Source organism: Sylvia atricapilla, chromosome 7, assembly GCF_009819655.1.
Source record: "Sylvia atricapilla isolate bSylAtr1 chromosome 7, bSylAtr1.pri, whole genome shotgun sequence".
In the NCBI taxonomy this organism is placed as follows: Eukaryota; Metazoa; Chordata; class Aves; order Passeriformes; family Sylviidae; genus Sylvia; species Sylvia atricapilla.
Window position 1 is genome coordinate 21185259 of NC_089146.1, and position 576716 is coordinate 21761974.

At 36.8% G+C, this 576716-nt stretch overlaps 6 protein-coding genes across 9 annotated transcripts; 5 read left to right on the forward strand and 1 right to left on the reverse strand.

Annotated features, from left to right (window-relative positions):
* The first annotated feature begins 60952 nt into the window (after nt 1-60952).
* KCNH7 (potassium voltage-gated channel subfamily H member 7) lies at nt 60953-272161 on the forward strand. The gene is given in 18 exon segments (XM_066322881.1): nt 60953-61773; nt 63676-63707; nt 63709-63802; nt 63805-63906; nt 185084-185239; nt 200244-200672; nt 205158-205181; nt 208271-208485; nt 227221-227646; nt 231934-232333; nt 232829-233028; nt 242913-243165; nt 246550-246755; nt 249259-249358; nt 261238-261501; nt 266236-266401; nt 269668-269860; nt 270513-272161. Coding segments are annotated over 18 exon segments (3603 nt in total). The 5' UTR covers nt 60953-61697; the 3' UTR covers nt 270780-272161.
* Nucleotides 272162-277463: 5302 nt separating this feature from the next.
* On the forward strand, nt 277464-303347 carry IFIH1 (interferon induced with helicase C domain 1). Of its 2 annotated transcripts, XM_066322882.1 has the most exons (16): nt 277464-278007; nt 279755-279911; nt 281689-281859; nt 285753-285833; nt 289188-289405; nt 290144-290354; nt 293347-293564; nt 295144-295260; nt 295741-295864; nt 295953-296195; nt 298230-298486; nt 299942-300091; nt 300806-300967; nt 301300-301490; nt 302279-302372; nt 302476-303347. In XM_066322882.1, exons 1-16 carry the CDS (start codon nt 277558-277560, stop codon nt 302656-302658), a joined length of 3027 nt encoding a protein of 1008 aa, XP_066178979.1. In that variant the 5' UTR covers nt 277464-277557; the 3' UTR covers nt 302659-303347. The 2 variants fall into 2 exon arrangements, with proteins under 2 accessions (XP_066178979.1, XP_066178980.1); XM_066322883.1 differs by lacking the exons at nt 301300-301490; nt 302279-302372.
* Nucleotides 303348-307103: 3756 nt separating this feature from the next.
* On the forward strand, nt 307104-344467 carry FAP (fibroblast activation protein alpha). The gene is made up of 26 exons (XM_066322886.1): nt 307104-307569; nt 307834-307918; nt 313567-313662; nt 315530-315624; nt 315729-315803; nt 315994-316046; nt 317060-317132; nt 317714-317834; nt 318321-318475; nt 319549-319652; nt 319995-320130; nt 322975-323019; nt 324723-324827; nt 324913-324983; nt 325583-325636; nt 325965-326089; nt 327311-327358; nt 330224-330322; nt 331046-331115; nt 332306-332500; nt 334833-334887; nt 337284-337383; nt 340352-340416; nt 342411-342483; nt 342737-342810; nt 344146-344467. Exons 1-26 carry the CDS (start codon nt 307564-307566, stop codon nt 344245-344247), a joined length of 2280 nt encoding a protein of 759 aa, XP_066178983.1. The 5' UTR covers nt 307104-307563; the 3' UTR covers nt 344248-344467.
* Nucleotides 344468-351225: 6758 nt separating this feature from the next.
* GCG (glucagon) lies at nt 351226-362358 on the forward strand. Its single transcript, XM_066323324.1, has 7 exons — nt 351226-351312; nt 355152-355252; nt 355636-355797; nt 356669-356722; nt 358198-358335; nt 360472-360615; nt 361608-362358. The coding sequence occupies exons 2-7, from the start codon at nt 355155-355157 to the stop codon at nt 361630-361632; spliced, it is 621 nt and encodes a 206-aa protein (XP_066179421.1). The 5' UTR covers nt 351226-351312; nt 355152-355154; the 3' UTR covers nt 361633-362358.
* A 4485-nt stretch (nt 362359-366843) lies between these two features.
* DPP4 (dipeptidyl peptidase 4) lies at nt 366844-407070 on the forward strand. Its single transcript, XM_066322884.1, has 26 exons — nt 366844-366930; nt 366996-367080; nt 375142-375234; nt 375809-375903; nt 376031-376105; nt 378037-378089; nt 378192-378264; nt 379411-379531; nt 379945-380105; nt 381919-382022; nt 385399-385528; nt 385674-385718; nt 388673-388777; nt 388879-388946; nt 389138-389191; nt 389649-389773; nt 390728-390775; nt 391252-391350; nt 393356-393425; nt 395025-395219; nt 396133-396187; nt 398028-398127; nt 399592-399656; nt 404767-404839; nt 405083-405156; nt 406018-407070. Exons 1-26 carry the CDS (start codon nt 366925-366927, stop codon nt 406114-406116), a joined length of 2271 nt encoding a protein of 756 aa, XP_066178981.1. The 5' UTR covers nt 366844-366924; the 3' UTR covers nt 406117-407070.
* A 1446-nt stretch (nt 407071-408516) lies between these two features.
* On the reverse strand, nt 408517-570782 carry SLC4A10 (solute carrier family 4 member 10). Of its 3 annotated transcripts, none has more exons than XM_066322888.1 (26): nt 570682-570782; nt 505140-505329; nt 502355-502436; nt 491087-491233; nt 480809-480947; nt 473754-473914; nt 463048-463236; nt 452564-452655; nt 447987-448144; nt 446093-446180; nt 445457-445603; nt 444797-444897; nt 443221-443395; nt 442902-443035; nt 441560-441805; nt 431314-431419; nt 428537-428698; nt 428173-428286; nt 427508-427669; nt 424538-424789; nt 423253-423321; nt 421173-421346; nt 420430-420552; nt 417658-417725; nt 415893-416009; nt 408517-411443 (listed from the first exon to the last, which is right to left on the reverse strand). In XM_066322888.1, exons 2-26 carry the CDS (start codon nt 505164-505166, stop codon nt 411377-411379), a joined length of 3300 nt encoding a protein of 1099 aa, XP_066178985.1. In that variant the 5' UTR covers nt 505167-505329; nt 570682-570782; the 3' UTR covers nt 408517-411376. The 3 variants fall into 3 exon arrangements, with proteins under 3 accessions (XP_066178985.1, XP_066178986.1, XP_066178984.1); XM_066322889.1 differs by lacking the exons at nt 505140-505329; nt 570682-570782 and adding exons at nt 412377-412402; nt 524556-524740; XM_066322887.1 differs by lacking the exons at nt 505140-505329; nt 570682-570782 and adding an exon at nt 524556-524740.
* Nucleotides 570783-576716: the final 5934 nt, after the last annotated feature.

A 576716-nucleotide genomic window follows, 5' to 3' on the forward strand; every position in this document is an offset into this window, starting at 1 on the left:
GCTGCACCACGTAACTTAGGTGTTTAAATCTTTCCTTACATCTCTGCCTACAAGCCTAACAAAGTTTTCCACAAATGTGTCCTAGCACTTTGTTATAGAAATGCCCACACCAGTGGCTTTCAGAAGTATTTAGCTAAGTCACTAGGTTCAAATTCAGTGTCTAATTTGGCACAGATTACTTTGTCCATCTGGGCAAAATGTACAAGCGAAGAGAGGAAGATCATACATTAAATAAATTAATTCCAACTGGAGAATGCTGCTAGACGAGCAAAAAAGCCCAACATACCAGTAACATCCACAGTAATACCATGTCTTTAGTGCTGAAAGTTTTTCCAGAAATCCCAAATAATAGAATATAAAGCTTGAAAATATTTTTCCAGAAAAGCACTCCTTAGTGCAAAAATACTTCCATCACGTTGTCAATGGCTAGGTGCAGTTTCAAATACCTGTTACATAGTGGGTGGTTTTGGGGGCAAGTACTCAGTTTATCATTACAGCACATGAACACAAAAAAATAAGTATGTAGTTCTCCTCACTGCATATGTAAATGAGACTACAGAGCTAGTAGAGTGCTACTGCAAAAAGGCTTCCTGAGGATTCTTAGCTGTCAAAAAAAGAGAGCAATTGCACCTAAAAGAGTGAATGCTTCCCATGAAGACACAGTACTTTATAAGAATAAATTTTCAAAATGCAGGATAATGTGTATCTGCATTTGTTAGAATAAAAAACTGATCAAACAGACCAACTGCAGCAGAAACATCAAAATATGTTCATTTCTCACTCTGTCATTATAGTCAGTAATTATTTATTAGCTAATGATTTGCATAATGTTTTATCTCTCCAATTATCAAAGGACAGTGAATTAAAGTGATGCACAAAGTCTTTACAAACTATCTTCATCAAAGAGCTCTGTCCCTCAAGATTTGCCATCCCCAGAGGAAGACCATAAGCTTCATGACCATGATCAAGCTATGTCAAAGTCCATCTAGCTCAGAATTTAATTGCTCCTACTGGCTAGGAGCAGATGCTCAAGGAGTGTAAAAACAATGTTAGTGCTTCAGAACATGGAATGCAAGGATCACATCTAAACCATAATTTTAGCAGCCACTAATACAGGTATCCTTTATGAATTCATCCAAGTTCTTTTTCAACCCACTAACGTTCTTGACTATCACAGCTTCCCAGAAAAGGTTATTCCAATTTCATTTTATGTTGTAAGACAACTACTTAAATTAGTTTTAAAGTGGTTGCTGGATACTTTTTTTTCTGTTTCTGTCAAAAAAAGTGAACATTTCCTTTCTCATCCCCAGTGCCTCATCTTCTCTAGGACATTCACAATTTTGTACACCACTCTCCTCCTTTGATCATCTCTTTTCAAAGGTGAAATGCTTATTTCCTTACACAGGCTTCATTCCACATCTCTTTTCAACATTGTTTGGGGTTTTCTTAAATTCAGCTCTGTTTAGCTTTTTCACATAAGGAGATCAGAATTGTTTGTAGTTATCAAAATGTGGGAGCACCACAGATTTATTCTGTTGCATAATGGTCCTTCTGTATTTTGTTATGAATCTCTTTTCTAATAATTCTTAACATTCAATTTGTTTGGGGTTTGTTTTTCTGCTGAACAATGTGAACATCTGTGAACAATGACCTAATTTTTATTGAGAAGTAGCCACATTAACTCTAAAATATTTCCTGCAATGTCAGGTTAGAGGACATCATTTATTTACATTCATAAATGTTATTTTCCAATTGTCTTACTTTGCATTTACCAAAACTGATCTCCAGTCCCAGCTTATCATCAATTATGAGAGTTCTCTGCAATACTTTAGACTCTGCTATTAGACTTCTGCTTGGGTTTTTTATATTATAAATGGACTGTATGAAAACACTGAACACACAATACGATTTTCAGTGGGATCATGTATCTAATCTCTCTTTTAGAAAAAAAACTAACCATTTATTCCCACCCTCTGTTTTCTAGTTTTTAACTGGGAATAGATCCACAAAAGGATCTTTCCTCTTATCCCACGACTCTAATTGCCTGAAAAACCTGTTTCTGTTCAATCTGCATGTACCATTTTGAGCAGATGATCCACAAGACAACTGATTAGGATGCTAACAGGAGCTGATTTCACACAATAATCCCGTAATTAAACAGCAAGGAATTATATAGATTTTGTTCTGAAACTCACATTCTTCATTAATGTTGTGCTATCAGGAACACCAAGGAAAGTTTATTGGAGTCAACAGGAGCGACACCGATAACTGGAGTGGAGGAAAAGGCAGCAGTACTTTGTTGCTAATCACTGTCATTAATACTCTCATTATAGGCTTGTTATGCATGGGCTAGGAGTCTAACTCCCATGGGCAGTATCTGAAAAACTTCTTGGCATGTTTCTTCTGTGAACGGAAAAGGACATAGCTCAGGTCTGTGCCTGGTAGCTCAATCGCCACTGTCAATGACTGATGCAAGTGTAAATGGAGCTTCACTGTCTTCAGCACCTAATTAAATTAGGTGTGCCCTGCACTCTTCAACACACTTATATTTCTTAGGCTTTCCTATAGCTTACGAATCCCCAAACCACATTTTTCACTGCAGGAGAAGGAAAGCAAGTACAAGCATACACCTAAGTATTAATGGCATAAGTGTTGCATAACATACTAAGATTTTTAGTGGGCTTCCCAATATCTCCATGTAAATTTTGTCCCATATCAAGATTTCTCATCACTCAAATTCTCTTTTTACATAGTCTAAACTGCTATTTAGATAACAAAGCTTAGAGAATACACATCATTCAAAATACAAAGGAAAGCAAAAATGCAACTACAATGAAATGAGCTATTCGGTGAACATACAAAACCCTCTGTGACTCTCTACAAAACAAAAGCAACAAACAATCAGCACCAAGGGTTGAACTCCAGCTAAACGGTGACCCAATATTTTTTTCAACATTTGTATAATAGTAGCAGCTAAAAATCTCCTGTGTAAAATCGAGGAGGGGAATAAAGATGAACCCAGAGAGGCAGTATGGAAATACAACTTTCTCAAGGTTATTAATTTTATTACAAAGAAATCAATCGATACCAGAAGATTAACAGAACGGGTTGATCAAACTCTCACAAATATGTTTCTCTTGTAGCCTTATGTCTGAGTGTTTTAGTGCTGTGATCTGACTCTTGTTGCTAACCAAATGTTAGAAAAAGAAAATGACTAAGGATAGCAAGTTATTAAAATTAGAAAATGTTCAAATGCCTGCTTGTACCCCTTAAAAAATAAAACAAAGTCTTATTTCTTAGCCTGCTTATCCTGCACCATAGGCTAACCTGAATACGTTCAAAACTCACTGTGGATCAGTCAGTAAGCTACTTTATTCATGTTTCTGGGCCAAAAAATTGATTTCTTCTTTAAGGGACACCATCTAAAACCAGAACAAAATCCTATCCAAACCCACAAATTTTCTTTAATTCTATGAAATAAATAGAATTTTTAGGGGCTTGTTCTGTCCTTGGCATGCTGAACAGAGTTCTAGCTATATTTACCACATTAGTATATAAAACTATTCTGTCATCACTCTCCTTTTATGCTTTTAAATAAAGCTTACATAAAGTACTGCCACTTTATAATTTTGGCAGATCAATAAAGTCAAGGAAACAGCCACATCTTTCTGGTAGCAATTACTAAGATTATTTTAGTGGTATTTAGTGCATTTTGGCTATTAGAACAGCAATACTTATATTTTATATAGGTGGGGCTGGTAATACCAGCTATTAGTAAGATTGCTTAACAGTTCCTATTTTAAGATCCTGTCTTTAATGTTTCAGTTGCTCATAACTCTGGAAGCTTTTCTGTAGACTGAACTGGAATTTTCCATCCTAAGTACTCTGCATAAATATTGTAGCGATTTCCCTGCCTCAAAAAGCAAGGTAAACTTTTCTGTCCATATTTAAAAAATTAACTCACCATACCCCTACTTGATGTACTTGTCTAAGAAATATTCTGGTGTCTCCAAGATTTTGGAGAGGGACTTGAAATTTCCTAAGAAAAGGCTTGATAAATTCTGCTCATGCTCATTAGAGACTTCTTCAGACTTGGTAGAAGCTGCCCATGGAGGATGTCTCCTGCAACACTACAGGCCAGATGTAGGAATTTAAGAACATGGGTCCTGTGTCTCCATGGATCTCAGTGAGCCATTGCTATAATCAGATACAGAAAACATGAGAAAGAGGAAAGAAGATAAGACTACAGAGAAATGGGATTAGAATCCATTAAAAAGAAAATTGAGATTGATGTGCAGCACAAAGACTGGGGCTAGCCCTGGGAAAAGAGGAGGAAAAGATCAAGAATGCAAAAAGCAGGAGCCATGAGAAGAGATATATCAGATAAGACACTCATCTGCAAAAGAACTGAAAGTTACTGGGGCAAAAAAAATGGTACCAGAGAAAGGATCAGAGTTCTGGGGGCTGCAGGAGGTTCCTCAGGCAAATTTAAGTTTAACTGAGGAATCAGCTCTGATTTGGAGCTAGTATTTAAAATGGACTGAATAACCCAAGTCATCAGAGGAGGGTTTGAGTTCACAAAGAATGCCGACACAGGGTGGACACTGTGGGAGGAAACAAAATACCATTTAGCAGCTGCCTTCACAAGTACCATCCTGCTGTGGCCTGGCTGATGTCAGATACCCACACAATTAGAGGCCAGATCAAAACAGCACAGGATACTTCCAGAGATCAGTTTTGCATTCTTATGATTGTTCTTTTATTAAAACTTAAGTGAGTGCACATGTATGTATGCTGTTAAATGCACCCACTTAAGAATATTTCTTTTCTCTCTTATGAAGGAAGTAAGAGAAACTCCATAATTTTCGTCTTTCTGCTATATTTTCCTTCAAAACATCCTTGAGACCTCAGTTGAAACAACAGAAACAAATAAAAAAATATCAATCTGACAAAATTTATGTTTCTGATTTAAGAACCCTTCTTGTGGTTGGATAGGGACAGGCGGCGCGGAAGATCTCGGACTGTAACGGTGAGGAAGAGAGCAAGCCCCATCCCCCTCTCGAGATAAGCTACCCCTGAAAGGAATGTAGACCCTCTACTAACATGTGCCAGTACTTTTCCACTCCAACTACTAACCCAGGAGGTGTGGCAATATCCTGTTTGACGTAGTAGTAGATAAGAGGTATAAAACCTGAACCTTTTACTTAATAAACGTCTTTTGTAACCGTCTGCCATATTGGTACAATGCGTCTGTTACAAGACCCGACCCACTCATGAAAGTAAAGTGGAAGTCGTGCTGTATGCCTGAATACCAGAGCCTCCACTGTGGCAGAAACAGCGGACTGCTACAAGTGGTGCCGTAAACCCGGGAACGATTACCTCGGAGGACGGGAGCTACGCTTTGGAAAGGCACAGCGGGTAGGAGTCGGCCGGTCCGAACTCCTGAGGAGGAGAAGGAAAAGGGGGACGCCCCAAAGGACCCCGCGGGAAAACATGGACCCCGTGAAGCTGGTCGTGAGTAAATTAGCAACCCACTCGCGAATTGCGTGGGACAAAAAAGATTTATTTCTTGCTATTGCAAGGTTAACGGATCTAGGCGCGATTTCACGCCCTATAGACATATTAAATTCAGAGGGGTGGGAGAAATATACAGTTGCCCTGGCGGAAGATACAAAAGCCACCGGCAGCGGAAAAGTTTTAAAAGCATGGGGAAAAGTTGAAAAAGTGTTGCGAAAAGCAATGGAAGAACAGGAGGCTTGGAACGCTGCAAAAACGTGTTTATTCACGGCTAAGCAGCCGGGGAAAGGGGACCGAGGGGGCGCAGGACCCTCCGGAGAAGCCCCGGAAGAGACGGGGGGGGGGCGCAGTGCAGCAGAGACCCCAGGGGAAAAGCGGGAGTCAGACGCCTCATCCCCCTCCACAAATACATGCATAAAAGCCGCGGAGCACGCGGAAAACCCCCGGGTCCCCCCGCGAGAGACCCCAGATCCGAACACCCCCGAAAAAACCGCGGTTTCCCCGATAGTCCCTCCTTGCCGCGATCAGGGTCCGAGCGGCGGCATGGCGCTAGGACCGGCGGCGGCGCCGCCCGCGCGGAGCGGCGGCTCCCCGGCACGGTCCGAAACGGCGGTCTCCCCGGGCGCGGAGACGCGGCGCGGCCGCGCGGAGGAATGTACGCGGCTCGTCTGGGAAGAACTCGCGCGGCAGGCAAGAGACGCAGAGAGATTGGCTATCGCCGCGGAGGGCATACACCCCCCGCCATATGGCCAATATGGCGCCGACGGTCCGGCGCGGGGGCGGGGCGACCAATCGCCGCTACCCCCCCCGCCATGTGGCCAAGATGGCGCCGGCCACGTGGAGCGCGAGCGGGGAAGGGCGCCACGTGGCGATGCGAACCCGGAAGTGCAAAACCCCGCGACCGAGCATGCGTGGGGGGTCGGAGGAATTCCGGAACCACCGACCTACATGGCGCATGCGCGGGAGAGCGGGGGGGGGCGAACACGCGGACAAGGTCCCTTACCGGTGTCATCTACCAAGGGCAGGGGCGAGCAAAAAGGGGAAACGTGGGACTGCCCCCGCGCAAGGCGCCGGCGTCACCCCCGGTCGGAAGGGGGGGGCCGGGCGCGGGAGGCGGAATGGAGTCAAAGCAGAGGGAACATCCGAGCCCACCCGCGGAAGGCGGAACGGGGGCGGAGTCCGGGGAAAAAGCATAGCAAACCGGAAGCTTACCACCAGTTCACTTCCGATACGGAAGGAAGTTACAACTCCACGGCGAGCTCTACAGAGGGCTCCGAGTCCGATTCGGAAACGGAGATAACAGATTTTATAAAGTTTTCAGCGAAACCGAGCAAAGCTTTTAACAATGTAAGGGAACAAATTCAGGGCAAATTAACCGATTGGGGGAAGATAAAATTAGCCTGTGCAGAGTGGGAACCTGCGGCTGCAATACATGCGTTCCCGGTACGGGTTTCTGGCAACCGGCAGAACCAGAGACGGACTTATACCCCACTCAGTACGAAAGAAGTGCAGATTGTGGTGAAAGCGGTGCAGGAAAAAGGAATTAATTCACCCCTGGTGTCCACACTGATCGATGGTCTTTTTAGCAATGATGATATGCTGCCTTTTGATATCTCACAAATAACCCGTATGTTTTTTGATGGAGCAGGATTGATTGTATTTCAGCAGGAGTGGTCCAATTCATGCGCAGCTGCCCTAGCTCAAGCCTCAGGGCAGGGACAGCCTCTGCATGGCTCTACTCTGTCCAGGCTGCTTGGCAAACATGACGATGTGGCCACGCCCCAAAACCAAGCTGCACACCTCACAGCAGAGGAGGTGAAAGCAACAACCAGGGCAGCTAGGGAGGCAATAAGGGCAGCTTCCCGGGTTGTGGACAAGTCCACGCCATGGTCAACGATCAAACAGGGGGAAAGTGAGAGTTTTACACATTTTGTGGACCGATTACAGGCTGCAATTGATTCATCCACCCTGCCTGCAGCTGCAAGGGGACCGGTGGTGACAGATTGTTTAAAACAGCAGTGTAATACTGTAACCAAGGAAATTTTACGGTCTCTCCCAGCAGGAGCCAGCTTAGCTGACATGATCAAACATGTGGTAAAGGAAGAACACCTAATACCCATGCAGGCAGCGGTTCATACCCTAACAAATGCAATGGCTTGCCTGAAATGTGGCCAAACAGGTCATGTAGCAGCAAGCTGTCCCCAGCCAGCACAGCAGTCAGTGGCAGCACCCCCGACCCAGCAGCGCCAGAGACCCACCTGCTGGAATTGTGGAAAAAGGGGACACCTGGCCAAGGAGTGCAGATCCAGGCCTCAGGGAAACGGAAGGGGGAGGGGGCGTGCGGGCCATACTCAGCCTCCTCCCACTGCGAGATGGCCCAGCCTTCCCAATACCCAGTGGGGCAGGGGACCTTCATACCCCATATATATACAGGAACCAGTCACTATCTCATCCCCACCAGTCATTCAGTGGCAGAACAATGCACCATCACCAGCAGCCAACATGCACCTCTCACCACCACAAACTGCTCCAGTGTCACAGGGTCAACAGGGGACAAACCAGAGCGGAACCCCTGGGTGGCCTTGGTCATGAAAGTGGGGAGGGAGCCCTTGAGGGTGTGGGGGACGTGTCAGCTCTATGGCAGCCAGGACCCTCACGTTTTAGGGCTTCAGTTTTTGGCAGACACTGGATCAGACTGCACCATTTTTCCTCAATCACACTGGCCCAGACATTGGCAAATTAAAGAAGTCCCTCCTGTAAACGGGGTGGGGGGACAATCCAGGGCATGGAAAAGCACCCAATTGGTGGCGATAACACTCCACACAAAAAAGGGGCCAGAACAAACAGTTGCCATTTACCCTTACATTTTACAGGATTCTCCACCCTTAATAGGAAGGGATGTCCTGGCTATGCTCGGAGTCAGGATTACAAATTTATAATGAGGGCCACTGCCTTACACCCTTTGCTGCCGATCAAATTGACTTGGAAATCATCAGACCCTGTATGGGTTGAGCAGTGGCCCCTATGCGAGCCTCGCTTGGCAGCTTTAATAGAACTGGTTGAGAGGGAACTGCAAAAGGATCATATAGAAACCACTGTGAGTCCTTGGAACACGCCCGTTTTTCCTGTTCCCAAAAGGTCAGGAGAGGGCTATCGCTTAGTCCATGACCTGAGAGAAGTGAATAAAACAATCCGACCCATAGGCCCAGTTCAGACACTGTTGCCCATGAACTCAGCTGTTCCTGAAGGACAGCCATGTGCAGTATTGGACATTAAAGACTGTTTCTTTTCAATACCTTTGCATCTTGAGGACAGGGAACGATTTGCCTTCTCTGTGGTTTTCCCGAATGGCAACCGGCCCAGCCTGCGTTTCCAGTGGAAAGTGCTACCTCAAGGTATGGTCGACAGCCCAACCATCTGCCAGATCACCGTGGACAAAGCACTGATGCCAATCCGACACTCCTATCCTGCTGCCACCATCATCCAGTACATGGACGACATTCTGGTCTCAGCACCCTCAGCGAGCCAAGTGGATCATCTGGTATCCAGGATCACAGAGACCCTCCAGGCCAACGGCTTCGAGATTGCGAGCGCGAAGATCAAGAAAGGACCCTGTGTCACCTTCCTAGGAGTGGGAATCACAAGCTCCTACGTGACACCTCCTAAGGTGAAAGTCCACCGAGATGTTAAGACGCTCCACGACGTGCAACGCCTGGTAGGATCACTGCAGTGGCTTCGCAACATCGTCCTGGTTCCTCCTGAGATCATGGACCCTCTGTACGACCTCCTGAAAGGAAAGCACCCCTGGGAACCCAAGGAGCTGACACCACAAGCGGCGAGCTCCCTCGACTTCATCGAACAGCAGATGTCCACTGGCACACTTGCCAGATGGAACCCAGCGATGCCCCTGGACTTATATGTGCATTTTACACAAAAGGGGGGAGTGGGAGCATTGGCCCAAGGACCTTCTGAAAAGGCCCGACCGATTCAATGGGTGGTCCTTGGAAGGCCTGCTCGTGCATTTTCCCCAGCAGTAGAATGCATCGCTAACCTCATCATGAAAGGCAGGAAACTCGCCTTGAAACACCTAGGGACTGAGCCAGCGAGAATCCACCTTCCTTTTCGCAAGCAACCGACCATAGAATCAACCACAATCTCGGAGCATCTAGCCCTTGCTCTCGTCGGATTTGGAGGAGAAATCTCCTACTCCACCAGACCACCCTGGACTCAGCTGCTGACCATAGTCGACATAGACCTGCCACCAAAGGTTATGGACAGACCACAGCCAGGACCAACAGCTTTCACAGACGCTTCCTCCACTACTTCTACGGCGACAGCAGTGTGGCAGGTAGGAGAGCAGTGGCATTGCATCAAAGCATGTGACCCCACACGGTCAGTGCAGCAGCTGGAAGCTACAGCAGTAGCCCTGGCCTGTGGACTTTTCCAAGAGGAGCACCTTAACATTGTAACAGACTCTATATTCGTGGCAAGGCTCTGCCTAGCCATGGCAGGACCAGGTGTGTCAACATCAGCAGCAGCCCTAATGCTAGAAGAGGCACTCTCTTCACGAAAGGGCACTGTATCAATCATTCACATCAATAGCCACAACCCAATCAAAGGGTACTTTCAGATTGGCAACGACAAAGCAGATGCTGCAGCGAAAGGGGTCTGGACACTGCAGGAGGCCCGTCAACTGCACGAATCCCTCCACATTGGACCCAAAGCACTAGCGAAGAGATGTGGAATCACAACAGCGGATGCCAAACATGTAGTGGCTACCTGCCCTCACTGCCAGAAGTCACCCCTGTGGACTAGTGGAGTCAACCCAAGAGGTCTTAAGCCCTCAGAAATCTGGCAGTCGGACTTCACCTTGTGTCAGCTGCTGAAGCCTCGAGCATGGCTTGCAGTAACAGTGGACACATTCAGTGGAACGATTGTAGCCACCCAGCATCCCAAGACTAACTCCAAAGCCACAATCCAGCACTGGCTGACAGCCATGGCGTGGCTTGGTATCCCCAAGCAGATCAAAACAGATAATGGTTCCAATTTTATTTCTAAACCAGTGCAGGAATTCGCCTCCAAATGGAGGATCACATTAGTGCAAGGTATCCCATATAACAGTACTGGGCAGGCTATAGTCGAGCGGGCAAATCAAACCCTGAAAACTAAGATAGAGGTGTTGGCAAAAGCAGAAGGCTTTACCAATTCCATTCCCTCAGGAGAACAGGCACGCATACTGGCAACCGCACTGATAGCATTAAATCAATTCCCCAGAGGAAGTGAAGCAAATAATCCCATTCAAAAACACTGGGCCTCCAGAGCACTAGAGGAGGGCCCGCAGGTTGTAATTAAAAATGAGCTGGGTGAATGGGAACGGGGCTGGAGATTAATGCTTACAGGGCGAGGGTATGCAGCTGTCAAAAGGGAGGGGAAAATCAGGTGGTGTCCTATTAAATCAATTAAACCTGATCTCCACAGTGAGCAGGATGAGACTAATGAGAATTGTGAGTTTCTGTTTACAGGACATGCTGGTGGGGCGACCACGTAACGCGTACACGCCTCTCCCAGAGGAACGAGACACACCACCAAGCCGTCAGAAAGCACCAGAGAAACCCACGCGGGCGAGATCCAAGCACCAACGATATGCCTGTGTGATTTTGTTGCTGGGGTTTGTCGCCAGAGGACAAGCCAGCTCAGATTTCTACCCACACCAGCCATTCAGGTGGGTCATGAGACATCTTACCAGTGGTAAGGTGCTCAGAGACATCACCACACCAAACAGTCCATCCTTCGTGCTTCGTATTATCGATTTGTTTCCAGGACAACCAAAGGTAGACCCTCATTCTCCATTTTCATCACACACATACCTATCCTATTGGTGCCCAGCTTCAAACGCAGGAAAAAGCTATTGTAATAACCCCGGCTGGGGATATTGCGGACATTGGGGATGTGAGACCATTGTAACAGACGCCAGGCCGTCAGGGCCTGGGTGGGACCCACAAAAACCTGACAAATTCCTGCAATTCACCTGGGCACCCGCAGGTTGTAAAACACCTCTCTCTGTACACGGGAATTCCTATCGATATAGCTACAAGATCCCAAAAATCCGAAAATGCATATACTATAACATGACAGTTTTGCAACCCACTCATCCTAGCTGGACGGTGGGCAAGACCTGGACAGTGGTCCTTCAAGGGTCAAAAAAGTGGGTGAACGTGCAAATTACCAAGTCTCAACCCTCAGAACCCAGAGCTGTGGGGCCCAACAAGATAATTAAAAGCACACAGACAAAGAGAAATATGACCTACCCTAGGGCTGCACCTACGGGTGTCAGCAGAACCCCAACTAGTGATGCAGAAGCCTTTCAGATGGACAAATTAGCTAGGTCAGATCCCGATCCAATCTTTCGTATGTTAGAAGCTACCTTTCTATCCCTGAATGAATCTAACCCTAACCTAACCAATTCCTGTTGGCTTTGTTATGATGTCCAACCACCTTTTTATGAAGGAGTTGCTTTAAACACCCCATTCAGTTACTCCGCCGCTGATGCACCCCAGCAGTGCCGATGGGATACACCTCGCAGAGGCATCACCCTAAGCCAGGTCTCAGGCCGAGGCAAATGCTTTGGTAATGCAACCCTGGCTGAGCGAAAAGGGAATGTCTGCACCAGAGTTGTAAAGCCTAACAGAAAGAATAACAAGTGGGTAATACCTGCTACATCGGCAATGTGGGTTTGTCAGAGGTCTGGAGTAAGTCCGTGTGTATTTCTTCCCAAGTTTGATGATTCTAACGATTTCTGTGTCCAAGTTCTGATTGTTCCTAGAGTCCTGTACCACTCAGAGGAAGAAATGTACAGCCTTCTCGAAGAATCCAACAGGCTCCACAAAAGAGAGATATTGACAGGTGTTACCATCGCAATGCTACTCGGCTTAGGAGCAGCCGGCACAGCAACAGGTGTCTCAGCCCTGGCAACACAACACCAGGGTCTGTCTCAGCTGCAAATAACTATAGATGAGGACCTGCAGAGGATCGAGAAGTCCATTTCCTACTTGGAGAAGTCAGTCTCTTCACTCTCAGAAGTGGTTCTACAAAACAGGCGTGGACTGGATCTTTTGTTTATGCAGCAGGGAGGTCTGTGTGCAGCCTTGAAAGAGGAATGCTGCTTCTATGCAGACCACACCGGAGTCGTCAGGGACTCCATGGCCGAACTCCGAAACAGACTGGCTCAGAGACAGAAAGATAGGGAAGCTCAGCAAGGCTGGTTCGAATCCTGGTTTAACCAATCCCCATGGTTAACCACTTTAATTTCCACCTTGGTAGGCCCATTGGCAATGCTACTTCTAACTGTTACCTTCGGACCATGCCTGCTGAACAAGATAGTTTCATTTGTCAAAGCTCGCCTAGATCAGACTAACATTCTGTTCATAGGCCAACATGAGATGCTGTGAATTTAAAATTGCCAGTCACAAGATTTCCAAACTTGCCTGGCAGAAATTTACTCAAGTTTCCAAACTCCTTTTTCCCTTATTAAGTCCTAACCTTCTACCTCATTTAGTGCCTATATCTATATATATATATATGCGTATAACTACCTCGTTCTTTTGTGAGAGAGGGGGGGGAGATGTGGTTGGATAGGGACAGGCGGCGCGGAAGATCTCGGACTGTAACGGTGAGGAAGAGAGCAAGCCCCATCCCCCTCTCGAGATAAGCTACCCCTGAAAGGAATGTAGACCCTCTACTAACATGTGCCAGTACTTTTCCACTCCAACTACTAACCCAGGAGGTGTGGCAATATCCTGTTTGACGTAGTAGTAGATAAGAGGTATAAAACCTGAACCTTTTACTTAATAAACGTCTTTTGTAACCGTCTGCCATATTGGTACAATGCGTCTGTTACAAGACCCGACCCACTCATGAAAGTAAAGTGGAAGTCGTGCTGTATGCCTGAATACCAGAGCCTCCACTGTGGCAGAAACAGCGGACTGCTACACCTTCTCAACCCATAATATTAATGCCATTCACTTTTCAGAACAAAAAGATGGAACACATTGAGATTACTTTCCTGTGCAACCTCTTTTGAGGTTAGTTCAAGAACATGGAGACTGAAAGAGATCAATTCATGTCCCAGGCTATATGGACCCTAGTTATACAGCAGCTGAGTAAATACCACTGATAAATAATGTCAATATTTGCTTTGACAATGAGTTAAAAGCATGCCCACTTTCAAAGCTGCTCCATTACTAAGATATGGCAATAGAAAAGAGAAATTTTGAATTTGTATTTTATTGTTTTTCTTTATCTATTCTCTGATACAAATGAGAAAACACACTCTATTTTCCTTAGGAGTATTAGTGTTATCCATAGCCCATCATACATTAAACTCTCAGACTGCTGTGGCAAAGTGAATGAACAAGACTGACATATTTAAACAAATCAGAGATTACTCTTAGAGGCTTTGTACAGATCATCCATACTGCATCAATTCAGCAAGTCAGTATGCATAGGCAGGGATTTATATTCTACTAGCTTCTGTATAACCAAAAGTGAATAAAGAGAAAATCCTTAGTTTTTGCCAGAATTTTGCTTCTCATTTCTTAGCTGAGTTCACATTCCACATTTGGTATTTTATCTTTGACTTTTTCCTTTGACTTTCTGTCCCAGGGGCAGGAGAGTAAGGGTGAGACTCAATAAATGTGTTCTGGAGCTTATGAGGTTTGACCACTACAATTCCATTTAGGAAAAGTACACTTACATAAAATAGGATCAGCATTTGCCTTAAATAATACAGCACCAAGGTTTAGTTTTCTTATATGAAATATCAGCACTGCTGTTAATTTATATTGCAGAAAATTGGTGTCTATCAGATTTCAAGCATTACGTCATTTATCAATAACTAAAGGGGATACATGGAATTAATTTCCAAAGGAATCCATAATCTATGGGGTTTTAGAATCAAATAATGGATATATGTTGAAATTAGCAAGGAATTTTTAGGTCATAGACAAATTAAAGATTCATAAGAGATATCAACCCTTATTTTTTGAAGGTAGAGACTGGTTCCTAATGTCACAAGAAAAACCAAAGCTTCTTTGAGCTGACTCCGTGAGAGCTACTGACACAAATCTACATTATAAAACCAGTGAAATGTTGTCAGAAGGAAGTGATCAGATAACTGCCAGTCCAGTTTCGGAGAGGTAGTGTTCTATTTAATTTTTTTCTTTCCTTAAAGATCTGTAAAAAGACAAGACACATATAAGAGAAGAATATCAGCTTATCTGGACTACAAATCTCCACTTTGAAAAATCCAATGTCTTTCAGAACTTAAATGAATATTCTTGTCTGCACCTTTGAGATTTTAAGGACAATGTGTTTGAGGACTTTACTTGGAAAGGTATCTAATTCTCCATGATTTTCTCTAAAATCTTGAAGCGTTTGAATGCCATGTAATAAAGTGAAGGAAAAAAAATCTTGAAGCGTTTGAATGCCATGTAATAAAGTGAAGGAAAAAAAAAGTTAACCAACCAACCAAACATGCTCATCAGGTATCGAAATACTTGTTTTCAACTTCTTGCCTTCTAGAGTTAATGGAGAGAATAATGTATTTACGTTCAATTTCTGAGACAACCACCTGCATTAGAAGGGCAACTCAGAACACTGTATTACACAAGGACAGTGAATCCACATCATGCAGCACAAACCACTCACGTGTAAAAACAGTCATTTGCCCTTGTGCTTCAAATTCCTGGAGGTACCAAATAAGTGGACCAAGACTTCAATTTTCTGTTTGGAGAAAGCTTCTGGTGGAAAGAGGAGTCAATTAGATTGAAAACCCACCAGGAATACAATCCACCAAAATGTCTTCACTCAAGAGGAGACTTGTAGAACTGTCCATATAAGACTATTTGCTAAGAAAATCCATCCCTTATTTCTCCCATCGTGATTTTTCGCTGGGTTGCCTGGGTTTGGGGTTTTCTGTGGGTTATTTGTTTCCTCTCCTCTCGTTTGAGGCAAAAAGGACTAGAGTTGAGACAGGGTTGAATTTTTCCATCAGTAGGCCCAGTTGTCTGAAGGCATCCTCTTTACTAGTAGTGTTATGGGAATATTAGCATTTGTCTAGCAGAGAGGCACCCAGTCCCTTTCCAGGCAACATTTCTAGATTTTGAGTTATGTGAGGGTGGGATGGGAATTGAAAATCATTAATTTAGAGAGATTCCAGCATGCAGAAGACAATATGAGTCAAGAGTTCTCATAATTTTTAATTAGGCACCTAAACTCCATTTGTATCTTGTTTTAAAGGCCTATGTCCTTTTTCAGACTATGAAGTCATTAAAAAGTACTTACGTTTTCAGCATTAACAAATATGATTTCAAACCCTGACCCTGAAATTATCTTAATGGATCTCTTAAACTTTATCTAGATTTGGAAATTCCTCCTTGACTTATGCCTTCTTCACTCTTCTCTAATTAGCAGTGCAGTCATGCTATTGATGAAAAGCAGGTTGTTTCTTCATGTGAAGACCATCTGCCACCACATCAGTGCTTCTACCCCAGATGGCAACTTCTTGGTAAAGCTAAGAGGTGCAATTATTCAATTGTTCTGTAATCAGACACACACTTCAATTAGCTACTGATTATTACAGCAGTATTTCTGCTACTTACTGTTCCATTTGTCAAGATATTCTGTGTGATCTTTGCAGTCTTAAGATTAAACAAGTTCACCATGCTGTTTAAGTATTTAAAAAGAAAAAGTGTTTAAAGGCTTTATCAAGTCAGAAAGCAAAAGTAGTTTAATTTTTGCCTAAACAATAAATAGTTCCAGTATAATGGCAAGTACTTGGTTGTCTGTAACTAATATTAGGGCCAGGATTCTCTGTTTGAAAGGGTGTGTGTCCTGAGAAAAGAGAGATAATGAAGCTTAGCAAACATTTTTGCAAGTCATACATTTCAGAAAATGAAGCATACTGAAGTAGATCTAGAAGTAGTAAAATGATTTCTAATTCAAATTTAATCAACTCAAGCATCATTGTGAGCCAGTCCCAGCATTTAGCCTGTTATATTTGTGAGAGGGGGAAAAATAGCCTTTTATATTAGTAACTGGAACACTCTCCTCTATGTCCTCCCTTTGCAGTCAGCCTCAGCTGCCATTTGGACTTTTCTGTGAGGGTGGAAGAGACAGCCACATCCCTGCTGCTGGCTGTGCAAAGGGCCACATGTGCACAAGGGCTGAGTTTAAACACATTTAAACTCTTATGAGGAAAAGAGAGAAAACCCCCCAAAACCAGAAAGTTAGTACACTGCAACAAGTTTGCAGGAGGTTTATGATTGAGCAGAGGTTGTTGTTTGCCACCTCACAACACAGTAAGACAGAGGCATTTGAGAGAGGTTTTAAAGTTCTGGTGAAGACAGATCATTCTTATCTCCTGGATAAGAACTGCCACAAAAACACAGATGCAGCTCTGAGGAATTTCTCCTGCTGTGGTAGGTTAGGGTATTTTCTGCAACTTATTGTAACATATATTTTTCCCCTCTTTTAGAATTACCATTATTTTATTCTAAAAATCTGATCTTATTCCTATTTTGAGGCTAAATATGTTTCCCATCAGAATAATTTTTGTGGAGTAACAAAGAGAATGCAACCTTAGGTGTCTAATTAGGTCTCTCAGCCCATAGAGTCTGTGCTCAGACAGATCTGCAGCGCTATAATGGATTTTAGCAAGGGCCATTGGGTGTAGCTGAAGATAAAAGCAGGTCACATGAACAACACAAAAGGCCTAAGATTGCCTTGTGCAGATTTGCTGATACTTGAGAGTAGAGCTGAGATCTCTGCCAGTCCTCTCACACCTACCCAGCGTGTGTGGCCACATTGCATGACACAGTAGTATAGCTCATTTGTTCACACTGGAGCTGAACTTTCCCTGGCAGCTATGGGAACTTTAACTACTTCATTTTTCAAGTGACAGCCTTTTACATACCCAAAAAAACCCCAACAATTTCACTGTAATAATAATTACACACTATATTAACCTTGCTGTAGATTTCCATATAAACTATAGGTGAATTTATAGCTACACATGCATTTATTTCAAACAGAATAAAGAATAATGAGGCTGAGGTATACTGAGACACAGTGCCCCAAAGGAGATACTGGCAAACCTGAAGTTACCAACATAATCTTAATTCTTGTGCTTCTCTTTATGATACAAGTGTGAGTGAGTGTTGGCTTTACAACAGGTTTACAGTACAAAGTACTTTATTCAAGTCAGCATTCACCATTTCTTTCAGTTCCAATGTGGGCTGAATGTTACTCACATACTATCCAAATGCCAGTTATAAAATTTGGGAGTTTCTCCTGGATTTCTACAAGGAGCATAGTCCCTAAGAGAAGAGACTAGATCATACAAAAAATAATTTTTCCAGGTTTATTCTCAAAATCCAAACAAAAAAGCCCCACAAAGCCCAAGACTACAGTTTTGTGTTGTTAAACATTGTGTTACAAAGATAACCTTAAATTTTAAGCCTGGAATTCATTCATTATTTTTTTTTTAAAGTAGGTGGTGGGTTATAGACAAACTTGAAAGAAAATAAAAATTAACAGTAGTTTTGTCCCACAAAAGAATACACAGAACCTAAAAAATCCTAAGTACAGGTATTAAAATCTACCACAAGGACATACATACAAATAATGCCTCTAGATTTACAGCAGTGACTTTGTGGTTTAAAACTATATATAGACAGCCATATAATTTACATTATGAAAGCTTCAGATTATTCCTCAGCAGAATCTCAAAGTCTTAAATCAATAAACATTATAGCCATTTTTAGGAGCTACTAAATACTTATTCCAATACTACTTCCAATACTTATTAAACCTCCCAGTGGGAGAGAATATTTGTGATGGCTCCTATCAGTCTGTGCACTATTTATACTGCTAATGGACACTGAAGACTGGCAGAAATTTCAGTCAGCTGAAACAAGTTTTCTTTTTACTATTTGTTGACTACCCTTAACCAAATCTGAGATTTTTTTAGCTACTAGTCCCAGATGGACAGCCTCTGGGTCTTGTGGCACTTTTGCTTACTTCTTCTAAATCATCCCTTACTGCCTGTGTGGGCTGCCAGTTACAATAGGGTTTGTCCCCGTCTTGTCTAAAAGCGTTTGAGGACTGTCATGAGACAAGCTCTCTTACATCCTGATACATAATTTTAGGCCTAGGGGCCACATAACACAAGTGCTTTGGGAGAAATCACCAGAGAAACCTCAAGGACAGATCACTGGATCCAAATTCCTTCTATAGTTGTTCAGACTTCTCAAGGGAGTAAATGTGATCTAACTGATCCCTGAGTTCTTTTCCAGATGCTCTCCTGGAGAGATATTTTTATCTGTACAAACATGGGCTTTCTGTAGAGATATTCACTTGCCGGATGCCCTTGATACATTTTGGTGTCCACATATACTCAAGTTTATATCATGGGGACTTAAAATGCTCAGTCCTTTGACCTTGGTATTATGAAGATACAACTGACCTATGTGGACAAGTTTGCTGATCTCTTAGAAGAATGAAGTCTGATGTATACTTGTGATAACTTTTAACTGTTATTTCCTGTATAGATTTGCCTTTCAAATCCACCAGGCAATGTTAGAAATTGCTTCATACTTTTGCAGGATGAAATTTCAGTGGCAGCTAAGAAGATGCTCAGCAATGCTTTAGGAATTGGACTCCACAGTGCTGTTCAATTACAGGTAATGAATAGCCTGAATCTACTGCAAAGTCAAATTCTTAATGTTCGAAGGCCTGTGAGAGTAATAATGATAATAATAGTAATAATAATAATAAATCCCCAGGGAATGGCTGAGCACCCTTTCCTTCCAGAAGCAGAGTTCAAGACAAGAGAGCTTTGCACACACAGCTCATGGACTCTTTTTCCCCAAACCCAGTAACTACAGTCATGAAATAGCTAGGCCTGACTGCAAACTAGAGATAACAGGACAAAAAACCCAAAACACTGTTCATTGCCAGAACTCCACTAAATCATGATGGCAGATGAAATAGAAAGAAGACAATCACTGGTATTCCCATCCGTAAGTGTAAACATAGGATAAAATATATGTTTAAAATTAATCACTTGGTCATCTCTTAAAAATGCGGCTCAGAAAATTGCAGGGACTATCTGTGTCCTACTGCAGTGTGTTGATGGGAAAGAAGGGGAAAACAGTCTCCCTGCTCTGTGAATTTGGACTTGGAGATAAAAAGCAGCTTCCATCCTGCTGAGCTCAGCTGTTGCAACAGCAGAAACTTGTTCTAGACAGAGTGTGCACTCATAATTTATTGTTTCTGTCTCCTAAATGCATTACTTGTTGCTCTTTCAGTTTTTCCTTTTATAATCCTTTCAGATATTGACCTTCCCTCCAGTAACCATGATCTTGCGTGATCATTCTCACTTGTGCAGACTGAGTATAAAACACTGTTCCATGAAACCAGCAGCATTTATCAGCCCTTATTGCAGGGTACCAGAGTAAAGAGAGAGACAAATGAAGATTTTTGTCATGTTTTTATAGCAGGAACACGGCAAGATGAAAAACTGAAAAGACATTAAAACTCCTGTTACCCCAGCATGTCATGACTTTATGAGGCAAGCCAGAGCTTTTGGGCTGTCAGGTGGGAGAGGTATTGTATGAGACACTTTATTCTTGCCTCTACAATGCAACCCTGAAAGCCTGAAGCATCAGGATAATTCCTATTGCCAAAATCCATAACAAGGTCAGTAAAACAGATTTTCAGCCTCTCCTTTCCTACACCAAAGCCAGAGACCTACAATCTAAGGTTGAGATCAGGCCAGGTTTAGACAAGTGTAAACAACAGTTCACATTCCAGGGGAAATTGCCTCCATCAAAAAGTCCAAGCAGAAATAAGGGTCTTAATTTAAATAAATTCAACTGCTGTTTTTCCACATAATGTTATTCTGTAATTCTTCCTTATTTTAAGATGCTTGGTAGCTTGTAGCACGTAGCTGAGTCTGAACATGTTTTTTTTTTTTTTGAAGTGCGTTTACTGCAAGGAAGCTGAATAACCAGGAAAAGCTGTACCTTGCCCACCTACACCAGTTCTGTAACTGTCCCAGCATACTTACACCTTTTATCCCCCACCCCCGGCAATCACTGCCAAGTGCTTATCTCTGAAAAGCCATCCTTATTCTATATTTGTCTGCATTGAAGTGTCATTGTCCTCTATTGATTTTAACTAAGTCTGTAAATAGCTAGCAATTGTGTTCTTCATTACTTACAGTTTCATCCATTTATAGTATCATCCATCTGTGATTTTTGTTTTTCCCCTTACTTTCTTTCCTATTTTTTACTTCCCTGAGCCAATTTTCTTCTTATTCTAAAACAACGATCTGAAGTTAAAATAGCATCAACAAATTTGCACTCAGTGTTTGAAGTATTCCTTATGCACTCTCTACAGTTGCAGAAACTGCAAAAAACCTGGAAAAACTTTCTACATATCATATAGAGTATTTATTATTAATTTGATTACAGTAACAAGACACACACACTGTTTTTCTCTTGCTCAAGCCACAAAGTTATCATGATGTGAGACAGAAATCAAAATAGTTTGCCTCAAGCATGGATTTAATCCTTGACTCTTACCTCATGTAGGTCTGTCAGGCAGTGTTCTGTGGTATTCATCAGATTTTTTTCACCTGCAAAATATCCCCAGTAAGACAGGATTTTGGAATTTTCCCTGTTTTTAAAATGAAAGATGTATTTACATCTAAAAAGATATAAAACCCCAAACTTATTCCTGTACAGTTTTTACAGACAGATGAGAGGATTACAAGTTTATCAGTGGTATTGCAAAGTCTCTGTATTGACCTACTTTATTAGGGGCTCCCCAGTAATACCAAGAAGGTTAAAACCAATAAAAGAAACCAAAAAATCAGGTTCTTCAGAGTAAGAGCTCTAATAATTACTTCATCGTTAGAAAAAGGAACTATTGAGCAATGACTAACATGATGTCCTGGCCTCTCAACTGTGTTTTGCCCAACTCCAGTGACTGTTGGGATCTGAGCAAACCTTCCCATGGCTCCAAGTGGCTTCCTCTCCACCACACCCGCACTTTGGCTTCATCTTGCTCATGTACTGCCTGCAAAGGGAGCCCTCAGCCCCAGGCTGCCCTTAGCCATATAGCAGATGCTCTCCCGTACCACTTCAGCCTTTCCTTAGAAAGCAACAACAAAATTGCAACCACAGAAGGAAAAATAAAAATTCCATATCTCCAAAAGGAGAGAGATGGCTTAATTGTTTTGAAAATAAAACATTTATTTCCTTTTTATTTCAAAAGATTTCTTTACTTTCTTTTACAGAAACTTTGAGTATATTAGAAAGTCTTGAAAGGAAATACAGTTTGGCCACTTGTAGAAATATTAAAGCATTTCAATCCAACCAAGGTACAAAATCATATACAAATCTTCTGTGATCTGCAGCTTAAATACAGAACAGGAAGCAAAAATGAGAAAAGAAATTTTAACTTCTCAAGGTATTCAATAGAAACTTCATTAAGAAATCAGTTGCCAAAGCCTCAAATTTTAAATCATTAAAGACTCACAGGAAAAGGTTTATAGATACCAGGAGGTCTAGCCATGCAGGACAGCTGGCCCATTTACTGATTACTTACACAACAAAATAAAAATATTTGCCTGTTCTTTCTCTGGAGGTTGCCTTGCCTCTGCCCAAGACACACACAGAAATATTTTGACACTGGGGTTACAGATAATAAGGCTCCATGTTCCTCACCTCCTGTTTAAAGCAGGCTAGCACTGCAGATCAGCTTTTCTTCACCCTGCAAAGACAAACACCTGAGCAGAGGCACAGCACTGAGCACAGCCTTGACCTATTTTCCAGGGCAGCTAAGCTTGTTTGAAAATCATGTGAAGAATAGGGGGGAAAGGCATAGTTGATGTGGGCTTTACAACAAGGAGTTTCATGTACAGGAACGGAAAATGCCAGAATTTATTTATATGATCTTACTAATAAGATTCAGGTTTGGAGGTTGAATGAAGTTATTTTCTTTGGTGCATTAAACTCCTTATGATTATAGAAAGTAGAGAACAAGTTAATAAACCAATATCACTGAGTGGGTGACCAAAAACACACCAAAGTAATGCCTAGGAAATTACTTTGTTCTCATCATGTGCAAAGCAGGTTAACCTGGTTAATCTCTCCCACATATTTTATAAAAGCAGTAAGTTTTTCCCAACTTTCACAAGTGCTATGGAATAACTTTCTGGAAACCAAATCAATCAGCCCAATCAGCACCAAATAAGTTCCTCAGTTCTCCATGATATAGGATGAGGAGAGGAGGATGACTTGAATGCTGGAAAAGCTAACAGTGAATGCAGAGACGGGCAGGCCTGGCAGCGTGGGCTTCCCAGGGCTTGGAGTCTGGCAAGTAACCTTGGTCCTCCCAAGCCAGGTCTTTGCTTTGCCCCACTGCTGGTAGGTCTCCCTGTGCTGGGATAAGTAGGGGAATGTGGCTCAGAGATTGCTCTGCAGGAGCTGCTCCCAGTCTGGAAGTGGCAGTCTTATCTATTATTCAGATAATGGGCAGCTTGCTAAAGCATAGAGCAACCAGAAGACGATTGGTCCGTCAGCACTTTGTATTGGTTTTCCACTGTTGAGCTGTAACAAAAAGTTATTTTTGGAAGCCAGAATTTTACTCCTTACCTTTACTTGAAATGAATTTTCACTGCTGTGCTATAACAAAAAGTTATTTTTGGAAGCAAGAACTTTAGTGCTTACCTTTACCTGTTGGTTTAAAGGAATCTGCAGCACAGTTTTATTTTGTTTGTACTGACCCCAAACTGTCTTCTATTTAAAAAGAATGATATTTGAATAGATATTTATATAATAGTTATATAAAAACAAAATGGCAGTAAACAGATAAATTATAAATGAATTTTAATCATTAATATTCACTCAACTAAATGGATCAGTATCCTGCGAACATCGTTATTTTGTGTTCAGCATTTGTATATGACAGGTTTTATTTACTTGTGTACTTGTGTCTGCAAACCCCAGCTGAGTCAAGGGGTTTTTATTACCCTGGGGAATGAATAAACTTAGAAAAAGATGGTCTCTCAGGAGCACTTGAGTCTGAGAAAACACATCAAGTGCAGAGCAGAGGTGCCTAGTGCACTCTCATGCCTTTCCAGCATATGAAGAGTAGCTAGAAATTCAGCTATAATGTAGGATGAACCTTCAAAACACACCCAGTATACCATGGGGTACAGTTCTGCAAGACTCCTGCCCAACAAAAACTTGTAGCAACCAGTCAACCAACAATTATAAATGCAATGTCTGCAGATCTGTCCCATGATCCTGGTTCGGGACCAGTTGCTGGGACCCAGCTGGATCTATGGCCAGATCAAAGAGTGGAGGATGCTGTAATAGTTCAATAGAGATGGAATTTCTCATGGAAGTCATGGTTACTGATGTAATTTATAATACATCAATAGTTATCCTGCAGGCATTTTGAGAAAGTAAGCGACTCAGATGACATTATGTTCCTGAAATGATCTTTCTCATCTCAAAAATATACATATTCTTTTATATACCTAACACGTATTTTAATTACATTTGTTACATGTCATTCCATTCAAGGCTTTACCTTTTGAATGAAATACATATTTTCCTTTCTAAACCATAGTTCACACTTTTATGTTTAGTCCTAGTTATGTTTGTCCTGGAATTCTATTAAATGCAACATGAAACTAACATTATTAAGAATCAACATCTAGGTGTTTTCTTGATCATTTAAAGAATATTCAAAGGTTTCTTTGCCAATATTGTTAGCAATTTCCTATTCAGTAACCTCTAAATTGCAAAAGGATCATAAAGGTAGTATTAACAGAGACATAAATGGTCTCAAAAAGGGCACTGTACAGAAAAACCTCTATCTGCATCTCCAAATCTCTTGAGGCTTGTCCATTCAAACTCCAAAAGTCCAAACAATCAAAAGCTGATGCTAGTATCTATATTCAGAATGCTAACTAGGAGAATACTGTTCTCCTATGCTTTTACTTGCATAGACATTTTGTGAATATAAACCAGTTTTGCAATTTTTCCACCCATGTGTTTTTAGCATTACTTTTTAAAAACAAAATGGAAAGTAAAAATAACCTTGGCTACAATATGTAGCAAATGTAGATAGACATCTAGCTCCAGCATGACTCCATAACAGAAGCTGTCCACTGGTGTCCCTACAAAGACCATTTTGCACAATCAGCTTAAATTAATAAAGACATATGATGCATTAAGTAATGCATGTTACACTGAACAGTGGTTCAGGCTTGAAAGTGCCTAATGCTGAATAAAGTGTTCCACCAGCTGTTTTTGTGTTGTTTTGTGCTCTCATTTGAGCTCTATTCCATAATGTGTTGAGAAAAAAAATTAGCATATAGAGGTATAACGGTTTGTTTTCTAAAAAAAGCAGTTTATAATTTTAGTTCATAACTCACAGAATAAAGAAGATCTTTAGATCAAATCAAAAAACAAAGGATGGTATGGCGCATGGCATCACAGACCATCACTTTCCGGAAGTAGTCTTAAAATATGAAGACATATCTTCATCATGTCAGTCATAATTTATGACAAATTAAAATCAACATTCTTGTGCTTGAATTATCAATCTAAAGTCTTTATGTACACTGACTTACTGCAACACACAAAAAGCAGAGAAGGAAAAATGATACCTGATAAGTTGCACACAATTTTTTACAATTATCCAGTGAATGATACAAAGTGTGCACAATATTGAATCAGATAAAATAAATTAGTGTGAATGCACACACACACAAAATTTATTGCAACAGCACTAACATTTTGTCCATTATCTACACATGCACACAGAAATGCAATCTACTCTGAAGTGGAAAAAGGAAACACAGCAATTAGCAGGCATGGCAAGTGCCCCAGTGAATGGAATCTCAGTGAGTTCCTAAGAAATGGGCTGAGGTACCACCAATAGGTTTTGAAAAGCTTTGCTGCTTCTTAGGAAAAAGGCTGTATGTCTCCTTCCAGGAGAAAACCTGAGGATAAGATAGTATCAGTAATCCCATTAATCTTCCGGAAAGACTTAAGTCTTACCTCTCCTTTCCATGAACTACCTCAAGTGTCCTCCTTGCTATGCAAGATTCTGTGGAACCCACTTCTTTCTCCACAGTGGACAGGGAGGATGAATATATAACCTTGATGGTTAAACTTAATGATTTTAAAGAACTTTACCAACCTTAATGATTTTAAAGGACTTTTCCAACCTTAATGACTCCATGATCTAACTTCAGTTTTGCAAAACTCACTAGTGGCCCAACTTTGTGAGGTCTGTTATGGTTTAACTCTGGCTGGTAATTAAGCCGCACACAGGAACTCACTCATTTCCACTGCACCAGGAGTGGGGGGACAATCAGAAGGGTAAAAGGGAGAAAACTCTTGGGTTTTGAGGTAAAGGCAGTTCAGTAGGTAAAGGAAAAGCTGTGCACACAAACAAAGCCAAACAAGGCCTTCATCCATCAGCTCCCAGGGGCAGGCCATGGGAAGGTGTTCAGCCATCTCCAGGACAGCCAGGCCTCCACCACATGTAACAGTGACTCGGGAAGATGAACACTGTCACTCCAAACATCCCCCCTTCCCCCTTCTTCCCCAGGTTTGTATGGTGTGGGATGTCCCTGTGGTCAGCTGGGGACAGCTGTCCTGGCTGTGTCCTCTCCCAGCTCCTTTGCACCCCCATTCTCCTCTGTCAGCCCGTGGGGGGTGCAGGATCCTTGACTGTGTGTGAGCAGCGCTCAGCAGTGCCAGAAACATCCTGGAGTTACCGACACTGTCCAGCACAAATCCAAAACACAGCACCATGTGTCTGCTACATACTGTGAAGAAAATTGCTTTATCCCAGGCAGATACAATCAGTGCATAGTAGCAGGTTTTCATATCAGAAAGTTTTGGCTACACAACTCACTCACAACATAAAGTGCTCAACTTCCAGTGGTAAAATCATAAAAGATGAAAACAAAATCTTCAGTGGGTATTACTTGAGCCCCTCATCAGGAAGACACAAAAAACGTCAGTCTTTGGTCATTGCAATGGGACTTCACCACCATATACTTCCATTACTGTAATGTGGGAAACTCTCAAAGCAGTGCAGATGTAGGCCTAGAGCCAACAAGATACAAAAAGGAGGACATGGAACAACAAGAGTGTGTTTTCATGCTGTGTAGAGTTAGGCCTTAGCAAGTAGAAAAATATGTTAAGCAAGGTAATAGAAGAGTTTAATAATGTGGCTCTGTGGTTTGTTTATAGAAGAGTATAAAGAGTTTCCGAGTAGCAAGAAATATGAAACAAGCACCTGTTGCTGGAGATAAGGTGCATGTGTGGTTTTAATGATTGGTTTATGCAGATGCCTGTAAGCTCTTAACAATCTTCTATTGGTTAGAAAACTTTTAAAAGGCCTTGTAACACAGAGAATTCTGGCTGCTGTTGGCAAGACGTGAGCTGTTGCCATCTTTTGTATCTCACCCTGTCATCACCTGGCTGATGTTGCAATAAAGCTCTAGGAACATCTGGCAGTTCCATCCCTTTATTTGGAAATAAGAGCCAACAATTCAGAATGTGGGTTCTCATTCAGAATGAAAATCGAATCTATTTTTGATCAGAGGTAAGTCTAAGAGCTAGAACCATTAGCAAGTAGGAAGGCCAAAGAGGATGAAACTGCCATGATAAATTAACCTTACCAAGAGGCAGGTGAAACTTATTCTTCATGCTGCCACATATATTAGCATATATCTGTTTTGCCTAGGATAATTTTGGCTTCAGTCTCAGAGTTTGTTAGTGCACATGCACAACACAGGCTTTTGAAACAGGGAGATGCAGAGAGATTGTCCAGAACTTACAGTGGGGTTTAAATTAAGCACAAAGCAATTTTAATGGGACCCTTGGAACTGGTTATCCCTCCGGCAAAGTACAGGCAACAGGAAAGATGAATATGCTTCTCATTTGCACTCACCTAGGCATAGATTTTAAGTTGAAACAAAACCAGTGATTCAATTTCTCTTCTTCACAGGTAAGAAGTCCAAATTACCTGCATGGTCTGTATGTTTGTGCATAAGTGGTACCAATTTTCAGTATAGCTAAAAGTTACATCCAGAATCAATAGAGACACACTATCCAAGTAGAGATTATCTGTAACCTCATTTCCAGGGAGTTATAATTTGTTTCAGATCTTTGAGTACTGATAGAGGTGAGAACACCCAGAGTCAGGCAGAGTGAGATGACACTTTTTCAAAATAAAGAGGTCAGAAATTCTTCAACATCAATTTCTATGTACTCAACACCCTCTTTTCTATTTTTAAGCACCAAGCAGGCAGGCACTTTTATTGGCAACACATCCACACAGGTTTCCTTGGCATCCCTCAAATCCTTGCAGCACTATTATATGTGAATGCTGCAATTTTCCATCAATGGAGAAACTACTCTGTTTCCACTCTCTGTAATTTTACACCCTCAGAAGACACCTTTGTTGATTGATGGACATTTTCTTCTTCCTTTTGCTGCACTGGGATTGAAAGCCTGTGCCTCACGACAGTTAATATACCTGACTTTCCTTCTTACACAATTAAAAAGCAGTGACATGGAAGAACAACTTTGTGCAAGGCAGGTCTGGTTTTAAAACACAAAATCCCAGGAAAAAGGAATACAGAGAAGTACTTCAGCATCTTAGTTTAAATTCAGCCCTGTAAAAGCTCACATGAAATATTCATACTTTAATGTCCACAAAGTAGTTTAATCTGATCTGCAGAATCACAACACTGAGAGTATAATATGTCCCATGGCCGTACAAAATGCTGAAGTGAGCAGAGTACGCCCATTTTCCTCTGCCAGAAAAATTCTGACCTGCAGGGTCTAGTAGAAAGCACTCACTAAACACCCTGTGTAACTATTTTATATATGTGCCCTCTGGAAATGCTGAAGGCCTTTTTCCTAAGGTGTCTGTCTCTGATCCTAGCAACGGACACTGTTTCTTTGTTCAGTGACATTATGAATAGAAGTACTAAGAGCCAGATAAACTGCTAGTAGCATCAGAGTCATTAGTGAAGGCAAGTGATTCTCCAAATTTCATCCTAAACATAATTATGTGGAGAAATCTATCTACAGAACTTATGGGTTCCTCAAAACACTTCATCTGTCATCACCCTATTGAACAAACACTATTTATTTGCTTTCTAAAGGAACTCTAATTGATTTATCTGTTACTTGGAATAACACCATGATAAATAAATTATCACTTAAACACAATGGATTACTAACATTTCCTTTTCTAATTATATTTATGACACATTACCACATCTTGCTTTGTTTAAAAGCTTGCATATGTTTTCCTTATCCCTATAATCTAATCTAAGGTGCAAAACCTGGACTTGTGCCAGTGAACCCCTTTGTTAATATACTGCTGCACTACCAGAGTCCATCTGGAGTTACTGTTCTGCTTGATGTCACAAGCAGATCCTACCTGCATGGAAGATGAAAGGACATTCAAAGCACGTATCAAGGGATGACAGTTTTCTTTGTGATGAACCACAGAGTCACAGCTTGTTAAGTAAGACTGTGACAGTGATAAAAGACAAAGCCATCATTTTATAGCAGAATATGGCCTATCGGTACATGACAAGCCATACTATCTCTGCTCACACATGCTGACATCTCATAATGCATTCTCCCAAGTGCCGGACAGAAATAGTCCCTGAAGACAGCACCACTAGAGAGTAATAGCATACTGCTTATCTGGGAGAAAATGAATGGAAAAAAACTGAAGTGTACAATGTGTCCCTACTAAAATCACAGATAAAGTGAGCTTTCAGCTGAAAGTATTTTCTAATTTCATTAGAAGTGCAATTGCTTTCTAATCAAATAATAAGGACAGGTATATTATCTTCATTGTCAACTATTTAGACCCTTTCCACTATGATTTTTTTTTTTTTAATGTTGAAGATAACCTTACAAAAATCTCTTGGGAGACTTCTTTTTTGAGGGCTGTGCATCCATACTGTGCATACAGTCTTGCACTGTACTTAACATTCTTCACACTCGACATCTTCTCAGCCTGTCCAAATATCACTAGCTGGTGCTCACAGGCTCCCAAGCTGCCCTCCAGGGTGAAAACCCATGGGAATGTAGGTTATGGTGAGTGGCCAACAGCCAGATACCTCCCATAGCATGTGGCATAGAGGGACAGGGAGGGACACTGTCAGCAGAGGTGGCAGTAAGGAACTTGAGGTTGCTACCTTGCTGGAGGGAATGGGAAGATTTAGTGGCTTCCTGGGGAGACAAAATTCTGGGAAGTACATCAAGAAGGAAAATATTTAGCTTGAAAGAATAAGGAAATATGCAAAAGAGCTACAAACCAGCAGGGAAATGTAAGGAAAGAAAAAACACCTTTTACATCTAAGGACACTTCTCAGTTAAGTCAGCCTCTTCTTTTGGTTTTAGCCCAAATGTTTAGATAGTCCCCACACAAAAGTTTTCATGATATATATATATGTTGCTACTGGAAGCAATTGCAATCCACCTGAATGGAAGCAATTAATCTATCTACTCCAGTGATTCTTATGAAACCTCTGGTTCCCTACACTCCCACAAGGACACAGCAATGCTCCTGCAAGTGCAGCTCATGGGGAGGGGCAGGGAACAGCAGTGAAAAAAATAAAGTGATGTTCACAGAGATAACCCTCTGTGACTGCAAAATTACTGGTGATGTGATGATATAAGTGCTGTTTATTAGCAGAGAGCTGTCAATGTGTTTAACAGGGATGTTTAGGCTGAGCATTAATCACATGGGCTAATCTGAGAAGTTCTCCTGCTGCTATTGTACATTTGAGATGTGTTGGCTGCATTGGTTGGGGGTTGTGAGTCTTCAAAAGTGCCAGTGAAAACCTGACTACCATTCTCCTCTCGAACTGCAGTGCATAGGTCTCCCCTTCCTACTGTACATGCATTTATCCCCTCATGGAATCTGTCCACCTAGCACAGCCAAGAATCCTGTTCTCACTTGCCCTGTAACTCATCCATAAATACCTGCAAAATTCACTGATTAATCGCCTGCAAAATTTTCTTCCTTGACACCTATAAAGTATTAGTCACAAAGGTGAAGTAGTCCATGTCTTGAGTAGTGCCTGGCATACTGATCAGCATTTATTTGTGCCCTTCCCATCTGTTGACTGAATGTCTCTTATCTTCACACATAAATATTAAATTCTTTGGTATAGTTGTAATATAGTAAGCACAATAAATATCAGCAATGTTAACTATTATATTTAATAGTAAGACTCTTGATGACCCTATATATTGCTGTTATAGTTAGTTCAGCATTTCTGATTTGTGTCACAGCTTTTGTTATATAGATTAATTGATTTTTGTTTTCAGTAGCTGTTGGCATAATCAAACACATACTTTTTAAATTTCCCCTCTTCTCGGTTCCGGACTTTTAAATCTATATTGGCACTCAGGTCTCAGTGCCTTTATCTCCATTCCTATATTTAGAGTACCTTCCTCACTTATCCCCCTTCCATTCTCATTTTCATGTCTTCCTTTTATGGTGATTCTCAGACCTGAAACTGCTCTCTCCCTCTGCTGATGCTGTTTTGCAGGAAGCCCTCTCTGCTACATGAAACAAAAAACTATATTCAAAGACAAAATATTTCAGAATTAAACCCTGAAAACATTTCAGGCACTTCATCTGATATTTGACTGTCACAGACTCATTAAGTACCAGGTTGGAAAGGATCTTAAGGATAAACTGGTCCAATCTTTCTTGGCAATAGCTTAGTCAAGACAAGATGGTTCTGCACTCTGTTCAGCTGAATCTTAAAAGTGTCTGGTGTTGGGAAAGGTGTCCAGGATTGGGGAAGAATCAATAGTTGAGTAATACAGAACATGTATACATGACCACAATGTGGTACATAGAGCTGTCTTGATAACAGATTAGAAAGACCTCATAATAAATAAAATAATAATAAAAGTGCTTTTGCAGATGGAGCCCCATCATCTACTACAACTCAGCTAATAAATCCTGTGACTCAGCTTCATATGAGCTTGGACAGATTGTGTCCCTTTCCAGACCAGCCACCACTCACAACTTGTCTCCAATCCTTCACTGGTGCAGTAGAGACAACCAGAATTAGTCTGAGGTGGGTCTCCATCCAGTAAAGTCTTAATTATGCATTTACCTGGCTAAAAAGGATATGCAATGTCTTCTCTCCTCTAATTTTACTTTGGTGATGTTTTTGAAATCCTGATGTTTCTTAATCCTGAGGTGGTGTGATTATGTGAGAGTTCTAGTTTTCATTTGAAGAAAAACTCTTCAAAAGTTAAAGAAGAATGTTCAAAAATCTGAATTCATAGACGGAATCACCTTTTCTTGTTCTTAAATTTTTTCCTGATATTTCAGCCATTCTAACCATTTAGGCATATTCTGTTCTAGATGATTTACAATTGGAATTAGCTCTTCTAAAACACTTCATTGACTTGAACCAGACTGAATTTTTAGTTTGTAAGCTCATGACAAAGATCACAGTTTTTCACACATTCTGACATATGCATAAATTTAAAATGTGTATCAACATTAAATTCTCAAGAAACTTATTACTTATTTGTTTTCTTCTAGCCAAGCCAACACACAATTTTGAAATTGGAAAGGACAAGTTGTTTTTTGAAGACAATCATCATTTCACCTGAAAAAAGACTTTATTTTTAGAAATTCATAAAGCATAGCTAGCTTTTTGCTAGAGGTTTTTAAGCTTTGTGCACACTGTGGTTCCAACAGGGACTAAGTGCCAAAATGCCACAAAAAAAGACTATTTCCTCAATACTTTCAACTTAGTGAAAGACAGAAAGTGCTGGAAATGGTGTAAGAAGAGAAGCCATAGTGAGAATTACCACTCAGCTTTTACATCAGAAAGGCTGATTAAGCACTGGAGGTTTTGGGAAGATTTTCAAACAGAATTGATGCCATATATAATCAGAATTTTTCTGATCAACTTGGTAAACTAATTGAATACTGTCTCACGTGATCACTTTTAATATTCAGGTGGACTACATACCTATTTGGAGATAGCCTAAAGCCTAACCTGCCCCTGGTGACCATTACTCTTGGGTAAATTACAGAAAATCTGTATATTGATGACTGAACCCTGCCATTGTTCAGACTAGCTCTTCATTGTTTGTCTTATTCAGAAGCTCATACAATTACATAGGAAGGTGCCTATGAGAATTTAAGATATTTTCCACACAGGGCAGGAGCTCTAGGCTCTATCATCTGTAGCTCTTGAAGGTGCAGAGGCTGCCAGAGTGGTCAGGCTTCACTCTGCATGATGTAGCATAGGACCTAGGGGTCTGCATTTATGACACATTTTAGGGCAGGTTACAAAAAAGCAACCTGTAATACCAGAACACTTCCCTTAACAGAGTCATGGGATGGAAGAAAAGCATGTACTAGAAGCAGTGAAGAACTAGGGTTAGAGGTCAAATGACTAAAATTTCCCAATTTTCTGTTGTTTCTCTTTAGCTTCACTGATGTCTTGAAGCAGGAGCAATATTGAATGTCAGGAAGACTTTCTTCATGACTCAGGAACAACCACTGGAATATATTTGAGACATTTGGTCATTCTTTTACCTTGGTCCTGATCATATGCAAAAATGCACAAGAGGGGTTTTTCATGCATCAACTCCGATCAGAGTTTTGGATTTTCAATGCACAAGTTACTCTTGTGAGGAAGGCAATGCACAGTGAATATGAGATAACCTCCTCCTTGTCAAAGATAAGGTGTGAACTTACTGATGCTTTTCGGAAGTGGAGTAAATTGCTTCACACATTGCTAGCTAAGAGAATTTGCACAAGGAGTTAGTGTGGAGTAGTTTGGGAGCTTGAATTCACACTTCAATTTTTTTTTATGGTAACTTTTAATGTGCAGAAGCATTCAGTCATCTTAATTCTGAGAGTCTTAGTTCAAAAAGTGACTAGAGTTTTAAAAAATGCAGTGTAATATTCTTGTGTTCTCTTCTGCAATGCCTCTCCTCCATTAGCTGAATTACACACTTTTCAGTTAGTTTTGATTTCAAGGGTGACGGAATGAGATAATAAAATAAATAGATTTGAAAAAATAAATATAGTGTTAACGTGGGCTATTGACATATGTTACAGACAGCTGAAATAAGAAGAAATTCTAGGAAATTACTATACTAATAATTATACTAATAGTACTGAAGGTCTTATGTAACTTCTTATAGTTTAGGTCTTGCATCTTCCCCGGCATCTTGTTTTGCTTAATAGGTCCAAAATCAAGGGAATCCTGTCTCTTGTAAAGCTGGAACTTCTGAATTCAGGCCTCTTTGGCACCTGAGGAAGAACTCAGCAAGAGATGCACTTCCCACCAAATCCTGCTGTCATTCCAGATGAACAAGGGTTTTCAAAAGAAAGAATCTTGCTCAGGGCTTTATGACACTCTCCAAGGAAGGCAACTGCACAAAATCATCTGCAAAGAAGTAGGCTTTTAGCCATATTTTTAATGTTTTGTTAAAATTCAGACTTTATTTAAAATGATCGTGGAGCTGGAGTGCCAGTGAATTTGTCAACCTTTTTGAAATGTGCTGAATCACAGGAAAAGTGAGGATGCTTACTTACAGAAGGTGTCCTGGCTAGAAAGCTTGAGTAATATTAAATTAAGTAAAACAAGATTCTTTCAGAGTCCTCACAGGATCAAAATCATCACTTTCCACAAAGTCCTAATACAAAGCATTTTATCCTAAATTCTAGGCTTTTCAACCTAGTAATAACCTACCTATAAAAACTAATTTCTATGACCCCAAACCCTGGTTAAAGATAAAAGGTCAGTCAGTTGGATAGAGTTCAGTGACTCTAAGCAGAAAATGAGAACTAAAAAACAGTAAAAAATAATACCTTGAGATTATTTCTTTCAATTCCAGTGCTCTATTAGACTGCTTTGAGTATGACTTCATTTAAATATCCTATACAGCACAATTTTAGGTGTTTAACTGAATATTGATCAACTGGTATTCTTTTTAAAAAACATTCTTTGCAAGTTCAGCTTTGTTACTTGATACCTGATTTTCCAAAATGCTGAGCACCTGCAGCTCCCAGTGGCTTCTTTTTCACAGTAACCACAGTTACCCAGGAAATCAGGTCAGAGCACACTTGTACTCACGTGGCAAGGCCCCAGTTTTCAGTGGAAAACTATACATTTTGAAGACTAGGGCATTTTTTATTTTGCTACACCTTCTACTAAGAAGTGTCTATTTTTCCGCAGCAGATGCTGGAGCCCTGTCCTTTTAAGCTGCCAACATCCCAGATTCTGTTTCGAAACTCATCTATTTAAAGAGTGAGGATTGTCATGCTGAAAAGTACCTTAAAAATAGGGGTCTGGTGTGGGGCCTAGACCCAGCTCCCTATTTATTCCATTCTGTATGCCAATAGAGAGGAAAAATAAATTATGAACAGATGCTTGCTTCTACCCTGCTCTGGATTCTGGCCAGACAGAGTATCTGAAAAGGTGTAATACAAGCAGCAGCTGCTTTATAAGGTACAGATATTTATTCACAGGAACAAGACAAACTGAGATGAAAAAGGTAAAAGAATTAGGACTCTGAAAAGTATAACTTCTTAAAGCTGCCTACAAGGTGACACAGCTTGCCACCTCTCCATATGCAGAGGCACCTTCTACAAATCCATACTTGTGCTACATAATCTGAGACACTTGGACAAATCAGGCTAATGCAGAGTTCCTTGTTTCAGTGACTCTGCAGAGCACAACTGGAGATTAGGAAAATAATTATTCTCAGCAAAAAAGAGTGTACATGACATTAGTCGAGATTATAAAAAGCTAACTACTTCTGGGGCTAAAAAATTGTGCTATCCCAAATTCTCATTAATAGCATCCAATTACTGTCTGTGGTTATGTAACTGTTCATCTCACTATGTGGCCACTTACTGCTGGAGTCTGTTGCTGCTCAGCATAAATTGCACAGAGCACAGTGTGTAAAGGCACTAATGGCATTTACTTTGCATTTTGCAGTATAAGGATAAACAAAAATATATTGAAACAAAATTGCAAGTTGGGGGAAGAAGTCATTCCAAGCAATTTTTTTTAATTTTTTTAAAATTAGTTCAGAAAGTGGGGGGTTGGGAATTTTGCTTAGTTGGTTTGGGGATTTTTGTAACAAAGGCATATAATCATTATATGGGGTATAAAAGAAAGTAAAGGTTATCTGCTCCAAATATGTAGTAAAAACTAGTACACTATCATGTAAAACAAACCTTTAATATTGGAGGGTTTATTCCCCTTCGGATACTTCAGATTTTAAAGTGTACATCATTAGAATATGGGAACTTTTACTGAGCAGTCTGTGTGTGGCACTGACAAAATAAAATGTCAATGAGCCTCTACTGATAAGAACAAGCAGAGATAAAGTGGAGGGAAAGATCTGAGTCAGTAAATACTGCAAACAACAATCATAGCAGGTCAGGCAATTATCACAAGACAAAAACACTGATAAGTCCAGCAAATAAAATGTGATCCTTTCATAAGCCACAAACATCAGAGAGAATGACAGCAGACTAAAGCTGGGGTCCACAGGACATTAACCTTTCTGAATGGAGAACTGACTATTGCTGTGGCACCAAATCCAACAACAAATCTCTTCATACAGCAAATTACCTATTTCCTTTGTAGAAGGGAAAACAGAGTGTTTGAGTAGTAAAGCTACTGTGAGAACCAAGGAAACAAAATCAATGAGCCAAAACATGAGGGAACAGTTGCAAACTGTAACAATGAAAAATAGAGTTATGAAAGATAAAAACCAAAGACTGAAGCAGCAGGAGAAAAAAAGAATAGGCTGTAATGATTTCTGAGGGGATGGGTTTTCATTTTCCTCATGGTTAATGGCAAGATTTCATTGACCCCTGCTGAAGCAGGATCAGGATTCTTAAGATGGGAACAAAAATGGCTGAAAAAGGACAAAAAGCAGAACATGTAGTGAAAGGATTCAGTGTGGAAAAAAAAATCCAATAAATACTAATTCTTCCTCCATTATAAGCATAATTTCTGCCTGTGTTGGAATGGAGATTTCAATTTGCTGCTACCTACTAAAAAATAATAATTTAACAAGCAGTCACAACAGGGGGTTTTTGCCATATAGAACAAAACCTTCAACAACTCATTCTCACAAATAATAACATTTCTTAATCTTCAACATATTATCTGGGGCCTGAAAGCACACAGCTGATCCTCAACTCCTTTGGAAGTGCTTGTATTGGGGGTTAGGTTTTATTCCTTTTCACTCTAAAGAATTTTTCCCCATAAGTTACCAAGGAGACTAAGTTTCATACATAAGACTATTTAATAAAACAAAGGAGTGGTCAAAGCTCAGAGGGGGGTGCGAGGGGGATAATGCGAGTTTTGGGGTAGGTAAGGGGCAGAGCTCGGGGCAGCCTGGCACTCTGGTTTTCGGCATTCAGGGACGAAGTACAGCTGGGTTGGTGTTCCTGCTAGAAGAGTTCACTGTCTCTGGAGGAGTCCTGGGAAATCTGCCATCATCTGCTCGCCCTGGAATTCTGAGCTTCTCTGCCACCCTGAGAGAGCTGGGCCAGCCCTGCTCTGCTGTTGTGGCTCCATCAGGGCTGCTCATCTTGCTACAGAGTGACCCTGCATTCCCCTGCCCTGCTGGGACACCCTGCCCCTGCCTGCCAAGGCATCCTGCCATCCCAGCCACCAGCCCGGGACTTTTCCACTGTTTCTGGCTTGGTGCTCTGAGCATCCTGCAAAGGCACCAAGACCAAACTGCCCTGGGTTTTTGTGAAGCAAAGCCCTCAAAGCTCTTGGTACTGTTTTTGTTATCAGTGCTATAGTTGTTTTTGTTTTAGTTTTGTTTTTGTTTTTATTTCCTTTGTTATACATACTAGTAAAGAACTGTTATTTCTATTTCCAGAATCTTTTGCCTAAAAGCTTTTAACTGAAAGATTCTAACTGGAAAAAAGCGGCAGGTGATGGTCGTTTACATTCTCCATTCCAAGGGAAACTCCAGTTTTCCCCGGCAGATACCTGTCTTCCCAAACCAAGACAGCTTGCAATATTCCCTTCCTAGAATGTAGTTCATAAGATAATCCTAAGTAAATAGACATTATACTACAATGATGGTATCTGCTGTTATTGAGCTTAACTTCTGAAATTTTCTACGTAAGGAAAAAATACTTCATGTTTAATATGAATGGCCATATATCATGAGTTACAATATGAGTTGACAGATATAATTATGAGTTTACAGTCAAACATTTCTGGAAATAACCCAGACACCCATTTTATTCAATTTTTTTTTTTAACTAGCTATTAAAATTTTCCAGGATAAAAGCAGGATTGTAAAATCAGAATTCAGCCTCGTAAGTTAGCTAATATTCTGCTCTATCCAGCAGATCCCCAACGCATAAGTCTAACATATATTCAATACATTTCTTTCAAAACACATATTAGCTTAACAAGGATCTGCGTTATAAGCCATATTAATCATGGGTTTGCAAACAACAGCTTTTATAAACATTCTTTTCTTGACAGAATTACAAAATTAATGGGCGAAAATTAGACAGTAGATGCAATATATGTAAATTTATATTGTATTTAAATTTTAAATTAAACTTTATAGAGTGGCTTGCATGAAAGGATTTTGACAGTTTAAAATCATAACTGAGTAGTATCAATATGTATAAATGCATCAGAATAGTGTAACAGGTTATCTAGAAAGAAGAATCATTAGTAATATAACAATTATGGGTGAAATTAAAAAAATTAAAGATCATAGCTTCAAGAACAACAGTTTCATATATACATATAAGTAAGAGTAGGGAGAATCTTTGAGGACAGACATTTTTGACTGAACAGAATAAAAATTCAAACATAAATATTTAGTGTAATATACAGACAAATTGAACAGGTGCATGTCGCTCAATTTCTCAAGCAAAGTTAAAATTCAATACCAGATAGATGCACAAAACAAGAAATGTTTTAGAAAAAGATCTATACCATGATCAAAGTCTCAAAAGGAAAGAACCAATGTGTAACTCAAGTGTTCAGGGAAAGAAATAAATGCAGAGAAGAATTTAAAAAGAAAAGATCAAGACTGTTTCTCATATGAATTTCCTCCCAGTCTTACAGATAACTTCTTAAAATCTGAGACATTTCCAGAGGAAAAGTAAAATAAGTGTGGCTAAGGAGATAGACTAATGTGAGTGCAGAGACTAACCACATGGGTATCACATACACATTTTGAGTACCTGAAACTAATAATGGACCCCCAAATCCAACGTGACATCTTCTGACTTCTGCACTTCTCGGGTCAGGATGATTTGTAGGTGTTTCATCTGTAACACTGCAGGCTACAGCATGGCAGGGCATCTGTGGCCAGAGACCTTGTCACTCCCTGCCATGGGGCCAGCACAGGTCCCACCAAAGGTACAAGAGTTTTCTCCTCTCTTTCTCAAAATTGCACTTGAAGGAATGAATAGTGTTGAAAGCACTTTCCTCTGAGACATTGTCTCTGTGTTCAATGCTTTCTGATGAAGAAACTGACCTCAGATCCTCATTTGTAGGTCAGTGAACTCTGGAATATGACAGAAAAGGTGAAGAATATTGTCATTTGCACCATTAACTTAAAGAAAGGGAGACTGCAGAAAAATGCAGCCTGTTTCTACAGATATGCTTTTGGCACCTGCAAAGAAACTTCTTAGGTTAAGTCTCAGAGTCAATTAAAGTGAAGGAATGAGGTTCTAGCCATATTTAGAAGGAATATAAGTAATAAGATGGCCACATAGACACCATCTGCTCTGAGCATCTATGCGCTATGGGATTTTAAGATGGAACAGGGACCTCCTTATCGAATTTAGGCTCCACAAACGTTAAATAGTGGCTGAATTGATTTAGATAATTTGTATCTACTCAGCTGTTGTCTTAGGTGCCTAAATCCTTTCCTGGAACTGGACCAGGAGAGAGCAGAGCATTGTGCTGTTAAGTGCTCTGCTTTTACAGAAAATCAATGCCAAACTACCATATTTTCATTTAGAAGATCCTCCCCCAGCATTTGTACAGTTTGCCATTATACAACTAATTGGACACATTATAAATGCTTAAAGATATTGAAGTGCCTTAACAAGGAGGAAAATGCAATTATTTAGTTTAGTAGGAGAGTATGAAAATCAGAAGAAAATTAATCTACATAGGAACTATTGAGAATTAATTGTATTCAGATGAGGAACTACTATGGACTTACAAAAATGGCAGAAACTACATCATTTCTATTATTTAAAAAGAGAATAAACATATCACTGATAAGTAGAAGGAACATGATATTGCTAGGCAGCTGATGTTGTGTGTCATCTCTTTCTTTTAATGATATGACCTGATGGAATCATCTCTTTTCCATCTTGAATATGTGATTTTGAAACAATTAGTGATTATCAGAGAAACCGTGGGAACATGACCTGTCATGGGGTTGTTATTTTCTTGCCAAAAACTTTGGAATTATTAGGTTTTACTCATTTGATCCCAGGATGCCTGGGATGTTCTGAAGATAATATTTTTCTCAGAAGTAAATAAAGTAATGAATATAGAACTAGTTGAGGTAACACTTCTTGTAAAAGTGATGAAGTCTATTACACAATAACATAAATTCTTTAAAAGGGAAAATCCACTATCCTCTCTTGAGATCCAAGGGAGAGGAAATGTTGAACTCCATTGTTCTTCAGATGTGTGTGGCCCCAAAAGCCAACCATGTCCTGGGCTACATCAAAAGCAACATGGGCAGTAGGTCAAGGGAAGTGATTCTGCTCCCCTAATCTGCTCTGGTGAGACCCCATCTGGGGTCCGCAACATAAAGACACAGAACTGTTGGAGCAAGTCCAGAGGAAGCCATGATGATAAGCAGGGCTCTAGAACACCTCTCCTGTGGAGGCTGAGAGAGCTGGGATTTTTTGGCCTGCACAAGAAAAGGCTCTGGGCAGATGTTATTGCACCTTCCAATAACTGAAGAGAGCCTACAAGGAAAATGGAGAGGGATTTTTGACAAGGACACATGATAATGGGACAAGGGAGAATGAGTTTAAGCTGAAGGAGAGTAAGATTCAGGTGGATATTGGGAAGGAATTCTTCATTCATAGGATGATGAGTCCCTCTGAGTCCAGAGAAGTTGTGGATGCCCCACCCCTGAAAATGTTCACGGCCAAGTTGGATGGGGCTCTGAGTAACCTGGCCTGGTGGAAGATGTCCCTGTCCATGGGAGAGGGCTTGAAACTAGGTAATTGTAAGGTTCTTTCCAACCCAAAACAATCTATGCTTCTGGGTTTTATGAAAAAAAGGACAAAAAAACCTTATCATGGAAATAGAGAAAGTGACTTACCTTTTTCTTCAGGGTAACTTCTTTGGTTAAGGGACTTACCCACAGACCAGTTTGTCCAGTAAAGCACACAAGTATTCAAAAAATACATAGTACATTTCAGTACAAATAGTAAAAAGAATTTTAGAAAACACATAATTGGAAGGCACTATACACAAACTTGGTTAGTCTATTTTAAAGAAAATATATTCCTTAACGAATAAATTTTATTTAAAATAAAGAATTTTAGGAGTTATTCCTGTTACTTTTCCAATTCACATTTTTTTCCCTACATTTTCTTCAACACACTTTATTTATAAAATTTATATTTATTAAAGTCTTATCTTTTTACTGAAATACATGGATTGTTTTTAAATGAAAAATGTGAAATACATATTGATAAAATATAAAATTAAAAGAAAAATGGGAAACGGGTCAATCTTGCACAATATTAAATGGAAAGACCTTAAAATGTCAGAACATCCGATGCATTTTAACAGGTAAATGTATTTAAATTTATCAATAGTGAAAAGTTCATTGTATAGACTTGCAAAAAGATTAGCGAACAAAAGAAAAAACAACCCTTTTTTCCTCCTTATTTCTTTTTCTTTAAGCCAAACTTACCTTTTCTTGCATCCCAAGTTAGTAATTTTGAATGCTTGGAAATGGGCACGCTGTAGTCAGTTCGCATTTAAGATGTAGAGTGCATTGTGAGTCTGATAATAAATTATTTAAATGAAAATTGCTTCCATTACCAGATCTTAGGAATCTGGTGAATATAAACCTATGCAGAAGCATTTTAAAGTCTCTATTTATTCACGGCAAAGGCTTTAAAACACATTGAATATTAAGAGTCAAATATGTTGATTCTCTGTCCTTCTGTATTTATTATATTAATGGTTACTAAGCAGTGTAAAGGAAGGTATTTTCTTTGTAGAGCCCACTCAAAGACATTAGAATAACTCCCTGAAGGCAATACACATTCACTTTCAAACAGGGATATTTCCCTTAGAATATACTTTATTAATTTTCCAAGTAATTGTTGAGCTCTTAGGAAAAAATATTCAAATAATCTCCAGGGTTCGCATAGCCTTTTTAACAAGGATAACTGGATGCCTCCTTATTTTAAATACTTTTATTTTACTAATAGGAAATAGAGCCTCACAGAAACATAAGTGGATTTTGCCCTCACTCGCTGCAGACTGCCAAGTGCACTTCTGTCAAATCTAGGCCGACATCTTAAAAGGCCAGAACAAAGCTGCAAAGCAAGTGCGAGGACCCCCAACAACACAGCTGCTCTCTCCACATTCTACCCTATGTGCTCTGTTGGCAAACTCTAGGTATGAGGGGCTGCATTTTTTTCACCTGTGCCACACCATCCTTCTCCTTCTCAAGGCAGTGGTTATCCTATGCAATCCCCTGCTCTGTAGAGGTGGAATAGCTTTTGACACAAATGTGACAGGCAGTCCTCACAGTAAATACATGAGTTGCATATAAAGGAATCAACTCAGCTGGTTTCCTGTCTTTGAAACATTTCTTTTTCAATAATAAAAGGAAGAGGACTGAGATCTGTGCCTACAGTGTTGTTTTCTGTTCTGCATGCTATTAAGACATAAAAATTTCCCAACAAAATACTAGATGGCAAAATTCTCATATGCCTAACTTTATATTATTCCTCTCTTGTTCTTAAAACACTGTTACAAACTATCAGAGCATGCATAGCTGCAAAAACTCTGCTCAGGTGCTTCTATGCTCAGAGGCCCAGGGCAGGGGGAGTTAGAATAGTGCCAGGCAATCAAAATATAAACTTCCACCAGGAGAACTTATGTCTTCCAGAGGACTGCTGTCATCAAAAGCACATGACATGTTCATGCTTCATTGCTGAATAAATGTAATTTATAATCAGTTTTGAATATATTACATAAATTCACGTGAATTCTGGCAAATCTTACAGCTTTCTGTTCACTGTATTATCACACATCTCATGACAGATATGATATTCTGCCTAAAGCATACATTATTTGAACAAGTATGGAAAAAGAGTCAGTCACAGGCTTCTTTAGATTAAACCCAAACATTTGAGGGTTATACCTATAAACATGTTTTTATATTTGTTTTCAAGGCTACAAGTGGTTAGTGACAACCAAGAGCACTGAATGATTATTCATTATCTGTCAGAACTATTCAAATAAAAATGTGCATTAATATAATCAGTAATTATATTCCACATCAATCACCAAGCAAACTATTCAACATTTGTCCCTGTTCCATAAACTTTCTGTACATAATAGTCACCAAATATAAAAAGAATTAAGATCTGTTTCTGAAAATCTCAGATAAATGATCCATAAATATTTATTTAATTAACTAACTCTGTTACCTGTCATGCCTCCAAACAGATGCTAAGTATTCCCCTGACTCCTTTCTTAAGCAAATTTATATCTGGTTACATATTTTTTTAGTGTGTGCCACAGTAACACAGTGATTTTAACCTCACTTTCCTACCTGTTGTCAGGTACCGGTTCAGAGCATATGACATCTAGTCACAAGTCTTTATTATCATCCAAATAAAGTTTCCCCAACCATGACCAAAGAAAATTTTTTCTTTCCCTAGTTTCTTAGTTCTATCCTAACTTCATTCAGATTAAAAATTAATTGTATATATACCTCGTAAGGTAAAAAAAAAAAAAAAAAAAAAAAAAAAAAAAGAAGCAAAACCTGTAATCTGTTAAATTAGTTTCTGTCTGATGAGTTATTCACTTTCTCACCTTGAAAGTGTTTAAAAGTGTTTTCTTACCAGTAGTACAGGTATCTTATATGCTGATCTTTAAAGATAATATCCTAAAATCTGTTTTCAAGTCCAATACAATCAGGGCTGGGTCGACTTAGCTCAGGATATTTCCAACTTCTAACCTTGGCAGCATCTCATTTCTCTGTTGGAGTGATAAAGGCAGAAAAGACTTCGTTTCCCAAAAATACATAGGTATTTTTATTCCTCCTAAACGAATATGAGACCTTCTTTTTTAAGTAATTGGGAGAAGAGACAAGTGTTTCTAGTTTCAACACTTACCCTAAGCAGCTACAGCAACTCAGGGACTCAGAGAAACTGGAAGACAGGTGATGAGACATTTCCTGTTCTTGAAATACAGCAGAGAGGACCCTCTGTTGGGCTGGTAATAGCAGGGTTCCCCCAGTGCTTTACTCAGATTTCTTAAGTTGCATCATTGTTTTAAACATATAATTTGGGGTTCCTGCTAAAACAGAAAGTTTTGTCCTCCATCAATTCTTTTTCTAGGTTGATTTCAACCTGAACTGTGAGTACATGAACACTTGTTCTGGCATACGGGAGTAGGCGGCACAGGAGCAAAACAAGAAGACAGAGATGGGAAAGGATGGATTTTTTGGAAACATATATAATTAGTGCCAGCTTCTGAAGCTGTGATGTTTAAGTCAGCACCTCAAGACAGTGGTGCTCTGGAATCATCTTTCTTAGAGCTACTAGGGTAGATGTCAACAAACTCAGTCACTGAGATTTGTTTAGCTATTGCAACAAAGAAATACTTCTGCTGATTTAATCCTGTTGGATAGTTCCAAAACCTGATGGCCATGCAAAAATTCTAAAATGGTTTTACCTTAATCAAAACCTGGATATTATGATGGGACTGTTCTAATGATCTGAGTGGAACTACTTATAGAATCATTTAATCATTAAGGTTGAAAAAAACCTCTAAGATCATTGAGTCCAATCAACACTGAAACTGCTGTTGGCCATAGAAGAGAAAAAAGCATGAATAATGCTTATAATCCCTTCATATCCCTAATTGGTCACAGTTTTCATTTAATGTTTTTATTCTTGGATGTTTCAGTGGTATCTAACACCACTGAATAACACTGAATTGCTCAGAACTTATGCCAAGCTGATACCAACAGTCATTAATTTGCTTACCTGCCCATGTACATGAGGTTCCTTCTGGCAATCTTTATTCTTTTTTTCTTATATTTGTGTGTATCCAGGGAATTACTGTTTTGTCTATTGTTATCCATTGTTTCTATGCTTCCTCTGTGTGAAAGAGTCTAATTGCACAGTTTAGATTTCACTTATTTAAGTGCCCCATTTTGTGATCAAGGTTGAAGTCTATTTATTTTGCCTATATTTTTAATCTTAAGCTAGCTAATATTTAACTCTACAGGTCCAGTAAAACTTTCCTGTTTAATGTTGTCTCACTATGACAAAGGTCATATGATAACTAGGGAATAGGTATTTATAAGGAGTATTATATTTATATTCCACTTTACAATTTACCATAGTATTTTCTTAGTGGTTGGCATGATTTAACTGGCAGCTCTATGTGAACTCATAGTTATCGAAAGTGAGCATTCGATCCATTCTTTAAAAATAAAGCATGATTAATGTCACAGAATATTTTCATAGATGTAATGCTATTCTTTATCTAAAAATGTGTAACAACTTCACAAATAATTTCCAAACTCTTGCCTGTTTAAATACTAAATTATTTCTTCATTCAGAAATAGATTTTTAAAAATAACTATTTTCTAATTTGCTCTATGATAATATGAATAAAGAACCAAAGCAGTACTAACATAAAGAGAAGAAATTTGCGTCATACATACACAGCAAAAGTACCTGAAAAATTTAATTTATGTTCATGCAAGTAGAAATAAATAGTAGAAATAACCTGGCAATCCCTATCAGTTTGCTGCATTATTTTTTTCCATTGGTAGTTTACATAATGAAAATAATGACATGAAATAAAAAATGTACACATCCTACAGAGCCACACCCTTTTTCTTGCTGCCATTTCACAGAATCACAGAATCTTCTGATTTGGAAGGGACCCACAAAGATCATCAACTCCCTGCCCTGCACAGCACCATTCCCAAGAGTCACACCACGTGCCCAAGAGCATTGTCCAAATGTTTCATGAACTCTGTCAGGCTGGAGTTGTGACCACTTCCCTGGGGACCCTGTTTCAATGCCTAACAGACCACTGGGTGAAGAACCTGAGTCTATTCCAAGAAAGATATCAGAAATAGTGTAGCCATCAGGACTATGGGGCAGTGACTATCCCTCTGTACTTAGAACCAGTGAGGCCACACCTCAAATCCTGTGCCAGTTTTAGGCCCTTCTCTCCCAGAAAGGCACTGAGATACTGGAGTTTGTCCAGAAAAAGGCAACAAAACTGCTGAAGGGTCTGGAACACAAGTCTCATGAGGTACAGCTGAGGAAGCTAGAATTGTTTAGGCTGGGAAAAAATAGAGGTTTGAGGGGCCTCATTGTTCTCTGCAACTCCCTGAAGGGAGGTTGTAGCAAGGTGGGGTCAGCCTCTTCTCCTGGGTGATCAACAATAGGACAAGAGGAAATGGACACAAGTGCTCCAGAAGAGGTTAAGGTTAGATACTGGGAAGAATTTCTTCACTGAAGGGTTCTCAGGCATTGGAATGGGCAGACACCATCCCTGGGGGCATTTAAAGGACATGTAGTTGTAACACTTAGCGACATGATTGAGTGGTGAACCTGGCAGGTTAACAGCTGGACTCTGTGATCATAAAGAGGTTTTTCTCCAAACCAAATCATTCGGTGATTTTAGGATTAATTTAAAATCAAAGTCTTCATATATGCTATTTATTCATTCCTGTTTATTTCTAATGCTGGTTGGTGACTGGCTGAATTGCCAATAGCCTTACTCTAAAGTGCAGATCTTCTGTACTTCATTTCAAAGTGCTAAATTATCACTGCTTGGTTTCTTTTCAGATTGCTGGGTACTTGCCATTTAAAAATGTAAACACCCATCAGACATGATGTAAACATGCAAAGATTTTAGCCAACACGCTGTTCGGGATTCCTCTCACATTAGCAAGGACAGCAGACAACTCCAGGAGTTTAGTCCTTTAAAATCTGTAACACATATGCAGGAAAACTATGTTTCTCTTTAAATAAGCAATTTTCTATTACAGATTTCTTACCCAGACTTGCATAACACATTTATTTCCCTGGGTCATTTTCCATTTTACAGCAAATAGATATAGACAGAACATAGCAATCTGACAGCAGCTTTTCCCTCCATCAATAGCATTTCTATTTAAAGATGGGGATTCAAAATCAGTATTGAAGGTACATGCTCTCTTTTCTAGAGAGTCAGTATACCTGTACATAATTCATCACTTCTGTTAGTTTAGTAAGGCCAAGTTTAAAAATCAAGGAAAACCTGGCACTAAGTCTTTTCATTTAAATGTCTATTGCAGGTGTGAGTCCGTATCTGCACTTAAAGCCAGCTCTATTCTCTGATCATATTATTCCTCTACAGGAATGCTGTTGGCACCAGCACACTTGGTTTAACTGGTATCCAAGGAGAGAGTTGTCTGCACCATACCTTGAGAATACAAGGATCTTCCATTACTTTCTTGAGCTTGAATCATCAAAAATCTAACAAAAAGTAGACTAAAAAAGGACTCACATCTAGTTGCTCCATTGAGCTTGCTTGAGCCCTAGATATTCCTGGAAGACAAAGCTGATATTGTTGCTATAAAACTTCTTTTCCCTCTCTTCTCTTTTCCACTTTCTTATTCTCCCACTTTGTCCTTGTGCTCTCTGTTAAAAAAAAAAAAAAGAGCTCAGTTAAACTGATCAACAGGTATGGCCACATAGATAACAGTCTGACAGCAAATTAGTCAAGCATGAGTCAGTATCAAATCCAGAAAATGAAGGAAACTTTTATGAGAAAGTAAATTTTCATCCAATGAAATTAAAGAAAGAGTATATGAAAAGCTACCATCACACCTGACTAATGCTATTATGCAGTCTGCTGCTGCTTCTCAGTGTGAGAATACAGAAACCTCTTACAGTTACTTGTGAAATGGAGACTTACCATAAAATACATATAAAAGTCCATTACCTACCATCAAATATGCTGGAGTGCAACTTAATTTTCCTAAAATTTCATATTCTGCTTCCTGACATTCTTGACTGATTGATTCAAACAATGCAGACTCCACACGATTTTAAGAGTTAAGTTTAAATGAATAGCCTGGCAGAGCCAGGATCCATGACCTTCAGTACCTGCCACAGGCCTTCACGGATGATTTCTGGTGAACACAGCCCAGAGAAAATACACTCTTGTGGATTGCTTGTGATCATAATTACAGGCACCTCGTCTTTTTTTTTTTTTTTTTTTTTTTTTTTTTTTACCTCTGTGTAACTTGCTGGGGTTTTCCTTTTATAATATAGTTAGCTTAGAAGCAAATACAAATATGAAAGTGACATTGTGACCACAGGCCCACTGAAGAGCCATGACTCTAAGTCCAAAAGTTGGCAGAATTTTCACAAAAATACTGTCCTTGAGGCAGACATGTCTATCTAATTATAAGGCTAATGGCTTGGGCTATGAAGGTAGGAGACCACTCCTCCTCCAAATAACCTACTTATTTAAGTATTTGTAAAAGAAAATATCCCAATAGCAGCAAGCAGAACTCATACCTAATTTATAAGAAAAAAATTAAAACAGAATTTTCAAATCCTATTAGGTATTTTAAGGAGCCTCACTGTATTCTTTTTATAACTTTTTCCTCCATCTCATTTTAAATATAGAACTAGAATTCCCTTGTGCTCTCTGTTAAAAAAAAATTTAAAAATTTGGAAATTTTAAGTTTAAAGCTAGAAATAGAATTCAAATGAATTTTGCTTCATTTGCTCAACACCTAACAAACAGGTATCTAAACCTGACTACAAAGACCCCAGATAAAACTGTCTGGTGATTTACCTTTAAAATGCAAAGTTTTTAGAAACTGGACTGGATATCAGAAATCTTACTTTGTGTAAACTTAGCTGCCTAATTAGAACTGTAGACTAAAAAAAATATTTTTCTTATCCCTTTATTAACTTGGGTATATGTATGTATAAACCAGTTAATTTCTAATTCCATGGCAAATTTTTTTTTTCCTTTTTCTTTTTTTCTCCCCACCAGAGAATCAGGAAACAACTGTTCCCCTTTATGACTATAATTCTGTACTATATGGCGGTACTGACTTCAGTGGAATAACCCTTAATTCAGAGAATTCTCTGGAGAGAAAGAGTATAATTAGATCCCTTAAAATTATTAGAAGTGGGAGACTAATACAAGCCTTAAAGTAGATGTTTTTCTATATTGAAATGCTTTAGTAGCAGTAGGTTGTAGGGAAGTCTATTGTCATTCACTGCCTATGTTTTAGACATTATTCTGCTTAAAATGCATATTTGCTAGGGATGCTGTTACTAGGGAAGTATAAGTTACTAATATATATACAAATATATATATATATACATACAAAACAAGATAGTGTTTAATAAAAAAGAATGAGAAAAACTGGTATCGAGAAAATAATGTAAATACCTCCTATCTAAAAATAAACAGTCTGCAAAATGTTGGAATGGTGCCCATTAGAATCTGACTGATGCCAGCCAGTGGGCAGAGGAGGAGAGGAGGGACACTTCCTTGTGGAAAGTCCTAGTAGATTAAGGCCCCCTAAAAAAAAGTACATCTTTCCCCTTATTTTATAAAAACTCCAAGCCCTATAATTTTCTTCTGTTTCACTGAATTGCTCTTACGGTAACTTGCCTAATAGAAACAAAGGAAAAAAATCATCCTTAAAGCCTGAATCCCTTGCTACCTTTCAAAAATTTCCAACTATTGAAGAATATCCAAAATATACAGATCTGAATCCCAGCTATCCAACCAAATTGGAAACATAGTAACTATACGGAGACATTATATAGCATAAAGAGCAAATCAAAAGTAAAATAAATTGGCTAGTAGTTGCTAAAATAGCAGAAGTCTTTTATTCACTAAACACAGAAATTATTGACAATTTATTATTTAACCATAAATGTAAAAATTTTAAGACTAAATAAGGTATAAAATACAATACAATTATTGACATAATTGATTATATATAATGCTAGACGTTTTTAATTCTACATATATTTTAGGCAAAAATAATTATTATTTTCCCCCCAGTCTAGCTTCCTCTCATATTTTCAATCAAGATAATTTGGCTTGAACTAGATGTGCTGTCAGCTAGCGATTGTCGCATATCACTAAAATGCTCCCATCCTTCCTGAGGTGTTTTCACATAGGAAAAATAGATAGAAATATAGCCAAGGCTCCACTACCAGATTATCATATGCCATGATCTGTCTCAAGTATAAACTATTTTGGAAGGATTTCAACACTCTATAATTTCTCAGATTCATAAATTAATGAAGTGTTCCAAGACATACAGCTGTCCATGTTCTTGTGGGTTAAAAATACATGCAATATTTTTGGCTTATCAGGTACCCACCAATACCTACTGGCTTGCCTGAAATTCACCCATGAATGTGTGTGTGTTCAAGCAGCAGCAGATGTAGTTCTATTTATATAAAACAGAATATTGATAATTCCTGTTTTTCTCTTCCTTTTTCACTTTCAGGAATTTTTTCTGGCAGTAAAATATTCACTTAGAAGATTTACAGGAGAGAATAAAACATATTCCTGAGGTTATTCATATCTAAAGTAAATAACACAAACGGGACACTGATCTTACAATCTTCTGGATGACAAAACATGGATCACAAGTTAGTTTATGAGAACTGAGATAAATAAATCATTCTCTTGTAACTGTTTATTCTTTTGAACATGACTATTCCAATCCAAGTTATTCTGACATGCACACTTTGGCTATTGCTTATCCACACACTCATCTGCTTTGAACATTGGCTGGTGCACCTGCCTTCACTACTTGTCATGGAAACTGAACTAGAACTAATTTCATTTATCGTTCTTTTTTAGAATTCATCAGGAGCAGCACATAATTTTTTAACTCTTAGATGAGGAGGACCAAATAAAACTACAGAAAGCAGACAGGTTTCCATTATTCCAGGTAATAAGATCTGCCTAACACTTGTCATCTGCACGGTGATTCTACTACTCCCTATCAGATTACATTTCATCTACTAACATTTAAACAAAATTAAATCAAACCCTTGAGTCTTTACTTCTACAGCAGTTATTCAAATTACCTTTCTCACCTGACTACTGAAAAGGCAAACATGTCAGTGCTGAGGTTAGAGAGACACAATAAAGAGGAACAAGGAAATCTGGTAACCACGCAATGTAGTCATGAGCTTCCATCTGTGAGAAGGATAGCAAAGTTCCTATGGTATGCCAGCACAAGGGAGCAGTGGAAGAAATACAAGCCTTATCCCTAAACTTAAAGAAGGAATTATAGAACTGGAAGTACTTTATGGCAGATTAACAAATACTACTAGAAGACATCGAACTCTCATGACAGAAAAGCATTGCTGATGCAAAGGAGCTCTGAGAGTCGAGGGAAATGCTGCTTCTGTCTAGATAATTAAGAAAAAAAGAACAAAGAGTACAAGCAAATACCCTGGATTTGTATTTGTATTGGATTATGTTTAGACTGAAAGGTTTCAGGTATCACAGACAAGTATCCTGCTAGCATACATGTGTATGTGTGATGTCTTTTAAAATGTAAATCAATAATGTATCGTTTATGGAACATCTCAAGCTTAGGGAATGCTATTCATACCGTTGATGATTTCAGCTAATGGTGGAAATGGAACCACATGCTTCAGGGAGCCCTATGAGACCAGCACATAGATACTACAGAGAGAAAGAAGAAGTAGCATAATTAAAACCTCATCTGCACATTCTGGGTAATCAGAAACCAAGTCTCAGTATATCTGAAAATATCAAACATACCATCATGGAATCATATGATATGATTGTGAGCAACCTCAGAAGGTGAAATTTCGTGCCTAAAACAGTGTCAAGGAAACTATGAGACCAGATGGTTGAGGGCTTTATGTAGCTAAGTCTTGAGAATGTCCAAGGAAGGGGAATGCATGGCTTCTTTGGGCAATCATCATGGCTGTGTGAGCTTAGTGCAGAAAGAACTATTTAAGCACTAAAGGGGATTATATTTTTGTCTTAAACTAAAGATCTATCTGGCACCCCTTAGCCTCAATGAATGTATATCCCTAGACTGGGTTACTTGACAAGGTCTGAAAATTTATATTCTCTGTCAGGTTAATCATAGCAGTCTTGAGTTTTCAGGTGGTAGTAGGATCAAATCTCGATTTGAGATTATCACAAATTCTCTCTCAGAACAGTCCTCTGATTTGGAATGTCTGCTTCCCAAAATGCCAGCATTTCCTGAGGAAAAATTATCTTAAGAAAAACTAAAATATCTTTAGAAAATATTTTCTCTCAATATTCAATATTACTGTATCAATTTGTTTTTTTCACGATGAATTGGAATAAGAAACAAGGTCTATGTTTTCAGCAGTACAGTTCTGTGTCTGAATCTGCCCACGGATCTGTCAGGATGTGGAAGTCTGGAGGCAAGATTGGATAGGCAGTCACCTGAGCTGTGCATTATTGTCCTGACCTGACACAAAAACATGGTGGTTTTTTTAATATCCTAGATGTGCTTTCTTGCAAGCTATTGACACAGCATATGAGGAAAATGAGTAAATATGATATAAAATGAATATTTATCTAGCTCAAACAGCATAAAAAATTAATATATCTCTATATTGATTTTTTTTCCAAGAGTTGTGAAACCAAACTTTGAAAATCACCTGTGAATAGCCTGAATACTGAGCTAAAGCATAGTTGCTGAGTGATTGCTTTGGGTGCTACAGAACGTATGGAGGAAGTCCTCTTTCAGAAAGCATATCTGGATGGTTTGGCTATTATAAAGTGAAAAGAAGTATAAAGTATTAAAATAGTTTAAATTATAATCATCAACCAAATTAATATCTCTACTGTGATCTAACATGCACCTATCTTAAATAACTGAACAAAGAATGATCAAAAGAAAAACGAAAAATAAATGGATGCATTAAGATGAGATAATCTTGCTATTTCTGAATATATATTTCAGCATAGCAGCGCTTTTATTACTCTTTGCCAGCATAAAAGTATACTTTCATCTGAAATTATTATTCATCCTGCCGAATAAATGGAACTGCATGGAAGACAAGTGCTAGAAAAAGTAGACTGAAATATATATCTTATTTGTATTGCAATCAAATAGACCTAATGGCAGAGGTCGGAATACAGGAGAGATTATTTAAATAAATTCTATCTTAAGCAGCAGAAGACTTTCACAAAACAACATATGTCACTTGATTATCTCTCTCTGTCATCATAGATCATGAGCAAAACTCTCACTTGCCAAATACCTGCTGTTCATATTGGCTTCAGTAGGGTTATTAAATACAGTATTTAGTACTGATGAAAAATCTCCCATTCATTTGCAGCTGTATCAATATAGCTCTGGAGATGTTAGCTCCAGACAGGCGCCTGGGTTTGTAAATTTAGTCTGTAACACATGTATTTTATCTGCACAGACAACAGATTAGCTCATACACTACCTTTGAGGAGGAAAATGCTGTTTCAGGATATGGTTATCTCTTTAAATGAATTAGAAAAATGTCCATTTTTGTCATATAATTAGACATGATCTCATGCTATGATATTATGAAAGAAGAGTGGAAATATTGAAATAGAAATATGCTAACAAGATATTTGCAGATTATTTTGACAGCAATGTGAACAAAAGCGCTGATAAGTACAGTGTCAGGAAGAATTAGTCTATGCAATTCTGGACTCTACACAGTTACAGAGAAATATTATTACTGTGGGAATAATACTGAAAAAATAAATGTGGAAAAATACAGTTGTAGGGAGAAAATATACATGGCAGAGGGAGAAAGCTTCGCCTACAGAACTGAGTGTTAGAATATGCTAATAATAAAATCGTTAATGACTAAGTGTGCACAGTGTAGAAACTGCAGTTACCTTATTTAGATGAAGTGACTGTGTAAAATATGTTCACAGAATGCAGAAAGAGCAAAGAAGGTATGAAACACTAAAAATTAACATAAAAACACAATGCACTACTACTGAGATATTTAGGAAAAATAAATTCACCTTCATCAAGACCATATGGAACCACTGACACTAAAACCTCAGACTATTTTGGTGGGGTTTATTTTTTTTGAGTGAAATAGGAATTTATTTGCTATACTGTGTCCTGGGACATATATCCAAATTTCTCAAGCTAACTGCACACTGATGGAGCTCTACAAGGTCTTTGGGGATATATAACAGACATCCTTAGGAGACGCAAAAACAGTCTCAAGCTTGAACAGACATCTGAAATTGTATTTAAAGTTGATGGAAGTTATTTTTTCCCCCTAAACCGTTTCAATTTATATTTAATTTTGGCTCTTAAGTTCAGTGCATGTTATAATCTCTGGCCAGTTTCAAGTCAGTTTCTGATTAGTTTCTGGTTCACTTGTACATCCCTCTCCCTGTTTTCTCTATCCCTTTGCCTTTGAGGCTGAAAACAAAAATAACTGACTACAACTAGTAGATATAGTAGTAGTATCGACGGTAGTCAAGCCAGTGAAGACAGAAATTTGAAATCAATGAGAAACACGACACAAAGGGCAAAAGGGACAAAATTTATCCAAAATCACAACATATCAGATCAGCCCAAGGAAAGGGAAAAAAAACAACCCCCATATTTATCTAGTAATTTATTTTTTTTTTAATCTTCTTAGATACCAGGACACCAGAGTCCAAAAGGAACCATTCATATGCTCAAGAACTGTATTTTATTGATCTGAATATTTATCTGTGCTGGAAAGATCTGATGCTGTCCAAAGGAGATAAAAGCCTCACTGCCTATTGGTCACTCTCTAAGAAAAAAATTACCATGAACCAAGTTCAGAGCAGCTGCTGTCCTTTTCCTCCCCTACAGCTGCTCTGCTGCAGGGCAGAGGAAAGGAAAGAGGAGTTCTGGCCTATCTACTTCTTGCTAAACTAGCAGCATATGGAAATATCATCCAAGCAGGAATTCAGTTCCTATACCTTGATCTGAGGAAAAAGGCTGAAGAATAGAAATAACCTTCATCTTGTGACCTCTCTGAAGTTAACTTAACCAGTAGAGTGGGGCATCTACAAAACTAGTTGGAACAGTAATTCCATTTTGTGAAAGATTTTGATATGGCCCATTATTATTATATTGCTTAGAAACTAAACCATTTGAAATTATGAAAGTAACAGTGCAAGCGCACAATGTGCTGGGGCTACTCACCCTGAAGGTCCTAGTTTGGGCTACCTCCCCCTGGGGACACATGCCCCAGAACCCTGGTGCAGTATGAACTAGGATGAACTTCAGACAAAACCAGAAACATCTAGGCCATTGCTGTACTTTTCATTGGCATTAGGATGAGAGCCGGAAATCACACAATCTGTTCCACATGCAAGGTGAACTCTTTCATTATTATTGATACAATACATTCAGAACACGCAGATGCAGAAGGAATTCTTACCACAGTTTATTCAAGTGAGAAGCTAAGAAAAGGAATGAGCCTCACCTGACAGATGGCGTCACTAACACTTAATATTTGAATACATAGTGGAAAAAAGCAACTGAATTTGGTACAAAAATAATAATTTTAGAAATGCATGGATCCAGTTCAATTAGTAACTTACAGATAATAACTTAATTTTTTCTTGCTTTAGCAACAGATTCTTTCCCTTTCCCAGCTCATTTGGCACACACTTTTAAAGAGATTAAAACTTAAGGGTTTTTTATATAATAAGCATAATAGTTCTTACATGAATTTGCATAAAACTATTATTATAAAATATCATACTGAATTATCCTATGATGGAAGACATTATGGAGAATGAATATATTCGCATCTTAATTACATTTCCTTCTGGTACAGAATTACTCACAAATATATGGAGCAAGCTACTGGATTTGTACACCATTAAAATTCTTCTATATGGTAGGAGGAACAAATAAATTAATAGAAGTATGTTTCATGTCTTGCCTAATAACAATCAACATTCTTTCTGGACTGACAGCTGTCAGAATCATGGAGTCATAGCCTGTAATCCAGCTAGAAAATCTTCAAGAGGAACAGCACATGCTGGGATCATTCCTGATGCTCTAAATTGGCCAGAGAAGGTCAGCACAGAATAGCCTGAAGCACCCGATCCAGGCCAAGAACCTGGGGAAACACAGTGTGCATCTAAATGCTGTAAACACCCAGGGCAAGAGCCCACACCAAAACTGTGGCTTAAGACAAGGAATGAAGCCCTGTGGTGAGACAGAGATACTGAGTCTCTCAGAGGAAGAAGTGCAAGCCTCATGGCTTGAATAATTTAAATCCTAAATGAATACAAATGCAAATATACTAAAGGCAACGATCCACTGGCAGGGCATTGAGTAAATGGATATTGATAGTTTTTGTAATTCTCTTTTCATACCTGTACCTGCTAATTCCAAAATGATCCTAAGTCATGAGGTTCTGAATCCCTGAGCATTCTAATATAGCACATAATAATGGCAATGGATACTGTAGAAGAGCTAATAACTTTTTGTGAATCCTTAAAGAGTAAAGTTGCTTATTGTTTTCCCATGTGATGCTACCTTTAACAGACTAGAAATTTAGCTCTTAAAAAAGACTAGAAATTTAGCTCACAGAAGTTCTGTCTTATGGATTTTGAATCTATAATTCATATTCTTATCATAAAATTACTGTCTCAGAGTGATTACATGTAAAATATACATCAAATGAAATCCAAAATATAACATGAGGGGTTTTTTATTACTGATTAAACTAGCTGTAACATTAAATATAAGTTTTAATCACTTTTTAGACTGTAATTTCATGCAGACACCTCTTTTGTTATCCTAAGAACCTCACAGTCTTTCTCCTACGTAGATATCTGAAGTCCTGAATACCACTAACACCCATAGGCAGACACAATGATGACATATGCCTTAAGGCCAAAATTGGCTCTACGCAATCTCATTGACATTAGTGGTCCTTCCAGGAATAAGAGCCCCTTTTTTAGATGGAAAACATGAAACAGAAAATAACCATAATCAGACTTACTTCAAGGTGAATTTTGTGACATCAGTCATGAAGCATTCCAATTTCTCTATGTAGGTAGCAGCGTAGACCATGTGGCTTTAGGATTTAGAACGACTTCGTGTCTGAGGCATTAGCACAGTGCAAACAAAGACAAAGTACTGCTTGAAGGAACCAGCTCTGACAGCAGCAGTTGCCACCCACACCAGTGCCCTTCAGTAGCATCAGCAAAAATTTGCTATTTGGATGTTCATGATGTTCAAGCAGCTGATTTCTATCTTCTCCAACAGAAGTAATTTGGCAGTGTTGTCCCCGGCAACTGCATACTTTGCCTGAGCCTGAAGTGCAGACAGTCATAATCTAAATGATGATCATTATTATTGTGAAGGGTTAAACACAATCTAGAGTTATAACTTGACGTTCTGAAAGACATAAAAGGGTAAAGAGAGGAGAATCAAGACTGATAAAAACTAAAGGTGATGTAAGAGACATCAACTTGTCAGGAAATCACCAAGGCCATCTTAGGCCAGAAGGGATTCTGAATAAAGTTTCGTATTGCTCTTAAAAGCCCTGAAGACAATTCCAGCTTATTTAAATTGTAAACATATGTAACATAGATGGATGAATAAATTTCAGCAGCATGCAGGATATACGTGGTAAAAGCCAACACAAATATCCTATGCTAGCTGGAAAAAGGCAGGGCAGAGAGAGAGAGAGGAGGGAGGGGGAAGGAAGGAAGGAAGGAAGGAAGGAAGGAAGGAAGGAAGGAAGGAAGGAAGGAAGGAGGAAGAAGGAAGGAAGGAAGGAAGGAAGGAAGGAAGGAAGAAGAAAGGAAAGGAAGAAGAAAAAAAAGAAAGGAAAGAAAGAAAGAAGAAAGAAAAAGAAAGAAAGAAAGAAAAGAAAGAAAGAAGAAAGAAAAAGAAAGAAAGAAAGAAAGAAAGAAAGAAAAGAAAGAAAGAAAGAAGAAAGAAAGAACTATAAAGAATTAGCTGCATTTTGCTACAGTACAAAAAGTGTATATTTAAACAGAATGCGCTTATAAACTTCCGTGTACAGAAGGGCAAATGTAGGACTTAGAAAAGTCAGATATGATAAGAATGCTGGACTAAATTTGAGTATTTTTTCTGTCTTCCCACCAAAACTATGATGGAAATATGATTAGAGCCATTTCCCCAGAGCTATCTTTTCCTGACAATACCAGGTTTAATTGCTAATGCCAAGATGTTGAAACAGATCAGTAACACACTTTTGGGCACATAGTCTTCTAAATTCTTAAGGAACTTGAGAAGGAAGTAGTTAAAATGCTAGTGAAAACCTTGTAGCCACTGTTTCAAAGTCAGAGGCTGTCCTTGAGGCCAGGAAATGCCATCTGTAGCTGTGCTGAGGAGCAGCCGCGCTCACTGGAAAGCTCTCCTTGGGCTGTGGCGAGGCAAGGGCCAGTGCCACAAGGGGGCAGAGGACACGGGATCGGCCACGCCGGACGGGCTGGAGCTCCAGAGACACCCTCCCTCGGTATTCTGGTCTCTTGCAAAGTAGCAACTGCAAACTTTATAATCAAAACATATATTTCTACGGCATTCTCCATTTCTTTAATCACACTAGAGACGTATTTATAATGAATTCAACTTTCCCACTTGCATGCATATTTTCCCAATCAAATGCAAATTCTTCCACATTACTTTCTCTGTGCTTGTTGTTAGCTGTCCAACTTAAATATATTTTCCTCTCGCACTTCTCTATTGGCCTGCTACAGAAAATTATCAAGCAATAAGCAAAACGAGCATTAAGCACTCCAGGAGCAATAGATCATCTACAAGACTGCAGGAGTGCAAATCACCACAATGAAAGATTTTTCTGATGTCCATTGCTCCGGTAGTTATTACAACCCATCATTCTTGTGAATTCATTCCCTGCTAAAACTACATCTCAGATCTTGTCTTTCAGCAGCAGTTATCTTGCTTTGACTGGGGGTTATCTTGATCAGTTCTAAACCAACCAACCAAGGATAAAAAGGGGGAAAAAAGAGGACTATAACATACATTCACATAATCAACATCAAAGTCAAGCTACCATCGGGAGTCAGAACAAAAAAGGTTTTCCAGAGTCACAGAGTTCTGGTGCCTTTAGTTTTCAGCCAAGCATAGGATGACTGTCAAATTTAACATGAAAAAGATGGGGCTTCAGTGATATTTGAATTCTTAAATGTATGTTTGGTTTATTTTCTTTTGTTTTGGTTTGGTTTGGTTTCTTTCCAGACAGGCATCACTGGACTGGACTGGACTCTACTTGGCCTGTAGATCTAGTTTGCTACTAATTGCTGAATACTAGAATCAAACACTGATTGTTCAGTAAGGTCACAGTTTTATTGTGATTGCTTTCTATTGTTACAGATATATCAAAGTGCTTTTTAATGTAACAATGAGAATGATGTCACTGCTGGCCATTATGGCTTGACTAGATGTTAGGTACTATAGAAAGTGTTGAAATAAATATGTTCCTCTTCACTCTTTCTACTATTCTCTTTGGGAACTTGAATACATTTTCAGACAAATATATTTTTCATTAGGACAATGAGCCATAAGAGGAAAATTCAACTTGAAGACTCATTCACTGTCCAAAGGAAAAGCATTCAAAAATATTTTAAGAGGGTTTTTTTTTTCTATAGTGTTATCAGAGTCAAAAAAATTACTTCTCCAAATATTATCACAAAATATGGATTTTTTCCTTTTATTCATGCTTCTGAATATAGAGATTTTAACATTTTTCTGCAAATAAGCAACGATCACTTCCTACGATTGATTACATGTCTGATTATATATCCCTTAATGTAAGCTTTGTAATTATACACAGTCAATTACTATGAAGCCATCTTAATACAGTTTATGTATATAAATTTTTTTTCAGACACCATTCACAGTTATGTAAATCCGGGATGATTCCACAGAGATTAAATTAAATTAGTCCAGAAATGCACCTTCATATTCAACAGACTGTGCCCCACCTCTGACAAATATAGAGGATGACACACGGTAACAGTGACACAAAGGCCACACCTCTGAAAAGCTCCCGGAATAAGGAAACACCTGTTTGTGCTGTGGAAGAACAGGTGGGAAGCGGTGGTTCACCGGCTCAATATCCTGTGCTTGCGATTACAAAGAACGGGCTCAGGTGCCTCTCTTTTTTGCCCTATGAGTTTATTAAGAAGCCGCCGGTGCTTTTCACTACCCTAGAGATGCCTTTCCAGCATCGCATGGCTGCCCCCGTCTCCCTTCCCGCGTCACCTCGCCGAGCCGTGCTGAACGCACACCGTTCTGCCTGGGTACTGCAGGAAGCCTTAATTACAGCCTGAAAATAATACCCGCTTCCCCCGGGTGCCTCCCGAGCTATTCCTGTGGGACGGGAGAAGCCGAGAGGAGCCAGGTGCGGCGAGGCTGGCGCTCCCCGGGCCGAGCGCGGGCAGTGGCGCCTCCGTGCGCGCCGGCGAGGCGGCCCCAGCACCACGGCCAGCTCCGAGCGGTGGTCGCGCCCCGAGGCGGCCCCGGCCCGGCCCCGGCCCCGGCCCTGGCCCCGGGGCGGAGCGCGGGCCCGGGCAGCGGCTCAGCGACGGGGCGGCCTCGGCAGCCGCTCGGTGCCGCCGCAGGCCGGGCGAGGGCTCCCTGCCGAGCACAGCCCCGGCACCCGCGGGACCGGACGCGCCTCCGCGCCGCTCGCTCGGCCCCGAGCGGAGGCTGGCACCTGCTCGGCAGCCCGGGGGCAGCGTTCGGCGCCGGGGGAATCCCCTTCCTCCCACGAGGGGGTCGTGTGGCGAGGGGAAGCCCTCGCCTGGGTCACGCTGCGTAGGAGGGGCAATCCCTTCCAGCCGGGAGAGGAAGGATGCCGAGGGCTCCGGTGGTCCCTTCCCCCGCTCCCCCATCGCTCAGCGTCGACCCCAACTCGCGCCGCCCCCGGCCCAGACGGGGCGTGTTCCAAGCTCCCGCCCTCCCCGGCCCTGCCAGCGCCTGGGGCTCCCCGGCGGGCCGGCTCAGGGGCCGCTCGGGGCCGGCGGTGCCGGGAGGGCGGGGACGCCGGGGCTACCGGAGGTGGCGGGGCCCCCGCCGCCATCGCCCTCGGTCCCCGCTGACCCTGCAGCCGCCGCGCTGGGGGATGTGGCACGTCGCGGTGCTGCTGGGGTGCAGCTTATTCCTGATGCCGCTGTTTGTCGCCGAGTTTTGAAGAGATTTATTGGCTGGCTCTTGCTAAACCACGCTTGAGTAATCCGAGCTGCTGCGCGCGTGGTGAAGCCCGGGGGGGGGAACGTCACCCTCGGCAGCGGGAAACATTAGTCTTCCAGCCCTCAAACCACCACTACAGCGTCGGAAACTGCGGTCACAGCCATTTGCTTTGGAAAATTGGCGATGTTTGGTGCTAGAGATCGATTACCCTTGTCTTTCCCCACCCGCCACCTCCTCCTGCTTACCCCACCCCTACCCGCCCCAGACAATAGCGTCCGAGATCCTCCAGGAAAAAAAAAAAAAAAATAGAAAAGACAGCAAGGAGAGAAAGAAAGAAAAAGAAAGAAACTGGGGGATGAATCTGACTCCAATAGGAAAAGCGTGTCTCTAGAAGTGGTGCTAATGGGAAGAGATTTCCGAGCTCCAGAGGACGATGATTTGTCACAAAGGGTAGCCGGCTCGGTGCTTTGGGCTGGAGCCGTGTAGGAGATCCTTGGAGAAGTCATTGTGCACAGAAAACCGAAGACCTGTACAAACATGCCTGTTCGCAGAGGTCATGTGGCACCACAAAATACATTTTTGGGTACAATCATACGAAAATTTGAAGGGCAAAGTAAGTTCTCGCTTTCTATTTGCTATGGTAGTTTATTCTGCTTGTGACTAAATGGACAGCAGCTCCAGACTATTTTTAAGTTTGTAGCTTGCAAAGAAAATCCCGGAGGTAAGGAGGGGGAACCCCGGCAGAAGAAGTGCAATGTTTTTGATCTAGAATACAGATTACCAACTTGAAATTTTGGCTGGTGGGCTTGTTTAAGTTTGAGTTTGGGGGTTTTCTTGGGAGGGGGGTTGGGGCTATTTTCCTACACTATTGCAAGGAATAGTTTTTATCACTGACTGTATCCATATTGTACAGCTATAGAAGTACATCTCTTACCTTCTTCTGAACCAGTGAGATAGCTCTAAAAGCAGAATGTTGATCTTGCTGTCTTTGCAATGTCTAAAATATAGGCTAGATTTATTATTATATGATTGTTAATGCTGTTGATAATAATAATTGCCTTTTCAAAATAAAGCAGAACTTCAGACTTTGATTTAGAGGAAACAGAAATATGCAGAAGAGTTATTAAACAGGAATTCTCTCTTACCTTGTTGTCATGACTGCATTTTGATATAGCTGTCAAATTTCTCGCTTGTTGTATGTAAGCCAAAAATATCTATCAAACCAGTGCAATGCATCCTCAGGGATAGTCTGTGAGATCTTTTCCCACGCAGTTTACTACCTGTCGGAGGCTGAAGCCGAAGTGTTTTTTTTCCTGGCCAGAATTTTGGTTTTCTATTAGCTGTAACAAAGAACACTTGATGCTTAAAATGAATTTCCTTAGAACAGTCGTTTGATGTATGTACATTGATTAAATTTTAGCATAATTTTAGTATCAGTCTGGTGTCAACCCTTACAGGTAATTCCGCTGATATACTTCCATATACTTAAACCCATTTAGCATGTGAATATTTATATTTTTTGAGAAAAAACAGTGCTAGTCCTAACTTATCTATATACTTAGTCAGTGTTGCTACTCCAGTTTTTATGTAGCAAAGTGTTTTTTTTTTACGGTAATAATGCACTAGCTGCTAAATAGGCAAGTGATAATGAAAGCTCAGGGTGATTGAAACGACCGCAGCAAAAAGTAAGAATGAAATTCCAAATATGTCACTGTGTCAAAGACGGACATATTTAAAATTTTGGAGACTAGCACTGTTTACTTGTGTCATGTAAGAATCTTTTATAAAACAAGCAATTGCCTTGTGAATTTAAGTAACTAAAAGTAATGTTATTAGTAGTAAGTGTATCCAAGTTGCATACTTATAATTACCATGGTACTAATGTGCTAGAAAGGTAAAGAAGAACAGTTGCAAACTTTTTAACCTGTCTTTGAGGTGAGAGTTTGGGAAAGGGGGTATGGATGGAAGCACAGAACTTAAGTGAATTGCTAAATGTTCCAATAATCATTCATTTCATGTACCCCCTTATTTTGTTTTTAGGAAGTTTTTTTCTTCTGTGCTTTCTAGATAGATTTGTTGAATACTGACTATAAATTTACTGTGATTCTCTCAGTGAAAATCCCTACAGAGTAGACTGAGATGGACCATACATCAGGAATCCCCTGATTCACATCAGAATCCCCTTCCCGAGGCTCACTTTTCCCCAAAAGGAGCTACTAACTTTTCAAGGACTTTCCTGGAGTTGCAACTGATGAGACAGCACTCCTTCCTTGGGCTTCAGTGAAGCCTGAAACAGACAAATTTTGAAGTCAAAAGGAGATTACAGAGACGTGATAGTGTGGTTTTACTTCCTTAAAAAAAAACCCCAAAAAAAACAAACTTCATTAAATGACTGCAGATCTCTGTATTTCAGGCATTCCCCGTGAAAGAAGGGCTGTCAGCATTCATCCCTGCAATCAACCCTATAAAAATGTTGAAAGAGTACTAAAAGATGCATCACTTTCTTTTATTGCAGATAAAAAATTCATCATTGCTAATGCTAGAGTGCCAGAATTGTGCTATCATCTACTGCAATGATGGGTTCTGTGAGATGACCGGGTTCTCCAGGCCAGATGTCATGCAGAAACCTTGCACCTGTGATTTCTTCATGGGCCAGAGACCAAAAGACATCATATTGCCCAAATTGCTCAAGCCCTGCTGGGGTCAGAGGAGAGGAAAGTAGAAGTCACCTACTATCACAAAGATGGTAAAGTCTGGTTTTATTTTCAAAGCTTTTGCATGTTTGGTTAGCAGTTGATTGGTAGAAGTGTGTTCGGCCAGCCCTTTGCTGGAGGGGTTGTAATTTCTCTGAAGTCCAGTGAAATACATTTGTGTGTATCAGTAAGGGAATCTGCCCTCAGAGTAGTGGGTGTATGGAGTATCACTGTACGCTCACCGCCAGCTGAATGAAGCAGCCCAGGTGTTTGCAACTCTGGAACAGAAGTACGCTCTTGGTTAGTTAGAATAAGATGTAAATCACACGTGAAGTAATCAGCAAAGAGGAACGTACCTTGATTAAATGCAGTATTTTACCACAAAGTTAAAAGTAGAATAAAGCAGTTCATCGGAAAGCATTAGCTTGTAAGAAAGGACAAGTCTTTTCAGGGCTGAGATATTGTAGACTACCTGCAGTTGAACTACTGATATTGTCCTAGTAATTCCAGAGCCAGAATTTGGGTTTGCCTAGACATATATTCTCCATTATTCAGTATAGGCTCAATACATGCAGAATGGCTGAATCTGCTGATACCTTTTGCTCCTGTTAAGAGCAAAAAAAATAATATATTTACACATTTAAAAGTATATACACGTGAAGTAATTATGATACATAATAGTTACATGTAGAGTTTTGTTGTTGGTTGATTTTTTTAATTACCCAGAGTTATTTACAGAAACACCCATCTTTCAAATGAATTCAAGTAATTGATAATTGTGGTGTACCTTATTTGGTCTCTTGCTGTGTACACTCTTGGGAGAAGGAAAAGGAAATTAATATTCAATGCTGAGCTTAATTAGTTCTGGGAGAAGTGCCAGTGTTGTTTACATCAATTTTAGAATCACATGCAATGGCTCTCTCATTTTAAAGTCCCAGAGTTAAATCCTGTTCACAATAATTCTGTTGTTATCTTGGAGACACTTAACTAATATTATTTTTAGTTTAGGCTGGTATAACTCACATAGGACTCAGTCCAACCATTCTACCCACGCTACCAAGTATTTAAGCATACTCTTCGTAGCAGATTCTCAGCAGAGCCCTTTATTCTTAGATCTGGGTTGGTGATCTGGAACAGATTTTGGTCAAGATTTGTTGTTGTAGTTGTGCCTTGGACATAGATTTCTCAGGAGACCTGACACTGTGTGTCTTTTACACATCTACCTAGTGCTTGTGTTAAGTTGGCATGTGTTAAAAATAATATCGCAAAAGGAGAATGTCATTGCTAACTTTCACAGCCATCAGCCTGGAGCACTGTTTGGAGATGTGGTAGTTTAAAACTCCTGAAGTCTCCCAAAACATTAGGAGGGAGGGAAAGGCATTTGAAAGTACTGCTTATCTGTCAATTACCATAGATAGATAGATAGATCCTTTTCTAAAATGTTGAATTCTGAATCTGATCATAATCTGTTTGAGACAAACCAAAGAAACACTGTCCATAAAAATTGCCATATCTTTCGTGAATAGTTTTGAACACTGAGTTCAATCTTATGCGTAAGTGTTTTCAGTAACTTTACTTCTCTGAGTAGTTATTTCAATTGCCTCATATTTACTTGTCTAAATATGAGCAGGAACTGTATGATCTGCTAAATTTAAACAAACAACACGGTGAATCAGGCAAAAATTGTCAAAATATAGGAGAGGTCTGATACTCAAATGCATGGCTATCTGTCAGCTTGATTGCCTGCATATACAGATTTTTTGTGCTGTTCCACATGATGTTCAGTTTCTTTTCAAAATGTGATAGAAAATCTTAAGTCTATGTGGTGTCATGAAATTGAAACTACCTGTATGATGAATGTAATGAATGTTAGTAGACATATTCTATAATTATTCTAAATAACTCAAAAAGATATACCTCACTTTTCTTCACTTTTTCAAATTTTCGAATTTGATTTTTCAGTATATAGCATATTTAACATATCCTGTATATTGTAACAGTATACAGAGTAATGATACCTAACAAGGACATCCTCCAGGTTGTGAAAAAGTAAATTTCAAGAGTCCTTTTGAAAATACAGGAGTTTAGTTTCTGGTTAGTGGCGTATTTTGCATGTGTGCTCTGAATATGAGACTTGAGGTCAATTTCAGCAATTTTCAATTTTCAGATGTCAATTCTAGCACAGGTCAAAAATGTAACTTTCTACATTGAGTAACTGAAGTTACTTCAATGAAATTTAAAAAAAAAGTTTAATTTGACACTTTATTTCATGGCAAGCCATTGTATAATATTTAACATAGTACTAATCATACAGAGGAGGAACACATCTCAAGAAATTGTGAATTGCTTGAGGTTCCAACGACGGGAGGTTTCTGAAGACCAGATTACAGACTCCTGACTAAATGTCCAGTGAACTGCAAATAAAACCATGTTCCACATCACACTGTCATGTACTCTACGTAAGCCACTGATTGTATTAAATTATTTTAATATTTGAAGTAAAGCAAATGTCAGTGGGATCACTTATAAAGCTAATCTATCATCAGAATTCCGGCAATGCAGATATCAGAAAGGGAATCACTCTATAAATAATGGTTTTTTTCTTTTTGATTCTAAATACCACCTCATATAATTTTAAAATGTCACAGCTTTGAAGCTCAGTTTAAAAGAAAATGCTTGCTATAGAAAAATAGTATTGAACACGTACATGGGAATGAGGATTCTGCTGTTCTCTACTGGTATATAGTCTTTTTCTAGATGAAAGTACAGGATCTTGAGTTTTAAAACATCTTGATGATGCAAGACTGAAAGCTGCTGTTTGTTCACTGCTTTAATCTTTTGGCCAATTACGCACTCAAAGAAGATGGGACAAAGGAGGGGAAAAAGATTTTGTAGCAAGTTGATATTCAGAAAAGGCAATTGCTTGAATCTACACTGCCTTAAACATGAGAGACAGAAGATAGAGTGGGCAAAGGAGAAAAATATTCTATGTATGACAGTTTTCTAAATGAGTAACCTGTTCCCCTTTTCACCGTGCAAGCTAGGGAGGGTGCAGAGAAAACATCGAATGCTTGTGCTGGCTTTGTGGTAATTGTTCAGCTGGCCTGGGCTTGGGCACCCAGCATGACCTGACACCCAGTAAGCCCTGTCCCACTCACACCAGTGCTGTCTTCACCAGCAGTTTTTAACACTTATATCTAAAAGCCTTACTAGCTCCTCTCAGAGTACTTCTGTCAGAATATAGCTTAATTTTGGTTTAATTTTCTCTGCACTCTTTTTCCTTTTAGAGGGTATTTACACAATCCAAGCGAAGTTCTAGTCCTCTGTCCTCTTCAAGAAGTACCACAGTAGACAATTACATAGCTACCAAAAGAGTTAATTACTGAGAAAAATGGTTAATGGGAACAGATGGTACAAAACTAAAGGTCCAAATTTACAGGTTCTCATAGCACAGGTAGCTCCACAATTGTCATTGGATGTACCCATGGGATTAAAGACACAGTAATTTTTTTTTAAATGTAAATATCTCTTTTAAAAAAGAGCAATAGATAAATACAAGTCACAAGAACTATTATTTGAAACATTTTTTCCCCAAGGATTTCCCATTAGGTATTAGCATCTGCTTAATTAAAAAATTATATTCTGATATCAAAAACAACAATATCATAAATTCCCTACTATCTCACAGTTTTTTTCACTAATCTTGTAGCTATATGATCTGAATTATACTTGAAGGCAAGATATTGTTTATACAGGATATCAGTTCTTATTTAATAAAGTTATTTATGGTGAAAATATTGACAGTTCTTCCTTTGAGGACTCTATTTTGCAGTTTAAGTCATTATTGCATAAATCATTCTTGACAGATGTAAAATATTGCTTGAGGTGGTAAAGCTGTAAAACTTTGGAGATAAAAAGTATAATTATTTTGGGATTGAGAATGGATATATAATAATCAGAAAGTATTGTACCACACAGAATACATTTTTACTTCTTTCAGTATGCTTTGTGGGTGGTAATGGGATATGTCTAAGCTTGCAGATGATATCTGTTAAAGGAAGGTAGGGTCATTTAAGCTTAGCCTATATACATCAGATACTCTGTGGTTGAGAAGAACTAAGGTAGAGTATAGGTTTGAGCAAAGATAAGATCAAGCAATGTGCAAGTGTAACAAACCTCACAAACTACTTGCCATTTACTCAGTTTAAAAAAAATAATTTGCCCCAACTGACTGCAAATTAAACATACTTGCATTTTCAAAGCACATTTCCAAACTACTATCTTAAGGCCTTTTCAGCTCTTTTTGAGGCTAGGAAAATAAAACTATGCAAACATACTGACAGAATAAAGTGAAAATGGTATTAAGAGTTCTTAAATAGAAAGATCAGGACTTCATTTAGAAGCTCAGCATCTAGACTTCAGTCAGCATAGGTATTTTGCCACCTGTTTGTGGGAACCTACCAATCAATAAAAAATACAATTGAAAGAAAGCTGCTTACATGCGTGTCAAGTCCTCTTAGATTATGAGGGTCAGCAACTGCAGTCTTGACCATAATTTCGAGTGCCTTATCCAGAACTGTTGAGATAGGTCAATGAATCCAGTCTCTCTGATACCCTACTGGTGTAGGACTCCCTGATACAAGAATAACTATCTGACTGCATTTGATAAAGAAAGTGTTGCCCCCACAAAAACCTGTCAAAAACCCCTTTCTTAATGCAGGGCTTTTTTCCAGACATTCTTAAAATACCCCTTGGATGAAATCCAGAATATTACTGAAGGCATTGAACTACTGGAAATTAATGAGGACATCCATTCTTATATCTGGTAGTGCAGTGCTTCTACCTTAGGCTTTAAGAAAAAAAACGAAAAAAGCATCCCTTTCCCCATTCAGTACTGCTGATTTACAGCAAGGAGAACCATCAGCAGTGAGACAATACCTCAGGGATCCAACATATCTCATTTACCCATTCCCATTCAGATACTGCTCCTATGTCCTGTTTGGAACTGTGGGTCACTTCTTGTTCACATTCATATAGGATACCTAATGATTATGATAAAGCACCTCTTAGATTTTGTAAGAAAGCTTATTTATAGGTCAATTTCAATCATATTTTTCAACTCCTTGATTTTCCAATATATTCTTTTTCTTTACAGGTAAGATGAATTGATTTTAAATGAGGGGACTTTTAATAAAAACAAATAGTATCTGAATAAATAGAATAACAATTAAATTGACTTCTAAATTATTCTTTTTTCTCAGTGTTCAGGTACAGTAGATATGTATAATTTTAATAAGTAATGAAGAATACAATTGCTGTTATAGGTACTAGCATCTTTAACAGAAAAAAAACAAATCTTAATCTGGAAAAATCCATTCTGACAGTTTTGAGTTCCTCCATGGCACAAATAAAAAACCTGCAGGCTAGTGGTTCAAGAGTCTTTTCATTTCAGTACAGTGTTAAGATGAACTCTTACACTGGACTTCCGTAGGATAATTTACATCAGATTCCGAATGTCACAGGGCAATTTACTCCTATCAAGGGCCCCAAATTTCCCTAGTCTAGGCCAAAAGGAAAAAGGATTATTACTGGCTTTCAAAAAGGTAAGAAAGGTGACACATTCTGAGGTAAAATGTTGCTATAAGGTTGTGATGTGATACACATCCTCAAAAGAGTTTCATTTTTTAATTAGGCATTGCTGACAGATTTTTTATCTGCTTTGAATATGCCCACTTTAGTTGAGTGAAAGCTATTTGGTTTTGGGTTATGAGACAAAAAGAACAGATGCTGTCAGTCTATTTTGGTGTGGTTTCACATACTTTATTGTGTCCTCTTTCCATCTTTATCATGCTCCTTTCTAATGTTACATTATGGTAGAGAGTTATTGCATACTTCTTATTCATAGATTTATTCGTTCTTTTCCTTCTCCACCACATTGGCCCATATATAAAAAAGATGCAGAGGAGCGAATCAGACATCATACCTTACAATAGACACTGGGGAAGAGCCACTGCTTGTCTAATTGCAGCCTTTTGCATATTTGATAGGAAACAAATTTCAAACATGGCACTTTGAGTAACCACCAGTGTTGACATTTCTGCTCCCTCTGGTTCCAAGCAATGAGAGAGGACAGGTGGTGTGGGTTAGATTTATGTTAGTGGCTTCAAGTCCAGTTTTAAAGTGTTTCCCTGCATGCCTGACTAGTAGTGTATGACTCAGTCTATGTGCTAGGTAGTCCATGCGCTTCCCAGCTAAGTATGGAAAAGCTTAATCAGGCAGGATAGGATTCAGAGCAGCAAGATAAAGCTGACTGTGGAAATTGCTAATTGACTCTGGAACCTGCATATCTCAAAAGCAATCAGAACTGTAGCTGTGAACCTCAGTCCAGGCAGATAAATGACAATGACAGTGGGGTATTGTGGCTCTATAGTTACTCGCTTATTTCACATTGTCTGCAACTCTAAAAGTTCAAATCTCTGAGGTGGGAACTATTTGTTGTATGACTTTGTACAGTTGAACTTTTTAGTCTAGTATACTGGATCTTTTTAAAAGGAAATCGCATAAATATTTGAATAATTTCTTGGAAATTAAAGTAAAATTTCATTTGTGAAAGAGAATTATAGCCATAGCTAGTAAAAAATGCTTCTTGCCCTCCAAAATTTCCACAGAGATGCAATTTTTAGCTTCTTCACCAACTTTCTCAATAAGCCTTTTCATTTCTCATTTTGTTGATTCATTAATACTGAACTCCCAGTGAAATCTCACCAGGAAAGATCACCAGCAAAATTCAATCTGAAAAAAGTCGAAGTCTTGCTTTTCTGTTTCATTAACTGGATTTCAACTACAGATCTTATTATACCTAGTTTTGATACTGCCTTCAATAATAACATTGAAATGTTATCCACACAAAGAATATGTTCTGGCTTTTTGTTAGCAAAGAGCCATCATATCATCAAACCTAAGGTGGTATTTGAGTTTCAGCATTATTAACTATTTCATTACTGATAGTGAGTGGAAATGACCAGAGGAAAGCTTAGGCCAGAAATCACAGTTGCATTCAGTACTTGACTACATGGTGAAATGTCTTGCTTTCCTGTCTTGTTCCTCCATAATAACACAATCAATATAAGCACTTTCTTTTATTTTGCCATTATCTCATTTAAACCTCTGATTTGCCAGATTAGGCTGCAGTGGAAACCAGAAGGTCTTGCCTAAATGGTCAGTTCAGAGAAACACAACAGAATTTACTTCAAATTCGGATTTTGGAAAATTAGGATTTATCACACATCTGAATGCTGATCCTTGACAGTACCAGCTTATGAAATCTTGGCCTTTTTTTTGAGCCAATGCACAGGACTGTTTGGCAGTGGGTTATTTCTGTGGCCAGAAACACTCCTAAAGGCCTGAGAGTAAGATATCATCCCTACTGACACAGGAATTAGCTCGCATACCAACAACTTTCATAGAATTAAATTGGAAAGTTTAATTTTTGTAACACTAAGGAATCCTTATCTTTAGGCATTGGAGCAGTGCTCATACAGACAGTATACCTTTGCTATCTAGTATTATCTGAATCTCTATTGCTGAATAACAAGACTGCAAAAAAACCATGTTAAACAAAGACAAAACTTTCCTCCATTTCTAGCCACACATTAGTCAGGCAGAGACAACTTCAGAATAATGACATGTTGGAGGGTTTTGTCTTTGTCTTATACCCAGGCTACTTGAAAACCTGTTAATCATCATGTAAATGTGTTTCATCACTAACATGCATGTGCTAAAGCACTTATTCCCAGCTGTTGTCAGACTTTGGAATCTGTGCCCTTTGAGATTATTTTTTAGAGCATTCTTTGCTGATTTTCATTCAAATCAATGCAAGTGGATCTCTGAAAATAGCTTGCAAATTTCGTCCTTTCAAAACTCATTTATGTCAATCTGCTTTACTCCTTCCTCTCTGGAAAAAAAAAACAAAAAGCCAGATAATCTCATTAGTATTTTGCATGTTTATGGCATTTCCTTTTATACTTTCAGAAGAACATGTAACTCAATAGTCTGTAAATCCTATTGTCATGGCAGTTAAGGTACAACATTGTTGCAATTCTGTCTATTTGCTAAAAAATGTCAAGAAAGAAAGAAAGTAAGAGAGAACCTGAAGTCCATGCCGTTATAAAGAAAAACGATAAAAGAAAGGAAAATATGTTCATTTTTTCCATTTTAAGTGCCCAGTGTTATTTTTGCTTGATAAAATACACCAGGAATCAATTTAAACACCAAAGTCTATCCAACAGAAAGAACAACTCTTCCCAGAAAGACTATTTCTGGAGTCATGGACAATATGACCATAATCATGTGAGAGAGTAGTAACAACCTTGAAGTACAAAACCAGATATCTATAAATCAGCCTCTGAGCCTTCTCTATGGATTAATGGAGCAGCTCAGAAGCTGGTATGAAAGCCTGTTTGTAATGTCAGTCCTGAGCCAGTCCATGCTGGGTCACTGTTCAGAGCATCCCTTGCAGAGCATCCTTAGTCTTTCTGTAAGTTACACTGATTGTTTATGGCAACAAACACGTGGGCACATAATGCACAGAAGCATATTTAGTGTTTTACCCACAGAGTTTTAAAGAAAAGTTCTGTAGTTTTTGAGATAAAAAGAGTTTCAGTACTGTTCGTGGATGACCATAAAACTGTAATGAAACCTTGTTCCTCTTTATCCTGAAACTTGCAAATACCTTCTCCTGTCAGGATTAGAAGTAGGATCTAAGGACCTGCTCCCAAAAGCCTAAAAAGTTAATTAAAAACTACTCACTGCTGCTGCATCTACAAGCAGAATTAGTGTCTGATTTGTGTGATGTTTGTAGATCAAGATCTGTGTGCGGATGGCTTCCCTCTCCTGTGCTCACAGTTATTTAAAGAGGAGAAAAGAAGGAATGCATGGTTCACAGACCACTCCTCTTCCTAGCTGATGGGTAGGCAAGGCTGTTTTGCAGAAAGATCCAGACAAACTAAGAATGTTACAGGCTAAGGGCCCTATTCCATAGACCACGCACATCTATTTACATTCATTTTTGGTTGTCTTTTGACCTCATTTATAAAAAAACACAGATCCTGCAGTAGCAGAATTACCAGAGGCATCACTGTCTCTGCAGAACTCAGCATATGCAAAACATAATTATTAGCCAGACAAATACATAGTGTGTGGCTGCTTGAATTTAAAACATAATCTCTTTAACATTTGAATGTGCAAGAGCATTTGTTCCTGCTTCAAGGGAATGGATTGAATTGTTTGCCTTTTCAATAATATTTATTCTTAATCTCTTTTTACCTTGGGGTATTTTTTTCTGTAAATAAAAACAATAAAGGACTTTATTTTCACTTCTGAGGAATATCTGAAGAAAAGATGTCAAGGTGTGTTTTTGTTGTTGTCTTTGGGGGGGGTTTGCTTGTTTGTTTTGTTTTTTTGTGGTTTGTGTTTTTTTTTTAATGATGGAGAAGCGATTCTATACATTTAATCTTGATTATTACCTGGAAAATAGATTATCCAAATGTTGGGGGGAGGTTCTGCTTAGATTCAACAGGCACTAAAATACCAGATATAACTAAGTTATCATAGCTGTGGAGAGCACACTGAGGTTGAGTAACCGCAGGAGAAATGACTGACCTGAAGTTTTACAAGTAAAATTAAGGAGTAGATTTTCAATTATATGTATATATTATAATATATACTATAAAAGAGCATTTCTCCTTCTCAAAAGGTTTAAGAACCACTTTGAGGAGCTGCCAAAATTACTTCCTAACCCATCATAGAATACAAACTGATATACTGTAGTTCGCAACAGTTTTGCTAATAAAGCACTTTTCTTATTAAATACATTCAGTCACAGGAAAGTTGAACTGAACAGCAAATTAGAAGGGCTCCTAATGAGGTGATTGACTAATGCAGCAAGTTTTTTTATCTCAAAAGATATATTATTCTGGAAAAGCTCACAGTTCCAAAACATCCTTCTCTACTGCATTTTCGCACTATCCTCTTTTCAAATACAGTACACTAAAGTTGCATTGTAAATTTGTCAGTGTACATATGTATAAAAATGTCACAAAACATGCCCAACACGATCAAGTCTAAAAAAATGGATAACCGAGTGAGAATATAAAATTATATTACAGGGTATAGTTGTGCAAAACTATCTTTAACAGGAATTGTACTTAATAGGGATTATTCTTTTATGAGCATCTCAGACCACAGGTCAGGTCCAAGATGACACCCTAGGTAATGCAGTTGTGTATAATAAACAATTATTTCCAGAGAAACAACTTCTTGTCTTAGAGAGGTCACAGATGACCCTAAAGTGCCAGACTGGGGTTACAGACAGCTGGGGTTGCACTGAATGGCAAAAGTGTCCAAACTGTTTCCTTCTCTTGATGTAAGGTTAAAAGAATCCAAAGGTGGAATCAACTCCTGTTTAAACTCCAGCCTTCAGCTTTTCCAATTTGATGTAGAAAATAGAACTGCCAAATAAATGACAAAGAAAAAAATACAGGCGGCAGGGTTAAGAAACTTCAGTGGCTGCTAAACTAACACTTTCTTCAAACAGAAAAAATTATAATTTACCAGTCTCAAACTGAACTCTGTTTTGATAATTGTAACACTTATTCAGGTGCTACCACAAATCAGTCATACAGAGCCTGTGCATCATTATTTCAAAAAAAAACAAATCTTGTCTGAGTATTATTTGCATTTAACTGGTGCTGCATGTATTATGCAATAAATAGGGCTTTATTGTCTCCTCAAAACAAAAAAAACTTCCACTTCTCGAACTTTTAAATAACCAAAATTTCATCAGACTCTAGCTCAATTCAGCTTTTAGGTGTTCATAAAGGATTCTGATCTTCATGATCTTGAGTACTTGTGAGGTCTACATGAAGTTACCAGTTGGAAAAAATGACATTTCTGAAGGATAATATATCTGATTAGATTCAACTAACATATCTCTAAAATTTATTATTAACCAGGGGTATCCTCATAACCTCATTTAGATTTTAACTTATTCCTCTCTTGGACCTCACCCTTTGTTTATATCTTGTTTTTTAGAAACTGGCACAATCCGTATAACAAGTAATGCTTTGTATCACATGGGAATCATTAAATAGCAATCACTCACATGTATTTGCTTTGGGAAAGCATTCTGTTAGCATGGCACATACTCTACTATATAGCATTTTACCATTCCAGTATAGCAAAGAATCCTTTCCTTAGATTGATCTTTTATAACCATCAGATTTTCATAGAATTCAGAAGCATTTAGGTCAGGAGGAGAATTGGGAGGTCATCTAGTCCAGTCTTCTGCCAAAAGCAGGAGCAACACAGAATTCAAAGTTGCTTAGCACTTGTCCAGTTGGATGCCAGGATGGAGCCTCTCTGGGCAACCCATTCCAGTACCCTCATATTGAAACTGTTTTTTCTTTATACCAATAGAAAGCATTGTCTCTCATTCTTTTGTCATGCACCTCAGTATAAAGCCTGCCTCCATCTCCTGGTAATGTTCTCACACCTATTGCAAGACTGTTATTATGTCATGTGAGGCTGTCTCTACTCTAGGCTCACTGCCAAGGCCAGTTTCCTCAACCACTCCTCAAAGGACATGTCACCAAGTCCACATTCATCTTGGTGGCCTCTGCCACTTATTGATGTTTATCAGCATTTCTCTTGTTTCCAAAGGTTTCCACTAGGTTTCCAAAGTTGGATTCACTATTCTATGTGTGGTCAACTGAGTACTGAGTAAAGGGGAAGTATCACTTTTCTCAATCTACTGGTAAAGCTCCTGATAATACAACCCAGTATGTTTTATCCTGGACACAGTTGGACTCAAATTTCTCAGTAGATCACTGTCTCAGTCCTCTTCCACTCCCTCAAGATTGAAACCTTTCCCTGACTGAGGTGGTAAATGTTTAAAGTACCTCAACTTTTTCTGCATCCACTGTCAGTAAATCACTCTCCCTACTCATTAGCAGACTCAAGTTATACTTGTTCATTCTTTTACTGCTGACATACCAGCAACACAAGCTCTTCTTGTTGGCCTTTGATATTCCAAGAGTTTCAAACTGGTCAGCTTTTCCTTTTCCAAAATCATCCCAGAATGCCTGGGCAGTGTTTTAGTATTCCCCTCTTGTAGCTTGCCCTCGCTCTCACCTCTTTTTTTTTTCTTTTTTTTTTTTTTTTTTGAGAGTGTTTTGCAGTTTGTGGGGTTTTTTTTGGTTTGGTTTGGTTTGGTTTTGGTTTGGTTTTTGTGGTTTTTGTTTGTTGTTGTTGGTTTGTTTGTTTTTTCCACTGGAGCTCAGTCATGAGTTCTCTGCAGAGCCACTTGGTATTTTAATTACTTTGTTCATTTTTTAAAGTATTTGAATGGACTGATAGGGTGCTTGAAAAAACATTTGAGCAATACCCTCTGCAATGTTTGAAGAACTAATGAGTTAGATACCATACTTCTTTTATTTTTCTTCTCAATTCAGTAACCCATATGTGGGTATTTTTCATATCTTTTATTAGACTAAGTGGCATCTATGCTATTTTTATGTATTATTCTTATTCTTTCTTCAATGGTACAGTATTATGTCAAGTTTTAGACATTAGATTTTAAATAACTAAGACACACTTACTAGTGCATTAGGAAATCATTTTACATTATACATGCAAGATGGTTGAAACTGCAACCTAGATATTTTTTGATGGAAGACCTTTTCCAAATATCATTACTGGTGTGCTGCATGGTATAAATTCCACATTGCTCCACATTTTATTATGAAGAAATCAGTGTTTTCCTGTAATAGAGGTCAATTCACCTAACTCTTAGGCAGCTGCCTGGTTTTCTTTGGTAGATTTTTTTATAATAAAGTGTTTGAATTTAGAAGAAAAACACATCCTAATGTTAATTTTGCTGTGGATTACAGTCATCCAAACCAATGTAATGCTAAAAAAAGTTGTGATGGGGTACTGAGTTTTAGAACAGCTAATCAATTGTCTTGCACTGGAAGATAAATGCAACTGCACTTGCAACTAACTATAGCGTCCATGGTACACATTATTGAGCACTTCATTCTCATCACTAAAGATATGAAAAGAATCAGATCTTCTAAGAGGGAAATATTTTTCATGCTTTGTTGAATTCTTTCAGTGACTTTCACTACTTTAACATTATTGAAAAGGTAACATTATTGAAAAACTGTCTCATCTCAGAAGAAAAAGTTTATTGCTAACATTTCCTTAGCTAGGTTGTGCAAAATACAGCATTTTCTTCTCCATTTCTCTTCTAACATTTTAAATTTCATATTTCCTTCTAAAAATTATGGATTTGTCCTCTACACTTTCTTGCTTGTTAGTGACTAGGGGAGATAGAAGTCTGCTGTTTTCTTCAAGGGTTAATAGCAGCTTCTTCCTTTAGGACAATGCCAACTCCCCTTCCCCTACCCTGTAGGACATCACCATAAATATGGAAGTGTGCTACCTCCCAACAGGAGCTCAGCACCTCTGCCTGCTGGCATAGATGGCACTCAGCATCCTGCTGGAGCTGGCCCCTAACACAGAGCACAGCGGCAGACCATCGGGAACCCTGCACCTGGTGTGCCACTGCAGTGATGTCAGACCCATGGGTTTGAGCAGTACCTCTTCAAATACCCATCTTTCAGGGATGTGGTTCCATCTGAGGATATTAAAAAACCATAACTGAGACATAATCCTGCTGATTTAGGACACCCCAGCTGGGGGGACTGACAGTCTATTCCAGCTTGCAACACATTTCATATTTTCTCTCAGTTCTTTGTCTTTAGACAAGAACTGCTAAACAAGTACAATGTGACAAACCATATTTAATGAATATTATTAATCATGAGTTCAACTGCTTCTTGAAGGTGTTGATAAGCTTCATCAAATACACTTCCACTGACTAAACCAGTACTGAAAATATTTTTAATTTTATTATTAAAATATTTTTTCTCCATATTGCATGCATATTTAACACTTTCATATATCTCTGTTTCATGCTGGATTTTATTTTTAGTCATCCTGATGTGATGTTTGAAAGTTCATCAATAAAACCTGCTTTATTGATGCCCTAAAAGGAACTTTCTTTTACTCTCTGCCTGTCTGACAGATAAAAGTATCTTGAGGGTGTTCAACAGCAGTTCCTGGCATAGCATTAGAAATACTGGCTGCCCCTACATAGGTTAATTTGATGATACTGGAGAGAACACATCTAGCATATGCATTAAAATATAGTATTATGCAAGGATTTTTCAATTTGTAACTTTTTATTTAAGTGTGTTTTTATTTCAGCTCGGATGCAAAGCCATTCCTGCGTCTAGAGTCATCAGTGAGAGATTCACACACTGAGGTTTTAATTGTACCCATTTCTGCATGCCACAGATATAGTACAGTGTTTAGGGTAGCTACTTGTATGTGCTTTATCTCTGCATAGGATTAATTTAGTGTGCATAGTACTGGGACATGTCTTATTTTTAATTTAAAGGAATGGGATTATACAAATCATTCCTTATTCTTGGACCGGACCAAATATTCCTTGTCAGATTGCCCGTGACAAGCTGATGGCAAATGTGACTTGTTTTTGTCAAGAACGGTTAAAGATACTTGGCCCTACAAGGCTCGAGTACAGTCAGAATGTGAGCAAGAGCCAAAAGGATGGCTTTTCTAGCCTTGATTCTGATACTTCGCTTTGCAGGGAAACACAGTTATCTTTACACACAGATATTGCACAACAACCTTCCCTTGACTAACATAACTTTCAGAATTGTGTTTACCTCCCATTTATTTATGCTCTTTATCTAAAACTAAAGAATTGTAAAGCAAACCTTCCAAAGAAGTTAAGTTTCATTTCTAAGGTTTTTGAATAACCAAAAAGCTTTTATGGTTTCATCTGGATTTGAAATGCTTGAAAAGATTTAATAGTTATGTATTTGATAAAGGCTTTACAAATATTTTTTTTTTGTGACTTAGTTGAGCATGTCACCCTTTTAATGATCAGCAAGTCGGTTTTTAGATATATAGAATATTATAATGTACAGTTTGCAAGCAATTATGAGAGCAAAATAGCATGAAGGTATTTTAAAATGGGAGTATTTTCATACTAACTTCAGCCCTAATCTTTGGGGTTATGGCATATTTATTCTTTGAAATTACATTTTTTATCCTGATACCCAGGATGATCATAAGAAATTTTAGAGATCAGGACAATGGGTTGAACCACTCAGCTCAGGTCTATTTGCTGGGAAAAAATAGGGTCTTATTTTAAAGTGTTAATGCTAAATAGAATGAGTACCAGATTGACAGTTCAATTTAGTTTACCTAACCAGCCTTTCTGAAGTGCAACAAAAAGGGTAAGCAGAACCTCTGGCTAAAGAGGTACCTTGCATCATCTTAAAATGCTTTTTCTAAACCTGCAATGATAAATTCAGCTTTCCTTTTGGTATTTTAGGGGGTATAGAGCCTTCATGCATATCTTTGTTGGAGTTTGATAGTGTTTTACATTTTGTGGGAATAAAACATCAGAACTGTGATGCTGAACTGAGATCAGCAATCAAAGTTAACATTCTGTTTCTGAGATATCATCTGTAAAGGAAACTTCCAAAGGGAAAGTTTAATAATATATAATATCTTCATAAGAATTGTAAATAAAGTTCACTTTTACCTGTCATGAACATATCATCTATATATTGCAGAAGAAAAAAAAATTACTAAAGAAGAAAACAAAGCAAAAAAAACCCCGAAAACAAAATGAAAGGGTTTTGAGTCTGTTTGTCCTGTGCTACCAATACTTTCAGCAATAATGATAATGTTCTTATGTAACAGCAGTGTACAAAGGAAAATTTTGATAGGATTGAATCAAGTTAAAATCTGGTTTAGTTTTGCCAAGTATATCGGCCTTCAATACCTCATCCAATATCACTGGATGGTCAAATTAAAACTATTTTGATAAATTTTAGACTCTCCGGGCTGCGGTCCTAGAGTCATTGAGAAGTTCGAGTTTCAGCAAGTGAGAGAAAAGAATGCAAAAACCAGTTAGTTCCATGCATAAAGCTCATTGCACCTTTTAACATTTCTATAACTTTCAGTGGGGAATTCTCAAAAGTACATAGAATTACGTATTTTCTTCTATTGAAATGATTATTCAACTGAAGTAAAACATCTGGTATAGTCATACTGAACATGACCTGAATGAGCACACCCAGCAAGTAGCTGTTTACTCAGTTCTGTGGTAATCTTTGCCAGTTAGCAAGCATCACACTCTTTCTTTACAAAGGTGTCCACAGTTTTAACCCTGTAATTTTTTTTCCAATTATAAGGTATCTCCATCTTTCCTTCAGATATTCAAGAAAAGTTTACTGATTGAGCTCTTTGTGAGGATTTTGATTATTTATAGGGTATGAAAATAATGACCTGCATTCTGTTCCTATTTAAAAACTTTTCTGAAAATCTAATCTGAGCTATGATTTTAGGAATGTGAGAACTCTAATTTGTTGAATAACTCATTGATGCTTTTCTTATTATATCATAAAGGATCTATCTTCTGCAGTTGTAAAATTCAGCAATAATACACTGCCTCCAGTAATATCTTCAAACAATAATATAGAATAATAATATTAAAAAATCAGAATAATAATGCAAAAGTATTGATATCTTTTTCATTCTTTCTATTCATGCTTATTTGCACTTATTTTTCCTGTTACCTCTAAAATAAATATCAGAGTATGGTGAAACACAGAGGGCACAAATTACAAATTCACTGCTATTCCTCAACTTTCTTCTTCAGAGCAACTAGCAAAATTCAGCAGTAAAAATTCATTGGTTTTGGTAGCAACGCTGATTTTTATCTTTAATGCAGTTTATGGGAAATACAGTAAATAACTTCAGATATATTTACTATGGTGGTTGTAATCACTCATAATTATATAATTGGATGTCTAATACTGTTTATCAAAAATATAGTCATTATTACACATGAAATTGGCTTGGTTTTGTATTAAAGGGAAAAAGTCATACAGAAAGCTTGATGTACTCCTTGAATTGGAGCCCTGGTCAGACTTCAGGAGTGAGGATTCTCTGGAGAAGCTGTATATTACAGGCCACTCCAAAAGGAAAGAAAGCAAATCTAGGTTGTCTAAGAAATATATAAGCACAATAAAAAAAACTTGTGCATAAATGACTGTATAAGACTGCATGAAGTAATTTGGTTCTTGGCCAAACTAGGGAATAAACACAACACAATTAATTTTTTCAAGCTCCACCCTAGTAACTTCTCAGGTCATGATTCAACTCATTAATTTTTGGAAGTGCTGAATTTCTCTGTAAAAGCTTGGGAAAAAGTGAGCATTATTTCAGCACACAGAGAAGATTGTGACACCTACTAAGCCCAAAAGCTTGACTTCAAACTTCAAACAAGAATTGAATATGACTAAGATTTTAAAAATTTAGTATGAAAGCTTTTACTTAAACTTTGATCTTCTGGGTAGGAAAAAACAATCAAACAATTGAGAAAGACATATATATATTATTAAAGTATCACTTTAATTTCATTAATAATTAATGGAAAAATGTGACTAGTCCCATTATATAAGTCTCATTAATATCAACAATTAATAAGGCTTTATTAATGTGCAAAGAGTAGTATAAATAACTCAAACACTGATCCCAAACATCCTATAATCGAAAACCATGGTCATAGAGTTTCTTTAACGAAACAGTCTTAAAAACTCTCAAGATGCAAATTTATAATGGTTTCGAAATCTGAAATGTTGTTGAAAGTAAGTTCTCTTTAAGATCTACATTATATTCTTAAAATTCCATACTTTAAATTTCTGCTTATCTAAGTGAAGGTACTGCTGCCTGATATTCCTAAAGGTATTGTTCATCCTGCAAACAGCCGACCAATTTCCAACTACTTTTCTAGTTCCCTCTCTCTGTTTATTGCTCTCCTCTCCAACCTGTCTCTTATTCTTGTCATTTGCTTTGTTGCATTTCATTTTAATACAGCCAGAAAAAACCAAGATTTTCCTAATTTTAGAGCCACGAATTTCCTAAATGTAGGCTAGCACTGGGCAAATAGATATTTGATAGTTTAATGGAAAACTGGATTACAATTTCTATTATAAAACTAGTTTTTGTTGCTTAAAGCACTATTTCTGCCACTGCCCCTGAACTTTATGCTTCCAGGCACAATACACATTAGTCTACAAGGGTAACATAATCTCAGGACAAATCTCTGACCTTTTAATAAATACTGAACACATCAATTGCTTGTTACAGAACTTTATGAATGAGCTGCAAAAACAGAACAGGACAAGCCCAACAAAATTTAGTCATGATCAGCTGTAGTACTTATTTCAAAGTTATGTACAAAAACCAAAGATTAAGTACAACAGAGAAGCTTTTCATCAGAACTTACAAGAACAGTCATTTTTTTGGAAAACATAAAATAGCCAATATTGGTACATGTCCTTCCTAATACAAAATTTCAGACACAGTTTTTCACTAACAGCTAAAACAAGGTAAATTGTACTTCCAGGTATAAATTTCCTTAGAAATAGTCTATCCATTATGCCTTAAATTATTTCATTGCATTAAAGCATTCCATGCCATACTTAGGCAAATAAGCAAGTGGTGGAAGTTTCTGTATGAAACATACAGATACTTTAGGGACAAGGGCAAAATCTAACTAGTTACCCATATATATGTTAATTGATTTTCCAGTCTTCCACTCCTGTAAAATGAGCAAATGGAAAGTTCAAGAATCTTTATCCTTTGCATCCTTATGCAAGAGTTGGTTAATGGTAATACAAACTTTCCTCTTTATCAACACAATGCTACATGTTTTACCAATTTCAAAGATGGCAGGACTTTTACTGCCGTGCCCCAGATCACCAGAACTCTTTGAACAGTCACTTCAGTGCACATTTTTTCTTAAAACCTCAACAGCCCAGAGTGAGTGTTGGAAGTGAAAAACCAGAATGTGACCTGATACATTTATCCTCATCTCTGAGTACTTCCCAAAATAGGGACATACCTATCGGATGTGTAAAAGAACGACTACTGTGTGCTCACAAACAGCTTGTAAGAGAATTTTGGAATACTGAGTAGGAGGAGAAAGGACAGCTGACCAGGAAATAGGGTTATTATATGTTATTTTTTAAAAGCATCATTTTGAACCATTTCCACAAGACCACTACTCAAGGTTAATGAAGCAAACACAAACTTATCATTTCATCCTAAGGAACGAATATCAAATGCAGAATTATCTCCAATACTGCATTGCAGTATCACTTTTGGGTTTCTGTCCAAGTCTTGGTGTGGGACTTGAACTCATGGTTTTCTGGCCAGCTTAAAAACCTACTGTGAAATCAGTCATAAAGGTGTTCACCCTACTTTGAATTATGCAGCAAAATAGTTACTGTTATAGCACAAATAGTAGGAGTGTGATACAAATAATTGAAACTTTATCAAAAAATCATAAAACAGAAAAATAAACAAGGCTCTAAATATTAAAGAAAGACAATTTAAATATTTAAATTTATAAAGATATACTGCATTAAGTAATTTTATTTCTCTTAAAAATATTTGTTGTATTGCTACAGCAAGATAAATAGACACTAAATTACAGTGCACAGTGTTGTTACATCACTTGAGCAATTTCTTCCAGCCTGTTGCAGAAATAGGACTAGACCCATTAAGCTAATCATCCTATTGAAATTGCATTACTAATATTTAATTTAATGCTTCTTTTAAAATGTAGCAGCCCTCCTTCAAGAGCTAAATATTCATGTGGATGCCACAATATGTTATCTTAGGACTTCACTTGTAGCATGTGGCTAAATTGTGGTGCTCAATTTGTAGTAAAGGTGACTGGTTTGAATTCTACAGAGATTGTTATGACTGCTAACAGCTACTTAAATCCAGAGGTACAATTTAGCTCTGCATCCCAGTATCCAAATGAAAATAAGAGAAGACAACTGAGGAATGAAATTTTGACCAAGGATGCACATACCATAATGGCTTATTTCTAACACCATAGTGTTAGAACATAGAGGGACTGGCCAACATTAGTGCAGTTTCTACCAAAAGTTATCACTGGCAACTCTCGTCATCATCCTTTTTTGAAAGCTTCCCCAGAAGCAGAAGCCACAGTCAAAAGCTCTGTGAAAAAGAGCTGATATAAACAGCATTATAAGAGCAGATATAAACAGCATTATTAGCGAGAAACCCCATAGCACCTCTGGATCCCAGTTCAGAGTTAACCACTTAGGTTGGGAATGAATGAGTGTGAATCACTGATATCATGAACGAGTGTGAGAGTGATGTGAACCACGATTTGGTGGTTTTTCTGTTTGGTGAACTGAACTGGAGTGAAAGAAAAGCTGCCCTGAGTCAAAAAAAAAAAAAAAAAAAAAAAAGAGCAGAGTTGGGCTTGGGAAAAGAGAGAGTGAGTGTTAAAGAAAGATAAAGTCAAGGAGAAAAAAAATCCAGAACTACTGCTACACAGTGGGAAAATTGTCAAAAGTAATCTTTCTAGCCAGAAAATGCTTCATCAAGGGTGCACTTTACAGTTTCATACCGTGAAGCTGTCTCAAGGAAATGTACTAACTTTTTAAAATTTACATCCACTTTCTTTGACTGAAAGTTTCACCAAATAAATGCAAAATCATAAATAGTTTCTGGGTTCATTCTGCATTTACTATTAATTTTTCTTTAAAGCAATAAATGTCATAAATTTAATCAAAAACTTCTTGCATTGAACTTTAGAAACAATTTATGCTTAAGCAATATATTTAATCACTTTTTGTAATTATATTTATATATATATATGTAGTAATACCAAAAAAACAGCTTGATAGTATTCCTGCTTTTGAAGGCCTGTGTGCAACAAAGATGAAAGCAGTAGCCTTCTCCTCCAATATATTTGGTACAAAATAAAAGTGTAAAGCAATTTATAATGTTATAATTGATGGGATCCTTTAGCACCACACAACCAGCTAGATTCTCTATAAACACCTTGTATCATGTATGCTGGCCAAAAGGGGAGGTGTAAAAAGGTTTTTACGTCTGGATGCCAGGCTTCTGGCAGCTCTGAGTGTCACAGCAGTCTCTGATATAGCCCTGATATAAGATTAAAGCCATGCTTCAAAGGTCTGTGAGTATAATACACTTGTACACATGCACAAAAGCACGTAGTTCAATTCCTGACTTAACTGTCTTTGTTTTCTTGCTAATCCATATTGATACTTTTTAAGTAGGTCTTTAGATATGAGGATTGTAAATGCAAAGTGTTCAGGATGTTATACCAGCAGGCAGTCAGGAAGATCAGAGGAATTACAAAGAGCAAAACCCACATTGATAGAGAAGTTTGGCTCCTTACTAATTAACTACAACTGTGATTGAAATTACTTGTTTTCAACAAATCTATTCACATTTCTTCTTTCAAATTTCCTAGAAAAACTGTTTCATAACAGACTTTGTTAGGTGCAGAAACATGCAGCTGAGACCTAATCAAAGGATTAGTCTCATACAACACAGATTGAAGTCACTTAGGTCATTTACTGTGACAGGATAAACTGAGAATAAAACTTAATGCTTTCCAAGCTGTTAGGCAAGAGCTCAAATGCACTTTCTAGCAGTTCCAATCAAAGCCTTCAAACTTCTGATCCCTTTATTGCAAGTAGTAGAAAGTACTTTAAAGTATTATTCTGCTATCTAAACTCCAAAACTAAAGATACCCAAATGTATTCTGGCCTTTTTCAGTCAGCATTTCTCTGATTTGAATGTATCTTTGCAGCAACTCCACTTCGCTAAAATTGTCACAGATGTGTGCATCAGTTTAACTGAAATTAGAACTGGGGTTAAATCTGCATGCAAGTACTTGTTGGTATTTAAAAACCAAAAAGACAGGCCAGGAGTGGGTTTGTCAGAACCCTTGCCTGATGCGTTTCTTCCTTGCTTTTAACCTTAGGATTAGAAAAACGGAGGAGGTGATTTGCTTTGGAGTTCCTCTGTTTGCTTTTGCTTATTAGTGAAGATCAAATTGTACCTGACCCTCTTACAGTACCTATGCTGCTTTACTTTGCTGATGTTGTTGGATGATCCTGAACTAGAGTAGTCATTATTTGTATCCTTGTATAAGTTTCCAGTGTACTGCACTGTTGAAATCTTTTTCCCATATTCTATTTTTTAAAGAATTCTGCTTTACTTTGCAGTGAGGGATTTGTGGGGCAATGAAAATAATTTGCTATAGCAATCTTTTAGCCTCTGAAGATATGGAAGAAAATAAACGTGTTGATGAAGATACTCAAATATTCAAGATAGCTTCAATTCAACGAAATTGTAGCGAGAAAGCCCTGATGCACCTTCACTTTTAATGGCTTAAGTTCCTAGTTGTATCATCTGTAATAATTTCTTTAGCTACTGAATAAAGCATAGCTGTGTATTTTCCTTTATGTTGCTTGGTTACAGAAAACTATTTTTTTTTAAACTGCAGCATAATTGTGTTGCCTAATGAATAAATTATATAACACATTTAATCCTGATTGATATTGCAGTAAAGCTCAAATTATTCCTGCTACTAATTAATGAGCACTTCTGTATCTGTAAAAGATGATTTAACTAATCCAATGTATAGATTTTCTTGAGGCTAATTGTTGAATTTAATGAACCAAATATTTCCCACTGAAGCAAGTGTCGTTTGTCCTTACACCAAGCAGCTAAAAGTTATAAATCCCCTTGCACAATAGCTGTAGTTAGGGATCAAAGCCTGTTCTGAACTGTCTTCTGCTTGTGCAGCGTCCTTGACTTTAATGGGAATGTGCAAGTAGAATACAGTTTTCTACTGTTTTTGACTTCAAAAGTGATTTTGTTTTCTTAATTTGTGTTCGGCTTAACTTAAGATGATTTTAACTACCAAAAATAAATTAAGTACAAAGAGGAAGCTCAGATATGAAATTGAGTCTATCTGAAAAACAGCCAGAGAGGAAGGCACTGGTGAGGATCTGTTGCAGGGAATGCATGGATTACTAACTAGCAAGCACAAACCACAATAAAAGCCTTTTCAATACACAGTTTCTCTGGAACATTTAAAGCCACAGACATATTTAGCAGGAAGGAAATCCATTAGTAAAACAAAATGCAGCAAAGCAATTGAACACAACTGGAGTCCCAGACGGAGCTGCTATCAGCTGCCATTACTGGTGTGCAGCACAGGATAAGTTAAGGACAGCTGATGGTGAATTATAATGATGTGGGGAAATGGGGTAGAGCCACTCAGCTGTAAACAGCAGAGCACACACAAGATTAAAAGAGCAGTTATTTGCTTAGTCACTTTTTTGCTTCTCCTTGCTGAGTGGAGTGCCAGATAATCCCCATCCAGATGTTATTTATGACACTGACTTTTTTTTAGAACTTAGTCAAAATGTCAGATATCTGGAAAGGAAAAAACCCTAACCAAACAAAAAAACAGCAAACCAACAAAACCCAACATCAAAACCAAAAACTAAAACAAATAAGCAGACTGATTTGAAATAAAACATCATGTCTGGAAGAGTGGCAGATTAGAAATTTGATGTTTCTGAGTTCGTGATGTGTCATGACAGGCATGTTTGGAGGGTTCTCTGTCATCTCATAGGGATATTGCCACATAACTTCTTTGTGACACCATCATCAGCAACAGCACTGACAGAAAGGGAATATAATGAACAGTGTTTTTTTAAGTCATTAACTAAAAATCATGTTGATATATGTGGATTCTATTCATATGTTTTAAACTGTAACTTGCTTTTGGATACTATTTTTAGTTTTTTAGTTTCAGTGCTCCTAAATTTTCTTTTTAAAATCCCAAGGTACATTAGGAAGACATTTCCATAGCTCTGAAATTTACCTTTGGCTAAAATCTTACCATTCACGGCAGTATCAAACTTTCTATCAAAACCTGTCCCTCTAATTTGTATAATTTTTTTATTGTTTACCATGCACGCACTTGAAATGGACTGAATAAAGGGGGTAAACCTTCCCCGTCAGCCTTTAATGGCAATTTCTATTTCTCCTTGGCAGTCTTCATTAATCCGCTTGGAAAGAACTGAAAACACTTGAGTCAGGGAATAAGAAGAATATTCTTTCAATAATTTTTTAAAAATAATTCCTCTAACTCTCAAGCAGTATTTAATTCAGTCAACTTATACATAAGACTTTCTTTTAACCAGGTTTTCCTCATTTGCCTGGTTATTTTCATTCTTTTTGAGGTCTAGACTCTGAAACATTATTCTTACATACCTAAATCTTGGCCATACTCTGATCTTTTATATTTTTCCTTCCACATTATGCAACATCAAGCATAACAGCAAATACTCTATTACAGCCAGAGGATTACTGTTTCTGTGCCACATAAAAATATCATATGAAAAGCAGATTACTACCTAACTGTATGTTTCATAATACAGCAATGTTGCCAGTGTTTCTGTGCCTGGCTATTTAAGAGGTATCTAAATGATTCTTACAAGTCATTTCTGTCTGTGTTAAGGAACATGGTTTCTGTAGTACAGGAATGCTTTTCTCAGTTTTTGCTTCAGGATATGGTTGGGCATAGCCCAGCATAAGCATTAGCTGAGAAGAAATTAGAAATAAAGCACATTTCTGTTTTCCTGATACTTTGGACAGTTGTCTCTTAAAATCAAAGAACAATCCAAAAATTTTAGGGCTATATAACAGTAGTACATGGTTCAGCTCATCAGCGCTCTGTGTGATGGTGAAGTTGTGTGTACAAAATAAGAAGGAAAAGTCAGACATCTTTTAGCACGTTTGAACTCATTTGGAAAGGGCCTCAGGACGAACTTTGTAAAAGCATCCAGAAGCATAAAGAGTAGTAACTGTAGCACCTACATTAAACTGCTTGATAATTGCTATCCAAGAATCCTAGCTAAATTTTTGTATTTCCCTGACTTTTTAATATTATCTGACTCCTCTTAACCAGATGGGAAAATATAGCCAAAGTATACTCTAAAAAATTCTTCTCCCTTATCCCTAAAAAATACTCCCTAACCAAGTATTAATGATATTTCCTGATTATCCAGTGGTAGGTTTGCATGCACAAAACTTCTTTTTCTAGCAATGTGAAGTCAAGATCTTTCCTTCAATCTATGTGCTTTCATAAATTTACCATCTCTTTTTTCCTTTCTTTTCTCTTGATTATAGCACTTTAATAATTGACTGAAAAATGGATGAATAATTTTACATTTAGCAACTGGCATAACAGCCTGTGGTCTTTGCTAGAGTCACTGAGAACATTTTAATGAACGGGCATGACAATTTTATTTTTCAACACCAATGTCAATAATAATCAGCTCAAGACAAAGACCCTGGGAGGTAAGCCACAATTTGTGGTTGTATAAACACAGTGAAACTCAGGAATGCAAAATCTAACTTTATTTCCAAAAGTTAGTGGACAGTAAGTTAACCAAATGCATTTTCTCAGTAACAGCTGATGAATTTCGGTAATCATGTACTGTATCTGCAGTGTTTTCCCCTCTCATCTGTGTATTGTTCATGAAACAGTTTGCCTTTTCCCATAATATATAGTTTAATACTGATGAATTCAGCCCATGTACCACCTTTATCCTGAGTAACAGCTGTCTTGTGTCACAGTCCAGCTTCCCAAGAACTTGGTCTATGATATAGTCAACTGAGATACCAGAAGTGTTAATGAATGATTTGAGCTGTGCCAGCACCAATGGTTGCTACGACTGCTTGGAACAATGTTGGGCCAGCTGGCTGGATTGTTCTCAGAGTTTAGATTATTTTCACTCAGTTCAGAGGGCTGCTCTGACCTGCCTTCTGTACTATTAACAGATTTTTAATGGGACCTGGCAAAGTTGCTTTTCTCTAGCAAAATACACATTTCCTATGTCCTCTGTTGCATTCAAATAACCATATTGCAGTGGGTGAATTGCTTGTAAATAGCACTTTAGGGTGGGCGTGAGAAGATTGGTTCCAGGCTGTTGTGCCATACTGTTTCCTTGCAAACAGCTTTTTGGTATCTACATGTAGCAAACTTCACCTTTCAGATCCCAACTTCTTTACAGCAAGTGGCTTTCCATAAATGAAGTGGAAGAAGAGCTATTCCTCTGCTTGTCATTGCTTTCCTGTCAAAGGCGCATACATTGCACTTTGAAACTGTGTTGCTCTTCCTAAAATTTCCTCTATATGTTTGTTGCTCCATCATTACTCTTCCTTTGTCCCTATCACCACCCATTTTTCTCTAGCAGGATTATAGGTACTCCTCCCATGGTCATATTATCTTGCCTTAATGGCAAAACTGAAATTCTTTACTGATCCTATTACTGGTTAAACTACCTAGTAAGGGTCACTTGGGTGACATTTAGAAAAATATTGAATACTTACTTATCCCCAACTTCAGCACTGGTGGATGTTATGTTTTCTCTTTCCCACACCCATGTGAACCTGCATCTATGAACCTGCAGTAACACTGTCAACCGTTTCCCTGGTTTAGCTGAATTTTGTAAATTTGTTTTGAGTCAAGTTAGGAGAGTAGGAGGAGTACTGTTTAAAACATGCAAGTTATGATCTTTTCAATGGGCCACTAGTTTATTTTACAAATACTGCAGTGAAATATACTTCCTTGTGTAAAAATAAATTTAATTCAGACAATTGCTGCAGCACTTGTTTAATAAAACTCTTGAAAGCTCTTTCTCATTTATTTGAGTTTATGCTTGATAGATTACAAAAAAGAATTCTTTCAGTGATCTTGTCACACTCTACAACTGGGATCGGGTATAAACCCCAAGCAAATTGTCATGTAAAATCTCCAAACACTACTATGTGTGTTATATGGCAAGGGGAGAAAAACAATGTTTCAATTTGGTTTTCAAGTGTTTTCTTCTCTACAACTTCAGTGCCTTAAAACATAGTGACACAAAAGATAAGATCAGACTTGGTAACTCCCCCAGATTTTTTTCATGCATTTCCTTATTTACCCTGGGAACAGCTTTTCAGACAGAGGTTGCTCTGCAGGCAGAATCAGGGGAAAAAAATTATAGAAGGGTGATATATTTGGCATTCTTATCTGAAATCTTCACTTTGAGGAGAGGCAATGTGGGCAGGTGGTTTCCCCACATTTCTTCAAACGCAGGTGAAACAAATTAAAATATGTCTAAATACTTAACACTATTCACATCTGCCTATACTAGAAGCTTGTTTTTTCCAGACAAACGCCTAGTCTTCATCCCCTACTGTCCTTTTATAAGGATTGCTAGAACCACAGCCTAGTTACAGCCGGCTGTGTAAAACAAACTCCTCTGTCTATGCTAAGTGTTATTTAAGATATTGTCCATTGTGGATGGAGATAACACCCTTATCTTCTGGGAACTTATAGGAAATTATCCGAAATTGCTTGGGTTCCCAGTTCACTGTAACCAGTCCCAAATCAATTAGTGAGTGTGGCGTGCACATACTTAGGGTCAAAATGGGCAGAAAAGTGAGAAATTACCAATGCAAGTTTTCTTTTCTCTGTGGTGATACACTATCTGATTTTTCCATCCAGGCATTAATTAGCATTACCTTTGCACATACAGTAAGGAGATAAAGGGAAGAGAAATAACTAAGTCCTGATGTTCCTTCAGGATAAGAAATTCAACCTTTTAACCAATGAAATATGTATAAAAGAGTCTTTGAACATTGTAACCTTTCCCTTGCGACATGATCACAATGGCATCTGATCAGTTGCTACTTTTTCCAGTGATCAAACCATTCAGAAAATTAGTCAGAGCTAACCTTGCTTAGAAGTGGGGATGCGAAGTGAATTTCCAGAGTCACAATAGACAGCATTGCCCCCTCCTCATCCTAAACCAGAGTTACAAATCTCAAAACCTCTTTACAACAGAGGCATTAGCATCACTATTTCAAGCATGTGCGCATGGGCTGCAGGGCACCAGGGAAATTGTGTGCGTTACATGTCTTCGTTATCTATTTTTGGATATTTGTATGGTTACTGCAAAGACCTTACTGTTTTTCCTTGTTAAATATTTGTTTATGCAACCTTCCCCCTGCAGGCAACTGTGTTCATGGGATCCTTACTTTATAAGGAATTTCAGTCCCATATGTTGCTCCTGGCACTTTTTGCTGCTCTACTGGCACCTCTGCTGCTTGCCCTTTAACTGAAGTGACAATTAAATCATAGAAAAACAAATCTTAAGCTGTAACAGAAATCTCTCCAAGCCTGAGGGCTAAAGCAACCAAGATCCCTTTTAGATTCTATTTATAAGTTATGGACTGCATCTGGCCACATGACAGCAATGACATAAATCCATACGTTCCATGAGAATTTCAAGACTGACTTTCTTCAGTTCAAGGAAAGCAAGATTTGCCTGATGTATAGAACTGCTTTGATGTTAGCAGGAGTACAAAACATTCAAGATTAATTAGAGCTCAAAGCATAAATGCAACAAAGGGAATTCCCTTCCCTTCTGTTCTTTCCCAATGGAGAGAAGGAATTCCCTTCCCCTTCTGTCTCCTCTCTGAGCAGAGAGGGAATCCCTTTGCTATTCTTACTCATGATGACGATTATTTTCTCTTCCTAAGAGCAATGGGTAGTTCGGGTTTGTTTTCCTTGTTTCCCCTCTCCCCATTAGAGGATTGAGAACTCCCTGTTTTCCCATCATTTCTGTCTCAGGGTGAAGAGGGATTGAGACACTCACTGTACCTGTTTTCTTCTTTAATATTTCAGTATAAGAATTAATTTTATGTGGAGTGGGGATTCTTAACTTTTTTTTTTTTACCCCTGTGCGTGCAGCATTTTGTCCTACAAAAATACAAAACCAGAAAACCACTTGAAATTTGGTTACTGGCAGCTATGATCTAAATATAACTGCATCCACTTCAGTATGGCTAATTAATAATTAATACAAGGAATGGGGTTTAAAAACAAAGCTGAACACCAGAATCCATATTTCATTAAAGGGGCTTCTCCTCCAGTCTAAAGCACACACCAACTACAGCATCTAATGCAAGAATTTAGTTATTCTCACTGGAACTAACTAAAATAATCTGGCGCCTTACCCCCCAGGAATTACAGAATACCATGAACTAGCAAATTATTTCTAGTTCACTTTGATGGAGGATGGTGGTCCAAAGAAACCACTACTAATGTACAGATTAAGTTCCATTTCAGTTGTACACCACTGAAGCGAGCTTTGTGTTTTGCTTCACAGGGTGATGAGTTTCATCTGTGTGATTAAAATCAAAGAATAATGGAGGATGATGTGAACTTTGTTCATTTACTATAGTACTTGTTGTTGGGTTTTAATAATTTATAATATTGCAGATCATAGATGGAGCTGTACTATGATACCTTTGCTAAAAAATAATGAGATAATATTAATGTGAAGCCTCATTGTAATTTATGTCCTGGGGGTGAACTTCTAATGAAGAATACATTTTCTGTGGTTTTAAATGAAATGCTCTTTTTTTTTTTTTTTTTTTCCTTAACTGGTTTTCAACATCCAGGGCACAGTTAACAAATTTAAATGTAAATTTCTAAAACATGAAGCCAAGTATAGTAATAATTAAAATAAAAAAAGAAATACCATAAAATAATTTAAACCCCATAGAATATCTGCATGAAAAGACAACCTTTACTCCTCAAACCTATCTTCTCCTGATTGATTGTTCACTGTTGCTTTCTTCAGACATGGCCATGATATTACTAAAAATATCATTAATATTTCACTCTAAATGTTTATAGGAAAAGATTGTCTCTTAGGAGCAAATTCTTGTACAAGTAAAATTACAAGGCTGTTGATTCTATCTACTTTCTGCCCAGATTAGTTGTCCAGGTTTTCTATTCTCATAGATAAAGCACCACTATTGACACAAAATCCGTGCTATATAATCCTTATACTTGAAGGACTTTTAACAAAAACAAAAATTTGGGACAATTTCACCTTTAGATATGTTGTCAACTATTCACTTGTATCTTTAGAAAATCACTGCAGGAGGGATGTCACAAATATGGTAAGAGCAGGTTGATAAAACAAGTGAAGTGAATATAATCAGACCATTTTCAACACTTTCATTTAAAAAATATACAATATTTTACTTGCTTCTTGTGAGGGCAAATAGATATAAATCTTGCATTATTGGAGTCCAGTGACCTCTGTGCAAAAAAAAAGATCAGTCAGTCAGATTCAGGGAAACCAGTAATCTCAAAGGCAACAAGCACCATCAAAGAGCTGAGAATAAGACAGGAGCCAGATACGTCTGAGTGGTAGCTTACTAGTTTTGACTTTCACAGACTCAGTTCTTCCTCTTGAGACAGAGTTCACTATGACATCCTCAATATATTTTAAGCATCTTTCTCAGCCAGTCTCAGGTGGCTAGAATTTAAGGCTCAAATTATCTCATTTGTGAGTAGACTAGGTATCTGAGCCAGTGTGCTACTCATAAAACTTGGGATTTTCAAGTGAAACCTTAGCTAAATTATCATCTTTTGCTGTGCTGTTACCTTCACATTTGTGAGATCTCAAGCATTTTTATAGCTGGAACAGTATCACTTCAGTAGAGAAGTAAACTATCCTTCTCTCCAAACATAATTGTAATGAAAACATAATTTTAATGAAACCATAATCAGGAAAATTCAATGGTTTAGTTTTTGTTTGGTTTAGTTTTGTTTTGGAAAATTATAAGAATCTCAAGAATTATCAGTTAAGCTTTTTATTTGCTGCTAAATTACCATTGCTTTGAAAGCCTTTTATTTACAGAAAAATACATAATCTGTATTTCTTTTGGTGTCACATCTTCAGAATTTCCCACTGCTGTCCCCAGATCTTAAAACTGAAAAAAGAATGAACGAACTTTCTCCTTTTGTTGGTGCTTCATACAGTAAAGAAAGGGCAAAAATATGTGAAGGTCACATGGAGGTTATGTCTCTAGGTCAACTCTTGTGAAGTTGTGCAAATTCTGTACATGCAAATGTTGTGCATGCAAATAATCAACAAATTTTCAATCTGGTTATTCAATTACTGTCAGCCCTCTGAGGGCTGCTGAACTAACCCTACTGGCTTTGACATACAGCAATTGTTACGTGAAAAAGATAGTGTTGTCAGAGAACTAATTTGCTGTGAGTTTCTATGCTCCTTCTAACCTGTGTTTATCTAGTCACGTTTTCTGAAAAGAATGTTATGGCCACTGATGCAGGTTTGCATGCCATGGAAGGGTACTCAACTTTGTGATGACCATGTTCAAATCTGCTTTGAAGAACAGCTCTCCAAGGCCTACACTAATACAAATGTGCTGAATATTCATCTTTCATGAACAAATATTAGTGGGCTTTGCTTCCTATTTATCTGTTCTTAAATTATGTCAATAGTAGGGCAAAAAGGACTGAATTAAAGACACTCTCTGCAAAGATGTTTACAGAATGAGGAAAGTTCCTATGATTCTCTACTGTTAACCGCTAATACTACTGGTCCTCAGGCATAAGCTCTAGTTACATTCTTCTGCCTTGAAATCAGAGGGCCACTAACCCAAACCTTCCTGTACACAAGGACCCAAACAAATTACAGATAGAAAAGACGGATAGCACACTATCAGAGAAAGTGCTACTGTTTCAGATGGCAGGGCAGCCTTTTTCTTTCAGTAGCACTTGATCTCTCCGAGCACCAGACACGTCCTCCCGGTCTAATCTCCCACGCCCAGGGACGCGGCGCGGGGAGCGGCCGTGCCGCAGCCGGGCGGGCGGCGGGCAGCTGCTGCCGCTATGTACAAACAAAGCCGCGGTTGCTGTAGCAACGCGGCAGCCCTGAGCGAGCTCCCCGGCACGGCACGGCCCAGCATCCTCCCCCACGCCGCCCGCGGGGTTCCTCGCACGCTTCATCCCCTTTTGGACATCACGCTTCGGGATGTGCGCCGATCCAGCCCGCTGAGGTGAACGGCGCCGGACGCGCTTCAGCTCTGGCAGATGACAAATGTGTGCGGCTCTGCGGGCTTGTCACGGGCCCGGCTCTGCAAGGCCCAGCTCTGCAGTACCTACCAACAGGACGTGCTTAAATATGTCTATTGTGCGTGTACATTGGTAAAGTAAATGGTAATCTATTTGGTGAAACTGAGTTTTAAAAAACACATAGCCTTTGAAAAGGGAGATGGACTGCATACAACAGAATGCTGTGAATTTTAATGCTTTCTTTTTAAAATTCAGTGTCTATAAATTAGGTTCTGTCACCAAGCTTGTTTCATTCCTCAGTTATCAAGACAGCATCCATAGTCCCACAGTACCTAATATTTGTGTCAGCTTTTGCAAGAAGCAAGAATCCAGAATAAAGAAATACACTTTTTGTGTTTTTTTCTCCTTGACAAATACATAGGACCTAAATAACAGATCAAATTAAAAAATCATTAGACTTATAATGACATTCTTTAGGTTGTTATTAAAATTAACGTTAGGCATTTCAAACATAAAATATTTGTTTGCATAGATCATGTTAAAATGTCCCTCATTTTGATGAGCTTGGAACATAATGCTTTGAGCAAGGTGATAGAGAAAGATTTCATGTGCTCAATTGGATACTTGCAGCTAGGTGGAAATCCCATATTATACTTTTAGTTCACTGTGAACAGATAATCTTTTAGTATCTATGACAAGGTGTTTTTTAATTCATTGTCTCCTTTCAGTTGATGATTTCTATTAGTGACAAACTCATGTAAAAATGTTCAGAATCCAAGTTCACCATATGTTACTTCATTATAATAGTGTTAGCACATGGGAGGAATTGTAGCTTTTACTGATCTATTTTTTCAAGACATATCAAGATGGAAACACTGCATTGGCTACAAAAAAAAAAAAAAAAAAAAAAAAAAAAAAAAAAAAAAAAAAAAAAAAGTAGTAGTAACACTTCCACTGATATTTTAAGGTTTGTCCAGCCTGTAAGAACGCTCATACTCTAGGTAATGTACAACTTTAATGCTTATTTGGACTGTGACTGATAGCTGACTGCTTATCAGGAAGGACCAAAATACAGATTGGTATTTTCAACTAAATAGTGGTGAGACCTTCTCTGGACCAACCTTGTTCAAAATGTTTTCCTATATACAATAATGATTTTTTTAGACGTTCATTGTCTCTGATATCTTGAGCTAGAAATTAGATGCCTGACCTCTAATGAAAGGCAACAGTAGATTTTTACAGTAAAAAACAGTACTTTTAAGTACCAGCCTTTGCTGGGACTTATAAAATACATCCTGATATGTAATTAGTTCCAATTTATTTAAATAGTACTCAGTTCAACACCAAGTGCTTCCACAGTTAAATTTTTAATGTGAACTGCTCATCAAAACTTCCTTCAACCCTTTGACATTTCTTCTCAACAAACAGTAAGATAAAATTTAGATAATTGGGTATCCTTACCATCAGGATCAGTTTCAGCAATTTGAGCTCCTGTAACCAAAATGTTCTCAATTGTGTAACAAACAATATCCTAGCCTGTCTCTCTGCATCACTAGAAAGCATTCAGCTCTACTATTCCTTACATCGAAGAGTTCGTTCTTAAAATCAAGATATATAACACACAGCCTGGCTGCCCCCAAAAAATTAAACACCATAAAAGATTCATTATTATTAGATCAGTATTAGTTCTAGTATTAATATGCACCAGTACATTTCATCTAAGGGGTCATTGACCTATTTCTTTTAAAAACATTTTACAGTGCTTATGGAAAATGATACTATTTTCAGTGCATTTGAAGACCTGGATGAACAGATCTTCAGTAACCAAGAAATCTTTAACACGAATTATCAAATAATCACCAAATCATATGGAAAAAGTGCTATTAGCATCCTGACCAGATGTAAACCAATGAAGTAGAAGTGAATGCACCAATTCTCCATTACTATTCTGTGGACTTAAGTGACCACATTATTAATGTATAAAACTGCAAGGGACCTGATGAAAATAATTTCGTGCTGAGGCTTTCCAATAGTTGCTTTTCAGACAAATCTTTGTAAGCTTAAAAACTCTTCTAAAATTTCAGTTAGAGTAGGATTCAATGGCAAAGTGAAATCAGAGCTAGTGTTTGCATTCAGGTCAAATACTATCAAACAGTAGCTTCACATAGAAAAAGTGATAAACATTGACTTTGCACTAGACTATGGTATGTAAACAACGTATGTATCTACATTAAAAAAAAAAGTAGACTGCGATTTTAATGACCCTATTAACTACAGAGTATTACCTTCTCTGTCACCATCTTGAATTTAGAACAGATCTGAATCTGTTCTAAATTATGGAAATGTAATTTTAGAGAACACTAACCTTATGAAGCCTCCTGGGCGCCACACCTCAAAAACACTTCCAAGATTCAATGTGTGGCCTCAGCTTTGGGATCTGTGAATACACAACCACCAGTCACCTCTTTTGAGCGTGACATCAGCGATGGCATCTCTAGCTAGGTATCAAAGTTTGCTTTTCAGTGAGATACATTTCTAACTTTAGACTCTTTATCAGCAAGTTCTCTAAAAATATGACATATTTCCAACGCACAGAGTATGAATAAAGAAGTGTAAAGTGCGTATAGGAAAGTAACATAATCATAAAGGAAAAATCTTAAGCCTTGCATCAGTACTTTTGGTGCTGTTAAGTGTACCAAATTTAGGTGTCTTATGGCCCCAAAACTGTACTTTCCCCCCAAAAGACCATTATGTCATTTACTTTTATTCATTATTCTATTACTTTCTTGTCCAAACTGACAAAATACACAACAGCTTCCTACAGAAAAACTTACAGTGCTTAGACCAGAGTCACCCTCCCATTCACACCCTGTAACTGGCAAACCAAACAGGTCACAAATGCTTTTACAGTGCTTTAGCTGGATTGGAAAGTTCGACTGTGGCCAAGTATGCACTTGAAGTCAAGTATGAAACAGACCCAACCCACTGAGATATTACTATTATTCTAAACTAAAGGTAGTAAGGAGTCTTAGATGGATTAACTGAGCTTCTAAAGAGCTTCCTAACACTTGCCCTGTTACTCTATAGCAGACTGCACTACCAAGGAAAGATTTATTTTTAAAAATCAAGAGACCTAGTACTTTTTGCAGTTTACTTTCACATATTTTACTTCTATGATAAGTATCACAAAGGATCACTTCACGGGATGTCCCCTTGTTATACCAAGAGACAGAACGGCTTGTCTGTGCACCCACTCCCCGGGCTCATGGAAGCATTGCCTACAAGTATGCCTCACTACTTTAAGGAGAATCTCTTGCATTTCTAGTTTTAAGGCACTATTCAAAAAAATCTTTTCACTATATGAAAAGATCAGGAACCACATTCTGCTCTTATTTACATTCCTTTTGGTGCTAGGTTTATATCAAAGTCGTGGTGAGCTCCATCTCTCATGCTAAGGTAAATCAAACATTTTTATTGAGTCTTGTATTGCTACATTCTAATCCCTCTATAGAAGCTTCTGTCTCTGGAGACATTTCAAATGTGTTTATTAGGAAGACCATATTTATATCTTCAGGGAAGCCTGTATACAAAATGGAAAAACCTTGTAGGGCAGATGTTGCAATTGGCTAAAAGATTGAAACCAAGCTTTGTTTTATGCAAACTAGAGCGTGAACATTTATCATGTAACTAGGATTTAAAGGAACAGAATGAAAGAATAAAAGGATAAAAATATGCATGCCTCTTTACACCCCTGTGCTACATTATGAAAGCATTAGGAATGTAGCAATTGACATTTTCTTCTTGCTGGTCAATGACAGCTTTTAAAAGCTACTTCAAATGCTGGTTCAGCAAACTATATTTAAACTTATTATTCAATGGCACACACCAACATTCCACCTATGTTAAATGTCATGGAACTGTACTTTGTCCCATATAACTAGAATAATCAATCACATTCATTCAGCTAGCATGGCCTGCAGGGCAGTAGGGATGCTGCTGTTGGAACTTAAGGTACACATGAATTAAATGTAAAATGCTAACATGTCACTAATGTGCTCAGGTAATCTAATGTATATCCCATATTGCATGACAGACTTTTGGAACCTTCACTCTTGGAAATAGCAATGGCCCAATAGACTCCAAAGCCTGGAAAGAAATTTAATTCCTTGTTAAAGTTTAATATAAAAGGGTAAATTTCTGAATTTCATCAATCAATCCTTTTCCAGATATTCCGGACATGCCTATTAGTAATGGCTATAGTAAAACAAACAAACAACAATTCAACAAGCAGAAAAGCAAGCAAACAAACAAACAAAAATACCCCACTACCAACCAAAAAACCCCAGCTTTCCTACATTTGTGATCAAGAGCATCCAGATGGCCAATGGTCACAGCATGTTTATACCCAGGTTCCAAGATCTTCCATGATCTTGTTGAGACTATTTTGGGATAAGGGAAGAATGGAGAAAAAACAAGGCAAAAAGAATGGACAATATCAGCAAGATTTTGCAGAGTTGCAGCCACACAGGTTTCACTTCAGTGAAAGGAAAAGTGAAAATAATATATAGGGTTCACTGAATCAAGAAGACCTGAGACAGAATCCGCACAACCACGACTCAGAGTAAGTCTCACGTTTACCCAATGGAGAAAAACTGTTAAACATTAACACCAGTCAACATACTACATTGATCACTGTAAACCATAATGAACCATGTAGCTCATATTTAGGGCAGAGCGCCTGCTTTTAACTTCCTATCCCCGTTCCTGGACTTTTGAGAGGCCTCTTCTTTATCAATGAGATAGAGGGAAAAGAGACTATTTTTATTATTCTATCATCATTTGTCACACCCTAGCTGTGTAGACAGTTGATGCTTTATTTTTTTAGTAATCTAAACAAAGAGAAAAATCTGGTGTTTCTGCTTTTGATTTGCCCACAGGTAAAGTACAAAGGGCCAGACTGACACTTAGCATTTAAGTCATAGTTATATTGCAAGAGTGTATACAGTGGCAAGGATGGCAAGGACTGCCAAGCACTCAAAAATCACCAAACTGATGATAACCGAGTAAACAGCTTTGAGGACACTGGGTCATCCAAAAGTCATTATTTGGCATATCAATACATCTCATTACTTCTCATGTACTACTTCAACTAGACATGAAGACAACTTTGGAATACAAAGTTCTAATACATGAACAATGCATTTAGTTTTGATCATGGGCCCTCTATCCATTTTTTAAGAAATTCCCAACTTCTCTACGAAAATACCTCACTGGTTTTTCTGAATGGAACTCACTTGTGATATTGCTATAGTGCATCATAAAACATGAAATTAATTTTCTCTCTTTAAATGTCAGTGTTGTGTAAGTAAATTAAGTTTACATGCTATGTGATGGTTTGATTTTGTTGAGTAGCATATAGCTAACATTTTTCACAGGACTATTTGTCCAGAAGAAGCAGTGACAAAAGCTGAGATGATCATGTTAAATTTGACAGTGAGGAAAATTAAAAAAAAAATGTAGAAAAAATATATATAGAAAATAGGTGTACTGTGTTTTAAACTGTACTAAACAGAAAGAATAATGGCTGGCAGTAGACATTCTCAGTATTTATATTCCAACAAAAGGGTCGTATTAAAATCATTTTGGTTTCTAACAAAAAGTCATAAATATTACAGTAGCAACATAGATGACATCAAAATTACTTTTATTGGCACATGAAAAGATTGTGATGGTGTGTATTTAAGTCAGCAATGCACAGACCAGAACATCTTCACTGGAAATACCTTTTAGGACAATTGTTGACTCTTTTTAATTACATACCAAACCATGAAATGGGTACCGTGGATGAATACTGAAGGACAAGGACTAAGCTACATGACATTAACATATAAGTTTGTACTTCAGTTATTTCCATTGAAACTCCTCAACAGAGAGTCAAAGCTGCCAAGCTCTATCAGTTCAGCAGGTAGTACTCAGAAGTAAATAAGAAAATAAAGTAAACAAGATGTAATCAGAAGAAACAGGACAAATAAAGCACTATGTGTGCCAAATTTCTTGGTTTTTTTAACTGTGAAATGGATCAAAGAAACTTGCACTTCATTCTTATTTCTGTGATGCTCACCATTAACCCTATTGTTATGAGTATCTTGCAGAAAAAAATGAGAATATCCATAAAAATCACAGAAATTAAATTATTCTACCAGTGTACATTACAAACAGGTCTAAAAGCAGGCAAAACCTTTGGTGAGAAAAGGGAAGATTCACTACTGAGCATAAACTTATTTGGCTTTTGACATATTTTCATGCACTGAGTCAGACAGATGAGGGAGCTATATTCCATAATTTAAAGCTGAACAGTGCGTTTAACATATAGTTTATATATAGAAAAAGTGTGAAGCACCATTACTCCATGGGAAAAATATATGGCTGTTTTAAAGATAAATAAATTGTTCTTTCCATTTTCATCAAAATACGTTTCTCACACGACCCTTCAGTTCTGCGAGCCTGCACAGGAATATGAAAGAGTAGACATTAGCCAAACGGCCACCATTCCTCAAATTGTTCCTGAAAAAATACAGTAACATGACAGTCTTGGAACAAAATTCACAGAAGAGCAGGGAGAAGACATGCTCATACACTACAGTACACTAATTTAAGTCTTAAATCCAAGCTCTAGTTTTCTATGTAATGACTCCTATAAAGAGGGTTGTAAGCTCATCTTTACTTGAGGTAGTGGATGCCCCCTTCTTAGAAGTCTATATGCTTGTATCTTTGTCCTCCACTACAACTCTATATCTATTAACACCTCAAGTTATTAATTTGTAGAGTTTATTATAAAAAATAAAGCTGTCTCTAACTAAACAAAATATTTCTGGCCAGTTCAAATGCTAACACTACATTACCTTTGTAAACAATGAAACAAAGGTGTTTGCTAGATTGCCAGTCCTTTAATACTTATCTAATACTGTCTCTATGGAAAGGGGCCTGGTTCATTATAGGTTCACACCGACACATTCAATTTTTAACAGATAATTAGATGCTATATCCTTTAATATCAGATGCTGTTTTCAGTCCAGTATGGTATGCTTTTACTTTTCTTTTCTTCCAAGGGAGCAGAGGATAAGCCATTTTGGCATTAAAGGAACCAGATTCTTAGTTGAAATATTCTGTAGAGGTCTTGTGCTACCCATGGCAGAAATATGTATCAGTCCATATTGCAGAGACTAACTTTATTCTTTTCCCTGAAACTGTTTCTCTGCAATTGTGTAGATCCTACACAGCTAAAGACTTAGTTCCTCTTTTACTTACACTCAGTTAACTCACCAGTTTGGAATTTTTGTTTCCTTTAAGGCATGGGAAGAGAAAGAATATCCTCTTGTTGTCAGTAGTTTTGCTGGGTGATAAATGCACTTTTTAACTATCTTTTTCCTCGTTTCATTTGTGTTTATTATCTGAGTACTCATGTCATATTGCAGTTACTGTTACTTTGGGAAAATCTTCAAAGTAAAAGGAAAGCCTTATTATGAGTCATGATCTATACAAGTTTTAATCTCAAATAGTTGCTTTTACATGACTGATCTTTTTTTCCCCCATTGTATTGAAAAAGAGCATCATCTTTTAAAATGCTGTCACAAGGGAATCCTATTGCTTGACTATCTCATGTCTTAGCCTAGCAAGAGACCCTTTAGTATACCCAACTTAAACTCGCAATGTACATAGGGGGGATTTTAAATAATTAATACAGAATATTTTATATAATACAAAAGTCCTCATAGTATATAAGTCAAGTAGCACCCAACTAACTCTCAGAAAATAGAATCTTCTCTTAATGCTGACACTCAAACCTGTGTAGGAATATCTATTATTACTGAAGCATTGTCAAAGCATCCAAATAAGAATTTCCTTCAAATATTGCATTTTTTGGCCATTGACAGGTTTCTGTTTGTTCTGCTTCTCAATCCACAAGTATCACCGACTTCAGTTTAAATCTTACCATTTACAGCAGATGCTTTTTGAACTGCCTTCCAGTCAATAGCCTTCATTTTAAGGTTCAGTTTTGTATGCACAGAGTATAGACAATCCTGAGAAGTTAGAGTACCCTCAGGCTGAACTTCCAAAGATGTGGCTGACTTTTCTCGGAATAATCATATTTGCTTTTCTTTGAATCATTTCAGAAGACCAATATTTTGATTCCAAATAGATGCTAGTTTTCTACATTTGTTTTATTTTCATTATTATCTCCACTTGCCATTTAAGTGAACAAATGCAGCAGAATGTGATTCAAGTGAAAAATAGTGATTACATGTGTTCCCTTGGAGATCTTCCCCTATATAATTATCCTCATCTCCAAAAACTTTTCCTAGCACAGCTAAGCTAAGTCTTTCAAGCTGCAGATCTTGTCTTTTTGGACATAGAGATGGGTTTATTAATTTCCTTTGCTCCATCGCTTGTCACATGTGTAAGCAATTTGCTTTCCTTTTACTGCTCTAGATTAACGAACTCAGTTTGCTATATCTTCAGAAGTCATGCTTCTCTACCTCTAATTATCTTTAACCTGTCCCATCTCAACTATTTTCAGCTCATCCACATCTGATATTCTGCAGCCCTTACCAGCCTGCTGTTATCTGCAAATTCAAGTGGACTTTTCAAACCATCAAAGAACTAAGTTAGATAGATTATTCATATATTATTAATAATCAGACATGTTAATTTCTCATCTGACTAGATAAGAGGTCATGCATAGAAACAAAATTTTCCTCTGTAATTAATTTGAATTTTTTTTTCATTTTCAATGGTCTTTAGATTGTGCAAATTCTAATACTCTGTTGCAGTTTAAAAAGCTTCATGTGAAACACGTCTACCATAATGAGATTTCCCCCCCTTTTTCAGCCCTTAAATGGCGGTATAAGTTTAGGATCAAATGACAGCTTAGCTGAGTTTCAAAGTTTGTAGGATTTGGTAATTTCCCTCCGTATTTAAACAGTTACACATTCACTTTTGAGTTCCAATATGAAATACGTATATGCTTACCTCTCTAAGGCAATAAAGTGTTATTAATTAAATGACAATTCTCCCAATGACAGCTAAAGAATTTGACACATTAAAAGTAGTCTTCTACATGCATTCTATTTTCTGTAAACATTTCTTCACTACTTGTGTATTTTAGTTAATTTTACTTGTTTATTTGTTATTTAGTCTTGATGCAAGTAATTGGTCCCATCAGCCACGTGACATCAACTTTGAAAAAAGTTGAATAACCAGTAGGGAATGCTGATGAATGAGAACCTGCTGAATTATTGCATAAATATGCTGCATTTGAAACAAATATAGGAATTCCTAAGGGCTAGCTATTTTTGAAGTATTGCTACAAATGTCTTTTGGTGAGTATGTGAAAATATACAAACCCAGTAAAATACCATGACTGAGCCTTCCAGCTAGCTGGGTTTTGAATTTCTACTTGCAAGTAATAACCTTCAACCAGTTTTCCCTAGCTCTAAGACCTAACAGCTGAGCTATGAATATTAAAAAATTTAAGGTCCTAGAAAGTATTGTAGCTGCTTTAGTAAGTGAACAATTAATTAAAAAAAAAAAAATTAGAAAAATTCATCATGAAAGCATCATTCATCTGAAACATACTACCCTCAGCCTTGAGTTTCTGATGAAAGTTCAAATACCACTCTAGCTATGACAATCAAAATCTGGTTCTTTAAGTTACAACAACTCAAAGATTACCATGAACATTTACTAGATAGCTATGCAAATCATACTTTATTGGGAATAAGTAGCCAATGTGAACAAACCATAAAGGTAGTGTTCCAGTAAGAAGACCTAAATTCTAAGTATACTTTTCCCATTACTCATAGGAAATAAAGTTAAAATGAATATTCTAACATTCCAGACAAGTATAATAATGAATTACACTTTCTTTTTTTCTCCTACACCTTAGCTTGCATCTACTCACTTCAGTGAGGGTGACAAAACTCTTGTTAAGTTTTACAGGTACAGAAACAGACCCACTTTTTGCAAATGTCACTCAGACCAACTAGAGGAAAGAGAAAAAAAAAACAACACTACAAATCTTACAAAACCCACCACTCTCAGTGTACTCTGAGGCATACATTAAATAAGTATCAGAACAAGTGATTGATGGCTGGGGATTGAGTTGTAATTTTTGTCTCATGATAAGCTTCTTTATTTCATACCCTGTGCAATACAGGGGAGGTAAACATTTTTTGTATTTTAATCTTTGCTGGCAGACAGACAATATGTCACATCTAAGGACAGAAGTGTACTGAACAAAACCTCAAAGCTATTTTGAAAAATAGTTAGGCTTGCCTTCTAGATTTATAACCAGAAAACACTTAAGCAAACAATAAAAATATAACAAGAAAGTTAAATCTTCCTCTCTTTGCTATAACCCTGCTCCAGGGTCATAAAAAATTACCCAAATGAGGCGACGGTTCAAAAAGGTTTTGAAAGTCGTCAGGTCCAGACCTTGCTTGTACAGGTGTTGCTGCATACACACAGTTTTTTTGCTTTGAATTGTTTCAGATTTCTCAAGTAATGGGGATTCCAGGTTGCCTAAAACTGCTATTCTATGGTCTAACAGATGTCAAAGAACATTTTAGATGTATCTACTAAAGTGGTGGGAAAAGAACATTCCAGAGCATGAGAGTTGAGAAAAGCAGACTTGAGTGAAAAAGATAAGTGATAAAATATACTTGATGTTAGAAATAGAAACACATACCAGGCCGAATGACAATTAATGAAATATTCCCATAAACAAACAGTCTGCATAAACTTTTAAATCCCATAAGGGAGAGGCTGCACATGGGAAACAAGAAAGCTGCTCTTATCTTATGAAATCTTTGTTAAAGATGAAATTTAATAGAGGATTCCAGGCATTCATTAATACCAAAGCATATCATTTTTTGCAACATTGCCTGTCTATTTAGGCAGAGAATTTATAACAAGCTCCTGGCAGCACAGTCAGAGTGGGGTGAAAAAGTAAATTCAGAGTTGCTCTGATTTCTCTTTGCTCCAGGTATGAACAGCTGTATTTGTCCTTTCTGTTGTATAATTTCAGTCCTTTAAAAATTCCGAAGAGATGATCCAATGCAAAGCAGAAAGTAATTGCTATTTGCCAGCAAATAGTACTTTGGGATTCCTTATCATGAGGCTGATTATCTGAGAAGCGGAGTCTTTAAAACTTCTGCTAAACAAAAAAAAGATCTCTCCACAGTTGGGTACTTCTTGATATACAGTGCAAACAGATACAATTTTTTTAAATTTAAAGTTTTAGTAATGTGTGAAATAATGTTTTAAATACAAAACAGACTTCATGGCTACATTTTCTCAGCAAACGTAGCAAGAATTCATCTCTATGCCTGCACATTTTTTTAATAGTATGTTTGTTCTTTTGGAAACAAATCTAAAAATATAGTGTCTGTAAAAGGCTGCAGAGCAAGATGCAACTATGTTAATTGAAACACAAAAAGAATGCATGGGTTTGGTTTAAGTAAAACACTTTCATGGATAATATATTTCTCAGCTTAAGGAATACATTTTTAGGGATAATATATTTAATTATTGTAGTAATATATGCCAAAACAGTACTTTCACTGCACAGTGTTTAGATATTACAGAGCCATAAAGGCATCCTTAATCCATTTTAACAGGGCTCTGTTGGAAAAATGGATTTGTAAAAGAAAGCCAAGGTATTTAGATCAAGGTACATGACATTCTGAATGGAATAATAACAAAAACCCCAACAAAACAAAACAAAACAAAAAAAAAAAAAAAAAAAAAAAAAAAAACCACCACCCAAAAACCTAGAAGACAGCTGTGGCAGTGTAATTTTAGCTACTTTTGGGAATGGACCAGAAGTGAATTTCAAGTGGGATTATCAGAGTGTCATGGGGCAGTGGGAAGGTTGGCTCAAAGATCACGCATTAGTTCAAATGGCTTTTAGTAGCTGGTGATGAAAAAGCTGTGCTTGTCTAACAGTCTGGATTATTCAGCCTGTTAATGTGACATAATTATCAACTGGACTGCAATCGCCAAGAAAAAAAGATATATTATTCTATATTAAGAATTTGTAGCTTGTTCCTGAACAAGGAAAAAAGATCAGTGAGGGTTATGAACTTCTGCATGCCCTTAAAATTATATGACTAAATTAAAGAGGTGATTTGATACTCTTAGGTATGTAACACTCATGCATCACTTAATTTTTTTTTTTTTTTTTTTAACATAGAATAACTGTGTCTGTCCCTGAACAGGTCTAATTCCGAATCTCCATCAGTCATTGGTGGAGGATCATTGTTTTCCTCAGAGAAAGAAATGCAAAAACCGAGAATATCACAAAATAATACTGGACTTTTTTCAAAATAAGAGGTAGTTTTCTTCTATTATGTTCCCTTGCCTTTTCTCCAACTATCAACACAAACTTAGCATATTTTTTAAAGGAAAATTCTATCCATATATTGAAACTGAGAGAATATTTTCATTTTCATGTTTTCACAGAATTAGCTATGATGATTTATTATATCCTTAACACAGTTCCCACTGATCTCAAAACTGTGTCTGTTAGTGAGACACAGAAGGCACTGAAAACTACTGCTAGCTAAATAATGTACTGCAATTCCACGTACAAGTTTATAGCACATGGTCAAACTCCTATTTAACTAACTGGCACTGTAAAGGCCTGCATGAACATTTTTATTCAATAAAAGCACAGCATTTTGTGGTTAAAACATGATACTATTTATCCAAACTGAGCACTTTTTATGTTAAAACTGACTAACATAAATGTGTTTCCTAAGTAGAAAAGTAACTACTTGTAATACAGCTTAAAACAATGAAATGGTGTTCAGATGCTCACATAAATGAGTACACAGCCAGCCTAGAAAGGTCAGATGTAGTTAGAGGACAATCCACAAAGCATAGTTTGTTTCAGCAAGATTTGGTGTGTTTGACTCAAATATTTGACTGGTTCATTAGCACTAGTGCAAATGCAAGGACAAGCCTTTGTATTTAAATAACCAAGGAAGATGCACAGCCTAGTTCCTTATATATATTTCCTGATCTATACAATTACCCCAGACTTTCTGGTGCATTTTCTTAAGTAATAGGGTGACTTGTTCAGATCTCAAATTTAAGCACATACTCTTAAACACTTGAGCACATAATGCATTTCTTTACATGATAATAAGGCAAATATATTGTTCTAGTGAAACCATATGTTCTAGAATCCTTGCATGCTTAAAGAATGGAGTGATTTTCTACCCTACTCAACTTACAGTTTTTAAACTACAGCCCATATAGCAATATGAAATGGCAAAAATTTTAAATCAAGCAGAAAATAGAAAAAAACAAAACATTCAAAAAAACTAAACCAAAACAAAACAAAAAAACCCCACCAAACTAGAAAAGAAATGTAAAAGGCAAATCTATTGACAGCTATATTACAGAAGGCTGAAGTATTTCACTGAGGCCTTCAAGTACAAACACTAGTGACATAAATGCAGTTTTTTCTTCTATTTTTGACAATCATTTTTTCCATCAGAAAAAGAAATATTTTGATCATTCTTGGCAGTAATGTATAAAATCATCTGGAACTTGGTCTGTCGTATGATACACTTCAGTTCCCTAAATCAGGATAGATTCTCTTTAGAGAATCACATTGATGCTGTGCACGTTTGTAAAACTACAATCCACTGTTTATTGTAAAAAAAACTTAAGAACAATGACTTCCAAGTACTATCCTCACTTTATAATTCCTGTAAAGATCAGGAGATGTATGGCTTTGTTTAACCAAACTGGAAGTTATTTGTGGTAACTTTGACCAAAATGCAAAAGAGAGTTTATCTTTAGTAATGTATATTACATTTAAAACCAGAAAACTCATTCACAAAGAAGAGTTTTATATGGAAATTCTCAAATCTTCTGCTTGTAAAGTTACTAAAATGGAAACAGATTCAGTAACCATTCATACCTTCTAGCTTCTTCCTCTCTCTACAGTCTCCATGAAACAACAAAATACTCTGACACTTCTTTTCTTCTTGACTTGCATAATCCCACCAATTCCTCCAGGATGAATTCCTGGTTGACGTGAGTAAAATAAACAAACACACAAAATATCATCAGAAATATCAACATGTTCACTGAAATATTTGAGAATCATCTGACCAGGACCATTTTTGATCATTAGATCATTTAAGGATCTAACAGGTGTAATTTACCCAAGTTTTCCACAGTCCCAGTTCTCTCTTTCCCCATTAGCAAAAATTCTCACCTTATAGCTGGGTACAGAAGGTTCCTAATTTCTACCATAACTAGCCCAGAAGAAAATCTTAAATATGGTATTCTATGGTACTGAATCTCTTAACTACTGTTATTAGTTGTTATGTGGTGAATTTCCCATGCTCTAATCCTTCCCTCATATTTTCTCTCAGAAGTATCAACTGCATTCAAGTTCCTACTCTATAGAAAAGCCCCTCCACAGGGAGCTTTTTGAAGTGAGAACATTGCAGGACAAATACATTGTTTTCTAAGTTAACAGATCTATATTTTTCCCAGAAATACTCTCATTTGTTTTTTTGCTTTTCTCCTGATATTGCCTTCTTATATTGTAGCAGCATTTCTGAGTCTAGATTTTTGTCAGCTTGACCTTTCCAGCTTACTGGGTCCAACTGTTTTTGTAATAAATCACTTGGCTTTTCAACAGCTTCCTTACTTACAAGGCTTTTCACTGGCTTTATTAAAAGTTACAGAAGGTCAGTCTGATCCATTGGTTCTTCATACTAAATCACAAAATATAAAACAGACAGGCTTTACATTCAGTTTTGCAATCGGCATTTGTAAGAGAAGAAGGCTTACTAGAAAGTTTGCTTTCAAATTTCCACGTAATTCTAAAATGTGTCAGTGTTGGAAAACATATAATCAAACTGTAAGGTTGCTCAAAACAGGGAAACCAAAATTTAAGAAGTTATAGCAGTTAGTAATAGCATTGGTAAAAGTCAAATTTTGCCTACCTGAATTACACAGAGCCTACAAGTCCTTTGGGTTCTTATCATTATATATATTCTGACATATCAGCAATAGAGCTAGTGATAAATGAATTATCTGAATCTGCAGCTCTTAGCAAGTCACTGTGGATTTACTCAAGTGAACTCATGTTTTATGTACTCACGCTAATTACAGAGGTATTCAAGCTTTTGATGCACCTGCTTGTGCAGCATATCTCTTCTACTCCAGGTACTGTACTAGACAATCCTGCTACACAGTAGAAGATACCTACAGCTGTAGCTTTATATCCTGAAGTGTAGATATGCTTTCTCCTGGCAAAGACTGTTTCCCACAAAGTAGTTTCAGCCAGTGTCACAAATAAACAAAAGTTAACACAGCAGAATTCTTTGGAGCCCTGTAGGTACAGGGCTGTAGGTACAGCAAAGCTCTCTGGGGGTCTTCTGCCAGTACAGAATTATGCAGTCAAAACCCTACCCTAAAATTCTCATAGCAAAATAATCTAACACAGGTTTGACCTAAGAAGAAGGTCATCAAGTTCCTGTTCTCAAGAACAGGAGGGCAAAATGCTTTAAATTTTCTATAAAAATTGGAAGATTCCAATCAAGGAAGTTCCAGGATCTCAGTCAGGAGAAGTGGTACACAAAAACCAGTAAAGAAAAACATTCTTCCCCAAAACCCTTCTATTTATGTATCATATCATTAGAAGGGCACATTACAGTATATTCCTTCAAACATGCATGAGATGAATAAGCTGATCAGCACAATCTTGGACTACTGAGCTGGGGTCAGAATGGGGAAAAGCATGCAGGAGACCTAAGCTGTCATTCACTGTTTCCACCACCCATGCCAAAGAGGAGTGGGCAGATGACACCTATTTCTAGTTGAGTCCTTAGGTATTCAGTTACTGAGGAAATTACGCAACAATCCAGACAGTACAGATTTAACCCTTAGTCCTTCCATCCAGTCTCGGAAACACAAGGCTAAGAATTGTCACTTGGCTGGGAACTTGACTGTGATGCTGGGTTAGCTAAGGCTGCTTTATCAGCTTCTCTCTGCTAGTCTATGAATGACAGTTTGAAAAGTCTACATTGCCAACATAAGATTAGCATTCACAAGTCTCAGATTTGTTTCAAGTTATTTAGATTAACATTCATGTATCCTACATGTAAGATTTTAGAATGGCAAGTTGATCTAAACCATTTTTCTCCCTGCCCCCAAATGTAAAATGTAGATCTGTCAAGAAATTAAGATAAAAATGCAGGTCAGTATTGGTATATTAGGAAATTTGAAGAAATGCAAAATGCATACATTTGCCTTAAGGAACTGCAAAATAAGGAAATGTAGAAAAATGTATGTTAAGAGCCAGCAAAAGTCATTGAGACTAAGAATAAATCTTATATGTGCTGAAGTTATATTGAACGCACCTAAAAATAAATCAGAGTTGATTCAAAAGAAAGTCGTAAGACTTATGTTCACAGTGCTTACAACATAATGTGTAAATATTAAAATCATAGTGGGAGTTGGAAAGGAGTGAAAACTCTTAAAACTCAAATGCATTTTAGATGTACAAGAAAGAGTTTCCAAAAGAAAAAAGATAATTAACATGTGAAATTCAGAATAAGTGACTCACAAGGGAGCACTGCTGACCTAGGAAGAGCTTAACTTTAGCTACAAAGTATGAGAAAATTGGCACAAGAAACTTTCCCTATGAAATTACTGGAGAAAGCAGCTGTTTGTAACTGTAATGCTACCACTGTTCTCTGTGGGATTTTTTCTTCTAACCTGTTCTAAAGGTACACTAATAATTTTCTTGGACTCCAAAGTTTCTTGTCCACAAACAAGAGCAACAGAAATCCCAAGCAGTTGCTGCCTTGAGATGATGCTTTATATACTAGAATGGAACCCAACAGTAAAATTAACAGCAGTGTTAACTCTCAATTCATGGGTGTTGGAATTGATTTTGATGACTTGCAAAGCAGAGCTCTATGGGGGTCCTAGCTGATTTTATTCCGTTGCCAGTGATGCAGGTATTTAAAATGTTTGTTTGCCTCTTTTAAAGAAATGAAAGCATTGAAACAGGCCTTGTGATATTCTGTAACTGTCAGAAATGTGGCAGGCCACAAGGAATTTAGATTTATACACAAAGATAACTAGTGTAATATTTAAGGTAATCGTGATATAACAGAGTCCAAATATTTATCAGATTTTCATTAACTTTCCAATAAAAAATCTGTCTTTAAATCTGGTCAAAATACTTGCATAAAACATAAGCTGCATATAGTATTTGTGAATCATAAAGTTCACCTTGAACATAAGGCTTTATGTTCATCATTCTTCCTCCTCATTTTAAGATTTCAGTTATACAGTCATAGAATTTTCCAGGTTGGAAGAGACCTTCAAGATCATTAAGTCCAACCACCAATCCCCAGCACTTCCACTTTGATAGAAAGCGCATACATATCATCACCAAAAGAGATTAAACAGAACATAGACTAAGAGGTTGACATGCAAGATCCATCACCAACATTAGAGTTTAACAGAGAAACCAGTATTCAGTAATCAGGCAGACAGTTCCATGAGGACAACCACTCTGCAGATGGCAGACCAGCTGCAGGTCTGATTAATTCAGGGCATACAGATGTTTGATTATGTTTGTTATGTAGGAGACTGTCAGGCAGCGAGGTGTTCACAGGGTCAGGTAATGAAACATTTTTTGATTATGAAGAATTCATAAAGTATTATTATCACATTACTAAGGAAACTAGCATTATTCTTTATTCCTACTTGTATTACTAATTTGAGCTCATTTTCCCTGACTTGTCACCATCACAATAATCAAAATTCTCTTTAAATATTGCAACACAAGCATAGTTCACACATTGAACCTACTTCTTCTAAGAATGCATTCTTATTACATAGTGTTTGTCATCGCTGTGGAGAAAACAGAGAAAGAATTAGAGTTTAGTGACACTAAGCAAAAGCTTTTGATTCTGTTCAGCTCAGAATGGCAGGTCACCTTGGTGAAGGCTTTTCTGTAAGCTGCTTAATTCTTCAGGGACAAATAATGTAATAGCATCACACTTCACATCTCAGACTTTCCATATGAAAATCAATTGATGAGTCAGGGAACTAAGGCCCTCACAGTATTTATGGTTTCAGCTTTCCCTTTTTTTTAACATTTAATCTTTCAATCGTGATTGAAAGAGACAAGTATGAGCCAAGAGCATTAAGAAAGACATTTCCTGGAGATTTACAAAAGCATATGAAAAACTGCCAGTCTAAGACTTCATTAGTGGGCTACAGACACAACACAGAAATGAGATTCACATTCCAATTGATTTTTTGACTATAAATTGAACAACTGCAGTAAAGCATGGTTAGCAATAAGTAGCTCTAGAAATTTAATGCAGTGGATATAATGCTGACCTATGAGTAGGCATTGTGCAGCATTCAGAATTTTCTGTCCACGAAAACTGAAAACCAAGTAAATATTATAAACACTGTTGAGCCCTAATATTAAATACAGACTTTCCCCTCCTCTTCTAGGTTCCTTTTTCCTTGAAATCTCCCATTATCTGCTGGACCCTCTCCCTGAAAGCTCTTGCTAATGAAGCTAATAAAGCTCTTCCAACACTACACATCCAAAGAAATTTCTGTGTACTCAATAAATTTTAACCCCTTGCCAATATTAATTTTATCTTCATCCTGAGTATTTCCCTAACTTGCCAACACTCTGCAAGAGCAACAAAGCTCACTCCTTTACGTGCTGTCTGCTCCATGAACATCCCACTAAACTTACTCTTCCGCTGAAATCAAAAGTTTTACTGCCTGCTCAAAAGTCAAATAGGACCCTTCTGTGGTCTTTTAAACAAAAGTCCAAGTCTTTTCTAGGTCATACCAATAATCAAATTTACTGGCGGAGATCCAGGTTCACTTGTCAAGACTTACTAAGTCTTTTGGTGCCTTCTACTCTCTTGTTTTAAGTGGAGATTTATTCATAGTACTACTGAATTTGCTATATAGAAACACTATTGGCTCCCTAAAAATGAGAGATGGGAAAGAATTAGAAAAGGAGTCAAGTAGTAAATAAAGTAGAAAAAATTAGTGAACTATCTCAGCTTGTTGGTTTACATGCAGTGAATGGCATAACTTTTTTTAATTGGGCCATTATATCATTAGAATTATTATATCTTCATAAAGCATGTGTTAATGTGTACTAATGTGTATACATATCAATGTGTACCTGATAGGCGGAGTAAAGGTCGTCAAGCACAGCAACCCAGAGAGGCTATGGAGTTTCCTTCCTCTTTGGAGAGCCAGGCAATGGCCTGAGTAACCTGCTCTTAGTGACCTCAAACGGATGAGTTGATCTAGATGATCTCATGTGCTCCCTTCCAACCTTAACTATTCTGTGATTCTGTGGCTTTGTCAGTCTCTGATCATGTACTACTGAACACTGAGAGGCTGCGGATGGTTTTCCCCAGAATCATCACCTATTTAAGTAGATATAGCCTTTCCAAGTTTTTTTCTAAATATAATCATTTTTCACACAGTGACTAAGCACGTACACACTATCTAGTTCTTCACAGTGCTGGCACTATTACTGCTGGCATTTCAAGTCATGCTACAGACTTACTGGAGCACCAGAGGCTCTCGTGTGAGATAAGGTCGTGGACTGCTGTGATTATAGCAACGAGGGAAGCAGTGAGGTTTTGGAAATTCATGTTAATGCATTTCTTCGATTGTCTTCTCTTTTCTTGTCATACTTACGCACTTACGTGAAATTTAAGTAAAAGCACTGCGTCTATCCAAACCAACATTAATGTCCATAGGATAATATGTAATAAATATAAGCATCTGATATGCAACTCAAATATAGCTTCAAGAACAAAAGCACCTGTTGTCCTAAGGATTCAAAGGCACTTAGGCAATCCATTTTGAACCAAACTTTTAATTTCCCTATTCTTACTGACAAAAAGTCACTCATACATACTCCACTGAAAAAATTTTCTTTTTATTTGATTCCAGCAAGTTTTTTAAGGAATGAGAAAGAACTTTTAAAAGCATGTAGATGACTACTACCTGTGGCCAAAGAAAGAGTTAAGAGAAGGAAAAATTCTCCAAACTCTCTTCAAAGCAGCCTTTGTAATCATTGCACTACTTCTGTTTCAGGGCTCACTTTGTCATATACTAAGACATGATTATGAAATTAATAAAAATGCTTTCATATAAGTACATTGGTAGAGTAAGGTACATGAGGTAGAAGAAAAAAATTAAATAAAACCATTAAAACGATCAATATAATATCTTCCATTGACCTAAAACACTAAAAGTATTTGGGTATCATTTCTTATGACACACGAATAGTTTAATCATACATTAACCTACTGATCTCATAACCGGTTGATTTTCACTACCTCTAGAATCATGAAGATGGGAGATAACAGCTAAATATAGGTTGCCAAAAAGAAAGGCATAAATACATATTAGTACATACAAATACAATACATATTACTAGTTCTCTAATGTAAGGACGCTTGATTTAGATAATAAATTTTTTATGTAACCTAAAACTCACTGCAACTGTCAAAATCTATTAAGTATTTCAGGTGAGATTAAGGGTCTCATAAAATGGTGTATTGTGAGTGATGAGATGTGTGGAAGATGGTGAGAAAATCATGATACTCCTGATTTCAATAACAAAGTGAACTATAAAGACTTTGTTTCTTGACAGAATTGCTTTGCATTTTCCTGTCAATGTATTGGCCAAAATTAGAAGTGAAAATTAATTTACAGATACGTGGAACATTGAAGGACTTGATGTTTAGATATTTTAAGAAATACGAAAAAAAAAGGTGGTTCCTGGGACCCTGGAAGGGCAGTACTTTATAATATTCTGTTTTCCATGTCTTTAGTTCTATTTTAGTCCTAGAACCACATTTTTTGCTATTAAGATCAGAAGGCATTGGCTTTCAGATCTCTCTAACTTTACAGAATATAATCATGCTTGGTGAATGAGAATTAACTAGCTAACTGATTTGAAATCAGCTAGTTGAAGCCAGACATTTTATGCATCTGGTATGGTATGGAAGCCAACTGCTTTCATATGGTTTCCATAGATTCTCAATGTGGAATAAAGGCTTGTCAGAATATATCTGCTTTAATGAGAAAAGCTTTTATCAATATGTCAAGGGTAGTGAAATACTAGTATGGTTTAAATGATTCAAAATTTTGATTAAATTACTTTGTTATTTCTTTCTAAAGTCTGTCTTGGATCTATTGGTCTACCAAAGTAAAATTGACACAACTTTGCTGGGTTTTGATTAATTCACAGTTTATCATTCCAACACAGCAATTCTGTGCATTACAGAGAATTACCTGTTTGAAGCTCACCTTTCTAATTTCATTTTATCAACTAGAACAAGAAACAAATCTTACCATTTCATGGTGGTTTATGAGCATGAAATTTAAGCTCCAGGTCTATTTCTTTATGTTCTATTTGCTGGGATAAAATATGCCTCCTGTTACAAAAAGCTGTACTAACAGCCTTCAAATCAGGCAAATCACCTGCATACCATTCTTTTCGAATTATTTTCTTCCATGGAGACTAGGAAAACTTTCTTGTTGTACAGAAACTGTTAGACTGAACTGGGCTCCATGGGGGAATCACTGGATACATTATGGGATATGCTGTTCTGTCACTCCAAAAATGAGCAGCACATGCCTCTGGCAAGCTTGTGCTGCTTGCACAAGTTGTGGGACTGGATAGATCTCATGGCTAAGAAAGCTGCTGAGTGTTAGGTTTTATTTTTGAACACAAAGAGTGTCTCCCCTACAAGACAAAGGGAAATATTCTATACAGGCAGAACTCTTGAGTAAGCAATAGCTTCAATTGCTCTAGGCTAGATATGATTTTAATTTGGAAACTGGGATAAGCATAAAATTGGGCAGGATAATCTTTTCAATTATTTGGTCCATTGCCTATGATCATGCTCTTATTACTACCATTTATTGATCCCCTTTCCTAAAAATAGTAGTACTGTTTCTAGAGTAGTTACTTGTTCACTGCTCTGTAGTTTGCTGTACTCTGGATGTGTTTGGACAAGCACAGAAAAGATTTCTTATCTTACATATCAGTTTTTCTGGAAAGCCCAGGGATTATGATTACTGTGAAAGTGCTGTGAATAATGAGTCTCCATTCTTTTTTTCCACATTCTTATGCAAGTAATTTAAACTACATGACAACCTTCCTGATAGTTGTCAAGAGCAGCAGAGAGGCCCTGTCAATCAGTGCATGACTTGTGACTGTTTCCTAAGCAGCAACAGACAAAGCAAACCCTACAGTGACAGTATTCTCTGCTTACTTATCTTGGCAGTAGCCAACAGCTCTTAGTATTTTAAACATGACTAAAAATATCCACCAATTCAGAGAATGATATAAATGGCCTTGCAATAGACCACATAAGGCAACATTATTTATCACCAGCAGGTATAGAGGGGAAGCACTGAAATCAAATTTGGGAAAGATGTATCTGCAAGCTCAGTTATCAATAAGCAAATAAATAAAAATAGCAGACTGCCTTAATGTTTTGTTATTAAGTAAAAACCCCACGCTTTCTTATTTAAAAATAAACCCTGCAAACATTTGATTAATGGCTGTCCTCTGAACAATTCTGCTTGTCTCTTTAAGGGGTATGCTTAGCTATAATTGTCAGGAAAGATTTATTTTAAAAACCTTTGCTGCAATTCTATATTGTCTAAATTAGGGAGAGTTTATTCTTTCATATAAATCAGAAAAAAGGCATACTGATATTCACCTCATTTGAAGATTTTACAAGGGAACAGGAAAAGGTTCCACAGTATCCACAATGAGTTTCATACCTTGGTTAACATTTTGCCTTCTGAATCTAGTCTTAGACTACAACATCGCATATACAAAGGTATCCCAGGAGTTTGCAATTAGGACAAGAAAGATACACATCTAATTTATATTCCTGAAGCTTGGGGAGACTAAAATAGCAATATTGCAGAATATAATGCAATCAAGAGTAAATGATGTAGAATTCATCCCTGGTATTGACATAGTACAAAATGTGAGAATGTGGGGGCAAAACGCAGTCAAAAACTGTTTCTGCTGCAGTCTCCCAGAAAAGACAAACAGTACAGGCTGTCAACAATGAAAATTTCCTGTAAAAAGAAGTAAGGAATAAGGAGATACTTGGACTTGGAAATTTATTTCTCTTTTCTTTCTTTTTCAATTTATTCTCCACATAATAGTTTTTTGCCAGCATAAAACTTAAGAACAACATTAAAGTCAAATCACTTCATCCTCGTTCCTTTCATCCTCTGTGCAGACACATTCAATATTGTCCCCATTTGAAAGGCGGAGAAATAAGACTAAAGGGTGAATATGCACACAGTTAAAGACATGATGTATTAAAAGGACTAGCACTGTATTTCATCCCCAGAATTTTTATGTTCCTTCATAAAAGTCTATGTCTCTGGCTTTTGAACTGCGCTGAAGATCTAGCTCTTGTCAGGTGATAAAATGAGCTAAGAGTTTTTTAAGAAGCCTGACTTTACTCTGGACACTGTTCAGGACACTGTGGGAGACTTGATTCCAAGCAATTGATCCAATCTCGTGAAAGGAACCTACTGCAGTGATAAGAAGCTCCCATCACTGATTACAGAATTTTAACCACAAGATAATCTGCCTAATTTTCTATAATAACTTACCAGCCAGAGGAAAAACCACTATCTGCTGTCAATATGACTTATACAATAAAATACTGGCCATTCTCATCACCACCTGAAGAACTTGCTAGAATGAAAACAGAGTAATAACACACATAGATTTTTAATGCTATAAAATATTAATTTTGCAAAGCAGAATGAAGTACAGTAGAAAATTTTGTTATTGATCATCATGCACATTCTTAATATTATTGTTGGCAGGGCCAGTGTACACTGATTGTACATTGTAAGAGAGAGCTCTGTTCTGCATAATTTTACAATAAGAATTCTATTTGTCAAGCTACTGTTTGAATTGAATTAGATCTTGCATCTGTCTAAGCTGTTACATGACCAGTTATTGATGAAATTATGTGTCTTGTATCAAGAAAGATTAAAATTACAGGAGCAATGTAAGCAAATATTTTAATGATAATATACCTAAATACAGGTTTACAGCCTAAGTTGTAACTTGTCATTAAGGACCATTTTATGCATTTGGGTTTTTTTAAGGTAATACCAGTGTAAAGTTTGAGAGAGGAAGGTTGGAAACTTGCTTTATTGTTGCTTTGAAAATGAAAGATATAGGAGGAACACAGCATTCTTTTTAAACTGGTGACATCACTGCTTTGTTCAGTCAAGGCACAATCAAAATGTTTGTTTTATTTTTAGAATAGACTTTAGGGAAAGAGAAGTATTTCAAATATACACCACCCTTTGGGCTTCAAAACTTCTGTATTGAAGCAGCAGAAATTACTATTTTTCATTACATACTTATGTAAATATTTTGCATAAATGCCTATAAATTGTCAGCTTTTTCTCTAGTAAGCATCTTTCTTATTCGTGGTCACTCAGTATAGTACTTGTTAAAGATGCACACATTATCACTGAATGAGGCACTTCTGTAATTAGGAGCAGGGTCACATTTTTAGTGCAGTTCTCTGCCCATACTTATTTACCTTGCTGAATAAGTAAATGAGTGCATACCCCTGATATAATCACAGTTGTATATATGTTTACCCTGATTACAAGTCCTCTTTCCATACTTCTGCAATTTTTTTCTAGTTACAATATTCATTAATTTCCTTTTTATGCATAAATTTATTCTGACAATATCTTTCACATTCTAAAGACATCAGTAGCTATTGCTATTTTCAGTATCTTTTTAATATTACTAACATTTTACTACCTTATTTCAAACTAAAAATTCAAAATTGTTGTTTTATTATAAAGGGTCAAGTCAGAATCTTACAGTAATGTGCCAGTTTCTCACTCCAGTCCCAGCCCCAGACTGAAGTCTTACCAGACTTCCTTAGATTTTTCATTAGAGTGTTTGTATAAACTCATTTTCACTCTGTAAGCCCAGGAAATTAGGATAATGAGTTAAGTGTCTCTTGTGTATTGTGATTTTATGCAGACTGTGTTTTTATAACAATATAAGTTTACAGTCATCTTCCTTGCCAAGGCTAACTGAAAAACATGAAACTCATTAAACTCTATTACAAACTAGACTACCTTCAGTTTTTCTGATACACTCTGTCAGCAAATAGAGAATGACAGTGCTGTCTGAATCTCTTTACATTGGTTTCCCATATCCAGAGTTCAAATATGATCTCCTACTTTTATAGTTTCTTGGGAGTTTTTTATCTCTTCCATTCTTTCTCTCAGGTTATTTTCTTCAGCCCGGATTTATTTCTGGCAATATGTGCTATTCAATTATAATTGCACCAAAGAGAACAAAAGGCTGAAGCAGCTCTAATTGCTTCACCTTTCTGTGGTCTCTGCAGTGCTCTTTCTGAGTCTGCCTGGATGTTAAATCACCTGCAGCTGAATCACTCTCACCATGACATGTAGAAGATGTTTGTTTGCCTGTGTTCCTGTACTATCTACTTTGGTGATGCCAAGATCACTAGAAAAGTTAAATTCATGGAGCTGCACTGCATAACTTGAACAAGACACAGAAGAGGTTCACGGGACATGTTGTCTGTGTTTCCTTTGTCAGGGTGTTTGTAAAAAAAAGGGGAAGTTCTCAGATGCAGTATAAAGCAAAGATGCTCAGTCAGCAAAAATAGATTTTGGCAACAGCTACTTTTAAATAATTAGAATTCTTAAAAGAATCCTACAAAATTTCCTACAGGGAGTCATATCCTAGAGAGTCAGTGGACTATTAGACACAACTCATTATAAGAGCTGAGCACATCTTAAAGATTGAGGAACAGTTAAAAAAGAACAAAAAACCCTTATTTTTCATTTGAACACTCTCTTTTCCAGGGCGTGAAGTAAATCACGTACCAAACCTGTCTACCTATCACCAGCTAACAAATAGGTCATCACAGATTTGAGTTTGTTCAGTATGTTCTTCCTGTTCTCAAATATAAGAAACTAAGTCAATAATTACTCTGCCTCTGTGTATTTTTTTCTTTCACAGCAGACTGAATCCATGTGGCTGCATCGCTATCAGTCCTATCACTAAACCCTTAATCTCTGTATACTCACGTTGTTTCATGCTGTGCCAAAGAGATCAGCCCTGCAATCAGTCCTCTGGTGTGTAGGTACAGACTTCTTGTTGGGGCCCAGGCCCTGGCTCTTGCCTTTGCCTCTTTTTTCTGGCTGAGCTGTACTCATTTGGCAGCTGTGAAAGTCCTCAGCAGTCGCAGCCAAGAAAAGTTGGATTGACGCATTTCAAGATCCTCATGGCATCTCTAAGGAATATTTTGCAGAGTACGAATCTGCAAAAGAGTAGGATTTGATTTTTTCCAGGCATGACTGTCTTACAAGTGGTAGATACCATCATCATCTCAAAATCTCTGGTTTTTCATTTCTAAAGGCAGCTGTGTAGTAAGTCAAGACTGGTCTTCATTCAGCAGAAACCTGGACTCTAAGTTTTGGAGACTCTGAGGAAATTTACAAGGGGAGAACACAGTGGCAAAAGAATAATCCTCCTTCCCTTTCATCTAGTTTTTCAAAAGTTTGAACATGTACCAAAGTCAATAAAAAACCCATGATGCTTGGATAATGTTTCTTCTGATCTGTGGGAAGGTTATATTGAAAAACATTTTGTCTTTGTCAATATTCTGTAAGTGTTAGAAAAGTGTTGGTCAAAACGTCTGTCCAATTCTATTAGGAATATGTGATCTGTTCCTGCCCTTGTACTCAAAATAGCGAGCACACCGTGAAGAACTCCAGGAGGACTAATCTCAGGCACCAGTACATGCTGGGGACTGACCAGCTTGAAAGTGGCTCTGTAGAGAAGGACCCTGAGGTCTTGGTGAAGCTGAACATGAATCAGTAATCCATCCTCACAGCAAAAAAGTCCGACTGCATTAGGAAAAGCATTTGCTGGCAGGTCAAGGTGGGTGAACCTTTCCCTCCACTCAGCATTGGTGAGTGTGTGGAGTGCTGTCTTAAGTTCTGGGCTCCCCAGTAAAAGGAAGATGGGGGTTACTGGAGCCAGTTTCAGCAATGGGTCAGAGCTAATAAATGAACTGCAGTAACTAACCTACAAGGAGAGTCTGAGAAAGTTGACTGTTTAGCCATCAAGAGAGGAGGCTTGGGTGTGTCTTACAGAGGTGGTAAAGAACAGTTACCCAAGACACTCAGATCCATGGAGATACTGAAAATGTACCTGGACACAGTCGTTGGAAACCTGCGTTAGCTGACCCAGTTTTAGCAGAGAACTTGAGGTAAATGCCCCCATGAGGTCCCTTCCAACCTCAACAACTCTGTGACTCAGTAAAGCACATGAGGCTCTATTTCAAGGCACTTGCCACTGGATACTTCCACTTGTGCCAGAATCCAAAAGGCAGTGCAAGCTTCGGGGAGCTCTCATGAGAAATCTTTGTTCCTGTATTCTTTTGCCTAACACCACCTTGACTCCAGACTTGATAAGAAGGCTTAACATCATCCATAGGTGATGGATGAAGACCTCTTGAGAAATGTAATTGTCACTGTTGCTTTGGCAAGTGTTCGACTCATCACTAAGACTTTATCAAAAATACCTAAATTGTGGCTTATGGATCCAGTTGTCAGACTAGAAACACCTGCTTTACTGAAGTGTCACTGAAAAGATGATTTTATTATCTTTTTAGTATTTTGAATTTTAGAAATTTTAATTTTAATTTTAGTTTTATACAAATTATGTGCTAGTGAATAACAAAAATAATTTCTTCAAAAACCAAAAAGTGAACTTTACTAGAACATGGAAATTGTTTTCTTTTCATCCCTATGTAGCTGTTAAAATTATTCCATTTTCTAATAGAGATTTAAAGAAATAATTCTTATGTCCAAGCAGATAATATGCATTCTGAAGTAGATAAAGATGCAATTAATGAAAGGTCTGGGAAACTAGAGGCATATAGATGGAGAATAAATTAAGAGGAAGATGAAGAATAAGATGAAGAATAGATGAAGATTTTTCTTATAGATGAAGAATAAATTAATAAATTTCTTTATTTAACAAATAAATAATTTTTTTTAATAAGTAATAAATTTCAGAGACTAAATCAGAACTAATTCTCCATTTATTTGCAGTGTCTACGCCAGGATATTTTAACTGATTACAGCAGTAATCAGTGTTTTATTTTCACTTTTACAAGTCAAGAATCAACACAGTGGCCTGAAGAGTAAGATACCATAGATGAAAATATCTTTGCTCTATACACCACTATAAATGGAAACACAGTCATCAGTTCTAGTCAAACAGAGAACAGAGTGACTGACCTCTTTTAACTAGTCCTAGGCAAATGATATGCAAATGATTCATTATTGCATCAATCTCTTTCCAAAACAGCTGTTTGGTGTTTTGAGAGATTCTAAGACAAACTTCAGTATCTTCTTTTGGTCTAAAGATTTCTTACCAATGACAATTGTCTCTACTCAGAACCACAGACCCATACAGAGATGTATCAGTCTGTCTTTCCAAAGCTTGACATTTGCATGACTGCTGGAGGTAAAAAAAATTAAAAATCATAATTTAAAAGTATTTTAATACAACTTGGATTTTTATTTTAAAATTGCAGAGTAGATCACGCAGCGTAGATGAACACTGCAGCAAATGTTTGTAACTGTAGAGCATTTCTACTAAACACCACAATAAAATCTCAAGATTCAGAATTATTTAAGCCTCAAAACTCTCCATGCATGTTATCCTTAAATTTTTTGTGAGACCTTTGGCTGAGCAGGTCTACAATTACGCTGGTCTGAGTTTAAAACTGAAATAAGATTTCCTCAAATCAACTGTCAAACATTGCTTCCAGCTGGAGCATTCATGATGTGATAAAATTAGAATACTAAGATAACATGCTCAACGCAAATAGGATTGATTTAAAAGTCAGACGACACACTTCAGCCTCTCTGATGATATCACTGTGTTCTGTTTGGTGGTATCTGCATCCAGCAAAGCCTGCTTGGTATTGGGAAACTGCACCAAGCAGAAAACCTTTGTGAGCAGCAGGATGGGCCCAACGATATATGCCTAAAGATGGGTGAGCCTGGTGTTTCCTCAAGCTTTTTCAGCATTTCCTAGGTTCATGCTAAGCTACAGGACCTTGGGCAAATGTCAGTGGTGAAACTTCAGTGAATGTAAAAATGTAATCAGGAAGAAAAACAAACACAGAAATTAAGCCATTAAATTATAACTAATTGACACCTTCCATGTGAAAGAGAAGGAGAGCTGATTATTCTCCCTTACTCAAAATCTATTATCTCTTCAAATATGTGAAAGGTTGTTACAAGGAGAAATATAGACAGGGAACAGTTTAATATGTAATAGCAGAAGATACAATAGTAGTAAGGATGAATTAGGCCAGACATAAACAAAACCAAAAAAAATTCCAAAATCCAACAAAACAGAAAAAAAACAAATCCAAACCTCTAACAATACAGTTAGTGATATATTATGTTGTGAAAGAAACTGCTTGTGAGACTGTAAATCTCTCATCACTGGTGCATCTCACAAACAGGTATATACAAACAATTGTCAAGAATGATTTGATACATCTGATTCTGCCCTCAGCAGGGAGCTTGACCAGACAAGCTCATGCATACCCTTAGACTGCACTTTTATGAGTAACACATGAAAACAGGGACAAGCAAAAATATTTAGGTAACTAAACTGTTGGTTTAGTATGCAAGCCCACATACAAATAAGGCAAGTTTTTAAAAATATTTTTTCTCCTACTAGAAACATATAAACAACTGAAATTTGGTAGAATATGGCATGAGCAATGAACCTTCTGAAAATCCAAAGCTAATTCATTGGACATGACACCTTGAAAAATATGATTACTAGAAACTAACTCCATTTCAATGGAGGGAGGGCAGTTAAATTTCCAGCATTAATCCTTACCAACATGAAGCTTAAGCCTAACAGGATCTTAGCACTGCTTATAAGGGTAGCATAAGTGATTTTTAATTTCATAGTTTATGATTCTAAGCAATGTACCTTAAATAATTACAGGGAAATCTTTGGACTTTCATGGTTTGAGGTAAGTCACTGTCATGTCAGTGGATGAACAAATCAGAAATTATCAGCTTCCAAAACCAAATTAAATTAATTTTGAAAATACACTGAATTCCAAAATAAGCTAAATTCTTACTCAGTAATTAGCAGACTGTGACACATCAAGGGGGAAAAGGGGACTGAGTATAAAAGTTCACTTTAAAATTTTAAAAGAATGAGGTGTATTTCCCATAGTGGGCCAGTAATCTAGGATACTGGAGATTTAGTTCACAGGGAGGTTTTAAGAAGCGCTTGTCTGAGTCTAGATGTATTTGAAGTTCCTCTGGCAGGGGCTTTTGCCACAATGACTTGCTCAATAATAGATAAAACTTCTAAGTAAGACTAAAGAATCATTCATTAGAGTGTTTCTAAAAAATTTTGACAACTACCTAGTGCAACACTAGGAATGAAATCCAGTCTTTTGTATAGTTCTAGAGTATAGTAGTGTCAAAACTCTCAAAGTCTTCAGCATAACTGACATTGGAATGCTGCTCCCTAAATCCTTCTTCTTGAGTCCACTCTTCACTTGATATCAGTGTTTCTTATAACAAAAAAACTGTTCCAGGTAACAGATGTGGCAGGCAGTGAGAAGGAACTTGCTGGTACACTACAGCCTGTGCTCCTCCTGGAGCCCGTATTTCATTATATCTCAGTAAAAAATGGGAGACAGACTCATCCAGTTTCCTGCCTGGGAGTCAAAGAATCTTGTATAGCTTGTTCTGCCAATGCCAATGACCAGCTTTAGCTATGTGAGACAAGCCTGACCAAGCATATGCTGAAAGAACAGTTTTTTAGTTATCTGACCTAGGTTTCCCTGATGTATCACAGTTTTTTACATATGTAAGAAAGTCAGCACATGTTAAAATAGAAATTAGAAACAAATATAGGAAAAAGAAAATGCTGTCATATGAAATGCATGTATTTAGTATCCAGCCTTGCACATGTTTTTTATGGGTGTATATGGAGTTTTTATTCACTGACTATCTATCTTCAAGGTTTTTCCTCCAGTACAAGTTTTTAGATAAATTCAACTGATAATTTTGAACACTTTATTCTTAACAAAGAGAGGCATGTTGAGCCTCGAAACAATATTTCCATGTGCACTAGCTAGTAAGTTGAGTATTTTTATGGACGGCTTTAATGTATTTATGAAATATGTGGGATTTCTGCTGACTAAACAAAAACCCAAAATTCTGTTAAAAATCACTGCATGATACTTAAAAGCAAATTCTGTATAAAAGCCACTGCATTGGATTATTATCACAGAAATGCACTAAGTGATTTGTACTTCAAAAGTTAACTTAGTTAAAACTCTGAATGAGCTATGATCAGATACGCATATATTTTGATGACATTTTCTTTCAGTGGTTTTTTCCAATGAGAGAAGTTATAATGCCTCAGAAAATTAAGGATGGGGTTCATGTATATTAAAATAAAAGTAATAATAGACAATCACACAAAGTTTTAAATCTTCTAAGCAGTTTTCTCAGTGAGCTTAAAGAGAGCAACAGATCTTTGAGAATTTTGACAAGGAAATCCACCATCCTGAAAGAGAGGAACAGATTTGTTTGAATTTATACAACACATTAAAAAATGAAACCTGCTTAGATGAGCAGAAGCTTAATTTATTTTCTTCCCCAAAGTCTTTGACAGAGTAAAAAAAGAAGCAGACTTTCAAATGTTAGGAAAAAAATTGACAGCAACAGTTATCTTTTTTAATGCTTAAATATTTCAGATACAACCAGGAAACAGATTTCTCTAGCTTAAAAAGAGAAGCTGGAAAGATTTGCTTTCTCTGTCACTCAGATACACAAAGACACACCAACAATCAAAAAGAGCCAGAGTTTGTGTTTAGTATTTTACATTCGCTAACCAATTTTTTTATTTCTTAATTCTGCCACAAGTAAATACTTCCTGACTTTCTGAAGCAGAAAGTGACACTGAATCTGACTGATGGAGGTACAGGAATATTGGCTATTTCATACATGCTCTTTTTTAACCTCTCAGTACCCACAACTACAGCCACAAACCCCAAAGAACTACTGTAATATAAGACCCCTATAGTGTCTCAACCCTACAACCCTGACTGAAGATACTGAGCAACTTCTTCAATTCACCAGTGCAGTGATTCTGTACCTTTTTGCCACTGTATGAAGGCAGTTCCAGAAGCTTCAGAGAGGTGCTAGCTAGGGGTCTGCTTTATTTAACAATTATTTTAGAAAACACCCACTCAATCCAAGGGATAAAGGAAACTATAGTCCTCACTGGCCAGTGGTGTTCACTGGCTGTGAGTTTATTCTTATTCGTGCAGTTTTCTGGTGCATTTATAAAAGAGACAGGCATTTTAGGAACTTAAGGTTGGTTACCCTGATTTTACTGTTGGCAAAGCACTCAGACACTGTAGGTTTGAAAGCACAACCTACTCAAACATGCTATTCTTAGAACCAGGTGAGAAATAATTTTCCCAATCTGGGAAGACATTTGAATTTAAGACAAGAAAAACTTCTTCCACTGTTAAGTGGGACTAAAATCCAAAATGTCTACAAAATCTGCAAATTGAAATTTAGTGGGAATCAGTAGAAACAATTTGGCAAACTAGAAACCATTAAAAGTTTGGGATGAAAAGTGATCAAATTTGGCAAAAAGTATTCAGAAGATACAGATTGTTAGCAAGCACACTGTAGGAGAAAGGAATTGGTGAAAAACATTGTCTGTCCTTCACATTATACTCATAAATAATTACTGTGAAAGATAATTAAATATATTAGAGGAGATCATCTAAATTTCTGGAAAACATCAAATGCATGGAGTTCTCTTTTCCTTTTCTATTTAAATTAGTATGCTTGCTCACAGAAATCAGTCATGAAATTATTGGCTCCCAACATCATGTAGATTTGGGTTTAGTAATAGCAACAGCAGAATCTTCAGTATTTTGAATTCAACTTCCCTCATAAAGCCTCTGAACTAAAAGGTTGAGGCTGTATAGGTTTGTATGCCTGCATTTCAGTTTCAAAGAGGAGTACAATATACCACAAAGCCTATGAGAGACCGCAAAGAAATGTCACCTTCAAAATATGTCTGTAAATTCAGGAATGTGAAAAACTTCACAGAATCAGATGTCATGTTAATCTCATAGTACAGGTCAATATTTTCCCATAAGCATCACTTTTTATGTTAGGCAGCTTTGAAAATTTGAGTAAAAAAACATACAAAATGAAACAACTTCCATTAAAAAAAACAGCTTCTGAAAGCTGTCTAACAAAAACTCAGCATGGCTGTCTAGATGCATTTTGTGATTATTTGTTTGGCTATGCAATGTCCCACACTGAATGCAAGGTCAGATCCACCTGTGACATTAGAAGAAAAACTTAACTGAGATCAGTAGATTATGATCACCTATAGTAGTGGTAAAACTCAACTGTCACTTCATGCACTTCCACATAATAGAAAAGACACAGATACTGTAAAACTCAGGGTTTGTAGTTTCTGCAGTTTTTAAGATGTTCTTCCAATACCTCACAGATATTTATGAGAGGTATGTTTAACAACAGTGTATTTAACTAGGCAACAGAGTTCCATTGTCAAAGCAGGGTGGCCTTATGGCAGAAATTGTAACGTGCTTTCAAGTCTGGTGATATGTTTTCCAGTTCCATGATGAATCTTGTTTACATTTCTCTAGTTCTTTGTAATGCCACTGCAAGAGCAGCAGAGCAGGATACCCTAACTCAGCTTTCAGTGGTACCAAGATTGACAAGGTGTGTGCTTCAGTTTTAAATTGATTTTTTGTCCCAGAAATATGGTTGTGATGCCAAGAATAGACTTAGAGCAAATAAGTTGGAATCAAGAGCAAAATTACCCCCATAAATTCAAAGATAGGTATTACCTAAACCAGCTAAATTTAAACATGCTGCCTCATTTTTAGTAATATTTCTCTGCTTTTGTGTTCAGGAAAGGAAAACAGAAAGGTATTGTATAATATCAGGGTAAGAAATCTTCTTTTTAAAAATCATTTTGCCATTACACATTTCTAAGATGACAAGAATTTTCACAACAGCAGATGATAAGCAACAGATATTTTTCAGCATAATTATTTTAAAAGCTGATGGCTGTAAATATGTCTAAGAAAAGAAAAGTGAACCCAATATATCATAAGAAATACCAGCATTTCTGTCCTTACAACTTAAAATATTTTCTAGGCAGCTACCTCCTTGTTTTGGAAAGTATATGCTGTTTTAAGTAGCTAAATATTCTGGTTTTATATGCAGCAACTCTAACATGGTTCTTTACTGTATTTTGCTAACATCCTGGTTTTTATATGCTGCAATAATCAATCATCCCCTGCTAGAGAGAAACGTGCTATTTCTAACGTTTTATTTTTAACAGCATGTTTCATAATAGATCACATTCAATTCCATTTGTGAGCTCCCCAAAGCCCAAAATAGCAGTAAAAGATGGGCAGTTTCTGGGTAAGAAAAATATTTTGGCTGAGGATATTTACAACTTGGAAATATTTAATCCTTAATAAAATAAAGGTTAGCTGCTGTGAAGCTGATAATTAAGACTCTGAGGCTTAGAACACTGAGGCTGCCTGATAACTTCTGGTATGTAGGTACAGAAGTTCCATCTATGTTTTTATAAATCTTATTCTGTTCTCCAAATGATGTCTTGAACCGGGAGGCTAGGGCTGAGAGCATGAACAGTTATTTTTAGCTCTCATTCCACGTGTGAGGATCTAAATGGACTACACAGACCCCAGTGAATGGTGCTTATAAAACATTTGCATGGGGACAATCGTGGAAGCCAGAAGTACGTATCTAGCACAGAAACCTCTGCCTAGTAAACATATGGTTCTTGAATTGGCATAAGTAGCTTAGATGGCTATTGCCATGACCCTAAATTACACTAAATGTATTGTGAGGATAAGCAAAGAGGAAATTTGAAATTGCTGGAAGTTCAGCAACAGGACAGGCCATATTCACATTTTCTCTATGTGTTTAATAGTACCAGAGAAATGATTCAATATACCTTGGCTGTCTAGGATTCAATGACCCTTTGATCTATGTGTTCATGCTGTATTTTAGCATATTTCGTTGCAAAATAAAGAATCAAACAAATAACTGCTCAAATTTTAGTGTCAGTTTCAAGTCTTCATACTTGGGCACATAAATCTGGTTCAGGTTTTCAAAAAGGCTCACTCTGTCTCGGAGCTGAATCTTTTTGAAGTCTGATCACTTATTCTGGCAATAAAATTGAGTTGAACAGAGTTTTATTGATAAATTAGGACCTAATTATTACGGATAGAATCAGAAAAAGAAAAATGAGAACAATATGTGGAAAATTATATCTAAAGAACTAGTCTAGAGGTATAATAAATATAAGAGGTATCAGGTTGAAAGTAATGTGTCCTTCCACCAGAACATATTACAATTATAGAAAAGGTGGTTAATTACATATAAATGATGAAATTAATCGATAAATTAATCTATTGATTCAGAATAATGGTAACTTGGAATAATAAGAAAAGAGGATGACAACATTAATCCTCTCTTAGAATTGAAGAACACACCTTGTACGAACTTCTAAAAGACTAAAATAAGCATGTGTCTGCTGGAAACAGGTAAAATTTTGAGGATATGTACTGCAGCCCCATCAGATAATAGAAGAAATTTACACTGTGTCTAGAATTAGAGAAAAAATTGTCATTTTAAATATACTTGTAATGCATAATTAGATACTGTTTGGTTTTTTTTTTTTTTTAACTTTCTCTAATGCTCTCTTAAGGATGCTTGATAGGATTTGTCTCGATTTTCATTGGCTAGCCCACAGGGATCTTTTGGAGACTTGTGTAACAGAGTCTATGAAGAATATTTTAAAATCTCATGTCCCAAATTTATGGTCAAGAACATGAATTTTCTGTTACTCTTATTTGCAGCTCCTTCAAATGTCTATTTGAGCACGTATTTTTCTACTGCTTAACACCTCTGAAATGCTTTGTTTGGCAGGGTGATCAGATATTTTACACAAGTACTTTAGCAGAGTAAAGCAAACTGTTTTCCCTACAGCTGTCTGATTTGCCAATGGCAAAGTGTCATGTTATTAGCAATTATTTCCAAGTTATCATAATATCTCTAAAGCATTTAGCAAGCCACTGTCTTCATTTGCATTTTTAAATGAAGCATCTAATGGAGCATTTTAGATGCATGAGTGTGTTTGATAAAGGTTTTAGACATTCACTGCAGTCTTTAAAGTGCTTCTGTGTTGGTTTGTTCAGATTTTTTAAGACTATAGATTCAGAGAATACTTTTGAGAAAGTCAAAGATTTGAGCATTTTAATAAAACAGAAAAGCTAGACTTCGTATTTCCCTCTAACAAAAGAAAAAGGATTCCACGCCTCCCTGTTTTATACATGATGACATAACAAATTTTATGTATCAAACCAGGAAAGGCTGTCAGAGCAAAGAGTGGGTTTATTTATGCTATATGTGAGCTGTGGCATATGATGATCAGCCAAAAGCTCAGTGGATGATAAAAACTAGAATATTTCAATTGAAGGGTATTAAAATGACTCAGTACAGACCCTCTCGTCCTTTCTGCTGTGATAACAATGGAATTTAAGGCTCTTCTAGAAAGGAAGTAGGACATACCTGCTCCTTTTTACCCTTCTGAACATTATGGCAGACAGGTTAGAAGGAAATCATCACTTGGATCATTTCATCAGTGATGCAAGTGAAATTACACAGCAAGTTTACCATCTGGTGGGAAGCCTCTGCATTGTGTTTCACTGGTTTCAAATACATTGCAGCTCTGCAGGAACACGCACCGTGTCCATTTGAAAGTTAAGTTGATGTACATTTGGTTGAGTATGAATATGTGTTTATGGCAAGATTTCCTTGCGGGAAAACACATTGGCCTGACCTGACTCACAGCTTCTAAGTACCAGTATTTTGGTAATTGTGGCCATACAGAATACGTGACCTTTTCATACCAAATGTGTAAGTTTTTCTTACATTTTCATGAATCCATGTCTGTTTCAGGATTTCTCTTAGGTTTGTTTCAGACAATGTGATGATCTTCTATTTTGATTTTTTGAAATTTTCTTTCCAATGACCATAGTTAAATGTCTTCTAATTTCACAACATGATATAAAAGACAAAGAAACTTCTCCATAATGAAAAAAAAAAATTGTATTGACATGAGCGTAGTGTAAATGTATCTGTAAATAATATGAATATAATATAAATTTAGCACATGACATTCACAGTTTACATAAACAGTCTTTATATTGTAGCATTTCTGGAAGGAGGTGAATTGTGTGAATATGGTGAATTGATCTCTTTTATTTTTAATTGATAATCTTGGCCATAGGAAATCAATTTAATGGAGCTACTTCTCGTATAAATCCAGAACTCCACTTAGCTCCAAGATTGCAGACCTCTATTCCAGTGAGTTCTCTCTAGCTTCCTGGTGTTACCCTGTGTGGTATGTGTTAACATATCAATAGTTTTAAGATCTAAAAAAATCTTTGTACTGACTTCCCCATTCTGGACCATCTGTTGTCCTCAAATCACATATGCAGTTTACTTTCCCTTCCAGCTCTACGTTTGTTTCTACAGTCAGGTTGGGCAACAAATTCAGAAGCGAGGTACAGGGTGTATATACCTAAGTATCTAATTTTTGTTGAATTAATTATAGGATTGTATTTTGCCAATGATGCAAACAGAATTCTCAGTCAGAATGAAAATCATACTTTAATTCCTTTGTCCAGTGCATCAGTTTAGTTTCAAATACAACATAGTGTTTATTATGCTGTATTTGAAACTAAATTGATGCACTGACTGAGTCACAATATGACTCCTCCTCTTTTTTTCCTTTTTTCTTTTTATTTCTTAATGCCAATTAATGCTATTAACACAGACTTAAATAAAATACTTTTAAGCTCTTTAAAGATTAATTTTGAAATCATGCATCAGAATGGTGCTTACACTCCCACAGCACTGCAATGTACACAATGGCAGTGCGTAGGTAAAAAACACAGTCATTATACACTTTGTAACCTTTTCTCAGTTTAGAGAAATACAGATTAACAAGTAAGGAAAAGAGGAAAAGAGCTGGCACAGCAGTTTCCCCTTTTGTTCATTCACTGCCATTACTGTGTCAGATTCTTTGTTTTTTAAGACTGCTCTTTTCCAGCAAAATGAAGTGTTAAATTACTCAGACCATGAGAAATAATCAGAAGGAACTACATTCATCTTAGAGCACTGAGTCAATTTGTAGTAGAAAGTGAGAAAAAGGGACAACGTATTCCCTCTCCAATGTAAATAATATGCCCGATTTTTATCTCAATTATATTGCTAAGAGAAAGGGCAAACTCTACTGGAGACTTCCACACCGTCAGTTATGTGTCACTTTACTGGGATCAAAAAGACAAAATGCAGTATTATTCAAAGAGTAAAGTTGTCTTCACAGTTTTATATATAACAATAATCCCAAACTGAAGTGTATCTTTAGTGCTACCTAAGTTTCTGTGAGAGAAATGTATTAATGTTCTTTTATATGGCAAGTAGTTATATACTTGTAGTGTTACTGGTAAGAAGCTTGGTTATTTCTAAATATCCACTTTGAAAATGACAAAAGACAAGTTCGACAATCCACTTGCCAATCAAGCAATATTTTTTTCCAGTTTAGTTCACCCGAACTGTGAAAATAAATTTGCTAGGAAAAAAGAGTTTGTATGGGGAAATTAGGTTTATTATCTTCAAAGTGAAGAGCAAAAGCAATTACATCACTTGGAGAAGAAATTCTGTTTCATAATGTAAACAACAAGAGTGACCGCACAGATATCATGTGCCACCTACAGCATATGAAACCAGTTGTTACCAAGATTTTCTGATAAAAGCTTTTTCCATTGGTTGACCTATCTCCAGAAAAAATAATTAAAATTACCCAATATAAACAGCTCAGGTCTCTAATTTTTAATTTAAGACTCCTGTAGGAGAAGAACAGCGCTGGTTTAAAAGGGAAGAAAGAGAAATTCTCTCTCTGAGAAAACCATATCAAAGCAAAAAACTACAAAGCCACCTCCCATGCTTTCTCAAATTTCTTTTCGTAACAACCTTGCTGTTTTTGCTGCTAGGATGCCTTTGAAGGCAAGGAACGTTCTTTTTCTTTCCCCATTTTAAAAGGCAAATCTGTTTTGGGACTCCTGCTCTGCCTCTATCTCAGAACTCAAGACTTTACAGCAGGGAAACTAAGTTTCTGCAAAGTAGAAATTGAACACAAGTCTGTAAAGTGGCAGGGCAAAACACTCAAAACCAAAGCCTTTTTTTCCTCACTCTAGCAAATTTCCATTTGTTTACAACCTAGTTTGAATCAATCTGATTAAATGAGAACACACTGATGACTCAGATGTACATAACCTACATAACCTTGTCTGGAACACTAATATTGTTATTTTTGCAGCTGAAGTATCAGCTGCAACAATTTGACAAATTTAAACCTTAGCTAAGTCTAGGATGGCTTTTAGTGTGAATGAAGACTTTACCACTCTTATTTCTTCTTACTAAAGTGCATATATTATCTCATGAATATGCATCAATTAACCATAAGGATGTAATTCAGAATAAAATCTTCTTGACAGTGAGTGTAATCCTGCCTAATATCAATTCTGCTCTTAGCTAAAGCTATTTCTTTTCCTAGACTTGCCATTGTGCAAACAATCCTAATCAATACCACAAGAAATCTTAGCCAGAGAGGTCAACCTGCCACATAAAAAACACAGCACTAATTATTACTGAGAATTAGTTTCATTTATATGCTTTATTTCCCGTCAACCTTGAAAAGAATCTGATGCAAAATTAATTTAGAAAAACAGTTGTTTACATCACAAAAATATTATTATTTAATTGGAAATTATATCAGCAGAAAGAAATTATAAACAAAATCTTTTAATGCTGATGGGAGGAGTGGGATTTCCTCCCCTTTGGATCAAGATAAATTTCAATAAGATCTGTAGGTGAAATACTGTATCACTACACTGTGGTTTGCCTTATCTCCTCACATTCAAGCTGCTGATTTCACCACACATCATAAAACGTATATTCTTCAAATGCTAATTTTTAAACTAGAATCTAAAATTTTAAAATGTAGTCATGGCCCAATATTTGTACTGTGCAGGTAGGACCTCAGACTGATATTATTTATGAGGGTTTAAAAAAGAGATTTTTTTTGCTTCTCTGTCCACAGTTGCAAGGTACAGCCTGGATGCTGAACAGAGCTAATCTTTAAATCCAAAATACAAATTAATACATCCAAATACATCCAAAATACAGATGAACTGTGTAGCTTCAATTGGTATATCTACAGGGAAAGAAGGGTAGGTAAACTAGAAATATTCCTTTCAACCTGCATAACCATAAGGATCATTCCAATATAGTGCCACTATCCATCTTGATTTCATTCATTTAGGTAAAATTGATATGAAGAGTAAGAGCTCTTGTTCATTTCAGTGTTAATTTCATAATTACTATTTGGTGAAATTCTTGTCCAGCCTCTGGAAAGCATACTGTCATTACGTGTCACTGCTGGCTGTATCTTCACTGTTTCTTACAGTGGATTATGTTGATGTCACATTTTCCCAAGCAGCTCTACTCATTTGGTTTCCTCAGGAAGCCTTTTTTCTCTCTAAGAGAGGAGAACATCAGTTTCAAGATATTGCAGATCACCTGCTGGACATATTCCATGCGCACTGGTATAGCTGGTGAAACCAGGGAGCAAGTAGGTACCTCCCTGAGTAGACAAGTTCAGTAATGGTGTCCTGTCTGTATTGGATCCAAAGAAGGATTGACACAAAGGAGCAGATGAACTTAATAAAAAAAAAATAAAAATCTAACGATATAACCATTACTTCCACTAATCAATTCTTGAACTGCCCATAAATCTCCAGAGAATAATATGCAAGTTTCACAGCTGTATTCTGCCCTCAGAGTATGTGGGCAGCTCTGTTCAATTACAAAGGATGCGGATGAAGGGTATGATATGTCCTGAAGTGATGACAATTTGATGATTATTGTGTTTGATTTGAAACTCTACCCTTACCATTGAACTTATATTTCTTTTATAAGGCCTATTTTAATGTGTTTATAGAAACCTTTGTCTCATTTCACCCAAGGCAGAAAATAGCATATAAGCCTAAAAGCAGTATTTTCTTTTTTCCATCAAAATTAAAGACAGAACATAAGAAAATAAAAGACATGTCTATTCTGTCCTCCATTTTCTATTAAGGCCTTGTTTTCTGATATATTGAGCCTTCAGTTCAATAAATCAGAAAATGGCCTGATGTGATCCTTTTCAGCCTTAAAAGATGCTTCATGAAGGTAGCTAATTTTTCACAAAAAATATTTTCTCAGCAGTATATTTGAAATCAGCTATGAAGGATTGACATATTAATTAATTTGCAGAAACTCTCTTCATTTGAGGAAGGAGAGAAACATCCTTCCATAATCCTCCAAATCTGAAAGTTTTAGTTGCATCTTTGAAGTCAAATATTTGATTCCTCCACTTTGCAACAGCATTTTGTTTTGAATTTCATATTATTTTAACTTTAACACATGACATAACCACAAAAATTTTTTTCTTAGATTCAATAACAAACATTTTGTTAGATTCAATAACAATTTATTGAATTCTTAGATTCATAACAATTTATGCTTTGGCATTAAGAAGGAATATTTCTTTTTCTTTCTGACTCTTTGATATTTGTTTGTATTGGATTCCCATTTTTCAGAGATTCAGAATTTAGTCATAAAATCCTAAAAGGGAAAAGTTCTAAAAAGCTATTTGTCTTGCTGCTTGCACACCTACCTTTTGGGTTTAGTTTTAAAAACATGTATGTTTTTAAATACTTCCTAACTCTAATTACCATATTAAATGCTTCCTAACCCTAATATTCTCTTTTGGGTTGAAAATAATTTTACATTTGGCCAAGATGTTAACTGTTGTCACCATACATTCAGCCGGAGAACCCCATATCAAAAAACCAAGATGCACCCTGTCAGTGAAATATGGCTGTCTTTGGTTGGTGATGCTAACTTTCATTTTAATATGTACTTTCCAGCCATAATTGAAGACCTTAATTGTTCTCACCATGCATGGAAAACATTTACTGCATATTATGTCTAATCAGTGTTTTAAAGAAGCAAATGCACATAGGGGATCTGTCTGCTATATGAGACAGTGATTCCTGTCTTGAATAATTTAATAGAGTATAGCAAAATTGAGACATCACACAAAACAATAAATTGCTAATTCCCATCAAAATGAAATGTAATTTAAACTAAACCAGAAGCTAGAGCTGATTTCCTGGCATGAATAGACTGGTATCAAAATCTTCTTTAAAAATAAAGCAAAACAAAACAGAACAAATTAACTGTAATTTTCAATCTTATCAGCACAGAGTTATCTAATTAATTTCTTTCTTTAAATTATGAGGTAAATTTTGGGTAACTGGACTTTGATAGTTTTGTAAAAAAAAAAAAAAGATTGTACTAAAAATAAAAAAAGCTATATATTGCATTTCATTGGGACACTTCAAAAAATATACATGACTGAGAAGTATCATTAAGCTGTGTACTAAAAGAGTTCTGGACCTGTTTATTTCTTTCCACAACCCTTACATGTACCTTCTTGCTTTACAGTAACCTTCTGATCTAATTACAAACTCTTTATCTTTTTATTTATGTTAATAAATAAAACTAACGTGATGTTTAGTCACGTTACATCCAACAGACACGATATTTTTGGATGTATACAAACAAAAAAGAGCAGACAGTGCAATTCAAGCATAGTTTGCCAAACTTCATTATAAATAGACTGGGTTTATTTTTTTCAGCAAAATTTCACATAGATTTTAAATCTAAATACTTCCACCTTCTCTTTGGGTAAGAAGTAGCTTTCATGGGTAATCTGTGCTTTTTGAGAGAATTCACCATTCAATCAGGGGTTTACCAGGAAAATTGCATAAAATAGTAAATTTCTATGGGCTTATGTAGGAAGTGTTGAAAGGAGAACCCTCTTCTTCACATATTTACAAACTCAAGGCCAAGAACTTGCTAGTTCAGAATGCTTTCTAAAGGAAGTAGCAGCTTGGGCTCTTCCATTTTTTCAATGTTCAATTTTAGAAACTTATGGGCTCATTAAATCCCACAGTAGTAAGTACTTATCTCATGAAAATCCTTCACTGAGATACTCATAATTGCATGTGCTTATAAGAATTAGTTGTCTATAAATGTTAAGTGATAAATTATAGAACATTCCCCAGTTAAGATCAGATGTTTGGATATGAATGCTCATTCTTTTTCTCTCAAATCATAGTTCTTTTCTTGTGTGCATATACAAATCACTATCCAGTGGTTATTAAATATCATTAACAATATAGAGAAACAGGAATTCTAAATCTCAAATGACACAGCAAAGTATTTGGATGACTGAGGATTTTTATAATTTAACTTGGCTTTAGCAGCTGGAGAACTCTCAGAGATTTTTTTCAGGTCTTTCAGTTTCTCTGGTCTTTTCTTGCTACATATGTTTGTATAACTCTATGGAAATTGTCAGTTGTTTCATATGCTTAACTACAGAACAGAAAATTACTTGGGTTTTTTCATTTTTTAATTTGCTTGAGCATTCATTTGACATTATTTTCTGGTCCATATCATCTATTTAGATTTTCTTTAACAGAAAATATTTCTGGTTTTAGATGTTTTCCTTTGTTTAGTGGGTTCTCGGACAGATATATATCATAATGTTCTTTTCATTTTCTTCAAATTTATATTCTGGAAATTGGTCTTTTAATAGCCTTCAAGATTTTTCAAGCTGTGCCAATAATTTGCCACTTAGCAGTGTAAGAGCAGCAGCAGATCTTTCATCTGTAAAGGAAACACTTTTGATAGTCAAAGCTGCCTCTCAGTTCTTAGAAACGAAGATTGTGATATGCATTCAGAGACATGAGGATAAAGAATTGCAGAATAAAATGAGAGTTAAATTCCAGCTTAATGAATCATTTAGAAACAATACGTCTTTCCCAAATAATCAGCAATCCTCCCTGTCAAAACATAACTTTGCCAGACTTTTCATTTGACATGCTGTTTAAAAAGAGATAAGAATCTTACAGTCTCATTTTCTAGTTCTTTTGAAAACGTCTCATTTTACAAAGGGAAAATAAGTCATTCACAATTTCCTAATCCATGAGTGCTTGGAGAAGTAAAAATGAAAGTAGAAACTGAGTGTTTTGCTTGATTACTGCAAACAGCAACTACTTTGGTAAGTGGCTAAGTGGACACTCTCCTGTTTTCACTTGGTACATACATGGTTTGATGTAACAGAGCAGACCATTCCTGCAGTCACCTTCTTTATAAGCTGAAGCCAATTGCATTAAAAGTACAGTTAACACAATTTTGGTTTGTATCACCTTATTTTCTTGAATGGCTGACATAGCCTGTTAAGACAAGTTCAGAATTCAGCTTTTCTGTAAATAAGTTAGAGGTTAACCAAGGGATTAAAAATAACAATAATTATTTTTAAACAAAAATAGTAATTGCCACAAAGAGTATACAGACTAGTCCAATTGTAAGTAATTTTCCTTGAGCAGTTCCTATGTTTTCCTTAATGTGAGTGCTCTGTTTACTTGGCAGGGATAGTATCTTTCTCCTAGAGTGGCTTGAGAACACAATTCTTCTCACTTTCCTTCTGTAAAACCACAGAAAAGAACCAATGGATGTTTCTTCCAAGACAGATACTTTATTCAGAGAAGCATGGTTGGAGGATAAATCCAGAAGAGAACAGATTTGATGGATGACCGTCTTGCTCTACTATGCCACATAAATACACTAACAGTGTGTAACATACATATAACGATGAAATGGGAGAAGAAGCCAAATTCACACCCAGCCAAATCAACTAAAATGTTCCCATTGACTTCAGATGTGACTATGGTCATGAAATGTCTAATGCTTACCATTTTCTAGCCAGTAGAAGAGATGTGAGGTACAGACAAGCTTCTAGCACCCCAAAATAATCTTGCAATGGGTAGTGTTATTGAGAAAATTGAACAGTGGATGTAAACTGATGAATGGTAGGTGGAATTTTATTACGAAATACAGGCCTTTATCCACGTGGAAAATAGGGATTTGAATTTTGCAGTTAAAGATATAAGACCAGAGATCTCTGACACATTTATTAATTGCAACTTAAAGATCATCTTAGCAATTCATCATTGTACCCGTATGTCAGAAAACTTCAATATGGTCCCTGCTCATTTTGTAATAAAATTTAAAAGTATCTGAAGATTACACTGGAATTCTTCAAAAAGACAAAGTGTTATGGTTTAACCCCAGCTGGTAACTATGCACCATACATCTGCTCACTCTCTTTCTTTAGCAACAGCATAGGGGGAAGAGAATTGGAAGGGTAAAAGGGAGAAAACTATTGGGTTAAGATATGAATAGTTATAAAACTGAAATAAAATAATTAATAGTAAAAACAATAATAAATTGATGTGAGAAGGAAAATCACAAAGAGAGAGAGTAATAAAAATGAGGAAAGACAAGTCATGACAATAAAAACAATTTTTTCTCACCATCCAGTTGGTGCTCAGCCTGGCCCTGAGCAGTTGCCCCCTGACAAAATTGCCCCCTTTATTGCTGAGCCTGCTGCCACATGGTTTTGAATACCCCTTTTGTCAGTTGGGATCAGCTGTACCAGGTATGTCTCCTGCCAACTCCTTGAGCACCCCCAGCCTCCTCACTGGTGGAGCCACCTGAGGTGCAGAAAAGTCTTGGATGCTCTGTAAACCCTGCTCAGCAATAACAAAAATATCCGAGCATTGTTAACAGTTTCCAGCACAAATCCAAAACATAGTTCGGCGCTAACTGGAGAAAAGCTGAGACACTTCAGACTGAAATATTTGATTAATGTTACAATAGAGGGAAATCCTAAAATGGAAGTCGCATCCCTGTTACTTCCAGCTGAAAAGATCCTCAATGTGACTGGTGAGGTTTTGTAAATGTAGCTCTCCATCTGTCACCACTCACATTCTTTTGCAACTGTACAAATATCTCAAAAAGTTTTACAAGTATGGGATTTCACACTCTGTTATATGAACTTTTAACCCTTTAGTCCAGAAAGTCACAATAAAGTGGAATCCTACAGGACAAGAGTGAATGCATGAGCAGAACTCTGTTCAGTTCTTCATCCCAAATCAATCTATGCCTCGTTCTAGTTGATGTCACCAGTTCCACTGGTTTCTGCTAGTTTCAGTCAATTGTTTTTTTAAGGAGAGAGGGAGAGGAAAGAAAGGTCACAAAGGAAAGTTATCTATTGACATAAGGATATGATCAGTATGTCAGAGAAGGAACAACAAACTGGACAATTCTTTTCCCATCTATGGCTTTTTTTCTAGATTGTCTGTTAAGATCCTATTCCCAAATAGCAACAGTCTCGGTGGTATTAGTGACCTTTGGCAACAGCCTTTCTGTCTTTTGGGACTACATTGATTTTTTTTCCCCCTCTGGCTTCCATATAGCAATTTGGCATTTTATTGACCCAGATTACAAAGTGGGCAGTATCACTAGCAGCAAGGGAGTTTGAGAGATTTTTTTAGTACTGTAAATAATATGATCTGGCACAGGCTGCAGTGAAAAAAGCATTGATAGTACTCTAGATTCAGGCAGCTCTGGTGGACTGACAGCCATGTTTGGTGGATGTGGCATTGGCTAATTTTTCTCAGGATTAGTTTTTTAGCCACACAGAGTACTTGGTAGCCACACACAGTACTTGGCTTGCTGGTCTTCCAGAATGTGCCTAGGCCCCAAAGGCTTTAGCTGCAGTTTTCAAAATTCCAAGTGAATAAAGGCTTATGTGCTTGTAAAGTGTATTAACATATCAACACATAAGAACAGAGAAATTATGAGAACCCCCTCAACTTCTCTTATTTTCTTGTAATTATTGAAACATCCCTAGGGATTTCAGATATGGACAATACATCCTTTACAATAAATCCTTTGTACATCCTTTATAATTTTCAGGGGGTTTTAGTAAAGGTTAATGCATATTCCATTTCCCTGTAGAATACAATAATCTTGTCAGCAGTAAATGTTTGGAATCCTTGTATGGATTATTCTCGTAGTGAAATTACCCTGTATTCCTATTTAAAACTCTGTGCAATATACTAGCTTACTAAAGGATTGAAATGGATTGCTTTGAACTACATCCTGTGGAGGATAGTCTGCATCTATCCAGCCTAGTTCATTTTAATCCTACTCAATACTATTACTCAGTAATTGCAAATTAAATTGGTTTAAAACTGAACTTTGGTTCTATCGCCTTCCAAAGACCCACACTGATGCTTCCCAAGAGAACACTATTCCCCAAGTACTGTTTGAAAGCTCTCTTATTATTCTGTTAGGGAAAATAAAGCTCTTTTGTAGACTATTTATGAGAAAACTTTTTAGCTGTTTAACTTTACAGGGTTGTAAAGAACAGCATGGGTCATACGCAAATCACAGCCTTGAGATTAGACTCTTACCATCACAGCAAGCAATGGGTTCAATCCTAGAGCAAACTTTCTTTCTTTCATAGCTGTTTTTTTTCTACAGTTATATCAGCTATACAGTTATCTCTCTCTATATTCAAACAAGTGTACTGCAACAAAAACCCACAAAGAGAACCAAAACCTGAAAATTGAGAAACAGAATGACCAGCCTCAATGAGAAAATAACAAGGAACAATGTGAGCTGTCTTTGAAAATAGTGAGTTTTTCCAACTAAAAATGTGTATGTTCATTTACTTTGGTTGAGGATACATTTTTGTGCAGAACAAGTCATTGTGTATGGATCCATCTAAAAGAGAATAGAAAGTAAAGGACATAGGTTCTGAGTATTACACAGAAAACATCTGAAAGTTTTGTGTTTGTGATAATATTCTCCTTTCAGTTGAGCAGATAAATTGCTGCAACACCCACTACCAGAGACTAATACATTTTTAAAATCCCCAGTTTTACACTCTTTACTCAGTTGCAGTTTTTCCAGATGTCTGCCTGGGGGTTTAAGAATTCACTACTCCCTGCTATCCATTTTGCAACTCTTCTTTATATGTTTTATATGGCTTTGTACTACTTTGACATCCGTTCATTCCTGAAAAGCATAAGCATCTGACAAAGAATTTTAGTGAAGTACTCCAGGAAATCCCCTCGGCACAAAAGGGATATAATACCTCTTATTTCCAAATCTGCTCATGCATAACCAGGGTCAGCATACACTTCCTCAGAGTATATTTGTCTTCAGTAAGACAAGAAAGGAAAAGACTCCAGTGAATTTATTTAATAATTGATAGTGGAAATAGACTCTAATGAAATTTCCATCATCCAGAAACATGAACTCTACTTCATATATACTGTCATTCATTTGTTGGCTAATAGCTGACTTGGCAGCTTCCGTGAATTCCCTACCTGGATACAAACAGCCAGCCCACTCCTCCTAGAATAAAGATCTTCAAATCTCAAGGGAACAAGAGAACTGTTAGGGCAGTATCTTGAGAGGCTGTGCACCTCCACAGCAGCACAAAGCTGAAAGGGAAGCCACAATATAGAGATGAATCTGAATGTCTCAAAGTGTGTTTATCTATTTCTTTGTAAATCACTTATGGATTGGAGCTAACAGAGGACCCTCCAGAGAAACGCTGAACTCAGTCCTTTTTTCAGTCCAGATTCCAAGTCTTTTTAGCCCCTGTTATTTACACATGGAAGATTTGTGGGCTGGAAAGTGGATATATTGAGACAGAAACTCCTAACATACGATGGCAAAATAATTTCTCCATAGTATCCAACATTTAGTCTTTTTGTATGAGGTGCAAAATCTGTAGCTGCTGTGACTTCTTAAGACACCAACAGGCATTGTGTAGGTATTAAGTGCTGTATTTTCATAAAGGTTTAATGTTTATATAACTTCCTGTGAATAAAAGTGCATGTATTGTATGTACGCCGTGAGAGAGATGAAAAATATATGCTTCCAACTGTAAAGAGTCAAAATATTTGGAGACGATACTATCTGATACTTAAATGGCTGCCTAATGAAATATATTTTTCAGGAAACACTGGTCTTAAATTTCCTATTTGACTATGTCTAAAGTTCTGAATTCCACTCTTTCCGTGATTGGAAGAGATGAAAATTATATAAAAGACAATACTTTGCTAAAATAAAAAAAAATAATCTTACCAATATTTTTAATTTTAATCAAATATTTCTTATCTCAGCATTCCATTACTGTCCTGCCTTGCTATAAATAGTTTTACTAAAATGCACAAAGTAGAAAAAAATCTGTTGTTTTCTAATAAAATATTTTTCATCTAGTTTCAGGTCTCAAACATGTAATTTTCTTACTACTTATACAGATTTCCTCTTTGATTTCAGTAGGACTAAACTTCTGCAGGTGTCTACAGAACCAGGTCTTTCAAAGCAGTCATATCAAATGGCTTCAAAAGACTGTCTAACAATAAATTTGTATCAGCTTTGTCATACAATAAGTAATTTTATGAGGCTTAAAACATGCATCGGTGACTACAAATACCCAATTTATGGTGAATATTTTATTCTCTGCCAGCAGGTGTTCAATCCAAGCTTTATTCATCTCCTTAGTCAGAGAGATTTCAGGGCTTAGTTTAATTTTCCGTGACAGCTAAGCTCTTCCATGGCTGACTACACAAGGTTGCTATTAAAGTACTTCTTCACCTGTTACACTCAGTAATCAATAGTCTGCTCTAGTATTTATACTATCAAATACTTCAGCTCATTATTGTGGCTTTTATATTACCTGTATGTCAACAGCATGCACATGTGCACCTACAAACTCATAAAATGATACTTTCTGTAACCTCTACTCATTTGGTCTATTTAAATAATGCTTTGGAAGCCCTTTTAAGAGCTCCAAAGATCAGTAGGCCCTGGGGAATATACAACATTCTTAAACTATAATTAGGAATCTTAGAGGAGCATTGCATGCAAAAAAATACACTTTGCATTTAGTGCAATAGATCAGGTTCATAGCAAGCACCTTGAGGTCAGAAGTGAAGTGGGATAATTGAAAACTGAGTATTATGAACGCAAAAGAAAAGTAAAAACCCTAGTAATGCATTAAAGAAATAGAACTACAGCCAAAACAAAAATTTAATGGCCTCCATGTATTCAAAAAAAGAGCTGTTGATCTGGTTTTCTTCCTTAAAGCCTTTAAGGAAAGCTTTAATTATTAAAAAATGTTACAAACTGAAAAAAAGAAATACCTCATTTTTTCTCATACATACCAATTTTAAATAATTTCAAATAAAATGTGGTCAGAACAATAGTTCTGATCTACAAGGAATAAAATTATTAAATTTATTGGCACTGACTGCATGGAGTAAAAGTGGGAGAAGGCATGGAAAAGTGAGCACTCATCTAACTGTATTATGCTTTTTCTCCAAAGTAAAGAGAAACTCTGCCCTATAGAAATTGTTCTCTACTTCTCTTCATCATTGTAGTATCCTAGATATCAAGATTATTACAAACTTTTGTCATGCAACAGCTCTGATACACTTCAATAGTCTTTAAAAGATGTATAATTTAGATATGATACTGAAAGGTAAAGATGCACACAAAGGAAACACAGATGAGCTAGACATTATGAGGATGGAATGCAAGACTCAGAGAACCATAGTATCGTGAAGATCAGGAAAATTACCTGAAGGTTGAGCAAACAGTGTTTAAGTGACAGAGGAGACAGCAGCCTTCAATATACAAGTAGATTTGCAAGTGACAGACACCTAGCAGCAGATGCAACAGATATTCTATGAGCTGACAGTATGATCCAAGTGAAATTTTCCACACTTCAATGGAGCATTTCATTCAGGCAATGCTCTCAGCAACACAGTAGAAGAAAATCAGAAGGGAACTGAAATACAGGAAACTTAAGCACAAACAGGAGTGTTAACAAACTTATTTTCGATGAATATTTTAGAATTATTCTGTAGCCAATGGCAAATCAAGTCCAGAATGTGAAGCATAAACATTTTATTTTGACACTAGACAAATACAATTTGGAATCACTGAATCTTCACTAAGTAAGAGTAAGACGACTTCAGGCACAGACCAGATTCTATCCCTTATCATCACTACTAAGTGGAAATCTTTAATTAATCAGGAGCTCTGCTAGTATAAGCCAAATTACTTCCACTGATAATAATGGAATTATGATGATTTACTCATCAAGAGATTGATGTATTGAATATTTGAAAGTTCTAGAAAAATAATCTGTTTCCTTAGAAATAAGCATGACTGAATGCTTCCAGCACTTCCAGCTCCCACATGTGAAACTATCTGTATGTTTGCAGATGCTCTGAGATTCCCTGTGCAGTGTAACAGGAGTGAGGAATTAAACAGTGAAGAACACAGAGGATGTAGTTACATACCGCTGGTTGGTGTATATCCACTTCTAGGACTATATTTCTTTCTGTCTTCAAATCCTAACCAAATCAGCTGACAAGCCAGCTATCTGTCAAGAATACATACAGAGAGTGGTGAACACTGTGACATGCTCTTATGGAAATAGGATTAAGTTTCTGAACAGTCAGTAAGGCACACTCATTGTGGATTTTGCCAACCAGGGCTTTCCACTTGGCATTGACTGTCTCTGTGTAGCTGGATTTTGTCTCATAGCATGACAGCCAAGCTCGGAGTGTTACTGAGCATAAGGGAGCCATTGCAAATACTTTCACTTTGTTGGTAAAGTCACAGAAGTCTGTACACTTCTGGAATACTTAGGCATAGGACAGGATCTGCAGGCTCAGAAATAAGCCAGAACCTTTAATAAAACTGGAATGGACCAAATGTTCATCAGCTGATAAAGTCAGACAATCTTTTGGCCAAATGTGTAGCCAAGTAGAATGTGTTTGTCAATATATAGTAGTAGCTAAAAGGCCAGAGGGGATTAAGAGGAAACAATTCTTTCTTCAATAGGAAGGAAAAGAAAGTAGATACATTTTTATCAAATAAAAACAAACCTAGGCTTAGGTCACAGTTCCCACAGATGATATAATGACAAAGAAAAAGGCAGAGCCAGGAACCCATTCAGAAGCTATTTAGTTGCATTAGATCAGAAGAGGTGATGCTAAAAATAAAGTATCAGATCAATATAGATGTATCTTAATATCCAAGAAAGTGTGAATCATATTCAGATGCTTGAATGGGCTAGTAGGAAGTTGCCAAATTAAGTGTTTGAGGTTAAATGAAAGTCTAAAAATAACAATAGAATCTAAAGAGATTTGGAGTTATCCAGGGCAGAAATTTCAGCTAAGAATGCTATTTAAAACAGCATGAAGATTAAAAAGTTTATGCTTGCACTTAAAAAAAAGAAGAAACTTAATCTTTATTATGATTCCTATAGAAGTTGTAACAATGGCTATACAATCTTACTATAACATCATTATTTAAATCAAATTGTCAAAACCACATTTTTTATATTTAGCCAAAAAATATTTAAAATTTTACATAGATAAAAAACTACTAATAGTTTAAATTATATGCAGTCATTTTTACTATATAGCATTCAGATCAATCGTACATTCCTGATCCTAATCCTCTCTTTATATCCTGAGCAAGGATAATTTCCTGGTCTTGGATTATGTGGAATAAACACTAATTTCACCATCAAAACCAATAATTTCCTAGCACTTCTTACAAAGAACTGTACTAGAACAAATATGGTGAGCCCTTTGTAAACAGTTTTTAACATCTGATTTGTTAGCAATTACACTCTTGGTGTAGGTTTATGCTCAAAGTGTATTGTTAGCTTAGCCCCTAAAATTCAGGAAGGTATGGAGCAGGAATCAGAAAATCTGGTGAAAATCTCAAAATTCCTCACTGAAAACAACTCTATGAAAAATATTTTTATTGTTGCCCTGACCAAGTTCTCTGGCATTTCAAAATAATATCTTTCATATGGAAGTTAAATAAAAAGAGGGTTTTAATGTTTAAATGTAAAGTGAAAAATTCCACTCTTGTATCTAAAAAGAATTTTAAAGGTATATTTAAAGTTCAAAGAATAGAAAATATGACAGAATAAAACTAAAACTGACATATTTTGCAATTTGAAAATTATTTTTAAAGTAATTTGTCTGTTTATTACCCTTATCCATTTAAATAGTATGGCAGAGGGAATATATTTATCATACTGTGTGATTCAGAAAAGATTGCTATTTGCATAGAAATAATATCTGGCTGAATAGCTAAGCACCTGAAACATTTCTGTGTGTATTATTTATTTATTATACTTTAAGGATGACCATAATCATTCTTCAAAGAGAGTCATTAGGCAGAAGTACCATTCAAAAATACAGTGAATCATAAGGGTAGGCTTTTAAAATCCTATTAATAAGCAAACTTGCTTTATTCCCAACTAATGGTTGGAAAAATTATGTTTTCTACAAATAATTGCATTAATATAAGCCAGTACTGATAATTGAGTTCAGATAAGAACACAGTATTATTCATTGTTCATTTATCTTTATTTGCTGTTTGTCATTCGTTATTCTCTAAAGCTAATGATTACTTTCATTTAAGCAGGAGGGGAAGAAAGTAATACTATACCACATCATTCACTCATGAGAAGTAAGAATTATTCAATAGGTTAAACAAGCACTTCATCTGTTAATTTAGGGATAATTTATTTGTCAATATTAAGCGGTTAAACATGGGTCTTCCAGAACATAAAACTGAAATAAAAGTCAGAAGTTCATGCACTAAAAAAAAGGGAATTTATTCTTCCTAGATCAGCTGTGATATCAACTGAGATGGCAAGCTGAGAAACAGGTTTCTGTTCTAATTCCAAAAATCTAGATAGTAGAAGTATATAGAGGAAGTGTTAAAAAAAACAAGGAAATTTTTGAGGCAGAAATAAAAGTATGACGTTCCGTAACTTTTTGAATTTATTTTGAATAAACATTCCACATGGGTTAAAAAAATTAAAAAGATAAAAAAGGGCAGTTATTTAATTTGATGGCTTCATTTTCAGTTATTTATCAAAACCTAGCATTTAAGTGTTTTAAATAGTTCTATTTTTAAGTGCTTTACCTGTCAACAATCCCTTTATAGTTTATGCATATGTTTGTCTATTGCAAGTCCTTATCAGCAAACAAAACTGGAAGCGAGAAGAAACAAACACAAAAAATAAATTGTCTATTCAGATTTTCTCTGACCCCTGCTACTCCCTCCACTCCTACTAAATATTTTTACCTTACGTTACCTGGTATTAATGAGTTACTCAGCCAGTGCTGACTGGCCTCTATGGATCTTTCACTTTTGAATTAATGGCAAAGAGACCTCCTGTGTGGAGACATGACTGACTGTAAATAAGAGTTCCATAATCAGAGATAAATAAGACAACAATCTTGTTGTCATGTCAAACAACCTTTGCTTTTTTCATGCACCTTCTGTTCAGGTTTGTTTATTTAGCCAAAAGCAAAAAGCAAGTTCCACCACCAAAAGTTCTGTAACTTCGACAAACTAATCGGAAGCCTGCAGTGGTAGGTAAAAGCAGAACATTCAACTGCCTCTGCAGGGCACCATATTCATCAGCTCTTAAGCTTCTGCTATACAAAGGCAATCTCTCATTGTTGAACTTTATTAGGTTTTTTTCTATGAGCTCTAGATCCTTAGCAAAACCTCTTTTCTTCAACAGTGCAACATGACTGGAGAGAGTTTTACACTGCAACACATCTTTTCTTTCACATATAATTCCCCACTGGGGCAAGGGTCTTTCGGACTTCCAATGAGAACTACATTTTAGAGTTTATCCATGTTGTTTTTCTTTATTTAGGGTAACTCTGGACAATAAAACATCTTGTTAGTGGTTCCCATGACACCAATCTTTCTGTTACTGATCCTGAACATATGGTTGGAGTAAAAAGGATATTTCAGGGAGGTGCACCCCTACTTACAGGAAGTCAAGTTAACCTTAGGGATGGCTTACAAAGCCCCTCCAGTCAGTGGAATGACCCTTAGTCTGACAGACATTCAAGCAATTAGTGCAAACACTTCTCCCATTTAGTCAAGTAGAGAGGTTTCACAATTATTTTCTACATGCAAGAAATTGATGTTGGTACAGTTGAATCCCTGAAGGAATAGAGCAAAAAGTAAAGTGTTAGAAATTTTTGGGAAGAAATTCGCCAAAACCACACATTTCAGAAAAGGCTAGCACAATTTTTGTCACAGAAACTTCATCTGAAGTTTCAAGTAAATCATGGTTTGCACAGAAAGGAAATTCCATGTATTAGAACAACTACGGTAGCTGGGGGAAAGAAAAGTCTTTTGTGCACAAAGTCTTTCAGAAGATGTAACTGATTCTCTTTTAAGTATGCAACAGGTCCCAGCCCTGTGATTCACTGGTCCATAAACCTATGACTCTGCAGTCCATATGCCTTAAGAAATGTTTCATAAAGTTACTCCTTTCTCATTATCAACATTTCAGCTGCACATGAACTACAAGGCTGAACTAGGCCTTTATTAAAATACAACTTGTTAAGCTTGAACTAAAATATCCTGGCCTTTAGCCAAGAATGTTAGCAGACCAGTAACCTCAGTGATTCCAGCAACTAACACCAATCAACCAGTTACCATAAGCTTATCTTTATCTAGAGGATTTGGTGATTTCATGAGTGAGTGAAAGGTGACCTGAAGTTGAACTTTTAAAAAAACACAGTACTCTTAAGAAAATATTTTATTCCAAATTTAAATGTGTATCAAGGGAAGATAAATGCAATTATTCTCAGATTATTTTCTAATTAGTGATCAGCACTTGTAATTCACAGTGATATTCTTGTCAATAAAATTGTTTAGCATCTCAGACTTTGCTTTGAAGCAGTGCAAGCTCTGAAATGTTATTGAATTAAATTATTTTCCTGGATTTCTCATGATCATTCAAACTTCCATTGTAATGAAATACCTGAATACACAAAACATTCCTACACTCAGCAATACATTAAATCTTTCAATTAATGGACACAAAGGAACTGTGTATAGAAAACTTTCACCTAGAATACAGTTAATTGAATAATTAATTTACGCTTTTTAATTTTTTCCCTAATTTAAGAGGGAGAAGGCATAAAGAATAATGTTCTTGGTCTATATTTTTTGTTGCAGAAATAAAACTGCAACCCACTTTTATTAAACAGATCTGGAGCCCCATTTGCAATGGTGAACATAAGCAAAAAACAGAATCATAGTGCATGACTCCCTGCTGAGCCAGAAAGCAGCAATGATGATGCAAGAGGCCCTTCTGAACCTGTCTTAAATGTATTTATCCTAAGTTGAACATCTGAATTGCATAAAACTATCTCTATTTCATTCAAAATAATAAATACTATGTAATTATCAATATTAGTGTATATACATATAAAACATTAAATACTTTATCTTCTTGCTCTAATTTGCACATTGGTTAAAGAAAATGGAAGCTTTTTTTATTGTCTTTGATTCTGGTATATTTACCCTTTACATAAAAATAGCTGGTGCCAGTGGTACAGAATCAACAGAGAGGCCTGGTAAGTTATATGAGCCTATTGCGGAATATTATCACGCTGAATTTCTTTTATACCTATGGATTAATCTATTCCAACATTTGTATTTAATAATTTCCAGCTCCAGACAGGATAGGTACTATGGATTTTCCTTATGATTTACATAAAACAGAATTAATGACAGAAGGTCTCTGTTAGCATTCAAAGCCAGTACATGCCCTCGCAATTCTGTATCAGTTGCTTTTGCCTAATTTTCAACACAAACCTGCCTTTAGTTGAACTCTGACAAGGTACCTGATATAACCCCAGTTGAATAGATCCCTTATATACAAAGCATTCACAGAATTTAATAATTAGAAACATTATTTATTTTTATATGAGCCTTTAAAGCTAATTTATCTACAAGAAGTTTTGATAACTTTTTCTTATCCAGTGTCAGTTCCATAGTTTGAAGAACAGAGATCTATACAGTTGAGTAGAATTGAAAAGAATGGTTGAGCCTCTCTCTGTAAATTATCTGACTATGTCTTCATAAATCCACAGAAGTATAAAGTAACAGCCAAACTACTCCAAATTACTTCAGCAAGTACTGACACAGAGATAATTTAAATGTCATTACTCATCCAATAACATATTGCAAAAAAGAGAAAATATTGCAGAGAACTACACAAAAGCTAAAGATCATCTTAGATTAAGACATGGAAAACACCAGATTTGTCAGCCTGAATATTGATTAATCATATTACATCACATCAAACTAACTCAAATGACCTATGATTGAAAAATACATCCAGTGCTGACTATTAACACAAAAAATACAGATAAGTCCACTGAGAGCATTGATTTTGAGCAGCTTTTTTAATATAATCTAATTTATCACATCTAGTAAAGTGGCATAATGAGTTTGTTTTACTGAAGGACAGAGCAGGTTGCCAGATTTGGGGCAGCAGAGCTGAATAGAAATTAACTAATAAAATCTGGTATTTATTACTGCAATTGCCTTTGATGGAGTAGGTTTTTCATATTCTAGAATAAAATTTTGAAGAATTTGACCTATATTCAATTGGGAAAGTGCCAAAATGGCTTTGCATTCCAGTTACCATAAAGTGGATATAGAGATAACATTTGTCAAAACATTTTGAAATCTGTGATGATGTCTTTCTTTAATGCATGTCAAAGAGGTATTGAACTATGACAAAGTTAAAAAACATGAGCTCTGTTTGATGTGCTAAAATGCTGCATACATACCTAAATAGATCTTAGAATCAAGCTGATTCTCTGCAAGACTGTCACAATCAAATATAATGTAAATAGCAATTATTAAAAAATCTTCAGAAATAAAATCAGAACACTGGGATTTTAAAGTATCTTCTCTTTTTCTTCAGTCACAAATTTCCCCATTTAAGAAGACTAAAGTGAATTAAAATTTTAGTTTACAGAGTTATCTTGCAAACTGAGGGCATATCTTTGTAATTTAACATTTCCCAGCTCATAGTGTTGTCTTTTTAAGATGACAAGATACAGTGTCTTAGTGCCTTGTCTTTTACACCTAGTCTTGAGACAGGCTTATGAATAGTATCCTATTACAATTTTTAGAATGTGCATTTGTCATTTTTGACTAATTCTTTTTATTCTCTTTTGTGGTGAGAAAGGTCAGTACTGTGTAATGGTGCCTTTCTACCATCTAAATAAAATGCAGTTGGAAGAGATACAGCTTTTCTTTTTTCTAGGACTATAAAAGTGCATCCAATTGCAAATTTCTTTCTATGGTGAAGAATTTAGACTGCTTACTGCATACAAACAATGAACCAATAATATCAATACATCACATAGCAGGAAAAAGGTCTGTTTTTTACTTAATAATTGCAAAAATAGTTAAAAGTCTATAGGGGATCAGAGCTTTTGAGGCTCTAATTCTATTTTTTCAATGGAAAAAGTAGAAAAAGAAAATTTAACTCAAGACTGACTTGCAAATTAAGACTAATGGTCAGAGTAGGAATATATTTATAAAGAGACATAAAAATGATCTTGAGCCAAGAACATACTGAGGTTACATTCCTAAAGAGACCCTCTAGGAGAAATTGTACCTCTGATATCTTAGTCTCAGTCCCCAGAACCAAAGGGGTCTGCTTGCTTTGTCCCAATATGATAAAAGCATGATACAAACTACTGTATTCATAAGGACTTTGGCTCTTGATATGCATAAACCAGGATAGACTAAACTGTGGACTGTTGTTTTATTACTATTTCAGAGTATATTCCTCATGTTCTCTATTTCCGTATTTCTCTTGTATGTATCCCAGCGTAGTATTACATCATGAGTTTTTGAGGGCAGTCCTCAGCCAAAAAAAAAAAAAAAAAAAAATTTAAGCTCTTGTAGCTGGCAGGAAGCAAATCAGATTAGTTGGGGAGCTATAGCTTTCCTCCTGTACAAGAAATTTTGGGTATCATAATACCAGATGACTACTCAACCTACATGAGTTCAAAAAAAACACGTGAATACACTGTTCCAAGAGCAAATATTACTGACTGCACATTCTACTTCGAACATTCAGCTGGTTTTCCACACTACTTCATGCATGAGGGCTTCATATACTAATTAGGTCTGTATTACCTATTAGAGATATAATCAACTGAATCCAGATGATAAACTCTGTTTTGAAGTTTAAAGCAGAAATTTAGTTCTGAATGTATCTTTTGTCCTGGGATGTTGCTGATGCATGTACACTGCACTGAATTCCTGTAGTAATTCTGAATTGCTGACATATGGTTCATTTTGAATCACTTCACTGAAGTGATAGATAACAGACACAAGGCTTTCTTTTGAACTCTGATACTTCCTAATAACTGTTAGTATGAAAATTTTTCACTGAAGAAAGCCTTAATTCAAAATTTCATTTTATTCTACTTTTCATTTAATTTTACTCACATTTCATTATATTTTACTTTACTAAACCACAAGATATGTATTTCTTACACACTCATCGATTTTTCAAAGACTACCAGAAGTCATTAAGTACTGGGTCCTTTTTAATTCTGCCACTTTAGCTGAAAAGAAGAGAATGACATCAGAAACCAAGATGAAATTCTTTTTAAAAATTAAAATGTTTAAAAAGGCTAGAAGTATTGCAAAGAGAAAACTGGTCCACTGATAGAAAAATCAAAATGTCTCCTTACCCAAATGAAACCAGAATATTTTATTTTCTATCCTGTATACTCTATTTTTGACATTATTGGTCAAATACATATAAAGCATACCTGTTTCTCTATTTATGTCTTTTCAAGGCACAAATGGGAATACAGCAGATGGCTGTATATCCTGAAAAGTTATGCACCTGATCCGTATATAATAAGACCTATTCAACCTTTCTGGGTTAAATATTTCCTTAGCAATTTGTATACGATTTTTCCATTAAGTTTGTCAGAATTATGAAAAATTTGGGCAGAATTATTTGCTCAAGCTTGTCAAAAGCATTCCTGGAGAATCTGTAACTAAAACAAAGAAATATCCTGGTAAGTCCTTAATATATCCTTCGTCAATCTTGGGAAAACTTAAACGCAAACTTCATTTTTAGAATAAGATTCTTTAGCGAAGTGTGTAACTGATTACTCTTATTATCAATTAGAAGAGTAGTCAGACTTATCTCTACTGGTCTTCCGGAAACAGACATTTTTGATTAAAATATCGCTGTCTCTTGGAGGAGCGGGGGTCTGGATCCAGCCACAAAACATATTTTATGTTAGTCCAATTGTTTAAATAGTGCTTTCAGATATATTCATTTGCCATGGAACTTTCAAGATGATTGCACAGAAATTACTTTGAAAACAAATCTGCATGTGGTTAGATCATGAAAATGTTTAATCACTTGTAAGTGTTTTCCTTGCAAACTGTGCTAGAATCTGGCCATAATTGTTACACGATTCTCCTTGAGGTATAATTGGAACTCTGTACTGAGGCTGACTGAAAGCATTTGAGAACTACTGTAAATTATTAACAAAGGAAGGAGCTGCCAAAGAACACACAAACCAGGTTGACCATAGAGGCAAATCCTCGGGCTTTGAAGATGGCCATGCTTGTCAGCTGAGTCCCACAAGTCATATATTTTTCATGGAAATGCAAAATTCTTTTGTGTACAGGGTCAGGAAAGTGTAGTGTCTTCCTATCTTATATTCAAGTAACATCTTTTCCAATAAAATATATTTTGCTTTGACAAGAGAAGCATTTTCGGAAGACAGAGCAAAACCTTTTAGTAGGCAAGTACAGATTTTCCATTTCCTTATATTTTTCACACGTAAATATATGTGAGCCACTGCAGCTGCTCTATGTATTGTAAACATGGTTTTATTCTTAAAAAATACCCAATCACAGCAAAATTCATATTTGTGATTTGTTTTTGAGCCTTTGAAAGAGAATAAACAAGAGTTTATTCCTAATTTCTAATTAGTTAAATAAGCTTATAATTTATTTTGTCTCAGTTTGTAACTCTGGATCCAGAACCTAACTCAGGACTATCTTCAACTTCTTCTCTGTCAAATTACAGTCAAATTACAATCATTGCAAAGAGCAATGATTTAATATAGGTGATTTTACCCAGAAAATTTTGCAATAATTTTAAAGTAAATATACTCTGTACTGACTGGTAAAAGTTTTAAAGATTGTCACAGAATTATAACCATGTGAAAAAGCTACTGATAGGAAAGTGATAATTTGTATTCAACCCTTACCCTAGATCTTTGTTTCTCTTCCTTCTAAAGTTTTAAACAGTTATGGAAATATGACACATTTACAGCAAGCAAGCTTGGCACATAGGTCAAGTCAGCCCTAGAGGCAAGTATATGTTGCTGCTTATGATATACCAAATCTATGAAAGCAAATATGTTTGGAGCCTTTTTGATGATTAATGCTTCTTGCCTTTTTCAATTATAACAATGCTGCATAGCTGAAGGAGAGTGGTATTCAGTTACTGTAGAGAATGTGCAAAAAAATTATAGACCCAAGCAGGTATATACCATTTTGGGAGAAGCAGAAAACAGGCGCTTATGTGAAAATGCCTTCTTCCTAAATCCAGGAAATGTATGGAATATGATATGAGGAGTGGATTCCTTCTAGAAAGATATTTACCACATCTACTTGCTAGCAAAGTAACCTTTTCCATAGCTGCAACCTTTTTGTTTAATGAGCAGAATAGGGAGGCCAAGAACCTGAAGGTCTTTTATGAAGGCATGTCCAGTAAAACACTATATATAGGTCTTATTATTGAGGACTAAAGGTCAGGCTTTGAACTATCTTCTGGCTTTCCTCCCAAAGCTAAAAATACAACCAACCCCAAGTGATGGCATAGATTTTCAATCATGAAACTCATTTATGTCTTCTGAGCCTGTGATTTTTCCTTCAAATCAATAAACCTTTATTTAGTATCCTAACAGCAGAGATGTGTGTTTACTGGAAAATAGTTGTGTTCAAGTATTCAGCTGAAGTGTCAATACAAAAAGATATGTTCAAACTAGCATCAGGATAACACACATACAGGTGCATGAGTCTGATTCTCTGCAGAATGACCTTCCTAGCTTCACTTAACATTACAAGTAATTTAGGATCTGACAGAATTACTCTAACACATAGGTACTGTTACTGTTCTTGACAAATTTTTGGTAGAAGATGGAGCTAATGGCCAATGACTATCTATTCCTTGTCCATTAGCAACTGCTGCTAGCAAATATTCTTAATGTATAATGCGAAATTCTACAGAAATGTATTTTCTTAAAATTTGGCAGTAATATTTGTGAAATATTTGTTAATAATTTTGACTGCAGAAGTTCTCAAGCACTCAATTATCCACATGTTTAAAGACTATTTTATACAATTATCTTCATATTCCATAGGTTTGATTATGTGATTTAGAAACCATTTTATAACTAAAAACGACACTTTAAAAACTCTGAAGATGTGACTGGCAATTCAATATTTACTTTTCTGAGGAAAAATAGATCTAAAAACATTAAATAACTTTACATATTTCAAAATTTATAATCATACCCACTTCAGTCATTCCACTAATCAGGACCTTCATACCATGTTATCTTACAGTTCCACAGGTGCAGAGTTCTCTCTGTATTTCAAGAAAAAAATGTGCAATTCTTTGCTGTGCATTAGGGGAACAAATTGATAATTTTTCTGTTTCAGGAACAGCTCACATCTGTTTATTCCCTTCTAAATGGTGCCATGGTTTTAGCTACTCTTATGCCTTTATTTGTATAAAGGGAATCTGTTGACTTAGAGACACTGCCCTTCTAATCATGTATAACCTGAAACTTCTAAATGACATCAGATTTTAAGTGGTACTCTCAAAGATGATAGATATGGAAAGAACTTAATTCTCAATTTTTTAATTATTTTCATTTTTTTTAGTCAAATGTGTGCAACAGGAAATACTCCAATTTGAACAGTTATGACACTATGTAATGTGATGTAGATATATTAACCATCATTGAGACACTGATGAGGAGGTAAATGGAAATAACCATTGACTTGCTATTAATGCTATTGCAGAGGATAAAAAAAATCCTGCAGGTTTGTCAAAAGTGTTTGAAGGCATGGGAAAGCTAACTGAAAAGCAGATTTTAGAAGGTATTTCAGTTGCAACAGGAATGTTAAGGCTGAAAAACTTTGATACCACCAGTGACAGGAGTCACAGAATGGAGGAAGCTGAGTCAGGGGAGGTTTAAGTTGAATGTCAGAAAACGGTTTCTTACCCAGAGGGGTGGCTGGGCACTGGAACAGGCTCCCTAGGAAATGGCCACAGCACAAAGCCTGACAGAATTGAGGAAGCATTTGGACAATGCTCTTGGGCACATGGTATGTCCTGCACAGGGCCAGGAGTTGAACTCAATGATCCTTGTGTCTCCCATTCCAACTCCCTTCCTTATTCTGTGGTTCTATGATTCTATGAAGTCCAACTTGCTTCTATTGTAGAGAATCACACCAAATAAGCTGTTTACTAAACTTTCATAATTTCAACTTAAACAAAAGTAGGGGTTCTAGATCAACTGCTTAAAAGGCTGTTTCAGATTTTGATTGTTGCTATGATTATGTACATTTATTTAATTTCCAGATGAGGTGTGTATCTGAGCTGTTAATAACTGTTCCTCTTGCTGTTGATGTTGACTTTGGCTCAAATATTTCTTATCTCATGATCATTGTGCTTCCATATAGGACTTGTCTGCCTTCTTAATCTAAAGCTAAGGCTACATAACAACTTTTCATAGCAAGATAAGCCTCTCATTCTCTTGCCTACCTTTCTCTGAATCTGTGCTGATTTCTGTTTAATTTTATTGAACTAGAATGCCCAGAACGGCATTTAACATTTCATATCAAGTATCAAGAGTGCCTTAGAAGTGAAACACAGTTTAGGATCTCATTTTTCTTATATACAGCTTGTTTCCTAGTTAGCTGCTAGATTTGCATATCACCAGCTCTAGTTATGTTGGAAGATATTATACATACTAGAAAACTTGAACAAAACTACTTTATGGAACTAGAAGTTGTTCTATTTTCAAACACCACTTATGCCATAGACTAGTATTCCACCAGTATACATTTGTGAATAGTTGTCCAGTGCCATTTAGACACCTACTAACTAAGTAGACACCTACTTAACTGAGGTTTTAGTAATCATAGTACTCCTCTTTACACTGTCATATCTACTTCATTGATCAATGCAGGAAACTTCATAAATGTAGATAACATATTTTCCAGACACTTTGTAATTAGCATTTCAAGATGAGCTATCATAATTGCTTCCTTGACAGAAGTTTCTCATAACTTATAATGTCTTGATATATAATGCATATCCTGTAATGCATTTCAACTAATCTGTAACTATTACAGTCAATCATCTTGAAACAGTGTCACAGTGCAAGCTTCTTTTAGTCTAAAATAAGAAATAAGTGTTCTGTTTCAAAATTGTGTTGTATTACAGCAGGTAGCATTGTTTCACAACCAGGCCTGCAGGAACCCTGGAAAGCAATCAAATTTAGAATTTACACTTTTCTGCTGTTAGCGGAATATGACTGATGTCAACAACTGTGTTACAAAATGGAAGTTTTACATTTGCCTAGAAAGTACTTGAGTTCTGACACCTATTAATATCATTTAAGTAATAATCCACACTGCCTTCGCAAACAGAAGGTAGTCACATCGTAGGAACAACTGATACACAGCTGAGGCAACACTTAAGCTGGATTTCTGCTATTGCCAAAGAAACGCTCAGTGCTGGCAAAAGAAACTGACCAACTGACCCTGCATAATCTATTTAATAAGGTAATTAGGAGTAGCTATTTCTGAAAATGTATCTTTAACTATAAACAGCTTGTCAGTCATACTGAGACAAAGAGCCTTGTACTCTGTCTGCTTCCAGTGCTTATTTTTTGACCCCAGGTTTCCTGCTTACACACTGGGATGTGTGTCTCTCTAGTGATCTGGAATAGGGAGGAGAATTGAATTAATATTAGGCAGACAAAAACCAGTTTAATTTTAGTTCACTGTGGTTTCACAGTCACACAATCATCTGTATTTGCATAAAGAAAGGAGCTGAATGAAGTGGAAATGAACAGCCCAAGACTTGCCAGGACTGCCTCTGTTTGCAAAAATACTCTCTTACATTGATATAAAACTTCTGCAAAATTTAGCTGCACTGCCCAAAACTTCTATTCACATAAATAATGACTGATCCTTGAAATTGTTAACACCGTAAACATCTACCAAAAAATATTTATAAAAAATCTTTTAATAAAGAAAATATATCTAAAGATGAGCCATGATTACATACCAGCAATTTCTAAATATACTCGTGTATAATGAATGTATACATTTGTGAGTAAATTTGACCATTGGGTATTGCTATGCTTTGTCAGTATATAAGAATAATATACTTGTAGATACAGGAAACCTGAAGCTTCTCTCATCCTTCTTTCACTGTCACCAGTCTGCCTACTCTTGAATGACTGCAGTTTGTACTGGCTGACGCTGGATACTGGTCTCATTCATCTGTATTTAGAATCCTTCCTCCGCTTTCAAATGTAGCAGAGACAAACAGAATATCTAAAAGTGGCCCTGATGTCTTGTAGTACAAAACTGAGATGAAAACATATTTTAAAGAAAGCAAAAATTACATAGGATTGGAAAAATGCAAATCTAGGCTAAGGTGTGGAGACAATAGCATGAAATAGAAGTGTTAACTAGGGAACAAAAGTCTTGATGTAAAAATTGCTTACAGTCTCCTTTTGTGTATGCCACATTTGTCTCACAGACACCTCTCTCTCTCTTAGCCCTGCAGTATCAGCTTCATCAGTGGCTCCCTCAATCATCATTTTTTCTCTGAAAAATTCTCTCCGACCTAGCACCTTGTCAGCTTTAGCTGGTGTAGCAATTGCAGCCCTGGGGTTTCTCAATTTGCTATACAGAGTAGCTCTGAGCACTGAGATAAATCACTGTGATAAGATGCAGGCTGCTGCTCTTCAGTGTATCTTCAGTAGCATCTCACTGATGGAGCTGCTCCAGCATTAGAGCAAAGGTTAAACAGTTAAAAAAGTGTTAAAGAAATATCTTTCCCCCAACTATGCTGGCTTATTTTTGGCTTATTTTTAGGTTTGGGAAAAAAAAAATCATTCATTTCCATCCCAGATAGAATATTACTTTACTTCAGATTAGAATAACAACAGTATTACAACGACTTTCAATGACTTTATTCTTTCTTGCACAGTATCTGCTCTGTTTATTTTGAAATAAAAATTGATATATTTGAATTGGGTAGTTATTTTTTGTTATCCTTCATTTGAAGAGAAAATAATTGCTCTTACCACGTTTTTGTATAACACTGAAATGAAATAAAGTCGATTTACATTAATTTTCTTGTGGCAAGAATTTAATTCTTTTGTTCAGTATTGTGCTGGATTTTGTAAACCTCCTTCCCCCAAGCATGTCTTTAATTGCTTTCTGTTGAAAATATTTTTAGTTTTATTTAAAGATGTTATAACCAATAGTCTGTATATAGAATTAAATAATCTTTTGGTGAATAATACCATATTACAATAGCTCTTTTAGCACCAGTAGATATTAAAAGAATTCTAGTGCAAAAAGAAAGTGGTATTTAATTTGTTAGCATGATTGAGTATGTGGTTTTACTAAAAGAGTATAATAACCAACAGGAAATTTTTTAAAAATATAGTATTTTGGTGTCTAATTTTTTCTGCTTCTGTAGCAAAATAATTGAGGTTTAGACACCTAATTTCCATTTCAGAAATTTAGTTCCTCCTTCAGCATGCTTTTGGACTTGTATTTAGATATCAGGTTGGGTGTGAAGGTTGATGGTGATAGGTAGATGCAAAATGAGATTTTCTTCCATCATTCAGCAGCAATGGTTTCTGAGTAGATATATGGATAGCCTAAAAGGATTATAAATGCCATTTAATTTACTAACACTATTAGACTGGATTTTTTACAATCTTGTAGTGTTGTTCTCTTTCTTCACAGGCTTTTAAAGACAAAAAATATGTAAACTGAGTCAGATATTGTCCGTAAAAAGTGCAAAGTATTATTTTATCTGGTAGCAGCAGCTGAAAAAAAATAGCTGCCTGGCTAGACTTCATCCATGAACTTTAGGGACTAAAGGTGTTTGCTTTGGTAAAAGCTATTTTTATGTATTAACAATATAACAAAACAAATATTTAGCAAGTATTTATTACTATCTCAAGTATCTCAAGCATTGTAATCAAAACAAGGTAATGCAAAGATGTAGTTTCTGGAAAACATACATTTGAAGGCAACTCCTGTATGTACAAAAATGAACAGAAAAATTGTTACATATGCCATGGGAAGTCATTGTGTAATGCAATTCCTCCAGAGTTACGTGCAAGTCTGAGGTGTTGCACGTATAGACAGAACAACTAAGTGTGGAACTTTTTCCACATAAAACTAGATTTTTATTTTAGTCCTACTACATTAGTAGCTATTTAAATTTAGGCTATAATTGAGGCAGTCTGTCAGGCATTACCAGTCATGGCTCAATAGTAACATGGTCTCCTTCTTGACCTGTGGAAGACAAAGCATTGGTGTGGAGGTAGAATATGATACTGTATAGCTGCATCTCATCCCCAAATACAGGAAAAGCTAAGTATCTGCCTAGAAAGTCAGTAGTAATAGCAAATAAATTTTAGAAATGTTTTCAAGCCAAGTTCTGCTGTGGTCAAAACACACAGAGTTCAAAAAGAGGAGTCAAATTGCACATTCCAGTTTACACTGTAGTTACAGAGCTGTTAAGCTGTGGTGAGCCTGCACCACATCCCACATTCCATGGGAAGGGCTGCTGTTGGCACCCCAACCACCAAAGCACCACAAGGCTGCCAGGCAACTCCTTTTAGCCTTTCCAGTATCTTTTAGATATATATTCAGATTTCTGTTGCTAAGTACTCAGCATAGCTCATACTCATATAAGTCATGACTGTTTGAGTGTGACATTTTAAATAATCACCTGAGTCATGAAGCTATGTCAAAACCATCCAATGTATTTTGATAAGCAAAATAGACCACTTCTATATTTCTATGTAAAATTACTCAGAAAAAAAATTACTTGTTTATCAACAGCCACAGCAGTAGGCTTTTCTCTTATTGTGTGAAAAAGAAAGAGAAAATAATAACAAAGTAAATTGGGGCAGAAACCTAAAATTTAATAAAATTATTGTTGACAGTAGTGTTTGGAAACACTGTTTCACAAACTATGTATTGTGACTTTAATCAAACTGTTCTTTCCCATCTGTGTGATGCTAAACACAGTCAAGATGTAAGCAGCTGGAATTAAAACAGATTTTCACATCTACTGAACAGTTAGATGAAGTATTCTTAAGTATCAAAATAATAAAGAAAAAAACTCCCAACTACTGGTGTGAGCAGGAAAAATATTAGTGTTTTCACAGTCTGATTTCCTTCCTATTTCAAAACAAGACTGTTAAATGGCAAAGGCAAAGAGCGGCTGAAGGGTTAGACAGAGCTAAAGGCTGGAAACATACAGTCACACATGTTTATATGTATTCAGCTCAAACCATCTGCTGTTCATATGTGGAAGTTAGTAAATAGGATATTGCATCATAGCACAAGTTCTTGGGGGCAGGATAATGACTGTTCAAGATCAACCTGTTAGAAGAGGACCAAGCTGTATAGCAGATAAGGAAAAAATAGTCCTCAGTATATTTAGGAATCTGAGACAACAGAAGGATACAAAAGCAGTCGGGTGAATTTACCAGTTAACTGCCATTCACTGAACTGTCAGTATTCACTTGTAATGAGATGTTCAGCAAACTCTTAACTATCTGTATCATTAGTGAAAATACCACTTCAAAACAACATCTGAGTTTTAGGCACTGTACTCTGAGTCATCTGAGGTACTAATTTTTAACTTTTAAAACTATCTGTACAGGTAACAGAGAAGTAATTTTAAAGTTTTAGCTAGTACTTTATACTTTGTACCAGCATATATTAGATTTTGAGAGGATAAGTACTGTTATTAATATGAATATTTTATTTCCTAACATGTCTCCAACTTTTCTAGGGGAAGGACCAATACACTTTTGTTCTAAGATTCTTTTTTCAGCTAGAGTTTAAGACTTAGTCTGGCACCTAGAAAATAATCAAGGAAATTGTTTCTAACTCCATGTCATCAAACAGATGAGAAACTTTGGTAGTGTAAACTGATTTGCAAGATAATTTACATTTCTGTATTCAGTGGAAGGGAACAGATTGAAGGACAAGGTACATTGCATGTGCCACCACTGTTGCTTTGCAGTAGCATGACCAGTTTTCTCACACTGGCAGAAAGCACAGATGTTATGCTGCCCCTTAGGGAATATTCTGTCTGTAGTAGAGGCAAAATTTCAATATATCTTGACTGTGTAGAAGATTCTCCGTGTGTTCCCTGAGGGTGTGAATAAAGCCGAATATTTCTGGTAAATGAAGTTGCAAAGAGAAAATTATAAATAATGATGTATTAAATGTGCTGGACAACTTAAAGCAACCCTGTGTGATTCAGAAAAAGAATGTAGACAGTTATTTACATTTTGTATCTTACTGTATGACAATTGCAGATGTGCAATATTGTGCTCCAACGCAGGCACAAAATATTAAATGTTCAGGACTAAAAGGAATTAGACATAATTGACCATTTACTATAAAAATATAAATTTGTCCTTCTCTGAATTAAATACCATGTCAGTTGTAAAACTAGGCCTAAGCCATTTGAAGGGCACATTTTGGCTTCACACCCACAGCATTCTAAGAAACTAGGAAGAATTCTGCCTCTGCCACGTGAACAGAAGTACATGTTGGATGATACTAGTCCAAAGCATCTTAGCTGCAAACTGGAACAGAGCCCATACACTGGACTGGACTGGAGCTCTGACAGTAACACCTTATTTACTGCTGATAAAACAGTGATATTTACTCTTCATGTGAGTGGGAAATTCAGGCAACAACAAAACAGAAAAATAACTTACTAACTTTGTCTTAGGCAAAAGGGTAGGATTTGTGAAATAGAAAGAATACCCTTTAGTAAAGCATTGTATTCCTACCTTCATTTCCACACCTTCTGAGTATTGTATCGAGACATAACCTATATGATATTTCTGTAGGAACAGGTCTGAAAATGACAGTCTAGTAAGATTTTTTTACTAGAGTGTTACATACTATTCTTTGAATTTCTGACATGGTAAACTATTAGATAAAGTTATCTCTATTGTATTTCATAAGGTATTTATAAATATTCCCTTTATTTAAATTTTAATAGATCCTCAAAATTTCCACTAACAATATATGCACATATGTTACTTTAGACTACCTATGTTAATTTAGACTGTGCAAGCCATACAGCTCCTCATTTTCTAATGTATAGTTTTCTAGTGCTAGTCTTGAACTTCTGTCACATTTTACATATTAAATATTTTATAGTACCCTTTCAACTGCAAATGTATTCCAAATACATAGTTCAGACAGACAAAAAGTGGAAATAAAGATCAAATCCACCCATCGTCACCACCTCCCCAGTTAGTGTAAATTTAGTCTACACTTTGAGCAACATTTACTGTTCTTGGTCTTCTGACATATTTTGACTTCAAATGTTATACACCACTGTCATTAAAAGACATAAATTCACATTACTAACAAGTCAGACAGGTGAAAAGAATAAAGCTTTCTTGCATACCAGCATCTGTTTGTGGGCATATGCTAGTCGAGGACTTGCATTGTTCTGCTACTTAAAGCCTCCTGGTTTAGGAAAGCATTACACACAAAATTCAATTGAAGTTCACATCTGTAATGTCACTGAAAGAAGCAGGACTTCAGTCTTTGTCAAAACTGGACATAGGATAGCACTTCAGACATCATTTGTGATGGTAACTAAAACAAGACAGGTATTTTACATTGCAACAAAACACATGAACTGAGCTTTCTATACTATCACCAGTGTCATCCAATGGCAGAACTTATTAAGATTAAAATGTATATAACATAGTCTAAAATACTGATGATTAAAATTTTGCCATGGCAATTATTATATTAAAATTCTAGCAACAACTGAATGCCAGCAAGTGCCTTAACAGTGGTTTTACTACATGCATTTTACTATCTCTTAAAGGAAGCCTCATGGGCAAATAATATCATTTTCAGATTCTTGTGGGGAGGAATTACCATGAAAGCATTTCTATGGTGTGTTGTACCACCCCTCAACTTTTTATTTAATGGGAGTTTAAACAAGGTAATATAATCACGTACAAAGTGTTTCATTAAATTAATATTAATTTTGTAATAGTGAATTCCAGCAAAGCATAGAAATTGAGTTGGGCATGCTAGCGTGCTAACATGAATAATTAATTTGTTAGCAGAATGTATTTTTAGTTGGATCTGAACTGACTTTTTACTTTGCAAACACACTTTAATCTTGATTAATGCTTACCTTGGTTTAGGCAATGGGCTTTGGCAAGGAAGAGACAGGGTTTTCTTTTCTTTTCCATTGACTTTTCCAGACATCTCAATCTGTAATGCTTGCTAGACTTCCCTTTAAGCCTGGAAACTGCTGGCTTGCAGAACATGTAGTGTTCCTACTCTTTTTTTCTCATGTAAGATTGATTTCTACTTTCATCCACATCTTTGGTTCCCTTGCTAGTTATGATTTAGTGAAATTATTCTCTCTGCTCTTCTAGGGTGTCAAATGGCAGCACGGGGTTCAAAGGGAGTTTTAGAAGTCCATTGCAGTAGCAGCACAAGATCAGCCAGAACACACAATATACTTGAACACGGGAAGAGTAATAGTGTACTACTTCAAAAGTACATAGACTTGCATTTTCTGATGTGAAATAATGTGTTTCTTCCAAAGAGTATGTATACTCTTCTAGAGTGATCCTGCACTTGAACCTTCTGGCTTCAGAGTTACTCAAGAAAAGAAAACAGCCTGAGTTTTACAGTGAGAGAATTTTCACCCCAACCAAAACTGTTTCCCTGGTTGAGGGATGTGAATTTGGACATGTTATTCACAACTGTACGGCGCAGGTAGAATCTATTAAAATCAGTATTTTAGTCTCAGTTATGTAAATATTAAAAACTGAAGGAAGCCCAACTAGAAAATATAGTCTATCTAAAAGAAACTAATGTAGAACTTTTTGGGAAGGAGAAAAGTAATGGAAAAAATTTAATGTTTAATAAAGATAGTCCAAATTTATACTTTCCCATTCAGAAGAAATGAAAAACAAATATTTAGACCTGTATCAAAATAAATGCATAGAGAATTATTTAGTTTCCTCAGCCATTGTAAGTTTGGGTGGTTTAGGGTTTTTTGAAACATATGTACAGTACTTTGCCAATTCAAAGAATTACTACATTATATGATATTATGAGAGATGAAGAACAATCAGAGAATCCAGCAAATACAAGGAGAGGATAAATAAACTACAAGTTACACCTAGCCCTGTAGCAGCTTAGTATTTCCCATTTAAAAGAGTTTTTGCCCCCTAAAAAAACTTTTATTTCTTACTTTTATTTGTTTCTATTTTCAAGAAAAAGTAAAAAGATCTCTTTAGATAATTTTATAAAATTTCTACATTGATCAAAAATGTAGATGAATGAAATTTCTTTTCTTTCAAATGAAAATATTTCTGCAGCAGTTTTCAGCCAGAGTTTAGCCTAGTTTGGAATCTCAAAAGAGAGGTACAAAGCAATTGTGACATTGGTTTTGAAAATGCACAGCATGGGCATGAAATCCTGTCTCACATTTGCACAGATCAAGAGCAACTCATTCAAGATCTGTATTAACAAAAAGAAAATCAAACTCATAATTTAGATACTGAAACTGATTTCAAAAAACCTTGAACTAATTTTTCCACTGCATAGACACCAGTAGACTTGATTTGATATCACTTTGCTCTGGGGCACAAAACATGACTTTCTTTGAGTTAAGGGAGTACTACAGTTTCCTTATATTCAGATTTATAGGGATATATGGAATGAGTTGTAAAGATAAGGGATTGGAGTAAGCACATAGAGTTGTATGCCGAAATTCAGACTGTGGTGCTGCACTGAAAACAGGGGGGCTGTACCCCCCTTTCTCTGCCAGTCTTGAAGTCAGCCTGATGAAAATAGAAATGAAATATGAGGAGTGAACTGCTAACTACAAGTTTTTCAAAAGTAGAAAAAAGCCAGGGCAGGAATACAAATTTGACTTCAAATTACATGTTTGTATGGATGGATTTTTTCCCTAAATACTTTTTTGAAATTTTGTTAATATTTATTGAAATTTTGTTAAATATTAACAAGGGGACAAGTAAATACTTCTGTTCTTCCACTGTCATTTCAGATATCTGCACAAAGCTAAAATATTAATTGTACTGTCTAAATAATATAAAGATAAACAAAGTAATGTACAAAGTAAAAATTTGTGACATATTTAGCAGGACACTTAAGTCAGTGGGACTTCTCACAAGCTAAAAAATTGTCATCTGCTTAAGTGTCCAGCTGAATCACAGCCAATGGGCTTCATTGTACTCTTTATTGGTTTTATCACTTTGACCTTTACTGCACAGTAAATTTTGCCCTTCTTGTGGTATTTATAACATGTTCTATGCCATACTTGCAAAGGAGATTACCACAGATTTATCTACTGCAATTTGAAAAGGATGAGCTTAATGACTGTCATGGTTTCACCCCACAGACAAATACATATTGTGTATATTAAAAAATTATTACCTTAAAATAAATAGACCATTTAAAAATTGTCAGAAATTACGTGAACAGAATGTAATTTGCACATCTTAATTTCTTGTGGTAAAGGTGATTCAATCAGCACATAAAATCTGGGCAACTCATTAAATCTTAGAAAAATAATCTAATCTCAGAAATTATTCTCAGAAGAACAATGTAATTTAAGGAAATAAATCTAGAGTTCATCTACCAGACTTTAATGTTATGATGAAGCTTCAATGTGAAATTTTGACTGTTATTTTCTGCACTCATATTTCTTATTATTATTTTACTGTTCTTATTTTTACACTGCTCAGTCTTGCATATCATGAATAAATTTTTCAAGGATCACTGTAGGTTATTTATTGCCTATTAGGACCAGTTTCCTTGAGATACATCTATAACCTGTAAAAGGTAGTTCAGAATACCAGAAGTTAAGCTTTTTTCCAGTTTCTCATCATAAATGCCCTCTTGTCTTATTATGATGAATAACTTACTGATCCTATGCAACCCTCCCACAAAGCTAGAGCTTTGGAAGAAAAAAAGTCAATCTCAAAATTCAAGCTGAACAATGCAGCTGTAAACAGGACAGTTACGCAATTAAAGGTGTCAGTTGATCTTGACCTTTGATTACAGTGCTTTGTGTACAGTGTGTGCACTGTGCATATTTTCAATATGTGTAAGTTCAAGGGCACTGTACAGGTAAAACACTGAATTCCTTGAAATTGCCAGGCACCAATTTACATGAGTTAAGTAGTTACATCTAAGTCCCACATCCCTACTTTTTATGAAGTTCAACAGAAGCAACAAACCTAGAATGGAGACGCTTGGAAAATACTAGTAAGCATTGTTCAGTTGCTTAAGGTCATCAGTTTAACAAGCTGAAAGATAACCAACATCTGGAGTTAACAAACCTACAAATCAACAAGGTTTAAATTCAGCAAATAGATTATTATGAGATAAATATGCTTTGACTTATATTTGACAGGTTTCTGCTAAAGGATATTTTCAAGACTGGCTACGTGATCACTTATCATCAACCTATTTTATTCTTGATTATTAGCCAGGATTTCATTACAATTTAGCTCATTAAAAAAGGACAAAATTATTAGCAGAATTCATTTCTCATTCAGACACCTAAACAAATTATTAAAGTTGTCTTAAGAACCAGCACATGGAACATGCAGTTTGACAAGAGTAGGCTGTGGCTGTGAACACTGTATCATTTAATATTATGAATTCCATTTTCCACTGTGCCTGAAGCATGTTATGTCTTAAGCAAGTTACTGTAAGGCATTTGAAATAGATGTCCAAGGAAGGCAGAGGGGTTGTTACAGGAAACTGAAAGTCAGGATGGCAAACAATAGATCTTGAACTCTTAGTCTTATTCATTTGTTTCCCTAAAGAAGTATCGGTGAATATTTCCAGAAATATAGAAATATTTCTATATTCTAATATTTCACTAGAAAATATATTTCAGGAAAAATTGTATTAATTTGCAAAAATATTCATCTAGGGTTTAAGTGATTTTGCCCCAGAAAATTCTCTACTGCACCTATATTTTTCCTTTCCTCCATTGTCCCAGTAGTAAATCAGAAGTCAAAACTGTGTGCTGTGTAGTAAGTGTGACAAGAGATGCTAAGGGATCCACAGTCCAATAGGATCTCTTAGGAAGCATGCATATGTGACAGAAAGGAAAAGCAGCAGGCAGAGTATCTCCTGGAGGAGAGCCTGAGTCAATAGCTGTAGGGTTTGCAGAAAGGACTTTGGAATTGCAATTTTGCTCATGTGGATTGAGCCTAGATGTGTGCTCTGAACTAGATACCACCTAGAAGCAGATGATAAGAAAAGCATAATTTTTCAACTTGAAAAACAAAGCTGGCAAAATAAAATCATGATAAGCAGGCTGAAACACTGTGAAGACTTTCAAAAGTTCAGCCCTTTTAGGAAGGATGCTTTTCTAAACCCACCTCCATTTAGTGTTTAGCACATGAAAGCTTCATTCTTGTGTCTGTTAATGGTTTGTCTCAAAATTACTATTCACCATTGACTTTTTTTTCCACCTGTAGAATTTGCATTTCTTCTGAAGAAAAAACAATGCTTTGCTAGTAAACTGTTTAGGTTTACATACTCAGCTTGGAAAATCCAGCTCGCTCCATGAAATTGCTTACGATTTTTTTATCAAAAACACCTCTATCTAAAGATGTTCTGGGCCACATTTAGACTGTTTTGCCTGAAGCAAAATAGGCAAATACCTTCCATCCTGTCCATTAGAAGCAGGAGGGCTACAGAACACACACACACACACACACACGCCCACACAGACAGGAAGTCACATAAGTATTTAAGTAAGCATTCAGTCCTCAGCCCTGTCCTAGGGCCAAAGTCCAGCAACTTGTGGGAGGGCACCATGCCAGCCTAACAGATGGACATACATATGGGTAGTCAGGACATCATGTGAAGCCATCAAGTATGGATACTAAGGGCATGATTCCAACCTAAGAACATGAGCTTTCTGTGAAGGTTAGGGGATGTTAAGCTGGATTTACTTTCAAAAATAAAGAATAAATTCCACTGCCATGTCCAGGAACAGTTATGCTCTCTGTTAATCAGGTGGAGTGGTTAGTAGATAAAAAGAGCTTTTATACTAAAAGAATTATTGCAAAGGAAAGTTTTAACATTTCACAAGGGAGATTTCATTCTGACAGATAAATATGTATTATTTGTGAGGAGATGTAGTTAATGATAATGATTTTGCACCGGCAGTGCTTTCACCCTGCACCACCATCTGTCCCACGCATTTTTCCTAAAGGAGACAGGAAACTGCTATTTGAGCAGCAAATGCAGCCCAGCCAGCCAAACATGTTCTCCAACAATCATTGTTGGGAGGGTCAGTGTTGGGAACTGCTGCCCTTTGCCAGTGAGGAGAGAATGGGAAAATCAGAGGCACAGCACTTCCACACACACTGCCCTGGAGAATATTGACTGAGGCATCTGAGTGAAAAACATGCGCATCCCACAGCCATCTGCTGCTATGTCCATCAGCAGGAGAGAGGAAGACGTTAGGAATCCTGCTTTGTGAATTTAATCCACTGCTACACCACGATTACAAAAGGATGTGCCAAAACATGCTCAGATGGGATCCCATGGAATCATTGAATCATGGAATATGCAGTGTAGGAAGGGACCCATCAGGATCATCAACTCCAATTGAGCTTTGACCACACAAAATATCTCCCTACAGAGGCAAGTGGCCTCTCTGTATTCTTCCCATGCCACCTGGCCTTGCTTCCACCATGATTCTACCTCTTACTAAGATCAGAACATTGAAATCTGAGAAAATCATGAACAGCTTTTCAAATTTTACCAATTGACTAAGGAAAGAACATGAAATTTTAATCCCAAGCACAAGAAGGACAGAGGCAGTGTCTTGGTTTATGGAGCACTGTGTATTCAGAGCAAAGCTAGGACAGGAAGCACTGAATTCTTCCTTGACTGAAATGAGATATTCAGAAGAAACAGTAGAACTTTATGAAGGTACATATTACATAGGTGGTTTTGTTGAATAAAAGGACGTGTCTGTTTCTTCCATCTTGATTTAAAAACACAAAGAGAAGGATAACCATTGCTCCCTCTGATCCTCTGTACCCTTATGATAAAGCTTGAATTATCTGCTTTAACTTCCAGACATTTAGGTTCTTTCTGCTAGACTCAACAGCTCTTTAGTATTCAGCACATCTTCCATGAAGTTGCTGATTGTAATGCAAGTCACTTCTCAAACCACTTTTCACTAAACAACAAAGATTGACATCTTTAAGATTCACACCGTTCTGAAGAATGCTACTCCTCTGGTCATTTTTATGACCCCTTCCATTTATCAATGGACTTTAAGAATTCAGGTGCCAGAAAACGTATGCAGCAATCCAGTTTTAGTCCCCTAAGTGCCATATATATAGGGAAAGGTTGACTTCTTATTCTATTTCTTTATTCAGGCTCTGTTCACCATTCTTACATATTATTCTGTTATTTCTTTTGTGAGACAGTACATTCCAGGCTATAGCTATCTTTTTTCATTTCAGCCTACATGCCCTGGTTCTTTAACTGTCTGACTAAATTTACCATGTCATAATGCATTTTTTGCATTTTATGTCCCACTTACAGAATAATTTAAATGCTTCTATTTTGACCCATTAGCATATCATTAGCCACTTCACAACAGGTTTATGAAGCATTCAAGCATTTCATAGAAGGATTTTATATTTTCTCCAGATCTTTTCAAATCAAATCAAATTAATGCTACTGTGGTCATTTCTGTGGACTTTAACTAGAAACTGGCACTGCATTGTGATCCTCTATTAACGATGTTTTAGAAACTCTCAATTTGTAAACTATGTTATGTGCTTTTTAAAATTATATTTATATTCTATTATTTGAATAGAATATTGCATAAAACTCAGTAGACTACCTTACAAATGCTTATGTCCGTAATGACTACTTGGTTGGGTTTTTTATACAAAGAATATAAACATGAAATGAGATTTCTTGTCCATTAATAATGTCTGCATTACCACACTGAGTGACATTAATTACATTCCTGTTAGGCATTCTTTCTTAAAATAATCTAACATCACAGGTTTCCTTCTTTTGCTTACAACTGATTTCAGGCTCACTGCTATGCAGTCATTTCATTGCTACTGTATCCCTTTTATGGATGCTGACACTATCACAGAATCATAGAAAGGCTTGGGTTGGGAAGGACCTTAAAGAGCCTCTCCTTCCAATCCCCCTGGCATGCGGCAGGGACACCTTCTACTAGAACAGGTTACTCAGAGCCCCATCCAGCCTGGCCTTGAACACTCTCAGGGATGGGGCATCCACAGCTTCTCTGGGCAACATGTTACAGAACCTCAGTACCCTCACAGTAAGAAATTTCTTCCTATTACTGGAGTTTGGGGTTTTTTTGCTTTTTGTGTTGACTAATGAGAGTATTCACTTACCCTCATTAGTCTCCTTTGAGTTGTCACATTCCTCTCTCCACTTGAGGTATTTCATACCTCTCAGTTTGCACGGATTTGTATTTACTTTCTCCATTCTCCATTCACTATATAGCTTTTAATACTTATTTGCTACCCTTACTTTTGCACTCAGTGCAGATGGACTTGCTAAGATCTTCAGCATCACTGAAATGTTACTCTTTAGTTACTTAATATTCTCATTAGGAATTGCAATTTTTCATTCATATATTTGTCTGACTTCTCCCCCCCAATTATTTCTGCTTACATTTTTTCTCAACCGTAGAAAATTATCCATTTAGAAGGACCACTATTTTGCTTCTTGGGATTGTTCTTTGTTTGTCTAAACTGATAGCAACCAGGTCATGAAAACCACCCCTAGGGCAGCCATGAATTTCTAGTCCAGTAAGTTATTCATATTTATCAGTTCTAATGAGAACTTGAATTAAAAATACATTACGTTTGGCTTGGAGACTTTGCACCAGGAAACGGGTTCTTTTTCCTTTTACAAGAAGTTTAATATTTTGCTGGTGTGTTTGACAAACCTTCTGTGCATAGACCTCCCACCACATTTATTAATATGCATTCAAAATCTCATGATTTTATGTTACAAAGGACTCCCAAATTCCACTACTTTGTTTGCCTTGGGAGGTTACATCCATTTGCTTTATGATCCAAGTAGCTTGATTATTTCCATCAGCTCTCAGGGTTGATTTTTGCACTGATGAGGGTTTCCGCATCATTTTCCCTGTTACCAAGACCTTATGATAGCTATTGCATGCAACAAGAATCCCTCATTTTGTGTCTGGCCATTCTTCCCTTTTAGATACATCTTGCTGGATTACAGTAAAGCACTGTAACACAAACAATGACTTTACATCTGACCCTGTATACAACGACATAAATTATTTCTTTTCTACAAGTTTGGGGTTGTGTATTTCAAGCTACAAATGATCAATTCACTTAGAAAATATTAGGAAGGGTATGTTTCCACAATTGTGATTTTCCAAGGATGTGATTTCACTTGGAAAGGCACCTGTATTTGGAAAATGGTACTCCTTCCACTTGGCCAATGGAACTGAATGTACATTGCACTTGTGAAAATTTGCAGAAATGACAGCATTTCCCTTTTGCCTCAGGGGTCCTGCTGTTGATCTGTTTTTCTGTATCATCCCTCATACTGTATGGCCACTTAATGACTTCTTCTTTTTGATATATTTTAATAACTGTATCACAAAATAACCCTGTACTCTCCCTGAAATTGCGCAATGTCAATGAGGACAGAATCTGGATCACTATTTTACTTCATACTGTATTCTGGACCAATACCTTAAATAAATGAAACAAATTACAAAAATTGAGTTCTGGGGGCATTTTGTGGGTTTCATTTTGTGGTTTGGTGTTGGTTTTGTTTGGGTTTTTTGTCAGGGTTTTTTTTTGTTGTTGTTGTTCCATTCTGCTTTACAAGGTTATTCAGTTAGTTCTTAAAATAGTTTATGTCATTTAATTTGGGGAAATAAATGAGGTTACTTTCACAAAAAAAGTCTTACTCTGCACATTTTCTGCAAAATGGGCAATATTCAACAAACCTGAGATCCCTTTTCTCATGAACATAATAAGACATTTCTCAGTTGAATGCCCAGAGGTGCATAGCTTTTAATGAGGGTTTAAAAAAGAATATCTAGGAGGAAAAAAAAGAATTAGAGAGGTGGAAATAAAGAAAAATTGAGAGGGAAAAGTAAAGAAAAAGGCATCTTTAATTTTAGCACATGTAATTAAATATTTCCTAACTCTTAGCCAACTAGCTAAAAATAAGAAATTAAAACCATTATTTCTCACCTAATTATTTTTGCAGAGATTTATGTTTAAGGTATATTTAAATTTGATATTTTTATCACAAAATGTTTTTAAGCAGACATTGGGATTCTGCAATTCTTTATTTTTCTGTTAAAAAAATGTGAGAGAAAATGTGTTCTACCAATGTTTTCATCTTGAACTATACTTCTGCTATTAGCTTGGTGTAATGCTTTAAATAAGTTTACTGAAAATGTGAATAAAAAAAATCAAAGCATTTTCACAATGAAATCCAGTGGTTTTCAAACCTATTCTAATTGCACATAATTCTGCTGATTTAATGCAATTCCTACTATGACCTCCCCTAAATAAAGTTTTCTGTTTTCTTGTAAACAAAGACTGTAAAGTTATTGAAAATTGCATAAACTAATACAAATGACTGTTGGTACCATTAAAAACATAGTTCTGCATTATTGTTATTTGAGCCAAGTTATTATGTTTTTTCACACACTTCTTCAGTTTCAGAAATGAATCTGATCTTTCATCACTGACCTTTCTCAGGTGGCACTGACCCATATCCAGTGACATTGGACATTGGTAATTTTTATTACTGTCCCACACTGGAACACTATATGTTTTAAGATACTACATTCTGAGTTCTCTTTTGTTAATAGACAGAAAAATCTAGTCAAGCATATCCACATTGTAGTATCCCCAAAAAAAATTCTCTTCTTTTAAAATGCCCTCAACTCTAGTGTATCACACAGTTGAGCAAACTGGATTTACTATTCACTGTTAATCCTGAAAATTACTTCTTATTATATTTTCAGTAAAATTCACATTTAAAAACACTTTTTCTCACAGGAATAATGTGCAATGTATAAAAAATCACTTTTAACATTGTCCTTTAAAAATAATAAATAATTAATTTCAAAATTTTCTCAGTGAGATATTTCATTGTCTTTCTTTCTAAAATAGTGCTGTTGTTTGCAATGTTTCCCTGTTAAAATCTTCAGTCATGAAATTCATCATGTGTAGTATATCTCACATTCACTATAACTATACTGCAAGTGTCTGCAAAAGAAGTTTTTATACTAAAAAAAATAAAATGAGAGAACTTGGGTTTGCTTTTTTCACATAGCCTGCAACACATACCAAACAAAAGAATGAAAAAATCTTCCTCAGTTATTCAACAATTGATTTGGTAAGGGTTTACAGACTTAATAGTTAAGTTCTTTTCATAGCTGTACACCTTCATGCAGTCTGTCTCTACTTTCCATGTCTGGCTTCTTAGCATCAGCGTAATACAGTGTGTAATGCACTCAGAAACTTTATATAGGTGCAAGGAACTGGGCCCAAAATGTTCCACTGCATATGCAGAGACAGAAATATCTCCACTAACAAGTCAGAGACATTGCTTTTCAGAAGCAACTTCTGGAAGAAAAAGACAACATGTAAGAGATTTTAGACTAAGTTTAGGTACTGAATGATTCCAAGTAACACTCACGTTTGAGTATACCATCTATCCAAACTGCCAGTAATGAGACCCCATCCAGGAATCAGTTTCAGATCCAGCTTTCCCCTCACTATGCATGTACAAGAGTGTATCTCTAAGGTCAGTTTGAGTGTTCAAGACTGTCAGAACCAGGCCTCCTGACTTCAGTCTGTGCTCTAGACAAACCCCCCTGACAAAACTCAAATGTAGTTTTAAGGTGAGCTGAGACAAAAAGAAAAAACCTATCCTGCAGTTTCTGGCCCAGCTGTGGTTTCAATAGAATTATTCTACAGGCAGCCTGGAACCTAAACAAATGTTTACCCTTCATACAGAATTTTCAACATTTTTCACTCTATGATTTTTTATTGGTCTTTTCTTTATAAACATGTCACTGCTTGGGTTTTTTTTTTAACTTATTTTCATTTTCTTTCCTTGCCAAATATTTAATTGCTCTGTATCTTCTCTACATGTTTATAGATGCTTAAACAACAAAGCAGGAAATTTCCCTCCCATACAAAATGTTTTCAGCTTTACAATTAATCAACATAGCCTGTTAGGGCAGGTGTAGATATTATAATTAGGATCTTAGCAATAATTTTAGCAATGCAGTAGCCTAAGAAATGCTGGAATGAGCAGTTGAACAGTATTTATCTGCCAATTTAATTATATTACAAATGGGATTAAAAGGAGAGAAAATGAGATGTTCATATTTGCTAGTTCAGTAATGAACATGTCCACAGATCCCAGAGAGCAATGAGAGCAATTTTTTTCTTAGTTTGTTACTTTGCAAATTCTTCCCTCACCTTTAAACAGTGTAAGTTAATACCTTAAAAACATAAATGGTCCTATAAATCAAATCATAGTATCAGCAACCATTTCAGTGACAGAATGAATATTTGCCAAGGAGGGTGGAGTAAAATGTCAAAGAAAGTAGGTCTCATCTAATCATTGTAAGGTCCCTAATAAATATCAGCCAAATACATTCTTCTTGTCTCTACCCATCCTCCTTAAACATAGCTGTTCAATTGAAAATGGATATAATACATTTCAATCTACTATCTGTTTTTAATTGTTCTCTGCAGTGAGTATTTCAGAATAGACAATCACATAGATATAGAAAGTGTGTGAATTCCCCATCTGTGACACTCATTGTGGCTAGTTTTCAGTCAGATGGAATTGGAAAATGGTGACATACAGACACAGCTCAGAAGATGCAGGTAAAAGATAAAGAGAATTGTATAATCCATTGCCCAAAGTTCCGTATTGAAATTTATGAGACACAGTTTAATGCTGTGGGGCTATTATCAACTAATTCAATTGTGAAAATAAGATCAAGAGTTTCTTTGAGTTATCCTTAATTTCTTCATTCATTTGTTAATGCTGGTTTGATTAAAACCCTTTTCATGTCTCAGTCTAACACCTTTAGAAGTAAAATTATACCCGTACACATTGAAGGGCAGCATTGAAGGCAACACTTGCAATGCAAACACCCAGAAAAGGTGTTTTTTTGTGGCTACCAATATAATCATCTTTAGTCTTAGCATCAACTTTTCTTCCATTCCTTATGTGTGCAGCTACATAACAAATGCAGTGCAGGAAAGAAAGGAACATCCAAGGGTAATTCTTTCCTATAAGCCAAAGTCTGGATGAAATTTAAATAAGGTGTTTACAAATGAGATGTCTGTCTCCAAAGGTCTAAATAAATTACACCAATGGCAAAGGTGCAAAAAAGGTGCAGGTAAAAACAGACAGAGGTATTTGCCCAATATTTTTTTCATGTGGATGTTACTGAGCTGAGCAAGAAATTATGTGGTATCTGTCTCCAGAGATGTGGTTCTACATCACAAAGGGCTGGGAACCTCAGGGCAGATTCAGTCCTTCTTCCACTCATTTCTGTTGTATAAACAAGAGTAATTTTTGAAAATCTGCTAATAAATACTTAGTTTAGTCAAAAGAAAAATAGGTTTGGAAAGGTATTTGCTGCTAAAGGAGCCATTTAGCATAAAACCACATGAAATTTTGCATGACTATTTTTAACATAGCATTATAGGAATAGACTTCTTAGCATGATTTTTGAAAGAAAGTAAAATTTTGCATCGTTGAAAATCATATTCCTTATGACATACTGCATTGTTCCTGGTTTATGCTTGAATAGAAACAGAAAGAATTGGATCTTCAGTCCTTGATTGGTCATGTTGAGTCCCCACATCACAATACACATCATGCCTCATTATTTGACAAACTGGTTTGCTTGAATATTCAATACACATCCCCAGTGCAATTGTCCCCAAATGCCAACTAAACATCACCTAACACAGTGTTTACTTAGAATGGACTTCTAAGTGGAGGTAAATAGGCTTCTGAATTTCAAACATAAAGGAAAGTACTTTCTTCAGGGATAAGTCACAAAAACCACACAAAGCAGAGCAAATATTCCCTGGGTACTGTTTTTCTTTCAATTTCTTTTTCTTTGTCTGTAACCTTTCAAAAATACAAACCACATTGCTATACTGGTCTCATTAATAAATTACAACCGGTCAATTTCAGGTGTCATTCTTCTGCACCATTCACAGTATTTGTTTACTAAAATAAGTTTTTAAACTTTTGTCACCAAAACCTTGACAACACACAGGATAAACAAAGGTTTTAGCTTTCCTCCATTTCTTTTCTTAAAGTTAGGCTGAAAGCAGCTATGGAAAAACAAGGAATAAAGCCAGAATTACATCTCACACAAGGCTGTATAAAATATGAATATTTTCCCTAATCTTAGGGCATTTCAGGAATGTGAGTCTTAGCAGCTGTGAGCAAGCAACAACTTTATTTCACAAGATATTGTATCCCCCTCTTGACTTTCCACTAATTACCACACAGTTCCTGTGGCTCTTCCTCACTCAATATTAAAAGCATGTCTATGTCCTTTATCTGCCAGCATTAAGTTATAAAATGGATTATAAACAGCAGTTTAGGCCAGAGAACAAGACTTTCATTGAGCTGCATTTCATATGGTCCTAAGGGGGTTGTTACTACTTGTATGCTGGGCATGGTGATGAAGCTCACTTTCTCAGCCTTCCAGAACGTCTGCACAAAGCGGGACAGTATTTCTTTTCCCAAGACTAGCACATACATTTAATTTCATTAAATTCCCTTTATGTTCTGCCTCGAGAAGTATTACACCTTTCCAAGACTGTCCCCAAGTTGAAAGAAGTAGAAAGCGATGGGGGATTTTGACCATTAGGAAAGAACAGAATATTGAATTTGTGAAGTTTAGGAGTCAGTAAAAAGCCATGTTTGGCTTCTCATCCCAAAGATGAAGATTCCATGATGAACCGGCAAAGATAGTGAAGGTTTTCTGATCTTTCACATTAATTCTCCAGCAAATTAGCTCTTTTCTTTCCCCAGAGAAGTTCTTATTAACATGGGGCAATCCCCAGAAGCCATGCTATGATGCAAGGACAAATAAGGCTACAAACATGGATGTAGGATATCAGAATAAGATTGGTTATGTTTTATTGCATAGCATTCTTTGTATATGCAGAATTCGACTCCTGCTTAACAGAGAAATATTAAGTTTCTACTTATTATAATGGTGATCACACTCTAATAATGTCACAGTAACTAGTTAAAAAAAAGAATCTATGTAAACAACATTTCACTGCATTACGAGATGTCTGCCTTGTACTGCTCTTGTGGAGCAAGTTAGCTTTAAACACTATGCAGATAGATATTTAAATAGGTTTTCCTTCATCAGAATTGCTCAAATGGTGCAATATATCCTTATATAACCCTAATATACCCTAAGTCATTATTTCTTAAATATTTATTGTCACTTGTGTATATATTTTGGCAATACTTGTTTCACACAAGGCTGTGTAGTCTTATGAAATCGTACTGTTGAATACACATAACCACAGAATCATACATCATATCAACACAGCAAATAGGGGAGTGAAATCTGTTCATCCCATATGGATATTTTTCCACTAATTTAACTAGATGAAACAGTGGGCTATACAATGTCTTAAAAAAAAGAGAAAACAAGTCACTATCACCATGGAATTTAAGCTGACAAGAAAATATCCCAACTTTTCCTCTATGATCTCCAATGATGATAACAAGAGAGCAAAACAGGTGCATTTCATGATCACTCCTAAGTAGTAATAATGAGAAAATTCAGATATATTGCTAGATATTGAATTTATTAATTACAAAGGTATAATTTTCTTAGTTCTCCTTAAATCATCCACTTGCCTGGTTCTGCTAGATAAGAAATGCAAATTCCAGAAACTACATTACCATTTTTATTGCTCATCGGAAGCATGTCTTACTTTGAAATATTCAGCACAGAGACTAAACAGGAAAAACATGCTGAGTGCAATGAAGAGCAGTGGGATGCCAGAGTGCAAATACTGAATAAGATTGTTTGTAAACAAGCTTCTTATTATTTCTTTATTGCTATCAACTCCAACAACTCAAAGCTTATCTTTTGAATTTGTTAATGTTATTTCTTTGTACCCATCTCTTTTTTAAAATCACGTTAGAGTATTCCATGCTATTTTGAATTTTATATTTCCTTATTGTCCCTTCAATAGTGCTAGATACTGAGAAGTGTATAGCAGGTAGCAGTGTCTGTACTAAAGACAAACACTAATAGTGTCATCAACAGTGACTGCAGCCGTCTTATTTTGGTTAACTTGCAGCATTCCAGTTTCAGTCATAAAAAAAAGTAAATATATTTTTCCCATTAAAAAGCCTGGGTGTCTTGGAAAAACTTCAGACTAATGAACTACACTGGACTGACTAGTCTGTGGTGTATTTGGTCAAAGGAACCATGCTTAATTAAACCACACATGAACCTTTCCTGTATTTTGTTCCTGAAATATTTCTACATACAGCTTAAATTTTCAATCTTCTGCCCTTTTTGCCTTGTTCTTAAGCTGTGGACTGTTAGACAACTCTTGGCCTCTGCCCAAAGATCCAAACCCCTAGCTCCAGTACAAATGAGGTTTGTAAATTCTTGAGGGTGGAATTTTCTACACAAATGGGAAATAGCTTCACAACTTAGCACTGTGAGAAGCGTTTCAAAAGCTGAAACACCCTTGCCTTCAAAAGCAGGAAAGTTTTTAAAGAATTGTCCTCATAATCCTCCTTTGGAAATCCTTACAAACATCTGATCCACTGAAGTTCAGTGTTATTCAAAGACAAGCATGCCTCAGCTGAGCCCCAGTTCCAGATATTGGGGGATACCTGCTCAACCTGTAAATCTTCATTTCAAAACCAACCATTTAATTTCCTTCCAAGCAAATCAATAAATATAATTTTCACTTTTTGAACTCAGTATCTATTTTATTTGTTAGCTACAACCACAAAGAGTATTTCAAATTTTCTCCAGCCCCTCTGTTTAACCAGTCTATGTTGCAATGGTTGTCCTACAGCACTTCTATTTTTAGCTCTAATGGAACAGTCTTAAATTGCTTATTTTCTGTTTACTAAAGACATTGAGCTTGTAACCATGGAAACTGTGGCAAGTGCCACAGCTTAACTGTTTTATTAAATGGATGGGAGTTACAACTGCAAAACTTGAAAGGCCAGCATGTCAATTTTATACATAACTCAAATTGTCATATATGCCACGTTATAGCAAGTACTATATTAAATATCAGAAGCCAGAATCTGGTCTTGGTTGTAATGATATAAATTTTACTATCTCTCTCCTCAATGGAAACAAATAATTTTAAAAAAATCTTGTGCAATCTAGATCAAAATCTGGTTTTGTCAAATTGCACAGGCTGTCAAGTTTCAGTGATTACAGCATTTGAGTGCCTAAATTGCAGATGATGTACATTAAACCTGTCCCTAATTATCATGAAAAGACCCCATCTCACAGTTGTGTCTGCATGAAGTTTTCAGAACATTACTGTACTGTTTACAGCCATCATATTATTTTTGAAACCACTGTGTTCTATAACATTAATAGAAAGAATTAAATCAAAAGTAATGACTTCGTCAACTGAAACTTCTAAAGCTATAGTGGAAAAAATAACACAAAGGACTCCTTAAATCTGTAACTGGGCTTTAAAACAAGAACATCCTGAGCACCAGAGGTATTGAAAGTTTACACTCTCAATTGCTTTTAGTATAGGGTGAGTATGCTCCATACATGTGAAAGCTAGGGTATTTTTAAATTCATACTTCAAATTGTATATAACACTTAAGTCAAACCCTTCTGAAAATTATTGAAAATTATTAGGACAGTTTAGAAGATTTTTGTGATGGAATATAAAATAAATATATATAATTTTTAACGCAAACTTAAACATTTCCCCAAAGTCTCCAAAAAACTAAGAGCTAAAATAAGAATAGTGGTACATTTACATCCATAAATACTTAATGCATGACTCATCCTGTGTAGTAGAACCAAATGCTTGAAGAATGTTCAACATTTAGAAGAATCAAGTTCTGCTTTCTTTTCAAGAACTGTTGTTGGAACAGTGTTCACATTTCTACTTTTGGTGTTAAATGTCTCCAGATTACAAGTCCATCTATACAGGCACTTCCAGTGAACAAAAACCAAAACATAAAATTGTCATTTTAAAGGAGGCACCTTTTGGTAAAGGTAAGACTCCAAGAAATTATTAACAGTGGTATTTCTTTCTATGAAAACATTACTGTTTAAATTAAATAATACATTTGATGCTCAATTATTGAATTCAAAGTAATGTTCTTCACTGTCTGTTGGCATAACTAGACTTACTGAAGTGAGAAATGTGATGTTTCCTTCCATTTATACATTTCTTTCTCTTTTTTTAATCCATCTGCAGGATCTACCTTCATTTGCAACACCCACATAATTCCAGTGAAAAATCAAGAGGGAGTAGCAATGATGTTTATTATTAATTTTGAGTATGTAACAGATGAAGAGAATGTGGCATCTCCTGAGAAGTGCAAGCCAATATTGCCATCTAAACTTGTAAATCGTAAGTTACTCAATGGAATTTCTTTGCCTACCTCTACTTTTATCTGGAAAAGTAACCAACATGGGCAATAAGATTAGCAAAGGATGCAATCCCATTAATTGACTCAATAATGCAAAATAAAAAGGAGCTAAATGTAGCAAACCTGCTGCAAGATGTTGGTAAAATAATCTATCAGATCTTTGGTAATACAAACAGCACAGATCTTGTGAATAGTACTACAGCATATAAATTCACAAAAACTAAAACCTTTCACAGAAGTGCATTACCCTTGACAAAAATCAATGAGAAATGGAAAACTGAGAAAAAGTATTGTGATATACCCCAAATATTTTGTTTTAGCCTACTTGAAATTGAATGTTTCAATTTTACAAAAAATAATTGGTGGCATTTGATTAATAGTTTGTGAAATGTGATTAAAATATACTAGAAAATATAAAAATCAGTTAAAACATAATTAATTATTCTGATTTTATCAAATAAAAGTATTTAGATTGACTTGAAGGATGGGGGGGGGCAGAAGGGTGGATGTATAGGAAATGCTTTTGCTTTCATTTCACTCTGGAACTTAAGTATTGTCAAATTTAGAAAACTCAACACAAATGTCCACCTCTTATACAACTACATTGTGTGGCTTTCTGTCCCACTGTCTGCAGAACATGTGCTCTTTCGCTGACCTTCACTGTGTGCAGCAACAGCACATGATCCTTCTGCTTTGCATTGCCACTCACATAATCTACTCTTGCTGCAAGATATCCCAGAACACATCCCATTTGTACAGGCTCTTAGTAAAGCACAGAACGCTCTAACAGTGAGTATTAACACTTGGAAAATACCTTTCTGCAGGGAGATAATCTTTAACGTTAGTACAATCAAGAAACATAAGTGTTCCAATTGTTAAATCAACACTTCAGTTTTCTCTAGTTAGGAAATAAAGACTGGTACAATTCTCACTGTGGGAAGCAAGGAGAGAACTTTCTTGATGCAAACACTACACAGTACCTGAAGCGTCTGTAGAAGCCTACAATGACAGGATGTATAAGAATGTGGCAAAGAAAATTTCCGTTACTGGAAACTTGCAGTCTGCAAATAATTATTGTTCACCAAATACCACATTTTTGAAAAAGTATTTGTAAATTGTCTTAACAGTACGTATTTGAAATCTTATGCTGTTATGCTTCCTTTTCTTATTATGTTTTGCACTCGGTTTGGGCTTTTTAATAACCAGTACAGCAGGTTTTTGTTGAGATCTTTTCGAGATACCAAAAAAACCCCACTTTTTCCTTTCTACTGATACAGTTAAAATCCCATTAAAGGGTATCAGGAAAAATAAAAAAAATATTGCATCAGAAAAAAATTTATAGTAAGTACATCAGGCAAATCCTACGCATATTCTGTTTTTGTTTTAGTATACCATGGTTTTGTGGGTTTGAAACATCTTACTTCCTCCATTTGAAAAGCAGTTTTATAACATATTTAAAATTGTCCAGCTTGTCCATGCTTACTGTGGTTTTATGGACAAAATCAAGGTAAAATACCAATTGGGGAGAAAAAATGAGCTTCATGTCTTGAAAAAGAACATTTTGTTCTGATATCTGTGACACATCATTGTACACTTTCAGGTGTTATCACTTGCTGCATTTTATGGTGAAAAGCCACTAAAGAGAAAATCTGCAAAAAATACCCCCACTTTGTCAAAACATCCTTCTCTTTTTATATGGGTTTTACACCTGACACACAGGGGATTTCCTGGCTGAGAGTTCTTAAAAAATTAATAGGTGAACCTCCAAGCTCAGTACATACCTGATCTCTCTCAGAGAGGGATCAAGATGCAAAAGGAGGCAAAAAAAAAAGGTGACTTGAACCATTTTCCTGCTAGTAGGTACAGCCAGATGCCAGAAACTGGCAGAAACTAGAGCAGGCACATGGCTGCTCCGTCTTCTACTGAGTTGCTTGTGGTTTCAGAGCAGACTGTTATGTGGGATGGATGGGATGGATGGTGATACAAAATATGCTACACAGCCAAAAATTCCTCTTGGCAAGAAAGAGGCCAAGCTATGCAAAACATCCAGAAATAACTGCAAGATATTGTGTACAGTTCAATGGTGGTTTTAAACTAAAACAGACAAAAGCCTTGAAATACAGAAAAGGCAGAGAGAGACCAAGAAGCTGGAAAAGAAGTCCAAAAAGCTAGATTGTTTACCAGTAAAAACATGTTTTTAAAATTCATGTTCCCAGCATAAGAAAGGTACACAGCAGATTCTCCAGGAGATGGTTTTTCATCATCATACTCTATTTAGAACTGGTAAACCAGATGATCTCTTTTCACTGGATCACAGACAAAATGGAGAGTAATAAGTACTGGTTCAGGAAAAAAACCAAAAAAGTAAAAAATCCCTTTGAATGTGGTAACGAATTTAGAGAATAAAAATAGAGAGGTAACCAGACATATAACAAATGCAATATATCTCTGACAAACAACCAGGAAAGGCAACAGCTAATAACAAAAGACAAAAGATTTCAGATTACATTAACATCTACTACCCAGAAGCACACAGATCATGAAAGATTTCTTTCCAGAGCTCCTTAGATTGAGTTTTCTCATATTAGAATGCCTTTTCAACATGAGAGCAAAAAAAGTTGACTGAGTCAGGCTGCAGGAGAGAAGAAAAAGTTATTAGGAAGCAAATAGATGGCACCTATTTTCCTGACCCTAAGAAACAAGATAACTTTTCATACTCTCATCCTGTCTTTAATTGGTTTATCAAGAGTTGATCAAATTTATCAAGTGTATCTTTGAAAAGCCTTTCCTTTTTTCTAAAAGCATGTATTCTGCAAGCTGCAGCCAACAGTTTTGAATACTACCACTCACCATAGGGTTCCTCATGACAGAAAATGCCACTGAGGTGAGCTCAGTTACAGCAGAGGGCTAATAACATCCAACTTGTGGATGGTTGTTGATCCCTACATGGGTCATTCATTTAAGAGCTGGACTCAATGATTCTTCCATTTCAGAATATTCTGTGATTCTGTAAAATATAATGCAATGTAATAAAAAAGCACTTCATGCCATGAGGAAAAGAGGGATTTCAATCTGTTAAAGGGCTGAGGGCCCTCTGAACAAATTAAGACCTGTGGAAGGCAAGTAACATTTTTTATGTTTATCTCAGTGACTAGCTCTGAGCTCTATATTTAGCTCTGGATAGGCAAAAATTTAAAAATTTATCAGCTGAATATTGACAGATATTTTCAACAGTGTAAATTCTCTAGTACAAGGATCCTGTCTTTTGTTATGCCCCAGGATGATGGCTAACACAATTAGGTTCTGATTCAGCACCGGGCTTGACAGATGATGATAATAATAGATTATTAAAAAGAAAAGGTATGTTTCAGGAGCTTGATGAGTACATTTGAGTATAAATAGAATTCCCTCTAGTCTGGTGCTCAAGAGTTCCTATCGTATATGCAGCAAATGTCTGAATAGGCAGAAATGTGAAAAGTGAAGATAGTGGCTTCACAATAGCAATGTAAAAGTCCTTTCATTTGATCCTTTTCTTCCTTAATTTTTCTGGCAAGAATTTTTCATCAGTTCTCACTGGCAGCTGGAATAGTTTTTGTACAACCAAATAGTGAAATTCTGGAAGATCCTAGCATGCACTAACCCTGTAAATGAACCACAGCCAACTGATTTTTCACTCTTTTCTGTTTTGTTGGTTTTTTTAGTGTGCTGCAGTTCTATTTTCCAATGTATGCCAGTTCCCGAGTAAAACTAATGAAGCCTTTGTTCATCTATAACTCTTTTGTTTTTTGAGGAAAAAAGGGTATAGCCCAAAACTTTTGCCATACCTTTTCATTTTTGTATTCAAAAATGTTCCATCTTTGTTTTCAAAGACATGCAGAAATTTCTTCTGAATGCACTTATCCTACAACTGGGTAACATCCTCTTTCCAGTATGAATATTATTTGTACAATGTGCACTTAAAGGGAGAGTTAGAGAAACTGATTTTTTCTATAGATGCCCCTTCATCATTTGACCTTTATAAGCTTTATCTCATTTTCATATATGAGAATTCTACTCATTCTTACTTCAATTCTTTTCTAATAAGTTTGCTTGGATTTTGTGTTGCCTTTTCTTAGATCATGTCAACATTTTAGAATTCCAGAAATTAACAGCTATGCCCAAAGATAAAAACACATATTAACATTACCCCACCTCACTTTACATGTGAAACACTTGTAGACATAAATACCCACTTTTTAAATGACACAATATTTGTGTATTGTATTGAAGTGTTAAGACTGATAGCTTTGAACTATATAAGCCCCAAAAATGGATTTTACTCATCTCTAACAGTTCTTATGGACTGTTCTCTCTTACACATGCTAAGACACTAACATTTGCTTGATTATCACTGTAATGATAAAAAATCATTCCCAAAAATGTAGTTCATAAATTTTCATGAATCTAATCTTTTGCAAAGATGTATAAAATTTTGAACTCCAACTGAAATAATACCTGAATAATGTATATTTAGCAAGATATTCATGGTAAAAGAGAACTTCTTGTTAGACTCAGTATAAAAAAGAACACAGAGCTTTGCGTAAATTATCTACAATGAACTAAATTAAGAATACATGATTTTATACACCTTAGCAAAAAACTTCTTTGAACACTAGCAAATTATAATTTAAATTTATCTAATAGTAACATCTGTGAACCAAAACAGCATATGAATTCCCATTCATTGTGTTGTACAAACTTCATTAAAATCCATATTATAAAGTGTTAAGCTATAACTTCCGGGTGTAAACATGTCTTTTATACCAATGGTTGAGGAAAGGGACCCCTAGTGTCCAATTTTATTCCCAAATCTTTCAAACATTCCCCTGTGGTGTATTCATCCCCTCCATTATTTTATGAGGAGTTTTAACAGAAATTTACAGAAGTAGGGTCATAAACTACTATATGCTCATGACACCTGATTCTATTCCTCATAGCTATGAAATACTTTTTGTGTGTAAAACTAGTGACTACAATCATGACATAGATTGAACTGAGAAAATCAACAGCCAATTTAAACTGACAGAAACCCATAGATTTGAGGACACTGACTTCAATATGAAGAATGTGGCTACAATTTTTTTACCCAAAAGAGACCATTTGGAATTGCAATGAGAAAAGCCTTTCAGAAATTAATTCTGAGTTATCTTCATTTTCCACCCCACCTAGAACATTCTACCTTTCTACAAGATCTATAAGTGCTTTTTCTAACATGTAATCCAGTCCTGTCTAGATTGCAACTTCTGTTAATCAGTAGGCTAAAATAGCTAGTCAGATGAGGTAACTTTGTCACAAGTTTTATTCCTTTAATTTCAGAACAGTTCTACTAGGTAGGAGTACTAACCTGTAAACTAAATATTGGTTCCCAAACACCGTGTTTATTACCTAATGGGAGAAAGCCCAGAAATTTATTTGATTAAACATGTAATTGCAATCTGCCAAAGAGGGATATTTCAGGATTGTCTTATCATTTCATCATTTCAAATCTATCAGCCTTATAACGACACCCTGGAATAATTTCTTGGGTTTCTTTCTGTGAAGGAAATGAGAGGTTCTGTTACGCTCCGAATAAATGGATAATAACCTTCTTTGGATAAGGTTGAAATAAAATGAAGAGGTTAATAGTATTCTTAAAACAGCCAAAACTATAATCAGAAAATCACCTTTGAAGCAACTTCTTCAAGGTGCTTACTCTTCAGCAAGTTTTCTTCTTTTCTGGCCCTAGCAATGGAGTTACATTGTAGAAGGAGAGGACACTCTATACACTGATGTTGTAAAAAAGTACAACAGCAACTGAAATCAGGCCTTTCCTTCAGTCAAAGAGCTAGCTCAAAACCACAGTATTTGCTTTCCTCCGAGCAAAGTACTTTGCTATGTAAGTAATTATAGCAGTTTAGTGAAGAGCAAGCATATCTTTTTAGTCCTAGAATTATTAGGGCTTCAATGTTGTCATGAAACACTGCATATTGTTTGATGCATGCAATTTTGCCTCATAGAGTATGGCACATGTAAGTAAGAGTAAGCCACTGACTTTGCCAAAAATGTAATGAGAAATTTGTCCAGGATCTTATTTTTAGCTGCGCCACTGGGAGCAAATTCATCTTCAGTGAGGGCTAGTCAAGAAAAAATTGTGTTCAGGAGGATAAAGTTTTCTATTTAGCCAACCAGCAACATAGTTCTGCAAACACCGTGTCAATTATGTGTATTTGTCTACAAGGTAAATTAGAGTAAATATTAGGCAAACTGAAACTGTGTTGAACTCTTAGCAAACACCAATCACCAATAAAAGACAGAAGAACCTCTGTTATTACCACCTTCAGTGCTCCACAAATACCTAACTGCCTAAATTAACAGAACAGCCACTGGGATAAATAATTTTTCCTAGTCTTCTTCTACAGACAGAGAAATACGAGTGGGGTAGCTCTACTTGTTTTTCCTCATGATGGCTGCTGTTGGGGCTCAGCTCAGAAAGGAAGCCTCCCTGGATTTCATGAACTGTAATTAGCTGTTTAAATTACAGACTCGTCCAGCTATGATCACAGAGCTATTTTGCTATATCTTATACAAACATTCAGTAAGAAAAAGCAATCTCTGCTTAAAAAGATTGAAAATGAAAAAGAGGGAGTGACATGGCTTCTTTCAATACCTTTCAATAGAGGCAACTTCTGCATACCACACAGGTCTTCCAACGATACATTTTTATTAATTTTTAACAGCTGTTCTATCTATCTGTACCTTTCAGGACATTTAAAACAGGGGGGTTCTGTGAGGTAACTTGAAGGCTAGGATAATGATTTTCTGAAGTAATTCCACATTATAATACATACCCTCAGGAAAGTATAAAGGTAGTGAGTTTTACTTCTTTCTCTGATGGAAGAAAGAGACATGTCTCTATTATTCATAATAAGAATTAGCACAGAGAACTTTAAACATCTGTGCACTTGCTAAATTGAATTATGGATTTTGACCTTGAAAAGAAAAAAAATCAAAACTATCCAGCTATCTCAAGCTTAGAGAAAAATGACTCTACTAGAAAACAGGAAAAAAATCCTATGGGCTTGAGAAGCTCTTAGATGGATGTTGTTTACAAGAAATATTGGGTTTTTATTTATAATCTTCAACATGAAAATGCTTTCTTTAACATAAGCAAACAAAATAGATCTATAGATAAAAATGAGGGAATATACCTCCACTGTGTCTCACTCCTCAAGCACAGAACCCTATCATTATTACTTGATTGTTTCAAGCACCCAGGCAAGTTGGGCATTTCAAAAACCTGAGAGCAACTGGCAAGGACACGTAGTCTGAGAAGAGTTCTTGCCATGAAGAAATAAAATAAGTGAAGCCTATCAGGAATAGGAAGCTAAGCTCCTATTCTAAACAAATAGTGAATAAAGTCTCTTATTTGGATGGAAATTATGAGTTCTTCAACTTTTTTAGTAAGTTTCATCCAAATAAAATTGTCCTCGTCCAGCAAAAAATTTATCACTAATTAGAAGTTCCATTTAATGAGAAATAGCATGTTTACTACTTTAGTTTTCTGTCTGGAACCTTAGCCAATTTTAAAACTTGGTAATTGGAAACATATATTGATCTATGAAAAAAAATTAGTAATTATCAAAAATTTCTTAATTGAATAGTTCTTAAATTTTCCAAGTAAAAAATAAATGTACTTTCAGAAAAAATCTTCTTCATATTACATATATTGTATGTGAATTTAAGCTACCTGAATTTTCTTCTAAAATGTGTGTAAATTTGGTATTCTGCCTTCTTTTCTTAATAGTCTGTTTATTTTTTTGAATCTGTTTCAAGAAAAAGCTTTTTGTAAATTTAGTTTAATTGTATTTCAGATGGTAACAACCTTTCAAGTGGCTCTTCTTCAGGTAAATCTATCTTCTAAAATTCTATCTACAAAAGTCCTTTTATTGCGTTGTTCTGGCTATATTATTTCAAGATCTCATTACATTTTATATATTTCTAGAAGAGTTCAAGTCATAATATGGCTCTTTCTCTCACTGACTGAATATTTAGTTCTGCAAAACTATAGATATAACAGGTAAACTATTAAATTTAATATAATTATATGACATATAAAATCCAAATTTAATGATACTTCTCATATTATTACTGCAAGTTGCAGTATGGAGAGCATAAAAAAACTTCAATCAGAATATGAGACAAAACACATTGCAGAAATTGATAGTGCTATGTGAATTCAGTGTTAAAACATAGAAAACATCTTCAGGCTTCCTGTCTCAGAGAAAAGCAGTATTTTTTTATCCTATGAAGCCTAAGGCAGCCAAGATGATGAACGGTTGAGAACTTCTTGAGAGCTTAATTTAATAGATAGAATAAATTCTTTTTTTCAGCTGCCAAAAAGCCCACCACAGTCTCACCAGCACAGCTGAATATTGTTCTAGGTAACAAATAATTTAGATATAATATTTTCTGCGCAGCTTGCTAATTTATTTCATTACAGTTTTTTTACTATTTTTCTTTTTCTTCAATCTTTTTCTTTAATCTTATTTAAGAAATAAAAATGCAAGAAGTAAAATCTCTTTCTGAGAGGACAAAAATTTCTTTTTTCTTATGGTTTTTTTACAAAAACATTTCAACTCCTGTAATTCTAATTAATAAGATGACATTTCTATCAATGAATGGAAGAAAAACAGGTAAATGTACCAAGTCATAACATTCAAGGGTACGAGCATTGTATCTTTTGAGAAAGACCCTGTTAATGCTGTTTGGCCTAAATTCAATGGTCAGTCACACACAGCAGAGCCTCACAAGAGACTTCATTCCCTTCCTTTCATATTCTGAGTCCTATGTACAGATATCAAAGTTAAATCTTTCTTACGAGGGAACATCAAGAAGATTCCTGGTTTCTTTTACTGGTAGAAGACACATGTAACCTTAAATTTTAAAGAAAACTAAAAGAAGTGCCAAAATTAAAGGGGACCATAGCAGAGGATAAAAACAAACAAAAAATGTGTATTCAGTGTCTGAGAATTATGAGTTCTAGCTTCTAATGTTAATAATTGCATATATAATTGCTTTTTCCTCCTGAAAATAAATTAAAATTATTTAATGAGAAGAGCAAGAAAATTATCCACTGAAGTATGCTTCAATACATTTTGGGAAAAAGAACTGAAAAATCCATAATTGTCTCTTTCTGTAATTCTTTGTCCCAAGGCCTGCTGTGCCCAGACAGAAAATAAGGCATCATCACATGCCTCAGTGTTTGCATAGAGTACATTCAAGTATTTGCTGCTATTTTAGACTGCCACTGTTTAGGGATTCCATTTCTCAAAAGCAACTGTTTCCTTTAATCTGTTGCATGAGTTGCTAGAAGGTATTTCCAAGCCTTTGAGCAGCAATTCAGTAACTGTCTCTGTCTGTATTTCTATTTCTGATTATCTAAATCCTGGAATTCTATGACAGTAGGCATTCAATTATGAGAAAATATTTCAGCAAAGGTCTGACTTTTCTGAAAGTAATTTTGTTTATTATTTGGGGAAGTTTCAGAAAAAAGGTACTACGGAATTAGCCCATGCTCTGGAGGACAGTCTGTCATAATTGACTTATCTTATCTGCCCCGTCAAGGAAATCTGTTTCCAGTAGGTTGGTCATTGTGGATATATATGTTCTATTCTTTAATCTCATATATTGAAAAAGTAACATACTTCATATTATAGCCAGACCAGTCATTCACCATTGTAAAACTATCCATGACCTGATTTTCTTCAACACCTTGGCACAGTTAACAAGATCTACAGGAACATGAGCAGCTCACTTTGGTTCAGCTCTCAGCCTAGGAGAAGTGGTTCATCTCACCAGGAAGCAATTCTGACAGTTTCTACACCTCACTTAGACAACCTTCTGCAAACTCCTTGTGCATTTGAGCCCTTATGATTTGATTTTGGAAAGTCTAAATCTAAAGAAGGTTTAGACAAATAGATTAAAAATCTTGCCACCAGCTAGGGAGCCTGAGACCAGCTAGTATTTTTCCTTTTGCTTTCACATTTTGGGGTTTGGATAACTCTTTGCATCATCATGAAAATAACAATACTACTGGTGGTGCTACAAAAACTGGCTGAGCAATTCTTTGAAGAGCCATCACAACTTTTCAGCTGCTATCTGTTAGGATTACCCTTCTGCAGAGCTTGGGATAGGATTGCAGGAATCTCATTGACATGGGCTAAACAGACTTTGAGAGACAACACATAGCATCTACCACTACCCAGAGACCACTAAAGAAATTGTAAAGAAGGTAAAACTCTCTCAGGTGCAGGCATTTCTCTGATTTAGACACTGTATCTTGTATGTAAATATGCATTTTAATCACTAGAAATTTGGGGAATACCTTCATTGTATCAAGGCAACGTTCAGGTCAAATATGATTTCCCTTCCTTTTTATGGAATGTTTGCACAGGAAACACAAGAATCACTAGCCATGAGTGCGTATTGGGTTACAAAATAAATTCAATTCAATTGTATTTATTTACAAAATAAATACAATTCAATTTTGTATTCATTTGGCAGGAAAATTTGCAACCATGATTGTAGCTGTTGATAAGGTCTTTTGGGAACTAATTTTCCTTCTTCCTGGTTTTTTGTTTGTTTGTTTGTTTGTTTTTGGTTTGGGGTTTTTTGGGGGTTGGTTTTTTTGTTTGTTTGGTTGGTTTTTTGTTTGGTTGGTTTTTTTCTTTTTGTGGTTTTTGTTTTGTTTTGTTTTTGGGGTTTTTTGTTTTTTGGGGGAGTTTTTTTTGGGTTTTTTTTCCCCCTGAAAATTCTATATGGTTGTATTTAGTGTTTAAGAATAACAATTTTCTATTACTGTTAGCACTTCTTATTGCAATACTTACAGAAAAACAAGGATACTAATTTTTCTTATCAGGATGGGATTTTTCCCTGCATTTTTCCCCCCAAACCATTAATCAAAACATTTTCTTCCCGTGAATTCTAATTTTCTTTAATTCTTCTTCTTTGATCTCCCAAAATATGAGATAGAATTCAAAAGGTCTTCTAGAACACAAGAAAAGTCGATTTGAGTTTGAGACTTTAGAGACAATTCTAACTGGAAACAGTTTAGAAGAGTCCTGTATCATCTACAGTGATATTTTTGGACTGAGTTCTACTATTTAGAAACTTTAACAGCTGAGATGGCACAGAGAATAAGTGAGACCAACAGATTAACTCATTTGCAAATTACTTATTCAGTAAAGCAAGGTTTGAAAGGAGGAGGTGGAATGCAAGTCTGGAATTGTGACTCAGACTCAACTGCTTTCCTCAATTGCTCTTAGAAAGACACAATCATACAAATTTCTGACTCAGCATTAAGAAGAATTTGGCAATCTAGTCTTTAATAAAACATAAGGATTTTAATGTAACATTATCTCTGGATCCAGAGTAAATAGCTGGTTGCATCTGAAATTTGTTTGAGTATTTTCAGTCAAGATCCACCTGCTCTGACATCATACTTACACAAATCAGGGGTTGTCCATTACCAAACCAAAGATTTCACCCCATACGTAGGATGCCAGAAAAGCTTCCACTGGCACTTTTAGTCCATACTGGGACAGCAGGCCTGAGGCCTGAATGAATTTTGCATCATGACAAATTGTGTTATTACACTTCCTTGCTCAGCTCAGCTCAGTAAACTACACAAATTCTGAATGGGCCCCCTGATATCTTTAGCTACAGGAGAGAGATGAATGCCCAACACACCATGTAGCTCATTACTTGTTCACTGAAGAATAGCAACACTCATTCTCTTAAGAATATTCAAATTAAAAAACAGGAAATAGAGTTTGAGACTATTTATTACTGTGTGTAGAAGAAAAGCAAAAAGCTGCTCATCTAAGTTTTCTATTTCATGCCCAAAAGTCTTAGCAAGAAGCAAAATTCTCACTTAGTATTCTTTCCAGCTGAACTGCAGTTAGACAGCTAAATCAGTAATGCATTATAACGTGGTCATATTAACGTGGTGAGGCAGAAAAGCCATCTGCAGCACCATGAATACGACTAAAATAGCGTGCCAACAAAAAGCCTTTAACAGTGTCTAATGCCAGAAATCCTTATGAATGGTGTTTTTAAGAATTTCAATGTGATTGATAAAAAAGAGATTTATAGTATTAGTTTCACTTTGGATGCAGTAAGCTTTCAAAATTGATTTATAAGCTGCTTTACAGCTCAATTCTATCTGCATTTTAAAATAATAAAAATAATAATAATAATAATAATAATAATATTTTTATGTTCTTCACTAATTTCAATTGTGAGCAGTTGTAGTGTTCAAGCATATTTAGAAAGTTAGGAGAGATATACACACTCCCAAGGTGCACTCTGCTGAGTACCACTGTGTAGACTGAAAATTCACAACTTTAGCTGCTGTTTTAAAGATGCATGACTGGTTTAGAGTACCACTGTGTAGACTGAAAATTCACAACTTTAGCTGCTGTTTTAAAGATGCATGACTGGTTTATGTAACAGAGATTTCTGTCTATTTTACTCTTGTGTGAATATGCCTACAGTGATAAATTCAATGCTAAATATTTGGAATTGAACAAGCTTTTTCAAAAATTGTCAAGGACAAAAAAGTAAGATCATTACATGGATTTGTATTTTAAAATAGGGGAAAAAAGGTAGAAAAAAATCACCAGATTTCTAAACACTTGGATTTTATCAATAGTTTCACAGGTTCTTTATTTCATTATACATTTTCAATTACTTGGATAAAAAACGTGCATAAAAAGGATAAAAAGAAAGAGGCGAGAATATTCATGTATATCAAAAAATTATTCAGAGTGTTACATGAGATTCAAAGACTTATGCAAGAAAGCTGAGTGGTCAAGTCATGAAACAGCAAAAATAAACTTTTTGCAGACACAATATTAGAGACTAAATTACCTATTATCAAACAACAAAATTTCTCAGCTGCTATAAAAATATCTTAAATTAACACAGTTAGAAAAATAATTTAAAACTGCAATGAAATATTGGTAATTATAAGGAAGTGAACTAAGGTCAAAACAAAAAGCCATTATGTCACTGCGCTGATCTCTAAGTCTGGGAATAGTTCAGGCCAGTGTAAAAAAAAGGATTACATTAAAAATAAAAAGTAACTGAGAAGATTGAGAAAGATGTTCAGAGGTACACAATGTATTCTTCAGCTTGCAGAACCCATATACAAAGAGCAATGCAGCAAATGTATGAAAAACTGTATATAGCCATATACTGAGACTATACTGAGACTTTAAAAAGGGAGTAATTATTAACTATTTTTTATAGGAACTAGAACCCTCCCCAAGGCAACAAGTGTATAGCAAGCAAGGGGAAGTATTTTTCACAAATATGCTAAAATCGTGGAATTCTTTCCTATAGACTGCTTTGCAGATCAAACTACAACAGTTTTTTTAAAAAAACACTGAGACAAATTCATAGAAGAAAGGTACACCAAACATTCAGTTTATGGTTTGAAAAACAACCTCTAGCTCAGGAAGTTTCTGAAATTCAGATAGCTAGAAACTGAGTAAGTTTACGAGAGAAGTAACACAATGTACTGACTCGTAATCTCCTTCTTCACATATCCACCAATGGAAAGTATCAAGGTCCAACAGTGTGTGCGAGACGGACATTTGGTGTCATCTAGTACCGCGGTTTTAGCTCTTAGGCTTTCCTGAGCAGGGTACTCTCACCTTCACTCATTTAAAATTCAAAGTAGAACTCCACATTCAACACTAAAGATATAGGACATCCATTTTTAAAACATTAAATGATTAAGCTGGGTCATCTGTTGTTCTCCCATTACTGTCAGCCATAGGCATAAAAAAAGACTGTTTCAAAATATGTCAGTATGGAACAATAGATTTCAGTGGTAAATATTAATAAATGTTAGATAGCTACAAATGCTGGCAATTTGAACTGACTGAAAAAAAATCTTATCCCAAACAGAACTTCTTGTCACAGCAAGAGAGAATAAGAATTTACTTTGAAATATTCTCCAAGAAACCATTTCACTATTGATTCACTGTTGAAAACACTTACGTAGTGAAGCAATGAGATACAAGAAGTTATTAAACAAGTCCAACTGTTTATACAATGGCAACTGATAATTTCAATTATTTCAATTATTTAATTTTGTTAAACTTTCTTTAGCATTGCTTTTTCTAAACTGTTTAATATGTTTTCTTTACATCTGAACTGCCCATGCCTTTATCTGAGAGTTATATTACACAAAACCTTACAATATTTATTATTTAGGTTCAGTTTTTTAAAAGAGCATTCTGTACATTTTGCAATTCTTCCTCTGTAGTTCCTTTCTATGCGTCATGTTATACTCTTTGTATCAGCTACCAATATTTCTTACCTTTACACAAAGTGTTAGTTTTCCACACACTCAGGTTAGTCTCCCCTGCCATTCAACATGCCAAGCCCAACTCAGCCCATCCCATGCAAATGTAAATAATAATTGCATGTTATAGGTGCAGCTGAGCCTTGAGGGCTGTGTCACTCTTTTTTCTTCACTTTGCTCCTTTACTTTTTGTCTTAAACTCGTTAAAATAGTTTCATCTAATCATCAGATGTAAGCATTGGAGAGGATTGTAGTGAAACTGATCTACAGCTTATTTCTCTATCCCAAGAAATTAGCACTGGTATCTTCCTGTTTAATCTGTAGTCAATAAATGCATATATCAACAGTATTTTCATAAGCACATGGAGTTCCACTAATAATAGAATCCACTAATATCTATTTCAGAATAAAAACTACCAAGCAAAGTTATACATATTCTGGCAGTCTTTTATAGATTTTTAATTTAGAAAGGACCATCTGAACCTAACAGCTTATAAAATAGGCTGTAGAATTAATGCTGCTGTTCTCATTGTAAGTGCAAAAAGCTGATTTTAATGACCAGACACTAATGTGTAATATTTTCTTTTGTGTAGGCAGACTTTTTGGGTTCCGGCTACCTGGACTGAGACTTCTAACATACAGAAAGCAGTCCTTACCCCAGGAAGACCCCGATGCAGTCATAATCGATTCATCTAAGCACAGCGATGACTCAGTGGCAATGAAGCACTTTAAATCACCTACAAAAGAAAGCTGTAGTCCTTCAGAAGTGGATGATACAAAAGCACTGATTCAACACAGTAAATGTTCACCTTTGGTTAATATATCTGGACCTCTTGACCACTCATCACCTAAGCAGCAGTGGGACAGACTTTACCCGGACATGATACAGACAAGCAATCCACTAACCCATTCCAGATCAAAGGAAAGTATTTGCAGTATACGGAGAGCCTCTTCAGTACATGACATAGAAGGCTTCAATGTCCATCCCAAGAACATTTTTAGGGACCGTCATGCAAGTGAAGGTATGGTAGAAAGTCAATCACTGTTCTTTGATGTACTAAAAAAGGTATTTTTTCAATATTTCATAGTAATAATCATTACTTTTTAAACAAATCTAAATATAGTCGGCTTAATATAATTACTCAAAGTGCATTGAAAATATTAATTTTCAATTATGCCATATATGCTAAGTTTATGTATACTAAATATTGTTTTTAATTTCCAAGGAGAAAAATTATGTTGATCTTCTCTATAGGGATATAACAAATATTGGGGCCAGCATACCCAGAGATAATATTGGTGTTTGGGGGGGAAAAATCAGGTGATGAAATTATAATTGCATGTACTGTTCTCTCCTATACTTACATATATTAGATTGTCTTTGACTGTATGAAATCCTACTTCAGAGGATAAATAAGGAGAAATAAGTTTATTTCTCTTAAATCTGTAATGTCCAGATTGTATGTTCCAACAGTAATCCAACACTGAGACATGCTTTTTCTCTCATGCTGAAGAAAATATCCTCAGCAGCTCCACTGACATGCTTTGTGTAATGAGTAGTGAAATGCTTAGTGAGATGATGAAATGCTTAGTGTAAACTTCATATAAGTGTGATTTTCTCTTTGTGCTAGTATATTCATGCAACCAGCAACTTACAAAGATGTTTCCTCTCTCATTTTCATTGTCTCTCCTAAATCCATGGAGCGTAGTCCATGATTTCTGCTTGAAGACAGGGAGTTTAAGAAACCTGGGAAACAGCTTAGCAAACAGAGGTTTGAAAGCTCTGTGTATTGAGAGGTCCCTGTGAAAGTGGCTTTCAAAGAAAAATGCCACAAATACAATGCTACTGATGGTCTAATGACTTGTATTACACATCTTTATATGTAGGCCAGATGACAAGGAGTGTATGGTAATACTTTAACATTAAAAAAAAAAAGAAAAAAAAAGGCATGGAAGAATGTGTTTAGATTCTTAAATCAGCAGGAAACATATTTTTCATTTTCAGTGATGGCTTGTTTATCTCTCATTCACTGACCACAAGTGTAAAATCCCATTAAGTTCTTCTGCTTTTTGGAAGGTTCACCTCAAGACCCTTTGCTTCTACACATTTCCTAAACTATACATCTGAATGTTCCTCTGACACCCAGTTTTACTTGTAGAATAGCAAAACTGATCATTCCTTCCAGTCACTTTTCCTGTGTCAAATACAATACATAAGTTCTTCCTTTTTTATTTCTGTTTCTTTTGGACCATGAGGAGTTTTTTCAGTTCAAATTAATCTGAAAATTCATTTTTTTTTTAATATGGTTCATCCTAAACCATACCATTTTGTATAGTTCATGGTCACATTGAGCCAAGATTACAAAATCAGGAGGCAAAAATCTCCAAGACTGAATTTTGGCATGTTCTTTGGACCTGTTGCATAAGCTTTACTTTGGTTTAAACTTCCCCCTGTATTTAAACTTATTTTTCAAGCAAAACACATTTTAAAATAGCTGGTTTTCAATTTCTGTTTTCAGAACATTTTTCATTATACTACTTCCCATTCTTCATCCAGTTATATATCTATGAAAATGTGTAAAAATCAGTTTGAATATTAATTGTGCTTGATTACAGTGGTAGAAAGCGGATGCATAAATCACCACATAATTTATTGCTTGCTGAATGGAGGAGCAAAAATTTCTATCTCCATTTTATGGAAAAACCTTTTTTCCAGTGTTAAGTACTGAGAATAAATTTTACTATGAGGAGTCAATAATCCAGTTGAATTCCTAAGGCCTCTCACGCAATATGGTCATTTACAGTGTAAATAGACAAAATACTCACTCTGTTTTCACTCTGCAAAAACAGTAGAGAACCAGGCCCTAAGTTTATGTCATATGTAGTCCTCTTAGAAAAACTCAGCAAAAGAGAGGACTACTCTCAGAAAGGCATTAGAATTAGTAACCATCATTGATGCCATCTGCTTACAATCATGTTAGAACTGGGCACCTTATGCTGAAAAGATTTTTAAATTCATCGAGCAAGTCCTAATTGCTTAATTCAACAGTGAGCCATAAAGTCCTATTGTTTATATAAAATTATCCATGCAAGTTAGACAACCAAAATGCAGCTGAAATCATCTTCTCTGGGCTTGCAGATTCTAAACAGGGAGAATGCAAAATCCTAAGTATGACAAGTAAAAGTAAACTACAGTCCCAAAGGGCTAAACTCTTTCCAGAGGAAACATATGGTTTAATATCTTTTGCCATTCTGTTTTTGTTTTGAGCTTTCCCAAATCATTGAAAAACTACTACTCTCTCTGACAATGCAGGTCAGGATTCAATTTTTCCTACCCTTGCCCGTTCAAATAATATTAATTGAATCAGTAAAGCAGAATTCTGAAAGAAGAGAATAATATTACTTAGCTTAATATTAACTACAGTAATTTACCTGCAGTCAAATTTTAATGTAATGCAATTGAGAATAGAAATTATTTCATGTGTTAAATTAATTTATGTAGCCTTGTTGCCCATCACTTTAAAATTATCTTCACTGTGCCCATTATATGCCAAAAGATATTACAGTAAAATGACAGCTTAGGATTTTAAATTCATTTGAGTGTACTGGATCAAATTCCATTCTAAGTTTGCCTATATGACAGCAAAAGCTACAGCACAGGAACTGTGCCTTACACTCACCACCCAAAATGCAGCCAAGCAAGCCTCATCTGAAACAGCAGCAATCCAGATTTTGCAGGCAGGTACAAATTCACAGGGATTATTCAGACATGTTATTGTCTTCAGAAGGAGGACTTAGCAAGATCACTTCAGCCTTCTAAAACAGCAGCAGGCTTTTGAGCCCAACTCAGCCTCATCTTCTGTACTGCTACAGATGCCTGGCACAGGAAGGCATTGGGCTGGGAGGGATAAAAAGCCTTCCAGAGCCCAGGCCCAGGAGGATGTGCCGTGCTCGCCGTGCTCAGCAGGCCGAGGAGAAGCCGGCGAGGTGTGACCAGGGCCCCGGCAGGCCATGGCCTCTGTCCACAGAGGGATGACCACTCTCCACAGGCACAGGGCTGCTGTGGGACAGCCAGAGCACAAACGCCTCAGCCTCACAGGTGGCCTGTCAGCCCAGCAAAACAAGACGAACGTCTGTATGAGCATGAAGCACATTTGGGAGCTGCTGACCTGGTCACAGCAGGTATTCACACCAGGTGGAAGGCCCCATTCCCTGCCGGGCCCACCTCACGCCCATCAGAGCCGCCGCCAGGTGGGGCACAGCACAAGGGGACTGAGGCTTGTGGATCACATTATCACATATACCAGTGTGGCATCTACCTCTGCACCCGCGTGGCTTCTTTAAAATACTGGTAACAACAGCAATAATAATATTCCCCTTGAAAAGGTTTGATCTTGCAAGAAGATTCGGGGCCAGGGCGTGCCTATGAGGACAAAAAGCTTTGCTGCTGTTTTCTTGTGGAAAGGCCCCTAAGAGCTAAAGAGGTTTTAAGATGTGTCTTTCTCCAGCACTTGGAAGGGCATTACTTAGGTTGCTGCGACGTTTAAAGTATTTCCTCATGTGAGTCAAGGCAGGTGTGGGGGGTTTGTGCTGGGCCTCCTGTGCAGCCCCACGTGCCATGCAGACACCCTTTTGCCTCAGCTTGTCTTAATTATGTGGGACTAATTAGTTCTTCTTGGCACTTTTCTCCTCCAACCAACTGCCACAATCATGCAGAAAGAATTTTATCATGTTTCTGTTAAAGCCAGTCCTACAGCCTGATGATCTACTCCAAACACTTTTACACATGACCTCAATTTGTCAGAGTGACTTCACCTTCACCTAAAGTCTTCATAATACAGTCAGGGAGGTGCAACAATATTTCAATTCAAACCATGCACACTTTGAAGACATATTTTCTAATTTTTCTGATGTAGATTTTAGTTGTCTTTTTTTCTCTTTTTCTTCACTTTTATTATGCTGAAAACCAGACAATGGTCGCAATGTCAAAGGTAAAGTATATATCTAGACTGTACTTTCCAGTGTTTCAATCAGCCACACTTTTTGGCATGTTACTTTGCCTGCTGTATGAAATGTTCAAATGCAACATTCTCATGTTGACCTCTCTAGGGCTAGATGTATTACATAAATTATATTTGTTAAACATGTAGTTATTCCTCTAACTCTTGTCTCAAAGCACTAACTATGAATCACTGGAAAAAGTGAAGGCATAGTTAAACAGCCTTTTGACTTAATTATCTGTTAATTCAAAAAAAGAAAGGGAAGGAGGTAGAACATATCATAGCTACTTAACTCGGAGATGTTGTCCTTAAGCAGTCAAACTTCTGTTGAAGCTACCAGGAGTTTTACCTGTAAAAGGATGTGTGATTGAATGAGCATATTAGCAAATGATCCGTTGTTACAAGGTGCTTAGTTTTCAGTTAACTCTCTCAAATATTAAATAACTTATAATCAGGACCCTTGTGGAAGTATCTTCACTTATTCCTCTTTTGTCTCTTTAAAACTAGTTTCACGTTCCTGGATGGCAGGGGGTATGGTTTCAACCTTCCTGTAGCATCAAAATATGCATGCATGAACTTCATTGCCAATTTCATGTTTAAATAATTTTAGTGCAATTACAAGACTGTTTCTTTTCACCAGCATTGAGCTACATGTTTTAGGAGCAATTTGAACATAATCCATAAATTACTTCCTCCACTTCTGAAAGTTACTTACTAAAGTGTTCAGTTTAATCGCCATATTTGTATCTGTGGGAAAACTGGTTTGTGACTTCATGCATGATGCAAAAAGTGTGTGTACCTGGTATAATCTCTCTAAACTGCATGCAGTGCATGACCTCGATTCTGTAAAACAATTTGTGGACTACAAAATCATTGCATTTGCTTGATGTGTATGTTGGCAAAATCTTGGGGGAAAAACATGCAGTTTATTTGCTCTACACAAATTTTTATAAATGTATTTACTGCTGGTGAAAGATGATGAATTGGCAGCTCAGGAGAGTGAAATCATTTCTCAAAGCATTGTGTAAGCAAGAGCAATGAAATCCTACCATAAAAATGGCGAGCTCAAACTTAATCTGAAAGATTCTACTTTTTAGGCTAGGCAGAAAGAAGTCATTCTCCCTGCTTATTCAGTTCTCTGCCTCTCTGTTCAAACTGTCAGTCAGGGTGCCAATTAGTATCAATTTTGATTGTGATTTGTCATGGCCCTCTTTTTCTGCTTCCTGCTATGACAGTATAGCAATGGTCAGTATAGCTGTCAGGTATCAGCTCAATTTCTGTCAGCCTGGGCTATACTTCAGCTAATACTGTCTTTCAATCAATTACCATTGTCAATGAGGTGCATTATACCTTTCACCATTTTCTAAAGCAAAAGAAGGTGGGGGGAAAAGAAGCAAGGTTTTATTCTCATGCACAATGAACTTAAGCCTAGTATCATGCTCTAGGGCATGAGTATTAGGTAGTGAAAGAGAGAGTAATCCCCTTTGGAATGGAAGCGATAAAAGATGTAAATCCCAGAAACTAAAAGTTCAATGCAATTTAAGCATCTATAAAGTTACTAATAAAAAAATCTTGCCTGCCATCTAATCACAGATTTGCCTAAGCTATCTTAGTTTCCTCTTGCCTTTGAATTCCTAAGGTATCAAGAATCTTGTTAATCTGACAAATGGTTTCAACTTGATATCCTGCTTACGTCTAAACTGATTCAATACTCAGAAACTATTGCTAAAACAAACAGGGAAGCAGGGCTGAAATACTGCAGTCTGACCACATGTACAATAGCACAGATTAGTCACTTCACTGATTTGTGAGGAGATTATGAGTCCTAATATATTTTGAAGACTAATATAGACTCAAATAGATGATGTGAGACATAGATTCAGGTCCTACCTGGGGCAAAAGGCATTTAAGTATAGTATCACAATCCCTTGGTGGTATCTTCAGTACTAGGCTTTTTTCACCATTCCTTGCAGGTGAAAGGTAATGCTTTCTTTCCTTTTCCTATGAAGCTGTTAAAAAAAAAAAAAAAAAAAAAAAAAAAAAAAAAAAAAAAAAAAAAAAAAAAAACCACCACCTAGGAGAAAAATAAGGACTTTTTTGCCATTTAATTGTTACAGAAATCAGGCACAAATTCTTTCTTTGCACCCAGACTTTTAGTCTAGAGCATCATGCCCTTCCTTGTCATCTTAAATTCCTTTCTATGCAGTAGCAAAATTTGAAATGGAATAATAGAGATTTTCTATGTGTGGCCTAAATTAACATACAATTATCATGAGTTTAGGAGATAAATAACATGTATAAATCCTTATAAGCTTCAAAAGAAAATTAAATATGTGCTTCTTCAGCAAGCATTTGAAGCCAGGTGTGATGGAAAATCAGCCCTCACCTAAAGAATTTTGCCAAAAAAAGAAAGAAGTCAGCACAGCATAAAGCATTTACCCACAGCCATCCCCAGGCAGCTGGTTGCTTTGAATTTCATTCATTCTCACATTGCAAATAAAATCAGCTGTTCCACTGTTGACTTTGCAATTTAACCCATAGGCCTAATCCTATCCCATCAGCTGTTCCTGATTTAACATACACATTCTTGTTTCCCTCTCAGGAAGACAAAAGAAAACCTCAAAAAGAAAAAAAAGAGAAAATCATCATATTGTTGCCCTTAATAGAATTAAGGCAACCTTAAATAAGTTTCTCATGTGGATCTAAGAAATACCCTTCAATCCCACACTTTATGTACATTATTACTGACCGTAAGACCTGGATTTTTTCTTAAATCCCTAAGTGGATTTAGGTCTCACTGTCTACACATCTTTAGAGTTGTTTCTTCCAGTATTGTTCTCAAAAGCAACTTTTCCTTGCAATGAATACTTTTGGCTTCCCAATGAACATTTTGATGACAGTACAAAACAAGTATTCTGATCATTTGTATTGCTTTCTTGTTCAAACAACTCCGTCCAATAATGCAAAGAATAATTATAAAGGGTATGTACCTCTTGAAGTCTGGAAATTCTGTATCATGATGAAATAAAATAGTTTAGGAAGGTTATGTATATTCTGTTAATATTCTCCCTATGAGTAGTCTCCAATATTTTGTTAGCAACAACAGTTAAAGAAATATATTTTGAGAGTCTACTCAGTTTTTCAGTCTCTCTGAAGATCTTTTTCAGTCTCTATTATATGAGCATGAGCAAAGTAGGGATGTGATAATAGAGCCTTTGCTTCCAGGCACTCAGATAATCATGTGTCTGATTTCAACTCTCCACTCTTATAAACAAATGAGCATATAGTCTTTATATTCAGCTAGAGCTATAAGAGCACATCAGCATTCCCAGTAACATGAAAACAAGTAAGGATAGATGCATTATGCAATTTGGAATCCATTGACTATATAAAAAATATTGAGGGTTATATGTAAAGGAAATGTCATATTTATAGCCAATATTAGATTTAAATCTTATATAGCAATAGAGTTAATTTTAAAATGTGGCTAGTTTTATTATTAACAAGTAGTATACAGAAAAATAGTTTTTATCACCCTTTTAATGTATCCCATCTAAACATTAATGACAATTTATTTCTCTTCTTTTCCCAGATACTAAATGTATGTTCTGATTTTTCAGGGCCTTTTAATCATATCAAGTCAAGTCTGTTGGGATCCACATCGGATTCGAATCTCAACAAATACAGTACAATCAACAAAATTCCTCAGCTCACACTGAACTTTTCAGATATCAAAAGTGAAAAAAAATCTTCATCTCCTCCTTCTTCAGAGAAAGCAATTATTGCACCTAAGGTGAAAGACCGAACGCACAATGTAACAGAGAAAGTTACACAGGTAAGGTAATACACATTATTTTAGTTCTTTTTCAGTTTTTTTAGTGTATTCAATAGATTCTTTCTCTTTTAATGAGTGGTTTGGCTATCTCCAAGATAATCTGAAGTCTTTAAAACATTACGTAAAGTTACCTTCAATGCAGGTGCTTAAGAGGTAGTCTAAAACATTAGATGATACTGCTAACAAACAAAACTTTTCAGTTCTCAATTTTTTAGTGAGAAAAGAAATGAAGTATGCACCACGTGTCCCAAATAAGACCATTAATTTCAGTGATTCCTGTAATTTATAAATGTTAGTTTCATTCTTTATTTGTTCTCAGCATTATGAATTGCTGATAACAAATGGTAGGTGATTGTGCCACTGTATCACAATTATATCTCATAATTTCTGTTCAAGTTCTTTGGCTTTTCATAATGTTTCTCCTTGTGGGTATCTTTTCCACATCTGTGTATCCATAAGGCTTTGGACTGTATGTATGATATATATCATGAACAAAGCATACCACTGAAACGAAATTGAAAATAATTTAACATAATATGTTTCTTCACTTTAAGACAGATGAAGTGCCCTCTGAAGTCAACAGAACTTTTCAGCTTATTTCAATATTATTACATTTGTGTTGCAGTCTTATATGGAGAGTGACTGGGAGAGGCTAGCAATGTGGAACATACTGAAAACAAACACCAAGAGACGACAGTATCCCAAATAACTTTTGTTAGAGTAGTAAGCAGAGGGCTGGGCCTTAAATGCCCAGACAGACTGAAAGAGGTAAGAAGTGCTTTGCCGTAGGATGCAGATAGATATTCCATAAGGAAGATCTTGCCAAGAGTAGCATTTGACTTAGAATCATAGAATAGAATAGATAGAATCATAGATAGAATTTAAAACTGTCAAGTCCAACCATTAACCCAGCACTGACAAGTCCACCACTAAATCATGTCCCCAAGTGCTGACCAGACTGCAGCTTCTCTACATTGGTGCTCTGCCAGACAGTGTCCATGCTCCTATTCCCTTCGACAGTTATAAAAAGAAATGTATTGTACACCCTCCTAGAGAAATAGAGATAAAAGTTCTATCATTTCTATTTTGAGATCAGTTAGTGCCTAACAAGTAATTGGATTTTTATCTTTCATATATTTTGTCTTTAATAGCTAACTTGAATCTACAACTATTGTCCTTTCTTCTGTGGTCAGTTTTGAAAGATATAATCTCTTCTGGATCCATTTTGATATGTTTTAAATTATTCATAGTAGTTATATATAGAAATCTTTTCATAGATAATATGGCAGAAAGTCAAGTTACATAAAAAAGACTAATTCTTATAAGTTATATAAGCATGAGGCAAGGTAGGTTTTTTGGGCTTTTTTTTCCCCATTGTTTTTGTGGGTTCTTTTTAGTTCTGACTGTCTAATTAGTGCCAGAGTGCTGAGTTTTGATGTACTGATGATGCTGTTGGGATCAGAAGCTGGGGCGGGGGGGCAGAATTTTTTTAAAAAAATTATGTTTATCGGCCAAATAATTTAGATTTTATGAGAAGTCCAATGGAAATTCCATGGATTAGCTAATCTTTCCATGAAAATGGGTACCTCTTGAATTCAAAATTAAATTTGAAATGCTCTATAAAATCTTTACACTTCACAAAAGCCTTACAGTTTAATTTGACATTGGTTTATGTCCTTTTCTAGAACAGTCTCAACCACTGTGCAGAGCACAATTTGCATAGCAAACTTTGATGCCATATTATTCATTAGAATTGGAAATAGTTCCATGCAGCTGCTGCTTTTTCTGTAATTGCATTCACTTATCAATGTTTTTAGTTGCTGCTGCGTCCTAAATGCTAGAATTAGCTACAGGTAGAACCTCCTAGGAGATATAAATATATGTAGATCTATACTATTACAATGGTCATTGATATAGTTGTCTAGAGATTCATGAGTTAGATTAGAAATAGATATTGAGAAGATTAAAGTGGCTAGTTTTAGTCTTGTTTATGCTTCTATTTCCAGCGATTTCAATATATTTTGTAAGACTCAGCTCTTAGAAGCTTCTGCTTCGTGTCTGACTGTAAATTCCTTTGTAAATCTTTTCCGAGGCCATAGATCCATTATGTATCTCCATACAGAACAGTGCAAAAGTGAACTTGGAAGATTTGAGCACAGTGTTGAGAATAGAATATGGTGGAAATCTTAGATGAGGTAGTTAAAATATGCTCCAGTTGGAACAGTCTCTGATAGGGAAATCTGTCAAACAGCATCAAAAGTAGAGGGCAATATGACCTATTTATTCTATGGGGCAATGTCAGTAAAAGAGCAAATGAGTACGAAACAGCCATGGTAAGTGTAAAGGTCACCCTTAATCAGAGTTGTGACATTCTGAAACAGTCTTCTACTAAGAGATGTCAGGGCAGGAATTCTAAGGGTTGCTAGAAAGAGCCTGTAAAATGTAGTGAAAGGATATATAATATGCTGTTTTTCCAGGATTGCAGGACTTGATGACATGAAAGGCTTCTATCAGCCACATATTGTACCATTCAAACATATATCCATCCATCTCTCCCTTTGTAGTCCTTTTTTCTTTCTCCCTTTCCTCAGTTCTGCTGAGAAATTTGATCCTGCTGTTATAATCTGAAAATTCCACTACTGTGGCTCCTCATTGTGCAACTCAAAATGCAGAGACGTGGACTCTGGTGTGCACCACACAAAAATATCAGTGAGCTTCCCTGTTGGATCATGCAGCCTGGATTCTCTCTCATGTATCAGTAATATCAAATCAAGTATCAGCATCACAGGACACAACAAGTTCTTTCTAAAGACAGCAGCTGTATAACTTCTTTAATGTCCACAAGCTGGAGATGTAATTCAATTCTTGAAGAGAATGAAAAGGAAAGGATGGCACATAGCCACCTTCGAAGAGGAGAGGAAGAATAATGAATAAACTAAATAAAAGAGTTGTTGGCCACTGTGTTTAGAGGAAGTGATCCATATTGAGAAAATATTTTAAGATGAGTAAGATACTTTATTAAAAAGATTTTAGTGGAATAAATTAGAAATAGAAAGTAGAATAAAGTTTAGGAAATCATTTTAGAAGAAAGAGGAGACGCTATGGGACAGTGGTTTATGCTTTGAGAGAAAAATCTAGGTTATGTATTCTACTGCAAGAAACCTTCCAATACATTTTTTCTACTTAACAGAAGGGTTCAGGACATTATGTAGAGATGAAAATTGCCTTAAGATATAGCTTGCAGCGAAGTGCTGCACATGTGATGGTCCTGAATAAATAGATTCCCTGATTACTTTGCCTGGATTTTCACCTGGGGCTTCACTGATCATAACTCCTTGTGAAATGCCAAGAAGCATAACATCTTCTGGACGTTTGTTTCTGCATAACATTGACTTTTACTCAGAGAATTATTCCAGGTGTAGCTGACAGATAGCCCTGATTGATAAATTGGCATTTTTATATTCCAGTGCAGATATTTGTGACATTTCCATTCCACTTTGGAAAAAAAAAATACATGTTTTTCATTAAAATTTTCAGAAGTGTTAATGTCACTCTCCTCTAGAAGAATCTCAACTTACTTTTTTTTTTTTTCCCATTAGTTCTTTCTTTACACTTTGTTCAGTGCAATTTCTGCACGTTTTTGTACTGACAGGTTCAGTTGGGGTCCTGACACTGATGGTTAGAAAGAGACAAGTCTTCCTAGAGGCACAAAAAGTAGACTTATTAAAGAAAGCAGTAGGGCAAAAGTCTGACATCTGTCCCTTAACATTTTTTAGAAATTCATAAAGGAGATTTCTGGTCTTAAAATTGCAATGTGCAAAGACACAACAGGAATTGATTTTATCTTTTGTTTCAATACTGATTTATTGTAAAGCTTCTTAGACATCCGGTTTCCACTGATGCACAGCTGCAAAGTTGTGAACTCTGCTGTAAGCAGACTCATGAAGACTAGAATAGTCAGTATCTTTATTTTTATGGAAAAGAGAGAATTCCTGAATGCCCATAACTTAATACTGTCAACAAATAACTGTCCCAGTTAATAAAAGTGTAAATTAATGCTCTCTTTATAGTGTTGTTTAAGAAAATCTGTTTTGTTGCTTTTGATCACAATTGTTCAGAGGCCATTTATCTTCTGAAATTCATCAGTCCAAAGGAATACAGAATGTGATTGAAAGGCCCAATATCTATCTGTTGTTCATGATTTGTCTCAATTAATGACTTACAGGCAGGTAAAATTCTGCAATCTTTTAACTTCTTGTAATAATAGTTTTCAAAACAATTTCATTATCCACCCACCTCTAGGAAACATATATATACCCAAACTGGTCATATGACTGATGAAGTGATAAATATATACCTTGACAGGCTACACAGAATATTGTGATCTGATTTGCAGACATGCTGAACACCCACAAATCTTCTGAAAATAGAGCTGCCAGTGAAGGGGGGCGGGGGGGACAATATATGAAGTGATAGACCTTGTAGTTTCACTGCATGTTTTTGTAATCTGGCCAGACTCTATTTAGTTCCCCAAAAGATTAAGAAATAAGTAACAATATCCTCCCAAGGCCAATAAAGCTGTTGATATAAAAAGAGCTCTTATATGATCATGACTTCAAACTGACCTTCAGGTTTTCAGGCTAAAAGAAGACTACCAGCATCTAGGACAGAGAGGGGTAATATTAGACCTAAAAATAAACCAAATTATTGATCTATATGTTTTCAGCAGTCTGATTCAGCTGACACACGGTGCTGTTTACATCCTGCAATAACTCACACACAACATTTCAAGGCTGTTCATTTTGCATTCTGCATAATGTAGAAAATTCTGAATAATGAGGAAGCAATTTTGATGCCCTCCAATTACACAGCAAGATATACATACAATAGTGAAATCAGGGGGTTAGCAGGGCAAACAGATCCTAGTTAATGTATGGAAAGTTTAAATTTACCCTGAAGTGAGAATCTGCTTTTTCCTGTTATTTGTGAATTGACACAGTTTATACAGGGATCATTCTCTTTCTTTACAATAATACTTAGCACCCTCATGCAATAAAATTTCATCTTTTATTGTCATTACGTAATTAGGCTTTGTAATTACTATACATGTAATTATAGAAATAGTATAAATGTGTGTAATTTCATTGTAATTTAGAAGGTGTGTCACACTATTAAACAAAGAAAAGCAAAGGAGCCATGGTGAAAACTAGTAAAAATACCTCAGTCGCAGTGTGGCCATTAAAACCTCTGCCAAGGTGTCACCAGAACTGGAAAGTAGTATCATTTGCACCAGAGAAAATAGCTATTCCAAGTGCATGGAAGCAGAAAATAAAACCCACTGTTTTGATCAGTTTCAGAAGAAATCATACTATTTTCGTTATAATAATTTGCTGTTGCACCAAGTTATAAAAATAAGATTCACAACAATTGTGAAAGAAAATATTCCTTCCTTACAGTAGAACAACTTCTTTTTGTGACAGCTGAATAGGTTCAGGCATCTGAACTGCTGCAGTGTTTTGAGAAGATTTCACAACATATGGTAGAAATGGAGCAGTCGGAAAGCCCAGCTGCTTTGCAGCATGTAACCTGGATGCATCCTTAATTAGTCCATGTCCTTCCCCCAAGATCTACTCTTCTGAAAAGGGGATTACCTGATTTTGCTGAGTTGGGAAAAAGTATCCACTATCTTCTATGCTTTACAGTTTTGAGTAATCAATGTTTTGTGTGATGTCTTTGTTTTTACTGTCTTGATGCTAACATGGAATTAAGCATATGACCTTTGTTAATATTAGATCATTTGCCAAAGCAACATTCCTCTTCTGATGCTGTGCAGCAGGAGAAAATAGACTTTAAGACTGAATTGTAATTTGTTCTGATAATAAGGAGTTGGATGTAAGAACTAATACTCCACAAAACAAGCAAATCTCATTGAAACCAAGGTGCTGGCAGCATTTAGGCAAGCCTCATTTCTCTGGTCTAGAGCTATAAACACCCAAACTCCCACTTCATGGTGAATTGACCTTGGCAGTTTCTAAACTTGGTAGGTTACTCTGCTGAAACCAACAGTTTTGACACCCACCAGAATAGCCTCACCATGAACTGCAAGTCAAGCCCCACAAAGATCCAAAGAGCTGTGAGATCCTCTGATGCATTTGGCGTGCACAGTCTGGAATAATAGCTTTCACACATGCAGTTAGAGTTGCCTTAAAACAGCTATGAAAGGAGTCACAGTCACAGGAGTCCCTCTTTCAGGTTACCTTAGAACCGTACAAAAATGTAGTGTGGAAGAGACCTCTAGAGGCCATCTAACCCAACCTCCTACACAAAATAGCACAGCTGCAAAGTTAGATCAGGGTCCGGTGGTTACCATGTTAACTCAGGACAGTTTCTATCTTTAGGAGAGCATAAGTATATATTTTCCCAGAGATAGATAGCAATAGCAGCTGAGATGGGGAAAGAGGAAGAGAAGACAGCAAAATCCTGTAGATCTCATGGGTCACAAAAAAGCTGCTATTTTTCAAGAACACCGCTGGCGTAGCCAACATTTAAGACAACCTCTTAGAAAGAGGCAGTCCTGGGTTGTAGTTCCAGTGCAATTTGACTGTTACTCATCTTACATAAATTACCATCTGTTAAAAAAGCCACAAAAATAACCCTGGGCACCATGGAATCAGACTCAGGACTCCCTCCCTCTCTAAGTGCCCTTACCCTCAAACGGTCTGGATTCTGAACTCTGCTGTAGTGCCAGGCACCTCGTATGTACATACTGTAGGACCAATGTTGGATCTAGCCACAAAATGCCATAACCTGGACAAGCAATGTTTAGCATTTATCTGAAATTATATAGTCAAGCTTATTAAGAGTAATTTTCCTCTTGAAAAATTAGTGTGCTAAGCTAAGAATTTATATTCTTTTCTCTTTTAATGTAATACTAGGTAGTACAAACACTTTTGTGTGTAATCTAATGATCAGCTTTTTCAAGGAAAGTTATACTCACCCACACCTCACTAATGAAAGAAATTGCTGAATAAACTGAATTTTAAAGAGCAGAAAGTTCCTGCAATTTCCTGGTAGTATGATGGTGATTATAAAGCAGTTATGTTCTAACACTAATTATAAATGAGGTCTTTAAGCATATTGACAAGAAATAGCAATGAGGTTATTATCCTTTTGGCTTGGGCAAAGGGGAGCAAAAAAGCATGTGGATTAGTTGTTTTTGATGTACTGGCAGATGAAGAAAATATTTTCTATTTAGGGATCAATAGGATTTAGCATTTTTTTCAAAGTAGTAGAAATAGTAAGAAAAAGCAAAGACCATTAACCCCAGGCAGCATAGTTGTTGTTTGATGAATTCTGAATGCCCTCAAAATTAATAAGCCGAATGAGAAGGTCACTTTTCTCATCTATTACCTGTCATGTGTTAAAACTTGGATAATGCTTTCAGCTTGTAACTGGTAACAGGATCAATAGAGAAGGGCAAACCCAGAATAGTTCAGAGTTAATGCTAAAAAAAAAAACAAGAGAGAGAGAGAGAGAGAGAAAAGGCTGAAAGGCTGGGAGTGGAGGGGTGCGGGGAATGGAGGAACACTCCTTAAATTATATTGAGATATTAATAAAATCCCAGTAGGGGAAAAATCAGGGGTCAGATGTATGAATCCAAAATAAAAGGTTCACTGAATTCCAAATATTATGTTTATGAAATAGATATACTTAGTAGATAGTTGTAGCCAAAAACTCTGGAAAAATGTATTTTCAAATCATTTATTGACTTTTATGGGTGATATTGATGTTACTGAACATAAAATGAATGAGCATAGAACAACAAAATCCTCTAGGAAGTATTTATTATAAAAGTTGCTAGTTCAGGCCATGTGTTACGAACCAGTTTAAACACGGAAGAGTGAGAGAAACTAAGCTCCTGTGAATAACACACATCAGACCCAGAGAGGTTTGAAATATACCCAAAAAACATGATTAAAACCAGACAAGGTTAGATGTTGATGCCATAAAAAGATCGGTATATTTTATTTAGTAGTAAAAGAGGCAAAGAGAGAGAACAAGAGAGAGATTAAGAGAGAAAGACAGAAAAAGAGAAAGACAGAAGGACAGATAGAATTGTGCATGGGGGCTGGGGGGACAGGGAAAGAGTGACAGAGGTTAGGTGGAAACATGTCGCCCTTCCCAGGGTCCCAACCAACTAGTCTTGGTGGTGAGAGTTCTGCCCCAGCCACCGCTGCTGCACAGAAAGGTATAGAATCTGACTGTTGAGTATACTGCTACTAATAAATGAGAAACGCTTATTAAATGGGAAGAAAAATTCTTCATTTCACAGCTTTCCATTTTTTTATTCTAAGTGCCCATCTTCTTTGAAAATGTTCTACTTTCTAAATGAATTCTATTAATTATGAAGAAACCTTTCTTTTGAAGCAAAAGAGCTACTGAACGATATGGGCTCACATTTGTACCAACTGTTCAAGGAAGTTTCGTTTCACTGGGCTTGTAGGTGAGTTACAAATGGAATACTATAACCAAAAGAGAATAGCACCTTTATCTGCAGCTTTGTCTCTAATGATGTTAGTCACTGGGTTTGGAATTGAGCAAAACATCAGAGCCTGTTCCTTATGGCCATTTTGCAGAACTTGTTAGAGGTCAGCTAATTTATTTTGACAATTCTTTTTTAGGTTAGGATGCAGACTGTAGCCTCCTTACAAGTTTTCAAAAAAGCTTGAAAAATAAGTTTTGTCTAGGATAGTTATTTCCAGATATATTTTGCTGTCTGTTTTATCACTTCTTTACACCCACAATATCCAGTAAGGAAAGGAAACTGCAGTTTGCACAGTGTGATAAATTAGTCAATATATCTAGAAAACAATGAACATTAAGGTTTACAGGCTTCTATTCTAGGCATTTTTTTCCCATTGGATTGAGCTTTCCATGCCTGCAGTAGCACCAAAAGGATTCCCTGATCTCCCTGGTTGTCACAGTTTAACCCCAGTTGGAGACTATCATACAGAAGCTGCTCAGGTCCTTCCTGCACCCTCAGTGGGATGGAGAGGAAAATCAGGAGCAATACTAATACTAATAGCAATTGTAGGCAAAAGGAGGGGGGAAGAGAAAAAGAGAGAGACAGAGACACAGGGAAAGAAGACCCAAGAAAAACAGGCGATACAGTACAATTGCTCACTGCCTGCTGACTGATGCCAAACACATTCCCAAGCCATTATAAGTCTGTCTTTCTGGTAATTCTGCTCACTTTATGATCTGGGCATGATGTTTTCTGGCATGGACTATCCATTTGGCCCAACTGGGTCAGCTCTCCTGGCCATGCTTCCTCCCAGCTTTTTTGTGCATCTGCCTGCTGAAAGAGCCTGGGAAACTGAAATGTCCATGACTTAGGGGTAAACATCACTTAGCAACCAACACATCAGTGTGCTGTCAACATTATTCCCATACTAAATCCAAAACAGAGCACTGTGTCAGCTACTAAGAAGAAAATTAACTCTCTCCTAGCCAGAATCAGGGCACTGGTGAAATCTTTAAATAAAATGTCATATTCTCTTCTAAACATGAGCTTCATTTTGCATAACACAGGTGAGGTAGAGCTTCTCAAGGACTTACTTTTGTCTCACTGATTCTGTGGCATTTTTGTTTTGTTGTTGTTTCTGTTGGGATGCCAGACTATTTAGTGAAGAATCATCAGAAGGATCATACCATGTCTTGCCACAAGTCCCCAAAAGTTGTTTCACTGCAAAGCAATAAAAGTGTCTAATGTAAGATCCAGCTACTGGCTGAGCAAGGGCAAGTTTGTCTGCCCACTTCTCCATGGTCACAAATCTACCTTTTTCTATCCCTAACCAGAATAAATTGAATGGGTAGCCCTAGAAATCTGGATCATGCTATTATAGGTTGGTTTTACTATTGAAATATAATTTGTTTCATCAGATTGTCTCCATCTCTGTATCCAATCTGTTCCATTTGCTATTGCCAAATGGCTTTTTGGTTAAAATATTGATGGCCAAACTTTATAAAAGTTTAGGTAATGCACTTTACTTTTCTAAATTTATGTTGAGAGAGGAACTTGGGCAACCTAGGCAGAATGCTAAGACTAAATATTTCCTCTAAGTGAACAAGGTTGGGATGTGCTCATTAGGCACAAACAAGGAGAGCTACAGGGAAGATAGTAATTTCTAAAGTAAGCTTTTCTCCCTACCAGAACAGTTTCAATTGCAGTTCATACATTTTTAAACACTATGGGGTCTAATTACAAAATGCAGATTTTCTAGCAATTGAAGTTCTTATTCTGCATATTATGAAAAAAAAATTACCATGAAACTGAAAATTAAACTTAAATAATAAGATATGCATTAGGATCTTTTATTCCTTTATACTGTACTCCTGACAGTTATGTCAGTAAGTACTGTAATCATAGAACCAAACTGTGAATGTAGCTACTTCATTATCACTCCATGCACTTCAGAAATTCTTATAGCTATTACGTTTTTCTTTATCCGATCAGTCTTTAACAGCTAGCAAACCAGTCAAAATGTATAAAATGAAAAACTCTTTTTTATAAATATTGTAAGAAGGATGAGATAACATCTACAAGCACATAATCTACTTGTTTTATATCATGCTATGAACAGATGATAGAAAAGATTTTTTGATTAATAAAACCACACAATAATTTAAGCCCTTCTAAGAAATTTGACCCTTGATATTTTGTTTTCAGATGTATAAAGGCACCTCAGCAACTTAGTTTTGCCAAAAGAGCAATGAGTAACTCACAAACTCACTAGAATGTTGAAGGACAGCATTTGCTGTCTTCTGAAATAATATCTCACAGTGAATTTTTAATAGGAGTATTACACAACTTTTAATATATATTCTGTCATTAGCTTTTGCTAAAAATAAAAGTCAATATCTTCCTTTCAAATATCTCTTTAATAAACTGTATATGCCTAACTTAAGTTTAAAGATCAGTAAAGTAGTCTCAGCAAATCTGTGTGCTTCTAAGTGTTTCTCTGACAATGCTTTATTAACCAATGTGAAAGCAATTGTATACTGACTGGCAGGAAGAGGCTCCTGAGGTTTAAGATTATATACCATTTCTTAATATTTTCATGGAAAATGAGCTATAAAAATACGTCCTCTCTTTTGATATCTAGCTTAACAATAATAAATTATAGGTTAGAGATATTACATATATTCAATTTTGGTGAAAGTGTCTTGTTTGATGGCAATAGCCAATATTATTTCCCTGAAACCTAAACAATTTTACTTAACAAACAGGAGAAAAAGGCTGCTCTACTGTTTTAATTATGGGACATGAATAACTTTCTTTAACCATCTGAAGATTTTGGGTTGCTGTGTATGTAAATATGTTTAGCTGAATATGATTTATATAACTACTTGATAACTTTTTGAAAGCTCATAATTTCATGGCCTCAGCAAGGCACTTGGCACTTCCAGGAAGTCCCACTGCTCTCAAACAAACTTCATGTAGTGATATCTGGAAAAAAAAAATAAAATACACTCAGATAAGACTTGAATTAATAACTAATAACAAAATTCTGTTTCAATATCTACCTAAAATTACACTAAGTGAATATGTGGATGTCGTCTAAAAAAAAACCATACCAAAGCAAACAAATAAAGAAAAACCTTCTATATAAGACCACATTATTTTATTAAAAACTATCTCACAGAAAATGTTTTAGCATTCAGCATTATGAACAAATAGTCATATTACGTAATTATAAAGCCTTTAAGAAAGGCAAAAGGAAAATAAGGCAATTATTATTAACATTCCCCACCGTTAGTGTCTCAGGAGATGTTCTTCAGTAGCTGTCCTTTGAAAGACATGTAAAAATATCTTTTACATGTAAAAATGCCTTGTAATGCTAATACACAAAAGCCTTATATAATGCTGTGTTTGCACCAAATCAAGAGCATTTGAGCTTTCTTTCAGCACTGGTGTTATCTTCTTAATTGTTCATGTCTGCATAAGGAAGACAATCATCAAGATGACTGAAATATGAAAGTCCATTATAGTCTTTTGGGGAATTAGGTAATGCCTAGTATCAGAAAGACAATGTTAATTTAAATTCCATTTGTTCATTAATACTCGTGTAATATTTATTTTCACTTGGGTTTAGATTCGCAGATCTCCTTAGGAGGTCCAGTCTGCAGATGCCTCATAGTAATGGTATGAATAGGGAGGAAAAGGATATGTACTTGCTAGTTGTAGCTTGGCAGCTTCAACAGAACTAATACACAGGAGAAAAGAGAGACAGGAGAGTAACTTCAAGAGAAGACGGTTCCATAAAATATATTAAAATAATTTTAAAGCTTAAGCAATACTGCCTCATTTTGAGTGCACTATCATTCAGAATTAAGGTCAGGACCATAAGAGTCAATTACAAGAATATGGCTTTAGCTTACAAGTCTGATTCATGTTACTCATTTATTTTCCTTTCCAAGTTTTTCCTGTCCAATTCTGTTATTAGTCTTGTTGATAAAGATCTGAAAATTAGTTCAAAACTACCTGTTAAAAGGAAGACATTTTATTGTGTATTTGAATTAGATTTAAAGAGACAGATGTTCCAAATTCCTTCCCTTTTTTGCACCAACTACCATAATGTTTACAATACAATTATCATGGTTCAGTTTCTTCTTTACATTTTCTTGTAATCTCATATATTTGCTTTGAATATGCTTTATACAATGTGTTTCTTAAATCATTATTCATAGTAGATATTCAAGTCTAGCAGCATATGAGGAGCTGTCATGTTTCTAGATTTGCTATATCCTTCCTGGTTTAAGGAGTGATCATCCACTCAGTTCTCCTAGCACTGGACTACTACAAGAGTGAGTGCAGCAACACATTGGCAAAATATTATTTTTCCATGTCATATAGTATTTCCCAGAAATAAATATTTTAACATTGTATTTGAACAGGTACCATCTTCCACAGTTTTATGCAAGATGTTTTATGGATGATATAAATGTTTATTTTTAAGTTCCCAAAGTAATTTAGGACTATATTTATAGTTCGAACTTTATTAAATGTTTATGAAATTCTCTTAACATGAGAGGTGCTATGCAGTCTAACCTCATTAGTACAAGATTTATTTTCATTCCTATGTTGCAAAAGAAGCAGTAACAACACAGTATTTAGTACTGGATATAACTATACCTTTTAAATATACATACACTTCATATGAGGCACACTTGGTCATCAGACATAGCAGAGTACTATCTAATTTATTAAGGTTTGCAACCATCAAATATCCACATCTACTCTTCACACAGCTATCGGTGTCCATTTACCTTAAAACTGTTGGGTTTCGCTCAAGTCCTTATACCTCTTTTGATACTTTGTCACCTGTAAACATCGCTCTTTGTTCAAATTTTCTGGATGTGCTGTACTCCTGTCTGAGATGAAAGGTGTTTCCTAGACTGTGAGTATGTTACATATTCCTTGTACGAGTGTACATTAGTCACTATCTGCTGTTTGGAAATATACAGCACAAAAAATATTGTGATTTCTTAGCAGAAGTGAAAAAGATCCAATATTTTCTGAATAACTTGCATATTGCATTTAGCCCATGCAATTGCAATATATTCATGGGATGAGTTCAGTGCTTCTTGAAAGCATCAGGCATGGTTCCTGCTTTGTTTCCATGTTCATGTGCTTTATTCCATAATAGCTCTAGAGTCACTTGAAGAGCCTTGGTGCAGCATGTAACAACCCTGCCCTACACTTGCTCACATGAAGTGATAGAATAACCAGGAAATCATACTGTTAATCCATGCAGTGGTTTGACAGAAATATTTATTTAACAATTCATGGTGACATTAATCATTTATTTTTTCTACTCTGATTAATTAATATACTATTATGCTTCTTTGTTTCTAGGTCTTTGGTTTTTACTCTATGCATTTGCATTCTTTAATAAATTTAGAATGAAAGTGCCTCCAAACAAAATTAATGAATATACATGTGATAGCAGTACAGGTCTCTCAGAGTCTCTGGAAACTACAGTTTGAATAGTAGAATTGTAGAATGATAGAATGGTGTGGGCTGGAAGAGACCTTAAAGACTATCTCATTCCAATCTCTCTGAAATGGACCTTCCACTACTCCAGGGTGCTCAGGCCCCAACTAGCCTGGCCTTGAATACTCATAGGGATGAGACATCCACAACTTCTCTGAGCAGCCAGTTCCGGTGACTCACCACCCTCACAGTAAAGAATACTTCCTAACATCTAATCTAAACCTGTCTTCTGTCACTTTAAAACCATTCCTCCTTGTTCTCTTGCAAAAAGTCTCTCTGACTTTCTTGTAGGCCCTCCTTAGACACAGGAAGATGCTATAAATTCTCCTTACAGCCTTCTCCAGGCTGAGCAACCCTAACTCAGTCTGTCTTTGTGAGAGAGATGCTCCAGCCCACTCCTCATCTTTGTGGCCTCCCCTGGCCTTGCTCCAACAGGACCATGCCCATCTCATGCAGGGGGCCTCACAGCTGGATGCAGCACTCCAGGTGGGGTCTCATGGGAGTGGAATAGAGGGGGAAAATTACCTCCCTCGACCTGCTAGTCACACTTCTTTTGGTGCAGGAGAAGAGGACAAATATTGGTGTAAATTAATTTAAAAAAAAATCAACTAAATTTAGAGAAATAAGAATTATGGGAGCCCATTGCTGTTGCAATGCAGCTTTTATGAAGGTTTTCTGCTCATTATCCTTTAGGATACTTTCAGGTGTAAATATTATTTTCTTTACTTGATAGAAATTAGAGATATTAAACAGCAGCTTGCCTAAGCTCACTGAGAAACTCTGTAACAGACACCAGAGTAAAATTCCCAGATTATCCAGCATTTTGTATAACTTTTTGCCTACATATTCTATTTTTTAAATGAACCTGTACAGGGAAGAAGAAGGGTCAAATGATTCTGTATGTGATACTGCAAAGCATACAGCAAGAGTTCCCTACACAGTCCAGTTACCCAGTGAAGCATATGGCCAATGTATTGCAAAGCACATCAAACCATTTTGGCTCTTTGAACCTTCATCAAAAAACACTATGCAAAACAAGATATTTTAAGCACAACACAAGGCAGAAATTATACCTGATACCAGGCAGGTTTTCTCAAGGGAAAAGATGATAGAACTGCCCCCAAAAGAAGATTAAACCATGAACAACATAACACAGTGTAAAGTGATGAGTTACTGAATCTTTGTTTTTTTAATTAACTGTCACCTGATAGTCCCCCTGGTAAACCTCTGGTACATACACTTTCTTCTCTTACTTAAGAGAATAGCAGCCAATAAATTTTCATTACCCTTAAATATATTTTCTTTCAATTTCCATGAACTACTGTTATCTTTGAGGAACTGAAAGCTGCCAAACAGTGGAGAAACAAAAATCTAAAACTGCATTAATTTATGACATTTCTCGGCTCTCACTCCATATTCTTCTGGGTATCCAATTGTAGCCGTTTTATAACAAATGCCACCTTGAGCTTGTGATCTTAGGAAGGGAGTGCATGAACCTATAAAGTGTAGAAGGTGCTCACCAGCCCTGTTTTTGTGAAACAATTCAAGCAAGAGTCACAAAATCAAAAATAAGTTTGAATGAAGTCTTCTAACTAGCTGCAATGCTGCTTCGACAGTGAATGAGTGAATGAGGAACACATAAAAGTTGAATTTTATGTCAGGGTTCTTTACTCAAAGGCAAAATATAGTAAAGTTTATTTTACCTTGAAATGTTCTTATTTTAAACAGATTAAATCTTATCACCTAATACTGCTTGTAAAGCATGCCAGTTATAAATACATTCCTGCTTTCCCCAGGAAAACCAGAGTGAAGTGGTATTTAATCGAGATTGAATACTCCCAATTTTCTTAAAAGAAACCAATGCATTTTCTGCTTAGCATTATAGTCTTCTCTTTAGTAAGATGCCAAGAAGCTTAGCTTTTTCATTATGTCTTGTTCCAAGGTTCAAAGATATTTTAACACTGCAATACTTCAGTCTTGCCCTAATCACATTTCTTTATCTTAAAAATATTTCATTCCCTAAGCTACCTCTTTTACAATCCAAAGTATGAGTTTTACTGTCCAGAAGAGATAAGTTAATACATTTTCTTTCTAGTAACAGTGAATTTGATGACAACTATTTTAAGTGGAAATATTAAAATCTCCTGAGTGAATTTCTAAGTAGACTGAAGTCTTCCATCTTCCCAAGATGCCCAAAATTGGCCAATGTCAGTACCCAAGTTTTGCAAGGATGTTGCAAAACAAGAAAAAGGAGAAATTCATCTCATATTCAGTCAGTCAGTATTTAAACTGCCAACATAGAACTAAATAATGTGTTTTGTCTTTTTTGTGTGATTTTCTTATTTGACAAATGAAGTCACATCTTTGTAAAAATACAACAAATAAAATCGTTATATGAGTGTTTGTTTTAATTTCTCATTGCATGGGAGTAAGCAATGTAGAAATGTTAAGTTTTATATAACATTATGAATACAAAACTCACAACCCTCAGTTCATCCTCTCCTGTGTTGTGTGTCTAAGAAACTATCACCAAAATAGTTGGATGCATTTCTCCTATGATCACTTTCATACTGCTGTTCCCTCATTTTGTCCAATTGTTTGGGTTTTTTAAGTCCAGTTTTGCATAACTCAGTTTAAACCAATTTAGAAATAAATGTAACTAAAATTAGATTAGGAGTCAGATTTCAGGGGAATTAGTCCAACTGACATTAAGCATTGCTCTGAAATGAAGCACAGTGTCTGGAATTTTCAAGCAACAGAGAGAAACGTGAAATAAGGTTTACTGTCCTTGTTGCCTAATCCATTTTCTTCATTGTCTGAAAATCCAGCAGGAGAACAGTGATATAAATTTTAAAATAGCAGTTCACTTGGCACATATACTCACTGTTCTCAGATACTAAGAAAACATTTCTTGTCATCTCATCAGGTGGGAGACTAAAAATATTAAGATTGCTTAAGAGACTAAGCAATGCTTCAGCTTGCTGTCAGCTAATGTGTTTAATGCAGAAAAAAATAGCCAGCACCATTAGTTAAGTGCAAGTCTTAATTACAATACAAAAAATTGATGAACAACCTCTACCACCAGCTCAGCACAGTGCTTAGTGGCTGCTTGAAGCTAGCACATAATATTTTGGATGACTTAATCACTTCTTTCTTCAAGTTCAAAGAAGAGTGGTTATTGACCTTCATGTTCTCACAATATTTTCAGAGTAGAATTTGACTGAATAAGATTAGTGCTACTTAGACTGCTAAGGATAGGATCTAAGATTTTTACAACAGTTTCTGTCAGAAATGTAAACAGAAAAGAGTATGCTGACCCTTAGAATTTTATAAGATTATGTTTGAGGAGCATGGATTCCCTCAGTCCTGAACATGCTGCAATCTCAAGTCCCAAAGTAATAACTGTAAAAAGAAAGCCAGTAAAAGCAAACTATATTACTGAAAGGTATATCCCCTTCCAATCATCATTTCATTTGAGTAGAATTATTCATTTTAATAGCTTTTGAAATAACTTATTTTTTAAAATAGAATTGTTTTTAAATAGGAGGAGAATCAGAAATAAGAAGAACAGGTGGAAAAAGGGTACAAGATTTCATGAACACGAATATTGCCCAAATGGGTAGTAACTGAAGATTGTCACCATCAGATGCTTGTTTACTGGTCTGTGTAAAACGAAGTGGTTTTCTGAGTCCCATAGGATTTGGAGATCATTTGCAGTACAGAAGGCAATAGTTAGCATCATTGTTGACAATCCAAAACGCTGAATAGAGAAAAAATATAAGTTACCTTTTTTATCCTTAAAAGTTTTGTTCCTTCATGTCAGAGTTCAGTCAGATTAAAAGAGCAGCCAAGAGAAATTTGTTTTATCTGGTGCACACACAATGCTCACTCTTTGCAACAAAGCAAACATTTCAGCTTCCAGAGCCAGCAAATTAGCAGTGCTTACAAACATAATCCTACTAAATAAAATAGAAATCCAACTTAGATAACACCAGCAGATAACAAATCCATACTTTTAAAGGATTAATAAGCTTTAGGCATTGACAAAAGTAGAAGTGAAGCAAAAGGCAATAGTTCTGTGGTATCCTTTGTTACACCTTTAGCTGAACTAGGACTATAGCCTCAGTGAAATTCGTCTGTGAATGAAAGTTGTTCCCACTACAAAACTCAAAGTGTAGATAGTTGTCAAGAACTCTAACAGATCTTTCTCTAACTTTTTTATTTTTGGTTTCCTACACTTTCTAATGAGAGTAAACTTGCATTCTTCTGTAGAGAATGTAACCCAATGATAATAGATTTGCTTTGAGAGGAAAATACTACATTACTGCAAGAAAAGTCATTCACTAGCCATGAGTAAGCTGGCAAGGTTATGTGGTAGATAAATGAATTTGATGACCAAAATGAATGCTTAATAATGCAGATCTTATGGATATAAGATATGCCTCAATGTTTGCTATAGGGGACAAGAATCATCCTACTGTGCAAAATTGTCAATGAATTTATTGGACCTGGCAGACGCCATGAATTTCACAGAAATTTAGTTTGCCCAGACACTAAGCAATTGAAGCTTAATCTTCAAAACTACAATGAAATACTTTTTGTTTTGTATATTCTATGTTTACTGGAAGTTGGAGTAGATACACTGTCTGATTATCGATGTGGTATATTTCTTATTCTAGGTCCTATCCTTAGGGGCTGATGTTCTACCAGAATATAAACTCCAGACTCCTCGCATCAACAAGTTTACTATATTGCACTATAGTCCTTTCAAAGCTGTCTGGGACTGGCTCATTCTGTTGCTGGTCATATATACCGCCATATTCACCCCTTACTCTGCTGCCTTCCTTCTGAATGACAGTGAGGATCGGAAGAGGAGAGAGTGTGGATATTCCTGCAGCCCACTGAATGTTGTAGATTTAATTGTGGATATTATGTTTATCATTGACATTCTTATAAACTTCAGAACAACATATGTAAACCAGAATGAAGAAGTGGTAAGTGATCCAGCAAAAATAGCAATTCACTACTTCAAAGGCTGGTTCCTAATTGACATGGTTGCTGCAATACCTTTTGACCTGCTGATTTTTGGCTCTGGCTCTGAAGAGGTAAGCCTAAATTAATAAGAAATCTTAAATCTTAATTTATTACTTCGCAATGGTATTCCGTGTGTCCTAAAGTTTTTTTGTTTGTCATTTAATAGGCTGTTTAGTATGTCCATCCCATCTTTTAAAGTTAAACTAAAATCTTCCTTTGTAGAATAATGCACAATGTTGCTTCTATCGATAAGAGAAAACATTGAATGTTCCAGCTATTATTTTTCATTTATACCATATTTGATGATGTCTTTAGAAATAATTAATATATTGTATATGATGACTTTGTCAAAAGATTTTATATAAGAACTGATGCTTCGATTTGTCGCTTACTTTTTAAAAACTGCCCATGTTATTATAAAATTATAATAATTTTCCTCTGTCCAAAATGTTTAGATCAGACATTTACTTAGCAGAAAACAGATTAGTTGTAGCATAAACTATACTAATTATCAAAGAGGCTGTTGTCAATTTTATCAAGAATATAGACTATCAAAAGAAGGAAAAAGAGATTACCTTGGCAAGCATGATCTATCTACACAATAGAGTAAAAAATGTTCAATATATGCATACTAAACTGGCCCAAAGGTATAGAAAATATATGCTGGATTCCTGACCCAGTTCTTCGAAATAATTTTATTTAATTTAAGAAGAGATAAAATCATAGTACTTTTTTTCTAAAAACATATTAATAGTTCTCTTACCAGAAGAGAAACTTTTTTATTCAGGTGACTAAAAAGCCTAGAGATTTAAGAGAAAAATCTGATCACCTTTTGCAGTCAATATCTGTGGCAAGTGCCCATCTTTCTGCAGATAACTTTTTCTGTGGCTTTGACAGCACAGACACGTGAAAGACAAACATTTGCATAATGACATTACTTCTAACTCAGACTACAACGTTCCCCTTCAGACATGGTCTGCATCCCTTTCTGATCATTGATCACTTGTCATTGCCAAAAACTAATTTCAGTGATTAGAAGTGTGGAACATAAAGAATTACAACAGGGATCAATTCCAAAGTTCACTGAAGGAGTGTCCCTGAACATCATTCTTCCACCCCTCCCCTATTAAAGATGCTGTTAAGAGTAAAGTTTCAGGTGCTAAAGTCACACTAAAGGGATAACTTATTATAAGATAAAATTACAGATTACAGTAACAAGTGCATTCTCGCAGATGAGTAGAAAAATAAAAAATGTGGAAGTTGAAACAGAAATTATTGGACCATTCAATGACTTTTTCAGTATTGTAGGCATAAGTAAATTGATTCTTTATTCCCTCAAAATCTAGTAATTGACCAGTTTCTATACCTGGAAAAAACGGTTTGTTTTTCTAAGCAGCAATGATGCTGTATAGATCGTGTTATATTCACTACACCATCATAGCTTCTCTCTCTCATTCATGGTATTGAATATGTCAATCACTTTTCTAAGCTGCTACTTACTGCAGTTTTTCTTCCTACATTGCTAAGTATAATATTTCACCAATGATCCCTTTTTCATAGTTTAGCAAGAAGAGGCAAATGTAAAAATGACAGAATGGAGCATTTTTCCATTTAATAGAATTTTTTCAGTCATAAGGGTTATCTTTTTTATGAAATGGCTCTTTTTTTGTTATCTAGAGATTCCTCAAAGAAGATCCCCAATGAAAAATTGTATTGAATAGGCTTTTATTAAACAACATAAGCTCTAAAGAGAGCTCCATGTGTGCTCATGCAGCTTTAAAGCACTTTGATATCAAATGGAGTGTTGAAAGGGCAGGAGATAATAATCCAAATACCACATACAGCACTATCCAAATGCTTCTATTTGAGATGTATTTTTTCAACCATAAGAAAGCAAGAGTCAGACCGTTAACTTTCCCATTTCTAAAATAGGGAAATAATATAATTTTAAATTATTTTTTTCTGCTTAATGAGATCAAATGGTGATGGCTGGTAGTAAATAACTCTCTTTTTTGTGCATGTGTTGTGAGAGTTAGGTGGCTTCCCTGATATTTGGGAAGATAAAAGTGATGAGTAGATGGAGAGAAAAGAAGATAACTTAAAAGATTCTGATGTGATTATTCAACTACTCTTGAACTTGTAGTCCAGCAGATAGGTATGATGAAAACAGAGAAGCAAGCATCCAGAGAAGAGAGCAGCATCTATCAGATTGCTATTTGCAGACACTTATTGTTGGCACCAGATGGGATAAGGTAACTGATAGAGTAGGACCCTGCCTCCTTCGGTGTTGTGCTGATCAAAGTATTGCATCACACCAACAAAATTACATTACACAGGAGGTGGTTCTGAAACCAAGAACTTCTGTCCCTGGCCAAGAGACACATGGGAGGTGTACTGTTACTATGTGAAGGCTACATCTACTGCTGAGAAGAGGGCAGCATGTAAGGCACACCAAAACTCATGGACTTTTCATCTCTACTGCTGGTTATATTTTAGTGTTAAAGCCTCTCCACTGTATTAAAGTGGAGAGATAGAGATATTTAAGCATATTTATTCTCATTTATGCTGATTTTACCCTTGCAGAGATGAAGTTTTCTTGTGTTATATATCTTCTGCATACTCCAGAGCTCAAACTGATGTACCTAAGTATAGGATTGACACTGAGGATGAATAAAGTTTTATCTTAAGAATGGGGTAGAACAGTTTTGAGATACTGTAGATTCACAATTGACCATCTGATCTATTTAAGGGGCACTGTAAGACTATGCAGTCTCTTGCATGACGTAGAGATATGACTACATCTGTAACAGAATGTTTAAGCACCCCGGTAAAAAACCTGGCTTTTGTTAAGGGACCATAAATATACTAGCCTGATCTACCTTACACAAAAAAATAACCTAATCACAATATTCACATGCTTCTGAATCTCAGCTTAGGCATAGCATTTTGAAGGGTGTGATCTTTCAGACTACTCAGGTCATTAGCCTTATTTATGTGGTAATGAGAAATTCACCCTGAATTTATTATTTGAGGTGTTAAACTGAACTAAGGAGAGTTACCATACGTTTTCCTCTTGCTCATTTACTCAGAAAATATGAACTATTTATTGAGTTGTCCACTGAAAAAAGCAGCAAAGAAAGACTCTTGTTTTGTTCCAATAGCTTTGGGGTTTTACTCAGAAACGTGGTAAATGCAAGGATTTAATAAAACATAAAAACATAGTCTAGTACTTGTTGCACGAAAACTTTAATGATATGTATACTACTGTCTTGGCTTGGAAAACTTTTCCTGTTAAGTGTCATGTAATATACATGTATGATTAAAAAAAACAAACAAACAAACAAACAAACAAACAAAACCCACCAAAACAAAACCATTAAACAAGTATGCACTCTTGGCATTTACTGAATAATATATGTTCAGATTTAATGCAAGAAAAGAAGGTAGCTGAGGTTCGGGGTGGGGAGTGTTAAAACCAGTTGGTCTTCTTTACAATGCTGTCTATTCCTTCTACAAGGAATTAGCAAGTATGAAATTTGTTTACTAATTGAAAATTAAAAACTCATATCAATAACCTCTAGATTCCTTCAAAAAGATCAGAGCCTCAAAGAGGCTGAAATGGATAATAGCACAAGTCTGGACTAAAAACCTTGAAATACATTCCTGGTTAAAACTGCTCCATTTTGTTTTTCTAATGGTGTAGTACTTTTATTACTGACTCTTGCCACTACACCTGCAAGATGCAAAAAGATCCATCTGGAGAAACTTTTCCACGATGTTGTGTTCACAGTGCTTCATCTTCTTTCACCTGTTTGAGTGTTGTTACCATTACAAACAGGAGGAATCTTGTAGATATACTCTTTGGGACACTTCTGCCTTATTACTTCTCTTTTCTAGAATACTTGTGCCAGAGCATTGCAAGGAGATTTTAAGTTAGGATCAAATACAATCACACAGCTTTGTTCAAGAATACTTACTACCTATGTGGAAAGTCATATAATTATGAGTAGTTTCAATAACTTACAGATTTTATCATGTTAAAAAATCATTAATATATTGGACCATTAAACCCATTATGGTCAACTGAAGAGTCCAGATCAAGTAAGATATTCAACATGAAAGGGTATTTAGCACATAATGATAGCTTCAATATATTTTGATTTTAAATATACATTTCTTGTTTTCTTTGCTGAATTTGTAATGGAATTGATAGTTTAAAGAAAATGAAATTAAGATTACATTGAAATGGGTTCCTTAACTTTTTGTGTTGATTCCCCAAAAGGATGGAATTTGTAGTTGTTTATTCGTGAGACTACATTTGCTAACAGAGAAAATTATTTTCTATCTTATTTTTACAGACAACTACATTAATAGGCCTTCTGAAGACAGCTAGACTGCTGCGTTTGGTGAGGGTAGCACGAAAATTGGACAGATACTCTGAATATGGTGCTGCAGTTCTGATGCTCCTCATGTGCATATTTGCACTAATTGCACACTGGCTTGCTTGCATTTGGTATGCCATTGGAAATGTAGAAAGACCTTACTTGGCTCACAAGATTGGCTGGTTGGATTCTTTGGGAGAACAACTAGGAAAGCATTACAATAAGAGTGATGCAAGCTCTGGACCATCTATCAAGGACAAATACGTTACAGCACTTTATTTTACCTTCAGCAGTCTGACAAGTGTAGGATTTGGAAATGTGTCTCCAAACACCAACTCAGAGAAAATCTTTTCCATCTGTGTCATGTTGATTGGCTGTAAGTAATTTTATCATGGATTTTCATCCTTTTTTTTTTTTTTTTTTTTTTTTTTTTTCTCCCTGTGTTTGAGCAAATGGCTTAACATTCTTAACTAATAAGATTATAAGCGTGCAGCCGGAAGGACAAATTCCTAGGGAAAGGAATGTTGTATGCAAAAATATGTTGTGACTCATTCAGTGTCAGGAAGTAATCAAGTTGCTTGACTACTCAAAATCTGTTATCCAAACTGTCAGAATATTTGTGTTGTGTATCAGTGTCTATAAGCAAATCCTGTATAAAGTGAAAAAGTTGAGTTTGGAGTGGAATTAGGAAATTATAGGCCATCATATTTGGATTTTTTAAATTATATTTTATTCTTCTATTTAAAACTAAACCTATAAATGTATGCACACCTTTTTAACTCTTCTCTTTGTTCTTAACTTTTACTTAGCCATACTCATCTGCGAAGCCCAGTGCTATGACTTAAGTAAGTTTTGTTTCTCCTTAATCCAGCATTAATGTATGCTAGCATTTTTGGAAACGTGTCTGCAATAATCCAAAGACTCTACTCGGGAACTGCACGGTACCACATGCAGATGCTGCGAGTGAAGGAGTTCATACGCTTTCATCAGATCCCCAACCCTCTGCGGCAGCGACTGGAGGAATACTTCCAGCATGCATGGACATACACCAATGGCATTGACATGAACATGGTATGTTCTTCGGTTTTTCAGGCAGAGATGCTGAGGAATAGATAAATGCATAAGAAATTAGAAAGAGACTGTAAGTCTTTAGTATTTGTAAGCTGTAAAAGTAGGAGCTCAGAAGGTGGATCTATATCTCAGTTACTGACAATCAAGACACTCACTGCTTGTTTGGCATACAAGCATTTCACTGCCTAGGTTATTGCCAGGTATATCAGAAATCTGAATTCTCACTGTGTATAGGAAACCTTGAGAACTGCAGGTGACTTCTCTAAACTTAAATAGAGAAAAAAATCATAGGCTTCTTATTTCAGATATAGATGTTCCAGAATTTTGTTTGTTCTTTGCCCTAATTTTCCACTTCCTGTTCCAAACAAGAGTACCTGTGTTGATATCTACAGAGTTACTGTTCTATAAAACCTGTGGAAATCAATTCTTTTTCAGAATAGTTCCAAGTAATCTAGAACAGGTATATTGGGAGTGGGTCGAAGAGAGGAGCAGGCAGGTTTAGCTGCTCTTTTCAAAGAGAGATATTAGAATCACATGATAGTCTGAAAAGTAATTCACTTGCATTTGCAACCACATAATTCTGCACTGAAACCTACTATTAACCATTTAGCTGTCCACAGAAACTCATTTCTGAGAACTGACGAGGAATAACACTCATATTTTCTGGTTTTCATAAAAAAAGCCCCTATAATCTCTCCTCCTATAAATACATGGCTAGCTAAAAAAGAATAACAATCTGCTAGAAAGCAAAAATAATCATCTATGTCTCTGTCTTATTTTCTGGAGATAGAAACATTTTTTCTGAAAAGTCAACATCACTTTGAAGACACTGAGGGAACAATACATTTTAAAGATCTGTGAATCTGTGTCTCTGTAGGGATGCTTTCCAGAGTTATTCAGAGCTGAAGATTATAAACTTTGCAGAGCTCTCCAGAAAGCTGTAAAGAACAAGAAAATCTATACACTTTTGTAACAATTTAACTAGAAATTAACTTCCAAAGTTTTGACATACATTCATACAGCTTTCTTGTGGTATCTATACATGCACTTCTGAATGACTGTCAGAGTACTACATTTTTATGCAGTAAACAGAAACAATTTTCTTGATTAAAATCTTTTATAAAGGTGAATCACTGTAAGTTTGACTTTATGATTACCATTAAGTAAAGCAGGTCTTAAAAATGCAATATAAAATTAATATATTTGGCTGCACCTGCCACTTCCGTGTGTCCCTTCCAGAGGGATAATATGTCCAGGGCAGGACAAGGACAATTGTATAAACATCTGCTGGGGATTACTGCAGTGGAAGGCAGCATCAGTAGCTTCATCCTGTGTGGCACTGAATAGCCCTAATTCCATCTGATGGCAGTGGAATTGTGAGGTACTCAGCACTTTGCAGGATCAGGCCCTTAAGCTGCAGGTGCGTTCAACCTAAGCCTAAAGTAGCTCACTGAATTATTTCTGAAGATATTACAAAATCATATATGCCGTAACTAATTCATTACCACTAATGGATGTACTAAAAACACCTGGTTCACATGAAATAGTAACGATAACTGGAGGCTGTCACATGAAAACTTGCGTAATTCTGAAACTGGTGTACGGAAATTAGTCTTGGATTTGTCACTAATGTGAAATAACAACTAAATGGATTAAATAGCCCGTATTCTGCAATATGATTGTGAGGCAATATGGAGGATTTGTTTTAAATAAAGTGTGGAAAAACCCTCAATTTAGTATCTTGTTTTGTTGTATTTTATTCCTTATTCTGTTCACAGTTCTATCCCTCAAATTCTATGTCAATCACTTTATTTCCTTTAAGAGTTTGAATGTATTACACTTAGTACAAGGATAATATAAGAATTGTGTGATTTACATTGTACTTATGAAAGATTTATCTCTTTCCTGTCTGCTTCACACCTAAATACATGGAATAACACCACCCACTGGTAAGAGCAGGAGGTATTTATATCAAATTTAATTCCAGCATAAAGTGTGGAGAATATCCATGTTATCTGTTGGGTTTAGAGCTTGTTCAGTGCTTTCTAATTTTAATTGTAACTTTTTGCATGATGAAGGGGTAGATAGCAAAGGGAAATAATCCAAGTAGAATCAGATGTGGGGCAAAATGGTTACTAAAAATTAGACAGTAAAAAATGCTTATCTAACCACATTTATTAATCACTGTTTTACCCCACAACTCAAGTCATGCTTCTCTGCCCAAAAAAGGTCATGTGCATATTGGTTTGCATTAAATAGTTGCTCTGTAGGAATGTCACTGACAAAGTTGTCATGCTGCTGATCATTCTGCATTTTCCTTTGTGTGAATGCTCTTGATTTAAACCATATATGCATGTTAACACACGTACCAATGAAGTTTTCTTGGCTACTAGCCATCTGCGTATGAGTTGGACTTGCATGTGTTTTTTTAGTTAATTTTGCATGAAATATTTGCATTTACAGAACAAGGGACTAATATTGTCCTCAGACAAATGTGTTTGACTCTTGCCCATGTTTACTTGGAGTTTTTTGTGAATTCTGAAAGCAGATTTTCATCCAATAACCTTTTTTCTTCATTTCATGACTGAAAAAAAATGTAGTCCTCTTTCTCCTTTGAAATATGAAATGCATAATAATTTACATTATATATATATATATATGTACATGCAACATACTCATATATATATATATATAAATAACATAGAGAATGTATTTCAAAAGATACTTAAAATTATCCTCAGTAATATATTTAAGAATCCAGGTAAAGTGGAAAATAAAACATAGAAAAAATAGATTAAACAGAAGCCCTTTTAATCTCAGGAGTAATAGTGCGCTAAGTCTGAACTTGATTTTCTAAACAAAATTCTACACCATAGATTGCAAAGCAGAAGTTAATACTTTATCAAGTGCTTATTTGAAATGGTTAAACCTAAAATTAGCTTTAAAGACCTGCAAGTGAAATACACTGAAGCCTTGTTCATTTGCTCCCTTCTGCTCCATTTCTACATATTTTTTATTATATTCCATTACATAATGTATTTTGGTTAAAAACAGTTCCACATAATTATGCATGGACTGGATAAACAGGATTTGGGATTTATTCTAATCTGGATAAAAATCTTGAGTCTATAGAATAAGTATAATTTAAATCATGTCCCTGTGATATACATTGACAAAGTCAAATTACAAAGAAAAACATTTACATTGCATATTGTTTCATGAAAGATGTCACCAGTCCCAAACATTCCAATTCTTGTAATACTTTTAACTATCCTGTTCTGTTTTTCCTAAATTCTTTTTGCCTTCTTTTTCCTCTTTCATTCCTATGTTATCAGTCCAGCACTGATAATAGCATGTTTATGATGCTTACCCTAAAAAAATTAGTTATCTAGTGTTTGAGATTTTTTTTTTAAGTTATGCATGTATTTTTTAAAATCCTGTCCCAACCTTTCTTTCCATGGATCTTCTGTGCATCTGAATAGCTTTATTGGTTTACTTTACATTTAGAAAGAGTTCAAAGAAGTAACTAAATGGGACAAGCTGAAAAGTATTAATTACAGTTTTGGATGTGGGACAGGCGTCTTTTTGTTTTGGGTTTTGCCCTATAGCATGAAAGGGGAGAGCAAGTCAGAATTTTTATAAATGAATGTATGATTTCTCCTGCAAGCGGAGGGTTAATTTTACTGTTGTGATAACTGTCTTGGCCACTGTGATCATGCAAGTACGGTACAGCACACACCTGTCTTGAACCAGCAATTCTATAGCAGCAAATAAAGGGCAGGTTCACCATTGCCTTGAACAGGCTTCTTTCGTAAGAAATTGGCCACTGATACCTGGTTGACATCACTACATTTTTTATTCTTGCTTTTCTTCCCACTGTGATCCCTTGGTACAATAAAACTAGTTTTATCAATAGAACCAGTGCCACTAATATATTTGCAGCAGATTATTAGAAAAGTAAATTAAAATTTCAAAAATAGCAAGGAGAAATTCTTTGTACCATCAAAAGGCTAATGCAAATTAGATGTGTTTGGAACAAAACCTAGCAGTAAATTGTTAAACTGAGGGAACATGTAATCATGTTGGAACTTGGTACTGCTCTTTGTCTTTATATCAGGACAGAAATCATGACATATAGACTAGCCAGGAAGTACCTTATGATTAGCCATAAACCCATTTTTTCATTTTCTTAAAAAGACAACTTCAAAAAATGTGATTGCCTAAACTGACTTGAGTTATAGAAAATAAGACCTCATAGAGAAAAAATAATTTCAAGAATGTCTATCTATTTCAAATGATCCATTTCTGTGTGCATTGTATTTTGTGGTCTAAAATCTCAAAAACAAGACCAATTAATTTTTCAACTATCATATTTTTTGAAATGTGCAGACCTGGTCAGTCTTCAATTTCTACAGACTTAAAACTTTTTTCTTGGTAAGGGTGTCAACAGTTGAAGAAACTGAAATAATTTTCTGTCTTCCTTGTTCATCAATGTATTATATCTCAGATATCACTTTTCAGATGTACTCAGAAACTGTAATGAGACTATAGAAGAATAGTCCACTGCAGCTTCACTAATTCCAGCATAAAGATGTCACATATCTATGTTGTGGCAATGACTGAAAACAAAAGATCTTGATAAAAGCCTTGTCAGGCTTCAATCTCATTGAAAGGTGAATTAGCTCATTATCACATACTGCTTTCTCTTCTCTCTCAACTGTTGAATGGAAACATACCGAACATTTTTTTTTTTAAATCATTCTGTGTAAAGAAGAGGATTCTTCAAGTATATTTTTTCTTCTATGTGGAGCCCAAGAGCTTCTGGAGCAGAATTGTTGCCACTTGTGACTTTGTTCTTTCTTTTCTAAATGCTGAAAGCCTTGGAAAATTTTTCAACCTTCTACTTGTAAAAATACTTAATTTCTGTAATTAATTATCACACGAATATTGAATAGTAAATTCTAAATTCTTTCTAGAAATAAAATTGCTGAATTATAGAAATTATTAGCCTAGATGATGTTATTAAATTACAAGACTCAAATGTTTGTGACAGAACTAAATCCCACACTATTCTCCATTAGAGGAAACTGCTACTGGAGGACAGGAATCCTAACTCAAAATCTAAGCAGCACAATTTTTGCAGCTAAAGTCTCAGGTTAGACTTAAAATTAGGTGGCTGGCAAAAAGATGAAAATTAAATACATAGGTTATTTCACCCAATATATGAGTTAATTCATTTCACTCATTCTTTCTGAACAAACTAAAACAAAAGGTTAATTTTTGATATAAAATTCCAATTTTAATATTAATATATTTTGAGAACTTTATTCAGCATTTAGTGATGCCAATGTCAATATAGCCTGAGATGTCTCTTATGCAGGTGAGAACCAAATAGATATTAAGTAGTCTGGCCATGACAGAAAGTGAATTTACTCCTGCCTCTTTGTACCTTCAGCTGCTCAAATATTTTCCTGTATTAATTTTTTTTATGGATCAGTTTCTCAATCCATTTCACAACAAGAGATCAAGACAAGGCAGGAATAAACAAATAAAGTGGAGACGGACCAGAATCCTCTTTCAGTTTATGCCATCTTAAATTCTCAGACACTCTTGGGAGTCACCCCTTATCTTTCCCTCTATATGCTGGGCACCTGCCACTCATAAATAACTCTGTCTGCTCCAGGACAAGAAAGCCTTAGTCACTAGTTTCAACATACCCCAAACACAGCACAACACACAAGATCCCTCTTGTGCTCTCTTCAACTGCTGCTTGGTATTTCATGATCGCATCTATATTTCAGCAGAGAAAATGTGCAACAGAAAATTATATGCAGAATTACAGGAGTATCTTTGATTGTAAGACTGCAAGCACTGGAGAATCTCTCAGACTAGGAAAGGCTGAGAGAGCTAGGACTGTTCAGCCAGATGGGAGAAATGAAGGCTCACAGAGGATCGCATCAATGTGAACAAATACCTGAAGGGAGGGTGTAAAGAAGGTGTAACAAATTTTCAGTGGTGCCCAGTGACAGGACCAGAGGTAATGCGCACACACACTGGAACTGGAGGCCTCGGCCAGACACCAGGAAATACATTTTTACTGTGAGGATAACTGAGCACTGGTAGAAGTTGCCCAGAAAGATTGTGGCATCTCTGCCCTTGGAGATGTTTGAAAGCCATCTGGACATCACCCTGGCTACCAGCCCTAGGTAGTCCTCCTTGAGCAGGGAGGATGGACCAGATGATCTTTCCAACAAGAAGATTATTTCCAACCTCAATTATTCTCTGGTTTTGTTGGTATGGAATGTGGTATTTCCATGTTTAATGAAAATTATTGTAGTTTATATCCTGGTTTGCTTCAGGTTAGATACTTTCTAAATATTTTATGTGAGACATATATCAATACCTGTTCCAGAACTGAGGATAGAAAAATCTAAAGATTGTAATGAATTTTATAATTTATCCAAAAACCCAAGGTTATCTTTGCCCCAAACATTTGCTTGTTACCTGAGATTAGGGCATAAAGATGTGTCAAAGTCTGTTGTCAGAAATGTGCCTGATAAATATGTGAGTGATACCTTGCTGTCATCTTGAAAAAAGAAATTAATGAAGCTGGATTGTCTCTCCTCATAAAAAGATCACATTCTTCAAGGCAGTGTGAATCATGTCCCTACTATCCTCACAAAACCTCAATCACTTTTCCATGTAAAATGTTTTACATCTCTCTGGATGACATTATCCTCCTCCGTAAGCATGCCACATAGATAAACCAATCTTATCTTATGTGCAGTAAGTTTTATTCCAAAGAGGAAGAGATAACTGAACTTGGACTGGATAACTATCAGTAACAGACAACTGGAGCCCATGATCACACCATCTTAACTGATTTTCCTTTACTTTTTCTTTTTCAAGGGGGGAGGGCTAAAGCTGATTTTACATCTTGTTGCATGTCTTTTTAAAAATATCTGTATATATTTCTGGAATTATGCATGAGTTCTGATTCTAACCATGAGAATCCAAGATTTTTCTCACCAGGGCCCCGTGGAATCACAAATGAGGAGATATTGTGCGTAACAGTAGAAGTATGTTAGGAAAGAATGGAACAATCGAAACTCAAATCTGTATTTAAATAGTTTATTATTTTTGGATTTTTCATTAATAATAATGTTATTAAAGAGCAATTATACTTTTATAATTGTCATTTTATAATTAGTTTTATAAAACAAATATAGTTTTATAATTATAGCCTTTTTTTATTTTGAAGACTGCATGGATGATTTTTTATTATTTACTATAGTAAATTTGTGTGTGTACAAATTTGATGTTGATGTTGATTTTCACATTATAATATAATTTTCAATACAATTTCAGTAATGAAAATCAGAATATGAGAATGAATGTAACAAATAATTGACAGTTTGGGTTGGCAAAATTTTGTCTGTACTGCACAGCAGAAAACTTAGTCTAGAAACATCAAATTCTGTATTGTGTCAGCTACAGGACTTAGATTAAACACCTCACTACACACAATATGTGCAACATGGTAAGCTCTTTTTCATAATTTAGGTTTTGCTGATGTTTTAAGAAATTTATCTTCAAATTAGCTTCTTTCTTGAATTTATGAACTCGTATTGTTGGAGTAATCTCCATTGGAAACCAATGTTATTTAGTATTCCTTTTGGGTATTTTAAAACAGTGATATTAAAAGTAGGTATATTTCCTCTCTAATGTATAGAACTACTTTAGAGTGTAAGCTCCATGGAGCAGGGACTTTTTAGTCACAGATGCTTGAAAAGAGGCTGGTATCTTTCATATGTTATTGGCATTTAAATAACTATTAACTGATATGCAATGATTTTAGAACAGTTTCATCATCATTATAAATTAATTATAAAAATAATTGTTTCTATAAGAGAATATTCAAAGTATCTTCAGAAATATAAACCAACACACATGGTCTGCATGGGTTTTGCTTAATGGTAAAATACAATTCCTTGAAAATCAGATAAACGGCAGATGTGGAAAGTTAAAACAATTTATTCTAAGTGTATTCTAGGTGTTCCTGGCTTCTTAACAATTCATACACTTTTCTTTTAAGTACTTCTGAGTTCAAAATACGTTTCCTATTGCACATTCTAAAAAAAAGTAGACGTCTTCTAAATTGTATTCAGATAGATACATAGCAAATTAATTCAAAATAGGTCTTTTATTCTCACATGACTAGAGAACAATGTCAAAATAAACACAGTTTTTCTCCTCTTATTTCGTTTGATGAACCTATTTTTTCTCAGTTTATCAGTGTCATTCAGTAAATAACTTCCTACAACCTACAGCCTTTTTATATCAATATAATTAAATCATATTTAGAAGCATAATTAGATACTAAGCTATTTCTAGTGGTGTGATAGATACTGAAAACAGTGACACCACAAGCTTTTCATTTATCATATTTTCTTTTGTTTAGTGTTGTTGAATGCTGGCTTTTTCTGTGGAAGTATAAATATCATGTGGTAATGCTGTTAGACTCAAAAAATTGTTCTCTATGTGTGTTAAAACATTGTTATTTCACAGCATTGATTTCCATTAGCAATCATAGAAACTTCAATTCTGTTAAAGGTTCTAATATCTCATTTTTAAAACATAACTTGGCTTGTGTGGACAGAAGTCTCATATCAGAAATGTGTTCATCTTCACTAGCAAGGGATATGAGTTATGAATATATTTCTGCAATGAGAGTGACTGCACAGGAATTTTTGAGCTGCTGTAGAAATTATAATAGCAACAAGTGAATGCATTTTGGATATATCTTTTCTATGCAGAAATGTTTACGTATTTATAAAAAAACATTGCAGAAGATAAACAAGGATGAAATAATAGACTGCTCTAATAACAAAGAGACACATCCTGTTCACATAGTCATAAGACTTGCAGCATCAGTTCATATTTCGCCTCTAGTAATATGCAACAGTTGTAGCTGTCCCTAGGGAAAGCATATGACCCAATCACATCACTGACAGCATATAACAGGATTTAACAAGGAAAAGTGGTGTGTCATGATGTGTCAGCATGCAGAGTCACTCACAGTACTCCCATGAAGTCAGTGGCAGAAATGTTTATAGATTCTAAAAGAATCAGAGTTGTATTATCCTAGAGAACTTAGAAAAGCTCACACATAATGACCACCTTGTAAGTCCCTTCTTTCCTTCTAAACAAAATTAACATGTTGCCATGGTACCGAAGAGGAATCCCATGATTCTACTTCAGGCAAATTCCTATTGTTCTGAGTAAAAGATGAGCACAGCAAGGACCACAGCAAGTAGCCCTGTAGTTTGCTGAATTAATCATGTGTCTATGTAAATCTGGGTAATGTTGTTTCAATAGGTCATGTTGCTTTTTTTTGATAAAAATTGAAGTCCTACACTCTGGAAAATATCTGATCTTTTTCAGATAGCTCTCATTTTACAAGTATCATGGTTAATTCAGCAAAAACGTCTCTTATAATAAATGTAGTATTGACAATTGATAAAAAGGGAATAGATATATGAGTCCACATTAGAGAAATTCAGTGAAGACTTCCCCTATCACTGTCTTGTTATTTTACAGCAATATAAGCATTCATGTACCCTGATACCATTTCTTGCAATGAAAGAAATCTTAATAGCATATTTTGCAATCATTTCATGGATTAGTATTTATATGAATACTCCCATTGTAAAAGCTTTGCAGTATAGATTACACTATGCATTTGCTGAATTTTAATACTCCTACAGCTCTTAAAGCCATGTCTATTTGTAGGTCACTTCTTTCTTTTTGTCCAGGAAGAAAACAAAAATTAAATAAAGAACTTTCATAGCATTTGCATGAAATCTTTATGTTTGTCTTTCCAGGTCCTGAAGGGATTTCCAGAATGCTTACAGGCTGACATTTGTCTGCACCTCAACCAAAATTTGCTTCAGAATTGCAAAGCTTTCCGGGGGGCCAGTAAAGGCTGTCTTCGAGCTTTGGCTATGAAATTTAAGACAACACATGCACCTCCTGGAGACACTTTAGTGCACTGTGGAGACGTTCTCACTGCTCTTTATTTTGTTTCAAGAGGCTCCATTGAAATCCTTAAGAGTGACATTGTTGTAGCCATTCTTGGTAAGTGCATTACTACAAGTCATATTAAAAGAGTTAGATTTTCAAAAGAAATACTTATTGTTCCTGGGACAAGAAATTTGTAAATATTTACTATTTTTTAAAATTAAGCAAAGAAATAATTTAAGAAGAAAAGTCTACATTGCTGCAATAATTCATGTGCACAAAGAGCCCACGTCTTTGGATTTCTAAAGATTTATCTTGAGTCACATTAATCCCTAGGTAAAAGTTGAACTGCAAGCTGAGGCAAGCAGATATCCAATTTTTCCAGTTGTGATTATGCTGCAAGATCAAAAGTCAAGCCCACCCTGTTTCTGAACAGTGATGAAGCTACTGAGATATGTAAAATCCTCTGTTTGCTAACTGGATCAATCTATTCTGGGCATTCAAAATGTCTTCTAGATATTTTCAGAAATGTCTGTTTCTGCCCACTAGGCAAAAAGGAAAATAAGAGAATAACAGATTAATTTGATCTAGAAGAAGTTAATATTTGTTATTAACACATTCTTGTATATATAGTATGATTAGTTGCTTGGTTGTTTTCCTAACAAAGCTGGCTCAGGACAATGCTGACTCCAGCTGGGAGCTCACTTACAGCTGGTGATAGCTCTTATGTGAAGCCAGTAAGAATCCATTAGCTATAGCAATATGAAAAGTAAAATAACTAAACCCTTACATAATATGAGTAAAGATTTTTTTTCGTCCAATTTTATATTCAATTATAAGAATGCAAAGAATAATTGAGTAGATGAGTAAGGGTTTTGCTGTACAGAAGCATACACCAGCTGTAATATCATTCATATATTGTCTTTCTGTTAATTGGCCACTGTAGGAACTTTAGTAAGGAAAGCACCTGAAGCAAGATGTGGACTGGGGGCAGTATGTTGCTATTAACCCACTTTTGACTGATTATTCTGTTTATACTTTGCAGGGTAGATATGTGAGCAGAACAAAGGTGTGCCTAAAGCAATCCTTCCCTAGGTTTAGATAGTGGTATCAAGATAATTTATCATCTCATGCTGTTGCAGCTCATCAGCTGAGCCAGGTTTATCAAAGTAGGGAGCATGCAAGTGTAACACCATGGGGTTTTGCCTTAACTGTGTAAGAGACTTGCCCTGATTATGAGCAGTCTGGTTCATCAAGGAATTCATCTCTCACATCAAAAACATGTACATTTCTGTAATATTTCTATTGCATTTGCAATCAAGACAAACTGACAATTTTATGGATTCATCAATTTCTTCCTGGGACAAAGATGCAGACTGGACAACTTTTTCATGTTATACACATCAGATCCTGTACTCTCACACTGTAGCAGAAACCCAGGTATTTGCAGGGCCATGCCAGTAGATCTCTTCCCACCTATACCTGTCCACACCAGGGGCTGCAGTTTGGAGCCTCACTCTCCCAGGGAATGGTAGGTCAGACAGGTGTGCACAGCTGCATCCAAAAGAAACTGAGCCCACATCTGTTGCATGATCCATGAGGTAGAAATCTGCCTATAGCTGGCTCCAGTTAGTGAGTCTGTGGTATTTTGAAGAATCTACAGAAAAAGGATAGATGATATAAAGGAAAATAACTACGCATTGAAATCACTCAGAAACCTAACAAAATTTATCAATTACTATCCATATATTTTCAGTTAATTCCTCTTTCTGAAAAACCTACACACAGAAATAGACATAAAAAACACTCAGTGCTTTGTGCTCTGGACAACAGAGTAGTCCAACAGAGGTAGCATGGATGAAATTTTCACCTTTAACAAGTATTTCAGCATCATCAAAAAAATCAAAGAGTCCTGAGAAATGCTTCGTTTCTCCCCAGTTTTCCTCAAATCATCAGCAGTGTCTGATGAGGCTGTGTTAAGTTTCTTTAATACTGATCTGACAAGAGTAATTCTGCATCAAATATCTAGAAAACACAATGTCTGAAATCTACTATCTCTTTCAGCTTTGAGAGAGGATATAAAAACACTATTAAATAACCGTGTCAATACTCTCATTGCAGAGAAGGTTTTATATGCCTCTAATAGGGACCTCTGAATTCATAAGTATTTTGGGGTAGAAGGACTATGTTGGCAAACCCTTGTTTTGTCTCTGATTCCTGTTACATTGCACATCTTTGAGTACCTGTTATATCTAAGGAACTGTTTTATTAAATAAAAACTATAGGTTTTGCTCAAAAGATATAAAGTGATGAAAAAAGGATCACTTTTGTTGGCAGTTTATTTCCATAGTTAAGCACATTTATTGTTAAAAATGTATGCTTTATTTCCAGTATAAAATTATCTTGCTTCAATTTCTTTCTATTGATTCTTCCTATGCTTTTCTTCTCATATTCTAGAGGCATTGAATGACAAGTGATATTTTCCTCTCTAAAGAATATATGCAATATGTTATCTCTTAATCTTCCCATGTTCAAGATCTTCACTGTAAATCAGCCCTTAAATTACCTTTTGCACTTCTTAGCTCAATTTTCAACTTCCTTTTTAGAAAATAGAAAAGCTGGAACTATTTTTAGTAACCTAATGTAAACGGCACAAATGTTTAACAGAGACAAAAATCACCACTGTGTTCTTTTTTACCAGTCTCTGTTTCTCCCTTGCTATGATTGCTATTCTTTTCCACACGTGTTTTCTTAGTTCCTCCCCAACCCCATTTTGCAGGTAACCCTGAAACTCTTAGTGTAGCGCGTATTTTCACTGGTTTATGGCTGCAGCTGCTTTGCGTTGACGAAGTTTAGGCACAGTTTGGCAAAAATGAGCAATTAAATAGAGATGGCAATCTTAAAAAAACAGCTATTGCAAATGTGTCAACATTGATTGGAAGAATTGCAGTGGTGTCCGAACAGAGGCATACGTGTTTAAAGGGCTTGTTCAAAAGAACTCCTGCCTCTTAGAAGTTTTGCATTCCCTTAAAAATATATAAATAAAAACTAAGTAATTTTCTACTAAAATATATTTCAAGTATGGTCAATTTCTTCATGTAATTCTTAACAAAATGATATTGCAGGCTGTACTAGACTGAACAATAGAATCGGCATCTTTGCCATCATAACAATATGATTGAAATCACCAAATAATGATTTTAGAAGAAAGGACAAAGGAACCTGCTCAAGTAATATTTTTTTTATGAAACTGAAGAAAAATTGTCATGAAACTTTCACTTAGTCCAGTTATATGCCTTTGTATTTTTATTGATCCTAATAATTCCACCTTTAATACTTAATAATACTGCTTTTTCTTTATATATGTGCAATGGTAATCTGACTGTATCATTTTATGTGAAACCAAGTATTATATGCCACTATGACAAAGAAACACATCCTTCAATTTAATGGCTTACTCATGTTTAAAATAATAATCTCTGTTTAATTTTCTTTTTGCAGGGAAAAATGATATTTTTGGAGAGATGGTACATCTTTATGCAAAACCAGGAAAGTCAAATGCAGATGTGAGAGCTTTAACTTACTGTGACTTACATAAAATCCAGAGAGAAGATCTACTAGAAGTTTTGGATATGTACCCTGAATTTTCTGATCTCTTCCTCACCAATCTGGAACTAACTTTTAACCTGAGAGATGAAACTGCAAAGGTACATATAATAAGTGATTTTTTTCTTTCTCAATAATGAGCCAAATCTGTCCCACAGTAAGAAAATTTGACAATAACATTTGAAAAACAAAGGTTAACAAAATGAAAAGCTAAAATCCTATATTTAAAAATATACTCACCTGATTGCTTTTATTGAAGTCAGATAAACTCAGCAGAAGTCAATGAAATTATTCAGATGATGTTAATCTAACAGGATTTAGTTCTATATTTAAATAGTATTAAGGTTTCACCCAGGGGGGTTTTGTTAAAGCCATGGAAAATATGGGGTTTTTAGATGACTATATCCTAGGTCATCACAAGGAGAACTTTTGACACTAAATGTAATTGTACATCCATAAAATAAGAATAAATCAGATTATCCAGATTCATTCTGTGTCTAGCAATAGAAAATATTTAATTGCCTTTCAAATATGAATTTTTAATTCCCTTATCTTGGCATGCACTCTAACTCCTAGGGGACTAAAAACTTAAGAGGGACTTTTCAACTTCCACTCAGCCTTCAGATTTTCAGGCATTTCTTGGTCTCTTTTTCCCACAGTGACTGTCCTAAGTGTCCCCTTTTGAACAAATTACATCTTCAGGAAAGTCAAGATATTACCAGTGTTTCTTATTTCAGACTGACAGGGTTAATCTGACTTGGGAAAGAAAGTGGACATTTGGCCAAAAAGGGGGGTTGGGGAAATTCTCTTGCCCAGCTTGTGCTGCTGAGGCTAAAGTCTTCCCCAGGACATTGCAGGTGCAGCCCTGGCCACTAGGCAGGGATCACTGCCCACAGAATGACTGCTTTACATTTCATTATTTCTGAGATAATGCTGGTTTGTGACTTCCTTAAAGAAGGACAGAGGTTCAGTGAGAAGGAGCTGGCATATATAATTTGGCCTCAAAGACCTTCTAAGCAAAAGGAGAAAAAGAACACGAAGTTTAGGGCTGTAAATCATAGGGACATTTTTGCTAATCACGTGTGGACCTTTGCTTTTAAAAAAAATTATAACAAATACAACTTCTGACAAGAAATGTCACTTTTTCTCTTACAACCTTTTTTTAATAAAATACCATTCTGGAAATAAAATACCAATTATTCTTTTTTTTCAGTCGTGGATTTGTATGTATTGAAAAGGTCATAATTATTAATTACATGTAAAACAAAACACAATGAATGTATAGTCTAGTGATAAATTTAAGTTAAAACTGAATGTCCATATATTTGAAAAATTTCTTGAGTATAATTTCACATTAATGATTTAAGTCTGAGCAAATATTTCTTGCAATTACATTGTCATCAATGTTTTATCATTATTTTTTCTTTAGATCAGAGACAAGGAAGGCAGGAGAGGCTCAGCCTGCTTCTGAGCTTGCAAAATCATAGTTTGTCTCTAGAAATTCCATTTACTTTCCACTGTCCCTTGCAATCCAGAAAATCATCCCTCAAAAGAGCATTGAGCACATTCACATTTTCAAAACATCACTAAGATCTAAATTTGTTATCAGCATAATAGGTGCTTCTGCCTCAAGCTCTGCTCCTGCCCTCTTTTTGTATAAAAGTACCTTTTTCATCCTGCAGTTTTTCTACCGGTGGGCCGCCACTGAAGCACATTACTTGCCAGGTTTACAATGAAGGGAATAGAGAAAGATGTAAACACTTCCCAGCTCCCCTCTGCCCTTCTCCCACATGCAAATCTGCTTACTTGAGTGATATGGGAAATCTCACTAGCACAGGGAAGGGAAGTAGGCTGAAGCCAGTGCCATGGGTATGTACACAAAGAGTAAAACTGGTGTTATCTTTGCTAATGTTTAAATTTCTTGAAGTAGGAAAATAAGAGTTAAATGCATCTTTTACTGACTGGAAAAAATATTCTTAAGAGGGATAGAAAAAAACAGCACTGTGTTCTGGTACAGAAATAAGTATCTGAATGATCTAAATTTGATAAAGAGGAAGGGAGGGTCTAGAAAGATAAAATAATGAGAGGTAAAGTGCCTAATGCTTGTCAGGCTTATATTTATTGTAAAATATAACCTTTATAATCATTGCAAACTCTAACCTTTATAATCATTATCATCAGTTAAATATAAATATAATTGCAATCAATTACCACTTTACTTCTTGAAATAGTTTACATTCTCTGTTAGAGGTTATTGAATTTTTTTCATTAATTTCTCTAAGGTTACATAAACCAGATCTGTGCAAGTTCAGAGAAGCTGATAGCACATGAACACATGTATTTCCATGTAAACTTATTATCAGGATAATTTTATTTCACCATTAGGTGATGACAGTGTTGGTTTTGCTCAATTTGCATGAACTTTTTTAATGTTAGCCTTGGGCAATTCCATTCATTAGCTGGTGATGGAGAGGCTGATGCAAACTGACTTTAATATTGCCTTTTTTAAAGCTTGAACATGATTAAGAGTCAATCACCTATTGCAAATCTGCCCTCTTTAGATGGGACTAATCTGTCTTTTTGTTTCATATTTCATTAATCAAGTCTGACCTTGTAATAAGATCACAAACTACCAATGATATGGATGGAGATAACTGCAAACTACGACGACGGAAATTGTCCTTCCAAAGTGAAATAGAGAAAGGTAATTAACTTCATTTCTTACATTAGACAGCACTGCCTCATTATTCATTGGTATTTCACTTGGTAATGCTGGATACATTAGGGTCCCATGTTGGCTGTTACTGGAGCAGCCCTTGAGAATCCAGCTGGGCAGCAAAACTACTCTGCGCATTAACCTCTATATGCTTATATATAACTAGAAAATATATGTTTCACCCTTCCATGACTTCACATCCATCTGTGAAGAGCTGTTCCAACATCATGCTACCTTATTACCTTTGAGACATGCATATATATATATAATCTCTTAATATCTATTTTCTGAGACACCATGTTTTAAACTGTGTGGACAACCTAGTCTGTGAGTCCTTTTATCTCCTTAGCAAAGTGTTTTGTTGAACTTGATGCTAGGCAGTGTTTCACCCTGGAATGGAAATATTTTAAAACTTCAAAACTTAAAATATTTTAGGACACTGTAAATTCACCACAGTCTGATTTTGATCCACATGGTAATGTGTAAAAGTTGTTCTGGTGAGTTAAACTTTTGTTTACTTTTTGTGCTTATGTTCACATTAATGGCATTTGAGAATAAACATATGAAGGAAAATTCACTGAAACATTAAACTTTTCACCAGTACTCAGTACTGCTAAATACCAGGAACTGTAGACAGTAGCTCTGGTCAGACAGCAACAGTCATGAAGACAGCTAAACTGAGCTATCCTCATAGGATTTTCATGTTTATGTAGGAAAAACACAATTCCTTGAATACTATTACACTTTTATGGTTGAATGGTTTGTCTGACAAATTACTGTTTCTGTTATGCCTCTCCTTCACACTCCACAGTTAAACCTCAGTTCTAAATGCAGCATAATACTGATTTATAGAGTAGCAGAATACCTGATAATAAATGGGAACAGTTTAAATATCCATAGCAGGTATAATGCTCAATGAAGAGACTCTGGATTAGAGTCTGGCTATTCAGAACAATGACATTCCCGTTCGATCAAAGAAGCATCTTTAGGGCAGGAAGCCAAGACTGACAACAAATCTGTCAGGAAAATGTCCCCATGAAATATTCAATCTGCTCTTCACAAAGAATCTGTTGACAGAGGTACTTTGCCTGACTAACCTTCACATTTCTTATGAGAAAACATATGCTGCTACCTAGACAAGATGGAAGTGATCTTTTATGTTGTGCCTGCTGTAGAATTACAAATAGGCTACTCAGGTGTCAGTGAGGTTCCAAGACCCCTAGGCTTTTATAGTTCTTGCCCAGTCAGTTACACTGAACATCCTCTTTGAAACATTTATTCGCATTACTTTTGAAAGAACATCATTTCCTACAGTTTTGTCTCTGAAAAAAAAAATACTTGCACCATTGGAAAAGAAGAGGCAAGACTGACAAACTCCTTAGTCCTGGCAATGATTGTACAGGACCTGGTAATATCTGGGTTAGGCAGAAGGGAGGTACATTGGAAGTCCATCTGAGGAGAAGATAAAGCAAGTAGGATTGCTTTGCCAAGTACTGAGTACACTTCTAGCCCAGTGGCTTGCTGCTCCTCTCTGGTTTCTTTTCAGATTCCCTACATTTTCCCATGACCAGGCACCTCATAGTCATAGATCTTCAGGTTTACTTTTCTGTGGCCCTTCCCACATCCTCTGTGAGGTTGTGGACTACTAGAGATACTGTTGGCTTGTAGAGTAATGTTCTCTTGATTTCAACCCGTTATATGTAGGAGGAAGTGGCATCTTATTTTGATCCAGCGCAGTCAGTCTTATAATGATAAATATAGGGGCATGATCCTGCGGAGTTCGTCAGAACTGGAGGAGACAAGACAGAGTTTCTAAACAAAATGCATTTCTGGCCACAGTGTGCCAAAAGATAAAAAATACATGTTGTATGAAAATCATATTTTGATTTCAGAACTACAGTTTGAGCAGGATAGAGATTCCCAGAATTCTCACTGTTATATTTTGATATTTTATTTTGTAATTATTAGAGGCATGCTTAGTAAATGCTCTTCTTGCTGGCATTCTTTACCTTCAGCTGTTGACCTACTAGCATATTATGCAGCTTGAAATTTTATTTTTTGCATCTTTACTGTGATCATCCTGTTTTTTCTGTTTTGGAGTGCTAAAAATGGGATTGCGTTATCTCAGCCTTCAGTTCATGCTAGCCTGATTTGGACCTTGTTGCCATGGTAACTTCCTGCACGAGTTTTATCAGGGGTTAAACAAAATCAACACAGCTCTCTTTTATGCATCTGCAGTTAGTACCCCTGATTCTCCAATTCCACACAAGACCTTCTCACTCCACATATACATAATTCCACCATTTCTATCCTGTGTCAACATAAAACTGATCTTAACTAGTAAGGCTAAGAAAGGCTCTGTCATAGCATGATTTTAGAGGCTACAAGACTATTTGAGGGACCAGCTTGTTCTCTGCCCTCTAGAATTGGTTGCAGTATCAGAAGACATCCCCTGCAAAAATTAATGCACACACTACCTAGGAGATTATACTTGCTCCCACCCTAAAGAAATTCACTGTATGTCTTTCTGAATAATGGATTGTACTTCTTGCACAGGTGCAGGTGCAGACTTAGCCAGTTGCCATAGCTGCTTGACAGCCAAAAAACTCTCTGAGACTGCTCAAAATTAGCAGCATTCCTGCCTGGCAGTTCTAAACAAAGCTCTCAGCTGGGTTGGCTAGTTAGTCTCCTGCTGAAAATTTTGCAACAATGAGCTGCTCCATCTATACTCAGTTGTCATTTTTAGCAGTGCAGAATACCATTCTTACTTGCCTATTTCTCTTTTACTTCTGGCAGCTCTGTGTGAGTTAGCTAATTTCAAGAGAAATACATTTAGGCAAGAACTTTCTTTTGCTCTGCTAGTTCTGAGTGCAGTTCTATTATCCCATGCTGAATAGGACATTTCTAGAGTTGTTTACATCAACATAAAATCCAATATATGAGTGAAAAATGCATGGTGTAAGGAGACTAACTGAAAGCCTGAAAACTTGGGGCTTTGAAAAGATTGTTCTGGAGTTCAAGTATTATCACTTTAGCCAGCAACTTTTTAAATATTTTGTTAATGTCAGCTCTAAAATCTTAACCTTCTTGGGACTTTTCTAGTGACAGCTGGCCCAGGAAACTTATAACAAGAAAATTTTAGCTCCATGGATGTGATTTTAAGTGGTCACTAAGCACAGTTCTCACAGACTCTTGTTACCCTGGGGCTTGCACTTGCCCACATCAACAGAGACTGTAACAATCAAGGGGAATAAATTAAATATTTTGCAGTGCTTTATTCTTAAAATATTGTTAACTAGTAAACTCAGATATTGCTTAATTTTAATTTCAAGAGTTATGTTTCCTGATCAGACTTTTCAAAAAGTGTCTGCTGATTAGTTCTCAAAGCACAAAAGCCAGAGTTCTAATAAACTTCCAACTGAATCTTGATTTATGTAACTACCTAATTGTTTGTAGCTGTCTTTCAGCCTATGAAGCCAAGCCATATTAACACAGCTTTATTACACCAAGTATCTAGAGGCATGCCTCTTGATTTAGATCTAGAAGACAAGGAAACATTTCAGGAACTGACTCTTCTGTCTGAAACTATGAAGTGGAGCACTACTAAGAAAATGGAGAACCACCCCCATGCCTGTCCTTTCCCATTCTGGTCCCTTCCCCCAGCTTCCTTATCTAAATGCTTACTTCATTAATAGATGCTCAGCCAAGCATGGTGCCATGTCCCCAGAAGGACAGCTGGGTAAGAATGCAAAGAAAAATTGAAGTTCCTATTTAACTGTGTTAAGCTGTTAGTATTTTGCTGATGAAGTTGGCTTGGGCTCAATTAGAAAAGAGTTTCTAATATTCCACCAGAGTCTTAGGTCATCAAACGGACAGGAAACAACTGATGTGTTGGCAGGCAGCATATGGCTGGAAACAAGACCACACATCCCCAAAATCTTACCTTAATCATGAAACCCCTAGCACAAAAGTACCTGGTCATCAGAGAGCCCACCAGGGCAGTGTTCCATCTGCTCCTATTAGTGTTACTGCTGTTACCACAGTGCCTAGGAACCACCTCAGGGAGCTTCCACAGAAGAGTCATGTTTCCAGGAGTTACTCCCAAAGAGGCTGTCTCTAAAGGCCAAATCTGATCGAAATGTTTTATGCAGTCACACATATCCATAGCTATCCTTTGAAAAATAGAATAGCAATAATAGTACTATGGGGAAAGATGAATTCCTTGTAAAAGAGGAGAGAATTCTAAATTTGATAAGAGAACCATTTTGATCTATATGCTGAATTCATGCTGAGGCAAATTGCTATAATTTTTGTTTCTGATTGGTTTTAAGTATAGCATTTTTTTCCTGAAATATAAACTAATAATTGTCCTTCCATCATTATCTGATTAGCATTAAAGTTGACAGAAAAACAGACAAAACAAAGAAAATTGAGATAGAAGGCTGTCAGTCCATCCCTAACATCTCATTGTATTGAAAATGGCACAAAAGAATCAATGAAGGACTTCATATGCCCTTCAACTTTGAAATTCTCAGCTTTTTAAATGTGTCTCAAATTCAATTATTAAAAAACTAGCTCTTTTCTAAGCCCTTTGAAAAATAGGGACATGGATACTTATGGAAAAGTCCATAAAAACTTCAGTCCATCATCATAGGGGGAGATTTTGGTATCTTGTGCTGTTCCCTATTTCCAAAATCACCTAAAATTTCATAGCTCAAAGACAAAACACAGCAAAGGACACAATAGCTTCCAAACAAGCAGCGCTGATACAGAACAGTAATTCAAACCCTCTGCAGTACAGTTCATTTCCTCCACTATCACTATTGAATCTACTGGAGCTTTCCAGCAAAATTTTCAGAAATTCTATGGGAATGGAATCTCACTAGTTTATATCTATATTTATATCTAGCTGTATCTATCTACTCATAGTAGACTTACGACCTCCAAAATTATGAATGAAGTTGGAATAAAATGAATCTTCTATCATTTAAAACAATCACAGAAAAAAACTTTAAACCTCTTTACTAGTGAAAGAGAAAATGTTTTAGCTTTCCCAAAAGACTTCCAGCCACCTACTCTTCTTAGGATTAGGGATCTGCCTGCATAGTTACTACACAGGCAATATTTTTACTTGGTGTTAGTCAAATACCACACACATATCTGAGAGTACATTTTTATGTAGGGGGTCCTACAGATAGGTGGATGTTTGAAGAGAAACATAATGAGTATAAGTGAGGAAGAAGGAGGAAAACAAGCATGTGTTGAAGAATACAAGAACTTCCACAGCTCAGGTTTTAGGAGCCAGTTAAGTCTTTGGCATTGTTTCAAATTTTGAGGTCTGACAGGTCTACAGACATGTAATTGAAGGTGTGAAGCAGGACTTACAGATACATGAATTCAAGTGCCTGGTGGAACTTTAGACAAATTCTTTCTAGTGGTTTAAAAAATGTCTCAGGAAATGCATGTGCAACTTTAAGACCTGTTGCCTCTTCCATGTTATGAAAATGGCCAAGCTTTGATATAACTGCATGTGTTCCAGAAGATTATTTTTAAGGGAAAAAAAATTGTGATAGAAACTATCTATTCTCAGTTGTTCTTTGTTTCACTTTAGTTCTGATGGATATTATGCTGTACAAGGGCATAACTGTAATATGATATTCACAAAAGGAAAAATTGTAGTCATGTAGTCAATTCTAATCTTAGCACAAAAATCTGGTGCTCTTAATAAATTAATTTTTTAATAAATATGTAATGGCTTCAGGGTTCATTACTTTGCTTTCTTAAACTTCTAGACTGTATAATCCTGTGGTTCTCAAATTTGCAGAAATATCTGTATCACTGAATAGGCACTGTGTGCTTTACCTCTACCTCTGATTATAACTAAAAAGCTGCATATATACCTTTCCACTTTTAAAAGTGAACTGCAGTGCAACTATCCATCAGAATACTATGTGATTGTTTAGATTACCAAAAAAAAAAAATCAAGTGTGTGTGAAAGACAGTCTTTATGCTAATTGTCTCATGATACTCAGTATTATTGTTATGTTTTGTGTGATATGCAAACAATTTTCCTGTAAGGGGAAAACAAAGTGCACTGCAAATTTTAACAGTTCGGTTTGTTTTCAGAGCTTTAGGACCAATGACTTCTTCTGACCATACTAATTTTTATTTTTCCAGATGAGGTAATTCGGAAAATATTTAGATCTGAGTTTCTCAGGTAATCCAATAAACTCCATGCAAAGCTTTCAAACTATTTCTCTTTTTTCTCATGCACTAAATTTATGCTTTTTCCGTACAGTTTTCATTAAGACCTGTCCAAAAAGTACGTAATTAGACATTTTGTAAACTTGAACAGTGCTATAATCACCAATGATGTTTCACCAAGGTGCAAGAAAAACCTCTAGAGATATCAGTTTATGCTTTCCTACCACTTAAAGTTATTAGTTACAAGGACTTTATGATTTTACTTTTTCTTTTTTTTTTTTCCCCGTCCTATTTTGTGTTCAGGGATGCTTTGTTCATATGTAAACATTGGAGGAAGCTATGCTTTCAGTAGGCACTCAAAAATGTTTATGAAGGCAACATTTCTGTCTACCTGATCACCAGTCATGACCTAAGATGATCAGAACAAACTGAACAGACAAATTTCTGTTCAGTGAAAAGTGGTAGAATGTTTTGTTCAAGTTGTTAGTCTTCTAGAACAGATGACCCCTCCTGGAACAGGTTCCTTGTCAGAACATGAGTTAAGACTGGCTTTGACAAACATCCAGATGTCACAACATGTCAGAACTCTAAGGCCAAGATAATTCTGATACAGGAGCTCAAGCACTAAAATTCAAAGTTCATAAATGTCTTACTTTTGTTTAAGTGGATTCAGGGTAAGTTACAGTACTTTCTGAAACATCAGAAACATCAGGGTTAAATATCTCTACAGAGAAGACCAAAATCAGTTTTCAGACAAGTTTTCTGGTAGCAAAGGTGGACTAGCTCTCATTTTAAATGCTGCATATAAAATCAAGTGCTGAATATTACCTATCACTTGTCATGCATTTGTAAAGATTATGGGGATCTTGTCCTTCTCCCAGTGGAAAATAAATCCATGAAAGTTCCTTGTACTGTTTACCATAGACTGTTTGCAAATTACTCAACAAATTACTTAACTTTGTTCTTTTATTCTTAGATAAAGGAACAATATGGAAAAAAAAGTTCACCACAGCAATACCTATGCACTGAATGACCAGACACTGGGCTGCTGTTCATTTTCCTATGTACAGCTGTCACCTTCCTCCTTTTTGATACTCTTCCTTTAGCCATCAGAAAGCACTCAGCTATACATCTAGCAATGTACTCCATACCAGTCACATTCAACTAAGTATGAATCAAGCAGCAAGAAAAAAAAAAGAAAGGGACCATTTTAATTAGCAGTTTTGATCCTAAACTCACTGATTGGAATTCTGAGGAGTAGTCTAGTCTGTGTACATCTTGAGTAGACTTCTCTGGAGTCATATATTGGTCCTGCTCCACAGTACCAGTACTTTTTGAAATTAGATAAATATTACGTATGACTTATAATGTTCTTGCGCCATTAAGTGAAAACCAGGGATTTCAGGAATTAGGATTACCATTTTCCCTGACTGGGTGCATGCTGTTCCCCATCTACGTGAACGAAAATGTAGGCAGTGTTCAAATTATTACCAGTGTTCGAATAATTCATCACAGCTTTTGATTTTTTGACATATTGAAATTTTGCACTCTTTCAACCATGTTTGTGGTATTGTATTTAACATACTGTCTGAAATGCTTGGTCACTGACTTTTCATTCAAAATATTTGCTGCCCATGGTGGGCACATAAGGCATTTTTCTGCTCTCTGACAAGGTAACAGACATTTTTAAATTAAAGAACATAGTCATGATGTCTGGCAAGTACTTTGTTGGTTCACAGAAACACAATGTTGGTTCACAGAAACACAGATGACCATCACAGGAACACTTTTGAATATCACACAAGAAAAGAGCTTGTAACACTTGAACCAAAATACTTGATGGGAATCTGAAGATCTCCAGACCTTCTGAGCCATTAACCCCACTTCCATCCAAGTCACAGTGTGCATTTCTCCTTACTCTCACATACGCAAAGCGTGCATTTGGTGTAGTGTAAAACAGTATGGTGGGTTTTTTCAAAGGAAAGGGAAAGTGTCATTTCTGCTGAACAGATTTATAGTGGTGTGGATACTGTTAATGATAAGGATTGTCTGTATTATGGTTTGAAATATAAAATGCTGTCTGTGGGAGTAAGGAAGCCATTTACCTCATTTCCTGCACAAAATTGAATTTGTCTCAGCATATTATGGGATTTCTTTATTGAATGTCTGAAAAGGGAGAGAAAATTTGCTACCTTCTGAAACACTAGGCTACATAGCTAGCTTGATTAATGATGAAAAAAAATCCAGTTAATGAAATTACAGCAATATTAAACAATGCTGCTGCATAGGTAATATATTGCTGACACTTTCACCAACACTGTTTGCAGCAGACTGATATATTAGGAGAAAATACCTCTAGTTCATGCAGACTGGCACAACATGAATAATGCAAAATTTCAATACTGCAAACCATATTATACAAAAGAAACCTGAATGACCTCTGGTAACCATCCCATGAAGTCGGATTTTTATACCAGTATTTCTAAGTCACTGTCATAGTTCTATGACCCAGACTTGTGACAACCCCATGTCTTCCCTTCCTTTGCCCAAGCATTTGCAAAAAGCAGGACACAAACTTTCTGAAAATTACTTTGAGGATTTTGGAATTTCCAAACAGCAAATGTCAGAGGACATTGCCTGTAAACTTGGCAAGCACCGAAAACACATAACAGGTTAAAACAGTTCCATAAAGAGTGTTAATGTTTTTTGTACATTTTGGTAAATCAAGAAGTTACAAAAATAATCATCTTCAGTAAAACAGTTTCTAGCTGTTTCAGAATCAGAAAGTGAAATTTTTCTTACTGGAAAAGGAAAGAGAAAACAGCAGAACTGATGTGAGGGGAGAAGGGGAAGGTGAGGTTTAATGATTACATTTGGAAGAACAGAAAGAGATAAATAAAACTTTTAAAGCACTTTTCTGTATGGCAGAAAGTGAATGTATCCATGGATCCATGGATAAGCAGATAGAAAAGCCTTCTGTCTGGAAAATCCATTCCCAACCAATGATCGGATTTCATTACAAAAGGAAGGAGAAATTGGAGAAATTCACACTCTGAAAAAAAGTCTTATCTAGCTATTATTTGCAACGGCCACTGAGCTGCAGGGACACTGCTAAGGGATCACTGAGCAGGGATACAGAGCTTGCACCATTATCAGGTCCTGAAGAGTCAATAAAATGGAGCTGTTTCTATTTTAATTCATACCCTAGGTGCAAAGCATGACAAGATTATCCTCCAGAGAGAAGAATCTTTAGCATTGAATAGGAGCCTTTTAAAAGGAAAACAACTTTTGACTCTCTGAGTATAGCCAGATGCCTAGAAGATAAAGTAAAGCTAAAGATGTCTGTTTTGAAATAGATCAGCTGATGAAAAAATCTTCCCTGATTTCTATAGGCAGGAGCCTACATTCAAAAGATCTCTGCCTTCCTTCTCATGCCAGTGACTTCATAATACTTGGCCATCATTTGGAAAATAATGTGTTCTGTTGTTCTGATATAGATGGAGACTAGATGCAGGAATATCAACTGAATTACCCTGGTTTTACAGCAGAGTAATTATTAGCAGAATCTAGCTCCATGTTTCTAAATATTTTAGTATTTTATGAAGATCAGAGATAAGACAGTCTGCTATATTTCAGCTGCTAAACAATTTTTTTCACTAGAGTCTCAATGACCCCTTCTTAAAATTAGTCCACTGCTTGATTTGTATTCCACAGAGTGCTCATTACAGCTGTCGTTAGTGCACAAAATCTCATGAACATATAAAATTACCCTAAAAATTGGTAATTTCAAGCTTTCATTAGAAGGTCTTTTTCACAGGTTGAAGTCAGTCAAACACTAAGTAATTAAGACTGTAATTTACTGTAGCGTGACTATGTTTTCAATATATTTCCTACAATAAATGCCATGGGAGATATCTATAATGAAATTTTCTTACGAAGCTTTCTTTTGCTTTTGTACTGGTTTGGAGATGGAATTGCTGAGAACATGACACTTGGGTCTTGAGTGTGAGCAGCCCCCAAGAGCTTTACGCTGCCAGTCCATTTGCAGTTGTTTTGACAATTTTGCTACAACTGAGCATCACCAGTATCACTTAGAGCCAGTAGTCCTTCTTAACAAAAGCCCAGTAAAGCCACTTCAGTTTGGGGTTGTGTTAATTGCACTTGGAGACTCTGGAGGGTACAGGTACAGAAGGCTTGCTTTGCTACTGGGTTTATTTTGCTTTGTTATTGGGTTTATTTTCTTTACCATTACCTACCCTCAGGGCTCACAGATTTCTGGACCCTTGAAGGGTGCTCTTTACAGATATCACATTCTTTTTTATGTGCAGACAAAGACAATTAGATGAAGCTACAGTTTCATTTCCTTACAGTGACCAGAAAACGGAGAAGAAACCTAGGGAATATACGGAATGTTAGATTAGCCACTGCTGTAGGCTATAAAGACTACAGACATTCCAGAACTATGTTGATTAGTAATTAGCACAAAGCAGATGGGAAATCATGCTGTCTCCCCAGGAAGTTAATGCAAACTAGTTACAGTATTTATGTGATGTTGAGACTACCCTGCTAAAATGTGTTTTAAATAAATAGCAGAACTGAATTATCTTGACATTTTAGTTAAAAATAGGGAAAACCAAATATTGAATTGGAAATTAGCTTCAATGTAATGCTGAAAAGAGATCAAGACTTCTCTATATTAATAAATAATCATTCCAGGGTTTAAATACTTTTTAATTTTTGCAATATGTTTTTGAAGGTTTCTGTTTTAAATCTAGACTTGCTTGCCATTTCTTGAGAGGACTAAATATGCTGCTGCTCACTATGGACCTTGAATATGATTAATGAAAGATTCATTCTCAACTTGACTGGTACACTGCTACCATATATATCACAGAATGTTGTTTACTTTTGTTATTCAAAAGACTGGATGTCCAGAGAATTACAGCTCTAAAGGCTAAGGAGTATTGGCCACTCGCAAAGGTGTTTTGAGGTGATCCCATAAGTCAGACTAGGAACTCTCTCCTTTTCTTTCTCTCTGCCATATCAATCCTATAATAAATATGGAGAAACATGCTCTCTGGTCAGGTGGGCCTAGAAATTTTGGGATGAGTGGTTGATTAATACATATGCCTCTTAGGGGAAAAGAAAAATCAACAAATATGTTCTCATGTGAGAATAACTTGAACAAGTATTTCTGATACCAAGTCTTAACATACATGACTGTTAGCCTGTCAAGACTATAATAAGTGCCCAATAATGAGAGAAATTGGAAGACAGGATGAAATATTTCATATTTTGTAAACTTCGGAATATAAAGCTTCCTCAAATTTCATCCTCACTAAAAAAAAAAAAAAAAAAAGTGCACAGGAGGGTTATGTTGGATAAAGCCTTTGTTGCTTTGATAAAGACAAGTTATGCAAAATGAGTTATGGTTTATGGACTAAGAATCCTTTCCACATACATAAATGTCTTCCAGGACTTCAAAAGAAATATAAAAATTCTCTGATAGAAGAATCAAAAAAAGCTTTAAAGTATTTTTTTTTTCCAATAGACAGTGAACTTCCTATCTGATATAAGAATCATGTCCATCCTCAGACCATAATAAAGTAGAATAAACTTTCAAGGATTACTTATTTTTGTATACAATTATTTCTCTTTCACAGATTACTTCAAAGAGAATGATCAGAGTGATCCTGAACCCTCAGGAGACAGCACCAAATACTATCAATCTATTAAGAAACATTTTGAGGAGAAAAAAAGTGGGTCATCATCTTTTGTGTCCTCCATTGAAGATGAGCAAAAGCCCCTGTTCTCTGGGATAGCTGATTATCCATCTGTAACAGAGAAAACCACAGAGATGGACTTTGAAAAAATGGACCGTGACACTGAAGAAATTCTTCTTGAAAAAAGAAGCAGTTCTTGCAAAGGTAATCCAGCTGTTTTTATTTAGTAAAGTTTGAGCAGGCATCTTTTTAGTCTGATTAACAAAACTAATTTTCTGAATGGTTCTCTTGATTCTTTACATAATATTTACTAAAAAAAGCCTAAGAAAAATATCTTAGATCAGAATAATTTATTTCTCAGGAGGATTAATAAAGTTCAATTCAGTGGGAACTGGATTACAGAACTGGCTTGCAGAACCTCTAAAAGGTCATTCTAGGTTTTGCTGCAAATCGTCTTGCTGAACTACCTAAATAATTTAAACAAACTCTTCAAAATTGTCCACTGGTATTTGACTTAATATTGAGTGCCCATTGAGGATACCTTCATTTGGTAGATTCTGCACTCAAAGCAGTACAGTATCTCCCAAAGGGTATTTTCTGTGCCAGAGTTGGATGACAGTAAAAAATTATAGATAATGAAAGCCAAACTAGCTAAACCTAGAGATAGTTGCACATGCACCAAAAATATGTTGTCAGATAACTAATTTTATTCACTGCATTGACACAACACAGCAAAAATTAAGTGGAAAAAAATCATAACAGCTCGAAAGAATGCTATCATGTCTTGCTGCACCTATTGATTAAAGGACTTCCATTATACCACACAGAAAAAAAATCATGGCTTCCGTAAGTAACACACATGAATAAAGATTTGAGCTTTTGTATATGACAAATGCTCAAGAACTGTTCAGCAATCTCAGATACTTTTACATAGTTAAATCACGTAATTAAAATTACATCTAGTATACTAAAATATTAATTTTCTCAATGATGTGAAAGGAAATTAATGAAAAGCCCTGTATTAATATACAATTTAAATATCACTGCAAGTTCATTTGTAATTCTTTCAGTCTGAAGGGAAGAATTACATATTTATTGTTTAATGCTGTTTTCCTCAGCAGTTTCCATTGAGACAATTTATCCATTTAACCATCATTCAATAAACTTTAGGCTTTTAGGCTATCATTTTAAATAACCCTAATGATTAATCAGACCAAACAATGATTTTAACATCTCAGAAGTATGAATATGTGGAGTCTGCTCTCTTCAAGTTGAGGCCCTATAAACCCCCACCACATAAACTTGTTGCATACATACTGCAATTGGAAACCTTTCCCCTACCAATAGCCAGAAATGTGTCCTTGCAGCTATAGCAACATTTTCCAAGGCAACCTATTGCAGATTTTATTTAAGCTAAATTTAGCATATCTAAAGGTTACATATTTCGATTAAGACCACAATCTTTTTCTCACTTTGTAATTTAGCACTTCTAATAATGTTATGCAAGGTAATGAACTTTCTTGCAATATTTATAAAACCTTCAAGGTCAATAAGATTAGCTTTTCCTGATAAGTTTTAAACTAAATTCTTATTCCTGGTATTAGAGATTGATTATAACTTACCGTAAGACTAGTTACAAACGTAATGAACTTGTGAAAAAAAACCTCTGCTTTTATGTATCCTCATATATTATGGTACCTTATAAATCTTGGATAAAAATACACTTGTATAATGCTACTCCAATTCATTACCCCTGTGACTGGTACATACTTAATTATCTTTTATTTTGTTTTAAGTTTTGGTCATTCCTTCAATGAATGGAAAGACTGTTAATAATGTATTGTATAATTTGGCAGAAACAGTATAAACATCTCTCTCATAATTCTAGAATGCAACTTTTAAACATCTAGCTCTTTTGTGAAGATTTGAGAAATTTCTGTAGCTGTTAACTATATATAAAGGAAAACTGCTGTTTTCACTTGGTCATTATTTGGGTAAAAGACTGATTCTTCAGCTGTCCTGGTGAAACTAGTTATACATTTATTAACTTAGTACTCAGTCTGATTCTTCAAGCCTTGGAAGACCAGAGTTGGTTACAAAGCTGAAGCTGCTGATGGGCTTTTCTGGAGTTACTAATGAATATGGAATACCTGAAAAGACACTAAGATGACAAAAACACTATATTTTATAGAGTATTAACTTGCTTATGGTGTGTAAATTTATTTTGTCTTTTCAGTGTCAAATCATTTGCTTTGTCACAAATTAAGCATTTATTACAATAGTCTCCAAATACATATTCTGGGACCAAAAAAAGCTGTGATTTCCCTAGGAATTTCCCATGGCATTGAAAATTTGTGATTTTAATGAATGACTTAATGAAAAATAACCGGCATCTTTTTTTACAACATCCATGTTACTACAGGACATTAAAAAGCAGTGAAATGCACCTGAAATTCACTGCTTACAAGGCTACTGGATATACAAAATCCATTGCACTTAAACTTATAGTTTGAAACTTTACCCCTCACTTTTTCATAGTATGCTTCATTCAGTTTGCTGGCAGATTTACAGCTTTTCCTTGGACACTGGAAATTGTGCCATGTGTGCCTCCTAAAACCAAATTACACGCTTCTGTGACACCCTGTATCTCTTTCTTTCTGTTGGCTTAAGTTCCTGAGAAGCAGAACAGGTTTCTGTGTAACCAAGATGAAATCTCTTTCCTCTTTCTTCTGCCCACTACATAAAATCAGTTATAGGTCATCACATGAAATTCAGACACTCTCAGCTTCAGGTAACCTTCTATCACCTGCTAACCAAAGATCAGATAATGCAATAATGACTTTTGTCTGATAAAAAAAAAGAAAAAAAAAAAAAAAAAAGAGGGAGTAATCGAGAAAAGAGTGTCCCCTTACACCTGGAATCATGTAGTGAGAGCTCCCCTTCCTGGCTAAATCTACTTGAAATACTAAATCTGAGTGGGAACTTCTTTTTTTTTTTTAAATTTCTTTTTCATTTGCTTAGAGAAACACTGCTCAAAGACATGCTTAAAAAGGATTAGCTATTAGCATTTGGACAAAGCTCTTACATGTCACCCACACTATGAGGTTTTTTTCTCTTCTCTTTGTAACATGGCTCTAGCTGCTATGGTTGCTTAGAAAAATTTCACAAGTGTGAAATGAATGTAACCTATGCTGAGTTAACAGTGTGCAGTGCCAAGAGAAGTGTTAGGAGAAGCTCTGAGCAAACCATTCAGGGACTGATGTGGGATTCAAATCCATGATGCTTTATAAGCAGTCAAGGATTTTGTCCAGCTGTATGCTGAAGCAGCAACCCAGCTGCAATAACAACTTTAATATGTTCTATAACTTCATGTAGTTAAATAATTACAAATACAACTCTAATAGGAATAGTATTGATCAGTTGTTAAAATTTAAACAGCCTTTTTTACATCAAAGAAGAATAAGTGATTCTGACCAATTTTGACTGCATGACAGATTAACTCAAAGCAAACACAGGCTGTGGGGTGCAGGGTGAGCTGTAGAAAAAGCACTGTTCAACCTAACTATGTCACCTATAGGTTCTGCTAAGGTCACAGCAAGATCTTCATTCTATAATTGATAAGTGCAACAAGTATATCCCCATGATAATTGATGTGTAACCCTTCAACAGCTTGGTGAACAGGAGAAATGGCATAGATCCAATTATCTAAACTAATTAATAAATCCACAGAGGGGTCAATTAAGTAAACTGAAAGAGGAAAGAGAAATAGCCCAAACAAGAAGTCCAAGTAAAACAAAAGAGTGCCCCTGAGCTCAATTGGTTAGTCATGTGCAGTGTTTGGTCACAGAGATCCAAGAACTGGGAGGGTCAAAATGATAAAATTTGGGTGCAGCAAGTATAGGGTGAGACCTGGAATAATCACCTTTTTTTTTTTTTTTTTTTTTTTTTTTTTAAAGGTCTGGAGGTAAAGAAATAAATATAAATTACTCATATAATGACTATTTTTCAATACCTCATGTTTACCAGGAAACTTCCTTTAATATCAAAGCAATCTCTGACTGAGCCAGTAATGCTGAATATTTCATTCTTTTAGGAGTCCCAAATCATTAAACAAAATGAACCTTTCACCCCACAGTACTGTAAGAGTTTCAGAGATATGCTTTACACAGTGGTCAACAGGTTGGGTGGGAGAGTAATGATGCTGAAAGCTACATCAATGAAAATTAGTTTCCCTTATGAGAATAATAAGCAGTATTCTTTTGCAAGCAGTATGAGCTGCATTGCATGGCCCTTGTCTCAGAGAAAACACTTCACCAACCTAGAACAAGTAGCGTTACAGTTATTGGTAAGAAAGGCAGCTCCCTGAGGCCTGGCACCTTTCTCTGGAGGAGACATTCCAATGCACTGTACCACATGCCCAGTGCAGCAAATTCTTCTTTTACACCAAAGAGCTAAGCATGAATACACTTCAATAGCACATTCAAGGGCAAGAGAAGGCATCTTAGTCAGGCCTCTGAGGTGCACTATCAAAGACATTCAAGTACATCATTTAATGCCTTTAGGTTAGAACAAAAATTTCCATTTCAGTGAATAAAAAAAATGCTAAAAAGAACACTTTGAGAAAATTTGGGATCCATTTGTAAAATAATAGAAATAAAACTAAAGAGAAGCCATTCAGTAGAAGAACTCTGATGATGCTGACTAGAAAAAGCTTCTTGTTTATCTACAGCTTCAAAATGTTAGCCTGTATGTGACCACTTTTACCTTTCCCTAAGGAGTAGTAAGGAACAAAGAGAGATGTTCAGTCAGTGTGCCAATGTACCAATTTGACTTTCAAGGTTTTGATAAACTGAGTAAGTGGGATTCTTGAGAGGTGCCCACCCCTCTCTAAATATAGGTATATAAATCTATACTTTTATATGTTTTGTTTTTCATAAGACATCAACAAAAGAAACTGGGAACAGGAGAACATCCAAGAGTACCAGGACTCCACAGTTCAACCAGCATTATCCCACGTTACATGGGGAATCTGTGAAACTGAAAGTGATTTTATATATGGAGAAGTGGAGAATCGATTAGATTTACTTCAAGAACAACTCAACAGGTAAAAATAAAGAACAAAAATTCTATGTGTGAAAGAGTAAATAATACAACTGATGTTGATGATGCTACAGGAGGAATGAGTTTGTGCAGGAAGTTTCCAAAAGCATTCAGATCTTCAGAAGCTAAAACATACAAAAATATGCCTGATATATAAGCTAAAACATATCAAAAATATGCTGAAATGTCACTTTCTTGTCTGTATGTATTCTGAAGGGCCTATATATCACCTAAGTTAGACTTTCCAGATTCTTGGAAAAACTTATCCTGGGAAATTTGGGTACACAACTTTTAATATGTTCCGATCGTTTACCTCTAGGTATGCTCATTAGCTACTCTGAATAACTTTGCAGTAGAGCCTTTTTTCTCAGTTAGCTGTTTTAGACTACCTTTTTAACCAAGAAGTTGTACTGAGGCACCCCAAATTGTTAAATTTAAATCTCACCTCATAAGGAGTGCTTTTCCCAGATCATAGAACCAACAGTTTGGGTTAGAAAGGACATTAAAGATCGCCTAGTTCCAACTCCCTGCCTTGGACAGGGACACAAAATGGCAATTTTCAGTAACTTCAAAACCTGAAGTACTTTTTCTTTCCTGGAGACTCGAAGTGTACCAGCTGCCTGCTTTTTAAAATGTATTGTAGATGAATTCCCTTTTCGATGCATTAACTTTTTTTGCAACTCTATAATAAGTAAGACATGGGAGTATGCGAGGGCACAATACTTATACTTATTACAGCAGAAAAATGCTTTCTTTATCAGAGTCCAATATCACCTTTGCTTACTACTGACATATTACTCTTTACTGGCAGCTAAACAGCATAGCTTAAAGCATCTTAGGAATATGGTTAGACTATTTTGATCCATCCTGCACTGTAATTTACCATGTAACTTCACTTAATTTTAAATTGCCCTATGCTCAGGACTATGGCTTTTTTTTTATAATTATTTTCACTCTGTAATTCCATTACCTTCAATATTTTTCCATGACAAATATTATGACATGCACTCAGTCCTAATTATACTGTATTAGCTATTCACTGGCATTCTATTCTGTATATTTTAGTAATCAGTTTAAAGCCAGGTTAACTGAGTTGATTCCTTCATCCATCAGAAGCCAATCAAACAGTATTTTCCATTTCTGAATATGACATAATGCATTAAAAAGACATTTTTAACACTTAACCCTAAACTGCTGTAATTTCTAATTACATTAAAGTCAAGTAATCTATGTAACTGTAAATGTCACATAAGTAAATGCCTGCAGGATTCCCATCAACAGTATATAGTCTTTTGGTAACATTTCCTTCCTTGAAACCTTAAGCTCTTGAAAATGAAGTTATACCTCTAAGTTACTTACAGTTTGATCATGCAAGTATTTTCTTCTGTGTGAGAATATAATTGTTACTGATAAACTAAGAATTAAATTGTTATGTATTTTTTAAATCACTTTATTCTTTAACTCTTCTCATGTTTTTAAAGCTTTTCATGCTTTTGGGATTTGGGGCCTTTCTGGGTTTTCTATGAATATAACAATGTCCTTTCCTGCCTTTGTCAGGTCTGACCTGCTAGCTTAGAACACATGGTCACTTCTCCCTGAATTTTTCCAGAAGTTAGAGGCTTGGCATAATACTCAACTATTAAATAGACATAGAGGGCTGGAAAGCCACTGTGCAAGTAATATATCCCTAGAGTTATCTCTGTTTCTCTTCTTTAAGCAATTGGAATTTCATGGAGACTATAGGCTAAGAATTTAAGGTTCTACTGCTTGTTTGGGTAACATGAATCTGTTTTAAATTTTGGGGAATGAAAAATGAACCTTTATATGTAATGATGATGAATAAACACTACCAGAGACACTTTTTTATTTGAAGTACAAGGAAACTTTCAAGTATTAACAAAGTAAGAGGGGAGCAATTTAAGAGTTAATTAAGAGTCAAAAATAATCTTGAATGCACATCCTTCAATGCTACCTTTTATTTACTGATGTGTTAAGGCCCAGGTTTAGCAGATGGAAGTTCTCTGAATGGTGGCATGTTCCTACAGCATTTCCCCCTGTGGCATCAGCACCATACTTGTATGAGGACAGCACATTTGCAAGTAGCAAAGAACTCAAGGAACCAAGAGGGCAAGTAGGGCACATCTGACTATAACAGAAATCTGTGTTTGGACCTTTTTTTCTGAGAGCCGAGGCCACAAAATCAGCTTCTCCTGATAAAGAAAAAACAACATCCCAATTACACTTCGGTCATATCTTTTGGATTAATTTCACAGATGCTTTTATAAGTTAATGATGCAGGCAATGGACAACTCCAACAGGATAAAAAATAACATCAGCACAGGACATGGTAAAACCAAAAATCTGACAACATGGCATCAATTCTGCTACTGTAGAGAGCCCAAGTAGTAACATTCACAACATTAAAGACTGCTGACAAAGATTTGTTTACTCTGTCAGAAGCTCAGTTGCTGTACAGAAGGCTGTATTATCTTCATTACCATCTGTCAGCGTGTGCTGTAGCCTTCCAGCAGCTGGGAAGGTACAGTAGGCCTTTTCCTGAGTTTGTCACAGATTTTGGCATGACCATTTAAAAATTATTTCAGTGCTATGGAGTTGTTAAGTATGAACAACATAATCAGGTCAAGTGCTTCAGAAGTCATATACAAACTTACAAAAAGGCAAAAAAAAATTTAAAGGTACAAAATTTGAACTTCAGAAATGCTGACATTAATTCTGAGGCCTGCATAAGTTTGAATAAATTTTCAGAGTAATAAGAATTGGGTAGTTGAATTTTTAATGGTTTCAGAAGCATCTTTCTTTTTCTAACTGGAAAAACACAAATGTGGTTTCTGCTTAGTACAGTGCATTGTATCAGCATGTCAGAATTCATTGTCAGATGCATCAAAATAATGTCCCATGCCCAGCCAGCACCAATCAATTTAGTTACAACAAAGAGAATACATTTATTCCAGTTATTTTCAACCAGATAACCCAGTCCCTTGTGTTGCTTCTTGTTGCAAACCTAAGGCACAGTGATGAATTCATTCTTAGTGTAGCAAAAACCAGAAGTATGTTCTGCAAAGGAGATAGAGGCTTTGGAAGGGCTCCGTACTCCCTCTGCTGTTCTCTCCTATTTAAGACATGGTCCTGCCACAGCAAGCAATGGTTTTTCCGGTGAACTGCAGGTCCCTCTCGAGCGCCTCTGTAATCTGTGTGTGAAATACACCTGTTCCTGGCCATGAGCTAACTGATTTCATGCTCCTTCTCTAGGCTTGAATCCCAAATGACTGCTGATATTCAAACCATCCTGCAGCTTCTGCAAAGGCAGTCAGCACTCATTCCACCTGCCTATAGCATGGTGACAGCAAGTGCAGAGTATCAAGAGCCAGCAGTCCGGGTCATACAAAAACGTCAGCCTGCAGCATCAATTAAAACAGACAGAAGTTTCAGTCCTTCATCTCAGGTAAGTACATGTCAAATAAGATCAAAAGAGGTTTCCTAGTTTTTTTGTGTTATGAGGAAGAAATGCATACCAATCTAGGTGCTGGTTCACTAGTTTAAGGAATATGAAATTATTATTTTGACCTAGCATCTCCACAGAGAGCTTAGGCACCACAGTTTCAGAGGTCACATTTCTATGAGGGCTGTAGAGATTCATACAATGATCTTATAATCAGATTGATTTACTTTATTGTTATTTTTTTCACAAAAGTTAACAGAAAAGGAATCCAAGTGGTTAGAATGCTCAGAATTATGCTATTCTGGAGTTATGCTCTAAAACAGAACATCATATTCAAGAATGTTGAGATCCATACTCTTAGACTGGAACTCGATAGTAACCAGTCCTTTAGAGAGGGCTGCTTATATGTGTATCTTGATGTCATATTAGCAAGTCTGAGGGGAGGAAAAGATATCCAGACTTCAACAATTAATCAGCAGAATTGCATTCAATTACATTAAATCAAATGCAGTGCCATGTAAAAAATATTTCAGTACACTGTTTAATTTTCAAAAATGGTTTTCCATGAACCATCTGAATCTGCTAATTTTGAACAGAACAAGGGTCTGGAAGGGATGGTAATTAATACCATCTTGTTTCTTCTCTTCCCTGACAGTGTCCCGAAATTTCAGATGTTGAAAAATCAAAACTTAAATCCAAAGAATCCTTCTCAAGTGGAGCACATCTGAACACAGCCTCAGAAGACAACCTGGCTTCTTTTTTAGATCAAGAACATGACCAGTCTGTAGAGCGTCCCCCACAGCCTTGTAAAACTTGTCTCCCGCCAATTAGGCACCCTTCCTTGCCAGAATCTTCACTAAGCACTGTAGGAATCTTGAGTCTTCATAGGCATGTTTCTGATCCTGGTCTTCCTGGGAAATAGTACTTTTATACTATTACTTCACACAAAAATGTAAGTGCTTTTAATGGCTGATTCTCTTTTTTTTTCTTCTTCTTCTTTTTTTTTTTTTTCCTTTTTTTTTTTTTATTTAAATCCTCTATACTTGACTCAGGGGCTACAAGGAATATACCATTATATGCAAAAGTACTGTATATTTTCCTAAATCTGAAGCTTGTATGGTAAAGTTGAGCAGTTCTGATGTAAATATATATATACACACACTAACTGTATGTTCCAAATGTAAAACTGCCAGCATTCTCAAGGCACCTTATATTTTTATTTTTTTTTTAATAACATGCATGTTCCAAAATTACAGTTTACGTTGCATGGAGATTACAACCTACTGCTGTCATGGAAATAGTATTTTATTGTGGATATGTCTTCAGAGCAAATAGGAGACAAATAACAATAATTCACATAGACAAACTCCTACCTGACCAAGCTAAAATTCAAGAAAAATGCTCTTCTAGCTCACTTTTGAAAATTGATTTATCTTTCTTGCAGTGAGCTTTTTCTAATAAATCACAAGTCTGAATCTAAAGAAAGAATAAGGTAACCAAGTCTTCTGGGCTTGAAACAATTAGGACAGAGAAAACAGCCTCCTTCCAAACTAGTTGAAGTAGGGCAGTATTTTACCAGAGAGGAAAACTGCCATATGGTGGAAAGTATCACCATAGGTCACATCCACAAAATTGCATTAAATTGAATCATTTGTTTCCACCACATACTGGTTTTTGTATTGTTGGTTTTTTTTAATTGCATCATAGAATTCAGCTGTGATGAGCAGACAGGTACTCTTCATCTGTCACACAAACATAATCAAATGCAATAAACCTAATTTCTATGTAATGCAGAAGACTGTGTTCCTTTTGTTCAATACAAATTATTAACAATCTGTTTTAATTTAAAAATATTTTACACATTTTTGTTTTATAATTATGAGGGTGGCTGTTTGCAGTTACCTCTTTGTACTGACCAGCCCCTCTAAAATGCTCATACACACACACCCCGCACGCGCTCCTGGACGTGTGTGCATGTGTGTATTTTATAGATGTACATAGGTGTGTATGTATGTGTATGTGTATATATATTTATATACACACATACACACAAGTGTGTGTATATACCTACACTTACACGTAGGAGTATAGATATAGAGCTATATATATATATATGTATATATGTAAAATCACTTTCAGGAACAATTGTAAACTTTCTTATTACAAAATGAGTAAGCTTAGCTTGTGTCCAAAGCTGACTACATTAGAATAAAATGATCTAAGGTCCGTAGGCTTTAAATACAGTATGTACTGTATGTGCATAATGCTTTGTGAATACTTAGATTTAATTTTATTAAAATATTATTCTGCTTCAAATGTTGTGTTTATTTTAGAAGGAAATTACCTTTTTATTACTGCTTCCAAATATTTTTAAATGTTCATATGATTTTCTAATCTTCTAGCTTTAATGTGAAATTCCTCTCAGATGAGAACTGGTTGCAGAAAAGCATGAAATTAAGTGGTGGGGGGGGGGGCGGGGGGGGACACTTAAATTTTACCTAAAACCAAGCTAAACCCTCTGTTGGAAATCAGTGCTACAGAAAGATGCAATAGTGGCTGTCCCTCACATAGATACATTCCTCATATGTCTTGTCAGAATGAAACATGACACTTCAGTCATACACACCCGGTAGATCAGCACAAGGTGGGTGAATCTTTCCTCATTTAAAATTAGTGTTGATCTGCTGAGCATGGCTCTGCTTTACCTTTGCTTTTAAGGATACCAAAATTAATTAAGTCAATACCTTTGTCACTGAAAAGGTGACCCTTCCCATACAAGATCAAGTTTTCTACTGCCTCATGATACTGCTGATAGGGGAAAGGTCCAAAAGCTACAACAAGCTGACTGCTCCTCTACCACAATGACAGGAGGGCTGCACGGTTCAGTGCCTTGCAGTCTCAGGAAAATGAATCCACAAACGCCAGAGGTTTATGGCCGAAAAGGAAACAGAGGAGTCCTGCAACTTTATTTGAATAAAAGGAGGAAGAAAGTGCACTAGGGCAAGGGGTGTTTTCTCTCTCAAGGTTTTGGAGGACGCAGCCTCCTTTTATCCTGAACTCCCGGCAGCACGTTGCCCTCTTCCTTTCCCTGTTGGCTGAGGAAGATACAGCCTTCCCAAACTGCCTACCACATATCCCCCCTTGAACCGACTGTTTTACTCCAAAGTTCAGAAGTTTAGGCTTGTGCAGACCCTTGCCTGTTTCAGAAGCCAAGCTCTCTGGGCTCGGTAACAAACTTGCTGCTTGAGGTTGGTAGAGAGATTAAGACCCACTCAAAGACGTTAACACTGGTAACCTTCACCCATCAAATTGTAAAAACATTAGCACACATCTTTCTTCACTAGGGACCAGTTAGAACCTCTGCCTGCATATACTCCATTGAAACAGGAGTGCTGAATAACAAACACCTTCTGGGGGGGTTTTGTTGTTTGCATATTTTTTTAAATAGAAAGTGTTAATGACTTCTGCTCTATCTCAGCCTGGTAACTAACACTCATGTTTGTTACAAGAAACAAATTAGCACACTTTCTAAAAAGGTATTTGTGGTTATGCTACATTCTAAAAAGTCTGGTATAAATTAAAAATAAAATTAATGAAAAAAGTATAATGCATGAGCATTGCTTTACAAAAGGCCTTTTGTCCAATTTTATCACTTGATATTTCTCATTACTGATAAGAGACTGAACAGAACAGGTTCAGTCTTCTGGGGAAGGAGCATTGGGGCGGAGTGACAACTACTCCAGTCAGTCTAACTGAAGGAAAAGCTCCTCTTCTTACTCCATTTTTTTGGCTCAAAGTGACTTTGCTCCTTCCCTTCTCCTTGTACCAAGAAGAAAAATCTCAAATGGGTTTTGATGAATAATTTTATAAATTTATGGAGATTCTAAGCTCCCTGCCAAGGAATGCAGAAACAAAAGATGAAAGTTTACTTGCAATACTCTAGCTGCCCCTTCCTTGACACAGACAGATCTGCCTTCTCAGGTAACTTCTCTTCTTGTTGAGGTTTAATGAAGTACATGAAGACCCACTGCTTCAAGTTTTTTCTTTCAGAAACAGGTAAAAACCATTGAGTTTGGAAATGTGGTAATTTTCTGAACAGCAAAACTTCTCCCTTTTATTTGCAGGTAATTTTGTTGAGGGTTTTTGTGGGGTGTTTTTGAATGGGCGGGCCTCCCTGTAAGTCCCATCTGACTTTCACTTGATAGAAATGGGTCTGTGTTATCCAAATCAAACTGGGAATAATGTTAAGGGTTGTAAACCCACACAGTTGTAACACACCCAAAGAAGATTTCAGAACTTTAGGAGGCACATTTTGGGTTTGCTTGAACTTAGGGACACTTGGCTATGTACATTAAAAAACTGTGGTTAAAAATACCTATTAATTATAAGCTGTGGATACAGAAAAGTCTCCTGGAATATCAGGAATAGCTAAAGTAGCTGAAGTGCAAAAGCAATGCAGACAATCACTTAAAATATGAGAGGTGAGGCTGTACAGATCAGCACAGGTCTTCATGAAGTTCATTGGTTCCTACCAGTTATGGGCATAGTTCAACATTTAAAGCAAAAGAGAGGTTGTGATGCTTTTTAATAGTTAAGCTGTGCAGCAACCTGAACTATTTGGGTGTGCACATTCATCTATAGGCACAGATCTACAGTAATACGCACTAGTCATGTTTCTTGACTGGCCCAACTCTGCTGTTTCCTGGAAGCATACACCCAATGCACGTCCCTTTCTTTCCATGTTCCTATGCTGTGCACTTCGCAAACACATTTTCTGATCTCCCTTCTCACCGCTAACTGTCCACAGATGAACCTCTCTTCCCTTTTCCTGCTGCTGATTGTGTTCTAGCAATTTTGTCTCTTTGGTGAGCTCTCATCAAAGCTCTTGTCTCATTCACCAGCCTAATAAGTAACACAGAAAAAGCTGAAAAGCACTGCTTGGCATGGCCTCTGCCTGCCTGCTGATGTGGAGCAACTGGAGTCTTGCCGCTGATAAATTGTATGTCCTCTCACTGGAGCTGCTGAGCTCTAAAATGCTGGACACAAATAGAATTGCAGGAGTCTGCAATACCAGCACAGCAGAAGGCATGATTCCTCCCGTGACAGGTGTACTTAATACCTGCAGATCAGCACCCCTGATCTTTCTATCCCCTCTGATAAATACTCTTACACTGTGAACTCTGTGTAAGAATGCAGGCTGCACGCTGCAGCGCAGTGTGATGGTGGGCTGTGGGGCGCAGTGCCGTGCGCTGATGTGCGGTGCTGCAGCCTTCGCGGCTGGGCCGTGCGGGGTACGTACCGCCTTCCCCCGTGCTCTCCGGCCGTGCAGGGAAGGGCAGGGTCGGGTCTGTAGCGGGGCCGGGCGGTGGCACTGCGCAGCCTTTGTGACAGCCGAGTGCTCCTCCCCTGCCCTGCCAGAGCGACTGCTGTGAACCCTGACACTATTTTCAATAACATTGGAAAGGAGCAAAGGTCTCAGAAATCAGTGTAAACGTCCAGGAGAGCGATAGAGTCAAGGTATTTGCATTATCCGTGGTCAGAGCAGGAGCTCAGTCACCTTCTGTGTAACCTCACACTAGCTAGAATAAACAAGTAGCATTCTTTATCTCTGGAAGTCTCAAATATCCTTTTAATGTCTGCAAACTCTTCGAGCCAGTAAAGGATTGTTTTGGGATTAGTGTACAGCCTGATTTACCACAGCCTACACAACAAACACATAAACAACCCATCTGCACGCACTGAGTCCTGCGGGCTCCTGAGACTGAGCAAGGAAGGCTTGTGTGTCTTCCAGCTAAGGTGCTGGAGGCAGAAGAAAAAGTAGTGGGGGAAAAGAAATCATGCTTTTTACCGAAGTGTTTCAAGGGAAACTTGCACAAAGCAGACATTAAAAAGTAATGATGAAATAACAGTGAAACCGGAGATAAGCAGAAAGAACAATGAAATGAAAGTAAAAGCAAATTAAGTTCTTCTACAAAAGAAGCCTCCAGCTAAAGGAAGCTCCTCTGAGAGCAGACTACTGCAGCACGTCTCAACAGGACAAGGAACTGAGGGTACAATCTGAGCTATAGAAAATTCTAGGCTGGGAAAGGACCTCTGGAGATAGCTGTCTTTCTTTGAAAAGCAAGATATTAAATCAAGGACACTGTCAAGCCAAGTGTTGAATATTTCTATTGAGGAAATTTCTGCTACTTCTCTAAGCAATATATTCCAATGTCTAATTGTTTCTAGAGTGGATAATATTTTCTTCTTACACCTGGACATAATTCCCTCTAAAGAAACATATTCCAATTCCCCTTTGTCCTGTGTACCCCAGTGAAAAATCATCCAGCTTTTAGGAGAAGAAGAACTGTTGGTGTCTCAAAACAGGTTCTTTCACTCAGTTTGCAAGAGGCTGATCTACACAAAGAATTAAGGTATTTGATTTATTTACAGTTCTGCCTCGCACAGAAAGAGGTGCTTGGTGGCAAATTCACAAAGCCAGCACCATAACTATCAACATGTTTTTTACATTTCAGGCATTAACACTCATTGGCTACAAGTTACATTGTTTTTCATATAAATTAGTATTCTTTCTTCTATTGGTTAAATGATTCCCTCGCTTCTTTGCTGATTAATCCACATGCCCAGTCTTTCTCTTCTTCTGAGACAGTGGTTTCCTGGATCAGTGGTTTGTGAATCAGTGGTCACAATCTCCCTGTGCCAGAATTACCTTCTACCCAGTCAGAGCTGACCTCAGCACAATTGCTGAGCTGTCTTACATTAGTTTCTTCCTTACCTTGGGAATTCTGCCAAATGTCTTTGAGGCCCGTAAATTCTGTGTTCTTTGTGTCTGCTATCAGTGATACATTCTCATTCCCAAGCTTTGTTAACCTCCCCTAAGTCCTAGATCATTGAAACATGCCAAGCCCTAGACCTTAACAAGGCAATTCTACCAACAAGTAATTTATCTTTCTAACACCTGGATATCACTGTGGCTGGATCTCCCCCGACCGTGCTTTCCCCCAGGCTTTATCGATGTAGTTCTTTCAAACATGTGCCAGGCTCTCCAATCCTGTTGGCCTCTGGACTCTCCAATTTTTCAGTCTCTTGAAAAAGAGACTGTCCCAGACCAAATCGAACACAGTAATCCAGACACTCTGTACTTATCATTTTGCCTTACCTCAGAATCACACTGAGGTTCCCCAGACCCCCATGAGGTTCACTGCTTCTGAAATTCAGTGACATACATGTATGGGTGAAACCTCGTCTCAGGGAGAGACGCTCCAATAGCCTCAGACACCAACCAAGGACCTCATTGCTGCCAATGTGTGCCTGGGCAGCAGCCAGCGCCCAAAGCTCAGATGGACTGTGAGCAGCCCGGGAAGCTCTTGAGCTGGAAAGTGTTTATGTTTATGTTTATGTTTCCGTTTCTGACCGGGTTTTTCAACTCGCGGTTACTGTCAAAGGTTTCGATACTGCCAAAGGTTTCGTTTTCAGCGAAAAAGGAGTGGCACTGAGCGGCGCGGGGCGCGGAGCTGCCGCCCTGTCCCGGCGAGCCGTGTCCCGGAGAGCCGGGCCCTCACGCACCGCCCTCCCAAGCGAAAGCGAAAGCGGCGCCGGTGCTGGGCAGAGCGGGCCGGGCCGCGGAGGGTTGGCGGAGGGTTCGCGGCCGCGCTGCTCGCCAGGGCCCAGCACAGCCCGCAGGAGCCCCGGGAGCCGCCATGGAAGAGAGCACCCGGGACGAGCGGTTCCTGTACATGATCTCCTGCTTCAGGCCGCGGCTGAAGCAGTTCATCCAGGTGCAGCCCGTGCTGGACCAGCTCCCGTCGCTGAGCGCGGAGGACAGGGACAGGGTGCGTGCGGCCGCCCAGCAGCGGGGCGCGGCGGCGGGCGCCGAGGAGCTGCTGCGGGCCGTGGAGCGGGGCCCCCGCGGCTGCGGCTGGATCCGCGAGTTCCTGCAGGCGCTGGAGCGCGGGGGCTGCAGCCTGGCCGCCTGCTACGCCAACCCCAGCCTGAGCCAGCTGCCCTCGCCGGCACAGGAGGCCGAGCACGACCTGTGCGCCCGCCTGGTGCAGCTGCTGCACGGCACGCTGGTGGACAGGATGCGCGCCGTGCCGGTGGCCGAGAAGTGCCTGGAGATGGGAATCTTCCAGGACGAGGACATGGATCGGGTGAGTCCGGGCTCAGACAGTGCCACAGACACTGACCATCCCCAGTGGCTGCGGGGCAGGTAGGAAGCCACAGCTACAAATGCATAGTAAATGCAAAAATAGAAGGGGAGTTCCCAGACTTGGAGGGAAAGAGATGGTTGGTCCAGGTAAGCCAATGAAGGCTGTGGACAATGGGCCAGCAGGCGGGATTCCAGTTAAGAGCCTGGCAAAGAAGAATGCCAGGAACAGAGGGCTGGACCAAGACAGTGTCTGCGTGGAAGAAATATGTCAGACTTTACTTATCATTTTGCCACAGACCTTAGGCTCAGAAGATCATCGTCTTCTGGCCCTTGAACCATGGGAAGTAGTGATGGTCTGTAAAGTCCTAAAGAATACTTGAGTTAAAATAAAGCAAGGTTTTCCATCCACTTTTTTTGCTACAGGTTTGCTAAGGACTGTCACACTAGACAGTGAGGTGGGCAGAAATACCAGTGGGACAAGAACAAGGAAGTGTTAACCTTTGATGAAAAGGTTGCCCAGTGTTTATTCCACTTGGCTAAAAATGACTTGACTGGAATGTGAAACCTACTTGAAACTCAAAAGAAATTGATATCCTGAAACAGTGTTAGAACAAATTAAAATAGTAATTGCCATAGCAATGAGAGGAAAACTGGTAAGCTAAGGGTGGAACTAAATCACATTTGCACTCTGAGCCTTTGCATCCACTTTTGAGGTAGTTTTATGCTCCATCTCAGTTAAATGACTGTAAGATACATAATTTTGTCTTGTGATCATCAGGTAGCAGCAGCGATCAGATGCACCCTAATTAGTAGGGAGCCAAGCATGGTTACACAACAGGCAGATGCTGAGGCCTTCTAGGAAGCTACTGGCTCCATTCCCTGGTAATGGGTCCTCATGTTCCCCTGGGCCACCTTTTCGCTGCTGGTATTTCCATCAGACCGTTTAATACCCTTCACAATCCTACCAGTTTGAACGCCAGTGGAGTTTAGGCTTTCCTAATGCCTCCCACTTTGCACACACTTCCTTTTAGTCATGGATCTCAGTCAGGTGTTCCCACTGCTATGCCTGCCCATTTTCTTCCATATCAGAATGGATGATTCTTGAGCCTTGAGAAAATGGTCCTTGAGACCGGTCACTTCTCTCAGGCTGCTTTGCTCTTGTGGTCCTGGTTTTGTTCCTCATGTGATCACATGTCAAGTTCTGCTTGTGACAGCTGTGAGACGCTGTTTCATAGCTTCTTTGAGGGCAATAGCCACTTTCTAGAGGCTTAGCTATGGTATTTTTAAGTGAGAGTTGAGATGATAAAGCCAGAGTTTAAGAAGGGAAATGTTCCATTTTATGTATGAGGTCATGTTACGGGAGATTTGGTAAAACTGTGTGACACCATTTCTCCTTAATCAAGGTTGCCTATTCCCTAAACCAGTCTGAGCACCAATTATTATTCCACAATGCTAATAATTATTATATAATGGTTACTGTTGTAACTGTGGTCTAGTACTAGCAGTCTCTGAAATTAAATTTTAGATCTCATAGGTTTTATATATCCTACCCAAAACCATATGGGATGAGCATGAGGCTGGACAAAATTGCAATCATTCTCTCTTGATAAGTGGCAAGTCCACTTTATATCTCTATTTTTCAGTATGTTTTAATAATGTTTTAAAGGGCAATGCTTTTGCACCTTACAAACGTCCTCAGACCATTTCCTGTCTGTGTGAGAGTTATTTCTCGTTTTTATTTTAACCAGATCCAGACTGTTTCTGACAATCGTGGGAACAGAGATGGTGCAAGGGAGCTACTGAGCAGAATTGTCCAGAAGAAAGATTGGTTCTCTTCTTTTTTGGTTGCTCTCCGTGAAACCCAACATGAAGATCTTGCAGATGATTTAAGTGGAAATACAGGAGGTAATAATCTTACTTCACTGATACTGATGGGTGGATTTAATATCTCTTTTTTTTCTTTTTGGTACTGTTACTTAAGAAGCAATGCAGGATTCCCACCATATTGTTTTATTGTGACACTGAGAGTAATGATTGCCCAGGGATTTCAAAATCAAGTTATGTAACAGCTTAATTGATAGAGTTTTAAATACTAAAAGTCCTTATTAAGCAATATGAGAATTACAGCAGTATGGGTTTAGTTAAAATTAAACTGAATCTTACCTTTAAAACTGATTGGTTTTCAGTGTGGTTTTTATAATCATTCATAAAAAATACTCTGAAGATTAATTTGAACAAACAAAAAACAGATTTTACCTGAATTTTTTCTTCACTACAAATGTTTCCTTTACAGAATGCTTTTCAAATATTTTTGGCATTTTAAAGTATTTTGTATATTATAAGACATTCATAGGTCTCAAAGCATGATAAAATTTACTGAAAACAATAAAATTAACTAGTATAGTGACTACTCCTTTTCATTCCTTTATAATGTTTATAATACTGTAAAGTTATCCCAATGCTCCCCTGTATTCTTAAATATAAAAAAGAAAGCAGCCCCCAAATAATTTATCCCTTAGCTTTACTCCCCATATGTTTTATAAAATTTTAGAGACTAAATTATTTTAACAGATTCCCCATTTAGCAGCTTCAGCCTGCTCACTTGAGGAGCTCATCAGAACTGTCTCTGTTTTTAGTTGCTGTATATGGGTCAGAGCATTAAGATTGAGGTAAGAGGGACATGAAGGTGTCTCTTCCAGCTTTGGACAGGAATCAGAGGGTGCTCTGCCGGACACAGACAGGCAGCTGTCATATTTGAGGATGCAGTTCAAAGATGGTTGAGTGCTGCAGTCTGCAGGACAAGACCAACCAAGTCACAGCCTCAGAAGATCATTCTGAGTGAAACTCGGATGCTGGCAATAGCTCAGCCGCTGTTGTGATCCTAATTTTCATGCTGCGTTGCAGCTGTGTGAAACTTAAATTCTCATGTTCACTACTTTGCCATCAGTGAGGTAAACAATGTAACAAATACACAAATTGTTAATATTCTTTTCATATTTTTATTTTCAATTCTTTTCACATTTTGCATTTCTGAATTTTCAGTATAGTGCAGACCATATAGAGTAAAACTGAAGTTTAATTGAGTTGTTTGATGGACTACTGAATGAATGCATTTTTTCCACAATTTCTTTGTAATCTTGGGCAGTGCAGGCCCCAGACAAACTGTACAGACTTATGCATAAATCATGAGTAGTGTTATCAAGAGGATAAGTAATTTCCTTGTACACAGTCGTGTATGTGTGTAGTAGATACATGAAGTGTGTGATTGCAGGAGCATGCCCTGACATAAGGTCACAGAGAGGAAACGGCTTCATTCGGTACTGTGGGTAAAGAACACTGATGCTACATTTTATTCTTGCAGCTTGACCCCCTGTGATTTGTTACAGTAAAATATGTTGTTATTAGCAAACACCTATGCACAGAAATTGAGAACTTCTTAAAAATAAATCTATTAATCTTTTTAAGTTTAGTTTCTAATTTTAAATTAGTAAATTCTTAATAAATATTTATAGAAAGGTCAAAATTCCAAACTATAACATTAGAGTCAAGACCAAGACCATATGTTATACCGTTATGTGCATGATGAATACAGGTTAGTTCTGTGTTTTCTGTGCTCCACACTATAAGAAATTAAATGTTTTGGAGAACTGTCTTAGAATTTCTCTTTATTTTCTGGTAACAGAGAATAAACAAAATGGGATGGAGGAGAATACAAATGAAGAGACAGAAGTTACAAGCCAACCTGGACACATCATAGAGGAGAATTTGAAGCAGGAAGAAAATGTGGATGATAGTTTCAGCAGTGGGAGCAGTGTGTTGGAAACATCCACAGAAAAGAATTCTACGGTGTCAGGTTTGTCCCCTAACTGGTATTTTGATCTGGTACCTGTGTGAACAAATGAGTAGTATTCAAATATATTTAATATTTTATAAGAGTATTAATATTATTAGATTAATATTTTATTTCTGACCCATCCATAGTAGGCTTATACTATTCAATGAGAACTTTAGGTTAACATCAACAACTCCATACATTGTTGACAAAATTTAAGGTAAGAAGAATGGTTTTATACCACTAAAACTGCATCTGTATTAAGTACTTCTTTCTGGAAGACTGGAAATTCTATATTGAAAAGCATTTTTTTTGTTTTGAAAAAATGTCCAACAAGTAATTTTTCTGTTTATTTAAGGGTTTTTTATTTACAGAATATCAAACAACCTTTCTTATGTCACTCAGAAGTAAATTTTAAGTAAAAATGTTCAGAAATGGTTGTGGCCTGTTGTTCATATAGATCCACTCTTAAAAACATGCCTTGGTAGTTGATTGCGAGCAAGAGCAATTACCAGCAACAATGCCCAAACACAGCTGCAAACCAGTGAACCACACATACACAGCATGGCTCAGGAACCACGTGTATTCAAACAATAGTTACATCTAAGGTAAATCCTGCCTGAAATTATACTAGTGGCTTTACTCAGCCAAGGAAGTAAGACAGCTAAGGCTGCTCTCTTTTTATTTATGAATAGGGTTTTTTTAGAAAAAATGGCTCTGAAAAACTGCAGCCCTTCAATGTGCAGTAGTTGTAGCCAATTTCTCCTTTAGCATGATATTAACAGGATATCACAATGCTTTGTAGCAAGTAGTGAGTGAATTGTTAACTACAGCAAAATTATCAATTTGCTTTTCCTGGGTTAGAACATAATCTGGCAGTACAAAGAAGAGGTACCAAATATTTAATGATAATTCAAAATAATCTGACTGGATTATTCTTTCTGGACAAAGCTAAGGCTCTTATTTGGCCTACTAAGGGTAGGCTTTCATTGCTGTTAGCCTGATCTTCTACTTGCCTCTTGTCAGGTTGAGGATTACAGAAAATTAGATCTATCAGTTATTAACTAGTGTGCCACAAGCTAATTGTAGGTAAAAAACTATGGTCTCAGCACAGAACTGAAATTAATAGTGTGTTATTAGCAGTCTGGGCAGTGGAGCAGATCTGTGCAGTGAAATGGCTAAGGGGGTACAGAGTACATGGATTGTATCAGTTTGCTTCAGATTGATTCCAGTCTCGTGGACTGGGTGCCTGCCTTTGTTCTAAATACAAATCTCGTTTGGTTTCAGCTGACAGTTCATTTATTCTGATCTAAACCAGCTCTGTGATATGAACCAAAATAGTGTAAGTGGGGACAATTGTCAGATTCACTGTAAACACGCAGTTCTGAGGTGAACCGAAGCAGAGTGTAGATGCAGGGTAACAAGGGCTGCCAGGAGATAGTGCTTCCTGGAGATTTCTGCAGAGGAACTGCCTCACATTCAGCCATCCTCAGGTGCAGTAGCCTTTGATACCAATGCACTTGTACACTCCCACTTAACAGCACTCAGGTCTTTTTTCATTTCCTATTTCCATCCTTTCTCATGATTTCATAAGACTGTAATTTTAGACCACACAGATTAAAATACAAATGGAACCCAGATTCTACTTCCGAGTGTGCTGGGAGCCCACCTAGTTTGTAATTTGATGCTGTCAAGTGTTGTCAGTTTTTGCAGCACAGTCCCACCATTGCTTTATATCTTGAGAAGGACATATTTCAAGAAGAAAAAAGCTTTTCAAGTCACTTGAAATTGCTGCCATTTGCATTGTATCTGAAGCCTCCTCTGACCGTTTTATTAGGTAGATGAAACAGAGACACTCAGAAGGTATGAGAGCAGTAAGGTCATAAAAACAAGTAGAAATGGATCATTTAGCCTAAGAGATAACCAGAGAAAAACTGAGCACGCAAAAACACAGGTAAGAAACTTCAGACATCCAAAATTGCACTAAAGCAAATAAATTCGCAAGGCAAACATTTGGATTAAGTTGCTGCAGTTAACTATACAAACCACATTTTAAATAATAGCAGCTCTCTTTTTCAAGGCTCGTTTTTCATTCCATTCCATTCTATTGTCTCTCTGCTTATTTAGTATTCAGTGTAAAGTGACTGCAAATCTTCCGGTGAAATATTCGGCAAGCAGGACTCTAAGGGAAGATTAGCAAAAGTGGTAAAAACAACTGATAGAATGTTAATCCTTATCTTCATTATTTTGGAAATGTTTACTGATTTGAGTTTTTAAAAAAATTATTTTCTTTTCAAATAATTCAAGTAAGTTGCCACAATTGAAAAAGGAGAACGTTATTCTCTTCACCTTTCATTTGCAAGATGAGTATTTTGCATTTCACTTCAACACTGATGTTTTCTGTTGAGAGATTGTTGTATAATGCATGCTGCAACTTGTAATCCAGGTAACTGTGTAAAAAACACTTTATGGATTCATATTCTCGTGACTTTCAGAAGGTCATTTTAGATGGGAGGCCATAGGGAATAGATACACAGAATTTTAATTTTGTCTTCCCTTTCCTGTTTTATGTAGATTCCTAGAAAGTGAAAGCAAGAGATAGTATTATGTTCATAGCTGGGAGTTCCCCCTAATGCTACTAATTAGTTTGTTACAGGTCTTTGAGCATGGCTTGTAACTGGTGAGGTTTTCTTCTTTTTTTATGCCTTCTGTTGATTGCATTCATTTGTTGAAAAACCTACTAAGACCTGACTCCTAGTGAGAGCTGACCTAGCCTCATAAATTTACTGAATGCAGACTAGGTTCAACTTCCACCTCACTCACCAAGACTTCACAGTCTTTCAGGCGTTCCTATCTGGGACAGTGTAACTTCCCTTCAGTGCTAAATTCCCATTCACAGAATCTATTTTGCTTTATGCATAATTTTTTGGGGACAGTCAGTTGCGAAAAATATGTATATAGAGTATAATGGGATATTGACTGGAAAGAACTTGATGGAAACACAAGTTCACTGGCTAATTAAGCAAAACATTGGTCAGCGCTGTTATTCTGGCTGATTCCATCTGCACACCCTGGCTCGGTTGCAGAGTGTGTCGGTGAGCTGATGGCTCAGGATGCTGCTGTTCGCTGCGGGTTTTCCCGGAAGGACCGGGTGTCTCCTTAGATACCGAAAGGACTGAGTTTTGGGCAATCCGGCTTTACGAGCAGCGCTGGCGGCCCGAGGGGAGGGATGCACGGCGTGGATGGGCCAGCAGAGGGCGAGCGGAGCGCGGGAATCGCCGAGCGGAGCGCGGGAATCGCCGAGCGGAGCGCGGGAATCGCCGAGCGGAGCGCGGGAATCGCCAGCGGAGCGCGGGAATGGCCGCGCCCGGGGCCCCCCGCGGGATCGGGGCCGTCGCTTCTGCTCCTGCCTCTGCTCATCGCTGCTTGTGTTCGCACTTTTCATGGTACACGAGGAAACTTTAAAAACAAATCACAGTTCTGGTTTTGTTTGTATTCTGCTACAGATGTAGCTCTCATGGCTTGCAGTTGAGAATGTTCAGTTTGTCAGCAACTATTTTTTTGGCTTTTCACCTTTTAGGAAAGATACAGTAAAATAGGAGTAAAGGCGATTATGCAGATGATCATGTCTGGAATCCCTGCTTTTAAGCAATAAATCATGACCTATAGTGCCTTACCTCTGCCATGCTTTGGATATTAATCTTCCACTCCATATTTTCTTCTATAAGAAAATGAATGGTATTTTTCATTCTCTTATCTTTAACAAAAATAGAGAAAAATACATCTCAGCCATCCTGACATTCATCTAACCTACTTTAACAATTTAAGGGGAGAGCAAACAATATGCATTTGCCATTAATATTGCTACAGCAAATACATTATCCTATTTTTTTGTGTGTGTGTTTTTCATTTAGAGTCAGATGTCTCCATAGGAGATGGAAGTGTCATTAACTTGAATGAAGACCTGGGACAGAGCTGCACAACCAGTGATTCAGGTACATTTCCCTTCTGTTGTTATTTAGTAATTGCGAAGTAGGCTCTGGGGGAAATACTCTGTGAGTGGGCTAAAACAAAACTCAGCAGAGGGCTTTCTTTCACGGTAAACTCTAGTTCACTGTATTTAGATGCCAGACTTACTTTGTTGGGAAGCAGATACCATTTTTAATGGTCTGGACCTAAATCCTAGCCCCAAACCAGTTGATTTACTGAGATCATCTGAACAGGTCTCTAGACATCATCACTGTACAAACTGGTCAGTGAGGCAGAATGATAAAATCACATAGGCTGAAGGGACTAGAAGTCATCCAGTGCAGTCACCTGGACAGATATTCATACTGCTGCCACACAGACGTGTTTCTTTTGCTCTCAGAGAGACGCTAGATTGTGTCTGGCCCTCACATAGGGTGAGAGGGAATAGGAATGCCTTAGAGGCCGCGAAAGGTTAGCAGAAGCATCTCCTGGGTACCTGCAGAACAATAATGAAGATGCAGAACAATAATCTGAAGACCTTTGTGAATCTCACATTTAAACACGTGTATGTTCTAAATACAGTTTTAAACTAGATATTGGAATGTGTTTAAATAATTCTTAGCAGACAGGTATTATCTAGCTATGTATGGTCTGAGCCAAACTAAACACTGCTATTGTAAAAGACATCGCAGTATTTTTTTGTCTTTTTTTTTTTTTCTATTCTTTTCAAACCTCAGGCAAAACAAATTGGGAGCTGTCCACCATGGTGATTGGCCTGTTTACAGAATTCAACACTTTTTCAAATCTATCCTGTATAAAATTTGTGCTGGGATTATGTCTTGTGCAAGGGCTAGAAAAAATCTGAGAACATTTCAAGCCAGCTGGGCCTAATAAATCTAGTATTACATCAGTAAGGTCATTCTAAATATTATATATCCTATACCTGAAAAGTATTTATTATAAATACTTTTAAAATCATTTCAAGTTTTTTAAATATTAAAATGCACATATTTTGTAACTACACTGAAAATTCAGGATACCTCAGACCTAAATTGCTACCCTACAGCTAAGATTTTAATCTGTGTGTTGCTAGCTCTAAAGAATTTACTTTGCACTTCTTTATCAACTGAGGACACTCATCAGCCACAATGTATTTTTTGCCTCACTCTGCCGCATGAAATGTCTGGGCGTGGGAACTTCTCTGTTCTGTGGACAGGCAGGCACACTGTATCAGTTGGTCAGGCTGAGCCAGCTCCTGGCATTTGGCAGCAAGTATGTATGTATGGCCTCATCCTTTAAGATTCCTGAAGTATCTCTCAGTAACCAAATTGAGCATTTGCTGTGTCCAGTAATCCAGAAAAAGAAAAAACAAAAAAAACTTCAGTTTTGTGAAGAAAGGAGAATGTTCAGATTTTTTCATGGTGTTTCTTTGCTTTATGTTCTGTAACATGTGGCTTTTAAAAACAACAAGTTAAAAAGTTTTTAAAAACATCCACGCCTTTTAATCATGTCTAGTAAACTCAGTGAGAGTCATAATGAGAAAAAAGTGCTAAGAAGACAAAGATGCACTATTGAATTTTATAATTTGAGATTTTGCAGTAAGGCTGTTGTATTAACAAAGATGTTTGGATTGTGTCATTATGCACTGACATGATTTGGATTTTAATGCAAAGAATCATGTAGATTCAGCTGCATTTTTATGTACAAGAGTAATTTCACATTTTATAAAATTGTGTATTTAGGACAATAGAATATTTATCATGTTTCTTTTAACCCAGAGGAGCAATTCACATGAGCCTTGTACGAAGGCAGACAACTTCCCTAATGTTATACCCTGCATGATGAAAAATCTTTAATTATTTAATTCTTTAATCTGTGAGAAGATTCCTGTATTAGCCTTTATCTAAACAAGGGCTGAAGAAGCTATGAGAGCCAAGTTAAATATTTTTTAGGCCTGGACTGTTAATTGAGGATGTTAAGGAGCTGAAATTTAACCAAACAGATGGGTGGTAAAGTGCTAGTTTCAGTATGATAGAGCTATTGAATTTAGCCAACCAGAAAGCAAACAACGTTCTTCCTCAAAAGAGAGTAGTAGAAGTCAGATAAGTAACAGCAAGTACTCTCTGCTGCAAATCTCCCTGTGTCCAGGTAGCACTGCACTCACACTAAAAGGCAAAACAAGCAAAAAACACTTTAGAATGACATTCAGATGTTTCCATCAGCAGTGTTTTATCAAGCTTCATTACTTTTTGTTAGTTTAATTTTATTTAATGGAATCAGGAATACTAGAAAAATATACTTACTTTGTGTGTAATGTATCAGTGATAATAAAATCCTCATGATTCTTCATTGAATGATATCATCGGGAAACAAAACTAGGGTTTTTCTCCCCTCGTTTTCAGTCTTAGAATGAATTTATGCATTTTCTTCACTGAGGGAAGTTAATAACTGAATAGTGGTCTAAACCTATTTGTAGGGAAAAAACCCATGAAAACTCAATTTAAATAAATCCTTCTGATACTAATACGTATATAAATTCTGACTCTCTAAATATATGTAAACTCAAGAGAGTTTACTTTTATGCTTTTCTTACTGCTGAAAATAATTCAACAGCATTTTTTTTCACTTTTACATTTAGAACATTATTTCTTCTGTGAGCAGTAGATCTAAACTCTGCCATTGCATTTTCAATAAGAGATCGAAGGCTTTGGCCTTAGGTGGCAAATGTATATGGCTTTTTAATAAACATCCAATTGCATTATGTACGAGTCAGGCTAAGAAACAATGTAATCTGCCATGAGTAGGTGCGATACATTCTGCAGTTAGCTCCTTCTTGTATCGGCAGTTGAATTTTCTTATCTATTTGGTCTTTATAATGCCTTTGACCATTTTAAGTGTTCCATATCTTTTTTTTCTTTCTATGGCTCCATTTTTCATTCTCTGGGAAGTATTTAAAAAGGTAGCTCTCTTGTAACCAAATAAATTTCAGTATTGATCAAGGACAACATCACAGAAACTTGGCTAGGTTATAAATACCGCAGCTCCAAACACAACCTTTGTTGGTCCCAGTGCTACTGAACTGTATCATTTGAATTTTTACCTAATAATATATACCTAATATGCCTAATATAGCAGTCATTTCGACATAGATGGGTGAGGCCCAGGTGGTTTATTCCACCTGCCCTGAGATTGGATGGAAGCAGTTCTGATCCAGAGTTGCACAGGTCCTCAGAGCAACATTGTCTATGCTAGTGTGCTGTTTCTATTTATTCACAAGATGCTTGATAGTAGATTAATATTTTTCCCTTTGACATTTTTTCACTCCTCTGGTACATGTTCTGTGCCTCCTGTTTGAAACTTATATTTCATTATACCCTCAGATGAAGATGAAGTGGAGAGGAGAGCCTCACCTCAGCCAGATCTGACCCTGAGAGATTACCAGATGGAAGTTGCAAAGCCAGCACTGAATGGGGAGAATATTATAATATGTCTCCCTACGGGCAGTGGTAAAACCAGAGTGGCTGTTTACATTACCAAAGATCACTTGGATAAGAGAAGAGCATCAAAGCCTGGAAAAGTCATAGTACTTGTTAATAAGGTGAGTTGGTCCATTTTTAAAAGAACAGTATTTTTCAAACATCACGTATTGATGATATAGGCATTGTAAAGTAATATAAACAAAATTCTCAGCCTCTCCAGATCTGCTGTGTTTAAAGACATAGAGTTCTAGACTGTCGTCTCCATAGCACCATCAGCCTGGTTCAAGCACAAATTATGTTAGTGTACCTCAGTGCAAGTGCAAATTTAGATGTGCTGTAATAACCACATTATTGGAAAAAGTATGATTTCATTTTTTAATGAAAATACGTATTTTTTCACATTCTGTGTTTTAATTTGTTAATGAAGGCCACCCAATAGTCTCACAATAAGTTAAGAAATGTTTTGTTAGGTTTTCTGACACTTGCTGTAATTTTAGCAGTTAAATTTAGCACATATAGATTAATCTTCTATTGTAATATTAAAATATAGAAATACATTTAAGAATTATATTGAAGTTAAAAACAATATCCATATCCTCTTATAAGAATAAATATGAAAGCACATTATAAGCTCAGTTAAGTAGTCAGAGCATGCATGGTTTGTTCATTCTTTCAAAGGCTCAGTTAAGCCAAAGTTTATGGGATAAAAAGGTTTTATAGAAGTTGCAGGGGAGAAATTGATTTGAAGATTTTTGCTGCTTAATTTTCTTTTTTTCTAACAACATTTGTGGCAAACAGGAATGTATTTTTAATCCTGTGTTTTAATTCTTTTAAATTCTTTGAAAACTTTTGTTCAGGTTCCATTGGTAGAACAGCATTTACGAACAGAGTTTAGTCCATTCCTGAAGCGTTGGTATCAGGTTATTGGTTTAAGTGGTGATTCTCAGCTGAAAATCTCATTTCCTGAAGTTGTCAGAAGAAATGATGTCATCATCTGTACAGCACAGATCCTTGAGAATTCACTGTTAAATGCATCCAAGGAAGATGAAGAAGGCGTCCACTTATCAGGCAAGTTTTTTATTCTGAAATTTTTACAGCGGTTATAAAAGCATGTCTCTAATCTGGAAAATTGCAGAGTTAAAACGTGCTGTATTCAGTAGGAGGTTTTTTTTTTATTTACTTGTTTTAAAAATGCAAGCTGTAGTCAAAATCAGGCCTTAATTAATAAGCATGCAAGCCAAAATTAGACTCTGTAGTTTATTTGTACTAAATATTTGTTATGTTTTCTATTTTATTTATCTTAAGCACAACTTTGTGCAAATGCAGTTGTACAGATTCCACTTTCCAAGCTTGGTAGAGTATTGAATCATTATCAAATAGAAGCCATATACAGGATGAGAAAAAACTATCAAAACTCAAATGCACTTGGTAGTTTGAGAGACACAGTGGAACACAATCTAAAAGCCAATCTGTTGTAAAAGTTATATTCTTTAAACTCTTGTAATTTTGCTAATGTACAGTGATATGATAGCTTATAACTGTGTCTCTCTAAGCTCAGCAGATATAATGGTTTCCTACAACAGATGAAGGAAGTTGAAGAAAGAAAAAGATAAAGAAGGCAAGATTGTTTTCCCAGAATGCTAAAGTGGCAGGTATCTCTGGAAAATCAGAAAATAAATGGTTTTATCTGTCAGTGAGGTACAAATAGAACAGCCCATGACATCAGCTCTGGGGCCTGGGGTGCAGTGAGCTTCCTCTGTGAGATGTGAACTTCTCCCTCTATTTGCCCACAAATCAACCCCTTTTCAGATAGTGAAGGATGTAGGAGAGAGCTGTAATATTCAAAATAATGGCCCTGAGATAAAAGGATTGGTCTGGGTCAAAGAGACAGCAGAGACACCTGAGGAGTTGGTCTGTGTCTGTCAGGGCCTGGTGCTGACTGGAGTTCTTCTTGATCCAAACTACTCCTGCAGAGCCATTTGGCTGCCTCAGAATTGCACTCCCTCCTTCAGAATGCCTTGTTATTAACCTAGGCAGAGTACCAGCAATTTTCTTATACTTATTTCCTCTCCACTGCATCTAAGTTAATAAACTTTCCTACATCTGAATCATTTTGGAATGCTGTATGGAGGCATGAGAACATTCCTACTGGAACTGCTGGCCTGTTTAGAATTGGGCTGGGTCCCAACCAGATTGTGTAATGAAGTGGGTTGAATGGGTTTCACACTTTGCGAAGTTTCCTTCATGAGGAGCTACATTTTTTCCAGAACTTACGCGGCCCTGCAGCTCAGGTTTTTTTCTGAGCTATTACACCTGTGCTCCTAAGATCAGCTGGACCAAAGCCAAGCTAGCATGAACACAGCCAGCTCCATTTCCATGGCTGTGACTTGGTTAACTCACAGCCTTTATAAATCATCCTAATTAGTTACAAGTTTTTTTCCAGATTTCTGTGCCTACTTTTTTCATCTCTTTCCACAGAGGTCTGCATTACACGTAACATGGAATTCCAGCCTCTGTGAAATGGAGGGGACTATCTTAATTGCATTTTGCCAAATGTTGATTTTCTTTACCAAGGGCTGAAATCACTGTATGGACTTTCTAAAAGCTGTGTATCACTTTCTTAGTCAAAGAAGCACATTCCTTCTGGTAGGTTAGTTTCTACACAAGTAGTTATAGATTATGGATGATGGAGATGATGGTCAAAATCAAAGGAGTAAGTTCATGTTGGCAGAATAACTGAGGAACTGCAAGCACTGCTTCTGAAATCTTACAATATGTAGAAATCTTGGAAATAAATAAGAATTTAGATTTTAAACTACATCACTCCTGTCCAAACTGGCTTCCTGAACCGCTGTGAAGGCAATCAGCTTTTCACAGTGACACGGAGTGCTGGCTTGCTTTCCTAGCAGAAATGTTAGGTGTAGCCTTTAAATATAACTTCCTTTGTTTAGTCTCTGTCTTTCTTTAGGTTCTTCAATACCAGCTGAGACTGATTTATCTCTGTTAATTTCCAGCTTCTGCTGCCAGTTGTTGAAAACTGACTTGTAGTGGTGCAATAATTTGAGCACATCAATTATGCATCAATGTGTAAACAAGACCATGGTAATTGTCCACAAAAAAAAAAAAAAATACATATGAGTTTAACCCTGATAATTTCAGTGATCTTCTTTACAGTCATGTCCACAAACTTTCTTCAAATTGTTGGAAATAATGTTGATTTAGAGAGTTACTGGCCAGCTACAGAAAGACTGGGAGCTCCATATACCAGTTTTGCTGTTAGAAAAACAGAAAAATGTTCATGAATCTTACAGCTCATGTCACCGGCTGCTTGTGCAGATAGATTAAAGATATGTTTTCTATATGTTTTGAGAAACTTGAAACAAAAAATAATTTTATTTTTCCTTGTTGTATAGTACATTTCTAGCATGTAATTATACTGTGCCCAAAAAGCACACAATACCTGTCTGAATTTCCATCAGTTTCCTCCACTACAAAAGAGAGATGAGCAGTAGTGCTCCCACTAATCTGTTTGTTCTTTCTAATATCACATCCATAAAGTAATGTAAATGTTTTAATTGGACACTAATAGGGAGGAAATATCTGTGTTGCTACAAAATGGAAGCATATTTTGACCACAGCAAACCTTTCAAGAATGTCTGAAAGGCTTCTAACATGTTATGTATGTTTTCAAAAGCAAACACTGTGTAGTTTGTCAGACACAGTTATGGATATAAAAGATAGTATTGAGTTCAACTATGATATGTTCTTACCACTGGTAAGATATGAAAAATATTTCTCTGAAATTCTTTATATCATCAGATTGTTTTTGCAAAAATACGAAGTCTTTTTTCCCATTACATGAAATGTAAAACTACTTGGCACATCAGGACTGCAGCAAAGGTTCCAAAGTCCATTAAATATATTCAGCATCCATCCACACCTTCCTCCAACACTTCAGTTTCCCAGTACATTAGTTCTCAGACAAACTGATGGGTTCTTTTCAACACCATCCTTACCTGTTATAAAATTATTCACTTTAGGAGTCTTCTTTTTTTTCCAGATTTTTCCCTCATCATTATCGATGAGTGTCATCACACTCAAAAGGAAGGTGTCTACAACAACATAATGCGACGTTACTTAAAAGAAAAGATTAAGAACAGGAGGCTGGCAAAAGAAAACAAACCACTGATCCCACAGCCTCAGATTCTGGGACTTACAGCCTCACCTGGTGTAGGAGGTGCAACAACCAACTCGAAAGCTGAAGAGCACATTTTGAAAGTAAATAGGCCTAACACTCGCAAACCATCAAAGGGATATTGTCTTGTTCAAGTAAAACTTTTAAAGTCAGTTTCAGGCTCCAAACAGACAATCTGTTGATTTTTGTTTGTTTGTTTGTTTGTTTGTTTGTTTTTTCTTGTGTACATGGAAGTTCAGCTCATAACTATTAATTTGACCCTTTAAAAAATGGACAAATAAAGGTTACTTTACAGGAAGAGTAGGGGTACTGAAAAGGGAAGTTAAATGTTTGCCTCACTTGAAAAAATTCCCAAGTTAAGATCAGAGGCAAGAAATCCACAATGTAGTACAGTTTTATGGTTACTAAAAGTCTTATTGTTCCGTTGATGCCTTATAATTTACTGTGTATCCTTAAATACTAGAGACACAATGTATTTTATATCTGTATTTCTAGAGTGACTAAGCTGAGCATTTTTGTGAGTCCAAGAAAATGAGAAACAATGTTGAATACTTAAACAAACAGAAACCACTTGTGAGATACAGGTAGCATACAAACATATTTTGCTTTTTCAATTAGTTACTTATTGGGGTTGCATGAACACCTGACAAAAGATAGTCTGTTAAATTCTATACTTTAATAAATTTTATTTTACTGGAAATTAAATGGGTTTGCATTAGGAAAAAAAAAAGTTAGAATTTAGTACAGTACTGCAGTGAAAACTCCTGACTAGTAAATTGCACAAAACAGAATGTGATATTGAATACGTGAGGCATGCAAGAATGTTTTACGCTCTATTGAAGTAGACAGAATTGCAAAGAATTTTGACACAAAAAAATTGCTGGCAATGGAAAAAGCAGAAAATTCCTTTTTATCAGATCTGAATTCCTAATAATAGGATTCTGGGGTTTGTAGTTGAAGATTAATCTGAATCTGTAATCTGAATATGCAAGCTGAAATATGTAACTACCACTGAAGACATTAAAAAGATCACCTGGCACTGTGATCTTTTTTAAGTCTCCTTAAAGACTTAAAAGATTACTGTTTTCTCTGCTCAGAATAAAGTTGTGATTTCTCGTATTACTTAAAGACATTTACATATTTTCTCCCTGGAAGAGGTCAAAAGCAGGAAAGTCAAGTTGTGCACTTGGCACAGAAATTGTCTCTCTATGTCTTTCTGTTCCAGGAAAGATTATCTCAAATAATTTTCTACTCTTATAATAACTCTTACTTTTATAATTAATCCTGAATATTTGTTTTCTTTTTTTTTTTTTATTTCACCATTATTTATATTTATTTTGTTCTCCAAAATCTATTTTTCCAGAGTACTGATGCTATATTTTCCTTCTCAAAATATCAAAATACTTTGCATCCTGATCTACGATTTTTTCCCATGTGCAAGTATAACTTCTGGCCTAAAAAGTAACTAGTGCAGTTTATCTCAAGCAGTTTTCAAAGACTTCAACTTTCTTATGCTGATATTGCCTTTATCCATTTTTTGTGGGAAGAAAGTCAAGTTATATAAACCTCGATATCAAAATAAGAAACTTTGTTGCATTAATTCAGTTTTTATGTGAAATAACTGATTCAATATTAAAGAAGTAACATTTTGCTTTCTCCCAGATCTGTGCCAATCTCGATGCAAGTAGAATTATGACTGTTGAGGAGCATACTTCCCAGCTAAAGAATCAGGTGAAGGAACCATCTAAGAAGACTGTGATTGCAGATGACAAAAAGAGGGTATGTTCTTTCAAAAAAATCAGTATTAAAGTTATATTGCCCTTTAAAAATGTCTTGTATGATATCAAAAACTTTTGCCTAATGCTCTTTTTCTATAGACTTTGGATGATCCAGAGTGCTAATTTGAATATTGTTGCTTTCCTCTGTTTCAAAAAGTATCAATAAAAAGTCAAATAAAACTAAAATTTGACTTATGTCAGTTATATTCTCAATTATCTGGTCAAAAGGCCTTCTAAAGCTGAAATATTTGTATTGAAGTGATGATACTGTATTCCATTTTTTACAAAAAGGTGCTATTTCACAGTATAATTCTTTGTATTATTCTGACCTGTATATTTGCGTAACATTAAACACACTTAAGAGCCTTACTTTTTAAATTTAAGGTTTAACTTAAAAAAAAAAAATACTCAGTGTGGTACTAGCCAATGTTTTTGTTGCCAGAAGATGCCTACTTACTTTGCCTGATCAATTTATTTCTAGGATCCATTTAAAGAGAGAATTATTGAGGTCATGACAGAAATACAAAACTATTGCCAGCTGCATCCCAAATCTGAGTTTGGAACTCAGACATATGAACAGTGGGTGATCAGAGAAGAGAGAAGAGGTAACTGCATAGCAAATATACCCCAGCTTTGGATTTCTTTGGGTTGTTCTATGCTAAGACTTTTTTTTGTATTTTTGTTCCCTACTAGCTGCAAAAGAAGAAAAGCGCAGGGAGCGTGTCTGTGCGGAACACTTGAAGAAATACAACGATGCTCTCCAGATCAATGACACCATCCGAATGGTGGATGCCTACAACCACCTAAATAACTTTTACGAAGAGGAGAAAAGTAAGAAGACAGTAAGGAGTGATGATGATGATGATGATGGGGATGATGAACCAGCAGTATCTAAACAGGATGAAACAGATGAATTTCTAATAGGTTTATTTCATGGTGAGTTTGAAATATATTGTGATATTTACTATGTGAAATCCATAATAGTGCACTAACATGGTTTGCATGGGCCCATTAGTCATTGAATCCTAGAGATTGCTGTGTTGTTTATTATCACAATGCCTTAATATCCCAGTTCATACGGTTTTGAATGCTTTTTAAACAACATTATAGTGGGATCATGTCATAATATGTAATAACGGTTCTCAGCTTCCACCTAAAGGCACCTTTTTTTTGCTGCCAGTAAGCAAAAGCTATTCTCTGCTTTTATCCAGTGAAATGTCCCTGAGGACACTCTGGACAGACACATAAAACATGTATTCCAGCAGACACTCTTGGGAGGCTAAAGGTTGAGCAAATAGAATACAGATGTAATGAAATGATGCGTTCTTAACCAACCTTTTCTGCTGAAATTTGTCCATATACCAAGATAGGAGAGTGCTGACTTTGAGTTGGTTCAGGTAAAGAACATTTGGTTAGAGAATTAAACAAAAGATCAAACTGCAAAGACCAAAGTTAGTTGCTTTTTTTCCCAGATCAGTCACTATGGAATTAAGTCATTCATGAATCCTTTATGCTCTTTACTGCCGTTACAATGAGAAAAAGCTAGACAAGTTTGCTCCCATCACCCATCGCTCTTGGGTGGTGCAAACAAAAATAGATTGTACTGCAGAGTGTGACCCATCTTCATATATCCAATGGGCTACAAATTTTTCTCACCATCACTGGGAGATCCAGGAAATGAAAAAAAAACCAAAAAAAACCCCCAAAAAACTTAAAAATATAGGTTAGATAATGTCAGCATGGTTGAAATTACTCTTAATACATGTCTATTCCCCCTTATTTAGATTTTCAGTAGTGAGCTGTTGCTGAGAACCAAAAATTTAAATCAACTAAAAATGAAACTTAGTTTCATTAGTATAATTTCTGGTTGCTTTTATTTCTGCCAGTAAATGAAGTTCAAAGAATTCGTCAATAAATTCCATTTTGATAGGATTTTACCACTGATAGTACTAGGAGTAATAAAATAAAATCTAAAATTTCTCAGCTTTAAGAGCAGAATTCATCTTTGGGTGATAAGCCTCCTGCAGCCCTTAGTTTAGCTTTAACTAAGGTGGAAAATTATGGGAGTTTGTTACATTTATCTATTTTTTGTATGCATTTCTATGTTTGATTACATTCTAAAATATGAATAAGACTAGTCATAAAGCCACTGTCTAGGTGGAGTTGCAGATTGTGGTACATTGAGTATGATTGCCTAGGATTAGGTACACTGCCATAGTCTGCCCAGGGTCATCATATCAGAGTGTATTAACACACAAAGTCTGTGCCCACAAGTGTTCTTGTGTTTGCATAGTCATCTGATAATGACATAGGTTTTTAAATATTAGAAGTTTTTTAAAAATTTAAAACACATGAGGAATCCTCCCTCTCTATGGTCAATAGAGCCAGCCATTCATTTGACAGTTCACTGAGTACGTAGAAATGTCTTGGAACTGCAATATAAATAACAACCCATGCTGGTGTCTACTGTACTGCATGTTCCTAGTAGGGATTCCTACTTTAATTCATGTCCCAAGGACAATTTATGTCTAAATTGATAAAACATTACTAGCTCCCAAGCTGTACATATTAATCTGTTTCTCCTTGTAAGACTTTTTTCCCATTATTTTTAAATAGTTCTATAAATATTACAAGCTGTGATTTAGCTCTTTATTACAGTGCATTTGACTCTGTACCACCTTTGTGTGTATAGGAAGGATTTTTCCTTTGTCTTTTTCTCACGATGAAATATACACAAAGTATATGATAATGGTGATTTATTTTGATTGATTGGTGTGTTTTTAGTGACTATAAACTCAGTTCAAAAAATAATTGGGTCGCCACAGGTCTTTAAACTGAATGTGAATTAGCTATGCTGAGAGAATTATATAGGAAGCTGCTCTTTGTTTTGTGGGTTTTGGGGTTCATTTTGCTTCAAACTGTTATTTTACATGGCTACATTTTCCTAATTTACATCTGTTCTTTTTAAAGCAAAAAAGAAACAGCTGGAAGAGTTGACTGGAAAGCCAGAAAATGAAAATGAGAAGCTAATAAAGTTGAGAAATACTTTAATGGAGGAGTTCACAAAGACTGAGGAACCTCGAGGAATCATTTTCACAAAGACTCGTCTAAGTGCCTTTGCTCTATTCCAGTGGATTAAGGACAACCCAAAATTTAAAGAAGTGGGAATTAGGGCCCATTATCTTATTGGCTCTGGACATAAGAGTGAAATGAAGCCCATGACTCAGGTATAGAACCATGCATGTCAACATTACCTCTTGTACATGATTTTGGAAAACAGCTTGTTTTAGTACTAGTTTTAGTAGAAGTTTGGAGCCCAGAGTTCTGGTTTCATACTTGCCAGCAACTTATCTTCATAATGATATGTGAATAATAATGTTTGAATAATTTTAGTTCCACAAGTAACAGGATTTTTTTGGTTTTGGATTCTGTGGCAATAGGAGTAGCCAGCATCCATTGCCTTGAGTAGTGTATAGTTGTATACACCCAGTGGTATATAGACCCAGTTGTATATAGACCCAAGTTGTATCAAGGCATGGAAAGTAAAAGTAAATAAAATGTAAACAGCAAAAATGCAATCGTTAAATGAGTTTATACTTATCAGGACAACAGTAATTCACATTATATTTTAGCTGCTGAATTGAAAAATAAAACTACAAAGTTAATTATGCCTGTCTTTTTATAATATCATTGCTTAAATCAAATTACACCAATTTATATGCATGCTTCACACTGACGCATAACCATTGAAAGAAAACTTGTCAGAATTCCTACCAAAAATATCACAATTGATCACTCAATTGTGTCCGTCTTGTACCATTGATCTCATACACCACATCTCTCTGGTGATTTATACTTGCCATTAAAATATTTTCAAATCAGAGTATTTTGCTTCTGTTCTGCTCTTTACTCCCCATATCAGTGTTTATGCAAAAATGGTGTGTTTTGCTGCTGGGCAGGGTCCATATTTTTCTGCTGCACTGACTTTCAAGGAAAAAAGTTCTCTCAAAAATTCTCTCCAAAAATTGCTTGAGTTCTATCAAACTTGGAATTTAATTTCTGTGGCACATTGCACAAACAATAGCTTCTGCATTTTGAAAACTAATATAGCAAATGGCAAGTTTCTGTTCCTCTGCTCAAGCTGGTGGCAAACACTCAGTTGATTCAGAAGTCTGTGATTTAGATCTTTCCTTTTTAAGTGTATCGTTGTTGTTCTTCTTGGTGCTTATCCAGATCCCCAGAGTTATGATCTCCATTTATTATGGGGAATTTTAAGTGCTTTAGAACTAGAATTGGAGGTCTATATTTTAATGAGAAATTACTGAAGTGATAGAAATCCCATCTTATGAATAAGTACTTAAAGAATTTCAAAACAGTAGGACAACTATATTATCAAATCTCCTAGTACCTGTGACAATAGGCTACGAAATTCCAAGCTCAGTTACCATAAAAGGATTGGCTTCTGCTCCCCCCTCCCTCAAAATATGGTGCTGAACACCTGTTAAAGGAGTTCACTAGGAACTCCTTCTTTTGCAAGATGCTTAAATGCAGTTGTTAAAGCCTCTTGATGTTTGGCACTCAGCTCAGAAATAATGGGACTGTAATTCCTGAAACTCGTTAATTAGAAGAAACTGGTAACCGATACTAATACTGAAAGTTAATTTAATGATTTTAATTTACAGAATGAGCAAAGAGAAGTTATTGATAAATTTCGACGTGGAAATGTAAATTTACTAATTGCTACTACTGTAGCTGAGGAAGGGCTGGACATCAAAGAGTGTAACATCGTTATACGCTACGGCCTCGTCACCAATGAAATTGCTATGGTGCAGGTATGAGTTTTCTGCATATATAACTTACTTTAATAGTGCTTTTCTTTTTGCAATGGGCAAGTGGAATCATATACATGATGTTTGGGAATAATTTTTAAATACTTGAATGCTAAAAGAGAAAATGCCCTTGCAACAAGTTTTGTTTCCAATTGCTATCCTCAGTCCGTATGCAGTATAAAATTTGCCCCTCTCAGTAATGGTGTAACATCTGTTCAAAGTTCTACACAAACATTAAGGTCTTTTAATAGAAGAGGTACAAGAATATTGTCATCAGACCAGTTGATGCGAGAGGCATTTGTACCACCAGTGTATGGATACCACACCATCATCAGCTAAGGCGAGATTATTACATACCAGGATGAATACCAGTTTGATACGTGCTCTCATTTAACTTATGAACACACATGTTTATATATTTAATATTTAAATGCGTGCCTATATTTTAACAACAAAATACAATTTCAGCATTGCAAAACAATTTGCTAATCACAAATCTCCTGAGCAGTTCTCATAGGTATCATGGATGATACTGCAGAAATATTATGTGTTATTCACTGATTCTTTATCTGTCTGAGTTAAATGAAATAAACTGCTCTTTGGGGATAGTGCATATGGAATAGTGCATGTCTTCCATTACAAAACTAAGAAAAAAATGTTGTGTGATGTAATAGGGAGTATTGTGGTGTTTATTTTTGTATTCCTTGCAAATTGTAGGCTCGTGGTAGAGCTCGAGCTGATGAAAGCACCTATGCTCTTGTGGCTTCGATTGGCTCAGGGGCTGTTGAACGTGAAGATGTTAATATGTTTCGTGAGAAAATGATGTATAAGGCCATTCAGCGTGTCCAGAAGATGCCACAGGAAGAGTATTTAGAAAAGGTATTCACTGCAACTCTGCACTTTCCCTTTAAAGAAAAGTGATTTATATTGTATGAAATAATTTCCATTTCAAATCTACTTAGAAGAGAAAAACTTAAAATAATACTAGTTACTACATATGGCTTTGAATTCTTTTGCCAATATTTGTTTTATAGTCTGTTTTCTTGTCCTTTAGAAAAGTCTGGTTTTCTGTTGGTAATAGGAAAACACACAAGCGAGGGAAATTGACTAGAAGTCATGTTGACAGTGAACTCAGTAAAATAACCGAGAAAGAAAACTATTACTGTCATTCCAGCAGAATGTTACAGTGCTCTTACTGATCTGTTTTGTAGATTGAGAGTTTCCAGTTGCAAAGTGTAATGGAAAAACACATGAAGGCAAAGAGAGATCAGCTCAAGACATACAAGAAAAATCCTTCACTAATAAAATTCTTATGCAAAAATTGCTCCAAGCCGATATGTTCTGGAGAAGACATACAAGTTATTGAAAACATGCATCATGTCAGTGTGAAAAAAGATTTCCAGTAAGTGTTTATGAACTACTTTATCTCTTTCAGACAGAAACAGATTTTCTTTTCATCGAGGCTGTAACAGGGCCTGTAACCCTCTAGGCCCTGTGAGAAAAAAATAGATTATTCCAATATTGTTGGGTCCTAGGCTCTATGGAGTTTACAGTTAAGGAGCTTGAACAAAATGTTTGTTCTTATTCTTCATTTCAAGGGGAATTGAGTTTAAGACTTCCAAAAAAAGATGCAGCTTCTGTGGTACTATTAACTAGGTCACTTGTTACGTAGTGTGGTATATATGCCACTCTGCACAGGCTAATAGTAACCTTCAGGATCAAGTACTCCCTAAATAAATGATGCAAAAATGTATACATACTCTGCAGGTCTGGGTAGTCAGAACCAAATGATTCTGTTAAGGGTTAAAGTTGAACTATAGGGAATAAAGAGAAAACTTTTAATTTTCAGGTATTATTTCTTTGACAGTTCCATGACACCTGAAAAAAACAAGCTACATCTGTCTGTTACTAGAACAAGAGGCTGCTGCTCCCACTTTAAGATGTGTGAGGAAGAATGCAGCTCCTGAAATGCAGTGGGACATGGAGTACATTACTTGTTACATCATCTTTACTTAGAACCGTGAAGCATGACCTTGCATTTTCTCAAACTCCTCAATGTGTCAGCAGTCAGAGAGTCTATGACTTTTTAGGTTTCATATCTGATTTCAGCAATCTTAGTCACTGTTTATATATGTCTGTATGTAGCATGGAATGGCCAATGGATTCTAATGGGTGCTGTCTGTTTTTCAGAAGTCATTATCATACAAGAGAAAATAAAACGCTGCAGGATAAGCAAGCTGATTACCAGACAAATGGAGAAATTATATGCAAAGACTGCGGACAAGTGAGGAACATCTTATTTTCACACTCTTCCTGTTGTCTGTAGTTATTTTTATCTAATGATTTTGTCTTACTTTGTCTGAAATGTAATTTCCTTCTACTTGCAGGCTTGGGGAAATATGATGGTTCACCGAGGTCTTGACCTGCCTTGTCTAAAGATTAGAAATTTTGTGGTTGTGTTTGCAGACAAGAAAACAACAAAGCAAATTTTTAAGAGATGGGGAGATCTTCCCATCAGGTTTCCTAGTTTTGATTATGCAGCTCATTGTCCTTCAAGCGATGAAGATTAAGGACAACTTCTCTCTGGTGATCAGAAGCTCCTGTGTCCCACAGAGAATGCTGCATCATAAGCACTGTGAAAGCTCCTGGACATAAGGAAACTGTCTTGAAGACAAAAAGCGAAACAAGAAAGGAGAAGGACAAAGTCTACACAGCTGCTGTCTGCACTCAGATTTGTACTCCTGGACAAAGATGGCAAATGCATTGCAGTCATATGTATTTATGGAACAAACTCCTGTCTCTTTTCACTACAGGGTGACAACATTGTCAAAAGTGTCTTAGATGACCTGTTGTCAGTCCCAGTACACTGTAAAGGGACCTTAAGATATGCCATGGTCATTATTTTCTTCATGCTATGATGATCGTGAAGATAAAGTATCTCAAAAGAGGAGCCACATAAAGAAGAGATTACCCCTTATCTCTCAATCACTGTTCCAATGTCAGTGTTTTCATGACTGAGTTTCTACCTTCATAAATACAGCTGAAAGCTCATACACTTTGACAGCCTAAAATTAAGCTTCCCTTAGAAGACATTTCAAAAAATCAAGTCCTTAACCTGAAACTGATTACTTTAATGTCCAAGATGTACATTGCAAAAGTCACTCTCTGTGTGTCAGTTTTGTAGAATTGTTAGACTGGCTACATATTGAGGTGGGTATTTTTTATTTTTTTTTCAATAAATTGCTATAACTAGCCTTTACCAACTGTGATACTGTAAATTCTCTTCCACTGGAAGTATTTAGACAATAACCATAGCTTCACCCTTGAAATTTAAAGGATGGCAGTATTTTGACTGTAAAAATAGCATAATGTTTCTTCATATTTATCTCATGGACAGATTTCTTTCCCTCCCCCAACCCCACCTTTTGCAAGTAAGATATTGGAGAGTGGAAGGAAGATTAATTTGTTGTTACAACAGCAACTGAATTAATTATTAGAATAGGCTCTTGGGAAATCATCCAGATATTGTTCATTATCTGGATAATCTCTGGATTTCTTTATTAATGAGTTGTTACAGGTACATAAATGCAGTATAACACACTGTACGTGGCATTCTCAAGTATCAGAATTAGTTTATCCAGTACTTTTAAAGAAGTGTAAAACATTGTTAAAAATAGTACATAATTTCATAGATTGCTGCTGAGCTTTTGATACTTCCCTTTATTGAAGGAACAAAAGCATATCCAGATGAATTTCTACACATGTGCTACAGACCTGTATGACAAATGTGGTTTACCTGGGTGCTGTTGTTATTCTCCCAGTTCCTGGCGTGACTCTGCCACATTGTCACCAAAGCTTAAAGTGTGTTTGCACTATCTCACTTCAGCATAATGCATAATGAACCTCAAATTAATCCTGCTGGTGTTTAGGGTAACGAATTTCCAGTCAAGTTATGTTCTCTGAATGGGGCTGTAAAACACACCTATATTGCCCATCCAGGAAGTGTGACATTGTAAAAAAACAAGCTAAATTGCTGTATTTTATCTTCTGCTTACCTCCGCATTTATTGACCTTAGGGACCCAACATCCTTCAGGGAATGTGACAATTCCTGATTGTATTTACAACTTGCAGCTTTTATTAGTTCACAAATGTGGAAAGAAGAAAATTGGGGATTTGTCTAGCTGTGGGTGTGGTTGCTTAAGAACTGGATCCATCTCAGTTGCATGTTCATTGCTCTGTCTCCTTTTGGTCTGATGTCATGCACAACCTACATATGTAAATCTGCATTTCCTCACAAGTGAAGAGTACATACTTTAGTAACCTTCGAGTAGTTGCATAACTGGTTGGATAGCTGCTGGCCAAACTGAGGATGCTTTCTGCTCCATAATTTGCCCATTTCTCTAAGAGACTTACCCTCTTTCTACCTTTCTTACACTTCTACTTCTCTTACATTGTGGGTTCCTTACGTTGCAGAAGTTAGGAAGTTTGGCTGTTGAAAGAATTGCTGTTTGCGTCTTCACTGGTACTAATCTAAGCAGTCCAGAGAAGGGAGTTCAGGCATCAGCAGTAGTTCTACAAAGCTTGTAAATATCATTCTCTGACAGGCAATTTTTTAATTCTAATCTGCAACCATTGTGAATCCTATTAAAACTCATGCCTAAATAATTTGATTTCTGAAGTAGATAAATACATACTATGCAGCATAAAGTCATTTTGTAAAGCCTTTTAGATCATGGGAGATTGAATCATTTCCTTTGAAGCATTCTCTAAGTATGCATTCATTAGAAGAAGCTGCATATTTGGAATGGAAAACTATCCTGATCAAAAACCTACATTTGCAATTTTGTGATGTTCTGGTTGTCAGAAATAACCAATGTTAGTTGGAAAAAATGTATTTCTCTGAACCATGTTATTGAAAATACAAACAGCATTAATTATGGAATGCTAGGAAATAAGTAGCAGTTTGGAAATATGAATATGAAGCATGAGTTACAAGGGGAAAAATTCTATTGTCACAATTCTTTTCTGTTATGGAAATTTTGAGTAGCTGCAGTTTTTTATCTTGTTAGGAAAACTACTGGTTTTGAGCTGAGTTCTGCCTTTATTGCACAGTGTATTTTGGCATAACAAACAATATACATAAACATGTATGTACAAATATAAAACATATGTTAAATAAAAACGTATATGCAGACTTTGTATAAACAAATATATATATAAACATTATATATATACATAAATATATAATATATACATAAATATTTTAGCCTTCTCAGCTTTTTTGTCCTGCATGTCTTAGATCATCTTATTCAGAAACTTCATCTTGTTTAGCTTGTAATTTACTGTTGTGGCAAGAACTGTGGAGAGTGAGGAACTGAATTTTTATGAGAAAATAAGGAATGTTTCATATGACTGGTTTTTCTAGAAACTAAATTTAAATATTTTCAAAAAATCTCTCTCCAAGTCTAATGCTATGAGTATTGCCAAAATACTGCCCAGATCAGTTCTACCTCACCAAGGCTGGTGTAACAGTTAGGATTCAAATTCCAGCTCATACTTAAGCTAAGGTGATAACCTGGCCACTTGAGGGATAATACATTAAATGGTTTTTTTTTAATGATACTCTGTAATAAATTCCCTGTAGTCAGCCCAAGTTCTGCTGGACAATTTGATGTGACAGAAAACCTATCTCATCTACTAGATTTTCAATTTTCAGAGAAGCCAGAGGAGTTGATAAACCCATCAGCTACTGAATTTCAGTAAGATTTGTGTACTTGGTCCTTGTTAGCCTCCTCTGAAAAATCAGTCCCAGTGCCTGACTTTCACACAGAGGCACCACCATCCCAGACTCCTTTCCTCAGAAGAAAATGAACTTTGTCCCAGCAGGGAGAAAGGTGAGGTGAGTCATCAAACTCTGCATGCAAAATCAACACTCTTAAACACAACCTGCAACTTCCAGTCACCAGCCCTAAGTTTTATGTGAATATTCTGTCAGATTGCGGCAGCCTTTGGCAGGTGACATTTCCAGTGTGTGTGTATGTGTGTCTATGTATATGTGTATGTCCATTTATGTGTGTTGATGTCCATGTATCTGTATGTCAGTGCGTATGTCCATCTGTATGTGTATGTATTGTCTATGTACACGTGTGTGTGTCCCTATGCGTCTGTCCATGTCCCTGTGTGTGTCCCTGTCCACGTATGTGTGTCTATGCCCCCGTATGTGTCCGTGTCCCTGTCCCCGTGTGTGTCCATGTCCCTTGTGTGTCGTTATCCCTTTGTGTGTCCGTGTCCCTGTGTGTGTCCCTGTCCCGGGTGTGTCCATGTCCCTTGTGTGTCGTTATCCCTTTGTGTGTCCATGTCCCTGTGTGTGTCCCTGTCCACGTATGTGTGTCTATGCCCCCGTATGTGTCCATGTCCCTGTGTGTGCCCCTGTCCCTGTGTGTGTCCATGTCCCTTGTGTGTCGTTATCCCTGTGTGTGTCCCTGTCCCTGAGTGTGTCCCCGTTCCCATGTGTGTGTCCCTGTCCCCCGTGTGTGTCCCTCCGCGTGTCCCCGCGCCGTGTGTGCGCAGCGCCGCCAGGGGGCGCGGCGCGGCCGCTCCGCCCCTCAGGGCCGGGCGGGTGACGGCGGGCGGGTCACGGCGGGGCCCGGCACGGGCGGCCCCCGCTTCCCCTCGCCGGCCTTTCTCCGCTCTCCTCAGGGATGGTTATGTAACCTGACACTGCGGTCTCCGGAGTTTTCCCAGTTTTCAGCTGACCTCATTTCAGTGGGCTAAGTAAAATAGGTGTAATTGGTGGTTGGAGAACTATTTTAGAATTTCCGCTGGGCCTGTATGTATTTACTTCTGTAAGCTCTGCTACGTCGGCTATAGATGTGCATAGTTTTCAGGGAAAAACAGAAATTCTCCTTACATGTGGAAGACATTAAACAGTATCTGTTTCTGCTGCTTGTTTTGCATTCTTGTGCCATCATTTATTACTTCTAAGAGTAAACACGTGTGATTTCTACATAAACAATAAAACTACGGGATTTTCTTCTAATTTCTCTGTAGAGAGTAGAAATATGGTCATGACTATGTCCTGAGAATGTGGGGATTGCCAAAAAACACAGTGGATACTTTTCAGAGAAAAACAGTGCATGTCAAGCGTCTGATGAGTCATAAAAACCTCAAGTTAGTGTAAGCAGATGTTGGTTACAGCTCACATTGATGGGAAGTACATAATCACCACCCCGATAGCCTCCCGCTGTCCGTTTCTGGTCCAAGAACTTCCCCAAAAGTGTGGTTTCAATTTTATGGAAAGCCTTTGAAATTTGGCAGAGTTTCCAAAAGTATGTAGGGAAAAAAAAAAAAAAGTCTGCCAGGGGTTTGGCCTCCAACTGTGAAAACAGACACTGCCTTTTCAAACTCCTCTCCTAGATCTACTGACCAACACCCAGAAGAGAGAATTTGCATTCTTTTAGGATACGACAGGAAAATGAAGGTCTGTTTGCTCCTGAATTCAACTTTTGATAGCATTTACATTCTCTGTTTTAAACTGTCGGCTGCTGCACAAGGCCAGGCTCTTATGTGAAAACATTTGCTGAGAAGGAGAAGGAAGTGTTTTCATATATACTGCAGGGACATTTTTTGCTTGTTGCTTGCACGGATCACAGCAGTTAGAAGGAGGATTTCATTATTCACCAGCCATGGCAACAAACCTCAGGCAATATTAAAAATGTAATTATTGTTTGTTTCTGTTCTGCAGACCCGGCTAAAAATCATATTTGGCGTGGTTATATGCCTTTTGTTTTCCTTATTACTTATGTGTATTATACTGCTTCCATCAAAAGGTAAGGTATTTCTAATCTAATGTAGTGTAAAATGCAGTATCTTTGGCTACTGTGGCTTCTAAAGTTCACAAAAGTTTATCACATCATGTTTAGGATTGTCCTGTCAGAATTGTTATGGCTTTATCACTTTACAGAAATGTACTGACAGCTGAAATATCCTGAAGGTAGAATTGAAATGCCAGCAGATGTTGAAACAAGGAACTCCTTGAAGTGAAAAGCACCTGAATTAACTTCATTGTGCATGATACATAATGTTCTTAGTCACAGCTGCAAAAATAACTCTCAGATCTTCTCATGTTTTCTGTGTTAAGGGTTAGGAGACTTTCCCAAACTGCTAGTAATTTTCTTTAGCTTGATAAATTTACATTTGGTTTTAAATGGTTGTGTAATAATTACAGAAGTTCTGTATCCAATTACAAGTTAAACATTTTTTCTTTTTTTTTTTTTTTTTGTAGATGGTATGATGAATTATTTGTGAATATATTCAAGCTTGCATTTGAAAATTAAAGTCAGCATTGTATAAAATAGGGATGGATATCTTGCTCCAGTATTATTACACCAGCTGTAGGTAAATCAACCCAGTGTGGTCTGCTGAGTCCTCTGGTGAAACTTGAAATTTTTTTTGAAATTTTGAACATGAGTGGCACTGACTTGATGGTAATAGTTTTCTATGACAAGTTAGTAAGAGCAATACAAGTATTTACATGACCCTATCACCACAGCAGATTACTTGAATGCCTCTGAAATAATTAAAATATTAATAAAAGGTTTATCATCCTGTAACAGTATCTATTTAAGGAATGTTTTTTCTATTATTATTTTTTTTTCGTGTGTGGGCAGGGGGACTGAGATGGAGAAACAGTTTTGTATTTACAACTAAATGTTATAAAATCAACCATCTGCTTAAGTCTTGTGAAAGTTAAGTCCTGCAGTTAATATGCAGGTTTTGTGAAAGGTGAGATCTCTTTCATGTCTGATATTTCTGTGACTAATGTCTATCATGGGTTGTTGAGAGAAGGGTTGAAGGTTTCTAAAGCAATTAGCGATGATTCTGTTATGCAGCATTTTAAGATGAGGATAGACATATATCAATTATAAATATCTATAGATATATATATATGTTTATATATTATGCAGTGCTGGAAGAGATACCACCTCAGAGTGGCAGGTTTGACTTTTACTGTCAATAGTGGGGTGCCAGATTTTTTGTCCAGCTAGGCATGGTCAAATTTGGGTTTTCACTATGAGATAAATGCATGGTATCAAGTCAGACTTACTCCCATCAGATCTGCATTTTATGACAGGGAAGGCAGAATATTTTTATGAGATTTAAATTTAAAAAATAGTAGTGAGGGAACAAAGAAGATGGAGATGAAGGATCATTTTGGCAGCCTGAAGAAGTTGATAATGATGGAAGGTACCATAGGAAAAAGCGAATGTGTCTTTTTCCTCTCTCCAGTTGTCACATACAGCTCACTGGCCTCTTCAGTACCTCAGCAATTATGGAGAGCACTTGTCATCTCTCTTGGAATAGTGACTTGATAACCAGTCATACCAAACATCATATTTAGATCCAGTAGGATGATAAAGAAATTATCTTACTTCACAGGATGCTTTTGGAGGAGCGTTTTAGACAATTGAAGAGCACACAGTTATGTCCAACACACAATTATGTTGGGTATGTCAGATTATGGCTTCTGATTCTCAGGTGGAACTGCAAGTGCTGCAGTTACCTGTTCAGATGCCTTAACCTTTTTGAATTCTAAGCAGTCTACTGATCAGTTGTAAATAGAAGAAATATAAATTTATTTTGCAGTTACATATTTTGCAAGCTGAAGACAGACAGGAAATGGCTACATGGCTGGAATGTTGTTTGTACGTTCCGGCTTTACCACTGCTCAGCTGAAAGGATGTGGCAATCCAGAAAGACAACTAATTGCATATGAGAAACATATAGACACAGACCAAATAAATTTCTACTTAAAAAATCTGCAAAGAAAAATAGAAGAAATTTAGTTCTGGTCTTGTCTGCTAAGTTTCCAGTCATTTCATTTTCTTCAGACTTCTCAAAATGTGATAGGTGGTTTTGATTTACGCATGCAAGTGTATAAAAATGTCAAAAATTCTCAAAACTTAACCGGAGAATAAATCTTTGAGAGGATATTAAGAGGGAAATACTTGTTGTCCTTGGTCTTCTGCAGAAAAAGGATTTGTTTTGTCTACCTACTCTGTGAAGAGAGCTTACTAACACTTAATACGAGGCTCAGAACTATACCCCTAGGCAGCATAGAATCTGAAAAACATGAAAGCTAAAACTTAAGGCATCACTTGCAGTTATTAGACAATTTCTCTAGGGCTCAGAAGAGCAAGGTGGGCAATCTCAGTATAGCCAGTGGCATCCATGCCTAAGAAATCACTGACCATTTTTTGACACATCTTTGAGTTAGAAATGTGTGGTGGGATTTACCTTGTACACTGGTGTACCTAGTCCTGATCTTCTGCCACATAAACCAGAAAGAAAATACCTGTCTGCAGTTGAGAAGCAATAGTGGAACCACAGGCAGAGTTACAATTAACTGCTTAGGCTTCGAATTAATCCCTTCTGCTACTTTTAATGATTCTCCAAAGTTGTGTCTGTCAAAGCATCAGCCCACAGAGATGAGAATGAAAATTCTAGTCCAGAAGCAGACAATAATACCATGCTAACCAGTTTTCCTTTGGCATGTCCTCTACTTGATGTTTAGCAGTGGATGCTAAATAAAGTACTTATAAAAATACATACATATATATAACTACATACAAAAAACACCATTTACAGAAACAACAATGCCTTCTGATTAATATGTATGCTTATTATAATTTGGCAAGACTAGACACAGTTTATAAGGATGCACATTAGGACGTGTTGTGGAATAAGCCATATGCCAGGAGAGCTTTGAAATATAAAGGGTTGTGTTGGTTTACCCATATCCAGTCTTAGAAATTGAATAATCCTGGTAATACAAACAGAATTTTACAGAGATGGACTTATGTGCATAAAGTTATTCTGAGTTTAATATAACTGCAAGTTTTGCTTTCTATGTTTTATTAAGTTCTCTCCTGACAGGGAACTGAAAGGTAAAGGAGAAGGTATCTGCATAAAGCCAGTGATAATTATTACATGTTTACAGACTTTTATCTCTACAATTATACATGTAAGTCCAATACATGCAAATTCGTGAGTGAGTAATTATTATCATTGAATATATAAAGCAAGTTACACTGTGAAGAAAAATAACCAATTCAGTTCACAGAGAAATGCAGAACAATACCCTGTAAATGAGTGGAAATGGACCACAGAGGATTAAAACTGAGGCAGCAGGGTGGTGAAGGGAAGTGAGCAAAGCTGAAATCTGGTAAACTTTTCTTTCTGTGGTTGGCTCTGATGTTTGCTTCCTTTTCGTCCCTGTGCATATTTTTCATCCTTATTAATTTCAGAGAGAAACAAACCACAATGAAAGAATTTCCCAAGCCTACCAACACCCATCTAAATTAATGTCTATAAAGTGCTGCAGATATATAAAGTACTTTTCATGTTAGTTTCTGGTTTGTGAGCAGAGATTTCAGATACTGTTATTGAACAAGTCTCTAGTTTACAGAGGAAAGAATCGGCAGCAATTGTGGGAAACAACGGAAGATGCTGTTGCTATTTTCTGTTTCCTAAAAACAAGTATTCAAAATTGTAAGTACTCAAGTGAGAAATAGTTGTGTTCAAATTTTTTGCAGTACAGTGGTAGTCATAATAAATCATCACAGAGTATTAAGTATGTAACGGTGAGAGAGATAACACAGGAAAGGTTGAAATTAGAGCTGTGAAAATTAGACCAGTGACGAGAAGTTTGTGATATTGCTTGTCTCTTAAAATGAGAGAAGGAACACGGTAATCTCACCAGATTAAGGTATCAAAAAGGACTGCAAATTTTAAGCTTTTTATACAAAAAACCTTGGAAATAGATCTTGATTTCTTTTGTGAATAAGCTTATTCACTTAGAGAATTTTAACTGAGAGAGAGTTATATGTAATCATCATTCAACATGACTAGAACTGGATTCTTTGGAATTATCTTCTGTGCATTTTCTTTTCAGTCTGCCATCTTCTATGTTTTTCATTAGTGTATCAAAGATCTGTAATATGCATTCATAGTATTAGCAAGAGGAATTAGCTTCTTATTGAACTTCTTGGGATAATTTCTGGACATACTGCTAGCTCAGAGTTTATACGGACAGGTTTTTGCCTCTGGACTGGCATTCAGTTTTATTCCTTGTGACAGCTTTCTTCTGCATTAGCACAGACAAGGCTTGTGTCAACAGTAAACTTGACATGTGTATTCTACAGTAAGTAATAGTCACTTAGCAGAAGAAAATATGTATTATCATTACAAAGTACCATAGAAGGCAATATGAAGAAACATTTCCCAGGAAGTCAGTGTGATCTTAACAGAGAGGGCAACTAATGAGCAAGTGATGGAGCATGATATGAAAACTGAGAGCAACGAGTCATCTTGATTATCTGACTGTCATCTGAGAGCTCTGAAGGAACAAACAGGGGAAGTGGCAAAGATCTACTAAGCTGCAGTGTGACATCTCTACTACCTCTGAAAACCCTGGCAGAAGTCCCTTCAATTTTAAAGGAGAAAATATAGCGTTCAGAATGCCTAGACCTGAAACCTGCCATCATTGTGCTGTTGAACTTTAAAAATTGGCCTTTATCAGAAAAGTTCATGTGTCTTTTGAGGATTAAATATTTTGATTACTCTCACTCTTGTGAACTGCACAGCATAATCCTCTTCTTATCCAGTTGATTTGACCTTGAATTTTCTTTTAAAATCTGCCTTAGCTTAAGTTGTTTAGCTTTCGGAAAAAATATAGCCAGACAAGAGCCAGAAAACCAGCCTCCACTTCTTGCATTATTTTAATACCTGACCTGCTTAGAAATCAAATATTTGAGTACCTGTCTTCTTTAGGGAATCATTGATAATTTTCTTTTGCAGCATTAAATAAAAAGTTCATATTTGGGTTCACTCATTCATTACTTTTCAGCATTATTTTTACCTGCATTCCTTCATCAATGTGTTTCATGTGACTGCTAAGAAATATATGTGGATGGTGATTATTTTGCAAGCCATCTTCTAACAATGATTAATGAGGCATGTAAAAAAGTTGAAAGTAAGGGTTTGTAGGCACATTCTGTTGTTTGACCATTTGCTGTACATGTGAAGATCATGATTAAAATAGTTGCCTTTATAAGTTCATGAAACCCATGCTTAAAATAATAAAACAACACCAAACAACCTTTAATTTGTCATTTGTGTGGAAAAGGCTTATTTGGATTCACAGGGTCTTCTCGTAAGTGTGTCTGAGTGAATAAATGCTTGAAATAAATTAGTTTGTCTAGTTAATTTTGCATTCCCAAAGATGAGTCCTTCAGAGGCTAAAGGACCTTATCAGAACAGCAACAGAGAACTTTCCTTTCCTGCTGCGCCTATGCTTTGCATATCTCCAGGACTATGGTATCACTGTTCCATGGCACTAAATATAGAAGAAAGAAAGCTGTGGACTAATAAATTTTTCCCTCTTTTCATTAACAGAAACTTTTTGTCTTATTCTTAGTTGTCAACACAGATGATGGTCCCAGAGCTCTTACACTGGAGGATTATTTGAATGGAAACTTCCAATATAAAACATTTTTTCCATATTGGGTGTCAGGTAAGTAAAATCTTTTCTCAAACATAGATAAGCCTTTCTAATATGTACTTCCAAACTGGTTTACACAGACTGAGAAATATATTTTCCTTCCAGCTTTACTTTGAATGAATGCTAACTATGAAATTTAACAATGTGTTAGTCAAAACTTATGGTTGAAATTTACTGTTCTGTCAGTCATTCTAGAAAATCCAGGTATCTGATGTTTCAACAGACGTGTCTGAGTCAAGTATAAACCATAATTTTACAAAGGCCTTCAGTGTTTTATTTCTTTTACTGTCATATTCATTGCAGCAAGTGAAAGAAATTTGTCAATGTGTCAGTCATTCCTTAAGCAATCTCCTTTTCATGCTTTTCACAGCACTTTTTCACTTACCACTTGTAATGATTGAGGTAGTCTGTCTTACAGGCCCTGCTCTTTGTTTTCTGTAAAACTGGGCTCTGCAATGAGGCCAGCTGTTCTAATTTCATTTAAGGAAGTGCTGAAACTGCTGAAATTCCTGAGTTTCAGGATATTGCATAGAAAATAAAGTTGAATTTCCAAGTTCCTTAAGGTGGAGACATGAAGTCAATTGCTGCTGATAGAAATGTGTGTGTGTGGCTGAAATGCTGCTCTTGTAATCATTGAATTCCAGAGCCCAGGAAGACGGGAGTTAGCCTGGATTACATTCCAGCACACATACTACTCCCATCCCTGTCTGCCTCAAGCACTTTTCTCTACCAGTAGCAAGAAGCATAGTGCCCGTTCACATGGACTCTCACCAAGCTTGCTTTAGCCCACAATTTTAGAACTGAAGCAAAGCTTTATACAGCATTGCTTGCAGTACTTCAATTTTATGATAACAGTTTGAAGTATGTTATTATCACATGTATAATTTAAAAATAATGTCACTGTTTGTTAGAATTCTGTCTGAATGTCTGAAGAATGTAGGCAGCATATCACCTAAACCTAATATTCTTCTTCTCTCTTTATAACTTTCTCACTTAGACTTATCTTTCCTTTGAACAGTCACAAAACTCACACAAAAGTCATGCCATAGATTCCATAGATAGTCATGCCTACAGCATTCCATATGTCTACTTCTCTTCTGAAACAAGGAGTTAAAATTGTATATCTCATCCTAAGGGTGATTTTAAACACAAATACTGTAACACAAATCACACACGAGTGCTCAGAAGATCCAAGGGTGATCTAATTTCCTAAAAATGAACATCTTTGCAATGTTTCAGTCTACTTTTTAACTTTCAGTCTTGTTTTCTAGCTACACCAAATATGTAATTCTTTCTCTCTGTTTACAGCAGTGAAAATAATAATCTGAAACTAAAATTCTGATCCTCATTATCTACCAAGCTATAGTCCAGATCTTGATCACAGGCAGGGTTAATATACATTTTCAGTGAAGCCCACTCACTCTCATTTTGTAGGATTTGTGTAAGGGCAGAGTCATGCAGTGTCAGTTGCATGGTATTGTTGTTATCTGCGAATATACAAATGAGAATGTTCTGGTAAAATGATAAGCAAAGATTTTTTTCTTTAAAACATTTACATTTTGATATTGACTTTCCAATGGATCTATCACTGGCATCCTTGATCAGACATTGATGAGAATAAAATCTGGCATTTACTTGTAAAGTTAAATAGTTGATCTTCTGTGCAGTGTATAATCTCAAGAATGTACTCAGGAACCCTGAAGAGAGTTTCTTGATAACGGAACCTTGGCATCATTAAAAGAAAAACATTTTTTATGTAGATGCCAAAAGGTATTTGCTTAAAACCTGTTCTTTGAAAGAGGTTTAAGTTCGTTGATAAACACATTTGTTCTATAGTATCTTCTGCAAAGGTAACAGACATTTTATCTCGTTTATAAAGATAATGAATATCTTCATCAGTCTGCAGAAGATGACATTATTCTTTACAATGTTGAAATTAATTATGCAACCACCATCATGACAAACAGCACAATGGTACGTACCTTTTTAATTATTAAAAAGGCAAAGTGCGGTTGTACTTCAAGTTACAGTTTAAAAGTGACTGAGATTAGAATCTAATTTACTTATTAATATTTCAGAAACAAGTTAATGCTTCAAATTATGTGATGTCGTCAGACAAATATTTCATGGCTCTTGAAAGCAATTATTCAAAGGTAATTATTTTAATATAGCTCTTAATGTGATGTTTACTTTTATTTAGTATGTTGTTGATTGTGTTTACCATAGATAAATGTTTCTTGGTACTTTCTTGAGAATGGGTTAGGATGTGAAGAGGCAGCTGATTATTTGTAATTAGATTATCTTTTGCAAGGCCAATAATATTCTCTTGCTTCATTTACGCAGCTGTGGAGATACTCTTATACAGCATCCTATCACATTTATGATCTCATAAATGGGTAAGGCCTGGTTTTTCTCTGTAGAGAGCTGTGGTGTAGCGATGAACTGTAGCGATGTGCTTGCAAGCATTCACTCCAAAACTGTAGTAATGTGGCTACCAACTTGCTTTGCTTTTGCCTAAATCTGTCAGGTTACTTGTTCACTTGAGTAAAAAAATGTTCTCAAGGAAAAATCATGCATCCTTTTCATCTGGATTGATTTCTGTTTCATCTGGATTGATTTCTGTTTCATGCCCTAAAATGTCCATTGCTCAATATTGTCTTTTGTCTCCATCGCCTTCTACTAATTCATTCTTTTTTATCATTGATCTAATCTTCAGCTTTTCTAAAACTCTTGTAACCGCCCATCCCACATTCCTCAAAAGTCTACAGCTTCTCCCATGGCATTTGGTCTCTTTCCCAAGGTTGCCCATACCACTCCCCTTTCCTACCCAAATCCAATGGAGGCCATCTGCCTCTGCAGTCACCTTTTTATGCTGTAGCATGACCAAATACTTCTTAGTTCTGAGCACCAGGGGCTGCCCTGAGCTGCACCAGTTTTCCAGTTCTTGGAAAACTGTTGGCTCAAGGTGACAGGAAGAAGTTGCTGCGAGCCAATGTGAGTAGAGAGATGCTGCATGGAGCAGCATGTGCTGGAGCCTCAGCGAGTGCTGGGGTGCTGCTGTCACACCTGCCTCAGGGTGTGCTGAGTTCACATTTAATAGCCTGCTGAGACTATAATGCAGACTGCAGCTACAGCAAATGACTGTAGGTGCTTGTGCAGCATTTGGAAAGAGATAAGGCTATCTCCTTAGACGGCTGAATAGGTTTTCAAAGGAGTAAGTTTAAGTCTTTGCCAGCACTGGTGTACACCATCATGTTAACTGCATGTCTCTGCCTGCCTTAATTGTGCATTGCTTGAGAAACAGTGAGCAGTTAGAAAATAACTTTGTGACTTTTTTATTAATGTACTGTATAATGATGCATTTGTACTGTGCACAAAAAGCCATCTCAACTTCTTTCCTTTTTTTTAGTGGTTTTGTAACAGAAAATCAGCTTCCACATAAAACTCAGTATATATCCTGGTCACCCGTTGGACACAAATTGGTTAGTAAAGACAATTAAGTGCTAGAATGAATTTTCTTTGTATGGCTAAAACATTTATCTGCCTTTGGTTTTTTATTTTATTAGGCTATGTTTTTGACAGGCCTGTGTTTATTAATTTTAGTTATGAGAAATAGCTAAGAAAACAGTTTTAACTTGTTCAGATTTTACTGTCTGTGTCTCAATGGAAGAATAATCCATGCTTTCAGGTGCATGATATGTTTCAGTTTGCTCACCAGTCTCTATGCAGAATTGACCAACATAATTTTGCATAAGATTAAATGCAGTTTCAAGGCCTGAAAACCAATTGGGTTCTCTTTGATGCTGTTTAACACATGAATTTAAAATGGAGATTTACAGATGCAATATTTAAAATCTTTTCTAAAATTTTTACTTAACACCGAATTTGGCTTGTAATGTATAATTTATTTACTGAGGTACCAACTCTTGCAGAATTTACAAGGGGTATTACTATATCATTTCCCATTTTGTATTCATTAGGTCTTGCTAAGGAGATTGACTGCAGAAAATTTTGATCTAATCCTGTTATTGCTGTACTGGTAAAAAATCTTTCTTGTCTTTAGGTATATGTATACCAGAATAATATCTATTTGAAACAAAGTCCCAGAGAGGCACCAATTAAAATAACTAGTGATGGAAAACAGAATGAAATATTTAATGGGATTCCTGACTGGGTCTATGAAGGTAAGTGAATCTTGAAGGGCAACAACAATTGCTGTGGTTAGATTGGTTCCAATTTTCACAATCCATTTTAAAATATCTGTGATAATAGAATTTATTTTAAGCCCTAAGGATTACTTCTTCTCCGTATTGGATTTGCAGTACAGTGCATTTGTTTTCATAAAACATTACCAAAATCTTGAGTCTTTGTTACTGAAACTGTATCAAAACTCAACAAAGTTGTCTTCCTTCTGATGCAAAGGCAGAGGCTGGGAATTAAGATTTAAAGTTTTAATTTCAGTGAAAATTTGGCACTTCAGTGCATCCAAAAATAAGTTAAAAACATGCCACAGGAAAATCCCAAGTGAGTTAAGTGGGATCTGTGTTCATGTTTTGAGATGTTTGATGTTATTTATTTAGTGTGACTATCTTTATGTATCTTGATTGCTGAGTAGAGTGCTGAAATAGATTGGATGGTAGATTACAGTTATAAACTATTTTTTTCCTCAGAGGAGATGCTAGCAACAAAATATGCCCTGTGGTGGTCTCCAAGTGGAAGATATTTAGCATACGTACAATTTAATGATTCTGACATTCCAGTTATTGAGTATTCATATTTTGGTGAGGACCAGTATCCTAGAAAAATCACCATCCCGTACCCAAAGGTATGTTTTATCATTCTTTTGACTTCCTTTCTGTTGAGAAATTATTTACGACAATGAGAAAATTAACTGTGCTTAATTCCTTAAGTATTACCATGGCTAAATCCATTGTGACTTAAATGAAAGAAATCAAGCTTGGTCAAAGTTCTGAAAAGCTGTAGGTACGTACAAAATGTTAAATATAATGTCAGTGAAATAAATGGAATTACTCATTTAGGTAAAAAGCCTATGTGAAAGTTCAGGCTTGCATTGTAAAGCCTTAATATTTTTTGATGCAGTTCACTTATTCTGGTGCGTAAACTACGCACTTGTTAATTTTCATTATCGTAAATAAATTATAAGACTAAGTTATTTTTTATTTTTAAAAATAAAGGCTATGGCAGCTTCACTTTATTTGCACACTTCATAGCGCTTTTTGATCTCAAGGGGCTTTGGATTTTAATGGCTTTCAAGTGCCAGATCTAAGGCAAGAAGGTTTTGGGTTTGCATTTCTTCAGCATGTATTAGAGAGCTCTCTCGACTCTTATCATGTTCATATGACTGCAAGGGATCATGTTAATGTATCTTAAGAATTTGCTCACCTGTCAGCTGGGTCACATTTCTAAAGTAAAACTGGATGGTTTAGACCACACATGGAGAAGAATTAAAAAACTGATAGCGTATGCAGTGAAGAAGCAACCATGAAATCAGTTTAAGCAACCATTTCCCAGCTGGGATGTCAAACAGCACTTGCAGTGATGTGAATAAACTGGAGGTCTGTGCTGAAGTCAGGGTAACGTGCTGCAAAGACCCACGCTGCAAACAGAACAATGATTCTCACCAAGCACATTTTCTATAGAGAAAGGCCCTAAACTCAAATGTTTAAAAGGTTTTTGTTATACCTGAAATGATACAAAATTAAGTATGTACTACTGCCACATTGTTACTCTGAGATCTTATAAGACCATTTGCTCTGTTATACCCAACTGAATTTATATTTTGTAACCTGTCTACTTTCCTGCAAAAAGTACTTTGATTTTCCCCAACCTGAATTATTCAGACTCTGGTTTTAATAACCTAAAACATTTTCTTTGAAGGCTGGAGCTAAAAATCCTACTGTTAAAGTGTTTATTGTAGACACTATTAACTCTGAAGCATTTGGGCCTAAGGAGGTGCCAGTTCCTGCAATCATAGCATCCAGGTAGTGTGCCCTCAAATGTCTTTTCTTGTAAAAAAAAAAAGAGTTTTGTCTATTTGTTTTAAATGCTTGACCCTCTGTAGTTTTTCTAACAGTGTACTGCCATATTAAACTCCTAGAAAGATCAGAAGCTAACTAGAAATATTGTATTTTCATTTTAGCTGTCCATATGATACATTGGTACAAAGGATAAAAAAGTACCCTAAAACAGTGGAATCTTTGCTGTTGTTTTTCAGACAGCAATGTGGGGGATGGGGATGCAATCTGTAGCAATGCTTCCATACTCCTGTTGTTTAATAACGGCCATTTCTTCCTTTTTTTTTTTTTTTTTTTTTTATATTTTAGTGATCACTATTTTACTTGGCTTACTTGGGTAACAGATACTCGAATCTGTGTGCAGTGGCTGAAGAGAATACAGAATTTTTCAGTCTTAGCTATTTGTGACTTCAAAGAGCATTTAAATACTTGGGACTGTCCTGAGGTAATCAAGTTGGAAATATAAGTCCAAAATTACTGAAATTAGCATTTTTTTAATGCCTTCCATAATTACATTTTACAGTGTTTTGTCAAAATAATATTTTACTACTAGTGATACCTTTTTCAATATTTTAATTGCAGGAAGAGGGGTGAAAAATATCAATTACTCATTAATTAATAATGGAAATAAAATCACCACTTTTTTATTTATGAAGCTTAAATAACAACCGAACAACAACAGATACCAGAAAAATGTTATTGAGATGCTTTCAGTAATGTTTATTTCCTTCTTGTGTTAGCATCTTCAAAAGTGGAACCATATAGGATCTTTAATTTTTTATAGAAAATTTTATTATGCCGTGAAGTTCCATACTAAATCTGACTACATCACGTCCTTTTAGATTAATGTTAGACTATTTGAAAAAACATACACTTTAATAGTAAGGCAGGTTTTTCTGGAAGAAGAAATTCTTCTGTTTTATCAAATCATGCAGTTCTAGACGCTAGGCAAGTTTTCAGAAACACAATCAGATCTGAAAAGAAAACTTCAGGCTAATTGCAACAGTAACTAGTTTTGGTTTCAGTATGTCATTCTATGATTCAGTAAGTTGGGAAAGGAGACTATGGTCTGCTGAACAGAACAGAGCCTTGTAAAGCCTCAAAAGTGTATACACAGACAAATTCATGTAGATCCTGAATGAAAGACAACTCTAAATTTCAGTAACTCTAGCACAGAGATCTCATTTGTTTTCTTTTAGTATTGGTGCTTTTGGTTTGTCTTGTTCTTAGGGTTCATGGTACAGAAAGTCTATTAAAACTAACATTAAATAAAACTTTGAACTAATGGGAAATAAAAAGCAAGAATATTTATAAAAGTATTCTGTATAACTGATAAATTATAAATTCAGAGTTTATTGACACGGCCTTTTCAAACTGAAAATAATTTTTACTCCTCTTTTACTTGAAAATTGTTGCTAACTTAAAGGGAATTTAAGGTCTTATTATTTCAAAAACAGTCATTGAAGTAGTATTCCAAAGAGAGATATTGTCATTTATTAGGAAAAAAACATATTTAATGCAGTGTTTGCTTTATTTCCTAAGTAATTGTTCCACTTTATAGGTACATTAGCATCTTGCCTCCAAATAAGCTATATTTTATTAATTGCATATTGTAATAGAAAGAAAAAAACATATAAGGTTTCTAGTATTCCACCACAATCCACTGAAGTACTTTAACACAAGCTTAACTTTTAGCACATAACCAGTTTTATTTACTTCAATAGATCTGTTTGTGTGTTTAAAATTAAGCATGTGCTTAATTGCTTTGCTGGAACCAGACCAGACCAGACCAATTAACATCTTTCAGGACTGTGTTCATGATCCTTGTTTAATTGCATTTCTCCATGAAACCTTATTTATGGAGTCACTACTGACGTTTCTATAATTCTATATTTATACAGTGATACAATGCTTTTATCACATTAAAGTTTGCACAAATGGCCAATTGCAGGAGTGTGAACAGATGGGACTGCTGCATTAGCTCTATTTGCCATTAGAAAGTATATCTCTGAACATTTCCTTTGGCAAAAATAGTTCTCTTGTTGAATTCAGATTGCATCGAGCCTCTAATGTACAATAAATGTGCTATGTTTTATGTATTTGAAAATAATAACAAAATATAATCTGCAAGATGTTCCTAAAGTGTCCATTCATCAGAAATGTTCCCATGTTCAACTCTTGCTCATGTGACTAGAACACAAAAACCAATATTAGCAGTGGAATTATTCACATGAGTAAAAAAATGGCGCATATGTCAGGTGAAATTGGGACTACTCAAATGAGAGAAGTTAGATATATCCCTAATGTCATCAAGATCGGAGTTTTAATAATCTGAGTCTATAGAAAATAATGTTAAGGATGCAGATATAAAACAGTACATCCCATTTTTTTATCTGAAAAAGAAATAAAATCCATCTTTTCAGTTAGTAGCTCAGTGGAGCCCTTGCAAAATACTACATAGTCTTGTAAGGGACAAGGACCTGCAACTTTTCCTCTAATCACTTTGTAGGGATTAAATTAGAAGGGAGAACATGTGATTTTAAATAGTAATGAGATTATGTTGAGGATAAGAAATACAAACCATATTCCTTAGAAAGCAGATTTGTTAATTTTAGTTCAGACTGTGAAGAAATACTGTATTGAATGAACAGTATAAAGAAAAACTTGCAGGATAAAAAAAAGAAATACATTGATTGAATGCAGAATTTTAAAACATATCTCTAGAAACTTTACAAGCAAGACGTAAGTGCAAATGTAAAAGCTCCTTTTGCTGCATCAGTCATGCTCAGTATAAGGCTGTTTCCAAATCAGCTTTAAGAACAAGGAGTTAAGATCTTTTGAATTTATATTCATAGTCTCAGGATGCCTAGTAGTCACATCATCCAGTGCTCTAAATCAACATCACAGCTCTGAAATCAAAGAAAATATAAACCAGCTGAAAATCTACACGAAAATTTTAATATTAATATTCCAGATATTATTTTACTTCGGATTTTTGCCAAAGAATTAATGAGATTAAGTAGTTGTCCATGCTCGTTTTCAGTGAAAAGGTTGCATAATTGCTTTGAATTTTATTTAAGTTTGATGACAGCCGTTAAAAACAATAATTTATTAATGTACTTACCTTAATACAAGAATATTATTTACTTAGACAACCCCCAAGTCCCTGAATCTCCACAGCAAGTATTCTAAAATTCTCTTTTACAAGCAGCTACTGATTTATTTGAAGATTTTGAATCTCCATAAATTCAATCCTCCTAAAGAATGTACATTTGCTTTTGTTTTTCAGAATCAACAGCACATAGAAGAGAGTCAAACAGGATGGGCAGGCGGGGTAGGTTTTCTTGTATTCTATTTTAATTCAGTTAAAAAGCTACAGCTTCCTGCATCTTCCCGTCAGTGTTTCGAAACATGAAGCACCCTTCCGAGACATACATCTTTACTGCTTAGACTTGCTGCACTGTAGGACTGAGACTTTTAATGCTGTGCTAGATGGAGTATCTGGCTACCTGCTTTCTAAATTTAAAAACCTATTTCTGTCCAACCAACTGACTAGACAGGAAAGTTGGTCGAGACAGAAATTAACGAAGGGAGAAAAGTAATGAAAAGAGGTTGATTTATAGTGCAGTGTAATCTTTAGAAGCATTATGGAGCCTAAGAATAGATGTCAAATTCCTCTGGTGACACTAGGGCAAGGGATAAAATCAGCTATCACAATATCTTAAGAATAAAACTTGTCCACTCAGAACAGTTTTAGTGCTGTATCTTTAGCTAGGGGGGAACCTTCAAGGTAAGATAATCCACTTAGAATGGCAGGCAATAGTTCCCTGGAGTTGCCTCTTAGCAAAAGATGTTTTCTCTGCCCAGTAACTCTAGACAACCATATACCTTTGGAAACTTGCAGTAAAAACAAATCACTAGGAAATTGTAAGAGCATGAGGTCAGTATTTACAGTCATATAGTCCAGCAGTAATTATGAAGTGTTGCTTATATTTACTCTCAGGCAGGGGAAGTTAACAGAATCAAGTGTGTGAACCTCACACTGCCTGAATGTCCTGCAGTGGACTTAACAATGAGCTTCAATTTTCAGTGCACTGTCCCTAAAGAGATGTTTTAATGTGAAGATCATATATTTACAAGGGTTAGTTATTTTACTTTTTTTTTTTTTAAATACTTAAATTGAGGTTCTGATGACAGATTTTTATTAGAGCTAAAGAATTTGCACACATACATAAATCCCAGCTTTTTGCCTTTATGGGCTTTCAAGTATTAGGAATCACAGATACAGTCTCCAGAAGAATTTAACTTGTGGTCACAAGTCCTAGTTGAGCTTGAGTTAATATTACTCAAAAGTTATACTCAGGAATGTTTGACTATATTTGGCATACTTGCAGGTTGTTCCTACTGTCTTTATGTTTTGAAAACAAAAATTACGGTTGCAGTAATTCAACCTTGACTGACAATTTTAGTAAAGAAGTGATTCTTTGAAAGGAAGTAAAACTTGAATGATCTTATCTGGAATAATCAGTTCTTTAAAATTAGTGGAATAATATGGGAAACTTCAGATATCCATTTCTTTGATGATATGCTTGCTCAGTGAAATAGCCAAACTTTGAGCTCCACAGAATATTCAGTCTGGCACCATTCATGAATATTAGCTTTATTCAGAAACTTATTTGTTAAAAATAATTTCTGCCTGTTTTTAAATAACTAAAGAAAGGTCATTCAGAATATACAAATTATTCCACTTACAAGTAGAGAACTCTAATTTGTGATGTTCTTGAGGTATCTATATTATCAGTTTAAGAAATCTCAAATGACAGAAATTGTAATGTGATCACGGGGAGATTGAACATGACAGGTACAAAATACTTCTGCAAAATACTCTTTGCAAAGTTTTTTGTGCAAAGCAGTTTGTCCCATTTGAACTGATTCAAGTAGTCTGTAGTCTTGTTACTTTTAGCATGTGTAGTATAATCTTCTAAACAGCTTGGACAGTCTCATGTCTCATCTACTGTTTTTCTTCAATTGTTTCAGTTCTTTGTTTCTGCACCATATTTTACATCAGACGGCAGTTCATACTACAAAATTTTTAGTGATAAAAGTGGTTATAAGCATATTCATTACATCAATGGCTCTGTGGTAAGTCAAGCAAAGTGTTCTGCATTGATGTACTGTCCTGAAAGAATTCTACAATATTCAGTAACTTAAATGTCTCGCTACACAGGAGAATGCAATCCAAGTTACAAGTGGAGAATGGGAGGCAATATACATTTTCAGAGTAACAAATGATGCAATGTAAGTGTCATGAAGAAAAAAGGTTGTGAGTGTTGTCAGTAAAAGCAACGCTTAATCATTTGAACACTGTTTGTTGACTCGTCAGATTATAATTAGGTGTAATTTTTTTTTAATCTGAATACATGGAGAACAAATTTGTATGCTAAGGTATTGTATAGGTTTGTAAACATGATTTACTTATGGAAAATTCTTAGCAAATTGCCCTCAGTTTTCTATTTATTTTTATCACCCATCTTTGAGAGGCTTATTTAAAAACACTTAATTTAATCATGTGGTTAACTCTCACACAATTTACAGTTACTTGTCTTTTTATGATCTCTCATTCAGCTTACTGTATAGACAGAAACAGCTTACATAATTGGAGGGATTAACTCATGAGAATTAAGATAGAACTCCTATTTATATGGCTTATGTGTCACCTAATCATAGTCTGAGCAAAGATTTATTAAAATGAAAGGTATATAAGCTTAACTACTCTTCCATCGCATGCAGAAATCTCAAAAAGTCTAAATTAACTTCCAAGATGGCTTTTCATCTTGATGCTCATTCATAGGTCATCACTTTATGGATTATTTATTAACATATAAATGAATTTTCAGCTTCTATTCAAGCAATGAATTTGAAGGTTATCCAGGAAGAAGGAATATTTACAAGTAAGTGTTATCAACATTATCTTAATGACAGTAGGTTAATAGAAGATGTCTGGATTTGTCAATAAAACAATTTCGTTTCAAGATGTTTAATGTGTAATTTTACAAGCTTTTTTAACTAAATCTTAACCTCAGATTCTATCTGATAGTTGAGGAGAAATGACATCTAACATTTAAATACAATCTTGGGAAAATTTGATAAAAAGACCAAATGTTTATTTTTAAAGTAACTGTTCTGAAAGTACAGGGCCTGCATTCAAGAATATGAGACAGACACATGTAAAGTTAATTTTAGCAAAATGACCATTTTTTAATTTGATTTTTCTCTTAGAATCAGCATTGGAAGTAAACCTATGAGAAAACAATGCATTACTTGCAATTTAAGAAAAGAGAGATGTCAGTATTATACAGCAAGATTCAGTGAACATTCTAAGTATTATGCCTTGATCTGTTATGGTATGTATGGCATGGGAGCAAACATATAATCAGTTGTTCTTTAAAATTTATCAGCACTGTAATTAATACTGTAATTTGATTATCCCAAATTATTTTTGTATGACTCACAGAAATTTCACAATAACCAGGAAAAATTTCCAGAAAGAGACTTCACATGTTTGAAAATTTTGTGAAGCTGTTTCAGTAAATACAGATATATTCAGGATTTTCTTACTTTTTCAACAAAAAGCTTGGGGTTTTGAGAATTAGAAACAAGTTTTTGAATGTCCTTCAGCCACAAAACAGATTTTAATCCAGTTTATGAGAGCCGTGTTTTTTCTTGCAGCAGCCAGAGCAGGATTTAGAAACATATACTGTTTTCCAGTTAATGCCATCAAAGTTAGCTGTGAGAAACTACTTTACTGTGTCTCCCAATTGAAATTATTGAGACCTGTGTCAGCCATAAATATTGGCTATTTAGCACCTGAGAACATTTTCATTAAGTGATCTAAGAAAAATTCAGTTCTAGATACGTGATCATTGAATGTGCTTGCAAGACACAAGTATTAAATTAAGTCTTAGCTCTTCTGTAATAGATTAGGTGATTTCAGTGATCTGAGGTTTCATCCACTTCTGTACTCAAAAAACAGTGACATCACAATCGAAAAAAAAGGGGAAGAGTATCCAAGGTTTTCCTTTTGTTTACTTTATGTAAAGTTTACTGTTCTTGTGCTTCTGCACCGACTGATCAGCTGAAAAGTTCCTTAGAACTTCTGTTGAGCAGAGAACCAAATGTAGCAAATAACAACACCTTTCAATCATCCTTGCACAAAATAGTCAGTAAGGTCGTCACCATGTGAAAGGCACTTACCTTCACAAATACGATGAGACATGTTCTCAGAAGAATGTTTCACATTGGTAATTCTGCATTCACCTTATGTAATCACATCTCAGGTATTAACTAGATGTCACTTCATCTCTAGGGAGGAAGCGTTAGTAAATTTAAAGTTGCTTCTATAATGTTTGCTAAGCAGTGCCTGTATATATGCAAGTCCTTGTACACACAGTACCTTATGTATTGCAGCAGGGACTACTGAGTTATATGGCAGAGAAGATTCAGATTTCTGCATCAAATTTGAGCTCTTTAACTCCTGTCAGTTACCAATTTTAATGTACTACTCACTGCATCACCAAATTCCAGCTTCAAACTGTAAACTGATTTTTTTATCATTCTTACAACAGGTCCTGGGATTCCCATTTCTACTCTTTTTGAGAACCGTGGTGATAGAGGTACCGCAAGTATCCTTCCCATTTCTGAGTAATTGGTATATTTCTTTACCTCTAATCCAGATCAAGGTCTTCTAATGCAGTACTTAGGATTGTGATCAAGAAGCCTTTCATCTTGTTCGGTATTAAAATAACTAGTCTCTTTCTAGATTTGTTCATTAGTAAAATCCAAATGTGAATGAACGCACCAATGCATTTAACTCAGTTCCTGAGTCCAGCACTTTTATAGCATCCTGCTGTTTTTCCTGTTTACACACTGTAGATAAAATGTACATGGGCAACTCTTGGTCTACTAAATTTTGAGTCAAACTTTGTAGAAAACATTACTGTGATTTCCAGAATATTCCTTTTCACATTTGGATGAACACAAGGCTTTCTTTTTCATGAGGCAACACTACCTTATACACAAGACAATAGTGTATTATTTAGAGTTTACAGTTTGACCCATTGTGCTGTGAAATTAGAACTTGGATCAATGACTTCCTCTTCAGCCATCAGTAGAGATGTCAGAGAAGAGCAGCAGCTCTTTCAGATGATCAGTTCAAATAACTGCTTCAGACAAGGTGTAATTACTGATACAAAGTGTGATCTTCATCAAGAAACATTCAGAGTCCTTATTCTTTAAGTAGCCTTTGAGTGAAGACTGCAACCTAGCCAAGCAGGAACTTTCTAACTATGAAAATATTAATTGTTCTGCAGCAAATCTTCTCTCTCTGACCCTTGTTTATTTTTCCTAAAAGTTCTTCTCCATCTTTAAGCCTTCAGTTCCTGGAATGTTGAAAGCTAGCATGGTTCTGTATAAACTTCAATGATTTGGCATTCCCTTCCTTCCCCAATTATCAGTGGAAATGAGCTGGTAGGTGTAATGGTCCTTATACTTCAGCCTGCACTGATAACTCACTGTTAACTCAGTGATGTCTGACCAAAAGACACACAAAAATGTAAGAAAGACAAATGCTGCAATATTGTTAAACTAACTTAATCCATGATGATTCTGTACAAGTCAGTGAATTGCAACATCATGTTATTTAGAGTCCAGTAGTAATTGGTACATCTTATTTTATAACCACTTAAATTTTTTTTAAATTAACTTAAAAATGGAAAAGATAGGTTAACGTGTCTTGCAGTTACTGTATAGAAACACTGTGTTCTGGTATTTCTTTTGCAGGGTTTAAATAGATTTAAAGGTTTAAATACAGAGCATGCATGGATTTTTTTAATATATTTAGCCCATTGTTATAGCTCTCTGTTTTTCCTGACTTACTGTTACTTTTTATATAAAGGGCTCCTACTGTCTTATCAAACTATGCATTGCTTGAAATGCATACTGCCAACTGCAGTTATGTGTTTCTTAACCTCTCTGCAGCAAAGAACAATTTCCTGGAATGGATTTTCACCACTGGTTTCATCATGCCTCCCTCTTCTGTGCTGTTATTCTCAGGAACAAAAACAAATTCAAGTTCTCTTTGACTTCTTCATTACCTTTTTTGAATTAATTTTCCTTCAGTTCCTTGCTTTCATAATCTCTTCTGTGGTGCAAAACTATTTTTAGTAAATCCATTTTTGTTGCAGTTGGCAGCATTTTGAAACTATATCACCCATGAATTTTAGCAGGAGACAGTTAAACTGACATAGATCGGTTTGAAAGTTCCTTCCAGGATGCCTACAATTCAGTCGGGGTGATGGGGAAGTTTCAGGAGTTTTGAGGGGAAGGATGAAAAAGAGTTCAGCTGAGTTTGCATGAGCATCCGAAAGCAGAATGATCTTTCAACCATAAAAAACCCCACTTGAATCTGCAAAACTTGTCAAGAGTACTTTGAAAGAACAAATTCCAGTATTATATTTCTGTCATGCCCTAAGCACTACCTAGCTCAATATATGTTGAGAAAAGAATACTTCTCATACTTTTTTGAACATTTCCAGAAACAAGGAAGAAATAAAGGTAAAGGAAGAAAAGAAAAATGTCCTGCAGTTTTAAAAGCTTCTTTCATAATGAAAATGAGGCTAAAAGTCACAGATTGCCAATAAATTTACAATATTCTTCCTCCCTCACTATTCATTGGAAAACACAAAAATAAACAAGACCAAATGGATTTATAACACACAGTTGTGCAGTCTGTCCTGTAAGTTAATTAAATTTTAAATAGTAATTTTTAAATTATGTAACTGTAAATTTGGTCTAAAACAAGTAAAACAATAAATGTAAGTATGGTTTAGATTTTAAAAATTAAAGAAAAAATAAAAAGAAAAAAGCTTACTAAGTGAGCAGTGATAAGGACAGTGAGATGGTAAGTCCAGTGTCTTTGGGTAGGAACGTGTCATACAGTGGTTGAGTGAAGGTTTGCCACAACCCCTTGAGAAAGTGAATTTCATGCATTTCCCAGAAATAAGATATTCCCTGAGGACCATGTGCTTGACCACACTGCCCAAGGGTCTCAGAGGTTAAACTGATGTTAGTCTGATAAGCAGGAGAGAAGATACAGGACTGTGTTTTGCACAATGCCATGAATTTTGCATTTCTAGCTCCCCCATTTTACAAAACTGGGATGAGGGATCTGCAGGAGAAAGCTGTTTCTTCTTAACATGCGGGACTCTAACACTCAGAGGCAACATGTGAAATGATTTGCATTGCAAAATGTACATCCTATAAAAATCTAACGAGTATTTGTGCACTGCAATACCAGTGCTTTTCTTTCATTTAACTATGTGATCAAATCCAATTAGAAGTGTCTGAGTGGATTTCATTACTCTGCTTGTAAAATTCACAGATTTTCTTTCTGTTCTAATAACACAAAGTAAAGGAATCTTAATTACTGAAGAGAAATTAACAATAAATCAGTTAATAATTCAGGCATTTCTTTTACTTAGAGCTCAGAGTATTGGAAGACAATTGGGAATTGCAGTCTGCTTTGCAAGAGATCAAACTGCCAAAAGAAGAAATTAATAAGCTTGAAGTGGATGGTATAAGTAAGAATTACATGTATTTATTGTACTTTTTATTCTTACCATTTTAATATTTTGCCTTATTTTTGTTATAGTAAATACTGTCTTTCTGTAGAACAAAGTCATTGGCCTGTCAGATTGGGAAGAAGAGGCTTGGTTCTGCCCTGTTCAATAACAGCTTATTTGTCTATGCCTCAGGGTGTCTCTCAGTAAAATAGTAGTTAAAATACATTTGTTTCACAACACAAGTTTTTAAAAAAATCTTTAACACTATTGGTAAAGAGTTTAAATATTGTATAAAAACAATATCATATGGTAGTAATAATGGGAAACGTAAAACGCCGTTCATGTGTTATGCATTATACTGACATTGCTTGCATTGTTCTTTTCAGTAGTGACTTACCAACAGTATCCCATAGTAATAAATCAGTGTAAAGTTTCCAAAATTAATATCTGATAATCTTAAAACAGTTATTCTTTTCTAGGCATCTGAAAAAACTGAGAACCTAGACTTTTGTGAAGTACTAATTTAATGCATAGCAAAATCAAAGTAAATGTGGGTTTCTTCAAAGCTGTTCTTCAACAGCTCAATATAAACAGTTAATTGCATCAGTTCTGTGATTCACAGTTCGTGCTTTGTGTACTATGTGCTGATTCATGTTCATATACTGTTACACCACACTCTGGATTATGCCTAGAAGAGTCATTTCAGCCATTAAGAATGTTGTTTTAATTTGTCTTTTTTAGCTTTGTGGTACAAAATGCTTCTGCCTCCAGAGTTTGATAGATCCAAGAAGTACCCTCTGCTTATTCAGGTGTATGTAGCTCTTCCTTCCTTTGAATGTTTTTGTTTTGTTAGAAAACATACTTTTTCTAATTTAACAAAACCTGGGACATTTGAAACATTTTATAAAGCAAAAGCAAAACTACTTAGTTCTGTTTCGTTTGTTGTGGTTTTTTCAGTGTATTCCTGGAATAGAAATTCATCCCAATGGAGATTGATTAGGATTTTAATGTTAATCTTAGCATGGTAAGGATTACTTTCTCAGACAAAGAGAAAGGCTAAAATCATATGGGCTGCCTCTTGTAGACGTTAGCTCTGTTGCTGTTTCCGTTTATCATGAGACAGTCTGAAATTATTGATTTCAGCTTTGCTAATATGAAAAAATGTAAGAACCTGCTTCATTTTTGAAGAAGAAAAGAAAACTAAGCCATGTGGACTTGCTTGTTAAAAGCATTTGACATAATTTATTGCAGGCAGAAAAGGCAATAAAAATTACAATGGTGAAAGAAAGAAGAAAAAAAAAGTGGGTGTAATAAACTTCACATCATTTTTTATTAACAAGTGATGATCCAAAGGTCCAAGAATGCTAAATATGTTTGAAGTTTAGAGTAGAAGAGTCCTGTCCTTGAGGTCAAATGTGTAATTTGCATTAGGCCATTCTCATGAGGAGTGTCTCTGTATTGCTCAGCTATGTGGGGTGTGTTCTGCCCCCAGCTCCAACAGCACATGATTCCCTAGTGAAAAAATAAGGTCTGGGAATAGCCAGAAAGTGTAAGGAGCTGTAATTCTTTTTCTCGTTTTCTTTGGCATTACTGACCGCATGTGGAAATCAAATGCAAAAAAAAGCAGAAAAGCACCAAAAAGGCTGTTACTCCTAAGAAATTTAGAGAGAGCAAAGAACTAATTATTTGAGGGATGGCTCTTCCAAGGATTCCATTTAGTTCAAGCAGCTGATACTGCACCACTTAGTCTGAGCTGCAACTAATTATTTGCCTTAGGAATAAGACCTAAATAATTAAAATGGATTTTAGATAGCAAACTTTCATAACAACATGAAAATAGTAGTAGAACTGTTTGTCTACTGAGCTCTCCGAACCAGAGTCACGTAGCAAAATACATGTGGAGAAAATGTTATCAGTACCAATAGTTATACTCCAGTGTCCAATAACCATTTATAAATTTGTAAGTATGAGTTGAAAATGTGTGAATTCTTATTCTCACAGGTATGGAGGACCTTGCAGTCAGAATGTAAAGGAAACCTTTAGCATTAGCTGGATAACCTATCTTGCAAGCAAAGAGGGAATTATCGTTGCTCTGGTGGATGGCAGAGGGACAGCCTATCAAGGTGACAAGATTTTGCATGCAGTATATCGAAGACTTGGAGTCTATGAAGTTGAGGACCAAATCTCAGCTGTTAAGTAAGTAGATTATCTCCCTGTGTAGCTGCTGTATTTGCATACCAAGAAGTAGTAGGGTGAAAGAAATATTGAATTCTCAGCCTTTCTGCTGAAGACCTGAGGTCTCCAGAATATAAGACAAAAACATTTGTAAAAATAAAATATTAGTGTCTGCTTGATATCAGTGAGGTTTTGTCTGGTATATTAAGTCCATATACCACTAAGTCCACATATGGACCTCAGCACTCGCACTGCATATGGGAATCATCAGAGGCTTCAATCCTAAGCCTAAAGAAATACAATCATCAGTGGCGAGAAGTAAGCCAATTATCCATTTTAATGAAGTTATTTCCTATAGGGCAAGCCTACTTCAGTGACCATAGAGATTAGCCAAAGATACATGGGCATTTATCTCACTGATTACCTAAACGTCAAATAAGAAGCTTCTAGTGAAACCGAATCTGACACAAATGTTGTACAGGTCAGCGAGTCACAAAGTTGCATTCTATGTTATTGTGGGATAGTTAAGAACAACAGAAAGTACCTGAGGTCCCCTTATAAGTGTTCCCCAACAGCTGCTCCTCCCCATGAAAACATGTAAAAATGTTCCAGGGGAAACCTATTCCCTATGCAGAGATTTTTGGGAGGAAGCGAAAGCTGAAGATTGCAAAGAAAGGTTGTCTTGTTAATTTTACAGATGCAGTAGCAAGCACTGCTAAAGCGAGCATTTGAGGAAGTGTTAGTTTGAACCCCACAGAGATGACTGCAGGGCAGGAATTTAGCCTAGCCTTTTGGTGTGGAATTTGGCCCATCAAAGTATAGATAGATTTCCAGGTGCAACAGTAAACACCCTATTTCCTCCAGACTTGACTAAGGTACTCAAGTATCTTAGCTGGAAATTGGATGTGGCAACCCAGGTTTTCACAGCTTTCTCTGCTTGTTTGAGAGCACTGCCTGTACTTACAAGTGTGTGTGAGGAGGAGATCTGTTCCTTTCTACTTTGTGATAATTCAGTTCCTCTTCAATATTAAAAATATAAATGCACTCTTATCCTTTTCAGTGATAAATGAAACAGAATAGCTGTATGTCATGTCAAATTTTTCTGTTATTCCATTATTTTACTTTCTATTTTGAAACTTCTATGAGGAGTGACATACTTCAAAATATCACAAGAATGCTTCTATTTTATTCTGAATTGTCACTCAAACATGGAATATCAGAGGGAACCTAAACTGATTCTGCAGTTGCAAAATCTGCTGAGAATAGGCCATGAAAAAATGACCTCAGACTTCACACTTCCCAGTTTTCTCTCAGCACTTAGACTAAATTTTTGTTCAGTTAAATGTAGTGCATTCCATCTTCCTGACCTAACACATGGATTAAGATGCATGATTTTTAGAGAGCCTCTATACTCTAGCGGGAAGTTCCTGGAGGGGCTTTTACTGCAGGTGGAACCCCCAGGATTAAGACAGTAATATAACAAAAGCTGAGTAATTTTTTGGCTTTTCTGACTCTGTCCCACCCAGATAGTATCCCACATTTTGGGTGTTGTCAGTTCACTTGGGTTTGTGGTAGTAAATAATGCTACTATGTGTCCTGATGCATATCTGAACCTATTGTGTTTATCTGTCACTCTCAACCCTTTGTGGTCTTTTGCCTCATCCTCTTTTGGTAATACATCTTTAGAAATGCAGTCTGCACACTCTGATGCAGGATATTTGTAGGAGACCTAATATTTATGGTTGTGTTTGACCTGTTTGACTCTTGAGAGCATAAGAAGTTTCGCACCTTTTATACATTTCAAGCTTATTACCTACTTGGAGCATTAGTAGATGAGTCCTTCATTATTATTTTTTATTAAAGCAGCCACAAGAGTTTTTTATTTTTCAGGCACATAAAACAAAAGCTTATTTCTCCAGGGAATCCCTAATCTCCTCAGAAGCTGATACTGTTCCTATTGAGAAATCGAAGTATTAATTCACTGTGACATCAGTACGTTGAGTATCTTACACTATAAAGTCTGAATGTTTATGGTAATCCAGTACCTTTGGCACTAAAGCAGTGAAAATGATCCTCATCCACTGGAACAAAAATTATTATGATGAAAGTATTAATTTCAGTATTTTTTATTCTTTAAGGAAAAATTCTGCCTCTTCCCTTTCAACACCTATTGGTTGAATAGTTGATGCTTTGTAGAAATCAGGCAGGCTATGTTGATTGTCAGTTTGCTCAAATTGGTGGGATATGTGGAAAAAAAGGGAAGGAAAAACTATTTTTTGCTATTTTGTTATTGTACTAGCCATTTTTTGTAATAATAATAATCCATTTATTGCTGCGATTTTATTTTCCACAGAAAATTTATAGAAATGGGCTTTATTGATGAGAAACGAATAGCAATATGGGGCTGGGTAAGTGATTGGAGTGTTTACATCAATCTTTAAATAATCCTGCAGTATGTTTTTTTTGTTCCTCCTGGTTCTATCTTAAATGTGTATAAAATTTCTTCTGCAAATGTGTGATGGTGTTGCCAAAGGGGATGGTTCCTGCTGGTACTTAAATACATTCAATTGCAACTGTTCAAGCCCCCAAAAATGAATCTTTGGCATCTCAAGATGGAATTTTGAAAAGCTCATGTCTAATACATTGTTTGGACTGGAAGTTAAACCAAATTAAGACATTTTATTTGGCTTTACTTTTAACTTAGGGGCTTACTGGCATGGTATCAAAATTCAAGTATTTTCCTTTATGATCTGAGATTAAAATAGTGAGAAAAGTCCTATGACTATCTCTCATCAGAAAATGTGACCCCTGCATCATCCTGAATCATTGTGTACTTGGCTGGCTTTGCAATGGTCATCAGGGATGAATCTGAGGGGTTACAACATTGACAGCTTCACCAAGACATGGAAAAATTGGACAGTATGAGAGTCAAGATATGGAAAAATTAGACAGTATGGGAGTCATTCCAAATTACTAGCCAGTCTATTTTTCATCTTTGCTTTTTTCCTTTATTTGTGTTTGTAATGCTCCCAGAATCTTTAATAGCCAGATGTATTGCCTGATCTTAGACAGAACATGAGCAGAATTGCTAAAATCTTTCTATGAAGCTTCTACCAACCAATATTTAAGTTACTTTGGTACAATTACTACTGTAACAGCAGAATAAAATGGATACCATCTGGTGAAATTAAGTGACACAAACACTGAGAAATGAATAATTCTAACATGACATTAGGTAATTTAAGGCCTCAAGAAAATATTTTCTTTTTTAAATCACATCATATTTTATTTCACCACAGTGTTTCCAGAACCAAGTAAGAGCTTGAGCACATTGTATTCCAGTAGTGGATATAATATTAAAATAAAGGCAGTACTGGCAAACCTATTAGTCTTTCTTTCCTATTTATTTCCAATTTATTATACCATTTCCTGGTCTGTAAGCTTTGAAAGGAGTTGAAATGTGTTCCCTTATTTATAGGCTGCAGCTTGGCGAGTGTGCATGAACTCGTGCTCAGACTCATCAAACTCTTCAAGATGCCAAAAGCTCTTAAATAACCACTAAAGTAATTTGGGTTGTGAGCTCTCTCTCTTGGGCTGTTACAGTGAATATGTTTATCTGCCCAATCCTAATTCCTTACTTTTTAGCTTTGTGGACTGATTTTTTGAAAGATCAAATGAGCAAATCGGATGAGTTGGAAAAATTCTACGCATTTCTATTTCTGCTACTATATCCCTTACTATCATTTCAAGCTGAAAAGTCAAGAGGATAGACTAACTTAACTTCTGTACCAAAAAAAATATTTTATAATTCTGGTTATTTCCCTTAGTCTTTCATGTGCTACTGAAGTAATCTTCAGAATTTTTCATGACACATCATATTTTTATCCCTTCCTCCATTCCAAAGTAAACAGAAACCCATTATTTTGAAAAGACCTCATAGGAGTTTTCCTGACCTCAGTTCCACATCCTGTGAGAGCCAAACCAAAGGTTTTTTATTTACTTTATTTTCCTGTTTCAGCAACTAGCCCCATTTCAGTATCACAGATTTATTCTTATATCCAGGCTTACTTGCTTTACCCTTCTTACAGCGATGAACTTATTCTTCCTTCCTGGGTCCCAGTTTGAGGAATCAGGCCAGAAAATACTAGGAACAGTGGCAGGCAGCAGGGAGGAATTGCTCCATGCTGAAGTAGATGAGTATATTAGTACTGATGATTGAGTTGGTTCAATATGCTAATCTTTAGCAAAAATTAGATAGTTTTTTAAGGGAGGGAAAAACCCTCTAACCTCTAACCTCACCTTGAAAGGGTGAGAGGCAATGAAAACAAGCTGCCAGAAGGAAAGTTTCTGTTTGGTTGTAGGAAACAGAAAATAAAACAACATTGCTCACTGTTGAAGCAGATTGAGTGGAGAGGATGTGTACTCTGGATGTGACTGTGATCAGTATCATTTACATCTGAAGTTAGCCCTGTTTTGAGCTATAGATTGCATTAGATTACTGTGAAGGAAGCTACCAAATTAAATTTCCCTCTGATTGTAAGTGGTAATAAAAGCAGTATTCTGTGATAAACATGGAAGAAGTAGCAAAAAAGAAGTGATTTGATAAAATTATCTAATCTCTCTGACAAGAAATTACATCAGATCCATTTGCTGTCAATAAATTAATTTAAAAAAAAATCAACCTTTTGTTACTTTGTGCATTCAAAGCCAAGTAGTTAATTTGGAAGTAATTTATATGACTTTGATTCAGAAAACAGAATGATACTTCACAAGCAATTTAAAACTGTCTGTGATTTCCTCCTAGTCCTATGGTGGCTATGTAACTTCTTTGGCACTTGGATCTGGCAGTGGAGTATTTAAATGTGGAATGGCTGTGGCTCCTGTTTCTAGCTGGGAATACTACGGTATGGAAACTTGTCATAAATACTGACTTGGAAAGCAAAATGTAGCATTTAATGACTTCTTAAATTAAATCATTGCAGGAGACTGGCAATTTGAAACATAAAGACATTCAAATTACCTAGATTTAAAACTTTTAAGACCTTAAGTTTAATGTTTTTCTTGCTGAAAATAGCTGAGTGCAACTGGCAGTTTGGAACTGATTTTGTCACAAAGAAGGTATGTCTGGATAATTCCATATGCACTTCTGTAACAGTAAGTATATAAAGACCTCTCAATAAACTGCTATTAAGGAGTGATCTGCCTAAAAATCCTGTGAAAACATTATCACTGAATTCAGAAACAGCTGAACTGATTTATCTGCCAGTAACAGAATCATAATACATTTCAACATCTGACACCACAGATGACCTGTGTCAGGAATCAGTACTTCTGATGACTGCAAAATTGTTTCCAAAAAGCAGTGGAAAAGAGGACCATTGTGTTCAATATATATATTTTTTTAATTAAATACTTTTCCCTTTAATTGTTTCTCAGCCATATCTCCTGTATTGCTACAATTCATACTTTTATTTATGTTTATGGATTAGGCTCCAAACTGTTGAGAGGAAACAACACTGGGAGTATATTCTCAAGGCCTTCCTGTGTGAATAAAGCAGGCACATACTCATACTTGCCGACCTGTTAAGCTTTTGGCATGGTGTTAAGGAACCTTAGTGTAAAAAAAAATCGTGGCATGAATATTTTCAATGAGTAAAATGTAGCACTTCGAACACATTTACTTAGCATATGGTCGTTTTCTAAGAAGTCTTGGTTATGAGAAAATTTTTTGGTTAAATGGGAAAGATTCCTTCCCTGACTGCTAGCACAGACATTCCTTGTATTTATGGTGTTTTGCAAACAAAGGGGAAAATATTTGTATGACACAGGAAGCATAGTCTTCGTGTTTTCACTGGCATCAAGATTTTTTAAGACATTTTTACTCATGATCACAAAATTATTTCCAGAATGCAGGCATAAAGTGCTGCTTTTGCAAGTCTCTTAATAAAAGACAGGTTATAAAAATTTGTCCTAGCATCACAATTCAAGTGAAGTTTTAAGTTCAAGCAGATTAGACCTGCACCATTTCAATCTCTACATCAGCTGAATTTTCAGGCGGCAAGTAAAGAATCTTGCTGAAAACACTGTAAAATCCAAACAGGCAAATGGACCTCCACTAAGGAAGGAAGGAAACAAGGAAGTCATGAGTCATAAGTTTTGGCAAACAGATCATGTTAACATTAGGGCGAACTGTGTTAGGGGCAAAACTACAGGATGTTACATCCTTGTTACATCTGAGTAGTATCAGTATCAGAGGATGTCCTGGCCCCTAGAGCTTCTAAATTCTGTCCAACCCTCTTTTAGATGCACAGATGAGATTCTGGACCATGATCTTTTGTCAGACTCTGTCTCACCCCCCTCCATTTTGAGTGAGAGCTAATAACAGCTGAACAGTAATAGGATAGAAAGGAAGATTCCATTCAGGGACATGTATAGTTAAAAGCATTATATCTGTGACTGTTGTTTTTAAAATTTATATAAATTCATCTTTTCCTTCCTCAATAACTGACAAGCCGAATCTTCCACTTAGTCATTATAATGCAATTCTGCTGACCTCTGTGGACTTGTTGTAGCTCTATTGGTAGAAGAGAGTGGAAAAATTGGCTCAGAATACTGTAGAAATGCCAGCCATTCAGAAAGAGCCTATTTTATTGAAAACTTGAGCCCGATATGGTTGTTTGACACTGTGTTGACAACAGATATTGCACATTTTCTGTTTTCGTGGAATGATAAAAGATTTTGATAAAAGATAGGCTACTTAATTTTATTTTTTTTTCCCTACTTATATTACAAATTCTCTTCAGAAGCCTTGCTTGGCTGATCTAGGAGATATAGAACACATTTTTAGCTCTCACTGGTAGCAAATGTAAATGATACATAATCAGCTATGGGAACAAGAGTATATTGATTCATTTTCTTTTCCTGAGAGGATTCTCCTTTCTATATTTTAATAATTTTTTTCTAATACAGTGTATCAAACTGGACAAAATAGAAAATCCCAATTCTTTAACAATTACAATGCCCATCACCTGTCCTCTGAGAGGGAAAGATTACAGCAGTTCTTTGTCAGAAAGCTCTGACTCTCTTAAATAAATAAAGTCCTTGTAATACTGCAGCTTGACTGCTCAATATGTGTCAGTTACTCTTTCAAGGCAAGGTCATGAAGAAAGTAATCTTCTGGTAGTAGCAGCTGCTGTGTCAGTTTTCCATAAATTTTCATAACAGCTCCTAGTTAAAGTACAAATACTGAGGCAGCTCAAAGAAAGATGTTTCTACTGATTTCTTGGTGATGGATACTGTTCAGTTATTCACATTTATTTTGTCAAATGTGTTACCAGACTTTGTTGTAGTTAGGAAAGGCAATTGAACAGAGACCTGAAAAGCAATGGGCCACCTTTTCAGTTCATGCCTGCATCCTTTCCTGCTCCCTCTAGTTGCTGCATATATACATTCAGTAGGAAAAGGACAACATACATATCCAGATTTACTGTTAATACACATGCAAATCCTCAGCTCCTTTTTTAAAGGTGTCAAAATTAGTCTGTGTCATCTTTCCACCATGCACCTTTATTGGCTCATTTCCTAATTCAACTGACTTCTGGAGTCCAACCCAACATCATAAAGCATTATCAATTAATTACCTTTATCCAAAAACCCTAGATGAGTATAAAACCACTATTTCTGCAAAGATATTTTTTAGAACACTAAATAATTAGACTTCATAGTTGATTTTTAAAATATGTTTAAATTTGGTGTGTCACGAGGAAACCAAGAACAGACACAGTTAAACATAATTTAATTTCCTATGTGTCACTGAAGCCACAAAATATGTTCACTCTCTTTATCTATAGCTTTTTTCTTCTTTGATTTCAGCATCAATCTACACAGAACGATTTATGGGCCTTCCTGTCAAGTCCGATAATCTTGACCACTATAAGGTGAGAAATCTGTTTTTTTGTTGATCTGCCTTAAATTTCAATCACACTTCCATGGATAAGTGGAAGTGTGAAGAAAGAAAGTGGCCCACCAGCTCTCACGGTACAATTCTTTTGTAGCAAAACTACTGCCGTGAAATTCTTATCTACAAAATTAACTGTGGGTTTGTATTTATAAATCCCAAAAATGCTAAATGGAAATCCTTATTTTCTCTACTTGGACAATTCAGACTATTCTGCCAGTGCAAACCATTAGCCTAGAAAAGAACTCAAAGGAGAGAGATTAAAATTTTTATATTGATGAAGTTTTGGTTGGTAGTGTTAAGCTGTATATGCAAACTGCTTCACACAAATTTAGCCCTCTGATGATAAGATATTAAGCATACTAAATGATCAGAGAAGCTTCCCCTACCTAGAACAGGTTGCCATTCTTTTCTTCACATTGATAGGAAGTCTGTAGTTTCCTCTAGCAGCACACACACACCAGCACTGGATACGGAGAGGCCTGAATTAACATCCAAAGAACTTTAACTCCTGTTAAAGATTTGGATCGTGTTCTCAGTACATATTTCCATCCCAACTCAAAGAACAGAAATGCTCAATACCAAACAGGCCTGGTAAAGCTGTCTGGGTAGCCAGGAATTAGAGCATTCTGGGAATGACATGACTGGTGCTGTTCTTTGTATGAATTGGCCCCTAGAAAAGACACTAAATATCAAATCTGTTTCTGAGTGTAGAGACATTTGTGATAGCACAGAAAGCTACCTGCTGCAAGCCAAGCTTGCACAGGGATCTTTCACGGGCAGATATCATCAATATGGCACAGATTAATACTTTTTCTCCTGCTAGTGCTTTTCAGAACACATGCAAATAATGTAAGAAAAAAACCCAGTGTTTATTTATAGGTATTCCTGTCCTGAAGCCGAAGTCACAGATCACAGATGCACAGAATCATTTAGTTTGGAAAAGACTTCTGAGATCATCAGGTCCAGCCATTAACTTTAAACTGCCAAGTACACCACTAAACCAGGTCCCCAAGTGCCACATCTACACGTCCTCTAAACACTTTCCCAGATGGTGACTCAATCACTGCCCTGAGAAGTTTGTTCCAATGCCTGACAACCCTTTCCATGAAGAAATGTTTCCTCATATCCAGTCTAAACCTCCTCTGGCACAATTTGAGGCCATTTCCTCTTGTCCAGTTGATCACTGTCAGGGACAAGAGGCCAATCCCCACCTGGCTAAAGCATAGTTTCAAGGTGTCATAGAGAATGTTAAGGTCTCTCCTGAGCTTCCTCTTCTCTCTGGCTAAACATCCTCAGCCATTCCTCAGAGGAATCACTCTTCAGACTCTACCCAGCTCTGTTGCCGTTCTCAGGATACATTCCAGCACCTCAATGCCTTTCTTGGGCCCAAAACTGAACACAAGATTTGAGGCGTGGCCTCACTAGTGGCCAGTACAGAGGGATGATCACTTCTCTGGTCTTGCCAGCCACACTACTTTTGGTACAGGCTAGGATGGCTCAGGCCTTCTTGGCCACCTGGGCATGCACTGGCTCATCTCCAGCTGCTGTCAACCCATACCCACAGGTCCTTTTCTACTAGAGAGCTTTCCAGCCACCCTTCCACATGGCCTTTTGTGCTTCAGAGGGGTGGTTGTGACCCAAGAGCAGGACAAAGCACTTTGCCTTGTTGAAGCTCAGGCTTTGGGTCATTGATCCAGATTGTTCAGATCTCTCTGTAGAGACTGATGTGTGTGTATATATATATATATATATATATGTATGTATGTATATATATATATATATATACACATTTATATATACATACAGCCATATACATAGTTTCTATTGTAGTCTCAAATTGATATGAAATCACTGCTGTCATATCAGTTCAACTGTTTGATTGCTTTTCTACTAGGTAATGAAAGCCTTTCAGCACTATAAATAAGTGGTTTAAATTGAAGTTGCTGAACTGTTCTTTTTTCCTCTCAACAGAATTCAACTGTGATGGCAAGAGCAAAGAATTTCCAAAACGTAGAGTATCTTCTCATCCATGGAACAGCAGATGGTGAGGTTTGCAAATGGCAGAACAAACACAGAGCCAGAATCACTTTGTTTGAAAAACATTAAGCATCTATCTTTGATTGGGTCAGGACTTAGATCTTTGGTAGATTTCCATATGACCTATCATAAGATGCTTACTTGTTCTTAGTAATGTCAACTGTATCACTTGATAATTAGTGGACACAGCTAAATGCACTATAACTTTATGCTTTGTGGTATTAACACGTTTCAACAGACAATCTTTTTTTTCTTTTTAGATAATGTACATTTTCAGAACTCAGCACAAATTGCAAAAGCTCTGGTTAATGCACAGGTGGATTTCCAGGCAATGGTAAATAATAGACTATTTTTAATTTTGAAAAGCGATTCATAACTTTATCAATAAGCTCATCTGACATTTGGCAGTGTTTTTAACAACCCTGTTCAACTGAATATGCTTCAAAATTTGGCAATTGCTAGTGCATTTGTTATTCTTCATAAACAACTCCTCAATTTCTTCCCCAAATGATTTGCCTGCTCTTTTTTTTCCCTTGCCCTTTGGATGCTAGCAGGAGTTTCCTCTTGTCAAGAATAACTTGGAGGCTTTTACAACAAGCCGGGGAGAGGAATAAGAATCCAGCCTCCTTATGAGTGTTTCTGACACCTGGTAAAAGAGAAAGAGGAAACACCTGAGTTCTGGGGACAAATTGTCATTGGTTGTGGTAGATTCTATCTTGAAATGGACTTGCCTGCCACAGGCACAAAGTGAATCAAGCAAAAACGGTGGTTTTTTCAGAAGAATCAGCAAAAAAAATGTTCTCTGAAAAAATTGCATGGAAAAGCAGCTACAAGAGAGAAACACACAGGCAAGAGATTGCAGGATATAAAGGAGAAGTAAACAAGGGAAATGTAGATCTGATCTATTTGCTAACCTCTGCTTCCAAACCATTTTCTCAGGGCTAATAACCAAAGTGTTTGACTGCTATCAAACATACTGGCCTTTTGCCTGAGTCTGGCTTCACAGGGCTATGAACTCCACAAAAAGGGATGACAGGGGGTTTGTAGGCCCTTTTGTGTATTACACAGTTTCTGCCTCCTTTGCTGATCTTTAGCAAATCTGGGTGATATCTTAAGTATCTGGAATTCTGTATGCAGTTGTCGCCATTCTGGTTCAGCTACAGTGGAATGGCAGATATGTCTGAGTTAGCATAATTCATATGTGTGCTTTATTTCCAGTACACCACTCACAAGGTTCATGGCCCTGCTGTAATGCAAGACATTTTGAATAGAACTCAAACAACATCTAGCTGAAATTTTGTTGGTTAGAGCCCCATGCTTATGCCTAAGCAAGTCTCTTACCCCTGTTGCCCAGGCCATGCAGCAGGTCAAAGGGATTTCACCCCTAATGGCATCTCAAGGCGCTTTTGCCTGACTTGACACAACTGACCTCTAAGTACTGAGGCAGTAATGCTTACTCTTAAATAACAGAAGGCTTAGAAACTTTTTTCAGCAAGAGCAATAATATATTGGGAACTGATGAAAAAAAATATTATCAAGTTCCTATTTTTTTGAGCCATCCACTTTCTTATGTATAGCAATAAAACACATCTTTTGCATTGTTTAACTTTTGCAGAATTGAAAACATAACATAAAGGGTTTATGTTTTGTTTTTGCTTTTTTCTTTCAGTGGTATACTGATCAGAACCATGGAATTCCAGGCCTTTCCAGCAAGCATCTCTACACACATATGACACACTTCCTCAAACAGTGTTTTTCTTTGTCAGAATAAGTAGGCTACTCAGAGCATGCTAAGGCACCTGAGACATCTCTGGGAGAATGAAATGACAGCAGTGCCCAAGTTGTATAGTTTTCAGGTGAATTGATCACAGGAACTCTGAAATTTTAAACTTGATGTTTACATCCACTTTTGATACTGTATATTAGCATATGTTATGGTAACAAATGTTTTGACACATTTGACAGAAAAAATAAAATCAGAATGTAAAAGGTCTTGTGCATCTATTGCTGACTTGCTTAAGCTTACATTCTGCAGTCCAAGAAAGGTGTTTCATTGCAAAAGCACACTATCAGATTGCTATGACTGCATTTGTTAACTAGAACTGTAAAATGGGAAAGGACAAAGGAAGCAGTGCAAGCACCTAATTAGCATCCTAACAAGAACCAGTTTCTCAAAATTTATTTCTAACTTTTTGTAAAGAATCCAAGAAGAGATAGGAACACACAATATTTAACACTGAAGTTTGGGTATTTATTGAGAGTACTGAATGTGTTCAAATTTTATTCAACTCTTATTTGAAACCTTGCAAAACTGCTTGAAACCTTCTGCAAAACTCTCAGTGTTCAGGTTTAAACATGAAAGCAGACACCCATGATAACTATCATAAATCAGTGGGTTTTTCATCTGTAATCAGAGTATGTGAGCCATACTGACCTGTTTTTAATTTCTAATCATCACCTCAGCATTCAAATTGATCTCAGTGTCGTTCATCGCAGACTGGAGGGGAAGGATCAAAGGATTGTGCAAGCCTTCTCTGCTTTGTTTCTAGTGACACTATTTCAAGGAGTCTTTAGAAAATGCTGGAAGCTAATAATGACTGGAATGCTTGCTTCTTTTCATTAGTAATTAAATCAGTCCTGTCATAATATAAGAATATTAACAAGATAATTGGCAAAAGATCCATTCTGGATTAAACAATTCCTTGGTCATGTGTTTGCAAAATTCTGAATTAGTCTACTACATTAGAACCATGGTCTTTCTGATACAATCGCTGCTATTAGCTGTTGAGAGTACAAAATAACCTGAAATAGATTGTGTTGCTTTCCCACAAAGCAAGCTGCTTCATAACTCGCAGTCAGAGACCAGTTGCTACTTCTGCATGGAAAAGCAAAGGGTTTCATTTGACTTTCTTGACAAAAACATGGGGTTTGGCCAAAATAATTAAAATGTGGAAGTGATTTGCTATGTAACAGCTTCCTTCGTTTGTTAATGGCAATATCAAATCTGATTTTCCACACATGAGAACATTCCTTAGATACATCTTTATGTAAATGTAGTTGCCAAGCTGTTTGTAATGGTTAAATTATACTTTGATGGGAACTCTTCAGAAAATACTCAATTAGTTCAGGTTTTTTTGGAAACGCTGCCAATTACGTGACGTTAATGAGCTTTTTGTTGGTAATGTAATTAAAATTCAACTGCTATAATGGCTAAAGGAAAAAATTATAGCTGTAAGAAAGTTAACATTAAGCAAATATAACATGAAGTGGGCCTAATTAGATGTTGATTATATGGTCCTATGTGCATTTGCTGCACACAACAGTAGTCTCAGAAATGTGGTTATCTTACAAATAAGGAATACAATTCAGTTGAAATACTGAGATTTAACTCTCAATTTGTTATATTGATGCAACACCTTAGAAATCATTGCAATGTGGTGGTGAAAGAGAGAAAAATTAAGCTCTTATCTGAGATGCTTAAAGGTTTAAGATACCTGAATATGTCAATGAGAACCTAGAGTCATTTCCAAAAAAGCATGATATCAATCTCAGATAAATGTCAATATAGTGAGGTATAGTAGGTTCAATTTCTGCAGCTTTATGTTATTTATTCTTTTGAAAATCCTCTAAGTTCTGGAAATTTGGGCATATAGATTAGCCCTTTGTCAGTACAGTAACAAAATGATGAAATGTGCTGTTTACACCCTACCCACAGTTCTGTTGTCTGAAGCTTTTGGAAGTATTTGAAATAAGGGACATTTCAGAAAAATCTCACAAATAAAATAACAGAAGATACGTCTTTCTCAAGGGGTGGATTAGCTATTTCTAATGTTAATAATATTAGCACTATTAATCTGCCCTGAGGTCTGTTTGTTTCCTGAGGCAATCAAAGTACACATCTTCCAAACTGTTCACCATCTACTTTGGCTTGTAGGAGCAGTTGTGGGGAAATATTTTTTTTAAAAAATAATTGCAGTTGCTGCCAATATTTTTCCTTCATTGTTTTTCATGGTGTTAATGTCTCTGCCTTACACAGTGTCCTTGCCAAAGAACGGGAATATGTCTCCAGCAGAGTGTGACATTTGCAATGAATTGCTGGAATAATGTCGAACCTGAAAGCTTTATGATAAAGCAACCATGTGTTTTGATGACCTGGGAGAAAATGTCCTGGGATGCTGTGAGTGTCAAAAAAAACCTCTTAAAAATACATCAACATCAGATTGCTGGCTGGCCTGTGCTTATAGCAGGTAATATCACAGTCAATCACGAGAAATGGTGCAGAGCACTGCAAACCTACCCTCGTGCTATAACAGAGTCACAGAACAGTTGAGGCTGGAAAGGAACTTTGGAGGTCTGCTTATCCCACTTCCATGTTCACACAGGGCTATCTACATCCTATAGCCCAGGACTTTGTCCAGATGGTTTTTGAATATCTAAAAGCCATCTGGACATGCTACAACCTCCCTGGGCCACTGCTGCCAGTGTTTGGTCACCCTCATAGTAAAAAAAGTGCTTCCTTATGCACAGACAGGACATTCTGTTTCAGTTTGTGCTGGTTGCCTCTCATTCTGTCATTGGGCACCACTGAAAAGAGGCTGTCTCAGTCTTCTTCAGAAGAGATCATCCCTTCAGATATTTATTTATGGTAATGAGATTCTCCCAAGCTTTTTTTTTCTCTAGAAAGAGAACATGTTCCATTCTACATTGCCTACCAACCGAATCCATATTACAAGCATTACTCCAACCATTCACTGGACAGTTATTTGCCCCATTCCACTTCAATCAGAGAGAAGAGCCTTAAGAGGCTACAGAATAGATTCTTTTGTAACAGATCTTCAATTGTTCAAGTTGAAAGGGCTTGCGCTGAGGTATCAAGGCGAAGCTAACAAAGTATGTGAATAAAAAGTATATATAACTATACTGCAAATGTGGAATATGGTGTGTAAGAGCCAACACTAGGGCACAATTTGAATTAAGCTAAGCTTTTACGACAAGAATGAATGTCCTCTAAGTTTTGCTTCCTACTTTCAAATGTTTTTGAGGATCTGTTTTTCAAACAATGCTGAGCACTTTCTATTCTTTTCTCCTTTGGATAACATTCTCACACTTCAGATACTCAAACATACAACTTCAGACAATGAAAGATGAGTCTTCAACTACCTGTCATATAAACAAGTTATCCAAGCCCCTGAAGGTAGGAGGCAGTTGTTCTGAATTAGGCAGGCAGGCCCTTGATAAATAGACACAAATACCATTTTTTACATGTCACTTTCCACTATGAACCCTTTCTAGGTATTACAAATTAAAACTAGAGCTGAAAAGTAAAAATCGCTGTATTCTAGGAGCTGAAGTGTACATAAATGGTAGAAAGTCACTGATTCCACTCCAAACCTGTTTTCATCATCTACCTTATTCATGCTGTGTGAGCTGTGCGCATGAAAGAACCTGCAATCCTTATACTTCAAACGCAGACCTACATGACTTGTTTCACATAGGATTACTACAGCTGCAAGGAAGAAAAGGTCTGAAGAGAAATTTAGGAGAAAACCAGTCAGGTTCTAGAATATGATTAGTGTTATATTCATTTTTGTCAGATATCAAGTCCAATTCAGACTGCATTCAATACTTCCCAGTTTGCCAGTCAGTTCCAATTACAAGGCACAGCTGTTTAGAACATTTTATAGAGTCATTTGAAGTCTCTATATTTAATCTGAATAATTCATAGTATTTGCTAAGAGCATTTGGTATTACTTTCAATTATGAACATTGTCTTCTCAGAATGTAAAATAACTAGTACATATTTGGCCAGCTCTTCTACTTGCGCAAATTGATGCAGCTCCATTGACTTGCAGTGGAGCGATTCCAACTTATGTGAGTAGACAGTGTGGGCCACAGCACAGTGACAATGACTGTGACTCCCAAGGTACAAACTGCTCAGCACCCCTGGCAGAAGCATGGAGCTGCATGCTGTAGAAAGGCCCAGAGACCTCAAACTAACCCTCCTTTCAGAAAGCCATTCTTGCTCCCCAAAGGGTGGCCATGTACACATACATGAGCACACAGTGTGTGTGTTCTGTACAAGCACACGTTTAGGGGTGTAACATGGTGTTTCGTGTGTGCATGTGTTTACATATATGTTCCTCCTATATTGGTTCCCATTTTCAAAAGTGGAATGCTATTTGTGATTATCGTGTAACAAAGACAGCAAAACAAAAGGGGCTGCAGAGCCCCCTGAACTCACAGCTGACACTGTTAGGAGAGAATGCTTTCTGTATAATATAAGAAAGTAAAGGGTGTGGGCCTGTAGTCATACCCCAAGATACATCCTCCTCCCTTTAGACATGTAATGGATAATAATACAATAGTAATAAATATGTAATGAAGAAATACAGAGAAGAATTTGAGGAGGTCATTGTTTGAAAGCATTTGATTAGTATTTTTTTTACTTCTTACTGTCAAAAGCCAGCAAGTTCTTAATTCATAAAAATTAGGATAAAACATAAAGATGTTCAAATCTTGACAATTTTAATCAGATGATGATGTAGGAAACTTTGATAAATTCCAGATACAGTGAACACAACCACTCCAGTTGAATCATGAGAAACATGAAAATTCCCCAAAGACAGGCCACTTTCAGCTTCTGTCTCTTAGTCTGACTCAAAGTATTGTCTCATTTGAGAACAATGATATAGAGAGAGGACAGTGAAGTTGCCCTTGATTTTTGCCAAGAGGTACCAACGAACTGGTGTGTTTTAAAATGTGAGAGGAACAAAACTGAGTATATGTGCATGTCTCATACACCTGATAGAATTTTCTGCCTTTGTTTGGAAACTCTTGTTTACTGTGCTCCTAAAATATATATTGTAGACTCAGTTATGGTAACTGAGGGTTGCATGGTTCCTGATGGCAGTTTACATAGTTCCTGTATATTTTATTTTCTGTGTACCACTTGAAAAACAAATAACTGGTCACCTTCTAGAGGCTAGATGATCTGCTAGATGATACAGATCTGTGACAACCTGCCCAACCAGGTGCACTGAGGTGCTCTGTCTCTTTTTTGTTTGTTTGTTTTTGGTTTGGAATCATCCTACTGTAAACAAGGAACTTTATATGACACAAGAAAATAAACTGAGATAAACAAAAAGAGAAAAGCTGTCTCTTTCCTGAAGGAGAGGATATTGTCTCACATTCCGTACTGCCTCTTTCCAAAGTGTCTTTAAGTCAGCGTGCAGAGAGATGATTGTAGCAAAGCGTATGACTGTCCTCCTGGTGCAACAGCGGTGGAAAGGGCCCTTTGATCCCCACCTGCTGCATTGCCCGGGTACTGCAGGACGCGCCTCCGCGGGAGCCGCCGGGTCACCCACCCCGAGGACTAGAAATGGGGAAAAAATAAACCACGAATCTCAGAGATTGATGCAATAGCATGGAAAAATTACACTTAACAAAAACTAAATTTGATGATGTGGACTGCGTAGTGAGACTTAATGTTTCCCTGAACCTTGACCATGGTACCACAGCCAGGTATTTAGGATACAGCTCCAGGAAGAATCCAGCAAATTTTGTTTGCCACTCTAATATGGTTATTAAGTTTATACACTACTTCAGTTGTATCTCACGGGCTATGCCGATCTGGCTGTGGTCAGTCAGCAGAAAATTGTCTCACATTCTTTGCTGGCTTCAAGGAGCAGTGTTAGGGGAAATAAGGTTTCTTGTAATGTGCCTAGTGCCACTAACCAGACCGTGAGGTGCTCTAGACTGGAGCACAGGCTGCCATTAGCATTCAGTGAGATGTCTGCTGTGATTCCAGAACCTTCCTCCTACTACCTTCCCTACCTGTCTCAGTCTTTGTGTTGTCACCGCACGGATGACTGCGGCTTTCTTTGGCAATGCTGCCCTACCAGAGCTATGAAATTGTCTCCATTGAACAACAATATTTGCATAGAACAGACACTACTATAAATCTCAAATATATTTTGTTTCTTTTTTTTTTTTACTTTCAGGAAGCGGAAATGTGAGCAAATGGGTTTATCTTGCATAAATCTATAGGCCACTGTGTGAAACTCAATTTATAGTGAACGGCATATCATTCTCAAGTGAGTATGAATTTTCTTACAGTAGCATTTACAAATTTGGAATTTTACATCTAAGGCAAATCAAAACAGTTTTAAAATTTCACCTGTGCTAGGCATTGCATAGTGTGTAGCCATCACTGCAGTGCTTCACATCTCTTCATATTCATTATATTGGCACAGGATTCAAGGATTCAAGGATGAAGAATTGAAGAATCATTTGAGGGCTTTGGGAAAGTTGTGCTTATTTTTAACGATGGGTTAGATTTAGAAACTCCAATTTAAAATTGATATGTGAAAACAATGCCATTGATGTCTATAGAATCAGGATTCTAATTGTTAAATGTGGCAAATCTGAAATTTGAGAAATTGCTGCCTTGATCCTAAGCACCTTTTGTCCACTGTTTGTGATGTTAATGCCCTTCTGTTTGATATTTACTACTTTGGACATTGCTACCTCACTCCTTTTGCAAATCCATGTTAGCATTGATGTCATAAAGTAAGCAGAATGAATGTGTGAAATTGCTTGTAAAATTATCAAATGAAATGAATAGCAAATATGATGACTTTTTTTTTTTTAAGTTGAATAAGGAAACTGTCAGCAATGATGCACTCCTGTAATGCTTACTAGAGCTGAACAGTATATATATAAGTCTGTGCAAAAGAGGCAGCTAGGCAGAGCTCAGGATCCTCAAGGCTTGCCATAGTTGCAGAAGAGAGAGTAGCTCTTTCTGCAGCTGCCACGTATCACTTCAAAGTATAATAAGGTAAGATTTATATGAACTACCAGTTATTTATTTGAGAAAGCCGAGTGCATTATCTACATTGTGTTGCCCAAACTTTGCAATAGAGGTGCAGATCTTTCAGCAAATTGCTGTTTTCTTCTGAGGTTGTACTCACTGATATTTGGAGTTAATGACATCATAATGTAAATCTTTTGATGTATTGATTACTTCAACAGAGAATGATTCGAAAAAGGGAAATCAACAGACTGTGTTGCAGAATTAATTGAAAGAAGGAATATTAACCATAAGAACGTGAAAGACAAGCACTGTAGTAAGAATTTAAATGAGATACACAATTATTGATTTTTACTTTTTTCTCTTCTTTAGTAGAGATAGTAGTAGAGATATTTAATTAATGTGAGTTAAAAATTATTCACTCCTTATAGGTACTGCCTAAATATGAATCAATGAGGTTTAAGTTAGAGGCATGGAAACAAATTCAGTGGTTTTATGTAGACCCCGATTTTAAACTGTCCAAGGCAGATTGTCACTCTCTCACTCTACAGACTGTAACTCCACTGCCCCACTTTTAGATTAGTTTGCCTCAAGCAACTATTACTTTCATAGCACTGTAAGATTAAAAAAGGAAATTTTATAGCCCAGAAGCAAAATTAAAGCCTTTCAATAGTTATTGTTATTATTGTATAAAATTTAATTTAGTCTTCCTTACTACTACGGAATTCCTTAGTATAGAAATCCTTGGAAATCCAACTAGAACCGTTGGATTTTACAGAACTTTCCACAGGGCATTATAGCATGGTAGGTAAATTAGATGTAAAATACATCTACCTGAAAAAGTAAATTATTTATTTCTAGAAATTATTGTTATTTGCAGACAGTTTCATGTCAATAGAAATCTATTTTATTAATTCATGTATGTTCATATGAAACTATTTCCCTTTTTTACTGCTTTTTTTATGCAACTTCATCATTTCTATTTTTCAACTGGAAGAAGATACAAATGTGACTTCTGAAGATTTTTCTTGAAAACTCAATGAAATTAAGCTAGTTATAACTGTACATAGATACAAAAAAATCTACTACATCTGTAGTAGAATATATTGGAAAACTAGAAAAATCAGGTCGATCAAGGAAATAATATTCAAATAAATATTTGATCAAGATTTGAGAGGTATATTTGTTACATATTCCTGGTGGTTCAAACGGAGATGTCTTCAATTTTTCATTTTCAATCAGAAAGAAATGAAAATATTTTCATTAGTATAATATGCATAGGAATAAAAATTTTCTGTGTAAGATTAGCTGTAGTTTTCCTGCACCTTGACAATAGGTTTCCATGGTTTTTAGCAGTACCTACTGGTGACCTAAATAACTTAGAGCAAGTAAAACCTTTCTTCTGATCGAGAAATTAATTGATTAGCCAGCATAAACTAAGAAAATACTATTTTTTTTCTGATATTTTTTCTCTATAAAACTTGTCTATATTACCAAGAATAAAATTACAATTTCTTCTTTTAAAACTGTATACTGTTTAACTAGTCAAGAACTGCTGCTGCTGGTTTGACTTACCAATAGCAAATACTAAATGTTGAAAAAACAAAACTGATGCTAATTTTTTAAAGAATGTGTTTGACAAAAAGGCTAATAGTTTTTGGGAAAGCTTATTTTATTAATAAGGATTCTTCAAAATTTTATAAATTTCAAAAACTGCATTTATACATATTTCTTTTTAATAATCTCCCAATTTTGATTCTTAAAATTTTAGAAAGCAGCTGAAAATGCATTTAACTTTAATCTTAATACTTAAGAAATAAAGTAGCCAGTGGGACTATTCACATCTGAAAGTTCTAAAGGTCTGAGACATTAAAGTTAGAGCCAAGATAAACTGAAATCACTGAATATCTCTTTACTGACTACAGTGCCTTTGAATTATTTTTAATAACTTATATCAAAGAAAAGATTTTGGTGTTGGATATTTCATTGCACCTCAGTGACTTGGGTTTAGGGCTAATCTGGATCACTGTTTAATAAAGCTACAGACAGGTGTAAACTAGGACTATTAAGCAGAGCAAATTTACTTATGTATGCTCTAATAGCCGGACTTTATCTGGTGTCCAAGTCCAGGTTAATTCCTTTACAGCCATATCAGCTACCAGAGGGGTCAATCAAACCATTTTGAAACGACCACAACAGAGTCATTTCCCAAAGAACAGGCAGAGCTTTTGTTCTGTTGTTAGAAGCCTATGAAATGTGAAATTATGCATTCCTTGAGATAAACATTGGATGTCAGTGTTGCACCACCAAATTACAGCTCCAAATGAAACAGTGAAAACAGGGTTCACTACTATAGTTAGTGGTTTAATAAGACTACATGACCACTGTGGGATATGTTGGTACAATAGCAGGGTATGTTCAGGTGAAGAGGTCAACTCTTATATATCAGGACATTGCACAAGGCAGAAACGACTCTTCAGACACTGATGAAAAAATGAGTAACACTGGTAGTGGCCTCTGACTCCATTACTTAATAGCAGAATCCATCAGAAAATATTATAGTTACACATTTATTTTCCTGAGTTTGATCAATATTTGATTAAGATTTTGATTGCCTCAAGTATTTTGATACTGATTCTGGGGTATTCTAGTAAAATATTCATATTATTCAGAAATATTCTCTTAAAAATCAGGCCTCACAAAGTACCAGTCCAATAGATTCTTCCTAACCATTGGTAAAATGCCTGCCAACAGTCAAGCTTTGCATCTCCAACTATAAGTTATTTTAGAACAGATGGAAGAAACAGGTTTCAAAAAAAAATCTGCTATGAAGGGGCTGACTTCTGGGACAGAGTAGAAGTCCTACAACAGTAAGATTTTTGATGCAGGAGATTGCCTTTTCAGAGGTGCTCATATAGCCTCATTTGCATTGCTCAGTGCAGAGCCAACTCTCAATCTCAAAATGGAGTAATCTGCACCTTCACTACACAACATTCCCTCATAAATTTCTAAGACTTCCTCCAGCCCATAATATAAATTTAAATTCAGCCTATTGTGACCAGGCATTATGAGAGAGAAGATTTTTTTTTCACTCTGACTGCCTTATTTTATACATCATTGAGCTCCAGTAAGTAACCCCTGCAGTGGAGCCACAGGAGTAGGGTACAGATTACATTTAGTGGGGAGGGTGTTTTGTGACTGGGACTTACTTTGCTACCACTTTACTTCAAGGCACTCGTGTCCTATCTCCCTTTGTTATTCATACTGTATCATAAACCTCCACAGGAAAATGCCATGGATAGCAGAAGGGCTTTTTCAAATTCACAAGTATCAGCCCAAGTACATGATGAAATTATTTCCAGTGACATTTTGCTGATGTGAACTAATTGCAACTTCTGTGAGAAAGAAAGGATGGAGAGCTGCTAATGTGACAGTATTCTTGACTAAGGTTTACTTGGTTTTTTCTCCAGTGAATGATTTGAGAAAAAAAAAAAAATCCGTCACATCACTGTTTTGCAATAGAACAGTATTACAGACCTACTGCTTGCCATGAGCAGAACACAGAGAAAAGGAGAGAACCTTTATCCTCACATTGCAAAAGACAGTGAGGATGCACTTGCTTTCAGCTCTCCTTGCATTCTAGAATACAGACTAGAGCCAAAAAACTGGAACAGAGACTACATTTTTTGAATGCCTCTCCAAGGCTCTAAAATGTCAACCACTGGACATGAAACCCATCTTAGAAGGCTCTCTGTTTTTGTCTTCAAGTTTAATTCAGCACTAAGAATGTCTCTTTTCAATGTAATTGATTCAGACATATGTAAACATAATATTTTTCTTTTTTTGCTTTATTTCTCTTTTGACAGGCAATGAAAATGAAAAGCATTTATTTTGTTGCTGGTCTCCTTTTAATGATAGTTCAAGGCAGCTGGCAAAATCCTCTTCAGGATACAGAGGAGAAATCAAGGTAAAATCTTTAGACCAAACTTTTACAAATACTTGGCCTGAACTTTGTTTTCTTACTCTTTGAAACCAAATATACTAAGATTTAAAGATAGCTTTCCTCAGTATCTGATCTACCATTGAAATTGACAGGGTTTTAATATTGCAAAGCTTAGCACAGAAATTTGGGTTATTAAAACAGTAGTTACCTTCTTTATCCAAGAAGACTGTGTAATTGTGCAGTGTCCAATCTACTATACAAATCCCTTTTACCAGACAGCTACTGATCAATATGCCACCTGTTTTCACTTTGTGGGAGTAAAAAATGGTGTTGTTAAAAGAAAAATCAATGCACCTGTAGACTGTACTGCAACCATTGCTGATTAACAAGGTCTAAACTTTCCACAGATCATTCAAAGCTTCCCATTCTGAACCAATAGAGGAATCTAGACAGCTGAATGAAGTGAAACGTCACTCACAAGGCACATTCACCAGTGATTACACCAAGTACCTGGACACCAGACGAGCTCAGGACTTTGTGCAGTGGTTAATGAGCACTAAAAGAAATGGGTAAGCATTTTGGTGTCAGTGATACAGATCTCCACACACAGGAACAGCCAGAAATCTAGCCAATCCAGTTTCTTGGTATCAGCTTCCCATCACAGACCATGGATAAACCTCAAATAAGTAAAGTACTTGAAAATTTATATATACAATTATAAAATCATTTAGATTGGAATGGACCTCTAAGATCATCAAGTCCAGCCATTAATAAAATATTAATATATTATTAGAAATAAGAAACATGGAAATCAATCAAAAGGATTTTGCTAAATCAAAGTTCAGTATCTGATATGCCACCTAAAAAGTCGACATGTCTCAGCCTCTTCGGGGCAGATTTTCTCAGTGAATCAATTACGTTCAACACAAATACTATATATAAATATAATATACAACTCTGGGCCATTAGGCCTTAACAAAACTTTCCTACCTATATATACTTTAATCCTGATGTTTCATTTGTGCATAGGCAGCTGAAGTGTAAGTCTTGTTCACCACCAGATAATTTACCAGTATCATCACTATAAGTTGGCATGTTATTTCTCAAATATACTTTGATTAAACTTAAGCTAGCAAGCTGAGAGCAAGAATAATGTACAAGTGTGTCAGTCTTGTGTTCTAGAGAAAATCTGCCCAAAAAGAATCCAAAATCTATTATAGTAATGCTTTTAAATCTCTGTGGAAGTCTTTAAAGTACAAAGGAACTATTTCTACTCATGTTACTAATTTAAATTTGTATGTCTGAAATATAGTGAATATAATATCCTTCTATTAGTCATGGGCATTTACCATAATATTTAAATAATGACCAATAAAAGCTTATGCAGGCTCTGCAGTGTACTGTTAATAATGATCTAATGATTGTGCAATTTCACTACAGCCAACAAGCACAGGAGGACAAAGAAAATAACAAAGTCCCTGACCAGCTCTCAAGGTATGCTATTTGTCACAATTTGTTATTCGAAACCAGCTTGAGTTCATTTTCCGTTAAATAAGAAAGAGAACAACTAGTGTTCTTTGCAATGTTACCACAATCAAGGAAATACCAATCAAATACATTACTCCACACCTGATCTTAAGTAATCAAGGAGAGTAGAGAATAACATTAAAAGAAAAAATTGGCATAGAGAAAGGCTGAAGAAAAACAAACAAACAAACAAAACCCACATTATGTTGAAGAATAAAAAAACCATTGAGAGGATTAGCGAAAGGAAGACGGCCAGGAAAATTTGCAGAGAGGTGATTAAATATGATGCAATGTTTAGCACTCAGCACTCAATGCCATGTTACATACATAAACCACTTACTACAGAAAGGAGAACACAAGATCTTCTGAAGGCCAGAATTCTGTTTCTTGACTGTGCTTTTGGGAAAGGGTTAGAGAGATTGGATTTTTTAAATAAATAAAGGAGAAATTGAGTAAGTGTTTTTGCAAAGCAGACTAAAATACCTATATTAGTACATTCTCTTGTCAGAAAAATTGAAAGAAAGGATAGCCCAGATCACAAAGATCCTTACATTCACATTGTTAATATTAATAACAAATTTGTAATAATGTTTCCACTTCATTGAAACAGCATATCTCAAAAAAAATTAACATTTCATTAAAAATGTTCCAAACAACTCTAGTTAGCATGCTGATGAAAAGTGCAGATGGTACTAAATTAGGAGGAACGATGACATCCCAAGAAGAAAAAATAATAGAAAGAGCTAGATTTGGGCAGAAATTAGCAAGTTCTGAAACAAAAATGCTAGGGAATTTATTCATGGAAAATATTCCATAATATGTCTACTTCTCAGTGCAGTTTGCTGTCCCAAGAGCCACTGTAACGTAATTTTGTGTTATAGCAGAGAACAAACCACAGTGTGGTGTAGAGTGGGAGAAGATAATGTCTTTAGTAAGATGGAATTGATCAGGCTTGAAAGTTTTCCAAGATTATGACTTGGTCAGAGTGATGATTAAAAAGGTGTTCATATAACAACTAAATATGTAAATTTGAAAGGAATTAAGTCTGAATAGTTTGGCTCAGAAATAATGTAGGTGAAGATAGGGGGAGCATTTAACAAAGGGTAACAAAAAGCATGTATAAGACAATACAGTTTCCAGCTCATACTTAGTCTAGTAAAAGACTATTCCAATACAGCTGTAATTGCTTTCCACACCTGAAGGGAGTTGTTCAGAACTAGTTCAGGCATCTCTGCACAAAGCTGTATTGCATTGTATAGGCAATACCTTCAGAACTGAAACCTAACAAGAAAAAACATGTCAAGATCAATTTGAGGTGCAGAAAGAACCCCTCTCTCCTATAGAAATGCTGGTCTGGCAAGTGGGAAATTTAAATCAATAAAGATTGTTAAGAAAAACCTTAAATTCTTATGCAATCTGCTCCTGTGGTACTTTTCTTTCAGCAATGCCATCTCCAAGCGTCATGCTGAATTTGAGAGACATGCTGAGGGCACCTACACCAGTGACATCACCTCTTACTTGGAAGGTCAAGCTGCCAAAGAGTTCATCGCTTGGTTAGTGAACGGACGAGGAAGAAGAGAGTAAGAATCCATCCATTCCTATTATTAAATTTTGCCTAGCATTCGGGGTTAGAAATCATGTCTAATGAAACTTTGATGTGTTTTTGATCATTCTTGCTGTACTTCATGTCTTTCTTTTGTATTAGAAGATATTCTGTTGATGATTGACTACCACTTTACATTATTAAGTTCAAATAGAGATTAAAACCTGTTCAGTATGCTGTTACACTCTAAAAGTTCAAATTTTATTTAAGGTTAACACACCTAAAATTAAACTACACTTTCTTCCTCTACCATCTTTTCTCTTCACATACCATTGCTTATAGTCTCCTTAATTATCACTGAGACTACTCAAGTCAGTGTCATCTGAAATTGCCTTCTCTTTTTTTTCCTTTAACAGTCCATCTTTTCCTCTGCAATATTTCAAAAAATAAATTTTTGAAAATATTGGAAAATTTTAAATTTTTACCAATGTCATCAGGTGTACTCTATGTGCTGATGATCATTCCCAGCAGTAATTAATAACTCCTTTTCCTCTTCCCATGCTTCTGAGTCTCCCCAAGCTGCTGCTGCCATAATAACTATCATTTGCCATAATCTACCTTCCTTTTTAAGATGCCTCTGATTCTTTTGCTATGGTTTGCGGTTCCCTGGACACAGTGCTCCACTAATGGTTTTAACTTCCTACGATTTCTTTCATTTCTGTCTTGTTCTCCACATATTCATTGCAGATTTCTCTGTCCTACCCACTTCATGCACTCCCTCAAGACTTTACATCTTTTGCCATGATTGTCTTACACTTAGAATGGCATTGCCTTCAGTCTCCTGCTCATCTGTTTCCAACTCTGCATGGTTAGGAGCTACACCATGCAGCTGCACTCCCCACCTTTCAACTGTTCTGTACTTATTTGTGCCTTTAGACTGTAAGCTCTTTGGGGCAGGGATTTCAGTTCATCCTCTGAATAAATATTCTACCAGCTGTAAAGCACTATGTAAGTCTTTCACATTACATAAAAATAATAATAATAATAATAAATAAAATACTATTTGTAAGACAAGATTGCGTGTTGTAGTTAAGGAAGACTAAATAGGTAAAAGTTTTGTAAATATTGCCAATTTCCTGAACAAAAACCAAAGTTAAATAAATTTGGTCAGCCATACAGAGAAGGGAAAATCTGGTTCTCCTTCCTAGTTATGTTCAGACTTCCACTTGTTTTTCTGTCATGTTTTATTTTCATGAGCAGAAATAGGTATTTCTGTATCCATTTGAGATAAATACAATCTCAACTAGACTTAGAAACCTAGATGGGCAAACAATTGTAGAAACCCTCCTGCTTTCCAATATTTAGTACTCTTTTTGGTTTAACTTGTATATAGCCTTCCCTGAAATGAACCAGTCTGCCTGTCATTGGATCCAGGGCTCAGGGTGCTTCAGCATCAGCCCACCTTAATGAAACCCATCAAAATCTTCCTATATTTGATGGGATGAAACAAAAGAGGGAAGTTTTCTATATCAAACTCTGGTTTAGATAAACTGGTTTTCCAGCAGTCAAAAAAGAATAGAACAAGAATCAACATCTGATTCTAAGTACAAAATGCAACATTCTATGATTTTACATAAAACAAGCACATAGGTTTTATACAGGTGCTTTAAGTGAGCTATTTCAAATACCCTGCTCCCTCAAAAAAATTGCTGCTCTTCATAATTCTTACTAATAGCAAGAATTCTTATGAAATATAGTTTTAAGTAAATAAATAGGCCTTATGTCCAAATAAACCAGAAAAAAAGTATGAAATTTTGACTGTAATGTTTTAATAGTGGTATCCCTTAAATAACAAATCTTAATAAATGTACTGATCCCTAATCTACATGGCACAGACATTGCAGACTGAGGTATATTTTTGCATGTATGGCTTTTCAAAACTGTTAGAGAGGAGTTTAGGCTCACCAGAAAGAACAGCTGTGTGTTTTGAAAATAATGCCTCAGAAGATGTTCTGACAAGCGTCATGCTACACTGAGCCATAAGATCAGGCTCCACCCTTAACTCCTTAAAATTGCAGGGAATGTGCAGTCTATTAGAACCCTGTAATAAGGCCCTTTTAAATGGTTTGTTTGTTTTGATCTGCTCATTGCTGATAATTTTTTACCTTTGAAGTTTCCCAGAAAAAGCTCTTGTGGCTGAAGAAATGGGTCGAAGACACGCAGATGGCACTTTTACGAGTGATATCAACAAAGTCCTTGATGACATGGCTGCCAAAGAGTTCCTAAAATGGCTAATTAACACAAAAGTTACCCAAAGGTGCCTGAATTTTATACTATTCTTAGTATATTGATGTTTAAAATGTATTTGTCACACCTGGGGAAAATACTACTAATTTTTCTCTTAGCTATTGATATGTCTGTGGTATGGTACAAACTTTGTTACAGACAGATGAAGAAGAAGGGGACAATAAATGGAACTCATTCCAAATATTATTTTAATTTTTATCAATGGTGAACCTCTCGAATAATTTCCCATTTAATTTGAAAGTAGTTTTGCCACTGAATGTTACCAGAAGTAACATCATTATTAAATTACTGAAAAACAAAACTTTGCTTTGCATGGACATTATAAAATCAGAAACATTTATTGGTAAAATCACACCAAATTGATTATTCTTTAAAGACTGTGATATAAAACACTGCCTTAATATGCAGCTGGTCATTAGGGAACAGTGCTGTAATCTGAGTTCCTGCCACATGACTCTTCAGGAACCCTGCTTTAGTTTGCCTGTATGTAGGCAAAGCAGCATTTTCTAAATGAGTGCTTCAAACAGGTCAATATTTGCGAATTATTCGTCAAAATTAACAAAGCATTTAATAAATAATTAAATGCCAACTCAAGACGTGAGTGGCCACATTTTTTAAAATGTCGAATATTCCGTTTGCATTGTTAAAACACCCAAAAAGACTTGTTGATTTTGGAAATCTGAAAAAAATATTGTCTCAAAAAATTTAGAAGATGCCATTAAAATCGTTTTTATTAACATGTTACTATTTTTATGTTTGTAGTTCAGCATTGAAACAAACAAGTTAGGAAAAGAATCTATTAGAAACTACTGAAATGCTTTTCCTTTAGGAATAATTGTTTTCAATCTGTTATTAAAGAGAGGCATTGAGAGGTCTGTGGAACTAACATCTGTTCGCTCTTAAACAGAAAAAATATGTTTTACACATATTTTATAAATCTTAGGAGACTTCTATTTCCTAATTACTCTTGGTTTTTTTGTTTGTTTTCTTTTTTTTCCCCAGAGACCTTTTGGAAGAATACCAGTAAAAATGCAGAATAAAATGGGATAAATGAAGATCTTCATTTCATCAACTGCCAGTTATTAAGAGATTCTGAAATCTGTATTCTGTCATTTATATTTGGTGTAACAAAGCTATGTCACCTTGCATGCCAGGAAATAATTGTACTATAGTTTAGTGTTGCCAAAGGTTTATATATGGAAAACCTGTTGTCTTAGGGATGGTTTTCTTAACAGCTTTAAGACTGTGAAAGTTCAAAAACTTCATCTTTTCCATTTATTAGGACTAAAGTAACTCCATTTATATTTTAGGATAAAATTATTTTTCTAAAAAATTTACTTCTACACACAAATTATTCAATCACCAATTGTATGTGTTATTCATAAGGGGCTGGCAGTTACAAATGCCTGAGAAGTGAATATCCCTCTTAAAACCTTTGTTATAAAAAGGCTAAGCTTTAAGGATATTAAATTATAGCCTTAAATAAATTTTTTTCAAGCTTCTTTTCTGTTGACTGCTCATGTGTATATGCCACGTTCCTCTTTGCAGCCCAATTCGTTTTATTCTAATATTTTAGTGTCGCTGAGATCTTAGAAGTGGTTTGTTTGGAATGGTAAAACAAACTCAGCAATGTTTTGTCACGTTTTCTCTACAATGTCACATTTTCTCCAGAAAAGAGCTGTGTGAACTTTGAACTATCTTTAGGGGAAAAATAAATCATATAAGATGAAACTATAGGGGAAACATGACTGAAGAGACAATTATTCTTCATTAGCATAAATTCTGGCTCAGAACAGGAGGACAGCTTCGTAAAAATGTTAAGTGCAAAATATTTCATAAGTGTGGGAACTGCCCCGGAACTTCTTCAAATTTTCCAAGATTGCCAAGTCAAACCAATGCCCTCTAATCTGTGTTTCATTCCTTCCTTCCTTCTTCCTCTGAGAATCACTTTCACGTGCTGCTACCTCCTGCTTCCAGTGACTTCTCTCCTTGCTATTTTAATATACCAGGGATCTATATTAAAATGTCTTAAAGGGCAAGTGGTTTAAGAGAAATCCAATGGTTTTAACAAGTATCTGGTAGAAGCTGATATGAAATAGGACCATTGTTGAATCAGAATTAGTACCTATAATCTTTGCTAGGAATAAAATTTTTTAAAGGGAATAAATGTTTTAAAGGCATCTGAAACTTCCACTTATAACCTAAAATTTCTGGGAAAATATTAGATCATTCTTACAAAGTGCTACAGGAATGAATATTCTGCAATTTCAGATCAGAACAGATCATACCCAATTTGGCACCTTGATCAGCTTTATGACAGCAACAGAAAGCTGTTCTGACATCCCAACTTTGAACAATTTAAACTCAATAGAATCTTGCACTAAAAAGAAAAATAAAACTGTAGCATCCAAAATATCACTGGAGATAAGAAAAAGGAAAAAAAAAAAAAAAACCAAACGGTGGAGGCTATCTATACATATTATTTGTTTATTTAATTGCATTTGTACACAGTGGTTGGGTCCAAGTGGAACTGAAAAATAATCAGTTATATACAGTTGTATATATATATGATCCAGGATAAAACGGTAACTCTTCTGTTTCCACAGACTGAACAATTGCCTTTGAAATATTTTATTTCACTTTGTCCAGGATATTTTAGTGTTCTGAAGGACAGGATTCCTCAGTTACAAATCCATTATTCCTCAGTTACAAATCCATGGTGTCTGTCACCAGGGATTTTGAGCCCCTCCTCATGCTGGTTTTGTAGCTATGAAAATACTGGGCTTTCCTCACTTTTACAAATTATATGCTTTAGGAACAGAGGGATATAAATTATTTTCTCAAGTTTATGCAGCTTGTCTGGAACACAACAAAAGCATTTAACCTCTGATTTTCTAAGTCCTAATGTAGAGCCTGAATAAAAAGTAACCCTTTCTTCACAACTGAGATGAATCTGAGCTTGTAATCAGAAATATCAAACACATGTTTCAGCTCAACAGGACCAGGATTTACATATCCTGAAATTACAGAGCAAGTCCATATGGCACCAGTAATAAGGCATGCCCTGGATACTTCTCACACATGCTACATGAAATTCAGGGAATAGTATAAATATAGGGAGAAACAGGTCACAATCTCTTTGTCTTTACTACACAGTAGCTGGAGTCCTCAGTGTATTGCACATGTGCTGCCTTGAACCTCCAGGTGGCCTTATGCTTAAAAGTACTCCCAAGTGTGTTTTATTTGCTGAGTGTGCAGCATCTTTCCTCTTCCATACTATTCAGTAAGTATCTGGGAAAATAAGCATATTGCAGTAAAACAAGACAACTACTTGGAATTCATGGGGGGAAAAAAAAAAAAAAAAAACCTGAGCTACTCTAACCAGTCAACTGTGCTCAGAGGACATTGAAAAATCTGTAGTTCCCAGGAAAATAGTTTTCTAAAGATAAACACATATCTTGAAAGAACTAAGTGTCAGCTGCAACTAACCACATTGAAATTGTTGTGCCAGTGACATAATCACATAAACCAGAGATTTTTCTTTCTTGATTTTCAGGTAACACTCTCTTCACAATCCTCCCAAACAGAACCAGTGCAAAGATGTGTTACTGTCATGCCATTTCAACCTTAAATGCAAAGAAAAAAATGAAACTCCACTATTCAGTGGAGGCACTGAATCCATACAAAACTTTATCCAGCCCATATTTTGTCTCTCACGGCAACAAATTGAGAAATCTGGAATACATCATTGCACCTGTAAAGTAAACTGTACACATTTTAGTCACGATTTTTTTTTATTCTGCAGAAAGCTTAAGTTTTCCATTTTTGCAGTTTGACTCTTCCAAATATTTCTGGAGGAAAGGCTTAAATATATAAACAGATGTCTAAAAGGTCTTAAGTTTTACTGAGGCTAGAAGTCTCAGGAAGACATTGCATCTGGCAGGCCCACCAGCTGTTTGGGAAAGTCAATCTCAGGCTGAAAGCTGTGTTTCCATGCTTTTCTAGTAAGTAGCTCTTCGCAATCATGCAATTTCTTTATGAATACAACTGTGTTGAAGACACAAAATGAAGCTACAGCTTCTCAAATTCCACCCTGTAGTAGCATGAAAAGAAGAAGCACAACCATAACAATAATTCTTGGGATTGTGGGTGCTTTTATCAGTCAAGAGAAACTTGAGATTTATTTCAGGTTGTAGAGAATCACTGTTAGGAGCTATTACAACTAAATAAAAACATATTCTGCTTTACTGACTCCCACTGGACCACTCAGGTGGTTCTGCCTACAGATTTGGGTCCTGTGAGTCTCTCTGGCATGAGCAGAGTCAGAGGCACTGTAGGTTACTAAAAATTTGACCTGGACGTAGGAACCAAGATTTCCAAAGGTACTTCAAATTCCCACAGAAACCAGCAGTAGCCAGCCATATGTATTGACAGTACTGCTCCTTTTTTCTCCTTAGAATTCACCACTGAGAAACTTTAAAACATGGCAGATAATCTCTCAAAATATTACTAAACTGCAACTTTGCTATGAAAAGCTACAAATCACTCAGGCACATTTTTTCACAAGACTGACATAATTTGACTGCTGCATTTTGTGACATTGTGATGATCATTACTTAAATGTTTAGGGGGTCAAAAAAGCACAGATTGGCTGAATTATATCTGTATTGTGATTCCTACTCACTAGGAAAAGGAAAATTCAACCTAGGGTGAGGGGTGGTGGTGTTTTGTTTTCCATTTTGATTGTTGATTAAGACAAACAGATGCACAATATACCAGATTAATGTTTAAGTGGAGCTGTAAGACATTCTGAAACATTGGTCATGCATCTTACAGCATATAATGAGATGCTACTTTGAAAAGTAATGTAAAGCTGTTGTTTTACATGACTGAATGTCATTTCACTGTGATTTTACTTCATAGAAGTGGACTTATCTGTAATCAGAGATTACTGATTAGCAAACTGTGAAACTGCAGCAGGTGGGATGCTCCATGGTAAATGTACCCTGTGCTACCTGGAACCTCTGTCAGGGCACATTATTGACATTCCTGAGATGATCTGATACAGCCAGAACAGAGTAAGTTCATAACTAGTACCAACTGCTGCCTTCAAGGGAAATGGTATACAACGAGCAAGAACATGTTTGTATCTAGATGAAGTCTGTTATCTCCCATATAAACACATTTTTAATGTTTGCAAACACTTAGGTTATACTAAAGGAGACTTTTTTATCACAAAACGCTATTATCCCACTTCCAGACACAGTTTTCATAAGAAAAACCATAAAATATTAAATGCTGTGCTCCATCTGCATAAGTAGGATGAAGGAGCAAGCAGCATAACCTTTCTGAAAGCTTTGACAAGTACTTTGAAGGCAAGACTAAGAACATTTGCTATTTCCCAGGACCTGAAATCTTGCTTCAGCAGATCACATACTTTTTCTGTTACATTTCCCAACTTGTAAAATACCTGCATCTGTCTCTGGTAGCTACTAGTGTTCTGCAATTAGCGGGGAGGAAATCTAACCTGGATAAAACCAAAAGCACCACTTACAATTACTTTTTGGATGCTAGAGCTCTTAAAATAATTTAGAAACTCAGACAGTTTGTTTAATAATTGAAAACACTCAGCTTTGTAAACAATCAAAAACTTTACAGTTTTGATTTACAGGTTATTCTGTCTTTTCCAACAACTTGTCCTATTTTCTCAGCACACACTCTAAAACTCTCCTTGGAAAGGGAATTGTTTTGCGTAATAAACAAGGGTCATCTTCAGCACTACATTTTAAACTTTTGTCCTATACTTCCATTTTCTGGTCTTAATTCAAAAACCCACTCAGCAGACTTACACAACTACCTTCAGTGCCAAAAACCTATAAATATAAGCCCTTCCTGCAATTTTATCAGTTTTTTTTTTTTTTTTTTTTTTTTCATGTCTTGATTTTCAAGGAAAAAAAAAAAAAAGTTCAAAGAGCAGAAACTTTCCAAAAACGCTGGTGTTATCAAAACATTGGCAGCTTTTCCATCAGCGTCTGAAGGCGTTTCACTTCTGGGCCGCTATCTGATTTCCGACAGAAATCCCACCGGCGTCCCAATCCCTCCTCTGCCGCGCACAGCGCCGTCCCCGCGCTCCCGGGCAGCGAAGCGGCGGAGAAAGCGCCGCTCAAACCGCAAAGGCAGCAGAAAGCCGGCGTCTTGCACAACCCCCAGCGCCTGCCGCTCCCGAGGCAGCCGCCCCCAGCCCCCGCCCAGGCGCGGCTCCCGCGGCAGCAGAGCCCGGCGGAGGCACGGCGCGCTCGGCGGATCGCCGCGCTCCGCGATGTCGGTGGGTGCGGGCGGCAGCGCGGGCGCGGCCTGCGCCGCCCTTCGCTGACGGCAATTCTCTTGCAGACCTTCCTGAAGTGGCTGCTGGGGATCTTGGGGGTCGCCGTGGTGGTGGCGGTCATCACCGTGCCCCTGGTGCTGCTGACCCGCAGTAAGTGCGCGGCGCGGCCGCGGGGGGCGGGCGGCGGAGCGGGGAAAGTTCTGCCCGAAGTTTGTGCCCCAGGGAACGGGGTCCGCTGGGCTGGAAACGGGGAGGTGCGGCCGTCTCACCAGAGAGGGTGGGGGGCGCCAGGACAATTTAAAAGTCTCTTAATTTTCTTGTATGCGCCGGCAATAATTAGAATAATTGTCGTTTTCGCTCTTTCCTGTTCTTACTGTCGCCAAAGGCTCTCGAACCAGCAGTAAAATGCCAACTACTCATTTTTCTAGGGTGCATTGAAGAGAAGAAGTTCTATTCGCTCTCATTTGCTTTGTTTGCACGACTTTTGCTAACAGCGTTCAGTGAAATGATATAAACAGCACGGTTACAGAGGTCAGAAAAGTACAGAAAGAATCGGAATGTGGTTTTGGACTCTGACCAGTTAGCACTTTCCAGGTTGCCCTTGTAGCTCTGGGTGTTAATGTGAAACAGCATTCAAACCTGATCAAGCAATGCATTGCTTTCAGCTGGTAGGACAGAGCCGCTCTCATTTTGTGTTCCTGTGATTAACAACTGAGCGGTCAGTCGCGATATGCATGGTCAGCACGGCAAACTCCAAGGGACGGTTTTCTAGACTAGACCCAGGTCGGAGAAGTGCAGCCCAAAAAAAGTGAAATTGTGTAAGTGGATCTAGAGGATGTGCTCAGAAATGGCTCATGTGCACACAAAGTTCTGGGGGGGTTGTTGTGTTCGTTAAGGAGGCGGGGCGTGTGTCACTAGTGCTCATGTGGCAGAATTTACATTAAACTGTTTTGCAGTTCAGCTCTATTAATATCAGTATCACAGTCATTCAGAAGTGGATTTTCAAAGTCCAGATATCTGAGTTACATGCCTTCTAGGCTGAAACTTCCATCAGTGGATGCTGAGTCTATTTTCTCTTTTGGGGCAGCTTTTTGCCACTTATCTCAAAAAAGCAGATTTTTGAGGTGACAAAAAATACTCTGAATTTCACAAGTGGGGAAGAGCAAGAGAAAGGGTCTTGATAACTTATCAGATGGATGTGTGCAGGCATAACACCTAGTGAAAGAATTCAGTATGCAGGCCTGAACTCTGCTGAAGAGTTAGTACTTGTCTATCTTGATGCCAGTGCTATGTCTTACTGTAAATAAAGTGGGTTTTCTTCCTTCATGAATTGTAGCATAGGAGTTCTTTTGCTCTAGAAGTGGCTGCAATTCAAGATCAGTCATTCAGTTACATAGTAAATTCATTTTACTTCAAAGAGGCTTTCTGTTCTATGATACAGAATACCACCATGCTGTCAGCCTTGGCTTGTGTCCTTTGGTTGTAAAAGCATAGAGCAGTGTGTCAGACTTTTTACTGTTGGTTCGAGTCAAGGCATAGAGAACACACCCAGGTAGTTCAGTAAGTCTCTCTGGGTAAAATAAGGATTGAGATGGAGTGGTCCCAGTTAAAAAACTTGAATTCCTGTCTCTTCACGAATCAGGCCACCAGTAGCATCTGAACGATGTGACCATTGTAGTTTGAGAACTGCAGAGTTCTTTTGGATTTTTGACTAAAGGGTGCTAAACAGATGTTTTCTGGTAGCTGAGAGTGCACAGGTGGTGTGCTCATAAAGTAGTAATTTATAGGTTAGAGCAATTAATCACTAGTTTGATTACATGGCTTTTATGAACAAACAGAGGACATGAGAGTCAGCTGGGGGATGTCTCTTGGGCCATGCAGGTGACTGAGTACAAAATGCAAGTGGCAAAATTGCTTTGGGAAGGAGCAGCTCACATGGCTGTGACTATGTGAAATCAAAGTCTGCTCTGATAAAAATCCTCGTAATTGCAGTCAGATAGTTTTTATTTCATCCCAATTGTTCAAGCATTGTCCAGGGAGTGAATGTGACAGTTATTGATATCAACAGATAATTTTGAGTTTGAATTTCTTACCTTTGGTCTGCAGCTGTTTTCCCTGCCATGTTTCTCAGTGTATTTTTATTTCTTAAGCTTAGTATTCATGCAGCGCATAGTTAGTTTGATAAATAGTTTCCAGTGCAGGGAAGATTTTTGCCCCTCCAGCAGAGTTCTGTCTTGTTGGCTGGCCTGTAGGCCTTGCAAGGGGAACTTCTGCTTCTTTTCTTGCAGACACTTAGAGTGCATGGACAAATAGTGCAGACATAAATTTGCAGAGTGGTTCCCTAATCTGAGGTGCAGCAATTTACCTGGAGGGTCTGCTGCCAGAACTCTGTTCAAAATTGTATATTTTGTTTAGACCCACTGCCTATTTTGACACTTCATTTTTATATTTAATAACCACATGGGGCTACTTGCATCAAACAGTTTAATTTCAAAACAGCCTTGGGGCTTGTGTTTGAAGTCTGTTGATCAAAGCATTGTTGTGCTTTGAGGAGCTATCCAACAGGTGACTACAGTAACAAGTTGTTACTCTTGAAGCATGAGTATTTTATTTTAAAAAATGCTCTGTTTGTTCATGATTCACCAATTTTCTTACACTTCTCAGAGTTTTTTTTCTTCTATAACCTTCCATGCAAAAGGCAGATTGAAACATCCCATGTCTGTTTATACCTCTACCACTTCTCTTACTGCAGGTCTTGTTAGAGCTGGTCTGGAAGGCTGGGAGTGGGAGGATGAGCAGCCAATGCTGAAAGCAGGAAGGAGACAGTGCAGTATTTACTATTATTCTGCTGCCATGAGCAAGTCATAGATAGCCTTGGAGTGAGGGTCCCATACAGCTGTCTGTCCACAAACCAGAATTCTTCACCTACAGGTTTAATTCTCCAAGAGTGAGATACTCACTGAATGAGAAAGATCATCACCATCAGGATTAGATGTTATTACATGTTGCTTTTGTGGTATTTTGATAGAAAAGTGCCTAGGAGAAGTTGGAAGAGCACAGCAGGTCCTGGGGAAGTTAGTGACATTAAGGTGCCCGAGAGCTCTTGAGTCTGAAAAGATAGGGAATGGACATGTTTTCCTGCTACATGTCCTTGACTTCTGTAACTGTCATTTAACTCAGTTATCTACCCTAATTCAAATGCTGAGTAATATAATAAAAAAACCCATTATCAACAGTAGGTTGCTATCTGAAGAACATTTCTGCTATTCTTATTTCCTTGCTTTGCATGAGATGGGGTGAATTTGAGAGGGATTCCAGAGCTATTGATTACCAAGTTAATGATTAAATCCCTCCAGGGATGTCTCTGCAGCCCCATGGAGTAGCTCTTGGATGAACTGCTCCAGGAGATGTGACAGCAGTCGCTCATTGGTTGTGGTCTCTCCGGAATGTCCTGGGTATTGGATAGAATTCTGGATGAAGTGAGCCTTTGGCCTGAACCAGCAAAGTAGTTTTTACCTACTTTTTTGATGGAAATGCTTCAGTGCTCTGTCACATACTAACTGAGAGCTGGAGTATGCAGGAGGGGGAAAGAGTTCTCTTTTACACATGTTGGAAGAGAAATGGGGAAACAGCAGGTTTGGAAAAGCTAGCCTGAAACGTCTCTTACTTTCCTGACCACTGAATCTGCCAGGATTCCCTTGCATCTCTCCTGCTGCTCCTAAATTATGTCCTTTGATTGCAGATTGCTCTTCTGCTGTCCCTTTAAAATGGAAATAACCATTCACCTTTTCTGATTTTTATAACTTCTCTATCACTTTCTCATTATTACTGAACATCATGCTTGCACTTGTCTTTCCCTTTTCGTGGTTTTTCCAGTCTCACTTGGTAGTGGTGAACATGCAGTAAAGCTTCCAGTATTACTGCTTTTATAGTTTTCCATGGTTAAAAGTCAGTTAATTTCTTCTCCCCCCCCCCCTTTTTTTTTAATTACACACGGAAATTAGGGAAATGTGTCTTGAAACTGGGTAAAAACCAATACATACACCAAAAGTAATTTCTCAACATGGTTCCATTTTGGTACCGTGACATGTCATACCATAAAAACTTATTTAGTTGTTAACTTCTTGTTTTCTTTACACCTGTCCTGGTTTTGGCTGGTAATCAGGTAATTTTCTCCTCATAGCTAGTCCAGTGCTCTGTTTTGGATTCAATATGAGACTAATGTGGTAGCACATTGATGTTTTGGTTGTTGCTAAGTAGTGCTTACTCTTAAGTCATGGACACCAGTTTCCCAGGCTCTGCCAGAACAGAGGTGTACAAGGACCTGGGAGGGCGCATGGCCAGCACAGCTGACCAGATCTGGCAAGGGAGAATTTCATAACAAATAATGTCATGCTGATAAGAAACTGGGGGGTTGGCTGTGAGGTGCTGATTGCTGTCAGGACAGGCTGAACCTTGGTCAGGGGGTGGTGAGAAAATGAATTTTGCATCAGTTGTCCATCTTGGGTTTTATTCCTCTTGCTGTACTTCTCATTACAAATATTCTTAGGAGTATGATATTTAGTTTTATTTCAATCACTGACTGTTTCTATTTCAACCTATGGGTTTATCTATTTCTGATTCTCCTCCCCATGGCCACAGAGGGTGAGGGAGGAAGGAAGGGAGTGGTACTTAGTTGCCAGCTGGGGTTAAACAATGTCAGCAGCTCCCACCTACAGAAACCAATTCAATTTTTCTCTTTAAGAAAGGGTAGCATATTAATAGGAAATGCCAAAATTCCAACAGAATTGTTTATCAACTTTGTATGAGTACTACTTACATAAAAGTTTAAGAGCCTTCTTTGCAGAAGGACTGACTTACAGTTTTATTATTGGAACAGAGGTATTATGATGTAACTATTTCTAGTGTATCATTATGACAGTGGAAATAAATATGTACTGCCAGGGGTCAGACCAGGGTAGAGATGAATCATGGAATCATTAAGATTAGGAAAAGCCTCCAAGCTCATCAAGTCAAACCTTTAATTAGACACCATTTTATCAGCTAAACCATAGCAGTCCTGTCATCTCTTTAAGTATTTGCAGGCATGTGACTCCACCACTCTCCTGGGCACTCCTTTCCAATGCTTAACCACCCTTTCAGTGAAAAAATTCTTCCTGATGTCCAACCTGAACCTTCTCTGGCACAGCTTGAGGCTATTTCCTCATGTGCAGTCACTATCTGCCTGGGTGAAAAGCCTGTCCCCCACCTGGCTACAGCCTCCCCTCAGGTAGTTGTAGAAAGCAATACTGTTCCCCCTGAGCCTCCTCTTCTCCAGGCTGAACACTCCCAGCTCCCTCACAGGACTTGTGCTCCAGAGCCATCACCAGCTCCATTGCCTTTCTCTGGACTCATTCCAGTGCCTCCATGTCTGTCTTGAACTGAGGGGCCCAGAACTGGACACAGCACTTGAGGTGTGGCCTCACTGTGCCAAGCAAAAGGGGACAATCACAGCCCTGCTCCTGCTGGCCACGTTATTCCAGATACAGGCCAGGATGCCATTGGCCTTCTTGGCCACCTGGGCACACACTGGCTCACGTTCAGCTTGGTGTTGACCAGCAGCGCCCCTAGATCCTTTTCTCCTGGGCAGGTCTTTCCCCAGCCACTCTGCCCCAGCCTGTGGCACTTCCTGGGGTTGTTGTAAGCCAAGTGTTGGATGTGGCACTTCCTGAACCTCAGGCAGTTGGCCTTGGCCCATCAATCCAGCCTGTGCAGAGCCCTCCTGCCCTCCAGCAGAGCAAACTCCTGCCCAGCTTGGTGTCGTCTGTAAACTTAATGAGGGTGAACTCAATCCCCTCATCCAAAGCATTGATAAAGACTATTAAACACAACTGGCCCCAGTACTGAGCATTGGAAGCTAGTCATTTGAAGTTTTGAAAAATAAGTCTGTATGTGGAATTGTTGAAAAAGAAAAATAGCAAGAAAATACAGCCTCTCTGAGGAACCCAATAGTGAAAGAAGCAGTTTTGCTAAAACATAAACACCTGTATACAATCTTCAAAGCCTATAAAATGCTCTTGAATGTCAGCAATTACTTTATTCTGTCCAAATAAACCTGTTTGACCTTTCTTTTCAAGTGTAATCTGAAAAATAAGAACCAAAATTTGGAATTCAATGTACACTGAGTATCTTTAGTCAGTGGCAAAAGTGAATAAGTAAGAGTATACTGGTAATGGCCCACCTTGTAGATTAAGAAAATGCTTCAACTAGAACTTCTGTGACTGTACCCTTGCAGCTTGGCGTGTGTTTTCATATTCAGATACTATGTGGAAGGTGTTGACAGAAAATGAAATTTTAATTTTATACATAGCCAACAAATCTTAATAGTGGCCTGATTTTTAGTAATGAGACCTTAGCAAAATATGTATGTCACCAGGGAGAAAAACATTCATCAGTTTGGAAAAATCCCTAAACCTGTTCATCAGCCACCTGTCTTAAATTGCTTCTCCTTTTCCAAGAGAGGGTTTTGTTGCTTTCCGAAGCCCCTCTGATTGAAAATGACACTTTCTCGATTAGGAAGAAGTCATATTCCCAACTAGACAACTGTGTATGAATATTAAATACCCACTTGTTCATAATCCATCAAATTAAATATTCAGTTAAATAAATAACCTGAGAAATTATTATTTTCACAGAAACTTCAAGAGCAAAAAAGCCAGCCTAGTAATTTTTTTAGTCTCTTTTCAGATGGAATTGAGCAAGCAGTTTTTAACCTTTTTTGAGCATTTTAGAGTAAAATCATTGTTTTTTATGTCTCTTGCAGCGGTTTTTGTACAGTCTATTCTGTATATATACAGTTTTCTTATTGTTTGGGATTAAGAGTAAAGCTATAATAGCCTGTATGAATGTCATCTTGTGATGTTCCAGATGTCACAGTTATCCAACCTGCAGAAAGAGGACCTGCAAAAACTGTTGTGAGGTGTTTTTCTGTCTCCAAGGACTTTGCTGTCTTTTTCTTCTTCAGCATAAGGAAAGAGAAGGCAGAGAATACTCTGTTTAAAAGTATCCAAAAGCCTGGTGGCTTAGAATTGATAGGGGCAGGTTAACATCTTGGTTGATCAGTCACCATATCTGTACTTGAGCGGTTTTATCGGTTGCTTTTATTCTAGTCTTTTGATTCAGCCAGCTGAAACCAAAATTCCTTCCCTTCTGGACCCTGTAGGTAAAAGGGTAGATTTAGGTAGATGAAGGTAGATTCTAGGTTTCCGGTAAAAAAAAAAAAAAAAAAAAAAAAAAAAAAAAAAACCAACCAAAAAACAAAAAAAACCAGCAGGGAGGATGCTGAACCTGAATTTAAAATCTGTAGTCTTTGTTTTCAGAGGAAAAAGATCACAAAGACTCACAGACTGAGTTGTTGTTGTTGTTATTACTTGTCATACTTTGGAAAAAGTAACTTGTGCACTGCAGGCAGTAGGAAATAAATTCTTCACCTAGAAACTGACTGCAGTGTGCTGAAGCTGATGACCAAACTCATTAGCTTAACTAGATTCAAAGTTTCACTTGGTCTTTTCAGACTAACCCAGTTACTTGGCTTTAATTTTTCAGTCAAAATTGTAATGCTGAAATAAATTTTAAGATACCTTGGTGAAAATCACATCAAAAGAGGGATAAATATTTAATCAATTATTTAATCATAATCTTACGAGGAAGTGTTTGTTATTTAATTAGGGCTTTTTTAGTTAGACCTTCCCTGAATATTTTACCGCTTCTCAGATTTTTAGGGTTTTTTATTTGAGGCATTTCTGAAATTTGAGTTTAAGGATAAGCAGGTGATTCACAATTGCAGCTATTAGCAACTGGGGCTCTGCAGTGAACTTCCCAGAGTGAGCATGGGGAGAAAGGCACAAAGATCACTTCTTTGCAGCTTTTGAGGAGTACATGTTTGCTGAGGTAAGCAAGTCAGAGGTCTTTATTCATTTTTGTCACTGTCAGAAAGGCATTTTTATTTCCATGACTTTGTTGAATGACCTTGATGACACTCCTTTGTTTTATGCTTGCTGAATTTACCCTGCAATAAAGTTTTATTGCCTTCCCACTGCTACTACTTTAGAGACGGTTAGCTAAACCACTTTAATAACCAGCAACAAAAATCCACGTAGTAGCCAGGTTAAGAAGCTGGGGTGAAACAATTTGCAGCGAGATCAAAATCTCTCTTCTGTCTGTTTCTTTCAGAAGAGACCTCTCCTTCAGGAAAAACGTACACTCTACAGAATTACTTGAACAATGACTATACCTACAAAACACATAATTTGGAGTGGATTTCAGGTAATTCCTTTATACATGCAACTTGAATGTCAGGAAAATGTACTCCCTTCAGAAATGTACTGCCTTCAGTCACTTCATGCTGAGGTGACTACTGTAGTCTGAAAAGAAGTCAAATTATTTAACAGTACCATTATAGAATGTATAGAATGTGCATAGCTCAAAGGGTTGATTCTTTTTTTCCCTTAGAAACATGCTCATGTTCATGGCAGGTTATATTCTCCGACTGCTAAAAGGGCATACTTACTTCTGTGCTTAAGGGTAGAAGCATGTTACCCTCTGAGGTGTGTCAGCGTCCTGTGCATGGGACTGCCAGGGAACAGGGAGATGCAGGCTCCTTTTCCTTTTCAGTATTCCTAGTGCCCCAACGGAAGGAGATGCTAGAAGGTGGATGCTGTGAGCTCCACAACTACCTTTTGTGAACATTCTTGTGCTATAAGCTATGTATTAAAAGTTAGGGGAAACAGCATTGTCCAGATTTTTGGATTTTATTTCCTGATTAAAAACGTAGAGGGAAAACAGAAGTAACTGATGAGCATTTAACTTAGTTTTTTTGTCATCTCTCTTGTGCTTTTAGGGAATCAGTATCTTCACAAAACAGATAATGGGGACATCCTGTGTATCAGTGCTGACAACGGAACATCCTCAGTAATCCTGGCAAATACAACATTAGTATGTTGACTTAAATGTAATATATGCAGACAGACATTGGGAAAGGTATTGGATTTCATAATTTGTTCTGTGTCAGTCTTTGGAATCAGCGCTTAATGTGTTTCTTTTGCCCTTCCTTTGTTGACAGGATGAGTGCCAGGCAAGGACAGTTGCATTGTCTCCTGACCAGAAGTTTGCTCTTTTGCAATACAGCTATACAAAGGTACACGTGCACTTTACACCTGAGGATCAAACTGGAAAATAAGGGTTTGGGAGCAACTGAGAGGCTGAGAGAACATGAGGGGAATTCAGAAGGATGGGTGAATGTGATGAACGTCTGTAAGGGAACAGTCGAGTTGTGCAGGCAGGAGAAGAGAGTGGTATTATCTGTGAGCTTGGCAGGAGAGAGTTGACTGCCCAAGGAATAAAGGCATCTGGATAAAAAGATGCTTTTAACTCTCCATGCCATCTGGATGAAGAGTTATTACGAGGAGAACAAGGCTGGACGGTTTATTTGGGAAGACAATCTAGGAGAGTAGATAGGCATGGCTGTCCCAGGAGTTGTGTGGGTTAGGAGAAGTGATGAGTAGATATGCTGGTATACATCTGCTTGTATATGAGTACTATATATATATATGTGGTTGTTACATTGTGGTGGTAGGAGGTAAGAGTTTAAAACTGAGGTGAATGAAAATCTGCATGTGCTTCAAAGAAGGCTTGTGCTTGGAGTGGGCTTGTGTGTCTCTGTTGCCTCCTGTCAGCGAGCACATGAAGAGCCTGCAGCAGAATGCCTCATCCTGGCATGGTGCTGAACTGTGCAACAAAGGGCAACCCACATTTATGCCAGGTGGCATGAAAACTTGTCTCTGTGTGCCAGCTGAGAAGCCTCATGGAGGTGATCATTTGCTGTGCAGTTTGTGCACTGAGAAACCACTCAGTCGTTTTTTCCTTTTTGTTCTAGAGAGGTGCCTGTTCTGTCTGTAAAAGGTTCAGTGCTAACTTGTCCAGCGTACAAATACTTGAGCACTGTGTCACTGAGCACATATCCTGGCCTTGCAGTCCTAGAGTGGTTCTTGCACTGTGCCAAACGAAGTCCATGCACTCAGTCATCAGGTTTTTTCAGTTTTAGCTTCTGTGCTGGGTCCTCCTAAGCCAGTTACCTTTTTTGACTTTCTGAATTGTTCAGAGTTATTTGACTCTTCTCCACATCATTAGAGGCCACAAGATGCCTAATATTTTACCAGCCACCATGCACATCCCCTCTACTTGTAATTTATTGCTCTGTAGTATTTTATTTGTTGCATTCATAAGAGTTAATTTTGTTTCAATGCTGAAGCAAGGAATTTTAACATTTATATAACAGTGTGATTGAAAGTTCTGTTATTATTAATTTTTATTGCAAAGAAAGAGAGTAACAAAATGAATCATGAGGATGTAGACACATGTTATGTAATAGCCATCTGGCTGTGTAGTACTTACTTGTTGGTTTATATCTTCATACAAATATCCAAGAACCCTCTCAGAAGGGAGCATTATTGCAACGTATCAATGCTGTGGGCTAAATCAAACCTCTCCAGCCCCACATAGTGAACATGTTTAAATGTGTCTGCATTATCATCATCATCTTTCTCTCTATTAAGTGCCTACAGAGTTATACAGATCTCAAGAGGCAGATTTCTCAGAGAAGGGTTTTATTTCTTTGAAAATATGAATGGGAATAGGTCACCCTGGTACCAGAGGAACAGCTACAGACATACTGCTGGGACTTGTGAGAACTACTATAAAATAAGATGCCAAGTTAAATAATACAACATAAAAAATGAGACAGAAGACAGCAAATGAGCCGGTAAAACACAAGGAGGAGGATGAACTGCACACTGATGATAGTCTGCCATGTAGCCGCAAGGATTTTTGAAATCTGCAGCATCTCTGGCATCTGTCCTTAATCAGTCAGTGGCCTCTAGATGACCCTAGAAAGGTGGAAATTCTTTAGTCTTTCCTTAAACCTGGTAGAGATCTGTTACCCTTGGATGGTCATTGTGTTCTCGCTATCTTAATAAAAATCACAAGCAAGGCTTAGGGGTATTTCAAACTGCAAGAGATATGAAACCTTGTGAAATCCATTTTCTTAATATTAAAATAATTCTTTTGCAGTTGTGGAGGCATTCCTTTACAGCTTCATATCACATCTATGATTTCAATAGCAGGTCAGTAATTTTTGCACATAAGATGTTGTTTTAACATTCATTGTGCACTGAAATGTCATTTCACTGATTTCTCTTGGCTGCACTTCGATTTTGTCTTTCCAGTTCTATCTTAGATGACGGACTACTACCTAATGATACACAGTATATATCCTGGTCACCTGTTGGTCATAAACTGGTTAGTAAAGAAAAGTGAAACTTACATAAGCAGTCATTTTCATACATGTGACATGGAGACTCATGATGTCTGTACCCTTGAGGTTTTGGGACTTTCCTACTGCTAGGTAAAGTAGCTGAACTAGTTTCAAAATTGACTACTGTTGCTGGAAAGACTCCAGAGTCTCTCTGTGTGTTTTGTTTTTTCTTTAATGAAAATGCATTCCTGAACATTACTAGTGGCCTCAGTTGTCATGAAATGCACAAATGCACAGGAACTTTGTGTTTTTACAGTTGCAGACAGTAGCTCATCCCGTTCAAAGACAGCAGCATTACAACTGTCTATTTAATCATCACTGTGACTTTTATCTCCTAATTACACAATGATCAATGAAGTTTTACTTGATAGATGCATCTAGTGGGATTAGAGAACTAAAATCTGTCTTGTACTCCTTCCCACAGCTGTTTTCTTCCTCCCCTCCCGTCCATGTCAATGGTGACAACCACCACATTTGCAGGGCTTGTGCCCTCCCTAGGTTGAGCATTGGACGAGAGAATGTGGTCTTTATTTATTCTTATTGCTTAGTGAATTAGTATGTGAATTAAAAAGACGAACAACAGAAGCCAGGGAAGTTGAAAAGAGTTTCTGCATCTTGAAGCAAAGCTCTGGATTAAAATTGTTGTTCAGTTACTGGAGATGAAAATCAGGGGTTTAGAGAGGCAGGCAGGTGCCAACAAATAGAATTCTGAGTGCTACTGAAGAAATGTACAATCTTTGCAGATCTATTGGCAGCACTGAGACCCGTGAATGTTTTACCAAAGCCCTGATAGTTTTCTTTGAAAGACAAATTAGTGGAAAAAAACTCCTGATGACAGAAAATAAACTTGTACTTAAGAGAAAATTAATTGAAAGATTTTTCAGAACTTGATACAGTAGTCATGTTACTTTATTTTTTAGCATCTAGATCTGAACTTGTGTTGTTAACCCTGATCTGTATTAGTATTTGTATTGGTGAATCCAAGTTTGTTAAGTATCAATGCTGTTCGGTGAAATGCAGGTTTTAAAGATGGTTTTCTGTCATCTTGTGCAAATTACCCAGTAGATGAAATAAAGAAAGGAAGTAGGATTTACTGTAATAGTAATTTTTATCACTATGATGTTTTACAGGCATATGTTTGGAATAATAATGTTTATGTAAAAACCTCACCAACAGCAGAAGCTGTGCAAATCACTCAAAATGGAGAAGAAAATAAAATCTTCAATGGAATACCAGACTGGGTTTATGAAGGTAACTACATTAAGCAAGGCTTACTTTCCATTATTATGTGAAAACTTCGGTTTATTGTAATTATTATTTCATTCCTTACCACTGAAAAACTCAAATTAAATAAAGTCTGTATTTTAAAAGAAACATGCATCTTTATCTGGGCTTAATACCTGGCTCATGTGAGGATCTAAGAATGTATATGAGTTTGTGTAGTTTGCATTGTGTCACTGGGAATCTTAGTGTGAATTACCTTCACATGCTGGATTATAAATATTGATCTAATATCTCATTTCAAAACCCCAACAAACAGTCTGAATTTTAGTATCTGAACTTCAGTGTTTAAAAATATCCTATTAAAAACTAATGAGAACAGCACCTGGGATAGAAGAGTCAACTTATCAATTATAACTTAAATACATTTGCTTCTCTTCCAGAGGAAATGTTTGGCACGCATTCTGCTGTGTGGTGGTCTCCAAATGGCAAGTTTTTGGCTTATGCATCCTTTAATGATACAGAAGTTCCTGTTATAGAGTATTCCTTTTATTCTGAGGACACCTTGCAGTATCCGAAGACCATTAAAATCCCATATCCCAAGGTCTGTGTTATTTATTAAACATGTTTGTTCTGTAATTTCATTAAGAGAGTAGTCTCATTTAATCAGTTCCCGCTAATGAAAATATTGTCTGTCTCTCCTCAACAGCTTGCTGTGATTACTCTTTCTGAAGTCAACAGCATCTGGCAATGTTAAAGTATTTTATTATCTCCAGGGGAAAGAAAAAAGAGGAAAAAAGTGTGATTTAAGGTTTTGTTGTTTTGCCATAAAATTTGGAGGTAGTGAGTAGATATTGAGATAAAAAAACTCTCAAGGAGTCGAGTTGGTACAAAGCATTAGGCAGATGTACATTAGGTTAGGGTTGTGGATGCTATTGATAATGGAATCTTCTTCAGCTAATCATTTTCAATTTCCTGAACTGAGAGGAAGAGGAGGAATCTGCTAAAGGAGTTTCTCTGCCCACACCTTAAGCTCTTCCAGTTTTAGCTGTGAGAGTGAAACCTTTAGTGCAAGGAGCTCCTCCTCCTTGCCCCTACCCTCCCCGTGACTTTATGTCCACTGCTCATGGCACAGTTGGCAGTGGGCTGCCTGGGGTGAGATTCAGAGTGCTCTAGCAGATTCCTTCACGTGCTCCATGTGGGGAGGGTTCCATATTTAATACAAGACTTACCTGTTATTTGTTATGTTATACAGGACTTCAATTTATCTGAGCAATGCACTTAAGACATAAAGCAAGTACAAATTACACGTAGAGCACAACAATTGCACTACCCTGCTGAGTATAAATACAAACATGTTCTCATTGTTGGCCTCCACAATACCTTCACCATCATAGTGCTGGGCATGTCCATTGCTGGGAAGGAATAGATGGGTTGAAATCATCATAATTTTCTGTTCACCCCTGGGTTTTTGTGCTCCGTGTTGGCTTAAGGCATCAATGTGCCCTGCCCTGATCCGTGAAGGTCTGGCTATCCCAGGAAGTTATTTTTCACTCTTGATTAATGGGCAGGACAGATGATACAGCAAACTTACTGCTCATCTGGTACAGCTGCCTGGTGGGAAAACTGCCCTCTTTGTGCCAAGCTCGACTTTCTCTGCTGCAGCCATGATCACTCCCTAGCCTTCCCAAAGGTCGTGGAGCACATGGCCTTTGCCTGTGTCCATGGACCCTCCCCCAAAGGGGTCACTGACAGCTGCAGATGTCCTGGGCACGGCCCCTGAGAAGAGACATAGGTGTCCAATGAATTACCAGTCTAAATTATAGATGTTATTACAAACCCCTTTTGTTTGGAATATTGCTGACTTCTGGAGGTGGTTCAAGTATAGCTACCTAACTGCTCCCATGAGGACTTGGCTGGTTGACTACCAGAGAAACAGCCCTTACTGACACAGCTCTTTCGCTGTCAGCAACATTACATTAGAGATAGTGGAGTACATGCTGCAGTCACAGCTTGGATTGTGATATAGGCAGCTGTGATATGATTAGTTAGTGTAAGGTGCTGCTTCCATGGAGAAGAACTTTCCTGTGTGTAAGCAATGGATTTGATTCTTTGCTAGGTACCATGTGTGGCATGTAGGATGAGATCTGGTCAAATACAGCAAGCCCTGTGATTGTTTCTAAATGTAGTAGTCTTGCTTATCTAGAAATGCATGACTAACGCTTGTGTGTGAAAAATACAAAGGATAATTTAAGTATCAATCATAAAACTGCATTTAGGAATTTATCTTTTCACATGTTTGCAGTTAGCTGGTTTTACCTTTCTGTCTGTAGTAACTTAATCATCTATAATTTCAAACACTTTCTTCACCAAGAATATTCTTTCTTCAAAAGTACAATGAAAATCTTTATTTTTAGGCAGGAGCTACAAATCCAACAGTACAATTCTTTATTGTGGATACCACATCACTTCCAGATTCCAAACCTCTCAAAATTTCTCCACCTCCAGAAATAGAATCAAGGTGAGAAATTTTAGTTAAATATTTGATATTTGATTGTTTCTTTTGGTGGGAGAGGAGGAGCTCCTCCTCCTCTATGTGACCTCCCTGTATTCAGTGTATATGGCTGTTTTTCCCTGTAATGTGGCTCTGGTAGCAACAAGATTTACCAGAGAAAATCTGCACAGAGATTATCCTCCCAGTGATTATATATAGATGGCATATTCCATGTATGTTATATTCAGAATGTGACAAGTTCTTGGCTCATCACATTCAGTGGAGTCTAACTATGGTGAAGTCATTTCACAGTACAACTTTAATATGAGCAAGTTTTCGTATAATCAAATTATAATATATGTATTTCAATTCACTGGGGGGAAAAACCCAACAAAACAAAACCTTAATGGTAAGTGAAGATTTGATTTCATTGGAAGCAGACTCCTTGCTAAGGCAAGGTATCATGGTTGTCTTCAGATTTATACTTAAAATGTTTGTTTTCTTTGGGAAGATGGTGAAAATCAGCACCTCTCAAAGTAAATGGAAAATTGTATTCCTCAAAATGCCACTGGAAATGCACAACATGATATAAATGTATTTTGTAAAGAGCAGCTACATCAATTTAAAGTGCATGCACACAATTTGGTATCCCAGATCTTGGGTTTTGTTTTTTTCTTTTTAACAGTATTGTGGAAATGCTTTAGAGGTTTGCACTTGCAAACATGATGGGTATGAAAGCAAAGGTTATATTGATAAACCAGAAAAAAACAAAGGTCTGTTGTCTTATGCATAAAACCAGCATTTTACACATGGAGGCCAAAAAGCTCTAACTGGAAAATCAGTACTCTTCAGTCCTCACCACAGTGAAACATCCATGTGTTAACAGAGATGCAATTTCTTATGAATATGTTGTTCTTTATCCTTCCGTTACAGTCACACTGCAATAGCTACATGTTAGATAGCTGTCGTGCCTTGTTTTCCTCCAGAATTCCAGTGCCTCAAAATTAAAAGCCCTTTTCATTTTGCTCTGTACTGATTAAGGTCTTTGCTGTCTTAGAGGGTTTTTTTTTACCTTTTGTTAATACCTTATGGAAGTTGATGTGAGGAGAGTAACCATCAGCTGCCTTCCAGCCTCGCACCCATCTGGCTAACAGAGGTGTGAGTTACATGGAGTTCATCCATTTTTAAATTAATTTGCCACTCTGTTAGTCAGGATTAATACAAATACAGACCTTGAACGATGAGTTCAAGGGTCAAAATTCACTCCTTTTCCCAGTGGCTGACCCAAATAAGGGTCAAGTCTCACCATATGTGTCCTGCAAAAGTTGAGGTGGCCAGACCTAGTCGTGGGGAACTTTGGAAGAGCAAAGGTATGTGCGGAGGAAAAGGTGAGCAATGTGCTCTGTTGCTGCTGGGTAGGGGTTTTTTCTGGAAGCTCAAAGTATTGAATATTTATATTGTATTTATATATATACCACTGCATGACAGGAAAGTTAGTTTTTGTGATGGAAAATTCTATTTTTACTTCCATGGAGCTAAATTTTGAGCAAAACTAAGTTTGAGTTGGTGGCATACCTCACTCCACCTGCCTGGTTGAAGATGTTGAGGGGCAGTGCCTGAGCAAATGGTTGCCTGTTACAGCATTCTCCAGAGCTTGGATGAGCACCAGTTTTACCCCCACATATGAAGGGGGTACAGTGCACTTATGTTGCAGAGCAAGAGTTTTATTTGTCAAAAAAACCCGCCAGAATCTGGAATGGCAGCGCTTTGCTATATGATGGTACTTGAAACATGGCACTCTGCATGAATGACCAGCATGAAATCATCCAGCATTCAAACACTGGGTTTGGCACCATGGTTGCAGGGGGCTCCTCTTAGCCAACAGGAGGATTGAAGGCAATGGATCCTTCTTGTCTGAAATGATCTGTCCTGAAATAAGCTGAATAGAGTAACTTCTGAATAGATTAGTTGCAGAGTATCCCTTTTCAGCAACAAACAAGGAAGGGCAGTGCAGAACTACTGTACTTTATTCTTGAGTTAGTTGCAGCTTAGTGTGCTGTTGAATATTGAAGGTGCATTCCTGCTCTCATGGGGGAGAGATATGTATTGTAATAGCTCAATAAATAATATTTTTGTTTGTCTGTTTTCCTTGTAATGTCCATCTTGTCTGATTAGTGATTTATAGTCACCAGAATTGTTAACGTCCTTCACTTTGTAAGAATGAAAAGTGTGGGACTAATTCCCCTTATTCAAAACAGGGGAAACCAGTATTGTGGGTACAGGAAGAATGACTTTTTCCTTTTCTGTTTTTTTTTTACAAACAAGCTCCTGCAGACTCAACGGCAGTAGCAATTAAATGACCTGCTGACTTCCCAGTCAAATATAAATGCAGAAATAGACCTTTTCCAAACATGATTTTGAAACTAATCTGGAGATAAATCTGAAGGTTTTTGATAACCAGCTGACATATTTTTAATCCATCCACACTAATTGTAGTGTTTCCCTCCCGAAAACGCAGTGATCAGTAAGATACTCTTACCACAAAACTTCCCACACATTTTTGTTAACTAACTTTGGGGGAAAAGGGAACATGAACTTGGAACTAAGTCAAATGTGCAAATTACGGTTAAAAATGTATACTTGCTTTGGAGGGGAAGTTTGTTTTATTTTAGTTCATAAGGCTTCAAGGAGATAGAAGAGATCTAAAATAAGAAAAGACAGTACATCTAACAGATCGTTATGGTAAACAAAGCCACTAAATTTTATGTCGTGCATTTTTAAAGTTAATATACAGGAATAGTCATGGCATTTTTTTTTCTCATACTTCATTCTTTGTGTCAGCTGGGTGGTATTCTGAAGATGAAAGTAAAATATTCAAATAGTAATATCTGGTTTTTCAATGATCTCTCTCTTCATTGTAACTAATGGAAATAACTACTAAATTGAACAAAAGTGTGTATCACTCAGAAAATAATTACAAGCAGCGAACTTCAGGCAGCTAAGGATAAAATTCCTTAATCTAAGGCATACACGACTTAATATTCAGAAGAATTTCCTCTACTCTAGATGCACACAGTACAAAATTTATGAACAGCCTGGAGTAGCTATTATTTTATGCATTAGAGAATAGCTGCTAAAATTTAATTGCAGTGTTTCTGGAAGTGGGTTTGTACAAGCTATCTAATTCTTTATTGTATCTCTGAAAATAACCAAGGCATCTACTAGCAGCAAAAACAATTGATGAAAAAACAGCTCAATTACATTTGCATCAGTGTTTATTGTTGAAGAGTAGATTGAAATGAAAATAGCCAGATGAGTCTCATTCAGTGAATTGCTGAATGCAATTGTATGGTATGCTATTATAGAGAGGATTTTAAATGTCTTATGTTGTTGCTGTTTTCAGGGATCATTATTTGAGTGTTGTAACATGGGTGACAGATGAAAGGATTTGTCTGCAGTGGCTCAGAAGAATTCAGAATTTTTCAGTCCTCACAGTCTGTGACTTTGAAAATGCTACTTGGTCATGTCCAGAGGTAAGAAAAATTAGGTAGGAGAGTTGCAATGGTAAATTAAGCTACAAAGGAGTAGAGTAGATCCGTATGTGTATCTTTGTAGAAATAAAGCCTGATGCAAAATAAACATAATTGTTGTGGGATTGTTTGTTTTTCTCGTTCTTAGGAAAAACAACTTACGGAAGAAAGTAAAACTGGCTGGATTGGCAGAGTGAGTGTTCAATTTCTAAAACTACTACATTCTAAATTCTGAGAATTGTGAAAATTTTATATGAGCTTGTTGGATTTTGCACTGCCCCTTCTGAGTAGGTCCAGTCTTCTCACTTGCTGTGTTTTACATGTACAAGAAACAATTATCTCAAATGTCAGCCCATACCTGGGGTTAAGCTTTATTTTTTTGTGGGTAATGGGTTCTGAACTCCTAGGCTGGGCTGACAGTGCAGTATGGCAGGAGCTCTAATCATGCCCTCTGTGACCTGTGCATCTTGTTGACAGGACAAGAGATAATGGCTTTAAATTGAGAGACTAGGTTCAGATTAGGTGTTAGAAAGAAATTCTTCCCTGTGAGGGTGGTGAGGCACTGGAAGAGATTGCCCATAGAAGCTGTGGTTACCCCATCCCTGTGAGTGTTCTAGACCAAGTTGGAAGGGGCTTTGAGCACCCTGGTCTAGTAGAAGGTGTTTCTGCCCATGGCAGGGGCATTGGAACAAGATGAACTTCAAGGGCACTTCCAACCCACACCATTCTACAATTCTGTGATGTTCCACTTACCAAAAGCATAGCGCCCTTTCCAGACTCCTTTCTACTTCTGGCCTGCTGCTTCTGTAGCAGTAGGTAGGGGGGAAATGTAGGAGCCCAGATTCAGAATTCCCTTTGCTCTGGGATGTTGCCAGCTCTGCTGGCTTACCTGCTTTCTAGTCTTTCTGCTACCTCTAGAAAGATCTAGGGAATAAAATGTATTAAGAAGTGTATTCTGTGACTCTTGAATCACATTGGAATACAGGCGTAGAGGACAAAAGCAATTTTTAGTGTATCAGGTCACAGCAAACAATTCCAGGTTTTAATTGGGGCTAATTACGTTTGCCTCACATGAAATATCCACTGAAGAGAAGTGGGGACGGGATACATGCACCTGGCCAGATTAAAATTTTCATTCTCTTCTGCCAAACCAGCTACTGTCTGGATGATGATTTCCAAGCTGCCTCTCAGTCCTTTTGTACATGGTATAGAGTAGGCACCTAATGAACTACACAGAAGATCTGGGGGAAGTGAAGCAGAGATGCAAAAGTTCAGATTTGGAGGGAGAAATGAGTTTCAGAGCTTTTGATGAGAACACAGAGTACACTTTCCACTCCCGCATTTTCCACACACTGATTATGCTTTAGTCACTAATTCACTTTTGAAGTCAAAAATGAAAGTTTAAAGAAATGCAAAGAGGGAGGCAACAGCAGGGATGAAATCATCCGCAGTATGAAGATGAGAGATCAACCCACCTGCTGTCAAATTTGATATGGAAAGGAAGGCCTTAACGCTGACACATTTTGCTTCTCTGCAGCAAAGGCTTCACAATTAGACAATGTGATGATCAAGCTGCAGACTTTGTAAACAGTTGTGCAAAATGAGAGGGCAAAATGCAAGTCTGTGCCACTAAACTAGGTTGTTGGTTTTTTGTTTCTTTTAAAGAGACAACCCACTTCTTAGGAGCTGTTGGAAGAAATGATGATAATCTCACTGTACGATTCTTGGATTTGAGAAAGAAATAGAGAGAAGGGAGGATTAAAGAGGGGATAGCATAGATATATTTATTCTTTTTTATTTTTCACCTTCTTAGGGATGGTAAAGTGATATTTGATTAATAAGGAATATTTTTATACATTTGCAAGATGTATATCTGTACATACATATGTATAGACAAATTTAAGTAAATTATTTATGTGTGTAAAATACAGGCATGTAGTCCTCTCTTTGTATCTATAATGTTTTCTATGGTTTTTGGAGGGGAGGGCTTTTTAGGTTTTTGTTGATGGTTTTGGTTTGGTTTTGGGTTTGTTTTTTTTTTTTTTTTTAATAGAGATGAAATTAGGTTTAAACTAAGAATGCTCAGAAAAGCCTGCATTGCTGTATAAGGCTTCCAGGTCATCAGCTGTTAGAGCTTGCCAGTTGAGTTAAAGGAAAGTCACACTTCGAAAGGGAAAAGGGAAAAGCTAGCAAAATATTTGCCAGATTACCTTTTGCAAAAATACTGCTTGGTAACAAGGAGAGGTTATTTGGAGCACATGGTAAGAAAGACTTAATTTCTGTCATTGCTTTCTGAATGACCGGAGGCAAATCACTTCAGCTTTGTTTCACCATTTCAAGATGGGTGTAGCATCTCCGAGGCAGTTACATTGTGCCGCTTGCCTAATTAGCATTTAGATCCTTTGGGCATTTATAGCAGAAATAAGTTTTATTTCATTCAGCTCAATTTCATTCCTCGCTTTATTTCTACCATATGTAGCACATTCAAATGGCAGTCAAAGAAATTGATTCATTTCTGTCACTCTCAATTGATAAATGGATAATTCCTTCACGACAATATTATTCCAGTTTGAGTTCTCTGTCATTCTGTAATCACCTACTTACTAGCAAAATTTCCTCTTGGAAAGCAGCTTGTGTTTTTCTGAATAGAACAGGACATTTTTCACTGTTAAGCTAAAAAAGAAATTGAGTTCAAAGAATTTGTTCACAAATATGTGTTTTGAAATGGGAAATTCAAGAAAATCATGAAATTGCAATGTTTAAATTTTTTTTAGGTTATAGCTGCATTGGACGGAATAAAACAAGTAGATGCACAAATTGTTTCCTAAAATTGTAGAAAACTAAGACCACCGAAAGTACTTCACATTTGTGGGGGGGATGGGGGGTGGTGTGGATGGATCACTTCCAGCACTAATACTCAGGAAGTTCTGCTGCTGAAGGAGCAAGAAAATATTTCAAGTGTGTTTATTTTAAGAGCGATGGCTACAGGTTCTACCTACTAAGTCAGACAGCAAAGATGTTTGCAGTACATTCATTGATGCCTTGTTGCAAGCATTGAGACTCCTTGGAGATATTAAAACCTAAATTTATCGCTTTGGATCTGGAGTTTTGTTTTTTGCTTTAATAGACATCTCTCTTATGTTCAAGTTTCAGCCATCTGTCCCTCACTTTGCACCCGACAATGCTTCCTACTACAAAGTCTTCAGCGACGCAGCAGGTTACAAGCACATCCATTACATAAATGGCTCACAGGTGAGGAATATTGTCTAGGACAGTCACTGCTGGCTTTTGTTTCTCCTGGTGATCAAGGATTTAATGTTCTACTTTTTGCCTTGCCTTTTCCCCTGCTCCAGGCTCCCATAGCTATTACTTCAGGAAAATGGGAAGTAATCAGCATAGAAGCTGTAACTGATAAATTTTTGTAAGTATCTGTAAATACGGGCCCTCTTCCTGTCATAAGGGCTGGTAACAAGGGCCTAAGCAAGCACAGAGAGACAACAGGGAGAAGGTGTCATTTAACCTATTAAAAGTCTGATTTAAATCTGTCAGATAATTTTTTAAAATATTATACTGTAAATATTTTACTAAAACCAGTATCTTTTGCTTTTATAGATACTACATCAGTAATGAAAATGATGACATGCCAGGAGGAAGAAATCTTTATAAGTAAGAAATTCTTTTTTTCTGCAGTATGAGTAAAATTGGTTTTAATGGAAAAGAGAAACTTTAAGAAAAAGCATTGAAAACTTAAAGATTTGGATGTTCAGCCTAATGTGGGATCTTTAGGATATTTATTGAAAATCAGTGTAAGAGTATAAACTGCAAAATAATAAATGAAATATTTTTCTATAAATTCAGTTAATAAAGGGAAATTGTGGGGAGAATCAACCAATCCTCAAGCAAAAAACCCTAAAAATAACCCTTATGCTTTTTTTCCTATTACTATAATTTCAGTATTAATTTAACTCAAAAGTTGAAAGTCTGTTTTCTCTAGTTTTTGAATCAGTTCCTATCACTTCCAAATTTTAACCTTTTTCATTTGGCCATCTTTTTTAAAAAGCATATACTGGTTTAGCATAGCTTAAAAAAATTATCTCTGAGATGAAGCTCATTTACTTTGCAGAGTGCTCTTGGAAAGCAGTCCAAAATTTACTAAATGTGTTAGCTGTAATCTGGATCAAGAAAGATGCCAGTATTATTCTGTGTCCTTCAGCAAAGACACACAGTATTATCAGCTAAATTGTCTCGGTGAGTATATCCCGAATTAACTGACATAAACGTGACTCACTGATTAGTTGGGTGGTGAAGTTCACTTCGTCAGGATCTTGATATGTACTGTGTAACAATGATATGTGTTGATAACATTGGATAAATGTATTGGCAGTGGAAAAACATACTGCCTCCTAGGCTCGAAAGTACCTTGACAAAAATTACTGGGATAAAACTTGTTAGTTCTATCTGTCAGTGGACCTGAAAGAGCTGCAAAACACTCCTGTCCACTGTGCATCTCCTCAAGAGATGCATGGGAAGCTCTGCCTGCAGAAGGAATTTGGAGGCTCTGAAAGTGTGACAAGCAACAGACTGGGTAAAGAGCAGTGCTTTATATATGAGAATAAAATTAAGATAGTGCTGGTCAAGAAGAAAATCCAAGTAACATAACCATAAGGTAAGTAGTGGGACTGCAGTCTGTCTCTGACCAGTAAGTGCTCCTGCTAGATAGTACAAGGGTTAAATTAATCAAAGGGTGGGAAAAATAAAATCATCTCAAAAATTACTTTAGATATAAATGTATGTTGTTTTTAGTATGCCAAAATCTTCCTTAATCCATGGGACAAAAGGACAGATAGCAGACAGGGAATTTTCTGTAAGACTGTAAAAATGGTTGAAGACAACTGCTGTGGTCCTTGTGACAAGGCTTCCTGATGGCCAAACCATTGTCCACAGCCAAGGCATGGACGTCGCTAAAGAGTGGAAATTCCATTCTTCAGTACCTCACAGTCATGTGGTTCATCTCTGAGACAGTCTGAGCATTTTGTGGGATCCTGTGGCTTGAATTTAGGCCCTGCTATCCTAAAATCTAGCTTGAGCAGACTGCACGGGAATAAGTTCTCAGCTTTTATGATTCACCAGTTTCCAATTACTTTATAAGGGTTGTGTTTTAAGCAAGCCTGCAAACATCAAGGTTTTGTGCCCTGTTAACAGGTCCTGGCCTGCCCAGATCTACTCTGCACAGAAGCACTGATGATGAAGGTATGGGATTGTCCTTAATTTATGTTGAGCCAGAAATCTTGCACTGTAAATTTATTCTAATTTTGTTCTCATTGCATAGTGCAATAATAAAAATGTCAGTTATAAAGGGTAAAATTATTTTCAAATAATTACCAGAAGAATAAGTTTTATAGCTTGACATATGTTTATTCAGAGTTTATTCAACATTATCTTACACCGGGCTAGAAAACAGTACGTAGTGTATGATTTATTTACTGAATAATTGCTCAGTTTTTCTGAAATAGTATTTAGATGAAAAACAGGGGAAAAAGAACCGAGGGAAAACTATATTGTAAACATTGACTCTGAGAGGAAAAACAAAAACTGCAGTAAACTAAAACTGCAATGTAAGTTGCCATCATCTCAGGTTGAATATTTAAAGTGGCTCATAATTAAAGAGCACTGTGTTTCAAATAAAAAGTGTTTAGTCTTTGAATCTTACTTGCTCTGTTATTTAGTCCTCAGATATCTGGAAAATAACAATGAACTGGAAAATTCATTGAAAGATATTCAGATGCCTTCGAAGAAATTTGGTGTCCTTGATATAGGTGGATACAGTAAGTTCAAAAACGTCTTTTACCTTTCCCCTCCCATCCTCTCCTTTTCACCAAGTGATTCAAGGTCTTCTGCTGAGGAGCATGACAGGACAGATGGGTCTAATGGAAATTCTTGCATTTATTCAGAACTTAAAGGCCAGATTATTTTTTATTTGGACTATCCAAAAATTCTCAGTTATTTTCTGAAATCCCAAAATGTTCTTATCTAAAATGTGCTTTTTTCCATAGTGTGATAACTGTTTTATCCATAGTGTGATAACTTCACGTTTTCATTATGTAGTGGCTTAACTCCTTTTTCTTTTATAATAAACAGGAAAGCAGAAGTCTCTAACAATGCATTAAATAAATAAGAAAAATGAGGTTGAGGCACAAACTCAAAGCTCTTTAACACTGTTGAATTTGAATTACATTATAAATTCAAGTAGGTCTTTCTGATTTACAGAATTCTTGGTTTGTGTTAGCAGGTTGGGAGAGTGGAGAGGTTCAGTTACGATGAAAAAGCAGACACAATCTAAGTGAAAAATCTTAATAAAACTTTTAAGCGACATTTCAACACTATCATCTTTGACTTTGTGTAGGGTATTAATAGGTTGAATATATTCGGATTGAATAGTCATTCTTGAAAGCAGAGTCATAGTCCAAGACTGCATAAACTTCGATACAGACCAGAACAAAATGCTAGAAAATGAACTGTTAATGCTTTGTGAGTGGTGCCCCTCAGAATTTGGGTAATGTTCTTGGTGTGCTCTTGGGCTGAGCAATGTCAGAGAGCCCAGCAGTGGGAGGACTGGTACCTGTCTAAACTGTTCCTGCTCCAGCCTTTGCTATAGCTTTTCTCTTCATGGCAAACCTCCTCCTGATAAAATGAGCAGATATTTTTAATGGAATTCCATTTTGCAAACTGCATTGAGTTAAGTCAGTCATTGCTAACTTTTCTTTTTGATGCCTCCCTTCTTTCACCTTTTGCCTTGTTTATATAGTAATTCTCTTTATCTTTGTGTTTTCTGTCTTTGATTTCTGTCACATTTTTACTAGGGCTAAAGATGAAATCTTCCAGGCAAGATGGAGATTTAAAGATGTTCTTCATGCTATCAGTTGTATATTCATACTGTTTTTATTCCTCTTTGTTCTTACTACTTCATGCCTTCAGGGTAAAAGCTTTTGGGTAAGGGGAATCTATTTTTAATATCAAAAATAGGAGAAGCAAATCCATTTATGTAGTCCTACTTAAGGTTTCAGGTCTGCTCACAAATCCATGTAGGTTATTAGAGAAGCAATCCACCCCTGTGACTATAGAGTATGCAAGAATTAAAAATAGTATTTTAATGTGTTCAATTTAGATTCTGTTTCAGTGTTCTGATGCCTTGCATATTTATATCTGGGCAAATTTCTGTAAGACTTGCACTGTATTACTGCAGTGCAGTCCATCAGAGTTGCAGCATCAGTTCTCTTAAAATTCACGAGTGAACAACTGAGCCATTCGGTTTGCAAAACTCACAGGGTGTGCCTTCAAAATGTTCAGCTCACAGCCAGCTTGGGTAGGACGAATAACATGAATGGAACTAGAATCAATATTGCTTCAAAAATAATAGATACTTGGATATGTTTCTGGGATGCTTTACAAACTGTCAAGCAAAGTCTATCTAGCAGGTTCAAAATAATATAGAATTTCTTTCCTCTGCTGGGAGAGAAATTTTATTTTTGAGCCTGTGTTAGATTTACCACTGTAGAGACATAACAAGTTTCAGATGTAAGCTTAGAATAATGTCCTGAGACAGCATGTTGAGTCCCCAGATTTTATTACTTTCTGCTAATTTAACTGTAAAACATTTTTTAAAATGACCAAATTAGCTAGGAACTTCTACATATATATATTAGGACAGTTCAGATGAAACTGCTCTTTAATTTTTAGGGAGTGGCTCAAATGTGCTCTTGTATGAATTGTAATGCATGTCAAATAATTTCACTGGAGAGCTGACCTAAGTCAAACTCTTTTCACTTTTAGAGCTGTGGTATCAAATGATTCTGCCTCCCCATCTTGATTCATCAAAGAAGTACCCTCTGCTCCTTGAAGTGTAAGTTTTCAATCACATGGCAGTGTTGTGTTAATAATCACTTTCATCTACTTCAAATGTTCTTAATAAGGAAACGAAAAGCTGGCATGTTTTCTAATTACTTCTTGAAGTAGTTTTAAGATGGAATGAAAAATAGGGGTTTAACCCAGTTCATGGTGGATTCCTGGTGCCCTAAGATGATGTAATGCCTATTGAGCACATACTCTGGCAGTGGCACTGAGGCAGATACATCCTATGGGATTTAACAGCCAGGATGTTCGTGTTAGCTTGCCTCCTCCTCTGCTCATGATGCTCCTCAGAAATAATCTTTGATGAAATCACTTTCCAGAATGAAACCTTGAATAAGTCTTGTATTCTAAAGCTGAAGTAGTGTATGTGACATTGCATTTTTCTGTGATATTTGACTGTCTGTCAGTGTTCACAAACGTCATCCTGTGGTCAGGATTGCATTTGCTCTGGTTTCTTTTCATAAATACAAGGCCATGAGCATGTGCTGATTGGTCTGGTCTTCCTCAGGCACTTCTGTTCATCCTGGTATGTTTTCTTCTAACTTTGAATTACTGAATTTTAGCTATGCATTAATACAAAAATATAAAGTTACTCCATTTTATGAAAAGGTGACTCTAAAAGGAAGCTGGCTGTTGGATGTTAGATGCATCTTTATATAATACATCTTTATATAATTTGGTAGCACTTTTTGATGTGTCTATTGAACATTTTAATGAGCAGCCAGTGCTCTTGGCTTCTTAAGACTTGTTTTGGTTATGATAATATTTTTATTGACTTACCTGGACCTTTGTCAGGATTCACCTCTGGTTCACAGTGATCTTAATATCAGAAATTGCTTTGGAAGTACAGGGATCCATAGCTTGAATTAAATTTCCAGTAGTTTTTCCTGTGCTTTTAAAACTGATAAAAGTGGGCTATAGAGCCATAGGAGCCATTCTTCTATTTCTTACTCTGTTCAACAGTGGCTAGAGAAGTGCACTGCACAGAATTTTACCATCAAGACACTTAGAATACAATTTCATAGTGATCAAGTGCTTCTGAAATAATTTAAAGTAAAAAGTTAAAATTATAGTTTTGCTTCCTTTTCCTCAGCCTGCATAAGAAATAGTTCAGACTGATGAGACACTGAAAATGCAGAAAATGATATTTTTCGTTTTTCCAATTGAAGGCTATTTATTGATTTCAGACTTAAACCAAATAAATCATGGGTGAATGGAACAGAAATAGTTAGAGAACATCACTTTGAAACTCAGGTGACTAGATATGCCAAAACAAAAGAAAACTTGGCTTGGATTTCTGATAAGCTGCTTCAAGTCAAAATAATGAAGGTTTCTTATTAGAGCAGAAAGGAGTAAAATGTAAAAGAAAAATCAGTCTGCTTTTTTTATTAACAGCTGAAGTTTTAAAAAACCATTTTGCTTTAGTGGCACCTTGGAGTCAGTCAGTGATGCTGTTCTTGTTTCCTCAGTTTGATTTGAAGGTTTATCCTGGTTTAGAGGCCCGAATTGTCAGCAATAATTATGTTTCAAATGCTCGACGTGAGAATACGTGGCGAGTAAATGCCTGAATTTTGTGACATTTTTCCCCTAGGTATGCAGGACCTTGTAGTCAGAAAGTGGACCAGGCCTTCCGGATCAACTGGGCGACTTACCTGGCGAGCACAGAGCAGATCATCGTGGCCAGCTTCGACGGGAGGGGCAGCGGCTACCAGGGGGATGAAATCATGCATGCAATAAACAGAAGGCTAGGGACCTATGAAGTGGAAGATCAGATAGAAGCAGCCAGGTGAGCAGCAGGGAAAGGTCAACACCTGCTCCTTCTTTTACATGCTTATTGCGCAGGGGGAAAAAAGGTGACGGTTTCAAAACGTCATCTTGGAAATATTGGCAAAAATTAACTATGTTCTGCTTCATTTTGTACGCTGAAGTGGGTCATTTATAGGCCAGTCATCATTTTATGCTTAAAAAGAGAGGAGAGGTAATGCTGTAATACCAGTTAACCATATCTCTGATTTTGTGGAGATGATTTTATAGAGATGGTATGTGTCATATTATGCTACCGAGGAACTTGGAGATGGAAGTTCTGCTTCAAGCTTTTTGCAAGTTTAATTCTGTTGTCACAGAATTATGATAAATACTCAGCTTTTAAATGATAGTTCATGGTTTTCACTTGGTTTATGCTTGTAGAACCTCCCTAAAACAAAAAATCCTAGTATGCATATCTCAGAATTGCAATTAAGTGATCTCATAGGATTTTCTATGTGGGATTTTAAAATGTTGAGGAGTTTAAACAATTAGAATTTCACAGTCTTCTTGATTTTTTTTTTTTTGATGACTGTGTTTACATTATTCTGTTCATTATTGCTGCATTTTGATTTTTGTACATCTTTAAAAAAAGGACAAGGCAGGTAATGAAATCTAACCTATTACAATATGAATGTCAGTGAATGTGGGTTGAGGGGTTTCCAAGTGTCATATGCATAGATGTTTTTCTAAATTTCCTAAAGACACACATGCCTGAATTATTGTATGTTTTCATATGCAGTTGCTCTGATGAAGTGGGAAATGTTTATTTGTACAATAGAAAGAGACAGACTTGATAGGAAAGGGCCACATCTGTAGAATGGCAGATACGTACAGTCTGTTAAGTTTAATTATTAATTAATTTAGGTCTGTTCAATTATTCTGTTTGCTTTCAGAAAATTTTCTGAAATGAGCTATGTTGATGAGGACAGAATAGCTATTTGGGGTTGGGTAAGTACTGAAATAATTTTGGCGGGAAACTATTTAATTTTAACAACTATTTGTTGTGCTGCCATGTGTGTGAGATCCTGCAGTGCTTCATGTGAGGCACCTCATGTGAGGCCACAGCACAGTCCTGTCTTTTAATTGATGAAGTTCATCGTCACCTTTTACAATCATTCAGGAGTCTTTGTAAGAGAAATTAGGACTACTAGAGGGACTAAAAACCGATTTAAACAGATGCTTCCAAGTTCCTGTGAATAATATGAACCTATAGTCAAAAGAATAAAAAGTCCAAGCATGTATTCAACAGTAGTTCTTCAGTTGGATGACTGATTTTAAAAAAAGATGTGAAATTACACTTGAGCCAGCTGTGTGGGATGGTTATTGAGCTTTTTGCAACCAGAGGCCAGATTTCTCAAACTCGATGCATCTTTAAAACCTAGTACAGTAGATGGAAATATTTCATAGTTTAATAGCACATGCATAGCCCCTCAGCTGCAAAGCTAAGTGTGTACATAGTGTTAGTGATTCCAGTGCTGAATTAAATTGTTCACTGAAATTCGGGCACTGCAGGTGACAGGCACCGATGAATAACTTGCTTGATGGCAATATGATGTCTTAAATAGCTTTTCTTCTGAGGGTAAACACCTCTGTTATATGAAGTCACATGTAATGGTATTAACTGTAGCGAAAGGAAAATTCTTCCTGCAGAAATTGACGATTTGATGCAATCCCATCTTAAGTCCGTATGACCCTCAGGATAAATATTACATGAGCATTCCTCCTTGGAGCTACATTGGGATTATGCATCCTGGACTCTGAACCTGTGGGCAAACAGATTTTCTTTATCTCTTGAGTTTTTAGATTATCAGCCTCTCACTGTCAGCCTGTCACTATGTACATAGATTTTGTTTGCTACAGATTCAGCAGTAATATCTTTACGATGGCCAGGTTAGGCATTTATACAGTGTTTAATTACTAAGTGCATGTGTTACTGTGCTAATCTCATTGGAAGGATCTGGGAATTGAATTTGGACCAAACATTTAAGGACTTTGAAATAAGATGCAATTCCCTTTGCCTGTAATCTGTTTTTAAGACAGGAATGAGATCCAGAAATAGCTCTTGTTTTTGAATGTGGGTGGGCTCATTTTCCCAAATAACCCATTCAAACTCTTGTGAGGGCAGTCATTTGGGCGGTTGGTGACAGTGTTTAGGTATCTTACTGCCTGGATGCTCAAGTGTGTCAGATATTTACTCATCTGTGTATCAGGCTAGACTGTGAGTAAATTTTCTGTGCGTAGCAAGGAGTGTGTTGTTGCACAGTTCCTCCCACAGACTCAGCAGATCCTTCACTCCCCAGTCACAGTCTTGCTCCTGACACTTTGGGGGAGAGCTAGGGAATGAGCTACCATAGGCCTGCTCCAAGGGAGCTGTAAATTTTTGGATGCCCTGTTGCAACTACTCATCAGACACACTGTGGGCCAGAGCTCTACTTCCACCCACTCCCCCAGCACAGGAAGGGGCACAGTAGTTCAGCAGTGTGTTGTTTCCTGTCTTTTGCTGCTGCCTACAGTGCTACCAAACACAGTCATCCCCAGCTGAGTCACAGTTCAGCAGCGTTCATGCCCTTTCTCCCCATCGGGTTCTCATTCATCAGTGCCACAGCTGCCATGCGCTGTTTGGTGCCTGTTTCCCCGACTGAGCAGGCTGGCTGAGATCTGACCCAAATTCAGAATGGAGTTCATTAATATGAAAAACGCTGAGCCTATAAATGCCTGATGAGCTGTGTAGCAGATGGGCCCCATCCTTTCCCTTCCGACTAAAATAACAGCAATGTTTTCTTCTCAGTCTTATGGGGGATATGTGACCTCCATGGTGCTTGGCTCTGGAAGCGGCGTGTTCAAGTGTGGAATAGCGGTTGCCCCCGTGTCACGCTGGCAATATTATGGTATGTGAGGGCTTCCTTGTTACAAGGATTCCCATATGTCTTCTCGTGTACACGCTGCAAAGCGTGGATTCATAGTGCAGAACTTTTGATTATCTACTGGATGCCATGTAAATGCCACTTGGTCTGTTTTTTATGAACTCGTGGCCACTTCCAATAGATAACTTCAGGTAATCCAAGTAACCATTAATGAAGGCCGTTGCGTTATTGGTAGTGCTGCTGTGTCTGTGTTTGCTTTGAAACCAGCATTGTGGACCAGAAATCCATCGCAATTAAATGTCTGGGTCTTCAAAATGAAACCTCACTTACAAGAATGAACTGTGATGGTTAACTTTGAACTTGCACTGTAATTCACCCTCTCAAAGTAACACAATAGGATTTGAATTGTCTTAGGTTGGTTGGTCAGGGCTTTTTTAGCATGTAAAATTTGGATTTCATAAATCTAATTCATGTTGAGAATAGCTTGATGTGAGAAAAACCTGATCAAGTGGACAAGTCTCTACATGCTTCAAGCCTTTAGAGCATAAGGTTTCAAGTAGTTGCATGAGGCTAAAATACAGTTATAGGGGCCCTCCTCCGAGATTAAAAAATAATGTAAAGTTATAAATAGGTGCTGGTACAATATGAACATATTTTAACATTTTTCTCAATTTATTTGTCCAAAAGCATTCAAGGGAATGCTTTCCCTGGCAAACCTCTGCTAAATAAAACATAATTTATCATTCTGCAACTAGCACAGAAGCTGTATAATAGCTAATTCAGCAGATCAGATCATACTGCCAGGCAGTAGCAGTAGTCTGTTGGGGACATAGGAACATATTCATAATATTTTGGACATGAATATTAAAGTATGACAGGAAATATATTTTTAATTATCAAGATCTCTAGAATTCCACTTTTAGCTAGTTAAAAGAAGGATTATGGAGGTATACATGTTCAGCATAAAAAAACCTCCAGTGCAACAACTCTGATGAGAAGTCAAAAATATGGCAGCAGAGAACTAACTCATATGGCTTAAAACAAAGTACCAAATCTGCAAATGGTAAAATGGCAGAAAAAATGTAGAAAATCAATTATTTTTTTATCAGTCAAGATGAATCCTAATATATTACTATATTTCTACAGTATAGATTTTTGGTAGTAAATATTTAGATAAAATAAATAGGATGTTTTTTCAGATGCTAGTAATTTACTGCCACATTTTTGGTAATTATTTTAGGATTACTGAAAGAATAACAATAAGGAAACACTGACACAAAGTACTATATTAATATTCAACATTCAGGTGTCCATGGCAACAAGAAGATTAAATATTCTGAATAATGATGGTTACCTACACCCCTCATTGTGGAAAACCTGATTTCCAGTATGCAATTGTTACAGCTTGTATCGATGGGTAAAACTGATGGTAGACAGACTGAAAATTAAGTAGCAGATTCTAATTTTGGGATTTTTTTAAAATTTCAGATTCAATATACACAGAGAGATATATGGGCCTTCCTACAGCAGATGATAATCTGAAGAACTATAATGTAAGAAACAAATCACTTTATTTCTTTTTTTTGTGTGTGTTGTTTCATTTCTAACCTACTGTATTGTACTTTAAACAGTTTAGTTCTTTCCCAGTGGAAGAAATATGTTTGTTTCCTATTTCCTGCTAGAACTGTTGCATTGTGCTGTTCGAGGCTGTAGTCTCAGGAGTTGGATTTGTACAAGGCACCTTCTTCTTGGTGAATGGTGTGGGGCTTCTGTTGTTTCTTTGGGGTGTTGGTGTTTTGGGTTGTTTTTGGGGTTGTTTTTTTTTACATTTAGTTCCATTTGACTACTTTGCTGACTGTAAAACAAGCTGTAAAAGCATATTTTAACCACCAAGAAACAAATTTGTTTTAAAATTTATATGTTGGTAAGCTAAGTATGCTTTATCTTAAACATTCTTCACAAAACCAAATGTACTCCCATTCTTTCTGAAATGTAACTTTTTTTTAAAATGGTCATTGTGTGAACTTCCCTGCTTTAGGAATCTGGAAGTTTGTCCAGGGAAAGCAAAATCTCCTAATACTAGATCACTTTGACAGGTAGGCAAATCCCTCTGTACTGAGATCGTATCAAATTGCAGACCAGCTGAGAGCCAGCAGTGTCAGGACTGAAATGTTGGCCCAGTCTCCATAAATACACGGTGTCCAAAGTTTGTTCTAATGTGACCAGTGTTTGCACAGAAGTGGGGGAATTCCTACATGTCCTGCTGAAAGCAAATCGCATGTAGATTGTTTGTCCTTGTTACAGCATGATTAATCAATTTTTTTACTTGCTCTTCTGTGTGCTAGATGATTTTTGTTGCCTCAAGGGCATTTTGAAGTCACAGGTAGCTGGGCATAGGGCAGAGCAGCCAAACTTTCTGTTAGGTTTTGTTAAACTTCAGGCTTCAGTAAAAATACAGTGGCTATGGGAGAACTGTGAGGAATCTGAGGGGTACTTTGTGGCCTGGTTGTTAGAGTGTTTCACAGAAGAGTCCAGCCATGGTGATACTGGAACCAAACATTGGTGTTAAAGGAGATAGAACATTCTCTGTATTTGGGTTGGTAAGCAGGGTAGAGAAGACAGTTTAGCACTGGTTGTGTGCATTAACAAAGTGTTAGGGGTAGAAAAACGGGTGGGGGTTGTTGCATTGATTCAAAAGTATGATAAAATATATAGATACATACATATATGTACTGAAACGTGGTTTGACATATACTTACAGTACTCCAGTGTTGTCAACTGCTGTATGAGATGTTCTGGTCAAGACTGGGGACAGTGGTAGTGACTGCTCAACAACTTGGTACTGTGTCTGTGTCTCCCTCTTCTAGCAACTGAGCTACTGGGCCCAGCAGGCACTGACCAGCAGCCTCAGCCACGTGCCTGCCTTTTTCCAAAAGTGTTTCTTTAAGGCAGTGGGAAGAGTAGGAGGTCTGCGAGGTAGCAGTGTAAATACAAGTTACTGTCGCTGTGCAGAACGAACGTTAACGCTCTGGGTGCACAAAGTCACTCACCAGCTTCACGGCACAGATGGCAACAGAGGACTGTTTAATCCTTTCAAGCCAGGAGTCGGATTTTCTTGGCATGGTATCCATTGCTGGCAATGGCCACGTTGAAACTGCCAGTACCAAAGAGCTAAAGGTTTCAAATGTGTTACTCAGAGGACTAATTGGGGAGAATGGTGGCTAGATGGAGGAGGAGTAATTGCCTAGATCAGATTGTCACACTTCGCTGCTGCTCCTAGAGAAAGGAAAATGCAACTTAAATCCTCATTTGTTGTTAAAAGCTCTAAATAATATAGTACTTGGACTTTACTTTTTACCTGGAGGGTGGGGTAGCTTGAGAGTGAGGTTGTTGTTTTTCATGTAGCCTCAATGAAAGCATTGTGGGATTTTGTTGTTGCTGAAGACCCTTACTGACTTCAGCCCAGAATGTTCCTGGCTTACAGCCCCTTTGTTCCATGTCCCAGTCCCAATAGCCAGCCTCCTGGCCCCTTGACACGGATGAGAGCTGTTTGCTGAAATGAATGTTTTTTGAGGTGAATGCAGAATCTGTAGTGAAAGCTAGTACTACAGCTGAAGCTGTTAAAGCTTGCACTGCTAACTCTGTGCTGTCAGGCTTGTGTGCTGCATCATATATTCTCTATCCTGCTGCACTGCTGCAAAGCTGACATAAAAAGTGGAAAGTTGCATAAACTGTAGCATGCACCCTGATTTAAAAGAAATTAGATGGTGTAGACACCTGCTTAGAGAAGATGAGCACTGCTAGGCACATTCCTAACACGTAGAGTACTATTAATGACTGAATACATAGACTCAAGAAATTAGTTGTGGTTAGAGGGGTACATCCTACCTTTGGATTACTGTGACATTTCATTTATTGAAGGCAGAGAGTCTAAGATCTTAAATATTGTTTGTCAGGAGTCAAGTCTGAGGGAGGACTCACGCTCCTAAGTGGGCTAATTAGGTATGTTCAGTGTCTTTTAAGGTAGTTGTAAACTATTAAAAAACAGAGGTTTGTAAAAGAGAGGAGCAAGCATGGGTGGTGCTCTACTATAATCCTAGGCTGAGTGGCAGAGAATCTGGCGGCCTGAAAGAAACATCCCTGATGCAAAAGACTCGAGACTGAATCAGGGCAGAGCTCTGGAGGTCAGATGCAGTAGCCATGTAAAGCATACCAAAGAGACTGTTCAACTTGTGAGAACATTATTTTGCAGTTCACTCTGAATTTGATATGCTTTTGGCAAGTGTTTGAAACAGTCATAGATTTGGCAATCTTTTTCTAGCAGATTTGAAATGTTCAGTCCTTAAGAACTGCTGCATCATTAGGTTATGCAAAACAGGGTACAATTTTGTAAATATGCCATCTTGTACTGATTTGACATTTGTTCTATTATCTGAGAATATGCTAAAGGGAGAGAGACCTTCAGTTTCAGCCAAACCTTAACTTGTTTGTGGAGTGCTGATAAAATGTTGACTGCTGTGTGATCTTTAGAAAAGCCGGTTACACTCAGCAGGGCCTAATTCTCAGTACTTGTGCATGTTACCTTTACAGAGCCTTTGTCCCAGCAGTAGAACTATAAAATGGAAGTGGTAAATAAAGTTGTATTTTTTTGCTGTCCACTTAAGGTTTGTTCAGCTGCTGTTGCTTTGTCATCTAACTGTGCCTAACTTGAGAGTGCTCCCTGTCTTGCAACCTTCTTTAAGGACACAAGGGTACTGTATCCTTACAGCATGTTTTAGGGAAGGGACTCTTCATGTTGAGTGTGAGTACAGCAAGTGAAGTATCACCAGTGATAAAAAAGCAGAGAAAGTATCTCATATGCTTCTACTTTCTGAAGTATTTTTACAAATTATTTTATTTTATTTTATGGCTGGAGAAGAAAAATAGTGACATCCTCTTTCTAAAACTGCTTTTGCCAAGTCAAGTTCTCAGAAGTGTAGCTTAGGTCAGCTTCCATTCACAGAAGGTTTACTTAAAACAGCATTGGTTTTCTGGAAGAAAGCATAGCAAGGTGTTCTATCAAGTTTCCCTCTGCACATGTGGAGAACTAGTCAAAGAATACTCATTGGTTTGGGGTGGGTTTTTTTGTTGTTTTTTGTTGGGAGGGGGGGGAGTGGTTTGTCTTTAATCTCACTGGGCCATTTCTTTCTCATCTGTTCTTGGTTTACCAGTGTTCTTCTGTGCATCAAAGTGCTCTCTTCATATTTTGGCACTCACAGCTAAATGTTCTTACTCCATGATACCAAATCATCTAAATGGAAAGTGTCCCACTTCCACTGTTTGTAGATTTCCACATACTGGATTTCTGCTGCTTTCTAGCCTTTGACTGTCAAAAGAGGGCAACTGCATTGTTACAGACTGGAGGGTGGGGTGTTTTTGCCTTCTCTGCTGAGCTTGGTTTTTAGATTTCATTGAATACATCCAAAGAACTCATTTAATGTATAGAAGGGTTCTGGTACGCTATTGTGTCATGACAAAAGGAATTTAATATTTGTACTTGCTTTAAAGATTCATGAGTGTACAAGTGTACAATAAGGAAATTAGAACACTTCTGTGTCTTGGCACTATAATGTATATGACTTTTTGGGGGTACTAAATGCAAATCCTTGTGCAAGGACACAGCCTTAGTACAAAATGGAGAAGAAAAAAGCAAATCACTAAATTCTTCTGTTCATAATTTTTAGTATTTTTTTTCTTGCCTTCCTTGTCTTATCAAGCTAAAATGTCTTTTCCCTGTTGTTCCTCTTCTTTCTCTGGTCATGGCAGAGTACCATCCTATTCCCTTGCCTTGACTAAATTAAAAATCTTATCTGAAATCCTTACTGTCTTCATTCTTTAGTCACAGTAGCAAGTCATGTGGGCTAGAATGTTCTAGGCAATATATTGTTACTATGTTTTAAATTTCTTGATTAATCATAGTTGCTGATTATTTCATCTTTTCATCAACACTGTATCGTGTTTCCATTCCCGAAATGTAGCTTGACTTCTATTTAGAGATTTGGTCTAGTGATTTTCGTTCAGGCATTTCTCTCTAGTGTTTGGAGAGCACATTTTTCTAAACTTCTTGTTACCCAATTTTACTGGAGACTAAGGCAGTATTAGCTCTAGTATTAGCCTTACCTGCAGGTTAACCTTGTACTGGGGAAGATAACGTGTGTAGCCTCTGCAAGATCTACTCCTTGCTCTCACAGGGTGCACTGTTGCCATGGCAACTTTTTTTTTTTTTTTTTTTTTTTTTTTTTTTTTTTTTTTTTTTTTTTTTTTTTTTTTTTTTTAAATTTGTCTGCAGTCACACAGGAAACCTGTGGCACTCGGTGTGCTGCAGGCTACCAACGTGCTGGCCATGCACTGAATGTGTACTTCACTCCAGAGCTCTTCCCTCTGCAGCTGCCCTTTCCTTTGCAGCCATAACCTTGGTAACAAGTGCAGGTGTGTGTGCAGTGTGAGCACCCAGCCCCTGGTGTGTGACCATATCCCGTGGCAGTTCAGAGGGGGGTAAGCAGGGCTGTGCTTGGTTTGAGCTGAAGGACCCCAGACAGTGTCAACACGAATCAAAGTCAGTTAGTAGCAAGTCATATCTTAATAAGTAGCACCTTTTTTCTTTTTTTTTCCCTTTAATTTCAGAGTTCAACAGTAATGGCCAGAGCTGAAAAATTCAAGGAAGTTGAATATCTCCTTATTCATGGAACAGCAGATGGTGAGTTGCAGTTAATTAGACATTTTAGTATTACAGACAGGTTTGCAATTCTACTACTGACAAAACAAAACCATGAAGGGGCAAGGCTGTTACATTTGCGTCAATATAATAATACTGCTTTTTGCAACTAATCTGCGTTTCAGTCAGCAGTGCTGGGGGGTCTAGTGTGTTCATTGCTTTGATTTTCCCCCAGAGTATTACAGAAGCAGTTTTTGTTTACCTTTTTCCTCTTCCACTTTTCAGATAATGTTCACTTTCAGCAAGCTGCACAGATTTCCAAAGCTCTTGTTGATGCTGAAGTGGATTTTCAGGCAATGGTATGGTTCTCTTTTGTTTATCATTATACAAATGAGAATAATAACATTAAGTTCCCTGTGGTAAGGTAATTCATTGCCTTCTTAAATGGAAGTTCATATAGTTGCATTTCATGTTCAGTAACTGAAATGTGAACATCAAGCACATATTTTATTTCTGCACAAGAAAAACTGTAAAGCAGTGCCATCTCATACTCGACCCTTTTTACCTAATCTTTAATTTTCTTTAAATTTTCGTGTTCGCAGACAAACAGCCAGTCCCAGCCTTTGCATATACCCAAGTGCAATAAATTTCATCCTATCTTACAGATAGGATAAAAGGATAGGTTCAGCAAAGGATAGGGGTTTTGCTTAGCAAAATCCCAGATACCCTGTTACAGCTGGTGTTTATTAAACTTGTAAGACAAGGAGTTATTTACCCTTTCTTATGTTGTGCATGGAAATTCTCAGACTAAGGTGTAAGCTCTTCCTTTCCTGCATTCTCTCAGCCCTTGTGGAGCAGCGCTAAAAACGATGATGTATAGAAGGGGGTCAAGTGCGTGGTTTTCCTTCAGCCAAACTCGAAGGACATACAGAGGGAGGGGTCAGGCCCCCCCTTGTAACTGAACAGCTGGATCTGCCCTCCACCTGGTCAAGCCATGTGTTGTTTTTACACCTTCAGCATAAAACCAGAGCAGGTCCCACATGCAAAGGGGCTAAAGTGTCACAGCAGCTTCCTACCCCATTATGTCATTGCCTCCGTGCTGAAAGCCTCATGCTAGGATCATTTTAAATGGCTGCAAAGGTTTTTATGTCTGTCATGTTTGATTTGTGTCATTTAGATGTAGCTACAACTAACATTCTCTGTATTTCTCTTTCACACAGTGGTACACTGACAAAGACCATTCCATCTCCGGTCAAGCACATAAGCATATTTATACCCACATGAGCCACTTCATAAAGCAGTGTTTCTCACTGCACTAGCACCAGCATTTTGCTTGCTAGTGATGGTACTTCTCCAGAAAACTCTCCAGATAATGTACTCTGAGCCAGTATAAATCAAGATGAGATAAGAGTCAGCTCTTGGGATAGTGGTGTACGCAATAAAATGCTAATCTTTATAATGATTCCTGTTGCCAAGCAACTATTGCATTTTTATTGATTGTGTTTAATCAGGTTTTTACATCACCAGAATGATGTTGCAAACTTCTAGAGGAAGCATGGTACTTACTTGAGTAATTACCTTTTGATATTTCAGTCTAGAAGAGAAAGAATCCAGTTTGTGTATTAGGGTAATGAATGATAAAAATGTCACATGGCGATCAGTTGCACAATAAGAATATAATAATAATGTTTCCATCAAAAATGAAATGACCCCTGGAGTAATTTCTGTAAAAATAATGAAGAAACATTTTTGCAGAAATTCATAAGGCTTGATAAGTATTATTTTAGAATTGGTATCAGGAATACTGTGATGTTGATATGTGCAGAATGAAACATTTTATACTGCAGTTCCTGAAGTGAGTGTGTTTTCTCTGCAATCTCTTTTATTAGTTGTAGAACTCTTGCAAGAAAAGCACATAAACGAGCTTGCACCAAAGAATTTGAATGATACCTAATCAAACCAATGGCACTGAATTTCTCTGTGTGCTATCATACAGTACTGTGGTTTTTCCTTATTTTATAGTAAAAATGGCTGCAACTCTGAGAATCTGCACTGCAAAGTCTTCTCTGGGAACTCAACAAGACCTCCATTTTTTTACTTTAGAAGTTGCTCATGAATAGGAGCTGGTTCTTACACTCAAACATAAAACATTACAATGTGAACTAACAGTCACTTAAAGCAAGGGCTGGACTGTCACTCCTCTGTGAACATGCTCTTTGGCAAAACTGCTTTTCCTTACAGCCTACCAATAAATATCTGCTTTCTTTACAGCACGCCAAGTAGGCTTCTCCATCTAATCTGAGGATTAGTCCTCTCAATTTCACATAGAAAAAATGCAATCCACTTGTACTAAAAATTGTGCTGCTTTAAAATAATAAAGACATTAATTTATGAAAGAAGGTGTAGTCCATATAATTGAAAATGTTGCTTCAGAAAAAGAACACTAGAATTTTTTTAAAGCCCCATTAATTTTGAGGATGATTTACAGTGAAGCTTCTGATTTTGTGTAATGGTATCATGTAAAGGAGTGTGACATGATTATCTAACACTTAGCTTCTTGATATTACATGCCAGCATCTGATTATGTCTGTATTGTGGGTTATTAGTGACATTAGGTGTGAATGTAGAAATACTCATGCAGACAGATAAAGCATGGGGAAGAATGTTAAGACATTTTGTGCAGCTTGTCCTTAAATGAGAAAGCCTCAAATAGAAAATCAGATTTTGTTTTCACAAACTAACAATTCCTTGACTCACAAAATAAGATGGGTGGTTTTGTTCTGTTTGTTGGCATTTTTTTGAAACACACTGGAGCTGGGGAATGCAAAATATCATCTTAGGTTCAAGACAGTATCTCTCTAATGTAGACTGGCACCACTGTTAAAGTTCTGCAGGATTACAGGCTGTCAGTTATCTCCAAAAGGTTATATCATCACATCTCTGATTCTTTTGACTCAAGGCAAAGAAACCTAAATCAGTATAAGGTAAATCCCAGCAATACAGACAGACTATAAAAAAGGATTACCATTATGATATGGCATGCAAAGGTAAAGAGATAGGATTTATTTTAATGGTATCACTCACTCTTGTCATAAAGACAAAAATAAGTGTTTCTGTAATCCAGAAAACTAGTTTCACTAGGCTCTCATTAGATAAGTGCAAGAATTAGTATAATCAAAGAAACATTTTTAAAAAATAAGTGAAACTAGAGTGATATGGTCTTTTAAAGATGCAATTCTTTGCATCTGACCTACCTTAATGATTCTAGCGTCTCACTGGGAAACTCTTCTGTACTCTCAATACATCATCTCCTTTTAACTGTCTTATCTGCGAGGCATAACACAATGCAATGCTAATTATCTTTCCTTGTCTGGAAAGCAACTTCTAAGATATCCTGCTAATAGACAATGATACAACTTCTAAAACAAAAGAAAGTTTTATTGCTATAGTAAGTGTCCTAGTTAACATAAATTCAGTGTCTAATTTTTCACTCTGGTAGAACTCCCTCGGCTCCAAAAATAATGCAGGCAATAGGGTGATTGAGCTGCCTCAGGGAACTGACAACTTGCTTGAACTGCATGAGGACAGATAACTAAAACCGAGGCCACAGAATGTATCTAGCTCATTTCATTAATGTCCAAAGCTAGGAATCAGTTGTGCCTGAATTACTGCATCATGCTAGTTATTTACACCACCTACAAAGTAACTTTTTTCTCCGATTTTTTTTCCTATGTGAAATGGATGTTCAAGTTTGTTGTACAATACACTTCGTGTAAAATCCTAACAGCAGCAGCTGAAGCTTGAGGTGTCACTGTTACCATTCTCAGGCTAGGAGACATCTAGTCTTTGGTTCAATAATTGGTGAAGAAGCTCGAAAGGGATTTAGTAAGATGCAGTCAATGTGTCGTACTGCAATTTATGGCCTTTAAGTTTTTCAGTAGCAGAAATTTAGGGTTCTGAGAAGAGCAGAAGCATTTTAAATTGCATGACCTTACCTATTGATCTCTAAAAAGATCCAGCTACTCCTGCTTGGGCGACATCACCTTTCTCAGGAGGAAGGAGGACCAGGTCATGAGTAGTAAATTGGAGCTTCATTCTCATTCTCTTCCTGGAACAGGGAGCTCTGAGCTGTCCCTGGTGCCACACTTACTGTTAAAGTCAGACCAAGTACACCACCACCAACTCTACCCAGGGAGCCAACACCCAGAGCCTTGCATGCTTCAGTGAGATTCCACTTGAAAAGGGAGCCATGCTGGGCTCTACCACTCATTAATTTGTGAAGCACATTCAGGTCAGGTGGACATTTCAAATACCACATGATATTGCAAACCTCTTCTGGGTTTTTCAGTATAAAAATAAAATTGAAAATTATTTAGGATAAATATTTATTTTCACATAACATATCTTAATTGTGAAAAACACAATAGTCTATTCACATGTACACATAAACTTTTGTAATAAATTACATCCAAGAAATTGAGTAATTTTGACCAGGAATATGAAATTAGAATTAAATATAGCACTACATCTGGTTTATATTGTGTATGATTTCAGAATGTTAAGATTAACATTGGAAAAGCACTTAAATGCACGCAAAAAACCAGAGTGTTTTAAAATAAAACCACTCTGAAATACTGAACAGAAATACAGAATGCCATTGAATACACTGATTTCTTAATATTCTAAGAGTTGGTCAAGTGAAGCTAATACATTTTGATTGTATACATTATCTGTAACAAAGTCAGCAACATGTTAAAACACCATCAGGCTGCTTTCAGGACAAACCAGTATTGAGCTTCTATACTAACTTTAAAACAATTGGAATCTTACAATTTATCATCAAGTACACAAAACAAAGCATTTAACCTTAATGCATCAGCATTTTTTCCTAAATTTACATATACAAACATTGAATTAGATGTGAATCCTTCTTTGTATCCATTAGAATTTTTTTCCTCCGTAAAAATGGCTTTTAATGGGCTTTGATAATGCTAAGGTAAATTTAGAACAGCGACCCTATTAAGTTTGCAGCAAAATGCAATTATTTATGGCTAAAGTATTAAAACACACACACTCACATACACCAAAACATTGGAATACTTTAAATATGCTAAATGGGAAAACTTGTTCACAAGGTGTATAGAAAATTCACATAGTTGGGAAAGCTGGGGAATGTTAGAGCCCTATGGATGAGTTCTTAAGAAGATTGCAAGACTACAATTTTTATTTTTAGGATTCAAAGTCACAGCATAATACTGAGTGTTAGCTTTCATTTTAATAATTTAAAAATTTATCTTAAAAAATTTAAAAATCAGTGAATTCCAAATAACACCATAAAACTTTAGCTCCACATCCCTACTCATTCAGTACCTAATCTCGCAGGTTTTTACACAAAAGAACAACTTGAAGGATTGGGCAGTAACAAAATCCATTACGAAAAATGTAATAGCCTAAAAGCCAATTTTTACTTTGCAATGTTGTTTTTCATCTTTCAATCAATATGTACTTGATGGAATAATAAAGAGCTGTAACAAAACAACAGCAGGATACCCATTTAAGTATTGTACACAATCTGTGAAATTAAGAGGTTTACAGTTGTTAGTGGAGAGAAGACAGTATAAATACGCCCTTTATGTGGCTGAATTTTAGGCAGTAAAGAGGAAGGTTATTGGGCAGGTGACAAAACTGCATGTGGGGTATAGTTTGTCTCTACAAAATTTTCCCTATTATAAAATAATGTATTGATTAATGACAAAATGTGTCTGTTTGGCCTACCATGGCAACATTCATACAATACAAGATACCGTAATCACAAATTGCATTTTATGAAATACTGTACCCATGTTTCACATCAAAAGATGTGGTGATGTTCTTTAGCTAAGGTGAGAAAACGTTTTAATATATAGTTTTATATATATATATATATATATTTATATATATATAGGACTATGTTCCAGTTACATACAAATTTTAATATTAAATACACTGTATTAAATCAAGGAAAACTTCACAAATACAGAATCTGACCCTGCAATTCACATTGCAAAAGTAATCCATGACTTCAAAAGGACAGATTAAGGAGGAAAGGATTATCCTTGTGAGTTTATTTACAGGGTCAGATCAGTTGTTATTTTATAAACTTCTTAATGTTTGCTTGTCAGTTTGGGTCTTCTGAAATCATTTACTAGTTAGTGATTTTAAAAAAATGGAACAAGGGTTTTCAAGTTCATCTTGAATCAAGATTACTAAGTATTCTCACACAGAAAAAGTAGCAAAATACAGTACAAACCTATTAACAGGAAAGTTGAATTTGAAATAAAATTTGCTTCTTACGTTTCTGATACGAGTACTGATAAATGGCCAAGATCAGCAACGAACACGAAGATTTTTTTGCATTGGCTACTGCAGACATTTACATTGATACTAGACAAGGTAGACAAGGTGGAATGAGACAAGTATTGCACTACATTACCTGTGCTAGTTTGAGATGAAAGACAAAAGTTACAAGGTAAATAATTTATATTTAGTGGTTGTGGCACTCCTTTAATTCATTTGTAAAAAAATTACTTGAAGAGCAAGTCATAGACAAGTCTCCCGGTCAACACCTTTCCCTGAGTCAGCTTTCTTCTCTTTTCTGGTTTCAGCACTAGGAAATGAAAGGGGAAATTAAAAAAATAGAGTTATAGTAGCACTATCACACATACACACACACACATATATATAAATTATCTACCTGAAAACCAACATTGCACAGATACTTTATTTTTCATGCTTCATGGCACAAACTGGGAAAGCAAGTGAAAATTTCTGTGCTGAATGGTGTAGATGACATCAGCCAGCATTTTAGTGACAAGGTAGGTAAACAACTGAAGATGTACAGAGACAGCCAGCATGCAAGCAAAAATAGCCACTTCTTTTTTTTCTTTTTTGGCAAAGACAACTTAATTTACTAAATAATGGTAATGGTACAGTTCTCAGACAATACCAGCACATTCTAAACGGAACAAACAAGAGGTCACAGGAAGTATTTCTTGTCTTTAAAATATACTCTCTCATTCAACTGTACATTTAGAAGGAAAGTTTCTGAACTAGAGTAGTGCAAGTCATATCCAACAAATATTTGGCTTTCAGTCTTGACTGGGGAGACCAGAAGTCTGGGGAGGATGGGAAGAGACAATATTCCCCATATGGAGTGTAATACATACTTCCTCATGGATAGATTAAAAGGAAGTAACTTTAAAAAAAAAATCTGAAAGATCAAATAAAAGCCATATCATTCAGAACTCTAAACCAGAGTTCAAATTTGGATTCAGCATTTTTTCCCAGTTAAAACAATGTTGATTTGCCTACAGAAAGCATTATACGTGCAAAGCAGATGATTTTGTGTGTGAGTGTCCTAATTTACAGCAGTGTAAATAAATAAAAAGTCATGTTCTTCCAATGAGTCTCAATCACAGTATGAAAATGTAAAGAGGCTTCCACAACACAGGCAAATCAAGCCTTCAACAAAGAGTGGCAGGGTATCTAAAAAAAAACCAGATGGTTCTGAGAACAAACCTGTAGCAAGCACATAACCTACCAGGTTTCATGGGAATAATTCCTTAACTAGAATGAATGAGAAATAGGCTGAGTTACACAAGGCTTAAAGAAAGCAAGATTAATTCTCAAATTCTTAAGGCGATTCATGCACAATTCTACAATCATTTGACATTTTTCTTCACATAAAAATTGCTTTAAGGATACAATTCAGTTCAGCCAAAGCTTACTTCTATGCCAATGGCAGCTTCCAGAGGTGTTAATGGAAATAGCTAAAGAATACCAACTTCTGCCACTTCAACTGCCAAATCTGTCACCTTCTGTAGAACAGTGATAGAATTGGGTATGTTACACTTTCTGCACACAAAGGGTATGCAAACAAATTCCGGAGGGGGATGAATTGAAAGTGCAGCAGTACAGCAGGCAGGGAGTTACCTGTGCTTAGTAAAAGCAAACACTGAGGTGTTGTGTGCCTTACAGTCTATAATATTTCCACGTTTTAGGTGCCTCTGTGATACCAGGAAAGTCTTCCTTCTATTTAGGGTTCACATCTCTGAGCAGCTCCTGCAGATGTGGGCTTTAATGCCTTGAGAAATTTGAAAAAAAAAGGACAAGTCCAGTCTTTTTCCAGTAAAATGTGTCACTGGTGGATCTGTAAAGGAGTTGGAGCTCTCTTCCTCCCTACCAAGGGAGTAGTCTAACAAGTCTGAGCAGGAAGATCTGGGATATGGGATTTTCATATCCCAGGTAGAAAAGGCAACTCATTCAAACCATCTACAAAGTGACGGATGCCTCTTTCTCCAATACTTTAAAAGACTTAGTCTATGTCCTGTCCATAGTCAGGTCTGCATATGCTTGGAAATTGCTCTCTGAAGAACTGAATATTATAAGCAAAGACAGAGGAATGTTTATTTACATGTACCAAAGAGGGCTGTGTTTCAGATAGGTGACTTGGTGTTCAGTTCTACCAAGAAAGGCTCAAAGACAGACTTCTGGATCCCTGGGAATTTTAATAATAAAAAAATAAAGGTTTGAAAATTGTAAAGGTCAGGTGCCTCTGTGGCTAGGCACCTTGATAGAATCCCATATAAGTCCTCTCTTTAGTCAGGTAAAAAAACATTCAGGAGCCTGGAATGTAAGAACTCTCTCACACAATGCTATTTCACAGAATCAGGGCCAGGGCACATCTTGTGATAGAAATTATCTATGCATCAGCCTGGGAAAGTCATTTGTATAAACCCTTCCTGCCTAAAATCTCTTTTTGTAGATGATCTTAGTTTATAATTGACCAAGTCAACTCAGCATTTAATTACTATGAGTAACTTCATGTTAATTGGTCAATGCCTTGCATAAAAGGCATTCAATAAAATCATAGTTCACTATCATAATTTAATTATCCCCCATTTAATAATATTTTGAGATATAAGGAAGCAGAGCTGACAGCAGAAAGGGAGTACTAAATGTTATGTAGTTGAACTTCACAAGGCTTCAGTAAAATTTATTTCAAAATGAGGTTTTTCCCTCCCTCTACGATAAGGTACCCTTCACCGTGGAAATTTTGTAATCTAACACTGCTGATCTTAATCATTTACAAAAATTATCTTTACAACTGCTACCATTCCAAGTTTTTTTTTCCCTCAGTAATTAGCTAGGATTGAATTATATCCTCATGTAATAATACTTGCATTATGGTTTATAATATTTCTGTAGTTCTATCTCTAATATGATTTAAGATTAAAGTTGCTTATGGCTTTGTTTATCAGAAAGTTTTTCAGGGTTAAAGCTCTTAAAGCTCCTCTCTCAGATTCTGAGACAAGCTAGAGTGCCTGAAAATGCAGGATTTCAGAGTCTTCAAGGCTGTTCCTTTACAACAGGACATTCATATCTAAAACCAGAAAAATCTTTTCTCCTAAGTCTTTGTATTCAAGAGCAGAGATACAAGAGCAGATTAAAAATGAGACTTACAGAAAATTAGTTTCTATTTCACTGCAGTTTAAAAGCCAAATCTCTTATCTGAGTCACAATCTGTGTGGATGCACTTTGTTCAGAGGGTCATGTTTACATCATCTATCGTACCACCAAAACATGCAACATCCACCAGGAAAAAGACAACTCCTCTGTACCCAGGGGCTGTGAATGTACCACATCAGGTTCTTCTCTTTCTCCAGGCTTTCAGAGCCTGGACAGCAGAGGCCCTTGACATAGAAAACCCTCCAGCACATCCTCTCCCATGCACCACACTGATTTCGTGACAGGATCCTTTTCAGTCCATGTGAACGGTGAAAGACAAACCAGAACTACACCACTTTAACTGTCAGTGAAATATTATCAAAATGACCACAGTAGTGTGCTGCACCTTGGGTGTCTGAAATGAAGGTTCTCTGCTCATCAGTTACTGCTTTCTTTATGCAGTACAGGGACAGGAACAACACTGAAAGGCAGCAAGTCATTTTGGGGTGACAAAATTAAAAACCGCGTATCACTAAAAGTGTTCTCTTACTGCATCTGTTCACCTTGAAACAATGGCTAGCTGTTTCAAACGTGGGCTTGTGAAAAGTATGTTTAGAAATGGGCAGAATATAATTCTGTATTTTAAAAAAGATGACTAGGAATAAATTCAGTATGATATTTGAATACACTGCACTATTTATACTATTTTAAATACAGAGTCAATTTCAAATGCTAATATTTGGGGCTTAAATGAAGACATTTTACATTCTTATTTGAAATTTCTTCTCATTCTGTCTCCCCAAAAACTACACAAAGTCAACTCATTTGGGTTCCAAGCTGACAGCATTTTGAACTGGAAGACACAATCAAGGAAAAGGTTGGGGAGAGGGTCTTGCCTTAGGGGAATCAGTTTCTAGAGTGATTAGGAAGGGAAGCTTATGACAGAAGTGTGATACAAAACAATTAAATAGAAAATAGTTACATTTTAAACTTATGGAAGTAGAGGAAAAAATTCTTAGAAAATCACACTGTGCTTGAATTTTGTATTTTCTTATTCCTGTAGTAACTCTGCAGCACAGATAAAATAGTTTGGCTTCATTTTACTGGACTAAAATTTTAAATTATTTAACTGTTTTGAGTACAAGTGAAGTAGGCAGAAAAATGTAAAGAAATTATGCAATCATAAAATTATTTTCACTCCAAATATTATTAGATTGCATTCAGAGTACTGGGTTCTTCATACAGCTATTTCCAGGGCAGTGATGATCACTTCTTTTTCAAAAGGAAAGAACAAAAGCAAGCAGAACAAACACAACAGCTGTTGTGCAATACCCAGGTGGAGGCTGGTGGTTCATTACACAAGCATCAGGCATGCTCAACTTCATTTTCCACTGGAGCATAACTAAGTACCATGCAAATATTTGTGATTTTTGTTTTTAAATAAATAAATAAATAGATAGTGAATTTGTGTTTTGAGCTCAGAATATTGCAACTGGACGTAAGAAATAAAACTACGAAACTCTAGAAATCTTTCTAATCCCTAGCAAAATATTCTAATACTGGTTTGACACCAATATATAAAGTATTATGAAGTAAAAAAAATTAAGACCTTTTAGAAGGAAAGCTTGACTCCTTATCTTTTGCATTCTCTGAGGATATCAACAACGTCTTCCACACAGCAGTTTTTGCCATTTCATCGGAAATGTTTATCACAGATGGGTCATCTCTAGACAAGAATGAAAGTAAATACACAATAAAACAATCAGCAATCAGTCTTGTTACTTATTAATTCAATAAAAGTCCTTGAAAACTGATAGTGATGCCAATAATTAAGTGCAATGTAAGTTAAGAAATTATGTTAAACTCCTTAAGTCCTGAATAATTACTTAAATACTCTCAGAACATCTTAGCACTTTTTTAGCAGTTTCTTCCTCCAACAGCAATTAATCACAGCAACATCAATAGAATTTATTGTGTCACTCCCAACTAATAAACAAGAGAAAAATTAAGAAGTGCAAAATTAAATACTGCCCAAGATCTCAGAGCATGATACTGGCATTGCTGGATTAAACACAAATCCCAAAAGGTCCTACTTATGCTCTGAAACGCCACCTACTTTTAAAACAATTTAAAAAGCAATCAAAAGCCTTAACAAAATATTTAAGAGAGCTAATAAAAATGCCCCAATTAAACAAACTAATCAGTATCCTTAAGTAGCCCTTGGTAGCCATTATGCTCTTTGCTTTACCTGGACTGCTCCAAACCTGTACTTATACACTTAAGAATAATAAAGTCTTAAATGTTTTAAGGGGTTGCCTGTGCATTATTCCTGATTTTATGGTTACATATACTTGGCATTCAGTAAGTCCTCAGTCAACTTGCTGTTGTGTGTTTTGGGGAACTACTTTAACCACCAATACCTTGACTCGTTTCTAGCTACAGGACTGCAATCCTTACAGTACAGAGCCAGGTATTATTCAGGCAACTCTACCAATCAACACACAGTGGAGATCAACAGAGGCCACACTGCAAGATAAATTAAGCTACATATTGCTAATATAAATTATAACAAAAAGGTATAGACAAAAGAAAAAAACCAGACCATTAGGAGCGTGATGAGTCAAAAGGAATAGGCTTGGATTTTTCAGAGACACAGTTAGAAATCTCCAGATTTGCATTAGGAGACATTAGGGTAACTTTGTGTGTAAATGTTAGAGAGAAGGCCACTCTAAGATGGTGTTCCTATGAACTCGCATTAATGCAGAGGGTATTGTCACCAGATATTTCAAATCTTTTATTAAGAATTTATTTCTGAAAACTTTAAATTATATTCATTCCTTATGGGCTGGCAACATGTGTTATTAATATCTATAACATAGATGTTCATGCTTTTTTAGTTGTATCAACCCTACATTATATGCATTATCTATCCAGGATAGCTGTTGATTCACTCATGATCTTACATCATAGGATTTAATCAGAATGTTTGAGAATGTAATACTGTAAAAACCTGGTTTTTCTTCAGCGTGTTCAAAACCTTTCCTGGATCCCTGCTTGCATCAGGGTGAAGGGTTTGACCTGCTCTACATCTTCCTTTAGCACTGGGCATGTCAGAAGCCAAAGGGAACAGTCTGATCCTGCAGTCCTGCCCAATGGAAAACTTACAACTAGTGTGTCATTTTCCTAGGGAATGTGAGATCATGTGGAAAGACTAGAAAAGGGCTGACCTTGTTAAATGCTGCATTGTATTGTTCAGTTCACCTATCTGTATCAGACAAACAATATCCTCCTGATATTCAGTAAGCATTAAGAATAAATATTGTGGCATGCTTATTTAATTGCAACTCACCTAAAAGAGTAAAGGTATATTTTACCTGTAATGTCCTTCTAGTGGTAACTGAACAGTCCCTTCCTCTTCCATTGCTAACATACTTTGCTCTTCCTAGAACAAAGGAATTTAGACATGAGACAGGATATGAAATTGTGAAAAAATGCAATTTGTGTACTGTAATCATCTTTCCATTTTCTTTAATATTAATTATTTGATTGAAGTTCTTAAAGTAAGATACTTTTCAACTTTTACTATAAATAGTTAACATTTAAAACCTTCCATTTAAAAAGCTGTATCTTCACTTAATGCATTGTTTTGTAACAGTAAAGAGGAAAATTAGTAACAGTCAGTGAACAACTGTCTGATAAATTTTAAATAACATTGATAACAGGATATATGCATTGATGTTTACATGCAAAAATTAGGAGAGATTATTTAAGTTTGCACACAGTTTCAATACTGATAATACCGATTTTTCTATGAAAGGTAGTGAAACAAGAGACCCAAAATTAGTTTTCACTTGAAGAGAATTAGGGGAGAAATCTACCAAAACCTTATGTAAAGCAATTACAAATTTAGCAAATTTGTCTTAGCGAGAGGGGAGAAGAATAGAACACCTCTCAAACATTATGTCCTGCCAGCAAGAACAAAAGAAAACAAGTCCTCCAGAAGAGGATTCTCAATGTCCACACCCCTGTGGGTCAGGATACCCACAGCTAGGAGGTCAACAAGTCTTGGCAGGAAGGGAACCATCAAATCCTGCTCTGAATTGTTGCAGTGTGTGTGTGAGCCCAACAGACACCCAGAGACCTCCATATCTTTCTTCTCTTTATTAGATGGCTTTGTAACAGTTTTCACCAGTGCCTGTCTGAAAGCATGTGTTGGCTAAAAAGAGAGTTTATAATTTGCTGGCAGACCACCAAAGCCCCACATGCATCACAAACACTGATCGTTGGTATAAGCTGTAAGAGCCAGTACAGTTTTCCAAGATAGTAGATTTAAAGTTCTCTCTGCACAGAAATTTGTTTCTTCAATGTTTTATTCTTACAACTATTTCAAAAGTCACAGTATCTTTTTCTTCAAATGTAAAAGTCCTTTGTTCATTCTTATTTCAGAAAGACTTCATTGATTAACATCAAAGTGGCTTCCAAAGGAGGTCTGTGAGGAGAAGGCATGTATAATATCAACTATAAATGTACAAAGCCCTGGAAAAAACATGGCCTAAAAATATAAAAACAACTTAAGTGATGAAATTAGGATCCAATCAAGTAAGTTTCAGATCCTGTCAACTATATTTCTGAATATTCTTGTGGGTAGAATACTTCTATTTTTAAAAGCTGTGTGATAGCAACTCTCCAATTAATTCCTTAGGCTACATGTCAGAAGTTTTTTATTACTAGTTAATTTTGTCATTTCCAGGCTTCACAGCTTCATAAGTTTTTGACAGTTGAACAGTTTTAATAATAGCTCTAAATATTTAGAAATGCCAAAATATGTAAAAATAACCTCTCAAAATAGACAGTGAATGAAATAAAGTAACACCAGTAGATTTTCCCAGTTTTGTTTTCTGATGCTATCCTATCAAGCAAGGGAAGGAAAGTGACATATAACCAAAACATAAGGGTAACAAGGAATTCTTTCCAATAACCAGACCCACAAGAAGAGAGCTACCTTGGTTACTTCTGGTTACTCTGAATTGTGATGACAACAACTCTCTGGTCTGCTTTGATTCAAGGAAGAAAACAATGACTCACATATTTTAATTTCAGCCTGGTAGTTTTACAGGCACATACTAAATAGTAAATAATCATCTTGATGTTTCTTAGAGGTAAAATCTTTTCCCCAAAATATATTCCATGACAGTACATTGAATGTGTCAAGGAAATCAAAGTTAAGGGTTCTTCAGGTTACAGATGAGGCAGGGAGTTTTCAAAGGTCACAGAAGAGTCAATCTAAATTTAAAGGCAGAGTAATCTAGTTGCTATAGCTCCACATTGGAATTACTGGCTCATGTCCTGTTTCTGCAAATAAAGCTACTAATGAGAATCCTTAACACACACATATTTCACTGGTCTTGGATCACGTCTCAGGGCATCCCAAAGGACAATTTTCAAGTTGATAGGGAATTATCTGAAAAGCATATTCTTTGAAATAAGATGAGGAGTCCAGATCTGAAACAGCTGACTGGGTGGTAATGCCACAGGATGCAAGTCAGAGTCCGAGCATTTGGTTAACAGGGTTAGCAGTGTCACTGACTTTTTCATTACAAACTCCAGGTAAATTGTTTCTGCAGAAGCAGAGGAGTAGCTCTGGCCCAGAGTGTAACAGGGACACTGCACAGGGTGATGACATTGCTGAGCAGAAAGGGCACAGAGTGATGCCATGTGCCTGTGTAAGGCTCAGAGGCAGCTGGGACATCCACAGGCCTTAAATTCTGCACTTCTCAGCATCTTCTGTAGGGATGAGACCCAGCCCAGTGCAGCATCCAAGTGCCCATGGCTGAGATCAGAGAGCTTTCCTACAGGCATAGGTTCATCCCTGCACACCACCCAAGTGGCTCTCAGAAGCAATCCCCAGGAGTACTGTGAATAATATTTTATATGACCGGATGGCAGCCTAAGAATCTACATCCCCACCTAAGCCTATTGGATTTGTAACCTTAAAAACACTTATGCAAAATATGACAATATTACACTCAGATACCGTTAACAAGTCTGCCTGGTGCAGGGAATGTGCCTTATAGAATTTTCTCTAAATGTCCAAAGGAGAAATTGATAAATTGCTACACACAAAGAAACCTGGAATCATGACCCACCTCTTTCTCGGCATCTTCCAGTTTCTTTTTCTTGCTCTCAGGCATCAGATCATCTAACCAGCTGAGCTCCCGCTTGGTAAAAAAGAAGTCCATGAGTTTTCGGACAAATACCAAAGCTAGGACCTGCAAAGATATTAATTCAAAGAATTAGGAAATGAAGCAAGTAAATGAGACAAATACACTTGTAGAGGAGTACTTTCAAAAGTGACCAGTTTGTAGCTAGAATTTTATCCTTTAATTTCAATAATTTAACAAATGCTGTTCCTTTGTTCAAATGAAGTAAGGATGGAAGCATTTAACAATCACTGAGGTCAGTAAATATCTTTTTTTCTATTAGTGAAGTCATCAGAGAAATCACTTAAGCAGCAGACCATCTTTATTTCTCCCAAGACACAGAACTGTTAAGACTTCTCAGTTCAATAAGCAGTCTTCCTTAATAAGTGCATGTTCTTTCTGTAATGGGATTTAGTGGCATTCCTTAAATAAAAAATAGCAAATAAATTTTAGTGTTTTTCCTTTAAGAAAAAAAATTCCCTAGGAGAATATAAGTTGCCATATCCACATGTAGGACTCAAAAGACAGAGGTTAAATGTCAAAATTTTCATTACTTAATACATTATAAGTTGTCCTTGAACACAGAATCAAAGCAATATTATATTTAACTACCCCAAATTATTTTTTCTTCAGTAATAATTATCCACAAGTGAAAAGGGATTTTTAGAGGAAATAAAAAATTTACATACCATCATAGGAAAGACAATGGCAGCTCTTGAAACCTTTATAATCCAGAGAAGCACAAGACAACTCAGCTGAATTATAGTGAAGAGATGGACTTTTCTAAGAGGAACATGTCTTAGATAAATAAAATCTGGCTGGTGCTTTGCAGGCATCCAGAATAACTTTATCCTGTCAAAAAGCTGAAAGGGAAAATTTTTAAAGTTTGGATGAAAATGTAAGATCATCTATGCTGGTATTCACACACTGCCTAAGAGATCCTGAATATCCAAAGAATCTGGCTTGTTATTCTAAAGGCAGAATGACATAATTTCAGCAGCACAGAAGATACTCCCTCATTTACAACCATGAGCCTTTAATCTAGATTAGCCCAACAGTGGCAAAGGACTTGTCACCCACTGAGCCACCAGAGTAGGAATGAGAAACGCATTATTTAAGCCAAGTTTTATTACTTGCTTAGTCATACTTCAGTTCCTTTCCATTTTAATACACTTGTCTCCCTAGTTTGTATTGCAGATGTGCTGAGACATCGAATTCTGCTCAATTACATTCTATATAGCCATACTGTAAGAAATACCCTGTTCATTGGATGTTACACACAAAGAAGGTGGTTACTTTGAAATAATACTGCTAATGGTGAACTCTTAACATTAGGCAAAGCCAGACTTCAGAGTGGTCGTGAATCATTTGTGAATCCATCTGCATGGAAGCTGGTTTTCCTGTATTAGGAAAGCAGTTGGTTATCACACTGCTTTCCTAATACACCCCACACTCGTTTTTCAACAACTGAGCTCCGTCTCCTTTAGCACATCAAAACTGCTCATGGAGGGACCTCTGCAGTCTTTTATTTCCTGTGAATGAGTAAGTTTTCTTTTACTTCCACCAGGCACTTTATCCTAGGCTGTTTTCTTCTCCATATTTCACTTTATTCACAAAACCAGAAAAGAAAAAAAAAACAAAAAAAAAACCTCCCAGAAAGCTGACTGACTGCCATACTGCTAGGAATGTTATGTGAGAGGTTCCTGTTTTTCAGTCCTATTTGGCTCCATACTGACCTGAGACATTTATGTCATGGCACAGTGATGATGGTGATACACCAATTCTCCCTGCATGGATGAGCCATGCTATATTCATACACCCTTCAGCAATGTCAGGTTTTGGAAATTTTTATTGAGCATGTGCAAAATGCATTTTTTTTTAGGCTTATAATTTGGCCAGATTTGAGCAGATTTCTTTTTCACAGAAACAGCAAAAAGCACATCCTCCCACAAAAGCCATCTTATCAAATCTCCATTCCTTGTCCCAGCATGGGGGAGGGAGATAAGGAGGGGGATGCTATCACTTTTCCAAGTAAAGATAGCCAGATTTCAGCATGTCTTAAAAACACTCCTCAATAGTGTAGTGTACTTTCTCATACCCCTGTTCTGAGAAACAGCTGAACTATATTAAATTGAAATTATTTAAACCTCAGTAAAAGCCAAACTACATTTCTGAGAGTATCAACCCAAAGGATAAGAGATAGGCAAAGTTATAAAAGAAGAGTCTCTGAATAGAGACCACCCCAAAAAAAAAAAAAAAATTCCCAGCTTTGCCTATAAAGGGAGGTAACTTGTAATCAAATATTATGAAAAAAATCTGACATTTTCTTTGTTTTTTGTATTTGACCTTTTGCACAGTATAACTTGTGTTTTCACCATGTGATTGTTCTTTCTCAATTGTCTTGGAAGGTGTGTCAATGCCTCGTGGGCTAAGAGATTTGACTCTGCCATTTAATGCTGCAGTCAGCCAGGAGGAACAGAGCAGTCCAAGCCCAGGCTGAAGGCTGGAATCACTGCCTGGCTTCTGCCAGCTGCTCCTCCCCAAGGCCAATCTGCAGGAATGCTGCCCTTCCACTAGATTTGACCCTACACCCCGAAGTACTGTGGCTTGCAGCAGTTTCCCCTCCCTACCTGGAGTGTTTATTTGCACAGGGAAGACCTTCAAAATTACACTTTTGTTAGTTTTAAGCTAATACAATAACACAATAAGAACAGCTATATTTTTATAGAAAGCATCATCAATAACACACTCATCATAAATCCATTTTACCTGAATTCCCTTTAGAGATGAAGCACCCATGTAAAGAAATACTCCATAAAGTACTGGCATAGGAATAAACTGCACAAACAAGCAGAAAAAGGGAAGTGCATATTAAATACTACTTAACAATTTTAAATGCTTCTAGAAAGACATTCAAAGCAGTTTAAATACAAAGTGCCATATGCCTGCATTAATCAGACAAGTTGTAAATTCAGAGTCACTCAATTATAAATTAATAATGTTTCTCAGAGTGTAAAGCAAAAGAATCTGGTTCTGTAGTTTTATTTTCCTCTCAAGTATATTGTAATAACTGGCCATAATTCCCTATTAATAAAATTAACAGAACTACACAAAAACATGAAAGCCTTAATTTATACTTAAATTCCTTACTTTAAAGACTGCTCAGAAAAGTGTTCAAGGGACACAAAATACTTCTTACTGCTAAAAGTGATATTTTGTGCTGAAAGCATTTAAAAATGGGTGAATGATTCCATGGAATGATTTTTTAAGAAACTATTTTAAATGTTCAGGTTCTCAGCATACACTGTAGGTAAACAAGTATGTCCACAGATAAGAATCTGTTAGAAATACTAAATACACCAAATGCATGTTCTGTGTGTTTTCAAAGTGAAGGCTTTATTATATACTTAATAAAACCCTGCTGGGAAGTACAAGTTCTAAGGGCTTACTGGCCTCACTGCAACAATATGCAAGACTAAGTTCTGGTTTTACAAAAGCCAAAACTCTCACTGATTTCACAGAGGCCAGATAATTCTTAAAAAAATATTAAGTCTATACATGGTATTATATATGACTGTAACTAGACACCCTTTTTCAGGACACTTGTGAGCTGCGTTGAGTATGCAGGAAGTATGAGGAAATTTTCATGTTCATTTCCAAGAAACAAACCATAGAACTTCTCCTGCAACTATGAAAATATTTTTAAATTACTTGGAAACTACAATATGCTTTTAAATTATCTAAATAAATTTTAAATTGGTATAACAAGACTGTTTCATAATAATTTGCCACAGGCCCAAAGTATTGACAAAGTGTTAATCTTCATCTACTACAGCTCAATGGCAGAATTCCCTTGGACTTCAGTCAGGCCAGGTTTTCATTACAAGGTTTTTATTTAAAAAATGCTGGAAGTCCCTAGGCACTTTAGAATCTCACTGTGTAACATTATGCTAGTTAGTAATGTGCCTGGAAAGAACATTCATTAAATAATACAGTAACAACAGTGAAATGTTCAATGCAGTATTTTTAACCTTCCGTCAATTCCCCAAATTACCTTTAGAATACTTGTCAAAAAGACAGAGGAGCCCATAAGGATAAAAATCATGAGCCCTGTGACTCTTTGCTCCCGGATTCCAAGAAATTTTGGCTGCTCCCCTGGAGCTGAGCACTCTGATTCCAGTTTTAAGCTGTTCACATGGGAAATAGAGAGGACAGTGGCTGCAACAAACCATGGCAATCCCATAATAGAGCACACACCAAGCATCACTGCCACCATGAGTAGGTCGAGGTGGTATCCACATCCTTTCTGTTAAAAAAAGTAAGGATGGAAAGAAGATGTAAAACAACATCTGAATTAAGGAAAAACACTCCTGACAGGCATTCCTAATGAACAGCTAGAGACAATTAAAAATTTGAGACTTGTAGAAAACAAATAGCTCCCTTCTATGTGTTATCCAGGTTGGGTCAGTGGGGATGGCAGACTGGTTATCTAAGGGAAATCCCTACTAGTTCACACTCAGTGCCCAATGTTACTGGACTCCTTCCAGTTATGAGTTAAGTGTACCTCAAATCCACTCTGCAGTGGGCACCAAACAGCCTTCCTGCTAATAAAATGGATACTAGTAAGACACTAGAAAATACATATTTTCTGCTTTAACTAAGTCTCTTCTGTGGGTAACAGTAAGCAGACATCCAGCTGCACTGCCAACTTCCCACTGCACCAATCTTAGTAGACCCTCCATCCATTCTTACTAAGAGGTGGAAAAGTATGTATTTTTATTGGTCCCTACATAAACACCCATTTGCAAAGTCAGTTTATGCTAGAAAGGGCCATAAAACTACACTGATCCTTCTAAAGTTTTTTAAGATGTTAAGCACATGATGTACATTTTCACTAATGTACTTTCAATCTTAGGTAAGAGCAGATAGCCATAAAATAAGATGCATTAAATTAAAATATAAAATCAGGTACTGGTTTATGGATTTCCTTATTCAAAGATAGCATCATAATATCCATATGCAAAGTCAGTACAAAACCTTTGGGTTTGGATCATTTCTGTAGCGGTCAAATGCTAAATAAATTTACCAACAAGTGGATAATGGCTTGCTTTTGTGCTTAAAATCCTTTGGTCAAATCTCAGATAAATTTAAAAACCTGCAATTACAACTTCACTGAAAAAGAAAATGCATCAATACATCAAGCTTGGTTCTATAGATATCTGCTCCTATAGCTGAGTGGGATATTTCAAATATTTCACTTCAATTTTAGCAAGTATCCAGGACCTCCTCACAGCTGCAAGCAGCAGCTCAAGCTATTTTCCTTTAAAAAGTCAGGTAGTTAGCTATCTCCACGAAACTTTGCAATATGGCAACAAATCCAGTGTCATGGTCTGATGAAACAGTGATGTTCATGCAAACAATGTGAATATGTTGAACCATAATTTTGCCTGTAAACCCATGCAAATGCCTTTTGACATAAAAAAAGTAACTAAACTAAACTTGGAAGGGTTTGCTACAGAGACTGCCAAAAGCTGAAATGTGCACTATCCAGAATTTGCTATGGGAAGTATAAAAAAAGAGGGGAAAATGAGTTGGAAGCAAACAAATCATTTCTTTATGAAGACAACTTTTACTTCTAAAACGGGAAGCGTCTGGGTTTATGAAAATGTAAGCCACATATCAAAATGAAAATGCCATCTTATTTGCTTACATTATTTAAAAAGGGGGAAAAGTAAAGAAAATGAAGAGAATCAACTCTAGCAACCTTCCCTCACTCCCCAAAAGTGCTTATGAGTCTTATCTCTAAGACACATCTTGACAAACTCAGAGATGTGTCAAACACAGATATTAGTTGCAGGCACAATGCACTCAAAGAAAGAGTTTAATTCTAAATCCTAACAGAGACACCTTTTTTTACCTTCTGACACATTTATGAGGAATGTATCTGCTAATGCATACAGAATCCGAGAGCATTTCCTCACATTCATACATGATCTGAGGAACCTGACATATGGGAAGAAAAGGAAGCATAGCAACAGGTGATGCTACACCAGACCCCAGCAAAACTAAAACGCAGCAAGACAAGGGGGCAGCCAGGAGGACCATCTGACTCCCAGATGCCAGTGCTGAAAAAACACATTCCAAAGCTTGGCAGCAAATTCCTGCATCTGTCAAGTTAACCACATGCAATGCTATGGATTGACATGAAGAGCCAGGCTGACAAAGAGGGCAAAAAAAGAACATATCAAATGTCACAATCATCCAAGAAGAGGCAATGCAAAGTGAAGGTTGCAAATGCATTTGCTAAAGCAACTTGGGATTGGATTGCTGCTTATTAAAAGTATGTCAAAAAAAAGCCTAAGCTTGCTGCATATACATGTACAGAAACCTGCTGCTAGATTTTGCCCAACAGTTTTTCAGAGGGGTGATGTCCCTTTTTCTCTCTCCATCTGTAGGCAACTAAAGTGTTGGAGAACAGAGCAGGAAGTTGTCCTGTGTTGTTTTAAGAACCCATTGTGCCTCTAAGGCTCAGTTTTATTCTTCTCCCTTCTTTAACATAAGAAGGGCATTAAAAAAAAGGTAGGTAGAATGACAGAGAAGGATGAAAATAGGGAAAAATATCTTCTATTGCAAAATAACCCAAGTAGTTTTTAAAAATCCAATCCAGTAGAACAACACTGTCAATACCTAAAGAGGCAATTAATATTTTGGTATTTAGGGAGATTATTAACTTGAAGGCATTTTTGCTCTTTAAGCTGATGAATTCTACTTCTACTAAAGCACAGAAGGTAGCACTTTTTTAATTAAGAATCTGTGTTCCAAATAACATTCATAAAGTCTTCTGTAAGGCAGTGGATCACTGACACAGGGCACAGGTACTACACAGACCAACAAAGAAAAAAGCACAAAAATTTAAAGGGGTTCTAGATAATATATAACAAACTAGCATACACAAGGAGATGGATGCACATTACATAATCTGAAGCAGAAAACAACAGTGAAAGTATAAATTTTGACTGAATACCTTTAGTTTGTGTTCTTTTCTATTGATAATGACAGCTGTGATCTGCTGGTCCATAAAGATAAGGATAGTACAAAGCAGGGCTGGAATTACAGCAGCTATCACTGTCCACCAAGGATTAGGCCCCAAAGGAGTAATAAACCAGCCACGATCATCTCTGGTGGGCTATAGAAACAGTCATGCATGGCCAGTCAGAACAGCAAGGATCATTTACATTTCAATTTCACAAGAATACATACAAAACATTGTTAGGATATGACTTCCTTCAAAACCAACCTATACAGAGCACTAAAAAACATGCTAAACTTCCTCTGATGCAAGAACATGAAATTACATATAATAAAATCATCTGGATTGTTACACACTTGGTTTCACTTGATACAGCAAACCCAAAATTTGGAGTAAGCCCCAGAACATTACGGTAGTCTAGGATGTGGGTAATTTGAGCCTTGTTAATCTCTGCAGAGATAACATTAGGAAGCACAAAGGGGCCTGATGGGAGAGGTTCACTTACATTATTCATAAATCAGAGAGGTTGCATAATACTATGTAAACACAAAAATTTTAAAATAGTATCACTACTCCCTGATGATAATAAAAAATTATAAACCAAACATAGTGGATTTCTTTGCAAAATTATAAAGTAGTGCAATTTATCAACAACTTACCTTAAAAGCATTTGGAACCTGAAGTTTTGGTGATGGAATTCCAATGGCATAGTCAATTAAAACCATGGACAAAATAGTGAGAAAGACAGCAAAATCGCTGACAACAGAGCGTACCTACAATTATTGAGAGAAATTACAATTTTAACTAAAACCTCCAGGTGTGATTTAAGATTTTTCTTCACTGTTTCAGTACAGCTTACAGCTTTAGCTTACAGCTAAAACCATGCTTATTCTGATCCAAGTTTCTTACAGAGGAAAGATGCACTGTCGATTTCACCAGCAGTTAACTGAATTTGCAATGCAGATGGAATTCTCGCTCAGACATGCCTAATGACAACCTTTGAATTGCAATAATAGCACACACCTTTGTTGGGAAGTACCGGCTAGTTTTGAACTGCTTCAGTGTGGATGAGAGCGTTACTGTAGAGAAGAACAGGATGACAGACCAGAAGAGGACATCTGGAACGTAAGGGCCGTGATGACCACAGGCTCGCCCAACAAACTCACCGTGAAACTTTTTACATTCCTATCAGGGAGAGAAAAACAGTATTGCTCTAAAATATATCCATGCTTGCACTAACCTTTTCTTTGCAATTTCTTTCCTAAATTGCAAGCAAATTGTATTGCTAGAAATAGTAAAACGTCTACGTATTTATTATTTTAAAACTTAAAAGTCACTATGTGTGTATGTAGTCTGCACAGTAAATTCTCAAAGGAGCCTCTTTTTTAGCCATATTAAAGGATGATGTCGCTAAGACATACCATCAATAAAGTCATTAATAGAAAACCAGGGTTTTTTCAAACTCAGCAAGTACGCTGATTTATTTTCTGTGTACAAATACAGATTTACACTTACTAATACTCTTCAAGTGTGGAAAGCAAAGTTCAAAAGGCACAAAGAGAAAGGCTGGTCCTGGTGCATTCTCAAGAAGTGCTTTTTTTGTTTTCACTTCACAGGCGCAGCAATGAAGAAAAAGCTATTTAGGATGTGCGGCACTGGCCTAAAAGGAGGCCAATACATTTAATACCACACGGGGGCACCACATCCTGCAAATTGTCTTTTTCTTGAAAAAAGATCTGATAAAATGCCGGAAAACCCAAAATCTTTAAGGTCAATTATATTTAATATAATTTATTGTCAATATGCAGATACACTGGAAAGCGTTTCCAATACTTCTCCAATACTATCCTTAGTTGTCTAAAATCATAAAGAGTAGCTCTAGAATTGTGAGCTACCAGCTCTGGACTCACAATCTTTTCCTTATCCTTCCCAATCCTTCCACACTTATTAAGAAAACTGAAATGCAGCACCAGAATCAGGGATTCCAGGCAGAAATATCCTGCCAGATCAGGATCTTTTCATATCAAATCAAGTGTGTCATTGGTTTATCAGACTCACTGCACAATATCATACTATGGGAAACTTTGGGTTTAAACAAAGATTGTCATGGAAAAAAATCACACTTTCTATTTGGTGACTGTGAGACAAGGGAGCACAAAGCTTTTTATACTGGTATAGTAGTAAACTTGGGATGAAGTTCATCATATGCCTCCTGAAGGGGATTTTGTCACGATCAAAATCCTCCTCCCACTTGTTCAAAATCCTCTTCATACTTGGTCCAAAATCCTTTGCTCACACTTGGTTTGTCTTGATAGGAAAAAATAATCATTGGGTTTTAAGAAAGAATGACAATCCAGATCTTCAGAAACTTGAAATATTTCAACTAGACACAAGAAATATATGAAGATATGAGCAGTAAGAGAGACATAATGGGGTGAGTCTGACCAAATATTTACAGACAGCAATGTCTAATCTCTTACTGCAGCTCTCTAGAACAGAGAAGTTTTTTGATGATGCTTGCAAGAAATACACAAAAGTACAAAAAAATTATTTCTTTGACAACTATAGGGACTCATGGGAAAAGTTGGTCAGTTACACTGCTACCTGTGTAAACTCAAGTTTTGGTAATAAGTTTTCACAGAAGTTTTTAAGGGTTTTATATAATGCAGCCAGTCTTTTACATTTATAGTTAAAACAAAATCTGTTATTTTAAATCTCCTCAGCTGCAAATGTACTCTGAAAAACACTGTCAGAGATCTGAGAAAGTGAGAGGAGGAGTCTGCCCCTGCACAGATGCTCTTAGAGTGTGCTGCAATTTTGAGAATATTCATTCTGGACTGCTGGAATCCCTCAGGCCAGCAGTTCTCAACTTTCTTTCTGCTGTTGCCACACCAACAGAGTTGAGGAGCAGTCCCTGCTCAGAGCAAGGCGTGGAAGCGAGACAGAGCAGCCATGGAAGACAGCTCTTACTTAACATGAGCTCTTCTGCATTCCTGCCTTTGGAAAAAAACAGGAACTTCTGGAGACAGTCCACTGGATTGGCTTTTAAGTGTTCCATTTGATTATGCCTATGATTTGGTTAATTAAGTTTTCTCTTCAGTCTGGTATCTTTTGCACTTGATTCTCTTTGACTGTGTAATGAAATGATCCATTTGCAAGAAAAAGTGGTGGGCCAATCTGAACACAAGACTTTAATCAAGTTGTAAATGTCACTTTGAAGTGACATAGGAAAGTGTACTGTTAAGAAACTTGTTACACATTCATGCAAGCCCCACTGAACTGTAGCTTTATTCTCTTTCTCCCCTGGGAAAAAAATACAAAACTTATGTAAGAAAAAAGTGGTCACTGAAGAGAAAACGTTACGAAATTTCTCCCCATCCTCTTTTTTATAGCCTGAACAATTGCAAGAGTGTTTTAGGGGAAATAAATGCTTCTGATTCTTTCTACACAAGGGAACTTTGGTTTTGCCATCTGGCAGAATTTAGGACAAATTCATTGTCATCTGACATGTTTGACTTTATCTCAGCCAAGCTCTTGTGCTAGTGTGTCAAGAAGGTTCCAAAGCAGGGCATAAAATGCACAGACTTGCTTTAACATGTACTATCAGAGATTGCAAAAAAAGCTTACAAAAGGGGATAATGCTTTTAAGTCCAGGTTAATTTTTGTTAAGTATATTTTATTATGTATTTGAATAAATACGAGCAGGAAAAAATAGTATTTTTTAATGTATTTGTTGCAGCAAGATGGACAAAATTATCTATGCCTATGCCTTTATTTATTAAGTTCCAAAATTTACTTACTGACACAGTTAGGTTCCCCCATGGCACATCAGATGCAGTTATATTGTAGTCCTGCCAGTACTGTAAGGTTTTATTGCTAGGATGTTCTGGTTCCACACAATTGCATCTGAAAAGAAAAAAAAATTTCCTTAATAATAAAATATATATCAGATATTAATCCAAATTATCAATTTTATCATACACTGAAATTATGCTCTAGGTTGACAGATAATTTTAGTTCAAATGGGTTCAGTAAATGCATGCTTTGAAGCAGTTTGTAGTTCAGTAGCTAGTGCTATTACTAGTCTATCATTTGCTGTGAGGTGCATATGCATATATAGTACATAACATGACAACCACTGATCAAACCACTGACTACGTTTTACCACCTGTTTTCTTCCTTGTCTATTGATACTTCTGAGCACAGTTTGTAATACTGAGGATATGCCGTTCCTGTTGCACCCTCTTACACCTAACACTTCTCACATGGACATTAGATGCTATGTACAGTTCCAGGCTGATCCATTTCTCAAATAAGAAACTCTCTCTATCCTCTTTCTTTCCCAGATGAAGAAGTGCCTTTGCATGTAAAACTGCCCAACTACCCAGTCAACTGTCAGAGCTCTGAGTGTCAGGATTTCCAATACCAAAGGCTCTCTGAATTGTGTCCCTTGTTTTTCCTTTCCCCACAGCTGCTGTAAAAGCACACTTTTCATTTTGAATTGTGTATTTTAACACGCAAAATGTGACGAGGCAGTGTAGGAGGACAATACTGCAAATAGGTAATTTAAAATCAAAATTAAGTCTTTAAAGCCTCTGAAGCAACTGTGGGAGGCTTTTTCCTTGACAAAGCCTTCAAAACATCCAGGATACTCTGTAGGATCCAAGATGTCAAGTGCATTTTGCAATACACTTTAAATTAATCCTACATTAATAATCTATAGCACTATCCAGCCTGCTAGTATTATGATGTACTTATGATGACTTTAAATAAATTGTGTACTCTCTGATAAAGTTTTCAGGAGAATCTGGGGACAGGATAACATCTGACTATTGCGTGCAGAGCCACTGAGCATAAATTGCATTACAGCTGTAGCAGAATATCAGTTCATTCACTTACCTACACCATCTATTTTCTATGTGGCTGTTTATCTTTGCACAAAATTACAATACTCATCTAGAATTGTATGATTTTCTATATACGAAATTCTACCTTCTACATCATGAGGACACAACACTGACTTTCTATTTCTATTACTACACATGTGACAACAGCTGCATTTAATACATAGATAGGGAAAGATGCAGGTTGTCTTTGTGCAACTCCTTGCTTTTATTTTAAATGCAGCTATTTACAAAAGAAAAAGAAAACCCTTACAGTCCGTGAATGAAAAGAAGAAGGAAAAAAAAAAAAAAAAAAAAAAAAAAAAGGCAACTGCATTCAGGGCCTGAGCCAAAAGTCCTTGACTGGATCTTTCAAACATATTTAATATGCTTTGGATCAGGCCCTAAGTGCAGGATGAATGCTTGTTCAATGCATAGGTCCAAGTGTTACAAAATGGGTTAAATGAAGCCCATCACTACCAGTGAGCTACAGCAGCAGCATAAAGCCAACAAACAGCATGGCTCCATCACGAATTGCACGGGAGCAGGAGCACTGGCCGTTCAAGCAGCAATGCAGAGGTGGCAGTGTCAGGTCACTGCTGTGCCCTGTGAGCCCAGGAGCTGGCCCTGGTGTCCCTCTCCAATGGCACAGTGCCAGGCCATGGCTCCCGGTGTGACCACAGCAGGCCAGGGTGGCACGGGCTGCTCACCCAGCCACCTCCTCACTAGAAGGGAAGACTGTGCCTGTTGCCAGCATTACATGGTACAGCTCCGCTTGCTGCAAACTGCAAAATTACATTTAAAGGTTAGAGGAGGAGCCAAAATTTCTATATCCTCAGAAACGTGACAGTTGAAGCTGTAGTTACAGCTCAGGTAAATCACCTTCAGATGAGATCACCTGTTTATTTCTACAGCAATATCACATTCCTCCTGCACAGCATTCCAGTCTGGTCTTTGCCAAGTTTCACAGGCATTTAGCAATAGCAGACTGATCAGCAGCAGATAAGTGACTTGTGCAGATGACACCCACACAGACCAAAATCACCCTGCACAGTGTTTTTGTCACTGAATGGGAGCAGAACTAGGCTCTAACTGTAGAGATCAGATCCTGTTTCTACTCAGAAGACCATTCAAACAATGATCTCAGTGTTTTGATATGTACAACATTACATTGCTTTCAATATTGTATGTGTTTTGGCAACACTGACATTTTGATGTGAGATTGTATCATGGTATTACTGTCTTCCAGCATCCCACTAATTGCTTAACATTATAGAACTGTGAGATAGTAAAACACTCCCTGTCCATCCCAGAAAACACAAATGAAGGTACCATTCAGTGCCAAAACATAAAAACATTGTCTACCAAAATGTGTCATTTCATAGCAGATATAATTGCTTTAATGGTAACTATTTCCCAGCATAACTGACCTGCAAGGAGAATCTCACATTAATTAAATAATGTTTCCTACTTTATTATTTTTAATATTATAATCTTTCACTGCCCTTTTTACTTTGAGTAGTTTTGCCAGAAAAAGTAAAATATGCTGAATAGTTAACATCAACACATCCTTCTATTTTCCTGATAAAATATTACTCAGAAGGCTGGAATAAGCAAAAAATTATTTCCTCTTGGGGATTCAAATGCTCTTACATTCTTGTAAAGTTGTTTAAAGTGCTGAGCACTTGCCCATGACAAGGGATCTGTGTGAAGTTTATGCTTCTACCAAATGAGTAATAGATTATACCAACACCTGTATTTTCTAAGCAACATATTCAGCTTGAAGTACAGTACCAACTCAGCAATGTACTCTTGTGTCTTTGAGTGGTAAGTCAGAAATCATCTTCCCGATGCCAAAGGATTCAGAAGGATCCTTTTGATTCTCTTTCATCGTGGCTAGAATACAGGCAGGGAAGAACCTGATACTGGTTGTGGTAGCAAAAGCATAGGTGTCACCATGGGGGGGCAATCTTTGCTGCCCATTTCCACACATTCATTTCATCACATTGATGACAGAAATCATTCACTTTTTATCTTTACACTTTTGGATACTGCAAGACATTCTGATCTCCTAGTAGCAATTCAGATGTTCAAGTATGGGTGACTATACACAACACGGTATCTGTGACATCCGTGATGAGTTGGCACGTATGAGAGGATATTTGTGGACTCATGCCTTTGTTTTCAAAGCAGCTGGAGGCTGAGAGATCCAAAATGGCACTAGATACCCAGTCACAGGGTATGTGTATTTTAAATGTCTATATTTTGCAGCTAGACAGGTATCAGTGGAATTTTCTTTCTTTTAGGCTATTTAAAAATCTAATACAGCCTGATAAAAAGTAGATTATGCATCTGAGGTTGATAAACAAATCATTTCAGACAAGATGGTCTTCAGACAACTCAGAATTATTGTAAGATTAGAACTGACAAGATGAGAACTTAACAAAGAATAACAACCTGAACCTGCTAGCTAGAAACAATAACCAGAGCCCATATTCCAAATATTGCTCAAGAAATCTCTGGCAAATCAGAATGAAGAACAAAGGTAGATTAGAAATAACAAATTTAAGGACTGCATAAAAAATTAGTATCTCCTGGAGCTTGGCTCTCTCTCCCTTTTACAGGAAGATCAAAATTTCAGCTAAATCTTCAGCACCACTTTAACTGTAACAGTATAGGCAGTATGAGGTCACTGCCCACTTCCCTTCTTTGTCCTCCCAAACTCCCCACAATTTCTTTACTGTTTTAGCTTTTGGTTACTAAGTCTCAATTTCATTCACTTCATTAACTAGAGGCAGCCATCCTAACTTCAATGCATGCAACATATACAACTTGTCCTGTTTTCAGAGAACAGAGATCTGACAACAGTAACTTCCGGAAATCTCAGACAACTAGCAGTGTTCCTTGTTCCACAAAAGGAGCAGTTATGACTATCCTAATAGCACCAAAAAGACTTTTTGTGTGATCCCCCTTTCTTTGGACTATGGGAAAGGGAATATTAGTTAGCAAATTTAAACCCTGTCACTTTTTATGTCAAGTTAGGAAATATTTTCCCCTCCTTTTTAGATTAGCAGTAAAACATAAATATCATGCCTGCTCAACAACTAGTCAGGTGAAAGGTTCTGTACTAAAACCACTTCCATCCTGACTGTAATCTTCTGTTAACTGCAAAACAAGAAACTTATTACCTAGTATTTGTTCAATTCAAATTAACCTCAGTCTACTTCTTCTAATCCTTACAATATCCACCTCTTACTCCTAATTCTTCAGGTTGCTTCTACACCATTTTGTTCTCTTTACTCTGTCATGCATTCTCTGCTCCTCACACAAACTTTAATGCGACATAGTGCTAGTCCAGCTTCAGAAAAGAGCCTCAAACAGGGTTTTTTGAGTAAATAAAACACACTTAAGCAGTACAGCTGCCTTTGAAAAGCCCCAGGCCATTCACCCCTCGGCAGCTGCCATTTTTCAGTAGGCTGTTTTCAAGACTAGGAGGCATTTATTATTGACCATTGTATACAATCAAAAAGGCACTGGTTTGGATCTCTTTTTTTTTTCTAGCATTTACATATTGCAAGCTACGCCTATTTATACTAGATAAGGATATGATCTATAAAAGATGCAACTGCACCTTCTTCCTGATTAGTCAATATACCATTTCCCCTTCCTAGAAGGGAAAAATGCCTTTCTGGCTCACTTAAGATAGCCTGAGAATGAGATTTGCTCAATATGAATATTTATAATACTTAAAAAACTACAGGCAAGTATGACAAATAAGTTGCAAAATGTGCTTGTTTAAACAATATGTCTCACTGAATATCAGAGCATATTTGGTAGTATGAGTAGGAAGGTTTTCCCCCAGCACAGAGGACATTCTGAGCGTGCTGTGCAGTGATCAGGTAACAGAGACACAGGAGGATAACAGTATGAAATGGAAGATAACATCACCAGGTTTGTTTTTAAAGTAAGGTATATGTGTAGGTATTCTTTACGCTGCATTTACAAGGCTGAAGTATATTAATTGCAGAATGCTATGCATGTTTAGGTTTTCTTCAAATACACCATTTTTATGTGAATGATGGGCATTCACTGAATCCTTCTGTTTTTCTAAGAACTTCCATGGGAAGAGGACAACAACAGCATCATAAAATGATATTTTCTCTGCTGTCTCATACCTGCAATACCTGTATATCCCTGACATTATATTTACCATATTCCTTCTCATGCCAACCTTCATACCAACCAAATCAAAGTCTCAGTGGAGAAAAGACTGAGAACAAAATAATTAATAGTGATGGAAAATGGACTTGTCAGTTAAGTTCTATTCTCAGTATCATGAAATCCTTTCACAGCACAGCTGTCATGGCAAGGCAAGATTTTTTTCTTCATTTATTTATGAGATCTGCCATCCTGAATTACGACAATTAAGTTATGCAGCCCATCTCTGACAGTCACGAACATCATCAGGCATCCACATATATTCTCTAAGGTTACAAGTCTTTATAGTTTAGTTGGTTAAGTACGGGAAGGAAACAGAAAAGCCTATTAAAGCACCTAAACAATGCACTCAGCAGCACAGTAGTTTCACAGAGAAAAAAAAGATAAATCTGAGAAGGGGAACTGATGTTAGACTGAAGAAATCTCAAAGAACCAGGTTCCTTTAGATAGCACATCAGGAGGAGAATGTTTTTTTGTCAAAAGGAAAGTCTAGGAAACAGCTTAATAATCATATTGTAGCTTTGTTAACCTTGAACATTGGGTTCTATTAGCTCTCTGGTGCAGTATGCAGTCCTTGCATTCACAGCAGCACTATGGTATCTTACTGCCATACACACAAGTTCCTGTGCAGAAAAGCAGTCCAACTCTGGGGAATATTGACTATTCGTCTAAAAGCTTTCACTGTGAATATTTCCAGGGTGTCACTTCACCCTGCTTCCAAAGTTAAGAGCACATATGCTTGAGAAGGAAGAGGTTCAGTATAACACTGGTATAGAAATAATTATTGCAATACATTACAGTGCTACATGGTCAGCTTGAGTTTCAATTGTTCAGGTGCAATGCATCAATACACACTACTGTACTGTAACAAAACCACCCACGGATTTTATGGAATTCTTCCCAGATTTGGAAGGAACTGTGTAGACCAGCTCTCAACTACAAATGGAATGCTGTAGAGAATTGCTTAATAAGGAGATCTATTTCCAAAGTGGAGGGGATGCGTAGTAGGAAAGAATAAAACAAAGTGTGCACTTTCTGGCATCAAATGGAAGAGAAAGTCTGTTGGGTTGGGCAGGCACAGAGAAGTCTTGGAAAAAATAGAATAAAGAAAAGAAAACCTGGATTCTAAGGTTTGTTAAGACACAAAATGGAACCAGCAATTAAACTCAGTGATGGCACTTGCATGGTTCTGGGAAACAGAGGGATATTCTTAGAGAAGGACACACAAGGCATGGCACAATTACTTAACTGTGGAAAAAAAAACCTATAAAGAAGAGGAACAGAAAATCTATATTCATATCTAACTTCAAAGAAATTATTACAGCAAATGGAATTTCATTACATGCCTGGGACCATAACAAGCAACACTGTGCTCATCATCACTGACTCTTCTCATTCCACCTGCAGCTTAAGGGATACAGGATACAAATTAGGGATGGTAATTTGCATCCAATAATGACATATTTAGATTAATTTATCTAGATAATGGAAGATTTAAAACTTGCCTGTGCAAATAGCCGTATGAACAAAACTAATCTTCGCAATGCCTTCTAGAAGCAATGGTTACTATAGCCTGAAATGATACTGAGATTGACATGATCTTGGCTCCCTAATTACATCAGGGTGGGATTTTCTACTCCTAATGCTTAAGTGCATGTCAATACCAAGACAGATTGCAATATGCATATTACTATGCCAAGAAATCACTTTAAAATTATTCAATGTAATCTGTTAATAATTGAGTAACTTCTGGTAAAGAATTATTAAAACAACATGAATTCATCACTTCAAAAAAAGAATTAATAAAAACCAAAAATGTATATAAAATTCCTTTATATATCAAAAAGGTATAGAAAGAGCTAAGCAACCTCACCCTGAGAAATAACTGAACTTCTGTATTCTAAGATAGCTATCTTAAAATGCTTGTATTTTAAAAAATACTGGATTGCTTTCTAAATCACATTCATCCACAATGCTTATTCTGTTTTCCTTTTTAAAACAGTGGGGTTTATCTGCTCCAATAAGAGGTTCTCTTTTCCTAGCAAAAATAACATTCTAATATTTAATATACACATTAAAACTGATGGGCATCAGTGTTCCAGACAGGTTTCACTAACTGGAGATATATTTGCTACCAGGGTAGGAAAAAAACAGGAGGAGGAGAGTGCAGAAATAAGAGAGTTGCTATGCCAACCTACAAATGCTAATGGCATGACAAATACAAAAAGGTCACATTAAAAAAAAATAGAAAGAAAAGCTCTGATCAAGAAGTATTTGTATTTAATTTAATAAACAATGCAGCTACTTTATTCAAATTCCTTCAAAACAATGCAGTTTAAAAATAATAATAATAAAAAATACAGCACAGTACCACACTGAAAATCAGGTTGTCTTTGTCCTGCCTTTGATTTACCAATTAAATGCCTTATTCTTCATCATCCGTATCAAAAATATGGTGTTTTAGGAAAAAGTTACATATAAATGCTGAATGGGTTTGCCTGCAAGTAGATCATGTAAATATCAGAGGTAATATTTAAATACAGAGTAAAAATAAAATTTAAAAATGAGTAAAAAGTGCATCATGTCTGGTTTTACATTAATTAGATCATGCAACAAGATATTTTTGTCCTTTTGAGGTATAATTCTGTAACAAACTCAAAACCTTCTACTAAAATGCTAAATGCAATTTTCAAAGAAACCTTTAAGGAGGACTTTCAGTTGATTTTCAGATATTTGGGTGTGCTTGGGTAAAAACTGAAAGAAAAAAAAAAAAAAAGAAAATTCCAACTCTTATGAACATTCTTCCTCTAGTGTTCTAAGGTGTATTATGGCAGATATCCTGCACTCTCAAATATAAGAGATGCATGTAGTGCAGTCTTTTACACCAAATTCCTGCAACAGATACTGTTTGTAACAGAATTCAAGCCCAGCAAAACAGAAATACAGAATGGGTTCTCTTTCTTACTTGAAATAGTTTCAATCTGGTTGAAATACAAGCCATTTAAAATTACTATTTTCTTTGTCTTTCTAGTGCTCCAAAGAGAGCATTAACAGAATGCCAATGAGTTTTCCTGGGTCAAACTCATGTCCTCACCAGGGCAAAGGAACAGTAGTGGCATGTAGACAGACTACCTGTGGACACAGAGCATCCTCAGACAGCCTATGGGAGAAAAGAGGACGGATGGGCCACAGCATACACTGAAAATATCAAATATATTCAGTGCTCTGACCAATTTGTCATCAACTTCTTGAGTGGGCAACAGAAAACACAGAAATTTTACAGTATAACCCAAGTTTTATAGCATAAAATTGCGGATCCAAGATAGAGTTTTACATAAGCTTTGGTTGAGCATTCAAAGAGAAATTAGTTGCTTGCTCAACCTTTTGAAGATTACCCATGGCTAATTAAAGACCTGCCAAGGCTTTACCAACAATTAAAAACTTGTCTTTAAAATCCCCAAAGAGGAAAATGCAAACAGCTGTTTTAATTAGCAAAACAGCAGATACTAATTAGCTTCTGTAACAGACTATGCTGGTCCTTTAAGGACAGGACCAGTTTCAGCCCAAGTTTGTTACCCATTTAAACTACAAGTAGAAGGACTGGAATCAGATGCTGCAAGAAAAGCTTCTAATTCCTTGTGAAATCAGTATTTCCCAACTTCAAGTACACAAAAGAGGATAAAGAAAAAGACAAAAAATCCACGAAGCCTGTGCAATATAAAGGTCTTCAGAGTAAAATACCTACTTCTTAGAAGGTGAGTAAAGTTAAGAGGACATAACCTCAACTGCATCCATGGTCTATTCTTGATGGTTGTTCCTTTCTCTTAAAATTAATATTCCTTTGTCTACTGATCAAACTATTAAAGAGGAATAATAATATTTCCAGCATGATGAGAGTATGTCATGGCAGAACTATAGTTTCTCTAATTAAACTTTTCCATGTATTAAGGTATATAATGTACATTCAGATTTAGGATATGCTGACTATTTTTCTAGAGATAATATACACAAAGCTCAAATGTTTTCTCTGTTGCTGTGTTCTGTTTTTCCCAGCTTAAAATGCAAATGAGACATTTGGTTGAGACACTCCTGTTTTTCCAGTGAACAGAAGATGTGGCACTGTTCAAGCACTGTTGCTTTACAGCCCCACCCAGCTCATGCAGAGGGTTCAAATGGGTTCAGTGAAATAATAAAGACATTTCTGGAGAAAGATTTTCATTGAAAATGCTTTTTAATGACATTTATTTACTGATGTGAGCAAGCTTAACTGGCCTCAGGACAGACTAGGATCTTGTTCTTTTACTAGAACATTTTTTGTTCTCTTATCACAGAAACAGGTCTGTGAGGCTTTACTTCTCAATGAGACAATATTGATAAAAGCAATTCACATTTTATTGCCCAAGTAGATTATTACCTAACTAAAGTTTACAATAAAGTAAAGCTGTTTAAATTGACTTAGATTAAAAATATTTGTGTTAAGAGCAAATTCATTATGAGCTACTAAGATGCATCCAACAATTCCAAATCCACCTCAGCTCTTGTGGTATTAAATGCCAGGGAGGTTAAAATAAAGGAGGTACATCAACTTATAACCTTTTAGAAAGGTGAATATTTCAATTTGGGGGAAAAAAACAAACCAAAACAAGATAAAACATTATCTGAACATCTTGTTGCCATTGAAAGACTATAAATCATAAATACAAGATTACGGGAAGAGACCATGAGTTTAGTATCATTAAATAAAAATGAATAGAGAACTAAAGCTGAGGTCTAAAACACATTCCCCCAGTAACTACTACTTCCATAAAACAGCATAATGACTGAATAGTTTCCCCATGCTGCAACTACTGCAAACTTTTCCTGCTGTGCTCCTGCAGAGAAAACCTATGGGGAAAAAAAAAAAAAACACCAAACCTAACAGTTTAACAGAAGAAATCTTACTTACGAGTACTTTGTCAGCAGCTCCAAATTATTATGCATGTTGATTGGATATGTCTCACTGAGATGAAACAGCTTCTCTAAGGCCTCATAAATGAAAATGATGCAGATAAGAGAAGCAAAGGCTTCTTCAGTAAACCGGGTAATGTAGCAGACTAGGGAGCTTGCATCAGTTGCAACGAGGATGATGCACAGGATTGCAGTCCACAGCCCAATGCTGGCTCTCAGAGAAAGGTATGACAACCCGTACTCTCTAAAAATAAAAAAAAAATTTAACACACTCAACCTATTGTCCAGCCACAGTGAATGGAGACAAGGCAGCTGCAAAATTTCCTTTCTGGGGACAGTCTGAATCAGAAATTACGTACTTACTGTGAACAGAAGATCCTACCAAGTCACCTCCTGACCAGAGCTCTTCCTCCAAATAACAGGACACAAAGAGCTCTATCTCTACCTGAGCAGCTTTGAGAGTAGTCATACACATGAAGTGTATAAGGTCCACTCACTCTTTATCCCATATCCTGCTTAGTGAACAGTCAACACCTGCCAATTTCTTTTTAAGCCGTGAAAGAGTAGCTATAACAACTTTCATCAAAATTCTGTAAGCTTATTGCATATGATAATAGAGCTCCAAACACACCGTGTGACATGATCACAGCAAACTGAAAGGTCTGTCTGAAGGTGCAAGAAAATTTGAGTGCTAAGCAGGGTTTCCTACTCTGTGTTGTGCAGGAGATCCTGGTACAGAAGCCCCTGTCACAGCAATGAGGCAGAAAAGCAGACTGGAGAGAAGAGAAGCATGATGGCTTCCAAATGGAGACATAATTTTTACCCATATTGTGGCAGAGATATGTCAAGTACAGCACATTAGATTAAATGTGGCCCTGCTGGCACAACACTTCACCCTCTCTCTTTCCAGGTGAGGGAATGGCACTGTGTTTATTAGTGACTATTGAAAGAGGGCACCACTTCTACTGCACTTCTACTTCTTACTTTCTCGGTGAGAAGCAACACCTTTCGAGGCAGGGATGAGATAAACACTGATTTAAACGTGTTATCTCAAAGTAGAAAATTATATTAAAAAAAAAAAAAAAAAAAAAAAAAAGTACCATACCACCACAAATATCCTGAAGCTGTCATTCCTTTCAAAACAGCTGAGGGAAAGGGGAAAGGAGGAAGGAGAGTTTAAAAAATTTAAGAAAATTCACCTTTCTGCATTACCAATTCACTGCATAGTTTCTGGACTGTGCAACATGATAAAGGCAACAATTTAGTGCACTGCTTGGGATAAGTGGTGTCTACTTTTATCTAAGAAATGAAGGATGATGAATATCATGATTTTCACTTACTTGCAAAATTTGAATAAGATCTTTTCAAACACTAAAACTGGTCCCGTGCTGCCAAGTATAGTGAGAGGCTGTCCACCAAAAAGAGAGTAGGCAATTCCAGTCATGGATGCTCCAAACAGCGATTCTATTGCACTCTGAATATGATACAGAGAGAAGTGTCCATAAATTTTCAAACAGGTTCTTTTTGCAATGTCTTAGTCCGTAGCCTTCTAAACATTGAAACACCAATATATAAAAGTGATTCATGCAACAGTAAGGAAATACTAACCACAAAACTAGGAATGTAAGTTTGTTTTAAAAGTTCAGATTTAACACATACTATACGACCTTCAGTTGCTTCTCCCAGCAGACCACCAAATGTGATGACAGGAGACATGCAAGCACAGTAGAGAAACAAAAATGATGCCAGACACTGCAGACTGAGAGCATCCCTGAAGTCACTCCAGAAGAAGGGAGCTTTTCTTTTGATATCTAAAATTAATCCTCCAAAAAATCTAAAGAAAACATAGGAGACCTTAAATTAATTAAGGTGTCACACAAAACTTTCTTCTACAGTATTGCTTCAACCACACTGCAGAGAAGCTACTGTTCCTTGATCAAATGATACATACTCTTAGGTTTTACTCTTCAAAAAAACCTAAGTTTGTAGGACATCTGCCTTTGTAACTTCAACCAGGAAATTACTGTGGTTTTAAAAGAACAAATTTCCATGTCTCTTTTATAAATTCAACTAATCATCCAGACCCCAAAGTTCTAAACAATTGCTTGCTCCCACGCACTCTATCAAACTGTTTATTACACAAAATAATTCTTTACATTTGTTTAATTAGAGGGGAATCACAGTGCCTATTTGCCCACATATTTATATATAGAGCTTCACATTCTTTATTTGAGAACCTGTTCCTAAATACACTTGATGATTAAAATGAATATACACTACCATTTTTAAAGGACAAGAACTGTCATCTTCTGTCTTTTATACTGTGTCAGGTATAATCAAATATTTAGGAACAGACACTCCCTTAAAAAATACCATACAGCTAAAGTAAATAACCCCACAATGCTCTTTTCCTCACAGGCACACAATGTATCAGATGCTGCTGAAGTAAAGAAGGTGGTAAAGGTATATAGTGCTACTACCTCCTAAATATTAAAACAATCCTTCAAGCTGTCAATTAGCAGGTTCTCTGGTGAGAAAACAACTTCCAGCCAGACTGGCCATCATCTCCCCTGCCCCAGTGTGCACCAGCACTGCAGCTGAATCTTTAGCTTCATGCTAAATGTAGGAACAATATTTAAATATCAGGAGGCAGCAAAGTAAAAGAAACATCTACTGCTCAACTACACTTGCACTAAGACAACCACTGACTGCTGACTTAGACCCCACCTTATTAGATGAGAGAAAATAAGTATTCCTTGGGGAAAATTCTTCATTCTGATATCTATTGCAGCCATCACGGTAACCATGGCCTCATACCAGAACATGTCATGGCTTATTGAGGTAAAAAAGAAATGCTAGAGCTGCACAATCCAGAAACTTTAACTACAAAACACCTCTAAGCATTCATAATATATGGCACAGGTTTTCCTTCATCCTGCACAAAACTAAAAAACATTAATCAAGTTTGAGAAGTCTGGCCTTTGTAAATATTAGAGAAAGGAGCTTGCCATAAATACAATGAGAAAACTCAAACTCTCTTGCCCTCTCGTGCTCTCTGCAAATGAGCACGTACTGTCCTCTTCAGTTACGTGGCACATGTAAATGTGCCTGAAAAAAAACCCAAATGCCTGAAAGAAGTCATGTGCCAAGACACTTCTGAGCGAGAACCAGACCCTTGTGATTCCTTTTGAGCATCACTTTGAACACTTTAGATCTTGAATATGTTTTCACTAACTTTCCAGTGCGTTGCAGTTCTGGTCCAGAGTGTCCCCCTGGATGTTCTGCTTCCCCATGGGCTGCAGTTCCATTTGGCACTCCTGGGATCTTACGCTTCTCCTACCAGAAGGAAAAGATATCTCTCATGGGTTTTAGCACTGAAAACAGGCTCTGAAAATTAAAAGCTTAAACATAAAAATTTTATTTTAAGATTCGTCAACATAACCTCATAATAAGCGGTAGAGGAGTTCTATTACCAGAATAGTAAAAAGAATTGTGATTCTGTGAAATTTAAATAATTGATCACAAAAAATCTTGTATCAGAAAACATTTTAAAGAGTAACAAGCTTTGATCAATGCTTGCAATAAGCTTAAAACAAAAGCAAAACATTATTTGGAATAATCAAGGATGCTTAAGACCGCTTATCCCTGAATTTAGTATCTCTAGATACAGCTGCCTGTATTTATTCAGGAGAGAACTAGTACTGAACTGAACCAAATGTCATCTTTATACTGTATACTCGCAAGTCAAAGGTTCTTCTAAAGAAAATTAACCTAAAAGAAAAAGAGGATGCGAAACACAGTGACTCTGCTAAATGCTAAATTAATGAGACTTAAATCTACATAATAAAGATTCATCACAACTTTTTAAAGTGACTGAATTTTACACTGTACAAACCTGAGAGGGAACATTTTTAGGTGGTTCTATTCGAATTGTTGGGTCCCATTCTCCAGGAGGGAGAACAGTAACCTGATCAAGAAATTCATCAATTCCAGACACCAAGTCATTGCGGTCTTTTGCTTTGTAAGCAACATCATGGAATACCTGTGAAAAATTGAGAAATATGCGTGGGAGGAAAAAGAGATGGAAAAAGGAACTCTCTCTAAAATATAATGGCGCCTCTTCTCTGAAATAGAACACACTTTGTAAAGTTCCCACTGAACACACAATCTCAGCTTCAACTGAAAATTGCTTCTGGTACACAGTTCTCATAGAAATTCCAGCTGCTACAGAAAAACATCCTTATGGCTGCTAAATATTCCAGAGATTTTGCAGTTTAAACAAAATTAAATCCACTGCAAAGCCACTGTGTAAAATGCAACCTTATTGGTGAAGATATCTTCACTTGTGAATACTGTTACTCATTTTGTTATCCCCTTACAGCAGCATAATCTGGGCTGTCACAGGATCATGAAATGAACTGGAATGCTTGTTTTCATCACCAGAATGATTAGCCACATTTAATCTAAAGGATTGGAGATTCCCTATTACACCTCTTCAGTTAGTACAAAACTGAACCATGAATAAAAATACCTCATCTGTCATTAGTGTTGCAATTGATCTTCCAATCTCATGGTATTGTTGGCCTTTACCCAGTGGTCCAAGAAGAATAAACAAAAATCTGCAAATTAAAGATAAATTTGAGAAATTGTAAAGGATAGATGGTTGAAATTAATATAAATATTACAGAAATATTTATCTAAAATGTGGACTAGAAGAATCTCTCAGATAAACACTACATATAATCTCCTTCAAGATCCTCACACATGCATTTAAACATGAAGCTCTGCTTAGAAAAAAAAAGTGAAAATAGCTTCCAAAAATATATCATAAGCTTAACAGTCAGCCTTGATTGAGACTACCAAAACTTCCTTACATAACAAACCTTAACTTACATAATAAATTTATGCAGTTGCAATCTATGTACAGATCTCATCAATGTATTTAATTCTGTTAATTCAACAAAACTGTTATGGTTACATAAATTATATTATACAATATTGGATAAGTTAAATTAACCCAAATAAAAATAATTGTTAAATAATTTTTATTCCCATTTAGGCTCTGGACAGTCTCTACATGAGGCTGTAGGCAAGTAAAGTTCTATAAAAAGCAGAGGATCCATTCAAATGAAATCACTAAAATTATCAGTTTTGCTAAAATGCAAAAGACACCATTTTGATGTATATTGATGACTATTTTTATATACACATTTCTGTTTAAAAACAAAACACTTAATTGTCCTAAATTGTAACTATTTTAGTTTGACTAAAAATCAAGAAATCTGTTCTTTTCCTTTTGATGTTTTTCTTTCTTTTGGGAATTCGGGAGAGGTAACAAGGAAAAGCTTTTGCCAAAGCAAATTCAGTCCCTAAATGTTTCTTATACACACAGAAAAAACTAGAAAACATCAAAAAAGTAATATCCAAAGTAACTACAAAGTACAATTCAAAGAAAATGTTACTGTTTATCTGGTTAGAAGCAAAGATCTGAGTCTCAGCATTGCACTTCACAGCAAAACATGAGTGTCATATGTGAGTGTCCTGAGTGTCCCAAACAACTGGAATACACTACTGCCTACTGTTGGAATTCTATTTTACAGAAACTAAAAGAGGGAAGGGAAAAGAGAGACAGAATATGTGTACAAACATATGCACAAATTTAAAAAAAAAAAGGGGGGGGGGAGAGGATACTGCAATAATAGTTCAGTCAGTGAACACAGATATGGGAGAATCACTTTGGAGTTTTGATCTGAATTAACCCCCAGCAGGACACAACATAATCACAGATCTATCCCAATGCCCTCTATTTAAATACAAGGTCTATTCTAGACTTCTTTTTTTAATTCCTCATAATTTGTTTTCAGAATCAATGTACTCTATCAGAAAAAGTTTCAACTTGGAAAAAATTAATCTAATAAAAATTTATAATTAAAAGTCACATTCCCTACCATGCAAAGTAAATTTCTGAAGAAGTACGAATTTTTAAAGAACATATTTACAGTATACTCTCCATCCATTCGCTCACTACCCTTAGTCAACCAAATCACACTTTGCTTTTTGCCTTTTCTCAATTCCTTCTTCATTTTTTTTTAGTTTCGTACGTAATTATGCAGTATCGCACAAGTAGCTTCAGTTCCAGATGAAATACTCTACAAAGCTGAATATTCCACCTTAGTATTTCATCGGGAGCAATACCAGTTTGTATAGGATAAACTGTGTGTTATAGCCTACATTTCTACATCTGTGAAGTGCTCACAAACCAGCACGTGTCTGAGCATACCCACACATCATTTACAGGATGAGTGGAAGGCTTGTTAAAGAGAAAACCAAATTCCTCACTCAGTAAGTAGCAAAGCTGAGGATCACATTGCTCTGTCTCCACAAGGTACTGAGGAAAACACAAAGCAAAATCAGCCCAACTGTACCTGGTTGGAATTGGAACTTCAGCCAGTCCTGTCAGCAGCACTGCAGGAGACAACCTAACAAAAGCCACAACGGCACGGTCCAGGAACTCGAGTTCACCAACTAAGATATTTGATGCCTCAGCTCCAGGCGGTATCTTTTTCATGAAGTGTAGGTCAACCTGGGAAAAGTATATTAAATTACAACCTAAAAGTTACTCACCGGGATTTTTTTCCCTCTGCTTTGTTGACAGAGATGTCCTGATCACTGCACTATAACCTTAGCTATTTCAGTTATGCAGTTCCACTGTTCTGGTCTGTTGAATAACTTTTTTTTTTTTTAATAAAAATGTTTCTCTAAACCAAACTAGACAGTTATTTGACTTATTTTTCTTGGAAACAAAGCATTGCAGAATTAATTTATAAAGACGGCAAATCAAATTCAAAATACTTTTTAAAATATAAGATTAATTTCCTAGTAATTCATTTTATCTATACTCATAACAGCACAAACATTTGATGACAATCATAACAGTAAAAGAAATTAAGACACTTTATTTTTCCATAATTAATAATTCCAGAAATCATTAATTCCTAGCTCATAGTTGTTTTAGTATCTTGCTGAGAAGAACACTAGATTCTACTACACACAATTTTCCTTTTTCTACTCTGAGACATATTTTTGATTTCAGATTTAACAGAAGACAGCTGCCCCTCTGCTGAAAGTAAGGGAAAATAAGCTATCGTGAGCACTGACTGTCTCAAGAGCAAACTGAAAGAACAAAGCAGAAGAAAATCTTTGGCATTTTAAGCAGCAATGTTGACTTTTGCAGGACAATAGAAAAACAGAGACACAGCTTCATCATTGCTATAATAAGCTCAAGGTATTTTTGTAGGAATGTATGACTCCAGACTTTACTCTGTAACAAAGACTGATATGGAGTAATAAAGTATATAATGTATGTCTGATTTAATTATGCACCAGCATTGTCTACATTTCAAAATGCATGAATTTTGTCATTTGCTTTCCTTTTATTAATCTAAACACAACAACAGCAACCAAATCCAATATAAACTGTTAAAGTGGACCATTTTAATGTCTATCTTACAGCCATCTGTCAGTACTAGTTTGCATAGTTTTTGGTAATATTTAGAAAATTGTTTTCTTGCAAATGGCTCTGGCACTAAATCAGAATTCAGATATAACACAGTTGCCTGTGTAATGAAATCTTGGTTTGCTGAGATCACAAAGAGATATCTAATGCTTCCCTAAGCTACAGAGATGACTAAACACCTCACAAAGTTAAACAAGAACCACTTGAACATGGAAGGTTGGAGACCGAGTACTTTTTCAAGGTAAATTGAAAATTCTGTTCTCCACTCAAATCACAAAATAATTCTTCAGGATTAAATACATAACTAAGGTTCCCTCTGCAGCTAATTTTGGAGTCACAGGTTACTTGTAATTGAGAAGAAGAAAGCAGTCTTTCAGGCATGTAGAAATGTGCATTCTGTGCTGAGTTTACCTCGTGAATGGATGATTTTAACATTTAAATGCATTTAACAGTTAATAATTAATGTCACATATACAATATGCTACAGTTGTGACATTGAGGTCCTCTAACGTACAGATCACGAGATTCAAATTTAAAATAAACATTCTGTCTCCTGTCTACCGCAAAGTATTCCCAGATATTTCCTGTACTATTTATCAGCTTGAGATTCTAATACTGTCTAATATGCTTTAGGTAGTGAAGAGAGCCCCACTAAAAGGAAAGTAGCTGGCAGAGGAGCAAACTGAGCCAACACACCCAAACCCCAAAGGTGTTGCTTTCACTGCATAGTGAGAGTGGAGGTGGTCCTGACATGAATTTATGGCAGTGGCAGAAGCTATGGTTTTTGAATGCTTCATCTAACCTAATAATCTAATCCATAATACATCTTTTATCCCAGGTCTTCAGCTGGAGAGACATGATGTGCATCTTAATCTGAGCCCTAACCTGGGTCACATGCCTGACCTGACCCTAAATAGTCTCAGCAAGCTCCAATTAAATATAAAACTAAATAATTAATGCATGTTATTAGCCCCTCCAGGGACATGTTCCTCCAGGGCAATGCAAAGACTGAAGAGTGGTGGACATCTACCCTGAAACCAAATGTAAGTTGACATGAAGACAAACAAAACACCCACCATCCCTTCTTAGTAAAACATATTTATCAAATTTATTTCTAAGCAGGGTCATCTGGCACTCAAAACAAGAAAGTTGCTTCACATGACATCTGAAAGATCGAACTGTCAGAATGGGACGGGGGTTTGTCTCAGAAATAGTGTTTGCACATAGAGCACAGGAATGTTACCATGAAAAGGGATGTGGGTACAGTCTCTTTATGCATTTTGTGTTTCAGGACAATTAATGTCCCCTTCAGCCTTTGGCATAAAGAGTAGAAGTAAGCCAGATGAAGTTCTTAAACCATCACCCCCATTCTGCTCAGACAGAGGGTAAAGTGGTGCTGTGACAAATCACCTCCCCATCACCCTGAGAACACAAAGTCCTGGTGGTGGCAGCAGAGGAAGAGGAGTGACACATTTACAAACAGCACAAACCAACCATCCCTCTCTCTCTCTATACTACTGAAGTAACACTCAAGACAGCTTTCAGTGCCTGTCTCACATTTTTCATAGATAGATACCAATACAATCAACACAGTCTCAATGCTGCATCCAGACTAAGTCAGGTTTTTGAATCAACTCCAAATTTGGAATATTAGATGTAGCCCCAGGGAGACAGATTAGCAAGGAGAGAATATGTGAGGTAGTCAAAGGTGCTTTTTCTTGTAGAAGATAAATGAAATTAATATCTGGAACAAAATTAGAGCAAGAAATCACAATACTCAAGAGAAAATTAGTGTACTGCTCTACTTTCCTCTCAATCTGTGCATATAATTCCAATTATAACCGTTGGGAGTTATTGCAATAGCACATTTCAAGGGGAAACTGCACTTACGCATCTTCAAAAGGATAAATCGATCTATTTAAAGTCAGTCAAAAATAAAGGTATTAGATAACAATCCTTTACTGTTATTTCATTCCGCCTAACGAAAGTTGTTCCTTTCATATCCATCACTGGTGTGGTTAGAAAAAGATGAAATGTTGATTTCTTCCAGCCAGTTTAAATGGGAAGAGCTCTTTTGATCAGTAAAGAGGCAGCACTACAAAAATAATGAGTGAAGGATCAAATGATGCAGCTCCCATTCTTGTTTAATACAAACAGAATTGCAGTTAGACAACTGACTGGGATTTGGATCCTAAAACAGTCAAAGCAACGGGAGAAATGTTCAGGTAAAGCACTACTGAAACTTATGCCATTCCCTTCACTTCTGCATAGCTTAATTTTGAAAAGACAATTTTATTTATATTTTATATCCTTTACAAATTTTACATCTTGATATTAGAACACTTGCAAACACAGTTTTACTTAAGGCTTTAAAATAAATATCATGAAACCAATATTGTACTTGACTCTAAAGCATTATAATTTTAGTTTGAAATATGTTTAAAGGATTAACATTCAATTTTTTAACAACCTGCCACTGTTTATAGATGTTCTTGCAGCCTCTACAGAAATGTGGTTCATAATACATTCCCAGTCAGCCTCCTTTTTTCTCACTGTCATTGACAGAAAGATCTGTTTCCCCTCTTATTTCAGCCATCTACGATTCATGGTCTGGAATGTTCAGTCAAAAATTCAATTGATGCAAATAGCTACTGCTGCTAGGAAATAAGTCTGGCACCAGATGGAGCAATCACATAACTCTACTTTTAGCTCAGCTGCACTAACATTAAAATTCAACAGACTCAAAGTGCTGTTCTTCAGAATCTTGCTTTAAATCACCTTTCTTCACTTACTCAACCTTTGTTGCATTAATGTGTCAGCTGAAGCCATCCATCCCTGTCAGGCCTGTCATCTGCAGCCATTGTGACTGTCTTAGGTACATACAGACTTCTTACACAAATTAGGATTCTCCTTCACATTAAAGCTGAGAAGCTGTTTGCTTTTCTTTGCTATCTAACATTGAACTGTCATTACAATCTCCACTACTGAACAGTTAACATCTTTTGTAAAGTGTACTGAAATATCTTGGCTTGCCAGAAGAATTAAGTTATAGGTTTACAGAAACACATTCTGTTTGAGACATCTGGAATCCACGACTTCAGGTTATAAAAAGCATAGTTTGCATTCATGCATCACTTTTACAGAAAGTAAAAATCTGAGGTAAATGTGAATTATAGGAATTCTGAATTACTTTCCTACTTGGATAATTTTCTGTTAATTTGTAAAATTTCCTGTATAAATATACACCTATGATATTAAATTTATCTGTGTTCCTAAACTGTGATTTCTTGTTACATATAATTAAGAAAGAAAATGTAAGATTCTTTTTTGTCATACAGAAACTGTACTGCAGTGCACACAAAACTTCAATGCTTAAGCAAAATCTACACTTTATAGCTCTTCCTAACTCACATGGACTCATTTTATTTCATTTTAAATATCTGTTCAGTAGCCAGGAAGCCCTCTTCGCCATCAATGAACACTTACCTTGCTAAAGTCAACAGTGCTGTTTTCTCTGCTCACATCATTTTTGTTTTCAATGCAGGCTGGAGTAGCCTGTGGGGAAACCACCTGACCTGCTAAAAAAAGTATCATTATTACAGAATACTAACAGTTCTAGAAATAAAGCAACATCTAATGACACAATTATTAGAGCTCTGAATATATTTCATATCATAGATACATGATGCACCTAAACATGGCATTTTAATTAAAGACTTATTTAGAATAGCACATTCTCAAAAGACAGAACATTCATCATGTGCAGTTAGGAACATGAGACGGTAATTTAGAAAATATAAAATGACTGTTGGATATTAGAAGACAAAATTTCTATACCAATTAAAGCATACAATTCTAAAGATATACATTTGGGGAAAGTCCTGCCTTCACATAGCTTTTGTAAATAATTTGAGGAGCTGCCAATTTTGGGCAATATCTGTCTACAGAAGTAATCCTCATTGACTTAAATAGGATTATGAATTTTTACAAAGTTACTCATGTGTATAAGAATGTCCTGATTATAACAAATACAAAAAACAACATAAAAGTGGACAGGTGTAAAAATAAATATGTTGGAAATTAACTTATTTATAAGCTTAGTATTGAAAAACGTGATTATGGACATGTATAAAACAAATGTTTCAGCAAACAAATTTTTTGAAAAAATTCCAGTGAGAATTTAGTCAAATATTTTAATGACTTTTTAAAAATGTCTCAAGATGAGAAATGTTTAAATACACCTCAGTCTTGTGGAAACAAAGAGCAAGTCTTTTAACCAACAAAATTTTAACAACAAAAGCTCAAAAAGAAAAAACAGAGTCAATTAACAAGTCTATGTCATATAAAGCATATTTTTACTTAATGCCAGCATTGCCCCTGCAGATGGCCAGAGCCCAGTGTGCACACACTGAGGGTGTGGGGCTGGCAGTAGGGCAGCACACAAATCCCACAGGGACACAGACCATGCCCTGTTTGCCTTCACTCTATCTCCCTCTCCGGCATGTCAGAAGCTACACACAGCTCTGAATACCACAATAAAGTACAAGAGAAAGTACCAAATACATGAGCCAACTATCTCTTACTGCCCTAACACATACCCAGGAATAACTGCAGAGTCCAACTGGCCCAGAGTCAGCATCTCGTGCCCAGCATATATTTGTTTCCATAGCGAATAAAGTCTCTCATATGACTGAGAAATGATGATGTGAAAACATTGGTTCTGGTGAAAATCAACCTAAACTTGCACAGTAACAAAGACCATATGTTCATGATATTTGAAGATGAAGACAGTCAGAAAGTCCTAAGCTAGGCTCATTGTCTGGGCAATTCCAAAAGCTACAGTGTGGCTCCTCACAGTGCTGGGACCGACCCTGCAGCCTGGGCACATCCTCAGGACACCGAGCACTGTGCAGGATTCAGCCTGAACACGACCAGAGACTTGCAAGAGCACCTCAGCCACTGCCAAAATGCTGAAGTATCCAGTTTCTGTCACAGCTGAGCAATACAGGATCCCTGACTGCCTGATCATTAATTCCCAGTTGAAACACTTGCTCAAGGAAAATGCTGGTTTTCATGAAAATCAACATGTCATTTTCCTCTAGACAAATCTCCCATGACACAAAACAGGTTTTAGACTCATGTGTGCATCCTGGCAGCACAGACAGAGATACTGCACTTTGATTAGGTAGTACAGTAACAGAATGTTTAAAAATATAGTGCTAGAAATCTTATTACTAAATGTATCTATATTTAAACTGCAAGTATTTCCATTTTTCTCTCTGATTCAGGACAAGGACAGATCAAAATAAGAATAGAAATCAGGGCTTTTGTTCAGCTCTACAGTGAAACAAACAGAGAATGGCAAACAGACATGACAAGCATGTTAATCTAAGCAAGCAGAATAAAAATAAAGTCAGGATTAGAATTTACATATGACAAACATAAAGGATTGATTTTAGAAATCCATATATTATTGTGAATTAAAGGAATTCATATTAAAAGAGGCTATTAATTCCTAAATGTCACAGGAGACACCTTCTGCAAAACAGAAGCCAGAATTATTACATATGCAAGGTATTTATAAACAGACATTCAATTTTTCTGTTTTAATTTGGACTGAAAAAAAAAAAAAAACAAAAAAACAACAAACCCCAGAGTTCCACCATTGTTACACCATCACCTTTACAGTATGTATTCTAGTGAACTACTTCACATTGTAATTATTTTTCTGTATTGTTTATTTAGCTGTCCTTGAATTATTTTTACAGGAATCATCCTGTAGTATTACAGCTGTTAAAAATCCTTAATATAAAAATTATATAAATTTCATTTCAGTTCTAGTTTGGAGATTTTATTAATGTGACCAAAAAAAAACCCTTCCACTTATTCAAATAGAGGAGGCATAAAGTGCTCAGGGAAAAGGAAAGTTTCTGTTTTAACTTACTCCCAAAACCCCTAAAATCTAGTAATATAAAACCTGCTGACTCTTCATTTTTTCTTTTACACACTCCTCTATAACCTAGGATGTATGAAAAGTGAAATAGTTGTAATAATTACTCATACTAATATACATATTACATTATAAAGAAGTTATAGAAAAGTAACAGAAATAGTAGTTCATTATCTTTCTGTTGCTAATTAGGCATTTACACTTTTTTTCCTGGACCCAAAAATTCAAGAAAATGAGAGCAGATGTATCTGCCAGAGGAAAAAATACTGACCAACAAAGGAGTCAAAGCATGGACCACGTATTTAAATACTGAAGTTTTAACATCATAATTAGAGGTATCAAAACCAATCAGCATAACAGTACAGAGGACTTTTAAACATTGTGTCCACTTTTCTTTTGGGAGAAAAATATGTAAAATTATACATATAAGGAATAAAAAGCCAGTAAGTATGTGAAGCTTTTAAGAATAGCATATGTTCTTTTTCTGTGCCAACAGAAGACCTCAAACTTTGATTTATCCATATGCTGGAGTAATCTGAAAGAACACAAGTTTTACCTTGAGGCAGAAAGACATGTTTAAATAGCTCTACAACTTAAGACAGCTTTCTGGATCATGGAACAACAAGTTTGGGTTTTTTACTGTATTGAGTAACAATCAAAGACACAAGGTAGAGACAACAGGTAATCTCTTTCCACAAAAAAAAAAAAAAAAAAAAAAAAAAAAAAAAAAAAACCAAAAAAAAAAAACCACACCACCCACAAAGTAACCCCAAACTCTAGACAGATTTTAAACATTTGTCATGGTTTATTACTTCTTTTGTTTGAGCTGAAAACATGGAGTTTAGGCTGCTAAGAATGGTAAAGGCATAAACCATCAACTCCCTACAAGAGAGAATAAGAGCAGCAACAGCCTCACCATTCCACTCTTTCCTGTCCTCTCCTCACCAGTTCCATTCCAGAACTCCAAGGAAAATGGTTATTTACATGTTGTATGGGGTAAATACAGAATTTTATTCTTCAAGAGAACAAAGTAATACTTTGAGTCATTATAAAGCTGAAGTTTCGATTTATCCTGCAGTCCCCCTACACAAAGCACATGAAGAGCTGCATTCTTCAAGAATTCATTAGAGCCATTCAAACAGTTTTAAGTACCAAATGCACAGTGTGGTATCATTGGAGTAGCCAGGGTACATACAAAGGAATTTAATACATGACAGATAAAACCATGCTATAATTGGTGTAACAGCTTTTCTATGTAATAAAAAGCCAATATCAGCACAGTTTTAAAAAATTGGCATATATAAGAAACAAGTGTCTTTTTCAGATAATGTGAAATTGCCAGAGCTTTGACTAGAGCAAAAATTCACACAAAAAACACTCTTTCATGCAAAGTCAAGCCACTCATAAATCAAAATAAGGTCCACATTTGTTACACTAAAAGAAGTTTGCATTTGCAGATACAGTTTGGCATTTTTGAGATAGTTAGTCCCGGCAAATTTAAAAAAAATAATCCCAGTAAATTAATGTCACATGTAACATATTCTTCCTCCCTAAAATGTAGAACTTAAGACCTTTAACTATATGTATTGTGGTTATTACTCAAAATCCAAGATGTTGCTAGAACATCAATGATAAAAATGCAGAACAATGTAGTCAGAGACACAAATCACAGTTAATGGAAACAAACTGGATGCAGCCAACATATCAAAGGAAACTAAGCCAGAAAAGAAGTTGCTTGCTTTTTCTAAACCATACATATTTCTTCCCCTTCAGGAAAAAAAAAAAAATCTTGATTTTCAAACTTCTTCAATCTTCAGACTTTTCACTGCAACTAGTCACCAATTTTCCAAATGTAAATGGACAACACTGTCCAGACCAAAACTCAAAGACTGAAAAACAGTACGTTTTCTTAAGTATATGATAAATTTCTAATATAAAAGAGTAGTGACAGCATCTCTGCAGGCTGAATTGTGTGTGCGCCTCTTGATGAACAACATTTTTAATCAGTGGAGAATCATGTCACTCCCACTGTACCTCTGTAACTGCAAGGAGATATGGTGCTCACTAATGATATGAAATTTAAGAGGATGAGGAAGAAGTCGCTTTAGCTGTTTTTCTAATGCTAGGCCTGGATATCTCAAGCACAATTTGCATGAAGTCATGCAGTGTAAACTAAAATGCTGTGATTTGCAGTTTTATAAATTGATGTAAGAAAATGAACATAAAGAAATGGCACTGTCCCCCCCACCAAAACAACAAATTCCACACAAACTTCTCTTCAGAGTGCCACAGCTGCAAACAAAGGCCTGAGGTACTTTTTAAAATCACTATAGCAAGAAGTTGCATGCTGTCAAGAAATTGAGATGAACACATGGGTATGCATTTGAAATGATCTGAAGCCCAAGCAAGAATAGGTATTTATACTACCTCTGAACCTTCAGGGAGTTTACAGAACCCAAAGGATAGGAGATGAGGAAGATACAGAGATGAGATGAGCCTGTTAGAGACAGACATAACAAAGACAGAGCAAAATAAAGAAATACAAAGATGAATGATACAGTTTTATACATACAGATTACACATTTTATCATGGGTACAAGGATGTGTGGAGAAAGAAAGAATAAATATCAGATGAAAATGTTCAAAAATACAAGTTATATTTTAGTAGTATAAAAACCCATGGAAAATACAACCCGATTAAAATATATACATTTGAGAAGACTCTAAAACAAGAAAGAGAGCATTAGCAACTCTAAGGCAGAATTTACTATCTTTGAGTTTGCCTTCTCTTCTCCCCTGATCCAGATTCAATACTTCGGAAAACTTGTGAGTACATTGATGGCACTGGTTTTGATTTGCTCCCAAAATGAAAGTGTGTGGTCATATCCTTAGGAATGCCTCCCCACCCTTTTCATGGGGCTCCAGGTCATGCCTACCTTTCTCCACGTGATAGGATTGACATGGGAGATTCACCTGCTGTAAGGTCGCTCTGAGTTATGATATGAATCCTTGAACTGATTTTAGAAAGATTGGGAAACTGGAGAAAGTAACTAGCACCATAACGTGACAGGGAATTTTGACTTCCCAGGATACTAAAGGACACTATCCTAAATTAGGACAAGCATAGGCTCTAATACCTGTCCCCCATCATACTAATTGAAAAGCAAAAGGTTTTAAAAAGAACATGTCAAAATTAACAGTTTCAGCAGCTCATGCTATTAACTCTGAAGATCCCAAACCAAATTTGCCATTCAAGCTATTCAGAATACCAATAAACCTCTGCTTGGAATTTCAGAATTTCTCTAAATCAGATGTGATGTGCAATTTAACCCAATTTTGACACTAATAATGTGCCTGCTCTGATGTCAAGGGAGAAGAAGGTCTTAGAAACGGCATAAATATAGAACAGAAAAAAGGTGTAAGATCATGTTATTGTAGGTAAAGAACACTTCAGCAAGGTGCATGACAACACAAGTACCTTAGCCTGCTGTGCTCCTCTCCCAAGTTCCTTCCTCTTGGACTTTAACCAGTTTAAGGCGTGTTCAATTTCATTTTATATACATATGCATATATATAAATATGAAACATACACACCCCTTAGACTAAAAGTGAAATAGTCAGTCAAAACCCTTAAATATTTACATGATGAAAACTTCTTTTCCTAACTACATTTTCACAGAATCAGTTATTACCTCATGCCACACATGCTTAGACACTGAATTTCAGAACCCCTTTTATAAAAGGGGAGAGGCTTATGAAATTATTTTAGCATTCCTCTAAAACAGAGAGGTGTTATATATTTGCAGATGTCTTTGGCTTTTTAGACGAAGTCATTGGAATTTACAAACACAGCTTTGAGGTATCAGAGTGTGAAACTGACTCATCTCAATAAAAATAGGTTAAATTTCTTTATAAAGCAAACTATCTAAAGATTATCTACCAATTTTTAAAAAAATCGCATTTTTACCTGGCTTTTACAATATTTATGTTAAAATCATTTGCCACCTTCTATTTTGGGTATTTTGTGTCAAATTAGCCTATAAAAAAATCTTTTTTCCTGCTCTTATGCCAAATTTGACTGTCGTTTTTTATTGGAACATCAAAAGCAGGCTTTTAATTCTCACAGTTTTGATGCCTAATGAAAAGTGAAAGTTAAACACAGCATGGCAGCATTAAAAATGCATGGTAAATCCATTGCACCCTGACATCTTAGCCCTGCAGAGGATGTGAAGAAAAGCCATTGTAAACAAAAGATAATACTACTAAATACAAAGCAAATTAATTAGATGGTCTGACAGACTCATAAACAAAGAAAAATGGAGGGAGAACATATGTACAACTATCTTCCAGCAAAGATATCACAATGGCCTGTCAGTGGTGCTGCCATATATTGAATTAATTTATGTATTCATTTTCAGACTTTGCTCCTGAACATTTGAAAATTGACACATTGATAAGCTACTATTGTCAAGAACTTGGACAAAGAAGGGAGTTTGAATACTCAGCTGCACCACATAACCCACAGATCAGGGACTTAGGGCTCTGAATCACCTCTTTTACAATCAACAGACTGCTAAGGATTGTTTCCAACTCAACTGTCTAACACTAAGCCCAAATCTACCAAAGAGAGAACTTCCTCTAGTGCAGAAAAAGTGTCCAAGTTCCCCTGTCTCTTTTCAGCAGGAACAAACACGTGGCCCTTCTAAAGCTCCTGGCATGTGCTCTTTATCAAAACTCCTGTCTCTGATAGGGCTGAACTGGGCTGTAAGTTCAGCAGCAGTACCTGAGATGATCTGTTTCTCTCCTCACAGTCTCCTAGGAATTTATCATCCAGAAAGTAAAAGCAGCAATATTTTGAATCCTCCTTTTTATTAAAAAGAGAGAAAAATACTGCTACTGACGACAATATTAGAAACATCTTACCTTCATACACTCTACACAATGTTTGTGGACAAATGGGAATAAGTAGATTAAAAGGATGCCTTGAATGCATTTTACCAGTTTATCCTCAAGAAACAAGGTGTGTCTTACTCTCTTGGACAATAATATAAGCTGCTTATATACCTAATTTTTCTTTCTTTTACACATATTCAGCTTTTGCTTTTACATGATTCAAACTTCTATTTTAACAACTCATTTTTATGTTACGATGAGTAGCTCATACAGACACTCCATGGCAATCTAAAAAGAAACATATAGCTGAGTGAGCATAACACTGTAGCTGAACTCCAGCCTTTGGGAGGCACTGCCAGAGAAAATGATCAGAAACCTCACTGCTACCCCTGGTCAAGCTTCTAAGAACAGCAGAGCTCCAGACAGCTGAGCATTTCAGTGCAGATTCCTGCATAATTTACACATCACATACACTTGGAAATTACACAGGATGAGGAAACAACTAGAGAGTATGCCAGAAGAGGTACAGTTAGTGTACCTGAAACTAGGCAGCTCTCCAGAATTCTCTTTTCCCACTTTTTAAATCCTGGAGTACTCAGGCAATAATTGTAACTCAGACCCCTGAGCTGCTTATTTGTAGTAGTCTTGAAAAGAGAAAAAAATGCTAGTTCCTTTTAAAATGAAAAATTAGAATAGATTTTCCTTTTCTAAAGCTAAGACTAATTTCAATGCAATTCAGGCAATAAAATAAGATTCAGACCTTTTAATGTAACAGGGCAATGGATGATAAAAGAAAAACCTCTAATAAACAAATCCTCCTTGTTTAATCACAGGGCCATCATCAATTTTGAAGAAGTCAATGCAGGAGACTGCCAAACAGGAATTAGCACTTAAAGGACACAAATAGAAGAACAAAGCTTCAAATTGATTAAAAAACATCTCTGTCCAAAATTTCACGCTTAGAACTTTTCACTGTAATTTAGATAGAAATGCGATATACTTTCACATAAGCATCCCTAAAATTATTGAATCTCTACACATTATTCTATTTTTTTACATACATATATAATTTCTATTATGTCTATTAATATATTCAATTTAAATTAACACAGTAAAAGTGACTAAGATTTTTTTTAACAGAGGTCAGAGTACTCTGTGATATTTCTACACAAGCACATGAACTATGCATTTGCCATTTTTTTCATCTTGCAAAATAGGGACAGACAAATGAAAAACTGTAAGAATATGTCTCCCTACTTAACAGAATCACTTAACTACTGAGTACAGAAAATTGGTGTATTTAATGTGGACTTAGATGCTATCCTGATAAAAAATTATTTGGGGGGGAATTTGGGAATAGCTAGGAAGTTTTCCAGAAGAAACGGGCAAAAGCAAGATGTTTCTGGAGTGGATTACTGCATCAGTTCCAATAACAGACACAGAAAGTTACTGAAATTGAGCTCATGATATTTTCACAGCTTGCCCTGAAGGTTCTTCTTAAGGCAACAAATGCCTATTTATTACATAAGATCTAGTGCAAAAAGCTTAATGGAATGCAAGCTGCCATCTTACATCCTGAGGAAATTAAGGAACCATTAATTTTCTCTAGCGTCTCCTGAATATCTGTTTAAAGTCATCAGCAAAAGCTGTAAAAATCAACAAGAAAGTTGCCCTAAAAAGGATGGACAATCATTCTACTTACATTTACTCTTGTGCATCCACATGCATAATCACACACATATTAGTAATTTTTTTTTTTCCTTACTCTTAAAATTATACTTTGACAGAATTACGGTTTCTATCTAATATCCTCATCAGATGAAATTATATGTTGCCTTTTAGGTCTGAGAATCTTCCCCAGGGAAGCAACTAGATTTAGATCTCTTGAAACTTTATATGGCAGTGATTGTAACAAAACCTTCTTCCTTGAAATTAAGTTTATATATATATATATATATATATATATATATATATATATATATATATATATATATATATATAAAGTTATAAGTTATATTAAGATATAACCTTTATATTGACAGCCCCATCTTTCCAGATCAGCCACACAACTACTCTGCCCTTCTGTCCTTTGCCTCAGAGCACACAGATTCCTCTTGCAATCCTGACCTTCTTTGTGCTATGGCTGTTTCCTCACTCCCCACTTCCCAAGGTGACAGGGGAGCTCTGAAACAGAGTGACAGCTGAAGGGACCGAGATTTCACTACAGTTAAGATGATTTCTGGAATAAGAGTTAACTGAAAAATATTTGCAAAATTTGGCTGCAGATTTCATAATATAGACCTTTGTTTATGCAAATAAGGAAGGGGCAATAAGAAATTATCTTTCATTATGATGACCTGCAGCAATAATACACCTTGTAAGGTCTTCTGTAAAAGCACAAAAAACAAAAAGGTTATGCCAATATTTCACTCTAGAACCATTCTACAAATATTTCTCATTTGCATTATCCTGATTTTCCCAAAAGGGATTTTCTGAAAGAACAAGGTACAGCTTTTGTGACATCTCTCCAACAGCATCATCTTGAAATGTTTGCCTCATTTTTTAGCCCCTCGAACTCACCCATAAAATCTGAAGTAGCAGTTGAACTCTAGCTAATGCATACACTGTTGTAGACTTAGAAACTATTTCAACAATCCACTATATTTAAATTAAACAGGTTTTGGATAGTCAACAGCAGTCAAACATAGTCCTACCACATTCCTGGCACTGATGCAGCCTGTCCACAGTTCAGAACAACCCTTTGCAGAGATGCTCAAGCTCAGTCTGAGAATTGCACAGAGCACCTAAAGCATACCTAAGCTGCACTGGAAATAACGTGCCATGCCAGTTACCCAGGATATTGTGGCACATCAGGACACCTTCCAACAACTCAGCCAGTTCTCTTGAATAGCTCTGCCCAGCCCTGAGTTGTGCAAGATAGCCAAATTTCAAATTTGAACACGTATATTTCTGAATGCATAAGAGGAACCACTCCCATGCAAAAAGTACCATTTTACAGAATAGCTTTCCAGAGCAGAATCTCACCATTAAGCTGTGGGTATAAAGCACATGCAATACCTAACAGGCAGATGCTACTGAAGGCTGAAAATGCAAAAAAAAGCATTACCATTTTTATCCATGGAATGGGGCTCAGACTGCTTCTTTCCGATATCAGCAAAGGATCTTACAATTGGGATCCTGTTGCTCAGCTTCTTCTGGTTCTGATGGTGATGCTGTTTCAGTAATGCCTCATGCACTCTGTGACGAACATCCTCACTGAGCTGCCCAGAACCCACCTGCTGGTCCAGAATCATATCTGAAAATATATACATAAGTATAATGAAAGAGAAGAAAGATGAAACATTTTATCTTTTAAATTGCAATAGTAATGAGTAGCATCCTGTAGGATTACAAACAGAACACACCAGTTCCTTTAACACAACACAATTAAATATAAGTTTTATCTAGAAGTGTTTCACTCTTGAGGGGAGAAAGACGGGAAGGGCAGGGAAAAAAAGATGCTATTAATATTTTTAAATCCTAAAAAAATTATGCAGTTCACAAATTAAGGTTACCTATACAACGACTTTGAAGTCAGTCCTTAAGTACTCTAGCATATAACATGTTTAAATCCGGGTTATGATGTGTATATAAGATGTCCTTTTTTCCCAAATAACCCCTATTCTATTTCCTACAAAGGACTGGTATGCTGTGAGGAAACAATTTTTTAATTCCCTTTGTACTTACCACAGGAGATGACAGTCTTTCTTTCCTGAACTATAATTACAATACCTTCGGTGCAATACAAAGAAAGTTCAGGTAAGACAATACAGAAAAAGTGCTGCATTATTTGCTGATACCAAATAGAATCTATTTCTACTGACAGATGTACATGTTCCTGCAAGAAGATAATTTCAAGGAGGTGGGAGAGAAACTGATCCCCCTGCTAAGAAATTACAACCATTTTTGCAGTGCACTAGCAGAAAATAGGTATTCTTATTCAACACTATTTGTACATACACAGCCATTCCTCTAGGAAGGTGACACAGCCCAGTGAGGTGCTTTTACACCAAAGCACACAGAATGGACAAAAAACCAGGAGCTGGAAGCCACTGTGCTGCTAGAGAGTTATGACCTTGGTGCCATCACTGACATTTGTGGGGCAAATTCCACAACTGAAGTGTGGCCATCAGTGGCTACAGGCTGTTTGTAAGAGACAGGAAAGGAAGGAGAGGCTGAGGGGTCACCCCCTACATCCAGACTGGGATAAAGCATGAGGAGCTGTCTCTGAAGAACAGCCACAAGCAGAGGTAAAAATCAGAGACAGAGGAAACAAAGGGAACTTCACAGTGAGTGGTGTTTACACCACAGGTCAGCTGATCAAGGGGAGCTTGTGGATGAAATCATCCTGCTCCAGCTACAGGACGCATCACACACGCAAGCTCCAGGCTGAGAGAACTTGGACTGAGCCTGGAAATGAGAAGGCTTTAGGATGACCTAATTGCAGCCTTCCAGTACCTAAAGGGAACCTAGAGTAAAGACAGGACAAGACTGTTGACAAGGACACGTACTGACAGGAGGTAATGGATTTGAATTGAGATTAGTTTTAGATTATTGGGAAAAAATTCTTTATTGTGAGGATGGTGAGGCACTGGCACAGGTTGCCCAGGGAAATTGTGGATGCCACATCCCTAGACAAGGTTGGATGGGGCTCTGAGCAACCTGGTCTACTTAAAGATGTCCCTGCCTACAGTAGGGGAATTGGAACTAGATGATCTTTATGGCTCTCTTCCAACCCACACCACTCTATGATTCCATGATTTTACGACATGCATTATGTGTTTCAAATGAGAAAGAATTGTTAAGAATTTTGTGAGGCTTTTTTATTACTGTTAGTTGGGAAAATACTGCTACCAATAGTAATGATACTGAACAGAAAAATAAAGGAAAAAAAAAATCTGTATCAAAGCATGTATAACAGTATTTAAGTACACACTGCCCTTCTATATCAGTGGGAAGAAACTGTAATGCACAAAAACAGTGATATAATTATAATAAGCCGAGTCCAAAACTCCTTGTACTGAAAATCCAGACAGCTCATGATTTTGTGCTGGAGTCAGATTCATATCTGTCAGTGAAGTCAGTGGAAAAGCAAGCAGAGCAGGAAAAATAAAAAGCAGATGCATCATCAGTAGAGACATCATTTGTCATTTCTTTGATAACGGCTAAGAGCAATAGAAGAGAGATAATAAAAGGCATTAAATAACTATCATTAAAAGCAGAGTTTAATTGCTAACAGTCACTTATGCACTGTATATACACTTAAAATATACAAGGTTTTCTGACATTCTCAGTATCAACATAACAAGCCTGTATCACACATCTGCTTAAGAGCTGAACAAGAAACCTGCATGTTTCACTTGTGATGGAGAGGCTACCAACAAGTCTACATCACTACAGTGACACATACAGAGAAAGACAAGGATGGGGGCCAGGTAAATGCAGCTGCCAACAGATGCGACCATGAGTGATGTATTCAGAGCTTTACAATGAAGAATCAGGCAGAGGTTTTCAACTGGATCCCACTCCCAGCAACTTCATTCTGTGTAGGATCAACAACAGGCTTGACTGAACAGCTCACACCAAGGAGTAATGTTGCCCCATGTTGTGCCTAAACTTGTAAACTCTGTCTTCAGGGTGCTTCACCTGAGCCTCAAGGGAACTTTTATTTCCAGGGTTAACTCAAACACCATTGGGTCAGTTATCTCTGCACTCCCAGTCTAGATAGTGGCTTTTTTTAATAACTCTAGACCCTAATGGGAGAGGGAGGGAGAGAGAGGAAAAGGGAGGGAGAGGGGCACAGCAGCAAGATACGTGACATAAAGCCAAAGGAGAGGGCAACACAAGTCTTGGGAAAGTCTTCAGTAGAATATTTTAAGGAGACAAGAATTTGCAACACATGAAAAATAGAAACCAGTCTCCCGCTCAAAGAAAAATGTTTACTTTCCTCCTCTATTGCCTTTTGAGACACGCCTCTGCCCTAAGGATATGAGTATCTTGCTTTTAGACACCCCTAGTACATGAATCCAAAGGAAGAGCTGAAAAACAGGATGCCTCTAGGACAAGTAAATTTAGAGTCATCCCCTTGCCTACAGATAAGTGGAACTCTACTTGTATGGCATCATTCCTGGAATAACAGTATATTCCACATTAAATATTAAAATATATTAATGGCTGAGGATGATGTCAATATTTGAGATTATATGTTTAGGAGAGGAAATTACAGGAAAAAGAAAATCAAATCCCTAGCCTCTTCCTTTCCCTAGGATGCTCTGCTAGACTTGTTAACAGTCACAGAAGCCACAGAGTTGGTGCCAGTGTGGTGACTAACAATTTTTATTTCCTGCCAGAAAAATGAAGTGGCTTACCTTGAGTTTTTTGGGTTTTTACCATGACTTCCCTTAACTGTAGCACTGCTACCACATATAATAAGGGAAGATGCATTCAGTTTTGGAAAGAGTGCAGATGTGCTTTTTTGCCTTGATATTTCCCTCCAGCTGTCATTCTTATAACATAGACCTAGTTGCTGTAGTAGCTGCAGGAACTTAAATACAGTCAATTTTCTGAAAGATTGCTTTATTTTGACCCTGTTTTTCAAGACCTGCAAAGGTGTGAGGTGGAGTAAGAAAGACTGTGTGCATCCACACCTATCATTATGGGATTCCTTTTCAGTTTCTTCCCAAGCTTCTCAAAATACTTTTTAAAAGCCCAGGCCCGTGCAATATCAGTAACACCCTTAATTGCAAAGACAGCCTTGAAAACAAGAGCAGCATGGTTAAAGTCCTAGAGTAAATGGCCAAAAGGAGCATTTTAAACATTTAATTTTCAAAATAAACTGTAGTTCCTTAATCCTGTGAGTAGAAGAGCCTACATGCTCACATCAGTTGAAGCTGTACATATTTTCAAAGCCCTGGTCTTCACTCTTATATCTAGAACAGGCAGCCATTTCTTCACACTCCATAGGAAAAAAGGAGTAAATAATCTTTGTTTTAAAGAATTCTTCTCTTGAACACCCTTTTAAAATCTGCACAGTCCTCTTCTAGACAGAAACACAGCTTACCATTCCATTTTTCAAGAATGCTTCACTACTATATGAAGCTTTCAGAAGGATGTGGAACCTGTGGAATATCTAGCAACACAGTGTTACCCATTCCATTAAATGCTCGCACTATAACAATTCTGATGGCATCAGGTACACTAAAGTAGGATGTTTCTTCAGTAAGGAGTCTTGGTTGATACTGGAACAATGAAACCATTTTTTTCAAGCTGTTAAAGACAGATATTCCCCCTGACCTGGTAATTTAAAAGAATCCAAAGAAACTTGAGATTTTGTATAATTTCAAGAATGTTTTCTCCATTCAGATTCAGTTACAATACATCATCTGTATAAAATTAATTTTGTGAGTAAATGGGAGCAATGTGAGTACTTTAACAAGCTATTACAGTAACTGAGCTATAACTCATCACCACCTGTGAACAATTTACCCAGGCTGTGAATTACAGCACTGGGGTGCAGACAATTTGTATCAGTTCAAATGCAGCATGGCTCATGTGTGGCCCAGCAAAGAAAATTCCATCTGTCCCACCTGCAAAAGTAGGCTGGCTGCTTCCACTCACTCTGGAGGTGTCTGTTACACACTGCAGCTTTGTACAGAGACACGTGGCCAGACCCATGTACAGTCCACACAGGTCCAGCAAATGGAGAATAAGGTGTCTCTCATGTGTGGCAACAGCTTGCTCCCCACTTCACCAGGTTTACAGTAAGCTCACCACCTCATGTGCAGTAATACAGAATGTTCAGGTAAAACAGAATAAATTTATGGAAAACATACTGTATTTGTACCAAAATACATATGAAGTCCAAAAACAAATTGCTGGACTCATATTCTCCTGATTTAGGTTGGCACTGACAGTTTACAGGAAAAATTTAATTCAGTATACACCAGCAAGGATGCTGGTATTCACACTTCCAAATTTTATAACTGTAAAATTGTAGGACAAAATGAGAAATTAATGACAAAATATAAAACACACAGGCTTTTGTGTGCATCACGATTGCAGTGATAGCTGACTATCCTAATTTAAAATCAAAAGCTTTAACCCAAATCCTAATTTAAAACCTAATTTAAAAGCCAAAGTTTTTCTGGTTTGTGGTCATTGCCCTTAAAGACAGGGAAGAAAAAAACCAAGCAATCCTAATGCATTGCTTTATGGAAGACAATCAGTTGGAACACTGTCCTTTATCTTTACACATCTCTAAAGAGGAACCCAAATATATTCTTCCCTAGTGAGCCAGGCAGGAGGAGCAATACAAACCCAACAATTAGGATTTCTGGGCTGCACTTGTTAACCAAGAGCCATTTACATTGTTTACAATGGTGATTATAAACAAGCTATCTAAGCTGGCAGATTTAACAGCTCATCCAAGAGGGCAAAACATTCCAGTGCTCTGAGACACAGATTCTATTTCCAGCTTTACTTGAAATTATTTGGTTCAATTATTCAGTTAACACACTTGAAAAGGAAAGAAAAAAAGAAAAAATGAAAAAATGTCTGCTTTTTAAAATAATAGTATATAATTTTACTGAGGAACCAGAACAAGCGTTTCACAAAACAGTATATTGCAGACACAAGGCCAAAATTCCCAGCTTGCAGTTCAGAACTGCAGGCACAGTGGATGCCTCATAAAAAATACATTTTGCAAGCTAAGATTGACTTGTGCAATCTAAAAAGATTCCTACAGTTGTGGTTAACATGGGAAAACACATAACAACCACAAAAAAAAGACAGTGCTACTCAGAAGTTGGTACGAGATCTACAATTTACCCACAGACAAAGGAACAAAACCTGACAGCTTCTCTGTAGAGGTTATTACCACATGCTAAGCTGAAAATAAAGCAAACAAATGCAGAAACCTGGGTAAGTGAGAAGGTGAAAGCTGAACAAAAGACAGGTGTAGGGTCAAACAGAGAAGCAGATTACTCACAGGCAATCCCACGCTTTATTACAGTGTTTGTAATAAAAGTTAAATGTACCATAAAAGCACTGTCAGAAACAACACAGTGTGAGTGCTGCAGATGAAACAAAAGGCTCCAGTGAAATAAAATCTCAACCTGAGCCAGTTAAAATATGCCATTATTGTGGAGTAATAGAGCTTAAAGCAAACAAAAGTAAAAGAAGACTTGTTCAGTTGAAAGCTTAATGTGATATTAACAAAATCAATAAAATTACACACTTGGGATGTAATGCCCTGAGTTGCTGAGCACAGAGTCCGGTGACCTCAATCACAAGATTAAGCTGTTACACAGATTGAAAATTCAATCGTGAGGAACATACAAAAGACTGCTTGGGGGAAAAACAGGCAGATCTTGGGATTGGAAAGGAAGGGCCGATTTAAATTTTAATTTTTAAAAGAAACCATTATTACAATTAAACCATTTAAATAAATGGGAATATTTCAAATATGAGCAAGTCACCAAAGCCCCACTGTGCAACAGAGGCCATAGTTTGTATTTGACAAGGCTTGACATTTGTTCATAGAACACTTTGCCCAGCTACAAGAATATGCAAGTTCTGTGGCTCATGCTGTAAAGAAAGTATTGCCATTAAAGGCTGGACTGAATAGTTTTTGAACCAAACAACACAAAATGGCATCATATGTTAAACAGAGGAACCTTTTGGGTTCATTCAGTGGTTATAATCAAAAAACCAGATGGTAATCTGAGAATCTACATGGTTTCAAAGGAACTAAACGAAAATATCAAAAGAGAACATTTTCATCTGCCAACTTGAACAACACAGTGAAGCTGCTCTCTAATGGTACAGCCAGATTCTGGCAAATACATCCCCAAGATACAAGTTCCAAAATAAACTGTTTTGATTACATCGATTTTTCAGACTTCCTTTTAGCATATGTTCTATAGAGAAGTGATCGATAAAATATTACTACATAATGTTCAAAGGAATTCCTTGTGCATGGAGTGCTAACTTACTGATACAGGAGTCACTGCTAAGACATATGAAAAAATAACGTCACGTATTAGAAATGGTAATAACTCCCCTAAAATATGTGTAATAAAAATTGCATTTTTAAGCAGGATAAAGTTCAGCAGAGGAACTGAGCTCTTTTCATGAGAAGCAAAATCTATCTTACAAAAATTAAGAACCATTTGAGAAAGTTCAGGAAGAAACATGCTGCTCTGTATAATGACAGTGTTGGAAATTCAATCTCAGAAGTCTCTATTATAGTAAGATGCTGTCTGTGAATTCAGCATCATAGGTATGAATAAGTTATTTTGCAACAAGGAAAATGGCGTGCCTGTCCAAAGAAATATACAATCTTGTAGGTGACGTAATTTTTTAATATGACAGCTGGAATGAAAAGTTAATTCTCTCCATTAATAGAGAATGGACATGATGGAATAGAGGATGATTTCAAAATTCTCAACACATAAACAGTACCAAAATATTTTTATGCAGAACTGTCAGTGTTTCCAGGGATAAAATACAAAATGTTCTGGAAACCATGCAAACATTACAAAAGGTGGCTTTCATCTGTAGATTTTGCCAGAAGCCCATTAATTTTTTAAAATACAGACTTCAGTAATAGAAATTCTCAAGGGCTAAGTGCTAAGAGTTTAATGCCTTAGTGAGTAAGTGTTTGTAGATTAAAAGCCTTGACTAAAACAAATAGGAGTTCTTAGTCTCAATTTAGCAATAAAGTTTAAGTATACCTCTTTAAAGGACATGAAGACTGGCACTGCATTAATTGAAATGTAATTTGATATTGAAATGTAGCCCAGACAGCAAGACATTACCAACAAATACACAGCACACATTTCTCGCTAACAAAGCATTAAGGCAAGTAAGAAGAAAGTACGTGTGCACAAATAATGTATTTGTTCTCAAAAGAGGATGCATTACAGCAATACAGTAAAATTATCAAAAGATTGCATGAAAAACCCAAACCTATTAATCAGAACAACAATAATCAAATTATCAAAAGATTGCATGAAAAACCCAAAACTATTAATCCGAAGCACAATAATCAAATTTAATTCAGGAGTACCCCTTAAAACTGTAGAGTATAACCTGTTTTCACAAACTCTCCTAAAAGTGGTATACACAGTAACATGGACACAAAGCCAAAAGTGATCACCAGGACTGCTGGACAAGCCTGGCATGAGGATGGCTAGCAAGCCAGGAAACAAGAGCTGAATGTTAAAAAAAGCCTGAAGCGAACAGGTGAGAGCAAGCATTTCCTCAAATTTTAAAGTGTCAGGACTGTCTGATACAACTGGAATATGTAACCATTCTGATGAAAATAGCATTTGCATTGTATAGAACAATAAAAATAGGGTTATCACTACTAATAGGGAATAGCAGCTGACCTGAGCAGGCAATAAAGAATTTTCTGAGTGGTACCAGTCCTGTCTAATCTTCAGGTCCAGCAGTCACTCCTAAGTAAAAAGAACTGCCTATCATATTATTTGGAATGATCACATTTCTAAGATACCCAGCACACAGGCCTTGGTGCTGTGCTTGTTACCACTACTCTCAGTCTTTCCTTCTCGCAGTGCTGCCTATTGTGTGCCATACTCTTTGTACCATCCTCTGATCACTGGAGACCAGGAATTACACACATAGTAAACTAACAAATTACAAAGGAACTTGATTAAAGAAACAGCATTGCTACAGCGCAAATAATATTGACACAGAAAAGCAATTGGATCAGCAACTTTATTTCTTGAGAAAACGGGGAAAAGAAAAATCTCTTCAAAGAAACCTGACAGAACATGAGTAATTTACAGAATGATTCACTTGCCTGAAGCACCTGCTGCAAAGCTTTTTTAAAAAAAGAATAGTTCATTGCTTATTGAATCTGCAGAGGAGTAAAAATATAATCTTCTCTCGAAGACCAAGTGCAACCTTATCAGGTGTCAGGTCACCTTATCAGAATAGGATGCCTACCACTTCAAGCAAACAAAACTACAAATAAAATGCACCCAAAATCTGCCACACAATTTCATTTACTTTTTAAATGAAAACGGTGCAATCCAATTAATGAAGGTCATCCTAAAGCCTCTTCTCAGAAGAAATAGGTTTTCCTAATCCACAAACCAGGATAAGCCACAACTAGGGCTGACTTATAATAACATGAGGGTAACTCCCCAAATTCTCTATTGAAGAACAGCTCACATCTGTGGGGAATTTCAACATTAGTACTACGAATGCTCAAATCCTTGGCCACGCTAACTAAAACAAAATCATTTCAACTAAGGATTTAGGAGATTATAAACATTAATTAATTGGGGCCTCACTATACTGGAAAATAAACAATATATTCCAAAAAGAGGGGGAGGAAAAAAAAACCACAAAACAAAACAAAAAAACACTTCATTGAAGTTGGGGGGGGTTTTGCATTAATCCTTACTTTTTTTTTACCTACTTAAAAAAAAACAATTCTGGAAGGGCTTTCTTAGCTGACTACAGATGAAGTTGAGTGATTTCTCCATTAAGAATGTGAAGCTCAAGATTGAAAAATGCAGTGTACTATTTAAGCAAAAAAGTAATACAAGAACATCAAGCAGCTGACCCAAGTACTTCTTAATTCTTAATTATTTAAAAATAAATAATAAGGCAACATACTGATAGACTCCTTTGTTCTTTCAAATCAGCTGCTTTTTATTCTTCATGTTTATATTTCATCATTATCAAGACAAATTTTGAAGGTCTGATTCAGACTATGAGTCATGGAAGAATCAGATCTCAGCACAGAGTAGAAACCCACACAAGTTTCTGCAGATTTTTATTAATAATATCTTGCATCAGTTTGACATAAACAATAAATACAAAATGTAAATACAAAAAGCAGCTACCACTATCTGAGCCAATTTTAATTCCACTGTTAAATATAGCCCACCAAACAATATCTCCCCTATAATTTAAATAAGTAAAATAAATTTTATTTGGGACTCAACATAGATATATATAAAATCCATAAAGCAGCTTTCTTGATAATCTTGAGTGTTAGAAAATTTTTTTGCTTTGTCTTTTGTATCTTTCCTAAACTAGTTACAATCTTTAAGGGAAACACCAGTAAAGCAGAAAATGGCATTTAGTCTCAATCTCACTTATGCTTTTGGGAGAGAAGACTCATCCATTATGTTTTGTCTTGCTCAGAAGCTGGCACAAGCTCTAGAATTGCAACTGCCAGATAAACTTTCACTGGAAAAAAATGCACTCATCTTTATCTTAAGAAGTTAGTGTACCTAAAATTTCTTTTAAAAACTTACACCGTATCATTACTCCTGATTTCATTCTCAACTCAGAGATATCTGTTTTCATGTAACTTAATTGCAATAAATACTTCCCTATATTTTGGGTTTGTGTCTTTTTTTAACTTAGATTGCGTGCAATTAGCATAGCAGTAGATTAAGTTTGTGAAAGTTAGCACACGCCTCATTCACATGGCAGCATGGCAGGAGCAGAGAACATGCCAGCCCTAATTAAATCTAACCAAACTGTCCTCTTTCCTCCATTTTAATTTTCTTTTTTATTCAAAAACTGATTCCTAAAGCAGTAGATTCCACATTAAAAATATAAATAGAATATTTACTAACTGTGCCAGACATGAGTTTCTTTTCTACATTGAGAAAAACCTTTCCTAGGAGTTTCTAAATGGAACTGATTATTATGCAATAACTTTCTTGGTAATCACTTCGTTTTTATTAAATAATTTTCATAACCAATAAATGAAACATCAATACATACCTGCAATTTCTTCTATGGAGTTAGCTCTCATGTCCAAAAGAACCGTGCCATTCAGGATGCAGCTCCTCAGCTCAAACAAGCTATGAAGTGACAGTGTGGCAACATAGGGTTTGCTCCACCTCTCTCCACCATCCTCTACATCTTCTTCAAACTTCAACCACCTATACAAACAATCAATTTTATAACTCCATTGTGCATAAGAAATGAAAAATTAATTACTTCTATGGATGCTGAAAGTAGAAACAAAGATGTTAAATATGTTTTTAGGTTTCACTTTATTCTTCCTTTTTAAGAAATAAGAGAAACTTCCCTTGTCTAGTTCTTTCCATGTAATGCTGTATCGTACCATTTTTGAGGGTAAGTTCTGACAACAGAGATGAAGAAAGAAATATATTAAGCAATTATCTTTGTACTCTACAAGAACTTTGACAAATTCTTTGGCACACAATGATATTTCTGTGACAGAATACCAAGTTGTACGAAAACAAGTCTGGAGAAACTTCAGTAAAGTGAAAGGATATATGAAACTGGCACAAAAGGATCAAGTCTTTTGTTACCATCCAGCCAGATGAACTTGCTTGAGACTGAATTCTCTACTGATAAATACTGCACTACAAATGTTAAAAGAATATTAAACAAGCAAACAAAAATCTGAGCAGTCACACAGGGATGTTGCTGTGTGAGCCCTGCAAGCTGCCAGTGTGGCAAAGTTTAACAGCTGCAGCCACAGCACATCCCTGTATCACTGGATCAACAGCACTCAGCTGTTTTATACAGACATGGCAGCAGAGAAGTCAGGCAGAGCCTCACACCTGGACAGCATCTTCACGCATTTCCAGAGTGCAGTGAAATGTAAAGCCTTAAGACCTCTAAAGCTGAGGAATTTCCAGCTTTACCAACAAAGCAGCTAGCACAGCTCTTCCTCTTCTGCTCCTGGGCCACCTGTCTAGCTCTGCTCCTACTTGTAAAATATGCAAGTGTACCCACATTTTAGATGCTTTCCTCCTTTCAGTCCTTGTGTACCAAGTTCTTCCCCTTTTGCTGCCATCCTGCAGGCAGTAACCACCTCACTGACCCACTCATCTGCTGCATATCTGCTCCCTTCCTGATGTATTCCGTTCCTTGGAACTGTCCCAGCTGCCTTCTAATTATTTATTCTCATTATTTATAGAGACAATTTGCATCAACTCCTTGGGTCCTTCAAAATCCCCAGTCTCCTATGCCTAGCCCTCTCCTCCACGTTGTATCATTTTCCCTCCATTTCCTCTGTGAGGAAAATGGTCAGTTTCTGTACTTCATCTTTGACCAGGAGAACTCCTTCCTCTAAATCAGACCTGTTCCCCACTCCCTTTGTTGCGTTCTCTTTTCTCTTCCCACCCTATCCCCTTCATTTTTACATTCCTCCAGGGAAGCAGCAAGGAGGACACCGCACAAAAATTTGCTTCTGCAGAGCTGAACTATGAAATTGAATTTGCATATGCAAATGAGATTTTCCAAATAAATTTTCAAAACCATGTCCAAACAGACATCAAACACAGTTTAACACACTCCTTCCCACCAAATTCAAAGCAACACTTTTAAAGGGGAGCCTACAACAACTCAGGAAATTGATCAAGAAGCATGTGAGAAGGGAAGATAGTTCTTAATTTTTTTTTTCACTTTGCAGTTACACTTGAACTCCCTAAGAGGCTGCTCCTATCTTATTCATGGCACTCTCTTGTTTCCAGGTTGAAAAATGTGCAATACCTATTTATATCCACAGCATCATAAATATGATGCTTTTATTGTCCTGTTTAATCCATTTTCTCAAAAGACTCCGCAAAATACCTACATTTTTCTCTTCTCTTACCTCCATTTTCGTGCATGTTTCTAATCTCTTTAGGAGATTTATAAAACCTTTAGGCTTGGGTATTCTCAATTATTTCTGTTATTATCTATTATTATTAGTGTTATTATATCTTATTATTTCTCTTATTATACCGTGCTTAGCTTGTTATATCTTTTATGCTGATTCAGAAAAAAATATTAAAAATCATGCTCCATATATTCTAAAAACAATGATCCAACAGAGCCCTACAAAATATCATCAGAAACCTCATATTGCCATTACCTTCCGTTCATGTAAGTCAGTCTTCAACATTGCTTATCTGATTATGCTGCTGCAGTCTGTCCTTGATATTACCTAATTTAAATCTACTGACCAGTTGTAAGCAGATTTTAAAGAGCAATAAAAGACAACCATGTTTTTAAAAGTCTAAGACAGGTTACTGGACAGAGGCAGGCTTATTATCAGAGCTTGTAACATACTAGAAGTCTAAATCATGAACACAGCTTTAATTAGAGTTTAAAGTGTCAGATATTAAAGTTTACACATTCATGCATAAAAATGAACAGGAAACTATTGCTACTGCTCAAATAATTATACTTGCCATTGTAATCATCTAGGTTTCCATGAATAGTATAATTGTATGGGTTGCACCCATTTCCTACTGTTGCTGAAACTTAGGTTTTTAAACACATTATCATACATTGTTACTCAATGAGCCAACAGGCCAGGACATGGAATTAAATCTTATCCAGCTGAGAACGTTTGGAATAAATTTCTATTTTGATTTTAATAAGCATATCATAAGTTTACTAATTTCATCAAGGAAACATCATGTTACTGTTTATCACATTTTATCTTTTCAGAAATATTCCTGTTATGTCACATAATCCTTATTTAACGTATCAAATGAAAAACAGTAGCAGAAAACAGAAAACAACTCTAATCTTATGCAGTCTTTCAATTCTAAACATTCAGTGGTTTTAAAAATCATAATACCATTTGATCACTCCTCTGAATTCATGCAATTCATGCAAGACTCCATGACAGAAATGGCTTTGAAATCCAAATTTAGGCATAGATCCAAATTTTGTACTCCTTTTAGTTTCTCAAAGACAAATTTAAATATATTTACTTTTGCAGTTTAACCCCTTAAGTTGGTATGACTGACAGATAAAAGCCTTTTGTAATTTCTTGGGAAACACCATCAACCCCTATTGAGCTCATGTCACATGCACCCCATGTGACTGGAACATATCTGAAGCTATCCCAGTTATGCCTGATTGCATGGAAGAGCACTTTCATTCTTACTTTCATTCTTATGGCTTTTCTACTGGTAAAGACTGGTGTAGGCCTACAAATCACACAGTTTAATTCCTCTGATATAATGCTTTGAAGAAAAAATATGCCAACAAGAGTTTCAGCAAGGCGTGTTACTACAAGAAAAATATTACTCGGACTAGTGTGTGTACATACACCTTATGTAAATGCCCTAGCATGCTCCATGTCAGACACAGTTACTACATCTTCTGTGCAATAGGAAGTGGGTGACTCGTACTTCACCTATTTTGCAGTGTGGCATGTCTGCAGCAGAGAGATGGACTAGGTACTCACAACCTGCTCAATAGTCGATGGTTTTAATGTAATCTTTCAATTTGTATAAATTTCCACACAGGCTTGTGCCTGCCCACACCAGTTTGAAAACCAACCAAAGAACACAAGCATGTCAGGAACAAAGCAGGAGTGAGAAACTTATGTTTCTTGTGACCTAATTTCTTTGAAAGAAAGTTCTGATCCAGGGAAAATGCATTACACTTCCTAACCTTCCCTAACCCATCCATTTTCTAGTCACTATTAAGAATTTACTTTCTAAACTATGGACACAATTTTCCTAACTGTGCATTAAAATTTAAGCCTAAGCAGTTTTCTCCTGGTTCCAAGGTTCTTTCTCTTTTCCTCCTTACTACATAATTTTTCCTGCTCCATAAAGATAGTGATATTCTCCAGATATTTTTGGTTGATACTGGCAGATAAATGAGTCCCCAGAGTCAGGATAAAACTTGCTACAATCAGGCACTACTTTCCAGCCATGACACATGAATTGCTTTCCCAATAGCTGCAACTTGCATCTATACTATTGGGTGTATAAAATAAATCCAACTGTTACACTTCAGTGTGTTTCTCCACAAACTTACCAGAAATATTTTTTTCAGACTAGAAACCATACATCATCCCCACAGAGAATGCACGACTGTACAGCTGGGCCACATACAAAAAGTATTGTAAGAAGGAGTATTGATTTTAAAAGGTATGTGTTTCTTCTGGCTTGAAATCAATTGATGGAGAAAAAAATTTAATTTTGTCCCTATATCAGCATAACCAAGCTATTAATTCCATTCTGCTCTCTAACTAATTCCATGGATGGGACAGTCTGAATCAGATCCTGAAACACCAAAGTCCAGTGTATTTTCAATCAAACTGAAAATACCAAAATACAGATGTGCTTCATCAGAGTCAATCCAACATTCAGTCCAGGTGCACCAACTGCAGAGGCTAGTGAAATGAGTACATAACCACTTACTGCTATCACTATTATTAAATGTAATTAATCTCTACCTGGAACAACATCCAAAGCCAAACAGTAAGACTTCCAAAAATTTCCAAGTAACATTTTGTACACAGATGAAAAACATAAAATAAGCCTGGAACAGCAACAAATTCAGATTGTTTCTCCTCCATACCATGCTTTTAGTCAAATCAATAATTTTGAAGTCCTGAATCAACCACAAGTATTTAAACTGATCCACTGTATTAGTTTCTAAGCACATGATCTTGCATATTAAACACCATCCCATTTCTATTACTCTGCTCAAAGCCACCTGGTTTTGTGTATGGTATCTTAATCCATTTCTCAAGGAATAATCCCTCCTAATTTCTTATCAACAAGTTTCCTCATTATAATCCTATTTTAATTCATTAATAAATCTATTTACTAAGCCTAATTCTTCAGAAGTTAGCTGTCACTACCTTTCACACTAATAGTATCAGCATTACATAATCTCTCAGCATTACCTGTTGCACCTCTTCAAATAGTTCCTGACCTGCTAATAGAATTTTTACACTAGAATGCACTTTAAGTAATACATTCCCACTGCTGTACCATATCTAATGCTTTACTTAAAAAATTAAGATCCACTGTTTTTTCTTTGTCAGAAAAACAAAAATCGATTATCTGATTAAAGAGCATTATTAACTTAGTCTGTCATGATGTACCACTGTATTGTGTTTCATTCAATTTTCCACTTATCTCCAAGTCTATAATTTTTCTTTCCTTCAAGCACTGTATGGCTCTGAAATTGGGCTCTGTTTGCCCCAGCCATTTTTATCCTTTCTTTAACAGCATTGCTGTGTTTGGATTAGTACAACACACCTGACAGACTCACATAAAGACAGGAATTACCCTACCCATTAAATACATGTTCTTTCACCTTTCTAGGAGAGAAATGATTGCACCCTCTTATTTGCACAGAAAAGCACTTTGAGTCTTATCTTCATCTTGAATTTGGCAATTTCCTTGCTATCTCCTCCTTTTCTAACCAGTCATAGTTACTCCATGTCAAATGCAGTCCAAAATTTTGGGATCCAAATTGAAAAAGACCATTTATCTTGATCAGTTCTTTCCATACAGCAGCCCCACTCTTCCTTCATTTCCATCTTACTGCAAAAGCTAAAGAAAATTTTACTATTAGCTATTATGTCACTCTTGTATCCTCTGAGCTCCAAAAATGTCATTTTCTTGGCTGTTTTTCTCCTGCCCTTTTTCAACAATCTCATCCTGTTTCTATTAAAAGTTTTTAATTCTTCATTTCACAAAGAACAATTGAGAAGGCTGTACATATAGACAGAACAACCAAAACAGTATTTTATTTCACCTACTCCTTTTGGATTCTATCTTCATCAGAACCATTTACTAACAGAAATTGGTATAATTTTCAGAAATACAATTCTTTGACAACTTGCAAAGGGATTTTTTTTTTAAGTTGACCTAAAGAAGTTGCTATTTTCCTGCTTAAAAATAACATAACACACAGTGATTTTTACTTTTTAATTTCAAAAGAAGTTGATATACCCTTCCTAGAGAGGTTCCATGTATTCCTAATCAGTATGAGAACATTGCAGATGATTACCTTGATTAGATTTTCTCTCTCTGAATATTAATAAGATTATTTAGGAACATTAATGCATTCCTTTTGGAGCACAATCCCCACATGAGAATTTTCTACACATAAAAGTCTATATTTAGCATCTGTCTATGCTGCCTATGAACAGATAATGGAAGGGAAGATCATAAAAATTTTTTTGGCCCTCTGGGAAAGCAGAAATTTGCAGTAAACTTAAGAAAGAAAACTAGCAGCCATGTTCATGTCAAACAGCCCACATACACATTTGCCCACAAAATCCTTCCAGAAATTCTGCAATGTATATTCTACCAAATATATATTACACAGACTTTTGGGCACCCTTGAGGAACACTGCCAACAACTGGCAGGGAGAGGAAGAACTAAGGTTTCAAGATGAAAAATAAAGTAAAGATTGCTGTAAAATGTAAATTCTAAATGAAACTAAGCAAATCATCTCCCATTTAAATATTCAAGGAAGAAAATACACAATTCTGAGAAAAGTTATGTAAATAATTTTTTTCACAGCAGAAAAATGCAATCCAGAAGTTTTTGCCACTAATTTTGCAGAAATAAAATAATCCAACACTGAATACTCATTCTAAAAATAAACTGTTCATGGAGACCTAGAATATGTAAAAATTCTATTGCTCCAAAAGCAATCTCATCCCTTGCTTTCATCTTTTTATAATGGTATCCTTACCAGTTTCTTGAGGATTCAAGCAAAATATCAAGTCTGAAAGATTCTTTAAATTAGAAGATACAATATTAATTGACCTAATGATTTTAAATTCACATATATCATACATTTGCATCAATTTTTTTCCCTTGGTATTCACTCTGACCTATATTCATAAATCCAGATGAAAACATTTGGCTCTGGGAAACAACAAATGCTGTTGTAATACAAGCAGACTAAGCATTAAAATTATGTTTTTATTTAAGCTTTATATCCAGAATCTGTCCTTGAGCTTGCTACAGCTTTGAAATCATTCCTCAATACACCAACAACCAATACTTCCAGATAATTTTTAAGTTATGAGAGCACTCACCTTGCTGTCTCCCTCCACTCCGCATCCTCTCCTTCACGCCAACAGATTTCATCAAGCTCAGTAAAGAGATCATGAGGAATGTGTTCCTCATCATCATCTTCGGTTCCAAGAATAAACTGCACCCTTTGTGATGGGGTATCTGGAGTAAAACAAAAACATCAAGTCCAAAACACTATTTTTTTTTTGCTGTGAGAAAACAAATTTTATGAGATTATCCAGATGTTTTCATGAACATCACTTACTGCCACACACAAAAAAAATTACAGTTCTGCTGTAAGAACATTCATTTACACACCAACACATTCAGATTGAGATCTCTTCATTTACTGTAGTTGTCAAGCCCACTTTTTAAAAAAACACCTCCAAAGATATAACCGGATATATAGAAACAGGGTCTATTAGAATCTGGAATGGCATCGCCTGGAAATAACAACAAAAAAGCAAACAGAAAGCAGGACAGATAAAGCTCAATAAAGCTGATAAAAGTCTTTTACTCCAGTGTTAGGAAAAACTACTTTGCCACTTCATAAGTGTACATCTGCAGATCTATCTCAGGTCACAAAGATAGAATACTAAATGTGAAATATTCGCTGTAGGAGAAAGAAACCAAATGAAACCTGCCTAATGTGAATATACAATTGCAGACTTGACCCTTGTCCCTTTGTTAACTCTTCCTACTTGGTTAGGCTGCTTGAGATAGACAACTTCTTAATCTGGCCCAGTTTCCTCATTTTATTCTTCCTGTCTCTGTCTTGCCTTTCAATACAGTTACTGATTAATTTTCTTCATAACCTTTCAGCACAGATGGCTAAATATATTTTTGAAGAAATACTATTATTTTTTTCACTAAAAAAATTTGCAGAATTCACAGAGCATCTTAAAGTACAAGTATATTCAATGTTCATAGTTCAAGTGATGTAATAAAAAAAATTCCTGTATCCTATCTGCTTATTTAAATGCAAATCTCAAATCAGCAAACTGATGAAATGCAGTCTCTCTAGCAATACATAGCTGCTTTTTCTGCTACTGTATTTCAGACTTCTGAAAGGAACTAAAAGTCCTTTATGAGAGCAGAGAGGCCAGGCTGCCAGTCAACTGAAAAACTGATTATCCAGCAGAACAGCTCACTGATTCCTTGAGCATTGTCTAAATGAAGTTCAGCTCTATAACGTATTTGTAAGACAAGCTACAGTATTCCATCTAACAGCAAAGAGCATCACTGCACAGGGTCCTCAAGCTCTTTAAATTTTGGAAAAAAATGAGATGATAGCACCCATTGAATGCTAATTCAAGAGAAAGCACAGCTCTGATCCAAACAAATCAAATGGGCCACTGATACAGAAAAATAAATTCATTATTAGAGATACCTTTTTGACTCTAGTACTTAACTTGCTATAGCAATGGAACACAAACAATACGCGACAGTTTTCATCTGACATCCTTTTGCTTAAACAGAGTGTAAAGATATAGTACAGTAAAGCCTCTTTACTCCTTGACAAAGCAAGGAAATTAAACCCAAGGAGAGATACAGGAGAGAGAAGGAAGAAAGATATGGGCTCGGGTACTACAAAGCACCAGAGGATGGAACTGCAGGGGGTACAGCTACAGGAATTACTTTTGGAGAATCACTAATGAACAGTGAGAAACTCCTTCACTTTATCCTTTCTTTGCGTTCTCTTCTCTCTCACTGTTCAGTCTTCTCTTTTTTAAAAAACCATTCTTCTATCTTTTTAATCTGAGACTGGAAAGTACGTTTCATTAAGACGTGTACAATTTCTTAAGACTAATTTCCAGAAGGACAAAATTCAGCGAGATATGAACTTGGAAAGAATCAGTGCATATGACTACTAACAGAACATGGAAAACAACCTACTCTGGTAAAGAGCTGGACTGCAGCTAGAATCTGAGAATAAGCACTGCCAGGAACATCCCGTACTCTTGATAAAATCAGCACTAGAACTGATTTACAGCAACTGCTACTGTTAAGTAATAAATGAGCAGTGCTGTACAGCAGAGCTGCAGCTTTGTGACAGCTATGATCCTCATGCAAATACATGCTTTCAGTGTGGGAAGAAAAGCAGAGGATCACAAATGTCTTGAAGTCAGGTGAGTAGTAACAAGGAATCACCTTCCTGCAGGAATTTGCACTTACTGGGTCTTCTGTTTAACAAGCTGCTTGACTGACAGCAGTGAATCAGAATCTTCTAGTTTGAAAAGATATCTAACATCATTGGGTCCAACCACTAACCTAGAACTGCCAAGTCCTCACCAAACCACACCCCTAAGCACCACACCGATGAAATATGCACTACATTATCATCTTCCCTGTTAACAAGGCAGTTTAAAAAGCCGCTACATTCTTTCCTCATTGCTGCGATTTCTACCTGTATTTGAAACCTGCAAATCACAGCTTCATTTTCAGACAACAAGCTGGAAACTGAGAAAAAAGTTATCTGCCTAATAGTACAATAATTTTATTTCAAGGACAAAACCCTAAAAGATGTAAACAATAGAAAAATAAAAACAACAGATCTGTTGGTTCCACTTATAAAACTGAATTAACAGGACTATTCATGAGCAATGCCAGATAGATTTGGCTCATATTCATGGGAGTAATAAATATCAAATATGTCATTAATATGTTCTATAGAAAATTAGTAATATGTGATTCAAAATCAGTATGGAAGAATACTTCAATTGCTGACTGTCAAACTGTGATAACTTAATCCTCAGTGCAGAAGCATAATATTTGCAAACTAGGACACAATGTTTTCTGCAGTTTAGGCAAACAGAAATTGGCTTGAATATTATTTTTGTCTATCCCTACTTCAAGCAGCACAGCCAGCATAAAAAAAAAAAAAAAAAAAAAAAAAAAAAAAAAAAAAAAAAAAAACACCACAACCTTCATACTATTATTGCTATTTCTAAAGAGTAATGAAAACCATCTATATTACTCTTCAAAAAAATTAAGGGCTGAGACTAATCTGTTACAATACCATTTCAATCACTGTAGTTGTTTTATACCAGAGTTATCAGAAGCAACATGAATTTAAAATTTCACAGTAAGCAGCTGATGAGTCTCACAAGTAACTAGTCCATCACCAGTTCAGGAACTCCTCCACAACCAGCTGGAACTGGGTAGAAAGCCTGGTACACAACAGGACCCGGGGTACCATCAACAAGCACTCCTATTTCCTAATGAGCAGTCACAGTCAGGAAAATTGAAGCAGCTTTGTGATTGCTGTGGCTCCACCAGCCCCCATTTTATCCCTGGGTTTCTCTGGGCTTGTGCTCATTTCATATGCACAGCACTTGCATCCAAACTACCTCTGATACCTCAAATTCATTGCATGCATGCAAATTCTGAGTATTCCACATTTAAAAATCTTACCAATTCCACTGGTCTAATAAAAGGCTAAGAATTAAGACCTGGTGGTTAAGCTATCACTGAAGACACAATTTTAAAGTGGGACTCAGTGCTGCAGAAAGGGAGTAGCCCTGCAGAAACCTGATGTATTGATCTATATTATAACACCTTGTAAAGCCATCAACACCCCTAAAACAAACACAAAATGTGGCATAGACATACCAAAACAGCAGATCTGAAAGCCAGCATTTCTAATCACCTGATTCCCAGAGGGAAACATGGAGAGCTGCTCCTTGGAACAGCACTGAGTGAAGGTAATGGCAAACAGTGTCCCAGAACACCATGCCACCTTGCAAAACACAAGTAGAAAGGAATCATAATGTCCATTTCCCCAATTTAAAAAAACATCCCTAAGTCCGACCACAACTCTGGGCCAGGGCTGCTCCCTCTTGCCTAAGAGAACAAGGTAAAAGCAAGACTTGGTCTGGGGTAACAATGGACGATCACTCTCAGTCCCTTCACATGAATTCAGCCCAGCAAACATTCAGTCAGAACAATCCACATCTCATCCTCAGTGAGTGCCAGGGTTTCACCTGGAACAAACTGCCCTGCCATCAGGCAGAACTGCACACAATCCACTAGGTGATATCACAAGCAGAAACACAGATTTTAGTACAGATAAAATGTGTCCAAATTCTGTCCTCCACTCCTGATAAACTCTAGAAAGTGTGCAAAAACCGATTTCTAGTAACACTCCCTTAGCCCACTTGTCAGGACAGGTTTCTGTATTTCTCAGCCTGTCAAGCCTGCATGTAAGGGTAGAATTAGAGAGCAAACACTTCTCACTGGGGTCAGCAGATAAAGAACTAAGAGTTTACTTTTTCCACATTAGAAAACATGCTAACTATTAAAATAAAATTTTCATTACAGAAATTCACATAAGATAGTATTCAACATATACAAGATTTATTCCATGCCTTGTGCTCTTGTACATTCACATTAAAATACTACTAAATATGCAAAATATTTTTTTTATTACTCACTGCACAGGACAAAATGCAGACAGGAAGGTGACAGGTATAAGACAGTTGGCAGATAACAATCCCTTACATGCCAATGGGAAATGGTATGGAAAATTCACAGGAGCAGAGAAAAGAAAGGATCATTTCAGACACAAACATTCATCATCTCCCTGCTTACACTCACCACAGAAGCGGTGGATGGAGACCCTCCCCTAACCTCCTTCCTTTGCAGATTGGACCCTGCCCTCAGCAATCAGTAAAGGAAAGGATCATAAATTCTTTTTTTTATCATTAGAAAGCTTGGTAAAAGTTAAAACTAAATTTGCATTACTAAAGCTCACATAAAATAGCAAACTTTCATACAATACACTTCTGAAAATCTCTTCACAGAGCTTAGAAATCACAGGTTGGGTTGGGAGAAAGTATCCCCTTGATTATTCTCTTGCACATTATCCCTACAGGTACAATCTGCTTCAGGAAACTATCCTAGCATTTTCTCGACATGAATTATTTCCATCAGCCCAGGGCTATGACAAATAATCACATCTTTTGGATCTGACAACATGGACAATTCACAAGCTTTAGTTCTTTTTGCTAGATTCTTAAAACTGCAGTTGTGATACATTATTTTAATCCAGATTTGCAGCAATCTGTTCCACAGCTGCCCAGAGATTCAAATTTCTGAGTTCATCCTTCATCATACAAGCCCATAGTTAAGAGTAGGTGAATTCTCTTAACAGCCATACTCTTTACAAATAACTACATTTACCCCACAAATCACCCTTCAGCACTTGTGATTGGGTCCCAAATATATCCAGCTGAGCCTTTCTTCAGGTCCTTCTACTAACCCGAGAAGCCTCACTTTGCAATTCACCTTTTTTGCCTGCATTACCTTCAGGGAGTCCTTCCTGAGCCGTGTGTGCAGTCCTGTGTCGGGCTCACCTCCAGGGCTGCTCTGCTTGCCTTGCACATCCATTATCATGAATTACAAATTTAAGCCTCTTTAAAACTAGGGATTACTAAATCCAGATTTCTTAAGAGAACAAACCAAACCTTCCACAACCTTCAACAGCACCTAGTCATACAGGACACACAAGGCTGTAACCATTCCCCTCTCACAGCTGTGTTCACTTCAACCCTCAGCAAAACCTGTCCTTAAAGAGACCCTGTTCAGAGCCAAAGTCTTCCTGTTCCACCACTTTAAAACAGCTCCTACTTAAATATCTTTAACTCATGAGTACCAAAGAACTGTTTCATTGGCTACAGGCAAACAACAGACATCAAAAAAGCCGCAGAAAACTGCTGCTAAAATCCACATGCGCACAAGCAAGTGCGACCCCAGCAGCCAAAGGGAAATGTGCACCAGGCTTTCAGTGGCACCGCGACCCACGGCACTGATGGAGCCTCGTGGCCCTGCAGCTCACAGGGGCTGGCACCCATTGCCCTCACAAGCAGCACCAAGGAGATGCCCCAGGCTAGAAACAGCTTTTTTAAATCAAATTAGTTTTAATTTGCATCAATTCCCTAATTTAATTCACAAAGCAGTCACAATACTTTACCCCACAAGGAAAACTGTGGAGAAGGGAAGCTTAAGGCAGAAATTAAACTGGGGCCTTAATTACAACAGCAGCATTTTAGCTGAGAAGAGTAAACCTCTCCAGTAAAAACAAATAGCATTACTGCATTTTTAACTAGAGGGGATAAATTTACTGTATCTCTCCTTCTCTTCAAAAAGAAGAAACTTAAGAGACAAGATGGTGAAAACCTAGACCACGGAAATCACTTAGCTTACAATTTTTACTACCCATAAAAGCCTCCCAATGTACAAACCATGCAATCTACAAATTGTGCAATTTACAGGCACATCATTATTGCAAAATGGAAACACCTTTTACAACCTAATTTCATTAAAAGGCAACTGACAGATAGAGAGAATCAGGTATAGGGGAAAAAAAAAAAAACCCAAAGCTGAGTGGCTGATCTGTGCCCCTAAATGACAGGAGGACTCTCTTTCATTCCACTAAGTACATATTCTACATATTATTTGTCTAATCTGGAGTTATCTCTGAATCTGTACACTGAGAACACTTGGGTTATTTTTGAAAAGTGACAGTAGGAGATTAAAAAAAACAAAACCTTATGAGCCGATGTCAGAACATTCTAAAAAATCTATTCTCTACAGAAACCTTCCCAGAAAGTAGCTGGTACAGTTTTCTCAGCCAAGGATTCAAAGGGATTACCAGGAAGCTCCCCGCTATTGTCATGACACTCACTAAACGTGTTCTCTACCCATACAATGAAAACACATAAAGAAATTTGTTTTTTACTGGACAGGAACCAGGTGGCACCTGTCCACTCTGCATGGGGCCTGCACAGCCCCACAGCACAAGGTGCACTGCTCAGCTCCCTGGAGCAGTGATGGCAGAGCCAGATCTGCATGCGATGGTACTGCACAGATAAATGGTATTCATTACACAGTTAGAGATTATGACATAAAATAATGTTTTATCCCATGCTGGGTTAACTGAGCAGTGTGGAGCATTTCATGTCTGAATATTTCAGGTCTTTATTTGTTCCAGAATGTGTATTATTCAGTTGTTGGATCTCTTCCTTTTATTATATCTCCTTTCATACTTCACTGCTTCAAAACATTGCTAATTTATTCTCTTGTATCATAAAAATCCTTATGTATTTTCCTGACTTACTTCAAAGCACTGTTTTCTATCAGTTGGTCTCACAGTGCTTATTTTCTCCATCTTTTCTTCTTGCACCTGCTCATCAAAATGTTTTTTTCTTTCCCCTCCTCCCTCACAGTTCCCAAGCATACAGCCTTCTACTATTTGGCAGAAATGCATTAAAAGTTGTCTATGGAAAGATGAAACAAAACATTACTGTTTGCTCAATTAAATCAGAATGATCCATAAATGAAGGGACCAGTTTGGATCTGCTCTCTCAGGTAATATAGTCCCTCATATTGAGTTATGCATCAAAAAAAGGAAGTGCATTTGTCTTCCTTTGAGCTTCCTTCAGTTCTAGTTACTGTTAGAAACTTGTAGTCATGGGGAAGAAGTGCTAAAAAGCTTATTGAGGTTTAGTAGGTTCAGATTTAGTGTGGGAAGTATCTGTTGCTCCCTCTGTACAAATAAAATGCAGAAAAACTATGCTTATATTCTCTCTAAAGGCAATGTTTCTCCTCAGGCAGCACAACAAGCTGTCTGAAACTCCTGTAAGGAAAAACCATAGTAAAAGAAGGAGGTGGGTATAGACTACTATTAATCTCTGTATTCTTTTGTCTGCCTGCTAGGGATGTGCTTAACCTCACAAATACCGTAGCATTTTCAAATTTGCCTTCATTATGCAAATCCCTTTCACTCCTGTCTATAGAATGTCACATATCTGCCTGGACGGACAGATGTCAAGGCTCAAAATCTGGCCAAACCTCCAGGAGTCAGACAGACAAAGGAGAAAACCCTCAAAATTTACTCTTCAGATAATTATTCAGGGTGAAAAGACTGGATATTTCCAGATTTGTGATTCTATCTTTGGATTCTTTGAATTGTTACCTACCAAGCACTTTGAAGAATATCTTCAGCAGTCTGAATCCAGAAAAGATTTCCATGTTTCTGGCTTGTACTTGCCTAGCCAAGTGGCACCACCTACACACACTCTTTAATTGGTAGCTATAATACCTTTAAAAGTGAAAATGTGTAAAAAGTAAATGTGTAAATGTGTAAAAGTAAAAAGTGCAGATCTGTATTCATTTCTTGAGGTAAACCAGAGGATGAGTGCAGTAAACATCTATTTCAGCTAGTAGATGGGGTCTGCCGCTTGGGACTCAGAGAGCCACAGCTACCCCAAAAGATGTTTCGCTAAAAAACAACTCCTTAAGGGGTCAGGGCGCTCCTCAGCTGGCAGAGGGGCTTCTCAGCTGGCGGACAGAGCAGTGATTTTTCAGCTCAGTGATTTCAGCTCTCAGTGATTTCAACTCAATGCTCTCAGCTCCTACTCTTGTGAGTTGCCCCTCTTTTAGCCGGCCATAGCGAAAGAGAGAAAGGCCTCGTATGAAATTTCCGCAAGTGGTACTTTATTGCAAAGGTACCAGCGAAAAGGTCCAGAGACGAAGAACCTCTGCCGACCAGAGAAAACTCAGGGGTTTTAATGGGACACCAAAGTGAGAAGAAAAGGGTACAGAACCAATCAATTGTAACAGATCTGCATAAGTTCACAAGTGTCTTGTGGGTCTACGGACAGGTCGACAGGTCGCCGTAACTAGGAGGTTTGTCTTTGTCTTAAGAGCTCTGAGTGAAGTTGCGAAATTCTTTCTTAACTCCTCAACTTGACTCACTCCAGGGCAAAGCAGCTGGAGTTTTGCCCACCCCCACAAACATCAAGTTACAAATGCACTTCAAAACTATCTTTCTTTCATATTACTGCTATTTCACCTTCAGAGATCCTTTGAACATAAGCTGATTTACCTAACACAGAGTTACATCGAACATAGCATTTTCTTGTATGCACAAGTGTCAAAGACTATTAAGAACAGATTCAGCCAGTTAGTTTCTTTTTTTTTTTTTTACTTTTGACATTAAGAAGGACACAAGCCTAGGTCTCCAGAAGTTGAAAGAACAGAGCTAAGTTCTCAGCCAAAATGTGTCACATACTGGCACTTAAATAAAACCAGATGACTCAACAGAAGACACTGTTTCATAGTTCAAGATATCTCATTTCTTGGCTAATGTAACTTTCAATTGTTTCTTTTTAATCTGACTTTATATGTATATATGCATATTCTTTTTGAAAACTGTTTTAATAATTTATGAACTTTGTTTTTTTCCAAGAAACTGGTTTCAGTATAGTATTGGGTCCTTGTACTTTGGAAATCCATTCCAGACAGAACCACCACAGCCAATTTTTTCTTTAATGTTCAGTCTTCAAAACATAACTTGTATCTGCTAAGTTTGAAAAAGTCTTGACTTTGTTTTACTCTCAGTATAAGAAACCATTGTGCAAGATTTGAGAATTTCAAGCTCTAACCATCACCACTTACAACATACCTGCTTAAAAGCTTTCCACATACATTATATAAACTTCTGCCTAAAAGAGTCTTATAATTACTATTCTGTAACCTGAAATTACATTGACACATTTCCCGAATGATTTAAAAACACTAGCAAATTGTTTTCTTCAACATGCTTCCATTATATTTTAAACACTTTCCACAGCCTTGGACATTTCATCACATGCACTTTTTATTTTTGAACAGTACATTATTCTTGTGTTTTGAGACAAAGCTTGACTAATTTATTAATGACCGCCTTCTTGTTTCTCTGTATTGTTTTCTAACTTTGAATTTTGAGAACTTAGATGTTTCATACCAAGTTTGTTTACTGAAAGGTATTTTCCCCTCCTTTTTCTGTAAGTCCACAGTTAGCAGATTCATGTTACGGTGACACATTTACAGTGTCACATTAGGAAAAAGTAAACATAACCTCGATCCCAGTTTGAATCTGATAAAGCACTGCAGCTTCAGTAACATCATTACAAAATTAATTGTAAAGGACCACAACTCTTCAGTGTTTTGGGGCAAATACTCCAGTCTTCCCTGAGGGCAGCTGGGAAAGCTCTTCCCTCCTCAGTGGTGGCTCCAGTCTGTGGGAACACTTCGGAACAGTCCCCCACAGTGCTCATTTGGTGCTAGAAAATACAATACTGACTGCCACTGGCTGCTGCCCTTCAGTGGATTTGTTCAAAGAAACGAATCGCCAGCAGAGGCTCTGGTGGATTCCCCAAAACCCTGCTGCCAATCACGTCCAAGTGATAACAGGACAGAGCACTATCATGATGACGCTCATTATTTTAAGACCTATCCAAAAATAACATTTGTCTTACCAAAAGGAGGAGATTCTCTCCCATCTTCTAATCCTGAATCCCGCTCTCTGTCTCTCTTCCTGTGTTTATGCCCGCGGTGCCGATGGCGTCGGTGGCTTTTCCTTCCACCCAGCGGCACGTGAACCCCAATGAACAATGTTCGATGGCCTGCAGGTAAAAAAAGGTACCTTTGAGAAAAGAGCTACAGCAGCATACCAACAATATAAGTAAATTTAGCAGCATTAATGGTATCATTTTTATGATAATTTTGAAGTTATATATTATCGATTATTTTAATGTTAATAGTCATAACGGTATTGATTTGAATAATGATGATTAAGCATAACAGATTTACAACCCCTTGATACAGGAAGAAGTCCCAGTACTGAAGTCCTTATGATGCAGTGCCAGATTTATTTTTTTCCTTCAAATTTGCATCTTTGTATGTGAACTTTCATTAAAGCCAGACAGGTGTTCTGTTAAATGTCTTCCAAAACAGTAATATAAAGAGACACATGGATCTCTTTGGATTGAACATTTGGTAAAGTTGCTGTTTGCTTTGTGTGTACAAGAACTTTACCAAACTCATTCCTATTTATGAGCCAAACCTTGACAGAATTCTTGTGGGAAATTCACTGAATAAAAAACAAAGAAGAAAAAAAGAAAAAAAAAATCAAAAAACCAATAAAACACTTTGTAAGCAAGAGCACAAAATCCTTATACAACTTCACATGCTCACATCATAAATACATTGCTGGTCTCTTAGGGTGCTTTCATTTCTTCTTTTTTCTCTTTTTAAATACATAAGAAGATACATACATATTGCGTGCCTGCTGCCTTCAAGGCTGACAAATTTTATGTTACTGATCAAGCCCAAAATATTTAGGTCTCTTAGCTATGTGGGCTAACAGGATCAGAGCACAGTAAAGCATTTAGAAGTGTGAGAAAAATGTGCAGAAAGAACCACTAACTAGAGCAAATGGGAAAGGAATCATGACTCACTACAGGCAGGTCTCCTACGTTTACTCAGCAGAAAGACATAGTCCAGATTACTCATCTCAAATAACATTATTTTCTCCTTGAAATGAACGTAACACAGATCATGGATAAATGCTGCTTTGCTGTAATCATTCAGCAGTGTCAATCATCTGAAAAAGGTCAAGAGCACTAAGATAAGGTAGCACGTGATCTCTAATCCCATGGAGACTCCAGAGGAGACAGAAAACACAGCAAGGCAACAGGTGTCACAAAACATCAAAGAAGTTCAACACTGACAGGAACTCTCTCCAGAGGCAGAGCTAAAAAAGCTGAAGAATAGACTCTGGACACAACACTAGTTACTTGCTTAACTTTTATCAATGTAGGGGACTAGAAAGCAGAGTCTGTCCATTTTTGAGAGACTAGTCAGGAGATTTTCTTAAAACAACACCCACAAGTTGAAAAAAAAAATTTTTTTAATTTAATACTTCTTTTTTCTAGCTTATTACATTTAACCCAAGAAATGGTTTAACGGGAACTGCTGGCTTTTGTGTATTTCAAATGTATTGCAGTGAATAGTGGACGACACAAGGAAAAATGCATTAAAAAATAGAATTCATTAAAGAGATACTGAAGGACATGAGTAATGCAGTACTTTACATTTCCTTGTCTCTCTCCTCAAACAGAAGAAAAAGCAAAACAACATTTTGAAAGGAATCTTACCCTTCCTAAGGCTTTAGTAATTTCCAGAGCTGCAAATAGATTGCTTTTTTAATTTAGTAATTTAGTACATTCCTGCTGTTTTGTGATAGAAGTCGGCATGCTTACCCCAGTCTTCTCCCACATCAATGATCAGATTGTACCTGCATCAGGAAATGCTGATTGAGACTCACATTTCAACTAATTTCCAGGGCTGAAACCAGTACTTGAGTCCAGACTGTTCTTTATTCAGTACACTGGGATACAGTGCCAGAACATTGATGTGTGTGTGTGTCTGAATGCCACAGCAATTTTCCTTATACAGACACAATCAGTTCACACTGAAAAAAAAAAAACCCCAAGAATCTGGAAACTGAAATATACATCAGGAAAAAACAAAGTGGATTTTAGACCTTCTTTGTGAACCTACTGAGACCAGCAGAGTCCTACCTAGGCATAATTTCAATAAACACATGGAGCAAGGTAGGTGCTTGTAAAAAGGTTCAGACAAATAAGACAAAAAGAAACTGACAGGGGAAAAGCAATAGTTTTCTACAGAAAAATCATAGAGCAAAAAGAAAAAAATCTGAGAGTTAAGTAATTCTGGTTTATTAAAAGATCACAACTGTGGAGCAAAAAAGAGACCATCTGGGAACAAAAGAGTAATGAATTCTAAATTGCTGACAAAATGACAATGAATGATAGAAGCAGCAAAAAAAAAGAAAGAGGAAATACAAAAGAAATCCAATTACTGTATTACCTTACTTCAAGTAACCTTTTCATGGTAGGTATCATGAACTAGAGCCCAGAATGTAATGTACATTTTGCTGTACAAATTGTCCAAGCCATTATTAAACAAGAGTTTCCAGAGAGCTCTCTAAAATTGCCAAGACTACAAGGTCAAACACAGACAGAGCAGGGCAGATCTCAGGAAAAACTGACTAAAAATTTTAAAAAGAAAGCACATCTCTAATAGAGTGAAGTCAGGATCAACCAGGATATCTGCTATCCAGGATACCCTTACAGATAATAACTGATTGTATATGGGCATTTCTCTCATACATCGTTAACAAGTTTTTTTGTGTCTTTTGTTATTTATTCATCAGGATGCTAACTAAAAATGACTGAATATTGTTCAATATTGTAAAATAATTTTGCTCTGCCATACATTTTCACAGCACTCGGCTCAATTAGATCATAATTTCTCATTCTTTTGGCAAGGCTACAAAGACACTAAAGTACAGAAAATAGTAACAACTGTAGGTTACATCAGGGTACAAACCACTGACATCAGGTACAACCTAACAACCACTCTCACACAGAACTGACTTGTGGTTTAAAAGGTGAACATAACAGATTGCTCTCCCTACCAAATGTGTGCATTTGTTTTCTGTGTTAAAATTGTTTTTGGAAGAATGAGAGGCATTGGGGCAAAAAAATCTGTACTCTTAGCATTCCCCTAGAAAGATCTTAATTCCACTAAATTAAGGCAAACATTTACAAATCCCTTCTCTCCATCTCCATTTTTCCTTGAAATGTCACATCACTCAAATAATTGTAATGGGATTTCCATAAGTACCTACGTCATCAAGCACCATCAATTATAATGGGTTATGTGTTTTCAGAGCTTTAGGAATCCCACCACATTTCTTTCCATTTATTTACTGCATAAGATAGCTAGCTAGGACAAGCTTGGGTCCTAGAAAACAATTCTGGGTTTTAAAGACCCAGAATTCCAGGTTCTGAAAACCATTTCTAAATGTTACTTCAGTCATTCTCAAGAGATGTGCAGAAAATACTTGCTATTCTGAGCCTGGTTTTTCAGATTATCAATTTGCTATTGGGTTCTTAAAATAAATTTAAATGTAAGGAATAATTTCTCTTTTGAAGCACAGCAACCCCAAACAACACTTCTACTTAGATTTTATTCTGAGAAATGTCTTTGCAAGACGTATTCATATTAATAATGTATGTTAATATCTGTCTTTTCTAGGGCAAGGACTTCATACCTCCACAAAATTAAGACACTTACAGCACAATACCTTTTTTTTCTTCAGAAGTTTAGGAGAGATCCTGATTTTTCCATATGCTTATATGCACTTTCATCTGTCTCAAAATTATTTATAATTAACAGGACGCCTTTTAAATGTTATATAATATAATTTGGAATTAATGTAATCCTGTAAAAATTAAAAGGAATGCTTTATAACAAGGATTATTATTTCCTCAATCTTTAAATACTTTAATTCAAGGAGTGTTTTAATGCTTTGAAGGTAAACCATAAGCTTCTTATGCTATAAATGCATACATTTGAACTAACTTTATATTCTGAGTATTGTTCCCCAGCTATGTGTGATTTGATTCAGAATAGTCTTTTATTAAAAAAAATCCTTATACAATTTACTGGTGGATCTGTAGCATTGTCTAAAGGTCATTGCAGAGGAGATCAATTCAGTGCATTCAATTTCTTTAATAAGATTTCACATTGTAAATAATCTTTGTGTATTACTGTACTTGCTCAGTGGGTCTGTTTTTAAAAATTATTTACTTCTAAACCCTAATACTGAAAACACTAATGCATGTGTTCATGTTTTGCTCTCCTAGCAGCACATCTAGAAAAAATCAACATTTGAGTTCAGAGTGTGTTTTTGCAAGAACCAAATCCTAGTCTTTCTACAATAAAACACTACTGATGCTAATGTAAGGTTAATAGAAAAACTCAGGAAGACTAGATAAATCCTATGGCTCACTGATATCTAAACCAACTCTGACTTAAAATTGTAAGATAAATTAAACACAGCATAAACCATGGAGAAGAGACTCTCTCAGCATGGAAATTCTTTCAGGTCTCCATGTTACACCAGGAATATGGAACTCAAGCAGGTACTTAAGAGCTTCTTAGTGAACCAGCCAAGTTGGTGGCAACTGTGTAAAAATTTACTCTCCTGGATCTAAATATCCATGAGCACCAGATGCTCAGGCTACGTGTGCTTGTGCTGCCTTCCACCTGGGACTATCTGAATCTGCCTGAGGCACCTGCTGACACCAAGGCTTTCAGAGCCTGCTCACAGGCATGGAGGGAAGGGGCAGAGAAGGGAACAGATGGGTCTTGAAAAACCTCCAGAAAGAGCAAAGGCAGGCCTCTGTGACCTACTGAGGAAACACACTGCAAAGGCAAGATGCCTTGAGAGAGGGTCCTTTGCCAGGAGTTCAAGCCAAGCCTCAGCTGACTGCTGACCTCAGCAGGACCAGAGGGTTTCTCTCTCCTCTGGAAAACTCAAAGCTTCTCCTCATGCATTGACAGCTAGAGCTGAACCAAATGCAAATTTTCATCCTCTCAAAAATGAACAGTGAGGTAGAGACAGAAAACTGTATGTCCATGTAGGGTTAAAAATTGCCTTTTTCCTTACAGGAAAGAAAGTGATTATGGTGAATTGTGTAGGAGTAGAGAGTACATGACTCATGATTCATTATTGTAGTGCAGCAGGGAGCCAGAGCTGGAGAAAAAGCAGAAAGGACAAAAGCAATCCTTCCTAAATCAACAGTTTACACTGCTGTCTGTGGTTATGGTTTGCCCAAAAGCCCATTTTTCACCTTTTTGCTGTGCCATAATTTGGAGGAAGTGACAAGAAAACCTTCAAAAAATTTTTTAGATTATGTATGTAATTTATATTCTAGAGTAGACGACAACAAAAATCATATAGAAAAGAATAAAAAACAATAATATCCCTTACCCAAGATAACATTAAAGACACATTGAATATGGAGGATTAGTGCATCTCACTGACGTTATTTAAGTTACAGACCTTTTAAAGAGCCTCAATCCTTCACTGCCCTCCCCAAAAAATCTTGCCTTTTAACAAAAGATTTTTCCAGCTTGTAAGTGGGCTAAAAGGTCTTTTTGACTAGCACTTATGTTCCAAATTTCCTACATTACTCCAGAGGAATCCAGAGATGTTGCATGTCTGGTTCTATCACAGAATCAGGACCTTGCCACACAAAAGAAAAAAAGCCAGCAGACATAGAGCTGCTCAGATACACAACTCTTTCCATTGATGGAGAGTGAAGCTGTGGTTATTGGAGGGAAGAATTTGACCTATATTTCTAAATTAGCAACAAGGAAAAAAACAAACAAACAAACAAACAAAAAAAAAAAAAAAAAAAAAAAAAAAAAACACTACCTCAGTACAACTATGTTAAAAAAACGAATGTTTCTGTCTTCTGATGATGCAATTTAGCATCTTTCACCAATAACAGCAAATTGGTCTATGTCAGTTTCATCTGGGATTTCACAAAGTGAAGTATTTGAAAATATTAGTCCTTATAAATACTGAAAATTTTCCTGTCTGTGAAGCTCAGAGGAAATTCAAACCAAAGTCACAAACCAAACCTTATCATCAGCTAAAGACTGTGGTGTTCCACCAACACTGTGGCCCTTGTTTGTTTCCATTGTTTCATTATTCATAATTTCAGAGAGATTTTGTGAACACATTCTTCAGAGTTATTCATGAATCTTCCAGGTGAACCACCTTCCCACAAACACAGAAACTGCTGAGAAGGTACAAGAGACCCATGCTAAAGGATCAAATGAAAAAAGAAAACAAGATCAGAGGCACTACAGGAACATTTGCCTTAGGAAGCACAGACGGTATGTATGTATGTAATACCTGGTAGGCAACAAAATGCAAGAGCCACCTTTCAGGAACAGACTAAACCAAATCATTCTCCAACTCTGCTTCCACAGCTTTTATTGTTCCCATGTAAGTGCAGCAAACATTGCTGCAAGGAGCATGAGTGAGGTCAGAGTGGATGTCAGCATGAGATGAGATGAGATGAGCAGGGTACCCAAGGGAAGCACAGGCAAAGAAGCTTGGAGCAGGGGATCTGTACTGACATGGTAACAAATTATTTGCAGTAGGCTGTAGCATCCTGGGAGCCAAAGGGAAGGGAAATCTTGGTTGACGCTCCTGTCTAACCAAGCAGAGCCAGTGTCTTGTGTCTGCATTGAGGCACAGGTGAATCAAGGCCAGGTTAATAAAATTTATATTCTTTCAGTCCTATGAGCCGCTAGGTCCTATTAATTTTGAGGTAAATAATGTCAGTAGCAGATAGGTGTACTATGATGTTATTTCTAAAAAAAACATCCAGTCTCTGAGAATAAAAGGCTACTTAAAAAACCACAGCCACTCTACATTTCTACTAAGTAATACTACATGGAGATTAGCATCTAATCTCAATGACGTTTTTCATATATTAACCCTAACAGTATATAATCAAAATTTCATTAAAATAATTTTTAAATTATGTCAGAAGCTAGAACAAACCTAAAAAGAAAAAATAACTAAAATTACTATTTTCAAAAAAAACAATTAAATACTCTGGAATTTCACCTCTTTTGCTTAGCAGGATATCTACTACCAGAATTATCCTTCATGCAGGTTGTTAATTACAAAATATGCCTACAAAATTTTAAAATAACTTTTGGGTTATTAATTTTAAAGCCTCAGCTTCTGCATCAATCTGTGTTGTGCTAGTATATTTATACTCTAGTTAAGCTTGAAGGTTTTTGTGACTTTCAGTAAGCAATCCACGCAATCTGAATTTTGTCAAAAGTGTCAGGAGGCATATTCTGATGTACTGCGATGCATTTACTGGATACGGTGTCCTCAGAGATATGAAACACAGCAAACTTGATTTCCCCTGAGGCAAATTTCCCCATGCCACTTAGTCAGATTAAATGAATGAACTATGAAAAGCTTAACCAAAATCTTGACTTCTCTGAATCAAGGATCATTTGGTATTTTTTTCCCACAGAGCCAGAATTCATCCCTGATTCATGCTTGGATCTTCACCTAACAATCTGATCTCTATCTATCTCCCTGTTGAACCTGCTTTTCAATCCAGACCACAGAAAATAACTACAGCAGTTCTGAAATACTCTCACAAAAATCCTCGATCTGCAGCTGACCACCTCTGGCAAGGTCAGCCATGGAACAGTCACACTCCCTCTCAGCTAACACAGTGGGCATAAGGAAAAGACCTTGGCCAGAGTGTATTTAATGATGACCCCCTTGCATATCTACATAGTCCAAAAGACTCAGCATGTGACCTGAGAGCATCTGAGATCTCCAGCACAGAGCAATCCAAGTGGTTTGGACCTATGAATTAACAGTAGGTATATCCATTTGATCAGAATACTGTTCTTACTGACCATGTATTGAAGCAATGCATGGTCATTAAGAACAGGTAAGAACAGGTTTCTGTTCCTGTGTCAGCTAGCCAGGGACAACCCCATGGAATAAGCTGAGGGTAACTGCTGATGTGCACATCTGTCCATGAAAACTCGTCCAGCTGCCCTCAGTACAGGTACATCTACAACCTGTCCTTTTGCAATTACTTGAGCATCCAGAATCAGTGGCCAATTCCCATCTAGGAATTCCACCACTGATAAAAATGACAGTTTATTTATTTCAGCAGGATTTTTGTCTGGTGACACATTGAAAGATAACATGCAAAACAGGTGATTAAAACCAGGGAAGATAATCTTCTTTTTTGCTTTTAGAAATGCTTTCTCAGTCCCTCCATTAATGCAACAGTCAGACAAATGACATATTCAATATTAGTGACTGATCCTGACCTTACAGCTCACAAAAAAATTAATTACATGGAAAAATAATTCATGCTGAAAATCTGAATTCCAAAGCTCTGCAAACAATTCACCTCTGAAGCACTACAAAACTTAAATAAAAAGGTACAATTTGAAGTACTTACTGCAAGTATCATCACTGGCACTAAGATCAGCACCACATCTCTTCTGTTCCCATAAGTACTGCAGTTCCTGTCCTATGTTCCCAAACTTTTACTATACTGCTCAGGGAAAGAAAACACTGATTTAGAGAGAATGAGGCAAAAATCTATTCTTGTGTCTGTTCTTCGAGGCAGGATTAATCACCACATCTTCATGCTTTCAACAAAAAATGTACTTGCAGTATACTTGCACAAGGACTGCCTAAAATACGCAAGTCCAAATATTTGCTAGGCTTTGAAATTTCAGATGGAAATTTTAGTACACATTTAAATCAGTATTTCTGAAGTTCAAATGTTGACAGTGTAAAATTAAAAAAAAAAAAGACTAAATACTTACAATTATAAGATTTAATAAGAAGAATTTGACTACTGATGATCAGATTTAAACCTGTAGTTCTTCATACGAATTGCAATTTTTGAAATGTTGCTGACATGGTGCCATTAAAACTTACACCCTGGCAAAGCTAGTCTTCCCTAGAATACCCAGCAACTAGCTATTTACATTTTTAAAATATAAACCCAATTAAATGTCTGTCAAAAAGCTGATTACATAATATATATTAATAGTCTGATAATAATATTTTTCTAAGGTATGCAATTAGCACCTGATTATTTAATTTCATATTTCATAGTTGTTATGTCATTAGGAAAAAGGTACATTTTTCACCAGAACCCAACACAATGTACAGTGAATGAGACAGACATTTGTGAGTCACATTCACTGTTTCCAGGGGGAGAAGTGCCTATATGTACTGCAAAATAAATGGACATGCTTTTAACAGCAAATGGATATTAAAATCTGCAATTTCTTCAAAATTTATTATGTCACTTAGTATTTTTGAAGGTAGTGATTATTTTGTATTTAAAGACAAACTGATCTGAACTTAGAGTGGGCATGAATTTTTTTCTGAGAAAGCTAACTGCATTATGAAGGATTGATTCTACACTGAAAAATCATTTTCTTAGAACATTATGAAACAACAAGATTTTATTTTTAATAAAAGCAGATTTATTTGCTCACTGCAGAATTTTTCAATATTCTAAATTTAATTCAATTTAAATTGATGGAAAGATTGTGGGAGTGTCATTGCCATGTTCCATTTTCTATTGATAACATCCTAAGAGCAGATCTTTGAAATAGTATTTTCACTGATATTTCACAGGAGCAACCCTACACATACAGGATGGTAGGGAAAAAATAATTAAATACAGTTCTTAAATTATGTTCCATGTAGTCACATGTGGAACATCACAGTAATTCTGACAACCTTTATGCTTGAGTCTACTCATGTGACTGAGCTTAAAGATGTCATTCCCCAGAAAGCTGTCCATTTTCAAAATGCCACCTTACCATCAGCAATAAAATGACTCAGTAAAGGACATTTTTGTGGGCAGACTCACCCCACAAAAGCTCCTTGAGTCAGTACCACGGAGAAAGGGAGACAGGGAGCTCCCACTCTTTTATTGGGTGTTTCTCTAAGGACACCAGATACCGTGGTTCCTCTTTAATCAAGGATGTGATCAAGAGACTGAAAACCACAGATGAAATTCAAAATAGGAGGTTTTGTGCCTAAGCCCAAAACTGTCACTGCCAGTGTGACCCACTGGTACTCTTACCCCTGGAGACATAAAAACTCTAAATGCCACCCTGGAACATCTTACCTGAGATCTATCCTTGCACACACCCAGACTTCTCCCAGACTGAGCACAGAGCTATCTACATCATGCATGTCCCACTGCACAACAGCTAACATCCTTCTGGGAAAGACAACCTCACACAGACACAGCCAGGCCTCTCTCAAATGCAGCTACATCTGCTTTTTGAGGGAGGCACTGCTGAAGGAAGCAATAACAGAGAGTTGCTGCATAACATTGGTATTTCAATACCAATTTCAATTTCATCACTATGGCCAACATAGATCAGAGAACAAAGCATTCATACAGACAGAGACAAAAAAGAAAAAAATATTATGGAGTAATCAATGGCAGGCATTTAGAAAGCTCAAGTTCCTGCACAGATGGAGATACTTTGCTTTAGACCTGAAGCAGGGAACTTTTCAGATATAGCATGTTGATCTTAGTATGTCTTTCAGGCTAGCTCATGTGGATCTGTGTGACAAAGACAGGAACCTCCATGTTGCACTACAAGAAGCTCACAAAATCAGCCAGTTCTAGTCTCAGGAAAGGGACATCATATGCGCAACAAAAACTCATTTTCATCATGACTATGACTTGGGGCTCACACAACTCAATACAAGAGTTTAAGTACAGTAGTAACCAAAGTTTGGGATACACTAAACAAGCAGAAATTTAACTGACTCATTAGACCAATATCTAATTAGTTCTCAAAATTTCTCACTTTCTTCTTCATGTTCAAGTTAGGTGGTTTCTGCAGTGGATATCAGCAAATATGTATCCAGTCTCTGACACTCCAGAAGCCTTTTGTTCAGCTGAAGATGTGGTTAGGCAACTATATGAGGATTGTAATGCAAATGTAGAAGCCTTTATAGGTACTAAATCAGCACTCCTGCTTGCATTTGCATATTTGAAAGCTTAAAAGACTTCTCTAAAGTCACACGTGCATATTCACAGGACTTGACCTTAGATCACTAATAACTAGTAAACTCCTTCCACCATCATCTGTTTCTGAACACTGTTATGAGAAAACAGTATTTTTTTATAAAATAAATTACTACATTCTACTCTCCTGTCTCTTTGCATCCCTGCTCAAATCAATAATTCACCTATTGGAATTACATTTCAGAAGAAAGTGACAACATAAAGCACAGAAAAATCATCCCTCACCTTCTAGATCTTCCTTTTCAAAATGTGTCTTGAGAATGGAGCGAGTTCCACCTCTATCCACAATAGCCTCTTCATCATTTCTCTACAAAACAGAAAAAAAGTACAGATAAGCTACTTTTCATTTGAAAACTATTGGCAAGATTGTACAGTACTATATAAAACAAAGATGTTTTTAATATTAATTATTAACTTTACCTACTCAAGAACAAAAAGGGGTTTAAGAATTTATTTATTAAATCTATTTCTTATGCATCAGTTTTTACTGAGGTATGATTACAGCTAACTTTGACATGCAAAACTTCTGGTAAAACCTGCAAGATGATGAGTAAACACTGGTTACCAGAAACCAAGAAAAACCTGAACCAATACAACAGTGAAAGGGACAAGAGAAGAAATGTCTGATCAAGGCAGCTTTATTCTCATATACCTTAAGAAAGGGGTTGCACATGTGTTTTTGTCTTTAGACCAGGATCTTGAGCTACATGCTGAATTCCCTAATTATTATTACTAAGACACCTTATACTTTGGCAAACTATACAATACTCAGTGACAATATGGTAAGAAATAAAACTAGCACCATGAAAACAACTGGCTTCACTTACTGGTGAATTGCAAAGCCTTTGCTTTTCTTTACAAACACCAAGCCGAATTTAGTATAAAGGCAGGCAGCACACACTAATAGGCAGAAAAAATAAAGCTATTCTTCCTCAGGAACATATATTTCATGTTTAATTTTACCCTCATGCATTTTAACTGTACTCTCTACTGCACTGTAAATGTAGCACGGGATCAATTAGTGTATTGTACTCAGGCGAGGTAAGGTACAGAAATTAGTGATTTGGTCATTTCTGACATGAACAAAAGAAAACCAACTCATTTCCCTGAACAGAAAAATCTTTTGAGAGTTCAGCAACAAGACACTAGATGCTATGCTAAAATGAGTACTTGGTTCATTATGAGTTTGACATCCCTTGTGAAAAAAATCCAGCTGCTAAATGCAGTCTATATTTCACAACATGGGTGATTTCCATTAAATTATTATGAAAAATGATGAATTATACAAAAGTATCGATTAATATATTTACTTGTTATTAGTAGAGGGGTTTTAGTAAGTGGTATTACAACTAGAACTACTTGATTTCAATATGTAAAATTGGTATCTTAATGGCAGTGTGAAGCAAGGAGATTTAAATACCAGTGTTACATGATAAATATACATCTATGTATAGAACACAACAGAATGTAATAAGAAATTAAAGTCTTTGAACACCTCTCCTTAAAGATCATGTTCTCCAGGCAAAAATATTCACTTATATCTGTGTGTGGTGCATTCTGGATGTGAGCTTTTGTTTCAGGCTCCTTTCTTTTTTAAAAATAACTGTCATGCTGTAGCTATCTTACATAGAAAAATCCTACGAATGTGTCAGCACCAAGCATCTGGGCTGTTAAAGAAAGAAAGGCCAAGTGTTAAAATGTCTCTATTAGAGCTTTCCCACAGATAATAATACATAACTAAGATATGACAATAAAAAATGGGCTTCTATTGAAACTGTTTTGTCTTTTAATAATTTAGAATTAGCTAATAACCCATTAAGATGTAGCAGGAAAATATAACTTTGCACAAACCAATTGATCATTTTACTAAAATGAATCCATTATTTTAAAGCAGTGAGATATAACAATGCCATGCCCCAGAGTGAGTGATTAGGCAGGATGTCAAAGGCCAAGTACTAGAGCCATATCATAAATAATACTATTTTAGAACACGACATTCACATCATAAAGGAAGCAGTATTAGGAAAAATTTACAGTGGGGAATATACTAAATTGCTGGACAGTTTAAAGCTTTTACAGATTATCTAAGTAAATTAAATACAAATTAATTCATTAATATTTATCAAAATATGCTCATACACTTTGACTTCTCCTTTCCCATGTGTTCAATTTACAGCTTCTGGCAGCCTTTTATTTCTCTGCCTCCTCTTCCTGTAATATCACAGCAAGTCTCAGCCCTGCCTCATTCTCAGAAGTGGGTTTATTCCATTAATATTACAGGGAAAAACAGCTTAATTGGGAGTACTGTGTTGCTAGCAATTCACTTGTCAAACTCTGAGCAAAGTCCAATTAAACAGGCCTTGCACTGAACATGCTGACTTCCCAGGGAGCAGCATGAAAGCCACCAGTACACGAGCTATACTGCATCTTCTCCAAGTCATTTCTGTGATTCTTGTCCTGCCCCCTTGGAGGAGGGGAGAGGTGAGACAAAGGTTCACTTTTAGTTTAGTGCTTAAACTCACTGGGTGGTGGGGACTACTGCAATACAAGTAAAAACAGATCCCACTCCACTTTCCCGTGGATGAATAGAGACTGGAAACCTCATTTCAATTAGTAATGCTCTGCTTTTTATTACAATTTCAGGAAAACTAGGAACTTATTATTTTTAAGTGTGAAATAAATGAGAGTTTAAAACCAAATGTATAGGCAAGGCTAACCGTAATGCAGAAGACAGAATTCATGCTAACTAAACTCCACACTAACATCCTCAAAGCCATGAATCCACTGCAATTTGGCCCATCAGTTTCAGCAGGTTCAGAATAAGGCATGAAAACTAAATGCTCTTCATTGCCATGACACAATTCTGTCAGAATTTTACCACTTCTTCCTTTTACCCCATTTGAAGATTATGAAGGTACAAAAGTTTACATAGGGCACAAATCTGCAAGGACTGGAGTAGTGAAACAGACAAACTGCAGCAGTCTGCAAACAAATGTGTGGACACACTGACCATGTGCAAGTCCTTGGAACTGTCCATTATTGCAATGAGTTGCTTGCTGAGTCCAGTGAACACTGTGGTCTACTGCTTAAAGCACGGAAGAGGGATCCAGGAAGTCCCCGAGTGCTAATCCTGGATCTGCCACTGACTTGCTGTGTAGCCTTGGAAAAGTCACTTAATCTCTGTGCCTCAGCTTCCCCATCTGTAAAATAGGGATAATAACACTTACTCATCTACCTTCCTCACTGGGCTGCTCTGTGCCAAAATATATTTTCACACAGCATTTCAGAGCTGAAAGGCACGACAGAATTGCCAAGTCATTCAATTAAAGAAATTTTACCCAGATAGATAATGATAGGAAATAACAAACTGATAAAAAACATTAAGGCATAAACCTTCTTTTTTTTACACCAAACCAATGCATATTAATACCTTGCAAAAATTTTACATTGCACAACTTCGATAAAGATACATAAGAATAAATGTACTCGGTGTTTTTCTCCCATCCAAATTTAAGAGCAATGTTGAAGAAGCCAGTGGAATTATATTTCACTGAAGCTATAATCAGAGTGCAATAAGCTTGTCATAAACATTCTTACATTTCACTCTCCTTTTCATAATATTTGTTAATATCTTACAGTTTTACATAGCCATCACACAATAGTTGATCTAAAATTTATTTCCCTACAGTAATAAAGTACTAGCAAACACACAGTAGAAGAAATAATGTATCTGAGATAAAATAGCAAGAAAAAGCCAAAGCTTTTTACATGGAAACCACAAGATCCTTAGAGACTAGGGCCCAGTAACTCTACTCAGTCCATGACTTTTTTCATCTCTTAGATTTTTCAAATGAATGCTGGAATGACCTTCACCATGCAGCAGCAGCAGGTGCACGTATTTCACAGAAAAAAAACCTATTTAATGAAAGTATTATAAATACAGTTGTTACTATACTTGTCTCTTCATACTACAGGTTCAAACACACTGGCAAGTACAGAGAAGCAGGCAGTAGAGTCATCTTCTGCATGCTTTAATTGCAACCACATAGGACTGAAAATATGTATTTGAACAAAATAAAAGGAAATAAACCACCTAGAAACACATTACTTTTTGGTAAGTAGTCACAAAGGGAGAAGGTCACCATGAGTCCTGGAGTATGGATTTTCAACCCTTAGACAAACAACCTGCTTATCAGAGTACAACATGAGATTACAGTGGCTGCCAGGAATTTTAAGTGAATTACTTAGAAGGAATAAAAAGGCCCATGACTTAGAAAGCAAAACCAAATGCCTTAAATGTCCTTTCCACACATGTATTGATAAAGCTCACCAGCCAGGATATTCCAATAAACGTCAGGATATTCAAATATAAAAATTACCTCCTGGAAAGCTTCCCAAAGTGACCCTCATTAGCTATGATACAGCCCTAACTACAACCTATAACAGGTTGCAAAGGGGTTGATCCTTAACCCACCACTTCCTAGAAGTGTGCACTGCCCTTCTACATCTCAGAACAACTTACCTGATGAAAAAATACACTTTTAGAAAAGCTGAGAAGCATCATTTTGTGTCAGGTATTTTTGTGTCTTTTAGTTACAGCTCTTAGACACTGCCTATGCTTTAATCACATTGTAGATAACTGGGTGGAGAGAAAAAGGAAATTAACTACTTTCAAAGGTGGATCTGTACAAAGACACATGACACACTTCTTTAAATATGTATGTGCTAACGTAAACACATACTCTTCAGTACGTTTCTAGATGATGGAATCAGGACATATTCCACATCTTCTGGATGACAACAAGGAAGACTGAAGTCCAGGCAACATATTTGATTTGAAGTTATCTATATAGGTATTATATGTATTTACTACAAGGAGAAAATCAGTATGTTCTCTTAAAAGACACTGTTGCATACATCATAAAAAACTACTTGGATACAAGGCAAACTTTTACTAAAGATCATCTGTGTTGATCACTACAGTAAATTAAATATTAGGATAACAATAAATATACATAGGGAACAGGAAATTAGGACATCAGGGAAGTATTCAACACTTGCAAAGAGTATGTCTTACTGTCTTTCCCCTTGGTAGGTGGACTGATCCACTAGTATGATATCTGCACCTAATATATGTTGAGCGAACAAGTAAAAATGGATAACACAGAAATTTTCATTTTAAATAGAAAACTACTTTTTTTTTGATCCTTCTTTTTATCTAATTTTCTTCCTACTTGGCTAGTTTTATTTTTTGTCCTAGTATTTGTTCAGTGTCTTTAATAAACTGGATGATTGTTTGCCTTTGAAATACAATGCAAAAACCAGCTAAGAAGAGTATTAATGTTCCACTTTTTTTTTTTCACAGTTTTTAAGCCACTCAGTCAAATCCTCTCCCTTTTTAATTACATTCTTAATATACTCACAGCATAAATCATACCAACATAAGCAAAAAGAATCTTTTTATAGCATCTATCTTTCTCTAAAATATATAAGAGCAGAAGCCATTTTGATTTTTCACACACTAGAAATTGTGCATATGACACACCTGCTGACTCATAAGGAAAATAATCATGGTATTATTTGCTTCTCCATATAAGCCCCTTATTGATGATTAGACAACCTACATAATTCTGAAATGCCATCTGGAACTCAGGAACACCTGTCAGCATAAAACATGAAATACTGCCTTCCTATAAATGATAGAAAGCTGTAATGTTGTGCTGGTTTTGGCTGGGGTAGAGTTAACTTTCTGCCCAGTGGCTGGTAGGGGGCTGTGTTTGGGTTTGTGCTGCCCACGGGGTTGATAATGCAGAGATGGTTTGTTATTGCTGAGCAGGGCTTACCCTGAGCCAAGGCCCTTTGAGCTCCTTGTACAGCCACACTGGAGAGAGAGGGGGCTGGGGGTGCCTGGGGGACACAGCTGGGACAGGTGACCCCAGCTGACCAAAGGGACATTCCAGACCACCTGACATCGTGTCCAGTATATGGGGAAAGTGGGAAAGAAGGAGGAAAGGGGGAGGACATCTGGAGTGCCAGTGTTTGTCTCCCCAAGTCACCGTGACCTGTGATGGGGCCCTGCCCTCCCAGAGATGGCTGAACACCTGCCTGCCCACGGGAAGCAGGGAATGAATTCCTGGGTTTGTTTTGCTTGTGTGGGTGGCTTTTGCTTTCCCTATTAAACTGCCTCTACATCAATCCATGAGTTCTCTCACTTTTACCCTTCTGGTTTTCTCCCCCATCTCAGTGGTGTGGGAGTGAGCAAGCAGCTGTGTGGGGCTTGACTGCTGGCTGGGGTGAAACCATGACAAACATAACTATTTCATTTATTTTTATATTATCAAAAATTACATATGTTTAAAAGATGGAACTCTAACACGTTCATTTTGGTTTATACATATTATCATAAGGTTAGTGTTATAAAACTTGTGTATTTACCTTTCCAAGGCCCATAATGAAATACTAAACATTTTTGCAGACACCACACACAATTACTTCTCAGTTCCAACATTACTGTTTTGTCTTGTATTCATTTTACAGATCTACACAGCATTTGTATTTTTAAGGTCATTTTGGTTGAGTTCAGATAACATTTCATAAAGATGGTATTACTCAAGATATGGAACACTAAGTTATTTGAACTCAAAGCTACCATGTGCATATTGGAAATATTTTGTTAAGACAATTAACCTAAATGGCCAAAAAAGCTTTTAGATGTAGATGCCTGCCTCCCTGTTGTAGGAGGAAAATCACTGGTGACTGCCATGTTCAGTCTTGTCCTTTAAACTGTCCTTGAGCAGACAGGCTCACAGGAAACTGATTTAATGCACAGTGTGTATGCCCACAATTTAGATGCTACAATTCTTTTCTCTTTCTGAAGACAAGCACACAGGGTTTAAAGAAAAACTACCTTTTTTATTATTATCACATTTAATTGCTTATAGTAATATAACCATATTTAGCAATCTTCTGAGGTGGAAAGTACAGTGAATTTTATCTTTCGGATGAAATATAATTGCTTTTCCATTCCACTAGCTACATTATATCATTCTTTTTCCCCTCTATCTACTTATTAAAAAAGACCCATCAAAACACATTTATAATGCAATAAGGTCTTTTCTGTAAGGTCTGAAGGATCATTTTTTTAAGTGTCCCTTTAATGGTATTGCTTTTATGGCAGCTTTCTGGAGTAATCACTACTGGTTAACATAAAGCACAGCTTTTCTTTTGGTCAGCTCTGCTCCACATAGTTCAGGCTATGCAACAAAGTAAAAAGCAATTAGTTTTCACCCCAGATTTGCATCTTCCCCAGGGCTGCATGTCATATGCATAAAAGCAGCCTTCTCTGTCTTCTTTTTTTCCTTTTCTATTTTTATAGCAAAAGCCAAGATAATGTTTAGCATGACTCAATAATGAAATTTCATGTTCTGCAATGCTGCTAAAAATTGCACTAATCAGCACTGGCTTCAAAGAACTGATTCGCTACTGGCCTGAAACTGAACACATATTTAATGTTATAATGCAATTTCTGTAACATACAAACATAGAGAATCATTTCAGACATTAACTCTAAGCACAAAGCATTGTTATAAATAAAACAAAACTCAGGCAGGAAAAAAAAAAAGCAGTTTCACACAGACCTAAATCTCAGTAATACTTGTAATTCCTGTGATTATCTGCATTGAAGCATCCTGTGCTTGTTATATATCATTATGGACAATATACCAGCAATAAACTGACATATAAATGAATGTTCCCAAAAATGTTTTCTTCATATTTGCTATGGAATCTTCTTTCTTAGAAAAGCCATTTTAGGTAGCAACAATACATTCCTTCCATTTGCAAGGCAAACATGATACACTCTTTATCTGTTCTCCATACATCTATCCAACTGAAGACAACATTTCTATTTGAAAAGATTACACAAAAAATCAAGGCAGAATAGTAGCTTAATTTGTTGCAATGGCCAGCTGCCCCACTTTGTCTGCCTAACAGGATGGGGGTATGAGGGGATGGGGACCACTGCAATAGAACGCAGACCAAAAACCTCCCCCCCTTAAAATGCTTGATAAACCTGTTAGAGCACTGGATATAATAATCAAATAATGACCTGTTAAATTCTTTGTGAATTCTGGTACCTGTTTTAAAGCACCTATAATCAACTGCAGCTGAGCTTATCATATTTTGTATGTCTTGGAGTAAAATTATCAGAACTGCCTAAGTGATGCAAATACCTTACAAAACCTGAACAAGGCACTTAGGTTATTGTGTTTCTTTGAATATTTTCAGCAATGCTGAGAGTCTCAAAACTTCTGCCTTTCCTTCTATCCTATCACTTCTGCCAGATTTGCAAGCTAATCTTTATTCAACTGCTAGTTTCAGCCAGATGTCTGAATAAATAAAAGACAGTACTCCTCACTGCTATGTAGATGTAGAAATAGGGTAATATCTGTATGACTGAGATTTTATTCCTTTTACTTAATATTTTTTACTACACCGTGAAATACTTAGAAGTTCTAGAGGGGAGAACAGCATAAATGGTTATGTTCTCCTCTGCTCTTATTGTTTCAATGTCTTATGTCATTCTAGTGCTGTCCTTGAAATCCTCTTTTCTCACTTCATAGCAATGGCTATGTCAACTACTACAGAGAAGTCTAACAGCAAGAAAATGGATGTGAAGACTTTATCCAAAGCCCAAATGAGATATAATTTTAGCTTTTCCGGCCTCTCTCATGCCAGGAGAGGACAGATCCAGGATAACAGCCCTATTTAGGTGCAGTTAGAATCTGAACATGCAAACTTTAGCCCACTGTACAATAGGATTTTAGGGGAAAAGTATGTACTTGCTGGTTTCTTAATCAGCACGAAGATGTATTTGGTTTTAAGTTGGATATTCTTAGTGGGAACATTTAAGGGGCCTCCTTTCAGCCTCAGAAATTATTATGCATTTTCAGATTTTTTTTACCTCAAAATAGGGTCAGGGAGAGGAATCATAGAAGACAGTCTTCTTGAGGCAGTTACTCATGTGTAAATAGCAAGTGCAAAGAAGAAAAAGGGTCATGACCAACTTAGCAGAATCCATTTTGACAACAACTACAACACAGGAGAGAGGAGTTTTTCTCTTCCTTGACAGCCAGCCACAAAAATTATACTGTATGGCAATTGCATCTTTTAGATGCAAATATATGCCAACACATTTCAAAATCACCCTTTTTTGACATCATAAGCCAGCAAGATCAATAATAAACTAAATCACTCCCTCTGAAACACCAATATAATGTTCAGCAATTCTTCTGCTTCTCGAACCACTTTCAACTGTATTTGACAAAGACTTTCTTCAAACAGAGTACAAGGATTAATGAAGGCAGCAGGAAGGTTTCTCATGCTGACCTTCCACAGAAGTTTACTAGCCAGGACATTGTTGTCCTTCTAGCAGTGGATGTAGCCTGGCTGAACCAAACTAACTGAAGAGTTAAAAAATAGTATGGCCATTTTGTATTCATTTTCAGGAAAAAAATTAGCATCCAGTGCCATAAAAATTTTTGTTACAAGCCCAAAGATTAAAGGGGATTCCTTGTGATCCTTCAGGATTGACTTCTATATGACCTATTGTCTTCCAGAAGAGAAAAGAAATTCGTGTTTGGTTTGTTTGACTTTTTTTAAACTGAAACTGATAAATAGCATCCTTGAATAAAACTTACAGGTCTTCCTGATCAAAACGTATAAAGTCAAATGTAGGGTTTAGTCTAAAGAGTTCCAATGTCATCTATATTTTCAGGGAGTAACTTCCGCAGAAAATCTAGAACTGATGACCCAGTATTTCTGCTGTCCAAAGATTTGGGTTGAACTGTGTGATTTTGTTGTCATGAGTGAATTTTTTATCAAGGCAACTGTAATTGATGTGACTAAAAAACACAGATCTGTATCACCAAGAAATGTTCTGCTGCATGCAAATGAACAGCTGCCACCATGGAAATGAAGGGACCTTTTGCACTGTCTATACAGTCCAAGCATAGGAAAGAAGAAACTTTTCATCTCATAGTAAGACAATGATATTCTGATTATCTTTGGTCTCCCTCTTCATCTGTCTAAGATAATCAGTAAGTCATGGTGACCAGGAAGGGTAATGCTAGAGAAAAGAGTTAGGAGCTCCTCTGTTCACAAGAAGATTAAAAAAAAAATTAAATCCTCCAAGCCACTTACAATTCTATCAGCTATCTGAAAGCTCAGGTGGTCTAGTAAATTCACACAGTCATTAAGAAAAACAGGGAAAGCCACAGAAGCAGTTAGGACAGGGAAGGGAAAGGCAGAAGTGAAATAATGAAATTGGTAATGTATTCTGAGAAATAACAGGACAAATAAACAGATTTCAATTGCTAAGTCACTTGTGCATCATTTCTGCCCAGGCAACAAAACTCTGCACTGTAAGGAAATTTTTCAGATTGAAGACTCATTAAAAATATATTGGGAAAATTATCATGACAGTGCATTACATAAGGAGAAATTTGTACACCTTACGACTTTAGCACCAGACATATAGTCAGGAATTTGAAACCATTTGAAACCACCATACTCACTTAACTATACAAGAAGTTTTTGAACACTCATTCATTTTTTGAACACTTCCAAGAACAGTAATTCCACTACCTTCCTATGCAGTCTGTTTCAGTGTTAAACATTCTTTCAGACTTAGTGCAAAAGGCTCTTCCTCTTCAAGCACAATCTTAATGTAGGTATTAAAAATAATAATAATCTGCTGATCTGTATTTACTTACACAAGCATTCTTCCTCAGACCTGCAACTTCTGCCCACTTTCTCTTTGACTATCACTGTTATTAAAAACATATGTGTATGCATATGTGGAGAAAGAAAAATAATGTCTATGGGATCCATTGACATACATGATGCAAATATATGTATCATGTGCTTGTCAAAAAATTACTTATTAATATTCAATAATCACATCACTTAAAGGAGGTGTAACAGCCAGGAATACAAACAATAAATAGCCACGGATCAAGGGTACTTAGCAACCTAAGTGTAATAAGATGAACACAACTAGCACATCTTCCAAGTCATTAACAGGTTATAATTCACTTTATGGAATACAGAAAGAGTTTTGATGAGGATCTTCAAAGATTGGGTACTTTAAAAGAAAGTTCACTAATGACTGTAAGATGAATAGCAATTGCAAAATGAAAACTGATACTATACTGCCAGTAGAGCAAACACAAGATTCAACCTTGTGGTAAAATCTCTCTCTTGGAAGGGAAAGGACAAGGCAAGTTGCAAAGCTGTTAAAAGAAAGACAAGAAGTTTGTATTTGAGAAGATGAGTAAAGAGACCTTAAATAGCAAGTGATGTAGGCAGAGTGATAAACAAAGATGATATTAACACCAGTAATCAAGTGAAGGAAAGCTGTAAGTATTAACGTCAGCCAGACAGATGAGATCATAACAGTCACAGTGCTGAGGTGAGCCAACCTGATTTATGGCTACATGACCAAACAGGAACAGTCAGCTCTCAGAGCCACAGAGAGCAAAAAGAGCACATCAGGAAAGAAAAAGAAACAAAATTCAAGAACTGTTTCTGACATGATTACATTCAGGTGACCACTGAAGACCAAGCAAATTTTCTGAGCTAAGCAGGGTTTAACTGAACTTGGGGAAAACCACTAAAAAATAAAGCAGCGGTGCCTTCGTAAAGGTCATGCTCATGGCTAAATTATCTGAAATAAGGTGTGGAGGAGGATGCAAAGCTGAGGATGGATTCCTAAGAGATCTAAACACACACCTACACACAGAAAGAGAAGGGGGAGAGGAAGACCCACCCAATAAAAAATTGAGTTTGTAAAGAGAAACAATCAACAAGGACAAAATGACAAATGTCTAAGAACAACAAAATTTAGTGAAGACTATAACATAACATCACAGAGAGATGACAGATGGAGTGGAGGAGAATAAAGGATTAGACTGGAATTCCTCCAGGAAGAAGTCAAGTGGAACATTAGTGACATAAATTTCAGTGCAAAAGACAGAAACCAGAAGTGAGCAGTTCTAGAAAGGCATTAGAAGACAGGAAGTCAAGACAAGTGTACAAAGCATATGAATGGGGGGATTGAGGAGGGGGAGAACATGAAGGAGGTCAAGGGTTAGGACATTAATCTGGTGAATAGAAACCTCTTAAGTAGGGGTTGGCATGTGCTGAGTTATTTTTTTCATATGAAGAGACTCAGACATATTTGTTGTGCAAGGGAAGGAATTCAAGGAGAGAAACAAAAATTTAAAAAAAAAGGTCAGAATGTGGATAGGAACGGGAAAAACTTAGTTGGAACATGTTCAAAGACTACAAAACAAAAACTTAAAAGTCTGTTTCAGTAAACAAAAAGGAAGCTTGAATTTTGACCTCAGTTTGTTACTTCTAAGAAATTCACATGGAGAGATGGGGTAATAGATAGACTGAATGAAGGGCTGTATGACTAACAAAAAATACAGAACCGGCAAAACTGCAAGCAAAAATATTCATAACAGATGACAGAAATCCCAGAGATTAAGAAATACAGAAAGTCAGCAGAATCAAAAGATTTTCACCAGAGATAGTCAGCAGTATCTTCAAGGCATTGCAGATGGCATTAGGAATGGAGAAAATGGATACTGGGAGTCAGCCAGGACCATGAATGTCAGAAGGGTTTGGAACTGTATGAGAACAAAAAATAGGGCCCTAAAGGGAACTGATTAAGCTGATAGAAAAAAAGTAAAGAGGAATAAAGGAAATCAAGACCATCAAGATCAACAAAACAGAAATTTTACAAAGTCCCATTCCAAGAGAGATAGAATAAAAATCTTCTAAAAGTTCCAACAGTTACCACAGAAAAGGAACTTGGATAACAAGGTGCAGAGAGAAGACCAACTCAAGCATGTAGCTTATTTGGCACATGGTATATAGTTGAAATGAGAAACAGCACCAGGGCAGCTACAGAGTTGGATGGATATCCATATGGAGACTGAAGGATGAGAAATTATGAGTGGAAGAAAGTTGAAAGTCAAAGTCAGACAGATGTGAACAGGTACAGTTGAATGCATGCACACCATAAAACATTAGAAAGAAAGGCAGTAGGCAATTCAATTGCTAAATAAATAAATAATAAATAGGAGCAGGAAGAACTCCGAACAACAGAGAAGTACCTAACTATTTGGCCCAAATTCAGAGCAGACAGTGTTTTAGGTAACAGTCTCCACAGAAAGGACCAGAGATAAGGCACTGTTAATAAACAAGGGAAAAAACCTCTGTGGGCTGGAGGGAACGGCAAAAGGTAGAAAGACATTTAGGTTCTTTGAGATCAGTTACATTCTAGAAATGTTAAGAAAATTAAAAGAAGAACAAATAATAGAGAAGATAAAGAGTTTTGCACTTGAAGCAAGAAAGGGAGTTACAGGAATTTCACAAGTTGAACAAGTAGCAGATGTAATTAAAGGGAAGAAGGAAAGGACATTACATCAAAGTGAAATCCAGACATAGGTTGATATAAGAGCATGAAAAGCATCAGAAAACACAGAGATAAACTGGCACCAATAAAGTAATCAAAAATCACTAGAGAAAGGAAACAGCACCATACTAATTGTTGCTCTTTCATATATCCTGGAACTTCTGTTATCTGAAGCTGTTACACTCTCTGACACACATTACTTGTTTTAACAAACAACATGGTGATTTCAAGTGCTAGTTGATAAGGATGATTTGCTCTGACATAGTTATACTAGAAAAGATTTAATCCCCTGAAGCTTATACTGCATGCCAAGTCCATATAAGCAGTACTGGTCAAAGCATTTTACACTTGTACACTGTGTACCACGAAAAGTTCATGCCAATGTACACTAATAAATCTTTTGTAATGTGGAACTGGACTAATCTGAGTCCTATTCTCACAGGAATTTTAATCACATTAATGGATCATTTGCCAGAATTGCATAATGATGGCATAGCTCTTAAGATATAGTACACAAGAGAGTGAATAATATCACTGGTTCTTATGCACCCTTGGACATACAGATGCCTGGGTTCTTGCAGAGGAATATTAAAGCTTTTTTTAAGGAGCTTGTTTTGGTATTTTATTTCTTCTTTTCACGCCAAACATCACAGCTCGGATGTGTGATGCATAACTTTACCAATGATTATGTTCAAGTAGACTTCTGATGGCAAAGGACTATAAAGAGAATAAGGCCAGCTAATGTATTTTAAACCAGGCATATCCCAGGAAGCTGCACAAGTCTTTTGGTCCCCAAATAAGGGACACAATCAGATCTGCTATATGGGGACCACAGATTGCAACTAACATATTAACCAGGAGCAGATTCATTTAAAAGGAAAAAAAAAAAAAAAAAAAAAAAAAAAAAAAAAAAAAAAAAAGCACAATTTGCACAGCTTCTGTGTAGTCAATGGGAGCTAGATGAGATTCCAGATAAAAATCATCTTGAAATATAGCATTGCCATGGACTGCGACACAACACTTTAAACAGTGCCTATCACAAGAGCTTTCCTCTGCTTAGAAACAGAATGAGCATATTTTAAACAGGCACAGTGCAGAGAAAAAATCAGTGAGAGATGAGAAGCAACAGCAGGAGCTCAGGAGAACTGGAATCTCCCTCAAATCTTTGTCTATCCTTCAAACAAAGAAGGCCCAAAGCTTTTATAAGACCACTAAAGAGCGAAACTACAGAGCTTCTCCCTGTGCATTCTACCTTTAAACTGAAGGATTTTTTGTGGAGGTAAAATAGAAAAGAACCAAAAAAGGCAAACATCCCCACTTCTCCCTTTAGCAGTGGATTTGACTTGCACAGGGCAAGATCTGGAAGACTGATCATGCAACCTCACAAGCACTGGAACAGCTAAACTGATTCCCTTAAAAATTTTACTCATTATTATTTTCATTCTTGTTCATTTTCCATCATCCTGAATCACAAAAGCAATGCTTATGGCAAACTATGGCAAAATATTAGCAAAGATGTGATGGCCTTTTTAATCTGTCAATGAGAAAAAAATATTCTATGTAATATTATTACCTTGTATTTGATGTGTCTTGTTTTAAACACTTTCTGAATGTTGCTACTTGCTCAGTTTTCTTCTTACTCTTATCCTGCCTTATATTTCTAGCTAGCCTCAAAGCAGTATCAAATTTGTATATCCACCCAATAATATATTTCAATTAACAAAAGGCTATTTACAATCCCAGATTTTACAGGTGAAACACTGTATGTGGTGTGTAACATCCTTATTTGAAATCTCCCTTCATACCTCTGAACTGGAACCTGCTGTTTTCTGAGAAGTGTGGTGCTGTTCCTCTGTGGTCTGCTAGACCAGCGTACATGTCTGTCCCAAAAGGCAGACTGCAAACCATGAGAGGAAGATATTTGGTGATGAACATGCTGGGAAGGCAGGAACATCCATTATGGGAACAGTATCAGCTCCAAGGCTTAACCAATTTACTTTACAGGATCCCTGCTGCCCAGCTCTGTATAGAAGCTGCCAAAAGTGTCCAAAGCAAAAGAGCCTGAATCTTGTTTGCTGTGACTCAAATAAACAGAATAAGAGATTTTTCAGTTCTCCTGGAAGAGAAAGGTGCCGTTCTTTACATTTCTACAATAGAGAACTACAGGTGTGTACAGTGTAACCAAGCAAAGACAGGAATATTAAATGGAAATTAAACTAGAAATTGATCATGACACTTCTATGAACCTGAAAGGAGGCTCATGAGGGAAATAATATCTAAGCAATTACCAGCAAAATTTGTTTATAGCTGATGATACAGACATTACTTAAAATGTATATTTAATTCTTGTCTCTACAATTGCAAATGATACTGAAACAGAAACAATTTAACTGTTCTTATCTGTTGAAGGAGGCAAGAAAAGGACTCAGAGCATGTCTCACTTCAGTGCTGAGGTTTCTGTTGCTGTAGATGTTCAGGACACAAGGCAGTGCTAGTAACTACTTTTGACAGTACAAATTACATCTTTCACTGACATCCATGGCAAATATGCATGTTTGCATTAGAAGTTAAATGGCTGAGAAATTTCAGCACATCTGCACCCTACAAACTAAAAAATCACTCAGGAAAGAGGAGGAGGGGAGCAGAAGGCAGACTGGGCAACAACAAAACCCAGTGAGTCACTATGAGACATTCAGTAAGCAGCAATGAGAAATTCACTCATGACTACGTGCAGAAGGACTGGTGACAGAACACTGAGATCCAGCAGAATATCCAGTCTGCTGAAGGCAACAAGGGAACCAAGTTCCCAGAGAAAGAGATCTTCAGTTCCTTCTGGAAGACAAGAAGAACGCCAACACAGCTTTTCATTTCCTTATGTTTCACATTTCATATGTCAGGTAAACTTCACTGGCAGTATCCAGCCACTGCCATTAAATCCTGTGCCCGGATAATCTAAGATGTCGTATTTTTGACACACATTACCAAAATTACCTTAATTGATATTCTAAACATAAGATCAAGCCACAGTTATCAGATACAGAACTCCTTAGTAGTACTCACAGAGTTAGGCCTATACTTGTCATGTGGAATCTAAGCACCCAGCAATAATCTTCAGCAACACAGAAAACACAATAAAAAATCACTGTTATGAAATTATCATTTTGTATTTTTCATATGTATTAGATTTTTCTCTTGATCATTCAGTGAACTCCATTGCAAATGTTACATGACTGACAACACTGAGGTAACACTACCCAATCTCAACTTCCTTACATACTAAAAGTTGTCTGATCTTAAATTACAAGTTCTGATATATATAACCATTGCTTAAGACACACATACTTGTATGGAGTCTAAAATTGTTTATTCACAAAAATTACTAGAAAAGTTAGAAAACAATGGGAAGGAAAAAAGGGAAAGAGAAGGGTTGTTATTTTTCAAGTTTGAAGTATTTCAGACAGCCTTTGCAGGAAAAAAGAACATAAACATTTAAATATTCTTTAAAAATTAACTAAAATGTGACATCAGCTGGTGCAACTGACCTGCACGGCTACCTCTCAGACAGAAACTCACCCAAAGCATAGTTCATCTCCTCACATCTAAACTTGCTATCAGGTCTCCACCACACCAATTCCTGTCTCCAAAACAGAACCCCACACCTGAATGGTCTGGCATAACTAGAGCTCCCCTAATCAATGTAAGGATAAGGTATTCCTCTCCTTTTCCATTTGCAGGATTCAGACATAAACATGACACTGCCTTTCCCAGAAAGTTCTAATCACAGGATTGGGACAGAAAACTGATATTGCTTTGGCTAGAATACTTTTAATTGAGTTAAATGTGGATACAAACCATATGGGTATGATTCCTTGCATGTATTTTAATGACTTTGTCTGCCTGCATAAAATCTTTAATAAAGAGAATTTAAACAAGTGAACTCATTATGCCACGAGGAGAGATATGGATGGATCTTAAATCACTGAAGGCTCCTATATACATTTTTGTTTCATTTAAGCAGCCTGGGAGAACAGAGGGAAGCTATTATAAAAATGAGAAAAATTTTACTATACCTCAACACTCCCTCATGTCACTTAATTCCTGTTTTACATCATTCAATACACCAAGCTGAATATTTGTTATCAGTTGATGGTTGCTGCAACACTTGAGAACTCTGAGTTCACTCTGAATTTCAAGCAAAACTAGAAATTAACAAATTACTTTAGTCAAGGTGACTAAAAACACAACAGAATGTACTCATTGTGACTCTTGAATCTCTCTGGTCATGTTCCGTTCAGTTTACCTTTCTGGGCTTTTTTGATTGGTGATATCATACTAGAAAATATCCTTTTATTCATTTACTTTGAAGTTTGCTTAACTCAAAATATTAGTCTAGCCTTTTACTTTAGGATTTATTTTCTCCTTATATCAATTAGTATAGGGGGATGTAGATTCCATATAAGACATTTCAAAACAACAGGAGGTTTCATCACTAGAATGACTGCTATGAATTAAGCAAACCTATTTTCAAAGCTTTCCTTCTCCACAAGATTACCAATTATAAGTTTTTGTGCATTTTGTGCATTTTTCAAGGATTTCTGTGCAAATTTTTCCTTAATTAATTGACTAGTTAACAGGCAATTCAAGTTTCCTTACCAGATAATGTGATTCTGCTCCTCTGCTGAGCCCTGTTGAGATGAAACTGGAGAGCTCTGAGCAGGTCTGAATTCACTTCTTACATGAGTGAAATGGACATAACAAAGTAAGTCCAGTAAATGGACACAAAGGTCATCAAAGGAGTGGCTGAGAGTGCGGGGACTGTTTCAGCCTGAAAAGAGAAGGCTCAGAGATGTCTGATCAGAACACACTCACAGGTGGCAATGAAGGGAAGACCTAGCCAGACACTTGGTGCTGCCCAGTGACAGGGTCAGAGCAAATGGATACAAATTAATTATGAGAAGTGTCACTTCAACATAAGAATAAACTTGGTCCCCTTAATAATAAGGGAATACCAGTATTCCCCCACCTTATCATCAGTCACATCTCATAGTCTCCTTATTGGTATATACATTGATTTGCGATATAATATATGGGTATATAAAAATTATTTGGCAAAGCAATTTTAGGGTTACGCTGAGAACAGTATGGCAAGCAGTATGGAATTTACTCAGTGTGATCTGTGGTTAGTATTGATCTCACTAATGAAGCAATCTATCGGAATTTACCAGAATTATGGATCAACTTCTACTTAAAAGAAATTATAATGACAGCAAAGCCACTGACCACAGTAGTGTAACAGCACTCATGTTAATGGGGTTCTTTTATTAATAACATTTATTGAAAATTTAAGTAAGGCAAAATAAATATGGTCTTGCAAGAAAACAAGAAACAACATGAATAAGTCATTATTTAGGAGGCTCATTATGGGATGAGAGGGTGAAAAGAGAGGCATAGGGTCGAGAAAGGGAGAGAGAGAATGAACTGTGATAGCTTCCTCTCTCAAAAATGCCACTCTAAGTAATGTATAACCATTCTCTTTTACTGCATTAATACGCTCAGCTTACCTACTACTTCATCTTAGGTGGTTCTAACTCTAGTGGAATTTTTAGGGACTAAATATGACTCTATTATAAATTTTTTTAACAGATCACCATAGTATAATTGGGATTCATTCACATTTTCAGACTGCATTTTAGCAAAACCCCTTCAAATAATCTTTATTCAGAATGACCACGTGATGACATTTTTGGAACACTAAATAGAGTGGAATATTCTTGGAACACTCATCATGTAGCTATGTATTTTGTGACCATGCAGTTAGCTATTACATATTCATGCTATGTTACTTTATGTTTATACCTTTCTGATCTGCTTATAGTAAGCCTTCCTTAATTCTGGTCATTAGGCCAAATTACTTGATACATGAATTCAAATATTTATTGAGAAGAATTTGACCAGAGAAGAGGGTCATCATGCCTTAGAAAGGAGACTTAAGTACACCAAAACCACTCTTATTCTTTCAGCAAACTCTGAATGTACTTTTTGCTTCTAGTGTTTTGCAAATGTTTGGTCATGACCTCCCATTTGTCTCAGTGCTCCCACTTCCTTAAAAACTGGCACTACAACCTACAAAAAGCAGTACTGTGGAAGCAGGACAGCAACCAGTAACAAGTAAAAGCACCACAACTGTGTATGTGCATGAGTGAGAGCATTCTGGTTTAAAATTGGTAAATGACACAAATATTTCATTTCTTGCCCAGCTGTTTGTAAAACAGTGTTTCTCTACAAGGTCTTTATCAGAGAGTCCAGTTAAATTGCAATGATTTAAAGATAAGGAAATGCATATTCACGGAAGGGTATTCATTATGCTCAGTCAAGGGAAAAGAATTCTTTATTTAGAGAGATCCTTCCTTCCACAGCATTCTTTAAATACTGACAGTACCAATCATCTTGAAGAGAGATGATACAGTTTTAAAGAAGGCACAAAAATGTCTTCCTGTTAAGTTGCTACTAACACAGTGCCCTGGATTCAATTACTCTACTCTTATGCAGTATGTCCAAATATCAGCAAGGCTCTTCCAAATCTGTCTTTTTTAGGTGCCTGGAGGTGGGAGTTAAACAAGTAAAAGAAGCAAAATATTTTGTAGTTTTAAGTTTTCAGATCATTTCAGTCCAAGTCCCTGCTCTCATGCGTCTAACGGTATCTTGCTGCAATTTCTTCTCTTACAAAATAATACATTAATACATTCTTCTGGGGTGTTACTCTCTAGCCCTCCAAATGAACAAGGGCCTATAACAGGACTATGTCCTTTGAGTGAAAAACATATTCAAACTCACTTGCAATAGTCAGTAATAGTGTTGCTTCAAAACAGAATGACCTAAACACAAACTTCCTCAAGCAAGCATTTTTCACCAACTCATTTTCCTCTGTAGATAGTTTCCATTGTCAACAGGCTGCAGTGGATGTCTACTGCACTACTGGAGATTATATCAGTGACACATTCCAAAGCCATCCACAGAATGCAGCTTGCAGAATTAGTGTAAGTGATGAGAGAGATCCAGGGCAAGCACAACCTACTGCTGTAGCTTCCAGATGCAAAATTCCATGGAGATGTAATTATTTCAAATGAGCAAAGAAGGAACAACTTCAAAACGAAGCTAAACTGAGATTGTAAACTGAATAAGGAAAACAAAGAAACTAGGGGTGGGTTGGTCCTGTTAAAAGGTCTGTAAATACTCTACAAAGAACCAAAATGCCATGAAACCAATACTTTCAGGAATTTCATTCCAATGCCAAGAAACAGATTGTACTTATTGTGACTAATACATCAAAATATTGAAAATAAATTCTATCAGAATAAAAAGATCTTGTAGCAAGAGAAAGGTATAGTTAAATCATGCCAAACTTAATCAAGCTTAAGTCTTTGCCCACTATTGATAAGAATGTAAGACGGATAAAGTAGATTGGGAAACTGGAATTTATGGTCAGTACAAGTAATACAATATTTTCTACAAATATGTTTTTAATTAAAAATTAAAAGACAGACATTTTTACCATTGCTGCACAAACTTAAGTCTGATCTTCTGTTGTCTCCCACACACATACGGTTACAGCAAAATGTTATTAAATGGGGTGAAATCAGAATATAGTTTTAAATGCAAAATTAAATCCACGACTTACATGTTTACATTTCTAGGTGAATACATGAAAATATTTTTAAATCTTGATCACTTAATCCTCTGCTTTGGGGTCAGAAAATACTGCTCATCCCTGACAATCTGCTGTCCAGTTATACGTGAAAATTGTTGTTCCACAAGGGTAAAGCAAGAGACGGAAAAATTGCCACTACTTTCAGGCTTCAGCTGAGCTTTTAAAACACATGGTCAAACACGTTGCCATGGAAATGTTCTGCAAATATATGTAGGATTTCTTAAGATGGAGCCAAATATCCCTTTTTAAAATAAATTTCTCCAACAATTTTGAATATAATTGCTCTACAATGCATTTGAGGGAATATATCAGCCATTATCTAACGTTTATAACACCTAAAGTGGGAACAGTATTTCCAAATCAGTTTTTTGTTCCATATTTGAAATTAGGCCACTATCTTCCTATGTAAAATACCCATATACTTGTTTTCTTTTATGTACTCTGACTTTCCTATATATCATCACAACATATCAGCAGATCTACAAGTATTAGTCTTGCAATAAAGTTGACAGCAGCTACAAAAAAACAAAACAAAAAAAAGAGACATGCTTCAATAAAATTAATCTCTCTTTTAAAAACATTTTAAATTTTTAAGATATTAATCTTCTCTTCTACAACCCATTAGTATTAGTATGCGTCACTGAGTGTAATAATTAAAAAGAGGAGAGTTATCTTGCCAAACTTTCACTGTTATGTTCCATGAGCTATTTTTAAAACTAATTTGAAATTAAGCAAAAAGAAAAAGAATCTACTGCTGCAAAATGAAGCAAGATCTGTGCCTGCAGAATAGCTCCGTCCTGTTACACAATGTGATACGTTGTTTTAAATAACCTGGCACTGTAGGTAAACAGTTGCCTTATACTGCATTTCATATGATAAACACAATCACAATGGCTTTTGTGTGTCATGTAAAGATAAAGCAAAACAAAAATGCAATATAATCTTGTCCTTTTACAGCAAAGGGATAACCTTTCACCATTAATTAGTTAAAAGAAAACATATTCACAATAAAACAGGTTGAAAATATATAGACAATACCCTTACATTGTTCAAATAAAAAATAACACATTAGAATTCCCAGATATACATTGCTCTGCTTATGTAAACAGTCTACCCTATAAATCCTGTAGCAAATCCAACATGAAGCAATTACACAGACAAAGAGATTGCAAATGACCTAAAACTGTAAAACAAACCCTGTGTTAGAAATATTCATATAAACCATGAGGTCATACCTGATGACTTAGGGACTGTAATGTCTCACCGGTTCCAAGCTGCATGACCTTTCTATTTCCAGAGACCCCCAAAAATTGCATTTCCTGTCTTATCAAAGTACATCACAGACCTATCTATCTTTCAAAATCTTCTGGGCTAGTGAAGAAAGCATTAACAGCCATTCTGTCCATCAGTAAGTGCTGGAGTCATTACCCTCAAGATATCAGATCTTAAATATAGTTTCCTCCGTGCGATTACAGACATGCAGCAGTCGAGGAGGCTGACACAGCTATATCACTGATGCTGCTAATGCCATCTGAAAACAGTAAGCTTACTGCTTAAAGCAATCCTGCATCGTCCAAACAGAACAAGCCACATCCTTCAACTCCTCACTTGCGTTTTTTATAAAACCCAGCACTGCCATTATAGATTTTGTTTTCATCTCTGGTCAGCTAAAGGAGAAATTAGATATTATGCAACCAGCTTTGCATTAACAAAAGAAAAACGGCAGATGAAGTGACATATCGAGGTTATCAGATTTTGCTTGCATGACCACTCCTCAGCAAGCACAGTCACCATTCACAAGAAGCATCACAATCTGATCTAAAGGAAAATCACTAAAAGAAATAAATTATAAGCAACTCACAGGCAGCAAGGTATTTTAATTCCTCTGTGATACTGAAACAGCTATTTTTATGCAGCCTTATGAATCCTATTCCCAATTAAATTAAAAACATCATTTGCCTAGTATTTTAGTGTCTATTTTTAATAAATTGCATGATCACTGCATTGTTTCCATTACTCCCTGCTAGCAGCCAGAAAACAGCATGACTTGAAAATGTGCCAGTGTTATGACAGCAAAAATGTGGTTTGATATCAAACAAAACAATCATGCATGATTTTTTTCTGATGAGAGACCTTTCAAGCTAACAATGTACAGTAAAATCCTTAATAATTTTTAAATTATTAAGACTACATTGTAATAACTGAAGTTTTTATTAAAACATATGTTTTATACAAAGTGAAGTTTCCAAATGAAAATTATTACTATATATCATTGTTTACATTTACTGTTGCTAGTATTATGGCAGCTAACATGCAAACAAAAGAGAACACTTCACAGAACTAAGATGAAACAGTGCCACCAAACTGGTAAAAGTATCATTTAGTAATTTCTCTGAATTCTGGACCCACAGAGCAATTATTTGTGTTCACACAGTGAGATACAAATTTTGAGGCAATCAGTTCATCTCCTTAATCATAAGGAATTTTCTCTCAAGACATATTGAAACACTTTGCTACCAATTGAATTTTACTGACAAATAAAACTTTGAAGAAAAAACTCTACCCTAATTTAACTTCAGCTTGCTAGAAGTGTTATTCAAATTAATCTGGATGTCCTTCTTTACTTCAAAATATATGCAGAAGCTGAAAGTAGAAGTAAATGGTTCTAAATTAATTCACCCAGATCCTATCCTGTTAGTTTAACATTATTACTATACAGTTTTAGTAATTGCTCCTTTGTGTAACTGAAGAGTTAATCAAATTTAGCTTACAGTCATTCACATTATGGCACTGATAAAAGCAAACTGGTCTCATCCATGAATACCACACATTTCCCTTTAGAGGGAGAAGCTACATGCTATCGGTGTCAGCTGGGTTCACTTTACCCAGTGTGCAACTGCCTCAACATAAGGATGCTACCTCTCCAGGGAAAGGGACCTGTCAGCCAGACACTGGTACAGGGTCTCCAGTGAAGTGTCCAGCAGCCTGGCAGAGCCAGTCGGTGAAGCTTTGAAGTGCAGCAGAGAACCAGATAAGGCCAGACTTGATGCTGCTTTTTATATTCTCTGAGAGTTAATCCTGATGTCCAACAACCTGACACATTTTACTGCTGCTGGCAGTGGCAGTCAGGGAGCCACTTCTGAACGCTCTCAAAAGCTGCCACTTTTCAACCTGCTCCAGATTAACTCATTACTTCACTTTCAACCTAGAAAATATTACTGAATCTACACACACAAAAATAAATGCATATGCACAAGGAGACAAAAAGCCCTTAAAAAATAAAAAATAGCAACTGAGCAATAAAAGGAGAAAATAGATTTCCCTGCATCAGTATGGAATATCTCCAAAGGTTATATTTTTATATTATATATAAATATATATAAAAAAGTTAATTTACAAAAATAATAATACGCCAGCACTAAATATCAAGTTACTTTCTCCTGTAAAACACTGAGTTCTGCAATTCACTCTGACCAGTATCTACTTACAACTATGTAATGGAGTACAACCCACATCTCTAAGTTGCTAGCAACCACTTCCAAGCTCCCAAAAGCCACTTGCTAGGATATGAAAGCCAGTAAGATGGAAAGAAGAGATATAAAAAATGTAGGCTGCCAAGCGACCTTTCATAAATATTATGTAGGTTCTCCCTGGGCAAATCTTGTATTGCATGATGATCTCCACCCAGAGTGAAAAACACCCAGCTAGGGGCTACCGCCACAGCTGTCAAACATCACTTGAGAGTTTCTGCTCAACAACAGCACATAGTCATTCCTCCAGCTGGACACTTGAAGAATTCAAGAATTAGCAAAACACAAGGCAGAAGACTACTTTCCTGAATTTGGTTAAGATCTCAGTACGAATTGTAAATGCACTCAGAAATACAGTATTATTTTTTTGTGCACATTATCCCAGCTAATGGAATACTTTCAATTGGCTTATTCCATGTTTTTCCTCACGTCAACACCATTATTTTTTGCAAAAGTGAAAATTTTAGTTTCATTAGCAATGTCAAAGCAGAGGGAGGATATAAACACGGTACCACTTTTTAAAGTATATACTTATTCTGAGATGTTAAAGCAAAAATCTCATAACCTATCCCTTTTAGATAATCAACAAGTATCACTTTATGTCATACAAAAAATACTCTCAAATATAGTTTACTTTATTTTTTCTTCACAGGACAAAAGAAAGCAAATTCATTTCCTGTGCATTATGCAAGGTGAAATAATCGTCATTTTGAGTCCATCACAAAACAGTTTCATATCAAATAGAGCTGACCTAAGCAGTGAGGGAGCAAGCAACAGAAGCTCTGTCACTCAGCTTTTAAAATTAAGTTTAAATCATGTTTGCTAGTACTAATGTTCATGACAAAGAACATTTGAAATTAGTGCAAGATATTGGAGACTGTAAAACGGAAAATTATGTAGTGCTGCACCAAAAGAGCTGGAACAACAATACGAATGCATATTCCTCAGCAGCAATTTGAGGGATCAATTTTACTACATATTTTTATAAATTACCAGAGCATAGTATGAATTATAGCCAAAAAAATTCACAGTTTGGATTTGTTCAGAAATTTCTGATATAGGAAAGCACTGCTAATATATGAAGACTGGAACGGTACCAGGAAGACATGGATTACCTCTAGGACTACAAGAAGAGAACTGAGGTAAAATTTAACAGTGCAAAATGAAAAGATGTGAACTTGATGATTAAGTTTCTGCTGAAAATTGGGACCTCAGCAGCTGAAAATTACAGTGGATGAAACTTCAGGTATGAAGCAGATCACAAGTAATTACTAGCTATCAAAATGAAATCCCTATGGAAATGAAATTTTTTTTTTAATTTATCAGGTAATATATTTCTAGTACATAGATAGCAATATTAATGCAATAATAAATTCTATTAAAATTCTATTGTTCTTGATTTTGACCATCTATTGTCTAAAAGGAATGGAATCTGGAAGAGAAAGACTTCTACAATGGTCAGGGAAATTTTGAGAAGAAACTGAAAGCATCTGCTTTGTTTAGCTTAACCAACAAAAGACTTAAAGAGAGATCTGCATAGGTGTGTTGAGAAAGAAATGTCAAGGAAAAAGAAACTCAAGTACAAATTTGTACCAGCACAAATCTATGCTATGTCATCAATAATTTGGGGAGTTTTAACTATCAGAGGCCAGAAGCCTAAAAGAAGAGGAAATCAAAATTTAAAAAAAAAACCCACAAAAGTTTATCTTGTATACCTCTATTTCCAAAAGATATGAAAACACTGAGAAATTTTTAAAATTGCAGAAATTTAAGTTACAGCAGAATTGGTATCAAGGATAGGACCTTAAGGAAAATCCACAGATTGCAATGAGGCTCAACACTGACTGGAAATTGGTTTAGAAACCTGAATTTAAATAAAAAAAAAAATAAAATAAAAAAAAAAAAAAGAAGGACATGATAACAGTTGGTTTCTTATGTACTAAGGACACCAAACTTACACCTCAATACATAGAATGATATTAACAATACAAAAAGCGATTCCTCTTAACCAAAATAAATAAATAATTCCAAGTTTTAGCTGATTGCTCAGATCTTTGTAGTTGAGTGGAGTAAGCTGAAAAGTAATTAATGATAGCCATTCTCCTTTAATCCTGATAAGAGGACTATTTCTATTACCTTTCGTTAGCCTACATATGTATCTCTTATTCAATTCTCCCATTATATTACTGGAGCTTGTACGAAGTATTAATATCCTTCTTTAGGCCAAAAGGGAAATTATCAGGAAACTGAAGTTTATTTTTGTTAACTCAGTTAAAACTTGTTATATTTTATGGACATCTCAAATGAGATATTGTCCAAAGACTCTCCTGGGATTATGTCAGCAAGCATTATGTAAGTCTAATCAGCTCAGCTGTGGACAACCATGACTGTGGTTAAAGTAAACTCAAAACATCTATAAAACAAAGTAAGAAACAAGTATAGGCAGACCTGAATGATGAAAGCATAGTGAAAATCTGCAAATCAACTGGTTCCAAATCTGCCTAGCAGATAATGCAGCTGTATTAAAACCTGCCTTACCAAATATCCCACTGGTAGTGTGACTGAATCCTAAATTTAAAACCCAAGCCTGTATCTCAGGCCAGTCCCTGATGATCCAGAACACTTCACTACATATTACTGACAAATTAGTATAAATTAACAAGAAAAAGTTTCAAAACAAGATTTCTTTCCAATATTTTATCTTCAAAAACTATTTTAAAATGTCTGGTATCCCATTTCCCAGAAGATAATGTAGGAACAGGCTGACATCTCCTTTCTCTCAGACTGCTGAGGAGCAATCCTATACTTAAAATGTATGTAACAGATGGTTGCTTACCCTTGTTCCTGGAAAAATACAGAAAATAAAGAATACAAAGCTTCTCAAGTTGCAATCATACATTTGTTTTCTAAGCAGAATTATATTTATATATATCGTGTATTCTAGAAAATTTTCTGTAAAATCAGACTGAAATGGCAAATTTTAAATGTGTGAATAGAAAGTGAATAGGTTCTATGTAAAATAATCGTGCCTTCCTCTTCTGATTAAAAACAAAGCAAAGCTTTCCACGTTTTTAAGCATCTCACCAGTATGGTAACTTGCGCTATGGCCTGGGAAAACCTTTCTAGTTTTACTAACTGACTAAGGACATGGCTAACCAAGGGCTTAACTTGCAACAACTGGGGGATGCTAGAACTGATCATAGGAAAACACTTTCCGTTCCTCAAAAAGGTAACGATGCAGTTTGGAGTCAGTGTTGTTTGGCACAAGAGAAATTTACTTTCCTGATAACAAAGAAATACCAACTTAATCAAAAGGGCTGGAACTCATTAGCTAAGCAAGTTCTAACAGCCTTCCCACAGAAGGAGAAGCAGGACAGGCAGTGTTGCTCTGGGTCTCTCCCAAATATTACACAATACTGAAGTTGCAGCCTAGTTACATTACATACCTCAAATGTTTGTTTCTTTTGATCCGTTTTCATCTCCCCCTCGTCCCTGAAGAGGAAGAAAAACTCCTTTTGCCTAAGAAAAATTTGTCAGCTCACTAATCCTAGCTCCTTATCTGCCTTAGAATAGATCTGACTTCTCTAAATATTTTGCATTAAAAAGTTCTCTTTCAAAGAAGAGAAATGTTAAATTTTGACATATAATTACCATTATCCTCTCTGCTAGCAGAAAATGATGGCAAAATGCCAACTTGCTTGTCTGCTACAGATAAGACATTTCCAAGCTTCCATCCTTCCCTTCAGAGAAAACAGAAGGGGAAGACCAGCCAGGAGAAAGCCTACCCTGTCAGCTGATCCTCTAAGAAATAAAATTAATATTCTCCTAGCAGAAATCATTTTCCTCTGAGCCTGAGGTAAATGATATGCCTTACCATATGTTACGATGGTCCTTTCAAGAATGACAAATTTGATGAATTTTTCCTGGATGGTCTTTCTCTCATCCAATCTCTTCTCATCACCTCCAGCTTCTGCTGCAGGCAAACTCTCAAGAGGCATAAATCAGCATAGCATCACCAAATTATATAACTTCTATCCCCTGGAGATTTAGCCCCTTCTATTTCAGACTTAGCAGAAAGAAAAGTGCCTGTGCATTCTTCAATAATCTTTTTGATCTGTGTCGAGCTTTAGAGAATTACCCTGACACACTGCTGAGCCATGACAGCAGTGCACCCATCGTGAGCAGAGAACCCAGGAATGTTCTTAAAGGAAGAGCTCTGTAAAGGTTAAGTCCAGCTACAACATATTCAGAACTAGCTCTAAATCAGAAAAAAAAAAAAAACACTTTGCTTCATTTTAAGCAAGGGGGGAAAAGGCACAGAACAGGTTTAGTGAAGTTTCTTCACTGTTTGTAAAAATATTGGCATAATTTGAATACAGACTCAGCTTTGCACTCCTCATTAGTTCGCCTGTACTTCTAGGCAATCAAAATGTCTGAATATCTTTGCCAAACTCCAGATACCAGATTATTTGCACATCATTTGATTACATCATGATCCTTTGAAAGTTTTACTTTTATCAATAAAATATAGATACAAATACAGATATTTTAAAAATCCATCTATCAACACTCAGATTTCAAACTTTGTCACTTGCTGTAAAGTATACTGATTCTAAAGAGAATGACAATAAATAAAGATTGATTTTAGACAATATTCCTCAGTCAAAGCCTATCCAAAAAGAAAATTGCTGGATATATCAGCTAGCCCCAAAATTTCCAGGGTGTTTTGACTGTTTATTTCAGCTATGTAAAACAAGTGGGTTTGTACACTTAAATACTGGAGCACAAACTTAATATTGTTCCTATGTAAAATACCCTTTGGAATTTTAGAAGATTGTCATGTGGGATGAGAATTGCAAGGATTGGGAGGCAAGGTCACTGCTTTGAAAGAAGGCAATGGAAGAAAGGAGCTATTACTGGAGTATAATTTAGGATTAGATTAGTCTAGACAAAAACCATACAACGGGAAAAATGCAAGACAGTAAAAAATGCTTTATAAATGCAATTGAGCACATAAATATGTAGTTTATCAGAAAGATTGCTACCTAATTTTATCATGCTTACATCTACCAAAAAAAAAAAAAAAGTTGACAAGTAGTTTATTCCAGGATCAATTCCAAAATGTGATCTCTGAAACAAACATTTGCTTTCTTGCAAAGTTACCAAAGGATTTCACATGGAGATTAAACAAGCTAAGATTAACTGCACTAGATCTATTTTGCTACCTTTTCTCTTCAAGGGGACACAAAAAAGCTATTCAAGCAGCACTAATTTCACTAACTTCACACTCCACTAACAGCTAAACTTATTTATGATGGTGCAAGGTAAGGCATTCACAGCCTAAACAGGCACTGGGCTGGGGGCAGCCTTTCTCCCCCTTATGTAGAAATAAGGAAAGGAGAGAAGAAAGAATAGCCCCCCCAAACTAGAAACAGGCCATAAAGCTGATGTTGGGATATTCTGGAATAAATTACGAAATCAGAGATACAAACTATCTAAACAAGACAAATTCAGATCCATATTTTTGGATAAAAATGGGAGAAAAGGTGTAATTTCCTGGGACAATTCAAAATGTTTTAAAGATTTAATTGCCTCTATGGGTTTATTTTAATATTTAAAACAGAATTTTATGCTCAATAATGCAAGGATATAGATAAAAATGTTAAGATCTCAAGAAAAAAGTCAGTGATTGCTTCAAAGATAAAAAACTGGGACAAAATACTCATTGGAACATACAGAGTTTCCCATAGGAGCTTAAAAAGTCAGACATTGCCTGCTTTTATATTTAACCTGCCTTTCAGCTACCAACTTCAGCAGGTAGTTAGTGAAAGTGTAAAGGTGTAAAGGACAATAGAAGACAAAAGAACACTAAAAATGAGGAATATGTAAAATCTAAATGCATTCCCATCATGAAGACTTTCTTGGTTTTGAAGGGGAGTTGGTGCTTTCGTAGCTGCTTATCTTATAAGCAACAGTTAAAACAAAGCAAAAAGGCCCACTCCTGTGAACAGAAGTCATTTCCCTTTCAGTGTACGTATATACACCATACATACAGACATGAGGAAAGCTTGTCATCCTAAATTATCACATTAACCTGGACAGCATAAAAGATGTTTTGAGCATTATACACTAAAACAGAGCTATGGTTTGAGAGTACAGAACCTAAATGACCAGATCACAACTAAATATACGCAGGCTAATAAACCTTCCCCTTTGTCTTGAAAGAGAAAGCCAGCAGGAGCAAATTTCACCTTTTCTCTTCCTCTCCAGTGTTGGGACCAGCTCCCCAGGCAGTGAGGATGGCAGGCACCAGGTCCTTGACTTAGACAATTCCTTTACTCACTTGCACCCCATGAACATCAGTGGAACACATCCACCACCAGCACAGCCCTATTCCAGGCCTTCCTGCTCTCTTAAAGTCTTACCATTTTCAAAGCTGATGAGAAGAAAAAGCCAGATGAGTCTGGAAGCAAATCCAAGGCTAGGAGACAAAAAAATCTCCCCTACTCAACATCCTTTCTTAGATTTTTCTTAAATTACAGCTATGAGCCACTTCCACAGAAATTTCAGAGAAAAGGATAACTATAAGGCAAAGGGCATTCTCCTCCCCAAAAAAATAGTTGTCCAGCAATCTCCTCCTCAGAAGCCACATGGCTTCACTCCTCAGACCAGCCTGTGCTGTCTCCAGGGAAAGACATCATATGTGTTCCTGATCACTGGGTTCTCAGACCAGACTCAGGAACAAAATGAAGGCCTGGAGAAACATTGAAGTATTGATAAAAAGATTCAGAAAAAATGTTTCCAATTTTGATACAAAAATGGCGCGCTACTTCCTCTTTGTAGAAGAAATTTGACATATAATACCATGAAATTAATGAAAGTATATGGTTAGAAACTGACTTTGAAACAGATCACCTGTAGAACAGTCTCAGACAGAAATAGATCACCTGTAGAACAGTCTCAGATAAAAAACAGTGCTACCTTTGCTATGGTGCTTTCAAAACTCATCTGGATAAAATGCTGTAAATCTCCTGCACAAATTCATTTTCTGTTATCAATGCACTAAAAAATTCTACTTAGCGTCACACTTCATGCCATACACTGAAGTCACAAATACCAAGTAACTTAAATACTCATATGAACATGAGACCACATTCTTCCAACTCAGCATATTCTGAGTATCACTGGTAATGACACCAACCCAGACAACTCTTTAAGTTATTTTGGTCCATGGATTGGCTTAAGATGAAGTCTTTTAGGTAAAAAGAATAAATGTAGTTTACTGTGAAAAAACTTGTAGGCAACTAATGCAAGGTTTAACTGCTAGCTGCTTATGATTCTGTAATGAGGTAACACCACAGACACGTCAGTTGCAGTAGCACTAAAATTGCAATTGTCAAGCTTGATTTCAGTTATTTACACTCTAATGGATGACCTCCTAGTTCTGGATTCCTCTCTACTTTTCTTATGCAGAAAAAATCAAAAGGTAATGAAATGTTACAGAACATATTCATAAATTTGAAGAATTTTCAGAAAAATTACTAAAAGGATTTTCAGAAGTGAAGCAGAAGATATTTTAAAGAAATACATGAATGTTTCAGTTAGTTTTAAATAAATGGAATTCTGACTTGATTAAGTATATGTAAGGAATAATATTTTTGTTAGTTCCTGCAAAATTTATTTTTCAGTTAGTTCTTGACTGCCTTTCAAGGTAATATATTACACAAAAAAAAAAATCTACCTCAAATATAATTCAAGAACATCTGCGTTATTTCAATAGCCTGGCTATTCTTAAATTCCTATATAGTACTTACTTTTTATAGTACTATCATCATACATAATGATTCTTCTTCAAGTCACCAACCCCATTTTAGTCTTCAAGGATGAATTCTACAGTTTAACACGTTGAGTTGTGTGCCAACTTAAAGAAGAATAGTATGCAAAAGGAGAAGCATGAAATGAGTAATTCAACTCATTTTGAGTAAAAGGTTTGAATATTTCGACTATCTACAGTGTTTTGCTATTGCTGGCCAGAGAAAATGTAAATCTCAAATGCAGCCCTTCTTTCTACCCTACAAAGAAAACGAACTTACTTTGAAAACAAAAATGTGGCAGTCAGCACCCACTTAGTAGCAAGGTGAACAGAGACTTCTATCTATTATTTAATAAATTCTTCCCACCATTATAGATCTGATTCACACAACTCATATAAGAGCCAAGTTTACCATAAATCACTTTAAATATTACAGCTGTAACATGAATCATTACAAATAACTCATCCAAGAAATTAATTAGCAACAAAAGATTTAAAAATTTACTCGATAGCAGGAGAAGTGTTTAAAATAAATGCAATAGAAATAATTCATACTAATGTAAAAGACAGTATTGAGCATTATAAGCCAAGAAAAGCAGTTCAGACCATGTCATAAAAAGAAAATTCTCATAAATGTTTCATTTTTTTTAAATTACTTTCTTACCTCACTTAGCCTCCAGCAGTCGATACACCACAGGCTTATCTATAGCCTATTCTAACTTCAGAAACCACTCAATCACTTGCCAAGGAAAAGAAAACCAGGAAGACTGAGGAAACTAAACCAGAGTTTGAATTTAAGGTAGTATTGTATCTGGGCCTGTTGCCTCTTTCTCACCTTGAAAATCAAAAAATGTCTCCCACTACCAGGAAAAACAGAATTAGTCTAACAAGAATAAATGAGCTCTCCATTCAAACAGATGCTCACTTTATTACCTCTCCCAAGAATACAATGACTAAAAACACTCTGTAAATAAAAGCCTCAATCTCTGAATCCCAGCACCTTCATAATCCATTCCAAGGAAAATGCATTTTGCTCTCCCTTACCCACACTCCCAAGCCACTTTACCAGGTTGACATTCCTACATCTAAGCCTATTTTCCAGGTCATCAGTACGACCTTGTGCAAAGCCTTACAGCCAGTGGGATTTACAGCTGGATGGCATTATGCCCACATGGAAACTTATACTGTCTATTGTTTTGGTACTGGTGAGGTAAGCAAAGACTTTGGGTCTTCTAGAAAGAAGCTTTTGACAATTTCAATCTCTGTGAAAACATCTTCATGCATGTCCATCACAGAGGAAGGTTTGGAGCACTGGGCACTCTGCCCAGATGGTGCACAAGGTGATGCCAAAGGCTGACCACAAGCCTCTCAGGAAGCCAAAAATTCTCATATGCTACCAAAGCACAACAGGTATTCTGTTGTTTTCTGTGACCAGGTGATGCTGGTCACAGAAAACAATTTTAAATCACTAGATTGCAAGAGAAAGGTGATTTCCACTCAACTTGGCCTCTTCTGCAGTTCTATAATTTTTCTCATATATAATTGCATTCCTCATAACCCAAGACATAATTAGGTTAGGGCAGCTACCACAAGTATTAAAACAGCAATTTAAGAAATCAGAATTCAGCAGTTATCTTCCTGATTTTAATAGCCCAAGTGCAAGGTTTTCCTTAAGACATGCATCTATTTTATTTTATACTAATTATCATCCTCAACCTTAGCAGGAATAGTCATATTTAACACTTCTGATTTGAACCAGTGCTACCAGCAAAGCACGAAAGGAGGTGAAAGGTGCAAAAAGCAGAAGTCAGAGCCAAGGATCTCTTTCCCTTTTTCCAGCTGGGAACCCAGGCTCAGGGATACCTGACATCAGCAAGGTTCTGATATCTGTTCAAGTTCATCCCTTCTTTTCTTCACAAGCAGAGCTCTCATAGGGGGCTCCTCCTGCTCCTTTCCCAGCAGGGCCCCCACATTCAGCACCATGGCTGTACCCAGTCTGTCAAGGTAGTCCGTACACTAAAATATTAAATATAGAGTGTATTAATTATTCATACAGTCCAGTCTAACACATTAGACTGAATGTCACAGTTATCCTAAAGGTAAAAAATGTTGAGTTTTACATAACATTCATTAAATGTAGTGAACGAATTAAAGTATGCTAATTAGGTAATAGACAAAAAGAACTTAGTATGTGGTAGAGACTGGTCACTTTTAATACAGTGTGTATTGTACTGCATTAATACCTTGGCTGTAATTTTATGCTTAATGAGCAAAAGGAAAAGCTGATTATTCAGAAAACAGAAAAAAAAATCACATGTGTTATGTGTTGGAAAAATGGCCTCAGGTGACAGAGGAAATACGTACCAAAGGAATTGGCACTCTAACAAAGAAAGTATCACTTCAAAACTCATAAACAACATGCTGTCACTGGGAGTTTTACATAATCAGATTCTAAGAAGAAATACTTAATTGCTGATGTTAACAAAAAGACAAAAATCTGATTTTATTTACACAAGTTATCTGCTCTCTCTGTACTGTGTAAACATTTTTCCCAGTTATTCTTAGATTCATATTTGCTTTATGGTAATTCAGAATAAGGCTTTCATACCAAATGCTCTAGTTAGTAGAAAAAAAATTTAAAAAAGCAAGAATTTATTGATTAAACTCCTACTCACACCAGGCAAATGTTGGTGGGAAATATAAATGCATACGTCTGGCACTGAAAAAGAAGCCCATGTAATGCTCTACATTCAATTAAAAATACTCCAGGCTTATGTTAAAACACTTCTTTCTCATTCCATATCTTATTTCCCTGCTTTCCATTTGATCTGAAAAGGCTTCATCAAACCTAGAAAGCACCTTGAACTATGTTACTAGAAAGAAAAAAATACCCAATTAATGCTCTCAGTAAAACAAAGGCCTATACTGTCTCCAGAGGATGATTGGAATAATGACAGTAACAAAGAGGACAGATGTTGGTGATCTCAAACTACTCAGGATAAAAACAAACTACTTAAGTTTTTTCTCAAGTTCCACGGTATACATTTTGGATATCATTAGGCAGTCATTACAAAGTTAATCCTAGTATAAAAGACTAAGAAAGAATGAGGAAAAGAGCCTCATACTCACAATGAAATTGGGAGAGAATTTAGATAAACTCAAAGCAAGTCTCAAGCTTAAAAAAACCCCACACCACACACAAGCTTATGAACTGAAAAAAATTCAGAAATATCAGCACCCACCTGGCCTAGAGGCCCCTCTGTTTGGGTTTTTTAATATTAAAGGTTCATTTAGGGCTAAAATTCAGCTGTGAGACACATCAGTCTTCACAGGGCCAAGAAACTTGAGGTCTCACCAGAGCCTAACAGCAGCCAGAGCCTGAGCTCAGGTGCTCTTCTCACATCAGTCCACTCACCTTTCTCTGTTTTCTGAAAAAATATGTCCAACACCAGAAAGACAGAGATGGCCACTGCTTTGTTTCCTAGAAATACTATAATGCCATACATCCTTGTTTGCTCCCCTAGAGGTCTGCTTAACATCTCAACCTGAAAGAACTGAGGGACTTTCTTTCTACACCTCTAGAAAATGCCCCATTGGGAAGGGAGCTGAGACCTGCTCTGTAGCTACAATGCTCTCCAGGGAAACAGTGGGTTATCCTTCTAAAAAGGCAAAAGGAGTTGTAGCTATGTCTCAGGTCCTGCATAATTACATTAATCACTGAACCACTGACACACAGAAAGCCATGAGCATACTCACCATTTGCCCACAGACAAGGTCAGGGCAACACCCAACACCCTCTCGAGGCACCCAACCCAGACCCTCACACTCAGCACCAACACCTGCACCAAATTCAGGAGACTGCACTGAAAATAGGGCTAAAACCTTCATAAACAGCCAGGAAACTCAGAAGCTTTAGTCTTGTCAAATGTCAGACCTGTGGGTAATTTCAGGTGAGCTGGTACAAAGGCACAGCACTGCATCAGCTGCCAGCCCTGAAGCCACACAGCCACATGTGTGTCCTGGTGCACTCAGCCTGGCCAGGGGCTCCCTCTGCTCCAGGCAGCTAGCAGAGGCACAGTGCCATGCTGCTGTGGAAAAACTGCCTCCATTGCTGGATTTATTTTATCCACACAAGGTCAAAAATATCTGAACCAGATTCTCAAGTTTTCCCATAGTGTGAAAAGTTTTTCCACATCAAGATGGCAGCCATGCTTCATGCCAAGCCTGAAGAGAACTGCTGGAACCAGCTCAAACTCACAATGGGCCACAAGGTTCACAAACATTATTATCCTTAATGCTCACTGCTTAGCTCTAAGCTCATTAACAACAACTTCTGAGCACTAAGTTGCAAGGTCTTTCACCTCTACCTAGTTATGACCTCTGCTAGAAAATGTGGTTGCAAGTTCCTTCAAGAACATACCATGCCACTGCCCAGCACTAACAAATACCTGCTTAGAGAGGATAACACACTAAGTATGCAGGGCAGACCATATTAACACAAGTTGCACTCAAATTCACAAGAACCAGAACTGTTGTGTAAAGTTTTTTACCCTAACAATTAACTGAGGCGTCTAAAGAAACAGCTTTTTTTTGTTATGATTTGTCCTCCAGAACAGTTCACAGCATTGGAACCACAAAGCTTTTGTCAGGAGAAAGTTGCAGTATTTCCTGTAACACATGAATGGCATCAATTGCAATTAACTGCTCTAACCAGAGTTCACATCTCTGCTGGTTGAGTCCTTCCCTTGGCACATGCACCCTTTCCAATCCTTTTTCTCCATGCTTCACATAGTTATCTGCAAGGGTTTTATTATAAGTGAGTCCAATTATGCATATAGTTATTTTAAACAAGGGCATTGATTTAATGAAGCCCTGTAGAATCATGAACAGTAGAACTTGAACCAGTTCCACAGGATATGTTTCCCCAGTGCATTTTCCATGACATATAAACTAAAAGACAATGAGTGACTATTTGACTGCTCAGCAGTGCAAAATAACTGCAAAAAATGCTTGTTTTAATTTTCAAGATCACATTAAACATCAAGAATCCAAGAAATTCAAGAGTGTCTCATCAACATCACATAGCGTTCTTTCTGGAATAAGTTAAATAGATGAAAGAACAATGCTGCTCCTGCTTTTGACAGACAATGATGTAACACCACCATTTTTAGGATGTGAGGAGCACAGGTACTAAGATAATAAGCACTGCAATATGCTTAAAATTTAAAAAAGGCAAATAACCTTTCTAGTAAAGGATGGATCATTCCCACTCTGTTTATATTTTACCACTACCTGTGCTTTGACAGCTAACTGTTGCTAACTGTACTAAGTGCATTTTACAAATCTGAATAATTTAGTCTGTACACCAGGATTTAATTTCTTAAATTTCTTCTTTTGGGCTTGACTTGAAAAAATCTAACGAGGAAGATAGAGGTGTATTTCCCAAAAGCTTTGTGAAATCCAGACAATAAAGTTGTCAACAAATTTGTTCACTTAAAAAAAAAAAAAAAGATATTAAGAACATAAAGCTCAAATAGTTTAAGAAGATATGATAACAAGGTAGCAAGTAAACTGAGGGTTGAGGTGAATTATTTAGGATCATTTAGGAAGGCTTAATTCAAATGAACAGGAGGAAGTTATCCACTGTAAAATTCAAGTTAAACTTGAAGATCCTTTAAAAAAATGGGATTATTAAAGCCTGTAGAACTCAAAAAATTGAATCAAATTAAAAACCCAGCTTTCCAGACACCCAGAAGTGCTAGACTGAAAAAACACAAGGTAACAGGCTTTTTCTTAGTACAATTGCTAGAAACAATAATGAAATTATTTGCATTGTCAGGAGGTAAATACCCTTGCTGATCTTAGCCATTTCCCAGATAATGGCTCACAGATAAATTAGCTTTTAACTCTAAAGGGTAAGAACATTTCTGGCCTAAAGGAATCAGGTACAGAGACCTAATCAAAAAATAATCAAGTTCTTTGTTCATTCCTTAGTAGCAAGAGACAACCACACGAGGAGAGAAAAATCTTCTTGATAGGTGATGTGACTAAGAAAAACAATCTAATCTTGTCAGCAAGACAAGAAAATGAAAATCATAAAACATTGCTGCAGGGATTTATATGAGGCTTTACAACTTAACAATAAAATTAAATTTGAAAGTATTTTTGAATGGACATAACATTTAAAAACAAGGGGATGAAGATACATATTCAGGTGATTATCAGATGTCAGCAAAACTCGATGACCATCAAAATTACTTCAGCAACATTACAAAAATGTCCATCTTCATATTTAGTCGTCTAAATTTTGTAAGGAGTTGCTGGGAAATATACCCAAAACTCTGTTATTACTGTCTCAGAGCTATTGCTGCTGTGATTCTCCTACCAAAAAAATTATTACATTTATAACACATACTAAATATAAGTAAGCCTCCAAGCAAAAATACATTACTCAGATGATGTCTTTCACTATATTTTTTGTCATTTATTCTAGTAACAGTTGCCCTATTTTCAGAAACTTTATATCATTCAACCTTAACAAGTCTTTTCCAGAGGGAGAAAAAGATCATTAAAACCATTTTCTGATCATAACTAGATGGAGAAAATTCTGTCTCCTTAAGTGAACATACTCCTTCAGTATGTGAAGATTTTTTCCTTTAAAATCTTGGTATTTCTACCACCAAAATGACTATATTTTCCCTATGTAAATAATAAGCAAGCCAACATTTCATTCCTATTTTGAAACAACAGCCAATAAACGGGTGTCAAATTATGAAGAGCAAAAAAACCATATCTGGTAAAAAATAAGCTTAAGAACATGTTAAGCATGTAAAAACTGTATACTGGTAACTTGGAAATGCTACCCTTTCCTTTCAGTTCAAAATTTGCCTAGAGTGAAAGAATTTCCACCATTCAGAAATAGCTTACTGTAATTTAATGCAATTGATAATGCATGGTTGCAATTCCCTCTTTTTGACAGCAATCTGTCGCTACCCCATTCAGGCCACCCAGAGCATCCCCAGCCCATGATTGAGTTCTTAAAAATATTTACAATCAACTCTAACTGAAGGCTATGATCCCCACCAAATCAAGTACACATAGATCACGATGGAATTCTTGAATACTGTGAAGGCTTCACTATGCTCTACTAATGCAGGTCATAAAGGATTTGAGGAAAGAATGTAAAAATAATTGTGGCTAGAGAGAAATCTGGTGCTAGAATGAACCCCTACAGTAGATTAGCCAAATCATGCACTATTATGAAATTCTGTAGAGTGGTCTTGTTTAACTAGTCTAAAAAGTATAGTTCTAACACGACATTCCCTCATGTAACAAAAACAAGCAAAAAAGAAAATACAAAAAAATTTTAAAAAAACTCACAAAACAATCTTACAGATTGATACTCACATAAAACACTCGATTATGCTGGAAGACTTCAGTGAGAGATCCCAATTAGTGTAGGAATTTGATGAAGTTCCATATCTTAAAAAGGAACTAATTAAGCAAATTAAGAAGAACTTTTTCAATACATTATGCAACAACATGAAACTTCAGCAAATGCAACATGAAGCCTCATGAAACCTCTGCAACACGTTAGCAACCCCCACCTTCTGCCTGTCAAAGGTCCACTAAGAGGTCTGAGGGCAATTCCCTGGGGTGGATCAGTTATTCACCTCGGAACTGGGAAATGTGTTCAAGTGCTTTTCACAGGTGCTGGAGAGAAACTGCAGCTACCTCACTAATGCTTCATGGGAATACTAACAGATAAAAGAGAGTCCCTCTACTTTTTTTACTGCTTGTTTTGCAAGTCCCAAAATAAGACATTTTGGAAGCCGGTACAAATCATAGCAGCAATTCAGATATTACATTTCAGCAATATGACCTGATAACTCCCCACACTCTGTAAAGAATCTGAATTATGAAATACAGATACTAATTACCTAGAATCTTAAGTATATCATCTTAGTCTATTCTTGCTATAGTGATCCAGATGTTCTCAAGCCATAAATGGACTGTTGAGAGTGCACTCCTATTTTAGTCTCTGCTCATCTGTAACATAGAAAGAAGTAAATTAGAGAACAAGGTTGGGTTGGGGTTTTTTTTGTCTCCTTCAAAAGAAAACCAGTAGCAAAAAGTATCCCATTAGAGGGATCACAAAGAAAGTAGTTTGAGAACAGATTCAGCACTGCTGAAGGAGATGAAAGCTAAAAGGCACCAAGAGAAATAAATAACTTTAAGCATTTAACTAACCAAATGCACAGCAGACTTTGCCACCGGCATCTCGCCTGCGCAGCTCTCTCTCTCTCTTCAGGTTCTGCCCCTTTGTACCATGCCCTAAGCAAAACAGATCAATTAAAAACATAATTCATACAAACATCATTTAAACAAGCCTTTAGGTCATCTTAGTTAAATAGTCTATTGAATCTTTGTTTACAGCTAGATTTTTAGGTATTTTCCAAAATTTCCAAAATGAGATCTATTCTCATTCATTAGTATAGCAATGCAGGTATACTGAAGGGGAAAACAAGATGTATTAGATCTGGTGGCTGTATATGCACTAACATATTGATCAGTGTCAATTTTGCATTATTTTGTCAGAAAATTACAGTATTTAAGGGATAGTTTCGTTTCTGTCTGTTTGTTTTGTTTCTGTGGGGCTTTTAATCAGGTAAGTTTCCCAAGAGTCTAATTCAGTGAAAATGTTACACCAAACCTAGTTACACATATTTTTTTGAAATCTCAGTAGGATTTTCGATGTTTGAATTCCTTTGAAATTTAGTGTACATATCCTTTAAATTTCAAAAGTTAGATCCCATCTTCTCTAGTATATCCATATATTATATGCAAGAAAGTCTTTCTTGCTTTTTCTACTCCCATCTGGGTTCTCAACTTTGAATGAATCCTGAGCTGACCCACCCATCTGCTCTAGCACACATCTGCAAGTAACACAGACTTGGTTTAGCTGGCTGAAAATGTAGACAGCTGAAGCAGCACAAAACCCAGTGATTAGGATCCTGAGACTCTGAGTTAATTTCAGGTTGCTGCCACTGTAGCTCTCAGCTGACAGGATTCAAAAACCAGTTTTGTACAGAACCATATACGTAATCATGCCAAGTTGTAATCTGCTCCTGATGGTAGGGCACAATGGACAAAGAGAGAACCAAAGAAATGGAGGAAAAAAAAAAAAAAAAAAAAAAAAAAAAAAAAAAAGGAAAAGGATGAAGATGTTTGCATCTGAAAACAAGATGCTAAAATATGGTTCTGTAGACTGTAAAACTACTACAGAAATACCTGAGAGAGAGAGAAATCCTATTTTTAGCTTCTAATATTAATCTTGGGCAACTTTACTGGTTTCAATGAAGTTACAATGCACTGCACCTTCCTAAATAAAGTTTGTCAAGTCTTACAGTCTTACTAAACAAAAAATACATGTGGAAAACCTTCTGTATCTGGTCATTTCTTTATTATAGGTCAGATCCAAACCTAGAGACTCAGATCAAAATATTGGTAAAATACTTGAGATTTTTTTAAGCCCAAACTTCCAAACCTGAAAATTAACCTTTAAAATAGAATTCATCTTTATTTCTCAGCAAAATACAATCCAAAACTGAAAACATAATTCCTTAATCCTGACACAGGAAATAGTTGGTTAGATTTCCTTATGAATGTTTCAACACAGCATTTAGTTCTACCCTGTCCTGCAAGGAAAGCATTTCATGAATATCACTTTACTACAGATGTGAGCATTGCATTTTTATTTATGCAGTGTTCATCTCTGAACACTGTTTTAAATAATTCAAATATTTTAAATAATTTTAAATTTTTTAGTATTTGTCGTGGTGTAAGTTAGAAACCTGGCTTTGTGTCTATTCTAATCCATCTGAGATATAGGTTTTTTGCGTAGAGTGTTACTGTCAAAATTATACATAAAAACAATTGCTGACTTTCCAACATATTAAGTGTTTATGCATCTGAAAAACAGATCTTTCTAAGAGCATGCATGACTATATTGCTTGATACTACAGGCCAGGATGCTCCTAGGTGAAACTGTAGAGTAACAGGAGACCAAAAGCTTAGCTGTTCCAGTATCCAAATACTAGAGCACCAAAATTAGTGGGAATCTTTGAAACTAAGAGATTTCCTAACTCCTAGCTCTTCAAGGTTGGTTTCACATCTCATGAGCTGTGTGCTGTCACCAGGCATGCAATGTGTCCTCCTCTCCTCACTTGCCAAGCAAAGCTCACACTGAGGACACGAGGGACGTGCACAGAGACAAGCCAGACACCATCTAGAGCCCAGCAGCTGAACTGCACACAGCTGGTCCCAGCAAAATCCAGGGGCATAGTCTGACATTAATACAATTAAAGTGAAAGCTCTTGGCATCCATCATCAGCTCCTTCAACGACTCTTCCTGGCTCAGTGGCAGCCTTGTGCCCTCCCCTGAAGCTCATGAATCTGTAAAAGAGTATACAACTATTTGCCCACTGTAAAAAGCAAGTATTTAATTTATTATACAAAGTAAGTCCTGTCACAGCTGAAGCCTATAAATTGCTGGGCAACACACTCACAATGATCATAGAACCTTCTTGCAAGCAACGTGGATTTTTCAAAAATCAGATTTGTGATAACAACCAGAGCCATGGCTTTAACAATACTCCCAAAATTCAGCAAAGGGAGGTGCTTTGGGAAGGACAACAGTTCACAAGCCCTGCAAGACATCGACATATAGATGTCCCATTTGCTTGTATGAAAATTAGAATGAGCAAGTAGAGCAGACCAATGATCTCCTTCCTTTGCTACTGAACTGAGCAAGAACAGTCTGACCTCTCCCATTACAAAATTATTACTCATTACTAAAGCATTTGTGGTTCTGCAGGTTCTGAATTTTCCTATATTTGGGACCTCTCAACCACGAACAACCTTCTCCTGAAATACCCAATACAATAAAAAAATGTGACTGAACAGAACCGAAATTAACTCTTTGTCACATGAAAGAGTCATTTTGGATGACCTGCTATTTTAAATTATCTCATGTACAAGTGAATGAGTCATTGGTAAGACCTAAGAGATTTCTTTTTACACAGAACCATCTGAGAGATAACCCATCCCTGTAAAGCTAACAACGACAAACCCTATTTCATGGACCCCAGTAAGGAAAACAAAAGCAGAACCACAGAAATCTCTGCAATACAGTGTCTTGCCTCAAGTTACCCCACTATTTGATTCTTATTGTACAAGGGAAAAAAGGGAACTAGTAAATGGCCTTTCCTTTGGTATTCAGTCCCTCATTCTGGTGATCAGCAGTTTAAAGTTTTCCTAAGCTGGTGATTGCATCTGTTGAATTAGGATCATTGTACTCAATTACCTAATTCCTTTTTAACCTATTTACGTGCATAGCCTCCACAATCCTTCACCACTGTAATTTCTGCGCTTGAACTCCATACTTTCTCAAAAATGTTTCTCTTATTTTTAACTTGGTAATTGACAAATGTAACTGAAATTTACTATTTCTGCTATAATGAAATAATTTGGATTTATTCTGTATGCATTTTTTATTCTTTATCTTCACATCCTCCTGAATTGTCTTCTTTTCAGAACAACTCCTAATCTTCAGAGCTTTGATTTGAACAGAATTTATTTCCCTACTAGCCACACAATCGTGATTCATGTAACACCAAAATATGATCCAGACTTTACAGTCCTGAGATTGAAAGCCCGGGGAAAGCTCAGTCTCAGGTTGCCAGACCTCAGGGCTACCATCAAGGACATTATCTGAGACCTGTCACTCTCATTACCCCTTAAAAGCTGCGGACAGGTCAGATAACATCTAAGGGGATTTTTTCTCTTTAAGAAATAAAAAAATTAATGTGCAGAAGGCTCTCTGGAACATCTTTTTAAATTGAGTCCCCATCAGCAGCCACTTAACTCTCAGACACACACTTGTGTGCAGCACAGGAAACAGAAGAGCAGGAAGAAACGCCTGAGTAGAACACTGCACTGGAAAGAGGCATATCCTGGACAATGAGCATGCTGGACAGAGGAGAGAAAACCACCCCAGGGGAAAAGCAAGTTTGTTCCAGACAAGTGATATTGACAGCCAGCAGTAGCACCTAAAAAATCAAGATATTGCCTCGAAAAATGAGATACAGAAAGAAGCACAGATAGGATGATTTTTGTCTTCTGGATTATCAAGACTGATGTTTTCATATTTTCAATCTCTACCAGGAGAGCCAAAATCTTGCCTTTTTTTTTTTAACTTTCAAATAAATAACTAGAATATTGTTGTTTTCTTGGCATTGAAGTTACAAGATTACAAGATTATAGCAGAAAGAAAAAAGTTAACAATAATGATTTGATACTAGATTATCTTTATAATGTCTTGCTCTAAGCATTATATTCACACTTGGACCACTTATGGCACATCTGTAATTTAACACTGCCAGATACTAGAAACTTCTTTATCACTGTATTCCTATCCCCACCAATTAAGATATCTAAAATGAAAAAAAAAGGAGACACTTGAAAACAGATTTTTTTAATGGAATCATCCTACTGACTGTGGATTGAGACATTTTCCCATTCCACATAAGTAAAGGAAAAAGACTTATTTTTAATTATTTTTTTTTTAATTCTACAACTATTTCTAATACTTGTTGGAAGCTTCTTTAAGGCTTAAAACATTGCAATAAATCTTAATGTGATTTCAGTGCCATGAAAATTTTGGTCAAAAGAAAATATCGAGCACTTGCCAACCCAGAACAAAGCCTGGGTCTGGATAATTCCATGATCCTGCGTGAGGTACTGGAGCAGGTTGCCCAGAGGAGCTGTGGATGCCCCAATCCACGGCAGGGTCCAAGGCCAGGCTGGATGGGGCTTTGGGCAGACTGGTCTAGTGGAAGGTGTCCCTGCCCATGGAACAAAGGGGGCAGAATGAGATTATCTCTAAGGTCCCTTCCAGCCCAAACCATTCTATGGTGAAATGGAGCAGAGCAAGTACTAAACCACACTACTAGTAACAAACTCAAAGGAAAAATTACTTATTCTTGTATTTCTTGAAAGCTGAAACCATTCAATCGAATTGCATATACCAGGAAGAAATTTTAAAGGGTTCCCATTAGAATTAAAATATTCGCATTTGCATATACAGACACAGAAAACACATCCTCTCTAAATATACAAGAAAAGCCTGACGGAGAAATATCAAATGTTAGCAAGAAAACAACCAGTTCACTGTGGACTGTAAAAAAAGTCAAACTAATAAAATAAATCATAACAACTATAAATTATTATTTTTTCCATATAAAAAATATTAGTAGCAGAACTAGACCCAGTCCTAGGAATAAGTTGTTAAAAACTGTACTATAACTGCAAAGCATTGAAAATACATTACAGGTTGCACACACCATCTATCAATTCTTTTTTCTTTTTCTTTTTTTTTTTTTTTTTCTCAAGTCAATTTTGTCAGACTTATTTTAACAATTTTTATTACTTTTTAATAAATGTACATAATGGAAGCACTATACCAACAGTTATTTCTGCAACCACTGTAAAATGAAAATTTAAAACTTAAAGCTGAAAGTATAGCAGATAATAGAATAAAAGTCTCTGGGTTACAGTATTTCAACAAGATAAATCATAATCTTCTATAATTTTTTTATTTCATAGCCATAAAAATGCATTTGCCCTATTGTATAAAATTTTCTATTTGCTGTGCATGAAAATTGGAAGTTTTCTTATTAAAAAAAAATACAGAGAGATATTTTTATTTCTGTCCATTCACAATTTTTAACTATTATTTGAACTCTTAGAGCAAGCACTTTATGTGATTACAGTCATAATGATTATGCTACAGCAGCTCAGTAATTTCCACGAGCAGTCTGGAGAGTAACAAACTTAGAGAAAATAAGTAGATTTCTGTATTGCCAGAGATGTATTTGTTTGCAATCACTGCTACCAAGCAGGCTTGTTGTTCACAAATGTACTGTCCTAGCCCCTGAACAGGTCACAGACCAGGAGCAGTGAGTCACAGACCCTGCACCCACTCAAAAGGAAAGTCGCCATCCCAAAAAGTTCACACATTTTTTTTTTTTCTCCTAAACAAATAAACATAAAATATAACCACCTGAGGTTTTTACAGCATCTTATCCATGCTTTAATATCCTTAATTCTTACCGTGTTTATTCCTGCGGGATTCCGAGCACAAAGCAAATTAGCCCAATTTTCTCAAGGGTAAACCTACACTGCATTTATGCAAGGTCAATGCACGCAGCTAAGGGACTTGAAGAGAAGGCTCTGATTCTGTCTACCTTGCAGCAGTTTTCTGTACAGCTATCCTTTGTATGCAGTCCAAGAGAGAAGAAACAGATACAAACAAATGAACATTAAATAAATAATGACTTTTGATGAGGGTCATAGTTAGCAATTTTAGTAGTCCAACAGTCTCCGGGAATTGGTTTTGCAGAGATATCTATTTCTAACATTGCCACCGAAACACTACTCAGAATATTTTTATGATGAGCTTAACTTAATACCAGACCACTTTTGGAATTATTATTTCTATAGTTTTAGATATAAAAAAAATATTTCAGAGCAAGAATGCTACTTTCCCAGCAGAGTTTCTCAGATCCTACATTGGATGCATCATCAAAACCTACATTCTTTGTACTGAACCACCCAAGACATATAAGTCATACGAATGTCTAACAGACTGGATCATATAAGATCAGAAGAATAAACAAAAAAATTTAGTCAGGTTTTACATATCTGCACATTCACATGTTTTGGTAATAACTTCCATTACATATCCTAAATATTTCCATATTTTTGTTCAGAAGATTCTTTTACGAAGTTCTATTTGTACTGTCTAGCTTAACATTTTTCATAGATATACATATATTAACAAGTTGCATATTTATGGAGAAATTCGGGGGAGGGAGGCAGGGTAAGGTAGCTTTGGGATTTGGTGTTGTTTGGCTGTAACGTACCGGGGTTTGCAAGCTCCAGTCCTGTTACCATGCACAGTCCCATCATATCTGCTAATGGGAACACAGTTCCTGAAGCAGAAGCTAGTCCAAGGCAAATCCCTCACCATGGGTACCGTGGAGACACCCATTTCTCAGAAACCTCTCTTGTTCTCCACAGGCTGGCTTGTCAGCAGCACTCCTTGGTAGAGCATATACATTCTTCAGCAGTTTCACATTTTTCAAGGCAAAAAGCACTTTGCTGCTTCTGCTATCTTTGCCCAAATTTGACCAGCACCGGACAGAGAATTGTGGGGAAAAAACCATAGTTCACAAATATTCAGTGGAGAGTTACTTGCTTCTTTTCAATTGGTCTTCACTCCAGAGGCAAATGCAGTTGTGTTGCTCTGGGAAATACTGGCTAACATTTAGAAACTTCTCATCTACCTGGAATTATGGGTGGGCAAATAGAAAAAAATGTTCATGTATTTGCTAGCCAAAGTAAATCAATTCAAATATGCAGACACAAAGCCCTGAACTTTTAGGTAAGACAAAGTGGAATGAACACAGCCAAACTACACACTATAGATCACTAAAAAGCATTTCATCCTCTCTAAAGCTGAATGTGGCTTTTTCTTTAAAAGATCCTTTAGAAGTCTTTTTCTGCCTATGTTGTTTTAGACAAAATCATGTGAGTTACATGAGTTTTCAGTGTAGACTCCACAGCAGGGTTTTTCTAAATCCATTCTCCTACAGGATGAGGGCTGGGCATGAGGGGTTAGTCCAAAAGCAAGAGGCACATGTGATGTTGATGGGGAAATCCAGACAGATCACTACAGAAAAAATTCCTTTTTCTGAAATTAGCAAGGATAAGCATGAAGGCATCTGCACTGCTCAATGCTATCTTTGAGAGCATATGCACCTGATCTGAAATAATTCAGATGCTTCTCCCAAAACATGGAATTCACCTATTATTAGAATCTTCATAAGAAGATTCTCAGATGAGTATGAAGCACAGCTTTATGGGTGCTTTTACAGCTCGCTGCTACATTTAATTTCAAAAGCTTCCATAAGGTTGCAATAAAAACAAGTGGACATAATTAAGTATTTCAGTATAGCACAGTCATAAAGAGGAAAAACATAATAAAGTGGAAGCTTTCTAAAAGACAATTATACAGTCAGTCAAGTCTTATGTTTGAGTACTTCTATCTTCTCTTCAAATAAAGGGAAAGGATAACACAAATTGAAGGAGATGGATAATATGGGTTACAATCCAAGTTACGAAGTTTACTAGAAAAAAGTAAAGTATGCTAAAATCTCAGCACAGAGCAGACTTGCAGACATTGCATGAAAATTTGCCATGGTGATGATACCTTGGAAACATATACAAGTCTCAAATAAAGTAGCAATAGTCTCAAAAGAACTGTAAACTAAGTTGTTTCTGAAGAACAGCATTAAGATGGCTGGCAGCTACTGCTGCACAGACTTGGGGATGAGGGGGCAGAAGGGAACTAATTTCATTCTATAAATTCTTTTAAAATACCAATACATATAATATCCCTTCTGCTGACATGATAATGTACTGTTCTGGGACACTCTGGTTCTATTTTGGTAGCTACTTAAATAGGTCACAAAAATGATTAAAAGAAATGCTTAATGCATTTTTAGGAAAATGGATACAGGTTATCACATTTTCACGAACTCAAAGGCAGATGAATGTCCACTATTTCACAGGCAATAGGAAATTCTAAGTTTTAATACATTCTTCACACTATAGACTATAGCAGGAGAATAATTTTATTCCCCTGTGTATGCTATCCTTTGACTTTATAAAGGAAAAATACCAACACAATTAGCCAGTACCATTGTAAAAAAAAAAAAAAACAACTAAAGCACTTCTAATTTACACACAATCTCCCTCATTGTGCCTTTATTTCCTAATCCTATTTACAATACTATGAACATCCTTGATACCACACAACCACCACAAAGTTTCAGTGATATTCAGAATTCAAAATTTTCAGATTTGACATGAAATCACATTCTTGTTTTTGCATGCTTACTTCTAAAGTAAAACCTCTGTGCACATTCATATGTTTAAATGGAAGTTTACATGTACCTACCATCTTCTCTCCAGAAAAGACATGGCATTTTTCTCTTGATTTTAATGACATTGTTTGCCAGACTAATTACAGTTTAAGTACCTATTTGCTATTCTTGCCAGGATCCAATAGCAGGGTTGGGTCTTTTCTCCATCCTTACATAGTTTCAGTGACTACAAATGGCTCTAGAGATAATCTAGAGAAATTGCTAGTGACTGGTATCTGGAACTATTCTTCAAAACAGTGGCTTTAGATCAAGGGTATTTTGAATTTATAACATTTTAACTACTATTAATAAATCTTTCCAGAAAAAGGTGCAACATTCTTCTAATCTCTCTCCATAAAACCACACAAATGTGCAACATTTTCTGGCCTTTTTGAGTGTGACAGCTAATTACTGTGACAGTAATTGCTCCCAGGGAAATTTGTCCTAGAACTTCTTGCAGCCCCACTGATGCAGACGGAGTCCTACACTCTTTAAAACGTCAAGAGGATTGCACAAACCCTTAAAAATCTACATTTCAGATTGGCATTTTGCAGACAAAAATTAGTAAGTAATGTTGCATTTTATATTTTTGATTGGTCTTAAAACTTGTTTGCAACAAAATGGATCAACAGTGAGCATTTATCATTGCAAGATACTCTTTAAATATGTTTACTGAAAATGTAAATGTTTATAGTAAATTCACTATTTAGGTGGACTTAACTGAGAGTACCAACATTTATAATCCAGATAAACTACTTCTTTCTCCTTAGTTTGCACTAAATCTATCATCCATCTATAACATACTTGTGCCAAAAAGATAAGACTGAGCTCTTTTCACAGAATGACAGGACTGGAAGAGATTTTGTGAGGTCTTCTAGTCCATTACTCAGCTCTATAGCAGCAAAAATTGTCTTACCTATTCCTACAGACTGATAATAGATTCTACAAACATACCAGACAATTTGTTCCATTACTACACCACTCTTAGCATTAGTCAGCTTTCCTTTATATGCTTTTAAAATTGTCCCATAACCTTTCCCTTGGTTCCTCTTCAGTACAGATATACGAAAGAAATTGATCCTTTTTGCCGCAGTATTACATACCAAATATGTCTCCAGGCTAAGGAATCCCAGTTTCTTCAAATGCTCTTTCATATTTTTAGGCTCATGCTCATTTTTGTTGTTCTTCAATCTTGCTAATCTTTTCTGAAAACACACATATAGTACTGCACTAATCAAATAATACCTTACAAATGCCAAATATTAGGTCATGTAACTTGCAGACTTCATTTCTCCTAAATACGTTACTGCACCAGTTTTTTTTCCAGCAAGTTCCTGGTCTGTTTGATTAAAATTGAGATGTTGCAAATCTTGACCTTATCTTTCACATCTCCACTAAATTTCAATATGTATTTACTTATAAACTTTGCAATGCCTTGTAAATACCTAATTTTACAAATTCCAACAAAGTGGAAAGGCTCTAAGTAGGAGAACAGAGAAATTTGCAACGACAGAGAAGACTCAGGATTCAAGATACCACTTAGTGCTGGCTGTACAAGGAGGCGAAAGCCCTGGTTTTCCTGCTTCTGCCCCTATACTTCTTTGCCCATGAAATTTAGCCAGCTCCCTTTTGCCTTTCCTATCAGTCAGCCATAGTGCCCTCGATTCTCCAAGTTCGCACAAAACTCCACACCTCATTTACCCTCATTTCACCCTGCAACTTCTTTTTTCCCTAAGATATTTCTTCTATTTTAAGCAACAGCCTTTATCTTCTATTCCAACTTTCACCTTGCCTATCCTAATAAACAACCTTGTAGAACAAGGGTGGATTTTAATTATCTTTAAATATGCTACACTTTTTTCTTCATTTCATGAGAAGAACTTTTAAACTGCACCAACACTGAAAATTGGGTGAACACATCCATTGTTCCATCAATTTGTATGACATCAAAGTGGCATTATTATTGCAAAATACTGTGATGTAATTCTTCAATAGTTTGGGCTTTTTACAAGGCAGACCTGAACCTACGAAAGGAATATGCAATGCCTATGGCTTTCCCTTCTCATATCAGACACACAACTAATTGACTAAGACACTTGACAGTGGATTAAGTATTCCCTCACCTACTTAAACCCTCTTACCCATTGAAGCTGTTAACATTACCTATTTAAGATGCATTAAAAGATGTCAGTGGAAGTATTTTGTTTTAGAATTCATTCTATATTTTTTCCAAAGGAAAAAGTAGAGAGAATATGCAATTATTAACAGAGGAAAATGAAAGCATGTATTTAACAAGTAGAATTTGTATGAAGAAATCAAAAAAATTGTAGATGCATTAAGGTAGGATGATTTCCAACAGCATTCATATTTTTTATTTTTGTGCAAATATGTCTCAGGCTGCCAATTATTCTTACATAGAAACACCAGAGAACACCATATGATCCAGATGTATTTTTTTTTAACTGTGACACTGGCAATATAAGGGAGAAGTTGGGGGGCGCTTAAATAAATACGTGATTGTGGTTGTTACTTAATTTCTTTCTAGAGTTTTCTGGGAAAAGTTTTCTTTTCTCTTTTCATTTAGAAGTTGGAATCAGGCAGTAATAAAGAAAATAACAAATTCAATCCTAAATTTATACTTACAATTAAGTTTCAGAGTCTTATTTTCAATGGTGCCATTATCTCAGCACTCTTGTCTTAAAAGACAAGAGATATGTAAGACTGCCTCTGTATTTTTCCTGTAGTCTCTACAAACTTGCCTTAAGCGTTGCTATAATGCTGTACTCTGGAGAAGTGAACTGGGAATGAGTACTGTTATACAAACCACGGGGGTCAGGCTCTGACACCCCTCCTCACAATGAGCAATACATTTCATCTGCAAGTCTCATCCAAGGTCCCACTCAGCATTAACAAAAGCAAAAGAATTTGGCCTGTTAGTGTGAGCAGCTTCCCACACTCACCTGCTACATTAAAAATAGTTACTTCCCAAGATCTTGCTATACCATTCTCCCACATACGGAGTCCTAAGCAGCAGTAACTGCGTGCCATTTGCAGCAGCACAAGAGTGCTCTTGATACAAACAGTCTTACCTAGAGCATGCACATCATACGCTAAAACACATGCATATGCAGTATCCACATATAGCTCAGCAATGTCATGCTTTAAGGCCTTGTATCTACCAGATTTGAAAAACAGATTTAAAAAAATAAACAAATAAATACAACAAAATAACTCTTCAACTTTAAGAGTGAATGAGGAGGGCGAGTGAACATGAACATAGAAAGGAAAAGTCAATTTCACTTTCCATACATGGGTTTTACTGATGCCTTCAGAAAACACAGAAAAACAACATGCCAAACATAAATATAGTTAGCAAAAATACCTGCGCTTTGTCTATACACCCTCCTTGCATCCAAAATATCAAACATCTACCAAATAACAACCCTATTTTAAAAGCCAATTTCAACTTGCATATGAGACGTCCAGAATGTAGAGGAACAAAAATGAGCAACTTGTCCTATGAATAAACTGCCAATAAAGTCACAATAAGCATCAATTTTCAAAATCATTTCCATGAAGTTAGGTATATATGTACAGAGACAAACTCGCAATATTTAGTTCTTTGCTGGGAAATTAACAGAAGGTCTTTGTAGAGGTCTGCAGATTGTTTCCCTTGTTCTGTAAACAAATGATGACTCCTCAGAAATCTTTCAATTACTCACAACTATTTTAAAGCACTCTGAATAATCACTGAAAAAAAAATACTTGGTGACTGATAAATAAATCACTAGATGGTTCTGAGAGCATACATTTTGTTACCATATTAGTATATGTACTGAACAATACAAATTAAGACTACATTTGCATTTCCTAGAGCAGCTTCAACAATTTGTTTCCAGGTGAACAATTTCCTTTTCAATTTATTTATACAATATTGCACTTATAGTAAATTAGCAATAGATTTCTGACAATCTTCACCAAAATATGTCCACACTGGGAAAAAAAAATTAGCACAACTGCTAACAAGGCTATTGTCTCTGTATAAGACCTGTTTTCAAAAAAAGTGACAGGAAACTGCCAAGGAAATTATTTAATTCATCAGAACCACAGGCAACAATGTATTTTTATTAGTTTTCAAATTGCTAGGAATTGGGGTTATCAGTTAAAAGCTTGCATAATAAATCAATAACACATGACTAACACCAGAATAGAAGTAGATTCCACTTTATAGAGACTGTGGGATTTTGGTGGGAAATTTTATTGAGGCTTCCCAAACTCTGTTAGTAGCACCATTAGTAGATAAAAAATTAATTAAGGACTACATTCGCGACCTTCTTACTAAGAAAAACAAAACATATAGTGTGCTACAGTTTCACAAAAAAAAAAAATTAACTCTGTTGCATATAGCAAAGCCCCCAGACTAACCCCTGAATGAAAAAGGTCTGCTAGAAGCCTTTTTCCCCATATCCAGCGCCCACTGAACTGGGAGAACGCTTGAGAACAGACCTGTATTCATTTTACAGCTTGCATTCCTGTTCTGTTTGTTTCCAGTCATGATGAGGATTGATCCCTAAAACAGAAGTCCTCTAAAAGTGTGTCACATTAGCTCCCAGACCAACAGACCTTAGCACCGACTAGCCAGCACCTATTCCTGTTCCCCAAACTCTGCTATGACTCCAGGTACAAGACTCCCAGCACGCAAAAGGCATTTCTGCCTTATAGGGCCCTAGAGAGCAGCCAGGCTGAGACTGGCACGCACACACACACACACTTTATTGCCTGACACACAGAGAAAACATCACCAGAACCCAGAAATCTTGGAGGAGCTGTGCCTTGGCCATCATGGTGGCAGGAAAGCAATGCTGTGTTGCTGAGCTGCACAGGCCCTCTCAGAAACCACAAGAGTCAGAGAGGACTGGGGTACATGTCACAATATATACATTCCATGGAGAAGCCTCCTAGCCCCAACTTGAAGCAAACACAACTGAATTAGTAGCTGCAGTAAATGGAGGTGGGAACGAGGACACAAACGTAGCAAGCACCAGCACGGATCTGCAGCTCTATGGACAAGGACCCGCAGCTCTGCAGAGAGGTACTGCACCAGGGCAGGGCTCCTGAGGGAACAAGGGACAATTGTCCCCTCATCAGCACACAAGAAATACTATCTCCTTTGGTGTTCTCAACCACAGCAACAGCCCTGGAGAAACAGAATTTAAATCCAGACAGCCCAAGGCAATGTTGTGCCTTCTGAAAGCTGACTCCTCTGGCTCCCTGTGCAGCGGCCATCGCACACTGACAAAGTGAGACTAGCACACAGGCCAGCAAGACATGAGCAAGAGTAAGACTGCTACTGACTGCAGACTACTGCATTGGTGTGAAACACTAAGGACTAAGCCTTCCATGGAATCACCATCATGAACTAAAGATGGAAACTCGGTTTACACTTAATTGTCTCTCTATAGAAAGGATCTCAGCAGCCAGTCTGTCAGTGAAAGCAACAGGACCTTCTTCTCTACTGTCAGAAACTGAGAGAGCATCAAGTAATAATACGAAGTAGGAGTCATAAAAGGGATCCAGAAAGCAACGGGGGAAATTGTCCCTGACACAAGGAGAAAGAAGACGCCAGAGATAACCTCACACTGTGTAGCAACCTGCCACCTGATTGCAAAATGGACCACGTCAACAGATGATGGGAACAGACCCTATGAAAAGCGGGCTTGCCACGAGCGCATCTCATCAACCTGCAGCAGCTGAGACTTGTCTCTTTCAAGCTCTGTCAAGCTCGCTGTGCTAACACACACAGCCATTTCAGGAGCAGCAAAGCCTCTACAGACCTATGCAGTGTGTTGACAGGGATGTGTACGCACAGTCAGACACTTGTGTATGTACATGAGAGACTTTTCCCTGCCCCAGACAGATTTCCTGTGCAAGGCAGGAACCACCATTCACAGACAGAATCTCAGTATGAGATCAAGATCGACACCCGCAGTTAAACCTTCTGTGTGTCTGCAACCCTGTGTTTAGGGGGAGGCCTGGCAGGGAAAAAAGGGTCCCTACTGATCTAACGATGTTAAAAGTCCCCTACCAAGGGATCTCTTTCCTACTTACACGGAAAAGGCTGCCCATCCGTAGCTGTGCAAGCCACAAGACACTCCGAGGTGAGGGTGCACCGCGTTCGCCTCGGACAACAATAACCCCCCAGATCACCAGCTCCACGGCTGAGCACAAGAGACTGCGACACGGCAGCACGGAGCACAGCCCGGGATCCGGCGGGAGGCAGACCCTGCCGTGTCAGTGCCAGTCCTCAGCAGATTCCTCTGCGGTCTGCAAGCGAGGAGGGCCAGGGACCTCCGGACACTGCCGCAGGCGCGGCCCCGGAGCGGGATTCCCGCGGGGCTGCCCACAGGTGCTCGCTCCCCTGCGCTGCCCCACCGCCGGGGAGCGGGGGCGGCAAGAGCGCCTGAGAAAGGAGATGTCGGAGGCAGGGGGACATGAAGAGAGGGGGCACCGAGAGGAAGGGGACGCCTGAGGCGGGGAGCCGGAGGGCCGGGTGCTCGCCCCAGAGGGACACACGTAAACACGCGCACAAACACACACCGCTCCAACCCCGAGCGTCCAGGCGCCCAGACACTCCCGCCGCCGCAGCATCGCCCGGCACCGGAGCGAGCCGACACGTTTCCCCACGCACCGAGAAATCGGCTGCGGTGCCCAGCACGGCCAGGCGGGCGGGAAGGCGGCCCCCCGCACCCCCTCCCCGGCTGCCTCCCCGCGGGGCGCGTCGCAACCCCCCGGCCGGGGCCGCGCTGCGGCAGCCGTACCGTGGGCAGCAGCGGCTCCATCTGCGCCCCTTGGTCCTGAGTCTCCATGCGGCGGCGGCGGGGCTGCGGCGGCGCCCCCTCCCCGCCGCCCGCGGGCCGGGGCGCTCCCCGGGCGCTGCGGGAGCCGCTGGGCTGCGCCGGGCTCGGGGCTCGCTCCGCGCTCCCGGCTCCGCGCTCCCGCCGCGCTCCCGCCGCGGATCAGGCGGCGCGGAGGCAGGAAGCGCGCGCCAGTCACATGGCCGCGCGCACCGCCGGCCCCGCGCGGGGGGGCAGGAGCCGGAGCCACCTGCGGGATGAGGGATGGGGATGCGGGATGAGGGGTGTGGGGTGCGGGATGAGGGGTGTGGGGTGCGGGGTGCGGGATGAGGGATGGGGGTGCGGGATGAGGGGTGCGGGGTGAGGGATGAGGGGTGCGGGATGAGGGATGGGGGTGCGGGATCCTCGAGGGGTGTGGGGTGAGGGATGAGGGATGCGGGATGAGGGATGGGGGTGCGGGATGAGGGGTGAGGGGTGAGGGGTGCGGGATGAGGGATGTGGGGTGAGGGATGAGGGATATGGGGTGAGGGATGAGGGGTGCGGAGTACGGGATGAGGGGTGAGGGATGTGAGATGAGGGATGTGGGGTGCGGGATGAGGGATATGGGGTGAGGGATGAGGGATGCGGGGTGAGGGGTGCGGGATGAGGGATGTGGGGTGCGGGATGAGGGATGAGGGGTGCGGGATGAGGGATGTGGGGTGAGGGATGAGGGGTGCGGGATGTGGCCGCTCCCGCCGGGGCCGTAGGCCGGCCCCACCTCGCCCCGGCACCCCGCGGGCGCTGCAATGGGAGCGGGGAGTGGAGGGACCGGGCCCCGCTAACCTCCGGGTGAGACTATGGAAAACATCACACACGGCTCCGAAGTTTAGCGCTTTACTCCAAGCTTCAGCCGCAGGCTCCCCAGCACTGCTCCTTCAGTGCAGTCTTGGGCCAAGATTTGATTTAGCCAGTACCAGAAAATAGTGACCCTTCACTCAGTCCTGCCCGACTTTGACCCTCAGTTACAGACAGCGCCTCCAAAAGAGAATTCTGCCTCTCTCCCTACTACGACAACCCCACCACCCCCTTCCACCTGCAAATCATAAACATATCAGAATACCTTTTTTTTTTTTTTTTTTTTTTTTAGTAGGGGTTAATAGAACTCTTACCCTCCCTTTCACCCAATTTTATCATTCAAGCCTGCTGCACATTTGGCTTCTCCTAGTCTATCTGGCTCTGCATCTCAGGGGTTACATTCAGCTATACCAAAACCCCAACAAGCAATGCAAATGACTGCCAAAGCCTAAATTTTCTGTACAAATGGGAATAAGAAATTGAGTCCCCACAGTACCTGTACTGCTAAGAACAACTGTGACATTGACTACCAAAACAACTGAGCTAGAGTTTATATTTTGATCACTTCCCGGTATAACTTCCAAAAAACCATGCCAGTCCAAAACTGTGTGCATAAAAACCAAAATGGACAGAGATCTGATTATGAAAAATAAACTAGCAAGTACACTTCTTTCTCCCTGTTAACATTAATTTCCTTGCCAAAGCAGCAGGCCATGTCCTACATTTTGGATATCCTTTGCAGTCTAAAAGTAGATCAATAAACAGCTTCACTAAATCTGATTAATTTCCTCTGCCATGGGACATGTTCTTCAAGTCTCTCAGAGATCTTCCAGGTTGAATTATTTGTACAACAGCTAAGCAAGACACAGAGATGGGGGAGCAGTATGAATGAAAGGAGAGTCAAAGCTGATTCTTACAAAAAAGGGGGCTATTTTTCTGAGTTACAACTGAGAATTTTGTCTTTAGAGTGACACATACATTTAACACTGTACAGAAAGAAAGACAGCAGATATGGTCCAGGTTCTGGGACAAAGGCCAGATGTGTATTTTCATAATGTGATTACAGATCTACAGTAATTAACATAGGAGGCCATTCAGGTCACTAGAGGTAACGCTGTGTCAGCATTTGTGCAGTAAAACCCTATTTGTAGGAGCTTATAATTAAGCTATGAAAGTCATGATGAAGCTGGGAGTGTGTTTAAGTGTTTTTCCTCCCTAAAAGAAAAGAGAGTTTAACTGTACCACGGTACAGAGAGTAAAGTATACCACCTGTATAAAAGCTTTCAGTCTACAGACAGTTATTTCAATGAATATTAGTATAAGCACCTTAATGTTCTCTGCCTAAATATCTCAAGTTTGTCCAAGAGCATTTTTTCAGTAGGTACTGCAATTCTTCAAGCTCAGTGGCATTTACACATCTTTCACTACCCAAAATACTCCCTCAAAACACGCTCATCCACATAGACACCATAGACACATCTAATAAATGTAAAGCCTAAAACCAACTCAGATAGTGTGTACATGCCACTGCTCCCCAGCACTTCACAGTGAAAAACAGGATCAAGCACCATGCTCAGGAGTTATAAGTGAGTTATTGAAGGCACCATCAAAAGAGAAGATCAGCCATATAACTGTTTTTTCAAAGGTTTTTTGTCAGAGTGCTTCACAGTCAAAAATTCACCATCATGGAATAATAGATGGGATATGGAAAAAGTTGGTTAATTAACAGACCTCTCCAAATTACTCTTTATTGTCCTGCTCCACACACATAAAAACACCCCAGACTTCCACAGCTACAAAGCCACACGTTGACAGCCTGAGTCAAAGTGCGAGTCATTCTTTCAGCAGCTGTGACAAACATGCTTCAGTATGAAGGTCCAAAATATTGAATCCAAAACTCCAAAGCCAAGGGCTTTGCAGATACAAAAGTGGAAGAACATAACAGACATCACTGAAAATTCTATTTTTAATCAAACATAACTAAGCTATTTTTTCTAACATTCTAGCAGTATATCACACCAAAAAGAGAATTAAGAAAAAGTAATATTTATTCTCTAGTTGATTTATAACTGAATTTGAATTCTGTTTTCCCTTACTTGAAGTTGGCTTGTTTTACTATTGCATCTGATTGTTAGCAACACTTCCATGTCCAGCAAATTTGTTAGTATTACTCTATTAAAATAGTAATTTCATTTCTCATCCCAAAAAATAAGCTTTAAATTTGTGGAATTTTAAAGTAGGGCAGGCTTAATTTCTAGTTTAAACTTTTACTACACAACTAGGTGTTATTTTCAAGCTTTTGTACATGAAGGGTAAGTAAAAAAGAGAGAGTTCTCAAATCATTAACAATAGGAGAATCTTCATCACAAAAGCAGTTGTGAAATCATGACAAAGAGATACACTTAAGTTGTAAGATTAAGAATACTTAGAATATGCTATAAAAATAAATAATTTTGTGGCGTATTTCTGTCAGAATATTTTTTCTCTTTATATATATTTCTAGTGCATTGGATAAATGAAGTAGTAAGTGTTTCTACATTTACTTTTACAGTGATAAAGCTCCTAAAACAAACATCAATGGAAAAAAGGGGAAATATTGTTCTCGTTCAATAACATTTTGAATTTATCTCAGAAACTGACCTGATCCCTGCCCGGTGTCATCTTTCATAAGAAATCAAAGACAGCAAAAGTTGAACTTTATTCTTCTCCTTCCTCAAACTGCCTTTTAGCCCTTTGGACTGCAGCAAGCCAATAACTCAGATGTTTTCTTGAGTCATGGTCAAGGTGTTAAACCCCACTGAACAGAGATTTTGTTCCACAGAAGCTGTTCACAAGGGGTATGTTTCGTATATAAGCTGAATTACATATGTTTTATATGTAAGTTGAATTACATTCAAAAGGCTCAGAACATTCTCAAAGTACTTTATAGGCATATAGCAAAGATCTTGGAGGCACATACCCATCTGTCTGGGCTTGACATAAAAACGGTCAGGGGCGTAAATAATTCCCACAGTCTTGAGCATCACTGACATAGCCTTGTTTATGCAAAAATAGATGTGTGATAAGAAGCAGCAGCAATAATGAAGACCTAGAAATCACAGAGTTCAAGTTCATGAGAGGTATTGCAATACTTCTCTTAGTAAGTCTTTGCAATAAAAGTTCATTTTTCTTGCTTAAAGAGCACTTCCTAGTCACTAATTATTAGGAGTGACAGGTACTTACTTCCTCCACCTAAGTTCCAGGAAGTTATTCTGACATAATAAGTGATGTTATATGTACGAAAGTATTTCTGTATGTGCACAAAAGCCGTCACAGAGTCCTAGCATCACTTACTGGCCCAGTACCACTCACGTTTTTACTGTCATACCTTTCTGTCAGTTTTCATTTTGTGATAAATATATAGCTAAAATTCAAAAGAAATGCTTTATTTAAACCATTTCTCTGAATACAATTCCTGTTCTAGGAAGACATCCTGGGAGTATTGGCTCGTGTCCCAGTTTAGCCATAAAATATGTCACTCTACCAGGATGGAAGGGGGTGGGAATTGCTACTAAGCAAGAGTGAACTCCACAGGCTGTTAGTTACAAACCTGAACATGAGAACTATTTGCTTTAAAATGTCCCCATAGCAGAAATATGCTTGAAGCCTACATTCATTCGCTTACATCTATGTCCAATAGTCTCAGCATGTGCTTAATTCCAAAAAGAACCTGCACTCTGTCAGACCTAACATGGTTGCCAGTAGATTTTAGCAACATAGTGAACAATTTCACACAATATTCAAAATCAGAAAGGGCTGGGGTTAAATCAGCTTGCCCTCTCTTGATTCCTGCCTAAGCTCGAGCCTCAGATATACTGGTAAATAAAATGCATGCACAATACACATTAATTTGAATGCTCATACTGTGCATATTTATCATAAACATATTTTTTTAATGAAGGGAAACCTTTTTAAAAATTGCAAATTATTTTCTGCTTGTTACCAGTTATTTCTATTTCAAGTAAAACAGCAAAATAATTTCTATGCTTCTGGGGGAAACAAAATAACTACCAAGCATTCAAAATCCTTTTCATTCTATTTTGTCTTACTGACCATAAAAGATGAAATAGTAATTGGTGGATCTCTCAAACTGCATTTCATGTTACTAAGAAAAAGATGTGAACTACCTTTATATATGATGATGGACCTCCCATTCATACAACCTATTCCTAAAATATTCATTTCTCAGTAATGAGAGAAACTGTTCTGACAAAAAGGTAAAAAAAGGGAGGGGAAAAACACAAATTCTGGCAGTAGTGTTTCCTCTCTCCATTCTTCCTCCCTAAGTGAAGATAAATAACCATCTGGATCACCGTACTGCCTTTGTGACAGGTGGCACTCAGATATGTTTCTCATTTGATTGGAAAGTGGTAATGGCTCTTTAGCAGCTCTTTCTTTTGCTAATATACTCTGCTTGAAATAATTTACTCTAAGTTAATTCATTTGAGATATGATCCAAAAAGATTCAGTACTGATTGGGATGCATTCTTCAGTTGCAAAAAAAAAAAAAAATCTCTTTTTTCCTATTGGCATTCAAAAGGGAAAAAAGTACTCTAATAATTGTTTCACTAATACAACTTCTCACATTGTTCAGCCAAAAGAAGTAATGCCAATGAAATATGTCTGTGTCCACAGCCCAATCCTACAACTCCTATGACACAGAAAGACAATCTGTGTTGGTAAAGTGCACCAAATATTTATTACTTTCTTAATTTTCCCCAAAATGGATCCTCTACCAAAGATCATTAATTTGATGGTATTCTGACTCTAAACCAGGCCTTTGACTTCTGCTATAAGGTCAGTATTAGAGAATGCTATTTTAAAATCTAAACTAAAATTAAAATGTGTTTGAGACTCTTAAAATAATACATGTAATTATTTGTTATATTAATTTGCTAATTAAAAAGATGGTCACTCTTTCTAGGCTCATTTTTCAAGTGAAAGAAATTCCTCAGACATATCATCCATTTAATCCTGCTTTGTAAATAAAATATGTTGAATCAGGCCCTGATTAGTCACTGACCTAAATAGTACTTCAGAAAGATTAAGCAATCTTAATTTAAAACCTGCAGGGGGGGATAATATATTGTTTCTTGCTCAGTTACTCTAACAGCAAACTCTAACTAAATATGTATCTTACAGAGGCAAGACAACATTTATCTAGATTGAGCTTCAAGTGGATGGATTTTGCTACATGTCTTACTTGGAGACCAAGAAGTCTCCATGCATCAGGAATGGTTTCCTTATATACGAGAGGAATACTTCTCTTCCTTTATGGTGCTTCTAATTCTCTGCTTCTCATCCTTCTCTGCACCACTGTGGTGGCTCCTCTGAAGTTCCCAATTTGCTTGGGAACGCCATAATATTACACAACTTGGCCTGACAGTGTAGCATTAGGAAGCCAGACTATCCGCCTTTGACCTCTGCATCATCCCCTGTTTTTCACATCATGAAACACGACTGTTCCCTTAAGCATTGTGCTGCAAGGAGAGTTCCTAACCGGGGCATCTCCAGGGTCAGATGATGGTTATTAGGAGAGATGGATGAGGCTGGCTGCAGTTTTGTTTGTTTGCAATATTTGAAATTTGCAAGGACACACTACAGGAGATGTTACAAAGTGCGTATATCTACTTCAGCTTTTAAATCCTAGTCATGTTCTTTGTCTTGAGCTTGCCTCAGACGGCAATCACTTCAGCAGGGAGTTTATCAGCCTCCATAACAGACCAGACTGATCACGTGGCCTTACTGTGATTGAACCAAAGGCACAAAACTCCAGACACAAGCTTTTCTGTAGGTATTCATGAACTATTCATAGAAATAACTATGTAAAATTCGTATTTCGCACATATACCTAAGACATGAAAGCTATCTGTGTTAGTCCCAGAAACAGAAGCACTAACCTGTGTCATGCTGTACCCTTTTTTTTCTCATTACATCTTGAGTAAGATGCGTTATCCAACTGCTGGGACTTTCAACTTTGTCTTGAATTGCAGGCAACTGAGGAGATTGTTTGCAACACTACTTTGGCTAAATCACTTACTCCTGGCAGAAAAAGCACCCACCTCCTTCTCCTCAGGTTTTCTGAATACCAAGTTCATTTAAATCACTTCAAATCTAAATAGAGAAAAAGGAGAGAGAATAAAAACTGCATGGAAAATAATCTTTTAATTACAATTTTGGAAGCACAGCTACAAAAATTACAAATATTTCAATGAAAATCCCAGTCTAGACTGCACGTAACCCTGAAGTTTCACAGTAAATCAAAGCAGTGCTACAGGTAATTTATGCAGCTGACAATCGAGCTCCCTCTCTACCCATCACCTTTGATAGGAACCCAATCCTGGTATCATGGAGTTTGCTTAGCAGGTAAGATTATTTTCTCCTCTTTTGGGAACATCTCTGAGATACCAAATAAAAGTGAATGAACACTAATATTTACTATATTGTCTAATCACACATTCCTTACACCCTAAGCACCCTTTTTGCCATACACAAGATTTTTAAAACAAATACTTTAGAAATTACATCACATGAAAATTGTTCATTGTAAGTGTGTTTTACCACTTTCGTAATTTACAATGCAGTATTAGGTTTTCACAAAAACTAGATCCACATGTAATACATTACTAATAAAGATGAGTGTTGGCTTTAAAAATGCTTCCTCTGTCTCAAAATACCACCTCTGTCAGTTTTGCTGCTCTGACCACTACATAGAGGGAAAACCTTTTTTTGTGTTTATACTGACCTACTAATGAAACAGAAATACATGTCCTTTTTATTTTTCTGCATGTCCTTTTTATTTTTCTACATGTCCAGACAAAAAAATCTTACCTGAAATCCAGAATCCAGGATCATTTTGCAAGAGCAGCAGCTGGCATAAAGTGGCAGAGCTCCAATGCAGTCAAAAGGGGTTTATGACATGAAAGTGCATCCTTTACTGAAGTAGCAAACTCAAATCAAAAGCAGGAATTTAAAAAGAAATTATTTGGAAAAGAATAGCTACAAAGAAGTAACTATTCTCTTTAAAGATAAATACTTTAAAGCTGAGCTTTTAAATTACTCAAAGAGAACAAATTCATCCATGTTCCCCAACAGGCAGGTAGTTGGGACACAAAAGTGAAATCTTCATTGGATTGCTAGCCTCACAGAAGCCAGTGATACCAATTCCTTGGTTTTGTAAGAATTTTCCTTCACTAGGAAGATATTTTGGCCTAAAGAGTAGTGGTCAGTGATTCAAAACCTAACTGCAGACAGTCAGTGTGTAAGTGATGCTCATTTCCAGTCAGTCAGTTTTGGGACAGATCCTGTGTCCAATGCCTCAAGTGTCTAACATCACTGACCTCCATGATGGGACCTCCTGAGGCCCATGGCAGACTGGAGGAGTGGGCTCCTCATGACAGAAACTTCATGAAGCTTAGCAAGAAGTGCAGAGTCCTGTACCTGGGATGGGTCACCTCTGTGGGTGAATTAGCAAGATCACAGCCAGCAAATGCAGGGATGGGATTATTCCCCTTGGCACTCACAAAGCCATGTCTGAAATAAGAGTGTTCCAGTTTTGGGCCCCCTGTACAGGGAGGAAGATCAACAAACTGGAGCCTGTTCAAATTATATACTTACAGCATTGTCAGCCTAAATTTCCAAAAGCAATATATATTTTATATACAGAAAAAAAGGCATTTCTCAGCTATAATAACTCATGTCTCCCTAAGGTAAACATTTAAGATGATTCAGGACCTAGGAGTACTTGTTCCTCTTTAAAAACTTCAAAAGGATTTCACACAAATTTCTCAGATATCTTTAGCCACATTTGAGTCATCTAACACTGTGAGAATAACCCCCTCCAAGTTTTTTGCATCACACATGAAAAAAGAGAAATTATTTACTAAGTAATTAGCTGCATAATATATCCACTCCAATTGTTTATCCAATTTTCACCAAAGGTAAACACATAAACCACAGAACTGAGCTCAAAACTTATGCTTATGATAAGAAGCTTTAAACTCAAACACCCCTGTACTTTTCTCCTTGAAATGAAAAAATATAGTATCAAAAATCCAGTTATAAAGAAAAAAACCGTGGAGTACTAACATGGCAATATTCAGGAATTGTTTTTGTAACTTTAAACACATAGATAAAATGGTTTATATGAACTCTTACCAAAGCAGTAGAGAACTCTGATAAGAGTTCTGAAAAATCTGCATGCCTATGGACCCTACAGTGAGTGTAGGGTTTCTGTCTCATTTACCTATAGGGTCTTTAAAACCATTAACAGCTTTTGTTAAAAAGACACAGAAGCCATTTAGTATATGCAATCTCTTTACATTTCTGCAAATGCCACATTATTATAGTAGATTTTCAAGTGTCAGGATCCGGCTGCAAATTCACTCCGTAGCCATTGCATTACATCCAGAAATGCCAGTTCTAGTGCTCTAATCTAAGAAATCATTGCCTGTTCCTAAAAATTGTGGCCAACACGTTGACACAGGTGAAATATTTTGCCACCTGCCAGCAGGACCAGAAACCACCAAAGCTTCTAGAATTCCTGTAATACTCCCACTGCATACATGAAAACACATTTAAGTGAAAATGTGAGGTTATCAGGATGACCTGAATCATCAAACATAAATATCACAGTGAGACAACTGCACTGCTGCAAACACGCCTTCAGGCACTGCCACATAATTCAGCCTTGTCATCAGGCTGCATGTTTAGAAAACAGAGATGGACTGATAAAAGCCTTGACCAAAATTATGACATAGACTGTGCTCAATATCTCAGACTGTGGGACACTAACATCTAGACTGGCTAAAGTTACGAAGATAGCCTCTTGTCTCCTGTGGCTCCAATTCCGACATGTCCATATCAAAGCAATACCATGCTACAATTTCCCCCCAGTGTCCTCATTTCCAAAAAGAAGAAACTGTCATGGGGAAGCTGTAGTGGTCACAAGCAAGCAAAGAGGAACACCAACAGTGCAGCCCTTGATCCCAGTTACCTCAAGAAGCACTTATAACAGAGAGGCTGGGAAGTGCATAGTAGTCAAGAGTCTTCTCAGGAGAACAAATTGTTTTGCCCTGCCCTAAGAATCAATGGTCATCAGGATAACCCTGCAGGTCTCAGCTGTGAGATAGTCACATCTGTAATATCTGGCATCACAGCTGGACCACTTTTGTAAAACATACATTTTGCTTGAAGTTTGTTGCCTTTTGCTAGGCCTCATGAAAAGACCACATGTTCAGCAGTGGACATTTTTGTCTACCACTGAGAGGTGTTTTCTGTCCATACAGACTTACGTTTCTCGGACCAAACTACAACTACACAACTTGAATCCTATTCAGGGTTTGCAGAAGGTTAACTTGTTTAGGGGAAGAGCACTTTTTGCATGCCAGTGCTCCTAGCATTGGAGAGTTTATATTTTACTGTATTTCTTGGTGTTATTTCAGAACATATAACTATATTTCTGTCACTGCAGCACACTCAACCATATCTGATCCACACCTAAATTACTAAGATGGCAGTGGAACTGCAGTAGCACCAAGAATGCTGTAAACCATCCCACGCTGGAGAAATTAGTCAAACTTCCATTTCCCTGATGTCTACCATGACAGCCTAACTGATGAGCAACTCCCTGTAATACCTTCCGTGATGATATATGGTTTGAGATCATTCAAAAGGAGCAAAAAGAATAAAGATCACACCAATGCATTTCCACATGGTTCTCTAGGTCATCTTCAAAAACTTCCAAAAAATTACTGAAAGGGGCTTTATCAAATTCAATATGGAAGCTTTGACATTTCCCCATGATGAGAAAAGTTAAAAGGGTGTGACAATACGTGATTAATATTTTATTCAGATCTGTTTAAATTTTGATAACAAAACTTAAACAGATTTTCTAATAGATAGAAAGAAAAACAAGATACCCTTGTGAGTAATTGTCACAAGTTCTGCCATTTCTCTTAGTTCTTGCACAAACCCTCGGGTGAGTACATTTTCACCTTAGCCGATTGCTGCTGTTTGTTCAAATCACAAGTCTACCATCAATCAGAAAATAATATAATTTAATGCCTAGAGGTAGTAAAAAACAATTTAATGGAAGACATTTTTCTCTCCCTTGCAGAGCGCCTGTAATAAATTGCCCATTTTCCAGGCAGGACAATTCAGGAACCTATCACCAGGCTGGCTTAAATATATGAAAACCTTTCACACTGTAATAAACACTTACTGGGGATATTAAACAGAAGAAAGGTAAGGAAGATTTTCCAACTATTAATGAATTTGCTGTTAAAAAAGGAGGAATCCATTTCCAAATTTTATCTGTATAAAAAGCATGAAGAACTCCGAGACACAGGGATACAGCCACCATCTGTGGTCATTTAACGCAATCATGATTACATCACAAGAGCAGCTTGTCTCAATTCACAAAATGTACTTTGCACAGCTTTTTCTAACTGTGCAAAGTCACAGACCTTAGAGCAAAGAACTTTAGAGTCATGTCAAAAGGCACATTCGTCTGAAACTCCATATACTAGAGAATTATCTGAAACACGATATTCCGAGCTACAAGAATAACTTGGTTGTGTAACCACAGATGGAGGCCTGACAAGTTCAGAACACTTGGCAAAAGGGTCCTTTGCAGTAAATCTCATGTGCCATTGCATGCAGTCAAGATTATTTTAATAGCTATTTATTTCTATAGATATATGTGTGTGTATATATAGCTTTTTCTTTTGTCAATGCAAATTGCACTAAAAACATGCAATCTTTGCAGTGTATGAATGCAAGACATTAGATTAACTGTTGCTCTTCCATGGCATCATTATGGGAGATTTCCAACAGAAAACATATTGGTCACTGGTTGCTCTTGTGATATTTGCTAGCTAGTGGCCAGACACAGCAAAGGAGGTGTCAGTGTACAGCAGGCTCATTCCATGCTGCTGAAGAAGGTGCAGAATTCAGAAATCTCACCTTCCCCAATCTCTACCACAGAGCCTGTGAAAAAGTTAACACCAAACACGGAGCTGAAAGACCCTGCAGTAAATTGAAGCTGGTTTACCCTTCCCTGATAAAAATCAACCCAAGACACAGTAACATTTTTTTAATTACAAATCCACCTCAAACTTAGACATAAAGTTAAGGCTTTTCCCCTCAAAGTGTAAGCACATAATTATGGAAACTGTTAATTTTTCCAGAGGATGCTATCCCTTGTCCAGTTGACTCAGTTTCACTTAAATGGAAGTTCTTACCTGCCTCAAAGTGGTGTGAAGAAGCAAGACAGTTCAGCAGCAAGAAGATGAAAGGTGACAGAAAGTAATGCCACTAACTATCCCTCCCTGCCCCCTTAAAATCCTTCTGTAGCTAACAACCAGCTGCCAGCTGTGAAGAGAAATGAGGTACCACTCCAATTAGTAACACACAGTTTGATTAGCAACGAAATAAATAGGGCATGGCACTTGTATACACAAATCAATAACTGAAGTTTGATCAAGTAAGAAAAACAGTAAGATGCTGATATTACCATGTGTCCTGTCACCCTTTAGATAGGATTAAAAGACAAAGCCAATTCTATGTGACACTCAGAAACTGATTTAGTGCACTAAGATTAAATAAGTTTGAATGGCTGCATTGTCATAGGGAAAGATGGAAAATAAGAAGAGGGATAGAAGCAATTTCTATCACTAGCTTCATTTGCCTCATGTGTTTGCTGTATCTAAGTCGTATCTTGAAACAAGGCCATCACATTATTCCTAAAACTGATAGTTGTCCCCAGAGTTTCACTTTTAAGCACACGCTACAACTACACCTCCAGAATTTCAGGTCAGAACTAGGAATTTAGTCTTGCCCTCAGCACAGTGATTGAGAGCCATGTGCCAAATCCAGCTCTGACTTAAGCACCAGTAAAAATTGTCAAACACAAAATGCAGCTGACTAAGGTCAAGTCCCAGATGTTTTGTTCAAGTAAAGCACAGATGATCTTGACCTCTTAAGAAAACTGAATGTAACATTCATGTCATGGACTAGTCAAAAAAACAAGGTTCCTACAATAAAAGCAGGAGCTATTTATTTTTGAAGGAAGGTTAAAAGACTTTGATCAAACTGTACCTTTTAAGCAGATAGGGGCTGGGTCTCAGATCACTTAAAATTGTACAAAATTTCCCCAGAACCATGGGGTATTGCAAAATATGAACTGCTGATCACAAATAATTTTTTAAAACAACATCATGGTTTTTCAACAGTACTTACAGTACTTACAGCTTTCCCCTATACTTTCTCTAAGCAGAACAAACTGAGAAGTTTTATTTGACTTTCACATTAATATAGGACTTCCAGAGGAACGGCTTTTTTTTAATATACTGCACCTACTCCAAGCTAAGAATTAAGGTGAATAAATTAAAAAAAAAAAAAAAAAGTCAAAAGAATTCTTCAGCAGTTCCAGAATGATCCCTTAGCAAAGATCAAGATTAATTTCTCCTCAAAAGTAGCTTAAGAGGCAACATGTCTAAGATACGTAGGATGTGCGTGTTACAGGTTTGCATCTCTAAAACCTCCCTTACCAGTCACGCAAAAATCCTTCTCAGCTGTTACCTCGTCGTTTGCATCCTCCCGAGTTGAAGACCTCTTTTGGAATACCTTGTGTTGCCGGTGCCGTGGGCTTTACTGCCACTCAGTGTTCAAATGACACAACTGCAGGGAGCTGCTCTGCCCGGGCATCCAGTGGCTTGATACGAGGAGGAATGATGCTTTACTAATTTGCAGAGAATAGCGGGTTTTAGAAAAGAGGCTGACGTTGATCCTTCATTTGATCACATCTTTAGCCTCAATGCTTCTGTTTTGAAAAAGCATAAAAGCCACAGTGGGATTTTCAGAGGAAATGGACATTCAGCCTGAAATGACCTATGAACAGGTGAAGTGTCGTGACCATGAAAAGTAAAAAGATCACCAGCAGAGAGGAGGGGAGAGTGAAAGAATTTTGCAGGACATAGGAGAAAACACAAAGTCAGAGGAAGGAAGAAGAGACATTCAGCAAACACATGCAAGCAGGAGAAGGACCAAGTGAATGCAAAGAATGGGACAATGGAAAAACTATTAGGAGAAGTCAGGTAAGTTATTACTGCTTTGTAGCTCACCTAAGCAAAACTCATCTTTGCCAAAATACGTCTTGAATTTAAGCTAAGAGATGGAAGCAATCCCATATAGTATATTTCTTTATTTTGCCTCTTTCTCCTTCATGATTCACATAAATTATTTTTGAGGTTTTAGGTTAGGTTTTTTTTTTTAACCTGATAAACCCCTGAGATAATACACATTTGAAACACCTTGCCAAAATAAGGGTTCTGCTATCAATATCCTTTCTAAATGAAAGGCAAACCAACAACTAGAAGAGGAAAATAGACTATATTATCAGTTCTAGCAACAGTAATTTCTACAAAAATAAATGTCTTACAAGAAGTTTCCATAACATAAATAGAAGTTACAATCAGAGAAAAAACCTATTTTCTCCCAGGCCAATAAATATCCAAAAACTAAAATCACAAACAAAAACTAAAACTGAGTAGCAGTTCCTGCTTATTGCAAAAGAAAAACATCACTTGTAAAAAAAAAAAAAAAAAAAAAAAAAAAAAAAAAAAAAAAAAAAAAAAAAAAAAGAAAAGATGAGGCTGAGAAATATCCTGAGAATGAAGCAGGCCAAGGTGGCCATAAAATACCAGAAACATTTTGCATGGGGATGCTCAGAGTGCCCGTAGTAGGACACTGTCACTCCCTGCCCTGCCAGCCTCACCTGACCTACACACACACTAATGCTGGCAAGTGGCAAAACACCAAAGGGCTGCACAGTGAAAACTGTTATTTATAATGCATGGAGGACACCATTATCACACACAACAGCTAGCATGCAGCATCACAATAAAGACAGTTCCTTTAGCAGATTAAGCCCTCAAAAAATTACCAATCTGAGAAACACAGAAGAGCACAGAGTCCCCCTCGGCTGGCCTGAGGACATCACATGTCTGCCAGAGATGGGCTGCTGCAGCATGGCATCACAAAAGCGTGCTGAAGGAACACGAACTGTTTGAGGCTTGTATTCTCTTTTCTGCATGAATTTATGTAAAATCTCTAATGAATAGAAGTTAATTAGCTACACTTAAGACTGATATACAACTACAGCCATAGGGAATAAACAGGTTCACCAGCTGCTGTATTACTTCAACTGCACTGTAAATTGCTGCATGCTATTAACATGCTCTCCTGGCTTCAATAAAGAAAATCTTATTGAAATCAGTAGCACACATTTCCTATTTCAGTGAGACATTGCAAAATTAAAATGATATGTAGTAAAAACAATATGTGTGAGCCACCTGCTTACTGTATGATAGAATAGATTGGCATAGAATGACAGCTGCTGCACAGCCAACATTTCAGATACTGTACTACCTTGCCAACTGGACTTAAATTCACACACGATTTCCTTGACTAGCACTGAATGAATTTTTGCTGCTATAAATATGCATTGGCAATTGTGATGAATCATCCTGGATACTAAGGGTCATTGTTAATTCAAATACATCAAGAACCATATCCAGTGCAAAAAGCCTCCAGAACAAATATTGATGAGTCTGGACTGTTTTGATGGCCTACATGTAAAGAATGTCTTGACCCACAACAAAGGGTAATGAAGCCCTCAGGGCTGGCTGGATGCTCATAGTAAAAAAATGCTCAATGTTAAAACCAAAGTATTAATCAATCATCACGTGGCTCCTCACACTAGCTTGGAGTCCATGAGAATTACCATAATCAAGACCTTACAACCTTATTTAGGCACCAAGAGCCAGATTCAGAGAGCCTAAACTCCGTAACACTTATCCCAGCCTATTCTACATCTGCATTTTGTTTTTAGCACACTCAAGGCAGGTCCCAGCTCTGCCCCTGAGATGGGCTGTCTTTTCAGGCAACCTTTTCAGCCTTTTCAGGCTCATGTGGTTCTTGGCACCACTCAGTCACAGGAGCTTACTGAAAGGCAGGCTCCTTGATGTTGCTTCTAATTCCCATTGATTTCAATTAGAGCCATGTGTCTAATTATGTTTGCCGATCTTTTTTTTTGCTGGTTTTATATTAAGGGGATGCCTAGAAACAATAAATGTTTCTTTTAATCTAACTTTCTATGCTGGCAGCTTATGTCTCAAGTCAGTGCTGACAGGAGCTCTAACAAGGAACCTTGCTTTAGATTCCCCTGATAATAAAATCTTGTTTGCATATACAATAATAAATACTCTGGGTTGGAACAGGAAATAATTTTATAAGGATGAATATGATTTGCAGTTCTACAACAAGCGACAATACTGTAGTGTTCATAAAAGGGCAGGTTTGGGGTAAAATCAGTAATCTATTTCAACCAATTCAAATGCCAATATCCCATCTGCTAAGTCTCTTTATTTTATATCAGTCTGCCATTTTCTCTTAGTGGTAGCATCAATAAACATTGTTGGTAATCATCTGCTTTTGCTCTAATGTGGCATATTCAGTTTCATTGAACAAAGCCAGGCTGAAGATCCCCGAAGGAAAACAAAAGTGAGTTGTTTAGTTGTGATTCAGACCCATGTCTCTGATTTAAGGAATGACTCAAGTTGCATAATCACCAAACCTGAACATAAATAGGTTTTATGATATACGAAGCTAAATGCTAATAACAGCTGTTTTATTTATTCCAAATAATTTTTCAATTACATGAGGTTCTTTTCTTCATTTTGCCAATTGCACTGGAACAGTTAAAAAACAGGCATTAATTTGAGGAGTTCACTAAAAATAGTATTTGTATCTGATGATGTATAACAGGATTCCAGCTGGAGAATACCACTTTGATTTATGAAAGGATTTGTTTCTCTTTCCCTCCTTTCAGATAGATTTGTAATCCACAGAGAGAAGATGCTGGATACCTAAGCCTAGATTCAGGTTTCCCTTAGCTGGCATTTGCCATAAAATTCCCAAATACATCTAGCATACTCACAGTCTGAAGGCAGAGATAACCTAAAACAAAGGGGGGTTTGCTTCTCTGGTACTATAAAATAACAGTTACAATAATGCAATTAATCACAGCCATTCATAATTACAATAGGCCTGATAATCAGTGGTGAAGGGAATTATAATTGGCCCCTTAGTCTGAGAAACTTGGAGATGATAAACCCTGCCTCGCACAGTAACTTCAAAGCCTCACAGGTTTTGAGTTTGCCATCAGGATATTTGGGTTTCTAACAGGAACAAGTCAACAACAAACTTGTGTCCGTCAGCCTTAAAAGGCTTATCAGTAAGACAGAGAGGGTCTAAAACTGCCCAGTCATGAGAGCAACCTGATGCACATGTTAACATAAAGCTGGAATACCATCCTGGAAAGGAACCTTCAGGAATTAGCTAGGTTTCTTGACATTGCTTGCTTCTTCAAACACACTTCCTCCATTTAAGAAGCTGTTTCCAAAAATTCTGCATTCTCTGATATGAAAATGTCCCCTTACTTAGATTATTGTCAGGACAGGCAGCTTTTCTCATGGCACTCCAGGCCATCAACAGCCCTATGCTCCTGGAGGTCCACTACAGAGGTGGAGGGCACAGAGGCTCAGCTGAAGAGCAGGAGCTCCAGGGAGGCTGGAACAGGCTGTAACCTGCCAGTTCTGCCATGAGGACAGACCCTGTAAAAGATTCTCATGCCTGTCAGCTAATACTGTACCCTGCCCTGGCATTGTAATGGAAACGGCTGTGCTTTCTGAAGACATCATCTTTGACATGAGACATAAAACCACACATGTTTGTCATTTCTATATTTAACATACCGATGTTGAGCTTGGGGAGGAGAGAATAGCTTCTGCTAACATAGATCAGAAATGTCTTTCGAGAGGTGGCATGTAAAACCATGTCCCCAGCAAAGATGTTTAGTTATTACTGAAAACTCTGATGTTAGCACTGCTCTCCCAAACGACTAGATGCCACTTTTCACAGGAAAGACTGCAGAAGTACAAACATACTAAGTTTACAGATAATATTCTTGTACATTTGTTCAGTCATGGATGACAAAAAAAATCTATGACCTCAGCAGAGAACCACTGTTAAGGTATCAAAATCACCTAAATAATCTATTACATTTATTCTTCAAATAATATTATTTACTGTAGTATTTATAGTGTGAATGACACCTATATGTTAAACAAGCATCTTGTTGTCTAAGATGCTTAGATTTTCATACACACATAAAAATAAAAAGACTACCAGCCATTGGAAGAAAAGCAAATTTACT

Coding starts and splice junctions, on each gene's coding strand:
- GCG (XM_066323324.1), top strand. CDS start 355,155: ATGAAAATGAAAAGCATTTATTTTGTTGCTGGTCTCCTTTTAATGATA. Junction 355,253..355,635: donor GATACAGAGGAGAAATCAAG/GTAAAATCTTTA, acceptor AACTTTCCACAG/ATCATTCAAAGCTTCCCATT. Junction 356,723..358,197: donor GTCCCTGACCAGCTCTCAAG/GTATGCTATTTG, acceptor CTTTTCTTTCAG/CAATGCCATCTCCAAGCGTC.
- DPP4 (XM_066322884.1), top strand. Junction 391,351..393,355: donor CCTTGATATAGGTGGATACA/GTAAGTTCAAAA, acceptor TTTCACTTTTAG/AGCTGTGGTATCAAATGATT. Junction 393,426..395,024: donor TACCCTCTGCTCCTTGAAGT/GTAAGTTTTCAA, acceptor TTTTTCCCCTAG/GTATGCAGGACCTTGTAGTC.
- FAP (XM_066322886.1), top strand. Junction 315,625..315,728: donor TCATGACAAACAGCACAATG/GTACGTACCTTT, acceptor TTAATATTTCAG/AAACAAGTTAATGCTTCAAA. Junction 342,484..342,736: donor CATCCATGGAACAGCAGATG/GTGAGGTTTGCA, acceptor TTTTCTTTTTAG/ATAATGTACATTTTCAGAAC.
- SLC4A10 (XM_066322887.1), bottom strand. CDS start 524,636: ATGCAATTTTTGGGGGTCTCTGGAAATAGAAAGGTCATGCAGCTTGGA. Junction 431,420..441,559: donor GAGCTGCTGACAAAGTACTC/GTAAGTAAGATT, acceptor TTTTCTTTTCAG/ATGCAATTGTGTGGAACCAG. Junction 411,444..415,892: donor TCAAGCTTTCCTTCTAAAAG/GTCTTAATTTTT, acceptor TTCATTTCCTAG/TGCTGAAACCAGAAAAGAGA.
- IFIH1 (XM_066322882.1), top strand. CDS start 277,558: ATGGAAGAGAGCACCCGGGACGAGCGGTTCCTGTACATGATCTCCTGC. Junction 293,565..295,143: donor CTGAAGAGCACATTTTGAAA/GTAAATAGGCCT, acceptor GCTTTCTCCCAG/ATCTGTGCCAATCTCGATGC. Junction 296,196..298,229: donor TCTAATAGGTTTATTTCATG/GTGAGTTTGAAA, acceptor TTCTTTTTAAAG/CAAAAAAGAAACAGCTGGAA.